Source organism: Bufo bufo, chromosome 4, assembly GCF_905171765.1.
Source record: "Bufo bufo chromosome 4, aBufBuf1.1, whole genome shotgun sequence".
NCBI lineage: Eukaryota > Metazoa > Chordata > Amphibia > Anura > Bufonidae > Bufo > Bufo bufo.
Window position 1 is genome coordinate 244,756,461 of NC_053392.1, and position 576,716 is coordinate 245,333,176.

The window sequence follows — 576,716 nt, forward strand, 5'->3', positions numbered from 1 at the left end:
GGTGAGTTAAAATATTTTTTATTTTTTTTAACCCCTCCAGCGCTATTTTACTATGCATTCTGTATTCAGAATGTTATTATTTTCCCTTATAACAATGTTATAAGGGAAAATAATACAATCTACAGAACACCGATCCCAAGCCTGAACTTCTGTGAAGAAGTTCGGGTTTGGGTACCAAACATGCGCGATTTTTCTCACACGAGTGCAAAACGCATTACAATGTTTTGCACTCGCGCGGAAAAATCGCGCGTGTTCCCGCAACGCACCCGCACATTTTCCCGCAACACCTGTGTGAAAGAGACCTTAGGCCTCATGTACACGGCCATAGTTTAGGACAACAACCGATCCACGTTTTTTGCAAATCAAATGTGGACCCATTCATATCAATGGGGCAGCAAAAGATGCAGATAGCACAACGTCTGCAGTTCCATGGCCCTGCAAAAAAATAGAACATGTCCTATTCTTGTCTGTTTTGCGAACAAGAATAGGACTTTCCTCTAGACGGGAAAAAAGGTGGCATGCTCACAGCCAGGATATGTGTTTTGTGTGGGGGCATGAGGACTTAGAATGAAATCGATTGGTAATGCTACAAAAAGGCTCTATGTTGTCCGGGGAAAACCCTGCACTATTTTAGCAAGATATTTCAGTTAAAAAGTACCTGTCAGCAGGATCAATCATATTACTGCCTGTCTTGTGAAAATCTGTGACATTCCTTAGGAAGAAAACACTTGAATTCTTTATGCAAATAGGGGCTTCAGGGCTCCGAGCGGCGGGGCCTAGCCCTCAGCTCGTCAGTGATGGCCACACCCCTCGATGCACCCTAATTTACATAAAGAGTGCAAGTTTTTTTCTCAGCAGCACTGTAACCAATTTTCGCAAGGCAGACATTAATTTCATCCCCAGGATCAATCCTAGCAGAAGGTACCTGGTTTAATAGGGTTGATTCTGCTGAAAACTATTGCGCAGATGCAGGTCATGCATCTCAACAAAAAGGGGTTGTACGCACTGGGAGGAATGTATCAAGATTGTATGTACAAAAGTCGTAAAATGTTGCTGCAAAGGCCGCTGTGTACTAAAATGTGCACTTTTTGCTGTTTGATATCACTCTTGCCACTTTTGAAAAGCGGACACGGTTAGGTATGTTCAGTATTTCATGCCAGATTTATTACTGCAAATTTTTACAACGTTCCATCAAAACGGGAGTAGCGTTTCTTGTCTAAGACGTCTTAAAGATGGACCAAATTTTCCATTGTGCGACTTGATACGTTTGGCACTGTGTTCAAAAAATCCTTTCCTGACACCTTCCCTAGCTGGCAAAAGGTGCGCAGATTAGCGGGAGAGGGGCTTAGTGATAAAGGGGGAGTGGCCTAAGGCGTGACACTTTACACCCAGATTTTGGCACCGTGGGGGGAATGTGTCAGGGACTTTCGAAGACAGTTCAGCTTTCAGATTGCAGTGCCGAATGGCTCTACACCAGGTTTCTGGCGTGGAAAAGTCACAAACTTTGTATTTTTCGGTGTGAGAGCCCCAAGGGAGAGTGGGTGTGATTTTTTTTTTTAATCCGAATTGTGCAGGTTTTTCCGCTAAAATTGAGTATCAAACACGACGGTAAATGTAGAACAGTGTAGTAATAGACAATTGCTGCCAGTGATCAGCATACAGCTGAGGCCTCATGCACATAAACGTATTTTCATTCCGTGTCCGTTCCGTTCTTTTGCGGACCGTATAAATGGGTTCCCAAAAAAAACGGAAGGTACTGCGTGTGCATTCCGTTTCCGTGTTTGCGTTCCGCAAAAAAATAGAACATGTCCTCTTATTGTCCGCATTACGGACAAGCATATGGACTGCTCTATTAGAGGCCAGCTGTTCTGTTCCGCAAAATACATAATGCACACGGACGTCATCCGTATTTTTTTCGGATCTCTTTTTGTGGACCGCAAAATACATACGGTCGTGTGCATGAGCCCTAAGTGCAAGGAACACACCAATGTCTGTCTTCCCTTCCCCATCAGCTCCCATGCCTGCCCTATATATCGCTGTGATCATTTCTCAGAAAGATACAAATATTCCTCCTAGAACTTTCCCGGAGTGTTTTCAGCTCAGTAAGAAGGCGGCTATAACTCACAACAACTGGGGGTAGGTCATCAACATCCTATTTAAAGGGATCCAATCCCGGCCCCCCGCCGATCAGCTGCAGCGCTCTGGTTACCGCTATTGTTTCTTCCTAAGGGCTCATGTACACAAACGTTTTTTTCTTTCAGTGTCCGCTCCGTTTTTTTTGCGGACCGTATGCGGAACGATTCATTTTAATGGGTCTGGAAAAAAATGGAAGTTACTCCGTGTGCATTCCGTTTCCGAATGTCCATAATTCCGTTCTGCAAAAAAATAGAACTTGTCCTATTATTGTCCGCATTACGGACAAGGATAGTACTGTTCTATCAGGGGCCAGCTGTTCCGTCCCGCAAAATACGGAATGCACGCGGACGTCATCTGTATTTTTTGTGGATCTGTTTTTGCGGACCACAAATTACATACGGTCGTGTGGATGAGGCCTAAGCCAGGGATGTCATGGTACACTGGTTATGTGGCATAGGCGCAGCTCAGTCCCATTCAAGTGAATGGGGCTGCACTACCAAGCACGGCCACTATCCAAAGGACGGCGCTGTACTTGGTAAGCTGCGAGGAGGACCCAGCTCTCACCGAAGCGCTGCGGCCTCTTGAAACAGCTGATTGTGGGGGTCCTGGGTGTCAGCCCCCTGCCAATCTGATATACACCATTTCCAGCAGAAGAGAACTTTGGGACATTTCTGGGGTAAGGCCACAGTTGGACCCCTCTCCACATCATCCTAGCCAGGTTCACTTCCAGAGTTGTGACTCATCTTTGTGCTTCCCACATCTATTGTACGGAGCAAAGTTCGCCATGTCACCTTGTGCTCTACTGAGTCACCTCTATGACGGGCCAGGGGCGCAGCTTCACACCACCCTTTCTCACATATACCCTTCTTTCGGAGATCATAGGTTCAGCTGTATGCCATCTGTGTGCCAGTTTGGACAGATCTGTAAACAAAAAGTATAGAGATCTGCCATTTGGGCAGTGAATCCCGACAGACCCAGTATGTTCAGACAGCGTTCAGAATGTGACGGATCTGCCGCAATCTGAACATTTCTCTGCTCCTATGACGGGACGGAAAAACTGAACTCCTGAAAAAGGCTACAGGCACACGACCGTATGTGGTTTGCAGTCCGCAAATTGTGGAACCACAAAAAACAAAAAAACGGATGACATCCGTATGCCATCCTTTTTTTTTTTTTACGGATCCATTGTAACACGGCCTAAAACGGACAAGAATAGGACATGTTCTATTTTTTTGCGGGGCTTCGGAACGGACATACGGATGCGGACAGCACACGGTGCGCTGTCCGCATTTTTTGCAGACCCATTGAAATGAATGGGTCCGCATCCTATCCGCAAAAAAAAACAAAAAAAACGGAACGGACATGGAAACAAAATACGTTTGTGTGCATGAGGCCTATGTCTACCATTACAGAAAGGACAGGTATGGGTGGGATCAGGCAGCAGAAGGGCACCTGGTGCCAGTGTGAGGGCAGGACCTCCTGTAAGTAGTAGCATTGGCACACCCGGAATGTGCAGTGTTTGCCCCTGGGCAGTATCTGCAGACAATGTACAATTCACACCAGGGATCACATGGGCTCAGCTGACCCGCAGCTTTCTGGGCGGTGGTCTACTACCTGAGGCAGTCCAGCTGGGAGTTGTAGTCCCATCAGCCGCCCTGCAGTCACAGGCTGAAGACACAGTGACTGTCACATGACGGAGGCACCTACACAGCAGGGGACACTTCCTGGTGATTTCTTCTTGAACTGGGGATGTGCTGAGGCTCACACTCTAGCGGGTCACACAGAGCAGGACTGCGGGTGACACTCAGGTGGTCCCTGTGGCTGGCGGGTGAGGACGTGTACCGGTCACTGTACACACGGTGCGTGTTTCCTGCGTGCGGAGTGACGGACTATGGATGAGCGGAGCCCGCTGGTCACCTACAAGCTCAGCCTGTCCACGGAGGAGCGCGGCAGCCGGAATGTCCCGTCCCGGGGCAGCGGGCAGCGCGCGGGCACCCCAAAACTCTCCACCTTCCTGGGGGTGGTGGTGCCCACCCTGCTGGCTATGTTCAGTGTGGTGCTCTTCCTCAGGATAGGTAAGTTGTAGGCGCCGTGCCCCCATAACTGTGGCCCTGCTGTTTGGGGCAGTGGTTTGTATGTTCAGGCGTGTGCTGTGCATACATTACATATGGGTCCTCTGTGGTCACTTACCTCAGGCGTGTGCTGTGCATACATTACATATGGGTCCCCTCTGGTCACTTACCTCAGGCGTGTGCTGTGCATACATTACATATGGGTCCCCTCTGGTCACTTACCTCAGGGATGTGCTGTGCATACATTACATATGGGTCCTCTGTGGTCACTTACCTCAGGCGTGTGCTGTGCATACATTACATATGGGTCCCCTCTGGTCACTTACCTCAGGGATGTGCTGTGCATACATTACATATGGGTCCTCTGTGGTCACTTACCTCAGGCATGGGCTGTGCATACATTACATATGGGTCCCCTCTGGTCACTTACCTCAGGCGTGTGCTGTGCATACATTACATATGGGTCCCCTCTGGTCACTTACCTCAGGCATGGGCTGTGCATACCTTACATATGGGTCCTCTGTGGTCACTTACCTCAGGCATGTGCTGTGCATACATTACATATGGGTCCCCTCTGGTCACTTACCTCAGGGATGTGCTGTGCATACATTACATATGGGTCCTCTGTGGTCACTTACCTCAGGCATGTGCTGTGCATACATTACATATGGGTCCCCTCTGGTCACTTACCTCAGGCATGTGCTGTGCATACATTACATATGGGTCCTCTGTGGTCACTTACCTCAGGCATGTGCTGTTCATACATTACATATGGGTCCCCTCTGGTCACTTACCTCAGGGATGTGCTGTTCATACATTACATATGGGTCCCCTCTGGTCACTTACCTCAGGCATGTGCTGTGCATACATTACATATGGGTCCCCTCTGGTCACTTACCTCAGGCATGGGCTGTGCATACATTACATATGGGTCCTCTGTGGTCACTTACCTCAGGCGTGTGCTGTGCATACATTACATATGGGTCCCCTCTGGTCACTTACCTCAGGCTAGGTGCTGTGCATACATTACATATGGGTCCCCTCTGGTCACTTACCTCAGGCTAGGTGCTGTGCGTACATTACATATGGGTCCCCTCTGGTCACTTACCTCAGGCATGTGGCGCATACATTACATATGGGTCCCCTCTGGTCACTTACCTCAGGCATGTGGCGCATACATTACACCTATACAGCTCCCCACAGTCTATCCTTGTATACAGGGGATGTATTGTATCTAGGTGTACGAGTATACAGGAATATTGTATCTAGATGTACAGTATACAGAAATATTGTATCTAGATGTACAGTACACTGGAATATTTTATCTAGATGTACAGTACACTGGAATATTTTATCTAGATGTACAGTACACTGGAATATTTTATCTAGATGTACAGTACACTGGAATATTGTATCTTGATGTACAGTATGCTGGAATGTTGTATCTTGATGTACAGTATACTGGAATATTGTATATAGGTGTACAGTATACTGGAATATTGTATCTAGATGGACAGTATACTGGAATGTTGTATCTTGATGTACAGTATACTGGAATATTGTATATAGGTGTACAGTATACTGGAATATTATATCTAGATGTACAGTATACTGGAATGTTGTATCTAGATGTACAGTATACTGGAATGTTGTATCTAGATGGACAGTATACTGGAATATTGTATCTTGATGTACAGTATGCTGGAATGTTTTATCTAAATATACAGTATACTGGAATATTGTATCTAGATGGACAGTATACTGGAATGTTGTATCTTGATGTACAGTATACTGGAATATTGTATATAGGTGTACAGTATACTGGAATATTATATCTAGATGTACAGTATACTGGAATGTTGTATCTAGATGTACAGTATACTGGAATGTTGTATCTAGATGGACAGTATACTGGAATATTGTATCTTGATGTACAGTATGCTGGAATGTTTTATCTAAATATACAGTATACTGGAATATTGTATCTAGATGTACAGACAAGAAAACGGAGCTCATTGTACCAAAAAGTAAAAATATATATTATTAGGTTCTGACATGATTAAAAGATATACGCAATGACCGACCAATGACCAAGGGAAGTATGATAAAATGAATACACAGGTGAGTCAACAGTCAAAAATGAACCCACATGGCAAGAAAGCAGGGTTTGTGTTGCAAGTGCAGCATGAAAAATGGACAACAAACCACAATGAAGGCCAGGTATAAAGTGTAACCTGTATCAAATGCCGTATGGGTAAACAGAGGACGGGGACTCACCTGGAAAAGACCGTGTGCTATATCACCCTGGATGGCGCTACCCCAACGCGCATTTCGGAGTGCCTTCGTCTGGGGGTCAAGACGAAGGCCCCAGATGAAGGCACGCCGAAATGCGCGTTGGGGTAGCGCCATCCAGGGTGATATAGCACACGGTCTTTTCCAGGTGAGTCCCCGTCCTCTGTTTACCCATACGGCATTTGATACAGGTTACACTTTATACCTGGCCTTCATTGTGGTTTGTTGTCCATTTTTCATGCTGCACTTGCAACACAAACCCTGCTTTCTTGCCATGTGGGTTCATTTTTGACTGTTGACTCACCTGTGTATTCATTTTATCATACTTCCCTTGGTCATTGGTCGGTCATTGCACCACGTATATTCCATTCATCAATATACATTTTCTTCACAATTGATACGTGTGCTATCCCAGGGTGGCGCTCTTTTTCTGCTCCCATTCACTTTTTAATGGCATATCATTTACTTCTTTCTTTACATGTATATCTTTTAATCATGTCATAACCTAATAAAATATATTTTTACTTTTTGGTACAATGAGCTCCGTTTTCTTGTCTTTTCGCTTATTTCACTCCGGAGCTAGTACCGAGTTACAACTACGGGTGTCCTCCGTGGCTATATTGGGTGGACACTGTTTTCCGCCTTCCATCTGGACACCCTTGGTCTTTTTTGTTTTCCTATCTAGATGTACAGTATACTGGAATATTGTATCTAGATGTACTGTATACTGGAATATTGTATCTAGATGTACTGTACAGTATACTGGAATTCACAGTCTGAAAATGAAAGCCGTAGAAGACAAACTGTTGAAAATGTTTCATAAAGACCAAATGGAAAACTGATTTTCAGCCCCAGATTAGTAGAATGCAATAACAACATCCCTCTCACTCCAGTAAACCTATGTCTCCACTCTCCTTCCCACGTCTTTAAGAATCCCCTACCCAACCTCCTCAATAGTCATAACTGATACCCCTCAGTTCCCTAGTAGTTAAGCAGTAGCCCCTCCCCTAACCCTGGTAGACACTCTATTAAAGAGGTTGTACCATCTCAGACATTGGGGGCATATCGTTAGGATATGCCCCCAATGTCTGCTAGGTGCGGGTCTGGCAAAGTTCCAGAGGGCACACCACACATGCGTGGCTCCCCTCCATTCATACCTGTGGGAGCGATGAATTTCCTCCAGCCCCATAGAAGTGAATGGAGTGGTGGGCGCACTTGTGCGGAGTGCCTCCCATTCATTTCAATGAGACTTACAAAAATTGCCAAGCGTGATAGAAATGGAGAGTGACTGCACTTGCGTGATGCACCCTCCGGAACTTTTCCAGGTCCGTTCTAAGTATAGGTGCGGGTCCCAGAGGTGGGACCCACATATCCTAACGATATGCCCCCAGTGTCTGAGATGGGAAAACCCCTTTAATATGGAGTTTGACCCTCCTTTGCAGCTAAAAAAGACTCTGCTTTTCTTGGATGACTTTCTAGAAGATTTTGGAGTGGGTCTGTGGGAATTTTGGCTCATTCACCCAGAAGAGCATTTGTGAGGTCAGACACTGATGTTGGATGAGAAGGCCTGGCTTGCAGTCTTTGTTCTACTGTAGTTCATCTCAAAGGTGTTTGATAGGTTTGAGGTCAGGAGTCTGTGAAGGCCAGTCAAGTTCTTCCACACTCAACTCACCTAACCATGCCTTTATGGACCTTGATTTGTGCACTGGAACAGAAAAGGGCTTTCCCCAAATTCTGACCACAATGTTGGAAGCATTCAATTATCCTAAATGTCTTTGTGTGCTGAAGAATTAAGATTTACCTTCCCTGGAACTAAGTGCCCTAGGCATTATCCCTCCTCCACCACACTGTACAGTTGGCACAATGCAGTCAGACAGGTAACGTTCTCCTGGCACTTGCCAATCCCAGAACCCAAAACTGTGTTCCATCATAAATGACATGGCTCCTCCGGCACTTCAGGCACCCATCAGATGCTGCTCTTGATGAACCAGGGCCATCATTTAAAAAAAAAATAATGTCACCTTATTGTCACGCTCGTGTGTGGGAGGAAAACACAACACGGAGCATAGGAGGGAAAAGGGGATACCGGAATAAGTCCTGGAAACTAGGGAAGGAAAATGGACACCTCCTAGAGAAAACCCTAACTCCAGTCCTGACAGACTACTAGTATGAACAGGCCCCAAAGGTAGGCAAGTTTATACAGCGGATACCTAGAATCCTATCTCTCCCTATATGACCCTGTAACTAATGACAGGACTGAGTCTACCTGTTTCTCCAAAGGGAAGGACGAACAGGAGTCCCCCCCAGGCCTAAAGACAAACATCAGGGAAAGGCAACATACACATATATATAAACAAAATACAAAAGGGAAAGGAAACACTTATCTTCAATGAAGCTTTGGTAGCACCAGGAACTCAGCTGAGATCCACACAGCAGCAATCCACAAGTCCAACAGAAGCTATAAACCGCATAACATAGTGGGAGAAACAACAATAAATACAGAAGGTTAAAGGGAATCTGTCACCAGATTGTGACCTTATAGACCGCTTACATAGCGCTCTAGCATAGCAGTCTATGATTCTAATGGTACCTTTGATGTTTTCTTGTGAAGTTCCCCCAAGGCAAAAACGGACTTTTATTCATATGTAAATTAGGGATCGCAAGTGCCCAGGGCGGCGTTCACCTCGTTGGTGCCCAGGCTGTTCTGCCTCTTTTCGTCATATCCCCGCCCCAGCCTCTTCCTCTGCCCGCCCCGCTCTTCCTTTGCGTCCTCCTTCTCTGCAGCGAGATCCCGCGCCTGCACTATCCATTGCTTGGCCGGGGCATGCACACTGCGATGCCCATTGTGGGCACGGCATCGCAGTAGCTACTGCGCATGCACCGGCCAACGGCGAGAAACAGCGGCGAGGAGGCGGACCAGAGACACCCACAATGGGCATCGCAGTGCGCATGCTCCGGCCAAGCAATGGATAGCGCGGGATCTCGCTGCAGAGAAGGAGGACGCAAAGGAAGAGCGGGGCGGGCAGAGGAAGAGGCTGGGGTGGGGATATGACGAAAAGAGGCAGAACAGCCTGGGCACCAACGAGGTGAACGCCGCCCTGGGCACTTGCGATCCCTAATTTACATATGAATAAAAGTCAGTTTTTGCCATTAGAATCATAGACTGCTATGCTAGAGCGCTATGTAAGCGGCCTATAAGGTCACAATCTGGTGACAGACTCCCTTTAAATGACCATAATAGCCACACCCGGGGAAAAAAGGTGTGGCAAGCACCAGAAACAACACAGACTTCATTTGATCCAAAAGTAAAACATGTCAGATCAAACCACGTGTTGCCAGTCTCACAGATCTCCTGCCACCGGTCGCGGGAACGTCTGTACGTCTCGGTACGTCCGTGACACTTATTGAGCATGCAACCCACTCCTAATCATGGCATCTCAAGGGCTCTCTGGTTTCCTCCTGAAACCTGACAAGCCCTTTAAAAAAGTTTATAATTTTTTGTAACCCAAAATGGTGCCATTAAAAATTAAAACTCATCCTGCAAAAATAATGAATGTGACGAGAATATGAAAGAGAAATGCTTGAGCCACAGTAGGCCTGGTTGTTAAGAGGTTAAAGAGTCTTAAAACATCAGTTTGGATATCAGCCAAACCAGAGTCTCCTCCAAAAGGACGAGACATCAACCTGTAGACACTTGCCACATCTACAGGGGACATTAGAGAGACAGTTTTATTCCTTTTGGAGGAGAGCTAGTTAACATTCTTCCAGGGAGCATTGCCTTTAACCCCTTAAGGACACGGCCATATTTCACCTTAAAGAGGACCTTTCACCAGAATAAAACATCTAAACTAACTATACAGACATGGAGAGCGGCGCCCAGGGATCCCCCTGCACTTACTGTTATCCCCGGGCGCCGCTCCGTTCTCCCGTTATAGCCTCCGGTATCTTCATAGTTAGGCTCCACCCAGGGGAACCTGACGGCGTCTCTTTCTCCTATGCTGTAGCGCTGGCCAATCGCAGCGCTCAGCTCATAGCCTGAGAGTTTTTTTTTTTCTCTCAGGCTATGAGCTGAGCGCTGCGATTGGCCAGCGCTACAGCATGGGAGAATGAGACGCCGTCAGGTTCCCCTGGGTGGAGCCTAACTATGAAGATACCGGAGGCTATAACGGGAGAACGGAGCGGCGCCCGGGGATAATAGTAAGTGCAGGGGGATCCCTGGGCGCCGCTCTACATGTCTGTATAGTTAGTTTAGATGTTTTATTTTGGTGAAAGGTCCTCTTTAAGGACCAGGCCATTTTTTGCAAATCTGACCAGTGTCACTTTATGTGCGAATAACTTTAAAACACTTTTACTTATCCAGGCCATTCTGAGATTGGTTTTCGTCACATATTGTACTTCATGACACTGGTAAAATGGAGTAAAAAAAAATCATTTTTATTTATAAAAAAATACCAAATTTGCAAAAAATTTGGAAAAATTTGCATTTTCAATTTCTCTACTTCTATAATACATAGTAATACCTCCAAAAATAGTTATTAATTTACATTCCCCATATGTCTACTTCATGTTTGGATCATTTTGGGAATGCCATTTTAGAAGCAAATCTTGAAATTTTTCCAAAATTTTCAAAAACCCACTTTTTAAGGACCAGTTCAGGGCTGAAGTCCATCTTTGTGAGGCTTACATAATAGAAAGCACCCAAAAATAACCCCATTCTAGAAACTACACCCCTCAAGGTATTCAAAACTGATTTTACAAACTTTGTTAACCCTTTAATGGAAAATTGAGATAACATTTAAAAATTTAACTTTTTTGGCAGATTTCCCATTTAAATCAATTTTTTCCAGTTACAAAGCAAGGGTTAATAGCCAAACAAAACTCAATATTTATGGCTCTGATTCTGTAGTTTACAGAAACACCCCATATGTGGTTGTAAACTGCTGTACGGGCACACAGTATTGCAGAGAAGGAAAGGAATGCCATACGGTTTTTGGAAGGCAGATTTTGCTGGACTGTTTTTTGGACACCTTGTCCTATTTGAAGCCCCCCTAGAGTAGAAACTCCAAAAAAGTGACCCTATTTTAGAAACTACACCCCTCAAGGTATTCAAAACTGATTTTTCAAACTTTGTTAACCCTTTAGGTGTTCCAGAAGAATTAAAGGGGTTATCCGACTTAAATAAATCTATTCTAATTGCTTTTATTGTAGTCCAGTGAAAGTTTATTAAAATCGCTTTCATCACCTATCTATCACTATTTGGCCAGTTCAGTTCTGGGTCATGTGACCCCCGACGTCAGAAAGCCGGTTCTGCTGATGACGTCTCGTTTACAAGTTTCTCCCTGCTTGAGGGAGTGTCCAGGCTCTGTAAACGAAACGTCAGAGCCTCTGGTGCCCTCCCCCCTCCAGCTCTTCTAACACTTCCTCGGCTCTGGTATGCGATCGCTCATGCGCAGTACATACCAGAGCCGAGGTGATCTCTTCTTCGGCAGCAGGGTATGTTATTCCCTCCTGCATTCACTGGGGCGAGAGGTGGCAGTTTGTAAACGTTCCCCTCTGTATCTGGGGATCGTTATTACAGCCCCCCCCCCCCACTAGTACACATTGAACACCACCTGGGAAATATAAATAAATTATTGGCCATCATTATTATGATCATCATCATCATCATTATTCAGCTATATAAAATCCTTATCTGCCACCAATATATGTATTTATCTAAGCAATATCCATATTGAATATATATTTGAATAATATAGATATTGCTTAGATACAGATAATGCTAATGATATTTTCACACTAGCGGCAGGACGTATCCGACAGGCTGTTCACCCTGTCGGATCCGCCCTGCCGCTATTTGACGGTGCCGCTGGACGGATCCGTTATTGCAATGCATTTCTAGACGGATCCGCACCTGGATCCGTCTACAAATGCTGTCACTTGTCACACTGATCGGCGGATCCAGCAGGCACGCAGCTCCGACGACGGAGCTGCCTTGCGGATCCGTCCTTCCGGTCTGCGCATGCACAGACCATGAAAACTGTGAAAAAGACTGCCAGAGGGATCCGTCCATCCACATGGCAAGCGGATAGACGGATCCATCCTTCCGGTCTGCGCATGCACAGACCATGAAAACTGTGAAAAAGACTGACAGAGGGATCCGTCAATCCGCATGACAAGCGGATATACGGATCCGTTATTGCAATGCATTTCTAGACGGATCCGCACCTGGATCCCTCTACAAATGCTGTCAGTTGTCACACTGATCGGCGGATCCAGCAGGCAGCTCCGACGATGGAACTGCCTGCCGGATCACACTAACGCTAGTGTGAAAGTACCCTAAAAAGTCGGAAATCCAGTACTTTTAGTCAAGCGTCAGCTCGCTGTGCACTGCCGTGCTGCGCCATAGCTCCACCACCGTCCCCTTTATAGTCAATGGGAACAGAGCGGCAGTCCAGCGGCACGGCCAAATAGCGGCAGGGCGGATCCGACAGGGCGAACAGCCTGTTGGATCGATCCTGCCTCTAGTGTGAAAGTACCCTTAGGCTCCATTCACACATCCGCAAATGGGTCCGCATTCGTTCCGCAATTTTGTGGAACGGGTGCGGACCCATTCATTTTCTATGGTGATGGAATGGATGCGGACAGCACACAGTGTGCTGTCCGCATCCGCATTTGCGGAGCGTGGCCCCGATCTTCAGGTGCGCAGCTCCGCAAAAGATAGAACATGTCCTATTCTTGTTTGCAGCTTGCGGACAAGAATAGGCATTTCTTTAGGGGTGCCGGGCGGGTGTGTTGCGGATCCGCAATTTGCGGGTCCGCAACACACAACGTACGTGTGAATGGAGCCTTAGTGTGATCCGGCAGGCAGTTCCGTAGTCGGAGCTGCCTGCCGGATCTGCCGATCGGTTTGTCAACTGACAACATTTGTAGACGAATCCGTGTGCGGATCAGTCTAGAAATGCATTGCAAGAACGGATCCGTCTACGAATGCACCAAAAGGATGGATCCGTCGATCCGCTTGCCATGTGGATGGACGGATCCCTCTGGCAGTCTTTTTCTCAGTTTTCCCGGTCTGCGCATGCGCAGACCGGAAGGACGGATCCGTCCTTTAGTTATTTTACACTGCCGGTGTTCTGGAAAATTTCTATACCTTGCCAGAGCTCTATACCGGAAGTGAAGAGGCTGCACCGCAAGTGATGCGGCCACACAGAAATCAGCTGGATGAGGGTTTGTGCGGCATTTTGCAAGCGCACATCCACTTGATTATCAAAAATTCATGGAAGCGCTGTGGGAAAAGCACTTTGTGCACATGCTCGAAACTGCGCGTGCGCACTTAGGTGTAGGTAGATTTTCCAGCCAAAAATGTTCCATCAGATCTCCGTACCCCTGAGTGCAAACGCGACCAGAAATCATAAGGGGCAGAGCTGAATGCAGAATATCGAGGTCACCACATAGCAGAGTTGAGTGCGGGATATTACCACAATATCCTGCACTCAACTCCGCTATGTTGTTACCTCGAGTTTCTGAACTCAGGTTTGCGGTAAGGATGAACTGCTCCACTCAGGAGTAGGGAGATCTTGTGGAACATGTTTCTTTTGAAAATCTACCTCTACCTACCCCTAAGTGCACACACGCGGTGTACTATACAGCTGCAATGTGACAGGAAGATCTTCTACCCTGTGTGTGTATTTTTTATTTTTTTGCAAAGTGCAGAGCAGGGGGAGGGGAAGGTCAGGTTGTTCACGCCCAGAAATATTCATGAGGCAGAGCTCAGGCTTTGTTGTTACACGCCCCCTCAGCATGTACTTCAGCATGTAAACACAGCAATGACAGAACCATGAAAAGGTGTACATATGGGTTTTAACTTGATGAAATCTAGCTTAACTAAATTATATGTATATCCTGATGGGTTTTAAGTGTTTTTATTTTTTATTTTTATTAACTCGGATAACCCCTTTAATGGAAAATAGAGATGAAATTTCAGAATTTCACTTTTTTGGCAGATTTTCCATTTTAATATTTTTTTTCCAGTTACAAAGCAAGGGTTAACAGCCAAACAAAACTCAATATTTATGGCCCTGATTCTGTAGTTTACAGAAACACCCCATATGTGGTCGTAAACTGCTGTATGGGCACACGGCATTGTGTAGAAGGAATGGAACGCCATATTTTTTTTGGAATGCAGATTTCACTGGGATAATTATAAGCTGCCATGTCGCATTTGAAGCCCCCCTGAGGCACCCCTAGAGTAGAAACTCCAAAATTGTGACCCCATTTTAGAAACTACACCCCTCAAGGTATTCAAAACTGATTTTACAAACTTTGTTAACCCTTTAGGTGTTCCACAAGAATTAATGGAGAATAGAGATAAAATTTTAAAATTTCACTATTGCGGATGTGCTAGCGGCGATCTAGCAACCCATGTCCTCAGCTCTATACCCAAAATCCCGGTGACAGGTTCCCTTTAAGACTCCTTATGCCAGGTAACGTAAGAAGAAATAGTACTTGAGAGCAGCAGGTTGTGTTCTTTATAAGCAGGGGTCCTCTGTATGCTGACAGCCATCAGTTCACGATGTTGCCATTGATTTTCCGCTTCTCTTTTTGCAGGATTTGTCGTGGGACAGTCTGGTCTGTATGAGACGGTGGGCATGCTAATCCTCTCCTATTTTATCATCGGTATGACTGTGCTGTCAGTCTGTGCCATATCAACCAATGGAGCTCTGGACGCTGGTGGAGCCTACTGTATCCTTTATGAGAAGGCAGCTACACGACCACTGGTGATTGTAATTCAAGAATCTAAATTGGTTTGAACTTTTTGAATTTCTTTATTCATCCTTCTGAAAGCCGAACCTCTACGGCCTCATGCACATGGCTGTACATGCCTTTGATTTGTGTTGGGCAGTAATACGTTTATAACGATAGATGGGAGGTTGCATTACAGGTTTTATCAATGCATTGACGCTACTCACGATATCCTAGCGGTTGTTTGGAATTTCTAAATCTCGACAAACATGAGTCGGTATACATGCTGAAGATCTGCCTTACTGGCATGATGGAAAATTATCAACTGACATGATAGTTTTTTTGCTTACATTGCCAGGGTCTGTTTTGATGATGGCTATTACTTGTAGCTACGACCTCAAAGGGTTCCCCACAGCACCAAGTTTAGACAACATTTTAATGGATACATTTGAAGGGAACCACGCCATGAGCGGTCATCAATTTTTGGATTGGATTTTTAATTGTGTCCAATTTATTGATGACTTTTTTTTATGTAGCAGAACTAAGAAAAGAAAAATACTTAAAATACTTGAGTATTACTTTATTACTTAGAATTGCTTGTTTTGTCTGGGGACCAATCATTAGGAGAAATAAAATGGCCGCCGTCCTATTAGTGCACACAAAAATTGTCCTAATCATGCAGGAGGACAAGTTACCCTTCAGAACACTGAGATATAGAACTACCTCATCCTCCTCTCTGATTATGATCCTGAATACAGATGATAACTAGCTGAATCTCTGTAGGAATAGAGTTCACAAGGAGACATGAAGTACAGAGAGGACGGACAGGACCGACTGTGATAATGTGGAGCTGTGGTAATGAAGCCAACTGCATACAAGTGCTGCTGCTCATTACCACACCTCCACCCTCCTCTCTGTACTTCATGTCTCCTGAGCTCCATTCCTACAGAGATTCAGCTGAAGATCATATTAAACTGTATTCAGGATCATAATCCCTGACAAGTAGAGAGGAGGCTGAGGCAGATCTTTACCTCAGTGTTGTGAAGTAACTTGTCCTCCTGTGTAAATGAGGACAGGTTCTGTGTGTACTAATAGGACGGCGGCCATTTTATTCCCCCTGATGATTGTTCCCAGACAAAACGATATAACTAATAAAAGATATTTGGGAAATATTTATAATAAAGTAATACTTAAGTATTTTTATTTTCTTGATTCCCGGAGAACCCCTTTATGGAACTTAACCACCTCACATCCGCCCATAGGATATAAATGTCCTATGGGTGGATGTTTATCTCTGACTGGACGTTCTGGAACGTCCATTCAGATATAGCAGCTGCACGCTAATCCTGCACCAGCCGAGCAGGGGGCTCGGGACTTCTATAGACCTCGATCAGCCCTGCACTGAGGCTGTACATTGCTGTATTGCGCTGTACAGCCTCTCTGGGGGCTGTATTTACCCTGAAACTGGGGCTACTATGTCAGCCCCAGTTACAGGAGAAATCAATGGTGAAAAAAAAAAAAAAGTGAAGTTAAATGTCCCCCAAAGGTCTTGCATGAATAAAGTGCAAAATAAAAAATAAAAAAAATAAAACAATAAAGTGATTTAAAAAAAAAAAGGTTTCACATGTAAAAAAAAAATTCCCCAATTAAGTAATAAAAAATAAAAAATATTTAAATAGAAAAAAATAATAAAATAGACATATTTGGAATTGGCGCATCCGTAACGACTGGCTCTATAAATATATCACATTATCCACCCTGTCCAATAAACACCATTAAAAAAAGTGTAAAAAAAAAGCAATTTTTGTCACCTTACATCACAAAAAGTGCAACACCAAGTGATCAAAAAGGCGTATGTCCCACAAAATGGTACCAATAAAACAGTCACCTCATCCCGCAAAAAATGAGCCCCTATATAAGAAAATCGCTTAAAGAATAAAAAAAACTATAGCTCTCAGAACAAGGAGACACTAAAACATAATTTCTTTGTTTCAAAAATGCTATTATTGTGTTAGGCCTCATGCTCACGACCGTTGTGTGCATCCGTGGCCGTTGTGCCGTTTTCCGTTTTTTTTCAATGGGTCCGTGGAAAGTCCGTGACTTTCAATGGGTCCGTGGAAAAATCGGAAAATGCACCGAGAGGGGAGGCCGCACACTGGCCACCAATGAAATTACAATAGAGGGGGGCCGACGGAGGCCGCCCCCTGCGGCACCTGAAGGGTTAATTGTGCTGATCACAGCCCCCTGTAAAAGATCGGGTGCTGCCAGGCAGCAGGGGGCAGTCATGTACACAGTTAGTAGTATATTCTAACTAGAAGCGTCCCCATCACTATGGGAACGCCTCTGTGTTAGAATATACTGTCGGATCTGAGTTTCACGATGTAACTCAAATCCGATGGTATATTCTAACATAGAGGCGTTCCCATGGTGATGGGGACGCTTCAAGTTAAAATATACCATCGGATTGGAGAAAACTCAGATTCTATGGTATATTAACTCCTGACTTTACATTGAAAGTCAATGGGGGACGGATCCGTTTGAAATGGCACCATATTGTGTCAACGTCAAACGGATCCGTCCCCATTCACTTGCATTGTAATTCAGGACGGATCCGTTTGGCTCCGCACGGCCAGGCGGACACCAAAACGACTTTTTTTTCATGTCCGTGGATCCTCCAAAAATCAAGGAAGACCCACGGACGAAAAAACGGTCACGGATCACGGAAAAACGGAACCCGTTTTTGCGGACCGCAAAAAAAAAACGGTCGTGTGCATGAGGCCTTAAAGTGAAATAAATGAAAAAAAGTATACATAATAGGTATCGCTGCATCCGTAACAACCAGCTCTATAAAAATACCACATGACCTAACCCCTCAGGTGAACACAGTAAAAAAAAAAAAAACTGTGGCAAAAAATTACATCACAAAAATTGCAACACCAAGAGATCAAAAAGGCGTATGCCCCCAAAAATAGTACCAATCAAACCGTCACCTCATCAAAATGAGATCCTACCTAAGACAATCGGTCAAAAAATTAAAAAAAATATGACAATGGAGACACTAAAATATGTTTTTTTTTGCTTCAAAACTGCTATTATTGTGTTTAAGTTAAATAAATAAAAAAGTAGACATATTAGGTATCGCCGTATCCGTAACAACCAGCTCTATAAAAATATCACATGACCTAACCCCTCAGGTGAACAACATAAACATCACATCACCCTCCAATCAAACCGTCACCTCATACTGCAAAAAATGAGATCCTAACTAAGACAATTGGTCAAAAAATAAAAAAGCTATGGCTCTCAGAAAGTGGCCCATTTGTGGATTTAGTGGAAAGTGGCCCATTTTGAGCCTTAGACTACTTTCACACCTGCGTTAGGTGCGAATCCGACTGGTATCTGCACAGACGGATCCGCACCTATAAATGCAAACGCTGGTATCCGTTCAGAACGGATCCGTCTGCATTATTCTCTCCAAAAAAAAATCTAAGTCTAAGTGTAAGTCAAACGGATCCGTCCTGACTTACATTGAAAGTCAATGGGGGACGGATCCGTTTACAATTGCACCATATTTGTGTCAATGTAAAAGGATCCGTCCCCATTGACTTAGGCCCCCTGCACACGAACGTGACACAAATATGACACAAATTGACACAAATATGGTGCATTTGCGGATCCGCAATACACGGGTGCCGTTCCGTGGGCATTCCGCATCACGGATGCGGACCCATTCACTTGAATGGGTCTGCAAATCCGGAGATGCGGAATGGTGCGGAACGGAAGCACAGAACGGAACCCTACGGAAGCACTACGGAGTGCTTCCGTGGGGTTTTGTCCCGTACTTCCGTTCCGCAAAAAGATAGAACATGTCCTATCTTTTTGCGGAACGGCCGGATCGCGGACCCATTTAAGTGAATGGGTCCGCGATCCGCTGTGGCTGCCCCACGAACTGTGTTCGTGCATTGCGGCCCGCAGCACGACCACGGGGTGCACACGTTCGTGTGCAGGGGGCCTTACATTGTAAGTCAGGACGGATCCGTTTCCAGAGCGGAATGGAGTCTGAACGGAGCCAAACTGATGCATTCTGAACGGATCCTTATTCATTCAGAATGCATTGGGGCTAAACTGATCCGTTTGGGCCGCTTGTGAGAGCCCTGAAACGGATCTCACAGGCGGACTCAGAAACGGCAGTGTTCCTCTGTCTTCTGTTTACATAACAATGGAGACTTGCTCACATTGACTGTGTTATGTAAACAGAAGACAGAGGAGCACTGCTAAGGCTCAAAATGGGCCACTTTACAGCTAATTTTCAAACAGAAATGTATGATTTCAGTAATTAAAGTATATTACAAAAATGGTCAGCATCACTGCCGCTGTCCCTTGTCTTTTGATGGGATTTTAGAGGTATATCATTCAAAGATCTTCCCTTTCTGTATGCAAACAGTGAGGCCTCTCTAAATAATGATCCAAATTTAGCATCCTGTCCTAGGATTCCCGAGTATTTGCATACGGTTTTGTTAATCTATGAAGAATGCTTGGAGAACTATGGAAAACACAAACTGATCTTTCCTTTTTCTCTCCTCTTCGGTTTCATCTGGTCATCTTTCTTTACCCTCACTTTCCCATTTCTCTTGCTACCATTTTTCTAGAATACACCTATCAACTAATTTATTTATTACCGGTGTATATCACATATTCTTTTCCTTCTTCTCCTCTATACTTGCAATCCTTCTTGGGAGGCTCCTGAAAGTATGTGGAGCATGAAAGCTGCCACAAAACAGCATACAGTATAATTCTTCTCCATAGGTTTTACAAACAATGAACTCTCTAATCTACCTCCTTTTCTTCTGAGCTGTACGTTCAAAAAATTAACCACATCCTTTTCTTTCTCCACTTCAAGGTCTAAGGCCTCATGACATCCATTTGAGTACTCAACAAACTTCTTAACCACCTCAGCTCCCCTAGCTTAAACCCCCTTAATGACCAGACCACTTTTTACAATTCTGCACTAGACTACTTTCACGGTTTATTGCTCGGTCATACAACTTACCACCCAAATGAATTTTACCTCCTTTTCTTCTCACTAATAGAGCTTTCATTTGGTGGTATTTCATTGCTGCTGACATTTTTACTTTTTTTGTTATTAATCGAAATTGACCGAAATTTTTGCAAAAAAATGAAATTTTTCACTTTCTGTTGTAAAATTTTTCAAACAAAACTACATTTCTATATAAATTTTTCTCTAAATTTATTGTTCTACATGTCTTTGATAAAAAAATGCAATAAGTATATATTTATTGGTTTGTGCAAAAGTTATAGCGTTTACAAACTATGGTACAAAAATGTGAATTTCCGCATTTTGAAGCAGCTCTGACTTTCTGAGCACCTGTCATGTTTCCTGAGGTTTTACAATGCCCAGACAGTAGAAACACCGCACAAATGACCCCATTTCGGAAAGTAGACACCCTAAGGTATTCGCTGATGGGCATAGTGAGTTCATGGAAGTTTTTATTTTTTGTCACAAGTTAGCGGAAAATGATTATTTATTTTTTTTCTTACAAAGTCTCATATTCCACTAACTTGTGACAAAAAATAAAATTTTACATGAACTCACCATACCCCTCACGGAATACCTTGGGGTGTTTTCTTTCCAAAATGGGGTCACTTGTGGGGTATTTATACTGCCCTGGCATTTTAGGGGACCTAAAGCGTGAGAAGTAGTTTGGAATCCAAATGCGTAAAAAATGCCCTGTCAAATCGTAAAGATACTCTTTGGAATTTGGGCCCCTTTGCACACCTAGGCTGCAAAAAATGTGTGTCACACATGTGGTATCGCCGTACTCAGGAGAAGTAGGGCAATGTGCTTTGGGGTGTCTTTTTACATATACCCATGCTGGGTGAGAGAAATATCTCTGTAAAAGACAACTTTTCCCATTTTTTTATACAAAGTTGTCATTTTACAGAGATATTTCTCTCACCCAGCGTGGGTATATGTAAAAAGACACCCCAAAACACATTGCCCTACTTCTCCTGAGTACGGCGATACCACATGTGTGGCACTTTTTTGCAGCCTAGGTGCGCAAAGGGGCCCAAATTCCAATGAGAATATTTACGATTTCACAGGGCATTTTCTACACATTTGGATTCCAAACTACTTCTCACGCTTTAGGGCCCCTAAAATGCCAGGGCAGTATAAATACCCCACAAGTGACCCCATTTTGTGAAAGAAGACACCCCGTGAGGGGCATGGCGAGTTCCTAGAATATTTAGTTTTTTTGGCACAAGTTAGCGGAAAATAATTATTTTTTTCTTTTTCTTTTTTTTCCTTACGTCTCATATTCCACTAACTTGTGACAAAAAATAAAATTTTACATGAACTCACCATACCCCTCACGGAATACCTTGGGGTGTCTTCTTTCCAAAATGGGGTCACTTGTGAGGTATTTATACTGCCCTGGCATTTTAGGGGCCCTAAAGTGTGAGAAGAAGTCTGGAATATAAATGTCTAAAAAATTTTACGCATTTGGATTCCGTGACGGGTATGGTGAGTTCATGTGAGATTTTATTTTTTGTCACAAGTTAGTGGAATATGAGACTTTGTAAGAAAAAAATAAAAATAAAAATTTCCGCTAACTTGTGCCCAAAAAAAAAAAATCTTCTATGAACTCGCCATGCCCCTCAAAAGTGATCTTTATAGCGCTGCAGCGATTTTAAGGTGTTTTTGCAGTGATCATAAAAAAAAAAAATTCTGTCACTGCGGTGGGGCGGACTAAACGCAAGTGTGCGCACAAGATCAGGCCTGATCGGGCGAACACTGCGTTTTTTGTAGAGCCTATAGAACATGTCCTATTCTTGTCCGCAATTGCGGACAAGAAAAGGTATTTTCTATATAGTTCTGGCAATGTGCGGATCCGCAAAATGCGGAAAGCACATTGCCGGTGTCTGTGTTTTGCGGATCCGCGGTGTCCGTGTTTTGCGGATCCGCGGATCCGCAAAACACATACAGACGTCTGAATGGAGCCTTACAGGGGGGTGATCAATGACAGGGGGGTGATCACCCCATATAGACTCCCTGATCACCCCCCTGTCATTGATCACCCCCCTGTAAGGCTCCATTCAGACGTCCGTATATGTTTTGCGGATCCACGTATCCGCAGATCCGCAAAACACATACGGACGTCTGAATAGAGCCTTACAGAGGGGTGATCAATGACAGGGGGGTGATCACCCCATATAGACTCCCTGATCACCCCCCTGTCATTGATCACCCCCCTGTAAGGCCTCATGCACACGACCGTATTTTTTCACGGTCCGCAAAATGGGGTTCCGTTGGTCCGTGATCCGTGACCGTTTTTTCATCCGTGGGTCTTCCTTGATTTTTGGAGGATCCACGGACATGAAAAGTGAAAAAAAAAACTAAGTCAAGTTTGCATTGAAAATGATAGGAAAAACGGACACGGATCACGGACACGGATCACGGACACGGATGACTATGTTGTGTGCATCCGTGATTTTTCACGGACCCATTTACTTGAATGGGTCCGTGAACCGTTGTCCGTGAAAAAAATAGGACAGGTCATATTTTTTTCACGGACTGGAAAAACGGATCACGGACACGGAAGCCAAACGGTGCATTTTCCGATTTTTCCACGGACCCATTGAAAGTCAATGGGTCCGTGAAAAAAAACGGAAAACGGAACAACGGCCGCGGATGCACACAACGGTCGTGTGCATGAGGCCTAAGGCTCCATTCAGACGTCCGTATGTGTTATTTTGCGGATCCACGTATCCGCGGATCCGCAAAACACATACGGACGTCTGAATGGAGCCTTACAGGGGGGTGATCAATGACAGGGGGGTGATCAGGGAGTCTATATGGGGTGATCAGGGGTTAATAAGGGGTTAATAAGTGACAGGAGGGGGTGTAGTGTAGTGTGGCGATTGGTGCTACTTACAGAGCTGCCTGTGTCCTCTGGTGGTCGATCCAAGCAAAAGGGACCACCAGAGGACCAGGTAGCAGGTATATCAGACGCTGTTAACAAAACAGCGTCTGATATACCTTTCAGGGGTTAAAAAAATCGCATCTACAGCCTGCCAGCGAATGATCGCCGCTGGCAGGCTGTAGATCAGCTCGTTTACCTCCCGATCCTGTGAACGCACGCTCCTGTTCACAGGAAATCTCGCGTCTCGCGAGATGACGCGCCGATGCGTCAAGGAGGAACAAACCGACCGCCCGCAGGACGCATCCCTGCGTTAGGCGGTCGGGAAGCGGTTAACCCCCTAATTGTTTTGCCCCATGCCAGCTCCAGCAGTGGGAAAAGTAGCTAACTGGAGGGGGAGGGCTGCTTTAGATGGTGATATCTCCTGAATGGCAGCTAGAAACATGCATCTGGTCTTGTTTGAAAGCTGACATTCCAGGCTTTCAGAATGACAGTAATCTGTTCAGTACAGGAGAAGATATCACTGATAGAAATTGGCATACTGTGAATGCAGTGAAAGTAAAAACAGGTTTTACCCGCCATTATTCCCGACTCGATTTCTTTAGCTGTTATTTTGGTCTTGTAGAAAGGCCGGACTGTCAGCTTTCAAACAAGATCAGTTGCATGTTTCTAGCTGCTACCATTTAGGAGATAGCAGCATCAGCCGTCGCCCTCCAGTTAGCTACTTTTCCCATTGCTGGAGCTGGACTCGGGCAAAACAGTTAGGTGGTTAAACGGGTTTTGCCACTTCAGCAAATAGCATTTATTATGCAGAGAAAGTTTCCATGGCTACGACCACCCTGCAGTCCAGCAGCATGGCTGTGCCTTTACAGTATAGAAAAAAGCAGCAGCCTACGTGAGCTCCCATGGTCCCAGCCACCAGAGAGGCTGGCATTTTTTTTATAGTGTGCAAGCACGAGCACCACTGCTTGATTGCAGGGTGGTTGTAACCATGGAAACGAGCAGTGTATAATGTGATAGAAAAATGAACCAAGCCAGCAAAGGAGGCAATATGGATAATAACAATACATTAGTAAGTGCCTTGTATTAACTTTCTCTATATGATAAATGGATGCGGACGGCACACATATAACATTTGTGTGATGTCCAAATTTTTTCGCGGCCCCAGAGAAATGAATGGGTTCGCATTTGTTCCGTAAAAAATGCAAACCGAAAATACTTTTGTGTGCATTAGGCCTATGTGTGTATACATATGTACATAGCTCTCAGGCACTGATAGTTGACTGGGGGCGGCCTTAAAGGGCTTTCTCACTTCAGCAAGTGGCATTTATCATATACAGAAAGTTAATACAAGCCACTTAATAATGTATTGTGATTTTCCATATTGTCTCCTTTGCTGGCTTGGCAAATATTTCCATCACATTGTACATGGCTAATTTCCTTGGTTACAAGCACCCTGCAATCCATTAGTGGTGCTTGTGCTTGCACACCGTAGGAAAAAATGGCAGCCTCTCTGGTGACCAGGACCATGGGAGCTCACATAAGCTGGTACTTTTTTCTATAGTGTACAAGCACAGCCATGCTGCTGGACTGCAGGGTGGTCGTAACCATGGAAACTTTCTCTGCATAATAAATGCTATTTGCTGAAGTGGCAAAACCCCTTTAAGAAAAGTCCCTCGTATATATTAATTCTACATTCACTTCTGTTAGGGCCTCCATCACCTTGGTGAATCTGGTGAAAAGTTTGCTATTGGCCGTTACCACCATGCGTGCACAAATATTTAGTTCAGGCATCCTCAAACTGCGGTCCTCCAGCTGTTGCAAAACTACAACTCCCAGCATGCCCGAACAGCCTACAGGTATCAGCCTACAGCAGGGCATTGTGGGAGTTGTAGTTTTACAACAGCTGGAGGGCCGCAGTTTGAGGATGCCTGATTTAGTTATTCAAAATAATGCACATATGGATGTGGCCACAGTTATCTTCACGCCAGGCATGTCAGGATGGTCACTTTAACAAGATTTGTTGTATTACTGCAATGTGATTTTTTCTACTGAACTGTACTCACTGTGTTACGTTCAGTACAGTTCAGTGGACCCACAGCCAGGCAGGAACACACAGCATCATAAATCATTATGATGCTGTGAGTTTGGTCAGGGGAGTAGTGTTCGGTTCAGGAAATACTGCTGTCCTACGTGTTTCCTGGACTCAATACACTTGTGTGAAATAGACCTATGATCAGCAAGTGTTTTCTTTTTACATGGGGTAATGTGACCAGCACTAGTATAGTGACACTATGGCTAGTTGTTGATGACAGGGTCTGTGTTATCTTGGAACTGTGGCCGTCTCTGTAACAGGGGCAGAGGCCATCGTTTATGGGAGGATGCACTTTCCTAAAAGGCGTCTAAACACCAGTGTTAATAAATGGCCCCCAAACTCTTCTACAACGCTTGTAAATACTCTCATTTCTTGATGCATGAGAAATACTGTAAGAGACTAATAGTTAAGTACTTTCGCTTTCATTTTCCCTCTCACACCTACTTCTCTCCATTTACTAGCAGATGAACTGGAATAAAGAGAACATAGACATGAATTAGCTGTCTGTGGATGGTAAATGTAGCAACTCAACTATTCTAAGAAATGTAGTATAAGGAATAGAAGTGTTCAAACAGGAAATGGTCATATCATCAGCGTGATACAAGAAGATGTTATACCGTATAACATCTTCTTGGATACAGTGATATGGACCATGCTGGTATAACCTGGGCATCTCTAGTATATAATTATATATGTACAGCTGGTATAAGTTATACATCTTCTTGTATATAGTGATATGGAGCGTGCTGGTATAACCTGGGTATCTTCTGTATATAATTATATATGTACAGCTGATGTAAGTTATACATCTTCTTGTATATAGTGATATGGATATTTTGTATAATGTAATATTGAACTATTGTGCGCCACTGTCCCCGGTACGATGTCCTCCTTTTCGGGGTGTGATGTCCTCCTTTTTGGGGTTCTGCAAGTGGCCACCTTACCCTACACATAACAGAAATTTGGCCAAAATTTGCTGACTTCAACCATTTTGGAAATCGTTTAGAAATTATATGTCTGTGATGACCAATGTCAGCGTGTTGTCTGCCGAAAATGTGCTGTAAGATTTTTTTTTTTCATCTCTGGTTGCCTGAAAATGCAAGTATATGGCAAGTCTAGTCATTTGCTCACTATGTTGCTATACTTTTTCTTTTATAGTCCCTCTTCTCTTTGCTCTACCAGTTTAGTTTGGTTTGTTAATGGTTGGATCATTTGTATGAACGATCTGATGGACTACTGATTAGCTGCATTTCGGATGATAGTTATTTTATGTGTGGCCAGCTCAAAGGGGCTGTGCCAATAATATAAATGTATGCCACCCAACAGATATATCACTTTCTCCCAAATACTACCATTTATCGAAACCGCCTTATTCTAAAGTTATTAGCTTAGGTTACTTTCACACTTGCGGCAGAGTGATCCGGCAAGCAGTTTAGTCGCCGGAACTGCCTGCCGGATCCGGCAAAACGCATGCCAACTGATGGCATTTGTAAGGCCTCATGCACACGACCGTTTATTTTTGCGGTCCGCAAAACGGATTTCCGTTGTTCCGTGATCTGTGACCGTTTCTTCTTCCGTGTGCCTTCCTTGATTTTTGGAGGACCCACAGACATGAAAAGTGAAAAAAAAAAACTAAGTCAAGTTTGCATTGAAAATGATAGGAAAAACGGACACGGATCACGGACACGGATCACGGACGCGGATGACTATCTTGTGTGCATCCGTGATTTTTCACGGACCCATTGACTTGAATGGGTCCGTAAACCGTTGTCATTGAAAAAAATAGGACAGGTCTTATTTTTTTCACGGACTGGAAAAACGGATCACGGATGCGGAAGCCAAACGGTGCATTTTCCGATTTTTCCACTGACCCATTGAAAGTCAATGGGTCCGCGTAAAAAAACGGAAAACGGAACAACGGCCGCGGATGCACACAACGGTCGTGTGCATGAGGCCTAAGACTGATAAGGATTCTGATCAGTCTTAACCACCTCAGCCCCCAGTGCTTAAACACCCTGAAAGACCAGGCCACTTTTTACACTTCTGACCTACACTACTTTCACCGTTTATTGCTCGGTCATGCAACTTACCACCCAAATGAATTTTACCTCCTTTTCTTCTCACTAATAGAGCTTTCATTTGGTGGTATTTCATTGCTGCTGACATTTTTACTTTTTTTGTTATTAATCGAAATTTAACGATTTTTTTGCAAAAAAATGACATTTTTCACTTTCAGTTGTAAAATTTTGCAAAAAAAACGACATCCATATAGAAATTTTGCTCTAAATTTATAGTTCTACATGTCTTTGATCAAAAAAAAATGTTTGGGTAAAAAAAAAATGGTTTGGGTAAAAGTTATAGCGTTTACAAACTATGGTACAAAAATGTGAATTTCCGCTTTTTGAAGCAGCTCTGACTTTCTGAGCACCTGTCATGTTTCCTGAGGTTCTACAATGCCCAGACAGTACAAACACCCCACAAATGACCCCATTTCTGAAAGTACACACCCTAAGGTATTCGCTGATGGGCATAGTGAGTTCATAGAACTTTTTATTTTTTGTCACAAGTTAGCGGAAAATGATGATTTTTTTTTTTTCCTTACAAAGTCTCATATTCCACTAACTTGTGACAAAAAATAAAAAGTTCTATGAACTCACTATGCCCATCAGCGAATACCTTGGGGTCTCTTCTTTCCAAAATGGGGTCACTTGTGGGGTAGTTATACTGCCCTGGCATTCTAGGGGCCCAAATGTGTGGTAAGGAGTTTGAAATCAAATTCAGTAAAAAATGACGAGTGAAATCCGAAAGGTGCTCTTTGGAATATGGGCCCCTTTGCCCACCTAGGCTGCAAAAAAGTGTCACACATCTGGTATCCCCGTACTCAGGAGAAGTTGAGGAATGTGTTTTGGGGTGTCTTTTTACATATACCCATGCTGGGTGAGATAAATATCTTGGTCAAATGACAACTTTGTATAAAAAAATGGGAAAAGTTGTCTTTTGCCAAGATATTTCTCTCACCCAGCATGGGTATATGTAAAATGACACCCCAAAACACATTCCCCACCTTCTCCTGAGTACGGAGATACCAGATGTGTGACACTTTTTTGCAGCCTAGGTGGGCAAAGGGGCCCATATTCCAAAGAGCACCTTTCGGATTTCACTCGTCATTTTTTACTGAATTTGATTTCAAACTCCTTACCACACATTTGGGCCCCTAGAATGCCAGGGCAGTATAACTACCCCACAAGTGACCCCATTTTGGAAAGAAGACACCCCAAGGTATTCCGTGAGGGGCATGGCGAGTTCCTAGAATTTTTTATTTTTTGTCACAAGTTAGTGGAAAATGATGATTTTTTTTTATTTATTTTTTTTCATACAAAGTCTCATATTCCACTAACTTGTGACAAAAAATAAAAACTTCCATGAACTCACTATGCCCATCAGCGAATACCTTGGGGTCTCTTCTTTCCAAAATGGGGTCACTTGTGGGGTAGTTATACTGCCCTGGCATTCTAGGGGCCCAAATGTGTGGTAAGGAGTTTGAAATCAAATTCAGTAAAAAATGACCTGTGAAATCCGAAAGGTGCTCTTTGGAATATGGGTCCCTTTGCCCACCTAGGCTGCAAAAAAGTGTCACACATCTGGTATCCCCGTACTCAGGAGAAGTTGAGGAATGTGTTTTGGGGTGTCTTTTTACATATACCCATGCTGGGTGAGATAAATATCTTTTTTGATATTTCAAACTCCTTACCACACATTTGGGCCCCTAGAATGCCAGGGCAGTATAACTACCCCACAAGTGACCCCATTTTGGAAAGAAGAGACCCCAAGGTATTCGCTGATGGGCATAGTGAGTTCATAGAACTTTTTATTTTTTGTCACAAGTTAGTGGAATATGAGACTTTGTATGAAAAAAAAAAAAAAAAAAAAAATCATCATTTTCCACTAACTTGTGACAAAAAATAAAAAATTCTAGGAACTTGCCATGCCCCTCACGGAATACCTTGGGGTGTCTTCTTTCCAAAATGGGGTCACTTGTGGGGTAGTTATACTGCCCTGGCATTTTCCAGGGGCCCTAATGTGTGGTAAGTAGGTAAATGACCTGTGAAATCCGAAAGGTGCTCTTTGGAATGTGGGCCCCTTTGCCCACCTAGGCTGCAAAAAAGTGTCACACATCTTGTATCTCCATACTCAGGAGAAGGTGGGGAATGTGTTTTGGGGTGTCATTTTACATATACCCATGCTGGGTGAGAGAAATATCTTGGCAAAAGACAACTTTTCCCATTTTTTTATACAAAGTTGGCATTTGACCAAGATATTTATCTCACCCAGCATGGGTATATGTAAAAAGACACCCCAAAACACATTCCTCAACTTCTCCTGAGTACGGAGATACCAGATGTGTGACACTTTTTTGCAGCCTAGGTGGGCAAAGGGGCCCAAATTCCTTTTAGGAGGGCATTTTTAGACATTTGGATACCAGACTTCTTCTCACGCTTTGGGGCCCCTAAAATGCCAGGGCAGTATAAATACCCCACATGTGACCCCATTTTGGAAAGAAGACACCCCAAGGTATTCAATGAGGGGCATGGCGAGTTTATTGGCACAAGTTAGCGGAAATTGATTTTTTTGATTTTGTTCTCACAAAGTCTCCCTTTCCGCTAACTTGGGACAAAAATTTCAATCTTTCATGGACTCAATATGCCCCTCAGCGAATACCTTGGGGTGTCTTCTTTCCAAAATGGTGTTATTTGTGGGGTGTTTGTACTGCCCTGGCATTTGAGGGTCTCCGCAATCATTACATGTATGCCCAGCATTAGGAGTTTCTGCTATTCTCCTTATATTGAGCATACGGGTAATGAGATTTTTTTTTTCCGTTCAGCCTCTGGACTGAAAGAAAAAAATGAACGGCACAGATTTCTTCATTCGCATCGATCAATGTGGATGAAAAAATCTCTGCCAAAAAAAGAAAAAGGAGGGGAAAGGCGTCTGCCAGGACATAGGAGCTCCGCCCAACATCCATACCCACTTCAGCTCGTATGCCCTGGCAAACCAGATTTCTCCATTCACATCAATCGATGTGGATGAATAAATCATTGCCGGGATTTTTTTTTTTATATATACAAAGTGTTTGCCAAAGTATATGAACACCGCCACCTCCTCAGCTCATATGCCTCGGCAAACATATCTTTTACTGCAGAGGAGAAATCTCGTCTTGCAGCGCCGCATACACCGACTTGCGTGTAATCTGACAGCAGCGCAATGCTTCTGTCCGAATGCACATCAGTGCTGCAGCTGGTCGATCGGTTGGTCCACCTGAAAGGTAAAAAAAACAAAACAAAAAAGAAAAAACCAGGCCGCAAAGCAATAACTTTATTAACTTTAGAACAGAACATATTAACTTTTTTTTAACTTTTTTAACTTTTTTACTTACCGGTAATTTTTTTTTTGTTTAGTTTTTTTTACCTTTATAGAACAAACCTCTCCTTCCCCATGGGACAATGTGCAAAGCGCAAATCGCCCAAAGATGTGGCGAAGTACGTTATGCACTTTATCCCAGGTGAAAGGAGAGGTTTGCAGCAGCTGAGAGTAAAAGGGCCCTAATAGCCCTGTGTGCCTGTCCTGTGAGATGCAATCCCTATGCTAGGTGTACCTGTGTGTGGTACTTCCGGAAACACTCACCAAAGCATAGGGCAGGGTGGTCAGGACAGTCAGGACAGAAATAGCGGGTGTCACGCCTTATTCCACTCCTGCTACAGACACGACATCTTTTTCGGGGTGACGGTTGGGTTGAGGTACCAGGAACGACACTGGGGAAATGTCGCTCGTGTAGTCGGCTAACTACACTGGTGGATGGGGCCACGGAACCTCCTGGGTAAAGGAGGTTCTCGATGATCTCTTCCTGGAATTTGAGGAAAGATCGTGTTCTCCCAGCCTTACTGTAGAGAACAAAACTATTGTACAGCGCCAATTGAATTAAATATACAGACACCTTCTTATACCAGCGTCTGGTTCTGCGGGAAACTAAATACGGAGACAACATCTGGTCATTGAAGTCCACCCCTCCCATGAGCGCATTATAGTCGTGGACACAGAGGGGCTTTTCAATGACACGGGTTGCTCGCTCAATTTGGATTGTCGTGTCTGCGTGAATGGAGGAGAGCATGTAAACGTCACGCTTGTCTCTCCATTTCACCGCGAGCAGTTCTTCGTTACACAAGGCAGCCCTCTCCCCCCTTGCAAGACGGGTGGTTACAAGCCGTTGGGGGAAGCCCACGCGACTAGTTCGCGCGGTGCCACAGGCGCAAATCCGTTCTAGAAACAAATGCCTAAAGAGGGCCACACTTGTGTAAAAATTGTCCACATAAAGATGGTACCCCTTGCCGAATAAGGGTGACACCAAGTCCCAGACTGTCTTCCCACTGCTCCCCAGGTAGTCAGGGCAACCGACCGGCTCCAGGGTCTGATCTTTTCCCTCATAGATCCGAAATTTGTGGGTATAGCCTGTGGCCCTTTCACAGAGCTTATACAATTTGACCCCATACCGGGCACGCTTGCTTGGGATGTACTGTTTGAAGCCAAGGCGCCCGGTAAAATGTATTAGGGACTCGTCTACGCAGATGTTTTGCTCGGGGGTATACAAATCTGCAAATTTCTGGTTGAAATGGTCTATGAGGGGCCGAATTTTGTGGAGCCGGTCAAAAGCTGGGTGGCCTCTGGGACGGGAGGTGGTGTTGTCGCTAAAATGCAGGAAACGGAGGATGGCCTCAAATCGTGCCCTGGACATAGCAGCAGAGAACATGGGCATGTGATGAATCGGGTGCGTTGACCAATATGACCGCAATTCATGCTTTTTTGTCAGGCCCATGTTGAGGAGAAGGCCCAAAAAATTTTTAATTTCGGAAACTTGGACTGGTTTCCACCGGAAAGGCTGGGCATAAAAGCTTCCCGGGTTGGCGGATATAAATTGTGTGGCATACTGGTTGGTCTCTGCCACGACTAAGTCCAAGAGCTCCGCAGTCAAGAACAGCTCAAAAAATCCCAGGGCCGAACCGATTTGAGCCGTCTCAACCCGAACTCCAGACTGGGCGGTGAAAGGGGGAACTACAGGTGCGGCTGAAGTTGGTGACTGCCAATCAGGGTTTGCCAGCACCTCAGGGATTCTAGGGGCTCTACGGGCCTGTCTGCGCGGTGGCTGCGACGGGGTAACTAGTGCACGTGCCACCGTACCAGCTTCAACTGCCCTTCTGGTGCTCGCCACGTCACCATGTTGTACGGCAGTGCTGGTACTAGGTCCAGGGAGGGCTGCGCTGCTGGTGTATGCCTCACCACGTGATCCGGCAGCGACAGCCCCACTCTGCTGCTCTTGAAGCGGATCCTGCATAACCTGTGGTCTAGCGACACGGGGCCGGGTACGCCTGGTGCTGCCAGGGACCTCCACCTCCTCGTCCGAACTTTGGGTCAGAGAGCCACTGCTTTCCACAGGTTCATATTCTGACCCGCTAGATTCGTCAGATGAGGGTTCCCACTCCTCATCCGACTGGGTCAGAATCCTGTAGGCCTCTTCAGAAGAATACCCCCTGTTTGACATTTTGGACTACTAAATTTAGGGGTATTCCCTGAGACTACCCAAGAAAAAAAGCAAACCTGTCTTACAAAGGGGAGGCTAGCGAAGTACCGAAGGCCGCTGCGGTTGATAAAAAATATCAAAACTGATTTTTTTATCGCCGCAGTGCGTGTAAAATGAAAGTGCAGTGATCAAAAAAAATATATTTTTTGTCACTGCGGTGGGGCGGGCGTGGGTGAACGCACGTGTGGGCGACCGATCAGGCCTGATCGGGCAAACACTGCGTTTTGGGTGGAGGGCGAACTAAAGTGACACTAATACTATTATAGATCTGACCGTGATCAGTTTTGATCACTTACAGATACTATAAAAGTACAAATGCTGATTAGCGATACGCTATTCAGCGAATAAAAGTGACTGCGGTGCGGTGGGGTGGGCGCTAACTGACGCTAACTACCTAACCAAGGGGCCTAAACTATCCCTAAAACCTAACAGCCAATACCAGTGAAAAAAAAAAAGTGACAGTTTACACTGATCACTTTTTTTCCTTTCACTAGTGATTGACAGGGGCGATCAAAGGGGTGATCAAAGGGTTAATTGGGGTGCAGGGGGGTGATCAGGGGCTACAGTGAAGTGTTTGGTGTACTCACAGTTCAGTCTGCTTCTCTGCTGGATCCAACCGACGAAAAGGACCAGCAGAGGAGCAGAGAAGCCATATAACAGATCATATTTACTAATATGATCTGTTATATGACTTTTGATTGGATTTTTTAAAAATCGCCAGCCTGCCAGCCAATGATCGTTGCTGGCAGGCTGGTGACGAACTTCTTCTTTGAATTTTGCCGGCCCGCGATGCGCATGCGCGGGCCGGCTTGGAGCGAAATCTCGCGTCTCGCGAGATGACGCGTATATGCGTCATTGTGCGCAGCGCTGCCACCTCCGGAACGCGAATCTGCGTACAGCGGTCCGGAGGTGGTTAAAAATGCCTGATCAGTCAGAAAAATGCATTGAAATGCCGGATCTGTCTTTGGCCTCATGCACACGACCGTTTTTTTTTTTGCGGTCCGCAAAACGGATTTCCGTTGTTCCGTGGTCCGTTACCGTTTTTTCTTCCGTGGGTCTTCCTTAATTTTTGGAGTATCCACGGACATGAAAAGTGAAAAAAAAAAAAAATGTCAAGTTTGCATTGAAAATGATAGGAAAAACGGACACGGATCACGGACACGGATCACGGACACGGATGACTATCTTGTGTGCATCCGTGATTTTTCACGGACCCATTGACTTGAATGGGTCCGTGAACCGTTGTCCGTGAAAAAAATAGGACAGGTCATATTTTTTTCACGGACTGGAAAAACGGATCACGGACGCGGAAGCCAAACGGTGCATTTTCCGATTTTTCCACGGACCCATTGAAAGTCAATGGGTCCGCGAAAAAAAAACAGAAAACGGAGGAACGGCCGCGGATGCACACAACGGTCGTGTGCATGAGGCCTTTCCGGTGTCATCCGGAAAAATGGATCCGGCATTTATTTTTTCACCTATTTTTCAGTCTACGCATGCGCAGACCAGAAGAGCGGATACGGCATTCCGGTATTTTGAATGCCAGATCCGGCACTAATACATTCCTATGGAAAAAAATGCTGGTTCCGGCATTCAGGCAAGTCTTCCGTTTTTTAGCATGCTGCGGTTTAATCTTTTGCCTGATCAATCAAAAAGACTGAACTGAAGACATCCTGATGCATCCTGAACGGATTGCTCTCCATTCAGAATGCATGGGGATATGCCTGATCAGTTCTTTTCCGGTATAGAGCCCCTAGGACGGAACTCTATGCCGGAAAAGAAAAACGCAAGTGTGAAAGTACCCTTACCAGTGCACCCTGTGACAAATTTGTTTTGATAGTTGCTGTAGGGTCCTGCATTGGAGCCTTGTAATGTAGGACAACCAATATTAACCGGACAGATTAATATCAAAAACATCAGACCCCCAAGGAGTCATAATAATCACCCATAAAATTTATGAAAATAACTTACATATGTATGAAGATCCAAACAACTTTATTGTACGTATATATATAAACATATAAACAATACATACATATATAATAAAACAGGCAGCACAAGGCGGGACACACAGATGAGTAGCAGGACCCAAGGAGAGGCCGGGAGATCGATGCACGAAATGACAGGGAAAAAGAATGCTAGCTGAAAGAGCATACCTCAAAACCTCATAGCAGCAACGCCCCAAACAAAGTGCAAAGGAGACGATTGTAGAGATTGAGGTTGAAATAAAAAGGACAAAGTATGAACATACCCTGGATGGTGCAGAGATCTCTCGGCCGACTCCTGACCCAACGCCGTTTCGCCAGCAGATCTGCGGATCCCCGGAAGAAGCCAGATCTGCTGGCGAAACGGCGTTGGGTCAGGAGTCGGCCGAGAGATCTCTGCACCATCCAGGGTATGTTCATACTTTGTCCTTTTTATTTCAACCTCAATCTCTACAATCGTCTCCTTTGCACTTTGTTTGGGGCGTTGCTGCTATGAGATTTTGAGGTATGCTCTTTCAGCTAGCATTCTTTTTCCCTGTTATTCCGTGCATCGATCTCCCGGCCTCTCCTTGGGTCCTGCTACTCATCTGTGTGTCCCGCCTTGTGCTGCCTGTTTTATTATATATGTATGTATTGTTTATATGTTTATATATACTTACAATAAAGTTGTTTGGATCTTCATACATATGTAAGTTATTTTCATTAATTTTTTTGGTGATTATTATTATTTTTTGTAATGTAGGACGTAGGAAGCTTCATGATTACACATGAGTTGCTGATGTCAGGACACATCTCACTGCCCTAAGGCATGATGGGACAGCAAAAATAAAATTCAAACAAACAAACCAAGAGGAGACGCAGCCCCTACAGGTAGTGAGGGACCGCTTGTCCGACTGGTATGGCCGTACCAGAGCCGCCGCGTGGCCCCGCACTACCTGTAGGGGCTGCGTCTTCTCTTTGTTTGTTTGAATTTGTATACCTGATGCGAGATCCCTCGTCATCAGTAGGGGTGCACTTGTTTTGCTTTTGATTTCTGGTATGTGACCATTAGACATATGCTCATTCTCCCAACATCAGGGAATAGCGTGTTTCTTCTGACACGGTTGCACATGCATCAATCTGATACTTTGTGTGTCTACAACTAAGGCCTCATGCACACGACCGTTGTTGGGTTCCGTGTCCGTTGTTCCGTTTTCCGTGATTTTCTGCGGACCTATTGACTTTCAATGGGTCCGTTGAAAACTCGAAAAATGCACTGTTTGTCATCCGCGTCCGTGATCCGTGTTTCCAGTCCATCAAAAAAATATGACCTGTCCTATTTTTTTCACGGACAACGGTTCGCGGACCCATTCAAGTCAATGGGTCCGTGAAAAAACACGGAGGCACACAAGATTGTCATCCGCGTCCGTAATCCGTGTCCGTTTTTTTCCTATAATTTTAAAGGCAAACTTGACTTAGATTTTTTTTTCACTTTTCATGTCTGGTGATCCTCCAAAAATCAAGAAAGACACACGAAAAAAAAAACGGAAACGGATCATGGAACAACGGAACCCCGTTTTGCGGACCGTGAAAAAAATACTGTCGTGTGCATGAGGCCTAACACAAAGTATCAGTTGCTATTTATATTACATGAATGTCCCCTATTCATACCTGATGATCTGATGATAGCCAGAGAAACGCGTTGAGAACCATAGATATAATTGTCTAAGCGACAGAAACTATACACACATTTTTGGATGCATTCAACTTAATGTCCCACATTGGATCTGTACTAGAGAGAGCCTGGATCATCTCAGGCAGCCACTGCACACACACAACAGAGACATATATGTTCTGTCTAATTATATTGAATCCATGGGCATTATGTTACAATCACTAACAGGGATCTATTATCCCATCTATTCTGGTGAAAGTATGAGTTATATCACCAAAATATGGATCTAGCCCTGGTACTCATTTACCTATACCTCTAACTTCAGAACAAGATATACCAGTATTTGATTGTTGTACACAGTGGTAGCCCCTCTCATAAACACTAATGGACTCGCAAACTTAGAGTTTAGAGCCTGTGATATAAGGGCATCTGCCCATTAAATAGTTTTTAACATTTAATACTTAATAAAAAAAATATATATATTTCATTTTAGTATCTATACAGGCAGTGAATTGTTAGACATTCTCAGATATGTTACCAAATATATTTTCTCTTTACTCAGTGGTTTTTAAATTTGAAAAAAGAAAAATATCCAAGGAGGAATGGGAGCTAGAGTACCGTATTTTTCGCTTTATAAGATGCACTTCCCCCCCCCCAAAAGTGGGGGGAAAATGGCAGTGCGTCTTATAAAGCGGATACTTCGCTGGCCGCTATGCTGCACAGCGCATCCGTTGGGTCCGAGGGTCTTATCAGGTGCGTCTTATAAAGTGAAAAATACGGTAATTGATGAAAATACACCTTAGAGTGAAAAGTAGTTTGTGGCAAAACCCCTTTAAAGTTTGCGCAATTTTTTAAAACGACAGTTAGCCAAAATTGCCTATTCCGGACATCTTTGATCTCATGTCTATGGCCAGCTTTTGACTGCCCACGTCAAGTTTGGACAAAACACTTCCCGAATTTTTCGGATTATAAGATGCCCTGGACTGTAAGATGCACCTAGGATTTGGAAGAGGAAAATAAGAAAAAAATATTTTCCATCAGACCTCAGAGCAGACCCCCATTCTTCATCAGACCCCCATTCTTCATCAGACCTCAGATAAGACCCTAAAATCAGAACCCCAAGCTCCATCAGTCTCAGTCAGACCTCTCAACCTCCATCAGCCTCAGATCAGACCCCCCAGCTTCCATCAGCCTCCCATCAGACCCCCAGCCTCCATTAGCCTAAGCTCAGCCTCCGATCAGAACCCCCAGCCTCCATCAGCTTCAGATCAGACCCGCCCAGCCTCCATAAGCCTCAGATCAGCCCCCCAATCAGCCTCAGATTGGACCCCCTAGCCCAAATCAGCCTAAGATGGGACCTCACAGGCCCCATCAGCCTCAAATCAGCCCCCAACAGACACCTAGCCCCCATCAGACGCAGATCACACCCCCAGCCCCCATCAGACTCAGGTCAGACTCCCCAATCAGACCCTATCAGCCTCAGATCAGACCCGCCCAGCCCCACTCAGCCTCAGATCGGACCCCCTAGCCCACATGAGACCCCCCAGCCCCCATTAGACTCAGATCAGACCCCCAGTCAGACCATATCAGCCTCTGATCACACCCCTCAGCCCCACTTAGCCTCAGATCGCATCCTCAGCCCCCATCAGACCTCAGATAAGATGTTAAAAAAAAAATAAAAAAAAATTACCTTGCTTGCTCCGGACTGCGCTGCAGATCCAGGACTCACCGCACCGTTTCTTCTGGGTCGCGTTGTGTACTGTTTAACTGCGTGCACTACATCCTGCCCCTGTGCGCGGTCAGGACCCGGAAGAAGACCAGAGCTGCACTTACCTCCCCATGTCTCCCACATTCAGTCTATAAGACGCACTGTCACTTCCCCACCATTTTTGGCTGGAAAAAAGTGTGTCTTATAGTCCAAAAAATATGGGATATATATATATATATATATATATATATATATATATAAAAAATATATACCATATACTGCAAACAAATGCATTTTAGACAGACATTTACATTTTGAGGGTTCTATTATACAGGTCCATCTAAAAAAAAATTATGTGTTTGGTATACCTTTGTGTACTATTGTGTACTTTTGTATACTTTTACGCTTGCTGGGCAATGTGGCTTAAAAATTAAATCTCCAATTTCATAACTGTCTCGTTTGCAGGATGGTGTCTGGCCCCTGCTACTAATAATTCCCTCCATCGATCTCATCTTGTTTAAAGTTTCAATTCATGTGCATCAAACTGTTTGTATTACAATGTCTGGTTTGGACCTGCCAGTCTGGAAATATTCTTTGCAGGCTGTACTTTTCAGTGATACATCTTTTTACTGTACTGTTCTGCCTGTTTTCACAAATTAAGTATTTGCAAAGCTATATAAGTGGTTTACTGGACAAGACAAGAAGCACAAATTTAAGGGGTTCTTTAGGATTAGAAAAACATGTTTTTTTTCCTAAAGCGACACCACACTAGCTTGTGGGGAGTATCTGATATTACAGCTCAGCTCCTTTGAAGTGAATGAGGCTCAGCTGGAATACCACGCACTATCTTGGGACATGTGTGCGCACTGTTGTTGGTATAAAGCAGCCATATTTCCTAATTCTGGAAAATCCCTTTAAGGGTGGGTCTGAGAAATTCGAGCTCTGCTTGTACTTTCATTTTTCTGGGTTATTAAACCTTTTTGTAGAGTGATTAGTTTTGTCTTGTGAAATCTCTTTTGTAATGTTGTCATAGGGACAGTGCAAGCGTGATATTCTCAGAGCTACACAGTAATGCATATGGGAAATTCACCCATGTTTCCAACATTGAACACTCCTGATATTTGTGTGATTTACAAGTTTTACAAGTTAAAGGAGTTATCCCACTATGACAACCCACTTTAAAATAACTAGGGAATTTGGAGTTCATAGAGATTACTCTGTTAAGGACATTCATATCTCATGTAGAACACACTGTTGGTTTTAAAGGAGTTTTCTGGGATTTTGATATTGATGGCCTATCCTCAAGGTAGGTTATCAATATTAGATCAGCGGGGGTCCGACTTCTGATCAACTGTTTGAGGAGACTGTGGGGCTTTGGTAAGCACTGCGTCTTTTTCGTAGGCCAGTGACGTCACGTTCATCGGTCACATGGCCTAGTAAATGGGGCTGAGCTTCAATATCAAGTACAGCCGCTATCCAGTCCTGTGTTTGGTAATCTGCGAGAAGGCTGTGGCACTCACCGGAGTGCCGTGGTCTCCTCAAACAGCTGGTCAGTAGGGTTGCTGGTGCAGTGAGACAGTGCAGAGAATGGGAGTGATAGTGGCCCTGATGAGGGCTTGTATCACAATGTACTCCCTGAGGTCGTTGCTCCCTGGGGATCGGTGCAGTGGAAAGGTGATTTGAAGAATCAGGCCAGAAGTAAACTTATAAAAGTCTCTCTTTACTTAGTGTTTAAGGATATTGGTGCTCTCTGTGTGATACAAGATGTTTGTCTGGCCTGGTGGCTGTTCTAGGTGATAGGTGTCTGAGGCATACTCCTTCACCTGAAGCAGGGTCTGTAAAGCTGTGATTTTGCTGATCGCTCTGCTGTCTAGACACACTGAAGCTTCGTGGAAGCAGTGTCTCTGATTCTGTGAATCTCTCTGGAGTAGTGATCTCACGGGAGAATGGATTAACCAACTCTAGGAGTAGGACCTCTGGCCTGTGCTTCCTCCCTCCACTCTGTCTGAACTGCAACTACCTCTCCTGGCAGGAAGCAGAACCAGCCCACTTATACCAAGAGGGGAGGAACAGAGTGGTTAGCCCTGTTCCTGCCAACCATTGCCAACCATACCTTCTTTAACTGGAGTGAGCATCCTAAAACATATGAAAATATACATCAGTACATAATAAACATAACAGTAGTTGCAGATGCTCCCAGGTCTGGGGGACTGCAACAGGTGTCAGACCCCCGCAGTGTGTATATATTTTACCAGCCGCAAATCATACTGAGGATAGGTCATCAATAACAGGCTGAACTGAATGCACGGATGTCTTTTTTTCAGGCTTACAAACTATCTTACTATATTACTATGTAATAGGAAACACTCGGAAAACCCCTTTAAACATGTCTAATCATTGCACAGACAACCTGTTGATTTATATTCCTAATGCTTGATTCTGTGATATAACAAGATATTACAATAGAAAGGAAATTCAAGAACAGAACAGAACTCCAGACATCTACTGCAGTATTCATTTCATATCAAGATTCCCCTGAGCAGAGTAGTAGGGTTTCTGATTTATAATCTTTCATCAGGTTTAGGGTTCATGCACATGACTCTTGGTGTTTTTGCAGTCCGCACATTGTGGCTACACAAAACACGGATACCGGCAGTGTGCGCTCCGCATTTTGCAGAACGGAATATCCTGCCATCTATAGAACAGTCCTATCCTTGTCCGTAAAACTGACAAGTATAGGACATGTTCTGTTTTTGTTGCAGGTGCCGCGGAAAAGACATACACAGTGTGCTGTCCGCATCTTTTGCAGCCCCATTGAAGTGAATGGGTGTGCATCCGACCCACAAAAATTGCGGATCGGATGTGGACAAAAGACACGGTGGTGTGCATGAGCCCTAAACCTGATGAAAGATTATAAATCAGAAACCCTACTACTCTGCTCAGGGGAATCTTGAATATGATGCATTTATGGGTGCATTTACACAACCATATGTATTTTGCAGTCCTCAAAATGCAGATCCACAAAAAAAATATGGGTGACGTCTGTGTTGCATGCATTTTTGTGTGGACCCATTGTAACAATGCCTATTCATGTCCACAAGATGGACAAGAATAGGACATGTTCTATCTTTTATTGCGGGGCTGCGGAATGAGTAAACGGATGTGGACAGAACACAATGTGTATCGGATGTGGCGGAAAAATACGGTCGTGTGAATGGAGCCTTATTGTGGTATCATTGAGGGGAGATTTATCAAAACTGGTGTAGATGAAAACTGGTTTAGTTGGTCATAGCAACCAATCACCTTCCACCTTTGATTTCCCAAAAGGAGCTCTGAAATATGAATGGTGGAATCTGAGTGGTTGCTATGGCAACTAATCCAGTTCTACCAGTTTTGATAAATCTCCCCCATTGTTCCTGTATGGAACCCATGATGTCACAATAAGCCTGATGAACTAGAAGTCTAAAATGTTGCTACTCTGCTTAGTGGGAGCGTGAGTATGAAATATTTTTTCACATCAAGGACCCTTTTGGACCCGGGAAAGTAATACTTATTCGGTTCAGTAGCCAAAGGCTAGTAAGTTCCCGTTTGTGGTCAATATTAAAACGCAACATTTATTTTATTTGTTTTAAAAAAAGAGGCTCAATGTTTAAAATTATATACGGCTGGGCTCTGTGACTGGGTAACTTCACCAAGTCCTTCTCACTCTCCAATTGCAGTACTATATTTTAGAGTGTACTCATATGGGGATAACAATAGGGATATTGCTGCATATCCCCTAGGTTGCAATGTGAATACTACCTAATTAGGATTCACTATCGCAGCAACCCCTGTATATTGTCTATCAATGTTAGGGGATCATTGAGGTGTTGTCATTTTCAGATTCCTCAGCTTTCTGGCTGCGTGCCCCTTTGCTAATGTAGATCTTGACTAGATATCCCTATACTTAATTGTTATTGTCTGGTTACTGCGATTCTATCCTAGGATTGTGCCTATCCTCGCTACTCTTCCCCTATGAGTACATTACCCTGTCGCCTATGTCCGCATGCTGTATGCCTGCAGTGCACACTGATGCCTACACGTCACAGCACAGCCATACAGTTTAAAAACTTCCCCGACATGTTTCGCCACAACTGTGGCGTCCTCAGGGGAAACCGGAAACCGATAGTAGCTCCATTTCCCCTGAGGACGCCACAGTTGTGGCGAAACATGTCGGGGGAGTTTTTAAACTGTATGGCTGTGCTGTGACGTGTAGGCACCTGTGTGCACTGCTGGCATACAGCATGCGGACAATGGTAGCTACTGAACTAGCTCATCCCTTGCCTGCTGGCGTTCGGGGTTTAGTCTCATCTTGCCAAAGTAACGACAAGAAGAGGCAACCCCTTTAAGAGGCTAAAGGGGTGATCAATATTGTCCCGCCAATCAGTTGTCTAATAGTAGCTCTGGCTCCAGAACTATACAGCAATGGCCGTTTTGTAGTGGACAGAGCTGAGTAATGCTGCGCTGCCCTGCGGATATGAATGAGAGCAGCTCTATCCACTACACAATGGATGGATCCGTGTAGTTCTGATACCTATTTGCTGTCCCCGTTCCCCTACCCCATATCAGCTGGTCAGTGGTTGTACGGGGTGTCAGACTGCCACAGATTTGATATTACTGGCTTATCCTGAGAGTTGAATGTCAATATCAAAATGCTGGAACACCCCTTTTAAGTTCCCAATCGGCCCCTGCAAATTTAACTGTAACATCTGCAAAGCTAAGTTCCTGAGGAGATAATAGGAATGACTAATTAGGCAGGGTACCACAAGTAGGGAAATGCAGTTACTAATATTCATTAATTCCTATGCCAGCCTAATACAGGTAGGAAAATTCAGTGACTACGTTTGATTAATTCATATGCCAGCCTGGCACGGCCCAGGACCGATTAGCAGGGTAAAACAGTTTTGAACTTGCTGAAAAAAACACTTTGAGGAGGACAGAGAATGAAAATGGAGCATGGGAACACTAAAGGACATGCACTAAATGTAGATGAAGTTCACTTTAGGAATTAGCAAACATGGAGTTCTATAGCTCAGTGGTTAAGATTCTTGCCTTTAATGTAGATGGTTGTGAGTTCAAATCCCCACAGAAGCATTTAAAAAATAACGACTAAATAAAAATTGAACTCTCAGGGTGTCCCCAACAGTAAAAAGTTAAAGGGCTTCTGTCACCCCACTAAAGTCATTTTTTTTTTTGGGCTAGTTAAATTACTTATCCTGCGATATATGAAAATATAATGGTGTTACTTACTTTGATTCAGCAGTTTCTTCTAAAAACGAACTTTTATAATATGTAAATTAGGTCTCTACCAGCAAGTAGGGCGGCTACTTGCTGGTAGCAGCTGCAGAAAACCGCCCCCTCGTCGTGTTGATTGACAGGGCCAGCCGGGATCTCCTCCTCCGGCCAGCCCTGTCGGCATTTTAAAAATCGTGCGCCTGTGTTCATTCTGCGCAGGCGCTCTGAGATGAGGAGGCTCGCCTCCTCAGAACTCCCTCAGTGCGCCTGCGCCGATGACGTCTTCTATTTCGGTGATGTCATCGGCGCAGGCGCACTGAGGGAGTTCTGAGGAGGCGAGCCTCCTCATCTCAGAGCGCCTGCGCCGAATGAACACAGGTGCGCGATTTTTGAAATGCCGACAGGGCTGGCCGGAGGAGGAGATCCTGGCTGGCCCTGTCAATCAACACGACGAGGGGGCGGTTTTCTGCAGCTGCTACCAGCAAGTAGCCGCCCTACTTGCTGGTAGAGACCTAATTTACATATTTTAAAAGTTCGTTTTTAGAAGAAACTGCTGAATCAAAGTAAGTAACACCATTATATTTTCATATATCGCAGGATAAGTAATTTAACTAGCCTAAAAAAAAAAAATGACTTTAGTGGGGTGACAGAAGCCCTTTAAATTTTTGATACTTTGGAGAGAGTTCAGAGAAGAGCTACTAAACTGGTCCATGGATTGCAGGATAAAACTTACCAGGAAAGATTAAAGGACCTTAACATGTATCGCTTGGAAGAAAGACGAGACAGAGGGGATATGATAGAAACTTTTAAATACATAAAGGGAATCAACAAGGTAAAAGAGGAAAGAATATTTAAAAGAAGAAAAACTGCTACAAGAGGACATAGTTTTAAATTAGAGGGGCAAAGGTTTAAAAGTGATATCAGGAAGTATTACTTTACTGAGAGAGTAGTGGATGCATGGAATAGCCTTCCTGCAGAAGTGGTAGCTGCAAATACAGTGAAGGAGTTTAAGCATGCATGGGATAGGCATAAGGCCATCCTTCATATAAGATAGGGCCAGGGGCTATCCATAGTATTTAGTATATTGGGCAGACTGGATGGGCCAAATGGTTCTTATCTGCCGACACATTCTATGTTTCTATGACATAGGCGACAGGGTAACGTACTCATAGGGGAAGAACTCAGCCGTATATAATTTTAAACATTGAGCCTCTTTTTCTTTGACATTTTAAAACAAGTAAAATAAATGTTACGTTTTAATATTGACCACAAACGGGAACTTACTAGCCTTTGGCTACTGAACCGAATAAGTATTACTTTTTCCGGGTCCTTGATGTGAAAAAATATTTCATACTCACGCTCCCACTAAGCAGAGTATAATTAAATACAGTTTGACTGCTGTGAAAGTCTGGGGGACTGCTTAATTAAACTTACATTTTTAATTGAACTTAAATGTTCTTGTGAATCCCCTATAATTGTGAAAATACTGATTCTAAACTGTTAGTCTTATCTGATAGAGCTACTGCAGTTGCTTGCTTCTAGCACTGGATGGCACACTGCTCCCTGAGTTCATGTTTGCTCCTGGGTGAGCCAGTTGATTTTGATTCTACAAAATATGAAGTACCGTAATTCTCAATAAAGCTGTTAATAGAAAAATTTCTGTAGGTTTTTCTGCAATAACAACAGAAAGTACAAAATAAAGCAGATGAAAACAGACCGGATGTTGGAAATAGGAACTTTATTAGGTTCAACTTCACTACTAAAAGTTTTTAGTGGCATCTTTGCCCTGCTTCTGCCATAGAGATAAAATGCCTGTAAGGTCAATGCAATCATGTCATTTGCCATCCTAAAGAGGTTGACAGGGATTATACTTTTTATTAGTTTGACTCCTAATATACTACATTGCACAATAAGGGTATCCTGTCATATAAAAATGTGGAGGTGTTATGAAGAGGTTCTCCACTTTGGACAGTCACTACTTGTTAGAAGGGTCATTTGACAATAAGCTAACTGATCGCAAAGCCCCGGCTGGAACCTCCAGTGATCTTCTTTAATCTGCTGGGAACCCTGAGAGTAAACGGTTGGGCAAGTGCACTGCTGCTCCATTTTAACTCTGCACCCCAATTAGAGGTTCACCACAACACCATCAAATACCAATACGATCATAAGCCCCTGAGAAAGCTTAAGGCAAAACGTACGTCGGAGTAAAGTTACACTGGTCGGTATAAGATTTGTATTACTATGTCTCCTGCTGGGCTATTTTGATGTATTAGTCTATTTACTTTTCACATGGATTGAGGAGCTGTACCCTACTAAGTTATTAGCATTTATGTTGTTACCTTCATCTTCGGATTGCACTAAGCACTTTATCATTTACCAATTTTGAAGGTATATACTGTCTGGGGGATGAGCTTCTCCTAAATATATTGGGCCTGACAATGGTTTTTATTGGATGATAACCAGCTATGATCATATTGGTATTTGATGGTGTTGTGGTGGTTCTCTAATTGGGGTGCTGTATTTGTTATTAACCACACACTGATAATATAGTGTGCTGAGCCGTTTATTGTTTGGTGTCCATTAAAACTCTATGGGACTGCTAGTGGTAGGTGAGTACAGCACTTAGACACTTGTCCTCTTAATATAGGGACAATTTCTTTTCACATTGAACATACGTGTTTCTTGTAGGATTATATTTAGAATGATCCTACTAGTCTACAAAGTTCTCTGCAGTTCTGGACGTCATACATCTCTGCTCTCTTCTGCGTCTGTCAGTGTGCTCTCAGCTCAGATAGTGACGTATGACTCTCATCCTCTTTTTTTCTAACCTCCCACTCCCATCTGTAGGACTTCTCCCGAGCTGCATACATTCGGTGGAACTGATCAGCCCAACGTACCTATGTTTGTTCAAGCAAGAAAGGAGAAAACAGTTTGGGCTGTGTAGGTGCAGAGGAGGCACTTCTAAAGACTTATTTTGAGGCTAGAATGCAGACCAAAATGTGGCTCTAGTCACAATCTAGCCATGAACTGGAGCAGGTTGAAGTGAAAGCTACATATAGTGCACTTGCAGGCCTCACCTTATCCTGTGTGGAGAAGGAGAAAGGCCTGGATGGGGACAAGCAGGTCACATGAAGAGAGAGGGGGAGGCTCACAGACCTTCCTTCCGTTCCTGGGTTTAGACTTTTACCATTCATGTTATGAATAAAGCCCCCCCTTAAAAAACTAATCTGCTCTACAAAATTCAAGGTCTTATACAGCTAAATTGGTCCATGAAGGGTGAATGGTAGCTACTGAACTAGCGCAGCCCTTGCCTGCTGGCAGTCGGGGTTTAGTCTCATCTTGCCAAAGTAACGACAAGAAGAGGCAACCCCTTTAAGAGGCTAAAGGGGTGATCAATATTGTCCCGCCAATCAGTTGTCTAATAGTAGCTCTGGCTCCAGAACTATACAGCAATGGCCGTTTTGTAGTGGACAGAGCTGAGTAATGCTGCGCTGCCCTGCTGATATGAATGAGAGCAGCTCTATCCACTACACAATGGGTGGATCCGTGTAGTTCTGGTACCTATTTGCTGTCCCCGTTCCCCTACCCCTCATCAGCTGGTCAGTGGTTGCACAGGTTGTCAGACTGCCACAGATTTGATATTACTGGCTTATCCTGAGAGTTGAATGTCAATATCAAAATGCTGGAACACCCCTTTTAAGTTCCCAATCGGCCCCTGCAAATTTAACTGTAACATCTGCAAAGCTAAGTTTCTGAGGAGATAATAGGAATGACTAATTAGGCAGGGTACCACAAGTAGGGAAATGCAGTTACTAATATTCATTAATTTATATGCCAGCCTAATACAGGTAGGAAAATTCAGTGACTACGTTTGATTAATTCATATGCCAGCCTGGCACGGCCCAGGACCGATTAGCAGGGTAAAACAGTTTTGAACTTGCTGAAAAAAACACTTTGAGGAGGACAGAGAATGAAAATGGAGCATGGGAACACTAAAGGACATGCACTAAATGTAGATGAAGTTCACTTTAGGAATTAGCATTTGGTACGTTCAGCAGAGGCGGCATATTTGCTGTCAGCTAGGGTGATGTATATAAGTTTGTACGCTGTGCAGAATTATAAAATAAGAAGCACTACAGTAGGTTGTGACTGCCTGAAGCTAAGCTATGGAAAGTATTACATGCATGAGGCTGAAAATCCTAAATGCTTTATGCTAGTCTGCTGCATGCTATTGCTATTCCAGCAGGTTTCTGTTCTCCAGTACTTGACATATCAATGAGTACATTGCCTCAGGAAAGTTAGAAGCCAATGCCACAGATCCCAAAAATGTATGTCATGCGATAAATCCTATACAAAACAAAAATGAAAGGACAGATTGAACTATAGACATGGCAGCTACTGTGGTGGCCAGATGTTTAAGGGGTCCATTCAGGTGCAAAAACATCATTCCTTTTTGTATGCAATAGTAGCTTTTTGCTATATGCCGCCATTATTCCAAGCCTTAAAGGGCTTGTCCGGCTAATTCTTATTCTAAAAAAGGTATGAATGGCATAAAAGATGTGATCCTCCATCTTTCCCGTTCTGATGCTTCTGGGTCCCCTGTCGCTGTTTACTTTCTGGGCCCTTGTGATGCACAGGAATCACTTACTGCCATGATGACCCATGCCTGACGCCTGTCATTCATTGGCTGAGCTGTTTTATTTCTGTTCAGAGAAGGACGAGGAATAAAAGACTGACAGGGGACCAGAGGTGCCAGTGGGGTTCAGAGTTTTTCTCTTTTTTATTTCGTTATACTATTGTGACCTGTTAATTACTGCTACTTTGCTGCTGCTTCAGTTTTCTAGCATTAGGAGCCCATCTCATCTTGCTGTGGGGCCCTATGTTTCTGTTTACTCCCCTGAATTAAAGTGGTTGTCTAGGAGGTGCCCCATAAGATAATTAAGCTCTCCAATAGTAAGAGTTAAATGCATAAGTTAAAATGGACCAGCTAATGGACCACAGAGTCATGGACCTATCAGGTTCTGATCCAGGGACTCGGCACCCTATTTAAATCCTTTCTTGGCCATACACCATTGCCAGTGATAGTCTTTGTTGGCTCTAGCTGATTCCCTTGTTGCTGGTTCCTGTATTGCTGTTTGTTCCCAGTGTTCCTGACCCCATTTTGTCGTCTGACAATTCTCTGTCTAGCGTTTTGGTACTGTGTAGCCCGTCTGGTTCTGACCCATTTCATATGACTCTGCTTTTGTGCTGTCTGTATTGTGTTTCTTGTTTGTCCTGCACCTATACTAATGTAGGGACTTCATCCAGTTGCGGTTCTGCCATTTAGGGCTTACACTGCAAGTAGGTAGAGAAAGCGGGCTGTGTTCTAGTTCAGGGACTCACTGTCCTTGTCTGTCCCTACCTAAAGTTGTTACATTAAGCCATAAATACCTGACAGGTACAGGTCCCACCTCTGGGACCCTATCCTATCTCAATGGGGCCGTCTCGGATGGGACTTAGCTGAGGGGTGGAGTTAACATTTGTTGTCTCACTGTAGACACAGCAGCAGGAGACTGCTGCAGCCAGTTGTGTTACAACCAGATACAGAATTGTTTAACCTGAACACAAAATTTTTGTAACCATCCTCCCATACAGTAGAGGCAGATTGTATGCAGAGCCTTCCGTGCAGTCACTGAACTCTGTAGCTCCTTCATTGTGATTGTTGGTCTTCCTGTGGCTTTCCTCACAAGTTTACTCCTTAGGGCTCATTCACACGGCCGTTGCCATATTGTGTGTCCGCAATACACGGGGCACCGCGTCCGCAAATCCAGAGATGCTGTGCGGAACAGAACGGAAGCACGGAACAGAAGCACTACGGAGTGCTTCCGTGCGGTTCCGTTCCGTGCCTCCGCACCGCAAAAAGATAGAACTTGCTCTATCTTTTTGCGGAATGGACGGATCCGCATGCGGCTGGCCCACGGTCGGTGCCCGTGCATTGCGGACCGCCCTTACGTTCATGTCAACAAGCCCTTACCCTGATGCTTGTTTAGGCAGTGCTTTATGGAGCACCTTCAATTACCCAACAGTTGATCCAAATGTGATCACTGGGATATCAAAACACTTTCTTGTAGCCTTTTCTTCTCATGTGTATGTTCTTAAGTAAATCTTTACTTTCCTTGCCCTTTGGAATTAATTTTCAGATGTTTCCTTCAGGTTCACAGTATAACCAATGATACTTGAAGCTGCCCTTCTTTAACAGGTAGAGGTCAATTCTTTAGTAAATGAGCTTCTACAGCACACAAGTTGAATGCTACTTGCAAATAGCATTTTTTGGTTTTTAATTTAATTTAATTTTTAATCTGAAAATTAACCATAAGGGTTTATTAATTTGCAGTACAAGTGCTGGCTTGAACAATTTGTGTAAAACACAGAAATCTGTTCACCTCTTTGGCTTCTGAATACAAAACCACTAAACACTTTCACGGTCAAAATATTAAATTATCACGACTTGTATGAGCCAAGTGCAATGTAATTTGAAGGTCTAGCTTCAGGTACTGCAAACTGGCCCAAGGACCAGTTACATGTGAAGTAAATCTGCTTGCTTGCGAGATTATTTGTATCTTTATTATGCTTATATGATTGATCTCCTTTCATAAGTCCAAGCCTTTTCTCCAGTGCATTCCAATACATATTTCATAGCATTGTTAATTAGTAGGGCTATTATTGCCAGTTCAGGCAACATGACTTAGGCCTCTTTCACACTTGCGTTGTCCGGATCCGTCGTGCACTCCATTTGCCGGAGGTGCCCGCCGGATCCGTAACAACGCAAGTGAACTGAAAGCATTTGAAGACGGATCCATCTTCAAAATGCGTTCAGTGTTACTATAGCACCCAGGACGCTATTAAAGTCCTGGTTGCCATAGTAGCAGTGGGGAGCGGGGGAGCAGTATACTTACCGTCCGTGCGGTTCCCGGGGCGCTCCAGAATGACGTCAGAGTGCCCCATGCGCATGGATGACGTGATCCATGCAATCACGTCATCCATGCGCGTGGGGCGCCCTGACGTCACTCTGAAGCGCCCCGGGAGCCGCACGGACGGTAAGTATACTGCTCCCCCGCTCCCCACTACACTTTACCATGGCAACCAGGACTTTAGCGTCCTGGCAGCCATGGTAACCATTAAGAAAAAGCTAAACGTTGGATCCGGTAATGCGCCGAAACGACGTTTAGCTTAAGGCCGGATCCGGATTAATGCCTTTCAATGGGCATTAATTCCGGATCCGGCCTTGCGGCAAGTGTTCAGGATTTTCGGCCGGAGCAAAAAGCGCAGCATGCTGCGGTATTTTCTCCGGCCAAAAAACTTTCCGGTCCGGAACTGAAGGCATCCTGATGCATCCTGAACGGATTTCTCTCCATTCAGAATGCATGGGGATAATCCTGATCAGGATTCTTCCGGCATAGAGCCCCGACGACGGAACTCTATGCCGGAACAGAACAACGCAAGTGTGAAAGAGCCCTTAGGCCTCATTCACACATACGTGGATTTTGACGGACCACGGTCCGTTTAAACCCGTCCTGCTGAGTGCACGAGCGCACGGCGTCATTGGTTGCTATGATGCCGTGTGCTTAGTGCCGCTGCCGCTGTACAGTAATACACTCGTATAGATCATACAAATCTACGTATGTGTGAATGGAATGAGGCCTTACTTTGGACCATGTTTCCAAGTGTGAGAGGACCGTCATACCATACTGTCTAACTTTTAACTGATGGCCGCACCTGGCCTCCACTATTGAAAGATTCATAGTTACCTGATCCACGCCACTCCGGTCCTGTGCACTGGCTCCCTTGTGTCCTTCTTCTGGTCCCGGACTGTTTATTTTCTCCTGGGCATGGTAACCTGCTCTACTGTAACCAATGACTGGCTTCAGCAGTGACATGTCCACAATAGACACATGGCGGGCACCAGGTAAGTATGATTTTTTTCAATATCAGAGGCCAGCTACAGGCATCAGTTAAAAGTTAGGTATTCCAGGACAACTCGTTTAATGGGTTCTGGCTGGGCCTATAATGTCCATGACCTAGCTTCAGGATATCAGAATGGAGGGTCTAACTTCCTGGACCAAGAGGGCATTGGCACTCGCGGTAACTGCTCAGTGTTGGTAGATCACTGCAGCTCAGTCCCATTCAGATGAATAGTAATGAGCTGCAGTAGCATCCATATCCATTACCAAATGTACGGCCCTTTGCCTGGTAAACAGCAAAGGAGATATGGCATTCAGTAGCTGGTTGGTGAAGTAGTATAGGCCCCGGAAATTCCTTCAAAATGGTTTCAAATTGAAGATTGAGTGCACACACTCTTATTCCTGTTTGCTTAAGGCAGATACTAACATAAAATAAAATTTACAAGGTCTCATTAGTAAGCGTAATAAGAATTCACAGGCGCTGTACTCATGACCGTGCCACTAAGGCTCAGTTCACAGTAGTATCATGACACTGACCAATCTGTCACCTTTCACATCCATTGACTTTGGTGGGGTCCATCTGGTTTTCTGCAGTTTTTTATGGTAAGATTTAGGGTTGTCACGATACCAAAATTTTGATTCGACTTCGATACCATAAAAAAGTATTGCGATACTCGATACCATTTGATACCACGCAAAAAAAAAGAAAACTCCAAAAAAGCCGCGTGCATTCCGCATTTTATAGAACGTCTGGCCCATAACTGAACAGTCCTATCCTATTTTTTGGGGGGACAAGCTGACAAAAAATATGGCGAATCTCGCATTTTTTTTCTGTTACAGCGTTCACCGCATAGGATTTTTTTAAAATATTTTAATAGTTTGGACTTTTCGGACGTGGCGATATGTAATATGTTTATTCATTTATTGTTTATATATTTTATATGACAGAAACTAGAAGAACTTGAGCTCATAAACGACCAATTAAGAAAAAGTACTTTATTGTTGCATAATAAATATTAAGTATATTACCATTAAAAAGTTTATTACCTTTTTAATGGTAATATACTTAATATTTATTATGCAACACTAAAGTATTTTTTCTTAATTGGTTGTTTATGAGCTCAAGTTCTTCTAGTTTTTGTCACACATTTAGTGAGCTTTTCCAAGTTATTCTTGTAGTGGCTAGTCCCTATATGTAGCCGTAATATTTCATTGGTCACTTTTTCAGCAGGGACACCTATGGTCATATTTGTTTTTTAATATATATTTTATGTCAAATTGGGAAAGGGGGTGATTTATACTTAATATTTTGGTGTGTTTTTTTTACTATTAGTCACCTTAGGGGCTAGAACCTGGGATCTTTTAATCCCTTGTCCTATTCACCCTGATAGAGCTCTAATAGGGTGAATTAGGGTTGGGTGATATCAAAAATATTCCCACGATAACGATATTAAGAAATCTATCGCGATAATGATATATATCGCGATAAATGCCCATTTGGAATAAAAAATACTCAAAACGTGTACTGGTGTTTCCTTGTTGCCCTCATACAGTATAATGTCTCTTTGATGCCCCCATACAGTAATATGTGTTAGTTGACCACCAAGAACAGGGTCACTGTTTCCCCCAATCTTGGACGTGTGCCCTGCTGCTCCATTCATTCTCTATGGGAGTGCTGGAGATAAAAGCGATCAACTATCTCTGACACTTCCATAGACAATGGGACATGCTAGCGGAAAATCCCGATAAGTGGGTTGTTCAGAGTGCATATAAATCACAGAAAATGCACCAAACGGATATGTCACTGACTATACTAGCTAGTCATAAATGCAGATATTAAAAGCTGAGACTTTTGCCAATATATTCCTGTCAGGAAAATATCGGAGCCCATCATGCACCACGTCACGGTCTCTCAGCATGGCAGAGGGTCCTACCACTGCTCTAACTATGGTGTGAACAAGGTCTGAAGGTGATGTGATCCAGCTCACAGCCAGGCTTCCACACAAACGCCTAGCAGGACAGCCAGTGCAATGTGAACAAAGCCAGACTGTAAACCACACCCATATCAGACCCTGTGATGGAGGATTCCAGGTGCAAAGGAGTGTTTAAATGCCAGGTAAAGGCACATACACTACATATAAAACAAAACAAAATCACAGAAATATCATGGCAAATATGGGGGAACTGCTCAAACCCCAAACACTGTAGCGTGTTTTTCAGAGTGCACACATCATAGGTGCACATTGTCAGAAAGGGCTCACTGGCATCCTAAACGTCTTTCAGCCAAATAAAACATTGGGGATCATTTACTAAAGACCAGTGCTTTCCATATGGGTCTTAGTCCCTACACACTACAGCCATATTACCGCAACCCCAGAGCGCAGTGCCTGTTATCTCAGCCCCTGCCCCGGCCTTATCCAGCGCCGGTCTCCTGGCTCCAGGGGTTTATAGCCGCTAGATGCCATTTCTTTGTCACCTAATGGATTTGAGATGACGTTATGACCCCGTGACTAGGGTTTTCACAATATCAAAATTTTGATTCAATTTCGGTCCCATAAAAAAGTATTGCAATACTCAATACCACGCAAAAGAAAAATAAAACGCCAAAAAAGCAGTAGCACAGCCTTGTATCGGTAAAAAGCAAATTCCAGTATCAAAGCGATACAGGTACAAAAGTATCGGTTGAGTATCGATAATTCAATACCCGGTGAAACCCTAGTAAGAATTGCGCAGCAAACTGCAGTATTCTTGCTATCGAAAACCCTGGAGAAACCTGATTGGACATCATCATGCTACAGATGTGAACATAGCCTAAAACTTTCCATTCCTCCACTGTCCGCATACAAAGCATCATGTGGTGGAGGCTTTCAAGATTGCTGGGCTGGGGATTTCTGTACATTGTGATTGTTAATACCCATCACACTCAGTTTGGGGGCTGAGGAGTAGATTCTGCCTGGTTCAGCTGTTGATGTGGTTATTTTCTCTTTCGACAACTTTTGCTGATAATGAGGTTCTCTCATACAGATGTAATAATTTGTTTTCCTTCTGCTGGACATTTTCCAATCGGTTATCTTTTTTTTCTTACATTTCCTGCATATTTTAGGTGAGCGTTTCTGGGGATTTATTTAGGAAGGATTATGTTTTTCTCCGGTCAACATGTTTTTGTTGCAGGATAATAATCTTGCTAGTTTGAGCGGACACTGATTATCTTTGGTCTTGCTGTTGCACAGTTTGGGGTCTAGAATCATTCACAAATCCTGCAGGAATTCTTTATGTAGATTTTTTTCAGAGTGTAAATTGGACGCGTAAACCTTAATTCAAATTCATTTTCTTTTCTGCGGGATTTAAGTTTTGAACTTAAATCTCCATGAAGATTTTAAAACCTTTAAACACCTGTCTACAAGAACTAGTTAGGAGTCGGACACCATTAAACTGAGGGATTCCTTTTAAGGCTACTTTCATACTAGCGTTTTTTTTATGGATCTGGCAGGGTTCAGCAAAACGCTTCCGTTACTGATAATACAACCATCTGCATCCGTTATGAACGGATCCGGTTGTATTATCTTTAACAGAGGCAAGACGGATCCGTCATGAACTCCATTGAAAGTCAATGGGGACAGATCCGTTTTCTATTGTGTCAGATTGTGTCAGATAAAACGGATCCGTCTCCATTGACTTGCATTGGGGTTCATGTCGGATCCGTCTTGCTCCGAGTCCCAGGACGGAAAGCAAACTACAGCTGCGGTTTGCTTTCCGTTATGGGAACGCAACCAAATGGAACAGAATGTATTTTGGAGCATTCCGTTCTGTTCAGTTCAGTTTTGTCCCCTTTGACAATGATTGGGATCAAAACGGAAGTATTTTTTCCCGGTATTGAGCCCCTATGACGGATCTCAATACTGGGAATTTATTTATTTAAATTATTCTATTTAATTATTATTTATTAAATGTATTACATTTATTTTTATTTTTTTTTCAATGCTCTGCTCCTAAAAAATAATGGAAGTGTCGGATCTATTGTAATACGGACATCAATGGCACAGAACAGACCCCACTGACCATACAGGGATCCTATTTTACCAGGCAAAATAGAGCAGTGTGCTGCCCTAAAATGTACAGGATCTTTAACAGAATCTGTAAGTGTATATTCATGTGGCTAGAATCTGCCACTGATTAAGGAGTGCTAAATTCACTCTCAAAACTCACCAACAGTTTTCCCATTGATTTTAGTGTTAAAAATGTTTTTTTGGAAGCAGTCAATAGGGATACTGAGAAACCTTGCTCAAACTCTTCCAATACTCTTGTAAAAACTCCTCTAAAACCTCCAGCAAATTACAACTCTGCCACCTAAAAGGACCTGTTTTCAGCTTGTAATCTGCTACAGATTTTTCTGCCACTGGTTTTGCTGGGTGAACTAAGCTTAACAGATTCTCCGACTCAGATATGAACAATATCTTTGGTTGCTCTCAGATCGAGAATTTGAAATCTGTATGTCATCCGTTTTGTAATGTGGTGCTAAAATAAACCTATAAAGCTATTCACACATCCATTTTACAAATATACAGCATGCACTAGTGTTCTGTGTAATTGTGTATTACAGACTGTATTTACCAATGAGCTTCTGTGAACCTGGGCTTTTGACTGTACAGAAGTAACTAGAAGAGTGAATGTGTGAATAGCTTTCTTATTGTCGTATCTGGAAATATTTGGTGATGCTAAAAAGAAAACTACTGGGAGAACTTAGCGTTAAATAGATATGGTTCAATTCATGGCCTTTGGCTACATTTCACTAACTGTTTGCAAATGATAAAACTGGCGTCATCTCCTTCTCATGGCATACCATTTTGATTAACCGATGCCTTAAGGTGGCTGAACATGAGCAGATGTCTCCCGGTGGGTGAGACATTTGCCTGTTCACCCTCAGTGGGCAGTGAGGGTTGGATCATTTCCATTCCTATTGAAAAATTAAAGGATCGGGTCACTGGAAGGTGTTAATTAATAGTCCTTACCCTCCTTCATCCATTTGTCCGGAAATCATTCATATAGCTTTCTGCAATGTATTTAGTAAGGCATCTGGCCTGTATTTCTTTGGTTTGGAGCCCTGATCCGAGTGCTGATTAATTGCCAGTAGATCTCCAATACAGATGTCCATAGGAAACAAAGGTCCTCTGGTATTTCACTGCATGGAGTCATATGTAAAATATATCTTATGAAAGAGACCCCATTCATCAGACTAGGACTGCAGTAAATAAATATTTTAGTAATCCAGTATTCTATTGATTGAGAAAAACCTTCTTAAAATAAAGTATTGCTTTATAAAAACAATATTTTTATTTCTTACAGTGGTATAGCAAATAATTGCACACATATAAGGCAGCCCCTCCATGCCATGTACCCCAGTGCCCCCATGATGGCACTGCCATCAGCCTCTCCATGCCATCCAGATTGCCATGATGTCCCCCTTCACCAGTGCCTCCAATGCCATCCACCATGTCCCCCGACCCCCACTGCCATGAGATCAGCAGCCCCTCCATGCAATGTCCCCCAGTGCCCCCATGATGGCACTGCCATTAGCCCCTCCATGCCATCCAGATTGTCATTATGTCCCCCTCCCCCAGTGCCTCCAATGCCATCCACCATGTCCCCCGACCCCCACTGCCATCGTATCAGCAGCCCCTCCATGCCATGTCCCCCAATGCCCCCATGATGGCACTGCCATCAGCCCCTCCATGCCATCCAGATTGTCATGATGTCCCCATTCCCCAGTGCATCCAATGCTATCCACCATGTCCCCAACCCCCACTGCCATCATATCAGCAATTTCCTCCATGCCATGTCCCCCAGTGCCGCATTGATGGCACTGCAATCAGCCCCTCCATGCCATCCAGATTGCCATGATGTCTCCCTTTCCCTGTGCCTCCATGCCATCCACCATGTCCCCCACTCCCCCAGATCAGCCCCTCCATACCAAATCACAGGTGCCCCCATTAACCCCTCTCCAAACCAATACATTTATAAATGCCAAATCACAGGTGCCCCCATTAACCCCTCTCCAAACCAATAACTTTATGCATGCCAAATCACAGGTGCCCCCATTAACTCCTCCCCCGCCAATAACTTTATACATGCCAAATCACAGGTGCCCCCATTAACCCCTCTCCAAACCAATACCTTTATACATGTCAAATCACAGTTGACCCCATTAACCCCTCCCCCCGCCAATAACTTTATACATGCCAAATCACAGGTGCCCTCGTTAACCGCTCTCCATCCCCCCACCTCCCTCTCATATCTCTTTATACATGCCAAATCACAGTCTGGTGCCCCAATTAATCCCCCCCCCCCCCGCCGCCAATAACAGGCCATTGCCAATTCACATGTGCCCCCGTTCCCCCCCTGGCCCGCCGCTGCTGCCGCTGATTTTATACTTACCTTTAATGGCAGTGCGGCGTGCACTGGCACATAGATTCCCCAGGAGACGTGTCTTCATCCCAGCATGCACTGGGACCTGACGTCACACACATCGTCAGCCAGCGTGCTGACTATGTGTGTACGCAAGGCCCTGAAGCGCGGTGCCGAGTTGGGACTCAGGAGGCCACGGAGCGGTGAGTGAGAAGCTTCATTTCACTCCCGCTCCGTGGTCGTGTGATTCAAATAATTCCTCGATGCAGGGAAACTGCATGGAGGATTTGTTTGCCTCGATTTAATCGATGAATCGTTTTCCCCTAGTGGAGGAAGAGCCTGCTGGCATTTTGACGTGTTAAAGGGAAGGGAAGGTTTTTCCGTGCCCCATCACTTTCTGAGTGAGAGTTCTCCAGATCTCACATTTTTTATTCACTGCATTGAGACTGTAATATACATACGTACTGCATGCAGACACGTTGAAGTGAACGGCAATTCCCGAGACGGGAAGACCAGAGGCACAGCACATCTTTTATTTTAGCAATCGGTGGCAGTCACAGGGCACATATCCCTAGAAGATGTCTGTAAAAGTGAATCTTCCATTGAAGAAGAGGACCTGTCACCTTTCCTGATGTGTCTTTTTGCTTTGCTTCTCCTGTGATGGCAGTTTTAGTAATTACTTGCCTTCTGCGTGTAATAACAATTCTGGAGCATCTATTCTTGTAACTTAAAGGGGTTCCTCCATTTTCACCCAGGCAGCCCCCCTGACAGGAGCATCGGAGCAGTTCACGCTCCGATGCTCTCCTTTGCCTTGCGCTAAATCGCGCAGGGCAAAGGCATTTTTTGGATATCCGGTGACGTACCGGGGCTCTCCATGGGGCTGCCAGGAAGCCCGGTGACGTCACTGGCACTGATGGGCGGGATTTAGCGCTGTCCTAGCCAGTAAAACGGCAAGGGAAGTTTCCGCCCGGCAGTGTGTTATTGAAAACAAAAGAGACCTTGCCCTGTGCGATTTAGCACAGGGCAAGGGAGCGCATCGGAGCATGAGATGCTCCGATGCTAGCCTCAGGGGCGCTGACTGGGTGAAAATAAGGGTATGTCCGGGTTCCGCTCTGAACCCGGACAACCCCTTTAATGTTGCGCCCTTCTTCTATTATTCCTTCTGGGAGTTTATAAATGAATTTCCAACAATCTGCAATAAAGGTCCATCAGGGTTTTACCATTTGCGGGGAAGGGTGACCCTGCACAGTCTGCCACTGTGTCTGGCCCTGGGTGTGTTGTTTTAAAGACGTATTCATTAGGCCTGTTTCATATCTGCGGTTAAGCAGATCTGGCAGGCTGTTCCGCTGTGTAGCAGTATTTGTTTGTCCACCTCTCGGCATATTTGCTGTACTGCGGTCGGATCTCCGCCGGTCCCCATTATAGTGAATGGGGCCAGAGCAGATTTCCAGCAGTGTATAGCTGCACACGGTAGTTAATGGGGTTGTCTCACCTCATCAAGTTATATTTATAATGCTTCTGGTCCCCACTATCTTCTTTCTTCTTCCTCTTTGTAGACTGCTCGTCTCTAGGAGTTCCGGCCACCTCTGCAATGCAGCAGTGGTGGCCGCGATTGCGTACAGAAAGAAAAAAAAGCCGGCCTTTCTGGTGGCCGGGAATTGATGGAGAGAGCAAGCGCGTGCACGGGGCCACGTGCACGCACATTACCTCCCAGTCCCGGCCATCTCTCAATCTTCACATTCATGTAAGAAACAGATTGCAGCAACCTCTTATCATTGGTTGTCGCGATCTGTACATGGTCTGCTCCACTGAGACTGCTAGTGATTCTGATACTCTGGTAGCCTCAGGAGTGTGCACGTACAGGCAAGGGGTGGGATTATATTCTCCAAGCACCGCTTGCCTGCTGCATCACTCAAAGCAGAGGCACCGCCCCCACTATAGCTCGGGAAGTGCCACGGAAGCCGTGCACCGAGGATAGAAATGAGCAGATGAGACAACCCCTTTAAAGGGGTTCTGCAGTTCGTTTTACCTGATGATTTATCCTCTGGATAGATCAATAGCTTCTGATCGGCGGGGGTCCGACACCCGGGACCCCCGCCGATCAGCTGTTTGAGAATGCAGCGGCGCTCCAGCAGCGCCGTGGCCTTCTCACTGTTTACCGCTGGCCCGGTGACATCACGACTAGTATCAACTGGCCTGGGCGGGGCTAAGCTCCATTCAAGTGAACAGGGCCAGTTGATACTAGTCGTGACGTCACTGGGCCAGCGGTAAACAGTGAGAAGGCCGTGGCGCTGCTGGAGCGCCGCTGCCTTCTCAAACAGCTGATCGGCGGGGGTCCTGGGTGTCAGACCCCCGCCGATCAGATGCTGATGATCTATAAAGAGGATAGATCATCCGTTTAAACAAACTGCAGAACCCCTTTAAGGATCCGACAGGCTGTTCCCCTGCCAAAACCAGTAACGCCAGTGTGAAACAGGCCATTGAGAGGTGGCCTGTGTATCTTTTTGGGGACCGAATGGAGAGAAGGCCATATACTAACGTGACTCATTCCATCCCATCTACGGGATTCATGGAAACAGCTGGACCTATAACTTCCTGTGATTCTCCACTTCGATTTGCTGTGTGGCTAAATGTAGTACATTGTTCCTGTCTATCAGAAAATACCTGCCCTGATGACCACTTCTTACCTGAGCTCAGAAACCTTCAAGAACCTCCTTTACTACTCTATTGTACTATGGTCTACTATACTATAGTCGTGATGATATTAGCAGCTCTTGTTCTGAGCTCTGCTCTTCTAACCTGTGGCCACATAGTGCTCGTATTAATCTCTGATCTGCCTTGTCATTTAGTAATGTTCTTTTCTGAGAAGCTAGAGAAGAAATAACAGCACGGGATAAAGAAGGACATATGATTTGGCTGATACAAGTAATAACAGGTGTCTCTGCCAATAATCTTTGTGTCTCCGGTAAAAAAAATGACACAGTGCTCCAGACAAAAAAAAATGACCAGGAGCCATTGGCTCCTAAACTAAAAAATTTAGGAGCCAAATTAAATTTTTTAGTCGCCAAATTAAAAATGCATATAATTTTAAAAAAAAGGACTTTGAGAAGATGAGACGCAGGTGCACTACATATAGGAGAAAACAGCACCACATACCTCTCACATCCAGGGACATTTTCTGGGGAACAAGGTGACTAAAAATGGCGAATTGCGTGGTTTCGAGTTTTTTTTTTCTGTTACTGCCTTCACCGAGTGGAAATATTTTTTAATATTTTAATAGCTCACACTTTTTGGGATGTGGCGATATGTAATATGTTCTTTATTGTTTGTAAATTTTATATGTAAAACTGGGAAGGGGGCCATTTAAACTTTTAGTATTTTGGTGTTTTTTTTTTACTTTTTATTTAATAACCATTTCTTCCCTTAGGGACTAGAACCTGGATCTTTTCTTCCCTTGTCCTATTCACCCTGATAGAGCTCTATCAGGGTGAATAGGACCTCACACATCTCCCTGCTGCCCTGGGCATAGTGCACACAGCAGCAGGGAGCTGAACATGGCAGCCAGGGCTTCAGTAGCGTCCTGGCTGCCATGGTAACGATCTGAGCCCCAGCAGTGTAATCTGCCACTGCCACCACTGGAGGGGATGGGGACCCTGTGGCCACCATGTAACAATGGGAGGGGGGGGGCGACGACTTGTGGCTAGTGATAATGGGGGGGGGGGGGAGAGGCTTTGGGAGAGCGCACTGCACCACCAATGAATGTCTAAAGAGGACCTTTCGTGGGTCCAAAGAATATGAACTTATCAGCAGGCTGCATAGAGCGGCGCCCAGGGATCTAAGTGCACTTACTATTATTCCTGGGCGCCGCTCCGTTCGCCCGCTGTGGCCCCCGGTATTTTCAGCATTCAGAGGAAGGAGGAGGAGACGCCAGTGTCTGTCCTTCTCCCTGACAGCAGCGCTGTCCAATCACAGCGCAGAGCTCAGAGCCAGGGAGGTTTTTTTTTCTCCCTGGCTCTGAGTTCTGTGCTGTGATTGGACAGCGCTGCTGTTATGGAGACGGAGACACACTGGCGTCTCCTCCTCCTTCCTCTGAATGCTGAAAATACCGGGGGCCACAGCGGACGAACGGAGCGGCGCCCAGGAATAATAGTAAGTGCACTTAGATCCCTGGGCGCCGCTCTATGCAGCCTGCTACTTAGTTCATATTCTTTGGACCCATGAAAGGTCCTCTTTGACTCATTTATACAAGTGTCGGCAGCGGTATCACAGACCGGGCACCCGGCCTCAATAACAGGGCATGTGATCTGGGGCACCTGAGGGGTTAATGGCCGCGGATCGCCAGCCCTGTTATTGAGGCCGGGTGCCGGGTCTGTGATACCGCTGCCGACACTTATGTTTTACATTCATTGGTGGCGCAGTGGCGACAACTCCTCCCCTCCTCCTCCCTGCTATATCCCCATTGGTAGCGCAGTGGCGACGGCTCCTTCCCTCCTCCTCCCTGCTATATCCCCATTGGTGGTAGTGGCGGCCGCGTCACAGTGGAGAGGGAGGGACTCCTTCCTTCTCCACTGTGCGGTGTGCTAGTGAAGAGAACTTAGGCTGCGCAGGATCGCGGCGGTACAGTCGCAAATGGCGACAAGACTAAAAAGTCTTGTCGCCATCTGCAAATTTTGAGGCGCATTGGCGACCGTTTTGGTCGCCATCTGGAGCCCTGCGACAGTTATATTTTTTGGAAATGTAATAGATGCATTAAAAGTTTTCTTCTGAGATTATCCTCGGAGATTCATCATGGAGTGCAATATATAAGTATTATTTTACTAGGATAATATTTGTCATGTAAAAATTCAAGTTATCTCCAAAACAGCTGGACTTGGATGTCATGTAATGGCTAAAGTTTTAATGCGAAAACTTTGCTCATATTCATTAAATCAGAAAAAAAATTATGTCTGTTTACATAGTTATATAGTTGATAAAGTTAAAAAAGACACCAGTCCATCAAGTCCATCTTATAATCCTACTGTGCCGATCCAGAGGAAGGAAAAAAACATCTATGAGGTTGCCAGTTACCCCATACAGCTGATGTCACCTGTTTTTTTTCTGGAGCTTTTGAGGGGTTTTGCAGTTTTTAGTGGCTGTTTTTTTAGGCAAAAGTTCCAGCTCTAGATGTTGCATGGAAGTCTATAGGACATCCCCCCCTCCCTCCCCCCCTTTGGATAGGCCTGTAAAGGGAAGATTACTTACCTGCTTCCTGGCACTGGCTCTCTGCTCCTCTCCCTCATGGCCTGAAATGTTCCACTGCGCTTCCTTGCTGAAAACATTTGGTTTGACTCCACCTGCAGCTAATCACTCTATGTGCAAGTGACCGGATCTCCTTGCATCTTGTGATCATTTGTCATGACCTAAGGGGAGATGGTCACTGCCACAGCCAGTGATTGGCTGCCAGCAGCGTCAAACAGGATGGTTATATTGAGGGGGTGCAGTGGAACATCACAGTCTGGGAGAAGAAGGAGTGGGGGGCCAGGGCTGGGAAGCAGATAAGTAAGCTTCTAGTTATAGGTCCGGCCAAATGGGTGGATTTGCCCTAAAACCCCTCATTCTTGCACAACCCTTTAATGAATCAACAAAATCTTGTGGAAGCGAGATCCATAGTTGCACAGCTCTTATAGTAAAGAGGGGAGTAACCATACAGTAACAGAGAAAGAGCTGGATTGCAAATTAGTTGTTTTGGGGTGATTGCACCTCATCAGTGCAGAGCACAGTGAACTGGTCTAACTGTGTGCAGCTGTCGGCAGATGAGGTATTGGCTTAGCTATTATCCAAATGATGTCTGAAGATGAGATACAGGCTTAGCTATTTCCCAAATTATGAACACCTGTTTAAAAGGTTGAGCATTGACTTGTAGGATAGCAACATTATATCTGGTGGCATCAGGGGTTCAGCTTTCTTTTCTTTTTGGAAAGACAGCCAATTTGCATACCTTTAGTAATCTATTACCAATACGACTTCTGTTTCTCCAGGTCCTTTTTGATCCTAGTGGACTGATAGGTGATTAACAACATTTTTATTAATAGCGCTGTAATGATATACCAGTTACCTCCATCCGTATCAGCAGAGTTCAGGCACCCATTATAATTTAATAGGCCTATTGTATTGCAATTTGGTATACTGGTGAAGCAGAGTGGAAGTCCCGCTTTGGAGGAGTATGGTGTTGGCATGACACTTTGCTTGTTTTTTTATTATGCTAATAAAGGGTATTCACTGTTTGCTAATCTGCTTGCCAGTACACAGGCTCAGGGTACTTTCATACTAGAGTTGTTAGAATCCTGGATCCAGCAAGCCGTATGCAAACGGATAGCTTTTTTTTCCCGATCTGTTAGATGGATCGGGTGATATACCGGATCCGTCTCATCCGGTATCATCTGAAATAACGGACCCGGTATTTAAATTTTTTCAAAGATCAAAAGTGAAACTAGCTCCTCCTATATAACGGCGCATGCGCACACCGGAAAACCGGATCCGGCGATGCGACAATTTCCAGCACACTTGGTACCGGCATTAATACATCTCTATGGAAATTAGTGCTGGATCTGGCAAGTGCGGTATTGTTCCTGGATTTTGTCCGGTCAGATACCGTACAAGGGACAGAACGGAAGACATCCTGATGCATACTGAACGGATTGCTTTCCATTCAGAATGCATTAGAACAAAACTGATGCGTTTTTTTCCGGTAATGAGAACCTTTACCGAATTTCAATACCGGAAAAGAATAACGCTAGTGTGAAAGTACCCTCAGATTGAAGTTGAAGAAATTTAGAAATTCTTTAGAATTACAGTGGACGCGAATCAAGCAATTCAGATGGCAAGTATTATCTGTTCTCAGAGTATCTGTTAAAGGCAATAGCTGATTGCATAGTACATAACTTTTTAAACCCATGTGATTACAAAGGGGTTAAGCTGGACTCTTTTTTTTTTTTTCTTTTTACATCTAGGTCAATTATTTTCTTCCATGTACATATTTGATTGAAAATGTATATTAGCTGAAACAGTGGGGTCCTTCATATCATATTCAGAGTGTCGAAATGTACAGAGGATTTATTTCCACGATGCTCATTTTCTCTTCTACCTTTTAAGACGCACCCCAGAGGGAATGGAACAAAGGAGACCCGCAGCGTTAAAACGACACCATGCTCTGTGCAATGAAGCACAGAAAAGGGATTTCAGCCTGTCATTTTCTAGAGAGGAACTTGATACAATTATCGAATGTTTAAAAGTGAGCAGCCCACACATTTATAATGTATTACATCAGCCCGTATTAGTAATGATCAAGCCTCATAAGAAAAGTGACCAGAGGCCCTCTGGGAAAAGATCAGCACTGCTCACGGCTTTACTTAGAGAGGAGCTGTCATGGCCGGGGACCTCGTGGATGCCATCAGAATAGGCATTAAGGTCTGACTGATATCTGGATTATTAGTGAATTGTCCCAACCTCTGTCCAAATCCATTCTTGTTTAGCTTCCTACAGAATATTTATTACTGCATACCCAAAGCAGGACAACTGTTACAACCACAGAAGGAGGAGGCTACTTTGAACTCACTGGCGGCTCCACAATGTCATCATTGGGTGCCAATGGGTTACCATGACAGCCAGGGCATAGCCCTGTCAGTATAAGTGTTTTCACAGAATGTTAGGCCATTGCAGATCATAGACTAAGCACAAAATATGAGATATATGACCTTAGGATGCTGTAGGGATGTGGTTAAAAGGGTTATCCGGTACCTTAAGGAAAGGCCATCATTATTAGATTCCATCTCTCATCACCCCATCAATCAGGGATCCGTCACTGTTTACCAGGCAAAGTGGCTGTGCATGGTATTACAGCTCAGTCCCATTCACTTGAATGGGGCAAAAATGTTGTAAACTGTAGTACTAAAAGCATGGAGCTGAGTCTGGTTAACCGTGAATGGGACATGGCTCTTGTTAGAGTGCCATGGCCCTTCAAACAGCCAGTGGGGGTGGGGGGTGGGTGTTAGGATCTGGACTTGATCCCGGGACCTCTGCTGTGTCTGGCGGTGCCTCTACTTGCTGAGCCACCTGAAATGCTGGACAGTTCCTTAGACAATTCCTTGAATGATCTTGTCTTGAATCTTGTTTGCCTTGAACCTTGAACTCTTTGCTCCTCCCTTGAACTTCCTGATTTAAGCCATGTCTCTGCACTTCCTGGCTGCCAGAATATTGTGCCTTTACCAGCCAATATCTTTCTCCTGTCTATCCTGCTGCTGACTTTTGGCTTGTTCCTCGACTACGCTCCTGCCTAATCCCAACCTGTACTATTCGTTACTGACTTTTGGCTTGTTTCTCTACCACGCTTCTGCTTGATCCCTGCCTGCTATATCTGCTACTGGACCTTGGCTCGCTCACCTCCTGGTGGGGCTATCCTGAGGACCGCGACCTGGTACTAACACGCAGCAAAGTCCATCTCCACCATCAGGAGCTCTGGCGAATACCGGTTAGTACTTAGACCCCGCACCTCAGGTGAACCCGTGTCATCAGCCAAGGTGTCCTGTTTGAATATCTGCTCCGCTGCTATAGCTACTGGCCTCCGAGCCCGACTCCAGACCGTGACAGTGGGACGCTTTGTCCAGAGGTCATCTTAAATTGATGGGGCCTATCCCAAAGGTAGACCTTTAATTTTAATGAAGCACATAACCCCTTTAAATAGTGCAGTTGATTAATATATATCTATTATCCAAGTTGTCTTAGGCTTCTAATCCACTTAACAGCTTTGTGAACAAAAATTTGAATTAGTGGAAACCAATGCTTGGTCTACAGATCATGGAGTGCAGTTCTGAAAGATTTTAAAAAAATAGTTGTCCATTTCAGACAATACATGTAGAACAAACACCACCAATATGTGTAGTCACCACAGCCAAAGCCTGCATTCTTTAGGATGTGGCCAGTTGGTCAAAAGCACTGTATAAGCCACGCTGTTTTTTTCTGTATTTTTTAAGCCGCCGCATGGAATTTGTCTTTGATGAAATACGTCTACAACATTTTTATGCTTTTTCTTTCCAATCCTACATGTATGGCTTTTATTCACCTGTGAGGATGATTAATAAAAATATGTTTTAGATGAAGCTCTGCAATCATTTATTAATCAGCCCACACTTGTGCCTCCCAATCATCTTGGCCAATCTGTGCAAACCATTTCATGTTTTTTATCTCTTCTATAAATCTGTGAGATTTTCTTTCCTTTCATCTGCCTAATTTCCCTATTGTGTGTTGCTATTTGTCACACACGGCCACATATTACGGCTGTAATTGTGATCTAAGGACTTAGAAAAACCAAATTACATGCAGCCTCTGAATCATTACAATAGAGAAGTCTTTCCTTTTTACATTAATAGTTAACATCTACAGAACAATATATAGATAAAAAATATAATAAATAAATATATATATATATATATATATATATATATATATATGTGGTGATGTGTACAGTATAAGTGCTGGGAGGCGTGTATATACCACCCAGATACCTCAGCTGGGATTTTGCTGCAGTGGTTTCAGCAAAATGTCGTTTGCTGAGACAGTTTTGTCTAGATGTTGTTCTGGGCTAGATTTCATGAGGATTGGGGGATAGGTTTGGTAGTGGGATCTGCCAGTCCACACCCTTCCACTACATGTATTGTCTTTTGCCGGAGGTGATCGCAGGTGAGGCCTGCTGCTGTAATCAAGGAGGGATAAAACAACCCTCTGTGTATGACTTGGAGGGAGAAAGGCTGAGGAAGCCTGAGAGGCTCTGTGTGATCTCAGCCAGGATTGCTGAGGGGCCAGAAGTTTGGGGGTCCCAGCGACACCTACGGAAAGAGGGTCGCACGGTCAGAGTCGGGAGGACTTCTGGACCATCTCCCCCCAAGGGTGCTGGTGTGGTCACAGCCTGGAGGCTGCTGGACCGTATATAGCTGAGTAAGCTGGCTCTAATCCTGTGTGTGAACAGCGCTCTATAGGTGAGTTACAGACAACACAAGTATTATATAGTGCCTAGACCGGCAGGTGTTTGTTTTTTGCTATGTTTGTGTTTTTTTTTCTGGTGCTGAAGTGCAAAAATAAAGCACCTTTTGGACTTGAACCCCGTTGTCAGAGGAGAAGTCTGTGATTGCGACCCCCTGAGAGACAGCGATCCCTTACACTATATATATATATATATATAGTGTATCAGTACAGACCAAAAGTTTGGACACACCTTCTCATTCAAAGAGTTTTCTTTATTTTCATGACTATGAAGGCATCAAAACTATGAATTAACACATGTGGAATTATATACATAACAAACAAGTGTGAAACAACTGAAAATATGTCATATTCTAGGTTCTTCAAAGTAGCCACCTTTTGCTTTGATTACTGCTTTGCACACTCTTGGCATTCTCTTGATGAGCTTCAAGAGGTAGTCCCCTGAAATGGTCTTCCAACAGTCTTGAAGGAGTTCCCAGAGATGCTTAGCACTTGTTGGCCCTTTTGCCTTCACTCTGCGGTCCAGCTCACCCCAAACCATCTCGATTGGGTTCAAGTCCGGTGACTGTGGAGGCCAGGTCATCTGGCGCAGCACCCCATCACTCTCCTTCATGGTCAAATAGCCCTTACTTTCAAAGTTTTCCCCTATTTTTCGGCTGACTGACTGACCTTCATTTCTTAAATTAATGATGGCCACTCGTTTTTCTTTACTTAGCTGCTTTTTTCTTGCCATAATACAAATTCTAACAGTCTATTTAGTAGGACTATCAGCTGTGTATCCACCTGACTTCTCCTCAACGCCACTGATGGTCCCAACCCCATTTATAAGGCAAGAAATCCCACTTATTAAACCTGACAGGGCACACATGTGAAGTGAAAACCATTTCAGGGGACTACCTCTTGAAGCTCATCAAGAGAATGCCAAGAGTGTGCAACGCAGTAATCAAAGCAAAAGGTGGCTACTTTGAAGAACCTAGAATATGACATATTTTCAGTTGTTTCACACTTGTTTGTTACGTATATAATTCCACATGTGTTAATTCAAAGTTTTGATGCCTTCAGTATGAATCTACAATTTTCATAGTCATGAAAATAAAGAAAACTCTTTGAATGAGAAGGTGTGTCCAAACTTTTGGTCTGTACTGTGTGTGTGTATATATATATATATATATATATATATATATATATATATATATATAAAATCCCCAGTACACAGAGTGCCTGTGGCTAAAGATGTGACCGTTCATCCAAAAGATAAAAAAACAAAATGCCGCAGCACTGCCAATGATGGGGGGGACGTTTATTATTCTGAAGTACACCTATATTAGGTGTATGTCAGGAGCAGATGGAAACTCTATCTGCGACTTTTCCCCACTCACGCCAGGTCTAAAATTGCAGGTAATTCGGGGACGAAGTGGCAGGCCTATCTCATTCATCATTTTCAACACCTCTTCATAACTTCCGCGGATACTACGCCAGCTATAGGGCTTATTAAGACCAGCGTCTTAAACGCAGGCCTTAATAAATGTGCAATTATGTCCTTTATTCGACCAAGGAGCGATGTTTCAGTCCTCTTACTGGGACTATTTTCAAGCAACTGAATACATAACACATACATGCACAATATATATAATATGAACAGAAGTGCATGACTGATATTTTAAAATATAAATTATATATTCATATGTATAAATAAAATATCTTGCAGACTTTTACAGAATAATCCATGTAGATCATACAAATCACTACAAAAGTGCAAACAGTGCATGTCAAACATTACTGTATGCCATATAAAATATACAAGTTGAGATAATTAATAAGTGTTATCACAAACATATGCATATGTGTAAAGTTATTCACACCATAAGCACGTAACACCGGTGAAAAGAAACATGGCTTCTCGGCGTGTATTAAACAACAATGTGCATGCTCAACTACAAAGCTAAGAGCAAATGTGCAAAAGTTAAAGAATAATAATAAAAAGCAAGTATACTCAGGCCAATGAGTGATAATGGAATATAATAAACAATAAAAAGAAGTTTTGCAGACTAATTGCATATTTATAGGAACAATGGGGGTCATTTATTGAACAGAAATATGTCTAAATTAGGCATATGGCTGGCTTGGACTGCGGCACAAAGCTCCTTTGCGCCGCAATCTGAGACTTATCTCTGCTCACACCAGGTCTAAAAAAGTGGGCGTGGCGGTGAAGGGGATGGACCAGCTAGGAAGCTGTCTTCCATTTAGAAGCGGCTTTATTAAGACCGGCGTCAAAACCGCCAGTCTTAATAAATGTGCTCCAATGTGTAGTATAACCCCCGTCAGGAGGCATCACTTTCACATTGAAAGAACCACATGTGTGTCGCATGGTGTGTACTTCACACAACCTGCGCCACAAACTGCGATTCCCACCCAAGGTACAAAAGGCATGTGGTCTCCTGTACCATGACTATGTCCAAGGGAGTACATAAAAAGAACGTACTAGTGATATACTATTACAAAACATTATCACTCATAAGCAAGTACAATGCCCGTTTCAAAAAAAAGTCGCCACCAAAAATATTTCGTTGGACCGCCTTTAGCTTTGATCACTCCGTGTGCTGTCCGCATCTGTGACTCCGTTCCGCGGCCCCGCTAAAAAAATATAACATGTCCTATTCTCGTCCGTGCTTTGCGGACAAGAATAGGCATTTATATTGCCGGCGCCTATTCTGTTCCGCAAATTGCGGAAGGCAACACGGGCGGCTTCCGTTTTTTTGCGGATCCGTGGTTTGGCCGTGTGCATGAGGCCTAATTCAGACCCAACGGTTTTAAAGTTTTCAATCTGAAAATCTACTTGGCTTCAGATTTTTTTATATGATTATATATACAGTGAGGAACAGACGTATTTGAACACCCTGCAAAGTTCTCCCACTTAGAAATCATGGAGGGGTCTGAAATTCACATTGTAGGTGCATTCCCACTCTGAGAGACAGAATAAAAAATAAATAAATCAGAAAATCACATTGTATGATTTTTAAAGAATTTATTTGTCTTGCACTGCTGAACATAAGTATTTGAACACCTGGGAAACAGCAAGAATTCTGGTTCTCAAAGACCTGTTACTGTGCCTTTAAAAAGTCCACCTCTACTCCACTCATTAACCTAACTTAGTAGCACCTGTCTGAGCTTTTTAAAGACACCTGTCCACCCCACAGTCAGTCAGACGCCAACTACTACCATGGGCAAGACCAAAGAGCTGTCAAAAGACACCAGAGACAAAATTGTGGACCTCTACAAGGCTGGAAAGAGCTACGGGGCAATTGCCAAGCAGCTTGGTGAAAATAGATCAACCGTTGGAGCAATTGTAAAAAAATGGAAGAGGCTAAAGACTGTCAGTCTCCCTCGAACTGGGGCTCCATGCAAGATCTCACCTCGTGGGGTATCACTGATGATAAGAAAGGTGAGGAATCAGCCCAGAACTACAAAGGAGGAGCTGGTCAATGACATAAGGATAGCTGGGACCACAGTTTCAAAGGTCACTGTCAGTAGAACACTACGCCGTCATGGTTTCAAATCATGCATTGCAGGGAAGTCATCACATATGCAGGCCCGTCTGAAGTTTGCCAATGACCATCTGGATGATCCAGAGGAGGCATGGGAGAAAGTCATGTGGTCAGATGAGACCAAAGTAGAGCTTTTTGGTCTAAACTTCACTCGTCGTGTTTGGAGGAAAAAGAAGGATGAGTTGCATCCCAAGAACACCATCCCTACTGTGAAGCATGGGGGTGGTAACATCATGCTTTGGGGGTGCTTTTCTGCGAAGGGGACAGGGTGACTGCACTGTATTAAGGAGAGGATGAATGGGGCCATTTATTGTGAGATTTTAAGCAACAACCTCCTTCCCTCAGTCAGAGCATTGAAGATGTGTCGTGGCTGGTCCTTCCAACATGACAACGACCCGAAGCACACAGCCAGGATAACCAAGGAGTGGCTCCTTAAGAAGCATATTAAGGTTCTGGAGTGGCCTAGCGAGTCTCCAGACCTAAATCCAATAGAACATCTTTGGAGGGAGCTGAAACACAGTGTTGCTCAGCGACAGCCCCGAAACCTGACAGATCTAGAGGACACCTGTGTGGAGGAGTGGGCCAAAATCCCTCACCTGGTCAAAAACTACAGGAAACGTTTGACCTCTTTAATTGCAAAGACTTCTGTACCAAATATTAACACAGATTTTCTCACAATGTGATTTCCTGATTTTTATTTTATTCTGTCTCTCAGAGTGGAAATGCACCTACAATGTGAATTTCAGACCCCTCCATGATTTCTAAGTGGGAGAACTTGCAAAATCACAGGGTGTTCAAATACTTCTGTTCCTCACTGTAAATGATTACAGGTGTGGTCTGATTAGATACTAGGTTTTGCCACAGGAGGGTGTAAAAGTGCTTCCCCCACTGCCCTATAAAAAGGCTCTCAGAGGCTACTTTTGGACAGTGTACTTTTTGGTGAGAAATTGTTGACTGCTAGGCAGGCCTCCAGGATATACTTGAAGACATTTTGACAATTTGACTTTGAGAGGTGGACTGAAAGGCGACTGAGAGAAGCAGGATGGTCATTTTGACAAATTGCCCACCATCTAGTCCATTCTGACCTATCTGTTAGGAGGTATTGGGACCAGTGTGACATGCAAACAGGCTGCAGATGGCACAGACCAGTAGAGAGGATCGTTTGGTCTGCTGACAAGCATGAGCAGCTCCCACAGTTTCGTTGTCACCATCCAGACACATGTTGCACCTTCATTACACACCCCTGTCTCTGCCCAGACCATTTCCCGGTGCTTAGCAGACAGAAATTTTGTGTCACGGCGCCCATTAAGTGTTCTGCCATTGGCAGCAAACCTCCGTCACCTTTGTTTGTAGTGCTGTCGTGAGCCAGAAACATGGACTGCTGGGGACTATAACCATATCGTCTTTAGCAATGAATCCAGGTTCCGTTTGGGATACACCAGCGGTTGGGTTCAAGTACTGGGGAGTGATTACACAGAATGGCAGAATGCAGGGCACAGAGCAGGAGCTGTATGAAAGCTCTACTCTCTGCTTTGTCAGCCCTGTAAAACACTGTATCTACAGATCAGTTGTAATCTGTGCCTGCCTCAGAGATCATCTCTCACCCATACTCACTGGAATGAAGGGCTAGACACATGCTGGAAATGAATGGGGAGATCTCTGGAGCCGTGTCTGGTACAGGGCTGGTTCTTGCTTTGTTAGAAAGGTTTTGGCATGTGCTATATGGTGTCTGATTTTCCTTTTTACATCAATCATGGCATAACCCCTTTAAAGAAGCAGTCAGGGAGGTAAAAGCTAAGGAGTATATGTATATGGTAGATTTTATTTTATTCTTTCATTTTAAATTTTTTTGTTTGTGACTTTGTTTTCTTGAAACAGAAATCACTGCAAAGATAAACTTTTCTTTATTACAGTTGGTTAAAATGTAGGAGAATCAATATTCCCTCTTGGACAGGAGAACAGAATGAATTACTCTTCAAATATCAGGTTGAAATAATTTCATTTTAGCACAAACCAGCCATTTTCACAATTATAAAAAAAAATCACATTTCCCAATTGTGTGTGCTTAAAGTTAGGGTGCTTTCACACTGCATGTTCAGTGTCCGTCAGAGGTTAATGTTGGGAGGATTCCCTGATGGATTCCTATGACTGATTCCACTGTATACAATGCTTCTGAAAGGGCTGGGCGGCATTATGTCTCTGTGATCATCTGAGCCTCACAATGTAGTCAAGAAGTTGAGACTGCCCCCGAAGAGGTCATTATGCAGTTACTGTTTTTCTTTTAACACACTACCACATTTACAGACAGAAGCAATGCTTCAGGTACAGTATATTCACTTCCTTAAGACAAAAGTGAGACACAACGGGGACGGTGGGTACACTCACTATGCTGTGCCTCGCACTGGAATGCCTAAAGAAAGGTGTACACCCGAAACATTGCTCCTGTCTGGCAGTGTGGCAGAAAAAATGTATACTGATATATACCAGCCTGACGGAGACGAAAAGGACACTCTGTTGGTCTCTGCTGGGTGAAATGGATAGATAGATATGATTATAGATAGATTATGATGGAATATAGACAGATAGTATAAAATATATAGATATAATAGATTAGATAGAGTAGATAGATATACAGATGTAGCAGGGTTAACGCCCAAACTCTTAAGTCAAATTTCTTAACTCATTGTGTTATCTTAACCACTTAAGGACCACAGGTTTATACCCCCCTAAAGACCAGGCCCTTTTTTACAAATCGGCACTACACTACTTTCACCGTTTATTGCTCGGTCATGCAACTTACCACCCAAATGAATTTTACCTCCTTTTCTTCTCACTAATAGAGCTTTCATTTGGTGGTATTTCATTGCTGCTGACATTTTTACTTTTTTTGTTATTAATCGAAATTTAACGATTTTTTTTGCAAAAAAATGACATTTTTCACTTTCACTTGTAAAATTTTGCAAAAAAAAACGACATCCATATATAAATTTTGCTCTAAATTTATTGTTCTACATGTCTTTGATAAAAAAAAAAATGTTTGGGTAAAAAAAAAATGGTTTGGGTAAAAGTTATAGCGTTTACAAACTATGGTACAAAAATGTGAATTTCCGCTTTTTGAAGCAGCTCTGACTTTCTGAGCACCTGTCATGTTTCCTGAGGTTCTACAATGGCCAGACAGTACAAACACCCCACAAATGACCCCATTTCGGAAAGTAGACACCCTAAGGTATTCGCTGATGGGCATAGTGAGTTCATAGAACTTTTTATTTTTTGTCACAAGTTAGCGGAAAATGATGATTTTTTTTTTTTTTTTTCTTACAAAGTCTCATATTCCACTAACTTGTGACAAAAAATAAAAACTTCTATGAACTCACTATGCCCATCACGAAATACCTTGGGGTCTCTTCTTTCCAAAATGGGGTCACTTGTGGGGTAGTTAGACTGCCCTGGCATTCTAGGGGCCCGAATGTGTGGTAAGGAGTTTGAAATCAAATTCTGTAAAAAATGACCTGTGAAATCCGAAAGGTGCTCTTTGGAATATGGGCCCCTTTGCCCACCTAGGCTGCAAAAAAGTGTCACACATCTGGTATCTCTGTATTCAGGAGAAGTTGAGGAATGTGTTTTGGGGTGTCTTTTCACATATACCCATGCTGGGTGAGATAAATATCTTGGTCAAATGCCAACTTTGTATAAAAAAATGGGAAAAGTTGTCTTTTGCCAAGATATTTCTCTCACCCAGCAGGGGTATATGTAAAATGACACCCCAAAACACATTCCCCACCTTCTCCTGAGTACGGAGATACCAGATGTGTGACACTTTTTTGCAGCCTAGGTGGGCAAAGGGGCCCATATTCCAAAGAGCACCTTTCGGATTTCACAGGTCATTTTTTACAGAATTTGATTTCAAACTCCTTACCACACATTTGGGCCCCTAGAATGCCAGGGCAGTATAACTACCCCACAAGTGACCCCATTTTGGAAAGAAGAGACCCCAAGGTATTCGCTGATGGGCATAGTGAGTTCATGGAAGTTTTTATTTTTTGTCACAAGTTAGTGGAATATGAGACTTTGTATGAAAAAAATAAATAAATAATAAATCAGCATTTTCCACTAACTTGTGACAAAAAATAAAAAATTCTAGGAACTCGCCATGCCCCTCACGGAATACCTTGGGGTGTCTTCTTTCCAAAATGGGGTCACTTGTGGGGTAGTTATACTGCCCTGGCATTTTCCAGGGGCCCTAATGTGTGGTAAGTAGGTAAATGACCTGTGAAATCCTAAAGGTGCTCTTTGGAATATGGGCCCCTTTGCCCACCTAGGCTGCAAAAAAGTGTCACACATGTGGTATCGCCGTATTCAGGAGAAGTTGGGGAATGTGTTATGGGGTGTCATTTTACATATACCCTTGCTGGGTGAGAGAAATATCTTGGCAAAAGACAACTTTTCCCATTTTTTTATACAAAGTTGGCATTTGACCAAGATATTTCTCTCACCCAGCATGGGTATATGTAAAATGACACCCCAAAACACATTCCCCAACTTCTCCTGAGTACGGCGATACCAGATGTGTGACACTTTTTTGCAGCCTAGATGCGCAAAGGTGCCCAAATTCCTTTTAGGAGGGCATTTTTAGACATTTGGATACCAGACTTCTTCTCACGCTTTGGGGCCCCTAGAATGCCAGGGCAGTATAAATACCCCACATGTGACCCCATTTTGGAAAGAAGACACCCCAAGGTATTCAATGAGGGGCATGGCGAGTTCATAGAATTTTTTTTTTTTTGGCACAAGTTAGCGGAAATTGATATTTTTAATTTTTTTCTCACAAAGTCTCCCGTTCCGCTAACTTGGGACAAAAATTTCAATCTTTCATGGACTCAATATGCCCCTCACGGAATACCTGGGGGTGTCTTCTTTCCGAAATGGGGTCACATGTGGGGTATTTATACTGCCCTGGCATTCTAGGGGCCCTAAAGCGTGAGAAGAAGTCTGGAATATAAATGTCTAAAAAATTTTACGCATTTGGTTTCCGTGAGGGGTATGGGGAGTTCATGTGAGATTTTATTTTTTGTCACAAGTTAGTGGAATATGAGACTTTGTAAGAAAAAAAATAAAAAATAATTCCGCTAACTTGGGCCAAAAAAATGTCTGAATGGAGCCTTACAGAGGGGTGATCAATGACAGGGGGGTGATCAATGACAGGGGGGGTGATCAATGACAGGGGGGTGATCAATGACAGGGGGGGTGATCAATGACAGGGGGGTGATCAGGGAGTCTATATGGGGTGATCACCACAGTCATTGATCACGCCCGTGTAAGGCTTCATTCAGACGTCCGTATGCGTTTTGCGGATCCGATCCATCTATCAGTGCATCCGTAAAAATCATGCGGACATCTGAATGGAGCTTTACAGGGGGGTAATCAATGACAGGGGGGTGATCAGGGAGTCTATATGGGGTGATCACCACAGTCATTGATCATGCCCCTGTAAGGCTTCATTCAGACGTCCGGATGCGTTTTGCGGATCCGATCCATCTATCAGTGGATCCGTAAAAATCATGCGGACGTCTGAATGGAGCTTTACAGGGGGGTAATCAATGACAGGGGGGTAATCAATGACAGGGGGGTGATCAGGGAGTCTATATGGGGTGATCACCACAGTCATTGATCATGCCCCTGTAAGGCTTCATTCAGACGTCCGGATGCGTTTTGCGGATCCGATCCATCTATCAGTGGATCCGTAAAAATCATGCGGACGTCTGAATGGAGCTTTACAGGGGGGTAATCAATGACAGGGGGGTAATCAATGACAGGGGGGTGATCAGGGAGTCTATATGGGGTGATCACCACAGTCATTGATCACGCCCCTGTAAGGCTTCATTCAGACGTCCGGATGCGTTTTGCGGATCCGATCCATCTATCAGTGGATCCGTAAAAATCATGCAGACGTCTGAATGGAGCTTTACAGGGGGGTTATTAATGACAGGGGGGTAATCAATGACAGGGGGGTGATCAGGGAGTCTATATGGGGTGATCACCACAGTCATTGATCACGCCCCTGTAAGGCTTCATTCAGACGTCCGTATGCGTTTTGCGGATCCGATCCATCTATCAGTGCATCCGTAAAAATCATGCGGACATCTGAATGGAGCTTTTCAGGGGGGTAATCAATGACAGGGGGGTGATCACCACAGTCATTGATCATGCCCCTGTAAGGCTTCATTCAGATGTCCGGATGCGTTTTGCGGATCCGATCCATCTATCAGTGGATCCGTAAAAATCATGCGGACATCTGAATGGAGCTTTACAGGGGGTTGATCAATGACAGGGGGGTAATCAATGACAGGGGGGTGATCAGGGAGTCTATATGGGGTGATCAGGGGCTAATAAGGGGTTAATAAGTGACGGGGGGGGGGGGTGTAGTGTAGTGGTGCTTGGTGCTACTTTACTGAGCTACCTGTGTCCTCTGGTGGTCGATCCAAACAAAGGGGACCACCAGAGGACCAGGTAGCAGGTATATTAGACGCTGTTATCAAAACAGCGTCTAATATACCTGTTAGGGGTTAAAAAAAACACATCTCCAGCCTGCCAGCGAACGATCGCCGCTGGCAGGCTGGAGATCAACTCTCTTACCTTCCGTTCCTGTGAGCGCGCGCGCCTGTGTGCGCGCGTTCACAGGAAATCTCGGCTCACGCGAGATGACGCCTATTGGCGTTAGTGTGACCTGGGAGCGCCGCAGAAATGACGCCTTTCGGCGTTAGCGTGGCGGCAAGCGGTTAAAAAAAAAAAAGCCATTGAAAAGCAATTAAAGGTGTTTGCCTAACGCATTTAGTTTAGATAACATGTCTCATAAAGTATGTGTGTTACCTCTACTACATCCGTAAAATAGAATAGTTATATAGATAGAATAGATAGTGTAGATTAGAAAGATAGTGAAAAGCCAAGATGTTGCAGAGATGAACCTAGCAGTTTGAGGGAACTTGTTACCAGGTGAAGCTGAATAATTTAAGACGTGCCACAAGCCCCTTGCTGAGATGGTATGCTTACCTGGACAAATGGAAATGTTATGTTTCTTTACCGGAATATTCTTATATATGTGTACTGTGCAGATGCCTATATGACCCTTAACAGTGACCCTCAGACATGATCAGCAGGGCTCTGGGACCTGAGTTTGGTGGCAGTATTGGTATCATGTTCTTTTTGGCTAATGTCTGTGGAAGTGCTCTTTACATTCTTGGTCTGGTAGAGACCCTCGTGGCGCTGTTTGGGATCTCAGCAGGTAAGCATTAGATGAAGTACACTTCATAATACGTAGGAATATTTTCGCATGCGGACACATTATTATTGATTCCAAGAGCTTTAGTAATTAAAATATGCAGTTTCTTCCATTTCTAAGCCACATGAGCGGTTTTATTTCTGGCCTGAAGGACTGGTGAGAATCTCATTGTTCCTTTCTAGCAAGAACTTTTGCCCAGAATGTTATTTTGGAATATGTTGCTCTTCCCTAAGGGACAGTGAGGGTCTCCTACTTAAGGAGATGAAACAAGTCTGATGTTCTCTATTATTCTGGGTTTGATCAGACAATTTGCTTCTCCCAGCTCTCTCTTTCTCAAGCTCCTTTTACTGGGCCCCCAATGCTCTTCAATTTGCATGAGCAGAAAAGTCTCCCTGAAGTGAAATCTGAAAAGTTGCTGCTGCTGCCTCTGCTCATCAGTGATTCTTCTGCCTTGATGAAGACGCATGAGATAAACCCACTCTCTGCCTCTCTTCCCCCGAGACACAAGTACAGAGCGCTCTGATCTGCTCTCGGAAATCACGGCGCACCGTCCCTTCTTAAAAATGTTGTTTACTCCTAATTTTCCACTCATTTCACGCCAATCTAGAGATGGACGATTCGCAATCATGAACATAATGCCGAGATGGAAGCTGCTGGAGTCCCATACATGCCATATAGAGCATTGTTCTTTAACACTTTCTGCACTGGCTTTTATTCTTGCTGCTTTTATCTTTTCATTGGCATAGGTTCTAATTAGGGATGAGCGAATCGGCTTCGGATGTTTCATCCGAAGTCGATTTGCTCATCCCTAGTTCTAATGATGGGATATGGAGGACAATGGAGCGGATTGCTGCACTCCTCTGTAACCTTTACTGAATACTACCTGATTAAACCAGCTATGTCATCATTTTATGATTGTGAGGGTCAATCTGTCCCCTCACCGATCCTGAGAATGATCAAGGTTTTTCCCTCTGTGTCCCGGGCACTTACTGTACAGGAAACTACAACGCAGCAGGAAAAACTCTGCATTGTTTGGATTGATGGGAGTTTTGGCTGTCAGGTGGCATATTCTAGATATAGGCTGTCACTTTCATTGATGGGGAATACCCCTTTATGCAATGTAGTGTAAAATATGTATGATATTTAAGTTTAAAAAAATGCAAAGACCTAGGATATGGCCACACCGGACGGGATTTCCACAGGGGATTTAGTATATTTCCGCAGCCAAATCCACTTAGAAATGATTTTGCCCTGTAGTTGCCCCTATGCACTGCAAAAGGGGCAATCTGCAGTTGAAATCCGCAGCATAAAGGACGTAAAGTCCACCAAAATACAGAATAGCTCCTATATTACATACAAATATTTTTTGTGTTGTTGTTCTAATTAGATTTTGAAGAAATTAGATATGAAACTGGCTGAGGTTATTACTTATATAAGGCGGAATACCCAGACAGTTTCTGGTAAAAAACAACAACTATGGTCTCACAGATAAGCCCAACAGAATGCATAATTTCATGCAGAAAATTGGCTAGTAAAGCAACACTTCCACTATACGCTATGGTAAGCTATCTCCCCCATTGTCATTGTTATAGACGGTTTTATATTTTTATATAGACTTTATACATGCATCAGATGACTAATGACAACAAACATGTGATTTGCAGGAGAAGTTGGAAAAAGTGGACTCCATGTGTTGCCACAGAGCTATTGGTATGAGTTCCTTTATGGCACTGTTCTACTATTCCTGTGCCTCTTGGTTTGCCTGGTTGGAGCCAGTATATATGCTAAGGCCACCTTTCTCATTTTCATCATCGTCATGGTGGTTCTGATCACCGTCTTTATCAGCTTCTTTGCTGTAAAAGAGAAAGTTGTTTCCATTGTTACTACTGATTCTAATGGTACCCATTACCTCAACGGAACATTTACTGGCTTCAAGCTGTCCACTCTCAAGGACAACGTATATCGTAAGTATCCTTATGTTTACAACTGATGATATAGAAGAGCAATGTGGTTTTTAATAAATAAGAATATTACATTTGATTCTGCAATATCACTCAACAAGTGACTATGGAACCCCATAAAAGAACTCAAGTTGGGCCCTCACTCCACTTTGGTTTCTTTCAGCAGCAAGTTCAGAACATGAAAAGATGTGAAAAGATTAGGATCATTTGATCTTCACTCGATGTCTCATTACTGTGCACATTGGCCCATACAGTATTTACTAATTCTGCGGCTAAAGTCTATCTAAAAAGTGGTGCAAATTTTGGAGGAACTAGGGTTTCTACACTTTTTTTAACTTGCAGGACAAGGGTTGGGACATAGTGGCTAATGGGGGCAGGGGTGAAGACACAACATTCTACTCCAAAATTGAACCACAATTGTGGCGTAAAATTCTGTCTCAAAGTAAGCCAACCAATAGTTGGAATAGTGTCTGTCCCTGCACCAGATTTATCATCCAACCTGAACCCCTGTGATAACTCTGGTACAGGTCTAGGCAGTGTGTCCAAGTTTAAGCCATCTACTGGATTAGTACATCTGGGCTACAGTGCCTGAGATTGAGAGTACAGGAATAATGCACACAGCCACAGCATAAGGATAAACACATGGTAATATTGCTATTAAGGGATAATTAGCACTGTGAATTCACTCTGTAATGACATTAATGAAATTACGGTGCTGGAATGTGCTCAGTTATGTCAGTGTTAGGCCTCATGCACACGGCCGTTGGGCGGCCGTGGCCGTACTGCGGCCTGCAAACGGCGGGTCGGCAATCCACGGCCGCCGCTGTGTGCACCCCGCATCACGGATGCGGACCCATTCACTTAAATGGGTCCGCAATTCCGGAGATGCAGAACGGAGTCACGGAACGGAACACCGGAACGGAGTGCTTCCGTGGTGTTTCTTTCTGTTGTTCCGCACCGCCCCCAAATTTTTTTGCGGTGCGGACTGACCACGGGCCCATTCAACTTGAATGGGTCCGGCCCGCTGCACAGATGTTGCCCGTGCAGTGGGGATCACAATTGTGGTCCCCAATGCACGGAATGGCAGCACAACGGCCGTGTGCATGAGGCCTAAGGATAATGCACATTGTGATCTCACAATGAAAGGATTAGCGAGCTCAACAGATGTCTCAGCACGAGAGTATACGGCTTCCAGTGACGTCACAATACAGAAATAATGCACATGACATTATAGTACGAGAATAACAAACACAAAAATGTAATGTGTGCAGTGACATCACAGCATGAGAAAAAAAGAGTAATGATGTCGTCATGTGCACAGAAAGAATGCACATAGTAGGGATACTGAAAGTAACCTAAGGGCTGGGAATAAGGCCCAGTTCAGTTTTACACGCCCCCTCCATTACCCACCAACTGTACTTAGCCTCTGTGTGGAGTTTGGCTCCTGTAGCTGTTGGGCCCTATAACAGCCTCTACCCTGGTAGTTACGCCCATGATAACATTCATACATGCAATGTACTTTTCAGCATGTGCTAGGGAGAGAGTGGCAGATGGGTCCTATTTGAACAGTACGGGAGAATGTTCATGTATTTGTGTGAAATTAAGAGTATAATGAGGTTCTTAATTCATTAGAAGTGACTTTACAAGTGTGACTGCGGTATTCCGTTCTCAGCACAATCCATTTCATTCACATGGCCACATCTGATTAAATGCTTTCAACCACACTGCTGAACGAGAACCTTTTCCAGTCTGTGTATAGCATTTGCGGAACAAAGAACCAAATCTCATTTCCCTGATGAATCTTACATTATGACAGTGTAAAGGTCAGGAGAAAATGAAATTAAAGGAGTCCGCTGAGGGATTCTGACAAGAAGTGGAAAGATTCAGTAATCATCAATTTGTTACAAAAAAAGAGGCTGATCTCACTTATCCTAAGTGCTGTCTTGACCTGTAGAATAAGGACATTATTAGGAACAAAACGTGTGAATGTATATTCAGAGCTACATGGCAGGAAATACCTTGAGTTCACTTTTGGTCTATTCTGTCCTGCTGGTTCCCATTTCACAGTGAAAGCTCTCAGTCATGCCACACTGACTCAAATCACCGTAGACTAAAGTGGCGTGCTTTTCCTAGGTAATAGTGAATGCCACTTTAAGCGTATTCTGCAACAGAAATTCTATTCATGTTTGTGAAGCTCAAGTAATGTATGAGATTTACAGGAGACACAATGGCTCTCTATCTAGTTCTATAATAGAATGCTGAAGATAATCTATAGGGTAATGCTGTACATGTATTTTTTTCTTCTTCTCATTTTCATGCCCCTGATATTCAGTTTGCAAACTGCCCATAGTTTCAATTTTTTCTTGTGAACATCCATTCCAGTAATACATGCTGGATGTGAGGTCTATCTATCTAGGATGGTGCTGTCTTCACTAGTTTAGGTATCAGCAGAACTTCATCCTGACACGCTGCTCCTTCTACAGCTCTGCCTTATGCTGACAGTCACGGGTGCTGAATAGTTTGTGATACCCATCCTCCCCCCACAGTCTGCCGCAAGTTGTCTCTTCTCTCTGAACACTGGTACCCAGCCTGTATGTTCACCCTCCCTCCCCCTGTGATTTCCTCCTTAACTACAACCTGTGTGAATTATGAAGCCTGGATGTTTTCCTACCTCTCCACTTTGTGATCTGTCGTGTACAACTTCCTATGCCTCCCTGATGCTGTCTCTTAAGGCCTAGTTCACACAAATGTGTGGGATCCGTGGCCGTATTGCGGCCCGCAATACACGGCCACAGTTCCGTGTGCATTCCGCATCACGGATGCGGACCCATTCACTTCAATGGGTCCGCAAATCCGGAATTGCGGAACGGCCGTACGGAACGGGACCCCTCGGAAGCACTACGGAGTGCCTCCGTGGGGTTGCGTCCCGCACTTCCGTTCCGCAAAAAGATAGAACATGTCCTATCTTTTTGCGGATCGCGGACCCATTAAAGTGAATGGGTCCGCGATCCGATGCGGCTGACCTACGGCCGGCGATCGTGCATTGCGGCCCGCAGCACGGGCACGGGTCACACACATTCGTGTGAACTAGGCCTAACACTAAGAGAAGGGAATGGGTAGAACATAGCGTGCTCTTGGATCTAGATTCAGCAGAACAATCAACTAGGTGAAGAATTACACAATCTCTACAGCAGAAAATGTTACACCTACACAGAAATACCGCACACATAGATTATATAAAAAAAATATAAGTCTTTATTCAGTAGATGGACAAAAATATAATACTACACATATAAAGGCAGCTAATGTGTGCACATCGTCGTGGGTAAATAAACTTCCTACCTAAGCTTGCAATTTAAAACAAAGCCTAAACAGTGCAATAATTTACTAAAGAGTCTTAACACAGTAATGCAATAATAAGAAGATACCGACTAGTATACCAAACCCAATGTACATTTTGCTACCTAGCTTCTTTTCGACAGTAGCAAAATATTAGAAAATAAATACAGTTCAGTGAAGGTGTCCATAAATTTTAAGTAATAGAATTGCATTAGATTACATTTTTGATGATACCCGTAGACTGTTCAATTGCCACAATGTTTTGTAGTTTTAAAGGGAATATGTTACCATGTTTGACCTATGTAAGTAATGCTACAGTGCTGTTGTGCACATAAACATGGTTTAAAACATACCTTTGGTATATTTTTGTGCATTTGCTATTGACAGAAAATTGTTTTTTTCTTCTTCTATTTTTAAAGTAGTCATAAAGTGCCCAGCAGGGCGTTTCCAAATTTCCAGAGCTCAAGCCCGTCTTTTGAAGGAGCCCAATACTTCCCCCGTGTGCTCCTAACTCCCTGTGACGTCACCAATGCTTTCGTCTTCTGCCTGTGAGGTCTTCTCTGCACTCTGTGGGAGGTCTGTTCACTACAGTACATAATAACCTAACTGTATGTACTGCACATGTGCAATTCCACTGGCTCCACATGGCGCTCCCACAGTGACAAGGCCAGCGGTTCTTTGCATGTGCAGTGAATACAGTGCGGTCAATGCCCTTATTATGTACTATGGTGGGCACGCCCAGGCAGAGAGCAGATTTCACAGTAAGAGGGGGAGGGCATTGGTCATGTCTCAGGGAGTTAATAGGGCATGTGGGAGGCCCTGGGCTCTCTGAATGGGTGGACGTGGGCTCATTGAATAGGTGGGCTTGAGCTCTTTGGAAGTTTGGAAACACCCTGCTGGGTACTTTGTTCTTAATCTACATATGCAATAAACATTATTTTCTGGTTATAGCAATTGCACAAAACAATACCAAAGGTATTAAGGTGAATGTTCATGAAATGCCATATTTTGCCTTACTTGTTGCATTTCATATTACATGGATCAAAAGCTTTGTCCCACCATAAGAACCACTGGATAATGGAAACAAAGCATCTGATCCATGGGGTTCTGACCAGTGGACACCCACTGATCACAAGAATGAGATGCTGGAATCCCTGGACTTAATGCAGTGGTGGTCACACATGTGCTGTTACTCCATTTACTCCTGGAACTCCGCCACCTTAGGCCTCATGCACACGATCGTTGTGTGTTTTGCGGATGGCGTCTGTGTGCGTTCCACAATTTGCGGAACGGCACGGACAGCCATTGATATAACTGCCTATTCTTGTCCGCAAAACGGACAAGAATAGGACAGGTTTTTTTTTTTTTTGCGGACCACGGAACGGAGCAGTGGATGCGGACAGCACACTGACTGCTGTCCGCATCTTTTAAGGCCCCATTGAAGTGAATGGGTCCGCATCCAAGCCGCAAAAACTGCGGCTCGGATGTGGACCAAAACAACGGTCGTGTGCGTGAGCCCTTATTCTTATGATTGTGTAGGTCCCAGTGGTCTGACCCCTTCCACTATTCCCCATTTGGATAGGGGGATAAGTTGTTATGGTAGGACAACCCCTTTAAGAGATATAGTAAAGTAATAAAATGAGTCTTATTGTTTATAAATTTACTATGGTTCTCTTCTTCTGAGACACTGCAAGTACTGTTAGTAGTTATATATTCTCTCTCTCTCTGTTTCTAAATTATCTACACCTAATATCGTTATTATAGCACAGTATGCCAGGGACTACACTACAGGAAGAATAATGAGCTTTACCACAGTCTTTGCCGTCATGTTCAATGGTTGCACTGGGATTATGGCAGGATCAAACATGTCAGGTAAGGGTTATTTGTCATTGGTTTGCTGTTTGTATTTTCTCTCTTAGCACATTTAGTGAACATAAAGTGCAGTCCGTATTGCTAGGACTCAATTTTAAAGCCACATTACTGCAAGTTCTGTTATCTTTAGAAATCCTTATTACCATGTATATACAGGTACAAATCCGCATGCACAAAGCCTATAAGAACAGACTTGTTAGCTGTAATCCATTACTGCCTCATATTATTTTGCATGGCATACTACAGAATGAAAGAAACTGGTAATGTTAAGCGGATTTTGCCTTATTTTAGTTGATTCTGTACTTTCCTGTAGAATAATATCATTTTGCTAACCTCCGCATTTACCTTTTTTTCCCAGGGGATTTGAAGAACCCAAGCTACTCTATACCCAGAGGAACAATAACAGCCGTGATCTTTACCTACATAATCTACAATGTGCTAGCCCTAGTCATCAGCTGTACATGTGACAGGTAGGTGGCAGTCTTATAGAAATCTTAGGCAGTGTCTTCAATTGACTAAAGGGGGATTCTCCTTAATTAGGCTACACGACCGTATATGTTTTGTGGTCTGCAAATTGCGGATCCGCAAAACACGGATTCCGGCTATGTGAATGTAGCTGGCCCTATGACAGAAATGCCTATTCTTGTCTGCGATTGCGGACAAGAATAGGACATGCTCTATCTTTTTTGCGGGGCCACAGATCGGAACTACGGATGCGGACAGCACACAATATGCTGTCCGCATCTTTTGCGGCACCATTGAGATGAATGGGTCCGCACCTGTTCCGCAAAATTGCATTAGCGTACTTTCACACTAGCGTTATTCTTTTCCGGTATTGAAATCCGGTAAAGGGTCTCCATACTAGAAGAAAACGCATCAGTTTTGTCCTAATGCATTCTGAATGGAAAGCAATCCGTTCAGTATGCATCAGGATGTCTTCCGGATGTCGTCCCTTGTACGGTATTTGACCGGACAAATACTGCAGCTTGCTGCGGTATTTTTTCTGGCCAAAATCCCGAAACAATACCACACTTACCGTTTTCATAAAGATGTATTAATTCCGGATCCGGTACCAAGTGTTCCGGAAATTACCGCATCGCCGGATCTGGTTTTCCGGTCTGCACATGGGCTGGGCTTTTGAGCTTTGAAAAAATTTAAATACTGGATCCGTTATTTCGGGTGACACCGGATGAGAAGGATTCGGTATATCACCGGATCCGTCTAACAGATCCGGAAAAAAAGGCTATCCGTTTGTACACGGCTTGCCGGATTCTAACAACGCTAGTGTGAAAGTACCCTAAGGATACACTACTAGTATATAAATCCTTCCTGTAGCACAGTGGTCAACCCACTATGTATCATCTACAAATATATCACAATTCGTGATTAACCTCTAAAGCAGAAATGTAAAGAAACTGATTGTTTCTGGAAAATAAGCAATTAATATATAAAGACAAACGGAAAACTAGAGTTCTGTGTTTCCTAAAATTTGACAAATGCTTTATAAAAAAGATTGGCAAAGCTGCTTTTTATAAGGTCCTTGTACGGTGACCATGTAAGAAATATTTTGTGTCACGGTGGCAAATGTAGACTGAGGCCAACTAGAACTAAAGAAATGGTGTAACTGGTCCTTCATAACTGTATTACAACCACTTTGTATGTACCGTATACTGTATAATAGAGGACAGTCCAAGATTTCAGTTAGTTAGACCTAGGGTTGTTTCGGGTATCGAATTTTCGATATCCATTCGATACTTTTGTCCGGTATCGACCTCGATACCGGGATTTGAAATTTTTCAATACTAGGATGCGCTACTGCGCAGTATAGTATCACAGAGCATGGAGCCTCAGCAGCACAGAGGAGAAGGAGTCACTGTCTCCCTCCCCCTGTGCCGCTGCTGCCACCAATGAGGAGAGAGAGGGGCGGAGGAGGGGAGGCCGCACAGCGCCACCAATGAAAGTTAACGTTTAATACAAATACAGGAGGCTGGGTGCAGAATTACATAGCCGTCGCCCAGTCTCTATGAAAGAAAGCTGCGATCAGCGACAGTTAACCCCGGGGGTTAACTGCTGCTGATTGCAGCTTCCTGTCATAGAGGCTGGGTGACGGCTATGTGATCCTGCTACCCGCACCCAGCCACCTGTATTAAACGTTAATTATCATTGGTGGCGCAGTGTGCCCCCCCCCCCCCCCCCTCCCCAGTATTAAGTCATTGGTGGCGCAGTGCGCCCCCCTCCCCAGTATTAAAATCATTGGTGGCCACCCCCTCAACCCCCCCAGTATTAAAATCATTGGTGGCAGTGGCTACAGTGTCCCCTCTCCCCTCCTCCTCATTGGTGGCAGTGGCAGCTTCTGATCGGAGCCCCAGCAGTGTAATCCTGGGGCTCCGATCGGTTACCATGGCAGCCAGGACGCTACTGAAGCCCTGGCTGTCATGATAAGCTCTCTGCTGCTGTGTGCACTATGCACAGGGTAGCAGGGACAGTGTGAAGTCCTATTCACCCTAATAGAGCTCTATCAGGGTGCATAGGACAAGGGATTAAAATATCCCAGGTTCTAGCCCCTAAGAGGAGAAATAGTTAGTTATTAAATAAACTGTAAAAAAACAAAAAAAAATATTAAGTATAAATCCCAATTTTACATATAAAATATATAAACAATAAATAAACATATTACATATTACCACATCCGAAAAGTCCAAACTATTAAAATATTTAAAAAATCTCCTATGCGGTGAATGCCGTAACAGAAAAAAAAAATACATAAAAACTGCATGATTTGGCATTTTTTTTAATCGCCTTGCACCAAAAATAGGATAGGACTGTTCAATTATGGGCCGGACGTTCCATAAAATGCGGCACGCACGCAGCTTTTTTTGGTGTTTTCATTTTTTTCGCGTGGTATCGAGTATCGCAATACTTTTTTATGGTATTGAAACTGAATCAAAATTTTGGTTTCGAAACAACCCTAGTTGGACCCTGATTTTTTATTTTTTGGCATCATGTGTAGTTTTGGTAAAAGCCATCTTCCTTTAATAGTACAGTTGTTTATTTCTTATGAAGTAAGATGGAGTTTATGAGCAGTTATGTGCATGTGGTTATTTAATGCCGTACTGAAATTGTTATTTTCAATTTTTGCGTTTCCGTTTTTTCACTCCCTGCCATCCCAAAACCATTGTTTTTATTTTTCTGTTCATATAGCCATATGAGGACTTTTTTTTGTAGGACAAGTTGTACTTTCTATTGGCACCATTTAATATAGCATAGGCTGCAGTGGGAAGCTGGAAAAAATTCCTAATGGGGTGTCAGTGGAAAAAAAAACGCAATTCTGCCACAGTTTTGTGGGTTTTGTTTTCACAGCGTTCACTATGCAGTAAAACTGACTTGTGCTCTTCATTCTCCATGTCAGTACGATTACGGCGATAACATATTTTTATAGTTTTTCTTGTGTATTAATTCATTTAATTCATTTGTTCTTTTCATCACCAAATTCTGACCCCCATAACTTTTTTTATAGTTATGTCTGCAGAGCTGTGTGACGGCTCTTTTTTTTGCGGGACGAACTTTAGTTTTTATTGATACCATTTTGGAGTGTGTATGACCTTTTTGATCAAATTTTTTGGGGGAGGTGAAGTGATGAAAAAGTGTTGAATCAGCCATTTTGATTTTCTTTTCTGTTACCCCATTCACCGTATTGGATAATTCGTTCTTTATATTTTAATAGTATGGGCGTTTTCTCACTCAGCGGTAAGAAGGGTGATTTGAAATTTTAATCTTTTTTATATTTTTGAAAACCTTTTTTCCTTTTTTTTATAATTTTTTAAAACTTTTTTTAGGTCCTCAAGTGGACCCCAATCTTTAGATTGCAATTTATGTAGAGTATTGAATTTTTTTTTCAATACCCTATATACATTGCTGTACTATATTTCAGTGCTGCCACCTGTTGACCTGAATTGCAATTTACAAATAATGAGTCTGGAAGCCTAGTACAGGCTCTGGCTCATTACGTTCATGGAACGTCTTCCGCAATCTCCACCCGGGGGAGGTGTTCCTGCCCAGAAAGGACGTACTTCTGGGTTTTAGACCTCTCAGATGCCGTGGTCACATTTGACCACAGCATCTGAGGAGTTAAATGTCTGCGATCAGCATTACCACCAGACATTAGCCCCTGCTATGTGAAACAGCAAGCACCTAGTTGCTATGGTGCTCGCTCAACTCTGGAGCGTGCACCATCTTTAACCCCTTAAGGACTCAGCCCTATTTCACCTTACGGACTTGGCCATTTTTGGCAAATCTGACCAGTGTCACTTTAAGGCCTCTTTCACACGGGCGTTGCGGAAAAATGTGCAGGTGCGTTGCGGGAACACCCGCGATTTTTCCGCACAAGTGCAAAACATTGTAATGCGTTTTCCACTCGCGTGAGAAAAATCGTGCGTGTTTGGTACCCAAACCCGAACTTCTTCACAGAAGTTCGGGCTTGGGATCGGTGTTCTGTGGATTGTATTATTTTCCCTTATAACATGGTTATAAGGGAAAATAATAGCATTCTGAATACAGAATGCAAAGTAAAATAGCACTGGAGGGGTTAAAAAAAAATAAAAAAAAATTTAACTCACCTTAATCCACTTGCTCGCGTAGCCGGCATCTCCTTGTGTCTCCTTTGTTGAAGGACCTGTGGTGAGCATTAATTATAGTTCAATGACCTGTGATGACGTCACTCCGGTCATCACATGGTACGTCACATGATCTTTTACCATAGCATTCTGTATTCAGAATGCTATTATTTTCCCTTATAACCATGTTATAAGGGAAAATAATAATGATCGGGTCTCCATCCCGATTGTCTCCTAGCAACCGTGCGTGAAAATCGCACCGCATCCGCACTTGCTTGCGGATGCTTGCGATTTTCACGTAACCTCATTCACTTCTATGGGGCCTGCGTTGCGTGAAAAACGCAGAATATAGAACATGCTGCGATTTTCACGCAACGCATAAGTGATGCGTGAAAATCACCGCTCATGTGAACAGCCCCATAGAAATGAATGGGTCGGTATTCAGTGCGGGTGCAATGCGTTCACCTCCCGCATCGCATCCGCGCGGAATACTCGCTCGTGTGAAAGGGGCCTAAGTGGGGATAACTTTAAAACGCTTTGGCCTCTTTCAGACGGGCGTTGCGGGAAAAGGTGCGGGTGCGTTGCGTGAACACGCGCGATTTTTCCGCGCGAGTGCAAAACATTGTAATGCGTTTTGCACTCGCGTGAGAAAAATCGCGCATGTTTGGTTGCTTTTGGTTGATTTTTGCTTGCTCTATATTACACTTTTTGTGAGGCAAGGTAACAAGAAATAGCTGTTTTGGCACCGTTTTTATTTTTTGTTATTTACAACATTCATCTGACAGGTTAGATCATGTAATATTTTTATAGACCGGGTTGTCACGGATGCGGCGATACCTAATATGTATACTTTTTTTTATTTATGTAAGTTTTACACAATGATTTCTTTTTTGAAAAATAAAATCATATTTTAGTGTTTCGATAGTCTGAGAGCCATAATTTTTTCAGTTTTTGGGCGATTACCTTGGGTAGGGTATGATTTTTGCGGGATGAGATGACTGTTTTATTGGCACTATTTTGGGGTGCGTGTGACTTTTTGATCGCTTGCTATTACACTTTTTGTGATGTAAGGTGACAAAAAATTGCTTTTTTTACACCGTTTTTATTTATATTTTTTTACGGTATTCACCTGAAGGGTTAGGTCATGTGATATTTTTATAGAGCAAGTTATTACGGACGCTGCGATACCTAATATGTATACTTTTTTTTTATTTATGTAAGTTTTACACAATGATTTCATTTTTGAAACAAAAAAAACATGTTTTAGTGTTTCCATAGTCTGAGAGCCATATTTTTTTCAGTTTTTGGGCGATTACTTTGGGTAGGGTATGATTTTTGCGGGATGAGATGACGGTTTTATTGGCACTATTTTGGGGTGCGTGTGACTCTTTGATCGCTTGCTATTACACTTTTTGTGATGTAAGGTGACAAAAAATGGTTTATTTAGCACAGTTTTTATTTTTTACGGTGTTCATCTGAGGGGTTAGGTCATGTGATATTTCTATAGAGCCGGTCGATACGGACGCAGCGATACCTAATATGTTTACTTTTTATTTATTTATGTAAGTTTTACACAATAATATCATTTTTGAAACAAAAAAAATGATGATTTAGTGTCTCCGTATTCTGAGCCATAGTTTTTTTTATCTTTTGGGCGATTGTCTCAGGTAGGGGCTCATTTTTTGCGGGATGAGGTGACGGTTAGATTGGTACTATTTTGGTGGGCAAACACCTTTTTGATCGCTTGCTGTTGTACTTTTTGTGATGTAAGGTGACAAAAAAATTGTTTATTTAGCACAGTTTTTATTTTTTATTTTTTAAGGTGTTCATCTGAGGGGTTAGGTCATGTGATATGTTTATAGAGCCAGTCGATACGGACGCGGCGATACCAAATATGTATACATTTTTTTTCCCCTATTTTTTACCAATTTTTTTTTACTTTATTTGGGGAAAATGACGTTTTTGTTTATTTTTACTTGAAACTTTTAATTTTTTGGTGGGAAAACTTTATTTTTTCAACTTTTTTTTTACTTAATTTTTTGTCCCACTTTGGGACTTCAACTTTTGGGGATCTAATCCCTTTTACAATGCATTCCAATACTTCTGTATTGGAATGCATTGGCTGTATGAGTAATACTGTGTGTATTACTCATACAGCTTCCGGCCTGTGAGATCCAGGGGGCTGGATCTCACAGGCTCTTCACCGGAAGGCAGCGCGATGCCTTCCTAAGGCCTCTTTCACACTTGCGTTGTCCGGATCCGGCGTGTACTCCACTTGCTGGAATTACACTCCGGATCCGGAAAAACGCAAGTGTACTGAAAGCATTTGAAGATGGAACCGTCTTCAAAATGCTTTCAGTGTTACTATGGCAGCCAGGACGCTATTAAAGTCCTGGTTGCCATAGTAGGAGCGGGGAGCGGCGGAGCAGTATACTTACAGTCCGTGCGGCTCCCGGGGCGCTCCAGAATGACGTCAGAGCGCCCCATGCGCATGGATGACGTGTCCAATGCGATCACGTGATCCATGCGCTTGGGGCGCCCTGACGTCACTCTGAAGCGCCCCGGGAGCCGCACGGACGTTAAGTATGCTGCTCCCTCGCTCCCCGCTACACTTTACCATGGCTGCCAGGACTTTAGCGTCCCGGCAGCCATGGTAACCATTCAGAAAAAGCTAAATGTCGTCTCCGGCAATGCGCCGAAACGACGTTTAGCTTAAGGCCGGATCCGGATCAATGCCTTTTAATGGGCATTAATTCCGGATCCGGCCTTGCGGCAAGTCTTCAGGATTTTTGGCCGGAGCAAAAAGCACAGCATGCTGCGGTATTTTCTCCGGCCCAAAAACGTTCCGTTCCGGAACTGAAGACATCCTGATGCATCCTGAACGGATTTCACTCCATTCAGAATGCATGGGGATAATCCTGATCAGGATTCTTCCGGCATAGAGCCCCGACGACGGAACTCTATGCCGGAAGAAAAGAACGCAGGTGTGAAAGAGCCCTTAGACATCGCGCTGCCTTCCATGCCATCGGGTCCCCCCTACAGCCGCATGGGGACCCGATGGCACCGCTGCCCGCCAGATAAGGTAAAAGCCGCAAACCGCAGGTCTGAATTGACCTGCGGTTTGCGGCGATCGCCGACACGGCATTGTGACAGGATGCCCGCTGAATGATTTCAGCGGACATCCTGTTGCTATTAACCCCCGCCGCGCCACAATCGCAATTTAAACTTAGGACGTACCGGTACGACCTGAGTCCTTAAGGACTCGGGAAACAGGGTGTACCGGTACGATCTAAGTCCTTAAGGGGTTAAAGATCCTATATCCGCCATTCTACAATGGTAGATCTCGGGAAGGGGTTAACGTAGGAAAAATGCAGTTTGCCATATCACAAGCTCCAGGGGCATCAACTTTTTTTTTTCTGCAGTTTTCCTTTTACCCAAAAGAGGGAATAAGAAAGACTTTCCAAAAGCTAAGGCTTTTGAAATGCACAAGTTGATGATTGGGATTATAGTATAAGCAAGCCATAAACAAGCACAATACGAGTCCAAAGCATGGCCTTGTGAGTTCCAGGCCTTCTAGGATGTTTGGTCTCTCTTTTTCTCTAGAGTACTTTTGTAGTTTGTCTGGTCTCGGCAGTTGTAGGATTAGAGACTAAGGTTCTCTGAACTTGGGCCATGTTGTGGAGGGAGTTGAACAGACTCATCTTCCCTCCAAGCTCCTTCAGACTAGACTCCCTCAACTAGTCAGGGGGCAGACCAGGTGCATCTCCTGGCAACAATATGTTGTCCAACAAAAAATATTATACAGTTTTCAAACCAGAACCTGGATCTGAATACTTTTGTAATTGCAGGTAATTAAAAATTTTGTATAGCCACTGAGTTATTCAGTATAATGTATTTGTATTGCGCCACCTGCTGTTTGTTCTTTTCTTATTTCTTTGACCTGCTCACTGAGATGGCCGCACATGCTCAGTTTCATCCTTGAATTGCCTCCTGAGTTGAGATAGGGAGAGCATGGACACGCCCCCTTAGCTGCAGCAGAAAAGACACTCCCCTTGAGCTCCCAGCTCCCTTGAGCTCCCAGCTTGATATAAATCTATCAGAGCAATAAATGGGGAGATCTCTGGATCCATGTGAGGTACAGGGCTGGTTCTAGCTTTGTTAGAAAGAAATTGTCATGTACTATATGATGTTTGATTTTCATTTTTTACATTAATCATTGGATAACCCCTTTAACCTCTTCAGGACACATGACGTACCGGTACGTCATGTTGTCCTGGTACTTAAGGACACATGACATACCGGTACGTCATGTATGATTCCGATCACCGCTGCCCGGCGGGCGGTGATCGGAACCCAGTGCCTGCTCAAATCATTGAGCAGGCACCTTGGCTAGATGTGCCGGGGGGTCCTGTGACTTCCCCCATGTCGGCGATCGCAGCAAACCGCAGGTCAATTCAGACCTGCGGTTTGCTGCAGTTTCGGAAGTTTCTGATCCCCGCGGTCTGTGACCGCGGGGATCAGAAACTTCAAATAAGCTTTATTTTAATGTTTAACTCCCCCCCCCCCGCTGCCCTCTTTGTTATCTGCCGGCGGGCGCAACGGGGGGAGGGGGGGTGCGGGGAGTGCGGCAGGGAGGGCGGTGCTTGGGGGGGCGGGCAGACATGCGATCATCCGCCCGCCCCCTCTCTCAAGGTAGTCGAGCGGTTTGCAGAGTGTCAGCACATTGCTCACACTCTGCTCAATACGCCTGACATCTGTTTAACCCCTTCCATGCCACGGTCCGTAGGGACCGCTGTATGGAAAAGGTTAAGAGGGAGGGAGCTCCCTCCCTCCCTCTCCCATCGGGGGCTGCTGTGCCTTTTCAGCCCCTGATGGGAGAGGGAGGGGGCCCGCTCCCTCCCCATCACCCACTGCTCTGCTGTGGCAGCGAGTGATGGCTACCATGGCAACGGGACGCCTTCACAGGCGTCCGGCTGTCCATGGTACTGATCAGAGGCTGTCCATGGTGCTGATTAGACTTCTGCTAAAGGCAGAAGTCTAATTAGACTTTGTAAAGTGAAAATACAGTACAGTACACTATATAGTGTACTGTACTGTATTATACAGACATCAGACCCACTGGATCTTCAAGAACCAAGTGGGTCTGGGTCAAAAAAAAAAAAAGGGAAAAAAAAAGTTAAAATCAAAAAACACATTTATCACTGATTAAAAATGAAAAAAATAAAATTCCCTACACATGTTTGATTTCACCGCGTCCGTAACGACCTGATCTATAAAACGGTCATGTTACTTTCCCCGAACGGTAAACGCCATAAAAATAAAAAATAAAAAACTATGATGAAATTGAAATTTTGCCCACCTTACTTCCCAAAAAAGTAATGAAAGTGATCAAAAAAGTCGTATGTACGCCAAAATAGTACCAGTCAAACCGTCACCTCATCCCGCAAATAATGAGACCCTACCTAAGATAATCGCCCAAAAACTGAAAAAACTATGGCTCTCAGAATATGGAGACACTAAAACATGATTTTTTTGTTTCAAAAATGAAATAATTGTGTAAAACTTACATAAATAAAAAAAAGTATACATATTAGTTATTGTCGCGTCCCTGACAACCTGCTCTGTAAAAATATTACATGATCTCACCTGTCAGATGAATGTTGAAAATAACAAAAAATAAAAACTGTGCCAAAACAGCTATTTCTTGTTACCTTGCCTCACAAAAAGTGTAATATAGAGCAACCAAAATTCTTATGTACCCTAAACTAGTACCAACAATACTGCCACCCTATCCCTTAGTTTCTAAAATGGGGTCACTTTTTTGGAGTTTCTACTCTAGGGGTGCATCAGGGGGGCTTCAAATGGGACATGGTGTCAAAAAAACCTGCCTTCCAAAAACCATACGGCACACCTTTCCCTCTACACCCTACTGTGTGCCCGTACAGTAGTTTATCGCCACATATGGGGTGTTTCTGCAAACTACAGAATCGGGGCAATAAATATAGCATTTTGTTTGGCTGTTAACCCTTGCTTTGTTACTGGAAAAAATGGATTAAAATGGAAAAATTTGCCATTAACTCTTGTGGAACACCTAAAGGGTTAACGACGTTTGTAAAATCAGTTTTGAATACCTTGAGGGGTGTAGTTTCTAGAATGTGGTCATGGGTGGTTTCTATTATGTAAGCCTCACAAAGTGACTTCAGACCTGAACTGGTCCCTAAAAAGTGGGTTTTTGAAAATTTTTAAGATTTGCTTCTAAACGTCTAAGCCTTGTAACATCCCCCAAAAATAAAATATCATTCCCAAATTGATCCAAACATGAAGTAGACATATGGGGAATGTAAAGTAATAAGTATTTTTGTAGGTATTACTATGTATTATAGAAGTAGAGAATTTGAAACTTGGAAATTTGCAATTTTTAAAAATTTTTTAGTAAATTTGGTATTTTTTTATAAATAAAAATGATTTTTTTTTCATCTCAGAATGGCCTAGTTAAGTCAAAGTGTTTTAAAGTTATCACCACTTAAAGTGACACTGGTCAGATTTGCAAAAAATGGCCTGGTCCTTAGGCCTCATGCACACGACCGTTGTGTGCATCCGTGGTCGTTGTGCCGTTTTCAGTTTTTTTTTCGCGGACCCATTGACTTTCAATGGGTCCGTGGAAAAATCGGAAAATGCACCGTTTTGCAGCCGAGACCGTGATCCGTGTATCCTGTCCGTCAAAAAAATATGACCTGTCCTATTTTTTTGACGGACAAGGGTTCACAGACCCATTCAAGTCAATGGGTCCGTGAAAGAACACGGATGCACACAAGATTGGCATCCGTGTCCGTGATCCGTGGCCGTAGGGTACTTTAATACAGACGGATCCGAAGATCCGTCTGCATAAAAGCTTTTTCAGAGCTGAGTTTTCACTTCGTGAAAACTCAGATCCGACAGTATATTCTAACACAGAGGCGTTCCCATGGTGATGGGGACGCTTCAGGTTAGAATATACTAAAAGAACTGTATACATGACTGCCCCCTGCTGTTTGGCAGGTGCTGCCAGGCAGCAGGGGGCAGCCCCCCCCCTGTAGTTCACACATTGGTGGCCAGTGCGGCCGGCCCCCCCCTTCCTCCCCTGTAGTTAACTCGTTGGTGGCCAGTGGGCCCCCCCTCCCTCCCCTGTAGTTAACTCGTTGGTGGCCAGTGGGCCCCCCCCTCCCTCCCCTGTAGTTAACTTGTTGGTGGCCAGTGGGCCCCCCCCTCCCTCCCCTGTAGTTAACTTGTTGGTGGCCAGTGGGCCCTCTCCCCTCCCTCCCCCTCCTAATTAAAATCTCCCCCCCTATCATTGGTGGCAGCGGAGAGTACCGATCGGAGTCCCAGTTTAATCGCTTGGGCTCCGATCGGTAACCGAGGCAACCAGGACGCTACTGCAGTCCCGGTTGCCATGGTTACTTAGCAATTTGTAGAAGCATTATACTTACCTGCGAGCTGCGATGTCTGTGTCCGGCCGGGAGCTCCTCCTACTGGTAAGTGACAGGTCTGTGCGGCGCATTGCTTAATGACCTGTCACTTAGCAGTAGGAGGAGCTCCCGGCCGGACGCAGACATCGCAGCTCGCAGTTAACTACAGGGGAGGGAGGGGGGGCCCACTGGCCACCAACGAGTTAACTACAGGGGAGGGAGGGGGGGCCCACTGGCCACCAACGAGTTAACTACAGTGGAGGGAGGGGGGCCCACTGGCCACCAATGAGTTAACTACAGGGGAGGGGGGGGGGCGGCTGCACTGGCCACCAATGTGTTAACTACAGGGGGGGGGGGGCTGCCCCCCTACTGCCTGGCAGCACCTGCCAGGCAGCAGGGGGCAGTCATGTACACAGTTCTTTTAGTATATTCTAACCTGAAGCGTCCCCATCACCATGGGAACGCCTCTGTGTTAGAATATACTGTCGGATTTGAGTTTCACGATCTAACTCATATCCGACAGTATATTCTAACATAGAGGCGTTCCCATGGTGATGGGGACGCTTCAAGTTAAAATATACCATCGGATTGGAGAAAACTCCGATCCTATGGTATATTAACTCCTGACTTTACATTGAAAGTCAATGGGTTACGGATCCGTTTGAAATTGCACCATATTGTGTCAACGTCATACGGATCCGTCCCCATTGACTTGCATTGTAATTCAGGACGGATCCGTTTGGCTCCGCACGGCCAGGCGGACACCAAAACTACTTTTTTTTCATGTCCGTGGATCGTCCAAAAATCAAGGAAGACCCACAGACGAAAAAACAGTCACGGAAAAACGGAACCCGTTTTTGCGGACCGCAAAAAAATACGGTCGTGTGCATGAGGCCTTAAGGTGAAATAAGCCCGGAACTGCCTGCCAGATCCGGAAATCATTTGTTTCCGGGTGCGGATCCGACTGAAAAATGCATTGCAATACCGGATCCGTCTCTCCGGTGTCATCCAGAAATGGAAATGGATTCATTATTTATCTTTTTCACAGATTTAAAGGTCTGTGCATGCGCAGACCGGGAAACCGGATCCGGCTTGGTACCGGATCCGGCATTAATACATTTCAATGGAAATTAATGCCGTATCCGGCAAGTGTTCTGGAATTTTGGCCGGAGAAAATACCGTAAAAGGCACTGAACTGAAGACCTCCTGATGTATACTGAATGGATTGCTTTCCATTCAGAATGCATTGGGACAAAACGGAAGCGTTTTATTGAGCCCTTATGGCGGAACTCAATATCGCGCTCCTGGTGCCGGCATATTGTAAAAGTGTGTATTTTAGCAGAACGGCTGCAGGGAGAAAGGTAAAAAACACACTGTTATGTAGTGCTTACATTAGCACATCGCTAATGTCAGTCAGCTACATAACAGTAATTCTGATGGTAGAAACCCTTTAAAGAGATTGCCTTGACGCCAGCAGATGGGCACAAATAATTTTGTACAAAAGTATTTCCCAAGAATCTCACATTTACAATGTAGCGTTAGTATTTTATATAGTGAGTATGGCATTATTGTATGTACTGTTTTTATTGTTTGTGTTTGCAGAGTGTATTTTGTTTGTCCCTTACTTCCAGGTAGATCATGCCATCTGAAAAGCCCTCACCTTGCTCTCATAGCACTGACCACATTGTGGTCCATCACATACCGCAATGTGCAAGGCTATTAAGAGAAAACCGTGTCATTTACATGTTCATTGTGTTTTCAGCAACATAGTCTTATGTTAAAATATGAACATAAGAGTTTTATTTCTTCCGTTCTTTATCTATAATAATATATGGGTTCCAAGAAAATTATGTTTAATTGACTCGAAATGTCACCCTTGCACTCAGAGCCACTTTCATCCAAGAATATGTATTTATCTGGCTTCGAGTATACCAATAACGCCTCATTATTTGCAGGCCATTAAAGCAAGGCGCGCTGGTTTTTCGCTTCTCTTAATTCTCACAATGGTTTTCAGAAATCTAGTCTCACTTTAGTCAGGCATATATGACATTCTGCAATTGTCATTCAGATACAGTTCTTCCACTGACTTCATTTGAAGCTGCCACTTCTTATAAGGGCTTCTTAGCAGAGGAACCCTGCTTCTTGTCTTTCATCTGACAAGTTTGGCACTGCATTGCTCAGGGGCAGGCATATGGAACCAGCATGGCAATTAAAACTTCAGCATCATTTAGCCCATCGCTTATCACCTGATTACATGAAATATGATCATTCATCTTTACCACGTGATGATAGAAAATATATTAACTTCTCATTGTTTGAAAATCTTGGAGCTTGAACATTTCATATGTATGGGGTAAGTAGCATTTCTGTAGTCCATAGCTTAAGGTCCCTTTTCAATGCACAATTGCCTGCTAGTCAGTAGAGGTGTAGCAATGCATTTACATGGAGAGATCCCCTCCACAGTAGGGGGAGGAGTGGTCACTAATACCATTTCTCCTCCCCATACAGAATCATTGTTTGCCGGCAACAGTGTCAGTTTAGATGGCACAATCTGCTCCCAGCAAACAATGATTTAGGTGTCCGCATAAAAGATCCAATTGCCTGATGAACAAGCATTTTGCTCATTCATTAGGTAATCAGCGGCACCTTTACATTGGCAAATTATTGCTAACGAGCGTTCCTACTAACATAGGTTAATGGTGATCTCCCAATATGTCTGGGCTGTATAAAGGAGCATTAAAGGAGTTTTCCAGAAATAAATTTAAAAAAAAAGCTAAATACTTACCGGTAAATATTACTTTATTATAAATATATTCCCAAATACTTTTCATGAGTTATAATGGATTGTTTTGACTGGGGAGCAATCATTAGGAGAAATAAAATGGCCAACGTCATATTAGTACACACAAAACCTGTCCTAATCACACAGCAGGACAAGTTACTTCACGACGCTGAGCTAAAGAGCTGCCTCATCCTCCTCTCTGCTCTGCTTGTCAGGGATTATGATCCTGAATACAGTTTTATATGATCTTCAGCTGAATCTCGGTAGGAATGAAGCTCAGGAGGAGATATGAAGTAGAGAGAGGAGGGTGGAGGTGTGGTAATGAGCAGCAGCACTTGTATGCAGTCTCCATTACCACAGTCGGTCCTGTCCGTCCTCCCTGTACTTCATGTCTCCTTATGAGCTCCATTCCTACAGAGATTCAGCTAGTTATCAGCTGTATTCAGGATCATGATTCCTGACAAGTAGAAAAGGAGGATGAGGCAGCTCTTTACCTCAGTGTTTTGAAGTCCTCCTGTGTGATTAGGACAGGGTTTGTTCGTACTAATTAGGGCTGCAATGATTAATCGAGGTTATCGATAATATTCGATAACTGGATTCGTTGTCAACGAATCCTGTTATCGAATAATCGGTCGATTCATTTCTATGTGGGCGGGAGCGGGCGGTCAGGCGCTATACCTGTGGGTCCTTGAACTTTAAATCACCACATCTTTATTACCTTACAATAAAGCTCCAGTAACAGGCAGAGCGAGCGGCGGCGTAACGTCACTTACTCACGTGACGCGCACGCTCCGCCTGCTTCATTAATAAAGTGGGCGGAGCAGGAGCGTCACGTGAGTAAGTGACGTTACTCCGCCACCCACTCTGCCTGTTACTGGAGCTTTATTGTAAGGTAATAAAGATGCAGTGATTTAAAGTAAGTTACTGCCGGTTAAGGAATACTGCTGTGAGCAGCAGGGCCGGGGCTGTTATGGGGAGGGGGATCTGTGCACTGTTTTGGGGAGGGGGATCTGTGGATGGCACTGTTATGGGGAGGGGGATCTGTGGGTGACACTGTTATGGGAAGGGAGATCTCCACAGAAAAGGAAGTATTGACGTATTATTAGGCTTACTGGCTAGTGCGAAAACTGCAGGAATGTAGGATTTTTATTTAAATATGCAAGAGAGGGGTTATATGGGGGGGAGCAGTCATCACCGTGCAGTGAACCTTCTGTATTTACTTTTTATGCAGTCTTCTCTTCGTGGTAGATTTGGATATTGATATGCCTATATCCTGGAGAGTGTTGTTCACTTGGTTGGCTGTTGTGAAGGGGTTTCTCTTCACCATTGTAATTATTCTGCGATCATCCACCACTGTTGTCTTCCATGGGCGTCCAGGTCTTTTTGCATTGTTATGGTCACCAATGCTTTCTTTCTTTCTTTCTCGGGATGTACCAAACTGCAGATTTTGCCACTCCTAATAGTGTAGCAATTTCTCGGATGGATTTTTTCAGTTTTTGCAGATGAAGGATGGCTTGTTTCACCTGCATGGAGAGCTCTTTTGACCGCATGTTTACTTCTCAGCAAAATCTTCAAAATGCAAGCGCCACAAATCAAATCAACTCCAGGCCTTTTATGTGCTTGTTTGAGAATAAAATAACGAAGGAATTGCCCACACCTGCCCATGAAACAGCCTTTGAGTCAATTGTCCAATTACTTTTGGTCCCTTTGAAAACAGGGTGGCACATGTAATGGAGCTGAAACTCAAATTTTAATGTGGATACCCTCAAATGAAAGCTAAAAGTCTGGACTTTATCTCCATGTCCATTATATAACTATAACTTGAATATGTTTTAGTAAACAGGTAATACATTTTTTTGTGTCCGTGTCCAAATATATATGGACCTAACTGTGACTTTAAACGCTTTTACTTATCCAAGCCAAGTGACCCCATTTTGGAAACTATGGGGTAAAGGTGGCAGTTTTGTTGATGCTATTTTAGGGTACATATGGATTTTTTGTTGCTCTATATTACACTTTTTATGAGGCAAGGTAACAAAAAATAGCTGTTTTGGCACTGTTTATATATATATATATATATATATATATATATATATATATATATATATATATAAAGAATATAATTTTTTATTTTACAATGTTCATCTGACAGGTTTATCATGTGCTATTTTTATAGAGTAGGTTGTTACGGATGTGGCAATACAAAATATGACTACTTTTTTGGGTTGTTTGTTTCGGTTATACATAAAGCATTTTTGAAAAAAAATTTTTTTTTTGTGTCTCCATATTCTGAAAGCCATAGTTTATTTTTATTTTTTGGGCGACTGTCTTATGTAGGAGCTCATTTTTTGCGGGATGAGATGACGGTTTATTGGGTACTGTTTTGGGGTGTGTATGACGTTTGTGATGTAAGGTGACAAAAAAATGGCTTTTTTGACAACGTCGTCTTTATTTTTATTTTTTACGGTGTTCACCTGAGAGGTTAGGTCATGTGATATTTTAATAGACCTGGTTGTTACAGACACCGCGATACCTAATATGTCTGCTTTTTTTTTTTTTTTTTTTTTACTTTTAACACAATAAAATAATTTTTGAAACCCAAAAAAATCATGTTTTAGTGTCTTCATATTCTTAGAGCCATAGTTTTTTTTATTTTTTGCCTGATTGTTTTATGTAGGGGCTCATTTTTTGCGGGATGAGGTGACTGTTTGATTGGTATTATTTTAGGGGGCTTACACCTTTTTGATTGCTTGGTGTTGCACTTTTTGTGATGTAAGGTGACAAAAAAATAATTGTTTTAGCTCAGTTTTTATTTCATTTTTTCTACGTCGTTCTTGTGAGGGGGTGGATCATGTTTTGTAGAGCCGGTCGTTACGGGCGCGACAATACCCAATATGTCTGGTATTCTTTTTTTTTTTCTCTTTTTTTACAATTGTATATGTTTTATTTTGGGAAATTTTATTTTATTTTTTTACTTGAAACTTTATTATTTTTTATTATGAAAAACACTTTTTTTTTAACCTTTTTAAAACTTTTTATTTTTGTCCCACTCTTGGGATTTCAACTTCTGGGGACTGATTCCCTCTGCAATGCATTACAATACAACCTGTATTGTAATGCATTGGCTGTCAGTTTTTGTGCTGACAGCCTGCCTGTGAGACCTAGCCTAAGGGCTGGATCTCACAGGCTTCTGTAGAAGTCAAGCTCCGATGCCTATGGAAGGCATCGGGCCTGCCTTCTCTGCCATCTGGTCCCCGACCCGATGGGGAAGCGCAGGGCAGCCGTACCCTCCGCAAACTCTCTGCATTCTGCGGTCAGCTTTGACCACAGCATACAAGGTGTTAACACGCTGGCATCGGTGTTTTCACCGATGCCAGCGTATGCAGCAGGGATCTGGCTGTCAGTGACTGCCGGGTCTGTACTGCTGATCGGGCAGGCGCACATGTACGGCGCTGGTCCTTGAGTCACGTCCTTAAGGGATTAAACAAACTTTTCAAAACTTTTTAAGGACATTCCAATACAGGATGTGGGAAGGGGGTGGTGGGCTACAAAACTAAGGGCCAAGACCAGGCAGACCCTTTCCACACATTCCACTATAACCTGCTCTGAGGCTATCATGCACTTTTTCTTCTAATCTGATTGGTCAGTGACCTGTACCATAAACATCTGCTTGGGTTTGTGTTATGTGTAAACAAACACTGAGAAAGGGGAACCGAGGAAAACCTTTATTTTATACATTTATATATTTGCATTTTTTGCAGCCCTGTACAGGAGGGTTAACACTGGCATCCCTGTGCAGTGATTGGGGATGCTGGTAATTCACTTTAATAGGCTGGGTCTCTCTGAATAGACCCAGCGTAATAGAGCTGCAATTCCTATGTTGGCAGGTGGCAGGCCAACATAAGAAATCAGCAATTCACATATTACTATGCTGTTATTTTCAGCATGGTAATATTGAATAAAAAAAACTGTGAAACTGGTTGCCTCGTAGATTGGCTCCAAAAAAACATAAAAAAAAGTAAATAAAAAAAAATATATATATAAAAAATATAAAAATTGAAATCACCTGTTTCCTTGGAATAAAATAAATACATAAATAATAAAAAATATAAATATCATGGGCATCACCCATCCGAAAATGCCCATACTATTAAAATATAAAAATATTTTTCCAGTATGGCAAAAAAAAATTCAGCACTTCTCTTACCCAAATTTTTTTTATAAAATGTGATCAAAAAGTCACACAAAGTCCAAAATAGTATTAATAAAAACTACAGATCGTATCACAAGAAATTAGCCCCCACACAGCTCAGTAGACAAAGTTATGGGGGTCAAAATATCGTGATGTAAAAAGTTTTAATTTATTTTTACAGTATTTAGACATATACAATCTATACATATGTGGTATCGTTGTAATCATACTGACCCAGAGAATGAAGTGTACATGTCAGTTTTGCCATAAAGAGAACGCCAGAGGGACAAAACCTGTAAAATGATGGAGGAATTGCGTTTTATTCCAAATCTACCCCAATTGGAATTTTTCCCGCTTCCCACTACATTGTAGACCACATTAAATGGTGGCATTAGAAAGTATAACTCGTCTTGCAAAAAAACAAGCCCATATGGAAATGTGAACAGATAAATAAAAAAGTTATGTCTCAAGGACGACAGGGAAGAATAATCAAAACGGTATCCTTAGGGTTAAGAGCAGTGGTCTCCGACATGCATTTCTCCAGCTGTTGTGAAACTACTACCCCTAGCATGGCTTGTAAATGTTGCCCATCATATTTTAACAGCAGCTGGAGTGCCAAAGATTGAAGACCATTGCGTTAGTAGTCAGTGGATTTTGCCTTAAAAGGGTTAGGCCCCCTGCACACGAACGTGTGTGGCCCGTGCTGCGTCCCGCAAATTGCGGGCCGCAATGCACGATCGCCAGCCGTAGGTCAGCCGCATCGGATCGCGGACCCATTCACTTTTGGGTCCACGATCCGCCCGTTCGGCAAAAAGATAGGACATGTTCTATCTTTTTGCGGAATGGAAGTACGGGACGCAACCCCACGGAAGCACTTCGTAGTGCTTCCGAGGGGTCCCATTCCCTGCGGCCGTTCCGGATTTGCGGACCCATTGAAGTGAATGGGTCCGCATCCGTGATGCGGAATGCACACGGAACTGTGGCCGTGTATTGCGGCCCGCAATACGGCCACCGATCACACACGTTCGTGTGCAGGGGGCCTTAGGCTACTTTCACACTCGGGTTTGGTGCGGATCCGTCATGGATCGGCACAGACAGATCCGTTCAGATAATACAACCGTCTGGATCCGTTCAGAACGGATCAGTTTGTATTATCTTTAACATAGCCAAGACAGATCCGTCTTGAACACCATTGAAAGTCAATGGAGGACGGATCAGTTTTCTATTGTGTCATAGAAAACGGATCCATCCCCATTGACTTACATTGTGTGTCAGAACAGATCCGTTCATCAGAAAGACCCCAAAACGCTGCAAGCGGAATGGAGACGGAACAGAGGCAAACTGATGCATCTTGAGCAGATCCTTTTCCATTCAGAATACATTAGGGCAAAACTGATCAGTTTTGGACCGCTTGTGAGAGCCCTGAACAGATCTCACAAACGGAAAGCCAAAACGCCAGTGTGAAAGTAGCCTTAGCTGAGAATAAAAACTGATATTTATTTTGTAGTCCCAGAAAATCCCTTTAAATTCCACTCTGTAAACAAGTACAAGTTAGTAAGGAAACCTCAAAAGACCAGTGTGATAACAGGACATAGCATAGCATAACACTACAAAGACATGTATGCATTAGGCCTCATGCACATGGCCCTTGGGCGGCCGTGTGCACCACGCATCACGGATGCGGACCCATTCACTTGAATGGGTCCGCAATTCTGGAGATGAGGAACAGAGTCACGGAACACAGGAAGCACTACGGAGTGCTTCCATGGTGTTTCTTTCCATTGTTCTGCACCGCAAATAAATATGACATGACAATTGCGGTCCCCAATGCACAGAACGGCCGCACAGTGGCCGTGTGCATGAGGCCTTAAACTGAAATACCCTTTTACAAAAAGAGGAACTGTTGTCATGCAAAAGCATTACCTTAAGGCCTCCTGCACACGACTGTTGTGTGCACCCATGGCCGTTGTGCCGTTTTCCGTTTTTTTTTCGCAGACCCATTGACTTTCAATGGGTCCGTGGAATAATCGGAAAATGCACCGTTTGGCAGCCGCATCCGTGATCCGTGTTTCCTGGCCGTGAAAAAAATATGACCTGTCCTATTTTTTTCACGGCCAACGGTTCACGGACCCATTCAAGTCAATGGGTCCGTGAAAAAACACGGATGCACACAAGATTGGCATCCGTGTCCGTGGTCCGTGGCCGTAAGCTACTTTCATGCAGACGGATCCGAAGATCCGTCTGCATAAAAGCTTTTTCAGATCTGAGTTTTCACTTCGTGAAAACTCAAATCCGACAGTATATTCTAACACAGAGGCATTCCCATAGTGATGGGGACGCTTCTAGTTAGAATATACTACGAACTGGGTACATGACTGCCCCCTGCTGCCTGGCAGCACCCGATCTCTTACAGGGGGCTGTGATCCGCACAATTAACTTCTCAGGTTACACACCTGAGGGGTTAATTGTGCGTATCTTAGCCCCCTGTAAGAGATCAGGTGCTGCCAGGCAGGAGGGGGCAGACCCCCCTCCCTCCCCAGTTTTAATTTCATTGGTGGCCAGTGCGACCCCCCCCCCTCCCTCTATTGTAATATCATTGGTGGCCAGTGTGCGGCCTTCCCTGGCCCCCCCCCCTCCCTCCCTCTATTGTATTATCATTGGTGGCCAGTGTGCGCCCCCCCCGGCCCCCCCTCTATTGTGTTAATATTATTGGTGGCCAGTGTGCGGCCTCCCCTCTCCCCCCCCGATCATTGGTGGCAGCGGAGAGTTCCGATCGGAGTCCCAGTTTAATCTCTGGGGCTCCGATCGGTAACCATGGCAACCAGGACGCTACTGCAGGCCTGGTTGCCATGGTTACTTAGCAATATTACAATATTAGAATCATACTTACCTGCTGCGCTGTCTGTGACCGGCGGGAGCTCCTCCTACTGGTAAGTGACAGATCATTAAGCAATGCGCCGCACAGACCTGTCACTTACCAGTAGGAGGAGCTCCCGGCCGGACACAGATAGCGCAGCAGGTAAGTATGATGCTTCTAATATTGTAATATTGCTAAGTAACCATGGCAACCAGGCCTGCAGTAGCGTCCTGGTTGCCATGGTTACCTGGGACTCCGATCGGAACTCTCCGCTGCCACCAATGATCGGGGGGGGGGGGGCCAATGATAATACAATAGAGGGAGGGAGGGGGGGCCGGGGGAGGCCGCACACTGGCTACCAATGATAATACAATAGAGGGAGGGAGGGGGGGGGCGGGGGAGGCCGCACACTGGCCACCAATGATAATACAATAGAGGGAGGGAGGGGGGGCGCACACTGGCCACCAATGATATTCAAACTGGGGAGGGAGGGGGGTCTGCCCCCTGCTGCCTGGCAGCCCCTGATCTCTTACAGGGGGCTATGATACGCACTATTAACCCGTTCAGGTGCGGCACCTGAGGGGTTAATTGTGCTGATCACAGCCCCCTGTAAGAAATCAGGTGCTGCCAGGCAGCAGGGGGCAGTCATGTACACAGTTCGTAGGATATTCTAACTTGAAGCGTCCCCATCACCATGGGAACGCCTCTGTTAGAATATACTGTTGGATATGAGTTTCACGATGTAACTCAAATCCGATGGTATATTCTAACATAGAGGCGTTCCCATGGTGATGAGGACGCTTCAAGTTAAAATATACCATCGGATTGGAGAAAACTCTGATCCTATGGTATATTAACTCCTGACTTTACATTGAAAGTCAATGGGGGACGGATCCGTTTGCAGTTGCACCATATTGTGTCAACGTCAAACGGATCCGTCCCCATTGACTTGCATTGTAAGTCAGGACGGATCTGTTTGGCTCCGCATGGCCAGGCGGACACCAAAACAACTTTTTTTTTCATGTCCGTGGATCCTCCAAAAATCAAGGAAGACCCACGGACGAAAAAACGGTCACGGATCACGGAAAAACGGAACCCGTTTTTGCGGACCGCGAAAAAAATGGTCGTGGGCAGGAGGCCTAAAGTTGTCAATCTGAGTATCCTAAAATAATCTGGAGTCTGAAATACTGGGAACAGCTTCTTTCCTCTCAAGGGGTCAACAAAGTGCAGCTAAGGCTACTTTCACACTAGCGTTGTTTTAATCCGGCGTTCAATTCCGACACCGGAACTGCCCGCCGGATCCGGAAAAACGTGTGAAAACGGATTACATTTGAATCCTGATCAGGATTTTGATCACAATGAAAAAATGCATTGGAAAAAACGGATCCGCCATTTATGGACTTTAACTTTTTTTTCACATTTTTCGGGTTTAAAATGCAAAAGCCGGATCCGTTTTGACTGAACACACAGCGCCAGATCCGGCGTTAATGCAAGTCAATGGGAAAAAAGCCTGATCCGGCGTTCAGTCAAAGTGTTCAGGCTTTTTGGCCGGAGGTAAAAATACAACATGCTACGTTTTTCTGAAAAGCCTGATCAGTCAAAAAAACTGAACTGAAGACATCCTGATGCATCCTGAAGGACTGACTCTCCATTCAGAATGCATGGGGATAAAACTGATCAGTTCTTTTCCGGATTTGAGCCCCTAGGACGGAACTCAGCGCCGGAAAAGAAAAACGCTAGTGTGAAAGTACCCTTAGGCTGGGTTCACACGAGCGGATGCCGTGCGTGGCATCCGCTCCGTGAAAGAGTGCCAAGACCCGATGCAGACTGCAGAGGCACGGAGCAGTAACATGACTGATAATGCTCCGTGCCTCTCTGTGACCATTTTTACTATGAAATCACAGTTATCACACTTGAGCGTTCACTTGGGTTCACACTTGAGCGTTTTACAGCACGTTCAAACGCGCTGTAAAACGCTCAACACATGAAAACCAATGCTTCCCTATGGCCCTGGTTCTCACTTGAGCGTTTTACAGCGCGTTTGAACGCGCTGAAAAACGCCCTACGCTCAAACAAGTTCTTGAGCTTCTTTGGGGCGTTTTACAGCGCGTTTGTGGCCATAGGACATTGCAGTCAATCACACAAACGCGCGTCAAACGCGCGTTTACTATTGCAAAAAACGCGCGTCAAAAACGCGCGTCAAAAACGCGCGTTAAACGCGCATATCAAAGACGCTCAGGTCTGAACCCAGCCTTAGACAATGAAAATGGACACAACTTTCAGTTCAGTTTTACAGTCTATTGGGTTCATCTTCTACTGCAATTTGACATTCTCACTGTGCTGTTTCTTTTAACAACCAATTTGTACAAAGAAGCCTCTATCTATCAATATTAACGCCATCATGACGCAGTAACTTAAAATTTTTGCATTTTTGTTTTTCACTCTCTGGCTTCCTGGAGCCATAACATTTTTATTTTTCCATTCAGATAGCCATATAAGGGCTTGTATTTTGCGGTACAAGTTTTACTTTCTAATGGCACCATTTAATATTAGATGCAATGTAGTGCAAAGCTGAAAAAATTCCAAATGGTGTGTAATAAAAAAGAAAAACAATTCTACCATGGTAATATGGGTTTCGTTTTTACAACTTTCCCTATGCGGTAAAACTGACATATGCCCTTCATTTTCTAGGTCAGTACGGTTACAGTGATACCACATTTGTATAGTTTTTCTTGTGTCTTAATACTTAAAAAATAAAAGCTTTGAAAAAGATTTTTATTTTATTTGTATTACCATATTCTGACCCCAATAACTTTTTTTTCAAGTTATGTCTATGGAGCTGTGTGAGGACTCATATTTTGCAGGATGATCTGCACTTTTCAATGATACCATGAAGGAGTGTGTATGACTTTTTGATCACTTTTTATTCCATTTTTGGGGGAAGGTGAAGCTGCAAAAAAATTGTGAATTTGCCATTTAGTTTTTTTTTGTTACGCGTTTCGCCTAATGGGATCAATATTTTTTATATTATAATAGTATGGGCGCTTTCAGACGTGGTGATGCCTATGATGCCTTTGAAAAAGATTATTTTTTAATTGCCATACCATATTCTGACCCCAATAACTTTTTTAGTTATGTCTATGGAAGTGTTTGAGGGCTCATATTTTGCGGGATGATCTGCACAATGATACCATGTGTGGGGTTTCGCTCTGGTAGACAGGATAAGTGGACGCAGTATAGAGGCAACAACAAGTTCTTTGGATCAAACAGTTCAGTGTTTTATTCACACTTTAGTTTAGTGACAAAACAAGCAAAAAGTCACCTTGCGGTGTTGGTGGTAATTCACACTATGCGGCAATTCTGCCTCAAAGAGTCCTTCAGCATAGCAGCGCCAACCTGTTTTCACGCCAAACAGGTAGCAATCCTTCATCCAGACACAAGGCTCCCAGATCCCAACACAGAGACATGGCTTCTGAGGCCAGCTGCCTATTTAAGGACAGCCAGTTGCTGCCGAAACCCAGACCGGCATTTAAAATCCTGTCCGTTATTTGACCTCACTTGGCTGTAAATCAGCCCAGCAGCACATGCTGCGAGGAGAATACCTTCTTTCCCAGACCAAACCTCTCACTGTGTCACACATGACAGAGTGTGTATGACTTTTTGATCACTTTTTATTCCTTTTTTTGGAGAATGTGAAGCTGCAAAAAAAATTGAAATTGTCCATTTTGTTTTTTCTGTTACGCTTTTCGCTTTACAAGATCAATTTTTAATGTAACTTTTTTTATTTAATTTTGGGGAAAGGGGGGCGATTTGTATTTTTTTAACTTTTTTAACTTTTTTTAGGCAACCAAGGGTCTAACAACATGCAATCTTCCAATTGCAATTTTAGTTCAGTATATTCCCATGCAGTGCTACCACCTGTAGGCCTGCAATGGAATATATCAGTAATACCCTGTTTCCCCGAAAATAAGACAGTGTCTTATATTAATTTTTGCTCCCAAAGTTTCGCTAGGTCTTATTTTCAGGGATGTCTTATTTTTCCATGAAGAAGAATGGCACAGGGGTATCAGGATGGGGAGGGGGATTACCCTACCATTTTAGTACCCCCTTCTGATCCTCCTGTGTCATTTTGATTTCCCCCTCTGATCCCCCTGTGTCATTTTAAATGATCCCCCCCTCCCCTGTGCCAGTGGACAGTGGATTACCGTATTTAGTCTCCCCCCCACCTTCACCAGACATCCCCCACCTTCCATCAGATATTCCCCCCCCCCCCCCACCTGTCACCCCTGTGTGTCCGTGCCAGCCAAGTTGTGAGTCAGCCAGACTCCGTCAGGGCAGAGCGAGCAGCGGGCGGAAGAAGGCGGCAGCTTGTCCTGGAGGCGGCACGGGCTCTCTGATTTAAAGACACCTCGCACCGCCTGCGCTGCGGCCAATCAGTGAGCTGCGTGGCAGCGCCCGTAGGGTCCAGAGGAGTCAGACGCCTTACGGTACCATAGCTTCGGGGGCCTTATATTCTGGGGTGGCTTTATTATTGGGGAGGTCTTATTTTCGGGAAGGGGGGGTGCCTTATATTACAGCGAGAGGCAAAACTAGAAGTAGGTCTTATTTTCAGGGGATGTCTTATTTTCGGGGAAACACGGTAGGCTAGGAAGCCTTGTACAGGCTTAGGCCTCCTGCACACGACCGTATGACTTTTTCAGTGTTTTGCGGTCCGTTTTTCACAGATCCATTGTTCCGTTTTTTGTTTCCGTTGTGTTTCCGTTTCTGTTCCGTTTTTCCGTTCCGTTTTTCCGTATGGCATATACAGTATGCAGTAATCACATAGATAAAATTGGGCTGGGAATAACATTTTCAGTTTTTTTGCGGACCCATTGACTTGAATGGAGCCACGGAACGTGATTTGCGGGTAATAATAGGACATGTTCTATCTTTAAACGAAACGGAAAAGAGAAGCCGGGCTGCGTGAACAAGTGGATTAAGGGGAGTTAAATTATTATATATTTTTTTTTAACCCTTCCATCCCTATTTTACTAAGCATTCTGTATTAAGAATGCTATTATTTTCCTTTATAACCATGTTATAAGGGAAAATAATAATGATCGGGTCTCCATCCCGATCAGATCCTAGCAACCATGCGTGAAAATCGCACCGCATCCGCACTTGCTTGCGGATGCTTGCGATTTTCACGCAGCCCCATTCACTTCTATGGGGCCTGCGTTGCGTGAATAACGCACAAAATAGAGCATGCTGCGATTTTCACGCAACGCACAAGTGATGCGTGAAAATCACAGCTCATGTGCACAGCCCCATAGAAATGAATGGGTCCGGATTCAGTGCCGGTGCAATGCGTTCACCTCACGCATTGCACCCACGTGGAAATCTCGCCCGTGTGAAAGAAGCCTTAGGCAGCTGCTTAGAAGAACCCATGTTTTTTTGGCACAGGGTTGGAGGAGCTTGGGTATTTATAAAGCTTTGAAATTTGCATCACATGGCCTTTCTTAATGATGATTGTGATCTATCTAGATCATTTCAAATAGTGTGAACGGCACAGCAGCTTAGATAGTTGCGGTGTGCTAACTGCTTCGGAAGCAATCCAACATCCCAAAAAAATAAATAAAAAATTCCATGGCACTCCCAAAAATTTAAATCTAGAGTAGTGTTCTTTAACCCCTTAAGGACTTAGGGTGTACCCGTACGCCCTGTTTCCCGAGTCCTTAAGGACTCAGGGCGTACCGGTACGTCCTAACTTTCAATCGCGATTGCGGCGGGGGTTAATCGCAACAGGATGTCCGCTGAAATCATTCAGCGGGCATCCTGTCACAACGCCGGGGTTTGCGGCTTTTACCTTATCCAGCGGGCGGCTGTGCCATCGGGTCCCCATGCGGCTGTAGGGGGGACCCGATGGCATGGAAGGCAGCGCGATGTCTAAGGAAGGCATCGCGCTGCCTTCCGATGATGAGCCTGTGAGATCCAGCCCCCCACACAGTATTACTCATACAGCCAATGCATTCCAATACAGAAGTATTGGAATGCATTGTAAAAGGGATTAGACCCCCAAAAGTTGAAGTCCCAAAGTGGGACAAAAAATAAAGTAAAAAAAAAGTTGAAAAAATAAAGTTTCCCCCCCACCCAAAAAAATTAAAAGTTTCAAGTAAAAATAAACAAAAATGTAATTTTCCCCAAATAAGGTAAAAAAAAAAAGTAAAAAAAGGTATACATATTAGGTATCGCCGCGTCCGTATCAACCGGCTCTATAAACATATCACATGACCTAACCCCTCAGATGAACACCATAAAAAATTAAAACTGTGCTAAATAAACCATTTTTTTGTCACCTTACATTACAAAAGGTACAACAGCAAGCGATCAAAAAGGCGTTTGCCCACCAAAATAGTACCAATCTAACCGTCACCACATCCCGCAAAAAATGAGCCCCTTACATAAATAAAAAAAAAGGATACATATTAGGTATCGCCGCGTCCGTATCTACCGGCTCTATAAAAATATCACATGACCTAACCCTTCAGGTGAATACCGCAAAAAAATAAAAATAAAAACGGTGTAAAAAAAGCCATTTTTTGTCACCTTACATCACAAAAAGTGTGATAGCAAGCGATCAAGAAGTCACACGTACCCCAAAATAGTGCCAATAAAACCGTCATCTCATCCTGCAAAAATCATACCCTACCCAAGGTAATCGCCCAAAAACTGAAAAAAATATGGCTCTCAGACTATGGAAACACTAAAACATGATTTTTTTTGTTTAACCGCTTGCCGCCACGCTAACGCCGAAAGGCGTCATTGCGGCGGCTCCCCCAGGCTACGCTAACGCCAATAGGCGTCATCTCGCGTGAGCCGAGATTTCCTGTGAACGCGCGCACACAGGCGCGCGCGCTCACAGGAACGGAAAGTAAGAGAGTTGATCTCCAGCCTGCCAGCGGCGATCGTTCGCTGGCAGGCTGGAGATGTGTTTTTTTTAACCCCTAACAGGTATATTAGACGCTGTTTTGATAACAGCGTCTAATATACCTGCTACCTGGTCCTCTGGTGGTCCCCTTTGTTTGGATCGACCACCAGAGGACACAGGTAGCTCAGTAAAGTAGCACCAAGCACCACTACACTACACTACACCCCCCCCCGGTCACTTATTAACCCCTTATTAGCCCCTGATCACCCCTGATCACCCCATATAGACTCCCTGATCACCCCCCTGTCATTGATTACCCCCCTGTCATTGATCACACCCCTGTAAAGCTCCATTCAGACGTCCGCATGATTTTTACGGATCCACTGATAGATGGATCGGATCCGCAAAACGCACACGGACGTCTGAATGGAGCCTTACAGGGGCGTGATCAATGACTGTGGTGATCTCCCCATATAGACTCCCTCATCACCCCCCTGTCATTGATTACCCCCCTGTCATTGATCACACCCCTGTAAAGCTCCATTCAGATGTCCGCATGATTTTTACGGATCCACTGACAGATGGATCGGATCCGCAAAACGCACACGGACGTCTGAATGGAGCCTTACAGGGGCGTGATCAATGACTGTGGTGATCACCCCATATAGACTCCCTGATCACCCCCCTGTCATTGATTACCCCCCTGTCATTGACCACACCCCTGTAAAGCTCCATTCAGACGTCCGCATGATTTTTACGGATCCACTGATAGATGGATCGGATCCGCAAAACGCATACGGACGTCTGAATGGAGCCTTACAGGGGCGTGATCAATGATTGTGGTGATCACCCCATATAGACTCCCTCATCACCCCCCTGTCATTGATCACACCCCTGTAAAGCTCCATTCAGACGTCCGCATGATTTTTACGGATCCACTGATAGATGGATCGGATCCGCAAAACACATACGGACATCTGAATGGAGCCTTATAGGGGGGTGATCAATGACAGGGGGGTGATCACCCCATATAGACTCCCTGATCACCCCCCTGTCATTGATTACCCCCCTGTCATTGATCACACCCCTGTAAAGCTCCATTCAGACGTCCGCATGATTTTTACGGATCCACTGATAGATGGATCGGATCCGCAAAACGCATACGGACGTCTGAATGGAGCCTTACAGGGGCGTGATCAATGACTGTGGTGATCACCCCATATAGACTCCCTCATCACCCCCCTGTCATTGATTACCCCCCTGTCATTGATAACCCCCTGTAAAGCTCCATTCAGACGTCCGCATAATTTTTACGGATCCACTAAACGCATACGGACGTCTGAATGGAGCCTTACAGGGGCATGATCAATGACTGTGGTGATCACCCCATATAGACTCCCTGATCACCCCCCTGTCATTGATTACCCCCCTGTCATTGATCACCCCCCCTGTCAGGCTGCATTCAGATGTCCGTATGATTTTTACGGATCCACGGATACATGGATCGGATCCGCAAAACACATACGGACATCTGAATGGAGCCTTATAGGGGGGTGATCAATGACAGGGGGGTGATCACCCCATATAGACTCCCTGATCACCCCCCCTGTCATTGATCACCCCCCCTGTCATTGATCACCCCCCCTGTCATTGATCACCCCCCTGTCATTGATCACCCCCCTGTCATTGATCACCCCCTGTCATTGATCACCCCCCTGTCATTGATCACCCCCCTGTCAGGCTCCATTCAGACATTTTTTTGGCCCAAGTTAGCGGAAATTATTATTTTTTTCTTACAAAGTCTCATATTCCACTAACTTGTGTCAAAAAATTAAATCTCACATGAACTCACCATACCCCTCACGGAATCCAAATGCGTAAAATTTTTTAGACATTTATATTCCAGACTTCTTCTCACGCTTTAGGGCCCCTAGAATGCCAGGGAAGTATAAATACCCCACATGTGACCCCATTTCGGAAAGAAGACACCCCCAGGTATTCCGTGAGGGGCATATTGAGTCCATGAAAGATTGAAATTTTTGTCCCAAGTTAGCGGAAAGGGAGACTTTGTGAGAAAAAAATAAAAAATATCAATTTCCGCTAACTTGTGCCAAAAAAAAAAAATTTCTATGAACTCGCCATGCCCCTCATTGAATACCTTGGGGTGTCTTCTTTCCAAAATGGGGTCACATGTGGGGTATTTATACTGCCCTGGCATTCTAGGGGCCCCAAAGCGTGAGAAGAAGTCTGGTATCCAAATGTCTAAAAATGCCCTCCTAAAAGGAATTTGGGCACCTTTGCGCATCTAGGCTGCAAAAAAAGTGTCACACATCTGGTATCGCCGTACTCAGGAGAAGTTGGGGAATGTGTTTTGGGGTGTCATTTTACATATACCCATGCTGGGTGAGAGAAATATCTTGGTCAAATGCCAACTTTGTATAAAAAAATGGGAAAAGTTGTCTTTTGCCAAGATATTTCTCTCATCCAGCATGGGTATATGTAAAATGACCCCCCAAAACACATTCCCCAACTTCTCCTGAATACGGCGATACCACATGTGTGACACTTTTTTGCAGCCTAGGTGGGCAAAGGGGCCCATATTCCAAAGAGCACCTTTAGGATTTCACAGGTCATTTACCTACTTACCACACATTAGGGCCCCTGGAAAATGCCAGGGCAGTATAACTACCCCACAAGTGACCCCATTTTGGAAAGAAGACACCCCAAGGTATTCCGTGAGGGGCATGGCGAGTTCCTAGAATTTTTTATTTTTTGTCACAAGTTAGTGGAAAATGATGATTTTTTTTTTTTTTTTTTTTCTTACAAAGTCTCATATTCCACTAACTTGTGACAAAAAATAAAAACTTCCACGAACTCACTATGCCCATCAGCGAATACCTTGGGGTGTCTTCTTTCCAAAATGGGGTCACTTGTGGGGTAGTTATACTGCCCTGGCATTCTAGGGGCCCAAATGTGTGGTAAGGAGTTTGAAATCAAATTCTGTAAAAAATGACCAGTGAAATCCGAAAGGTGCTCTTTGGAATATGGGCCCCTTTGCCCACCTAGGCTGCAAAAAAGTGTCACACATCTGGTATCTCCGTACTCAGGAGAAGTTGGGGAATGTGTTTTGGGGTGTCATTTTACATATACCCATGCTGGGTGAGAGAAATATCTTGGCAAAAGACAACTTTTACCATTTTTTTATACAAAGTTGTCCTTTGCCAAGATATTTCTCTCACCCAGCATGGGTATATGTAAAATGACACCCCAAAACACATTCCCCAACTTCTCCTGAATACGGAAATACCACATGTGTGACACTTTTTTGCAGCCTAGGTGGGCAAAGGGGCCCATATTCCAAAGAGCACCTTTCGGATTTCACTGGCCATTTTTTACAGAATTTGATTTCAAACTCCTTACCACACATTTGGGCCCCTAGAATGCCAGGGCAGTATAACTACCCCACAAGTGACCCCATTTTGGAAAGAAGACATCCCAAGGTATTCGCTGATGGGCATAGTGAGTTCATGGAAGTTTTTATTTTTGTCACAAGTTAGTGGAAAATGATGATTTTTTTTTTTTTTTTCTTACAAAGTCTCATATTCCACTAACTTGTGACAAAAAATAAAAACTTCCATGAACTCACTATGCCCATCAGCGAATACCTTGGGGTGTCTTCTTTCCAAAATGGGGTCACTTGTGGGGTAGTTATACTGCCCTGACATTCTAGGGGCCCAAATGTGTGGTAAGGAGTTTGAAATCAAATTCTGTAAAAAATGACCAGTGAAATACGAAAGGTGCTCTTTGGAATATGGGCCCCTTTGCCCACCTAGGCTGCAAAAAAGTGTCACACATGTGGTATCTCCGTATTCAGGAGAAGTTGGGGAATGTGTTTTGGGGTGTCATTTTACATATACCCATGCTGGGTGAGAGAAATATCTTGGCAAAAGACAACTTTTACCATTTTTTTATACAAAGTTGTCTTTTGCCAAGATATTTCTCTCACCCAGCATGGGTATATGTAAAATGACACCCCAAAACACATTCCCCAACTTCTCCTGAATACGGAGATACCACATGTGTGACACTTTTTTGCAGCCTAGGTGGGCAAAGGGGCCCACATTCCAAAGAGCACCTTTTGGATTTCACCAGCCATTTTTTACAGAATTTGATTTCAAACTCCTTACCACACATTTGGGCCCCTAGAATGCCAGGGCAGTATAACTACCCCACAAGTGACCCCATTTTGGAAAGAAGACATCCCAAGGTATTCGCTGATGGGCATAGTGAGTTCATGGAAGCTTTTATTTTTTGTCAGAAGTTAGTGGAATATGAGACTTTGTAAGAAAAAAAAAAAAATCATCATTTTCCCCTAACTTGTGACAAAAAATAAAAAGTTCTATGAACTCACTATGCCCATCAGCGAATACCTTAGGGTGTCTACTTTCCGAAATGGGGTCATTTGTGGGGTGTTTGTACTGTCTGGGCATTGTAGAACCTCAGGAAACATGACAGGTGCTCAGAAAGTCAGAGCTGCTTCAAAAAGCGGAAATTCACATTTTTGTACCATAGTTTGTAAACGCTATAACTTTTACCCAAACCATTTTTTTTTTACCCAAACATTTTTTTTTTATCAAAGACATGTAGAACAATAAATTTAGAGCAAAATTTATATATGGATCTCGTTTTTTTTGCAAAATTTTACAACTGAAAGTGAAAAATGTCATTTTTTTGCAAAAAAATCGTTAAATTTCGATTAATAACAAAAAAAGTAAAAATGTCAGCAGCAATGAAATACCACCAAATGAAAGCTCTATTAGTGAGAAGAAAAGGAGGTAAAATTCATTTGGGTGGTAAGTTGCATGACCGAGCAATAAACGGTGAAAGTAGTGTAGTGCCGATTTGTAAAAAAGGGCCTGGTCTTTGGGGGGGTATAAACCTGTGGTCCTTAAGTGGTTAAAAAAGAAATCATTGTCCAAAACTTATATAAATAAAAAAAAGTATACATATTAGGTATCGCCGCATCCGTGACAACCTGGTCTATAAAAATATCACATGATCTAACCTGTCAGATGACGGTTGTAAATAACAAAATTAAAAACGGTGCCAAAACAGCTATTTCTTGTTACCTTGCCTCACAAAAAGTGTAATATAGAGCAACCAAAAATCATATGTACCCTAAACTAGTACCAACAAAACTGCCACCCTATCCCGTAGTTTCTAAAATGGGGTCACTTTTTTGGAGTTTCTACTCTAGGGGTGCATCAGGGGGCTTCAAATGGGACATGGTGTTAAAAAAAACAGTCCAGCAAAACCTGCCTTCCAAAAACCGTATGACATTCCTTTCCTTCTGCGCCCTGCCGTGTGCCCGTACAGCGGTTTACGACGAAATATGGGGTGTTTCTGTAAACTACAGAATCAGGGCCATAAATATTGAGTTTGGTTTGGCTGTTAACCCTTGCTTTGTTACTGGAAAAAAATTATTAAAATGGAAAATCTGCCCAAAAAGTGAAATTCTGAAATTGTATCTGTATTTTCCATTAATTCTTGTGGAACACCTAAAGGGTTAACGATGTTTGTAAAATCAGTTTTGAATACCTTGAGGGGTGTAGTTTCTAGAATGGGGTCATTTTTGGGTAGTTTCTATTATGTAAGCCTCGCAAAGTGACTTCAGACCTGAATTGGTCCCTAAAAATTGGGTTTTTGAAAATTTCTGAAAAATTTCAAGATTTCCTTCTAAACTTCTAAGCCTTGTAACATCCCCCAAAAAAAAAATATCATTCCCAAAATGATCCAAACATGAAGTAGACATATGGGAAATGCAAAGTAATAACTATTTTTGGAGGTATTACTATGTATTATAGAAGTAGAGAAATTGAAACTTGGAAATTTGCAATTTTTTAATTTTTTTTTGTAAATTTGGTATTTTTTTTTATAAATAAAAATGAATTTTTTTTAACTTCATTTTACCAGTGTCATGAAGTAAAATATGTGACAAAAAACAATCTCAGAATGGCCTGGATAAGTCAAAGCGTTTTAAAGTTATCAGCACTTAAAATGACACTGGTCAGATTTGCAAAAAATGGCCAAGTCCTTAAGGTGAAATAGGGGTTAATCACCAAAGCAACGTTTCAGTCCTCTTAGGCCTCTTTCACACGAACGATACGGATTGACTCAGGATGCGTTCAGGATGCGTTTAGTGAAACTCGCACCATTTTGCAAGCAAGTTCAGTCAGTTTTGTCTGCAATTGCGTTCAGTTATTAATTTTTTTTCTGCGCGAGTGCAATGTGTTTTGATGCGTTTTTCACGCACGTGATAAAAAAACGGAAGATTTACAAACAACATCTCCTAGCAACTATCAGTGAAAAATGCATTGCATCCGCACTTGCTTTCGGATGCAATGCATTTTTCACTGAAGCCCATTCACTTCTATGGGGCCAAGTCTGCATAAAAAATGAAGAATATAGAACATGCTGCGTTTTTTACGCAACCCAGAACTATTGCGTGAAAAGAACTGCTCATGTACACAGATCCATTGAAATGAATGGGTCAGGATTCAGTGCGGGTGCTATGCGATCACATCACGCCTTGCGCCTGCATGGAAAACTCACCCGTGTGAAAGGGGCCTTACTGGGACTTTTGACAAGCAGTTAATGGGTCTGTTTACATGAGCGTTTGTTTCACGCATCAGTTCTAAGTTGCGTGAAAAACGCAGCATGTTCTATATTCTGCGTTTTTCACGCAGCCCTGGCCCCATAGAAGTGAATGGGACTTCAGTGAAAAATGCATTGCACCTGGAAGCAAGTCACTGATGGTTGCTAAGAGACGTTGCTTGTAAACCTTCAGTTTTTATCCCGTGTGTGAAAAACGCATCAAAACGCATTGCACCCGTGCGGAAAAAACTGAATAACTGAACGCAATCGCAGACAAAACTGACTGAACTTGCTTGCAAAATGGTGCGAGCTTCACTGAACGCACCCTGAACGCATCCGGAGCCAATCTGTATAGTTCATGTGAAAGAGGCCTAAGGCCCCTTGCAGACGAGCGTGTCCGGATTAGGTCCGGATGCGTTGCGGATGCGTTCAGTGAAAACTGCGCAATTTCGCAAGCAAGTTCATTAGTTTTATTTGCGATCGCGTTCAGTTTTTATCGCGCGGGTGCAATGCGCAATGGTGATAAATAACTGAATGTTTACAAACACCATCTCTTAGCAACCATCAGTGAAAATCGCATCGCATCCGCACTTGCTTGTGGATGCACTGCGTTTTTCACGCAGCCCCATTCACTTCTATGGGGCCAGCACTGTGTGAAAAACGCTGAATATAGAACATGCTGCGATTTTCATTCAACGCGCAAGTGATGCGTGAAAACCAATGCTCATGTACACAGACCCATTGAAATAAATGGGTCCGGATTCAGTGCAGGTGCAATGTGTTTGAATCACGCAATGCACCCGCACGGAATACTCTCTCGTGTGAAAGAGGCCTAAGAGGACTGAAACGTCGCTTGGGTGATTATCTATCTCACATCTTTCTATCTAATATCAATCTATCTATTTATCTGTCTATCCATCTCATATCTATCTAATTAAAGAAAGGCAAAAAACTCTCAAGGCATCCATGAAAGTCGTTCTTTATTCACCCGTATGTGCAAAGATGCAACATTTCTATTCATTCAGCAGAGCTTTTATCAAGCCTGAAAAAAGCTAATTGGGCTGAAACTTTGATAAATCATCACTATTTATTGAGCAGATCTGGGATTGTTGTGCGTTCTTTGGAATTTTGTAAGCTAAATGATATGATATCACCAGATCTTTAAAAAAAACTTGATATTCCTGTGGGTGAAGAGCATCAGTGATAGATTTTGAGTTCTAATCAATTACAGTATTTTTTCAGGGAAAGATTTAATAAAATGAAGTCGATTTTAATTAAGATGCACAGAACAGTATAAGTTACTTGAAGACAATAACCTTTTCTAGTTCAGAATATGTTCAATAAATTTTTTCCCCCGCAAAATCATAGAGAGTGTAATAATTGGACATGTTTAAAGGGGTTTTCTGCTATAACAAGGTATCCCTATCTACAGGATAGAGGATAACTATTAGACTGTGGCCTCCAATCGTTGGGATCGGCACTGATCATGAGGCCTTGTACACTGAAATAAAAGGTCGAGCATTCACCATGCTGCTCTTTTCATTCTTTATGGGACTTCCAAAGATAGCCATGTACAGCACCTGGCTATTTCTATCAGTCCCATACAGAATGAATGGAAGGACTTGGCACTTACGCAGCCAGAAGCTCCATTCATTTTGGGGTACATGGCCCCCGCTAGTGATCCCAATGGTCAGACCCCTAGCGATCCAATAACTATCTCCTATTCTGTCGATAGGGGATAACTTGTTAAACGTCTGTGAATCTATCCTGACTGGTATCTTAATATAAATGCTGTGTTAGGAAGTATTTTGTATGAGAATAAAGATGGCACATCTGCTTCCTTCCACTGGACTACAACTCATCATCCTTCACTTTATAGGAGTTGAGCTGTAACAATGAACACAGCCCATGGGCAGGGGTGGTGCTGTTTCTAGAAGGAAGCAACCATGAGTATTTATTATGTTCTTATATATTCTCTATTCTTTGGTTATATTAAACTAAATACTTGAGGTATGCCAACTATTGAGATGCCAACAGACGGACCCACTTTCATGTAAAACAAATCATATCTTTATTAACAGATATTTAGAACTATTTGCATAAAAACCAGGAAAAAACTGTCCACACAGAAGATGAAAAAGACAAATGGGACATCTGGTAGGCAAAAGTCAGTTTCTCCCGTACATCGCCTAGTCCACAGCCCATACAAATAGGGAACATTAAACAAGCAGAAGCGTAATACCAAATGTGTATAGCGTATTCTAAACAATTAGTAATCAACATACAAAATATCCCAACAATTAAAGTGGTCCACCACTCTGGTCCTAATGCCCTTGAAAATGGTAGAGGCCGATCAGTGGCGTAACTAGAGTTCTATGGTCCCCAGGGCAAATAGTTTTCATTGGGACAGATGGGTTTGCTACGGGATGGTTTGTGACCCTAAAACCTAGCTGAATAATGGCATGCTGGTGGTTTTGTACCCCCTAACCTAATGAAAGTTTCCCTTTAAATAAATGACAGATTTTAAGCACCCTAGAGCTCCAGGGACATTATGGGGTTCCAGTGATTTCAGGTACATGACTTTAGAACCCATTTGTCTATACTTAATTGGTTACTACAGGATTTTAATGAGTTATGCATATTTAGGTTTTACATGATATGAGCAGTCCACCTTCCTATCAGACGTATGGGATACCTTCAGTTCAGCCTCTGCAAATATTCATGCAAAATGGTTCCAAATTTAAAGGGGTATTCCCATCTTCATCATCATATTTGATTAAATTGTATACCCTTAAGTGAACGTTTTTCTAAATATATAGCATTAAAAAAAACGTACTGTTCTTTGTAAAATCGAATTCTCCAAATCAATTGTTTATCTTCGCTGCCCATGGATACGGCCACCGCTCGCTGGCCACATCCATGGGCCGCGCTTGCGCAGAAGAACTCCGGCATCCAGTGGCCGTCTCCATCGCAAGCGCGAACGAGCACGGCTCCGAGCGGCTGTGCATGCGCAGATCTATATTCCTTTGTGCCGCATCTGAAACAGAGCTGTCCGGTTTTTCAGAGTTCAGCAGCGCAGCCCGGATCTCCTCAGTGCCCCCCCACTTCTACAATGTGCCCCCCCCACTTCTTTTGATTTGCTGTGTCAGCCCCGATGGTTACCATGACAACCGGACGCCTTCACAGGCTAAGTGTCAGTGGCGTAGGGATCGCCAAATTCATGTGGCGAGTGCCGCCACCCCCAAAATCATTGGTGGCAGCGGCAGTTCCGATTGGAGTCCCAGCAGTGTAATGCTGGGGCTCCGATCGGTTATCATGGCAGCCAGGACGCTACTGAAGTCCTGGTTGCCATGGTCAGTTACTCTGCTGCAATATACTTACATGCGCTGTGGCCGCCCGGCGCTCCTTCTTCTTTTTGTAACTCGTCACAGGTCTGTGAGGCGCATTGCTATAAGCATAAGCAATACGCCGCACAGACCGGTGAGTTACAAGAAGAAGGAGCGTCGGGCGGCCACAGCGTATGTAAGTATATGGAGGCACTTGGGGGGCTGATGGAGGCACTTGGGGGGCTGATGGAGGCATATGGGGGGCTGATGGAGGCATATGGGGGCTGATGGAGGCATATGGGGGCTGATGGAGGCATATGGGGGCTTATGGAGGCACTTGGGGGGCTGATGGAGGCACTTGAGGGGCTGATGGAGGCATATGGGGGGCTTATGGAGGCATATGGGGGGCTGATGGAGGCATATGGGGGGTTGATGGAGGAATATGGGGGGTTGATGGAGGCACTTAGGCTGATGGAGGAACTTGGGGGGCTTATGGAGGCATATGGGGGCTTATGGAGGCATATGGGAGGCTTATGCAGTCACTTGGGCTGATGAGGCATATGGGGGGCTGATGGAGGCATATGGGGGGCTGATGGAGGCATATGGGGGCTGATGGAGGCATATGGGGGGCTTATGGGGGCTTATGGAGGCATATCGGGCTGATGGAGGCACTTGGGCTGATTGAGGCACTTGGGGGGCTGATGGAGGCACATGGGGAGCTGATGGAGGCACATGGGGGACTGATGGAGGTACATGGGGGACTGATGGAGGCATATGGGGGCTGATGGAGGCATATAGGGGGCTGATGGAGGCATATGGGGGCTTATGGAGGCATATGGGGGGTTATGGAGGCATATGGGGGGTTGATGGAGGCACTTAGGCTGATGGAGGCACTTGGGGGGCTTATGGAGGCATATGGGGGGCTTATGGAGGCTTATGGAGGCATATGGGAGGCTTATGGAGGCATATGGGGGGCTTATGGAGGCACTTGGGCTGATGGAGGCATATGGGGGGCTGATGGAGGCATATGGGGGGCTGATGGAGGCACTTGGACTGTTGGAGGCATATGGGGGCTGTTGGAGGCATATGGGGGGCTGATGGAGGCATATGGGGGGGCTGATGGATGTAGCAGAGCTGAATATATGTTCAGCCACAGTTCTAATGGGGAATGGAATAGACAAATGTAGCAGAGCTGTATATGTGGTGTGTCAGCATCAATGCTGATGGAAGAGAGAAACAGATGTAGCAGAGCTGTATATGAGACTGTTCAGCCACAGTGCTGGTTGAAGAGAGGCTGATGTAGCAGAGCTGTATAGGAGGCCATTCAGCCACAGTGATGTTAAGGGACTGGAGAAGCCACATGTAGTTGAGCTAATAGTGTAAGGTTTATACACAACTGGAGGTACAGCTGTAATAGAAACAAATCTGCATCAGTGCTGGTGGGTGGGGGATGATCATGTTTTATGGGAGACAAAAGCAAAGATTATAAGTCTACTAGCTGACAAGCTTTTGAGCTAATGTTTAATATGGAATTATATTTTTTGATTAAAAAAATGGGTTTGTAAGAGATCAGACAGAGATTTTGTGTGTAAGGGTCCATTCACACGTCCGTGGTGTGTTGCGGACCTGCCAATTGCGGATCCGCAACATACCCGGCCGGCACCCCCTATAGAAATGCCTATTCTTGTCCGCAGCTGCGGACAAGAATAGGACATGTTCTACCTTTTGCGGAGCTGCGGATCGGGGCCGCGCTCCGCAAATGCAGACAGCACACTGTGTGCTGTCCGCATCCATTACGTCCCCATAGAGAATGAATGGATCCGCACCTGTTCCACAAAATTGCGGAACGGATGCGGACCCATTTGCGGACGTGTGAATGGACCCTAAAACTGTGCAGAACAGCCACATGTTCCTGTACACTGAGCTCATTTCACATGGGTCTCTGAGTGACAATTCCCCAGGAGGGGGGAGGGGACTCACAGACACTGCAGGCTGCCAGACTGATAAGTCATTCTCTCCACATGAACTAGCACGCAAGGACTGAGTTCTCAGTGTGATGTCATAAGGAGGTGTGGCCGGCCTTCACTCAAACTGCCTAAGCCCGCCCTGCCTTAGCAGCAGAAAACCAGGAAGTGAATTCTGCTGTAACTGCAGCTCAGGCTGATTTAGCAAGATGGGAATACCCCTTTAACCCCTTAGGGATCCATGACGTACCGGTACGGCATGGGTCCCGAGTCCTTAAGGACCCCTGACGTACCGGTACGTCATCTATAGTTCTGATCACCGCCGCCCGGCGGGTGGTGATCGAAACACGGTGCCTGCTCAGGCACCACGGCTAAATGCGCTAAATGCCCCCCCCCCCGTGTTGGCGATCGCCGCAAACCGCAGGTTTGCAGCTTTTACCTGGTGCGGTGGTCGGCGATGCCATCGGGTTCCCATGGGGCTGTGGGGGGGACCCGATGGCATGGAAGGCAGCGCGCTGCCTTCTGGTGAAGAGCCTGTGAGATCCAGCCCCCTGGATCTCACAGGCCAGAAGCTGTATGAGTAATACACACTGTATTACTCATACAGCCAATGCATTCCAATACAGAAGTATTGGAATGCATTGTAAAGGATTAGACCCCCAAAAGTTCAAGTCCCAAAGTGGGACAAAAAATAAAGTAAAAAAAAAACGTTGAAAGAATAAAGTTTTCCCCCCAAAAAATTAAAAGTTTCAAGTAAAAATAAACAAAAACGTCATTTTTCCCAAATAAAGTAAAAAAAAAATGGTAAAAAATAGGCGGGAAAAAAAAGTATACATATTAGGTATCGCCGCGTCCGTATCGACTGGCATGACCTAACCCCTCAGATGAACACCGTAAAAAATAAAAACTGTGCTAAATAAACCCTTTTTTTGTCACCTTAAATTACAAAAAGTACAACAGCAAGCGATCAAAAAGGCGTTTGCCCACCAAAATAGTACCAATCTAACCGTCACCTCATCCCGCAAAAAATGAGCCCCTACCTGAGACAATCGCCCAAAAATAAAAAATAAACTAGGGCTCAGAATATGGAGACCCTAAAACATGATTTTTATTTTTTTTTAAATGATATTATTGTGTAAAACTTACATAAATAAAATAAAGTATACATATTAGGTATCGCCGCGTCCGTATCGACCGGCTCTATAAAAATATGACATGACCTAACCCCTCAGATGAACACCGTAAAAAATTTTAAATAAAAACTGTGCAAAATAAACATTTTTTTGTAACCTTACATCACAAAAAGTGTAATAGCAAGCGATCAAAAAGTCACACGCACCCCAAAATAGTGCCAATAAAACCGTCATCTCATCCTGCAAAAATCATACCCTACCCAAGGTAATCGCCCAAAAAACTGAAAAAATTATGGCTCTCAGACTATGGAAACACTAAAACATGTTTTGTTATTTTTTTTGCTTCAAAAAAGAAATCATTGTGTAAAACTTACATAAATAAAAAAAATTATACATATTAGGTATCGCCGCATCCGTGACAACCTGGTCTATAATAATATCACATGATCTAACCTGTCAGATGAATGTTGTAAATAACAAAAAATAAAAACGGTGCCAAAACAGCTATTTCTTGTTATCTTGCCTCTCAAAAAGTGTAATATAGAGCAACCAAAAATCATATGTACCCTAAACTAGTACCAACAAAACTGCCACCCTATCCCGTAGTTTCTAAAATGGGGCCACTTTTTTGGAGTTTCTACTCTAGGGGTGCATCAGGGAGGCTTCAAATGGGACATGGTGTCAAAAAAAAAGTCCAGCAAAATTTGCCTTCCAAAAACCGTATGGCATTCCTTTCCTTCTGCGCCCTGCCGTGTGCCCGTACAGCTGTTTACGACCACATATGGGGTGTTTCTGTAGACTACAGAATCAGGGCCATAAATATGGAGTTTTGTTTGGCTGTTAACCCTTGCTTTGTTACTGGGAAAAATGGATTAAAATGGAAAATTTGCCCAAAGATTGAAATTCTGAAATTTCATCTCCATTTGCCAATAACTCTTTTGTGGAACACCTAAAGGGTTAACAACGTTTGTAAAATCAGTTTTGAATACCTTGAGGGGTGTAGTTTATAGAATGGGGTCATTTTTGGGTGGTTTCTATTATGTAAGCCTCGCAAAGTGACTTCAGACCTGAATTGGTCCCTAAAAATTGGGTTTTTGAAAATTTGCTTCTAAACTTCTAAGCTTTGTAACATCCCCAAAAAATGTTATATCATTCCCAAAATGATCCAAACATGAAGTAGACATATGGGGAATGTAAAGTAATAACTATTTTTGGAGGTATTACTATGTAATATTGAAGTAGAGAAATTGAAACTTGGAAATTTGCAATTTATTTTTTATTTTTTGGTAAATTTGGTATTTTTCTATAAATAAAAATGAGGTTTTTTTTACTTCATTTTACCAGTGTCATGAAGTACAATATGTGACAAAAAAACAATCTCAGAACGGCCTGGATAAGTCAAATCGTTTTAAAGTTATCAGCACTTAAAGTGACACTGGTCAGATTTGCAAAAAATGGCCAAGTCCGTAAGGTGAAATAGGGCTGAGTTCTTAAGGGGTTAAAGGAAGCCTGTCATGTGGGTATTTGATTATAATATAGCTCATTATGTACAATTATTAACTGTTAAAAAGTACCTTAGATTTATTCACTTAGAGGTGTGACAACCGGCTAGCCTCATATTATACATGTAAAGAAGCCTCGCGCCGCATGCTAATGAGCTGATTTAAGTCCAGCGTGACGCATAACTTTCATTTGAGTCCAGCGTTTTTTCTATTCGGCACTGTAGCCACTCCCCTATTCACTTGCTCAGATGCTCAAAATCCTGCGCATGTCTGACTAGTGTAATGACTCCCATTCAAACATCATAAAGTGAACTGCGCATGCGTCGTGGAAGTACTGGCGCGGTCTATCCTCACTTCCGGTAAACCAGTAGAAGCGGGAGTTATTTGGTGTGACTAACTTGAAGCTTCTGGAAGGAAAATAACTGGCGCATGCGCGTTGTATAAGAAAGAAGGCTGGGAGAGTGGTGTTTCTGTGCGCATGCGCGAGATTTGATACGAGACTTTGGAGCCACAATAAAAATAAAAAAGCTGTATATAATAAGATGATGAAAATGGGTGATTTGTGACGTCATTCGTTCACTTTAATAATTGCCGGGAAAATGAATAACAAGGAATGCAAAGGTACTATATTACTAATGTGAAAAAATAGGGGGAGGACTGTACTATTGAATTAGTAATTATAATAAGGGCTAGTTTGTTTATGGGGTGATAATCGCATGACAGGTTCCCTTTAAGGCATTGTCCAGTTACATCCAGGCTGTCCTGGAATCTGAATAAATCACAAGCCGCTTAATGGCTGTTCTTACCTTTTCTCCTAAAAATTATTAGCAGCCAAAACCTTTTGTCAGACCTTGAGAATTTCTTTGGTAGGCCATGATAACCCTGGATGTGAAGGGCACATTGTATCAGCCTTGTCTGAAAATAATGTGTAACTGGAAAACAATAACCACATATCACAATTGTAATGATGAACACAAGATACGAATATCCACTGAGGAACACCACCTAGTTTAATCACTCGTGGTAAAGAGTGGCGTGTTCTCAGTTTTACTAAGAATATGTCAGCATTTCTCTTTTTATAATACCTAAATTACGAAGAAATAAGGAAATTGAAGAACCTTTTATGATGTCTTTGGGTAACACCTTATCCCTTGCTGTTCTCCCATGGCTGCTGAATTCTGACACCTTATTTAGGAAGATGTATTGTCCATTGGAATGGGCACTCACAGCAATTTTAAGCAAGCTTTTAGAGCACTTATTAAATATTCAACATGCCTATCTCAGCCTCCTATTAATACAGAAGACATTTTGTTTAATGGGGTCTACTTTGTTCAAGGCTCCTTCTTGAAGGAATGCTGTTGCGGAATTCATTTCAGCAAGGGCTGAATGTCTACTGTTAAAGTCTTTTGAGGGTCATTTAACGTAAAGCAGTGGTTTCATGTCCGCATGATCTCTATTCTGTTTTTACAAAGCAGAGGAAGGTTATTCTTCGAATCAATATAATGAGTGTGGCGTCAAGCAGGAGTTTAATATTTCTGTGCTATATATCAGTAAATTCTACGTTTTGAATATCAAATATAGCCATTTAAAAAGAAAAAAAATGTACAATATACCTTTTATTCTGCTTATCTAAACTGGTATAATCTGAAGTGAAGGTTCAGCACCTAGACCTTTAAAAGATGTCATTTTTTGCAATGTTTTTTTCCATGTTGTTCTGACTTCTCTGAAATGTACTGAAAATATCAGTTGCAAATATGTGCTACAAACACACTTCAACCCCTCCTGCTGTGTAATCACTGTCTAATAATAGCAGACTAAATTTTGGCAAATACTACATACGATCTACTGCCACTTCTGCAGTTGGAAATCACTCCTGCAGTGAGGCAGCTCACTTCCTCCAGCCTCCTTTCACCACTAGGCTCTAATGTCTCTTTAGTCCCCCTTTTTCCCTGCCTCTAAGACCCTGATTCACACACTGTGTCAGTTAGCGTTTTTGTGCTGTAGTTTTCATACAAGCTTTGTTTAGCAGCTGCCGTGGGACTCGAGCGCTGAAGTGAATGATATGTGCAAGCTCTGAAGTCATTGATATTAAAGGGGTATTCTGGTTATGTAAAGTTATCCCCTATACATAGGATAGGGGATAACTATTAGAACGGTGGACATCCTACCACTTGGACCATCAATCACCAGAACGGGGACCCTAGAACGGGGACCCTGTACCAAATGGAGCCCCTTGAAATGAATGGAGCGACTGTACTCAGCTATCTCTGGAACTTCAATAGCAATTAATGGAGCAGCAGCAGGCATGCCCGACCAGCCGTCTTGTTCATTTCTGGGGCTCCACGGTGTACAGGTTTCCTGTTCTCATGATCAGTGGGAGTCCCAGCTGTAGGACCCAACCAATCTAATAGTTATCCCCTATTCTATGGCATAACCAGAATACCCTTTTAATGACCTGCCAGCTCCCTACTGCTACTGTAATTGGCAGCTTTCTCCATATACAATACATGGTATAGGAAGAAAGCTGGCAATCATCCTCAGGACTGTGGTGGAATCAGTCTTTTTAAGTAGTTAGGTCAGATATGGCAGCATAAACCTGGTGATGGATTCCCTTTAAAGAGGTTGTCCAAGTTTTTTTTTCCTGTAGAGGTATCAAAATATAAAAAAATGACACTCGCCTCAAAACCCCCTGTGCTCCCTGCCACTGCAGCTGCAAAGTCATGTTTTTTTGCTGCAGTGTTGATGTGTCCATACACCACCTCTGACTGCTGCAGCCAATCTCAAGCCTCAGCAACATATGGGACAAAACTGCTGAGGCCAGTGATTGTCTGCAGCAGTCACGTGGTATACGTACACCTCACCTCTTCAGCCATGCAGTGGAAGCCTGTATCGCTGCAAGTGAAGATACCACCCAGTATTAATGTGACCCTGCCTCAACATATACCCTGCTGCAGAACCCACAGTAAGGGGGGCACCACCTTGGTTGTGTGATCATACACCAAGCACCACTAGCAGCTTATGCTTTGTCAATCTCAGATCAATCACATTATATTTTCCAGGTGTTATTTTTTTACATTTTCCAGTATTTTATCAGTATGCCTTGTCCAGGGATACCAGCTTAGGCCTCCTGCACACAACCGTTTTTTCCCCCCGTTTAGGCTCCATTCACATGTCCGTGGTGTGTTGCGGACCTGCAAATTGCGGATCCGCAACACACCCGCCCGGCACCCCTATAGAAATGCCTATTCTTGTCCGCAAGCTGCGGACAAGAATAGGACATGTTCTATCTTTTGCGGAGCTGCGGACCTGAAGATCGGGGCCGCGCTCCGCAAATGCGGATGCTGACAGCACACTGTGTGCTGTCCGCATCCATTCCGTCCCCATAGAAAATGAATGGGTCCGCACCCGTTCCGCAAAATTGCGGAACGGATGCGGACCCATTTGCGGACGTGTGAATGGAGCCTTACTGGCCGTTTTTTGCGTTCTGTATACGGTCCATATACGGAACCATTCATTTCAATGGTTCCGCAAAAAAAACTGAATGTACTCCGTATGCATTCAGTTTCCGTATTTCCGTTTTTCCGTTCTGTTTAAAGATAGAACATGTCCTATTATTGCCCACAAATCACGTTCCGTGGCTCCATTCAAGTCAATGGGTCCGCCAAAAATGCATCCGTATGTCTTCCGTTTCCGTTCCGTTTTTTGCGGAACCATCTATTGAAAATGTTATGCCCAGCCCAATTTTATCTATGTAATTACTGTATACTGTATATGCCATACAGAAACACAGAACAGAAACGGAAACACAACGGAAACAAAAAGCGGAACAACGGATCCGTGAAAAACGGACCGCAAAACACTGAAAAAGCCATACGGTCGTGTGCAGGAGGCCTTAGATGAAGCATACTGGAAGTGAATTCCAGCAGGTATAGTCGGGTGTACCTGTACATATCACATCACGTAGAGTAGAATGACATGCAAGTTAGCTCTCTTTACAAAAAAAGAAAAAAAGTGTGCTTCTGGTGCCACCTGTTGGAAGTCACTGTCCTATAAGTCACCTTTTAAACAGGCCTTGAGACATAATTTAGGATTATAGCAGAGCCAGTACATCATCTGCAAACAGGGTTTTCAAGTTCAGTGCTCCTCTTCAGTGCAGAGCAAAAAGAACTTTGCGACAGATTTACTAATACTATCGAACTTTGCATTATGCATAAGAATTGCAGTCTTAACATGAGACAAATTTACAATTCAGGCACACAGAACTTTTTTAATTTGTTGAATCGTAAACCCCACTCCAGATTTATGGCAAAATGATTTCTGTGTACTGAGAGTTCTGTCTGTTCAAGTTTCAGAAGTGTGGTACTATATTATTGTCACTAACTGAGGAGACAGCAGGGATTTGCAGCAGTCACAGGGCGAGTCGAGCTGCATCCATGCCTGTCTATAGTAGCGGGATAGTGGTATGCATGGGCTGCCAACTTAACAAGTAGTTTATTAGCAGTAAATTTCCTCAAACCGCTGGACCAAGTGAAATATTTCACCACACAGTTGGGCACCATCAAGTGGTTTCTATACCACACTTGCTTTAGCTATTGTAAATAATGTAGATGGCAGAAACAAGGACATCTCTGAAGAAGGACATGTAACAGAAGAAACAGATCACTAAGACAGTCTAAAAGTAAGACCGTATAAACTGAAGCCTGTATAACACCTGACGATTTCTAGGCAGGTGATCGCTAACAAGCGTTCATCTTGCAGTGTTATACTGCTGCCGGTTGCCCGATGGACAAGCAAACGCTTAATCATTGGGCAATCAAAATTTTTTGACATGTTAAAAAATTATCGTTTGCAGGCAGCAGATCGTGGTGTCTAATAACGATACAGTATGGGGATGAGGGATGGCATAGTGATCTCTTCTCCCCATGCTGCGAAGGAGATCGCTGCATGTAATAGCAGCGGTCTCCTTCTCTAGTGAGCAGGCGATTGCCGGGAGGAAACGCTTCTCTCCTGACAATTGTCTGCCACATCAGGCTGTGTACTACAGCCTTTAGACTGTATTTGTCACAGTGGCTGATGCTGGCTGATAAATCTGTCACGTCCTTAGACTGGCTAGTAATGTATGTCACCTATAAATTGGCTTGATTTTACTCCAAAAATGCCCCAAATTTTGGTGGTTAGAGATGTAATTAAACCATGCCCCTTTCTGATAAGCTACTCCCAGTGTCGGACAAGGTGTAAAAAAATAATAAAAGTGTCTAAAACACTTAATAAATGTGATGCAAAGAATGTACGCCAGTTATTTGGCATATTTTCATTAGCAAATCTGCCCCTTTGTTTTCTTTTTGGGAAACAGTGGTAATTTGTATAGCTACCGTATTGCATGGCCTTCCTTCCTTCTACTCGACGCTCTCCACAAGGAATAATAGTACCCCCTGGAATAGAATGACAGACACATAGGTTGGTGGTTCCCAGTTATGTAGAAACTACTGGACTGTTCTCTGTTGCTTTGTTATACCACCATTCCTGAGGAATGCTGTCATAGGATTTATGCATTAGAAAGGCACAGAGCTTATTAATGGGATCCATTATTCATAAATCATAAATTTACTCTGCAGTTCTGTAGATTTTACTTTTTACAGGTAGCATGTTTTGCATTGTTATTCAGTGGTGTGATGTTATCATATTATCTTATGTTACATTTGAAGACTGCTGTAATACATGACCTTACATTTTAAAGACTGCCCAGTAAACAATGGCCAATTCTGCAATGTCAGTATCTTGCTTTTACTGTATTTCATATTTTTTGTCTTGAAAGACAACTCCTTTCACAATTATTACTAAATCCCTCTTCTATCTAAAACATGAAAATGTAAGGAGTTTTTCTATCGAAAAAAAAAAAACATTGTCACTAGGGGTCCAACTGCTGGCATCATTGCCTACAGAGAAGCTGCCTGAGTTAGGGTACTTTCACACTAGCTTTTTCATTTCCGGCATAGAGTTCCATCCTGGGGGCTCTATACCGGAAAAGAACTGATCAGGTATATCCCCATGCATTCTGAATAGAGAGTAATCCATTCTGGATGCATCAGGATGTCTTTAGTTCAGTCATTTTGACAGATCAGGCAAAAGAAAACCGTAGCACCCAGCGCTGTACATGTATGGCGCACTGATCGGGCGGGTGCAGGAGCTGCACCTGCCCGATCCACGGCAGAGGTCCGGCAGTCTCTGATAGCCGGACCCCTGCTGTATTTGCCAGCATTGGTGAAATCACTGATGTCGGTGCATTAACCCATGCACAGCCGCGGTCAGCGCTGACTGCGGCACGTGCAGGCTTCTGACATGTGCGGGGTGTCCATCGTGTCCCCGCGCTGCTGTGACGGGGACCCGATGGCAGGGAAGGCAGCCCGATGCCTTCCTTAGGCATCGTGACTGCCTTCCGGGAGAGCCTGTGAGATCCAGCCCCCTGGATCTCACAGGCAAGCTGGCTGATGTGTATTACATTCAGTAATACACTTACAGCCAATGCATTACAATACAGAAGTATTGCAATGCATTGTAAAGGGGATCAGACCCCCCAAAAGTTGAAGTCCCAGAGTGGGGCAAAAAATTAAGTAAAAAAATAATAAATGTAAAGTTTCAAGTAAAAAAAAAAAAGCGGCCTTTTCCCAAAATAAAGTACAAGAAAAATTGTAAAAAATAGGTATAGCCGCGTCCGTATCTACCGGCTCTATGAAAGTATCATATGACCTAACATTGTCCAAAAAATAAAATAAAAACTGTGCAAAAATTTCTTTTTGGGGTCACCTTACATCACTAAAAGTTCAACACCAAGCAATCTAAAAGGCATATGCCCCCCAAAATAGTACCAATCTAACTGTCACCTCATCCCGCAAAAAATTAGCCCCTACCTAAGACAAACGCCCAAAAAATTAAAAAAAATATGGCGCTCAGACTATGGAGACACTAAAACATGATTTTTTTTTTTTTCAAAAATGTTGTGTTAATGCTATTGTGTTAAATGTAAAAAAAAAAAAAGTAGACATATTTGGTATCGCCGCATTCGCAACAACCTGCTCTATAAAAATACCACAGGGACAAGCTAACCCTTCAGGGAAACACCGTAAAAAAAATAATATATAAATTGTGTCAAAAAATACATTTTTTGTCACCTTTCATCACAAAAAGTGTATTAGCAAGCGATCAAAAAGTCATATGCACCCCAAAATAGTGCCAATCAAACCGTCATCTCATCCTGCAAAAATGATACTCTACCTAAGACAATTGCCCAAAAAAAAATAAAAAATATTCAGAATATGCTATATTATGTAAAACTGAAACAAACAACCAAAAAAAGTTGGCATTTTTGGTATTGTCGCATCCGTAACAACCTGCTCTATAAAAATCTAACTGCTCTATGATCTAACCTATCAGATGAACATTGTAAATAAAATAAAAAAAAGTGCCAAAACAGCTATTTCTTGTTACCTTGCCTCACAAAAAGGGTAATATAGAGCAACCAAAAATCATATCTACCCTAAAATAGTACCAACAAAACTACCACCTTATCCCGTAGGGTAATTTTTTTGGAGTTTCTCCTCTAGGGGTGCATCAGGGGGGCTTTAAATGTGACATGACAGCTGAAAATTATCCCAGTGAAATCTGCCTTCCAAAAACCATATGGCGTTCCTTTCCTTCTGCGCCCTGCCGCGTTCCCGTACAGCAGTTTGCAACCACATATGGGGTGTTTCTGTAAACTACAGAATCAGGGCCATAAATATTAAGTTTTGTTTGGCTGTTAACCCTTGTTTTGTTAGTAGAATTTTTTTTATTAAAATGGAAAATCTGCCAAAAAAGTGAAATTCTGAAATTTCATCTCCATTTTCCATGAATTCTTGAGGAACACCTAAAGGGTTAACAAAGTTTGTAAAATCAGTTTTGAATACCTTGAGGGGTGTTGTTTCTAAAATGGGGTCATTTTTGGGTGGTTTCTATTATGTAAGCCTCACAAAGTGACTTCAGACCTGAACTGGCCCTTAAAAAGTGGGTTTTGAAAATTTTCAGAAAAATTTTAAGATTTGCTACTAAAATTCTAAGCCTTGTAAAATCCCCAAAAAATAAAATGCCATTCACAAAAAGATCCAAACATGAAGTAGACATATGGGGAATGTAAAGTAATAACTATTTTTGGAGGTATTACTATGTATTATAGAAGTAGAGAATTAGAAATTTGCAAATTTTTCCCCATTTTTGGTAAATTTCAACTCAATTTTACCAGTGTCATGAAGTACAATATGTGACGAGAAAACATTCTCAGAATGGCTTGGATAAGTAAAAGCGTTTTAAAGTTATTACCACATAAATTGACACTGGTCAGATTTGCTAAAAATGGCCTGGGCAGAAAGGTGAAGAATGGCTTGGTCCTCAAAAGGGTTAAGGGTGGGTTCACACTAGCGTTATGGAGTCCGTTATGGCTTTCCGTTATAACAGGGTTATAACGGAACATAACTGAATCCATAAGACAGGTAGGACGGATCAGTTTTGCTGCCCATAGACTTGCATTATGATAGAATGCAAAACGGACGCCTTTAAAAGGCATTCCGTTTGCTTTCCGTCCTAATAGAAATCTATGGGAATCAAAACGGATCCGTCTGTGTCTCGTTATGCAAGATGGAAAACAAAGTCTTGTCGACAGGACTTTGTTTTCCGTCTTGCATAACGGGACCCAGACGGATCCGTTATGTTTTCCCATAGACTTCTATTAGGACGGAAAGCAAACGGAATGCCTTTTAAAGGCTTCCGTTTTGCATTCCTTCCTATGGATTCCGTTAACCCTGTTATAACGGAAAGCCATAACGGACTCCATAACGCTAGTGTGAACCCCCCTAAAGGGCATCTGTCAAGCAGATTTGTACCTATGACACCGGCTGACCTGTTACATGTGCACTTGGCAGCTGAAGGCATCTGTGTTGGTCCCATGTTCATATGTGCCCGCATTGCTGAGAAAAATGATGTTTTAATATATGCAAATTAGCATCTAGGAGCAACGGGGGTGTTACCGTTACACCTAGAGGCTCATATGAACATGGCACCAACACAGCCTTCAGCTGCCCAGGGCACATGCAAGAGGTCAGCCAGTTTGATAGGTAGAAATCTGCTGACAGATGCCCTTTAAGAAAGAGCCAGGCACAGGGAGAAGTGTCTGCTTGGTGGCTCCCATGCTTGATAGACAGGTCTGGGAAGAGCCGAAGTGCAGCCATCCAGCAGACCCAGCTGTCCTGTAAGCTATGTTTCTATAAAACGGAGCAGTGTTTCAGAGCAAAGCAAAGTTGTTGATCGGAATGAGGGAGCCTGTAGCTCTGTCATGCTCCCTGTGGTTAAGGAAGCATGAATGTGCTCCCAGGTTCTGAACGAGATACCATTTTATCCTGTATATGTTGAAGATCAATAGAATTTTGCTAAAAAATATTCAGCTTAAACCATTCCCACAAGGCTTTTCCTAGTTGTCCAGTGAAACAACAATGAGTGAGAAGACGGTTTGCATCAGTTCCACTGCATTTCATCCCTCCAGGTTTTATCCTTTTCTCTATCAGAAACTACAAGCTTCATAAGCAGCATGATGGGACCAGTAAAGGGTTACTGGACTTTGCTTGCAGCAGTCCTCATGCATCCAGCAGCACATCAGTCTGTGTCTCTTGCTGCGCTGTACTTCTCCGATCAGCACAAGCAGATGGCAGCAATCCCGGCTCAGAGGGGCATTTTCCAGCCTGGGGCTTATAGGTGTGTAGGGGGTTCAGAAGCAGCTTATGTGAGCCCACATTCCTTTAAAATATAAATCTTATGAGATAGGGGGAGGGTGTCAGGGGAAATTAGACTATCTATAATAATTGACAGGGGCTGAGGTTTTGTTTCTAAAGTCCATTTTCTTTTAATTCATTGTTGAAAGCTGTTGGTTTATTGCCTGGACGTCATATGCATGTACAAGAGGATGGGGTATATTAATGCTGCTATGTGAGTTTATTCACAGGGCTTCACGCAGTGCTGGGCCAGAGAGAGTCAATATCAGTCAGGAAAAAGCTGCTTCTTCTTAAATTGAATTCACTGGCAATTTAGAATAAGTAATTTTGGCCTCCATATGATTGTGCGTGTGCATTCACCTACTAAACACTCTCCCACCGACTAGCCTATCTTTTTGCTTGTTTTGGTTATTATTCTGTAGATTGAAATCCAACAACGCTGTCAAACGCAGCATCTGCTGGCTGGCTGAGCAGAGAATTAATTAGGGGAAGCTGACTCTTTGGGCAGAGCTGGGTAACGAGGCAGATATTCCAAGATTCGCTCTTTTGGTCAGAAATTCATTTTGAGTAAATGTTGATTCTTTTCTGGCAGGGTGTTAACCCTTCCATTGCCACCAGATGGTATTAGTGAGAATAGTTGTCAGTGTTCCACTGCGGACGGTATGAATGTCAGAATAATGTATGTACACATTCTCATCATATAAACATTATTATCACAGAGGTACTCCTAAAAGGGCTAGAATTTGGCTTTATAAAGCATCTTTCAGACAGCTGAAATCAGATGATAAGTGATAGGTCTTCTAGGGAACAACTGATCAGGGCTGAAGAAATTTCAGGGTTCCCGGGACCATGGCTGCAGAACATTCATTCAGACGGCCGTATGGTTTTTGCGGTCTGCAAAAATGCGGGTCCATTTTTTTGCGGTCAGTTCAACATGTCCGCAACAAAACGGATTGCATTCTGCATTTTTGCAGACACATACAGTAGACTTCAATAGGGCCACGTCCCGATTTTCACAAGTATATGACATGTTTTATTTGTTTTGCGGGGCTGTGGAATGGAAAAAAAGATGCGGACAGCACATGGTACATCTTTTTGGGCCCCATAAAAATGAATGGGTCCGCATCTAATCTGAAAAATTGCAGATCATATGTGGAAAGCAACATACGGCCTTCTGAATGAGCCCATACGGAGAGGTGCTGTATATTAAAGCTAATATTAATTAAAGGGAACCTGTCATCAATTTTATGCTGCCCTCACTGAGGGTGAAGTGTAGTGACAGACATGCTGATTTCAGAGATCAGTCACGTATCGGCTAATGTAAGGTGGTTGCCAAGATCTTACTGTACAGTCATTGCAGTCCATGCTGAAAGACATTTATGCGCCGCCTGAGAAGAGTGACACTTAGGGCTCATGCACACGACTGTATGGCTTTTTCAGTGTTTTGCGGTCCGTTTTTTACGGATCCATTGTTCCGTTTTTTGTTTCCGTTGTGTTTCTGTTTCCTTTCCATTTTTCCGTTCCGTTTTTCCATAGATGGTTCAGCAAAAACGGAGCGGATACGGATGCATTTCCGTATGTGTTCAGTTTTTTTTGCGGACCCATTGACTTGAATGGAGCCAAGCACCGTGATTTGCGGACAAGAATAGGACATGTTCTATCTTTTCACGGTACGGAAATACTGAAACGGAATGCACACGGAGACACTTCAGTTTTTTTTGCTGAACCATTGAAATGAATGGTTCAGTATATGTACCGCATACTGAACTCAAAAAACAGCCAGTATACTGAACGCAAAATACTGTCGTGTGCATGAGCCCTTAGGCTACTTTCACACTTGCTGCAGCAGGGTTCCGAAAGCTGCTCCGGCGGGGGAACAGCCGTGCCGCCAGAAGTCCACTCTGGCCCCTTTCACTATAATGGGGATGGGCCGGAGGACCGGCCGCAGCACGGCAAACAAGCTGAGAGGCGGCTGGACAAAAAATGCAGTGTGCTGTACTTTTTGACCAGCCGCCTCTCAGCATGTTTGCCGAGTGCTGGAGCAGACTTGCTGGGCATGGTGGGCTAGCGTTAGCACGGCTCCGGCAGGCTATTCCCCCTGATCCTGCTGCCGCAAGTGTGAAAGTAGCCTTATTCATAAGGTCCCACTCTCCTCGCCTGCCTATTTCCCTAACAGCCTATGTTATAGCAGCACAGAGCATAATGTATTAGCATACAAGAAAATACTAATACATTACACTTATGAAAAACCATTTTAAAATAGTATTCCGCTAATGAGATTAAAAAATGTTATAGAAGAATCAATTAAAAAAATGTAAAAATAACCCCCAATAAAATAAAAAGTTAGTATTTTATAGGGTTGTCCCATCTGAGACATTTATGGCATATTGTTCTGAGACCTGTCCTGTCTCCAGAAAGGGGTCCCAAAGTGAGCGCCGCCCTCTCCATTAACTGCTATGAGACTTCCGATAATAGCAAGCAATGACACTCGACTATTTTCTGATGCTCCATAGGAGTGAATGGAGAGAAAGTCGTGCATGCATGTCTACAGTATACCTCCACCTCTTGGAATTCCCATAGTTGAGAATGGAGAGTGGCCCCATATGCATGGCTTGCTCTTCTTTCATTTTGAGGCCCCATTCTGGAGATAAGAGCGGGCTCAGAGGTGGGATCCACATCTATTTATGGCATATCCTTTCGTTATACCATAACTGTTTCAGATTGGAAAACCCTTTTAATGTAAAACACATTTCATACATGCAATGTATGTAAAATATATTTAATGCTTATAGCGCATGCATTACACAAAAACACTAAACTTATACATGTAAGGTATCCACATCAACTTCATAACCTGGGGAATTAAATTAACAGCAAACAAAAAGTAATGTTAAAGGGGTTATCCTGATAAAGATAATGATGACCTGTTCTCAGAATAGGTAATCATTATCACATCAGCGGGGGGTCCAAGTCTCGGTACACCCACCATTCCACTGTTTCAGGGAGCTGCTACCCTCAGTGAACCTCTGGTGAGCGATGCAGGCTCCTGCCAGCTTTTCAAGGGCAGCGCTGTACATCCTATAGTGGCAGTGCTTGGTATTGCACCTCAGCCCCATTGTCTTGAATAGGGTTGAGGTGCAACTAGGCCATGTGACCAATGTAGAGTGATGTCACTGGCCTAGGAAGAGGCTGCAGCACTCAAGGCCTCTTCAGCTGATTGGCAGGAGTCCCTGTTGGTGCACCCCTGCAGATCTGAAACTGATTACCTATTCTACGAAGAAGTCATAAATATTGTTTACTGGATAACCCCTTTAAAAATATATTTATTTCTATATTCTTGACACAATTTTTGGTATGTTTTTATATATAGTTTTTACACCCCCAAATTGCAGCAAAAAAATAAGTACAATTTTTCCCACATAAATCAAAGCCTCAGGCCCCTTTCACACAGCGAGTTTTCCGTGCGGGTGCAATGCGTGACGTGAACGCATAGCACCCGCACTGAATCCTGACCCATTAATTTCAATGGGTCTGTGTACATGAGCGTTGCTTTTTACGCATCAGTTCTGCGTTGCGTGAAAATCACAGCATGTTCTATATTCTGCGTTTTTCACGCAGCCCTGGCCCCATAGAAGTGAATAGGGCTGCGTGAAAAACGCATTGCATCCGCAAGCAAGTGCGGGTGCAATGCGTTTTTCACTGATGGTTGCTAAGAGATGTTGTTTGTACACCTTCAGTTTTTTATCACGCGCGTGAAAAACGCATCAAAACGCACTGCACCCGCGCGGAAAAAACTGAACAACTGAACGCAATCGCAGACAAAACTGACTGAACTTGCTTGCAAAATAGTGCGAGTTTCACTGAACGCACTCTGAACGCATCCGGCCCCAATCCGCAACGCCCATGTGAAACCAGCCTCATACAGCCACATTAATGAAAAATACAGTTAGGCTGGGTTCACACGAGCGTGTCCGGATTAGGTCCGGATGCGTCCCGGTGTGTTGCGGCAAAACCGCGCGAGTAGGAATGCAATTGCAGTCAGTTTTGACTGCAATTGCGTTCCGATGTTCAGTTTTTATCGCGCGGGTGCAATGTGTTCTGCACGCGCGTGATAAAAAACCGACACTGGTACCCAGACCCGAACTTCTTCACAGAAGTTCAGGTTTGGGTTAGTTGTAGTGTAGATTGTATTATTTTCCCTTATAACATGGTTATAAGGGAAAATAATAGCATTCTGAATACAGAATGCATAGTACAATAGGGCTGGAGGGGTTTAAAAAAATAAACTCATTAACTCACCTTCTCCTCTTGATTTCGAAGTTCCCGGTCTCTTCTTTACTTCAGTTGTGGGCTAAAGGACCTTTGAGTTGAGTTTACTGATGAGTTGTGGGCTAAAAGACCTTTGGTGACGTCAGATCACATGCTCCAATCACATGGTACATCACCACGGTGATGTACCATGTGATTGGAGCATGTGATCTGACGTCACCAAAGGTCTTTTAGCCCACAACTCATCAGTAAACTCAACTCAAAGGTCCTTTAGCCCACAACTGAAGTAAAGAAGAGACCGGGAACTTCGAGATCAAGAGGAGAAGGTGAGTTAATGAGTTTATTTTTTTAAACCCCTCCAGCCCTATTGTACTATGCATTCTGTATTCAGAATGCTATTATTTTCCCTTATAACCATGTTATAAGGGAAAGTAATACAGTTTATAGACTGTCACCTAGCAACCATGCGTGAAAATCGCACCGCATCCGCACTTGCTTGCGGATGCTTGCGATTTTCACGCAACCCCATTCACTTCTATGGGGCCTGCGTTGCGTGAAAAACGCAGAATATAGAGCATGCTGCGATTTTCACGCAACGCATAAGTGATGCGTGAAAATCATCGCTCATCTGAACAGCCCCATAGAAATGAATGGGTCCAGATTCAGTGCGGGTGCAATGCGTTCACCTACCGCATTGCACCCGCGCGGAAATCTCGCCCGTGTGAACGCAGCCTAAGGCTGCGTTCACACGAGCGTGTCCGGATTAGTTCCGGATGCGTCCCGGTGTGTTGCGGCAAACCCGCGCGAGTAGGAATGCAATTGCAGTCAGTTTTGACTGCGATTGCGTTCCGATGTTCAGTTTTTATCGCGCGTGTGCAATGTGTTTTGCACGCGCGTGATAAAAAACCGACTGTGGTACCCAGACCCGAACTTCTTCACAGAAGTTCAGGTTTGGGTTCGGTGTTGTGTAGATGTTATTATTTTCCCTTATAACATGGTTATAAGGGAAAATAATAGCATTCTGATTACAGAATGCATAGTAGGTGATCGATTGAGGGTTAAAAAATAAAAAAAATTAACTCACCTTCTCCGTTTGTTCGCGTAGTTCTCCCGGTCTTCAGTTCTTTAAAAAGATGAACTATGGGCTAAAGGACCTTTGGTGACGTCAGATCACATGCTCCAATCACAGGGTCCATCACCACGGTGATGGACCATGTGATTGGAGCATGTGATCTTACGTCATCAAAGGTCCTTTAGCCCATAGTTCATCTTTTTAAAGAACTGAAGACCGGGAGAACTACGCGAACAAACGGAGAAGGTGAGTTAATTTTTTTTATTTTTTAACCCTCAATCGATCACCTACTATGCATTCTGTAATCAGAATGCTATTATTTTCCCTTATAACCATGTTATAAGGGAAAATAATACAGTGTATAGACTGTCACCTAGCAACCATGCGTGAAAATCGCACCGCATCCGCACTTGCTTGCGGATGCATGCGATTTTCACGCAACCCCATTCACTTCTATGGGGCCTGCGTTGCGTGAAAAACGCAGAATATAGAGCATGCTGCGATTTTCACGCAACGCATAAGTGATGCGTGAAAATCATCGCTCATCTGAACAGCCCCATTGAAATGAATGGGTCCAGATTCAGTGCGGGTGCAATGCGTTCACCTACCGCATTGCACCCGCGCGGAAATCTCGCCCGTGTGAACGCAGCCTTATGGTGGGTGAAAAGCTGAGAGACAAAAAGAAAATGTGGTCATTAAAGAGGACCTTTTACCAGAGGAAAGCCTCTAAACTAACTATACAGAGGTGTAGAGCGGCGCCCAGGGATCCCCCTGCACTTACTGTTATCCCCGGGCGCCGCTCCGTTCACCCGGTACAGCCTCCGGTATGTATGGAGTTAGGCTCCACCCATTTGATCCTGCCAGCGTCTTCTTCTCCTATGCTGTAGCGCTGGGCGCCGCTCTTCACCTCTGTATAGTTAGTTTAGAGGCTTTCCTCTGGTGAAAGGTCCTCTTTAGGGCCCCTTTCACACGGGCGAGTATTCCGCGCGGATGCGATGCGTGAGGTGAACGCATTGCACCCGCACTGAATACCGACCCATTCATTTCTATGGGGCTGTTCAGATGAGCGGTGATTTTCACGCATCACTTATGCGTTGTGTGAAAATCGCAGCATGCTCTATATTCTGCGTTTTTCACGCAACGCAGGCCCCATAGAAGTGAATGGGGTTGCGTGAAAATCGCAAGCATCCGCAAGCAAGTGCGGATGCGGTGCGATTTTCACGCACGGTTGCTAGGAGACTATCGGGATGGAGACCCGATCATTATTATTTTCCCTTATAACATGGTTATAAGGGAAAATAATAGCATTCTGAATACAGAATGCTTAGTAAAATAGGGCTGGAGGGGTTAAAAAAAATAATAATAATAATTTAACTCAGCTTAATCCACTTGATCGGGTAGCCGGCATCTCCTTCTGTCTCCTTTGTTGAATAGGACCTGTGGTGAGCATTAAATACAGTTACAGGACCTTTGATGACGTCACTCCAGTCATCACATGGTACGTCACATGATCTTTTACCATGGTGATGGATCATGTGATGACCAGAGTGACGTCATCAAAGGTCCTGTAACTGTATTTAATGCTCACCACAGGTCCTATTCAAAAAAGGAGACAGAAGGAGATGCCAGGCCGCGATCAAGTAGACTAAGGTGAGTTAAAAATAAAAAAAATTAACCCCTCCAGCCCTGTTTTACTTTGCATTCTGTATTCAGAATGCTATTATTTTCCCTTTTATAAGGGAAATTAATACAATCTACAGAACACCGATCCCAAGCCCGAACTTCTGTGAAGAAGTTCGGGTTTGGGTACCAAACATGCGCGATTTTTCTCACGCGCGTGCAAAACGCATTACAATGTTTTGCACTCGCGCGAAAAAATCGCGGGTGTTCCCGCAACGCACCCGCACATTTTCCCGCAACGCCCGTGTGAAACCAGCCTAAGAGTCTTTCAGTAATAGTCGTAAGGGTTTAAAAATAATATGATTTATTTCTTTATAGGCTTTATTTTATGTTGCTTTATATGGTTTGTGGGACATTTCTGTATTCTAGGTTGTGTAGGGATACTCATTGTCCTGTTCTGAACATCACTGGATTTTTCCTACGCTGTCTGTGAAGGAACAGAGTGAAGACTTTTACTAACTGACAAAATGTCAGAATTCCACCACCTTCCTCTAAGGGCTCATGCACTTGATCCTAAGTGTTTTGCGACTGCATGCCGCCATTTACTTTCTAACTTCTATAGAAATGTCCTATCCTTGTCCACAAAACGGACAGTAATAGGACATGTTCTATTTCTTTTTCGGGGCTGCAGAACAGATGGCACAGGGTGTGCCGGCCGCATCTTTTGCAGCCCCTTTGAAATGAATGGGATCGCATGCAGACCGAACATAAGGCCGTGTGCATGTGCTCTTAGGCTGGGTTTCCATGTACAGTTGCAAGAAAAAGTATGTGAACCCTTTGGAATGATATGGATTTCTGCACAAATTGGTCATAAAATGTGATCTGATCTTCATCTAAGTCACAACAATAGACAATCACAGTCTGCTTAAACTAATAACACACAAATAATTAAATGTTACCATGTTTTTATTGAACACACCATGTAAACATTTACAGTGCAGGTGGAAAAACTATGTGACCCCCTAGACTAATGACATCTCCAAGAGCTAATTGGAGTGAGGTGTCAGCCAACTGGAGTCCAATCAATGAGATGAGATTGGAGGTGTTGGTTACAGCTGCCCTGTCCTATAAAAAACACACACCAGTTCTGGGTTTGCTTTTCACAAGAAGCATTGCCTGATGTGAATGATGACTCGCACAAATGAGCTCTCAGAAGACCTACGATTAAGAATTGTTGACTTGCATAAAGCTGGAAAGGGTTATAAAAGTATCTCCAAAAGCCTTGCTGTTCATCAGTCCACGGTAAGACAAATTGTCTATAAATGGAGAAAGTTCAGCACTGCTGCTACTCTCCCTAGGAGGGGCCGTCCTGTAAAGAGGACTGCAAGAGCACAGCGCAGACTGCTCAATGAGGTGAAGAAGAATCCTAGAGTGTCAGCTAAAGACTTACAAAAGTCTCTGGCATTTGCTAACATCCCTGTTAGCGAATCTACGATACGTAAAATACTAAACAAGAATGAATTTCATGGGAGGATACCACAGAGAAAGCCACTGCTGTCCAAAAAAAACCATTGCTGCATATTTACAGTTTGCACAAGAGCACCTGGATGTTCCACAGCAGTACTGGCAAAATATTCTGTGGACAGATAAAACCAAAGTTGAGTTGTTTGGAAGAAACACACAACACTATGTGTGGAGAAAAAGAGGCACAGCACACCAACATCAAAACCTCATCCCAACTGTGAAGTATGGTGGTGGGGGCATCATGGTTTGGGGCTGCCTTGCTGCGTCAGGGCCTAGACGGATTGCTATCATCGAAGGAAAAATGAATTCCAAAGTTTATCAAGACATTTTGCAGAAGAACTTAAGGCCATCTGTCCACTAGCTGAAGCTCAACAGAAGATGGGTGTTGCAACAGAACAACGATAAGTAAATCAACAACAGAATGGCTTAAACAGAAGAAAATACACCTTCTGGAGTGGCCCAGTCAGAGTCCTGACCTCAACCCGATTGAGATGCTGTGGCATGACCTCAAGAAAGCGATTCACACCAGACATCCCAAGAATATTGCTGAACTGAAACAGTTCTGTAAAGAGGAATGGTCAAGAATTACTCCTGACCGTTGTGCACGTCTCATCTGCAACTACAGGAAACATTTGGTTGAAGTTCTTGCTGCGAAAGGAGGTTCAACCAGTTATTAAATCCAAGAGTTCACATACTTTTTCCACCTGCACTGTGAATGTTTACATGGTGTGTTCAATTTAAACATGGTAACATTTAATTCTTTTTGTGTTATTAGTTTAAGCAGACTGTGATTGTCTATTGTTGTGACTTAGATTAACCATCTCCCGTCTCGCTAACGCCGATCGGTGTCAATGCGGCGGCTCTGCCAGGTCACACTAACGCCGTTCGGCGTCATCTCGCGAGACGCAAGATTTCCTGTGAACGCGCGCACACAGGAGCGCGCGTTCACAGGAACCGGAGGTAAACGAGCTGATCTACAGACTGCCAGCGGCGATCATTCGCTGGCAGGCTGTAGATGCGATTTTTTTTAACCCCTAAAAGGTATATTACACGCTGTTTTGATAACAGCGTCTAATATACCTGCTACCTGGTCCTCTGGTGGTCCCTTTTGCTTGGATCGACCACCAGAGGACACAGGCAGCTCTGTAAAGTAGCACCAAACACCACTACACTACACCCCCGTCACTTATTAACCCCTTATTAACCCCTGATCACCCCATATAGACTCCCTGATCACCCCCCTGTCACTGATCACCCCCCTGTCATTGATCACCACCCTGTAAGGCTCCATTCAGACGTCCGTATGTGTTTTGCAGATCCACAAAACACATACGGACGTCTGAATGGAGACTTACAGGGGGGGATCAATGACAGGGGGGTGACCAGGGAGTCTATATGGGGTGATCATCCCCTGTCATTGATCACCCCCCTGTAAGGCTCCATTCAGACGTCCGTATGTGTTTTGCTGATCCACAAAACACTTACGGACGTCTGAATGGAGCCTTACAGGGGGGTGATCAATGACAGGGGATTATCACCCCCCTGTAAGGCTCCATTCAGACGTCCGTATGTGTTTCGCGGATCCACGGATCCGCAAAACACGGACATCGCAGATCCGCAAAACACGGACACCGGCAATGTGCTTTCCGCATTTTGCGGATCCGCACATTGCCAGAACTATATAGAAAATGCCTTTTCTTGTCCGCAATTGCGGACAAGAATAGGACATGTTCTATAGGCTCTACAAAAAACGCAGTGTTCGCCCGATCAGGCCTGATCTTGTGCGCACACTTGCGTTCAGTCCGCCCCACCGCAGTGACAGAATTAATTTTTTTCTGATCACTGCAAAAACACCGTAAAATCGCTGTGGCGCTATAAAAATCACGTTTGAGGGGCATGGTGAGTTCATAGAAGATTTTTTTTTTTTTTGGCACAAGTTATCGGAAATTATTATATATTTTTTTTCTTACAAAGTCTCATATTTCACTAATTTGTGACAAAAAATAAAATCTCACATGGACTCACCATACCCCTCACGGAATCCAAATGCGTAAAAATTTTTTGACATTTATATTCCAGACTTCTTCTCACCCTTTAGGGCCCCTAAAATGCCAGGGCAGTATAAATACCCCACAAGTGACCCCATTTTGGAAAGAAGACACCCCAAGGTATTCCGTGAGGGGCATGGCGAGTTCATGTAAAATTTTATTTTTTGTCACAAGTTAGTGAAATATGAGACTTTGTAAGAAAAAAAAAAATTATAAAAAATAATCATTTTCCGCTAACTTGTGCCAAAAAACAAAATATTCTAGGAACTCGTCATGCCCCTCACGGAATACCTTGGGGTGTCTTCTTTCCAAAATGGGTTCACTTGTGGGGTAGTTATACTATCCTGGCATTCTAGCACCTCAAGAAACATGACAGGTGCTCAGAAAGTCAGAGCTGCTTCAAAATGCGGAAATTCACATTTTTGTACCATAGATTGTAAGCGCTATATCTTTTGCGCAAACTAATAAATATACACTTATTGCATTTTTTTTATCAAAGACATGTTGAACAATAAATTTAGAGAAAAAATTATATAGAAATTTAGTTTTATTTGAACATTTTTACAACCGAAAGTGAAAAATGTCATTTTTTTGCAAAAATTTCGGTCAATTTCGATTAATAACAAAAAAAGTAAAAATGTCAGCAGCAATGAAATACCACCAAATGAAAGCTCTATTAGTGAGAAGAAAAGGAGGTAAAATTCATTTGGGTGCCAAGTTGCATGACCGAGCAATAAACCATTAAAGTTGTGGAGTGCCGATTTGTAAAAAAGGGCCTGGTCACTAGGGGGGTATAAACCTGTGGTCCTTAAGTGGTTAAGATCAGATCACATTTTATGACCAATTTGTGCAGAAATCCATATCATTCCAAAGAGTTCACATACTTTTTCTTGCAACTGTATTTGGCCATCCATTGTATTTTTGGGAAAATTTTGTCAGAACTGATCCCATGGTTTTCTTTGGGATTGTTTTTGGCGTTCACTCATTAGTTGTAATGCTAGATGTCTCTCTTTCACTGTACAGAAAAAAACCTTCCCTCTTTTTTTTCTCCGGTTATGGACAGTGCACTGTGCACAATGTGCAAAAAGGCTCAGTTGTGTCCAGGTCAGGCATAAAACATCTGTCTGGACTCAACTGATGTATGTGAACTCAGGCTTAGCTCTGACCTCTCACTTCAAATAACACCCTGCTGTTTCAGAGTCTGTACAAAGCATGCTTTAAGAATTTTCATTCTGGAAGGTGGAGTTTGTGCTATCGGCACAGTATTGTGATGTCATCACAAAGTGCTGATTCATTACACATGACAGCCAGCAGTATGGAATTTGTTTTATTGTTAAGCAGAACTATGCTACCAGCTGCTTGCAAAGTTAGGCCTCATGCACATGACCATATGAATATTGAGGTCTTCAAATTGGACTTGTGCATGCCGCATTTTTCTAGAATTGTCTATTCTTGAAGACAAAGCGGACAAGAATAGGATATGTTCTATAATTTGTGCAATAGCCGCATGGATGCGGACAGCATGTGGATAACATTTTTTGAAGACCCATAATAATGAATTGATCCATGTGCGATCTGCAAAAAAATTCTAATAGGAAGCGGCCCCAAACAACGGTCATGTGCATGAGTCCTTCCTCAGCATTATCCAGGATGTCTGTACAGAGCATGCTTTATTGATTTGAATTTCAGGAAATGGGTTTGCGGCAGATATTTTACAGTTGTACAGAAAAAAAATTGTGCCTTTTTGATTAAAATAAATTCAAAGCAATCATTATAGTAACCTAGCTATACAGTACTGTACAGTATCTGTACAATATCTTTCAGCATAGTGGAATGTTGAATGTAGTTCTGGACAAATGTACATTATGTACTGTGTGTGAGACATGACGTAACTCAGGAAGGTGCAACATACATAGATTTATTATTTAACGTGATGCTCAAAAGCTTCCATACACTACCTATATAACTAACATTTCTGCATTGTTTGCTCAATTATTTGCTTGTTTTAGCTCATAGCTGATTTCAATGAAGACTTTAGAGTTATGTCCTCTTTTTTTATAGATTTTCCACACTGAATGGGCATTGGTTTTTGACAAATCATGGTTACAAGTATTGATGGGCAGTGACATATTGGAAAAAAGCTATCCACCGTCAGTATCATCCATGTGAAAGAGTAAGGCCTCTTTCACACGGGCGTCACATTTTGGCTCCAGATGCGTCCCGGGTGCATTGCGGCAAACCCGCTCGAGTAGGTACGCAATTGCAGTCAGTTTTTATCGCGCTGGTGCAATGTGTTTTGCACGCGCGTGATAAAAAACTGAATGTGGTACCTGTCACCGGGATTTTGGGTATAGAGCTGAGGACATGGGTTGCTAGATGGCCACTAGCCCATCTGCAATCCCCAATCTCCATAGCTCTGTGTGCTTTTATTGTGTAAAAAAAACGATTGGATACATATGCAAATTAACTTAAAAGAGTCATATCTTACTTGTGTGATCAGAGAAGAGTCATATTTTCAAGCTCGGACTCATCTCAGGTTAATTTGCATATGTATCAAATCGGTTTTCATACACAATAAAAGCACACAAAGCTATGGGGACTGGGTATTGCGGATGTGCTAGTTGCCATCTAGCAACCCATGTCCTCAGCTCTATACCCAAAATCCTGGTGACAGGTTCCCTTTAAGGTTTGGGTTCAAGGTTGTGTAGATGTAATTATTTTCCCTTATAACATGGTTATAAGGGAAAATAATAGCATTCTTAATACAGAATGCTTAGTAAATTAGGGCTGGAGTGGTTAAAAAATAAATAAATTATAATTTAACTCGCCTTAATCCACTTGTTCGCGCAGCCCAGCTTCTCTTCTGTCTTCTTTCTTCAGGACCTGGGTAAAGGACCTGTGGTGACGTCACTGCGCTCATCACATGGTGATGGATCATGTGACGGACCATGTGATGAGCGCAGTGACGTCACCACAGGTAATTTTCCTCCTGCACAGGAAAGAAGAAGACAGAAGAGAAGTCGGGCCCTATTTTACTAAGCATTCTGTATTAAGAATGCTATTATTTTCCCTTATAACCATGTTATAAGGGAAAATAATATAATTCTCCTAGCAACAATGCCTAAAAATCGCACTGCATCCGCACTTGCTTGCGGATGCTTGCGATTTTCACGCAACCCCATTCATTTCTATGGGGCCTGCGTTGCGTAAAAATTGCACAAAGTAGAGCATGCGCGATTTTCACGCAATGCACAAGTGATGCGTGAATATCACCACTGTGCACAGCCCCATAGAAGTGAATGGGTCTGGATTCAGTGTGGGTGCAATGCGTTCACCTCTCGCATTGCACCCGCTCGGAAATCTCGACCGTGTGAAAGAGGCCTAATTTTCACCTAAACCACTCTAAGCATTTGAACCTTGTCATGGAAGTGAAGCAGTGAAAGTCTCCAAGCCACAAAATAAATTGAGAAGATGAAACTTTGTTAAAATGTATCAGTCTGGTAAATGTTTTAAAGCTATCAAACTACAGTCTGAGGCCTCCTGCACACGGCCGTTTTTCCCCCCCGTTTATTGGCCGTTTTTTGCGTTCCATATACGGTCCATATACGGAACCATTCATTTCAATGGTTCCGCAAAAAAAAACGGAATGTACTCCGTATGCATTCCGTTTCCGTATTTCTGTTTTTCCGTTCCGTTTTAACATAGAACATGTCCTATTATTGCCCGCAAATCACGTTCCGTGACTCCATTCAAGTCAATGGGTCCACAAAAAAAACGGAACACATACGGAAATGCATCCGTATGTCTTCCGTTTCCGTTCCGTTTTTTGCTGAACCATCTATTGAAAATGTTATGCCCAGCCCAATTTTATCTATGTAATTTCTGTATACGGTAAATGCCATACAGAAAAACGGAATGGAAAAACGGAACAGAAACGGAAACACAACGGAAACAAAAAACGGAACAACGGATCTGTGAAAAAGGGACCGCAAAACACTGAAAAAGCCATACGTTCGTGTGCAATAGGCCTGAGGAAGTAGTACTTGGGAGAATACTGCGCTATGATTGGCATCTCTAGTCTAAGGTCTGCTGCTTGGAGATCACTGGGGCAGATAAATTTGAGAAATTGGTTAACAGGGGTGCACCTAGCTTATCTGCTTAGGCGAAAAGTGAAAGTGTCCCCCCATGACAGATTCTCAACCTAACATTATATACAGGGTGTTACAGCACCATGTACCTCTTACATCCAGTGATGTCTCCCCTGATGTAGACATTCTCTTTCCTCATCTTCTCCATCCGGCCATAATGATTTCTTCCAGCCATCTCTTGTCTCTTGCAGAGTTTGACACACAGATATCTTAGTTTCCTATTTTTCCATCATCCTTCCTCCTTCTGAACACCCCATCATGCCACCCCCAATACTGTGACCACTATGCTCCCCAAACTATACTACGGAAACAAATAATCCCCCTGAAAATACTAGTGTGACGGGATCATCTGTGTCACTGTCTAGTATTCCCTTCTTCCCATGTAATAGCACAGCCAAATAATCCACAGAGCAATAAATTGCTATTATCGCTGGTATCGCCGGTATCGCTGGTATCGCCAGTATCGCTGGTATCGCCCTATAAGTCCATACATGAGCCAAAGCTGAATGCTGGAAAACGTTTACTGGAAGCACACAGGCACTCAAACATACAATTTCTTTTATCCCCTGCTCCCTGCAAGGGAGACACCCACAATAAACATACATTAACCCATAACACAAAGGTTACAACCCACATAACATCCTCCCCTCTGCCTGTGATATAATTATGGTACACAATGGTTAACATAATTATCCCAGGCAGGAAAATACACAATGTCCTCTGTCCTGGAGACAACCGAGGTGTAATTCCATTATCTCTCAGGACAAAGGGAAATCGCCAATACACACGGGGAGACAATAGGACAGACATCACTTACTCAAATACACAATGTCCCACCCTTTACAATACACATAGACATTTAACACATCCCAAAATGGCACGAATTAGACCAGGAATTCAAAAGTTAGTAAAAGTCTCTTTGGCCTGGCTGTACTCATGGGTTTTCTGTCTACACAGTCTTTTGTCCTGGAGACAATTGAGAAGTGATCCACTTATCTCCCAAGGACAGAGGCAAGACTCCATTAGCCACATGGTAGCAAAAGACAGCAAAATACATGAACTTATATAACTATGCAGCTATTGCATAAAACCGGTGCATTCAACATGGGACCGTAATCACATGGTAAGAGGCTGGCAAGTAGTCCTCTCCAAGTACTCGTGGCAAACTCAAAAGAGGGGAGTTTGTCACAACTAGTGCCATAGAGATGGTGCCCTCTTCAATACCTATTGGCACAAAGTGCCCTCAAAAATTACTGCACCCAGCAAATAGTGACCCTGACACCAACAGTGTCATAAAACATAGTGTCCTCAAAAAATAATTGTGCTAAGCTGATACTGTGCCAGGGTACCCTTCACAGTAATATTGCCCTCAAAAGTTTCAACAATTGTACTAATTCTCTGCCAGAGTGCACTTAGTGTTAGCAGTGCTCCTACAGTGCCCCCAATAGTAACAATGTTCTCCATTGTACCCCAGAAGAAACAATGACCCCCATAGTGCGTATACTAGTTCCCCATAGTCCCCTAGTAGTAATAAAGCCTACCACAATGCTCCCCAGTAGTAATTCCCCTTATAATGTGCGACAGTAGAAAAAATGCCCCCTTATGTGTGCAAGTACAAATAAAATCCCCTTATAACGTGTGAGTATAAACAGTACCCCCTTATAAAGTGTGACAGTACAAAAAATACCCCCTTGTAATGTTTATTAGTACAAAAATGTCCTCTTATAATGTGTGCTAGTACAAAAAATGCCCCCTTAAGTGCGCCAGTACAAAAATTGCCCTCTTATGACATGTGCCAGTACCAAAATGGCCCCTTATGTGGGCCACTACAAAAAATACCACCTTATTATGTGTCCAGTACAAAAAATGCCTTCATACAACATCTGCCAGTACAAAGAATACCCCCTCATACTGTGTGCCAGTACAAAAATTTTCCCTTTTAACATGTACAAGTACAAAAAATGCCCCCATACGTGTGTCAGTAAAAAAATGCCCCCTTTATCACATGTGCAAGTACAAAAATGCCCCCTAACAACGTGTGGCAGTAAAATGTCCTCTTACAATGTGTGCCAGTACAAAAATACCCCCTTATAGTGTATGCCAGTACAAAAAAATTCCCCCTTTAGTGCCTCTCTTGTAATGTGGCCCAGCAAAAATGCCCCTTTTTAGTGCCCCCAGTGTCCCTATAGTGCTCCCTCCAGTTATTAATAACGAATCCCCCCCACCCCATAGTGCTCAACAGTCTTTTGTAAGAGAAAATAATTACCTCCATGCCGTTGTCAGGATACAGTGCAAGGCAATGGTCTGTTACGGATTGTGCCCTGTGCTGTATGCAACTCAGCTCAGGCGGTGCGAGATGACATCATCGTGCTGCCTGCTTTGGCCTTTTATAGGCTACAGCCACTAGGAAGGCGATACAGTTGAATATGCAGAGATAAGTGCTATCACAACAGAAGCACTCATTGCCCAGGGACCTGCCTCCACCCCCAACTTGTCCCTACCTGGCGCTGCCTGAGGCAATTGCCTAAGTTTATCTAATTAGCGGTGTGGCCCTGATGTGTATAACTTTATATCACCTATTGGTTGGAGCAATTTTAGGGCAAAATGTCGCTAAAATTTCCTGTAAGCCACACCTCTTTATAACTAAGCCACACCTCCTTGGTGAAATAGGTGCTTTGGTTTTTTCTAAAAATAAGATCTGTCAAAAGGCTCCAAAAATGTACCCCCTTTCGATTTGCATTGGCTGAAGCGTGGCCGTATACAGGCACCAATCAATAACATAGCAATTTGATCACAGTCTTCACGTTGGCCAGTGCACACCGAAAGGGGGACAAGCGATCATTGGGGGTCCCAGAGATCAGACATCCCCCCCCCAACAATCATGGGCTAATGTCCTATCTTAGCGAGATATCATCACTTTATGAGATCGGAATACGATTTAATCAAATAAAGTAACACCTTAATTTAAGGATTGTTTTGTCTAAATTAAAATTTTATTTAAAGGGGTATTCTCAACACGCTGTTTCATACTTACCTGCTCCCGGCGCGCTGTCCACTTCCTGGTTTCGGCAGGGGGCGGGCTCCATCTTGATTGAAGTCTTCTCCCGGCCGGGCCGCGAGCTGGACTGAACGCGCACGCCGCCGCCGCGAATGCGCCCTGGTGACTTCTTCCTGGCAAGTATACTATACTGGCCAGGAAGAAATCACCATAGCGCATGCGCGGCCTCGGCGTGCGCTTTCGGGACTTCGCCCGGCCGGCCGGGAGAAAAGAAGAAGTCATCGGCGCAAGCGCGGCCACCGCAATTCCAGAGAAGAGCGGTGGCTGTAACCAGGGGAGACAGAAGACAACAGTCAGGTAAGTATGTTTATTTTCTTGTAAGGGGTGGGAATTGGTTAAAGGGGTTCTGCACTTTCATTTAACTGATGATCTATCCTCTGGATAGATCATCAGCTTCTGATCGGCGGGGGTCCGACCCCCGGGACCCCCGCCGATCAGCTGTTTGAGAAGGCAGCTGTGCTCCAGCAGCGCCGCGGCCTTCTCACTGTTTACTGCCTGGCCGCCGTCCAACTGACGTCACGACTAGTATCAACTAGCGTGGGCGGGGCTAAGCTCCATTCAAGTGAACAGAGCTTATCCCCGCCCACGCTAGTTGATACTAGTCGTGACGTCAGTGGGCCGGCGGCCAGGCAGTAAACAGTGAGAAGGCCGCGGCGCTGCTGGAGCGCAGCTGCCTTCTCAAACAGCTGATCGGCGGGGGTTCCGGGGGTCGGACCCCCGCGATCAGAAGCTGATGATCTATCCAGAGGATAGATCATCAGTTAAATGAAAGTGCAGAACCCCTTTAATTACAAACCGGATTCCAAAAAAGTTGGGACACTATACAAATCGTGAATAAAAACTGAATGCAATGATGTGGAGGTGCCAACTTCTAATATTTTATTCAGAATAGAACATAAATCACGGAAATGTACCATTTTTTTTTTTAAACATATCTTTATTCATAATGTATCATCTTACATATCGATTATCTCAGCATGTCACATAAAAGTAAGCATAAGATACATTACATGAAAGTAACAACAAAATTTCCCCCCCTCCCTAACCCCCTCGTCCCACCCCCAAAGGATGTCTATTCCTACTACCCCCTCCCATATCATAACATCAAGCATGCGTGATTGACATGGACGATGACCCTGCTTGTAACCCCCGACTGCCTACACCCAGACTCCTTATGCTCCCAGTTAGTACCGCTTTCGAGTACCATTCCGTATATCTGAAGGATGCCATCAGCTCATTGATATCTCTCCGCGGGATATGTTTTTCAATAAAAGTTTGCCACTTGTGGAAAAAACTCTTAGTCTTCTTCTCCTTTTGATGTTCCGTGTCAAGTTTGTCTATGTACATAAAGTGAGACATCTGGGAAATGAGATCACTAATTTGCGGGGTATTAAAATGTACCATTTTAAGGGAAAAATATGTTGAATCAGAATTTCATGGTGTCAACAAATCCCCAAAAAGTTGGGACAAGGCCATTTTCACCACTGTGTGGCATCTCCCCTTCTTCTTACAACACTCAACAGACGTCTGGGGACCGAGGAGACCAGTTTCTCAAGTTTAGAAATAGGAATGCTCTCCCATTCTTGTCTAATACAGGCCTCTAACTGTTCAATCGTCTTGGGCCTTCTTTGTGCACCTTCCTCTTTATGATGCGCCAAATGTTCTCTATAGGTGAAAGATCTGGACTGCAGACTGGCCATTTCAGTACCCGGTTCCTTCTCGTACGCAGCCATGATGTTGTGATTGATGCAGAATGTGGTCTGGCATTATCTTGTTGAAAAATGCAGGGTCTTCCCTGAAAGAGATGACGTCTGGATGGGAGCATATGTTGTTCTAGAACCTGAATATATTTTTCTGCATTGATGGTGCCTTTCCAGACATGCAAGCTGCCCATGTCACACGCACTCATGCAACCCCATACCATCAGAGATACAGGCTTCTGAACTGAGCGTTGATAACAACTTGGGTTGTCCTTGTCCTCTTTGGTCCGGATGACATGGCGTCCCAGATTTCCAAAAAGAACTTCGAATTGTGACTCGTCTGACCACAGAACAGTCTTCCATTTGGCCACACTCCATTTTAAATGATCCCTGGCCCAGTGAAAACGCCTGAGCTTGTGGATCTTGCTTATAAATGGCTTCTTCTTTGCACTGTAGAGTTTCAGCTGGCAACGGCGGATGGCACGGTGGATTGTGTTCACTGACAATGGTTTCTGGAAGTATTCCTGAGCCCATTCTGTGATTTCCTTTACAGTAGCATTCCTGTTTGTGGTGCAGTGTCGTTTAAGGGCCCGGAGATCACGGGCATCCAGTATGATTTTACGGCCTTGACCCTTACGCACAGAGATTGTTCCAGATTCTCTGAATCTTTGGATGATGTTATGCACAGTTGATGATGATTTTTCGCTGGGTAACACCTTTCTGATATTGCTCCACTATCTTTCTGCGCAACATTGTGGGAATTGGTGATCCTCTACCCATCTTGGCTTCTGAGAGACACTGCCACTCTGAGAAGCTCTTTTTATACCCAATCATGTTGCCAATTGACCTAATTAGTGTTAATTGGTCTTCCAGCTCTTCGTTACGCTCAAATTTACTTTTTCCAGCCTCTTATTGCTACTTGTCCCAACTTTTTTGGGATTTGTTGACACCGTGAAAATTGGAATCAACGTATTTTTCCTTTAAAATGATACATTTACTCGGATTAAATGTTTGATCTGTCATCTACGTTCTATTACAAATAAAATATTGACATTTGCCACCTCCACATCATTGCATTCAGTTTTTATTCACAATTTGTTTAGTGTCCCAACTTTTTTGGAATCCGGTTTGTAAATATATTTAGAAAAATGATCACTGTTAAATCATTAACAGATTTAACAGTGATCATTAAGATGGGATAACCCCTTTAAAGCTCCCAAACAGTTCACTATGACGAATAATTTCACACCACTCAATATACTGTTGCTAGTGACCTAGCAAGACCCTCTGGACTTTGGGACATGCCGTTTAAAAGCTTCCAAATCTGCAGATTGTGTTTCACAGACACTGCATGCGATAGTTTACATTTGTCTGCATGGAGGATTGCTATTTCAAATAAAGAATGGTTCTCAGTACGATATCATGAGTATCTGGCTATGATTCTCTATATACTTCCCAAAAATGTAATTCAATAGATTCTTGTATAAGTGGCGTCATTGAATAGTCCTGTCATGGAGTAAGTGTACAGACAGAAGAAATCTCCTGAGTGAATGAAGTGAAATCCCTATTAAGTAAAGATCAACTAGAATACAGCCATTCCTGTCACATCGCTTCATGGCTGGCTGACTTTCATGCAGATAATCACAGGCTGTTTAACAGCTCCCGGTCGATAAAGTGACTTTACCATCAGCAAACTGCTGCATAAAGAAACAACAACATCACCTGGAGAGGGAGGTTAGCGGAATATCAAAAGATGCGTGAAAGGTGGAACAGAGCACTAAAAGATGTCTCATTTAAATATCTATTAGAGCTGAGTTTGACAAATGTAGGGCTGAATTTGTCATTTGTGACCCCTTATTGTTATATTACCCTCTGCTATCTGTGATTTTGCATAGGATTGTAGGCAGTTCTACATCATGTTAGAGTTTTCATGCTACACAGATATATTGCTAGAACTCCCAGTGATCACGACAATTAAGTCCCTGAGTCCCCTGTGTAAATGGAGTGGTAATGCACATGCATGACCACTGTTCCATTCACTGAGCTAGCCAAATATTGTTAAAGGGCATCTGTCAGCAGATTTGAACCTATGAAACTTGCTGACCTGTTACATCATGTGACCCTTGGCAGCTGAAGGCATCTGTGTTGGTCCCATGTTCATATGTGCCCCCATTGCTGAGAAAAACAGGGGCCTCTATGAGCAACAGGGGCGTTACCATTACACCTAGAGGCTAAGCTCTCCCTGCAACTACCACGCCCCCTCGACTTTGATTGATAGTGCCAAGTGTGATGACGTTTATGCGCCTGGCCCTCAGATGCCGGGGGCACAGCAGTTGCAGAGAGAGCTGAGCCTCTAGGTGTAACAATAACATCCCCATTGCTCCTAGAGGCTCATTTCCAAATATTAAAACTTAATTTTTCACAGCAATGCGGGCACATATGAACATGGGACCAACACAGCTGCCAAGGGCACATGCAACAGGTCAGCCAGCTTCATAGGTGCAAATCTGCCGACAGATGCCCTTTAATGGAGGAATTTCTGTAAATAACACACGAGCTCTGCTATTTCTGTACAATTGTAATGTATGGTTGTAGAAGGAACACTGTACAGGTAAAATATGTGTAATATGTAAGCTACATGCGTGGTTGTCTGAGAACCGTACAGAGGGACATGATGCAGCTAAACTTCTCATGCAAAATTTCATCCCAAGGGAAATCAAAGCTGTAAATGACTCCAATGAATAAATTATAAAGCTTTCATTTCTGGACTGCTTTTAGATATATAGGAATACATCAGTGTCATTTGCAAAATTATATAAAAAGAACAAAAGGAATGGGTCATGGCCATGTACACGTCATTCTTATGTGCCTGGTGACTGTGTCATTAGCAGTCTTTATTTCTCTTGTGTCAGTAAAAGCTAAAACAATATAGTTACATAAGGGCTTTGACCACCAGCACTAGTAGATACCTACACTTTAGGCTACTTTCACACTAGCGTTCGGGGCTCCGCTTGTGAGTTCCGTTTGAAGGGGCTCACAAGCGGCCCCGAACGGATCCGTCCAGCCCTAATGCATTCTGAGTGGAGGCGGATCCGTTCAGAATGCATCAGTCTGGCAGCGTTCAGCCTCCGCTCCGCTCAGCAGGCGGACCCCTGAACGCAGCTTGCAGCGTTCGGGTGTCCGCCTGGCCGTGCGGAGGCAAACGGATCCGTTCAGACTTACAATGTAAGTCAATGGGGACGGATCCGTTTGAAGTTGACACAGTATGGCTCAATTTTCAAACAGATCCGTCCCCCATTGACTTTCAATGTAAAGTCAAAACGGATCCGTTTGCATTATCATGAACAAAAAAAAAAAAAAAAAAAAAATTTTTTTTTTTTTTTTTTTTTGTTCATGGTAATGCAAACGGATCCGTTCTGAACGGATCTAAGCGTTTGCATTATAGGTGCGGATCTGTCTGTGCAGATACCAGACGGATCCGCACCTAACGCAAGTGTGAAAGTAGCCTTAGATCAGTTAAAGTGGTTCTGAACCCGGACATATCCCCTTCTTCCCGCACTCTGCCCCTCCGATGCTCTCCCTTGCCCTGTGCTGAATTGCACAGAACAAGGGCTTCTTTGTTCCAATTTTTACACTGCTAGGCGGAGGCTTCCGCCTAGCAGTGTTCCTGGTGACGTCACCATATCTAATGGGCAGGCTTTAGCGTTGCCCTATGCGTTTTATAGGCTAGGGCAGCGCTAAGGCCTGCCCATTAGTACCGGTGACATCACCGGCATCACTGCTAGACGGAAACCTCCGCCTAGCAGAAACTTGGTACATCACCAGATCTCCAGAAAAAGCCCTTTCCCTGCGCGATTCATGTCAAAGGGGCTGAGTGGGGGAAAAGGGGATATGTCCGGGTTCAGCTCTGAACCCGGACAACCCCATAAAGGGGTTTAAGAATCGTTTCAATTAATTAACTACTGCTGCTGTTGCAACTCTGCTTTGGTCCCTGCTGTTCTCCATTTCCTGTCCTGACTCGACAAGTTGTAAACAGTAGGAAAATAAACATTGAAGCGGCCAACCCCTTTAACTTTCCATCCTAACTTTCCATCCTAGTCTCCATGTGTCACGACCATGGTTATGGTAGTGACTCCTTATCCGCATGCAGTTGCCTGCGGTTTTGGTTTTGTTGTCAAACACATGGTGAGGGCTGCTTGTTTATTGCCTCACGTGTGGTTGCCGCTTGCAACATGTTTGTATTTGGCAGCATAGCAGCCTGAGCTGTTGCTAGGCAGCTTGCTGTCAGGTGCATGCGGGTTCACCTGGCAACCTCTCTTTGTATGTGTGCACTTTCCCGGTGTGTTGTGCACGAGGTTGTATGTGTGCATTGTGACACTTTAGGTCACTTGCGGTTGCCCCTGGCAACGTGTGGTGTAGTGTACATGTGGTGGCAGTGTCTTGGCCTTCTGGCTGTTTCCCTGGACATGGTTGCCACGCATTTCGTTGCCAGCGGTAACAGCTGCACTTTGATTGTTGTTTGTACACTTCCCCTTTAAGTGGCAGTCTTCCCTTGCCTGGTGTAGAAAGGGTTAACTCCCTTCCTTGTGTGTGAACACTGGGTGTGTCTGTGTGTGGATGTGGCCACTTGGGGCTATTTAGCTCCTGCTGGAAGCCAGAAGTCTGAGGGGTACTTCAGCCATGGTTAGCTGGAGTCATCCTCCTGGTTATATACCATCTGCCAGTGAGGGCCACCCTTGTGGTCATAAGTTTATGTATGATGTTATGAAGATGTTTCTGTGGTCTCTTTGTTTATTGCAGCTATGGTTTCCTGGGTTCCTGTGTGATGTGTGGTGTTTGCTGTGTCCGTTTGTGTTGTTCTGGACAGCAGCACTTGTACATGGGTTCCAGGCTGTGTGTCTGTGGCAGGTAGGTGTTGTACTTGTTTCAGTTACCTGCCATTGCCATATGCTGTTTATGTTCCCCTTCCTTTGCAGTTTGGCCAGTGAGACTCCTGTTCGTCCGTATCTTGGAGGAACAGGTCGTCTTACCCTGCTCCTAGTCCAGGGCCACCCTGAGGGCTAGTAGGGATTATAGTTTCCAGAGTATGAGCCCTCCCACCATCAGAGTCGGCTCATACGGCTAGGAGACAGGGTCAGAATTAGGGACGTATTAGGAGGTGACCTGCTCCCTGATTCCTGTCCTGTCCTAGCAGCGACCAACATCTTCTGTCATCGCACGGCTGAGGGTTTTTCCCATCCTCAGCCGTGACAGTATGTCTCACAACCTCCATTTTGTGTTACACACATAGTTAGAATGGTTGAAAAAAGACACAGGTCCATCAAGTCCAGTCTATAATCCTATCACGTTGATCCAAAAAAACAGGCAAAACCCCCCTATGAGGTGGATGCTGATTGCCCCATATTAAGGAGAAAAAAATCCCTCCTGACTCCAAAAATGGTAAAATGAGAATAAATCTCTGGATAAATGTCCCATCTCCAGAAATCTCATACCCATAACCTGCAATATTTTTACATTCAAAAAGGGCATGCAGGCTCTTCTTAAACTTGGTTAATGAATCAACCATCATAACAATTGGTGGCAGAGAGTTCAATAGTTTCAATGATCTGACAGTATAGAATCCCTCTTTACGAGAATGGTGAAACCGTTTTTCTTTTAGATGTATAGGATGCCCCTTGATTATAGGCTTAGGTGTAGAAAGATCATCATCAAGATCTCTGTATTGTCCATTTATATATTCGTAAATACATTGTAATTACAGTATTTTTGCTTTATTAGATGCACCTAGGTTTTAGAGGAGGAAAATTAGAAAAAATATTTATCAGACCTCAGAACAAACCCCTAATCTAATAAGACTCCCAAATTAGACTCCCAATCTTCCTCAGACTTCAAATCAGACCCCCATATCAGACCTCCACCTCAGACCTTAGATCAAACTCCCCTATCAGATCAACCCCCCCATGTCACATCTCAGATCAGAACCCCATTTCAGATCAGACCTCCATGTCAGGCCTCAGATCAGAGCTTAGATCAGACCCCCATCAGAGATTAAAAAAATAAATATCTCTCCAGCTCATCCCCCACTCTGCAGGTCCAGTGGTCTCTCCTGCACTCACCGATCCCTGGTCTTTTCCACTCCCACGTTGCATTGTCACCTGACAGTGTACATAGTGCATGAACTACGTCCTGATGCTGTATGCAGTCAGGATACAAGCTGTTCGGCACATAGAGGAAAACCAGGGAGTGGTGAGTATAGCAAGCGCTATGATCACCGGTCCCCGTGCCTCCTGCATACTAATGAGCATTTTCATCATGAAAGCGCCCACTAGTATTCGCTTTAAAAGATTCACTATAATTTTTCATCCACTTTTGGAAGAAAAAAGTGCGAAAAATACGGTAGATCAACCCTATGTAGTCTTTTTTAAATTAACTAAATAAACCCAGCATAGCTTGCTGTACCACGCGGTTTCTGTAACAACCATGCACCATAATGGGAGCTATTGAAACAGTAAGCTCCGATGCACTCCAAGGTTTCGGAAAAGAATCTCGTCTCGCCTTAGTAAAAAAGCAAGATGAGGAAACCCCTTTAATTATTTTGGTCCCACTCCTCTGTACCCACTGTGTCTTCGGGTGTGTCTTTTTTATACACAGGTGTGTAGAATTGTACACATTACTCTTTGTATAGAGGCAAAACTTTGTCTGAGACTTTCTTTCCTTTTCATAGAAGGTAATCTGAGACTGAGACTTTCATAGAAGGTAATCTGAGACTTTGTCTGAGACTTCTTTCCTTTTCATAGAAGGTAATCAGATTTGTTTGGCAGGACTGATCCTTTAAAGGATAACTGTCATATTTTCATTAAAAAAAAAATCAATTTTGGCATATGTTACTGCTGCAGCAGCATTATGCATAAAGCAATCTTTAGTTTCTTCACTTACCACTGTTTTCCTTGAGTTTTCCCCTTAGTTACGGCTGTTTTGAATCCTACATTATGAGGATCTTCTCAAGATGGCTCCTCTGCCAGTTCTCTGAGGCCAAAACTGCATTTCCTCAGGTCACATACAAACTTGCTGTAACCAGCAGCTTCCTGCCAGCCAATCAGATTGGATTACTGAGAGACACGCCTCCTCACTCTGAAGCCTAATGCAGGCATGCAGTGTGAAGGACCGCCCCTCTTTCTTCCTAGCCGGAGACAGAAAAGCCATAGCAACGGTCTTTCAAGGGAGCAGTGGAAAGGGACAGGGGACATTAATGAAAGCTGTTATTATAAGGTAATTACAGATCTTTTGGCAATCATTGACAGACTAACTCAGGTATACATGCCTAGCTCTAATAAACTAGCAAAAAAAATAAAATAAGGACAGTTATCCTTTAAAAACCCATGCTGATGCTGTGTTATAAGGTCATAATCAAGTGTATCTGACAGTTTATAATACAATTCAGTGGTTTGTACCATTTAGTGGCCAACTGGAAAGATGGCAAACTATTTGGTAGGTGGCTGGGAGCACAGGGAGGCACACAGGCTGGCTCTTTTTCCTATAATGTGCAAGCACAGCCACTGCTGCTGGATTGCATGGTGGTCCTAACCATGGAAACAAGTCTTGTTTGGAAAAGAGATGGAAAAATGAATCCAGCCAGCAAAGGAGGCAATATGGATAATAACAATACATTAGTAAGTGCCTTGTAAAAACTTTCTCTACATGATAAATGTCATTTGCTAATTTGCTTTATCAGGCATAAGATAAAAATCCGACTTTCGCTGCTCTCCTCTTAAGGCCTCTTGCACGCGACCGTATGTATTTTGCGGTCCGCAAAAAATACAGATGACGTCCGTGTGCATTCCGGATTTTGCCGAACGGAACAGCTGGCCCCTAATAGAACAGTCCTATCCTTGTCCGTAATGCGGACAATAATAGGACAAGTTCTATCTTTTAGCGGAACGGAAATACGGAAACGGAACGCACACTGAGAACATTCCCTTTTTTTTTTTGCGGAACTATTGAAATGAATGGTTCCGCATACGGACTGCAAACAGAAACCTCAAAAACGGAACGGAAATGGAAATAAAATACGTTTGTGTTCAAGAGGCCTAAGGAGCAGTCAGGAAATGTTTTTCCAGTACTTGCTAGTAGGCTTGTATTGTTCCCTGCTGCTCTCAGTCAGATCATCGCTCACATCTCCTGCAATCCTGTAAAGAAAGCCAGATACAAGCACAGTTCAGACTTACCCTAGAGCAGGGATGAGCAACCTTCGGCACTCCAGCTGTGGTGAAACTACAACTCCCATCATGCACACTTGCTTGGCTGTTCTCAGAACTCCCATAGAAGTGAATGGATCATGCTGGGAGTTGTAGTTTCACAACAACTGGAGTGCCGAAGGGTTGCCGTCCCCTGCTCTAGACACTATGGGGGTCATTTACGAATAGACATACGTCAATTTTTGGCGTATATCTGTTGCATATTCAGTCACAAAGCGGATTTGCAGGCGAATCTACTACTTCTTCCCCAATCCATGCCATGTACGCCAGTTCTAAGAAGGGGAGTGGTGTGGGCAGGGAAGGGGCCAGCGGATAATCCCTGACAAGCAGAGCAGAGAGGAGGATGAGGCAGCTCTTTACCTCCGTGTTGTGAAGTAACTTGTCCTCCTGTGTGATTAGGACCGGTTCTGTGTGTACTAATAGGACGGCGGCCATTTTATTTCTCCTAATGATTGCCCCCCAGACAAAACAATCCATTATAACTAATGAAAGATATTTGGGAATATATTTATAATAAAGTAATATTTATATATTTTCATTGTCTTCATTCTGGGAGAACCCCTTTAAGACTATTGCACTGCTGTTGCACGCCCTCCAAACCTCTGCTGTATGTGTCTGTATAATATCGTCTTGAGCAGCAGGCCGGTTAAATGCATGTAAAACAAGCTTTTCTTATTTACCTGCAGTTGACTCCATGAGGCCAATGTTTATCGAGAGTAATTGGAATGAATGGCAATTGGGGTTTCAATAATTATGTTGCACGCGCAGTTTGGCAGTTGTGACTGTTCACATTCGCAGCCAGCTGGCTAACCTCATCTTGTTGTCATTAGACGTCTCCTCCCATGACTAGTAACTATGCATTTCCAGGGCCAGCTGGCTCTTCTCCATGATTGATGGCACTGTATTTGTGTAAAGAAAAATCATATTCGTATAGGCACAATACATTCATATTGTAAACACAGTAAATAGATTTGGCTTTATTGAAAGCTCCCCCTAGCTGGATAGGGTGGTTTTACCGTGTTCCAAAAGAGGGTTAATTGGTACATGAATAAAACGAGGCCTCTTCCCCATGACATAATATGGACAGATGCCTTTCTGCCTGAAAAGTGTATTGTGAATAATTGTGATCATGTCAGGTCACTGGAGATCTTCATGTGAGATCTGTATGCTTGTATCATTGTGCTGGTCTCTACCATTACTTTCCTGACTCAGGTGGTGGGGGCAATGTGATTTTCATCATGTCATGAGTGGGTGGCGGAGATGTTGGGGGAGGGGCCGTTCACCCCCCACCAGTTTCCAAGGCTAGAAAGTGCACTCATAAATAACATTTATTTCTGCACTTTTGATTAGCAAGAAAGGGACTGAAATGCGTTACAATTATAGCTGTCACATCCTAATATCTTAATGCACAGTAATAATTCAGCAACATTCAGGGACCCGTGTGTGTCATTCATATTTATATTTCTGTTATGAGTAAAACGCATAGTTTTTTTTCTTGTATTTAACCTCTTACTGGCAGGAAGGGACCTTGAGTTGACTTAAGTAGGTAATTTCAAGCTTTTATTTTAGTTTTGTTTCCTGTTATCTCCAATGGTATATAAAAAGTAAAAGCTTGTATCTGTCCTCATACTAGGTCTAATGATGGAAAGTGCATTTCTATATACTGTACACACCACTGAAGGACAGCTAAAACCTAATAGATACCATGTAGGTACTATAACAGGAGTAGGCAGTCACTAAAAGTCTGCCCAGTGCAGATTCCATTATATGTTATGTTTGTTTATGGGTAAAACTTAAAGAGCACTTGTCACTGAAACAGGCTTCCTTAAAGGAGTTGTCCAACCAAGAATTAAAGCTAAGCAAAGGCTGAGTGTGTGTGTAAAATAATAAGTCACTAACCTTATGAAGGTCCCTCCAATCCAGCACCTTAACTCCTGCCCCCTCCTTTGCCAGAAGAGAAGTGACGATGTGTTGTTCCCACTCATGTGAACTATGCAGTTAATCACTGGTCTAGTGTGCAAGAATAGCACGTCAGTGCAGAGGCTTATCACTCATGTGCTGTTCTTACATACAGCCAGGTCCATAAATATTGGGACATCGGATTTGAAATGAAATGAACAAGATGTGCTTTAACTGCAGACTGTCAGGTTTAATTTGAGGGTATTTACACCCAAATCAGGTGAACGGTGTAGGAATTACAACAGTTTGTATATGTGCCTCCCACTTGTTAAGGAACCAATCGCCAGGTGTGTGTTATTCCCTCATTATCCCAATTACAATGAGCAGATAAAGGTCCAGAGTTCATTTCAAGTGTGCTATTTGCATTTGGAATCTGTTGCTGTCAACTCTCAAGATGGGATCCAAAGAGCTGTCACTATCAGTGAAGCAAGCCATCATTAGGCTGAAAAAACAGAACAAACCCATCAGAGAGATAGCAAAAACATTAGGCGTGGCCAAAACAACTGTTTGGAACATTCTTAAAAAGAAGGAACGCATCTGTGAGCTCAGCAACACCAAAAGACCCGGAAGACCACGGAAAACAACTGTGGTGGATGACCGAAGAATTCTTTCCCTGGTGAAGAAAACACCCTTCACAACATTTGGCCAGATCAAGAACACTCTCCAGGAGGTAGGTGTAGGGTTGTTGCGGGTATCGAAATTTCGATACCCAATCGATACTTTTGTCCCGGCTGCGCAGTGTAGTATCTCTGAACATGAGCGCACTGCTGTGAGCGCGCTCATGTTACCTCAGCAGCACAGGGGAGAAGGAAGCAGTCTCTCCCTCCCCCATGTGCTGCCGCTGCCAATGGGGAGAGAGGGGCGGAGGAGGGGAGGGCGCACTGCGCCACCAATGATAGGAGGACCTTTTTTATGGGTTCGGACTTAGTTAACCACCTCAGCCCCCAGTGCTTAAACACCCTGAAAGACCAGGCCACTTTTTACACTTCTGACCTACACTACTTTCACCGTTTATTGCTCGGTCATGCAACTTACCACCCAAATGAATTTTACCTCCTTTTCTTCTCACTAATAGAGATTTCATTTGGTGGTATTTCATTGCTGCTGACATTTTTACTTTTTTTGTTATTAATCGAAATTTAACGATTTTTTTTGCAAAAAAATGACATTTTTCACTTTCAGTTGTAAAATTTTGCAAAAAAAACGAGATCCATATAGAAATTTTGCTCTAAATTTATTGTTCTACATGTCTTTGATAAAAAAAAAATGTTTGGGTAAAAAAAAAAAATGGTTTGGGTAAAAGTTATAGCGTTTACAAACTATGGTACAAAAATGTGAATTTCCGCTTTTTGAAGCAGCTCTGACTTTCTGAGCACCTGTCATATTTCCTGAGGTTCTACAATGCCCAGACAGTACAAACACCCCACAAATGACCCCATTTCGGAAAGTACACACCCTAAGGTATTCGCTGATGGGCATAGTGAGTTCATAGAACTTTTTATTTTTTGTCACAAGTTAGCGGAAAATGATGATTTTTTTTTTTTTTCTTACAAAGTCTCATATTCCACTAACTTGTGACAAAAAATAAAAAGTTCTATGAACTCACTATGCCCATCAGCGAATACCTTGGGGTCTCTTCTTTCCAAAATGGGGTCACTTGTGGGGTAGTTATACTGCCCTGGCATTCTAGGGGCCCAAATGTGTGGTAAGGAGTTTGAAATCAAATTCAGTAAAAAATGACCTGTGAAATCCGAAAGGTGCTCTTTGGAATATGGGCCCCTTTGCCCACCTAGGCTGCAAAAAAGTGTCACACATCTGGTATCTCCGTACTCAGGAGAAGGTGGGGAATGTGTTTTGGGGTGTCATTTTATATATACCCATGCTGGGTGAGAGAAATATCTTGGCAAAAGACAACTTTTCCCATTTTTTTATACAAAGTTGGCATTTGACCAAGATATTTATCTCACCCAGCATGGGTATATGTAAAAAGACACCCCAAAACACATTCCCCAACTTCTCCTGAATACGGAGATACCAGATGTGTGACACTTTTTTGCAGCCTAGGTGGGCAAAGGGGCCCATATTCCAAAGAGCACCTTTCGGATTTCACAGGTCATTTTTTACAGAATTTGATTTCAAACTCCTTACCACACATTTGGGCCCCTAGAATGCCAGGGCAGTATAACTACCCCACAAGTGACCCCATTTTGGAAAGAAGAGACCCCAAGGTATTCGCTGATGGGCATAGTGAGTTCATGGAAGTTTTTATTTTTTGTCACAAGTTAGTGGAATATAAGACTTTGTATGAAAAAAAAAATCATCATTTTCCACTAACTTGTGACAAAAAATAAAAAATTCTAGGAACTCGCCATGCCCCTCACAGAATACCTTGGGGTGTCTTCTTTCCAAAATGGGGTCACTTGTGGGGTAGTTATACTGCCCTGGCATTCTAGGGGCCCAAATGTGTGGTAAGGAGTTTGAAATCAAATTCTGTAAAAAATGACCAGTGAAATCCGAAAGGTGCTCTTTGGAATATGGGCCCCTTTGCCCACCTAGGCTGCAAAAAAGTGTCACACATCTGGTATCTCCGTACTCAGGAGAAGGTGGGGAATGTGTTTTGGGGTGTCATTTTACATATACCCATGCTGGGTGAGAGAAATATCTTGGCAAAAGACAACTTTTCCCATTTTTTTATACAAAGTTGGCATTTGACCAAGATATTTATCTCACCCAGCATGGGTATTTGTAAAAAGACACCCCAAAACACATTCCTCAACTTCTCCTGAATACAGAGATACCAGATGTGTGACACTTTTTTGCAGCCTAGGTGGGCAAAGGGGCCCATATTCCAAAGAGCACCTTTCGGATTTCACAGGTGTGAGGCGTCTGCCAGGACATAGGAGCTCCGCCCAACATCCATACCCACTTAGCTCGTATGCCCTGGCAAACCCGATTTCTCCATTCACATCAATCGATGTGGATGAATAAATCATTGCCGGGATTTTTTTTTTTATATATACAAAGTGTTTGCCAAAGTATATGAACACCGCCACCTCCTCAGCTCATATGCCTCGGCAAACGTATCTTTTACTGCAGAGGAGAAATCTCGTCTTGCAGCGCCGCATACACCGACTTGCGTGTAATCTGACAGCAGCGCAATGCTTCTGTCAGAATGCACATCAGTGCTGCAGCTAGTCGATCGGTTGGTCCACCTGAAAGGTAAAAAAAACAAAACAAAAAAGAAAAAACCAGGCCGCAACGCAATAACTTTATTAACTTTAGAACAGAACATATTAACTTTTTTAAACTTTTTTAACTTTTTTACTTACTGGTAATTTTTTTTTGTTTAGTTTTTTTTACCTTTATAGAACAAACCTCTCCTTCCCCATGGGACAATGTGCAAAGCGCAAATCGCCCAAAGATGTGGCGAAGTACGTTATGCACTTTATCCCAGGTGAAAGGAGAGGTTTGCAGCAGCTGTGAGTAAAAGGGCCCTAATAGCCCTGTGTGCCTGTCCTGTGAGATGCAATCCCTATGCTAGGTGTACCTGTGTGTGGTACTTCTGGAAACACTCACCAAAGCATAGGGCAGGGTGGTCAGGACAGTCAGGACAGAAATAGCGGGTGTCACGCCTTATTCCACTCCTGCTACAGACACGACATCTTTTTCGGGGTGACGGTTGGGTTGAGGTACCAGGAACGACACTGGGGAAATGTCGCTCGTGTAGACGGCTAACTACACTGGTGGATGGGGCCACGGAACCTCCTGGGTAAAGGAGGTTCTCGATGATCTCTTCCTGGAATTTGAGGAAGGATCGTGTTCTCCCAGCCTTACTGTAGAGAACAAAACTATTGTACAGCGCCAATTGAATCAAATATACAGACACCTTCTTATACCAGCGTCTGGTTCTGCGGGAAACTAAATAGGGAGCCAACATCTGGTCATTAAAGTCCACCCCTCCCATGAGCGCATTATAGTCGTGGACTGAGAGGGGCTTTTCAATGACACGGGTTGCCCTTTCAATTTGGATTGTCGTGTCTGCGTGAATGGAGGAGAGCATGTAAACGTCACGCTTGTCTCTCCATTTCACCGCGAGCAGTTCTTCGTTACACAAGGCAGCCCTCTCCCCCTTGCAAGACGGGTGGTTACAAGCCGTTGGGGGAAGCCCACGCGACTAGTTCGCGCGGTGCCACAGGCGCAAATCCGTTCTAGAAACAAATGCCTAAAGAGGGCCACACTTGTGTAGAAATTGTCCACATAAAGATGGTACCCCTTGCCGAATAAGGGTGACACCAAGTCCCAGACTGTCTTCCCACTGCTCCCCAGGTAGTCAGGGCAACCGACCGGCTCCAGGGTCTGATCTTTTCCCTCATAGATCCGAAATTTGTGGGTATAGCCTGTGGCCCTTTCACAGAGCTTATACAATTTAACCCCATACCGGGCGCGCTTGCTTGGGATGTATTGTTTGAAGCCAAGGCGCCCGGTAAAATGTATTAGGGACTCGTCTACGCAGATGTTTTGCTCGGGGGTATACAAATCTGCAAATTTCTGGTTGAAATGGTCTATGAGGGGCCGAATTTTGTGGAGCCGGTCAAAAGCAGGGTGGCCTCTGGGACGGGAGGTGGTGTTGTCGCTAAAATGCAGGAAACGGAGGATGGCCTCAAATCGTGCCCTGGACATAGCAGCAGAGAACATGGGCATGTGATGAATCGGTGCGTGGACCAATATGACCGCAATTCATGCTTTTTTGTCAGGCCCATGTTGAGGAGAAGGCCCAAAAAAATTTTAAGTTCGGAAACTTGGACTGGTTTCCACCGGAAAGGCTGGGCATAAAAGCTTCCCGGGTTGGCGGATATAAATTGTGTGGCATACCGGTTTGTCTCTGCCACGACTAAGTCCAAGAGCTCTGCAGTCAAGAACAGCTCAAAAAATCCCAGGGCCGAACCGATTTGAGCCGTCTCAACCCGAACTCCAGACTGGGCGGTGAAAGGGGGAACTACAGGTGCGGCTGAAGTTGGTGACTGCCAATCAGGGTTTGCCAGCACCTCAGGGATTCTAGGGGCTCTACGGGCCTGTCTGCGCGGTGGCTGCGACGGGGTAACTACTGCACGTGCCACCGTACCAGCTTCAACTGCCCTTCTGGTGCTCGCCACGTCACCATGTTGTACGGCAGTGCTGGTACTAGGTCCAGGGAGGGCTGCGCTGCTGGTGTATGCCTCACCACGTGATCCGGCAGCGACAGCCCCACTCTGCTGCTCTTGAAGCGGATCCTGCATAACCTGTGGTCTAGCGACATGGGGCCGGGTACGCCTGGTGCTGCCAGGGACCTCAACCTCCTCGTCCGAACTTTGGGTCAGAGAGCCACTGCTTTCTACAGGTTCATATTCTGACCCGCTAGATTCGTCAGATGAGGGTTCCCACTCCTCATCCGACTGGGTCAGAATCCTGTAGGCCTCTTCAGAAGAATACCCCCTGTTTGACATTTTGGACTACTAAATTTAGGGGTATTCCCTGAGACTACCCAAGAAAAAAAGCAAGCCTGTCTTACAAAGGGGAGGCTAGCGAAGTACCAGAGGCCGCTGCGGTTGATAAAAAATATCAAAACTGATTTTTTTATCGCCGCAGTGCGTGTAAAATGAATGTGCAGTGATCAAAAAATATATATTTTTTGTCACTGCGGTGGGGTGGGCGTGGGTGAACGCACGTGTGGGCGACCGATCAGGCCTGATCGGGCAAACACTGCGTTTTGGGTGGAGGGCGAACTAAAGTGACACTAATACTATTATAGATCTGACCGTGATCAGTTTTGATCACTTACAGATACTATAAAAGTACAAATGCTGATTAGCGATACGCTAATCAGCGAAAAAAAGTGACTGCGGTGGGGTGGGCGCTAACTGACGCTAACTACCTAACCAAGGGGCCTAAACTATCCCTAAAACCTAACAGTCAATACCAGTGAAAAAAAAAAAGTGACAGTTTACACTGATCACTTTTTTTCCTTTCACTAGTGATTGACAGGGGCGATCAAAGGGGTGATCAAAGGGTTAATTGGGGTACAGGGGGGTGATCAGGGGCTACAGTGAAGTGTTTGGTGCTACTCACAGTTCAGTCTGCTCCTCTGCTGGATCCAACCGACGAAAAGGACCAGCACAGGAGCAGACAAGCCATATAACAGATCATATTTACTAATATGATCTGTTATATGACTTTTGATTGGATTTTTTGAAAATCGCCAGCCTGCCAGCCAATGATCGTTGCTGGCAGGCTGGTGACGAACTTGTTCTTTGAATTTTGCCGGCCCGCGATGCGCATGCGCGGGCCGGCTTGGAGCGAAATCTCGCGTCTCGCGAGATGACGCGTATATGCGTGATTGTGCGCAGCGCTGCCACCTCCGGAACGCGAATCTGCGTACAGCGGTCCGGAGGTGGTTAAGTTACCAGGTTACACAGAGTGGCGCCCAGGGATCTCCCTGCACCTACTATTATGCCTGGGCGCCGCTCCGTTTGCCCGCTGTTCCCCCATTACTGTCTCCTGCTCCGCATGCCAATTACTACTATCGGAGCAATTGGGAAGAGACATCAGCTTCTCTCTTGTGCGTTCCAACTCGGAACGCCCAGGAGAGAAGCTGATGTCTCCTCCCCATCGCTCCTATAGTAGTAATTAGCATACAGAGCAGGAGACTGTAACTGGGGCACAGCGGACGAACGGAATGGCGCCCAGGAATAATAGGTGCAGGGAGATCCCTGAGCGCCGCTCTATGTAGCCTGCTACTTAAATTCTGGACCCACGCCTTTAACACATACAGGAGGCAGGTGCTGGCAGCAAAATCACATAGCCAGCACCCTGCCTCTGACAGGGAGCTGCGATCAGCGGCAGTTAACCCCTCAGGTGCCGCACCTGAGGGGTTAACTGCCGCTGATTTGCTGCCAGTACCTGCCTCCTGTATTAAAGGTTAATTATCATTGGTGGCGCAGTGCGCCCGCCCCCTCTCAACCCCCCCAGTATTAAAATCATTGGTGGCTCAGTGCCCCCTTCCCCCTTAACCCCCCCAGTATTAAAATCATTGTGGTAGTGGCCACAGGGTCCCCTCCCCTCCTCTTCATTGGTGGCAGCTTCTGATCGGAGCCCCAGCAGTGTAAGCCTGGGGCTCCGATCAGTTACCATGGCAGCCAGAACGCTACTGAAGCCCTGGCTGCCATAGTCTGCTCCCTGCTGCTGTCTGCACAGAGCAGCAGGGACAGTGTGAGGTCCTATTCACCCTGATAGAGCTCTATCAGGGTGAATAGGACAAGGGATGAAAAAAATCCCAGGTTCTAGCCCCTAAGGGGGGAAATAGTTATTAAACAAAAAGTAAAAAAAAAACAAAATAAAAAAAAACACCAAAATATTAAGTATAAATTACCGTACATATAAAATATATAAACAATAAATAAACATATCACATATCGCCACGTCCAAAAAGTCCAAACTATTAAAATAGAAAAAAATCTATGCGGTGAACGCTGGAACAGAAATTTTTTTATAAAAACTGCGATTCGCCATTTTTTTTAAATGCCGAGTGCACGTGTTCTTTTTTTTTGCATGGTATTGAGTATCGCAATACTTTTTAATAGTATCGAAATCGAATCAAAAATTTGGTATCGCAACAACTCTAGGTAGGTGTATGTGTGTGAAAGTCAACAATCAAGAGAAGACTACAGAGGGTTCACCACAAGATGTAAACCATTGGTGAGCCTCAAAAACTGGAAGGCCAGATTAGAGTTTGCCAAACGTCATCTAAAAAAGCCTTCACAGTTCTGGAACAACATCCTATGGACAGATGAGACCAAGATCAACTTGTACCAGAGTGATGAGAAGAGTATGGAGAAGGAAAGGAACTGCTCATGATCCTAAGCATACCACCTCATCAGTGAAGCATGGCGTGGGCATGTATAGCTGCCAATGGAACTGGTTCTCTTGTATTTATTGATGATATGACTGCTGATAAAAGCAGCAGGATGAATTCTGAAGTGTTTCGGGCAATATTATCTGCCGATATTCAGCCAAATGCTTCAGAACTTGTTGGACAGCGCTTCACAGTGCAGATGGACAATGACCCAAAGCATACTGCAAAAGCAACCAAAGAGTTTTTTAAGGGAAAGAAGTAGAATGTTATGCAATGGCCAAGTCAATCCCCTGACCTGAATCCGATTGAGCATGCATTTCACTTGCTGAAGACAAAACTGAAGGGAAAATTCCCCAAGAACAAGCAGGAACTGAAGACAATTGCAGTAGAGGCCTGGCAGAGCATCACCAGGGATGAAACCCAGCGTCTGGTGATGTCTATGCGTTCCAGACTTCAGGCTGTAATTGACTGCAAAGGATTTGCAACCAAGTATTAAAAAGTGAAAGTTTGATTTATGATTATTATTCAGTCCCATTACTTTTGGTCCTGTAACAAGTGGGAGGCACATATGCAAACTGTTGTAATTCCTACACCGTTCACTTGATTTGGATGTAAATACCCTCAAATTAAAGCTGACAGTCTGCAGTTAAAGCACATCTTGTTAGTTTCATTTGAAATCCATTGTGGTGGTGTATAGAGCCAAAAATGGTAGAATTGTGTCGATGTCCCAATATTTATGGACCTGACTGTACATCATCTCTTTCGGTAATGTCTGTAGCGGTGTCCGGGTTGGACGCTACATTTGTCACGCACAGCAGAGGCGAGGGCTGTGGAGCAGCACATAGACTGAGCCTAAAGCACTGTATCCTGCTTCTCCGCCCCAGGTGCACTGCTGGTGCACTTGCAGGACCGACACCTGTGGGATTCATTTTTTCAGCACTACGTTGATTAAAGATGAAAACAAAGAAGTAATTTATAAAAAAAAATATACGCCACTTTTTGGCTTATTTAAGGTGCAGATTTTGTTGCAAAGGTGTTTTGTGGCAAAACCAGCACCTTTTTCCCTGTGTACGACACTTATGCCTCTTTACTCGAGTTCTGAGAAAAGTGGACGGGGAGGAGGGCGGAGCAGCAGGCCTGTCTCATTCATCATTTTCTATGCCTGTTTTTGTCATAGAAAATTACTTAAATCTACGCAAGCAAAGGAGCTGGCGCAGATTTAATCTTGTTGAACGGCCCCCGGATTATGCGCCAAAGTTATGTAGAGGTCGGCGCCTCTTCATAACTAAGGAGTTTCAAGCTTCCGTTATTCCACAAAACATATCCGTATGGTTTCCGTATGCAATACGTTTTTTGCGGATCGGAAACAGAAACAGTAACTTATTAATCACCAAACACCTGAGCAATATGGGCTGGGCATAGCATTTCATAGCATAGCAACAAGGACAGTAGTGTAATGCAGATGCCACTTCATAGTATATTAATTAAAACCTAGTACTGTGTCCTAGTAAATGCATTTATCAGTGTTGTTTGTTTTCAGGACTCTGCTGCAGAATGATTACAGCTTCTTACGAGATATTAATGTCTGGCCTCCTCTTGTCACTATTGGAATTTGCTGCTCAACTCTTTCAGCTTCCATGAGTAACTTGATAGGAGCCTCCCGTATTCTGTATGCAATGGCAAAGGATGAGCTGTTTGGTAAGTATCCGTATGTAGCCTGCCAAGTATATACAATATTCAATATCACTGTAAAATATTCATGTAATAAAAAAAAAATCTAAATGCAATCAAAATCAACGTACTATGCATTCAATACACACAATTCCTAGTCATAGGCCACCTGACCTAGACGTCTTTTGAAAGAAATGTTGTTATATTGTAATGCCTTTTATCAGTCTGCAGCTGGTGGTGTGTGCTTTACTACCACTAATTTGTCATCTGACAAGGTCTTTCAGTAGGTGGTATCAGCAAATAGCTCTTGATATTTAAAAAAAACTCATTAATCTGCCCTATCCATCTTTTGGCTTTTATTTTTTTCCGCTAATTAAGTGAGTTTATTACCTTGGTTTGTCATAGTGGGGAAGCTGGTAAAAGAAGAAAACCTGTTATTTGTTGTCTGTCTCCTATCCCAGTGTTGGTTAATATCCAATTTTGCTGCTAGAACTCTGCTTTTCAACAACATTCACAATTAAAATGTCTATAAAAATGAATAACTTTATAAAAATGTTTCTTTATTGATCTTGCCCTGTTTTTTGAGCATTCTTGTATGGTTTAATTCACCCAATTCATACCCAAGTTCCGCCAGATCCTTCCTGAAATCTTGGTTTGTCTTGTGTGCACTCTTTCAACATTCATGTTGCATAATCACTTGAAGGGGTCCTCCAGGATATTTTAACAATTTTTACACACTGACCCCTACACATGTGTTGAGACACAATTATTATTTATTTACAATTGGTCAATGAAGACCAGTGGTTGTCTCTAGATTGACACGTGTGGTACTTATATGTTTAATATATAACATTTATTTTTGCATCCCTAAAATAATTTCTACCTAGAACTAACTTAATTTAAAAATATCAGCTGCGTTTGTATTGCCGCTTTACTGGCCTAATATAGCAATGTGGCTGGCTGGATCTCTGCTCTATGCTGCAAATTGCCTGATTGGCTCATCTGTTTCCACACGGCTCGAGCCGTGTATAGTAAGGTGCCTGCTGTTGTATCACAGTCTGCTACTCTAAGATCGATGTTTGCAGTTCCTAGCTCTCTCTACTTGCTCATGATCATTGCTGGGCCGTCGCTGAACAAACGCTAGCTGCCTAAAACACTAAGATCACAGTCTGCCACCCGACATGTTTCGCCAGAGATCTGGCGTCTTCAGGGGTTAGGGCAGTCACTGCCACATTGCTATATTAGGCCAATAAAGCGGCAATACAAACGCAGCTGATATTTTTAAATTAAGTTAGTTCTAGGTAGAAATTATTTTAGGGATGCACAAATAAATGTTATATATTAAACATATAAGTACCACACGTGTCAATCTAGAGACAACCACTGGTCTTCATTGACCAATTGTAAATAAATAATCCAGGATATTTTATCACGTCTGATATGGCAGGTAACAGACGTGCGGTGCAGAGAGGAGGGTACTCTTTCACTAGGGAGAGGGAGGAGTGGTGACCCCTAATTTACCTAGTATTGGCTGCCCTGACGTCCCTAGATGGCCTGTTCACCCGTACGCCGATCATGTGCCTCGTCCCTGGCTTACCCTGAAAGAAGCCCTAGGTAGTGAGTAGGGCGATGAGAGCACTAGTCCTACCCACTGACACCTAGGGTAACAACAGGGAAAGGACAAACAACACTAACACCACATACAATCCCCGAAGCGAGACAACAAACAGGAGAGAACCAGAGATCTGACAACACCAGTTCCAATCGTTCCAACAGCTCCACAGTAGTGGAGGCATAGGCAATATTTGAATTCGCGATATTTCTCAAATTCTTGGCCGAATTTTCGCCATAAATTCGCAAATTCAAGAATTCGTGATCTCCAGTCATTGTTTATTTGATTGTGAAAATTGCCAATGTAATATATTTGCGATAAATTTGCGTTTAGAATATTCAACACTATTCGTGAATACGAATACAGTTGCAAGAAAAAGTATGTGAACCCTTTGGAATGATATGGATTTCTGCACAAATTGGTCATAAAATGTGATCTGATCTTCATCTAAGTCACAACAATAGACAATCACAGTCTGCGTAAACTAATAACGCAAATAATTAAATGTTACCATGTTTTTATTGAACACACCATGTAAACATTCACAGTGCAGGTGAAAAAAGTATGTGAACCCTTGGATTTAATAACTGGTTGAACCTCCTTTGGCAGGAATAACTTCAACCAAACGTTTCCTGTAGTTGCAGATGAGACGTGCACAACGGTCAGGAGTAATTCTTGACCATTCCTCTTTACAGAACTGTTTCAGTTCAGCAATATTCTTGGGATGTCTGGTGTGAAACGCTTTCTTGAGGTCATGCCACAGCATCTCAATCGGGTTGAGGTCAGAACTCTGACTGGGCCACTCTAGAAGGTGTATTTTCTTCTGTTTAAGCCATTCTGTTTTTGATTTACTTCTATGCTTTGGGTTGTTGTCCTGTTGCAACACCCATCTTCTGTTGAGCTTCAGCTGGTGGACAGATGGCCTTAAGTTCTCCTGCAAAATGTCTTGATAAACTTTGGAATTCATTTTTCCTTTGATGATAGCAATCCGTCCAGGCCCTGACGCAGCAAAGCAGCCCCATACCATGAAGCCACCACCACCATACTTCACAGTTGGGATGAGGTTTTGATGTTGGTGTGCTGTGCCTCTTTTTCTCCACACATAGTGTTGTGTGTTTCTTCCAAACAACTCAACTTTGGTTTCATCTGTCCACAGAATATTTTGCCAGTACTGCTGTGGAACATTCAGGTGCTCTTGTGCAAACTGTAAACGTGGAGCAATGTTTTTTTTGGACTGTAGTGGCTTCCTCTGTGGTATCCTCCTCCCATGAAATCCTTTCTTGTTTAGTGTTTTACGTATCGTAGATTCGCTAACAGGGATGTTAGCATATGCCAGAGACTTTTGTAAGTCTTTAGCTGACACTCTAGGATTCTTCTTCACCTCATTGAGCAGTCTGCACTGTGCTCTTGCAGTCATCTTTACAGGACAGCCAATCCTAGGGAGAGTAGCATGATGAACAGCAAGGCTTTTGGAGATACTTTTATAACCCTTTCCAGTTTTATGCAAGTCAACAATTCTTAATCGTAGGTCTTCTGAGAGCTCTTTTGTGCGAGGCATAATTCACATCAGGCAATGCTTCTTGTGAAAAGCAAACCCAGAACTGGTGTGTGTTTTTTTTATAGGGCAGGGCAGCTGTAACCAACACCTCTAATCTCATTTCATTGATTGGACTCCAGTTGGCTGACACCTCACTCCAATTAGCTCTTGGAGAGGTCATTAGTCTAGGGGTTCACATACTTTTTCCACCTGCACTGTGAATGTTTACATGGTGTGTTCAATAAAAACATGGTAACATTTAATTCTTTGTGTGTTATTAGTTTAAGCAGACTGTGATTGTCTATTGTTGTGACTTAGATGAAGATCAGATCACATTTTATGACCAATTTGTGCAGAAATCCATATTATTCCAAATGGTTCACATACTTTTTCTTACAACTGTATATAGCATTATATTCTAAATATTCGCGAATTCTCGAAGTGGCGATGTTTGCGATTAAAATTTGCGATTTGAATATTCGCGCTCAACACTACTCCACAGCAACTCCAACTCCACCAGAGGTCAGAATAGAAAATCTGGAAGGAAAGTCTATATCTGGCAACAAGGGAAGTAGAAATATATAGTAGCTAGGAGTGGCTGACAGAGAACAGCTGAAAGGAAAAGCTACAGATTCCTAAATGGGACAAAAGGGATCGCAAATCAAAGCAGAAAAACCTGGACCGGAATCCATTCCCACAACTAGGTCATGGAGTGATCCCTTGAAACCGAGCGAGTAGCCACCCGCTGCGATGTTGTGACCCCAGGCACAACAGGGTCAGCAATAGGTCGTTACACCGTCGTGACATATTTGTTTTTAAATGTCCCCTGTCCAGCAGTACTTGTAAAGGGAACTATACCTGCTCCCATCTGCTCTATTCAGACTCCATGGCTCCCAGGGTGTCTTCACCAGGCCTCTAATCCCCACATGTAAATTTACGGACGGGGTTACTTGTGTTGCTGCAGCCATTAACTGGCCCGAACAGTGACATACCCCAAGCAGCATATGACCCAGCACTGACTTGCTACTTAGGTCAGTCATTGGCTGCATTGGCGCTTGGGACCTTGTCCGTGCAGGAAGTTTACAAACGGGGACCATAATTCCGTTGAAGACCAGATGGTGCGGTGGGGAGCAGGTAAGTATAGACAACCTCTTTAAAGAAGCACTCCAGCAAAAATGATTTTGTCTGTGTACGTATATGCAGCAAGTGATCAGTCCACAGTCAACCAAATATTCCATATATGTATCATTTCAGACAAAAAAATCATGACTAATTACCTGTTGAGCTTACTGGGGTTTGATGTTGATGGTTTGGTTAAGGCTACTTTCACACGAGCGTTCGGAGCGGATCCGTCTGATGTTTCATCAGACGGAACCGCTCCGATAATGCAGACGTTTGCATCCGTTCAGAACGGATCCGTCTGCATTATTACTTAGAAAATTTTCTAAGTCAGAAAGTAGCCTGAGCAGATCCGTTCAGACTTTACATTGAAAGTCAATGGGGAACGGATCCGCTTGAAGATTGAGCCATATGGTGTCATCTTCAAGCGGATCCGTCCCCATTGACTTCCATTATAAGTGTGGACGGATCCGCTGGCCTCCGCACGGCCAGGCGGACACCCGAACGCTGCAAGCAGCGTTCAGGTGTCCGCTCACTGAGCGGAGCGGAGGCTGAGCGCTGGCAGGCGGATGCATTCTCAGTGGATCCGCCTCCACTGAGAATGCATTAGGGCCAGACGGATGCGTTCGGGGCCGCTCGTGAGCCCCTTCAAACTGAGCGCACGAGCGGACACCCGAACGCTCGTGTGAAAGTAGCCTAACATTTAATAAAAACATCAGTTTTATGTATTTAGCTGTTTTATCTAATGTATGGGACAGTTTAACTGTGTCATATGAGGTCCTACGGTGCCCTGCTCACTGGTAGCTGAAATTCAGCAACATTTTAAAAACATGATATACGGTAACTAAAAAGTCAGTAAAACCAAGTATTTGCAAAGATACTCAACATTTTATGTAAATTTAAAAGTCTGAAGTGTAGTTTTCCTTTAAGAAAGATATCACATATTTAACCCTCCTATAAATTAGAATCTTTTTGGTGGGGTTGAGGGGCTCTCTCAGCCAAGATTTTCTATTTCAGAAGTGAAAATGAGTTCCCCTCCCTTTTATGAGCAAGATTGATAATAACAAAGCAATGCATTTCTACGTCTTCAGACCTCTTGTTCTGATTAGAGTACCCTCACAAAGATTACCTCCAAGAGGTCTTGCTTTGTAGATGTGAGTTTTATTCTTATTCAGCTGCTGAAGAAATTACTTAGATTTGCACAATGCATTCGGGTATACCCAGAAGTGAAATATATTTATGATTTTCTTTTTTATTATATGTATGAAATATTTCCTATGGTTCATCATTCTCCTTTTGTCAGGTACACATAAAATACAGAAATTGTCTTCTTAATACTTTTCAGTATGTCGCTGGATGTCAGACTAACCAGAATTGAGAATCGTTGAACTGTATTATTATGCTTTTTTTGGTTTATGTCAGCTATATGCTAAAACCTTATACTATTAGAAAATTTTATTCAGCATGTGCGTTAAAGGGGTCGTTCATCTTCAGGGGACGTGTCTGCCAGACCTCCCGCATGTCTTGACCTGCTCCCCGCCACTGGATTCCAACTCCTTTGGTCCCCCACAGCTGCTACCTTAGGCCTATTGCACACGACCGTATGGCTTTTTCAGTGTTTTGCAGTCCGTTTTTCACGGATCCGTTGTTCCGTTTTTTGTTTCCGTTGTGTTTCCGTTTCTGTTCCGTTTTTCCGTATGGCATATACAGTATACAGTAATTACATAGATAAAATTGGGCTGGGCATAACATTTTCAATAGATGGTTCAGCAAAAAACGGAACGGAAACGGAAGACATACGGATGCATTTCCGTATGTGTTCCGTTTTTTTTGCGGACCCTTTGACTTGAAAAGAGCCACGGAACGTGATTTGCGGGCAATAATAGGACATGTTCTATGTTAAAACGGAACGGAAAAACGGAAATACGGAAACGGAATGCATACGGAGTGCAATCCGTTTTTTTTTTTGCGGAACCATTGAAATGAATGGTTCCGTAAAACGGCCAGTAAACGGGAAAAAAAAACGGCCGTGTGCAATAGGCCTTACTCTGGTCTCTGCTTTTCAACATCCAGCTGGACACAGGTCACGTGGCCACTGTAGCCAATAACTGGCCCCAACAGTGACGGGTCTCCCATGTGTCACATGACCCAATGACGTGAAGCATGTGGGACACGTCAACGCTGCGGCCAGCCATTGATGTGAACCACGGAGACTAGAATGAGACAGTAGCGGGGGTGGACTGAGTGAGCGGAATCCAGCAGCAGGGAGCAGATAAGTATGTAAGTTTGTAGGTCATGCCACGTGGCCCCTGAAGGCGAACAGCCCCTTTATTGTGGTGCTCTTAGATTTCTACTGTAAGGGTTTGTGGAGCAATGTGACAGAATTCTTGAGATGCCAGGCCGGCAGTTCTGCATAGGCAGGGTTAAACAATACATATAGTGAGTGTACCAGTAAATGTACCCATTGTTCTCCTGATAAAATATTTGCAGTTTTACAGTGATGGGCACTGCTCTTTAATTTCAGAGAACAACTGCATACCAAATGATTCTAATTCACTACAGTTACTAAACCCCAAATATTTCAATGTATAGCTATTTTCCTCATTATTTTGGTACACCTAAATATTTACTGGACAGCAGCTTAAAGGTCCAAATGACGATAACACCATAAAATAAACAGGACACTCCCCAAAACGTTTATGACAAGGTCATAGAAATGACCCAGTCGCTGGATGGAATAAGAAAATACAGAAAGCTAGTCAGTCATTCAAAATTTTAACAGTATGGCACTGCCATGCATCTACATAGAGTAGTAGATTCTCAGAAGTTCTGTCTGCCCTGAACAGTGCTAATTTTCTGTAGGACATTCCTGTGTACTGGCCTTCTGGATTAACCGTTTGTCTGTATTGATTCTCTTGGTATTTTGACTGTGGCTAGTTTCTGGATTAACCCCTTGTCTGCTATTTTGTCTGAATCCTGCTCTCCTGGTTTTGACCCTGCTTGTCTACTATTCTTTGTAACCCCTAGTCATTCTGGTAGGTCTGCTTCTAGTGAGCTCACAATATCTTACTCTGCAGATGTAACCCAGGTCCTTAGCAGCCAAGTTCATCCGGACTTGTGGCAGACCCTGGTGAAGAACTTAGCTTCCAGAGTGGATAAGGACTGGTAGCAGGTTGTGAGTTTGTTAGTTTTGGTTCCAGATGGTTACCATAGTGATTCCTTGTAAGCATATTTCCTTTTAACTTTGTCATCTGGTGATTGTGTTATTCCTAAAGGTGACTATACACATAAGATTAAAGTTGGAAAACTAGTGTGAACGAGCGTTTGCGGTCGCTGACGGTAGACTCTTGTCTGCTAAAAATGTAATCCGCCGTGCTGGGAAACTACCTGGTGGGATCGTTCATTGGCGGCCGATCATTATCTCAACCTCGGCCAGCTTAATTGTCAGTTTGTTCCTACAGAACTGAAACTGTCCAATCAGTGCTTATATTGCTAAACTATGTAGGGATAGATCAAGAGATCAATTGTCTGCACTTCTGCTTCAATATCCTGTAAATTCTGATTAAAAGAAAAAATAAACTACATTTACTTAGCCCCAAAACGTAGTTACTCCACTCTTCGCAGATATCCAGCACAGTTTATAATTGAGATACAATGAAAAATGAATCTGTGTAAGGGCTAATAAATAAAAAAAAGTGCTAGACATTTTATTATGGAGGCACATGGATATTTATTCTTTGTGGCATGCTCCATCACATGCTGTATCAGGCTGCGTATGCAGTGGTAGAGCTCACTGAAGCCTCTCCTTGCCGTAGCTGTCTGTGTTTCCTATTGCATAGTGCTGGTCAGGCTTGCCAGCTCCATAAGTCAAATCCATATAAAAGCACATTGATCCTAGCACCATTGAAATTAAAATATTTATTGCAAATCCCTTATAATGGTCACAGCATGGTAAAATTCAGAACTTCATGTTTGAAACATAAACGTACTACTACCCACATGCTGTGACCATTTTAATGGAGTTGAATAAAGGAGTACTAGTTAACAGGGGGTCTGTTAGCAGTTTTATTGATACAGGTAGGGTTAGAGACAGGAGGTGATACATACCCGTGTCCTTGGTTTTAGTGGACATGGTTCTGAAATAATCGACTTAGAATCCTGCAGTCTCTGCCTCAGCAAGTGTACTGAGGGTGACCCCGGAGGCTTCAGTGTTTGAGCAGCTCCCCAGTCCCTCCCGCCAGCTGTGTGTGTGGCGGTAGCAGTCTTCTGTCACTATCAGCAGAGGTGAGGGGCTGTGGTATGGATCATGTTCCGGATTGACGCCTGCATATTTCTACTTTTATTTTTTCCATACTGCTGCCACTAAAACCAAGGACAGTATCACCTCCTGTCCCCTACCTATGTCTGTCAGCAGTGTTGTGTTGACAAAACTGCTGACACACTCCCTTTAACTCTAGAAGTGCCCAGATCGGTTTAGATTTATGTCTTTTTTTTTTTTTTTTTACATCTTTTTCAATTTTGTTTTTTCATCCATTTCAGGAGCAGAAAAATGGAATCAAAATTGTGATGGATCCATCACATATTAGACACTAATGCAGCCTGAGAAACCCCACTGACTTATAACAGGGTCTGTCAGGTTGTGCCATGGTGTCCGTTCCTTGACAGAACAAATAGCACTGCATTGTTCATCAAATCTTGAGTGTGCAACAGAGGCTTTGTTAGGATCCTCCAACCCAGGTATGAACACACAGGCTCACAGTCACTGATGGAAATCACTGACCAAACACTGACGTGTGAACGAGGCATTACTGAGATGTTCTGCTCCATGAGCATTCGATGCACCATTTAATGGCACACAGATTAGCTAGGGGTAGAGGGTCTGTGGACATGGTATTATATAGCATGCACCCTAAGATATGCTCTTGTTGTTTTCTTTAAAAAAAAAACTGATCTTATAAAACTTCATTAAACTTCATATTGGGCTATCCTTTAGGACTTCAGATTCAGACGTGCAGTGTTCACATACATGTGCTGTCCGGGTGTAGAACTAACAGCACGTGGAATGAACACTAACCCATTGAAGTCAATAGGCTAATTTATGTGTTTGTCTTTCTCCACGGAAAATCACAGCAGATTATCACGCTAGACTCGCCCATTCAAGTCATAGAGTCCATGAAAAAAAAAAAAGATAGCACATGGGCACATTTCTGTGTGGTCCTCTGTATTGGACATTCTTCCTTTTTTTTTTTTGAGGGGAAGGGGATGTGAATAACAGATGAGATACTGATGCCATTGGAATGAATAAACAGACAAACTGAATACAGTGAGAGCCCTAATATGTATAAAGCCCTGATACACTTAGATTTCTATTATTTAAAGTGTTAATTTTTATATCCCCTGCGTCTGTCTCCTTTTCCTACTGTGGCTTATGCCTCCAAAATGACAGTTCTTTGCAATGGTATAAGTAGCATGCAAGTACTCACACTGTTACACCATATGGTTGCATAAAAACAAGTTGATACTTCCCCAAAAAATTATACAGAAGAAAAAAAGTTGTTTGTCTTACTAAAGAATATCAGAATATCTAGATGACATCTTACAGGTAAGAAAATGGTTTGTGTCCTCTGCTGGACCCCGTGTTATCCTACATAATTGTCCATCTACTTACCTATGTATATTCTCGCATTTGTCATAATGAATAATGTGAGGTCTGCTAGAGCTCTGTATTGGTAGATTGTGGTAGTGGGGAAAGATAATACTGCAGGGTGAGGGGGTGTGACTACATTAATTTGTGATGTAGTATGGGGGATGGTTTGTGGTAGAGAGGGAGCTCCCACTGTGTGGCCTAAAAACTGTTGTCCACTCCTTTACTATTAAAGGGGTTGTTCGCTTTATTTTTATTGATGACCTTTCCTCAGGATAGATCATCAATATCAGATTGGCAGGGGACCAGCTCCCGCAACCCCTGCCGATCATCTGTTTGAAGAGAAGGTCTTGCTCCATGTGAGTGCTGGCTTCTCTTCACTGCTTACCTGCTTGCCATCGCAACTGCAGCGGTGAGCAGATGTAATCAGGGCCGCTGATAGAAATCATGGGGCCCCGTACAGCATACATGACGGGGCCCCCTTCAGCTCCACCCCCTGATCCCTCCTTCAGCCACACCCCTGGCCCCGCCCTTGGCCCCTCCCCAGACGCCGCCTTGAAACAATATGCAGATTTGTCTACAAGTGATATTTATGGCGCTGGGGGGTCGTCTGTGAATGGCGCTGTTATGGAGGGGATCTGTGAATGGCACTGTTATGGAGGGGATCTGTGAATGGCACTTTTATGGAGGGGATCTGTGGATGGCACTGTTATGGAGGGGATCTGTGGATGGCACTGTTATGGAGGGGATCTGTGGATGGCACTGTTATGGAGGGGATCTGTGGATGGCACTGTTATGGAGGGGATCTGTGGATGGCACTGTTATGGGGGGATCTGTGGATGGCACTGTTATAGAGGGGGATCTGTGGATGACACATACCGTATATAGCATCTTATGCTATGTGTCATCCACAGATACCCCTCCATAACAGTGCCATTCACAGTCAGATACCCTCCATAACAGTGCCATCCACAGATCCCCCCCATAACAGTCATCCACAGATCCCCCCATAACATTGTCATCCACAGATCCCCCCATAACAGTGTCATCCACAGATCCCCCCCATAACAGTGTCATCCACAGATCCCCCTCCATAATGGTGCCATCCACAGATCCCCCCCATAAGTGTCATCCACAGACCCCCCGGCCCCCCCCCATAAGTGTCATCCACATGACAGACCCCCCCCCCATAACAGTGCCATCCACGGATCCCCCGCCCTCCCTAGGCCCTGACACACACACTGATCCACCTGACTCCTACTTTCTGCACTACTCACATTACGCTGACCCCCACCTGACACAGACGCTGACCCCCACCCACCTGACACAGACGCTGACCCCCACCTGACACAGACGCTGACCCCCACCTGACACAGACGCTGACCCCCACCTGACACAGACGCTGACCCCCACCTGTCCAGACGCTGACCCCACCTGGCCACCTCACCTGACACAGACGCTGACCCCCACCTGACACAGTCGATGTTGCACGGTCTTCGGCTTCTTTTGGCAACTCGTGACGCGCAGTATGCGACGAGCTGGCCGGGACTTGATTCCGGGACTGAGCAGAGCAGAGGAGCGGGCGCGGGAGAGAGAAGAGAAGAGATACTCTTCCGCGCCCGAAACAGAGGAAATAGTCCCTACAGGCACAGCAAGCAGGCAGGTAGTACTGAGCGGCGATTTAAAAAAAAACAAAAAACGTAGAAAGCGGGGGGGGGGGGGGGGGTACGTTGACTAGCGGTCAGGGCTGTGGAGGTTTTTTTTTTTTTTTTTTTAAAAACATTAATTGTCGAGGCTGCCCGGGCCCCCCTGCCAGCCGGGCCCGGTACAACTGGGCCAGCTGTACTGGCCTATCAGCGGCCCTGGATGTAATTACACCTAAGCCATCCCATTCACTTCTACGGGGCTGTTCAAGTGAATACTAGTACAGAGCCATCCCCTAGAAGTGGGGACAGCAGAGCTGTAATTACATCTGCTCACCGCTGGGGGTGCGACAGCAAGCAGGTAAACAATCCAAACAAATTATTTTTAATCTCCAGACATTGAGCTACTTGGTCAGAAGAGGCATTATATTCTCATATCTTTGCTATAATTTAACAGTAATTTAGACTGAAAACCATAATGGTGCACCATGTTAATATCTGGGCAGCTTCAACTAGTTCTGTTTAGCAACTAGAGCTAAATTCTTAAGACAAACATCACTCCAGGGTCCTGTATATTTGGTAAAAAAAATATGATGTTCATCTCAGCGACACAACTGGGATGCTGTTTTACATGATGAGGATGCTACATATTAATGCACATTCCAGTACAATAAGTGCTTCAAATACATATGTATTACACAACAGCCCATTCCGAGTCCTAGGAGAACAACATCAGATGGAAGACAGACGGGCAGATTGCAAATTCCTGCAACCGGGGATGGAGGATTCCTGTTTGATCGGGTCATTAACTCTGCTGATTTTGTTTCTTTATTTCTGGGGAAATATGACTTGAAAAGTATAATACAATGGTTTTGCACATTATACTGTCATTTAGGTTAAAAAGAAAGGATATAAAAAGCAGACGAGCAGAACATTGAATCAGGTCTGTGAATAGTTGCAGATGTCGGCCTTAGGTAATTTATGGGGGAGGTAATAAACTCCATGCTGCTTCTTTTTTTACAAACCTGGCTGTTCAGCGAGAGCTTCCAAAGTCTAAAGCCTGTATTATATAGGCTGGTTGAGCATGCGATTGTCAGGAGGGAAGCGTTCCCTCCCAACAATCGCCTGCTAGCAAGTGGAGGAGACTGCTGCTATCAAATGGAGCGATCTCCTCCATAGCATGGGGAGAAGCGATCGCTATGCCATAGCTCGTCCCCATGCTGTCTAGTGGATTGCCAGCGTTCTTAAAAGTCATCCCAGTGAACAAGCGCTTGCTCGTTCATCAGACAATCATCAGCGGTATTACACTGCCAGATGATCGCAAAAAGTGTTCAAACGAACGCCCGTTAGCGATCATTTGCTGAGAAATCAGCAGCAGATGATCGCTAACGATAGTTCATACGAATGTTCCTTAGTAATCATCTTGCAGTGTAAAGCTGTATTTACATGGGCTAACTGAGCGGTTGATTGTCGGGAAAGAAGTGTTCCTTCCCATCAGTCGGCTGCTAGTTTGGTGAAGGAGACCACTGCATTTACATGCAGCGATCTCCTTCATTGTATGAGAACGAGGGATGGCTATGGCAATCCATTTCCCTCATACAGAATCATGGTTTCTGAGCAGCATGAATGACAGGATCACCTGATGGACAAACGTTTGAATCATCAGTTAATCGGCGGTACATTTGCATGGCTAGATTCTCAGCAATGGTCATTCCCGATAATCTTCCCAATTCTCGGGCCGTGTAAATGCACCTTAATACTGCCGCCGAATGCCCGATGAACGAGCAACCACTTGTTCATTGGGCAATTGTGATTTTTAAGCACTAGACAGCATGGGAATGAGCGATGGCGTAATGATTGCTCCTCACCACCTCTTGCTGAGGAGATCGCTGCATGCAGGGGCGTACATAAAAATCACTGGGCCCCATAGCAGGAATCTAAATTGGGCCCCCATTCCCCTTTTATAGCCCCTCCTTTTGTTCCATGAACTATTCTTGCTGCTGCGTTTTATAATTTATGCCATCAGGGCCGGATTGGGATTACAAAACAGCCCTGGCACACAAAAGAGGTCTAATAGAGGCAGTGTGTACAGGTATATAGTATATTCCCTAGTGTTCTGATATGTGAGGTACAGGGTATAATATATGCAGTGTGTACAGGTATATAGTATATACAGCAGTGTACTGATATGTGAGGTACGGGGTATAATATATGCAGTGTATACAGGTATACAGTATATACAGTAGTGTAATATGTGAGGTACGAGGTATAATAGATGCAGTGTGTACAGGTATATAGTAAATACAGCAGTGTATTGACACCTCGTACCTCACATATCAGTACACCGCTGTATATACTATATATCTGTACACACTGCATCTATTATACCTCGTACCTCACATATCAGTACACTGCTGTATATACTATATATCTGTACACACTGCATCTATTATACCTTGTACCTCACATATCAGTGCACTGCGGGATATACTATATATCTGTACACACTGCATCTATTATACCTCGTACCTCACATATCAGTGCACTGCGGTATATACTATATATCTGTACACACTGCATCTATTATACCTCGTACCTCACATATCAGTGCACTGCGGTATATGCTATATATCTGTACACACTGCATCTATTATACCTCGTACCTCACATATCAGTGCACTGCGGTATATACTATATATCTGTACATATTGCATGTATAATACTGTGTAATATATGCAGTGTGTGTATGTGTGTGTATGTGTGTGTGTGTATATATATATATACACACAGAGCAGTGTATTGATGTGAGACATAGAAGGTATAATACTGTAGATGCAGTGTTTACAGAAATATGTGGTCAGTTATACATTATGGTCACTGTGTGTGAGGTACATGAGGTAGTGGTCACTGTAACTGTCTGAAGTATTATACATGAGTGAGCAATGAGTAAAAACAGGGCATGGAGGGGGGGGGTAAATGATTAAAAGTGGAGGACCTCCTCTTACCACTCCATTCCAGTCTGTATGAATCCATGCAGAGCTGCTTGTGAACTTCTAATACTTGCTGTTAGGGGTTGAAGGACCTGTGATGATGTCATCACAGGTCCTGGCAGATATACCTTTGAAACCTAGGAACTACACCATTTTTGGTGCAGTTCCTTTGTTAGATTCTGCAGGACCTGTGATGTTGAAGATGATGTCATCACATGTCCTGGCAGATGCACTGTTCTAACCTGGGATCTACACTTTACACTGTGCAGTTCCCTTACAGGACCTCTGATGACATCATCAAAGGTCCTTTAGCTTTAGAAAGATAAACAGGAGCAATTAGGGGGCGGGGCCTCTCTTCCACTTCGGGCCCCTCTTTCTCACGGGCCCCATAGCAGCTGCGTGGTCTGCCTATATGGTAGGTACGCCACTGGCTGCATGTAATAGCAATGGTCTCCTCCGCTAGCTAGCAAGTGATTGCCGGGAGGGAACACATCCCTCCCAACAATCGCTTGCTTAATCGACCTGTATAATAAGATAGGAGATGCATAAAAAAATACTGTGGGGGGAACTTATGAAGCTCTGCGCTCCAGAGTTCTGGCTTCAAAAAGTCACAAACATTGAGTGACATTTTGCTTATTTACACCGCTCCCTCCACCTCTGAAAACTGTGTTGGAATGTGGGCATGGTTAGCCCATTGATTAAAGCAAGATTTATCAACTGCAGCATTTTAAAAAAGTTGCAAAACTTGTCACAGTCTCACTCAAATAAAGGGGTGGCATAGAAAGTGAAATAACACTCAGGACAAACTTAAAGGGCATCTGTCAGCAGATTTTTTTTTTACCTATGAACTAGCTGACCTGGTGCATGTGCACTTGGCAGCTGAAGACATCTATGATTTGGCCCCTGCAGTCCATGGTTCTTTGAAACAAAGTCTCAATATAATTTCCTCAAAAAAAAATTCCCCATGATTATCCACCCATCCCCCACTATACACATACACTTGTTTGCTGTCACAGCCAGACAGCTGAGAAGCGCTCACAGGAGTTTCTCAGATCCTCCTCCTTGAATTTCTTTGTTTTGGTTTAGTTTCTCATCTCGTTAGTCTATCTCAGCTGTCATGCAGTTAGACTGATCGCTACCCTTTAAGTTCCTCCCCATAATGCAGTACTGTGCGGCTGATACAACTTCCTGGAGTGTGTGTGTGCATGCTGTTCCCAGTTCCCAGTCGTCAGTCGTCTGCAAGATAAGTGCTGTTTATGTATTTATGATTTTGTCTTTTCTGGATCCAGGTGACCCTGACTCCCTCCGTGTCAGTGTAGGGAGCCGGTGGTCGTGTCCCTTCACTATTGTAGGGTCTTCAGGTAATAGATAGCCGAGGAACGTGGATATGCGGCCATCCACCTTTGGGGTGTTCGCATAGGCTGAGCAGTGAGGGAGAGTGGCAGGTCTATTGCAGGGGTCTCCCTTTGTTCCTTAGTTGTGGATCCAGAGAGACATTGTTTATATGGTATTGTCTTCTTTCCTGTACACCATCCGTGACATTATCAGCCGCCAAAACCGTCTCAAGCATGGATCCGGTTTCACTTTTGGCTGAACGCTTTCAGGGTCTTTCTTTGGAGGTAGCTGATCTCCGTATGACCTTTTCTCAGTTTCAAGTGACCGGTTCAGCTTGTGTTCATGGAGTTTGTGCTGAGCCTAAGATCTCGCTCCCGGATACGTTCTCCGGGGGTAGTGAGAATTTTGTGCGTTTTAGAGAGGCTTGCAAACTCCATTTTCGCCTTCTTCCCCATTCTTCTGGTGATGAAGAACGGAGGGTGGGGATCATTATATCGCTGCTCAGGGGTAACGCTCAGTCCTGGGCCTTTTCGCTGCCGGAGGGGGCACGGCCCCTTCGTTCAGTGGATGAATTCTTTTTAGCCCTGGGTCAGATATATGATGATCCGGATCGTATTGCTCTGGCTGAGTCTAGACTACGTCTGTTATGCCAGGGTAAACAATCCGCAGAGATATACTGTTCAGAATTTCGGAGATGGGCAGCAGATACGGGTTGGAATGATGCTGCACTCCGAAGTCAATTTTGCTATGGTCTTTCAGAGGGATTGAAAGATGCATTTGCCTTTCATGAAAGACCTACCTCCTTGGATTCTGCTATGTCTCAGGCTGTTCGTATTGACAGGCGTCTTGGAGAGAGAGGAGAGATCTCTCCTTCCTGTCATACTCAGTCCCGGGACAGTGCAGCGGTCTCATTCTGTGCACAGGGGTCTCAGTCGCTGTCAGCCCCTTCTGAGCAGGAGTCCATGCAGCTGGGGTTGATTGCCTCTGACAATAGAAGATTCAGCCCGCATGGGAGGGTTTGTTTTTGTTGTGGAGGTATAAATCATCTGGCAAATGTTTGTCCCTCTAGGAGATTCAGGCAGTTTTCTGGGAGTAATAAAGAGACAAAAAGGAAAAAATCTTTTAAAAATGTTCCGTCTGTTACTATTGGCAGGGTTGAGGCGGAAATTGAAGGTTTTCCGTTTGCTTGTAGTTCCTGTTTTGTCCTGCCTGCTAGGGTGGCGCTAGAGAGCAAGAGCATTTTTTGTGAGATTTTTGTGGATAGTGGAGCAGCTGTCAACCTCATTGATAATCAATTTGCAATAACTCATGGTTTCCAGGTATGCACTTTGGGAAAGGATATTCCTGTTTTTGCTATTGATTCAGCTCCACTTTCTCAGAAATCATTAAAGGGCATAGTTCACAATATCCATTTAATTGTGAGTGATGCTCATGTTGAGGATGTGTCATGTTTCGTCCTTAGCGGTTTGCATACTCCTCTAGTGTTGGGGCTACCCTGGCTCACTAAACATAACCCCACCATTGATTGGCAAGCGAGGCAAATAAATGGTTGGAGTAACTTTTGCAGAGAGAATTGCCTCATAACATCTGTTTCTGAGGTTTCTACTAAGACTGTACCACCTTTCCTCTCTGAATTTTTGGATGTCTTCTCTGAGAGTGGAGTTCAGGGTTTGCCTCCGCACAGGGAGTATGATTGCCCTATTAATCTCATCCCAGGCGCCAAGCTGCCTAAATCTCGTTTATACAATCTCTCCCAACCTGAGAGGGTCGCTATGCGGGCTTATATCTCTGAGAGTCTGAGAAAAGGACACATACGACCCTCGAAGTCTCCTGTTGCCGCTGGTTTTTTCTTTGTTAAGAAAAAAGATGGTTCTTTAAGACCTTGTCTGGATTTCAGGGAGCTGAACAGTATCACTATTCGTGATCCTTATCCGCTTCCTCTGATCCCGGACCTGTTTAACCAGGTTGTTGGGGCTAAAGTCTTTTCCAAATTAGACCTAAGAGGGGCATACAACCTGGTTAGGGTCAGAGAAGGAGACGAATGGAAGACGGCTTTCAATACCCCTGAGGGCCATTTTGAGAATTTGGTTATGCCTTTTGGTTTGATGAATGCCCCAGCCGTTTTTCAGCATTTCGTCAACACCATTTTTTATCATTTAATGGGAAAATTTGTATTAGTGTATTTGGATGACATTTTGATTTTTTCTCCTGATTTCAAGACTCATAAGGAACACTTACGTCAGGTCTTGCTCATCCTGCGGGAGAATAAATTATACGCGAAACTGGAAAAATGTGTGTTTGCGGTTCCAGAAATCCAATTTCTGGGGTTTCTTGTCTCCGCTTCTGGTTTTCGCATGGACCCCGAGAAGGTCCGCGCTGTGCTTGAGTGGGAGCTTCCTGAGAATCAGAAGGCGCTGATGCGTTTTTTGGGCTTTGCCAATTATTACAGGAAATTTATTTTGAATTATTCCTCTGTTGTTAAACCACTCACTGATATGACCAGAAAGGGGGTAGATTTTTCTTCCTGGTCGGTAGAGGCGCGTAAGGCCTTTTCTAATATCAAGGAGAGTTTTGCTTCCGCTCCCATCCTAGTACAACCTGATATTTCGTTACCCTTCATAGTTGAGGTTGATGCTTCTGAGGTAGGGGTGGGTGCGGTCTTGTCTCAGGGTTCCTCTCCTGCCAAATGGCAACCGTGTGCCTTTTTCTCAAAGAAACTCTCCTCCGCAGAGAGAAATTATGATGTGGGAGATAGGGAATTGTTGGCCATCAAGTTGGCTTTTGAGGAATGGCGCCATTGGCTAGAGGGAGCCAGACACCCTATTACCGTGTTTACTGACCATAAAAATCGGGCCTACTTGGAGTCAGCCAAGCGTCTGAACCCGAGACAGGCCAGATGGTCTTTGTTCTTTTCAAGGTTTAATTTTGTTGTTACGTTCCGCCCTGGGGTTAAGAATGTGAAGACAGATGCCCTGTCACGTTGTTTTCCGGGAGGTGGGAATTTTGAAGACCCGGGTCCCATTTTGGCTGAAGGTGTGGTGGTCTCTGCTCTTTTTCCTGAATTGGAGGCAGAGGTGCAGGCAGCCCAGTCAGAAGCTCCTGATCTTTGTCCTCCTGGGAGGTTGTTTGTGCCTCTCGCTTTGAGACACAAGATTTTTAAAGAACACCACGACACGGTCCTTGCTGGGCACCCGGGGGCAAGAGCCACACTGGATCTCATCGCTCGGAGATTCTGGTGGCCTACGCTTCGTAAGTCGGTTGAGGGTTTTGTGGCAGCTTGCGAGACTTGCGCTCGTGCCAAGGTCCCTCATTCACGGCCATCAGGTCCTCTCCTTCCTTTGCCCATTCCTTCCCGTCCTTGGACACATCTGTCCATGGACTTCATAACGGACTTGCCTCGTTCCTCGGGGAAGTCTGTGATTCTGGTGGTGGTGGACCGTTTTAGCAAAATGGTGCATTTTATCCCTTTTCCTGGTTTGCCCAATGCTAAGACGCTGGCGCAGGCATTTATTGACCACATTGTCAAATTGCATGGGATTCCTTCAGACATAGTCTCTGATAGGGGCACGCAATTTGTTTCCAGATTCTGGAAGGCTTTCTGTTCTCGCTTGGGGGTTCGGTTGTCATTCTCTTCTGCTTTCCATCCGCAGTCGAATGGCCAGACAGAGCGCGTCAATCAGAATCTGGAGACATATCTGCGCTGTTTTGTGGCGGAGAATCAGGAGGATTGGTGTTCTTTTTTGTCCCTTGCTGAGTTTGCTTTAAATAACCGTCGTCAGGAGTCCTCTGATAAGTCACCATTTTTTGGTGCATATGGGTTCCATCCGCAGTTTGGGACTTTCTCGGGAGAGGGCTCTTCTGGTTTGCCTGATGAAGACAGATTCTCCTCGTCTTTGTCATCTATTTGGCAAAAGATTCAGGATAATCTAAAGAGCATGAGTGAGAGATATAAGCGTGTGGCGGATAAGAGACGTGTGCCTGGTCCGGACCTGAATGTTGGTGATCTGGTGTGGTTGTCTACCAAGAATATCAAATTGAAGGTTCCCTCCTGGAAGTTGGGTCCTAGGTTTATTGGGCCTTACAAGATCCTGTCTGTCATCAATCCTGTTGCCTACCGTCTTGATCTTCCTCAGACTTTGAAGATCCATAATGTTTTTCATAAGTCCTTATTGAAACCTTATGTTCAACCTATTGTACCCTCGCCTTTGCCTCCTCCTCCGATTATGGTTGATGGAAATCTTGAATTTCAGGTCTCTAGGATTGTGGATTCTCGTCTTGTCCGCGGTTCCCTCCAGTACCTCGTTCATTGGGAGGGTTATGGTCCTGAGGAGAGGATGTGGGTCCCAGTGACGGACATTAAGGCCTCTCGTCTCATCAGGGCTTTCCATAGGTCCCATCCTGAGAAAGTGGGCCCTGAGTGTCCGGAGTCCACTCCTAGAGGGAGGGGTACTGTCACAGCCAGACAGCTGAGAAGCGCTCACAGGAGTTTCTCAGATCCTCCTCCTTGAATTTCTTTTTGGTTTAGTTTCTCATCTCGTTAGTCTATCTCAGCTGTCATGCAGTTAGACTGATCGCTACCCTTTAAGTTCCTCCCCATAATGCAGTAGTGTGCGGCTGATACAACTTCCTGGAGTGTGTGTGCATGCTGTTCCCTGTTCCCAGTCGTCAGTCGTCATTCGTCTGCAAGAGAAGTGCTGTTTATGTATTTATGATTTTGTCTTTTCTGGATCCAGGTGACCCTGACTCCCTCCGTGTCAGTGTAGGGAGCCGGTGGTCGTGTCCCTTCACTATTGTAGGGTCTTCAGGTAATAGATAGCCGAGGAACGTGGATATGCGGCCATCCACCTTTTGGGTGTTCGCATAGGCTGAGCAGTGAGGGAGAGCGGCAGGTCTATTGCAGGGGTCTCCCTTTGTTCCTTAGTTGTGGATCCAGAGAGACATTGTTTATATGGTATTGTCTTGTTTCCTGTACACCATCCGTGACATTTGCCTTTTCTGGTGGTAATAGAAGAATTTTATTTATGGGTATTTCACTGATTAAAAGCCTAAGGCCCCTTTCAGACGGGCGAGAATTCCGTGCGTGTGCAATGCGTGAGGTGAACGCGTTGCACCCGCATTGAATCTGGACCCATTCACTCCAATGGGGCTGTGCACATGAGCGGTTATTTTCACGCATCACTTGTGCGTTGTGTGAAAATCGCAGCATGCTCTATATTGTGTGTTTTTCACGCAATGCAGGCCCCATAGAAGTGAATGGGGCTGCGTGAAAATCGCATTGCATCCGCAAGCAAGTGCAGATGCGGTGCGATTTTCACGCATGGTTGCTAGGAGATGATCGGGGTGGGGACCCGATCTTTATTATTTTCCCTTATAACATGGTTATAAGGGAAAACAATAGCATTCTTAATACAGAATGGTAAGTAAATTAGGGATGGAGGGGTTAAAAAAAATGTAAATAATTAAACTCACCTCATTCACTTATTCGCGTCGCCCGACTCGTCTTCTTTCTTCTTCTTTGAGGACTTGGGAGCAAAAGGACCTTTGGTGACATCACTGCGCTCATCACATGGTCCATCACGATGAGGTGAGTTTAAATTATAATTTTTTTTAACCCCTCCATCCCTAATTTACTTAGCATTCTGTATTAAGAATGCTATTATTTTCCCTTATAACCATGTTATAAGGGAAAATAATAAAATCTAAGCAACACCGATTCCAAACCCGAACTTCTATGAAGAAGTGCGGGTTCGGGTCTGGGTACCAAAAATGCGGATTTTTCTCACGCGTTGGCAAAACGCATTAAAACGCTTTGCACTTGCTCGGAAAAATCGCGCATTTTCCCGCAACGCACCCTCATCTTTTCCCACAACACACCCACAACGCCCGTGTGAACGCATGAATTATTCCAGTTAGTCTTTGACTGTTTTTGTACATTGGATTTCCTGCATCGATCAAGGTGCAAACCACCCTTGAAATAGCAAGCCACTACTTAAAGGAAATGTGCCACCAAAAATCTACTTTTTCATCTGTTCTTATTTTCTAATTGCAGATTTCTTTATTCTATTTTGTGAACATGATTATGGGGGCGGCCTTCTTGCCTGAGCTGTTCTTAAAGCATTTACAAAGCATTAAAATAAATTGCTCTACGGCAGCCCCATGGGCCATAGACACAATGGACAGGAGGGGACCTCATGGACTTCTATGGGATAGTTATCTAGGCATGCTCTGTGACCTGTTCAGAGGTCATTGTACAAGGGAAGAATAGATGAGCTTTGACAATCACAAATAAGTACTGTAACTGCAGCAAAGTGATCTGTACAGACCAAAAACTGGCGCCTATTATTAGGCTTAGTGGCCAGTACGAAAACTGCAAAATTTTATGGTTTTTGTTTAAATATAGATATTGATGTTCAAAATTAAAAATGACATCATCAAAATTCTTTAAAAATAAGTTAACCACTTAAGGACCACAGGTTTATACCCCCCTAAAGACCAGGCCCTTTTTTACAAATCGGCACTCCACAACTTTAGCGGTTTATTGCTCGGTCATGCAACTTACCACCCAAATGAATTTTACCTCCTTTTCTTCTCACTAATAGAGCTTTCATTTGGTGGTATTTCATTGCTGCTGACGTTTTTACTTTTTTTGTTATTAATCGAAATTTAACGATTTTTTTTGCAAAAAAATGACATTTTTCACTTTCAGTTGTAAAATTTTGCAAAAAAAAACGAGATCCATATAGAAATTTTGCTCTAAATTTATTGTTCTACATGTCTTTGATAAAAAAAAAATGTTTGGGTAAAAAAAAAATGGTTTGGGTAAAAGTTATAGCGTTTACAAACTATGGTACAAAAATGTGAATTTCCGCTTTTTGAAGCAGCTCTGACTTTCTGAGCACCTGTCATGTTTCCTGAGGTTCTACAATGGCCAGACAGTACAAACACCCCACAAATGACCCCATTTCGGAAAGTAGACACCCTAAGGTATTCGCTGATGGGCATAGTGAGTTCATAGAACTTTTTATTTTTTGTCACAAGTTAGCGGAAAATGATGATTTTTTTTTTTTTTTTTCTTACAAAGTCTCATATTCCACTAACTTCTGACAAAAAATAAAAGCTTCCATGAACTCACTATGCCCATCAGCGAATACCTTGGGATGTCTTCTTTCCAAAATGGGGTCACTTGTGGGGTAGTTATACTGCCCTGGCATTCTAGGGGCCCAAATGTGTGGTAAGGAGTTTGAAATCAAATTCTGTAAAAAATGGCTGGTGAAATCCGAAAGGTGCTCTTTGGAATGTGGGCCCCTTTGCCCACCTAGGCTGCAAAAAAGTGTCACACATGTGGTATCTCCGTATTCAGGAGAAGTTGGGGAATGTGTTTTGGGGTGTCATTTTACATATACCCATGCTGGGTGAGAGAAATATCTTGGCAAAAGACAACTTTGTATAAAAAAAATGGTAAAAGTTGTCTTTTGCCAAGATATTTCTCTCACCCAGCATGGGAATATGTAAAATGACACCCCAAAACACATTCCCCAACTTCTCCTGAATACGGAGATACCAGATGTGTGACACTTTTTTGCAGCCTAGGTGGGCAAAGGGGCCCATATTCCAAAGAGCACCTTTCGGATTTCACTGGTCATTTTTTACAGAATTTGATTTCAAACTCCTTACCACACATTTGGGCCCCTAGAATGCCAGGGCAGTATAACTACCCCACAAGTGACCCCATTTTGGAAAGAAGACACCCGAAGGTATTCGCTGATGGGCATAGTGAGTTCATGGAAGTTTTTATTTTTTGTCACAAGTTAGTGGAATATGAGACTTTGTAAGAAAAAAAAAAAAATCATCATTTTCCACTAACTTGTGACAAAAAATAAAAAATTCTAGGAACTCGCCATGCCCCTCACGGAATACCTTGGGGTGTCTTCTTTCCAAAATGGGGTCACTTGTGGGGTAGTTATACTGCCCTGGCATTTTCCAGGGGCCCTAATGTGTGGTAAGTAGGTAAATGACCTGTGAAATCCTAAAGGTGCTCTTTGGAATATGGGCCCCTTTACCCACCTAGGCTGCAAAAAAGTGTCACACATGTGGTATCGCCGTATTCAGGAGAAGTTGGGGAATGTGTTTTGGGGTGTCATTTTACATATACCCATGCTGGGTGAGAGAAATATCTTGGCAAAAGACAACTTTTCCCATTTTTTTTTATACAAAGTTGGCATTTGACCAAGATATTTCTCTCACCCAGCATGGGTATATGTAAAATGACACCCCAAAACACATTCCCCAACTTCTCCTGAGTACGGCGATACCAGATGTGTGACACTTTTTTTGCAGCCTAGATGCGCAAAGGTGCCCAAATTCCTTTTAGGAGGGCATTTTTAGACATTTGGATACCAGACTTCTTCTCACGCTTTTGGACCCCTAGAATGCCAGGGCAGTATAAATACCCCACATGTGACCCCATTTTGGAAAGAAGACACCCCAAGGTATTCAATGAGGGGCATGGCGAGTTCATAGAAAATTTTTTTTTTTGGCACAAGTTAGCGGAAATTGATATTGTTAATTTTTTTCTCACAAAGTCTCCCTTTCCGCTAACTTGGGACAAAAATTTCAATCTTTCATGGACTCAATATGCCCCTCACGGAATACCTTGGGGTGTCTTCTTTCCGAAATGGGGTCACATGTGGGGTATTTATACTGCCCTGGCATTCTAGGGGCCCTAAAGCGTGAGAAGAAGTCTGGAATATAAATGTCTAAAAATTTTTACGCATTTGGATTCCGTGAGGGGTATGGTGAGTTCATGTGAGATTTAATTTTTTGACACAAGTTAGTGGAATATGATTCTTTGTAAGAAAAAAATAATAATTTCCGCTAACTTGGGCCAAAAAAATGTCTGAATGGAGCCTGACAGGGGGGTGATCAATGACAGGGGGGGTGATCAATGACAGGGGGGGTGATCAGGGAGTCTATATGGGGTGATCACCCCCCTGTCATTGATCACCCCCCTATAAGGCTCCATTCAGATGTCTGTATGTGTTTTGCGGATCCGATCCATCTATCAGTGGATCCGTAAAAATCATGTGGACGTCTGAATGGAGCTTTACAGGGGGTTATCAATGACAGGGGGGTAATCAATGACAGGGGGGTGATCAGGGAGTCTATATGGGGTGATCACCACAGTCATTGATCACGCCCCTGTAAGGCTCCATTCAGACGTCCGTATGCGTTTTGCGGATCCGATCCATCTATCAGTGGATCCGTAAAAATCATGCGGACGTCTGAATGGAGCTTTACAGGGGTGTGATCAATGACAGGGGGGTAATCAATGACAGGGGGGTGATGAGGGAGTCTATATGGGGTGATCACCACAGTCATTGATCACGCCCCTGTAAGGCTCCATTCAGACGTCCGTATGCCTTTTGCGGATCCGATCCATCTATCAGTGGATCCGTAAAAATCATGCGGACGTCTGAATGGAGCTTTACAGGGGTGTGATCAATGACAGGGGGGTAATCAATGACAGGGGGGTGATCAGGGAGTCTATATGGGGTGATCACCACAGTCATTGATCACGCCCCTGTAAGGCTCCATTCAGACGTCCGTGTGCGTTTTGCGGATCCAATCCATCTATCAGTGGATCCGTAAAAATCATGCGGACGTCTGAATGGAGCTTTACAGCGGTGTGATCAATGACAGGGGGGTAATCAATGACAGGGGGGTGATCAGGGAGTCTATATGGGGTGATCAGTGGTGATCAGGGGCTAATAAGGGGTTAATAAGTGACGGGGGGGGGGGTGTAGTGTAGTGTAGTGGTGCTTGGTGCTACTTTACTGAGCTACCTGTGTCCTCTGGTGGTCGATCCAAACAAAGTGGACCACCAGAGGACCAGGTAGCAGGTATATTAGACGCTGTTATCAAAACAGCGTTTAATATACCTGTTAGGGTATATTAGGTCTAATATACCTGCTGGCAGCCTGGAGATCAACTCTCTTACCTTCCGTTCCTGTGAACGCGCGCGCCTGTGTGCGCGCGTTCACAGGAAATCTCGGCTCACGCGAGATGACGCCAATTGGCGTTAGCGTAGCCTGGGGGAGCCGCCGCAATGACGCCTTTTGGCGTTAGCGTGGCGGCAAGCGGTTAAACATAAGAACATGATGTAAACAATAGTTCATTTTCTGATGACACATTTCCTTGGACCCTGGCACGCACGATGCCTGTTTTGGATATAGAATTCACTCTTATCAAACTGACAAAGGTCTAGGCTAATATATAGGGAGATGAGGTTGTTGAGGTTCTCACCAAAGCTGCTGTACCTATCCATATTGTCTGCTTGTGGCATGGTGGAAATATGGCCGTCAGATTTTCTCTGTCTAGCAAAGAAGTTATTCTGCGGAGTCAAGTAGTTGAAAATAGGAATTTATGTACTTTTGTTGAGCCTCTGTTTGGTTAGTACATGTCACAGGGACAGCTAACGCAGCCTTACAGTTTTAGGACCTCACCAGTATCTGCAGGGGTCGGATTGGCCATAGACCTTACAGGGAAATTTACTGGTGGGCCGATGCCCAGGGGGTCACCCAAGCCCTCCTCTCTGTTGCCAGTGACCTCACATGTCTTCCTGAATTCAACTTCTGTGGTCCACATCTCACTTCCTAAGCTCTGCTCCATATCTTAATCAGAGACAACTGGAGGAGAAGGAGAACAGAAAAGGGCAGCTATTGATGACCAATACAGAAAGAAAGCTTTTGGGGCACTGCGGTATAAGGTATTTTTCTCTATGGTATTGCTAAACCTCCTACTTGTGTTGCCTGCCTGCTCCTACAACATGGGACCACTTTTAGGTTTTTTTCCAGGGCCACTTCAAGTTCCCAGTCCGCCCCTGAGTATCTGAGCTTTGAGTGTGACAGCAGAGGAAGAGGTCTATTGAGTTGAGCGTTGCTGTCTTCTGTTATTACGTTTACTCAGGATGCAATACGGCAACTTCTTTGAAATGGTGCACACATTTCATGTATCTACCAGTAGTAACAGCAATACAAAAAAACAGTTTCCTGAGGCTGCTGCCTCCTTGACCACTGCAGTTTCTACGCACACCCTAAATATCTACAACTGTAACTAAGAAAGAAAATTAAGAAGCTTTTAAAGCTCCTCTTGCTGTCCCCGCTGGTGTTTCTATGTATGAAATATTGGCCACTTTGCACACTTAATGCGTGACAGTCTCCTCTAATCTCCTCCATTTAACCATTTGCAGAGCATCACACTGGTGTTCATACCAGAGACTGCCCGGGATGGGAAATGAATATAGTGCAATGCTTAGAGCTTTTTCCTTTTTACCAGTTGCAGATTTATCACCACAAAGGCTTGTAAATTACCCATCAAACACACTGTGCATCATTACAATTAGGATGATTATTTTGCTGTATTCCATACCAGGGCCTAACTCTAGTAATTTCTGCTTGTAATAGCTCTTCTGTCCTATTATCCTGTGTTTTTGTGGCACTGCTTCGCTGTTAGCCGCATGGTACGGGCTCAGCCCATATTATAATGCATTGTGTGACATGCTCCACTGTACCTCTGCAGTCATCTCAGTATAGTCATGGCATTTAATGGCTTTCACTTTGAAAGTCACTATTGTCTTCAAAAACCTGTACAAATCTATCAGAAACGGAGGTGTAATTTTAATACATTGTGTGTGTGCTGATCAAATTAGTACAGCTATTTTGAAATGTTTCATTTGCTCTTTGTTAGTCTTTATTCCTTTTATGAGACTCGTCATACAGTCCTGTGCTTGGTCTGTCCTCTTCATCTCACTTTCGAGACGTTTCCATAAATCCATTCCACCTCTCTTAGTCTTTCAGGTTATACGTGCTGCTGAAATGTTGAAAAGTATTTGGAAAATTGCTGAACCAAGCCTCTTTTTGCTGGATTTTAGTGGGACGTAATGATGTCTGTCTGCAGGTCCTAAAATTGTGTTAATGAGTTTAAAAACAGAATAGATATCAATGTGTTTGTTTACATTGGGTAAAATGATGAACATTTTGGGTTACAATGGCTAATTTGCATCCCTACAGCTCAAAAACAGAAAATGTAAAAAAGTGATACTGTTTGCTTCCATTTTTACATTTATCCAATATTATTTTTTAGGAAACCATTCACATTTTGCATCTTCTTTATGATCTCTCCTGAGTGGTCCAAAAAGTGTTATAAAAAATTCTTGATCAGCTTGATTGTAGTTCTGATAACAATGCCACAACATGGCATAAGCTGTTTTAGCAGTAGGGCATGCCACAACAGATTCTTTATTGTTAAAGGGGTTTTCTCACTTCAGTAAGTGGCATTTATCATGTACAGAAAGTTAATACAAGGCACTTACTAATGTATTGTGATTATCCATATTGCTTCCTTGAAGCTGAATTCATTTCGCCATCACATTATACACTGCCTGTTTCCATGTTATCAACACCCAGCAATCCAGCAGCGGTGGACGTGCTCGCACACTATAGGAAAAAGCACCGGCCTCTCTGGTCGCCAGGATCGTGGGAGCGTAGATAGGCTGGTGCTTTTTCCTGTAGTGTGCAAACACGACCACCGCTGCTGGATTGCAGGGTGGTTGTAACCATGGAAACGAGCAGTGTATAATGTGATGGAAAAATGAATCAAGCCAGCAAAGGAAGCAATATGGATAATAACAATACATTAGTAAGTGCCTTATATTAACTTTCTCTGATATTTGCTTAAGTGAGACAACCCCTTTTAATGGTGCCAATATTATCCTGTGTGGAAGATAAAATTTGTAACTAATGCACATGATGCCACTTGGACCTCTAGGTGTATACACTGTAAGGGATCGTCTTTTTATTCGGGGGTCATTCTCACAGACTTCTTCCAGACAGAGGCTTTAGTGTCCAAACAGTGTATTTATTTGGCAGTCTTCATGCACTAACAGCAACCAAAACATAAATCAAAACAAATCCTCAGCCGTCTGGCCACTGACTAAACAGTATAGTCCCTCTCTAGCAGGATCCGGGTCTACCACCCAGCTCACCCAAAACACAGCAGTGCTTACCCTACACAGGGTCAGAGGGTCCCAGCTCCCACAGGCTTTAGCACAGCCTGCTCCTTCCTCAGACTGAGAGCCCCACCCAAGTCCAGCACCAGGATTAAATAGCATCCCTGGACATGGGCATATTCTTAAATCCCGGAGTGAAGCATGGAGAACAGGCACCCACCCAGCACATTGCCTGTTCCCAGTAAAAGCCCGCCCTAGACTAGCTGGAGCCAGCTAAGCTATGTAGCTTGGTGTCCACCAACTAGCTTAGTGGCCACCTATATCTAGAGCCTTTACTCCACCAAGGCCGGGCCCCTTGGTGACACACTCCTGGTGCAAACAACACCCACTTTCCATGCTTTGCCGGGACTTTTCTGTTCTCACCAGGCACCTCTGGGTGAGATACACCCTTTCAATGGCCGTCATGTGGCCCTCTGGCAGCTCCACTGCCACAACACATAGACATTGTTTGAAAGTGTTATGTCTGTACAAGTTGCACAGATAAAAAACAGCATTGCAAAGCCATGTCAACTCATGTTAAAATACACGGGAGTTGTTGATCTTGGCACACTACCTGCTCTTCTGAATACACCGTAAGGGTACAGCCATATGTGACGGGAACTCTGAGGATTCTCCACAGTGGAATTTCATACATAAAATCCACATCATCTACAGTACAAGCAAAGTGAATGTTAAAAAATCTAATCCAGATCTACAGAGGAAACATTCAATGTAGACTAATTTGCACTTTGGGTTTTCAGTCTGTAGCATGTCAGTTTATGTTGAGGGTTTTACTGATTTTGCAGTGCAAAGTTTGAAAGCATGGGAAGATATGTTGTGATAGCAACAGCATTGTCACAGCTGATTTTGGACTTTTTTTTTTTAATGACACTATTTGTGGCCAGATCCTGTAGAAAATCCACAGAGGACCCAGCACACGTGACCGTGCCCTAAGACAACCTGGCCTTTTAAAGTTTGTACTTTTTTCGTTAGGAATCCTTTTAATTTATTTATCTTAATCACTTATATAGCGCTGATATATTCTGCAGCATTTTACAGACATTACTAGGACACTGTCCCCAATGGGCCTCACAATCTAAAGGCTGTATTATACAGCCCGATGTGGCAGACGATTGTCAGGAGGAAAGCGTTCCCTCTCGGCAATCACCAGAGGAGGCCTCTGCTATTACATGCAGCGATCTCCTCCACAGCATGGGATGAGCGATCGCTATGCCATCACCAGTCCCCATGCTGTATAGTGGTTTGCCGGCGGCAAATTGTTATTAGACACCAGGATCTGCCGCCTGTAAATGATCATTTTTCAACTTGTCAAAAGATTTGAATAGTCCGATGATCGAGCTCGTTCATTGCGCAATTGGTGGCAGTATTACACTGACAGATGATCGCTAACGAGCGTTCATGTGAATGCTCGTTAGCGATTATCTGCCGAAAAACAGGCAGTTGTCTTTGGAGTTTTGGAAACCGGAGTACCCGGAGGAAACTCACGCAAACACGGGGAGAACATACAAATTCCATGCAGATATTGTCATTGATCAAAATTGACTGAGCCACCACACTGCCCATGACACTTATGTGGTAATAAATGCCATCCCACTAAGATAACGCTAAAAGGCTCTTGCAAATTGTTAAGCCAGTTGGAGAACCTTAGATTTGAGTAGAATGGATTCGGTCCCGACTGAATCGAACCAAAATAAAATTTTGCGCAATTTGCTCATGTAGATTGGTAATGTTTGATTTAGGTTAATGATATATTTATTTTGCATGTTTCCATAGGAAAACTGTTATTACCAGCAAAGAAAACCTCGAAGGGTGGTAACCCATGGATGTCTGTCATCATGTCCTGGTTTTTGGTACAGGTAAATGGTAATTGTTTTACTCAAGTGGTAGCAATGCAGAATGGATATTTTGTGTGTGTGTGTGTGTGTGTATATATATACACACAGTTGAAACCAGAAGTTTACATAACTATATAAAAAGACACATATGCATGTTTTTCTCAATATCTGACATGAAATCAGAATAAACAATTCCTGTTTTTGGTCAATTAGGATTACCATAATTATTATTATTTGCCAAATGCCAGAATAATGAGAGAGAGAGAATGTTTTAAGGCATTTTTATTACTTTCTGCAAAGTCAAAAGTTTACATACATTTAATTAATATTTGGTACCGTTGCCCTTAAACTGTATGACTTGGGTCAAACATTTTGGAAATCCTTTCACAAGCTTCTCACAATAGTTGGTCGGAATTTGGGCCTATTCCTCCTGACAAAACTGGTGTAACTGAGCCATGTTTGTTGGTCGCCTTGCTCGCACCTGCCTTTTCAGCTTTGACCAAAAATTTTCAATAGGATTGAGATCAGGGCTTTGTGATGGCCACTCCAAAACATTGACTTTGTTATCCTTAAGCCACTTCGTAACCAGTTTGACAGTATGCTTCGGGTCATTGTCCATTTAGAAGACCAATTTCCGCCCAAGCTTTAACTTTCTGGCTGATGTCTTGAGATGTTGCTTCAGTATTTCCACATAATCTTCTTTCCTCATGATGCCATCTATTTTGTGAAGTGCACCAGTCCCTCCTGCAGCAGAACAACCCCACAACGTGATGCTGCCACCTCCGTGTTTCACAGTTGGCATGATAGTATTCTTATGCTTCCAAGCTTCTCCCTTTTTCCTCCAAATGTAACGATGGTCATTATGTCCAAAAAGATCCATTTTAGTTTCGTCAGACCACAGGACATGTCTCCAAAAATGTAGATCTTTGTTCCTGTATGCATTTTTAAACATTAATCTGACTTTTTTATGTTTCACTGTGGATATTGACACAATCTTAACAGCTTCCACCATCATCTTCACAAGGTCTTTTGCTTTTGTTCTTGGGTTGATATGCATATGTCTGACCAAAGCACGTTCATCTCTGGGACACAGAACCCGTCTCCTTTCTGAGTGGTATGATGGCTGGACTTTCCCATCTTGTTTGTACTTGCGTATAATTGTTTGTACAGATGAACGAAGCACCTTCAGGTATCTTGAAATTGCACCCAAAGTTGAGCCAGACTTGTGCAAGTCCACAATTCTCTTCCTGATATCTTGGCTGATTTCTTTAGACTTTCCCATGATGCCACACATAGAAGCAGTGTGTTTCAGGTGTGCATTTAAATACATCCACAGCTGTGTCTCTAAATAACTCAGATGTTGCCAACAAACCTAACAGAAGCTTCCAAACACATGACATCATCATATGGGCAGTCCAGAATTGTTTAAAGGCATAGTAATCTTAGTGGATGTAAACTTTTAACATTGTAGAAAGTAAAATGCCTTAAAACATTCTCTCTCTCATTATTCTGGCATTTGGCAAATAATAATAATTATGGTAATCCTAATTGACCAAAAACAGGAATTGTTTATTCTGATTTCATGTCAAATATTGAGAATAACTTGCATATGTGTCTTTTTATATAGTGTATGTAAACTTAAAATTAGGGTGTTTCATTTTGTAATGGAAAAAAATAAAATGTCAACTTTTTGCAGACTTTACTTACGCCCTGAGTCTCAGTGATGTAATAGATATATATGCCATTTCAAGAAGATTGGATATTTAGAGGTTGCACACTTTGATTAGTTTTGTAAAAGTAGGCAAAAAATAAATTTTTTCAATGTTAATTACTTTTCATGGGAAAACTAGAACTTTGAACGATGCAATCCCTTCTTTTGTTAGCTTGGTGACGACTTTTCTGTGATGCTCGACTACCCTCAACAAGAATTGTTTTTGTTGTTCGTCCCTGACCGATTTGTTAAACTTTTTTTATCAGAGCAATTCCTCTTTCTGTGGTATTATTGACAACCTTAAGAGCGTTCACATGGCTTCTTAGAGAATCACGGCAGTATTCTGTCACTTTGTGGATCCCAAACAATTCAAAGAAAGTCTTTGTTTTATTAGTAACAAAATGGCTCAGGTCTTTTCCTTCAAAAATGGCTGACAAAATGTGCAACCCGTTTCATTCCTTTCAATTCTTGTTGAGGAATATTCAACTGTTTAGTGAAGAGGACAATTTTAAGTGCATATATTGCCTTTGCCATCCACCTTGCTTGATGCATAGCCCCTGGGATCCTGAAACTGAAGTCATTTTTAGACCAACCTCCTAGCTACAGGAGTGAGAGTAGTAATAAAAGTGATCAATGTGTGCAACCCCTAAATATTATCCAATCTTCTTGAAATTTGGCATATATATCTTTTACATCACTGAGACTTGGGCGTATGCAAAGTGATATGAAAATCACATCTTTGGAAAAATGAAAATCCCTACTGTATATATATTGTAAGGTGGCATCAGGCAAAGTGTTAAATGTCATATATATTCCACCTAGGTTTCTCACCTATATATGGTGACGGGCTCCATTCCTGGCCCTGGAACAATTTACTGTGCAGCCACTTGATTAATGCAGCTGGGCTGAGGCCAACTTAAACACCTAGGCTGCATTATGTGGGAGAGAGCCAAACAGGGTAGTTGCTCTGTGTGAGCAGAAGGTACTGGTTGCCGTTACTTGTTTTATTTAGTACAGTCAGGTACATTACTGTCTAACTAGTGCTCAGACGAGCAGGAGTTTCTTTATGTTATGTTTTCTTTTTGAACCGTGCATCCTGTACATGTGCTGCCTGTTTACGCTGACAATAAATGCCGGAAAGGACTGCGCTTAGAAACCTTAAAGTCTGTCTGGGTCTCTATAGCATTGGACTTGCTCGGAACAGTGAGCTAAATAGAAAAGACCACACATGGTGGAGGATGCGCGCAGATCCTTAAATTGACAGTACTCTTAACCACTTCACGACCGCCCATTGACTATAAACGTCCTTGGGCCGGTAATCGTGCATCTACAGAGCGGGGGGCCTGCTGTCAGTGACAGCAGGGCAACCCAGAGAGAAGGGTTCCTGGGTGTCCCTGCCTTTCAGATCGCTGGATACACAGCTCTCAACGAGCGCTGTGTATACAGATCAGGAAGCGATATGCCGCTACCTGTCCCGGGCCAGCGGTTATGTGATCGCCGGGGCGGGTGAGTGCAAGAACTGTTGGGTCTTCCATAGACCTTGATCAGCCCTGCACTGAGGCTGTACAGCGCTGTATTATGCTGTACAGCCTCTCTGGTGGGTGTATTTCCACACCCAATGGCCATTTCCAGTATGTTGTCCTTCCGTTTGGCTTACATGGTGCCCCAGCCACTTTCCAGAGGCTGATGGACCCTATTTTACAGTCTCACCAAGGGTATGCAGCTGCCTATTTAGATAATGTGGTTGTTTTAAGTTCAGACTGGGAGTCCCATCTGGCAAAAGTCCAAGTGGTTCTGGACTCAATTTTGGAAGCTGGTTTAACCGCGAATCCCCAAAAAATGTACCATAGGCCTATTAGAAGCTTATTACCCAGGCTACAACATTGGGCGAGGCGTCATCAAGTCTCAAATTGACAAAATTGAGGCTATTAAAAACTGGCCTCGACTGGTATACAAAAAGCAGGTCAAAGCCTTCTTAGGGATAGCTGGATATTATAGAAGGTTTGTACCAAATTTTGCCACAATAGCAGCTCCTCACACTGATCTTACCAAAGGGTCCAAATCCACCATGGTAAAATGGAGTGAGACGGGAGAGCAAGCGTTTCAAAGGTTGAAAGAGGTCTTGTGTAAAAGGCCAGTGTTGATCACTCCCAACTTCAGAAAATAATTTTTGGTTCAAGCAGATGCCTCAGATGTTGGGTTAAGTGCCGTCCTTTCTCATGTGGTTAATGGTGAGGAACATCCCATCATGTACCTTAGCAGAAAGTTATCCTCCACAGAAAAGAATTCTGCAATAATAGAAAGGGAATGCTTAGCCCTTAAGTGGGCCATTGAGTTCCTTAGGTATTATCTGCTGGGGAGACAATTTAGGATGATCACTGATCATTCGCCATTAAAATGGATGGCACAAAATAAAGAGAAGAATGCGAGAGTGACTCGGTGGTTTTTGGCATTGCAAGACTTCAAATTGTTTGTTGAGCATAGCGCAGGCTCGGAGCAAGGCAATGCGTACGCGTTGTCACGGGTCCACTGTCTAGGGGCACATGGTGCTCTTCCCCACAGGTCTGAGCAGAGGGGGAGGGTATGTAAAGTAGCAGCAGGTAAAGTGTTAAATGGCGTATATAGTACACCTAGGTTTCTCACCTATACATGGTGAGGGGCTCCGTTCCTAGCCCTGGAACAATTTATTCTGCAGCCACTTGATTAATGTAGCTAGGCTGAGGCCTACTTAAACACCGAGACTGCATTATGTGGGAGAGAGCCAAACAGGGTAGTTGCTTTGTGTGAGCAGAAGGTACAGGTTGCTGTTACTGTGTTTTATTTAGGACAGTCAGGTACGTTAATGTCTAGCTAGTGCTCAGACGAGCAGGCGTTTCTTTGTTATGTTTTATTTTTGAACTGTGCTACATGTGCTGCCTGTTTACGCTGACAATAAATGCGAGAAAGGACTGCACTTTAAACCTTAAAGTCTGTCTGGGTCTCGATAGCATTGGACTTGCTCGGACCAGTGAGCTAAATAGAAAGGTCCTATATATATATATATATATATATATATATATATATATATATATATATATTGTAGAAAAGTCCATATTACAGTACAGACCAAAAGTTTGGACACACCTTCTCATTCAAAGAGTTTTCTTTATTTTCATGACTATGAAGGCATCAAAACTATAAATTAACACATGTGGAATTATATACATAACAAACAAGTGTGAAACAACTGAAAATATGTCATATTCTAGGTTCTTCAAAGTAGCCACCTTTTGCTTTGATTACTGCTTTGCACACTCTTGGCATTCTCTTGATGAGCTTCAAGAGGTAGTCCCCTGAAATGGTCTTCCAACAGTCTAGAAGGAGTTCCCAGAGATGCTTAGCACTTGTTGGCCCTTTTGCCTTCACTCTGCGGTCCAGCTCACCCCAAACCATCTCGATTGGGTTCAGGTCCGGTGACTGTGGAGGCCAGGTCATCTGGTGCAGCAACCCATCACTCTCCTTCATGGTCAAATAGCCCTTGCTTTCAAAGTTTTCCCAATTTTTCGGCTGACTGACTGACCTTCATTTCTTAAAGTAATTATGGCCACTCGTTTTTCTTTACTTAGCTGCTTTTTTCTTGCCATAATACAAATTCTAACAGTCTATTCAGTAGGACTATCAGCTGTGTATCCACCTGACTTCTCCTCAACGCAACTGATGGTCCCAACCCCATTTATAAGGCAAGAAATCCCACTTATTAAACCTGACCGGGCACACCTGTGAAGTGAAAACCATTTCAGGGGACTACCTCTTGAAGCTCATCAAGAGAATGCCAAGAGTGTGCAAAGCAGTAATCAAAGCAAAAGGTGGCTACTTTGAAGAACCTAGAATATGACATATTTTCAGTTGTTTCACACTTGTTTGTTATGTTTATAATTCCACATGTGTTAATTCATAGTTTTGATGCCTTCAGTGTGAATCTACAATTTTCATAGTCATGAAAATAAAGAAAACTCTTTGAATGAGAAGGTGTGTCCAAACTTTTGGTCTGTACTATATATAGTGGGGTTTCGCTCTGGTAGATAGGGTAAGCGGTCGCAGTACAGAGGCAAAATACAAGTTCTTAACTCAAAAAGTCAGTGTTTATTCACACTTAAGGCAATTGCACAAAACAGGATGCAACTTTGCAGTCTTGGTGTTAATTCACACACAATGGAAAGTTCATATAACACAAGTCACTTGGCTGGCAGTTCTGCCTCCAGTAGTCCACAGCAGGCTTTAGGGGGGGCCTGTTTCCCCAGCGTGCGGCTCTCAGCCCTCCAGCACGGCACAAAGCTTCAGATCCCAAAAACTGAGACCTCTCTGCTGAGCCCAGCTGCCTATTTAAGTGCAGCCAGGTGCTGCCAAAATCCAGACTGGTACTTAAACTCCGGTCCGGTATTTGACCTCACCTGGCTGGAAACCAGCCCAGCCGGACATGCTAGGAGGAAGGTACCTGCCTTGCCAGACACAACCCCTCACTGTGTCACATACCCCCCTTCCCTTTGTTCAACCCTGAGGGGTGGACACACGCCAGACAATGCACCTGGGATAGGGCATCTGCGTTTCCCTGCAACCGGCCTGCTCTGTGTTCTACCGAGAACTTAAAGTTCTGCAGAGACAAAAAACATCTGGTGACCCGGGCATTCCTGTCTTTGGCCTGGCTCATTCATTTGAGAGGGGAGTGGTCGGTCACCAGGCGGAACTTTCTCCCCAACAAATAGTAGCAGAGAGACTCGAGTGCCGACTTGATAGCCAGGCACTCTCTCTCCACTATACTGTACCTGGTTTTGGCTGAGGTGAGCTTAGGAAGACAATGGGATGCTCCTCCCCGTTGACTTCCTGAGACAGTACAGCACCGAGGCCTACTTCGAGGCATCCGTTTGTACCACAAACTTCCTCTTAAAGTCGAGTGTCACCAAAACTGGTGACCCACACAGGGCTGACTTCCGGCCGATCATCCCAGCGAACCATCACAGATTTTCGTCCCTTCATTTTCGTCCCTTCAAGAGTAGCAAAGTAGGGAACAAACTTCATGTAATAGCCCACCATTCCCAGGAATTACTTTATTTGCTAGTGGTAGAAGGATGGGGCGAATTCTGTATCGCCTCTATTTTGCTCACTTGGGGTTTGATGACTCCGCGCCCAATGACATACCCCAGGTACTTAGTCTCTTCTCTTCTGAATGGAATACACTACAGCCTGCACTTTGGGTAGATGACTTTCCCAGTCAGTACTGTGGATGACAATATCGTCCAGGTAAGCCAAAGCGTACCGACGATGTGGACGAAGCACAATGTCCATTAGTTGCTGAAAAGTGGCGGGGGCGCCATGCAGACCAAAGGGTAAAACCTTATATTGATACAGCCCTTCAGGCGTGATAAAGGCAGTTTTCTCTTTGGCAGCCTCCGTTAAGGGCACCTGCCAGTACCCTTTCATGAGGTCCAAAACTGAAAAATACTGGGCTTGTCCTAACCTCTCGATGAGCTCATCCACCCAGGGCATGGGATACGCATCGAACTTGGAAACCTCGTTAAGTTTTCGAAAGTCGTTACAAAACCGCAATGTCCCGTCTGGCTTGAGTATCAATACTATAGGACTGGCCCACTCACTTTTTGACGCCTCAATGACGTCTAGCTGCAACATTAGCTGCACCTCCTCCAATATGGCTTGTCGCCGAGCCTCGGGTACCCGGTATGGTTTTAATCAGACTTTTGCCTGAGGCTCAGTGACAATGTCATGCTGCATTATGGAAGTGCGTCCAGGAGGTAAGAACACATCCGTGTTCCGACTAACGAACTCCCTGGCCTCCTGAGTCTGTTTTCAGAGGAGAGGCTGTAATTTTTACTGTGGCAGCCTCCTCTCTTGCATCAGACAGAGGGGCCGGTACCTCTTCTCCCAAAAACCCGGCTGCTCGCTGTCTTCTGTACAGGTTTCCCTATCTTTTCACGGTTAGAGTAAATTCACATGGTAGACCTGCTCTGGCTTTCGCCGCCTTGGCTGGTGTACCGTAGTTTACATCTCCAATTTTCTTGAGTACCAGGAACTTACTGTCCACGGTCGGCACCAGAACCGAAACCCGATCATCCGGGTTAAAGATCCAGACCCGAGCCTGCCGATTATAGACCCGACTCTGGGATCACTGAGCAGCCTCCATATGCTCCCTAACAAGAAGCAACACTGTCTCTATCCGATCTTGCATCTGGGTAACCTACTCAATGACACTTTTATGTGGAGTGGGTTGTTGTTCCCATGCCTCTTTGGCCACGTCGCCAGTTCGAAGGGCGAGAACCCAGTAGAGGCCTGGGGTACTTCTCGCACTGCGAACATGAGATAGGGTAGAAAGAGGTCCCAGTCCTTCCCATCTTTAGACACTACCTTTTTCAACATATTTTTTAATGTTTGGTTAAACCGATCTACCCGACCGTTCGTTTGCGGATGGTAAACGGACGTCCGTAGTTGTTTTATGTGCAGCAACTTAGAGTTCCCTCATCACCTTGGACACAAAATGGCTACCTTGGTCGGTCAGAACCTCTTTAGGTAGTCCTACTCGGGAAAACATCTCCATTAACTCCTTAGCTATGAGTTTGGCCGAGGTATGTCGCAGTGGCGCCGCCTCCGGGTACCGATGACTAAGCGGGCGCAGTACAGAGGCAAAATACAAGTTAACTCAAAACGTCAGTCTTTATTCACACTTGAGGCAATTGCACAAAACAGCACGTAACTTTGCAGTCTTGGTGTTAATTCACACACAATGGAAAGTTCACATAACACAAGACACCTTGCTGGCAGTTCTGCCTCCAGTAGTCCACAGCAGGCTTTAGGGGGGCCTGTTTCCCTAGCGTGCGGCTCTCAGCCCTCCAGCACGGCACAAAGCTTCAAATCCCTAAAACAGAGACCTCTCTGCTGAGCCCAGCTGCCTATTTAAGTGCAGCCAGGTGCTGCAAAAACCCGGACCGACACTTAAACTCTGGTCCGGTATTTGACCTCATCTGGCTGGAAACCAGCCCAGCTGCACATGCTGGGAGGAAAATACCTGCCTTGCTAGACACAACACCTCACTGTGTCACAATATATGTATTGTGAGAAGGGCATGGTTTGGGAGAATCGATATCTGCTTTTGAAATAGTTAAACTGTGGAACTGAAAGGATAAGCAGGGTTGATAGCCTGTTTTGTCTATGTTAGCCATAGCTAACATAGACAGATTGTAAAATATGTACTGGGACCTGCTTATACTGGAGTAAGTGAGGTTGGCAGTGGAAGGCTCACTCCACCCGGGCTTCGGTGCTGGGCTTCCATAGCACATGGGTCATTAGGGCCTAATTTAAAGCTCATTGTAGAGCTGAGCAGTGTGGCCATACCTGGAGAAGCTGACTATTGATGACAGAAGGTATTGCATGTGCCCCCCAATACTTACCCTTTGTACGTACCTGTGGGCCGAGTAGCCGGTCCCACATATAGTCAGTAGTGATGTCCGGTTCATGAACGAATCGTTCATTTGAATCGATTCAGTTAAGTGAACCGGAGGAGTCGATTCACTTGAATGATCCGATCCGTTTGAAACGGCTCTCAGTCACAGCACACTGACACTGCAGACAGAGACGCTCACCTTACGCTGGCAGCAGGAGCCTGAGGGAGGGACTGGGAGGAGTCAGTAATATGATCTTAGAGTGGAAGAGCTGCTTCTGCCAGCCCCACCCCTCCCCGCCCACCAACCAATCACCGACCAGAGCTGAGGGGGCGAGGCAAGCACAGCACACTAGCAGCTCTGACTCGAGTCCTCTGAGTAGTACAGGGTCAGGGAGTCTAAATGAATCGAATGAGTCAAAAGAATCTAAAGATCCGACTCAGTTAGTGACTCATTCGATTCATTGAGTTAAAAGAGCCGAGAGTCAGACTGTAGAACAGTTTACATTACACTGAGGCTGTGGCTCTTGTTGCAGCAGTGATGAGGAGCAGAGAGATAAGAGAAGGGACAGATGACACAGAGTTTAGATTACAGGTTGAATTAAATTAACCCTTTAGAATCAAATTGGCTTCTCAGGAGATATATATGTTAAAGGCATCTCATTCAGTAGCTATATAACTAAGGGTGGGTTCACATGAGATGCCTTTAACATATATATCTCCTGAGAAGCCAATTTGATTCTAAAGGGTTAATTTAATTCAACCTGTAATCTAAACTCTGTGTCATCTGTCACTTCTCTTATCTCTCTGCTCCTGTCCCTTAATCTTATCACTGCTGCAACAAGAGCCGACAGCCTCAGTGTAATGTAAACTGTTCTACAGTCTGACTCTCGGCTCTTTTAACTCAATGAATCGAATGAGTCACTAACTGAGTCGGATCTTTAGATTCTTTTGACTCATTCGATTCATTTAGACTCCCTGACCCTGTACTACTCAGAGGACTCGAGTCAGAGCTGCTAGTGTGCTGTGCTTGCCTCGCCCCCTCAGCTCTGGTCGGTGATTGGCTGGTGGGCGGGAAGGGGTGGGGCTGGCACTTGCGAGTCAGCTCAGCAGTCTGACTCACTAAGTGAACCGAAGATCCGATTCATGAATCGGTTCATTTGAATGAGCTGATTCAAATGAACCGATTCACCTAAAAGATCCGAACTTACCATCACTAATAGTCAGGGACTGTCTTGTTGTATTAGCTACTGGCTCAGCCAGCAGGGTTTTGTTTGTTTAAGCCAATTTGTTAAGGCTATGCTGTTTGAATATCTAAGTGTGAAATGAAAACACTTAAATTGAACTTTATCCTGTCTGTGTCCCTGCTTCCTGCACAGCTACCAAGTATCAGCTCGCCTCCCCCCCACAATATATATATATATATATATATATATATAGTTGTGTTCAAAATTATTCAACCCCCAATGCTGTGAAGGGTTTTAGGGAATTTAGTGTACATTTGTAATTGTGTTCAGAATGAAATCTTACAAGGACTTTTTAAAGAACCAAATGCAACTAAAATGACATAATTTTTTTTTGTAATACAGTATTAAATGTTTTTTTTTTTTGTGATTTCTTCATTGACACAATTATTCAACCCCTTAAAGACTACCACTCTTAAGAACATAGGTTCATTGAAGTGTTTTCGATCAGGTATTGAAAACACCTGTGGATGTCAAGGAGCAGCAATCAAGCATAAGCACCAATTAGGCAGATTTAAAAGGACTGTGATACTCAGCTCCTTCTAGACATTTACTGGTGTGTTTACAAACATGGTGAAGTCAAGAGAATGGTCCAGGAAGACAAGAGAAGAGGTGATTTCTCTTCACAGGAAGGGCAATGGCTATAAGAAGATTGCAAAGATGTTAAACATACCAAGAGACAGCATAGGAAGCATCATTCGCAAATTCAAGGCAAAGGGCACTGTTGAAACGCTACCTGGTCGTGGCAGAAAGAAGATGCTGACTTCGACTGCTGTGCGCTACCTGAAGCGCAAAGTGGAGAAAAGTCCCCGTGTGACTGCTGAGGAACTGAAAAAAGATTTGTCAGATGTGGGTACTGAAGTTTCAGCTCAGACAATAAGGCGCACACTGCGTAATGAAGGCCTCCATGCCAGAACTCCCAGGCGCACCCCCTTGCTGTCTCCAAAGAATAAGAAGAGTCGACTGCAGTATGCCAATAGTCATGTGGACAAACCACAAAAGTTTTCTGTGGACTGATGAAACAAAATTGGAACTGTTTGGGCCCATGGATCAACGCTATGTTTGGAGGAGGAAGAACAAGGCCTATGAAGAAAAGAACACCTTGCCTACTGTGAAGCATGGCGGGGGGTCAATCATGCTTTGGGGCTGTTTTGCTTCTACAGGTACAGGGAAGCTTCATCGTGTGCAAGGTACCATGAATTCTCTTCAGTACCAGGAGATATTGGATGAAAATGTGATGCAGTCCGTCACAAACCTGAGGCTTGGGAGACGTTGGACCTTTCAACAGGACAATGATCCCAAGCATACCTCCAAGTCCACTAGAGCATGGTTGCAGATTAAAGGCTGGAACATTTTGAAGTGGCCATCGCAGTCATCAGACTTAAATCCGATTGAGAACCTCTGGTGGGACTTAAAGAAAGCAGTTGCAGCGCGCAAGCCTAAGAATGTGACTGAACTGGAGGCTTTTGCCCATGAAGAATGGGCGAAGATACCCGTAGATCGCTGCAAGAAACTTGTGTCAAGCTATGCTTCACGTTTGAAAGCTGTTATAACTGGAAAAGGATGTTGTACTAAGTACTAAGATTGAATGTCACTTGGGGGTTGAATAAAACTGATAATGATGTGAGCACAGAAAAAACATTTGTGGTTATATCATTATAAAAACCAATGTCAAACTGGCCAAAACACTCAATTTCAGTGGAGGTTGAATCATTTTGAACACAACTGTATGTGTGTGTATATATATATATATATATATATATATATATGTATATGACGGGAAACCGGATAGCACTCCAGATAAAAAAAATTGTGGTTTATTCACCCATGTGGTGTAGGCAACGTTTCAGCTCATACAAAGAGCCTTTTTCAAGCAATGAACACAAGTGCAATATGGGGTATATATAGCCCAACCCCTACATACAATTATCAATAAAACAATTACATCAATCAACATGTTGTGCATAAAAAAGATTGTTAAATCTGCATAAAATATCCAATATACATATACAGTGCATATGGTCCGTGTGGGGACCTACCCATATACAACTAAAGTGCATACATAATAACGATCTTGTAAAATTCAAGAAAAAGTGCACTATTTAAAGGGTTGAACATTGACTTAGGGCTCTTCCACACCAGCGGATGCCGTGCGTGGAATCCGCTGCATGAAAGAGTGCCAAGCCCTGCTCCGGACAGCAGACACGGAGCATTAACATGATTGATAATGCTCTGTGCCTCTCTGTGACTTTTTTACTACAAAATCACGGTGACAACTTTATCTCACTGATAGAAGACAGTTGCAGAGTAGCACAAAAGGACCTCCTGACCAATCCGGAATGCACCAGCCGCAATAGGACCACCGATCCACAGCAGTCCCACGAGCAATAGTAGATAGCAAAAAGGTTCACAGCAGCATGTCCGGTGTGACTGTTTATTGGGAACCAAGAGTGCACACACAAAAGGATACGACGTTTCGGCTACGCAGTAGCCTTTATCAAGTATATGATAAAAAATTATAAAATATACTTGATAAAGGCTACTGCGTAGCCGAAACATTGTATCCTTTTGTGTGTGCACTCTTGGTTCCCAATAAACAGTCACACTGGACATGCTGCTGTGAACCTTTTTTCTATCAACTTTATCTCACTGTGATTTTGTAGTAAAAAGGTCACAGAGAGGCACGGAGCATTATCAATCATGTTAATGCTCCGTGTCTCTGCTGTCTGGAGAAGGGCTTGGCTGTCTTTCACACAGCGGATTCCACGCATCGCATCCTTTTGTGTGAAAGAGCCCTTAGGGTTCATTCACACGTCCGCAGGAATGGGTCTGCATCCGTTCCACAATTTTGAGTAAGGGGTGCGGACCCATTTATTTCAGTGGGGCCGCAAAAGATTCGGACATCACACAATTTGTGGACTGCAAAACACTTGCGGACATCTGAATGGACCCTTATAGCATAGCTGCCTTACATCTGGTGGCATCAACGGCAGAGCTTGTTAAGAGCTCATTTGCATCCCTTTCTTTAAAGGGTGATATGTGCTGTGCAGGCATTGATGCAGCACATAAAGCGTGATGGGGAGATTTGTTTAAGAGAGGGTTTTTACATCAGTCTTTATAATCTCCTGCACTGATGAGTATGCAACAAATTTATGACTAGGCGGAGGTCTCGTCATAAATTAGGCGTATCCTCCGGCTTTCCGTGCAGCAGAATAAAATCTATGGCCGCTCAGAGCTGCCATAGATTTCTTCTCTTTGTTTGCAAAGAGGCACAAATGAAGTTAAATGTGGCGGACCTGCTGGCCCAGCCCTCGCTACGATTCCTTTTTAGAAAGTGGCAAAGGCAGCGCAAGTGACATTTAAAAACTTACAACTTTTTTACACCAAAAAAGGTGCAGGGAGATGATACTGTAAATCTCACCTGATGGGTTTCTACTTTCTGCCCAATCTGTTTGTAATGGGACATCCTTTTTCTTTTTTCCCCTGTGAAGAAATTCTGAATTTTAGCTGTGTATTTGTGTTTCAATAGATCACTAAAATGGAACTTACATAATTTATAGTAAATATACCTGATTTACTCTTGCTTGGCTGTCCCCCAGCCCCATTCACCCTCCCACCCCTGGCTATGGGTCAGTGTTTGCAGAGTACGGCTCTATCACAGTCTATGCTCATCATTTACTTTTGACAGCCAAGAATCGATTACCTAGATCAGTGATGTTCAGGCAGGGTGTCCTGACAACCTAGTGGTCACACTGTCTGCTGCTGAGGAAATATATAATGGGGATATTTAAAGGGCTAAAGAAAACAAAGCTGAAAAATATTGCTGGAATGGAACAGAAAGGCAAAATGAAATGGAATATCTCAAATCAGCAGCTGGGTTCAGAGAGAGAATCTTTATTGAAAAAAAATGCTAATGTAAGAAACTGTATTATATTACTGTCTTGCTGCATTTAGCACATTTAGATTTTTTATTTCTTTGATTGTATTTTTATTGTAATGCTTGTAATAGAAATAAATAAACCCTTGTGTACCTGCCGGTGAATGTGAACAATTCTTTTATACTGACAGAAACCTCACATGTGAATATCATAGCTCTGAAAGACACACTGCTCTGTATTACTGCTGCAAACATTATGACCTACTTAGTTATTGGGAGATATATATATATATATGAGTATAATGGAAACCAGCACTCTACATCTGGCGATAACGCTTTAAAGAGCAATGTACACAGGTAGGGTGGTAAAAATGCGTATTTATTTATAATCTATGTCAATAATATAGGGGAGGATCGATTAAAGGGGTAATAGTGATAATAATAATAAAAGTGGAGATAAAAATTGAAAAAGTAAAAAATTGAAAATAAAAATAAAAGATTGCAAATTGCAGAGGTGGGGGTGCGCAATGACAAATTGCAGAGATGGTGGATGCAAAAAATGGAACAATACAGTGGTCGTCTGATGGTGATTTCCACCTTCAATTAGTTCAATAGTTCATTGGCACCCTGGTGGGTGAGTATCCATTATAAGCAGTTTGCAATAAAAAATGTCTATAAAATGTTGCAGCGGAAAAATGCAATGTTTCCCTGTTTAGGGATTGCTGGCCGGACACTGTTGTTGGTCACAGTAGAAGGATAACAAAAAGTCGGGTGCTGCACCTGGTGTGGCATCCCACACACTGAGAAGGGCTGCACCCTGACTGTGGTTTACCTTCTTTGTGAGGTACGAGTGTCCCGGCTGCTGGAGCGTCCTTGCTGCGCTCTGTGATGGCTGTTCCCGGTCTTTGGCGTTCCACGTGGGTGTGACATCACTTGTCTGGTGTCTCACGTGTCTTTGCTGTATTCGATTTGTGAATATTCGCAGAGCGATCTTTTTCGATCCAAAAATTTGGGTAAAATCGATTATGTGGAAGCACTTCCAAGGTAATGTGTTTAGCGGGTTTGTGGGGAAGTCACCAAACGCGTTTCGAAGGTCTTAGCTGCCTTCTTTATCAGTGGTAGCCCGCTGACTGCCGTTGTGTTACCTTTTATACCCTGTTTGTGGATCTATCGAAGACCTGGACTGGATCCGATTTTTGTAATCCGAACTTTTAGGTGCGATGGTTTTATTGAAAATCTGGATATGTCCGATTTTTTTGGATCCGATTTTTGGATCCGATTTTTTTGGAGCCGGTTTTTAAATAAAATCGGATGAGATCCGATTTTGGGATTGTCTCTTATACTCGCCAACTGCATTGGATGTATTACCTGAGTTGGATTTCACTGTTTTGATTTGAGGATCTCATGATGTCGGTTGTTATCTATCTTCATTTATTCTTTTTATTTTGTTTGGAGGGTTAATGTCAGTTGTTGTATTGCTGTACCAGTCTCTAGTTGGGGATTTTATAATTTTTTAATATTTGGTGAGAATTGTGCAGTTTTTGTCATTACTGCGGTACCGCTGCGTTTTTTTCTGCCGTTGGTGCGTTTTTTGTGATTGATTGTGTTTTTTGTTTTTTTCTGACATATTCCATGTGTTATGTGAGGTGGGTTGCGTTGTTGTGATTCTTTTTTGGGGTTATTTCTTCTTTGAGGTGAAGTTGGTGTGATGTGATCTGGGTAGTGATTAGGTGCTTTAATTTGTGTGTTGGCAGGGGGTGGTGTCTAATGGTGGCAATAGTGAGGGACATTTGTGAATAGTGCTTGTTCAGTTTGTTGGTGGTATTGGTGTATTTAGTGGTGTGCGTTATGAGATAATGTTAGGTATTTTTAATAATATTTGATGGAGGATCCCTCAATCTTTTCGGTGGTTTGTTGTCTTTTGTGATTTTCTGTTGGGGTCTGGTTTCTTGGATCCAATTTTGGATCCGATTTTTTGGGTCCGATTTTTGGGATCCAATTGTTAGATTGTGCGGTTCTTATCATTGTTAGGTGTTTTCAATATGTGATGGAGGACCCCTCAATGTTTTTGGTGGTTTGATGTCTTTTGTGATTTTTTGTTGGGGAATGATTTTTGGATCCAATTTTTCGGATCCGATTTTTTTGGATCCAATTTTTGGGAACTAATTTTTTTGAGATCCCGTTTTTTAGATTATGCGGTTCTTATCTTAGGTGTTTTCAATATTTGATGGCGGACCCCTAAATTTATTGGTGATTTTGTCTTTTTTTTTTTGGGGTCTGGTTTTTGGATCCAATTTTTGGGATCCAATTTTTAGGATCCAATTTTTGGATTGTGTGGTTTTTGTCAATATTGTAGTGCCGCTGCTTATTCTGAAGATGTTTCATGTCTTCAATGATTTCATGGAGGGCTCGCTGTTTTGGTGGTCTGTGTTGGTAGCGGGGTGGCGGCTGGTAGACAGCCGGACGCCTACCGCCAGTCGAACGGAGGCAGCCACTCCAGAGCTAGTTATAGAAAGCCGAATAATTTGAAGTCGGCGTTAACGCCTCCCGGTGTGAGTGTGTTGAACTCAAAGATGAACTTGGATTCGATGCGTGACATTTTGGCTATGTGGTTTCCTCCTCTCCAGTCTGTTTCTACTTTTTCTAGTGCTGCAAATGATAGTCCCGATGGGTCTTGGCTATGGTGTGTTTTGAAGTGTTTGGAGAGTGAGTGAGTTTCAAAACCTTTTTTAATATTGTTTATATGTTCTGATATTCGTTTTTTTTTAAGTTCTTTTTGTCCTACCGATGTATTGTTTTTTTTGCAGGGACAGGTGATGATGTAGATTAGGTTTGTGCTACTGCAAGTGAGGAATTCCTTTATTTCATATTCTAGTGTTGTGGTTGTGGACTGTACTTTCTCAGTTTTTTTATTGAACAAAGTAGTTTTACAGTTGGAGCATTGGTTGCACCTATAGAATCCTTTGAGTTTTTGCCATGTATTTATTGTGAGGTTTTGTTTCTTCTGTTGTATTTTGATGGATGAAGACAACGTCATCGATGTATCGTTTCCATAGCACCAGATTCGTCCCCAGCCGATGCTGTATATGTTCATCCTCCCATTGCGACATGAAGAGGTTTGCCTAGCTAGGGGCGAATCTGGTGCCCATGGCCGTGCCTCTAATCTGCAGATAGTAGACGGAGTTGAAGGAGAAGTAGTTGTGTCTCAGGATCAGTTCTACACCTTCAGCCATATAGCTGATTTGTTTAGAAATTCGTTGCTTTTTTCTAGCTGTATAGTCATAGCTTCAATGCCGTGTTTGTGGTCTATTATGGTGTAGAGGGACTGGACATCTAGGGTACCCAGGATCCAATTCGGGTTGTATTTTATGTTTTCCATCATTTTGATTAGGTAATGACTAGATTAAAGATAATTACGATCCCGGTTATTTAACCCCCTCCATATGCCTCTGACAATAGCGACCGCAGCATCTGAGCAGTTAGACAGAGGGAGAGGGCTCCCTCTAATTTGAGTTCTGTGGCAGAATTGCGGGGATCTGATTTCATGGTTGCTATGGCAGCTTAGGACCTTGTGACGGCTCCCAGGCCTGTAATAACAAACTGCCTGCTTTAAGCAGTATAGAGAAATCCCATAGACTGCAGTGGTATGCTATTGCGTCTATGGTACAAGCAAACTCAGGCTCAAGTCCCCTAAGGGGACTTAAAAGGAAAGTATGCCCTGTACACCAGAAACTAGTATAAAAAGATTTTAAACACCACTGTGCCTTAATTTAGGTGCAAGTGATGTTTCTACACCAACCTGCCACTTTCTGAAAAGGGGCAGTTGCGAAAGCCAGGGCGTGATGAGGATGGGATCAGTCCCAGCACATTCATCATTTGTGCTAGTTTACTGATATAAATGAGGATTGAAATCTACTGCAGCTACTGGTCTAGGCACTAGAACTGCTGAAGGATGTGCTTAATTTCTGTCAAATGATGAAAAACGCCCCCCACTGCTCCTAGAGGCTAATTAGCATATTATAAAAGTTTGTTTTTCTCCAATAAAGGCTCTAGACAGTGAGATGGCACTAATATAGTTATGTTCAGCTGACATTAGCACTTCACTAATGTCAGCCAGCTTAATACCCATTTTTCAGGTTACAGGAACCCTTTACACTTTAAACCTAACACTTTTGTCTAGAAATGTTACTCCAGTTTTTAGTTTTTTTTTACATCACCCCCTTAATGTAGTAATATTAAGTGATAAATCTGGAGTGAAACTACTGTAATTATTTGCACAAATAAGCCCAGAAAGTCACAGAAGATCTATTTTGCCGAATTTTGAAAACATAATCCCCCTCCCCAAAGGTGTTTTTTATTAGGTTTATCTTCTGCACTTTTTTGAAGCTTATTGCATGTTACATTAACATACTGTATATTTGTAAACTGCACTTTTTTATTCTGTTCTTGGACTGGATTGGTAAAGCACAGAGGGGGCATTAGGGCTCTTTCACACTTGCGTTCTTTTCTTCCGTCGTCGGGGCTCTATGCCGGAAGAATCCTGATCAGTTTTATTCTAATTCATTCTGAATGGAGAGAAATCCGTTCAAGATGCATCAGGATGTCTTCAGTTCCGGACCGGAAAGTTTTTTGGCCGGAGAAAATACCGCAGCATGCTGCGCTTTTTGCTCCGGCCAAAAATCCTGAACACTTGCCGCAAGGCCGGATCCGGAATTAATGCCCATTGAAAGGCATTAATCCGGATTCGGCCTTAAGCTAAACGTCGTTTCGGCACATTGCCGGATCCAACGTTTAGCTTTTTCTGAATGGTTACCATGGCTGCCGGGACGCTAAAGTCCTGGCAGCCATGGTAAAGTGTAGTGGGGAGCGGGAGAGCAGTATACTTACCGTCCGTGCGGCTCCCCGGGCGCCCCAGAGTGACGTCAGGGCGCCCCACGCGCATGGATGACGTGATCGCATGGACACGTCATCCATGCGCATGGGGCGCTCTGACGTCATTCTGGAGCGCCCCGGGAGCCGCACGGACTGTAAGTATACTGCTCCCCCGCTCCCCACTACTACTATGGCAACCAGGACTTTAATAGCGTCCTGGCTGCCATAGTAACACTGAACGCATTTTGAAGACGGATCCGTCTTCAAATGCTTTAAGTTCACTTGCGTTTTTCCGGATCCGGCGTGTAATTCCGGCAAATGGAGTACACGCCGGATCCGGACAACGCAAGTGTGAAAGAGCCCTTAATCAGATCAGATACGTCTGTTTTGTGGCTTAGAAATGTTGCAAATCATGTCGATTGTGCCGTTTTTTGCAACATGTTTTGTGACATTTTGTGTTCCTCACCACTTTTCACAGTGGTCCATGTTTAAGGGCTAAAGCAGAGATTAGACCTGGATTATGGCACATTTACTATGTGTGACTTTTGCAAATGTCTACACCAGACAACCCCCTGGTCTACTTTAACACATATAGGTGTGCATTCAAACCAAATATATATTAAGGTGCACCACTTCATAAATTTGGAACAGGCACACAAAGCAAAGCCAGACTTAAAACTCACACAAAAACAACCTCAAATGATTATTGTCCCCTTAATCATTAGAAGTCATTTTTGTAGTCTTTTTAAGCCTGATTAGCATTGAGTCAGGCATCTTCAGAAATCTATTTTGTCTGAAAATTTACCGCCAACAAACAGTATTCCCTGCCTTAGTGTACAAATCCCAAAGTACAGACTGCTGTCATGCACCTGTTTCTTAACATTTCCATTAATTTGCAAAAAATGTCTGTGCAGCTGTAAAACTGAAATATGTACATTGCAAGACATAAAAGAACAGTAAAAGGAAATGTGACTAGGGAATAAAGTATCAGAGTGTTACGTGTATTTCCAGCATATCATTTTGGATAGTAGTCTCCAATGTGTTTAGTCCTCCACATGTAAATATGCATTGAACTTATAAAACATGTCATTGATGTATACAGACTTTCATGACAATGTCACTTTCTTTCACACATTTTATTGTTTGCACCTCGGTTGCTAATTTTCTTTCAGTGGTCGACTCACCCCTTTTGGTGCAATTTACCTGTGCGAACAGATTGAGAAACTTGCCTTTTACATTTTGTAGCACTGACTATCCATTTTGCAGTGTACCTATTTTTCTGTGATGCCAGTGATTTACAAAAAAACTTGTACAACCATAAAAATGACAGATATGCCTGAAGCATAAAAGAACAATAAAGGTTAAAAAGCTATTGAAAAAAACTACATAAGATGTCACTCTATAACATGTCTTTCTATTATTCCTATACTATCAAGTTGTTAAAGTGATACAAGTTTATATAGAAATAAATTGTTTTGCTCATAGAGGCTACACACAGATTCAGCCCTACATTTAAGAGCATTTTCCACTGTAATATGTCTGTGAATGTAAGTCCTCTTTTGTCGATTTGCTAAAAAAAAATAATTCAAGGCCTTGTTTTCAAAAGGCAATTTTGGTACAGTTTTAATATCTGTATTTTAAGCCAAAATCAGGATTGGGTCCAACAAAATAGATATGAGTAGAATCATGGCACATTTTTTAAAATACCGCTACAGTTATTGATGCAGTTTTTGAGCCAAAGCCAAAAGTGTATCCAGTAGGAAGGAGAAGTATAAGTCCTTTATGTATATTTCCCAGTACTTTTGTATCCATGTATGCATGTGTTGTTATCACTGAGGATTTCACAGTGTTTTTTCACATCAACCTAATTTTCAAAAAAATTATACAACATATTGTACAGTAATGCATAAATGTTTGTGAAACCTTCAGAATTTTCTATATTTCTGCATAAATTTGACCTAAAACTACATCAGTTATCACCTGTCTTAACCTCTTCAGGACACAGGGCATACAGGTACGCCCTTATGTCCTGGTACCGCGGCGGGCGGTGATCGGAAGTCGGTGCCTGCTCAAATCATTGAGCAGGCACCTCGGCTAAATGCCCGGGGGGGTCCCGTGACCCCCCCATGTCGGCGATCGCCGCAACCCGCAGGTCAATTCAGACATTCGGTTTGCGGCTTTTACCTATTGCGGCGGCAGGCGTGCCATCAGGTCCCCATGCGGCTGTAGGGGGGACCCGATGGCATGGAAGGCAGCGCGATGTCTAAGGAAGGCATCGCGCTGCCCTCCTGTGACATGCCTGTGAGATCCAGCCCCCTGGATCTCACAGGCCGGAAGCTGTATGAGTAATGCACACAGTATTACTCATACAGCCAATGCATTCCAATACAGAAGTATTGGAATGCATTATAAAGGATTAGACCCCCAAAAGTTAAAGTCCCAAAGTGGGACAAAAAATTAAGTGAAAAAAAAAGTTGAAAAAATAAAGTTTCCCCCCCAAAAAAATTAAGTTTCAAGTAAAAAGAAACAAAAACGGCATTTTCCCCAAATAAAGTTAAAAAAAAATTGGTAAAAAATAGGGGGGAAAAAAAGTATACATATTAGGTATCGTCGCGTCCGTATCGACCGGCTCTATAAACATATCACATGACCTAACCCCTCAGATGAACACTGAAAAAAAATAAAAACTGTGCTAAATAAACAATTTTTTTGTCACATTACATCACAAAAAGTACAACAGCAAGCGATCAAAAAGGCGTTTGCCCACCAAAATAGTACCAATCTAACCGTCACCTCATCCGGCAAAAAATGAGCGCCTACCTGAGACAATCGCTCAAAAAATTAAAAACTATGACTCAGAATATGGAGACACTAAAACATCATTTTTTTTGTTTTTGTTATTGTGTAAAACTTACATAAATAAATAAAAAATATACATATTAGGGCTCTTTCACACCTGCGTTCTTTTCTTCCGGCATAGAGTTCCGTCGTCGGGGCTCTATGCCGGAAGAATCCTGATCAGTTTTATCCTAATGCATTCTGAATGGAGAGAAATCCGTTCAGGATGCATCAGGATGTCTTCAGTTCCGGAACGGAACGTTTTTTGGCCGGAGAAAATACCGCAGCATGCTGCGCTTTTTGCTCCGGCCAAAAATCCTGAACACTTGCCGCAAGGCCGGATCCGGAATTAATGCCCATTGAAAGGCATTGATCCGGATCCGGCCTTAAGCTAAACGTCGTTTCGGCGCATTGCCGGACCCGACATTTAGCTTTTTCAGAGTGGTTACCATGGCTGCCGGGACGCTAAAGTCCTGGCAGCCATGGTAAAGTGTAGTTGGGAGCGGGGGAGCAGTATACTTACTGTCCGTGCGGCTCCCGGGGCGCTTCAGAGTGACGTCAGGGCGCCCCAAGCGCATGGATCACGTGATCACATGGATCACGTCATCCATGCGCATGGGGCGCTCTGACGTCATTCTGGAGCGCCCTGGGAGCCGCACGGACTGTAAGTATACCGCTCCCCCGCTCCCCGCTCCTACTATGGCAGCCAGGACTTTAATAGCGTCCTGGGTGCCATAGTAACACTGAAAGCATTTTGAAGACGGCTCCGTCTTCAAATGCTTTCAGTAAACTTGCGTTTTTCCGGATCCGGCGGGCACCTCCGGCAACGGAAGTGCACGCCGGATCCCAACAACGCAAGTGTGAAAGAGGCCTTAGGTATCGCCGCGTCCATATCGACAGGCTCTATAAAAATTTCACATGACCTAACCCCTCAGATGAAAACCGTAAAAAATGTAAAATAGAAACTGTGCTAAATAAACAATTTTTTTGTCACCTTACATCACAAAAAGTGTAATAGCAAGCGATCAAAAAGTCACACGCACCCCAAAATAGTGCCAATAAAACAGACATCTCATCCCGCAAAAATCATACCCTACCCAAGGTAATCGCCCAAAAACTGAAAAAATTATGGCTCTCAGACTATGGAAACACTAAAACATGATTTATTTTGCATCAAAAATGAAATCATTGTGTAAAACTTACATAAAAAAAAAAAAAAGTATACATATTAGGTATCGCCGCGTCCGTGACAACCTGGTCTATAAAAATACCACATGATCTAACCTGTCAGATGAATGTTGTAAATAACAAAAAAAAAAACGGTGCCAAAACAGCTATTTCTTGTTATCTTGCCTCATAAAAAGTGTAATATAGAGCAACCAAAAATCATATGTACCCTAAACTAGTACCAACAAAACTTCCACCCTATCCCGTAGTTTCTAAAATGGGGTCACTTTTTTGGAGTTTCTACTCTAGGGGTGCATCAGGGCGGCTGCTTCAAACGTATGGCATTCCTTTCCTTCTGCGCCCTGCCGTGTGCCCGTACAGCAGTTCACGACCACATATGGGGTGTTTCTGTAAACTACAGAATCAGGGCCATAAATATTGAGTTTTGTTTGGCTGTTAACCCTTGCTTTGTTAGTGGAAAAAATTGATTAAAATGGAAAATTTGCCAAAAAATTAAAATTCTGAAATTTCATCTCCATTTGCCAATAACTCTTGTGGAAGACCTAAAGGGTTAACGATGTTTGTAAAATCAGTTTTGAATACCTTGAGGGGTGTGGTTTCTTAGATGGGGTCACTTTTATAGAGTTTCTACTCTAGGGTTGCATCAGGGGGGCTTCAAATGGGACATGGTGTCAAAAAAACCAGTCCAGCAAAATCTGCCTTCCAAAAACCGCATGGCATTTCTTTCCTTCTGCGCCCTGCCGTGTTCCCGTACAGCGGTTTACGACCACATATGGGGTGTTTCTGTAAACTACAGAATCAGAGCCATAAATATTGAGTTTGGTTTGGCTGTTAACCCTTGCTTTGTAACTGAAAAAAAATTATTAAAATGGAAAATCTGCCAAAAAAGTGAATTTTTTTTATTGTATTTCTATTTTCCATTAATTCTTGTGGAACACCTAAAGGGTTAACAAAGTTTGTAAAATCAGTTTTGAATACCTTCAGGGATGTAGTTTCTAGAATGGGGTCATTTTTGGGTGGTTTCTATTATGTAAGCCTCTCAAAGTGACTTCAGACCTGAACTGGTCCCTAAAAATTGGGTTTTTGAAAATTTCTGAAAAATTTCAAGATTTGCTTCTAAACTTCTAAGCCTTGTGACATCCCCAAAAAATAAAATATCATTCCCAAAATGATCCAAACATGAAGTAGACATATGGGGAATGTAAAGTAATAACTATTTTTGGAGGTATTACTATGTATTATAGAAGTAAAGAAATTGAAACTTTGGAAATTTGCAATTTTTTACACATTTTTGCTAAATTTGGTATTTTTTTTATAAATAAAAATGATTTTTTTTTTACTTCATTTTACCAGTGTCATGAAGTACAATATGTGACGAAAAAAGCAATCTCAGAATGGCCTGGATAAGTCAAAGCGTTTTAAAGTTATCACCACTTAAAGTGACACTGGTCAGATTTGCAAAAAATGGCCTGGTCCTTAAGGTGAAATAAGGCTGTGTCCTTAAGGAGTTAAAAGTAGATAAAGATAACTAAATTAAAGAAATGTTTTTCCTTCTTACACTCCTTAAGAATGACTAATCAAACCATTGACTTTACACTTTTTGAACGATCAGTTACATATTCGTTATATAAGCAGGGTCTGTTATCTCGGATTTACGGGTTACTTAAAGGGGTTCTACACTTTGTTTAAACTGATCTATCCTCTGGATAGATCATCAGCATTTGATCGGCGGGGGTCCAACATCCGGGACCCGCGCCGATCAGCTGTTTGAGAAGGCAGCGGTGCTCCAGCAGCGCCGCGGCCTTCTCTCTGTTTACCGCAAGCCCAGTGACGTCACAACTAGTATCTCTGGCCTCGGCGCGGCTAAGCTCCATTTCCTTGAATGGAGCTTAGCCCCGCCCAGGCCAGTTGATACACGTCGTGACATCACTCCGCCAGCGGTAAACAGTGAGAAGGCCGCGGCGCTGCTGGAGCGCCGCTACCTTCTCAAACAGCTGACCGGTGGGGGTCCCGGGGGTCGGACCCCCGCCGATCAGAAGCTAATGATCTATCCAGAGGATAGATCATCAGTTTAAACAACTGAAAGCGTGGGAGGAGGAAATGCATATGGAAAATTCATTATTCAGATGGCACCAGCGCTCCCAGACTCTTACCATGGGGTCGTGGCAAACCACATTAGCAGAGATATCTATAAAAATCCTACATAGAACCTATAAGGTCCCGACTAGATTACACCATATTTTTCCAGAGGTTTCCTCCAGGTGCTTTCGGGGATGTGAGGAGGAGGGCACAATGCTACACACCTGGTGGACCTGCCCGATAGTGAGGAGGTTTTGGAGCCAAATAAGTAGCCTACTATCATCAGTGTTGGGATGTACTTATCCTACATCACTCCCTTTATGTCTTCCGGGGGATAAACCCTCTTTGCTAACATATGCCAGATTTAAATTATCGCAATTTATACTTTTAGCATCTAGAATCCTTATCGCTTTCATATGGCATTCTTCCTCATTGAGTTACCAGGCTGTCCTAGACAGGATTAATAGGATCCTACTCTACGAGCGGCTCACGGCCATCCGTATGGATACATTTACTGCTTTTGAAAAGGTATGGGAGCCCTGGCTGTCCTCCCTCCTACTCCACAGACCTTCACTATTGCATTACTTTATAAATGGGTGTATTAGTTGAAGAGAGGTATCCATCAGAGGCCCTAATGGATTGAATTGTATGTATATCTGATTGTGTGACCCCACTGGCGTCTCATATTTCTGTATAACTGACTGATATATATGCTACGTTAGGAATATCACCCATTAATGTTTTTACTTATGTGTGTTCCACATTCCATCTTTTACTTTGTATTGATACATCTTATTATGTTTCACTTTTAATAAATAATCCTTTGAAACATAAATCAAAGAAGTGAGTGAAAAATATTAAACCTGGTCATTTATTTATTGAGGAGAATGATCCAGTACCACATGTCTGTCAGTGGCAAAAGTATCTGGTGTGACCCTCTTGTGCAGCAATAACAGCAACTAAACATTTCCAGTAATTGTTAATTAGTCCTGGACATTAGCTTGGAGGAATTTTAGCCCTTTCCTCCGTACAAAACTTTAAATCTGTTATGTTGGTGGGTTTTCTTGTATGAACTGATTGCATCAGGTCCTTTGACACTATTTCTGTTGGATTAAGGTCAGGACTTTGACTTGGCCAATCCAAAAATTTTAATTTATTCTTTAACCATTCTTTAGTAGAATGACTTGTGTGCTTAGGGTCATTGTCTTGCTGTATGACTTAGGTTCTCTTGAGATTTAGCTCACGGACAGATGTCCTGACATTTTCCTTTAGAATTTGCTGACATAATTCAGAATTCATTGTTCCATCAATGATGGCAAGCCATCCTGGCCCATATGGAACAAAACAGGCCTAAACCATGATACTACCACCACCGTTATTCACAAATGGGATGAGGTTTTTATCCTGGAATGCAGTGCATTCCTTTCTTCAAACATAACTCTTCTCATTTAAACCAAAATGTTCTATCTTAGTTTTATCCATCCAGTATTATTACAATAGCCTTCTAGCTTATCCATGTGGTCTTTGACAATTTGCAGACAGGCAGCAATGTTTTTTTTAGAGAGCTGCTGCATTCTCCTTGCATTCCTGCCATACACACCATTGTTGAGTGTCCTGATTATGGACTAATGAACATTAAACTTAGCTAATCTGAGAAAGGCCTTTGGTTGCTTAGAGGTTATCTTGGGTTCCTTTGCTACCTTGCGAACTATTACACACCTTGCTCTTGGTGTGATCTTTGTTGCAACTCCTGGGGAGGGTAATAATGGTCTTGAATTTCAAACATTTGTACACAGTCTGTCTTATTGTCTGACTCTTTAGAGATGGTTTTGTAGCCCTTCCAGACCTGATAAGCATCACTATCTATTCATCTGAGGTCCTCAGAAATCTCTGCTGTTTGTGCCATGATTCACTTCCACAAACATATGTTGTGAAGATCAGACTTTGATAGATTCCAGTTCATTTATGTCACAATATCAATTTTTATTTCTTAATTCCTATGTAAGGATTCATTACTTTTGAATCGCACAAACGTTTGTTACATTTAGTGCAAAGTCTCTTCTCAACACATTATGGAGAGGGGAGAAATGCCACTTCTGCATGTGGCTTTGAATTAAAGGGGCTGTCCCACCTGGACACAAGATATGCCATAAGGTGTGGGTCCCAGAGGTGGCCGCACATGTGCAGCTTTCGCCATTCATTTATGTTTACTCTGAGTTTATTGGAATTACCAATTTCAAAAATGAATAGTGACAATTGATGTACAAGAATATTACATTGGAACCATTAGGGTCCAGCGCATAAAGTAACAATGAGAAAGTTGTTATTAATACAACAAGTATAAAGAATGTATACAATCATCAAAAAGTGAATACAGATATAGACTCTCTTGCATCATTGTATCCATGTTAAACACTACTCATGAAGCATTGTGGCCTATGTAGCCAATTAGCAATCTCCGTATATTCCTTGTGGCTATACTTTTATCTCACTGGAAATTATCACCATTTAGTAAGACAATAACATGGGGAGGAACAAAAAAGACGTAAGGAAGGAGGGGATGGAGGGGAAGACAACATTGAGAGATGTTAAAACAAATGGACCTGACCTAAAGATACTGTAAGAGATCTTATAAGTTCTAAAACTCATTACGCTTCTAGTAAGTCAACAAATTCCGATGAGTCCAGAAACTGGAGTAGGGGGTCACAGCTACGTGCAAAGGATTCAGCTCTTTCTTGCTCGTTTGCTATCAACTCTTCCATACGTAATATAAATCTTAGCTCTCTTGACCATTCAAGCAATGTGGGTGGAGAGCTGGACTTCCAATGTCTAACCATCCTCACAGCAGACAGGAAATGTCGCAGAACCCCTTTCTTGACCTGGGCAAGAGAGACAGGAATCGGGGATAGTAGGGTAAGTTGTGGAGTGTTAGGAATCGTTCTGTTTGAGTATTTGGCATAGATCTGCAAGATTCGCTCCCAGAACGAGTGGATTTTCGGACAGCTCCACCAAATATGTAATAAGGAACCCCTATCATTCTCGCATCTCCAGCACTTTTCCGACACAGTAGGGAATATCTGATGTAATTTAGTAGGACCGTAGTACCATCTTGAGAGAATTTTGTAATTATTTTCTTTGACCTGTGACGCCAGTGAGATTCCATGGGAGAACATACACATCTTCTCTACCTCTTCGTCTGTGAACCGGGTCTGCAAATCAGATTCCCAACTATCGAAAAATGGTGCCCTTTCTCCACTATGTATATCAAGAAGCACTCAGTAAAGTGTGGACAAAGTGCCTTCAATTGTGCCCTGTTGCAAATATAACCTATCAAAACCTGTCATTTGGTTCACTGTTCCTATGGAAAATGTGGTTCCAAAAAAAGAACTTAATTGATATCCCAGCCAGGAAGTCGTGCTAATTGCCACGCTCTGGCGTAGATTCTCAAAAGAGGATAGTGTCCCCTCTGACAGAACATCTCTAATTCTCATTAGATCATTATGTGTGGTTTTGATGAGAAAGGATGACGGAGTCATGCCTGGGATAAATGCTGGATTCCCATGAAGTGGAGTCATAGGACCTGGTCTGAAGGAAATTTGGGATTTATTGATCCATTCCTCCCAGATTGCTAGAACATGTCTCACAAGAAATGGACATTTTCCTGAGAGGGTCTATCCTTTATATTTAGCCAGGGTATGGCTTGAAGGGAGAGAGGAGACAAAGATTGTTCCAGAGTGACCCAAAGCTTCTTTAAAGGGCTTCTGTCACCCCATTAAACCGTTTTTTTTTTTTCTTTACTAATAATCCCTATACTGCGATCTCATCATACATAAGCTAATTAATGATTTTCGTTCAGTAGAATTTGTTAAAAATCGATTTTTATAATATGTAAATTACCTTGCTACCAGCAAGTAGGGCGGCTACTTGTTTTGATTCAATATCTGGTGCCTGCGCCGCGGCCGTACCTCTCTTCAATCTGCGCAGGCGCACTGAGAGGCGGCCACTCACTCGGCCGCTCGCTCCTCAATGCGCCTGCCGCCAGATATTGAATCAAAACAGGCAGGGCCAGCAGAGAAGGATTCGGTTCCCTGGCCCTGTCAATCAACAAGCAGAGGGGGCGTCATTACCATCGGAGGATGCGGCTGCTACCAGCAAGTACCCGCCCTACTTGCTGGTAGCAAGGTAATTTACATATTATAAAAATCGATTTTTAACAAATTCTACTGAACGAAAATCATTAATTAGCTTATGTATGATGAGATCGCAGTGTAGGGATTATTAGTAAAGAAAAAAAAAAAACGGTTTAATGGGGTGACAGAAGCCCTTTAAGCCTTTATGCCTCCAATCTAAAAGTCTAGCAAGTACCGCTGCTTCATGATATAGGCGAATATCTGGTAAACCAAACCCCCCTAGGGATTTATGTTTGATCAGGACCTTTTTATTTAATCTAGGCTTACTTGTGCGCCAAATGAACCTGTTAAGGGCCCTTTGAATCTCTAGGAAGTATTTTTTAGGTACATGAATAGGTATAGTTTGAAATATGTATAAAAACCTCGGCAAGATGTCCATTTTGACTGTATTCATACGGCCGAACCAGGAGAGATGTTTAAGTTTGTATGTCTGAAGTTCCTCAAGGGTTCTTTTCTGTAGAGGTATGTAGTTTAAGGGGAATAACTGGTGTAATTGAGCTGGAACCTGAATACCTAGATATGATAAGTTATCAGCTTTCCATTTAAATGGAAATTATGTTTGGCCAATCGCTGCGCTCAGCTCATAGCCTGAGAGGTTTTTTTTTCTCTCAGGCTATGAGCTGAGCGCTGCAATTGGCCAGCGCTACAGCCTGGGAGAAGGAGACGCCGGCAGGCTCCACCCAGTTGAGCCGAACATATGAAGATACCGGAGCCTATACCGGGAGAACGGAGCGGCGCCCAGGGATAATAGTAAGTGCAGGGAGATCCCTGGGCGCCGCTCTCCATGTCTGTATACTTAGTTTACATTTTTTATTCTAGTGAAAGGTCCTCTTTAATGAAGATGGCTGTAAAACCATCTGGGCCAGGGCTTTTCTTCCCTTTAACCCCTTAAGGACACAGCCTTATTTCACCTTAAGGACCAGGCCATTTTTTGCAAATCTGACCAGTGTCACTTTAAGTGGTGATAACTTTAAAACGCTTTGACTTATCCAGGCCATTCTGAGATTGTTTTTTCGTCACATATTGTACTTCATGACACTGGTAAAATGAAGTAAAAAAAATAATTTTTTTTTGCATAAAAAAATACCTAATTTACCAAAAATTTGGAAAAATTAGCAAATATCAAAGTTTCAGTTTCTCTACTTCTGTAATACATAGTAATACCTCCAAAAATTGTGATGACTTACCATTCCCCATATGTCTACTTCATGTTTGAATTATTTTGGGAATGATATTTTATTTTTTGGGGATGTTACAAGGCTTAGAAGTTTAGAAGCAAATCTTGAAATTTTTCAGAAATTTACAAAAACCCAATTTTTAGGGACCACTACAGCTCTGAAGTCACTTTGCGAGGCTTACATAATAGAAACCACCCAAAAATGACCCCATTCTATAAACTACACCCCTCAAGGTATTCAAAACTGATTTGACAAACTTCGTTAACCCTTTAGGTGTTGCACAAGAGTTATTGGCAAATGGGGATAAAATTTGAGAATTTCATTTTTTTGCCTAATTTTCCATTTGAACCCATTTTTTCCACTAACAAAGCAAGGGTTAACAGCCAAACAAGACTATCTTTATTGCCCTGACTCTGCCGTTTACAGATACACCCAATATGTGGCCGTAAACTACTGTACGGCCACACAGCAGGGCGTAGAGTGAAAGGTGCGCCGTTTGGTTTTTGGAAGGCAGATTTTGCTGGACTGTTTTTTTGACACCATGTCCCATTTGAAGCCCCCCTGATGCACCCCTAGAGTAGAAACTCCATAAAAGTGACCCCATCTAAGAAACTACACCCCTCAAGGTATTCAAAACTGATTTTACAAACGTTGTTAACCCTTTAGGTGTTGCACAAGATTTAATGGAAAATAGAGATACAATTTCAAAATTTCACTTTTTTGGCAGATTTTCCATTTTAATATTTTTTTTCCAGTTACAAAGCAAGGGTTAACAGCCAAACAAAACTCATTATTTAGGCCACCCCATATGTGGTTGTAAACTGCTGTACGGGCACACGGCAGAGAACAGAAGGAAAGGAATGCCATACGGTTTTTGGAAGGCAGATTTTGCTGGACTGTTTTTTTGACACCATGTCCCATTTGAAGCCCCCCTGATGCACCCCTAGAGTAGAAACTCCAGAAAAGTGACCCCATTTTAGAAACTACTGGATAGGGTGGCAGTTTTGTTGGTACTAGTTTAGGGTACATATGATTTTTGGTTACTCTATATTACACTTTTTGTGCGGCAAGGTAACAAGAAATAGATTTTTTGGCACCGTTTTTTTTTTTTTTGTTATTTACAACATTCATCTGACAGGTTAGATCATGTGGTAATTTCATAGAGCAGGTTGTCACGGACGCGGCGATACCTAATATGTATTCAATTTTTTTAATTTATGTAAGTTTTACCCAATGATTTCATTTTTGAAACCAAAAAAATGATGTTTTAGTGTTTCCATAGTCTAAGAGCCATAGTTTTTTCAGTTTTTGGGCGATTATCTTAAGTAGGGTCTCATTTTTTGCGGGATGAGATGACGGTTTGATTTGCACTATTTTGGGGTGCATATGACTTTTTGATCGCTTGCTATTACACTTTTTGTGACGTAAGATGACAAAAAATTGCTTTTTTTACACCGTTTTTATTTTTATTTTTTTACGGTGGTCACCTGAGGGGTTAGGTCATGTGATATTTTTATAGAGTCGGTCGATACGGACGCAGCGATACCTAATATGTATACTTTTTTTTATTTATGTAAGTTTTACACAATGATTTCATTTTTTAAACCAAAAAAATGATGTTTTAGTGTTTCCATAGTCTAAGAGCCATTTTTCAGTTTTTGGGCGATTATCTTAAGTAGGGTCTCATTTTTTGCGGGATGAGATGACGGTTTGATTGTTACAATTTTGGCGTACATGCAACTTTTTTGATCACTTTTATTACCTTTTTTTTGGGAAGTAAGGTGGGCAAAATTTCAATTTCATCATAGTTTTTTATTTTTTATTTTTATGGCGTTCACCGTGCGGGGAAGGTAAGGCTACTTTCACACTAGCGTTCGGGGCTCCGCTTGTGAGCTCCGTTTGAAGGCTCTCACAAGCGGCCCCGAACGTCCAGTCCTAATGCATTCTGATTGGATGCGGATCCGCTCAGAATGCATCAGTCTGGCTCCGCTTGGCCTCCGTTCCGCTCAGCAGGCGGACACCTGAACGCAGCTTGCAGCGTTCGGGTGTCCTCCTGGCCGTGCGGAGGCAAATGGATCCGTCCAGACTTACAATGTAAGTCAATGGGGACGGATCCGTTTGAAGATGACACAATATGGCTCAATTTTCAAATGGATCCGTCCCCCATTGACTTTCAATGTAAAGTCAAAACGGATCCGCTTGCATTATCATGGTAATGCAAACGGATCCGTTCTGAACGGATCTAAGCGTTTGCATTATAGGAGCGGATCCGTCTGTGCAGATACCAGACGGACCCGCTCTGAACGCAAGTGTGAAAGTAGCCTAACATGACCGTTTTATAGATCAGGTCGTTACGGATGCGGCGATACCAAACATGTGTAGGGAATTTTATTTTTTAAATTTTTAATCTGTGATAAATGTGTTTTTAGATTTTTACTTTTTATTCACTTTTTTTTACTTTTTTTTTTTACCCAGACCCACTTGGTTCTTGAAGATCCAGTGGGTCTGATGTCTGTATAATACAGTACAGTACAATATATAGGGTACTGCACTGTATTTTACTTACACTGAACAGATCTATGCTTTCAGCACAGATCTGTACAGCACCATGGACAGCAGGACGCCTGAGACGGCGTCCTGTTGCCATGGGAACCTTCCCCGTCTGCCACAACTTCGCAGACGGGGAAGGGTGAGGACGGGGCTGGTGGGGGGCTGTCTGGGAGCTCTCTCCTTCTCCCATCGGGGGGCTGCAAAGGCACAGCAGCCCCCCGATCGGAGAGGGAGGTAGCTCCCTCTTTCTGTTACCTTTTTCCATACAGCGGTCCGTACGGACCGCTGTATGGAAAGGGTTAAACGGCTGACATCGCATCACCGATGTCAGCCGTTTATACCAGGGTGTCAGCAAAGTGCTGGCACCCTGGTATACCCACTGTACACCAACGATTATTCAATGTGAGGCGGGCGGGGGATCGCAATCCCGCCTGCCGCACCGCCCGCCTCCCGCACCGCCCCCAACACCCCCCCTGCACCTCCCACCGGGCTAAAATCATTCAGAGGTGCAGGGGGGGTGATAAATATATATTTTCGCCACACTAAAGTTTCTGATCGCTGCGGTCAGGGACCGCGGGGATCAGAAACTGCAGAAATCGCAACAAACCGCAGGTCTGAATTGACCTGCGGTTTGTTGCGATCGCGGACATGGGGGGGGTCACGGGACCCCCCCGCGCATTTAGCCGAGGTGCCTGCTCAATGATTTGCAAACTGGCCCTTAATATTATATAAGGATTTATAATACGTCCTAAAGGTATTGGCAATGTGAGAGGGATGATGTACTGACTGACCTCTGATCTTTAATCACAGGGATATATGTTTGCGATGGTCTAGGGCCGTGATGGCGAACCTATGGCACGCGTGCCAGAGAGGGCACGCAGAGCCTTCTCTGTCGGCACGCGCGCCCTAGCCCATATGTAAAGATGAGGATCGCGGTCCCGGACTCCAGCTGACTTACATTGATGTGCGCCGAACACAGAGGGGACTGGCATCAGCGCTGCGCCGAACACAGAGGGGAGGGACTGGATTGCAAAGACAGAGGGGAGGGACTGGCATGCAAAGACAGAGGGGAGTGAGAGGGGAGGGACTGGCATGCAAAGACAGAGGGGAGGGACTCACATCACTGCGCGCCTCCTGCAATCAGGAAGCAGAGAGAGGGCGCAACATGTGATATGGGAGGGGCGGAGGCAGAACCAGAGGACCGAACGGAACATTGCAGGGGAGCTCACTACCCTTCAGTATTCCGTCAGTGACTGCTTGTGGGTTTCAGGTAGAAACATAACGCTGGTTGGCTGAGCTTCTGCCAATCAGCGTTATGCTTCTTCCTCAGCTGTGTCAGTACAACATCATCTTGCTCTGTCAGTTGTACAGCCTGGACCCACGAGCTGAACAAGCAGTGAGAGAATCACATCTGCCCTGGTATAATTATTTTTTAATGTAAAACTTCACACTGACTGAGGGGACTCAGGGAGCACCCCTGTTCCCCACTCATACACCTCCAGACTCCAGCCCAGTGTATGGGAGGTGGTAGAGGGGTCCTCCTCCCTAAGGGCCCATGCACATGACCAGTCTAAGGCTTGTTTCACGCTAGCGTCAGGACGGATCCAACAGCCTGTTGGATCCGTCCTGCCGCTAGTTCACGTGTGGCCCCGAACTGCTGCTCATCCCCATTGACTATAATGGGGGCGGAGTTCCGGCAGCAGCGCTCGGTGAGAGGCCCTTGGACTAAAACTACGACATGTCCGACATTTAGTACGGCAGCCTCTCACCGAGTGCTGCCGCTGGAACGCCGCCCCCATTATAGTCAATGGGGATGAGCAGCAGTCCGGGGCCACACGTGAACTAGCGGCAGGACGGATCCAACAGGGATCCATCCTGTCGCTATGTGAAACTAGCCTGAGTGGGCCATATGTCCCGGACTGGTATTGATCATGTGCAGGGGAGCACACAACATCATAAGATCTTATGATTGTGGGACATTAGTTCCCCTGTACACAATCAATACCAGTCCGGGATATCTGGTCCGCTCACGTTATTTGAATGAAAAAAAAGGATCTTCGCCGGTCCCCAATTATAGCGAACAGGGCCAGGTGAACTTCCGGCAGTGCACGTGGTAGTTACGGATCCGGCAGGCTGTTCCCCCACCGGAAAAACCTGCCTGGAGAAGGCTGCCGCTAGTGTGAAAGTAGCCTAAGTTGGGAAGTGTTCAAGTTACCATTATTTTTCCATTCTGAATAAAGAAAAAAAAAAAAAAAAGAATCCTGTAAAAAAAAAATCCTGTGCATCAGTTGCACATTTAGCATTTATTTGATCCATTTCTGTGTGATCCTTTAGGCCTCATGCACACGACAGTGAATAATGGCCGTGTGACTGCCGACTAAGTAACGTCCGTCACACAGCCATTTTTAGCACCAATGAAAGTCTATGGGGCTATTCACATGGCCGTTCTTTTAACAGCCAGTGAATAGCATCTGTCCAAAAATAGGACATGTCCTATTTTTGTCCGTTTCCACAGCCATGCGGACCCCACTGAAATCAATAAGACAGCCAATTGTTTTTAACAGCCAATTGACGAGTACACTTTTATTAGGGGTTTAAAAGTGTCCCCATGGTTTAAACAATGCCCCCATGGTGACCCGCAGCAAAAAAAAAAAAAAAACTCACCTCATCCACTTGCTCGTGGTGCGGCAGTCTCTTCTCTCTTCATTGAGCACGACCTGCCGAATTACCTGCGATGTGTGTGGTGACGTCATCACGCACATCGCAGGTCCTGTTCAGTGAAGATAGAAGAGACTGCTGCAGAGCGAGCAAGTGGAGTGTGTTTTTTTTTTTTCGTGTAAAATCAAGAAAACAGAAACAACGGTGGACCATTATGGGGGCATTGTTTAAAGCATGGAGGAAATTAAGATGGGGCATTAAAAAAAATTATTCATACCCTACGGGGGGCCATTATTTAAGATGGGACCTACATTGGGGGCATTATTAAAGCTGAGGGTGCTAAAAAAAAAAACACACACACACACACACACACACTATGGGGGACTTTATTAAAGCTGGGGACAGTAAAAAAAATTCCTACACTATGGGGGCCATTATTAAAGCTGGGGTCCTACATGGGGGCATTATTAAAAAAAAATATTTACACTGTGGGAGACATTATTTTAACTGGGGACAAAATAGGGGGCATTATTAAAGCTCGGGGCAGTAAAAAATAAAAAAAAATCCTACCCTATGGGGGACATTATTTTACCAGGGGGCCTACATGGGAGCATTATTAACGCTGGGGGCAGCAAAAAAAAAAAATCCTACACTATTGGGGACATTATTTTAGATGGGGGCCTACCATCCTGTGGGTGTTCTGAGAAGGGTGGGTCTAGAAATGACTGCCAATCAAATTCATCCGTTTTTCACGTCTGTTTTTAACGGACATGAAAAACTGATGCAAAATGGACATTAAAAATGGACACATGGCCAGAAAATGGATGCACACACTGATGCAAAATGGCCATCAAAAACTGACAGTGTGTCCGTTTTTAATGGACATTTTTTTCCCTGTCATGTGCATGTAGCCTTAGGCTACTTCCACACATGCGCTTTGCATTCTGGCAGGCTGTTCCCTCTGAGAACAGCCTGCCAGGATGAACTTGATTCAGCGCAGCCGGATGAAAATGCAATATCTTCCAGCCCCGTTGAAGTATAATGGGGTACAGATGACATTGCATTTACAATATGTTTTGCCCTATAAGAGGCACCAGCCCATAAGACGCACCTAGGTTTTAAAGGAGGACAATAAGAAAAAAATATTTTTCATTAGACCTCAGATCAGACCACCAATCAAACCTCCAATTTTAATAAGAACCTCAATCAGACTTAGCTCAGACCCAAATGTGAATGTGCCCCAATCAGACCTCAGTTAAGAATTGCCTCTCATCAGCCCCCATGTGTCTCATCAGTCCCCATGCGTCTCAGGTCATCCCCCATGCCTCTCATCAGCCCCAAAACACAGAGCATATAAAATAAAAAAAAACACCTCTCCTGCTCTGGATGCCACTGCCATAATGGAAGCGCTCATTAGTATTCGCCCCATAAGACGCTAGAGCATTTTCCTCCCACTTTTGGTGGAAAAAAATGTGTCTTATGGGGCGAAAAATACAGTACATCTGGCTGACCCCTGAAGGATGGACAAAAACAGCAGAATGCTGCCATTTTTTGTCTGGATGATCTTCCACTTGCCTGCTGGAACATACTACCAGACATCTGCTAATGCACTAATGCAGATGTGAAGGTAGCCTTGTCCTGCATGCAGGATTTTTTTTTCCTCCTGAAAAACATATCTGAGATAGAACTAAACATGCATAACTGATGCACACAATAGTTGTTTTTTTTTTAGCAGGATCCATTTCCATTGCCCTCTTGTGCTGGTGGTCAGCTAATTGAAATGGAACCCCAGCTAAGAATCACTGCCGTAGATTGTTGATTTAAATTAATATCCATTTCTTTAGTGGTAACTAATAGTATTAGATATTTTTGGTATAGGGATAGATTTTATTGGGTGCTTCATTTTTCTTTTTAATGTTGTGTATTTGTAGACTCCAAGTCTTGAACACCCAAAAATGAGTGCAGCAAAAAAAGCAAAAACAGATAGTGGAAGATCATTCCAAGAGGCCTGGACAGAGTCATTTGGAGTGATTGAACGCAATGGGAAAGCGTTATGCATTCTCTGTAATTAAACTGTTGTGTGTCGCACATCAAGTGTCAGACGGCATTTGGACACCAACCACAAAAGTGTTGCCTCACTTGGTGAAACTGAAAGAAAAGAGTTTCTTGAAGGGAAATTAAGAAGCTATCATTCCCAGTACCGTAGTTTTTCCAACTACCTTTCTAAAACAAATCATCTGACAAATGCCAGTTTTCAAATTTCACTATGCCTAGCAAAACATGGTAAGCCCCTCTCTGATGGGGATATGATAAAAATGGCCATGCTGTCTGGGAGTAATTCCCTTTTCCATGATTTCCCAAACAAGGATAAAATTATTCAGCGCATCTCTGAGATGCCACTTAGCAGAAATACTGTTAAAGATCGAGTCCAGCGCATGGCCAGTGATGTTAGTCAGCAGCTCACCACTGACTTACAAAAGGCAGCCTGTTACTCCATGTGCTTGGATGAAAGCACAGATATAAATAATCATGCAAGGCTAGCAGTAATTTTGCGTTATGCTGCTGGTGACATCATGAGAGAAGAGCTGGTGAAACTAGTGTCTTTGCCTAAAAGAACACAAGGGATAGATTTCTACAATGCTGTGATGGAGGGTTTTTTGTCACAAGACATAAGACCAGAAAAAGTGGTTTCAATTACTAGTGATGGGGCGCCTTCTATGGTGGGGGCAACATCTGGTTTCATACAGTTCTTTGTTAAAGAAACGAAACATGAAGTCATTCAGTTCCATTGCGTTATACACCAAGAAGCTCTTTGTGCCAGGGAAAGCAGCAAAAAATTTGACGATTTCCTCCAAGATGTCACAAAAATGGTGAATTACATCAGGCCCAGTATAATTGTTTACTTATGTACAATAATGTACGGTGGCTGAGCAGAGGACGAGTCCAGGAGAGATTTGTAGCCTGTTTGGATGAAATTAGGCTCTTTATGAATGAAAAAGAGCAGAACTATCCACAGCTCACTGATATGGCCTGGCTTACCAACCTCATGTTTTTTTACAGATTTTACACTGCACTTCAATGTACTGAACAAACAACTGCAAGGTGTAGGGAAAACAGCAGAAAGGATGTTTTGCGATATCAAAACATTTGAGAGAAAACTACAGGTTTTTGAAAGAGACCTTGAAAGTGGGCAGCTAAAATATTTTCCAAATCTAAAAAAAGCATTTAGAAAATGCTACAGCATTTGCAGACAATCCTACCAGTCACCAGGAAATCTACAAGGAATTTTCTAGCATCCTAGCAGCTGCGAAGGTGAATTTTAGTAAAAGATTTTTACAATTCCGTAAATTGGAGACAACCCTGTGTTTTCTCACTTCTCCAGATAAAGCCAAATTTGAAGAACTTGATCTTTCCTGCTTAGACTGGTTAGATTTAGGAAGTCTGGAAATGGAGCTATTGGAATTTCAAGAAAGCTCTATCTGGAAAAATAAATTCTCTGACCTGCGTGAAACACTTGAGAAGATGGAAGGGATGACAAAGGACAGCACAGTTAGTTCTGAAAATGAGATCCTTAAAGTGTGGAATTCCCTACCAAATAACTTTACGTCTATGAAAGCACTTGCGATTGCTTTACTTACTTTGTTTGGATCATCTTATGCTTGTGAGCAGCTGTTTTCAGCTTTGAATTATATCAAATCTGACATTAGAAATAGACTAACAGACGACCTCTTTCTAAAATAAAACCTCAACATTAAGGTTAAATTGCTATTGGCACTTTGTGATAAGTAAGTGTGTTTTGGGTTGCGATTTGGGCACTCGGTCTTTAAAAGGTTCGCCATCACTGGTCTAGGGTGTAACAACTTGGCAAGCGCGTTCCCACATTTATTGGCCTTGTCATACAAAAACCTCTGGAATCTTTCCCTAGAGAAGGTGGACCGTTTATCTATAGTAATTTTAAGATTATCTCTTATTGTTGTTAGTTCCGCCAGAAGAGAGGGGGTAAGGAGTCGTTTGTGTATTGATTCTAAGTCATGCAAGCACTCTGTTAACTTTTTGATATGAGCCTCCTCTTCTTTTTTCAGTCTAGACCCGTGTTGTATGAGTGTGCCTCGTACTACACATTTAAGTGCTTCCCACTGCAAAGGAGGTGCTGTGGTATCAGAAGCATGGTTCACCAAAAAATCCTGGATTGTATCTTCAATTGCCTTGTTGCACACCGTATCTCTTAACAGGGTGTCATTCAGTCGCCATGTCCATTCCCTGGCCACCAAGTCAGGCAATTCCAGGGTAAGGGATATGGGTGCATGATCTGACCACAAAGCTGTGCCAATGAAGCTTTAGGTTGGAACATTAAAGCATGGTGAGAGATGGCAAACAAGTCAATCCTGCTGTAAGTACGGTGGGCCGGAGAAAAGTATGTGTAGTCTCTCTCATTTGGATGTAAGGTTCTCCAGACATCTATCAATCTTCTATTGTGTAGAATCGTGCGTATCCTGGCTACTGCCGAAAATGGCACTAAGGACCTGCCTAGGGATGTGTCTACCTTCGGATTTAGCGTCAGATTGAAGTCACCCCCAAGGAGGAGAACCCCCTCAATGAAGGAGTCCAATCCAGACATTATAGAGGCAAAGGCCTTACCCTGTCCCGAATTTGGCAGATAGATGTTACCAATTGTGTACGTTCTCCCATGGATTGCCAGCTTGACGAAGACGTATCTTCCTTTGTCACAGGACCTGAAATCTAGAACAGAACAAGAGAAGGATTTATGAAAAGCAATGGAGACTCCTCTAGCTTTAGCCTCAGGATTCGTGCTATGATACCAGGTGTTATAGGATTTTGATCGTAAACCTGGAATATGATTTGTTTTAAAGTGAGTTTCCTGTAACAGGATAATATGAGCTTTTTCTTTCTGTAAACCTGACAGTATTTTTTGTTCTTTTTTCTGGAATGTTGAACCCTCGAACATTTAAGGAGACAAGTTTAATCTTGCCAGGAGTAGCCATCTTGTAGTGCTAGGTCTATCTCTCTAGTCCCGGGAAGAAGGGGAAATAGGAAGAGACAAAGGGGAAAAACACAGTGGTTAGGAAGGGAATAAGGTACACCAGACAGGGAAGACAAACAATAAGGGGATAGTGTGGAGTCCCTGAGGGGGATATACACACTTGTAACCTAAGTAAACCTCGGAGAAGAGGCAAATAACGTAAAACGTTATACTGTGTGGGTCGGTCTTCCATAAACAGGTGAAGAGACCACCACGAAACTAACCATAACTTTCCTTAAGCTGGTAACTACTCCTCACTCTAAAACATATCTAACAAGAGGGTTTAGACACAAGTCAGCTCATGTCGAACTATAATGCCTAAAAAATTGTTATCAATTAGCCAGGAAACCATCATAAAGTGTGATTATTCATCATTTCGGTCAGTAGGCTAACTAGCATATAATTTAACTCTTAATTCTCTTCCCTAGTAGCACACAAAAGTATAATGACACAATATGTAACCAGAGTCTTCTCATTTAACTGCAGATCACTGACTGATAAATGACCATACTTAGGAACCCTATGTTTGTATAGTATAAGTCAGACCTTGGTTTAGAACTTGTAACATATCATATAACCATCAGCTGTCTTCTATAAGAACAAACAGGCTCATATTGAAACCGTGGGTTGTTAGAGGGTCTCCAGCCCCATTGCGGAGCACTAGCTGATAGGAGATCCCGGAATTAAGAAACCCTACATATTATAAATAACACAATTATCTCTAGGGTAACAGAGATCAGGTGGGATGACCCTGTGAGTTGGCCACCATTCTTGATCCAGGCTTCTTCGCTTTCCAGACCGAGAAGCGTGTCGGTAGTGGCGGAGTGGCATGCCAGTCCGGAAGATTAATATCTGGTAGGCCCAAAGCAGCTAGGAAGTCCGTTAGCTCGGCAGGGACCTTTAACTCAAAATGCTTGCCTCCACGTCGGACCACTAACTGGAAGGGGTATCCCCACATGTGCGGAATCTCTCTTTCCTTTAGACATTCCAACAGAGGTCGCAGTGCTCTACGTTGCTGCAAAGTCGAGCGTGATAAATCTTGCAGTAAAGAGATGTGAGCGTCTCTGAATTCGATGGTTGGCTGATTCCGCGTCTTTCGCATAATTTCCTCTTTAACCGTATAGTAGTGTAGACGGCAAATAATGTCGCAAAGAAAAAGGGGGTCAGTTAGCACATCACAAAGTGCAGGGGCACGTTGCTATGGCTGAGAACAAGACTGTTAAACAAAACATGCAATGCAACAGCTCACTGCAAACCAAATAAAGTACAAAATTGCATCATAATTGCAAATGCTATACTAATAAGTTAGAGATGCTTGGCAAATCGTTTTGTACAAAATTATTTGAGCCCGTCTGCCGCACGTCAAGGCGATCTCTAGTTAGACGGGTTCCTAACACTAAATTTTACCTGTTATGTGCCATGACGGCTATCATATAATTCAGACAGTGCAGGTTCCACATGCATGCTGGATCCGCCTGAATTTCTGTCATTTTTGGTGCCAAAATGGCCTCTTTTATATCCACGGAAAACAGTTACCAGCATGCATTCCGGGCCCACTCCACACCACCCCTGGCACCAAAAGGTCACCAAGGACTGCAATGAGAGTCCACACACTATCTCTCTCCTGGTGCCAAATGGCTTCAGTGAGTGAGGGGGAGCAGGCCAAGCTATATACTAACACTAATTAAAATCAGCCAATGGGGCAGACGAGCTGGTCAGGAGTGCACGACTAAGGAGGCAGCCACACCTCCAGCACAAGCTGCAAAGAAAAAGGGGGTCAGTCAGCAAATCCCAAAGCGCAGGGGCACGTTGCTATGGCTGAGAACAAGACTGTTAAACAAAACATGCAATGCAACAGCTCACTGCAAACCAAATAAAGTACAAAATTGCATCATAATTGCAAATGCTATACTAATAAGTTAGAGATGCTTGGCAAATCGTTTTGTACAAAATTATTTGAGCCCGTCTGCCGCACGTCAAGGCGATCTCTAGTTAGACGGGTTCCTAACACTAAATTTTACCTGTTATGTGCCATGACAGCTATCATATAATTCAGAAAGTGCAGGTTCCACGCGCAGGTAATTTTGTACAAAACGATTTGCCAAGCAAACTTATTAGTATAGCATTTGAAATTATGATGCAATTTTGTACTTTATTTGGTTTGCAGTGAGCTGTTGCATTGCATGTTTTGTTTAACAGGCAAATAATGTCCCTAGGCTTGGAAGGGTCAGGATTAGGGGGTGCCAGAGCCCTGTGCGCCCTATCTATTTCCAGGTCATCAGAAACTGACCTATCCAGGATTTTCTTGAAAAAGTCCTGTAAAGTGTGAATCAAATCTGCTGTAGGGATAGACTCTGGGAGCCCTCTGATCCTTATGTTGTTTCTTCTGCTCCTGTTTTCAGTATCTTCTTGAAGCCGATATAGCTGACTGATCTCTGATGTCTCCTTTGCCCTCTATGTCGTCTATTCTGGCCGACATTTCCTCTTGATGAGAGACTACAGCATCGGCCCTCTCCTCCATGATTTGCATGTTGTTGGAGATTATATGCAGTTCTTGCTTATAAGAATTCTCCAAGCCCACTATAAATTGCTCCATCACCTGCCTAGTCGGTAGTTGTTTTACATGCTCAGTCCAGTCCCACGTTCCCTCGTATGTTGAGGGTATTGCTGACACAGCTGGGGTATGGGGAGGTTGCTGCCTGGAGGGTAGAGGCTCCATGACTGGTGAGCAAGATGGCGGCTTCACAGAAGTTCAGGTTTGGGTTAGGTGTTGTGTAGATTGTATAATTTTCCCTTATAACATGGTTATGTGACGGACCATGTGATGAGCGCAGTGACGTCACCACGGGTCCTTTTCCTCCTGCACAGCAAAGAAGAAGAAAGAAGACGAACAAGTGGATTAAGGTGAGTTAAATTATTATTATTATTATTATTATTATTATTATTTAACCCCTCCATCCCTATTTTACTAAGCATTCTGTATTAAGAATGCTATTATTTTCCCTTATAACCATGTTATAAGGGAAAATAATAATGATCAGGTCCCCATCCCAATCATCTCCTAGCAACCATGCGTGAAAATCACACCGCACTTGGTTGCGGATGCTTGCGACTTCACGCAGCCCCATTCACTTCTATGGGGCCTGCGTTGCGTGAAAAATGCACAAAATAGAGCATGCTGCGATTTTCACGCAACGCACAAGTGATGCGTGAAAATCACCGCTCATGTGCACAGCCCCATAGAAATGAATGGGTCCGGATTCAGTGCGGGTGCAATGCTTTCACCTCACGCATTGCACCCGCGCAGAAATCTCGCCCGTGTGAAAGAGGCCTAAAGGTTCAGATACTTTTACCACTCACACACTTGTGATATTGGATTATTTTCATCAATAAATAAATTATCAAGTCTAATATTTTTACTTACATGTTTGATTTGGTTATCTTTATCTACTTTTAGGACTTGTGAAATACTGATGTAGTTTTAGGTAAAATTTATGCAGAAATATAAAGAAAATTGTGAAGTGTTCACTAACTTTTAAGCACCAATGTACATACCCCAAAACAAATTATCCTATAAAAAGCCCTGATATGGTTTTGTTGACAGAAAAATATATAAGTTATGACTTTTAAATGCAGAGACTAAGAAACAGAAAAGATGACCGCGTGCTTAAGTACCAAACTATGCTGCATCCTTAAAGAGGTTGTTCACTTTCATGATATTGATGAGCTATACTCAAGGTAGGTCTTCAATAATCAGATCAGTGCCGTCCCACTTCCGGCATCCATGCCGATCAGCTGCTTGAAAGGGCTACGGTACTTGTGTGAGCGCTGCATCCCCTTCATTGTAGCGGCAGTGCAGACTAATTACAGCTTTTTGTCCCTTTCACTTGAACCAATTTTTTGGCACTAAGAAAAAGTATGCAGCAGCTGTACATATAGACACTGAGGTGCTGTTGATGACCACATAAAAAAAATCTGTTTTACAGCGATTTTCCATTTCTGCTATGCAGTCAATTTTACAGGTGAAATGCAAAATAAATGCATTTTACCTATTAAAAAAATGTGATGCCAATTATCATATGACAAAACTGCAGTAAAACTGCATGAGTTTTGAAATGTTTTTTTTATTTTTTTATGCAGTTATCAACTGCAACATCTTAGTAGTATATCTTATTTATCTGTGCAGTTTAAAGACGTTTTTTTCCCAAACCAGAGGTGTATATGTAAGGGGATGAAGTATGTGTCTTCCTTTACCACATTCTCCAATCTTCTACCGTACTGAATGGGCACACACAACCTTCTGGTGCCCAGTTATTTATATAGCACTGTGCATGGAAGGATTCTTGATGATTTTTGTAGCATGGTTATCTTGTGTCTCGCATATATATGGCTCCCATTGGTAAAAGGTAATTGACCATTTAGCGGTGTCATGTCACTTCCATTCCCCTGCACCTGCCTTGTTATTTATTCCTGATCTTCATGTTAAGCTGCCAGACTTCGCTTGATGGAGTGTTAAACATATTATCTATCAAGGGCAAGCTGATGCTTTATAAGGGGATGGGGCAGGAGGGGATGAGAAGAAATAACAGTAAAGAGCAAGATTGAGAAGTGAGATGAGGTATTTAGTATGTTAACTCTTTCTCCCTCTGCTTGAAACGTCATATGCAGGAATACAAAACTATGACTGCATTCACACTAACGTTTCTAGGGTATGTTCAAATGTGAAGCAGTTTGAACCATGGTGTATTAAAGGAGTTGTCCAGCTTTTAGAATTTTTTTTTAGCTTCCAACCCTAGCCTGCTGTACCTGTTGATAACATCATATTTGTCTGCACCCACTGATCCATCAGGCTCTCTGACTACCCTACGTAGTCTTCTGGTCCCAGTTATGTCCAGCCAGACAGGGTGCGCAGCTGCAGCCAGTGACTACCTCAGCAGTGATGTGTCACCAAGCAGAACAAGATCCAGCAGTGATGTACCACTCAGGCACATCACTGCTGAGGCCAGTCATTGGCTGCAGCAGCACAAGTGACCCTGTCTGTCCAGAACTTTACAAGAAGACCACTGAAGAGAGCTGGAATGGAGTGACTGGTAGCAGGTGAGTATGATTTTTCTTTCAACAGTTACTGCAGGCTGGGTTTGACAAGTCAAAGAAGTTGGACATCCCCGTCTTCTGCTGATTTTGCAGGGGCCACAGCAAAATGGACAACAAGCCGTCAGGAAAAAAGTTACATGTACTTTTTATATGTGGATTTTTCTGTGAATTTACCACAAATTTCACCCTGGGCATTGCAAAGAGTGAAATCTGTGGCATAAATTCACATTCTGGGGATTAAAAACCCGCACTGCAGGTGAGTTTTCATGCAGATTCTTTTGGATTAGATTTGTTTAAAGCTCATCCCCGTACCTGCTACAGTAAAATGCTACACAATTTCCTTCCTCTATTTTGCATTTTATGCACCTCATCTGGTCTCACCCTTAAAGGAGTTTTCAAGTAGTTTTAGTCGTTTTAACTATATTGATGACCTGCCCTCAGTATAGGCCATCAGTACCTGTTCGCCCAGGGTCTGACACCCCCACCGCTGATCAGCTGTTCTGCAGGAGAGCTGGTGCCAGAACTACACAGAGGCACCCATTGTATAGTGGATAGAGCTGGTTACTGCGACCTTGGTCCCATTGAACTGGATAATAATCAATACTTGCACTGACCTATCCCCCTTTTACAGCTCCCCTTCACTTTTTAGGTCTGGGATTGACAGACAAGAAATGGCTTGGACTGCCCACTCAGCAAATCACTGGTTTCAGCAGTGACTTATTGGGCAATCCAAGCCATTTCCTGGAAGAAGGGAGTGGGGACTGGAGCACGGGAGATAGATGAGGTGGTTATTAATTATTGTTTTAGCTTTAACCCATTCTGACCCTCTTTTTAAATAAGTTTTCCCCTGGAGCATATATGATTTCTTAGCAGTGACATATAAAAATGAAAGCTTTGTGTTAGGTCTGTGAAACAATGAAGCAGTCACCCATAGAATCTGGGTTCTACACAGTATTTTGGGCTTGGATTAGGTAGCAGAGTTCATTAACTGCAGTAATTATGGTATCTCCTCCTGTCAGGTACATAATGAACATATTGCTCTTTATCAGGCTTCTCACCTTGTCTTCCTGCAGAGAGAAATTCTATTTCTCCACAAATCCCAGTGCACTGGGACTAATGCTATGAACAAATAGGTTTGCAGGAGCAGGGAGAGCAGCCTTTATTCTGATAGATGGTGTCTGCTCTCTGTGCTCTGTTATTCGGTTAAAGAGTCATCAACTTCCAGCATGATGCTCCTGGACTGAGGGCCAAAGTGTGCAAACAAAGGGTTATGGCCATGAACCTGGCAGATAAATCACCACTGTCAACTTTACTTTAAAAAAGTCCATTCCTCCAAATAGAAAGTGGCACTGCTATATTTTTTCATTATTTTATTTATTTATCCACCCTTTTGCTCCCATTTCCATTGTTTCTCCATGAAAATGCCAGTGTGCTACAAATCCCTACCATTATACCACCTAGGTTTAGGACCTACACTGTCTCTAAACATTGTATTGTATGGAATTGTACTACACGTCTTTTAGACAGGGGTATGATTGTCAATAGGTATCTTACAGGTTCTCCAGATTTTAGTGTCACTTCATAGGGTTGCTTTTGCATGTCTGGTATATTTATGTAGTTTCAATTATCCAGTGGAATGCTTTGCCTCATACCATCAGACTTATTCCTAATATCATTTTGTGCCTGAAAAGCTTTTCCTCTCCGAGAATCCCAGGTCACATGCCTATCTGTACCCACTCCTCTCCACTGAGCGCCACTGTCCTTTTAACGTTACCACATTTTGCATGGCACTTTTTGTCCATACTGGCACACATACTGATACTGAACAAAATAAGCGAGTGACCAAATATCGTAAGTAAAAAAATGACTGGGCGGACTGAGCAAAACCAAATCAAAGTTCAGACACTTATGTTTCAATGGTACCGTTTACTATCATTTTCAATTGAGTTTGCAGATTTTAGTACCCTGTAAGAACCTGGTAAATTCAGCTGAAGTTAGCCCCCAGCTTAATCCATGCATTTGTACTGTCTCACCATAGAGGTGTGACCTGCATTGATCAGTTATCGATCATCGATAAGTTGGTAATGTCCCTTTAACTCTAAGGGGGAATACCTCAGTATGGCATCCAGAAGAACATGCCACAATTTTTCCAGATTAACTTAGAGATAGACTGGCAGGGGCATAACTGTAATTCATAGGACACCATAGAAAAATAACATGAGGCCCCTGCCACCTAGTGTAAGAAACATAAAACAGCAACATAAGTAGCAATAAACAAAGGCATGTATAATAGCACCATATGTCAGAAAACCAACATTATATCAATATTGTTATTCCCCATAAAAAGGCACAATGCTGTTGTACCTGATATGGCCCCCCAACGTCTGGGCTACGTAGCAAGTGCTATGGCTATAGTTACGCCCATGTATATGGGGGAATTGTATGACTTTATTGGGGAAGGGGAGGAATTGTATGGCTTTATTGGAAACTATGAAAACCTGTAGATCCAGAGAATTGCAATGTCTGCCTGCTTCTGAAACTGAGTTCATGTGGCTGCACAATCTTTTGGGTAAAACCCCAGTTTTACACTTACAATCATGCGGCCGGCCATTGGTCATCATATGGGGCGCGATTTTGACTGCATGTGGAGACTGCAGTGTGTGTCCTTGCCCTGAAGGCCATATCAAGGGAGTTCACCTGACCCTTGTATGAGCTTCTTCTTAGACTTGTCTGACATATTTCTTGCTTTACCATAAATCCTACTTTTTTGTCTTCTAGCTGGTGTTGTTTGCTGGGAAGTTAAACACCATTGCAGCAATTGTGACAATTTTCTTCTTGCTGGTGTATACTGCTGTGGGCCTTGCCTGTCTGGCGCTGGAATGGGCATCCGCACCAAATTTCAGGTGAGCTGAAAATCTTTGTAATGATATAAATCCATTACTACCAATAATAGTTAGTTTCGTATGCTTTTAATGAAAAAAATGTGTACTAAATTGAGCAATATGTTTTTTTGTTTTTTCTGTGGCATTGAAGAGGCCCAGGCATTACCATGTTCTGGCTGGTGAGGCCTCGGGTGAAAAGTTTGACAAGTTCAGTTTTGATCAACTAATAAACTGTTCAAATTGAGAGTTGGAGTACATCACATAAATGTAACAGTTTGTGCTTGAATTGCAGCAAAACTCTAATCAATGCACTAGAATGTTAAAAATATAGATTTTATCCAGGGTTATAGAGTCCAAGATTTTTTTCCTGCTTCGTCCAGACACAACCATAGCAGCATATTATAAATTTAATATTCTAATCTGAATGTCTGATAAGAAATGACTCTCCCTCTTCTTTCTCCCTCTGCCTAGCCCTGGCACTCACTCCCTTCTCTAAGTGTGCAATTTCTTTTCTACTTTTGCATTTGCCCTTCAAACAACATCTACATATATATACTCCTCCCTTGACAGCAACCTCTGAAATTGATACTTACACTAAATTTATGAAACTTTTCCCAACTTGCCTCTGATTTCCCTGGCCGTCTGCCAGCAATGCCTTTCTTTCCATTAGTGGTAATTAACTAACAAGATAGGGACAGAACAGCACCAGGCAGGCAGCTGTAGTCAGGAGACGGAGACACGGCATGCATATTGTACAGCTCTTACACTTCTATGAGATGGGATTCTCCCTGGAAACATGTTAACAGGTTAATTCATAAATTCATAGTCCTTTTGACACCAGCATAAACATTGATGCTTTGCCAAATGTGCATGTTTATTTCAATCGGAGAGGAGACAAGAATGGAGAAACCGACATGCTGAAATCCAACATGCTTGGTACCACCCTGACATCTTTAATTGGGAAACCACTGGCTGGTTCCCTATGTGCATGAAACCATCAGCCAATTCAACCAAAATTGATGGGTTTGGACAATTCATCTAATGTTTGTGGTCACCTTTTTACATGACACTGGGATAGGATGACACCTTTCTAACAAGGGCTGCCCTGCTCAATTGTACCGTAAATGCCATTGCTCTCATGTGGAAATGTCTGGGAGCCATAACAACTCAAAGCAATAGGCCATACAAGCTTACAGAATAGGACAAGAAAGTGGTGAAACTCTTAACAAGTTGCCAAACTGTTCATGGGACCTTCAGAGATTGTAGAGAGCCTTTCATCCTATATGAACCCCCTAAACTGCCAGCATAGTATGAGAATATTTTTGTCAGTCCCTTCAATGTCATTTTCCACATAAAGGAAAAAAGTAAGCGCTACCTAACATGAATAGTCATGTGGACAGGGGCGGATTGGCCATAGACCTTACAGGGAAATCTCCCGGTGGGCTGATGCCCGGGGGGCTGTGTGAGCCCTCCTCACAGCCAGCTAGTGGAGGTTTTTGGGGATGTATTTTGTGCTGCTGGCAGCAGTAGTTTGTGATGGATTGTGATATTTGGCTCTGTTGGGAATCTTTTTGGTATAATATGCCACAATATGATATTGCTGGCCCTGCCTGGCAATTTGGACCCGACTGCAAAATGGGGCTACTTTTAGTCTTTTTTTCGAGGGCCACTTTAATGTCCCAGTCCGTCCGTGCATGTGGACAGTCCCAGTCTCAGGAGTAGTCTCAAGACTTGAAAGCCAGCTGTAGTGGCAACCAATTCTGCGCATAGTAGCCTCAGCTTCATCTGCATACTGTACATGCCGAGATGCCACTGGAGTTCACTTGCAAACCAGTACTGCATTACTACTATTGATTCCAGGACAGTCCACATGACTGCTCACAGGTAACCCACGTTACTTTATGACTTAATTTTTTCCTTTGTGCTGAAAGTGACAATGTAATGAATGTTGGTCGAACAGCTGCATCCTAGTCTGAGATCACATTAGAATGAGTGGTCTAGTTGGGCCCTGGAGTCATGGAAAATGTTTTCTTTGGATTTATAAGGCACCTTTCACCTCTCATCTAGTAGACAGACAAATGGGTTTGCTTGATACTTTTAACATTGGGGCAGACTTTCTAACAAAATGGGGTTGTTCAAAATGGACAACCACTTTAAAATCTTATGATAACATTACACACACTTGTTTGCTCCAGATTTTGTGCCAATGTGGGGTTGGTACTTTCACACTAGCGGCACAGACTTCTGGCAGGCTGTTCCGGCGGGTGAACAGCCTATCGGATCCGTTCTGCCGCTAGTGAATGCGTGCCCCCGGGCTACCGCTCCGGCCCCATTGACAATATTAACGTCATACTTTTATTCCGGCGGCCTCTATAGTCAATGGGGCCGGAGCGGTAGTCCGGGGGCACGTGTTCACTAGCAGCAGGACGGATCCGACAGGCTGTTCACCCATCGGAACAGCCTGCCGGAGGTCTGTGCCGCTAGTATGAAACTAGCCTTAGCCCCATTCCTGTTCAGTTCCTTTAATATTGCGGGACAATAATTGAGTTTGTCTAATTTTTGGGGAAAAACAGAAAATGGGTGTCACAGAAACCTTACTGCAGTCCCATGGATGAATTAGACTGAGGCAACCAAGCCATTGCCATGTATTAGTTCTCTGGCTAACTAATGGTCTTCTAAGTGCCACGTTCTAAAATCTAGTGAAATATGTAGGGTAGGTACACACAGTGTAGAGAGGCTGAGGATTTTATCTGCAAACTTGTGCAGGTAAAACTGTAGTGGATTACAAATCTCATCCACATGCTGCAGATCTTTTTCCGAATGGCAAAGGTCAGATTTTTAAATGCTTGATTTTGACTGGGGATTTCATCCCTTTCAGTGTATATGGGTGAAATTCAGCAAAATCAGCTCATGACACTTGCAGATTCACCGTGACTGTGTAGTGAAATCTGCCACATGTGGACCTACCCGGAAGGTTACATATTAGAGTACTGTACATGGCTTTTTGATGAGCCATTAAAACCGGTTCACAGAGGATGTAAGGTTTGGGTGTCCACTTACTGGTGACATTTTGTCTGTTTCTAAACAGATATTAATATCCTCTCAGGATACTCACCAGTGATTTTTATCTTATATCTGTAATATCTATATTGCACAAGCATAATGTTCATACACTTATTGAAATATTGTAGACAAACATGGAATATTGACAGTAGTAAGTATTGAGATACAGTGAGGTTTTAAATCGTCACACAAAAAGGAGTCATTGCATTGCCGCTGTCACAGCGGAGTGGGACATTTTCTGCAAAAGAGATTGATGACTGAATTATACAGACACCATACAGTTCTCATATGGTATAGGCACGTGTGGGTAAATTGGTATCTAACTGGATTCAGGAAATATGCTCCTCCTTTGACAGCCTAAATCACTTTAAATTCTAATTTTATTAGCAGAGTTCCATTTTACTGTCTACAGTTTGCAGTTTTTGAGTTTATGCACACGACCGCATCCGTAAATCATGGATCCGCCAAATATGGATCCCAGCTTATTGCATACCGCTATTTATTTTTAATCTTACATTATGTAGAAATGTCTTATCATTGTCTGTAAAACAGAAGAATAGGGCATGTTCTATTTTTTTTCGCCGGACTGCAGAATGTATATGCAGGTGCGGACATCACACGGTAAATGGATCTGCATAATCCCTTATATAGTTAGACTGAAGTTCCTTGGGCCCTACAGAGGAAATAATTCTAAGGGCCCTCCCTTTGTGTATATAGGACCTTAAAGGGGTTGTCTCACTACAGAAAATGTTATTTATCCTGTAGACAGAGTTAATACAAGGCACTTACTAATGTATTGTGATTTGCCCATATTGCCTCCTTTCCTGGCTTGATTCATTTTTCATCACAATATACACTACTTGTTTCCCCGGTTATGACCACCATGCAATCTATCAGCAGTGGTCGTGCTTGCACACTATAGGGAAAAAAAATTCCGGCCTCTGGTGGACGGGACCATGGGAGCTCACATAGGAACGCATGCGCAGCAGCTCCTGTCCCAGCTCTCTTGTATCTGCTCAGCAGAACTGGCTCTAGCCCCTGGAAATGAGCGGTGTATAATTAAATGGAAAAATGAATCCAGCCAGCAAAGAAAGCAATATGGACAATCATAATACATTAGTAAGTGCCTTGTATTCACTTTCTCTACATGATAAATGCCACTTGCTGAAGTCAGACAACCCCTTTAAAGTCCTATATACACAGAGGGTGGGCCTTCAGAATCATTCCCCCTGGTGGGCCCAAGGGACTTCAGTCCAACGCTGCAAAGAACTGTATAAGGTCTGATGCACACGGGCGTAGTTTGTCTGCATTTTTTGAGGATCGGAAGCGGACCCATTCACTCTGTGTTGTCCGCAATTTGCTGGTGAGACAACCCCTTTAAGAGCCCTGTTTTATTAGGGGTCTATTATTGTCAGATCTTACGCCCCCTTGAGCATCTTCTGATACTATGGTGTGCCAGTCTGACCCTGTTTTTTTGTAACCTACCTAGATTGCTGCATTTCGGGGACTTCATTGACAGATTGAAGACTATTGATAGCAATGTGTGCTTACCTCCACAGTCCAAGTGATAATGTAGGGGAAAGGTCATTCATTTGAATGTAGATTATGTCAGACTTTGGGATTAGTGATCCAAAAGCCTGAGTGGTGTTCCTACTGGGGAGTTTACTTGCATTTACTTGCATGCTGCCTCTGCTGTTAAAAATGCAAGATATAGAACAGAAAAGATGGAAATATGTGAGTACATGGTTGACATCTGAGATCATGTAGCCAGGGACGTAGCTAAAGACTCATGGGCCCTGGTGCATGAGTTCAGCTTGGGCCCCCCTTCCCTCAGTGCTTCGTGACCAGGGACAGGGAAGCACATGGTCTTCATGCTCCCTGAGGCAAAAATTGAAATGGCACCCCCCCATGCCAAATTTTTTACCTAGCCCCTTCCCTAAAGCCAGAGGGCTAACTTTACCAGCATGCACTTTCTATAATACTGTTGTCTTCTTATGCACCACAAGGGTCTTTGGGCCCCTCAGGCTCCTAGGCACGGTAGCGACTGCAACCTCTGCACCCCCTATAGCTACGCCCCTGCATGTAGCCAGGTATACTTTTGGAGACATACATCTACAAAATCTGTCACAAGAGATGCGATTAATGCATTGTGTGCAGGGTTCTAGTGAATTTGATGTGTTTTCAGTTGTAAGCAATGCTCTGCTAATAGTTTTTAACAGTGATTTATCTTCTCTTGCTGGTTTTCAAAGTATCTTTACTCTGTTTAGTCACTGTGACACATCTGTTTGGCTGCTTCTGATCTCTGTTTGGTTACTGGGATCCCCTAAAGACTTTGCTACCTTGGAGGAAGGCTGAACAATCCAGTCATGAACAAGTTAATTCAAGGAGATCTGACATCACAAGCAGCGCTTCATAACAAATTATATAATGTATAGCTTCTTATTGATCCCAGCTACGGCCTTGAAACAATCTGAATTCAATACCATAAGTATATTAGAAATGAAAAGTCATCAAGATGTGAGTCTCCTGAGACCTATTACTTCTATAAATTAAGGCCTTCATTGTAAATATGCATGAATTGACAGGCCGGTTAGAAGGCATCTGTCTCACTCCGTATGAAAAGATGAAAGCAATAGTCACACTTTATAAGAGCCAACGTAACTATACCATCCCTGGAAGAAGAAGCTCTGGACATGTTCTGCCATGAAACCTTGTGTCCTGGCATTCTGGTGGATGTTATTTTGAAACGTACCACTGACCTAAACATTGGTGTAGACCAATTACCCCCAATCTGTCTTAGGGCTCGTTCACACGACTGTTGGTGTCCCGTGCTGTGAACTGCAAATTGCGGCCTGCAATGCACGGGCACCTTCCGTAGAGCAGGCGCATGGGGATCGCAGACCCATTCACTTGAATGGGTCATCGATCCCTCCGTTCCACACAAAGATAGAGCATGTTCTATCCTTTTGCGGTGCGGAGGTATGGAATGGAACCCCAGAAAGCACTCCGTAGTACTTCCGTAGTGTTCCGTTCCGTGCTTCCGTTTCGCATCTCCGGACCCATTGAAATGAATGACAACGGAACGGTGCCCGTGTATGCGGTCCACAATACGGGAACGGGATACAAACTGTCGTGTGAACGAGCCCTTAGGCTGGTTTCACCTTTTCATTTTCCGTTCTTCTGATCCTTCAGAAGGACAGACGAAAAAAAACAGGATCCTGTAAAAAAACAAAAACAAAAAAAACTTGCATGTTTGGCATCCATTTGAGCCATTTCCATCTGAGATCCATTTTTTTAAGACTGAAAAAAGTAATGCATGCATTTTTTACAGGATCCTGTTTTTTTTTGGTTTTTTTTAATATTCTTTTGACGGATCAGAAGAACGGAAAATAAAACGGTTCTGTGAAACCAGCCTTAATTCTGGTGGCCACTTTCAGCAGGATCTCAGTCTCACTGATCATCTCTTGGATGTCCTGGAATAACAAACTCAGTCCATGAAGACCTCACCTCGCAATTTACTTAAAGGATCAGTTGTTAATGACTTGGTGCCACATACCAATATGCACTTTCAGAGGTCTTGCGGAGCCCATGCCTTGACACATCAGAGCTATTTTGGCAGCGTGAAGGGGACCTACACAATATTGGTTTTGTTATGGCTGATCGGTGAATATGCAACTGTATGCCATACAGTTATATAGGTCTGCCATTGATTCCCACTGTAATTAAAACTTATACCATAGGTAAACTTTTTTTGTGAGATACCCTTATATTGGAAAGCGTAGATGACTGCACTTTCCATTACAATTTAATATGAGGTATGCTGTCACATACCAGACAGATGTATGCCAAAAGTCTTTTCTGTATATAGCGGATGTACACTCCATGTGGTTTTTGTTTAATGAAAATTAAACATAAGTATTAGGGCTCATGCACACGAACGTATTGTCCATTCCGTTTCTTTTTTTTGCGGACCGTATGCGGAACCATTCATTTTAATGGGTCCACAAATAAAACGGAAGTTAGGCCTCTTGCACACAAACGTTTTTAGTTTTTTTTGTCCGTTCCATTTTTGCGGATTCCGTTTGTGGTCCGCATGGAACCATTAATTTCAATGGTTCCGCAAAAAAAAACAACTAATGTATTACGTATGCATTCCGTTTCCGTATTTCCGTTCCACTGAAAGATAGAACTTGTCCTATTATTGCCCGCAAATAACGATCCATGACTCCATTTAAGTCAATGGTTCCGCAAAAAAAATCGGAATGCATACAGAATGCATTCGTATGTCTTCCATATCCGTTCCGTTTTTGCGTAACCATCTATTGAAAATGTTATGCCTAGCCCAATTTTTTTATGTACTTACTGATTAAACATTATTCTATGCTTCCTTTTCCGTTTGCAATCCGCAAAAAAATGGATCGCAAACTGAAACCAAACTGTAAAATGGAACGGCAAAACGGAAGCGAAACGGAAACAAAAAAAAAAAGAAAAACTGATCAGTTTAAAACGGACCGCAAAACCATACGGTCGTGTGCAAGAGGCCTTATTCCATGTGCATTCAGTTTCCGTATGTCTGTATTTTCGTTCCGCAAAAAAATAGAACATGTCCTATTATTGTCTGTATTACAGACAAGGATAGGACTGTTCTATTAGGGGCCTGCTGTTCCGTTCCGCAAAATACGGAATGCACATAGATGTCATCCATATTTTTTGCTGTTTTTTGAGGACCGCAAAATACATATGATCGGGCGTTGAGCCCTTAAACCAATAACCACTGGATAAAGTGAAATGCAGCCAGATCAAGACACATACAAAAAGAAAAGTTTAGTGCCAACAGTCTGTGCCAATCACGGACATTTACCCTCTCAGATGCTGTGGTCAATTGCGACCATGGCATCTGAGCTGTGAAATCCTGAGAGCGGTGCATTTTTTTTTCTATTTATTAAAACACAAGAAAAGCTTTATTAGGCTGGGGTCACACGGGCGTTGCGGGAAAATGTGCGGGTGCGTTGCGGGAACACCCGCGATTTTTACGCGCGAGTGCAAAACATTGTAATGCGTTTTGCACTAGCGTGTGAAAAATCGCGCATGTTTGGTACCCGAACTTCTTCACAGAAGTTCGGGCTTGGGATTGGTGTTCTGTAGATTGTATTATTTTCCCTTATAACATGATTATAAGAGAAAATAATAGCATTCTGAATACAGAATGCATAGTAAAACAGCGCTGGAGGGGTTAAAAAATAAATAAATAATAATTTAACTCACCTTAGTCCACTTGATCGCGTAGCCGGCATCTCCTTCTGTCTCCTTTGTTGAACAGGACCTGTGGTGGGCATTAATTACAGGAACAGGACCTTTGATGACGTCACTCCGGTCATCACATGATCCATCACCATGGTAAAAGATCATGTGACATACCATGTGATGACCGGAGTGACGTCATCAAAGGTCCTGTTCCTGTAATTAATGCTCACCACAGGTCCTATTCAACAAAGGAGACAGAAGGAGATGCCAGGCTACGCGATCAAGTGGACTAAGGTGAGTTAAATTATTAACCCCTCCAGCGCTGTTTTACTAAGGGAAAATAATAATGATCGGGTCTCCATCCCGATCGTCTCCTAGCAACTGTGCGTGAAAATCGCACTGCATCCGCACTTGCTTGCGGATGCTTGCGATTTTCACGCAACCCCATTCACTTCTATGGGGCCTGCGTTGCATGAAAAACGCTGAATATAGAGCATGCTGCGATTTTCACGCAACGCACAAGTGATGTGTGAAAATCACCGCTCATGTGAACAGCCCCATAGAAATGAATGGGTCGGTATTCAGTGCGGGTGCAATGCGTCCACCTCACGCATCGCATCCGCGCGGAATACTCGCCCGTGTAAAAGGGGCCTTAATGTTGTATCGCTGTAATCATACTGACCCTCAGAATGATGCCTCATTCACTCAGTGTTTTGGTAAGTGATTTCCATCAGTGATTTTGAGCCAAAACCAGGTGTGGATCTAAACACAAAGCAGGTACAGATCTTTCCCTTATACCTGATGTCTGTAGAGGCTCCAGTCCTGGTTTTGGCTCACAATCACTGATGGTAATCACTGACCAAAACACTGACGTGTGAATGAGGCTTGAAGGTAACAGGTCAGTTTTACCACATAGGGAACTGCTCAAAAACGAAACCCATAAAACTATGGTGGAATTACTTTTTTTAAATTCCACCCCATTATTGTATGAAATATATAAAGTGGTGCCATTCAAAAGTGCAACTTGTCCTACCAAAAATAAGCTCTCATGTGTGAACAGAAAAAAAAAAAAGTTATGGCTCCGGGAAGGCAGGGAGTAAAAATCAAAAATAGTATATCACAAGTTCAAAAAATTATAACACATGTAGCCAATTAATAGCAGTTATTTGGCTAGTCTACTGTCCAGAAGTTCATGATTGCGACCTCAAAAATTCAATGGGCTAGTGGTTGCAATGTATGAAGAAAAGGACTTCTCAGTTTGGAATAGGTCTCCTATTGGTTGTTATAGAGCTGAGTCTGTGAACAGTAGAAAAGTTGAAGATTCAGACTGCTAGGAGATGCTGAAAGAGTTATATTACCTGCCCTAAATCCCGAATCCTTGAAACTGCTTGCCATCCCTACTGTAAAGCTACTTGCAATCCATATTCACATCAAAAAATGTCATGTGTTATTTGTGTTTTTTGCTGCGGATTTGATGCAGCTTCGCCACAGATCTCACCCTTGCATTGCAAAGGGTGATTCCCCCCCCCCCAAATATGATAACACAAACAATTGAGATGCTGTGGTTTTCAAAATCCACACGGCAGGCCAATTTCCACACGGAGGAAAAAAAGCTAAGTATATATGAGATTTCTCTAAATTAACACTGCGTTCTTTCCGCACAGAAAAAAACGCACGTAATCCGCAATGTGTGCAGGTAGCCTTAGGCCTCTTTCACACTACTGTATGGCTATTTCAGTGTTTTGCGGTCCGTTTATTACGAATCCGTTTTTTTGTTTCCGTTGTGTTTCCGTTCCCTTTTTCCATTCCGTTTTTCCGTATGGCATATACAGTATACAGTAATTACATAGAAAAAATTGGACTGGGCATAACATTTTCAATAGATAGTTCCGCAAAAACGGAACGGATACGGAAGACATACGGATGCATTTCCGTATGTGTTCAGTTTTTTTTGTTGACCCATTGACTTGAATGGAGCCACGGAACATGATTTGCGGGCAATAATAGGACATGTACAAACAGAAAATGCAAATGTGATCGCACACTACATCCAGCACTCTGCCCTCCATGCTGGATGAGACATTGGTTTATATTTTGGCCAAAGCATAGTAAGCCACTCACCGCGTCAAGGTCGTCTCAATTGAGTGGTCCCTAACTCTTGTTCCTACCTGTTCATGGGCCATGACAGCCACATAAAATCCAGGGAATGTAGGTCAGCATGCAAGTCAAGTACACTTTGCTTGTAACCCCGTCCGGTGCCATTACAGCTTTCATCGGATCCAGGGATGCAAGTACCAACATGCATGCTGAACCCACCATATACTTCTCCTGGAGCCAGATGGCTAATGGTAGGTTCTATATAAGCAGACTCAGTTTTATACTGACTTTAAAACCAGCCTCCAGGACAGATTGACTGGTCAGGTGTGCTTGACTCAAAGGAGATCGCCACGCCTCCAATATATGCTACAAAGAAAAAAAGGTGGGGGGTTGAGTCAGCACAACCTGCCTGCAGGTGCAGATCACTATGGCGAAATACATATACAAACAGAAAATGCAACATGCAAACATGCTGACCTACATTCCCTGGATTTTATGTGGCTGTCATGGCCCATGAACAGGTAGGAACAAGAGTTAGGGACCACTCAATTGAGACGACCTTGACGCGGTGAGTGGCTTACTATGCTTTGGCCAAAATATAAACCAATGTCTCATCCAGCATGGAGGGCAGAGTGCTGGATGTAGTGTGCGATCACATTTGCATTTTCTGTTTGTATATGTATTTCGCCATAGTGATCTGCACCTGCAGGCAGGTTGTGCTGACTCAACCACCCACCTTTTTTTCTTTGTAATAATAGGACATGCTCTATCTTTCAACGGAACGGAAATACGGAAACGGAATGCATACGGAGTACATTCTGTTTTTTTTTGCGGAACCATTGAAATGAATGGTTCCATATACGGACTGTATACGGAACGCAAAAAACGGAAAGAAAAAACGGTAGTGTGAAAGAGGCCTTAGGCTCCATTCACACGTCCGTGGTGTGTTGCGGACCCGCAAATTGCAGATCCGCAACACACCCGCCCGGCACCCCTATAGAAATGCCTATTCTTGTCCGCAAGCTGCGGACAAAAATAGGACATGTTCTATCTCTTGCGGACCTGAAGATCGGGGCCGCCCTCCGCAAATGCGGATGCTGACAGCACACTGTGTGCTGTCCGCATCCATTCTGTTCCCATAGAAAAAGAATGGGTCCGCACCCGTTCTGCAAAATTGTGGAACGGATGCGGACCCATTTGCGGACGTGTGAATGGAGCATTAGGCCTCATGCACACAGACTTTTTTTTTGCGGTCTGCAAAAACGGTTTCCGTTGTTCCGTGATCCGTGTCCGTTTTTTCATCCGTGGGTCTTCCTTGATTTTTGGAGGATCCACGGACTTGAAAAGTAAAAAAAAAAACTAAGTCAAGTTTGCATTGAAAATGATAGGAAAAACGGACACGGATCACGGACGCGGATGACTATCTTGTGTGCATCCGTGATTTTTCACGGACCCATTGACTTGAATGGGTCCGTGAACCGTTGTCCGTGAAAAAAATAGGACAGGTCATATTTTTTTCACGGACTGGAAAAATGGATCACGGACGCGGAAGCCAAACGGTGCATTTTCCAATTTTTCCACGGACCCATTGAAAGTCAATGGGTCTGCGAAAAAAAAACGGAAAACGGAACAACGGCCAAGGATGCACACAACGGTCGTGTGCATGAGGCCTTAAAGTGTTGTTTTCCAGGGAATCCCACGAGCTGGTGCTAAGGAATCTGAAGAGCCCAGGGTAGACTTGTTGGGAACAGAATGACTTTACTGCCCAGCTCACTTCTATATATAAGATTTTTTACCTTGTCTGTGGAGGTCCATTGCTTCTGACTGTGACCTCACAAAACCTTCACCAGACAGCTAAATAGTCAATTAATCCCAAGACCGTTTGTGTCATGGCAAGTAATGGCATTTCTGGTTAAAAGCTATCTAGAAATATCACATGCAGCAAAATCAATAATTTGTTTGATAGATATTCACTTTGTGCTGCTTTGTTATGTGGACGTGAACAAAAGTGTAACCTCTTTGTTTTACTCCTGGGGATCAACAAAAGCATCTCGGATATTGATTATGGAAATGACACTTAATGGGGACTCTAAACTCTAAAGCCATTTTGGCTCTGCTATGTATGCAAAGTGTATTCGTTTTTTTTCTTTTCTTTTATTACTACATGGTTAACAGACCAAAAAAAGTGTGCCTATAAAGGAATGAAGCTGGAGGTGATGGGCAATGACTGGCAAACTGTGTGCCAGGCTCCCCCACCAGGCAGCACATTGTGTCTGGCTGAGCGTCATTCTCTTCTACCACTGCGGTCCTTGACGTGTGAAATAAAAGGATTTTAATTACCTTTCTGCAAAAACAACAATTAGAGAAAATAACAGGATTTACTCCCGCCTCCCACGTCTTTCACCCCACCTACAAACCCCACTTATGCTGAATGTGTCTGCAGCCTCTCAGAGCTAATCAGAGCCTCCACCAAATGCTGATATCCACTTGCATCACAATGTGGGATAAATAAACCCTTTCACTGCTGGCAATTCATTATTAGTTATATGTTCCCCAGGACAGTTTTCCATAATGTCAATCACTGTGAGGTTGGTCAGCAGTTTAGTCATTTTTTATTCTGTAAGTTATAGACTTTGTAATATTCAATTGCTCTCAGAGACTGAACGTGAGCTCTTGTCCCACAGCAGAAAAAAAACTGAATGGAAATAGCTCACCAGCATCAGATGATTGCTACATAAAACGAAAAGGAAACGTTGATAAAAGGGACTTACTGCTGAAATCATTTTCTTTTTGTCTGTGTTCCTCAGTGATATCCTTATTATCGTTTTGCTTGTGAAGTAATCCAGCTGTTTTCAGTAGAAGACAGAAGGAAAGGCGAGCTTCTAACATATCCATGCTAGACATGCTTTTAAACTAATTACTTCTGACCCTCTGTAAACCCTCTCTCCATAGATACTTTCCATCCTCTCGCTCCTTCAGAACCTGCCTGTTTCCTTCAAGGCCTCCCTCAGTCGGAATACCACAAAATAATCTAGAACATTTTAGCAATAATATACACTGGGCTCTAAAGGCTATGGGGTTTGGAAAAATAAGCAAGTGCATCATAAGTTCTAGTTTTCTCTAAATGTCATGTTTTAGATGATCTGCGAGGAGCAGCTGGTTACTCAGTCTGCAGATCTCTTCAATCTCTGCTCCATTACTGATCATCATTTATACAGCATGTATACAGATGTTCACCTCTCTGCTACCCCTCTCTCCACTTTCTCTTTGTTGGAGGGTAGGGGTAAGCGAGAGACGAGAGAGCTGGCTTTTAAGTGGCTTGTATATTTTCCCAGCTGGATGCATTAATGACAGAGGGGGTCGCTGATTGGAATGGTAATTTGCAGCTATGGACCTTGCCGGCTGCATGTTATGATTAGGAGATATTAGTGAGGAAGGTACATCATGAAAATGAGGGGGATGTTTTCACTTGGGGGAGCGGCATATAGCTGCGCTTTATATTAGATTTTATTTGCAGAGCCTAGCTCCATCTAAGAGGTTTTGATGTCATTAACCTGTTACTGGCCAAATCTGTGTATCGAGTGAAAACATTAAGACATGGATTTCCATGTACAGGTAGAGGGGCCTGAATCAAATATTCTGCCTCTGGCTACGTAGGGTCCCCTTAAAGGGGTTGTCCGGGTTCATAGCTGAACCCAGACAGTTCATGCTCCGATGCTCTCCTTTGCCCTGCACTGAATCACGCAGGGCAAATGCATTTTCTGGAGTTCCGGTGACAAACCGGGTTCTCCTTAAGGCTGCTAAGCGGAGGCTTCTGCCCAGCAGTGAGCCCGGTGACGTCACCGGCACTGATGGGCGGGCTTTAGCGCTGCCCTAGCCTGTAAAACGGTTAGGGCAGCGTTAAAGCGGGCCCATCACAGCCGGTGACGTCACTGAATACACTGCTGGGCAGAAGCCTCCGCCCGGCAGTGTGTTATAGTGAATAAAAGAGCATGAAATGCTCCGATGCTAACATCAGGGCGGCTGCCTGGGTGAAATTATGGGTATGTTTGGGTTCAGCTCTGAACCCGGACAACCCCTTTAAATCCTTTTAATGAATTAGTCACATGAACATTTTTGACGTTACACTAGAATTTTTGAAGGAGAGAATGGAGAGTTCTTGATATCAGCAATTGTAAGAGTAGCTATGCCTTCTGTTATGGTAATGCCAGACAATGAAATCTTTGCCATGCAGATTCCTTATCCGTAACCGAATAAAGGAAATGTGTCACCAAAATCTACAACCAGATAGCAACACCTTTTTTCGAATTTATTTTTATTTTCTGATTACAGATTTTTTTTAATTCTATTTCCTGAAAGTAATTATGGGGGCTGCCATCTTGCTTGAGCTGTTCTTAACAATATTTAGAAAGCATTAAGAAAATTGCTTTACAACAGCCCCATGGTCTATAGAGGCTATAGAGGCTTAGGATTAGTGGTATCGGATTGCAGTTTTAAAATTGTTTTCACATTGTCAAATCGAATGCCGAATTTCTTTACCAAACTCTTGTGAGACTTCAGACTACACAAATTTCGCCTCGGCAGAGCCCATACATTTGAATGCTGTACGGAGTCAGGTGTCCATGCAGCATTCAAACGAAGTGTCACAGCCCCAGAATCTCCACTCTCATTGAGAGCAGAGACACAGGAGAAGCCGGCAAGGAACCAATCAGATTGGTCCCTTGCTCGCGATCGCTCTGATTGGTTAGTCTATACAGACTAATCAGTCGTAGCGTAGGCAGTGTTAAAATGCTGGATTCAGGCTCTGAAATCAAGTATGGCCCCTTCTGTGCACCTAGTGCCCCTGATGCCTCCTTTGTGCCCCATCTTGCCCCTGCACTGTGCTATGCTGCCATCCCCCACAGCCAGCCTTACTGCATGGATATGGCAGCGGTTTAGGAACAAAGCTGCCGCCATCAGCATTTAACCTTGTAATTTAACCCCTAACATGTTATGCTTGGTAGCGACTGCTGATGTAAGGAGTTAACAGAGGGAGGGAGCTCCCTCTCTCCCCCATTGGGCTGCCGTGCTGCGATGGCAGCTTCCCGATGGTTACCATTATTAGGGATGATCCAATTTCCGGTTATGAAATTCGTTCATGCTTCATTTACTGGTAAAAGGTGAATTGCGTTATGGATGTTTGCCACGTTTATTTTACGTGACACCTAAGGCTTTTTATGTTATGTTTTTTTTTATAGATTTTTTCTCTTTTTTAGTTTTATTTTGGGAAAACAGTGCAAATTTAAAAAAATAATACATTTGTTTTGCTTTTACTTTTTTTAAATATACAAAACTGGCACCAAAATAACTTATTAAAATGGTCTCCCTACTTTTTTATATTTTTTTATTTATTATTATTGTGTTTTACTTTAAAGAGGACCTTTCACTACAATAAAAAAATCTAAACTAAGCATACAGACATGTAGAGCGGCGCCCAGGGATCTCCCTGCACTTACTTTTTTCCCTGGGCGCCGCTCCGCAGCGCTCAGCTCATAGCCTGAGAGGTGTTTTTTTTCTCTCAGGCTATGAGCAGAGCGCTGCGATTGGCCAGCGCTCCAACCTGGGAGAAGGAGATGCTGGCAGGCTCCACCCAGTTGAGCCAAAAATATGAAGATACCGGAGCCTATACCGGGAGAACGGAGCGGCGCCCAGGGATAATAGTAAGTGCAGGGAGATCCCTGGGCACCGCTCTACATGTCTGTATGCTTAGTTTAGATTTTTTATTGTAGTGAAAGGTCCTCTTTAAAGACCTCTTAGGGACACTGACATTTTTATTTTGCACTTTTCCGCTGTAGTTGGGACATCCAAAGTAGCCCCAGTTACAGGAAAATTTTTCACAGGATGAGCTGATCAGGGTCTGCTGAGACCAGACAGCTCTGCTCTGCCTCTCAGACACCTGGTGATCACATAATCTCCGGGTCCAATAGAGACGGCATAGCTGCTTCCTCTTTTTACTGCATAGTGCTCATTGAGCACTATGCACTAAGGACAATAGAAGGCAGAAGCGGTTTTAAACTGCTTCTGTATTCTCTTTGGGATCCCAACCTGCTCCTGCTAGATTGCATGAGCTTTATTTCCACTCCATACATGTATGGCTCCCAGGATTAAAGCCCAGGATCAAGCGCCATACATGTACTGCACTTGGTGTAAGGAGGCTAATACCTTCTTTGAAGTGCTTTCCTTATTTAGCGCATAAGATTTATCTCCATTTGCAGCATAGTATGAATGAACTGCAAGGATACTTGTTCAGTAGTCAAACTGATCGCAGGGCCAGCTTTATTTCAAAATTTCACAGTCTGGGCATACATGTGAGTTATACATGTAGACTGGCACACTCATAATATACATGCATGCATCCAGACTCCCTACTAAATACATACAAGCACATATTCTATATTCATGTTAGCACTCGTATGCATGCTGACTACATAATTGTGCATACGAGAAATGAAATGACAATGCCAATTGGATCCAGCTATTTTCTCCTTTTTGCAGTATACATTCTTTTCCAGACTGCTTTTTTTTCTTTAAATAAATTGTATATCTCAACTGTATAGAAAAACGTCATGTGAACCAAGCCCTTATCAGGGAGAAGAGGAGCGCTATGCATGGCAGCAGAATCAGGCAGAGGATACTACTACTTAGGACCATTGGGTTCCAATATTCTGCTGTACTATGGACATGCAGACCTACCAGCTGTAAAAAGGCTCATGTCACATGTGGTTACTTATACAGTTGCAAGAAAAAGTATGTAAACCCTTTGGAATGATATGGATTTCTGCACAAATTGGTCATAAAATGTGATCTGATCTTCATCTAAATCACAATAATAGACAATCACAGTCTGCTTAAACTAATAACACACAAAGAATTAAATGTTACCATGTTTTTATTGAACACACCATGTAAACATTCACAGTGCAGGTGGAAAAAGTATTTGAACTCCTAGACTAATGACATCTCCAAGAGCTAATTGGAGTGAGGTGTCAGCCAACTGGAGTCCAATCAATGAGATGAGATTGGAGGTGTTGGTTACAGCTGCCCTGCCCTATGAAAAACACACCAGTTCTGGGTTTGCTTTTCACAAGAAGCATTGCCTGATGTGAATGATGCCTCGCACAAAAGAGCTCTCAGAAGACTTACCATTAAGAATTGTTGACTTTCATAAAGCTGGAAAGGGTTATAAAAGTATCTCCAAAGGCCTTGCTGTTCATCAGTCCACGGTAAGACAAATTGTCTATAAATGGAGAAAGTTCAGCACTGCTGCTACTCTCCCTAGTAGTGTCCGTCCTGTAAAGATGACTGCAAGAGCACAGCGCAGACTGCTCAATGAGGTGAAGAAGAATCCTAGAGTGTTAGCTAAAGACTTACAAAAGTCTCTGGCATATGCTAACATCCCTGTTAGCGAATCTATGATACGTAAAACGCTAAACAAGAATGGATTTCATGGGAGGATACCACAGAGGAAGCCACTGCTGTCCAAAAAAAACATTGCTGCTCGTTTACAGTTTGCACAAGAGCACCTGGATGTTCCACAGCAGTACTGGCAAAATATTTTGTGGACAGATGAAACCAAAGTTGAGTTTGGAAGAAACACACAACACTGTGTGTGGAGAAAAAGAGGCACAACACACCAACATCAAAACCTCATCCCAACTGTGAAGTATGGTGGTGGGGGCATCATGGTTTGGGGCTGCTTTGCTGCATCCGGGCCTGGACGGATTACTTTTATTGAAGGAAAAATGAATTCCCAAGTTTATCAAGACATTTTGCAGGAGAACTTAAGGCCATCTATCCACCAGCTGAAGCCCAACAGAAGACAACAACCCAAAGCATAGAAGTAAATCAACAACATAATGGCTTAAACAGAAGAAAATACTCCTTCTGGAGTGGCCCAGTCAGAGTCCTGACCTCAACCCGATTGAGATGCTGTGGCATGAACTCAAGAAAGCGATTCACACCAGACATCCCAAGAATATTGCTGAACTGAAATCGTTCTGTAAAGAGGAATGGTCAAGAATTACTCCTGACCGTTGTGCACGTCTGATCTGCAACTACAGGAAACGTTTGGTTGAAATTATTGCTGCCAAAGGAGGTTCAACCAGTTATTAAATCCAAGGGTTTACATACTTTTTCCACCTGCACTGTGAGTGTTTACATGGTGTGTTCAATAAAAACATGGTAGCATTTAATTCTTTGTGTGTTATTAGTTTAAGCAGACTGTGATTGTCTATTGTTGTGACCTAGATGAAGATCAGATCACATTTTATGACCAATTTGTGCAGAAATCCATATAATTCCAAAGGGTTCACATACTTTTTATTGCAACTGTATATCATAGCTTGTAACCACAGTTCGCCTCAGCCCAGGACTACTCTAAAGGCATAAAGTATAGAATTTGCTTAATTTTGTGAAACCCGCTTATTTAAAGAGGACCTTTCACTTGTAAAAACAATGTGAACTAAGTATGCTGACATATAGAGTGGCGCCTGGGGATCTCACTGCACTTACTATTATCCCCGGGCGCCGCTCCGTTCTCCCGTTATGCCCTCCGGTACCTTTGCTCTTGAAGTTATAGTAGGCGGTGTCTTCCCTTGTCCTGTGGGCGTCTCCTTCTCCTAGGCTGCAGCGCTGGGCAATCGCAGCACACAGCTCACAGCCTGGGAGAAAAAAAAACTCCCAGGCTGTGAGCTGTGCGCTGCGATTGGCCAGCGCTGCAGCCTAGGAGAAGGAGACGCCCACAGGACAAGGGAAGACACCGCCTACTATAACTTAAATAGCAAAGGTACCGGAGGGCATAACGGGAGAACGGAGCGGCGCCCGGGGATAATAGTAAGTGCAGTGAGATCCCCAGGCGCCGCTCTATATGTCAGCATACTTAGTTCACATTGTTTTTACAAGTGAAAGGTCCTCTTTAAGCACCTGCTAGCAGTTACAAAGTTGCTGTTCTTTCTTATTAATAGGTAGGTGGATTTAGTCTGATGCTGTTGAGTTTTCTTCTGTGACTTCTAGCTTGATCTCCTTGTTTTGTATGTGCCTTCTTCATATCTGCCTCCCATAATCTGCCTGCCTAACATGTCCTGTACAGGGACTAGTCCTAATGTCAGTTCTGAAAGTAAATTCTTACTCTTGATCTGTCGAGTGATTTCTGCTCTTTGGTTGATCTATATATTATATACCCGTATTTTTCACTTTATAAGACACACTCCCCCCCCCCCCCCCAAAAAAAAGTGGGGGGAAAATGGCTTTGCGTCTTATAAATCGAATATTAGTGAGCGCTTCCATTATGCTTTAGGTGCTGGGAGTAGGGAGCACTTTGCAAGAAGAACCTGGATAAGCACAGCAACGTACAAGCAGCGGCAGGAGCGCAACCACATCGCCATGCGCACGAGCCGCGACAAAGCCAAGATCCGCAATCTGGAGATACAGCACAAGGTCCTGGAGCTGACGGCTGAGAATGAGCGGCTAGGGAGCCTCTAGGGGGACGCTTGCTTCCTCGTGATCTCCGCAGTTCTGTTGCACGGTGTCAGAATGCTCTGGCGTCTGGCGCCGTTGGAGGAAAACAGGTCTGTTAGAGCCTAAATTCGCTCTCCCTTATAGGTTCTCAGGGGGTGGTGATGACTTTATTCGGTTCAGGGAGTCCTGCAGGTTGTATTTTCGTCTGCGGCCGATGTCATCTGGTGACGAGAATCAAAGAGTGGGGATCATTATATCTCTGCTCAAAGGGGACGCTCAGTCCTGGGCTTTTTTGCTGCCGACCGGTTCACCATCCCTCCGGTCGGTGGATTAATTTTTTAGAGCTTTGGTCTTGATTTATGATGACCCAGACCACGTCTCTATGGCTGAATCGAAGCTGCGCAGTTTGTTACAGGGAGAACGTACTGCGGAGTCTTATTGTGCGGAATTTAGAAGATGGACAACTGACTCTGGGTGGAATGATCCTGCACTCCGGAGTCAGTTTTGTCAGGGGCTATCTGAGAGGTTGAAAGATGCCCTTGCTTTTCATGAGTATCCCGATTCATTGGAGACGTCCATGTCTTTGGCAGTGCGGCTTGATAGACGTCTTAGGGAAAGGTATAAGATTCCCCTCAAGTGGGGGGTCCCACTCTGTAAGTGGATCCGTCCCACCTAGTCCCTGGGGTGATATAAATTTTGAATCTGGGGCAGGAGATGAGCCTATGCAGTTGGGCCAGGTTTCCTTTCGCTCAGGTGATAGGAACTTTAGGAAGCTGAATAAGCTATGTTTCTACTGTGGTAAAAAAGGTCATTTTGTTTATGCGTGTCCTTTTGTTAAACCTCAAAACGGTAATGAAAAACTATGGAAGTATTCACATAAAGAGAAAGACAAAAACTCCCTGACTCTTGGTAGTGTGAATGGGGAGTCTGAGCAAGCTTTTATGCATTCTCCCTGCAATACCCGTTTTCTCCTGCCTGCCATGGTGGCGCTAGACTCAGGAAACTTTAATTTTGAGGTATTTGTTGACAGTGGTGCGGGGGTGAACCTTATTGACTTTCATTTTCTCCAAAATTTGGGTTTTAGAACTAGCGCATTAGAAAAGGTAATACCAGTGTTTGCTATTGAATCCTTCCCTCTCTCACAAAAGAGTCTTCCTCATATTGTTCATGACATTAAGTTAAGGATGGGTGATTCACATGTTGAGTCCATTTCTTGTTTTGTTATGAGGGGCTTGCATGCTCCGATGGTTCTAGGTTTACCATGGTTGGTAAAGCCTAACCCTACTATTGACTGGCGAACAAGACAAATCAGTAGCTGGACTGAATTTTGTACGGACAACTGTCTCTGTGCTCTCAGGGGTGTCAACTACGCTCCTACCTCAATTTCTATCTGATTTTGCGGATGTATTCTCAGAGGGTGGAGCTCAGGAGCTGCCCCCCGATCGGGAATATCAGTGTCCGGTCATCCCTGGAGCTAAACTGCCAAAGTCTCAGCTATACAACCTTTCTCAACCCGAAAGAGAGGCTATGCGGAAGTATATTGCCAAGAGTTTGGCAAAGGGACATATTAGGCCAGTGATGGCGAACCTTTTAACCACCTCAGCTCCCCTAGCTTAAACCCCCTTAATGACCAGACCACTTTTTACAATTCTGCACTACACTACTTTCACGGTTTATTGCTTGGTCATACAACTTACCACCCAAATGAATTTTACCTCCTTTTCTTCTCACTAATAGAGCTTTCATTTGGTGGTATTTCATTGCTGCTGACATTTTAACTTTTTTTGATATTAATCTAAATTGACTGAAATTTTTGCAAAAAAATGAAATTTTTCACTTTCTGTTGTAAAATTTTTCAAATAAAACTACATTTCTATATAGATTTTTCTCTAAATTTATTGTTCTACATGTCTTTGATAAAAAAAAATGCAATAAGTGTATATTTATTGGTTTGCGCAAAAGTTATAGCGTTTACAAACTATGGTACAAAAATGTGAATTTCCGCATTTTGAAGCAGCTCTGACTTTCTGAGCACCTGTCATGTTTCCGGAGGTTCTACATGCCCACACCCCACAAATGACCCCATTTCGGAAAGTAGACACCCTAAGGTATTCGCTGATGGGCATAGTGAGTTCATGGAAGTTTTGGTTTTTTTTGGCACAAGTTAGCGGAAAATGATTATTTTTAATTATTTTTTTTTCTTACAAAGTCTCATATTCCACTAACTTGTGACAAAAAAATCAAATTTTACATGAACTCGCCATGCCCCTCACGAAATACCTTGGGGTGTCCTCTTTCCAAAATGGGGTCACTTGTGGGGTATTTATACTGCCCTGGCATTTTAGGGGACCTAAAGCGTGAGAAGTAGTTTGGAATCCAAATGCGTAAAAAATGCCCTGGGAAATCGGAACGATACTCATTGGAATTTGGGCCCCTTTGCGCACCTAGGCTGCAAAAAAGTGTCACACATGTGGTATCGCTGTACTCAAGAGAAGTAGGGCAATGTGTTTTGGGGTGTATTTTTACATATACCCATGCTGGGTGAGATAAATATCTCTGTAAAAGACAACTTTTCCCATTTTTTTTATACAAAGTTGTCATTTTACAGAGATATTTCTCTCACCCAGCATGGGTATATGTAAAAATACACCCCAAAATGCATTGCCCTACTTCTCCTGAGTACGGCGATACCACATGTGTGACACTTTTTTGCAGCCTAGGTGCGCAAAGGGGCCCAAATTCCAATGAGTACCTTTTAGGAGGGCATTTTTAGACATTTGGATTCCAGACTTCTTCTCACGCTTTAGGGCCCCTAAAATGCCAGGGCAGTATAAATACCCCACATGTGACCCCATTTTGGAAAGAAGACACCCCAAGGTATTCCGTGAGGGGCATGGCGAGTTCATAGAAGATTTTTTTTTTTGGCACAAGTTAGCGGAAATTGATTTTTTTTGGTTTATTCTCACAAAGTCTCCCTTTCCGCTAACTTGGGACAAAAAGTTCAATCTTTCATGGACTCAATATGCCCCTCAGCGAATACCTTGGGGTGTCTTCTTTCCAAAATGGGGTCATTTGTGGGGTGTTTGTACTGCCCTGGCATTTGAGGATCTCCACAATCATTACATGTATGGCCAGCATTAGGAGTTTCTGCTATTCTCCTTATATCGAGCATACGGGTAATGAGATTTTTTTTTTTTCATTCAGCCTCTGGACTGAAAGAAAAAATTAACGGCACAGATTTCTTCCTTCGCATCGATCAATGTGGATGAAAAAATCTCAGCCAAAAAAAAAAAAAGGAGGGGAAAGGCGTCTGCCAGGACATAGGAGCTCCGCCCAACATCCAAACCCACTCAGTCCGTATGCCCTGGCAAACCGGATGAATAAATCATTGCCGGAATTTTTTTTAATTTTTTTTATATACAAAGTGTTTGCCAAAGCATATGAACACCGCCCCTCAGCTCATAAGCCTCGGCAAACGTATGTTTTATACTGCAGAGGAGAAATCTCGTCTTGCAGCGCCGCATACACCGACTTTTGTGTAATCTGACAGCAGTTAACATTAACTTCATATAACATTTGAAACAGAACATTAACTTTTCTAAACTTTATTGAACTTTTGGAACATTAACTTTTTTGCTTACCTGTGATTTATTTATTTTTTTACCTTTATAGGACAAACCTCTCCTTCCCCATGGGACAATGTGCAAAGCGCAAATCGCCCAGAGATGTGGCGAAGTACATTATGCACTTTGTCCTAGGTGATAGGAGAGGTTTGTAGCAGCTCTGTGTGAAAGGGCCCTAAGACCCCTGTGTGCCTGTCCTGTGTCATGCAATCCCTATACTAAGTGTACCTGTGTGTGGTACTTCCGGAAACACTCCCCTAAGCATAGGGCAGGATGGTCAGGGCAGTCAGGACAGAAATAGCTGGTATCACGCCTTATTCCACTCCTGCTACAGACACGACATCTTTTTCGGGGTGGTGGTTGGTTTGAGGTACCAGCAACGACATTGGGGAAATGTCGCTCGTGTAGATGGCTCACTACACTGGTGGATGGGGCCATGGAACCTCCTGGATACAGTAGGTTCTCGATGATCTCTTCCTGAAATTTGAGGAAGGAGCTTGTTCTCCCAGCCTTACTGTAGAAAACAAAACTATTATATCCAGCCAATTGAATTAAATATACATACACCTTCTTATACCAGCGTCTGGTCCTGCGGGAGAGTAAATAAGGAGCCAACATCTGGTCATTGAAGTCCACCCCTCCCATGAGCAAATTATAGTCGTGGACCAAGAGGGGCTTTTCAATGACTCCAGTTGCTCGTTTAATTTGGATTGTCGTGTCTGCGTGAATGGAGGAGAGCATGTAAACGTCACGCTTGTCTCTCCATTTCACCGCAAGCAGTTCTTCGTTACACAAGGCAGCCCTCTCCCCCCTTGCAAGACGGGTGGTAACGAGCCGTAGTGGGAAGCCCCGGCGACTAGGTCGCGCGATGCCACAGCAGCCAATCTGTTCTAGAAACAAATGCCTGAAGAGGGGCGCACTTGTGTAGAAATTGTCCACATAAAGGTGGTACCCCTTGCCAAATAAGGGTGACACCAAGTCCCAGACTGTCTTCCCACTGCTCCCCAGGTAGTCAGGGCAACCGACCGGCTCCAGGGTCTGATCTTTACCCTCATAGACACGAAATTTGTGTGTATAGCCTGTGGCCCTTTCACAGAGCTTATACAATTTGACCCAATACCGGGCGTGCTTGCTAGGGATGTATTGTTTGAAGCCAAGGCACCCGGTAAAATCTATCAGGGACTCGTCTATGCAGATGTTTTGCTCAGGGTATACAAATCTGCAAATTTGGTGTTAAAGTGGTCTATGAGGGGCCGAATTTTGTGGAGCCGGTCAAAAGCTGGGTGACCTCTGGGACGAGAGGTGCTATTATCACTAAAGTGCAGGAAACGCAGGATGGTCTCAAATCGTGTCCTGGACATGGCAGCAGAGAACATGGGCATGTGATGAATTGGCTTCGTGGACCAATATGACCGAAATTCATGCTTTTTTGTCAGGCCCATGTTTAGGAGAAGGCCCAGAAAAGTTTTAAATTAGGAAACTTGGACGGGTTTCCACCGGAAAGACTGGGCATAAAAGCTTCCCGGGTTGGCGGCTATAAATTCATTGGCATACCGGTTTGTTTTTGCCACGACTAAGTCTAAGAGCTCCGCAGTGAAGAACAGCTCAAAAAACCCCAGTGCCGATCTGATCTGAGCTGTCTCAACCCGAACTCCAGACTGGGCGGTGAAAGGGGGAATTACTGGTGCGGCTGAAGATGGGGGCTGCCAATCAGGGTTTGCCAGCACCTCAGGGACTCTAGGAGCTCTACGGGCCTGTCTGTGCGGTGGCTGCGATGGGGGAACTACTGCACGTGCCACCGTACCAGCTTCAACTGCCCTTCTGGTGCTCGCCACTTCACCATGTTCTACGGCAGTGCTGGTACTAGGTCCAGGATGGGCTGCGCTGCAGGTGTATGCCTTACCACGTAATCCGACAGCGCCAGCCCCACTCTGCTGCCCTTGAAGCGGATCCTGCGCAACCTGTGGTCTAGCAACACGGGGCCGGGTACGCCTGGTGGTATCAGGGACCTCAACCTCATTGTCCGAACTTTAGGTCAGACTGCCACTGCTTTCTACAGGTTCGTATTCTGACCCGCTGGATTCGTCAGATGAGGGTTCCCATTCCTCATCCGACTGGGTCAGAATCCTGTAGGCCTCTCAGGGCTCCAGATGGCGACCAAAACGGTCGCCAATGTGCCTTAAAATTTGCAGATGGCGACAAGACTTTTTAGTCTTGTCGCCATTTGCGACTGTACCGCCACGATCCTGCGCAGCCCAAGTTCTCTTCAATCAGTAGCACAGTGGAGAAGGAAGGAGTCCCTCCCTCTCCACTGTGACGCGGCCGCCACTACCACCAATGGGGAGCTAGCAGGGGAGGAAGAGGGGAGGAGCTGTCACCACTGCACCAACAATGAATCTAAAACATAAGTATAGGCAGCGGTATCACAGACCCGGCACTCTGCCTCAATAACAGGGCATGCGATACGCGGCAATTAACCCCTCAGGTGCCACAGATCGCATGCCCTGTTATTGAGGCCGGGTCTGTGATACCGCTGCAGACAATTGTATAAAGGAGTTAAAGGACCTTTCATGGGTCCAAAGAATATGAACTTAGTGGCAGGCTGCATAGAGCGGCGCCCAGGGATCTAAGTGCACCTACTACTATTCCTGGGCGCCGCTCCGTTCGTCCGCTGTGGCCCCCGGTATTTTCAACATTCAGAGCAAGGAGGAGGAGACGCCAGTGTCTCTCCGTCTCCATGACAGCAGCGCTGTCCAATCACAGCGCAGAACTCAGAGCCAGGGAGTTTTTTTTCTCCCTGGCTCTGAGCTCTGCGCTGTGATTGGACAGCGCTGCTGTCATGGAGACGGAGAGACACTGGCGACTCCTCCTCCTTGCTCTGAATGTTGAAAATACCGGGGGCCACAGCGGACGAACGGAGCGGCACCCAGGAATAGTAGTAGGTGCACTTAGATCCCTGGGCGCCGCTCTATGCAGCCTGCTACTAAGTTCATATTCTTTGGACCCATGAAAGGTCCTCTTTAATTACATTCATTGGTGGTGCAGTGCGCCCCCCCAAAGCCTCTTCCCCCCCCCCCCATTATCACTGGCCACAAGTCGTCCCCCCCCCCCCCATTGTTATATGGTGGCCACAGGGTCCCATCCCCTTCATTGGTGGCAGTGGCAGATTACACTGCTGGGGCTCAGATCGTTACCATGGCAGCCAGGACGCTACTGAAGCTCTGGCTGCCATGTTCAGCTCCCTGCTGCTGTGTGCACAGAGCACAGCGCAGCAGGGAGATGTGAGAGATCCTATTCACCCTGATACAGCTCTATCAGGGTGAATAGCACAAGGGATGAAAAGATCCAGGTTCTAGTCCCTAAGGGAAGAAATGGTTATTAAATAAAAAAAGTTTAAAAGAAACAAAAAAATAAATATTAAAAGTTTAAATGGCCCCCTTCCCAGTTTTACATATAAAATTTACAAACAATAAAGAATAAACATATTACATATCGCCACGTCCCAAAAATGTGTGAGCTATTAAAATATTAAAAAATATTTCCGCTCGGTGAAGGCCGTAACAGAAAAAAAAAACTCTAAACCACGCAATTCGCCATTTTTAGTCACTTTGTCCCCCAGAAAATGTCCCTGGATGTGAGAGGTATGTGGTGGTGTTTTCTCCTATATGTAGTGCTGGCTCACTACTGTGACCTGTGTCTCATCTTCTCCAAGTCCTTTTTTTTACATGATATGCATTTTAAATTTGGCGACTAAAAAATGTAATTAGGCTCCTAAATTTTTTAGTTTAGGAGCCAATGGCTCCTGGTAATTTTTTTTTGTCTGGAGCACTGCCTCTTCAGAAGAATACCCCTTACTTGCCATTTGGTCAACTAAATTTAAGGGGTATTCCCTGAGACTACTCAAGAAAAAAAGCAAGCCTGTCTTACAAATGGGAGGCTAGCGAAGTACAGGAAGCCGCTGCGATTGATAAAAAATATCAAAACTGATTTTTTTTTTTATCACCGCAGCGCTTGTGTAGTGAATGTGTAGTGATAAACAAAAATAAAAAATTTTGTCACTGGGGCGGGCGTGGGTGAAGGCACGTGTGGGCGACCAATCGGGCATGATCGGGCAAATACTGCGTTTTGGGTGGAGGGCGAGCTAAGGTGACACTAATACTATTATAGATCTGACTGTGATCAGTTCTGATCACTTACAGATACTATAAAAGTACCAATGTTGATTAGCGATACGCTAATCAGCGAATCAGTGACTGCGGTGCGGTGGGCTGGGCGCTAACTGAAGCTAACTACCAAAGGGGCCTAAACTAATCTAAACCTAACAGTCAATACTAATGGGAAAAAAAAGTGACAGTTTACACTGATCACTTTTTTCCCCTTTCACTAGTGTTTGACAGATCAAGGGGTTAATTGGGGTGATGGGTCGGTGATCTGGGGCTAAATGTGTAGTGTTTGGTGTACTCACAGTGATGTGTGCTCTCTGCTGGGACCAACCGACGAAAAGGACCCAGCAGAGAGCACAGAAGCCATTTAACACATTATATTTATCAATATAATGTGTTAAATGGCTTGTGATTCGATTTTTTTAAAGTCACCAACCTGCCAGCGATGATCATTGGCTGGCAGGCTGGTGACAAACTCCTCCTGTAACTTTTGCCGGCCTGTACTGCGCATGCACGGGCCGGCTATGCGTGTAATCTCGCGTCTAGCGAGATGACGTGCCGATGCGTCTACGAGGAATAACTCGGCCGCCCGCAGGACGCATCCCTGCGTTAGGCGGTCGGGAGGAGGTTAAAGACCGAGTGCCCAAATCGCAACCCAAAAGCCACTTACTTATCACAAAGTGCCAATGGCAATTTAACCTTAATGTTGAGGTTTTATTTTAGAAAAACTCATACATTCACATCTTGACACGGATCAAGGCGCTCCTCCTACTGGTAAGTGAAAGGTCTGTGCTATAAGCAATGAGCCGCACAGACCTTTCACTTACCAGTAGGAGGAGTGCCCGGCCAGTCACAGGCAGCGTAGGTAAGTATAATGCTTCTAAAATTGCTAAGTAACCATGGCAGCTAGGACTGCAGTAGCGTCCTGGTTGCCATGGTTACCGATCGGAGTCCCAGCGATTAAACTGGGACTCCGATCGGAACTCTCCGCTGCCACCAAATGATGGGGAGGGGGGTTTAATTAGGAGGGGGGGAGGGGAGGCCGCACTGGCCACCAATGAGTTAAATACAGGGGAGGGAGGGAGGGGGGGCCGCACTGGCCACCAATGAGTTAAATACAGGGGAGAGAGAGGGGGGTCTGCCCCCTCCTGCCTGGCAGCACCTGATCTCTTACAGGGGGCTATGATACGCACAATTAACCCCTCAGGTGCGGCACCTGAGGGGTTAATTGTGCTGATCACAGCCCCCTGTAATAGATCGGGGGCAGCCAGGCAGCAGGGGGTAGTCATGTACACAGTTCGTAGTATATTCTAACTTAAAGCGTCCCCATCACTATGGGAACGCCTCTGTGCTAGAATATACTGTCGGATCTGAGTTTTCACGGAGTGAAAACTCAGACCTGAAAAAGCTTTTATGTAGACGGATCTGCGGATCCGTCTGTGTGAAAGTAGCCATGGACACGGATCACGGACGCGGATGACAATCTTGTGTGCATCCGTGTTTTTTCACGGACCCAATGACTTGAATGGGTCCGTGAACCATTGTCCGTCAAAAAAAATAGGACATGTCATATTTTTTTTACGGACAGGAAACACGGATCACGGACGCGGATGAACAACGGTGCATTTTCAGAGTTTTCAACGGACCCATTGAAAGTCAATGGGTCCTCAGAAAATCACGGAAAACGGAACAACGGACACGGATGCACACAACGGTCGTGTGCATGAGGCCTAATGATCTCATTTTCAGAACTAACTGTGCTGTCCTTTGTCATCCCTTCCATCTTCTCAAGTGTTTCATGCAGGTCAGAGAATTTATTTTTCCAGATAGAGCTTTCTTGAAATTCCAATAGCTCCATTTCCAGACTTCCTAAATCTAACCAGTCTAAGCAGGAAAGATCAAGTTCTTCAAATTTGGCTTTATCTGGAGAAGTGAGAAAACACAGGGTTGTCTCCAATTTACGGAATTGTAAAAATCTTTTACTAAAATTCACCTTCGCAGCTGCTAGGATGCTAGAAAATTCCTTGTAGATTTCCTGGTGACTGGTAGGATTGTCTGCAAATGCTGTAGCATTTTCTAAATGCTTTTTTAGATTTGGAAAATATTTTAGCTGCCCACTTTCAAGGTTTCTTTCAAAAACCTGTAGTTTTCTCTCAAATGTTTTGATATCGCAAAACATCCTTTCTGCTGTTTTCCCTACACCTTGCAGTTGTTTGTTCAGTACATTGAAGTGCAGTGTAAAATCTGTAAAAAACATGAGGTTGGTAAGCCAGGCCATATCAGTGAGCTGTGGATAGTCCTGCTCTTTTTTTATTCATAAAGAGCCTAATTTCATCCAAACAGGCTACAAATCTCTCCAGGACTTGTCCTCTGCTCAGCCACCGTACATTATTGTACAAAACTGTCGAGAATTCAGAGCGCGAGCCATGATGTAATTCACCATTTTTGTGACATCTTGGAGGACATCGTCAAATTTTTTGCTGCTTTCCCTGGCACAAAGAGCTTCTTGGTGTATAATGCAATGGAACTGAATTACTTCATGTTTCGTTTCTTTAACAAAGAACTGTATGAAACCAGATGTTGCCCCCACCATAGAAGGCGCCCCATCACTAGTAATTGAAACCACTTTTTCTGGTCTTATGTCTTGTGACAAAAAATCCTCCATCACAGTATTGTAGATATCTATCCCTTGTGTTCTTTTAGGCAAAGACACTAGTTTCACCAGCTCTTCTCTCATGATGTCACCAGCAGCATAACGCAAAATTACTGCTAGCCTTGCATGATTATTTATATCTGTGCTTTCATCCAAGCACATGGAGTAACAGGTTGCCTTTTGTAAGTCAGTGGTGAGCTGCTGACTAACATCACTGGCCATGCGCTGGACTCGATCTTTAACAGTATTTCTGCTAAGTGGCATCTCAGAGATGCGCTGAATAATTTTATCCTTGTTTGGGAAATCATGGAAAACCGAATTACTCCCAGACAGCATGGCCATTTTGATAATATTCCCATCAGAGAGGGGCTTACCATGTTTTGCTAGGCATAGTGAAATTTGAAAACTGGCATTTGTCAGATGATTTGTTTTAGAAAGGTAGTTGGAAAAACTACGGTACTGGGAATGATAGCTTCTTAATTTCCCTTCAAGAAACTCTTTTCTTTCAGTTTCACCAAGTGAGGCAACACTTTTGTGGTTGGTGTCCAAATACCGTCTGACACTTGATGTGCGACACACAACAGTTTCATTACACAGAATACATAACGCTTTCCCATTGCGTTCAATCACTCCAAATGACTCTGTCCAGGCCTCTTGGAATGATCTTCCACTATCTGTTTTTGCTTTTTCTGCTGCACTCATTTTTGGGTGTTCAAGACTTGGAGTCTACAAATACACAAACATAAAAAAAAAAAATGAAGCACCCAATAAAATCTATCCCTATACCAAAAATATCTAATACTATTAGTTACCACTAAAGAAATGGATATTAATTTAAATCAACAATCTACGGCAGTGATTCTTAGCTGGGGTTCCATTTCAATTAGCTGACCACCAGCACAAAAGGCAATGGAAATGGATCCTGCTAAAAAAAAACTATTGTGTGCATCAGTTATGCATGTTTAGTTCTATCTCAGATATGTTTTTCAGGTGGAAAAAAAAATCCTGCATGCAGGACAAGGCTACCTTCACATCTGCATTAGTGCATTAGCAGATGTCTGATAGTATGTTCCACCAGGCAAGTGGAAGATCATCCAGACAAAAAATGGCAGCATTCTGCTGTTTTTGTCCATCCTTCAGGGGTCAGCCAGATGTACTGTATTTTTCGCCCCATAAGACACATTTTTTTCCACCAAAAGTGGGAGGAAAATGCTCCAGCGTCTTATGGGGCGAATACTAATGAGCGCTTCCATTATGGCATTGGCATCCAGAGCTGGAGAGTTGTTTTTTTTTTTTATATATGCTGATGAGACACATAGGGGCTGATGAGAGGCATGGGGACTGATGAGACACATGGGGGCTGATGAGAGGCAATTCTTAACTGAGGTCTGATTGGGGCACATTCACATTTGGGTCTGAGCTAAGTCTGATTGAGGTTCTTATTAAAATTGGAGGTTTGATTGGTGGTCTGATCGGAGGTCTAATGAAAAATATTTTTTTCTTATTGTCCTCCTTTAAAACCTAGGTGCGTCTTATGGGCTGGTGCCTCTTATAGGGCGAAACATATTTTAAATGCAATGTCATCTGTACCCCATTATACTTCAACGGGGCTGGAAGATATTGCATTTTCATTCGGCTGCGCTGAATCAAGTTCATTCTGGCAGGCTGTTCTCAGAGGGAACAGCCTGCCAGAATGCAAAGCGCATTTGTGTAAGTAGCCTAAGGCTACATGCACATGACAGGGGGGAAAAACGTCCATTAAAAACGGACACACTGTCAGTTTTTGATGGCCATTTTGCATCAGTGTGTGCATCCATTTTCTGGCCATGTGTCCATTTTTAATGTCCGTTTTGAATCAGTTTTTCATGAATTTGATTGGCAGTCATTTCTAGACCCACCCTTCTGAGAACACCCACAGGATGGTAGGCCCCCATCTAAAATAATGTCCCCAATAGTGTAGGATTATTTTTTTCTTTTGCTGCCCCCAGCGTTAATAATGCTCCCATGTAGGCCCCCTGGTAAAATAATGTCCCCCATAGGGTAGGATTTTTTTTTTTTACTGCCCCGAGCTTTAATAATGCCCCCTATTTTGTCCCCAGTTAAAATAATGTCTCCCACAGTGTAAATATTTTTTTTTATAGTGCCGCAGCTTTAATAATGCCCCCATGTAGGACCCCAGCTTTAATAATGGCCCCCATAGTGTAGGATTTTTTTTTACTGTCCCCAGCTTTAATAATGTCCCCCATAGTGTGTGTGTGTGTGTGTGTGTGTGTGTGTTTTTTTTTTTAGCACCCTCAGCTTTAATAATGCCCCCAATATAGGTCCCCTTTTTAAATAATGGCCCCCCGTAGGGTATGAATAATAATGCCCCATCTTAATTTCCTCCATGCTTTAAACAATGCCCCCATAATGGTCCACCGTTGTTTCTGTTTTCTTGATTTTACACAAAAAAAAAAAAAACCTTATCCACTTGCTCGCTCTGCAGCAGTCTCTTCTATCTTCACTGAACAGGACCTGCGATGTGCGTGATGACGTCACTGCGCACTCCCACGTGGTTACGTCACCACACACATCGCAGGTAATTCGGCAGGTCCTGCTCAATGAAGAGAGAAGAGACTGCCGCACCGCGAGCAAGTGGATGAGGTGAGTTTTTTTTTTTTGCTGCAGGTCACCATGGGGGCATTATTTAACCCCTTAAGGACGCATACCCCCCGTATCGGCGATCGCAGAAAACCGCAGGTCAATTCAGACCTGCGGTTTGCTGCGCTTTCTGCAGTTTCTGATCCCCGCGGTCCCTGACCGCGAGGATCAGAAGCTTTAGTGTCCCTAAAATATGGATTTTACACCCCCCCTGCACCCCTGCATGATTTTTTGCCGGCGGGTGGTGCAGGGGGGGGGAGTTGTGGGCGGTGGGGGCGGTGCGGCAGGCGGGATCGCGATCCCCCGCCCGCCTCCCCTTGAATAAATCGTTGGTGTAGAGTAGGTATACCAGGGTGCCAGCACATTGCTGACACCCTGGTATAAACGGCTGACATCGATGATGCGATGTCAGCCATTTAACCCTTTCCATAGCGCGGTCCGTACGGACCACTGTATGGAAAAAGTTAACAGCAAGAGGGAGCTCTCTCCCTCTCCCATCGGGGGGCTGCAGTGCCTTTGCAGCCCCCCGATGGAGAGGGAGAGAGCCCCCAGACAGCCCCCCGACAGCCCCGCCCTTACCCTTTCCCGTCTGCGCAGTTCTGACCAGTACTGAGCAGACGGGGAAGGTTCCCATGGCTACAGGACGCAGTCTCAGGCATCCTGCTGTCCATGGTGCTGAACAGATCTGTGCTAAAAGGCATAGATCTGTTCAGACAAAGTGTAAAATACAGTACAGTACAATATATATTGTACTGTACTGTATTATACAGACATCAGACCCACTAGATCTTCAAGAACCAAGTGGGTCTGGGTAAAAAAAAAAGTGAAAAAAAGTGAAAATAAAGTAAAAATCAAAAAACACATTTATCACTGATTAAAAATGAAAAAAATAAAATTCCCTACACATGTTTGGTATCGCCGCGTCCGTAGCGACCTGATCTATAAAACGATCATGTTACTTTACCCGAACGGTGAACGCCATAAAAATAAAAAACTATGATGAAATTGAAATTTTGCCCACCTTACTTCCCAAAAAAGGTAATAAATGTGATCAAAAAAGTCGTATGTACGCCAAAATTGTAACAATCAAACCGTCATCTCATCCCGCAAAAATCATACCCTACCCAAGATAATCGCCCAAAAACTGAAAAAACTATGGCTCTTAGACTATGGAAACACTAAAACATGATTTTTTTTGTTTCAAAAATGAAATCATTGTGTAAAACTTAAATAAATAAACAAAAACTATACATATTAGGTATTGCCGCGTCCGTATCGACCGGCTCTATAAAAATATCACATGACCTAACCCCTCAGGTGACCACCGTAAAAAAAATTAAAATAAAAACGGTGTAAAAAAAGCAATTTTTTGTCATCTTACGTCACTAAAAGTGTAATAGCAAGCGGTCAAAAAGTCATATGCACCCCAAAATAGTGCCAATCAAACCGTCATCTCATCCCGCCAAAAATTAGACCCTACTTAAGATAATCGCCCAAAAACTGAAAAAACTATGTCTCTTAGACTATGGAGACACTAAAACATTTTTTTGTTTTAAAAATGAAATCATTGTGTAAAACTTACATAAATAAAAAAAATGGTATACATATTAGGTATCGCCGCGTCCGTGACAACCTGCTCTATAAAATTACCACATGATCTAACCTGTCAAATGAATGTTGTAAATAACAACAAAAAAAAGTGCCAAAAAATCTATTTCTTGTTACCTAGCCGCACAAAAAAGTGTAATATAGAGCAACCAAAAATCATATGTACCCTAAACTAGTACCAACAAAACTGCCACCCTATCCCGTAGTTTCTAAAATGGGGTCAGTTTTTTGGAGTTTCTACTCTAGGGGTGCATCAGGGGGGCTTCAAATGGGACATGGTGTCAAAAAAACCAGTCCAGCAAAATCTGCCTTCCAAAAACCGTATGGCATTCCTTTCCTTTTGCGCCCTGCCGTGTGCCCGTACAGCTGTTTACGACCATATATTGGGTGTTTCTGTAAACTACAGAATCAGGGCCATAAATAATGAGTTTTGTTTGGCTGTTAACCCTTGCTTTGTAACTGGAAAAAAAATATTAAAATGGAAAATCTGCCAAAAAAGTGAAATTTTGAAATTGTATCTCTATTTTCCATTAAATCTTGTGCAACACCTAAACGGTTAACAAAGTTTGTAAAATCAGTTTTGAATACCTTGAGGGGTGTAGTTTCTTAGATGGGGTCACTTTTATGGAGTTTCTACTCTAGGGGTGCATCAGGGGGGCTTCAAATGGGACATGGTGTCAAAAAACCAGTCCAGCAAAATCTGGCTTCCAAAAACCATACGGCGCACCTTTCCCTCTACGCCCTACTGTGTGCCCGTACAGTAATTTACGGCCACACATGGGGTGTTTCTGTAAACGGCAGAGTCAGGGCAATAAAGATACAGTCTTGTTTGGCTGTTAACCCTTGCTTTGTTAGTGGAAAAAATGGGTTAAAATGGAAAATTAGGCAAAAAAAAGAAATTCTCAAATTTCATCCCCATTTGCCAATAACTCTTGTGCAACACCTAAAGGGTTAACGAAGTTTGTAAAATCAGTTTTGAATACCTTGAGGGGTGTAGTTTATAGAATGGGGTCATTTTTGGGCGGTTTCTATTATGTAAGCCTCGCAAAGTGACTTCAGACCTGTAGTTGTCCCTAAAAATTGGGTTTTTGTAAATTTCTGAAAAATTTCAAGATTTGCTTCTAAACTTCTAAGCCTTGTAACTTCCCCAAAAAATAAAATATCATTCCCAAAATGCTACAAACATGAAGTAGACATATGGGGAATGTAAAGTCATCACAATTTTTGGGAGTATTACTATGTATTACAGAAGTAGAGAAACTGAAACTTTGAAATTTGCTAATTTTTCAAAATTTTGGGTAAATATGGTATTTTTTATGCAAAAAAATTGTCTTTTTTGACCCAATTTTAGCAGTGTCATGAAGTACAATATGTGACGAAAAAACAATCTCAGAACGGCCTGGATAAGTCAATGCGTTTTAAAGTTATCAGCACTTAAAGTGACACTGGTCAGATTTGCAAAAAATGGCCAAGTCCTTAAGGTGAAATAGGGCTGAGTCCTTAAGGGGTTAAACCATGGGGGACACTTTTTTAAACCCCTAATGAAAGTGTTCTCGTCAATTGGCTTATTGATTTCAGTGGGGTCCGCATGGCTGCGGAACATGTCTTATTTTTGGACAGATGCTATTCACTGGCTGTTAAAAGAACGGCCATGTGAATAGCCCCATAGACTTTCATTGGTGCTAAAAATGGCTGTGTGACGGACGTTACTTAGACGGCCGTCACACGGCCATTATTCACTGTTGTGTGCATGAGGCCTAAAGGATCACACAGAAATGGATCAAATTAATGCTAAATGTGCAACTGATGCACGGTATTTTTTTTTTACAGGATTCTTTTCTTTATTCAGAATGGAAAAATAATGGTAACTTGAACACTTCCCAACTTAGGCTACTTTCACACTAGCTGCAGCCTTCTCCGGCAGGCTTTTCCGGTGGGGGAACAGCCTGCCGGAACCGTAACTGCCACGTGCACTGCCGGAAGTTCACCTGGCCCTGTTCGCTATAATTGGGGACCAGCGGAGATCCGTTTTTTTCATTAAAATAACGTGAGCGCACCAGATATCCTGGACTGGCATTGATTGTGTACAGGGGAGCACACAACATCATAGGTTACTGTGATGCTGTGCATGTTGGGCTGCCGGCGGGACTAATGTCCCACAATCATAAGATCTTATGATGTTGTGTGCTCCCCTGCACATGATCAATACCAGTCCGGGACATATGGCCCACTCAGGCTAGCTTCACACTAGCGACAGGATGGATCCCTGTTGGATCCGTCCTGCCACTAGTTCACGTGTGGCCCCGGACTGCTGCTCATCCCCATTGACTATAATGGGGGTGGAGTTCCAGCGGCAGCATTTGGTGAGAGGCTGCCGTACTAAACGTCGGACATGTCGTAGTTTTAGTCCAAGGGCCTCTCGCCGAGCGCTGCCGGAACTCCGCCCCCATTATAGTCAATGGGGATGAGCAGCAGTTCGGGGCCACACGTGAACTAGCGGCAGGGCGGATCCAACAGGCTGTCGGATCCGTCCTGACGCTAGTGTGAAACTAGCCTTAGACTGGTCGTGTGCATGGGCCCTTAGGGAGGAGGACCCCTCTACCACCCATACACTGGGCTGGAGTCTGGAGGTGTATGAGTGGGGAACACGGGTGCTCCCTGAGTCCCCTCAGTCAGTGTGAACTTTTACATAAAAAAATAATTATACCAGGGCAGATGTGATTCTCTCACTGCTTGTTCTGCTCCCAGGAACAGCTCATGGGTCCAGGCTGCACCACTCACAGAGCAAGATGATGTTGTACTGACACAGCAGAGGAAGAAGCATAACGCTGATTGGCAGAAGCTCAGCCAACTAGCGTTATGCTTCTACCTGAAACCCACAAGCAGTCACTGACGGAATACTGAAGGGTAGTGAGCTCCTTTGCAATGTTCCGTTCGGTCCTCTGGTTCTGCCTCCGCCCCTCCCATATCACATGTTGCGCCCTCTCTGCTTCCTGATTGCAGGAGGTGTGCAGTGATGTGAGTCCCTCCCCTCTCACTCCTGTGTTCGCAGCGCTGATGCCAGTTCCTCCTCTCTGTGTTCGCAGCGCTGATGCCAGTCCTCCCCCTTGTGTTCGGTGCACATGATGTAAGTCCGCTGGAGTCCGGGACGGCGATACTCCTCTTTATACATATGGGCTAGGGCGCGCGTGCCGACAGAGAAGGCTCTGCGTGCCATAGGTTTGCCATCACGGTATTAGGCCATCCAAGTCCCCTGTGGCCGCCGTATTCTTTTTCGTAAAAAAAAAAGACGGATCACTTAGACCGTGTTTGGATTTCCGGGAATTTAATCTTATTACGGTCCGTGATCCGTATCACCTTCCTTTGATATCTGATCTATTTGATCAAATTGTCGGAGCCAAGGTGTTCTCCAAGTTGGATTTAAGAGGAGCCTATAATTTGATCAGAATAAAGGAAGGAGATGAGTGGAAAACGGCCTTCAATACACCCGAAGGTCATTTCGAGAATCTTGTCATGCCCTTTGGTTTAACTAATGCACCAGCGGTCTTTCAGCGATTTGTCAATGATATTTTCCATCATTTAGTGGGAAGGTTTGTTGTTATTTATCTTGATGACATACTAATTTACTCACCCGATTTGGAGACCCATCAGGATCACGTGAGACAGGTCTTGTCGATCCTTCGGGAGAATAAATTGTATGCAAAATTGGAAAAATGTGTATTTGCTGTCCAGGAGCTACCGTTTTGGGATACCTGCTTTCTGACTCTGGTTTTCGTATGGACCCCGAAAAGGTCCTGGCGGTACTGGAATATGATCGGCCTGAGAATCAGAAAGCTCTGATGAGGTTTTTGGGTTTTACCAATTACTACAGAAAATGAATCTTGAATTATTCCACCATTGTAAAACCTTTGACAGATATGACTAAAAAAGGCGCTGACCTCTCTGTCTGGTTGGATGAGGCATTACAGGCCTTTTCTGCTATTAAGAAATGTTTTGTGTCTGCTCCCATTCTGATGCAACCTGATGTGTCTCAACCGTTCGTTGTGGAGGTTGATGCATCAGAAGTGGGGGTCGGAGCAGTTCTGTCGCAGGGTCCATCCCCTAGCAAATGGCATCTGTGTGCTTTTTTTCTCCAAAAAATTCTCCGCCGCTGAAAAATTATGATGTAGGAGATAGAGAATTACTGGCCATTAAATTGGCCTTTGAAGAATGGCATCACTGGTTGGAAGGGGCTACTCATCCTATTACGGTATATACTGACCACAAGAATTTGGCTTACCTGCAGTCTGCTAAGCGCCTGAATCCTAGACAGGCTAGGTGGTCACTGTTTTTACTAGGTTCAATTTTGTGGTTACCTTTCGCCCTGGGGTTAAAAACGCCAAGGCAGATGCGTTGTCACAAAGTTTTCCTGGGGGGAGTGATTTGGAGGATCCCGCTCCGATTTTGGCCGATGGGGTAGTGGTTTCTGCTCTGTACCCAGAGTTGGAGATGGAGGTGTTGGGGGCCCAGGAGGAGGCTCCTGATCCCTGTCCTCCAGGCAAGTTATTTGTTCCTGCTGAACTGCGATACAAGGTGTTCAAGGATCATCATGATACGGTCCTTGCAGGACATCCTGGAAGCAAATCCACCATAGATCTTATTTCCCGAAGATTCTGGGGGCCAGGGTTGCGCAAGGGTGTGGAGGGTTATGTGGCAGCTTGTGAGACCTGTGCACAGGCGAAGGTGGCTTACACTAGGCCTTCAGGATCTCTTCTTCCTTTGTCCATCCCGTCTCGTCCTTGGACGCATTTGTCCATGGACTTTATTACCGATTTATCAAGTTCCTCTGGGAAAACTGTGATTTTGGTGGTAGTGGATGTCTTCAGTAAGATGGCTCAATTTATACCGTTAAATAGCTTGCCCAATGCCAAAACTCTCGCTCAGGTTTTTATCAATAACATTGTAAAACTACATGGCATTCCCTCTGATGTGGTATCTGATAGAGGGACGCAATTTGTTTTCAGGTTTTGGAGGGCGTTTTGCTCTCGTCTGGGAATTCAACTGTCTTTCTCTTCGGCTTTTCATCCCCAGTCGAATGGTCAGACAGAGCGCACTAACCAAAACCTGGAGACCTATTTGAGGTGTTTTGTTGCCGAGAACCAGGATGACTGGTCCTCGTTCTTGTCTCTAGCCGAATTTGCCTTGAATAACCGTAGACAGGAGTCCACTGATAAGTCGCCATTCTTTGGCGCATATGGTTTTCACCCACAGTTTGGTACTTTTTCTGGGACTGGATCTTCTGGGATGCCAGAAGAGGAGAGATTCTCTTCCGCCTTGTCATCTATCTGGCGGAAGATCCAAGTTAATTTGGAAAAGATGGGTGAAAGATATAAACGGATGGCTGACAGGAGACGTATGACTGGTCCGGACCTGCGTGTGGGTGATTCAGAGTGGTTGTCCACTAAAAACATTAAGCTCAAGGTACCATCTTGGAAACTGGGTCCAAGATTTATTGGCCCTTACAAAATCTCTGCTGTGGTCAACCCAGTGGCGTTCCGTCTGGATCTTCCGCAGACCTGGAAGATCCATAATGTGTTTCACAGGTCCTTACTGAAGAAATATGTGGAACCATCTCCATTGCCACCTCCTCATGTCCTGGTGGATGGAAATTTAGAGTTTGAGATCTCTAGGATTCTCGACTCCCGTGTTCTTCGGGGTTCCCTCCAGTACCTAGTGCACTGGAAGGGATACGGTCCCCAGGAAAGAATGTGGATTCCGGCTTCTGATGTTAGTGCTAGCCGCCTGGTGAGGGCCTTTCACAGGGCACACACGGAGAAAGTTGGTCCGGTGTGTCCAGAGGTCACCCGTAGAAGGGGGGGTACTGTCACACCTTGCCCTGTGAATGGGTGGAGATCTGCCAGGCTGGCTGCACATGTTTGACTCGTCTCTTTTTGGTTTGAGTTGAGCTGGATCCACCTTCCCTCAGGTGTACTGGGTTGATTGTTAGGGAGGCTATTTATTCCTCCTTCTCCCAGTGCCCTGGGCGGGTTATAGTTCATTCCTGTGGGCTTAGGATGTGTTGTGGATGGTCTGCTCCAGCTCAGTGCAAGATAAGTCCTCTCTGTTTCTTCCCTTGTTGTCTTTTGTCTAGGCCTTTAGGGAGACACTTGCTTCCTCGTGCTTTAGGAAGCAGGTCGCCTCTTCCCCTTTCCCTTCTGCTCAGGGTTGTCCCAGGGAATATAGACATAGGCACGAGGGCATGTGTATATCCACCATAAGGGTATGCACATGTGCACAGCAGTATAGGGAAAGCTTCAGGGATCGCTGGGAGGTGACCCTCTCTCCCTAGCTTTTGGGCCTAGTCTATTGTTCTGTTTGTTTTCCCTGTGTTTGGTTATTTCCCCGCTGATTTACCTACCGTGACATCCGCAGGTTACACCAGGTTTTCTTTTATATCTGATATCTTCTGGCTTGCTTCTGTTCTGTGCAGGGTGGCCCCCCAATAACCTGGGGGGCAGAAGACCTTAAATCCTACCTAAAGATAGGATCCTCTCATGAAAAGTTCTGGGGAGTTTTTCTATTCCCAAGATCTCTGCTTGCTTTCAGTGATTGGCATCACATATCACATCCACATACTTCATGGTGGCCATCTACAGCAGCAGAGCTTGTTACAGTGTGTCACTTCTGTTTAGTAAGGAGCACTTGTCAGGTGGACCTTACCAGAACATGTTTTCAACCTCCTAGATGTCAGAAATTCACTGACAGCAAGCATTTATCCTCAAAATGGTGAAGAATGGATGCACGGGGTGGGGGGAATTTTTGAAGCCTGAGCTGAGGCTACTCAGCTTTTTTCTGAAGTACCATAGACTACAATGAATAGAGCTCTCCCCTTCTCTTTAAGGGTTTTTTGCAACCTGGTTATATTGGTGACCTTATATGGGGGGGGGGGGGTCATATGATATGAGGTCTGATGGGGGTCTGAAATAAAGGGCTGATATAAGGTTTGATGGGGTCTTACATGGAGGGCTGATATGTGGGTCTGATGTGATGTCCTGATTTGGGGGTCTGATCCGATGTCCTGATATTTATGGGGGTCTGATCTTAGGATCTGATATGAGGTCTGATGAAAAAAAAATGTTTTCTTATTTTCCTCCTCTAAAACCCGTAGTGCGTCTTATCATCGGGTGCGTCTTATAAAGTGGAAAATACATATAATATATATATATATATATATATATATATATATATATATATATTATCCAACACAAAAAAACCTTGGTCAAATCCAGCAAGCTTACAAAAATTTCCAAATGACTATTTACCATAGATTTAATAAGTAACCCTTTGATTCTGTAAGTGACTCTACTTAGCAGGCATACACTGCAGTCATGCTTGGACCTCAAACACATTGAATGCCATGGTAATGAAATAGTTAAATGGTTGTGTTAGCCTCTGTGGTTTTTCTCTGTAATTCCCACCTGTAAGAGAGACCTCCTCCACACTAAATAACAATGCCACTTCCTTGCTCTGCAATTACCTACCTAATAGACAGCCACTGCTTGCCACCATGTCACAGACTCCAGCCGAGGTGTCATACAGAAGAATAAGAGCTGTCTCTAAAAGAGCAAGAGGAAAATATTAAAAAAGGAGCATATTATTCCATATTCCACTGTTCTAAGGAGAGCTATTAATAATAATAATAACAGTAATAAAAACAACAATAATAATTTGCATTTGCTAAGTGCTTTACTGTTAAATTGTATACAAGAACACCATGCTGGCTCGCATCCATGTGTGGAAAGATCAGCAGGGGCTGCTCCATAGACAAAAGTGAAGCAGTAACACAAAAATAGGGTTCTAACAAAAACGGTTAGTTTCAGAAAAGTAAAAGCTTGATCCAGTCAGATATGAAAAAGGAGCATAAATTACATATGTTCAAAGAAACACAAAATATAGAAAATACTCAAAAAATCTATCCTCTGGATAGGTCATCAGTATCTGATTGGCAGTGGTCCCAGGTGTCACCCCCACTGATCAGATACTGAATACTGCCCCCGACATGTTTTGCCAGATCCCTGGAGCCTTCAGGGATTTAGCGAAACTTTCTATTATTATCATTGCCCTTAATGCCTGAAGACTTCAGTGATCTGGCAAAACATGTTGGGGACAGTGGTCAGTAGATTTAAAAGCTGTCATTCTGCTGCAGACCTATACTTAGAAGAAAAACCACTGAATCGTAGTCGAAGGGTAGAAAGGTTGAGTGCACCGACCCCATCCCCAGCAGATACTCTGAAATAGTAAACCTAGGCAGCAGCAGGCATGGTTTTTAGCAATTAGCTTTTGATTCACTATACTAATAAAGTTTCTGTTATTGGGGGGAATACGTAAGTTGAAAAAATTTAAATAGGGTAACTAATGGCCAATCAGCTGTTTAAACCCTTATGGACTGGGCCCATTTTCATTTTTCCTCCCCACATTGCAATAGCCATAACTTTTTAATCTTCTGTTGACATGGCCATATGAGGGCTTATTTATTTTGCAACATAAGTAGTATTTTTTTTAATGGCACCATTTAATTTACCATGTCCTGTATTGGAGAACAGGAAAAAAATTATTTGTGGGGTGAAATTGAAAAATCTCACAATTTCGCCAAGGTTTTTGGGTTATTATATTACGGCCTTCACTGTGTGCTAAAAATTACATGACGTCCTTATTCTGCTGGTCAGTATAATTACGGCAATACCAAATTTGTATAGGTTTTTTAACTACTTTTAAAAAATATAAACCTTTGAAAAAAAATATAAATTTGCTTTGCATCATCAGCCAAAACATTTAATATTTCCATCTACCGAGCTGCATGCTTGTTTTTTGCGAGATAAACTGTAGTTTTTATTGGTACCATTTTTGGTGTTTGTACCACTTTTTGATTACTGTTATTGAATTTTTTGGGAGTGACTAGGTGACCAAAAAATGTTGAATCATGTTTTTTTTGTTTTTTGTTACAGCGTACACCGAACAGGAAATTTTTTTAATATATTTTAATAGTCCAGGGGGTGATTTTTAATGTTTGTTTTTTTGTTTTTTTTACCATTTACATTACTTTTAGCCCCCTTAGGTGCCTAGAACCTGCAATCTTCTGATCGCTTGTCCCATAGACCATAATAGTTCTCTATTATGGTCTATGGGATTCTGCTTGCTGAGCTATGCCTCATACATGGCTTTACAGGCAGTTTACCATGACAGGCCCCAAGCTGTCATGGTTATCAATCGGAGCCATGTGATTTCACTGCGTGGCTCCAATCGAAAGGCTGAGGGAGACCCCTCCCTCTGCCTAACTCCACAGATACTGAAATTGCTATTGACCACAGCATTTGAGGGGTTAAAAGACAGGGTTCAGCATCATTGCCAATTTAAGCCATTGCTCAGAGCAGCAGGCCTCTCTATACATTCCCTCAGCCACAATGACGTACAGGTATGTCATTGTGGCTGAAGGGGTTAAGGTGGCAGCGTCCTTCTCACAGCTTCACCTAGGCCAGTGACAACATGTTCATCGATCACGTGGCTTAGGAGCAGCTCAGCCCCATAGAAGTGAATGGGGCTGAGCTGCAATACCAAGGACAGCCGCTATACAATGTACTGCACTGTGATTGGTAAACACAGAGAAGGCTGCGGTGCTCACAGGAGGTGCCTTCTCAAACAGCTGATCGACAGGAGTCTCAGGCCTCCTGCACACGGCCGTTTTTTTTTCCCGTTTACTGGCCGTTTTTTGAGTTCCGTATACGGTCCGTATACGGAACCATTCATTTCAATGGATCCGCAAAAAAAACTGAATGTACTCCGTATGCATTCCGTTTCCGTTTTTCCGTTCCGTTTTAACATAGAACATGTCCTATTATTGCCCGCAAATCACGTTCCGTGGCTCCATTCAAGTCAATGGGTCCGCAAAAAAAGGAACACATACAGAAATGCATCCGTATGTCTTCCGTTTCCGTTCTGTTTTTTGCTGAACCAACTATTGAAAATGTTATGCCCAGCCCAATTTTATCTATGTAATTACTGTATACTGTATATGCCATACGGAAAAACGGAACGGAAAAACTGAACAAAAACGGAAACGCAGCGAAAAAAAAAACGGAACAACAGATCCGTGAAAAACGGACCGCAAAACACTGAAAAAGCCATACGGTCGTGTGCAATAGGCATCAGGTGTCACCGAACAGATGATGACCTATCCAGTACTTTTGACTGGATACTGATGACACATGCAATACTTTTTTCTGTCTAAAAAAAAACAGATCTCAGATGGAAATGGCTCAAATGGATGACAAATTCTATGGATAAAGCTTTGTACAACTCAGGGTCATCCTTTTTTCATTATTTTTATCTTTTTGTAAACCTTACAGTAATGTTTTTTTAATGTAATAGAAAAGAAAAACATAGAAATGCAGACAGAAACTACAGCAAGAGAGGCCTTCATGGAAGAGCCTGATGTACATGGCTGTATTATGACTATAGTCTAATGAACCATAAAAGGGAACACAGGGCCTGACATTTATGTCAATATGTCTCGAATTTCATACAGAGACATACCAAAGTTTTTTCTGTCGAATTGTGTACAAATCTGACAGAAAATAAATTGTGGCATGCCCCATCAGATTCTGTATGTATGGACGTATTCTCCCCTAAAACTGCTACTTTTAGGGAACCTGTATGAATACTACAACACTGCACTTTTTTTTTTCAAGATGTTTATATTTCGTATAGAGGAGACTATAGGAAAACGACTGTAAACAAACAACTTAGCCAGTGCATACTTCAAATTCAAGAAAATGTCAAGCGACCAAAATTTCACTATGAAACGCAGTTCATTTTAGTTTCTAAAATTCCTATTGGCCAACATGATATCCGGGACATCTGGTCATGGAATTTTTTTATCCGAAAATGCAGCATTTCTTTAAAAAATTTACTGTGCACATACACCTTATGACAGAGCATCATTGCCTCCCTGTATAGTACTGTAAAGATCAGGCTTGATCTGCTGCAACTCAATTAGCAATGTCTACAAACAGCTTCACATACACTGAACAAAAATACAAATGCAAAACGTTTGGTTTTGCTCAAATTTTGCATGAGCTGAACTCAAACATCTAAACATTTTCTTTGTGTAATTGTCTTTTTATTAAAGTATTGTATATCATAAAGTAATACACCAATGAAAGCAATCATTCGTCCATTACATGCATGTATAATCAAGGATGCAAAAATAAATCCAATATCAATAAAGATAACAAAAATCAGATATCCGCAAGATACATATACTAAAATCAGTTTAGCAAGAAACAGTAAAGTATACATTAAATTGTGATGGTTGTCACAAAAGAGCCATATGGGTAAAAAACACGTACAAAGGGGAGACGCCACAAGACAAGACAAAAAGGGGAAAGGAGGGGAAGGAAAACTAGTACCATTGATGGCTAAGAGCGTGAGTCAAAATACTCATCCCACAATCGCAAAGTTTTCTCAAATCGATCAGTCTGATTAACCAGTATGGCTGCTAAATGTTACATTCTTCTAACCTCAGCAACACTAGTAATAAGATCAAGCTGCGAAGGTGGGACAGATCTCTTCCAAAAATTCGCAACCAGGCGTCTGGCAGCTGTCAAGATGTGTAAAGTTAGTCTTAGGAAGTGCCGTTTCAATGGGATATGAGGCATGTTCAACAAAAAAATAAAAGGGTCTAATGGAAACCTAATATTGAGAATCTGGAAGAGAATGTCCTGCACTATAGACCAAAAAGGACATATCAAGGAGCACTCCCCAAAAATGTGGATATGAGACCCAGTTCCCGATCCACACCGCCAACATCTGCCCGAAATAGCGAGGTTAAGATGTCTCAGTAACTGTGGGGTGTGGTACCAGAACATTAACACCTTCTATGAGTTCTCCCTGTGGGTAATACAGGAGGAAGTCATTGCCGTCCTATTCCAAATCATTCTCCATTCACCAGCTGAAATAGTGTGATCTAAAATCTTTTCCCATTTGGTCATATATGCATGCCTAACAAGTGCAGGAGAAGGGGGAGAAGATAAGATAACATAGATATCTGATATCAGTCCTTTGTAGTGTCCAAAAGCTTACACAATTTTTCTAATGCATTTGGTTTAGACACCCGGGAAGAATTGTATAAGCTATGGAGAAAATGTTGCAATTGAGTATGATGGAAATAGGTGGAATCTGGCAACTTAAATGAGGTTTTAAGATTTTCCCACAGTAATATTCGTAAGGTTCTATAGTCAACAATATTCTGCCACAGATGTACGTTAGAGATTATCCCCTGATTGGTTGTGAGTGATAGCCCCTGTACAAGCAATGGTAGATAGCTGAACTCACTAATATCTCCAGATATAGGCACCAGTTGCATGTGATGATCCAGTGAGGAGAATACAATGGTGAAGCTTTGATCATTTATTGATTTGCCTTGAAAACAAATGCAGGGAAATGAGGGTATGCTAGAGGATATTAGAGGTCAAAAAGAATAGCTCTCACCAGGTTGAAGGTCTGCCACAAAGAGGAAGTACGAAGGACCTTACAGAGGATGTGATGTCACAAAAGAGGGAGGAGAGCAATGCAATGGAAATTTACATAACACATTAAAAATGGTATTATAAGAATAACCACAGGGTGGCAGCGTTACACAACATAGTAAATGATAAGATAATGCAAACACAATTGTAGAATACAAGAATAAAGGCTGGAACAGCACACTCCCCGTCTGAAATCCTTGGATTTCACTATATATGCAACTACAAAATGTCCATGAAATGTTGGAACCTGAAAGACAAAAAACAAACAAAAAGAACATATCGGAAATGGTGAACTGGAACAGTCCAACGCCTTGAGTCTTCTGGTTGCCAGGAATAAAGTTCCTCAAGTAAAGAATCATTCCTCTACGGGTAAGAGGAGAACAATCTCAGATGCAGGCCTGATAAAAGATTTGGGATGGCCTTGTTTTGCGATAGTCACTTCCACCTTGCGAACTTTGCCATCTTCACTGATGAAGACTTTTGAGATGAGTCCCATGGGCCAAGAGTTTCTTTTCCACGTTCTGGTCTTTCATGAGTACAAGATCTCCTATCTGTAAGTTTGGCTTGACCTGTTGCCACTTTCTACGTGCTTGCAGAAGCGTTAAGTACTCTTTTTTCCACCTGCTCCAGAAACAGTTGGCCAGATGTTGAACGTGCTTCCACTGTTTCAGATATATGTTACTAGAAGAAGACTCTTCAGGTGGATTAGGAACAGATCCAAACTTCTGAGTGAGAAGAGTTGCTGGAGTGAGAATGGCAGGGAATTCTGGATCCATAGATACAGGTACAAGAGGTCTTGAGTTGACAATAGCGGATACCTCAGCCAGGAAGGTAGTCAAAGTCTCATGGGTGAGCCTTGAGAAGTTTGAGTCCATCAGCATACAGTCCAATATTTTGCGGGTGATGCCTATCATTCTTTCCCATGAACCGCCCATATGAGAGGCATGCGGGGGGTTAAAGATCCATGTACAACCATTATTGGCTAAGTAGTCTTGAACTGGTTTAGAGTCAATTTGCAACTCTCGACAGGCTCCTATGAAGTTGGTTCCACAGTCAGATCTTATTTGCTTTACTGGTCCTCTGATGGCGAGGAATCGTCTTAAAGCATTGATGAAGCTAGAAGCGTTCATGGATTCTATTGCTTCAATGTGTATAGCACGTACACTTAAGCATGTAAACAACACTGCCCATCGTTTGCTTTCTGCATGACCACCTCTGGTCTTACGTGCAGTGACTGTCCATGGCCCAAAGACGTCCAGACCAACATAAGTGAACGGTGGTTCGGTGCTTGTCCTATCAACTGGCAAATCAGACATTTGTTGATGTTGTAATTTTCCTCTCGCCTTGCGACAGTTAATGCAATGGTGAATAATATGAGCAACCTGTCTTTTTGCTCCCACTATCCAAAGACCTGCGGCTCTTAAAGCGCCCTCAGTGAAATGTCGGCCTTGATGCTGGACTCTTTCATGATAATGCCGTATCAGCAATGTAGTAACGTGGTGTTTGGCAGGAATAATGAGGGGATTCATTTCTGCAATCTCTAGCTTAGCCTTGTTTAGGCGACCACCAACTCTCAGCATGCCACGATCATCAATTACTGGTTTCAAGTTGACAATGGGGCTGCCTTTTGGTATATCTTGCTTGTCATGTATACATTTCAGTTCCATTTTAAAGGCACTCTGCTGTACGTTACGTATCACAAGCAATTCACTTAGAATAATGTCTTCTGCCGTTAGAGGTTTATGGCACAGGTGCCAACTGCGACAGTCAGTGTTATGCTTCTCAGCATGAAAACAATGAACAATGTGGACTAACCTTGCAATGATGTGAATGAGTCTTGACCATCTAGAGAAGCGTTCAAAGCGATGACAGCCCAAGCCAGCGCTCCTTTCAGACTTGGTGACGAAGGTACTAACTTCAGGCCGAATCTCTGGATCTTCATGAGGGTCCTGGAGACTGAAGACGTCTTGGATAGGAGTTTCTTCATTCTGGTTCAGCAGAAACTCTGGACCTGTCAACCAAGAAGAAGTTGCAGAGACTCTTCCAGATGCCGGTCTGGTGGCGCAATCTGCGGGATTGAGATGAGATGGAACATAGTGCCACTGTTCAGGTTTAGAGGATCTTCTAACCCTTTCAATGCGGTTACTGACATAAACGTAGAAGCGTTTTGACTGGTTGTAGATGTAACCCAGGACAACCTTACTGTCAGTGTAAAATTGAATGTCATCCAGCTGAATATCCAGCTCACGTTGTATAAAGTCCGCAATCTCTACGGCTAGCACAGTCCCACAAAGTTCGAGTCTAGGAATGGTGTGCTCAGGTTTTGGAGCTAATTTTGCCTTTCCAAACAGAAATCCAACATGTGCTTGATTGGAATAGTCTATTACCTTTAAATAAGCAACAGCTGCGATGGCTTCAGTAGACGCATCTGAGAAGATGTGGATTTCTCTCCTCCGAGTGGCTGTAAGGGATGTTGGAGTGTAACACCTTGGTATGTGAATACTGTCTAATGCATGCAAGCATTCCTTCCACAACTCCAACTTTTGTTGTTTGTCAGAGGGCAGTGGAGCATCCCAGTCAGATACAGACTCTGAGAACTGTCTTAACAGGAATTTGCCTTGTACAGTCAAAGGTGCCACAAATCCCAGGGGACCATATAGGCTGTTCGCCACTGAGAGAACTCCCCGTTTAGTAAATGGTTTATCTGCGCAGTTAACTTGAAATCCAAGGGAGTCATTTGCTAAGTCCCACCTCAGGCCCAGAATTCTCTGTACTGGTGGATTGTCTATCCCTAGATTCAAATCTCTGAATTCTGTGGCATGATCACTGGGCTGGAAGGCTTTCATTACGGCAGCACAGTTAGAGGCTCTCTTATGTAACCTTAGACGAGACTTTGAAAGCATACCTTGTGTCCTTTTGAGCAGATCTATGGCCTCCTCCACTGTAGGGAAGGATTTGAGTGCGTCGTCCACATAGAAGTCTCTCACGACAAAGTTTCTGGCATGTTCCCCAAATTCTGACTCTCCATCTAAGGCAGCCCTACGTAGGCCATATGTAGCAACAGCAGGTGAAGGACTGTTACCAAACACGTGCACCTTCATGCGGCATTCAACCATTTCTTTGCTGGTGTCATTGTCTCTATGCCAAAGAAACCTGAGGTAGTTTCTATGATCTTGCCGCACGATAAAGCAATGGAACATTTGTTCAATGTCAGCAGTAATGGCTACTGGCTCCTTTCTGAATCTCATGAGCACTCCCACCAGATTATTGGTCAGGTTCGGACCGGTGAGAAGGACGTCGTTCAGAGATACGCCGTTATGTTTGGCACTTGAATCGAATACCACTCTTATTTGGTTTGGCTTCCGTGGGTGATATACCCCAAAGGATGGAAGGTACCAGCATTCTTCATGCTCTTGTAAGGGTGGAGCCAGCTCTGCATGATCATTGCGAAATATTTTATCCATGAAGGCCACAAAATGACTTTTCATTTCTGGTTTGTTTCTTAACGTACGTTGCAAGGAGATGAATCTGGAGAGTGCTTGTTCCCGGTTGTCAGGGAGTCTGGCTCTTACAGCACGAAAAGGTAAAGGTGCAACCCAGTGGTTAGATGCATCTTTGAAGAATTCATCGTCCATTATTTTAATAAACTCTTTGTCATCCATGGACAAGGCCAGTTTGTCGTCGTCTGGTGTTGTACAAAACACAGTTTTTCCCAAGTTGTCATAACTGGTAGGAATGATGTCTGGTGTCTTTAAGAGGTTAGAAAGCCTTTCCTTCACCTCATAATGATGAACACATGGCTTAAAATGAGATGTGCGACCATTGTTGAGCACAAAGGTTTTGAAGGAGTTCACTTGAGATGGTTTGTGGCTCTTATTTATACATACATCGCCCACGATTACCCAGCCTAAATCGAGTCTCTGTGCATATGGGGCATTATCAGGACCGTTGCATTGTTGACGCACCTTGTGGACCCTCAGAATGTCTCTCCCGAGCAGAAGTAGGATGTCAGCATTCATGTCCATAGGGAGGATCTCACTAGCTAGATGTTTCAAGTGGGAATGATGATATGCAGCTTCTGGAGTAGGAATTTCATCTCTTTCATCTGGTATTTGGTCGCATTCAATTAACGTTGGCAAGGGTATATGAACGTTCCCTTTAATGGAGGAGATAAGGTATCCAGTGGCTCTTCTGCCATAAGTCTCTACACGACCAGAACAAGTGTTGAGTGTATATGGTGTTGCTTCTCCTGCTATGCCGAAAATCTCAAAGAATTTAGTTTTTGCCAGAGACCTATTGCTTTGTTCATCAATAATTGCGTACATTCTGATGGCTCTTTCAGATTGCCCTTCTGGGTAGACGTTGACCAAACACACCTTTGCACAGCACTTAGAATCAGCCTCCTTGCCACATATCGCCATACAGGAAGAGGAAATAGTAGTTGTAGCTAATTCTTGAGCCGGTGGCTCCCCGCCATGAAGTGCGACGGCATTGATTGCAGCTTGAGATGGTGCGTTGTCTGAAGGCAAGGTAGGATGCATTGCTGTAACGTGCTTGTCACTGTTGCATTCTGCACACTTGATAATAACCTTACAGTCTTTCGCCATATGATTAGATAAGGCACAACACTTGTAACACACTCCAAGCTCTTTGAGTATCTCTCTGCGTTCTTGCAAGGTCTTTGCCCTGAGCCCACGACACTCCTTTAAAGGATGAGGTCTTTTATGGATGGGGCACATGTGGTTAGGGTCCTTTTCTTTGAGGACAGGGTATTCCTTCCTAGTAGTGGAGGTTGAAATGAGTGGAACATTGGTTTTCCTAACGGATACTGTCCCCCTTAAGTCTCTACATTTATTTGTGGTGTTGTCATACCTTGAACATGAGGATGAAGCAGGTAGAGTGGATTCAGTGAAGTCAAAGCTGGGGTCATTCTTCTTTCGAGCTTGGTCACTGATGAATCTGGTAAAATAAGAGAAAGAGGGAAAAGACACATTGTGTTCTCTCTTGTATCTGGAGCCCTGGTCTGCCCATTTCTCTTGCATGCCATGTGGTAGTTTCGACACTATTGGATTGACACCATGGGCGGTATCAAGGTAACTCAGTCCTGGCAGACGTGGGTCCATTTTTGCCAATTCAAGTTCTTTTAGTAGGTCGCTCAGATCCTGGAGTTTGCGATTGTCTTTGCCAGTTATCCTTGGGAAGGCTTGAAGTCTCCTGAATAAGGCACTTTCTATAGCTTCTGGACTGCCATAGGTCTGTTCAAGTCTCTCCCATGCTGCAGCGAGACCTTCCTCTGAGTGGCCTGCATGAACCACTCTTAATGTCTTTATGCGTTCTGCAGATTCTGGGCCTAACCATTTGATGAGCAAGTCAAGTTCCTCCATGGCAGTGAGGTTTATGTCACCGATTACTGCTTTAAAGGTCGATTTCCAGGCCCTGTAGTTTTCGGCACGGTCATCAAACCTTGAGAGACTAATGTTAATCAGCTCCCTGCGCATCATGTATCTGGCAAAGTCTGACATGTCTGATCTCCCATTCCATATTGCTGTATTGCATTGTGGTGTCTCTAGAACATGTAGGGGCTCTGGCAGATAAGGTTGAGATTGATCAGGATGGAATGATGTGGCATAAGGATTAAGCTGCGGTTTAGTCTCTGGATGGTCAGCCCGCTTGGTGATGGATATTACCTTATTACTGGGGTGTGAGGATTTCTGGTACTCTGTAGGTTCGCCCAGTTGGTGAGCTAGAAGTGTCGTTGGCGCATGTGATTTAGCAGGAGGAGTAGGCGATGGTTGCCTTAGCACATACCTGGCAGTGCGGTCGGCTGGGTCTTCCTCTTCTCCTGGAACGAAACAGTCTGGGTCGGTACCTTGGCCTAATGCTTGCTCGAGGACCTTTAGTTTAGCTAAGGTAGCTGCTTCTTCCCTTTCTGTCTGGAGGATCTTTAGCTGGGCTTCTGTCTCAGCCTCCATTTCTGCTTTCTTCTTCGTAATCTCCGCCTCCTTCTTAGCAAAGGAACTTCTTACACTAGCTTCCTCTGCTTCTGCCCGGACTTCTATAAGCTTGTCATGCAAGGCTGACCTTCCAGAACGAGAGGTTTTGGAAGATGAAAGGGTATGTTTACTTGAAGTTGATCGATGGGATCTCGCCTCCTGTAAATGTGCGATGCGGAGTTCTGCCTTGCTCTTAGCATCTTGTACTAGGGCATCCTTCTCTTCAAGGAGATTCTTTCTCTCACTCAGCTCCTCTGAGGCTTCGTCAAAATCAGAGTTGCTCAGGAAAGTGATGTACTTAGCAGAGAGTCGCTGATAGTGGACATAGGAGTTAGTTAAGCGATTCAACGTTGTAGTTAACTTTGTTGGGTCGTTGTTATATCGTAAAAGAGCTGCTATATAGTGTTCAGTTCTCTGCCATAAATCGTTTAAATTGTCACTGAACTCTTCTTTGGTCGTCTCAAAGTTCTCTCTAATCTTTTGTGTTGGCTTGATAACACGTTTAGATCGTACTGCTTGTTCTTCAGTTAACATGGACACTGCTTCCTGCATATCTGAGTTTTTGGGAGCAGGGTGACTTTCTGTATGTTCAGTTACTGAGAGATCCACTAAGCTTCTTGTGGACATGTTATTCCTATTTAAGCGGTACTGTCTCTTTAAGAGGGTATTCCAGCTTGTGCACTGTGCTTATGAAGCCACGTGCGTGTAAGATGGCGGACAGCTCTAAGCTCGCTGGCAGACTGTGTGTTGACATGCAAGACTGTAGATTAAGCTTCTTTTTGACTATTCTGCCACAAATGTACGTTAGAGATTATCCCCTGATTGGTTGTGAGTGATAGCCCCTGTACAAGCAATGGTAGATAGCTGAACTCACTAATATCTCCAGATATAGGCACCAGTTGCATGTGATGATCCAGTGAGGAGAATACAATGGTGAAGCTTTGATCATTTATTGATTTGCCTTGAAAACAAATGCAGGGAAATGAGGGTATTAGAGGTCAAAAAGAATAGCTCTCACCAGGTTGAAGGTCTGCCACAAAGAGGAAGTACGAAGGACCTTACAGAGGATGTGATGTCACAAAAGAGGGAGGAGAGCAATGCAATGGAAATTTACATAACACATTATAAATGGTAATATAAGAATAACCACAGGGTGGCAGCGTTACACAACATAGTAAATGATAAGATAATGCAAACACAATTGTAGAATACAAGAATAAAGGCTGGAACAGCACAAACAATATCAGCAAATCCGAATAGTTTATTAGTAAACCATGGTTTTAGAAAAAGTGGCTCCATACTCATTGGGAACAATGGGTTAAATAGGAAAGAGGTCATGGATGATTTTTCAGAGGCCAGGGAAAAGCATTGTTTGCAGTGTCGCCATACATTATATGTGAGGGCCATAGGACCTAGTAGTTTTGGGATGAGTGCTGTTGGTAGGGATGACCATAAAAGAGAGTTGGGGTGTATAGGGGCTATCCATAACTTTTCTATCTCAACCATCTAGAGTACGCCAAAAGTGCGGGCCAGGCTGGAAGTCTCCTAAGGTGTGTGGCCCAATAGTACCTGGTAATATCAGGTACCGCTAAGCCGCCCTGAGACTTAAGTGCAGTAAGGGTGGAGCACGCTAAATCTGAGTATCAGGGATTGGAAACCTCTCAGTTCTTTACTGGGTACAGAAACCGGCAGGGTTTCAGAGATATAGTTACTTTGGTAATTAAGACATTTTAACAGCAGCTATGCGGCCAAAAAGGGATATCGGTAGTGACATCCATTTATTCCTAAGGACTTTAAGGTCCTTGAAGACGGGAAATTTTTGGCATACAGGCAGCAATACATATTAGTGAGATTGACACCTAAATAACGTATGGAGTTCTCACTCCATTTAAAGTGAAAGTTAGCTTTTAAGGTTGTTAGTCTATCAGGGGGGAGGTTGAGCGGTAAAGCCTCAGTCTTAGTTGTATTCACCTTATAACATAAGAGTCTGCCATAGGTCTCTAGTAGTTTAAAAAGATTCTGGAGTGTGACATGAGGGGCCGTTAAAGTAAGTAGGATGTCATCTGCAAATAAAGATAACTTGTATTCAATTTTATTAACCGTAGCCCCATGTATATCTGGATGGGACTTAATAGCTGCCGCAAGGGGTTCGATACAAAGGACAAATAAGAGAGGGGACAATGGGCACCCCTGACGTATGCCATTGTGTATGGAAAACACCTCCGATGGGGCATGTGAGAATTTGATAGTTGCTGTTGGTTGGGCATATAGTGTATGTAAGGCATCCAGAAATGCTCCTTTAAAGCCAAAGGCCAATGGACCTCCTCGTGTTGTCTCCACCCTGCGGCCTCTAACAAAGCCCACTTGATCCTTGTGAATTAATTGTGGGAGCCAAAATGCAAGCCTATTGGCAAGGGTTTTAGTAAATATTTTTAGATCAGAATTTTAAAGAGCTATGGGCCTGTAGTTTGTGCAATCCATTAAATCTTTTCCCGGTTTTGGGATAAGCGTTATGTAGGAATCTAGAATAGATGGGGGTATCGGAGCACCCTCTAGGAAGGTATTCAAGAGTGTTACCATATGGGGCAGAAGAATGGAAGAAAACGTCTTATAATACGTATAGGATAAGCCATCAGGCCCAGGGGATTTGTTGTTTGGAAGTTGTTTCAAAACCATCTGTTAGTTATTCAATTGTAATCTGTGCATTTAGTGAAGATATAGCCTCTTTAGATATCTGTGGTAAGTTGCATTGGGTTAGGAAAGAGTGGAAAAGTTTTTGGCTTTCTGTTTGATCAGATGGTAGCTGTTGTGGAAGGGAATACAAAGTCGCATAATATTCCTGAAAGATAGTTGAAATCGTTTTTGGATCATATACCAGTGTACCATCAGTCTTTCTCATAACCGATGGGGATCCTGAGATATTAGAGTCCTGCATTTGGCGTGCTAAAATAGTATGCGACTTGTTGCCCCAGGTATAAAACTTTTGCCGTGAAAACAGCAGCATTTTTTTTGTTTTTTGGTATGCCAATTCACGCAACCTAGTTCCTAGCAAGACTATGCGACGTAACAAATGGCGCGAGGCTTTAGATTGTAATTGGGTTTCCAATTCTTTTAACTGTGTTGTGAGAGTGCGTTGTTGAAGGTTACGGTCTCTTTTCAGTTTAGATCCTACAGCAATGCAGTGCCCTGTAAAAACCGCCTAATGTGCATCCCATAGTGTAGAAACGGAAGGCACAGAAGATTGGTTCAGAGCAAAGTACTCCACAAGAGAATGATGAAGTTCCTGTCTAGGAATTGGATTGGCAAGGAGGGTTTCATTTAGCCGCCAATGACATATTTTCGTGTGATATCCAGATGTTTTGATATTGATAAAGATAGGCGCATGATCAGACCAGGAGATATTGCCCAACTCTGCCAATTCTAACATTCGGAGAGCCGAATGTTCCCAAAAAAATAATCTATGAGTGTGCGTGCGGTGCGGATGGGAATAAAAGGTGTAACTCTTAGGCCCCTTTCACACGGGCGAGTATTCCGCGCGGATGCGATGCGTGAGTTGAACGCATTGCACCCGCACTGAATCCCGACCCATTCATTTCTATGGGGCTGTTCACATGCGCGATGATTTGCACGAATCACATGTGCGTTGCTTGAAAATCGCAGAATGCTCTATATTCTGCGTTTTTCACGCAACGCAGGCCCCATAGAAGTGAATGGGGTTGCGTGAAAATCGCAAGCATCCGCAAGCAAGTGCGGATGCGGTGCGATTTTCACGCACAGTTGCTAGGAGATGATCGGGATGGAGACCCGATCATTATTATTTTCCCTTATAAATATGGTTATAAGGGAAAATAATAGCATTCTGAATACAGAATGCATAGTAAAATAGCGCTGGAGGGGTTAAAAAAAATAATAATAATTTAACTCACCTTAATCCACTTGATCGCGGAGCCGGCATCTCCTTCTGTCTTCATCTTAGCTCTGTGGAGCAACAGGACCTGTGGTGACGTCAATCCAGTCATCACATGGTCCATCACATGATCCATCACCATGGTAAAAGATCATGTGATGGATCATGTGATGACCGGAGTGACGTCACCACAGGTCCTGTTGCTCCACACAGCTAAGATGAAGACAGAAGGAGATGCCGGCTCCGCGATCAAGTGGATTAAGGTGAGTTAAATTTTATTTATTTTTTTTTAACCCCTCCAGCGCTATTTTACTATGCATTCTGTATTCAGAATGCTATTATTTTCCCTTATAACCATGTTTATAAGGGAAAATAATAATGATCGGGTCTCCATCCCGATCGTCTCCTAGAAACCATGCATGAAAATCGCACCGCATCCGCACTTGCTTGCGGATGCTTGCGATTTTCACGCAACCCCATTCACTTCTATGGGGTCTGCGTTGCGTGAAAAACGCTGAATATAGAGCATGCTGCGATTTTCACGCAACGCACAAGTGATGTGTGAAAATCACCACTCATGTGAACAGCCCCATAGAAATGAATGGGTCAGGATTCAGTGCGGGTGCAATGCGTTCAACTCACGCATCCGCGCGGAATACTCGCCCGTGTGAAAGGGGCCTTAGAGGTAGGGTAGTTTATTCTCCAAAAATCGTAAAGTGCATACTTTCTGATCAGGCGCCTAAACCGCTGTGAAAGCCTGCGTTGTGCGGGTGGGGTTGGTGCTGCATGTGGAGATAGTCTGTCCCAATGGTCAGAGAATGAGATATTAAAATCTCCACCAATGATCATTGTCGCTGGCAAATAAGTAGAGAGTTTCCTGAATACCTTGTTAAGGAATGGGATTTGAGCAGAATTAGGGGCATAAAGATTACACAAGACCAAGGGGACACCATTAAGTGATGCTTTGAGAATGACATATCTACCATCAGTATCAGATATATGGGAGTCTATTTGGATAGGGCAGTTGGCAGACAAGAGAATAGCAACTCCCACGGTTTTCCTGCCTGCAGTGGCAGCGTAAACTCTTGGGAACAATTTAGATGCAAATTTGAAGGAACCCTCCTTGTCAAAATGTGTCTCCTGGAGAAAGACCACATCCGCCCTCTGGGAGCGGCATTCATCAAGAGCCAATCTTCGTTTCACATTAGAGTTTAGCCCCTTCACATTTAATGACATGCATTTAATCATTATGACAATAGGTTAAGAGCACCAAGCTTGCTAATAAACTTATACCACATATTTGTCACGGCCATCGCTATGACCGTGACTCCTGAACCGCATGCGGTTGTCAGCGGTTTGCTTTGGTGTTCAATCACAGGTGAGGGCTGTGGTATTTGCCTCACCTGTGGTTGCCGCTGGCAACAGTATGTATGTGGCAGCGTAGCAGGCTGAGCTGTGCCATTGCAGCTCGCTACGTTGTGCATGCGGTTTTGTGTGATGTGTGTATGTGTGCACTTCCTTTTTATGTTATTGTGTGCACGTCCCCTTTAAGTGGTGTTTTCCCTTCCCTGGTGTTGGAAGGGTTAATCTCCTTCCTAGTGTGTGTGTGCACTGGGTGTGTCCGACTGTGGGGTGTGGCTTCTTGGCCTATAAAGCCTCACAGCTTTTGCAGGCCTGCAGGTTGCTTCAGCCATGCTTAGCTGAGAGCAGCCTCATGTCTTTATTACCTGCCAGTAAGAGCCACCCCTGTGGTCATAACCATAATGTCTTATAACCATAATGTCTTATAACCATAATGTCTTATAACCATAATGTCCCATTAAGTTATTTCTAGTTATGTGTGATGTCTGTGTGATGTTTTACATGTGATTTTGTGCAGCTATGGATCTGGGTCCCTGTGTGGGGATGCGTTTGTGATCTGCACCCTGCTTACACAGGGATCCAGTCAGCAAGGCTGTGGCAGGTAGGTGGAACTCTTTGTTCACCTGCCATATCCATAGAGCTGTTTATGTCTCCCCTTTTCCTGCAGCTTGGCCGTTGAGACTCCTGCTCCTCCGTGTCTAGGAGGAGTGGGCTTGTCTTACTCAGCTCCTAGGTGAGGGTCATCTTGAGGGCTAGCAGGGACTTTTTAGGTTCCGGAGCATGAGCCCTCCTACCATCAAGGTTGGCTCATGTAGCTAGGAGCCAGGGTCAGGTTAGGGATGCGTTTAGGAGGTGACCTGCTCCCTAATCCTGTGCTCATGGCCAAGCAGCCGTAACATCACCGGGCTCCACACGGCTGAGGATTTCCCCCATCCTCAGCCGTGACAATATTCTTCTGATGAACCATGCAGCAAAAAGCGTTCTCTGATGTTTGTGATAGGCCTGAAGTGGAACAGTGGTACCTAAAACAGAAGAGGGGGAGGGAGGACACAAAAGGGAGTGGGAGGACACAAACAAATACAGACACACGTACAAAAACCACCATAGTGTCGGAACCTTGGGCAATAGTGCCCAGTAAGAGATCAATGTAGTGCAACAATTAGATGCCAACAAACTTTGCACTCTATTCTATTACCTAAAAAAGGAAGCGAAAGAGGAAGGGTAAAAAAAGGACCCTTTTTGGGGGAGAGTGGATGAACGCTCCCAGGAATTGGGTGCTCAGAGAGGATGAGCAAAAAATAAGTGAGAACAGGCAGAGAAAAGTAAAACAAAACTGTAACATTTTCTCTTCCAATGGAGTCACCGCATAATAAAGTAGCGGAGATAGGAGATGTGCAGTGGGGATCATCCCACACTAGACAGTTCATGGGGGAGCAGCACGGGAGCTAGAGGCAAGTAGCTCATCTTGTAAAGGAGAGCGGTGTCTCTTCTTCCGGACTTTCTGCTAAACCAGAGCTGGAACAGGTGGCGGGTCAGGTACCTCCCAGTCGTCTATTAATGGAGTGGAAATGTCCATATCGAAGCAAAACATTGGAAGATCTGCGTAGGCCCTTAGGATAGACGATTTGCCATTCTTGGAGGCTTTCAGGGCAAAAGGGAAACCCCACCTATAGGGTATTTTCTTTTCTCGCATGAGCAGGAGTTGCAAAACTTTCCGCTTATGTAATGTCAACCAGGAAAGGTCTTGATATATTTGGACCTTGGCACCATGGAAATCTATGGCTTTCAATAAACGAGCTTGAGCCATGATGCTTTCTTTCAGCCGAAAGTCATGTACGCAACAGATCACGTCACATGGTTGTGCGGAAGATGATTTGGGATGAAGTGCCCTATGTGCCCGATCCAGCTTAATAGCCTGTGGTTGTAGAGTTCCCAGTATCATATTGAAAAGTTCCGACAATATAGTTTGCAAATTCTCATCTGCTGGAGGTTCAGGTAGTCTCCTGATTCGAATATTATTTCGACGCCCTCTGTTGTCTAAATCTTCCAAGTGGCCAGTATTTTCTCGGATAGTTTGATAGTGGGCTGAGATCACAGATTGTAAATGAGCGACATATCTTTGAGTGTCATCATGTTCAGATTCCAGCAATTCAATGCGGGCAGACAGTTGTTTAAAGTCCTGTCGCAATGAGGAGATTTTAGATTTACACTTCTCACTTCAGATATCAGTGTCTTGAAGTCATCTTTAGTACGCAGGTGTTGCAGGGTCTGATGTAGCAGAGTGGAAGTCTGTGCGGGCTGCAGTAATTCTTCGTCTCCCTCTCCTATGCCATCAGATAGTTGCTCCCACACTGTGGTGCCCCTCAGTGGTCATCTGGGAATGCGCCGAGTCTTTGGCCTCAGCAGAGGGGTCAGTCCAGTCGCGGCACCGCTGCGATGGTGTTGCAGCCTGCTTCAGTTGTTTAGCCGCTAATTTCGGTGGCTTGACTAGGCCGGGCGCGGAGGCTCGGGGGTGTCGCTATCAAGACCCCTCCACAACTATCTGGAGGTCTAGTGACAAATTCCCCCACTAGCAGGGACGAAGTGGAGAGGAGCGTGTCTCTCACCTCGCTATGCGCTGCGTCTGGTGGCAAGGGACGTGCGCACTTCACTGCCGTTTCGCGGCTCTCAGAGGTCCGGACCGGAAGAAGGCCGCAGGCGGGCGACGGAGAAGTTGCGCTCCGAGTGAAGTAAAAGTCAAAGGGAACACCAGCATACATGTGGAACCTACACCCCCTGAATTTCATGGTCGCTGTCATGGCACTTACCAGGTTGAACTTAGTGTTAGGTTCCCGTCTTATAGAGATCGCCTTGACGTGCGGCAGAAGTGCTCAAATAATTTTGTACAAAGTGTATTTGCCAAGCATCTCTACTTTATTAGCATAGCATAAGCATTATAATATGTTTTTGTACTTTATTTGGTTCGCAGAGAGCTGTTGCATTATATGTTGTGTTGTTTTATGTTTCCATTCATAGCAGCGTGCACCTGCGCATTTGGATGGGATGTGCTGACCAACCCCTTTTGTGTTTCCATTGTATTTTGCACTGGAGGTGTGGCTGACTCCAGTCGGTCGTGCACTCCTGACCAGCCTGTCTGCCTCATAGGCTGATTTTAATTAGCATGCGTATAAAGCTTAGCCTGCTGCTCCCCACTCACTGGAAGGCCCTGACACCAGGAGAGGTATGGAGTGGGTAGTGGACTCGGCATGCATGTTGGTACTTGCATCCCCTGTATTCAATGGAGGCCATTTTGGCGCCAAAAATGATCAAAATAAAAGGGGAAGCAGCATGCATGTGGAACCTACACCCCCCGAATTTCATGGTCGCTGTCATGGCACTTAACAGGTTGAACTTAGTGCTAGGTTCCCGTCTTACAGAGATCGCCTTGACGTGTGGCAGACGGGCTCAAATAATTTTGTACAAAATGTATTTGCCAAGCATCTCTACTTTATTAGCATAGCATAAGCATTATAATATGTTTTTGTACTTTATTTGGTTCGCAGATAGCTGTTGCATTATACGTTGTGTTGAAGTAAGAGTCCAGCGTCAGGGACTTTGGATGGGTTCCTGGAGTGGTACTAGGGGCTCCTGGGTATGTTTTCTTCCCCATAGGATGTGCAGGTGTAGCGGGAGAATCTCCTAGCTTAAGATGTGCGGCGGAGCTCAGCAGTTAGGCGACCATCCTTGAAGACATCCAGGCCACGCCCCAAAGATCTGAAACATTTTCTACATACACAAAAGACCCATCTGTCTAAATCTGTGTTAGTGAGCACTTCTCCTTTGCCAAGATAATCCATCCCACCTCACAGGTGTGGCATATCAGTGTGCTGATTAGACAGCATGAATATTGCACAGGTGTGCCTTAGACTGCCCACAATAGAAGGCCACTCTTAAATGTGCAGTTTGATCACACAGCACAATGCCACAGATGTCGCAACGTTTGAGGGAGTGTGCAATTGGCATTCTGACTGCAGGAATGTCTACCAGAGCTTTTGCCCGTGAAATGAATGTTCATTTCTCTACCATAAGCCGTCTCCAAAGGCGTTTCAGAGAATTTGGCAGTACATCCAACCGGCCTCACAACCGCAGACCACGTGTAACCACACCAGCCCAGGACCTCCACATCTAGCATCCATGATCGTCTGAGACCAGCCACCCGGACAGCAACAATCGGTTTGCATAACCAAAGAATTTCTGCACAAAATGTCAGAAACCGTCTCAGGGAAGCTCATCTGCATGCTCGTCGTCCTCTTCGGGGTCTGGACCTGACTGCAGTTCGTCGTCGTATCCAACTTGAGTGGGCAAATGCTCATATTCAATGCCATCTGGCACGTTGGAGAGGCGTTCCGTTCACGGATGAGTCCCGGTTTTCACTGTTCAGGGCAGGTGGCAGACAGCGTGTGTGGGTGAGCGGTTTGCTGACGTCAACGTTGTGGATCGAGTAGCTTATGGTGGCGGTGGGGTTATGGTATGAGCAGGCGTATGTTATGGACAATGAACACAGGTGCATTTTATTAATGGCATTTTGAATGCACAGAGATACCGTGACGAGATCCTGAGGCCCATTGTTGTGCCATTCATCCATGACCATCACCTTATGTTGCAGCATGATAATGCACGGCCCCATATTGCAAGGATCTGTACACAATTCCTGGAAGCTGAAAACATCCCAGTCCTTGCATGGCCAGGAAACTCACTGGACATGTCTCTCATTGAGCATGTTTGGGATCGGCGTATACAACAGCGTGTTCCAGTTCCTGCCAATATTTTGCAACTTCGCACAGCTATTGAAGAGGAGTAAACTAACATTCCACAGGCCACAATCAACAATCTGATCAACTCTATGCAACGGAGATGTGTTGCACTGCGTGAGGCAAATGGTGGCCACACCAGATACTGACTCGTTTTATAACATGGTTATAAGGGAAAATAGTAAAATAGCTCTGGAGGGGTAAAAAATTTTTTTTAAAAATTTAACTCACCTTATCCACTTGATCGCGCTGCCGGCATCTCCTTCTGTCTCCTTCTTTGCTGATTGTAGGAACAGGACCTGTGGTGACGTCACTCCGGTCATCACATGATCCATCACATGATCTTTTACCATGGTGATGGATCATGTGATGACCGGAGTGACGTCACCACAGGTCCTACAATCAGCAAAGAAGGAGACAGAAGGAGATGCCGGCAGCGCGATCAAGTGGACTAAGGTGAGTTAAATTATTTTTTATTTTTTTTAACCCCTCCAGCGCTATTTTACTATGCATTCTGTATTCAGAATGCTATTATTTTCCCTTATAACCATGTTATAAGGGGAAATAATACAATCTACAGAACACCGATCCCAAGCCCGAACTTCTGTGAAGAAGTTCGGATTTGGGTACCAAACATGCGCGATTTTTCTCACGCGAGTGCAAAACGCATTACAATGTTTTGCACTCGCGTGGAAAAATCGCACGTGTTCACGCAACACACCCGCACATTTTCCTGCAACGCCCGTCTGAAAGAGGCCTTAGCCTTATGATGCTCAAACTGAAAGACAAGTTCAGAAGCTGTAGTAGATAATAGAATACGTGGCACTCATCATCCTGTAAAAAATCTTATTTGCAACAAGCCGGTACATGGGGAATGGATGCAGCACTTCCTCTGGCCAGTCGCCTGCTGCAGCCATTCCCTGCGAACCCGTTTGTTGCAAATAAAGGATAAGAGATTTTTTTTACCAGATGGTGAGTGCTACGTATTCTATTATCTACTCTAGATATTGCCTCTCAGTATGTATTTTGCTTTACTGAAAATCAACTGATATTACGTTGTGCAACCTGTCAGAATATGGATAAGAAGCCTACAGGATGGTGTAATTACAGTCATTGGTCTGATCGTGCCTAGAAAGCTTCAGCATATTTCAAGCAGCTTCAAACTGCAAATAGTTATTATCCGATGTGGCAAGAGAGTACTTCAGTTTAGTTTACTGTTTGTGCTTTTGAATGATCGCTACTCCGGATACATTTATGCACATACTGTACATGAGGATGATAGGTTTATACAGGTGAAACTCGAAAAATTCGAATATCGTGCAAAGTTCATTTTTTTTCAGTAATGCAACTTAAAAGGTGAAGCTAACATATGTGATAGACTCATTACATGCGAGATATTTCAAGCCTTTATTTGGTATAATTTGGATGATTATGGCTTACAGCTTATGAAACCCCAAAGTTCAATTTTGAGGTACCCTTTGCTTACGGGGTATGGATTAATTAGCTGACTAGAGTGTGACACTTTGAGCCTAGAATATTGAACCTTTTCACAAAATTCTAATTTTAAGCTGCATTAATGCAATTTCTTTTAATTTGCATTACTGAAATAAATGGACTTTGCACGATATTAAAATTTTTCGAGTTTCACCTGTAGTTAACTTCAGATAACTTACTGACAGGTCTACATGTGTGCTCCTACCTACAGTTACATCCAGCTATAGTTTACATATTAATGCCCACAGCCAACTTCACTTTTTCCTCCTCCTAAATTATTTGTGTTCCACATTATACCCTGATATGAGTCTGATTGGCAGAGACATCCTCCGCAGGAAAAAGATGGGAGTAAGGCCTCATGCACACAAACGTATTTTCATTCCGTGTCTGTTCTGGGTTTTTTGCGGACCATACACGGAACCATTCATTCCAATGGGTCCGCAAAAAAAAAGGAAGGTACTCCGTGTGCATTCTGTTTTCGTATTTCTGGGCCAGCACCCCTATAGAAATGCCTATCCTTGTCCGCTATTGCGGACAAGAATAGGACATGTTCTATTTTTTTCAGGAGCCGCGGACCGGAAGTACGAAGCCGCAGACCAGAAATGCAGATGCGGACAGCACAATGTGCCAAAACCCATTGAAGTCGTGATTATGAGCAAGTGATAACCACAGGGGACGAGTCTTTTAAAAGCTTTTGCAATCCTTTACCTATTGGTCAGACTTGAGTATCAGAGTGTCTAATATAGCCGCTGACTGAAAACTGCACGTAATCCCCACTTCAGTGATCTCTTAACCTCTCCACTGCCACGACCACTTCTGGTCACTTGTATGAATTGAATATATACAAATTGTGACACGCAGCAGGCAGTTGAAGTTTTTCACTAAATTGCAGCAAAAAAAGGGATTTGACCACTCCATGTACTGTATGTTACTTGATTTTAAAAATATCATGTTCACAGAATAGAACTGCATATTATGAGGGATATTTGCTCAACAAGTGGTGTAAGAATTGTGCATATTGAGGCAAAACCCAAAACTGCAGAATGACAGTTCTGTGTACTTGACACTTTCAACAACTTACCGAACGGTTTTGAAGAGCATTTAGATAAGGGTGCTTCCATATTTACGTTGTTTTTGGGGTAGTTTAGATGAGGTAGTGTTTTGCATCTGTGTCTGATCTGCATTTTTGTAGATTGCACATTGACCCTGTGAGGAATATGGATTATTATTTAATGTCAGCCATGTTCCCACACCAGCCATCTGCTGTCAGATAGCAGAGGTAGTGAACTCCACAGGTGAGCCCAGCCAAATTGCAGAGAACTTCTAGCAGGCCACCTTTGTTTGCATCTTACACCTCCATACAGCCATCCAGGAACCCAGCTAATGGAACAGGAAAAACCTCTCTGCAGGGAATCTAAGCCATTCACCACTTCAATCAAATTATCAGACATATTGGAGCCGGCGATTCATAAGGAATTATGAATCGCCCGTCCATCACAGGCATAAACCAGATACATATTTGTGTCCCTGTGGCCACGATAAACAGGCCCGTGGTCATAGTTTGGTGGTGGGATGCCAGGGAGGGGAGATGTACATATCTCCCCACAGAAACCAATTAACGGTACCATGCTTGGACTCTACTGGTAGCCGGAACTCAGGCGGATCCATTGGTCCCAAAACCACCTCCCTGCGACATTCTGATCTGGAGCCATGAGCCCTAATCAGTTTTGTGGCTCATTTGCTGCCAGCCCCAGAAGAGGGGAAGTGGACTCCTCCCAGAGGCCAGAAGAGGATGGGCCAGCTACAGATCAAAAGGCTCGTGCCCGCAAGCGGGCGTGTCTTTTCTCTGAAGGGGGGTCACATCGTGCCATGTGTTTTTAGAGGGACCTGAAAACTGCCAATCATGTGATTACAGCTAGGAACTCATCACAACCCAAAGGACTCATATACCTGGTAAACTGACTTTTGTTCTCCTTAACCCTGTTGTACCACACCATCTGTATTTACCACTCAGACCACTGTATATATTTTCCGTGTATATTGTGTTATGTCTAGTGAGCCCTTAAGGCAATTTAATATATAATTTAATCTTGTGCTGTTCTGGTATCTCGATCACGAATCCCCACGTCCGTGTTTCGGCCTAGTTATACGTTACTGCGGGTTGGTTTCTCACCCTATATAATCCTGTTAGCGGACCGGGCTTATATCAAATGATAAGCTAGTGGCAGTCTTCCCGGGCTGAGGAAGCGCTGTTTCACTGGGGCAGTGAAAAGGCTCCCTCAGCTTGTTGCCTCTCTGTGCCCGTGTGGACAGGAGGAGTCTGTGAACACTGTACCAAGCTGATCTTACCTGCTCCTCAGGGACGGCGTAACATGACGCCTTGGTAACCATTGACCATACCGTATCTCGCTGGCTCTACGTAGTTGACGTCCGGCGGCAGCGAGGTGCGATAATCATCACAGACCCATTCATTTCTGTTGGTCCAGAAAAATAAACAGAAAGCACACGGATGTCATGGATCTGTGTGCTGCCCACATCCATATGTCTGTTCTGGAAATTATAGGAAAAATATAACGTACAGACAAGGAGTTAGTAAATGCGGATCCATGAATTGCCGACCACAATACGGATACGGTCGAGTGCATGAAGTCTTAGGCCCCTTTCACACGAGTGTGACGGGTTAGGTCCGGATGCGTTCAGGGTGCGTTCAGTGAAACTTGCACCATTTTGCAAGGAAGTTCAGTCAGTTTTGTCTGCGATTGCATTCAGTTGTTCAGTTTTTTCCACGCGGGTGCTATGCGTTTTGATGTGTTTTTCACGCGCGTGATAAAAAACTGAAGGTTTACAAACATCTCCAAGCAACCATCAGTGAAAAACGCATCGCACCCGCACTTGCTTGCGGATACAATGCGTTTTTCACGCAGCCCCATTCACTTCAATGGCGCCAGGGCTGCTTGGAAAACGCAGAATATAGAACATGCTGTGATTTTCACGCAACGCAGAAGTGTTGCGGGGAAAACAACGCTCAGGTACACAGACCCATTGAAATGAATGGATCAGGATTCAGTGCGGGTGCAATACCTTCACTTCACACATTGTACCCGCACGGAAAACTCGCTCGTGTGAAAGGGGCCTTAGACACCCTATATTCTAGTTGCATTTCTTCTGACCACTACAAAAACTCAGTGGAGCACATTTATCAATGTGATTAGTAGTGTTGATCGCGAATATTCTAATCCGATTGCCAATTTTCACAATCAAAAAAATAATGACTGGAGATCACGAATTCTCGAATACATGACAAATATTCGCCCAAATATTCGCAAAATTTGAAATCACTGGCGATTAGACGAGCAGAGTGGATGAGCATGTCAGTATTTAGCGTAGTATTTATAATTAGTAGCACAGCAGGTGATGAATTAGGCGAGGCGTTTTTTTGTTCGTTGGGGCGCAGGTGGATTTGGTACAATTAGACTTCTTGTTGGGTGGCCTATGAATTAGATAACCCCCCAGTGTTTATAGGGCATTTTCTAATTTGCTATTGGTCAGAATGCAACATCTAGCGACTGAGTTTTTTGCTCTAAGAAAAAAAAAAAAGTGCTGCGTTTTAAAAAAACAAAACACTAAGGCCTCTTTCACATGGGCGTCATATTTTTGGCCTCGATAAGAGGCGGGTGCGTTGCGGGAACATGCGCGATTTTTCCGCGCGAGTGCAAAACATTGTAATGCGTTTTGCACTCGCGTGAGAAAAATCGTGCATGTTTGGTACCCAAACCCAAACTTCTTCACAGAAGTTCGGGCTTGGGATCGGTTTTCTGTAGATAGTATTATTTTCCCTTATAACATGGTTATAAGGGAAAATAACAGCATTCTGAATACAGAATACAATAGGTGTGGAGGGGTTAAAAAATAAAAATGATAATTCAACTCACCTTAGTCCACTTGTTCGCGCAGCCTGGCATCTCTTCTGTCTTCATCTGTGCTGTGAGCAATAGGACCTTTGATGACGTCACTACGCTCATCACATGATCCATCACCATGGTGATGGATCATGTGATGGACCATGTGATGAACGCAGTGATGTCATCAAAGGTCCTATTGCTCACAGCACAGATGAAGACAGAAGAGATGCCGGCTGCGCGAACAAGTGGACTAAGGTGAGTTTAATAATTTTTTAATTTTTTTTAACCGCTATTTAAGCGCTATTGTACTATGCATTCTGTATTCAGAATACTGTTATTTTCCCTTATAACCATGTTATAAGGGGAAATAATAATGATCGGGTCCCCATCCCGATAGTCACCTAGCAACTGTGCGTGAAAATCGCACCGCATCTGCACTTGCTTGCGGATGCTTGCGATTTTCACGCAACCCCATTCATTTCTATGGGGCTTATGTTACGTGAAAAACGCACAAAGAGGAGCATGCTGCGATTTTCACGCAACGCACAAGTGATGCGTGAAAATCAGCGCTCGTGTGCACAGCCCCATAGAAATGAATGGGTCAGGATTCAGTGCGGGTGCAATGCGTTCACCTCCCGCATTGCACCCGCGTGGAATACTCGCCCGTGTGAAAGGGGCCTAAATGTGTATAAACAAAAAGCTTAGACCCCATTAAAACCCCATTACACCATACTGACATAGTGCACTTTTTGTACAGGTTTAGGCAGTGGCGTAGCTAGAAATGACTGGGCCCCAGAGCAAATTTTTGAATTGGGCCCCCCTTTCCCAGTAATTTTTTCGCAACCCCTTACTTTCATGCCGTTCTTATTCCTGTGGCTAGTAAAGATCACTCTCTCAGACCAGGCCCGGCAGCTGTTCCTTCCGTCTATACTGCCACTGTATATAATTTCATTGTGTAATACTGTCAAAATCCTTTAGTCCTCCTCGTCCTGGATGGGCCCCTTCTGGGTCAGTGCCCCAAAGCAGCCACTTCCCCTGCTTCCCCTATAGCTACACCCCTGGGTTTAGGCTACTTTCACACTCGCATTTGGTGTGGATCCGTCATGGATCTGCACATACGGATCCGCACCGATAATACAACCGCATGCATCTGTTCAGAACAGATCCATTTGTATTATCTTTAACATTGGCCAAACGGATCAGTCTTGAACACCATTGAAAGTCAATGGGGGGCGGATCTGTTTTGCATTTTGTCAGTGATAACGTATCCGTCCCCATTGACTTACATTGTGTGTCAGGATAGATCCGTTTGCCTCTGCAAGCAGCGTTTTGGTGTCCGTCTTCAGAGTGGAATGGAGGCGGAATGGAGGCAAACTGATGCATTCTAAGCGGATCCTTATTCATTCAGAATGCATTAGGGCAAAACTGATCCGTTTTGGACCGCTTGTAAGAGCCCTGAATGGATCTCACAAACGGAATCCAAAACGCCAGTGTGAAAGTTGCCTTATTTAGTCAAAGCAAAAGTAAATTCAACCTGCTTCAAAAAGTCAACAGAATTTAACTCCAATCAGACAGATGTGGCCTTCTAAAGACCATTAGAATATTATAGCAACTTATGTAATGCTCTTATATTCCAGAGAGACTGATAGAGAGTTACAGACCCACACCAATCCCATCTAAACTTCCCACTGCACTACACTACTTTCACGGTTTATTGCTCGGTCATGCAACTTACCACCCAAATGAATTTTACCTCCTTTTCTTCTCACTAATAGAGCTTTCATTTGGTGGTATTTCATTGCTGCTGACATTTTTACTTTTTTTGTTATTAATCGAAATTTACCGAAATTTTTGCAAAAAAATAACATTTTTCACTTTCAGTTGTAAATTTTTTTTTTAAAAAAATACATTTCTATATAAATTTTTCTGCACTACATGTCTTTGATTTAAAAAAAATGGTTTGGGTAAAAGTTATAGCGTTTACAAACTATGGTACAAAAATGTGAATTTCCGCTTTTTGAAGCAACTGTGACTTTCTGAGCACCTGTCATGTTTCCTGAGATTCTACAATGCCCAGACAGTAGAAAAACCCCACAAATGACCCCATTTTGGAAAGTAGACACCCTAAGGTATTCGCTGATGGGCATAGTGAGTTCATAGAACTTTTTATTTTTTGTCACAAGTTAGCGGAAAATTATGATTTTTTTTTTCCTTACAAAGTCTCATATTCCACTAACTTGTGACAAAAAATAAAAACTTCCATGAACTCACTATGCCCATCACGAAATACCTTGGGGTGTCTTCTTTCCAAAGTGGGGTCACTTGTGGGGTAGTTATACTGCCCTGGCATTTTAGGGGCCCTAATGCGTGAGAAGTAGTTTGAAATCAAAATGTGTAAAAAATGCCCTGTGAAATCCTAAAGGTGCTCTTTGGAATGTGGGCCCCTTTGCCCACCTAGGCTGCAAAAAAGTGTCACACATGTGGTATCGCCGTACTCAGGAGAAGTCGGGCAATGTGTTTTGGGGTGTCTTTTTACACATGCCCATGCTGGGTGAGATAAATATCTCTGTCAAATGACAACTTTGTATAAAAAAATGGGAAAAGTTGTCTTTTAGAGAGATATTTCTCTCACCCAGCATGGGTATATGTAAAACGACACCCCAAAACACATTGCCCAACTTCTGAGTACGGCGATACCACATGTGAGACACTTTTTTGCAGCCTAGGTGGGCAAAGGGGCCCACATTCCAAAGAGCACCTTTAGGCCCCTTTCACACGGGCGAGTATTCCGCGCGGATGCGATGCGTGAGGTGAACGCATTGCACCCGCACTGAATACCGACCCATTCATTTCTATGGGGCTGTTCAGATGAGCGGTGATTTTCACGCATCACTTATGCGTTGCATGAAAATCGCAGCATGCTCTATATTCTGCGTTTTTCACGCAACGCAGGCCCCATAGAAGTGAATGGGGTTGCGTGAAAATCGCAAGCATCCGCAAGCAAGTGCGGATGCGGTGCGATTTTCACGCACGGTTGCTAGGAGACGATCGGGATGGAGACCCGATCATTATTATTTTCCCTTATAACATGGTTATAAGGAAAAATAATAGCATTCTGAATACAGAATGCAAAGTAAAATAGGGCTGGAGGGGTTAAAAAAAATATATAAATAATTTAACTCACCTTAGTCCACTTGATCGTGATGCCCGGCATCTCCTTCTGTCTCCTTTGTTGAATAGGACCTGTGGTGAGCATTAAATACAGTTACAGGACCTTTGATGACGTCACTCCGGTCATCACATGGTACGTCACATGATCTTTTACCATGGTGATGGATCATGTGATGACCGGAGTGACGTCATCAAAGGTCCTGTAACTGTATTTAATGCTCACCACAGGTCCTATTCAACAAAGGAGACAGAAGCAGATGCCGGGCCGCGATCAAGTGGACTAAGGTGAGTTAAATTATTATTTATTTATTTTTTAACCCCTCCAGCGCTGTTTTGCTTTGCATTCTGTATTCAGAATGCTATTATTTTCCCTTATAACCATATTTTCCCCCCTGTCAGGCTCCATTCAGACGTCCGTATGTGTTTTGTGGATCCGCGGATCCGCAAAACACATACGGACGTCTGAATGGAGACTTACAGGGGGGTGATCAATGACAGGGGGGTGATCAGTGACAGGGGGGTGATCAGGGAGCCTATATGGGGTGATCAGGGGTTAATAAGTGACAGGGTGGGGGGGGGGTTGTAGTGTAGTGGTGTTTGGTGCTACTTTACAGAGCTGCCTGTGTCCTCTGGTAGTCGATCCAAGCAAAAGGGACCATCCGGGGGACCAGGTAGCAGGTATATTAGACGCTGTTATCAAAACAGCGTCTAATATACCTTTAAGGGGTTAAAAATTGGATCTACAGCCTGCCAGCGAATGATCGCCGCTGGCAGGCTGCAGATCCACTCGATTACTTGCAGTTCCTGTGAACGCGCGCGCCTGTGTGCGCACGTTCACACAAAATCTTGCGTCTCACGAAAAATAAGCTACAGTTTTCAAGCCAGCTTCTAGCCCTGAATACTTTTGTAATTGCATGTAATTAAAAATTTCATATAGCCGCTGGGTTATTCAATGTAATCTATCTTTATGATGCCACCTGCTGTTTATTCTTTCATATCTCTGTCCATCTCACTGAGATGGAGGCACATGCTTAGTTCCATCCTTTAATGGCAGCAGAAAGGACATGCTTCCTGACCTCCCAGCTTGAAATAAATCTAGCAAAGAAAGTAGGGTGTTTCATTTTGTAATGGAAAAAAATAAAATGAAACATTTTTTGCAGACTTTGCTCACACCCCGAGTCTCAGTGATGTAAAAGATATATATGCCAAATTTCAAGAAGATTGGATAATATTTAGAGGTTGCACACTTTGAAAAAGAAGGCAAAAGATATGATTTTTCAATGTTAATTACTTTTATTGGGAAAACAAAAAATCACAAACTTAAAATAATATTAAAACTAGACACTAAGGCTACTTTTACACTGGCGTTCTGGTTTCCATTTTTGAGATCCGTTCAGGGATAAAGATAAAGAAAGGAGAGTTCACAATATACAGTATGAACAGCTCGGTAATATATTACCACAATGGGACAGATCTTATTGAGGTATACTTTATGATTGTACACAGTTGTATTGTAGACACATAAATAGCACTATTACCTTATAGACATCAAATCTCGAGATCCAGTATATGGTACAGAAGAAAACGACTGACAGAAAATAAGCTCGCTTTCGAAGTTAGGATTTATATGGTGTTTCTAGCATTATTTTATCAATTTGTCAAGGTTTGACCTTAGTTTACTGCTTCACCTCACACATTGTGATTTTGATATGTAATCAACTTGGACATATGACATATTCCAAAAAGTGAATTATGTGCATTTCTATATTTCTATGTGTGGGTAGGGGAGAGGCAGAGGATTGTGTAATCAGATTATAACAAATTGGATTAGAAGAAGACTTGTCCTCAACTGTGGGATTCAACAGCACGCATCACAAACACTGGGCATTACACTGTGTATGGCCTTGTCTGGTCAGTCCACATGTCAAGTGACCTCTAAAGATCATTGAATAATATACAGTGTATAGATAGATAGATATAAAGCCCCTTAGACTTTTATCTTTGGGGTCATCTGAAGGCAATTGTCTATGCTGTGAAGATACGAGATGTGCAGCACCTGAAACTACGGATACTGGAAGCCTGTGCTAGCATTTGTCCTGCGGTGTTGCTATCAGTGTGTGAAGAGTGGGAGAAGAGGGTTGCATTGACAATCCAACACAATGGGCAGCACATTGAACACATTTTATAAGTGGTCAGAAACTTGTAAATAACTCATGAAAGAATAAAGTTCCGTTAAAACCAAGCACACCATTGTTTTTCTTGTGAAATTCCCAATAAGTTTGATGTGTCACATGACCCTCTTCCTATTGAAAAAACAAAAGTTGGATTCAAAATGGCCGACTTTAAAATGGCCGCCATGGTCACCACCCAGCTTGAAAAGTTTCCCCCCCTCACATATACTAATGTGCCACAAACAGGAAGTTAATATCACCAACCATTCCCATTTTATTAAGGTGTATCCATATAAATGGCCCACCCTGTACATTAAAAGTAGGTCAGAATCGTGATGTGAGCACAGGCTAACGTGTTTTAGAGACATTTATGAGCATAAAAGTTTCTATCTGAGCAAGTAAGCAGTGGAAGAAATATGCAGAAGGTTCAAATTGTATCTGAATTAAAAAGAGGAAAGAAAAAACAAATTTAAAGATGAGTCTTAATTATATAATCATGGGATTATTGCTAGCACTGCTGGTGCTGAAATATGCAAATCAACATTTTATTATCAGGCTCCGTGTGAAGTGTGGCATTATTACTTATTGCTAGAGAAGCACATGCTGCGGTCGACTGCTTAGTTAGACCAATCATGTTCTTGTGAACAAAGAAATCAGTCTTCAATTTATTTAATGCCAGAGTATATGTAAAGCTATGGATTCCAAGTATTTATTGAGGTGTCTTTTCACACACAATGTTTATGGCAGTATTTTGATCTGTAATAAACTGTATAAGGCCTCATGCACACGACAGTATTTTTTCACGGTCCGCAAAACGGGATTCCGTTGTTCCGTGATCCGTTTCCGTTTTTGTTTCCGTGTGTCTTCCTTGATTTTTGGAGGATCACCAGACATGAAAAGTGAAAAAAAAATCTAAGTCAAGTTTGCCTTGAAAATGATAGGAAAAAAACGGACACGGATCACGGACGTGGATGACAATCTTGTGTGCCTCTGTGTTTTTCACGGACCCATTGACTTGAATGGGTCCGCGAACCGTTGTCCGTGAAAAAAATAGGACAGGTCATATTTTTTTGACGGACTGGAAACACGGATCACGGACGCAGATGACAAACGGTGCATTTCCCAAGTTTTCAACGGACCCATTGAAAGTCAATGGGTCCGCAGAAAATCACGGAAAACGGAACAACGGACACGGAACACAACAACGGTCGTGTGCATGTGGCCTTAAACTCATGCATTGTATTGCAATAGCTTTCTATGGCTTTTTTCACACATTTTTACAGGCATTTTTTCCTATAGGGAGGTTCTATATGGAAACGCCCGGAAAAACTGCCCTACACAGAACATGCTGTGATTATAAAAACTACATTGGATCCAAAACGCCCACAGCAAGTGTATAGAAAAGGCATTTCAAAAAATGCATGTTTGTACTGTATTTCATAATTCCCATACACTTACAGCTAACATTTAGAGGTGGCATATTTTCAATAAAAACTGCAGTTAAAACAGAGCTAAAAAGCCAAGAAAACAGCACCAACAATGCCATAAAATATGTAAAACCAGCCTAAATCATCTCACTTTATTTTGTAAATCACCATTATTTTAGTGGATATATGTAGAAATTTTGGAGATGCCTTCCAATCAGCAAAGTCTCTCTGGACGTTGCTTTCAAGCCCAGGGACAGACTACCAGGGTTTATTCATATTGCATATAAATGTATTGGAGGGCACTCTGTTATCTGGTGTTGCACAGAATACTCGAATATAAGTTGATTGTGCAAATATTTATTACCAAAGGTATAAACTGAAATAGAAATAAAAAATAGTTGAAAATAAAAAGCTAAAAATTCATGTATAAAACAAAAACTAAAATAACGATCATATACAGTAATGATTCAAAACTCTACGGTTAAAGGTAATAACCTATTATGCTGTGAGGTGTTGAGTCGGCATACACCTATCAACCTTAGCAACCCTAATCATATGCAAAAAAATTATTAAAACACAAATACACTGTTATAAGGGTTAGATAAGAAAACACTATACTTATGCTTTTGCAGTGAATAATGGAATAGCAATAATCAAATATCAAACGTCCATCATGGATTAGATAATAGCTCATACAGTGGCATTTTTAAATGTTGATAGACAGCGTTGCTTGTGTAGCGTCCCACATGTTATGGAGCCATTGCCCTCGCTGCCGATTCCAGCAATAGCTCCCTAACACGTGGGACACCACATGGGACGCTACACAAGCAACGCTGACAAGAGTACAGCGGCCATTCAAACTCTGCGCCCACACTTTGGACACAAGGACGACGGGACGGTACACGAATCGGTAATGTAGACAACAAGCATATTATCAGCGATCTATTTACTATCAAGAACAGTTGCTACAATTAATATAAACCATTTAACTGACATTGTGTTGCTATTACTATAAAAGAGATATCATCTACTTTCAATATTGGATCAAAACACTTACCAGTCGGAATATAATATCAAAACACCTATCAGTGAGACTATTATTCCAATACAAGGTGTTATTGATGCCAGATGGGACATTTGGCCAACATACATCAGCTTCACTAACAACTAAGGCCCTTTTCACACGAGCAAGAATTCCGCACGGGTGCAATGCGTGAGGTGAACGCATTGCACCCGCACTGAATCCGTACCCATTTACTCCAATGGGGCTGTGCAGATGAGCGGTGATTTTCACACATCACTTGTGCGTTGCGTGAAAATCGCAGCATGTTCTATATTCTGCGTTTTTCACGCAACATAGAAATGAATGGGGCTGCGTGATGAATTGCAAGCATCCGCAAGCAAGTGCGGATGCAATGCAATTTTCAAGCATTGTTGCTAGATGATGTTAGTAAAGTGATAAAAGTCAATTTACTGTATTATTTTCCTTTATAACAAGGTTATAAAGGAATATAATAGAATTCTTAATACAGAATGCTTAGTAAAATGTTGCTTGAGGGGTTAAAAAATAAAAACTATTTACTCACCTCATCCACTTGATCGTGCAGCTGGCATCGTCTTCTTTCTTCTTCTTTGAGGACCTGCAAAAGGACCTTTGACATAATCGCACTCACTTACTTTATCTGCAATTCCTCCCTTAGGGTACTTCCACAAGGTGAAACAAAATATGGATATTGCTGCAGATCTGCAACAAATTCTGCAACAAAAAACACACAGTTTTGCTGTGGAAATGGCTGCAAAGGGTGAAATCCACAGTGGAGATCCACAGCATAAATTGACATTCTGCAGTTTACACATCTTTACCAGAGTTCAATTTACTCTGGGAATTTTTTATGCAGCGTGTGGATGAGATGTCTTCCTTTGATCAGATTTTTTGTCATTTTACAATAAAAATTGAGAAATATAAAACAAAGGCCATGATTTATCATGCCTTCACTCCAGAATGCTGGCTTCAAAAAGTCTCAAAATAGGGCTTATGCAACTTTTTGCACACTGTGGGGTTTCTCTCTGGTTGATAGGGTAAGACAAGTTCTTTCAGTTCGTTCAGTGTTTATTCACACTTGAGGCAAAATGCAGAAAACAATGCGTTACTTTGCAGTCTTGGTGTTTACTTCACACACAATGGAAAGTACATCTTGGTGTTACTTCACACAAATTGGAAAGTTCATATAAAACAAGTCACCTTGATGTCAGTTCTGCCTCCAGCAGTCCACGGCAGGCTTTAGGGGGCCTGTTTCCTCGGCCCATGGGTCTCAGCCCTCCAGCCTGGCACCAAGCCTCAGATCCCAACACAGAGATCCTGCTGCTGAGCCCAGCTGCCTATTTAAGGACAGCCAGGTCCTGCCAAAAACCTGGACCGGCAATTAAAATCCAGTCCGGTATTTGAACCCACCTGGCTGCAAATCAGCCCAGCAGCACACTCTGGGAGCAAAATACCTGCACCCATATTCTGCCTACAATTTATATTTCATTACATTAGTATTTTTCTTTAAATTGATATGACTTTTTCTTTATACTATCAGTACTATTAGGATGTTATGTAGCCACCACCAATTATTTATTGACTTATTTTCTCCACATACATAGGCCAACATTTCGCTACTTCACTTGGTACACTTGTATCCTCGGGATTCTGGGTTGTGTGACCATGATATTCCTTATAAATGCCATCTATGCATCTGCCAGCATTGTGTTCATGTTGATCCTGCTCCTGTGTCTACACTACTTATCTCCCAGTCATAGTTGGGGATTTATATCTCAAGCGCTCATCTTCCATCAGGTGAGATAAATGTATTGGTAAAATGTTTGTTTATTTTGTTGTGGTCAGATTATAGCAGCACAAGATAAATTTGTTGTATGTTGTCATATCTGATAATTTTATTATACTGTATTTAAAGCTCATTGTACGATGCTTGATATTGTGCACTAACCATACATATCTCTGCGGGCAGTTATACTCTAGAACACGTTGATATAAAATAGCATGTAAAAAAAGCATAGCAAAATACTCAGAAAAACAGCCTGGGAAGTGAACGAAAGTGTAAAATACTGGTTTTCTTTTTCTTACCCCATGGATACTTGGAACTGTCATTATCCTGTTTATTGTCAGGTTAGGGTAGGCAGAGCCCAGCAAAATTTCCAGTTAGTAGGAAACTTTCACTGGAAGGTGGCGCAGATGCTGATTCTATAGTAAAACAGTAGTGGGAAATGTTGACCATATTTGATAAAAATAAAAAAAAGTTTTGCATAGCCATATTCTATAAAAAAAAAAAGTGACATTTTTTTTTAGTTATACCATTTAAAGAAGGCAGATGGCTATATCAGAACCACTGGTGCCTGATATTCCTTCTCTAGCCACTCCTCACCAATATAGTTTAGTAACTTTTTGTAATTTTTTTTTTACATATGATGCGTATATATCCACAGCTAAAATAGCTTCCATACATTGATTTTGCTAGTTGCAGCAAATCAGTTTGAAATTATCCTAAAGTCACCTCTCAATTGGGCAGGTTTAAGAAACTGTCTAACCGAAAAACTGTCTCCGTTGCAGTGTTTCTTGTAGCCAATTTCAAAAGCCGCCCCAATATGTGAAGCGTAGGCCTCAGAATAAGGGCTCATTCAGACGGCCGTATGCTGTCCGCAAAAATGCGGATCCGTTTTTTTGCGGACAGTTCAGCATGTCCACAAAAAAACGGATTGCATTCCTTTTTTTGCTGATCCATAGACTTCAAAAGGGCCATGTCCTGATTTTCACTGACAAGTATAGGACATGTTTCATTTTTGCTGAGCCGTGCAATGGAAGAAAAGGGCCCCATAGACGTGAAAAGGACAGCATCTAATCCACAAAAAAACAGATCCGCATTTTTGCGTACAGCATACGGCCGTCTGAATGAGCCCTAAATGTGGCTCTGAGCTTCACTAGAATAAATTAAGACATTTTATTTAGAAAATGTTCTAAACCCCCTTACTTTGAGAAAGTTTACCTCTCCTATCATTACACAGTTTTATTAAGCCGTCTACTTCCAAAGAAAAGGTTGTAATGTAGCAAAAATAAATGTTAAAAATACTGTAAGTTTGCTTTGCAAAACCTTCCTATCAGGCGTTTCTTTTTTTTATTTCTTTTTTCTTGATTATAAATAATACACATTTTTCTTCTGCATATCTGGTACGGGTCACCCTACAGCTCTAGAATAGGTTAGTACAAAACAAATATTGTACAAATTGTTCAGCCCACTTACCCCCCTATTTCATTGTGAATCCTTCCTCACCTGGAGGGCTGCAGACGACTATTAGTTTGATACAGTCTTGGGGGTCCTGACCTCTGCCCACTCTCATAACTTCAAACACAGTCTCTTTCTCTCACCTTTTCGTGGCTTGAGTACACACAACTCTTACCTGGTTTCCAGTGGAGAAGGGACTTCCCTTCAATTCCCTCTCACTCCCTTTTAGAAGCTTTGAGAGTCATTTATCATTCTGAAATACGCCTAAATTAAGCGTATTTCAGGCGCAGATTGTGGCGCAACAGTTGGAAAAGTTTGAAATTTCGGTCTTGTTGGCCAGGTGCCCCCTGGGTCTACTCTCCATACAGAAATTGTTTTCTCCACCACTCGATCTAGGTATCGACGACAGTCTTTACTTATAAACAATACGAGATTGCAGTACCTGCACGTACAGTAGATTGGGGGTTAATTATTTAACACTTATTGCTTTCTTATCTTGGGGAGTCTTAGTGCAAGTGGGGTGGGTGGACTAGATTTGTGCTGGCCAGCATTTTCTTTTTGTTATTCCTACTTTGTTGAGTCCTACGAGATCCTTTATTTTTTTATTTCTCTCTTTATATATATCATATTAAAACTCTAAAAAACTTTAGTAAACACTGATTAAACAAAATGAATACATTTTACCATTCTATGATATCATAAGTTTTTATGGGGACTCTGACCTTAGTATATCAAAAGGATAGGGAGTCATTGAGAAGGTATTTTAAAAAGGGGATGAATTGCTGCATTAAATTGATGGTGGAAATAGGAAAAATCATTGAAGAAATTAATGTGAACTAATGCAATAAAGCATGGATATAGGAGCAACCAATGCCTCCCCTGCCGTGTTATAGATAGGAGATAGTGTATCCAAGGCTATATATCTATGTATGTACATACAAGACAACCTCTGTGCAGCTTATGCACTCAGCAGGGCCTGAGTAATAGAATTTGTTACAAAATGTACCCGCCAGATTATCCACAGTCTGGAGAATACTATGGGGAATAATATCTTGTCTCTCTGTGCTTATGATAGTGGGGTCTCATTGTGCGGACACAAAGCCCACCACCTGTTCAGTCTCTGCAGTGAAATCACCCACATTACACTCTAATGTAATATTGTTACTGTCTCACTTATCTTTTTGTAGCTGGCTTTCTGTTTAATACAAAGCGTTTGACACTTAGCAGGGAGAATGCTATTTTTACATACTTCGTTAGCTGTCCATTTACTGCGCATCTCATCCTTTTTTATGTGCTCCTTAACTGTTCCTACTCTGCACAAAACTTATCAGTGTCTTATTTCTGAATGATATTCATATTTAGCCATTTGAATTTAAATGGGTTCTTTAAAAAAAAAAAAAAGGCTGTTAAACTAAGTAGTAGTCATAAAAAGTAATAGTATGTTACTGCCAACTCTCCGACCACTTTACATATTTTAAATGCGATCAAATTGGTATAATTTTCAAGCAAGTGCAATTCAGTAGTACATGAAGCAACCTTATGGTTGCATAGTTCCCAGCAATCCCAAATTTGCAGGGATTGTCCCAAATTTTCAGAGACAATACTGGCTTGTCCTGCCATGAAAATGAGTGGGCTTTATGTAAATCCACCCAGAAGTGACTCTTCCCCGGTGGATTTGGGGTAAGTGGGGCATAAATGCCCGGAATTTACCAACACAAATGTTGGTAAAGATGTGGGTGATATTTATTTGTTTGCAACCTAGAAGCCAACAACCCCAATGCTTCTAACCTGTGCCCCTTAAAAAAAAAAACTCCTTTCCGCAGTCTTGCTGTGCCTGTCCTGCTGTCACGTTCCCATCAGCTTCCAGCTACTGCAGACCCAGGCAGTGGCTAGATCCCCTGGTCAATACGGTGGGACCATGGACAGGTGAATGTCTTTTTTTAAATGGGGCACAGGTTAGGCCGAGTTCACACCAGTTATTTGGTCAGTTATCTCCATCAGTTATTGTGAGCCAAAACCAGTAGTGGAGCCTACTCAGAGATAAGGTATAATGTATAGTTGCTTTGTGTTTTTGACCCGCACCTGGTTTTGGCTCATAATAACTGATCAAATAACTAAATTGTGACCTCAGCCTTAGGAGCATTGGGGTTGTTGGCTCCTTGGCTGGACAACTCTTTTAAACACCTGTAAATTGACAATATCATCTTCAGACTGAGACAATGTGTTAGCCCAGCACGCCATGCCTGCGCTGCTGGCCTTACATGCTCATTCCCTCCTGCTGCCATGCGCTGTGCTGAGAAGCATGGGCAGCAGGTAGCTTAACTGTTGTATCTGTACTCTGTGCCAGAGCTTACTTCCTGCTTGAGTCCTGTACTGTTCTTGGGGCGTGCACGGGCGTGTCTCTCCTCCCTTGGGAGGCAACAAGTACACGCCCTCTGTCTCCCCAGCCTTTGGCTGGTTTGCAATAAGTAGTTAAAGGAGCTTCCTGCCCCAGGAAGGTGCCTGAGCAATCTTGGCCCAAGCCTATCCTAACCATGAGAGGCTCCAGTGAAGGCCAAGTAGTTACTTTGTCACGTCCTTCCAGACTGTAGCTGGTCAGTGGCGCAGTGGGTCCACTCTCGCTTGCATAACACAAGGTATGCAACCCTGCTGTAAAGGAAAACCTCAATCAGATCTATGATACATCTTAGTATTTTAACATTGTTTGAAATGACTCATTCATTGATTTAAATATAGAGTTACACAGAATATATTCTTAGGGTTAGTTTAGCAGTAACTGCCCTGGAGAACGTATGGTCTGGATATGTTATATGGCACCTTAAAATATCCAAAATAGTCAAATATGTCCGGGGCTATAAGCAATTTACAGAATATGTGCTGTTGGTGATTCTTGGATACAAATATTTCTCAAGTTAAGCAAAACTGTTAGCAAAATGGCCTCATATAAAATATTAAAAAAACTCAAGAGCTGCTTCAGATGTCTTGGGTATTGCCCAAAGACATAGGGGGAAGTTATCATTTGCAGTGTTTTTGGTGTAAGTTTTAAGTGTCTTTGGTTTGTGTTGCTGCGCCAAATTTATAAAGTGGCACTCAGTTTTATGTGGCTTTGCCACTCTATGCCACTTTTGTAAGAGTTGCATATAGTAATAAATGCATCTTAAAAGAGATCTAAACACTATACTTAAAAATACACTACTTGCAAAAATGGCGAAAGGCAGAGAAGTTGTGCACCAAAACATTTGACAGTTTTCAGCCAAAAAAGTGGCGCACTAAGAACCATGAATGCCCCCCATTCCCCATAGTTCATTGATTAGGTCTGAGGAAATAATTATTGTATGTGAATAGAAAGCTCACTGTGTCTCATGTTGATACCATGGCTAATACCATGATCTGAATTTTACACTTGTGTGGAATGGTTACTTCAGGCAATTCATCTTTGTTAAAAAAAAAAAAAAGAGCATTCTCCAAAGGCAGCCATGAATTTTCTCTTTTCCAATAAATTATCTAAATATTCTTCCATACCTGCAATACATATATGCCTCATAGCCATGGAATCATGATTAATACATGCTTTTCAATGAGGCACATCAAATTAGGTTTACTGTGAGACAAATCCAATCTGACATGCCCTATTTAATGGTCTCACAGTGATACTCAGTAAGTTTGACCTTATATCTGTTCCAATGCATGAAATTTAGCAAAGTTCTAACTCAGTGATGAGAAGGAACATTGCTTGCATGACTATATTAACACCACAATTATGTGTGTTAAGCTTACATTAATGTGAGCAGAATCCAACATTCTGTAATGTGTAACTTGAAGCCCCTTCACCCCAGTGCAAAATCAGTAATGGTTCTCAAACTGCCATGTATCATTTCAGACTGAGGGAACTTTTTAGCCTGAGTATGATTACATCCTGTGTACCTGCTCCCTTTCTCCCCTACCATCCAGAAATCAAAGTAGTATGTTAATGGGGGCCGCAGGGGTTAATTGGGCCTGGAGCTGATGCTTGAAATGAAGTTTTTTTCACATATGGATATCTTCAGATGTGCATTTTTTGTCATGGAACAAAGGGTGGACCAACTCATGTATTAATACGGTAGAACACAGCTCTTTTAGTCAGAGCCGAAAGATCTTGCAATAACCAGTAAGATTCTGACTGTGTTCTGCCATGGGAGTCTAGGAAGAAGCTAGGGATGTCGGGATCACCTAACCAGGAAGATCAGACTCGACTACTGTGAGGAATCTGGTCATTCACATCTTGGGCATTTGACCTATGCAGAAGTCTTTTTAATTTTATTATTTTTTTACATTTTTTTTTAATTGCTTGGATTTTCAATTTTTTTTTGGTGGGGGGTGTTATTTTTCAAATAAAACAGCTTATCTCGGGTGATAGATCCTTTTAAAGATATCATGGTTTGTGAAGGATAAGGAATTATTCATTTGTCACTTTAACCCCCAAAGTTGATACGGTCTTTGCTGGAAGTTTCCGGTTTTGAGAACAGCTCCTGAAAGCAAGAACTTTTAGAGAACAGGCGAGAACACCAGAAGTAGAGAATCATACAGAATATCAAGGCAGCCAGCATTAGTTCAGAATCAGTTGGCATACACAAAGCAGGACTGGCGGTATTCACAGTCATAAAACAGAGCACAGAATGTAATCGGAATAACAAGATGTGACAGTGACTGGTCAGGAGATGACCCCCTTTATAGGAAATACAGCTAGCCAGAATGTAAAAGGAAACCCCTAAATAGATCAATTACCAGTTCATTACCCCTTTAAATCCAGTAACACATAGAAAGAGGAGGCCGATAAAAGAGCCAGATGGGTGGACGGCACATGAAGAGGAAGCTGGAGCAGGGCATCTACTACATGGGCTACATTAGTTAGCGACCTGTCGAAAGGCTGACATGGTAACTATTCTAACCAAGCGCTGAGTTAGGAAATTACCTTTAAGCAGCCACGTCACCAATGAAGCAAGGCTAGTTACCAGATCTGTCGAGTGCAGTACATTATAATCTAATGATTGATACTCGAGATAAAACTGGCCAATATCAGGGACTTACGTAAATCATATGTGAAAATTTTCAACTGCCATCAAGAGAGCAGCTCTTATTTATAAGGCTCCCTTCATCCTAGTGATGAATTAATCAAATTTATTTGCACTCTCACCCTGTTAGTTAAAACCAGCCAAAAGGCTTAACATGCACTAAAGTCAGGGATAAGAAGTCTAGAAGGAAATCTGCTAAAAACACTTCAAAACCATGCTCAGGTGTCATCACGGCTGATCTACGAGTAACAAGAATTCTGGGGACTTCATTAAAAAAAACATTGCTATTTTTGAGCTGTCGCATTTTGCACTTTATGTACCCTAGCCTTTCTTAGTGAGAAATGCCATCACAGTCTTTTCCCAGCAGTTGGCCTCCTCCACTCTGTTCCTAATTCATCTATTCACGACTAAAGCACAACCATTATTAATAGCTCATCATTGCCTGAAAGTGCCTGTACCTATAATCAAGTACAGAAGAAACTGCCACTTATGAAAACAGCAGTTATGCCCATGCCACTGAGCTCCCTAGCTGGCCTCTAAGAGGAATGGAGCCAGCGCGGCGTTGTTACTGGTATTGTGCTGTGACTGGCAGTGCTGTACAGGACAGCTCCTCTGCTGTCATTCTTAGGCACACTATAAATCTTTACGACTTATGTCTAGCATAGTCCTCCCTGCATGTTATATGACTCTGTATTAGAGCTACTAACCAATACAATTAAGTATTTAACATAGCACATTTTCACTGAATGTATAGCAGAACTTGTAGTATTAATATCTTACATTAGCAATATAAGGAGCACTACAATGTACGTGCAGAGTCACGTTACGTCTGAAATATGTGTTATGATTTATATAGCAAATTCATATAACATTTTAATAGATTCATCCACTTCTTGCTAACAGCATGAAAATTCTGCTTCTTTTCAACTTTCTTACTACCTATCAGTAGAGATGTAATAAAATGTACACATGTAGAGTGAGATAGATCTGTCTAGTATGTAACAGTATTGTGCACTATGCACTACTGCTGACTGGATTATCTAACGTGGTTCCCTGAGATATTGGTGCATACAAGTGTTCTTTCAGGATACAATGGCCTCAGGATACAATATTTCAGATCCAGCCGATCAAGGCCACTTCTCTGGTAAAGTTAGCAGCTATTCCTGGAATCATTTAATATAACTTGAGGGACCAATGTAGTTGGATTATCTTCTTTTGCAACCTGTGCGGTTAGAGTAGGCTGCACATTGGTTGGGGGCCACATTGTCAGACTGAAGGAATCTCAAGGGCTGAAAATAAAAGTTTAAAAGGGGTATTACCAACTGAAATATTGTATTTATGGTGTATTGTACATACAGTATATACTATAAATGTCTGGTTACGCCTCTAGGATTCCCATCTAATGGGAGAATACATGAAAAATGCATGTGAGCAGCTTCATCTGTTACTAGAGATGAGCGAATTTCTCAAAAATTCTATTCGGACGCTTCTCCGAATTATCTTAAAAAATGTGTTTTGATCCGAATTTATTTGTGGCAAATTGTGTTAAAAAACGGCTATTTCCTGGCTGCAGAGAGCCTTTATAGTGGTGTAGAACAATGTGCCTTGCAGTAACACTCTTAGGGAGTCTGCTATGGTAGTGAACCAATACTATGAGTCAGTATGACATGTAGGTGACAGGCATCGCTCTTAGCACAGTGCAACTCCACGTGTAACTCCAGTGCAACTCCACGTGTAATTCAAGAAGGGATCCCGGCAGCCATCAATTGCTATTCAAATATTCTTTAATTTTGTCATAATAGTATGTCTTATGACGCGTTTTGACTCAACAGCCTTTATCAACAAAGCTTTGTTGCTAAAGGCTGTTGAGCCGAAACGCGTCATAAGACATACTATTATGACAAAATTAAAGAATATTTGAATAGCAATTGATGGCTGCCGGGATCCCTTCTTGAGGTATAAAGAACTGTGCAGAGGCCCAAGATCCTACTATAGCGTGAAAGAACGCACTCCTTTTACACCAATTCACATAGATTTGTACAGAACCTGTTCTATTAAACACTTATAAGTAGAGCCCCCCCGACAGAGTGGAGTGGGTGTCAGCAGTAAGTTTGTGTTGACGTCGCTGATTATTTTGCCTTTCCTCTGATCCGTCAGAACAATAACCCCCAAAAAACGGACCCTGTCTCTTGAGCATCCGCCTTTACTCGGTCATCATTTGGTCAGTAATTCATCAGTATTGCTAAAGCCCAAAAAACTGTAGTGGATCCAAAACAGAGATGACACGTGAATGGAATATTTGCATGTTTTCTGTGTTTTGTACCCACTCCTGCTTTTGGCTACCAAATCATAAGCAAAATAGGGACCTAGTCATGCAGGCCTTACAGCTGTCACATAGACAGGATCCGTTGTGCGTCTCATTTTTCCTTCCTTCTGACAGATCAGAAGAAAGGTCAAATAAATGATGATGTCAGCCAGGCCGAAAGGCAAAATAGTGGCCCAGTCATGAAGTGGAGAGGGTGGGAACAGCATTAAAAAGTCCACAGAGTGGCCCTATGACATAGTGGTGAGGTGCAAACAACATGAGGAGGCCACAGAGTGGCCCAATGACAGAGTCTGGAGGTGGCAGCAGCATCAGGAGGAGACCACAGAGTGGCACAATGACAGTGTAGAGGTGGCAGTAGCATCAGGAGGCCACAGAGTGGCACAATGACATAGTGGTGAGGTGGAAGCAGCATGAGGAGGCCACAGAGTGGCCCAATGACAGAGTCTGGAGGTGGCAGCAGCATCAGGAGGAGGCCACAGAGTGGCACAATGACAGTGTGGAGTTTTCACATCTTTGACAGGTTTCAGAAGGTCTGAAAGATTATCTACGCATTAGTGATCTGACAGCCTCTTTCGGTTTCACTTTGTATGTGTGTTGCTGGTATGTCCACACCTCCTGTTCAGGTGTGGATCATGTGACCTTTACCTTGCCCTATTTAGTCTGACTTTTCCCATCACTCCTTGCTTGGGATAGCTTCATTTGGTCTTGGAAGAGCTGGAGTGTGGTTCGTGTTGAAGTCCTATTCATCCATCATCCTCTGAAGTTAAGTGTTCCGCTTGTTGTGTTTTGTATCCCCCCCCCCCCCCCCCCGGTTGTTTACTAGGCCTCAGTGAGACGCTAGTTCCTTCACCAGGGAAGGAATGGGTGGTCTCTGCCCTGTCATTATCCTTAGGGAAAATGAGGGTCACCAGGGTTTTCTAGATTCCTATCCGTATGGGCATCTCTCGATGGTAGAGATACCCATACACAGGAGTTAGGGCCAGGAGCAGGGTTTTATAGGTGGTGACCCTTTTCCTTCCCTAGCGGTGAGGCCTAGTGTCTTTCCCCTTCCTTCTTGTTGTCTTTTTTTGGTTCTCTCACCTACTACACCCGTGACAGGAGGTGGCAGCAGCATCAGGAGGCCACAGAGTGGCACAATGACAGTGTGGAGAAGGTGGCAGCAGCAGTATCAGGAGGAGGCCACAGGGTGGCACAATGACAGTGTGGGGGAGGTGGTAGCAGCAGCATCCTGAGGAGGCCACAGGGTGGCACAATGACTGTGGAGGTGACAGCAGCCTAGAAACTGCTTTTAATGTTTTGCCAATAGGATTGAAATAAGGTATGAAAGTGCAAGCACTTCATAAAAAGTAAGTAGCAATTTTTCTTCACTCATACATGTATGAGCTATATACAACTGAATTGTATTGAGATTATGGCCACAGAGTGGCACAATGACAGGGTGTGGAGGTGGTGGCAGCAGCAGCATCAGGAGGAAGCCACAGGGTGGCACAATGACAGTGTGGAGGTGGCGGAATTAGCAGCATTAGGAGGAAGTCACAGGGTGGCACAATGACAGTGTGGAGGTGGCAGCAGCATCATGAGGCCAGAGTGGCACAATGACAGAGTGTGGAGGTGGCAGCGGCAGCATCAGGAGGAGGCCACAGGGTGGCACAATGACAGTGTGGAGGTGGCAACAGCAGCATCAGGAGACCTGAGTGGTGAGGTGGCAGCAACATTAGGAGACCACAGAGTGACCCATTGACAGAGTGGGGAGGTGGGTGGCAATATCAGTACCAGCTGAAGATGGTGGGTGAAAGGAGGAGCATTTGGCATCAGGTGGGTGGCAGCATCAGAATAGTAGCTGAGGCAGTAAGCCAGAAGAAACCGATCTCCTTTGTTAAAGTGTTGGTGTGGCACCATGGATGATCTAATCTGATGCATCAGACATTGGTGGGTGGAAATCCTGAACTGCAACTGCTCCTACCCCCCCCTTCCTGCTACAGCAGCCATTGCAGAGGAACATGAGCGCAGACCTGCGAGAGGATGGACGATGGCGCAAATAGGCAGCGGCCAACTGACTACATATAGGATGTCTCTATAGTAGTTCGATTTTTCTTCCCTCTCAGTGGGTGTAAAAAAGGCCCCCATTTTGGACCAGTAGCGAGGGTCCAACAAGGTGGAGAGCCAGAAATCATCCCTCTGTTGAATGGTGACAATTCAGCTGTCACTACGCAAGCAAGTGAGCATGCATCGGGCCATTTGTGCAAGTGACTCGGAGGGACTCCCTGCCTCCATCTCCACTGCATACTGCCACAGTGTGTCGGGGTCCTCTGCCTGGACTTCCTCATCGCACTGTGGCGGCTCCTGCTTTTCCTCTCCTGTCACCTGTGTATAAAAACCACTCATTTCACTACACATTGCTTGTGCTCCAATGTCCTCCTCCTCCAGTTCAGCCCCCACAGGGCTCATGTGGCCGTGAGATCTAGGCGCCACGTCTCCAGTCCCCTGAACAGCCAGATTTACCAGCATCTATTCCAGGACATGAAGCAGTGCAATGACGTTGTTCATCCCGTAGTCCTTGCTACTGACAATTAACTAGGCCTCCCCAAAGGGCCTGAACAAACAGCAGGTGTCACGTATGAGCTGCCACTGGCTACACAGAGGAGTACTCCTGTCCGCTTGGATAATCAAGAAATCGTTTATGGCCTTTCTCTGTTCGTATAGTCGGTCCAACATATGGAGGGTGGAATTCCAACGGGTGGAAACATCGCATATCAACATATGTTGGGGGATGCCGTTCCGCCTCTGCAGCTCAAAGAGGGTGTGATTTGCGGTGTACGAGTGGCTGAAGTGCATGCAAAGTTTCCTGGACATTTTTAGAATGTCTTGCATATGGGTGGAAGACTTCACGAACCTCTTGACAACCAGATTGAACACATGTGCCATGCAGGACGCATGGCTCAGTGCCGACACCATGTTCTTCCTGTTGTCGGTCACCATGGTTTCCGATTTTGAGTTGTCGCAGAGAAACGCAGGATTCGATTTCTTGATGAAGGACAGGGAGCAGTTTCTCCCCTGTGTGACTCCGAGGTGCAGAACAGCTTGACACCGCTGTGCCCTGCACATGTGTTATGCTGGAGGGGCACTGTGAATTGTCCCTGCAATTGAGGCTGAAGATACGGTGGTGGATGAGGAGGCAGAGGCGGACATTGTCGCAGGACCAACGTTGTGAGAATGTGGAGGCAGAAGCTGCGTCACCTGGCCAAGTTGCTGGTGTGGCTGTGCAGGGACCACATTCACCCAGTGGGCCGTAAAGGACATGTTTTGTCCCTGACCGTAGTTACAGCTCCACACATCGGTGCTGCCGTGCAATTTGGCAGACATTGACAGGCTCAAGGACTGGCCCACCTTCTGTTCTACATATGCAGTGCAGGGTTGGTACTGCCTTTTTGGCAAAGAAATGACAGCTTGAGATTCTCCACCTCGGCTTGGCACAAGCCATCAGTTATCTGAAAGGTGCAGAGTCCACCATTTGGAAAGGGAGGGACTGCAGCATCAACAACTTGACCAGGAGCACATTCAGCTTCTTTGCTGTTGGATGAGTGCAATCATACTGTTGTCTCTTAGCAATCACTTCGGTGATCGATTGCTGATGGAATGACTGATGAGGAGTAGGAGGAGGAACAGGAGCATCAGGACCAACAGATGATGGGAAGGACAGACAGCTCCCTTCGACTGAGCTGGTGGAGCCTTGACTGCCTGAAATCGGCTGTTTGCCACTGGGTGATGCAGCAGGTTGGACCACCACATCGGAGCCACCGTTCTCCCAGGCCACTTTATGGTGACGCTGCATATGTTGACGCAAGGCCGTGGTGCCAACATTGCCAACCTGGCCACGCTTCACCTTCTGCCCACAGATTCTACAAACGGCCATGTTCAACTCCTCCGGCAGCTTAACAGAAAACTGCCACACTGCCGAGTAGGTGATTTTACCCCCAACACTCCGCACTGACTGACTGCTACCGCCGCTGCTTCCATGTTCCCCTGAACCACTACTTTCCAGGCAGGTAGGTTCCTCAGGGCTCCAGATGGCGACCAAAATGGCGACCTAGAATTGCTAAATGGCGACAAGACTTTGGCAGTGGCAGTCCCAGTTGTGTAAGCCTAGGGCTCCGATCGGTTACCATGGCAGCCAGGACGCTATTGAAGTCCTGGCTGCCATAGTCAGCTCCATGCTGCTGTGGGCACACAGCAGCAGGGAGAGTGTGATGTCCTATTCACCCTGATAGAGCTCTATCAGGGTGAATAGGACAATGGATGAAAGATCCCAGGTTCTAGCCCCTAAGGGGGTAAATAGGTATTAAATAAAAAGTAAAACAAACAACAAAATATTAAGTTTAAATCACCCCCTTGCCCAATTTTACATATAAAATATATAAACAATAAAAAAAATTACATATCGCCACGCCCGAAAAAGTTTGAACTATTAAAATATTTAAAAATATCTCCTATGCGGTGAACGCCGTAACAGAAAAAAAAAAACGTGCAATTTGCCATTTTTTTGTTACCTTGTCCCAACAAAAATTAGGTTAGGACTGTTCTATTATGGTCCAGACATTCCATAAAATGTGGAATGCACGCGACTTTTTTGGTGTTTTTTTTTTTTTCACGTGGTATCGAGTATCGCAATACTTTTTTATGGTATCGAAATTGAGTCAAAATTTTGGTATCGTGACAACCCTAAGTAAGACGTGTGTTTTTTTTTTTTATTATACCGTAATTATATGGATTTTAAGTTTGGCGACTAAACATTTTCGTTTTGGCTCCTAAATTTTTCAGGTTAGGAGCCAATGGCTCCTTGATATTTTTTTTAGCCTGGAGCCCTGCTCCTGCGAGCGGGTGGTCTACCCCAGGCACTTTTGGCTCCCAACCTCCCACTGCTGGCACCCTGCTGACTCCCAGCCACACTAGCGACTTGCTGGCTCCGCCACTGGCTCACGGGCAAGCTGCCACCCTCTTCTCCCGATGATGATGAAGCCCCTAATTCACCCGGCTCCCAAGTGCGATCAGCTACATGATCATCATCGAGTACTGTCTGCATGTCACTGATGTCCTCCTCAACGGTCTTTGGGTCAGGAGCTCCTGACCGCTCACAACACCAGCTCCCACGCCACTCTCCTCATCACTACTTGCCTGCCTACTGGAGGAAGCGGCGGATGTCTCCACCACATCTTGGCTGGCCAGTAGCTGCTGACTGTCCTTTAGTAGCTCGTCCTCGCTGTATAGTGGAACTGAGCCCAAAGCATATAATACTTGTCTGGCTGAGAGAACAGCAAATACCAGAGGCAGGTTGAGGACAGGTGAGAGCACAGAGCCTGCTCCTGGGCCATTCCAACTAAGGGTTGTGTCTGAAAAACCCACCGACTGTTGGCTGGGGGTCTCTGATATCACTTGGGACGAAGTGGATGACAGAGTCAATTATTCAAGAACCGCTGGGTTGCTGGTCAAGACACGACCGCTAGATGACACCGGGAGCTCATGCCTCTCGCTGCGACTCCTGCTGCCACGCCCCCTTACTCTGCTGCGACCTGTGCCTGCGCCAGAAACATTTAGCCCACTGCCACTCCCCTGTGCACTTCTCTGTCTGACATACTGTTTGATCAAATAAATAAATAAAAAGGAAATTAGAACACCCCCAAAAAAAGTCTGTAATTTTCTCACTTCACCACACAACGGCTGATAAGTTCTTTTTTTCCCCATGTATACACGCCAAAGAAGGCTTTAGAACATATAACTGCACCGCTGAGCAGCAAATAGGCCCTTAATTTTTTCCACTTATGCACGCCACAAAAGGCTTTAGAACATATAACTGCACCGCTGAACGGAAAATAATATATATTTTTTTGCCACTAATACACGCCAAAAAGGGCTGTAATTTTCTTACTTTACACAACGCCTTAGGGTACTTTCACACTCTCGTTAACGTTTTCTGGTATTGAATTCCGTCATAGGGGCTCAATACCAGAAAAAAACGCTTCAGTTTTGTCCCCATTCATTGTCAAGGGGGGACAAAACTGAACAGAACAGAATGCTCCAAAATGCATTCCGTTCCGTTGCGTTCCCAGTCCTTGGAAAAACGGATCCGTCATGACCCCCAATGCAGGTCAATGGGGACGGATCCGTTTTCTCTGACACAATTGGCCACAATAGAAAACGGATCCGTCCTCCATTGACTTTCAATGAAGTTCAAAACTGATCCGTTTTGGCAATGTTAAAGAAATGTTAAAGATAATACAACTGGATCTGTTCATAACAGATGCAGATGGTTGTATTATCAGTAACGGAAGCGTTTTTGCTGGACCCTGCCGGATCCAGCAAAAACGCTAGTGTGAAAGTAGCCTTATAAACCCTTTTTTCCCACTAATACAAGCCAAAAAATGCTTTAGAACATATAACTGCACCGCACAAGGGCAAATAAGACGTAGAAATATTTTCTTGTAATAAACCCTGTTAATGGCTGTATCAAACAGCACTTGCACCCCAATAACAAGAACGGTTTGCTGGAATTACAGAGCTGTATAATGGCAATTTGGATTCCCAGTCAGTGCAGCAAGGTGTAATAGGATTGTTCCTATTACCCAGGCTGTAACCTCACCTACTGAACCCTGTTCTGCTTCAATACTGTGGAATGATTCCTCCCTATCCTTTCCCTGAACTTCTATATAGCAAAAGCCGTTTTTACCACTGTCCCTAGCGCCTGCTGACGTCTCTCCCTGCACTAAGTACACTGGAAAATGGCTGAATCCAAGATGACTGAGGCTATTTATAGGGATGTAACATCACAGGGCTGGCTGGCTGCTGATTGGCTGCATGCATGGCATTGTGGGTGCAGCAGCCATTTTAGGAAAAAATGTGATTCGTTACCACAAAGCGTGAGGAAATTCAGATTCGGTGCGAATCTAAATTTTCCTGAAATTCGGATCGAATTCCACTTCGTCAACTACGATTCGCTCATCTCTAGTCTGTTACCAGATGGTTGGGGGCCGCACAGAATTATACCGAGGGCCGCACGTGCCCCCGGGCAGCAGGTTGTGCTCCCCTTAGCTAGACCAACCAGTCTTTAATATTTATATCCAGTAGCCACATATATATATATCGAATTGCTTGTGCTATTTAATTGTTCTATGTACTGTATGTATGATGTAAGAAATTGCAGTGTAGATATAAGCCCAGATTGAATGGAATGAGAGGGTAAATGTGACAGTAATTTGTAAATCAATGTATTGGGGTCCAAGTACTGTACAGTGTTAATCAGTCTGTCCAAAACTACTTTGTTTTTTCAGATGCCAAATTCTTCTTTCTTGTAAAAGAACAGATGTGTTTTATGTTGTTTAGAAATGTTTCTTTTCTATATAATGTGCTTCACTTTAGTGGAGTAAATTGTTCAAAGCCTAAGTTTGTACAGTTTCTTATAATGGCTATATGCACAAATTACCATTGTCATACATCAGCGCTACAACATTAGCGATTGCTCTGCACATTTTACACAGTTGTTGATCAGATCATTTTCTGATGTCTTGTTCATTTTTCTCCCTATAAATTTACTTCTGACTGAGGCTTTTTTTCAAATATTTGTATATTATTGCAACTTTCTGTTATTATATTTCCATTTTCAGTATGAACTGTTATTTAATAGTTTTACAAGCTCTTTGCATTATGGTAAGAGACAGTTATACATCAATCGATTGCAAGCAACTACAAATCAGCTTTACTTTTTCGGCAGTGCAGGGGTTACTATATATATATACACTCACCTAAAGAATTATTAGGAACACCATACTAATACGGTGTTGGACCCCCTTTTGCCTTCAGAACTGCCTTAATTCTACGTTGCATTGATTCAACAAGGTGCTGATAGCATTCTTTAGAAATGTTGGCCCATATTGATAGGATAGCATCTTGCAGTTGATGGAGATTTGAGGGATGCCCATCCAGGGCACGAAGCTCCCGTTCCACCACATCCCAAAGATGCTCTATTGGGTTGAGATCTGGTGACTGTGGGGGCCATTTTAGTAAAGTGAACTCATTGTCATGTTCAAGAAACCAATTTGAAATGATTCGAGCTTTGTGACATGGTGCATTATCCTGCTGGAAGTAGCCATCAGAGGATGGATACATGTTCTCATTCTGTTTACGCCAAATTCGGACTCTACCATTTGAATGTCTCAACAGAAATCGAGACTCATCAGACCAGGCAACATTTTTCCAGTCTTCAACAGTCCAATTTTGGTGAGCTCGTGCAAATTGTAGCCTCTTTTTCCTATTTGTAGTGGAGATGAGTGGTACCCGGTGGGGTCTTCTGCTCGGTTGTAACGAGTGGTTATTTCAGTCAACGTTGCTCTTCTATCAGCTTGAATCAGTCGGCCCATTCTCCTCTGACCTCTAGCATCCACAAGGCATTTTTGCCAACAGGACTGCCGCATACTGGATGTTTTTCCCTTTTCACACCATTCTTTGTAAACCCTAGAAATGGTTGTGCGTGAAAATCCCAGTAACTGAGCAGATTGTGAAATACTCAGACTGGCCCGTCTGGCACCAACAACCATGCCACGCTCAAAATTGCTTAAATCACCTTTCTTTCCCATTCTGACAGTCAGTTTGGAGTTCAGGAGATTGTCTTGACCAGGACCACACCCCTAAATGCATTGAAGCAACTGCCATGTGATTGGTTGACTAGATAATTGCATTAATGAGAAATAGAACAGGTGTTCCTAATAATTCTTTAGGTGAGTGTGTGTGTGTATATATATATATATAAAATCTGTATATTGACTGTCAGTGCACTATATATATATATATATATTGACTAGCAGTGCAGGGGTTACCATATATATATCTGTATATTGACTGGCAGTGCAGGGGTTCCTATATATATATCTGTATATTGACTGGCAGTGCAGGGGTTCCTATATATATATCTGTATATTGACTGGCAGTGCAGGGGTTTCTATATATATATCAACTGGCAGTGCAGGGGTTACTATATACAGTACAGACCATAAGTTTGGACACACCTTCTCATTCAAAGAGTTTTCTTTATTTTCATGACTATGAAAATTGTAGATTCACACTGAAGGCATCAAAACTATGAATTAACACATGTGGAATTATATACATAACAAACAAGAGTGAAACAACTGAAAATATGTCATATTCTAGGTTCTTCAAAGTAGCCACCTTTTGCTTTGATTACTGCTTTGCACACTCTTGGCATTCTCTTGATGAGCTTCAAGAGGTAGTCCCCTGAAATGGTTTTCACTTCACAGGTGTGCCCTGTCAGGTTTAATAAGTGGGATTTCTTGCCTTATAAATGGGGTTGGGACCATCAGTGGCGTTGAGGAGATGTCAGGTGGATACACAGCTGATAGTCCTACTGAATAGACTGTTAGAATTTGTATTATGGCAAGAAAAAAGCAGCTAAGTAAAGAAAAACGAGTGGCCATCATTACTTTAAGAAATGAAGGTCAGTCAGTCAGCCGAAAAATTGGGAAAACGTTGAAAGTAAGGGCTATTTGACCATGAAGGAGAGTGATGGGGTGCTGCGCCAGATGACCTGGCCTCCACAGTCACCGGACCTGAACCCAATCGAGATGGTTTGGGGTGAGCTGGACCACAGAGTGAAGGCAAAAGGGCCAACAAGTGCTAAGCATCTCTGGGAACTCCTTCAACACTGTTGGAAGACCATTTCAGGGGACTACCTCTTGAAGCTCATCAAGAGAATGCCAAGAGTGTGCAAAGCAGTAATCAAAGCAAAAGGTGGCTACTTTGAAGAACCTAGAATATGACATATTTTCAGTTGGTTCACACTTGTTTGTTATGTATATAATTCCACATGTGTTAATTCATAGTTTTGATGCCTTCATAGTCATGAAAATAAAGAAAACTCTTTGAATGAGAAGGTGTGTCCAAACTTTTGGTCTGTACTGTATATTGTAGAGGACGCCAAGGTTGGGTCCTCAGTGACAGATATGTATCACCATTATTTGGGTTGTGGTGCCTTTAAGAAAGCACTACCTAGGATCCGGTACCCACAGGGTTAACTCACTCTCCTGATAAGAGGAAAAGGAAGTGAGTGAGGGTGTGGAGTGTGTGGTATGGTGGACACACTGCTGTGGCTGGCTGTGAACAGAGCTGGAAACTGAGGACATGTGGAAAGTTTGGCAGGAGAGCCGACTGGAATCTACCACGGACTAAAAAGAACCCTGGGTCAAAATACCTTTATTTTTGAATGCACTGTTCTATTGATTATGTTGTGCTGAACTAAGCGGACTTTAAGTTGGGTTTGTTTGGACCTTGGCTGCTGGAAGCTGTACCTATTTTCGTTTTGGAAAATAAACATCCGTTTTCTTTAACCCTGGGCTGACTCATGCACCTGGTTTATTGGAGCGATCTTCCCCCCATATTACGATTGGTGGAGGATGCGTGCAGGGCGTGAAAGCCACAAAACCCATTTAAAACATAAAAAGAGACAGTAGCCTGTTTTGCATGTCTTGGGTGAAATCTCTGCAAGTTGCAGGAAAAGACATGGAGGAGGTTATGAAAGCCCTGCTGCATACCACTGCAACTCAGCAGAAAGCTTTGGTGGCTCAGCAGCATGCCACAGTAGAGGCAACCCGCCGCCATGAGGAAGCAATGGCGGCGCAGCAAGAGACAAACCGTGTGCTGATTGCTCAGCTTACGGCACATCAGGAAGCTACACAAGCTCAGGTAGCTGCGTTAAACGAGGCTGTACAACAGTTGGCTCAAGGACAAGTGCAAGCGAACAATGCCCCTGGGCCCCAAGTTGCTGTAAGAGCCAGCCACCTATTACAAAAACTGACATCTGGTGATGACGTTGAGGCCTTCCTGTTGACTTTCGAGAGAGTAGCAGAGAGAGAAGGGTGGCCTCAGGACCAATGGGCCAGCATCATCGCGCCCTTTCTTACGGATGACCCTCAACAGGCCTATTTCGACCTGCCAGTCGAACTCGTTAAAAACTATGAGCAGCTAAAGGCGGAGATCCTGGCTCGACTGGGGGTAACTACGGCTGTTCGGGCCCAAAGAGTGCACCGCTGGGGTTACCAGGCTGGCCGTCCACCAAGAGCCCAAATGCATGACCTTGTGCAACTAGTAAAAAAGTGGCTGCAGTCTGAGAAATTGACGGGCCCACAAATTGTAGAACAGGTGGCCATGGACCGGTACCTGCGATCGCTGTCGCATGACCTGCAGCGCTGGGTAAGCCATGGGGACCCTGCGACTGCTAATCAGTTGGTGGAACTAGTAGAGCGGTACACAGTAGTGGAGGACTTGCTCGGACCCGCGAAGCACCGGGAACCCACGTCGAGAGCAGTACGACCAGTTACCGCACCCAGGAGGGGAGCCATTCCGGATTCTGGACCAGAGGTCCCTACAACAGTGCTCTCAGAACCGCGGAGGCTAACTACTGTAAGAAAGATGGGGGACATACAGTGTTGGCGTTGTCGAGCCTATGGCCATACCCGGACCCAATGCCCTCTTCAGGACGAGGATGAGGAGGAACTCTCCCCACCACAGACCCCAGTCGAGGAAGACAAGGAGGAGACCTCACCCGAACCAACGTACCCAGACCTGAATGTACCCAAGGGTGCGTTTGGCTCCGCCCAGTTACAGGATCCCTCCTTAACACATGCTAGAGAGCAGGTGGTGGTTATAAACAGAGTCTCACAGGTTCCCGAGGCAGAACTTAGGTTCCCTCATTTTGCGCTAAACGGGGACTTGCTGTACCGAGTGGCAGAAATCCGAGGGGAAATTATTGAACAGCTACTGGTGTCCAACTCGTATCGGAGACAGCTCCTCGATTTGGCGCATAATGATGCATTAGGTGGACACCTGAGAGCAGAGAAGACAGAGGCCAGGATAACAGACAGGTTCTTCTGGCCTTGGGGAAAAGGCAGAGGTGAAGAGGTATTGTGCGTCCTGCCCCACGTGCCAGCTAACAGCCCCAGTGTCACACTATCAGAACCCCCTGGTACCTTTGCCTATAATCGAGGTACCGTTTGAGCGGATTGCCATGGACCTGGTGGGGCCGTTGGTAAAATCAGCACGGGGACATCAGCACATACTAGTCGTGGTAGATTACGCAACTAGGTACCCAGAGGCGGTCCGATTAAGGAACACCTCCTCTAAGGCCATAGCTCGGGAATTGTTTCAGATGTTCTCCCGCACGGGGCTGCCCAAGGAGATCTTGACGGACCAGGGCACCCCGTTTATGTCGAAGGTCATGGCGGACCTCTGCAAGCTGTTTCAGATCCGACAGTTGTGGACGTCCGTCTATCACCCACAGACGGCTGGCCTTGTAGAGCGATTCAACAAAACATTAAAGCTCATGTTAAAAAGAGTAGTCCAGAAGGACGGAAAAGATTGGGACATGTTGCTACCAGCCTTGTTGTTCGCCATACGGGAGGTTCCGCAGGCCTCCACGGGATTCTCGCCATTTGAACTCCTGTATGGGTGGAGACCCCGTGGACTTCTGGATTTGGTGAAGGAAACCTGGGAAGGTGAGTCCTCACCGCACCAGACCCTGGTAGAACACATCTCCCAAATGAGAGAGTGGCTAAAGTGATGCCGCTGGTTAAGGAACATCTCCAGAAGACCCAGGATGCCCAGAGGCGGGTATATAAACGGTCAGCTAAATGAAGGCAGTTTTCAATAGGAGACCGAGTAGCGGTTCTGATCCCCACTGTGGAAAGCAAGTTCTTAGCCAGGTGGCAGGGTCCATTTGAGGTGGTAGAAAGGGTAGGTGAGGTGAATTATAAGGTACATCAGCCTGGGAAGAGGAAACCCTACCAGATCTACCACATAAACCTGTTGAAATCCTGGAAAGATCGGGATCCAGTGACCGCTATGGCAAGGGTCATGGTAGAGGAACCTGTAGGAGCCGACCAGGTATTTGTGGCTGACACGCTGTCCAAGTCCCAAAGGCAACAAACAGAGCCCAATGTGATAATCCGGCTGAAGCCATACAGAGTTCCAGAGGCCCAGAGGAAAGCGGTATCTGAAGAAGTAAAAAGAATGCTTGAGCTGGATGTCATTGAAGAATCGCTAAGTTAATGGTCAAGTCCGATTGTGTTGGTACCGAAGCCCAACGGCACACTGCGATTCTGCAATGACTTTAGAAAACTAAATGAGGTTTCAAAGTTTGATGCCTACCCGATGCCCCGGGTAGACAAATTAATTTAGAGATTAGGGCCTGCCCGATATATCACTACGCTGGATCTCACGAAAGGGTACTGGCAAATTCCTCTCACCCGGGAAGCCAGAGAAAAGACGGTATTCTCCACTCCGGAGGGCCACTGGCAATACAAAAGGATGCCCTTCGGCTTGCACTCTGCCCCTGCCACGTTTCAAAGAGCTATGGACAAGATATTGCGTCCCCATGGACGGTACGCATCAGTATACCTGGATGACATTGTCATTTTCAGTACCGATTGGGAATCCCATCTCCCTCGGGTCCAGGAAGTCCTAGACTCTTTGAAAGGGGCAGGGTTTACAGTGAACCCGGAAAAGTCCGCCATTGGGATGGAGGATGCAAAGTACCTGGGATTCACCGTAGTCAGAGGGCTAGTAAAGCCACAGATGAGCAAGGTAGAAGCCATACAGAACTGGGCTCGCCCTCTTACCAAGAAGCAGGTTCGGGCGTTCTTGGGGATAGTGGGCTACTACAGGAGATTTGTCCCTAACTTTGCCACTATTGCGGTCCCTTTGACGGACCTAACAAAAGGAAAGAAATCCGTCATGATCAAATGGAGTAGGGAGGCTGAGGAAGCTTTTCAGAAACTTAAAAGGGCCTTATGTGAGTCTCCGGTGCTTGTCGCACTAGACTTCTAGAAAGAATTTGTGGTCCAGACAGACGCTTCAAGTGCAGGTCTAGGTGCCGTCCTGTCTCAGGTGGTCAATGGGGAGGAACACCCTGTGGTCTTTCTCAGCAGGAAGCTGACAGCGGCAGAGAGGAACTATGCTGTGGTAGAGCGAGAGTGTCTGGCCATCAAGTGGGCTCTAGACTCTCTGCGATATTTCCTGCTGGGTAGGAAATTCCGCCTGGTGTCCGACCATGCCCCATTGACCTGGATGAGACAGCACAAACAGACCAATGCCAGGGTCACGAGATGGTTCCTCTCTCTCCAGGATTTCAACTTTGTGGTCGAACATAGGTCAGGGAGTCAACATCAGAATGCTGATGCTCTCTCCCGGGTGCATTGCATGTTATCCACAAGTGCCTCCCCCGCCCCTGCGTCGGGTCAGGGGAAGGGGGGGATATGTAGAGGATGCCAAGGTTGGGTCCTCAGTGACAGATATGTATCACCATTATTTGGGTTGTGGTGCCTTTAAGAAAGCACTACCTAGGATCCGGTACCCACAGGGTTAACTCACTCTCCTGATAAGAGGAAAAGGAAGTGAGTGAGGGTGTGGAGTGTGTGGTATGGTGGACACACTGCTGTGGCTGGCTGTGAACAGAGCTGGAAACTGCGGACATGTGGAAAGTTTGGCAGGAGAGCCGACTGGAATCTACCACGGACTAAAAAGAACCCAGGGTCAAAATACCTTTATTTTTGAACGGACTGTTCTATTGATTATGTTGTGCTGAACTAAGCGGACTTTGGGTTTGTTTGGACCTTGGCTGCTGGAAGCTGTACCTATTTTCGTTTTGGAAAATAAACATCCATTTTCTTTAACCCTGGCTGGCTCATGTACCTGGTTTATTGGAGCGATCTTCCCCCCCATATTACTATATATATATATATATATATATATATATATATAAATATATATATATACACTCACCTAAAGAATTATTAGGAACACCATACTAATACGGTGTTGGACCCCCTTTTGCCTTCAGAACTGCCTTAATTCTACGTGGCATTGATTCAACAAGGTGCTGATAGCATTCTTTAGAAATGTTGGCCCATATTGATAGGATAGCATCTTGCAGTTGATGGAGTTTTGAGGGATGCACATCCAGGGCACGAAGCTCCCATTCCACCACATCCCAAAGATGCTCTATTGGGTTGAGATCTGGTGACTGTGGGGGCCATTTTAGTAAAGTGAACTCATTGTCATGTTCAAGAAACCAATTTGAAATGATTCGAGCTTTGTGACATGGTGCATTATCCTGCTGGAAGTAGCCATCAGAGGATGGATACATGTTCTCATTCTGTTTACGCCAAATTCGGACTCTACCATTTGATAAAAAATGTTTGCCAAAGCATATGAACACCGCCCCTCAGCTCATAAGCCTCGGCAAACGTATCTTTTTTACTGCAGAGAAGAAATCTCGTCTTGCAGCGCCGCATACACCGACTTTTGTGTAATCTGACAGCAGCGCAATGCTTCTGTCAGAATGCACATCAGTGCTGCAGCTGGTTCATCGGTTGGTCCACCTAGAAGGTAAAAAAACTAAACAAAAAAAAAAAAAGCAGGCCGCAATGCAATAAATTTTTTAACATTAACTATATATAACATTTGAACAGAACATTAACTTTTATAAACTTTATTGAACTTTTGGAACAGAACATACACTTTTTTGCTTACCGGTGATTTTTTAAATTTTTTTTTTTACCTTTTATAGGACAAACCTCTCCTTCCCCATGGGACAATGTGCAAAGCGCAAATCGCCCAGAGATGTGGCGAAGTACATTATGCACTTTGTCCCAGGTGAAAGGAGAGGTTTGCAGCAGCTCTGTGTGAAAGGGCCCTAGGACACCTGTGTGCCTGTCCTGTGTCACGCAATCCCTATGCTAATAGTGTACCTGTGTGTGGTACTTCCGGAAACACTCCCCTAAGCATAGGGCAGAGTGGTCAGGGCAGTCAGGACAGAAATAGTGGGTGTCACGCCTTATTTCACTCCTGCTACAGACACAACATTTTTTTCGGGGTGGCGCTTGGTTTGAGGTACCAGCAACGACATTGGGGAAATGTCGCTCCTGTAGACGGCTCACTACACTGGTGGTTGGGGCCACGGAACCTCCTAGATACAGGAGGTTCTTGATGATCTCTTCCTGAAATTTGAGGAAGGATCTTGTTCTCCCAGCCTTACTGTAGAGAACAAAACTATTATAGACAGCCAATTGAATTAAATATACAGACACCTTCTTATACCAGCGTCTGCTCCTGCGGGAAAGTAAATAAGGAGCCAACATCTGGTCATTGAAGTCCACCCCTCCCATGAGCAAATTATAGTTGTGGACACAGAGGGGCTTTTCAATGACTCCAGTTGCTCGTTCAATTTCGATTGTCGTGTCTGCGTGAATGGAGGAGAGCATGTAAACGTCACGCTTGTCTCTCCATTTCACCGCGAGCAGTTCTTCGTTACATAAGGCAGCACTCTCCCCCCTTGCAAGACGGGTGGTAACGAGCCGTTGGGGGAATCCCTGGCGACTAGGTCGCGCGGTGCCACAGCAGCCAATCTGTTCTAAAAACAAATGCCTGAAGAGGGGGCACTCTTGTGTAGAAATTGTCCACATAAAGATGGTTCCCCTTGCCAAATAAGGGTGACACCAAGTCCCAGACTGTCTTCCCACTGCTCCCCAGGTAGTCAGGGCAACCGACCGGCTCCAGGGTCTGATCTTTACCCTCATAGACTCGAAATTTGTGCGTATAGCCTGTGGCCCTTTCACAGAGCTTATACAATTTGACCCCATACCGGGCGCGCTTGCTTGGGATGTATTGTTTGAAGCCAAGGCGCCCGGTAAAATGTATCAGGGACTCGTCTATGTAGATGTTTTGCTCAGGGGTATACAAATCTGCAAATTTGGTGTTAAAGTGGTCTATGAGGGGCCGAACTTTGTGGAGGCAGTCAAAAGCTGGTTGGCCTCTGGGACGAGAGGTGCTGTTGTCACTAAAGTGCAGGAAACGCAGGATGGTCTCAAATCGTGTCCTGGACATGGCAGCAGAGAACATGGGCATGTGATGAATTGGGTTCGTGCACCAATATGACCGCAATCCAAGCTTTTTTGTCAGGCCCATGTTGAGGAGAAGGCCCAGAAAAGTTTTAAATTCGGAAACTTGGACGGGTTTCCACCGGAAAGACTGGGCATAAAAGCTTCCCGGGTTGGCGGCTATAAATTGAGTGGCATATCGATTTGTTTCTGCCACGACTAAGTCCAAGAGCTCCGCAGTCAAGAACGGCTCAAAAAACCCCAGTGCCGATACAATCTGAGCTGTCTCAACCCGAACTCCAGACTGGGCGGTGAAAGGGGGAACTACTGGTGCGGCTGAAGTTGGGGGCTGCCAATCAGGGTTTGCCAGCACCTCAGGGACTCTAGGGCCTGTCTGTGCGGTGGCTGCAACGGGGGAACTAATGCACGTGCCACCGTACCACCTTCAACTGCCCTTCTGGTGCTCGCCACTTCACCATTTTCTACGGCAGTGCTGGTGTAGGTCCAGGATGGGATGCGCTGCTGGTGTATGCCTCACCACGTAATCTGACAGCGCCAGCCCCACTGTGCTTCCCTTGAAGCAGATCCTGTGCAACCTGTGGTCTAGCAACACGGGGCCGGGTACGCCTGGTGGTATCAGGGACCTCAACCTCATCATCCGAACTTTGGGTCAGACTGCCACTGCTTTCTACAGATTCTTATTCTGACCCGCTAGATTCGTCAGATGAGGGTTCCCATTCCTTATCCGACTGGGTCAGAAGCCTGTAGGCCTCTTCAGAAGAATACCCCTTACTTGCCATTTGGTCAACTAAATTTAGGGGGTATTCCCTGTGACTACACAAGAAAAAAAGCAAGCCTGTCTTACAAATGGGAGGCTAGCGAAGTACAGGAAGCCGCTGCAATTGATAAAAAATATCAAAATTGTTTTTTTTTATCGCCGCAGAGCTTGTGAAGTGATTGTGCAGTGATAAAAAAATTATAATAATTTTGTCACTGCAGCGGGGCGGGTGTGGGTGAACGCACGTGTGGGCGACCGATCAGGCCTGATCGGGCAAACACTGCGTTTTGGGTGAAGGGTGAGCTAAGGTGACACTAATACTATTATAGATCTGACGGTGATCAGTTCCAATCACTTACAGATACTATAAAAGTACCAATGCTGATTAGCGAAACGCCACTAAGCAATTCAGTGACTGCGGTGCGGTAGGCTGAGCGCTATCCGACTCTAACTACCTACCAAAGGGGCCTAAACTAACCTAAAACCTAACAGTCAATACTGGTGAAAAAAAAAAGTGATCACTTTTTTCCCTTTCACTAGTGATTGACAGGGGTGATCAAGGGGTTAATTGGGCTGATCTGGGTCTAAATGTATAGTGTTTTGTGTACTTACAGTGATGTGTGCTCTCTGCTGGAACCAACCTTCGAAAAGGAACCAGCAGAGAGCACAGAAGCCATTTAACACATTATATTTATGAATATAATGTGTTAAATGGCTTCTGATTTGATTTTTTTAAAAGTCACCAACCTGCCAGCGATGATCATTGGCTGGCAGGCTGGTGATGAACTTTTCCCGGCCCGCACTGTGCATACGCGGTCCGGCTATGCTCGAAATCTCGCGTCTCGCGAGGGGACGCATCGGCGCGTCCAGGAGGAATAACCCTGCCGCCGCCAGGACGCAATCCTGTGTTCGGCGGTCCTGAGAAGGTTAAAGGGGCGGTCACTGTTAAAGGGGCGGGTACTGTGAAGGTAACTGTTAAAGGGGCGGCCACTAAAAAGGTCACTGTTAAAGGGGTGGTCAATGCTAAAGGGGCGGTCACTATTAAAGGGGTGGGCACTGTGGAGGTCACCATTAAAGGGGTGGTCAATACATAAGGGGCGGTCACTGTTAAAGGGGTGAGCACTGTGAAGGTCATTGTTAAAGGGGCCGGCACTGTGGAGGTCAATGTTAAAGGTGCGGGCACTGTGGAGGTCATTGTTAAAGGGGCGGGTACTGTAGAGGTCACTGTTATGGGGGATACATAAAATGAATATAATAGTGTAATAACCCCTGCACTCCCAGTGTATATATGTACAGTAACTCCTGAAATGCCAGTCTATACATATATATAGAGAGTGGGATGACTAGGGAAGAGTATATAATATATATAGATGGAGGACTGGAGGAGAGTATCTTTGTACCATACATTACATACTCTCCTCCATTCCTCCCTCTATATACATTATATTCTCTACTTCAGTCCTCCATCTACAGTAGATGTACCGATGCCCTGATCGGCAGCCACATGCAGTCCCGGATGGAGCTATCTTGTTCAGCGAACTGCAGTGTGCTATCTCTCCCCCTCAACCCTTACATCCGCTCTCTACCCCTTGGCCGTTACAGCGGGATCCCGACTACGCCCATATCCGTCTCCCTCTGTGATCTGGAGCTCTATATGAGCACAGCACGGGCTGCTCTCTGAAGCCCGCACCTGGCTTAATAGTTCAGATGTCACAATATTTAATAAAATGGACATCATCTGGCTGCAAGAGAGCGAATCAATCAAATTAATTTGATTCATTGTGCAGCCCTAATTGAAAGATTACTTGAACAAAATTTTTTGTTTTGGAATCGTGCACCTGCGCACTGGGATGTGCTGAATAACCCCCATTTATTTATTTGCTAAAATTTTTGCTGCCTGGCAAAATATAGACATAAAACATTGGGGATCATTTACAAAGCCAATATTCCAGTTTTCCGGCATACAAAAGTTGCACATTTTTGTTCAAATAGCATTTTTTAAGTGGGTGAGCTTAATGGAAGGGGCACACGATCCAACTAATTTAAAATAATTTATGCCAGAAATTATGACTAATAAATTAGTCACATCTTACTCCAGCAGGGTTTTTGATTGGGGATTATTTATTAAAGACCAATGTGTTCCCGATTCGCTTGGAACTCCTTAATCATATCTGGAATACAGATGCCTTTATTCTAAAGAGGGACTACTGTGTCAGTACGGGCATATGGGGGACAGTTTTTAGTCTCAGGTAATCCCTTTAACTGTTTTTCTAGCTATGTGACTGGTACTTTCACTTTGTGTGGGTCATCTGATAACCCTCATCTCTAAACTACTAATAGGTCATAAACACTTATTTAAGCCACATTCTTATCAGTAAGATAAGAACTGAGCTGTAATGAGTCCATCTGCTCCTGGTCTGATGGAAAAAAACAGAAGATCCAAATGCTGCTACTATGGCATGTCAGCTCAGTACAGAAAAAAGGAAGCCATATTTTTAGAAAATATCAGTTAAAAATATATATTTTTAGCTCAAAATGAGTACAATGCAATAATTAAAAGAATGCCCCCAAAGGTGTAAATAACCTTTAAGAGTATGCTCACAGGGAATGAACCCACTGCTGATTTTCCACACTGCAAAATCTGCAGCGTAACTGTATGAATTGAACCAAATTATGGTTATTTTGTTGTAGAAGTCATAGCATAAATGCTGCGGTTTTGACACACACTTCACCCTTTCCATTGCATCCACATCAGAAATCAGCGTATATTTTGACATACTGGGAATTTCAGATGTGCATCCCAGGTAAAGTTACAATGAATTTGGAAGTCTTCAGTCTCTTTCAATTTTTTCACATTTTGTTATATTGTGGCATTGTGCTAAAATAAAATAAAAAAACTTAACCACTTGCCATCTGGGCCATTTGCCCCCTTCCTGACCAGGCCTAATTTTGCAAATCTTAAATATCTCACTTTATGTGGTAATAACTTTGGAACGTCTTTATTTATCCAAGTCATTCAGAGATTGTTTTCTCGTGACACATTGTACTTCATGATAGTCATAAATTTGAGTCAAAATATTTCCCCTTTATTTATGAAAAAAATCCCAAATTTACACAAAAATTAGAAAAATTCGCAATTTTCTAAATTTCAATTTCTCTGCTTTTAAAACAGAAAGTGATACCTCATAAAATATTTATTACTTAACATTCCCCATATGTCTACTTTATGTTGGCATCATTTTGGAAATGTCATTTTATTTTTTTAGGATGTTAGAAGGCTTAGAAGTTTAGAAGCAATGCTTCAAATTTTTAAGAAAATTGCCAAAACCCACTTTTTAACCACCTCCGGACCGCTGTACGCACAGACGCGTCCTGGAGGTGGTTGTTTCATTCCTCCTGGACGCGCCGGCGCGTCCTCTCGCGAGACGCGAGATTTCGGTCACAGCCGGCCCGCGCATGCGCATCGCGGGCCGGCAAAAGTTAAAGGACTATTGCATCAGCAACCTGCCAGCCAATGATCGTCGCTGGCAGGTTGCTGATTTTAAAAAAATCGAATCACAAGCCAGATAACAGATCATATTAGTAAATATGATCTGTTATATGGCTTCTCTGCTCCTCTGCTGGTCCTTTTCGTCGGTTGGATCCAGCAGAGAAGCAGACATCACTGTGAGTACACACCAAACACTGCCCTTAGCCCCTGATCACCATCCATCACCCCCATCATCCAAATTAACCCCTTGATCGCCCCCTGTCAATCACTTAGTGAAAGACAAAAAGTGATCAGTGTAAACTGACACTTTTTTTTTTCACTAGTATTGGCTGTTAGGTTTTAGGGATAGTTTAGGCCCCTTGGTTAGGTAGTTAGCGTCAGTTAGCGCCCACCCCACCGCACCGCAGTCACTTTTATTCGCTGTTTAGCGTATCGCTAATCAGCATTTGTACTTTTATAGTATCTGTAAGTGATCAAAACTGATCACGGTCAGATCTATAATAGTATTAGTGTCACCTTAGCTCGCCCTCCACCCAAAACGCAGTGTTTGCCCGATCAGGCCTGATCGGTCGCCCACACGTGCGTTCACCCACGCCCGCCCCACCGCAGTGACAAAAAATTATTTTTTTTTGATCACTGCACATTCACTTTACACGCTCTGCGGCGATAAAAAAATCAGTTTTGATATTTTTTATCAACCGCAGCGGCCTCCAGTACTTCGCTAGCCTCCCCTTTGTAAGACAGGCTTCCTTTTTTTCTTAGGTAGTCTCAGGGAATACCCCTAAATTTAGTAGTCCAAAATGTCAAACAGGGGGTATTCTTCTGAAGAGGCCTACAGGATTCTGACCCAGTCGGATGAGGAATGGGAACCCTCATCTGACGAATCTAGCGGGTCAGAATATGAACCTGTAGAAAGCAGTGGCTCTCTGACCCAAAGTTCGGACGAGGAGGTTGAGGTCCCTGGCAGCACCAGGCGTACCCGGCCCCGTGTCGCTAGACCACAGGTTATGCAGGATCCGCTTCAAGAGCAGCAGAGTGGGGCTGTCGCTGCCGGATCACGTGGTGAGGCATACACCAGCAGCGCAGCCCTTCCTGGACCTAGTACCAGCACTGCCGTACAACATGGTGAAGTAGCGAGCACCAGAAGGGCAGTTGAAGCTGGTACGGTGGCACGTGCACTAGTTACCCCGTCGCAGCCACCGCGCAGACAGGCCTGTAGAGCCCCTAGAATCCCTGAGGTGCTGGCAAACCCTGATTGGCAGTCACCAACTTCAGCCGCACCAGTAGTTCCCCCTTTCACCGCCCAGTCTGGAGTTCGGGTTGAGACGGCTCAGATCAGTACGGCCCTGGGATTTTTTGAGCTGTTCTTGACTGCGGAGCTCTTGGACTTAGTCGTGGCAGAGACAAACCGGTATGCCACACAATTTATAACCACAAACCCGGGAAGCTTTTATGCCCAGCCTTTCCGGTGGAAACCAGTCCAAGTTTCCGAACTTAAAATTTTTCTGGGCCTTCTCCTCAACATGGGTCTAACCAAAAAGCATGAATTGCGGTCATATTGGTCCACGAACCCGATTCATCACATGCCCATGTTCTCTGCTGCTATGTCCGGACACGATTTGAGGCCATCCTGCGTTTCCTGCACTTTAGCGACAACACCACCTCCCGTCCCAGAGGCCACCCAGCTTTTGACCGGCTCCACAAAATTCGGCCCCTCATAGACCATTTCAACCAGAAATTTGCAGATTTGTATACCCCTGAGCAAAACATCTGCGTAGACGAGTCCCTAATACATTTTACCGGGCGCCTTGGCTTCAAACAATACATCCCAAGCAAGCGTGCCCGGTATGGGGTCAAATTGTATAAGCTCTGTGAAAGGGCCACAGGCTATACCCACAAATTTCGGATCTATGAGGGAAAAGATCAGACCCTGGAGCCGGTCGGTTGCCCTGACTACCTGGGGAGCAGTGGGAAGACAGTCTGGGACTTGGTGTCACCCTTATTCGGCAAGGGGTACCATCTTTATGTGGACAATTTTTACACAAGTGTGGCCCTCTTTAGGCATTTGTTTCTAGAACGGATTTGCGCCTGTGGCACCGCGCGAACTAGTCGCGTGGGCTTCCCCCAACGGCTTGTAACCACCCGTCTTGCAAGGGGGGAGAGGGCTGCCTTGTGTAACGAAGAACTGCTCGCGGTGAAATGGAGAGACAAGCGTGACGTTTACATGCTCTCCTCCATTCACGCAGACACGACAATCCAAATTCAAAGGGCAACCCGTGTCATTGAAAAGCCCCTCTCAGTCCACGACTATAATGCGCTCATGGGAGGGGTGGACTTCAATGACCAGATGTTGGCTCCCTATTTAGTTTCCCGCAGAACCAGACGCTGGTATAAGAAGGTGTCTGTATATTTAATTCAATTGGTGCTGTATAATAGTTTTGTTCTCTACAGTAAGGCTGGGAGAACACGATCCTTCCTCAAATTCCAGGAAGAGATCATCGAGAACCTCCTTTACCCAAGAGGTTCCGTGGCCCCATCCACCAGTGTAGTTAGCCGTCTACACGAGCGACATTTCCCCAGTGTCGTTGCTGGTACCTCAACCCAACCGCCACCCCGAAAAAAATGTCGTGTCTGTAGCAGGAGTGGAATAAGGCGTGACACCCGCTATTTCTGTCCTGACTGTCCGGACCACCCTGCCCTATGCTTAGGAGAGTGTTTCCGGAAGTACCACACACAGGTACACCTAGCATAGGGATCACATCTCACCAGGACAGGCACACAGGGCTATTAGGGCCCTTTCTCTCACAGCTGCTGCAAACCTCTCCTTTCACCTGGGATAAAGTGCATAACGTACTTCGCCACATCTTTGGGCGATTTGCGCTTTGCACATTGTCCCATGGGGAAGGAGAGGTTTGTTCTATAAAGGTAAAAAAAAAAAAAAAACACCGGTAAGCAAAAAGGTTAATGTTTAGTTCAAAAAGTTAAAGTTAATATGTTCTCTTCCAAAGTTAATAAAATTATTGTGTTGCGGCCTGGTTTTTTTTTTTTTTTTACCTTCCAGGTGGACCAACCGATCGACTAGCTGCAGCACTGATGTCCATTCGGACAGAAGCATTGCGCTGCTGTCAGATTACACGCAAGTCGGTGTATGCGGCGCTGCAAGACGAGATTTCTCCTCTGCAGTAAAAGATACGCTTGCCGAGGCATATGAGCTGAGGAGGTGGCGGTGTTCATATACTTTGGCAAACACTTTGTATATATAAAAAAAAAAATCCCGGCAATGATTTATTCATCCACATCGATTGATGTGAATGGAGAAATCGGGTTTGCCAGGGCATACGAGCTAAGTGGGTATGGATGTTGGGCGGAGCTCCTATGTCCTGGCAGACGCCTTTCCCCTCCTTTTTTTTTTTTGGCAGAGATTTTTTCATCCATATTGATCGATGTGAATGAAGAAATCTGTGCCGTTCATTTTTTTCTTTCAGCCCAGAGGCTGAACGGAAAAAAAAAATCTCATTACCTGTATGCTCAGGAGAATAGCAGAAACTCCTAATGCTGGGCATACATGTAATGATTGTGGAGACCCTCAAATGCCAGGGCAGTACAAACACCCCACAAATAACACCATTTTGGAAAGAAGACACCCCAAGGTATTCGCTGAGGGGCATATTGAGTCCATGAAAGATTAATATTTTTGTCCCAAGTTAGCGGAAAGGGAGACTTTGTGAGAACAAAATCAAAAAAATCAAATTCCGCTAACTTGTGGCAAAATTTTTTTTTTTATATGAACTCGCCATGCCCCTTATTGAATACCTTGGGGTGTCTTCTTTCCAAAATGGGGTCACATGTGGGGTATTTATACTGCCCTGGCATTTTAGGGGCCCCAAAGCGTGAGAAGAAGTCTGGTATCCAAATGTCTAAAAATGCCCTCCTAAAAGGAATTTGGGCACCTTTGCCCACCTAGGCTGCAAAAAAGTGTCACACATCTGGTATCTCTGTATTCAGGAGAAGTTGAGGAATGTGTTTTGGGGTGTCTTTTTACATATACCCATGCTGGGTGAGATAAATATCTTGGTCAAATGCCAACTTTGTATAAAAAAATGGGAAAAGTTGTCTTTTGCCAAGATATTTCTCTCACCCAGCATGGGTATATGTAAAATGACACCCCAAAACACATTCCCCACCTTCTCCTGAGTACGGAGATACCAGATGTGTGACACTTTTTTGCAGCCTAGGTGGGCAAAGGGGCCCATATTCCAAAGAGCACCTTTCGGATTTCACAGGTCATTTTTTACAGAATTTGATTTCAAACTCCTTACCACACATTTGGGCCCCTAGAATGCCAGGGCAGTATAACTACCCCACAAGTGACCCCATTTTGGAAAGAAGAGACCCCAAGGTATTTCGTGATGGGCATAGTGAGTTCATAGAACTTTTTAATTTTTTGTCACAAGTTAGTGGAATATGAGACTTTGTAAGAAAAAAAAAAAAAAATCATCATTTTCCGCTAACTTGTGACAAAAAATAAAAAGTTCTATGAACTCACTATGCCCATCAGCGAATACCTTAGGGTGTGTACTTTCCGAAATGGGGTCATTTGTGGGGTGTTTGTACTGTCTGGGCATTGTAGAACCTCAGGAAACATGACAGGTGCTCAGAAAGTCAGAGCTGCTTCAAAAAGCGGAAATTCACATTTTTGTACCATAGTTTGTAAACGCTATAACTTTTACCCAAACCATTTTTTTTTTACCCAAACATTTTTTTTTTATCAAAGACATGTAGAACAATAAATTTAGAGCAAAATTTATATATGGATGTCGTTTTTTTTGCAAAATTTTACAACTGAAAGTGAAAAATGTCATTTTTTTGCAAAAAAATCGTTAAATTTCGATTAATAACAAAAAAAGTAAAAATGTCAGCAGCAATGAAATACCACCAAATGAAAGCTCTATTAGTGAGAAGAAAAGGAGGTAAAATTCATTTGGGTGGTAAGTTGCATGACCGAGCAATAAACGGTGAAAGTAGTGTAGGTCAGAAGTGTAAAAAGTGGCCTGGTCTTTCAGGGTGTTTAAGCACTGGGGGCTGAGGTGGTTAAGGACCAGTTCAGGTCTGAAGTCACTTTGTGGGGCCTACATAGTGGATACCCCCATAAATGACCCCATTGTAGAAACTACACCCCTCAAGGTATTCAAAACCGATTTTACAAACTTTGTTAACCCTTTAGGCGTTCCACAAGAATTAAAGGAAAATGGAGATCAAATTTTTACATTTCCCTTTTCGGCAGATTTTCCATTTTAATCCAATTTTTTCTTTAACACATCGATGGTTAACAGCCAAACAAAACTCAATATTTATTACCCAGATTCTGCGGTTTACAGAAACACCCCACATGTGGTCATAAACTGCTGTATGGGCACACGGCAGGGCGCAGAAGAAAAGGAACTGCACATGGTTTTTAGATGCCATGTCCCATTTGAAGCCCCCTGATGCACCCTTACAGTAGAAACTCCCAAGAAGTGACCCCATTTTGGAAACTAGGGGATAAGGTGCCAGTTTTATTAGTACTATTTTTGGGTACATATGATTTTTTGATCATTCATTATAACACTTTATGGGGCAAGGTGACCAAAAAATTGGTTGTTTTAGCACAGTTTCTATTTATTTATATTTACAGCGTTCACCTGAGGGGTTCAGTCAAGTGACATTTTTATAGAGCAGATTGTTACGGACGTGGCGATACCTAATATGTATACTTTTTCTCATTTATTAAAGTTTTACACAATAATAGCATTTTTGAAACAAAAAAATTATGTTTTAATGTGTCCATGTTCTGAGAGCTATAGTTTTTTTATTTTTTGAGAGATTTTCTTATGTAGGGGCTCATTTTTTGCGGGATGAGGTGACGGTTTTATTGGTACCATTTTGTGGGACATACGCGTTTTTGATCACTTGGTGTTGCACCTTTTGCGATGTAAGGTGACAAAAATTGCTTGTTTTGACACATTTTTTTTTTTTTTTTTACGGTGTTCACCCGAGGGGTTAGGTCATGTGATATTTTTATAGAGCTGGGTTTTTTTTAAACCAAAAAAATGATGTTTTAGTGTCTCCATGTTCTAAGAGCTATAGTTTTTTTATTTTTTGAGAGATTTTCTTATGTAGGGGCTCATTTTTTGCGGGATGAGGTGACGGTTTTATTGGTACCATTGGTACCACCTTTTGTGATGTAAGGTGACAAAAATTGCTTGTTTTGACACCGTTTTTTTTTTTTTTTTTTTTTTTTACGGTGTTCACCCGAGGGGTTAGGTCATGTGATATTTTTATAGAGCTGGTTTTTACGGACGCGGCAATTCCAAATATGTCTATTTTATTTTTTCTATTTTTACAAAAAAAAATTTATTCCTTACTTGGGGACTTTTTTTTTTTTTACATGTGAAACTTTTTTTTATTTTATTTTTTCAACCCTTTATTTTTTTTATTTTTATTTTACACTTTTCGTCCCCCATAAGGTCATACAAGACCTCTGGGGGACATTTACTTCACTTTTTCTTTTTTTTTTTTCACTGTTGATTTCTCCTGTAACTGGGGCTGACATAGTAGCCCCAGTTACAGTGGAAATACACCACCCAGAGAGGCTGTACAGCATAATTCAGCGCTGTACAGCCTCAGTGCAGGGCTGATCGAGGTCTGTGAAAGACCTCACACAGCTCCTGCACTCTCCGGTCCCGGCGGTCACATGACCGCCGGGTCGGAACAGGAAGCACATAGCGCTTCCTGCTCTGCATACACAGCTCTCGTTGAGCGCTGTGTATGCAGCGATCCAGAAGGCAGGGACACCTGGGCACTGTCCCTGCCTTCTCTCTAGGTTGCCCTGCTGTCACTTACAGTGGGCAACCCTATCAGCAGCTGCACGATTAGCGTGCAGCTGCACTTTCTGAACGGACGTTCTGGAACGTCCGTTCAGAAATAGAGATCCACCCATAGGACGTTTATATCCTATGGGCGGACGGAAAGTGGTTAAAGTTTTCCCCTCATCATTTTGGCAGCTTCTGAATGGAGCCCCAGCAGTGTAATCCCGGGGCTCCGATCGGTTACCATGGCAGCCAGGACGCTACTGCAGCCTTGGCTGCCATGGTAATCTCCGTGCTGCTGTGTGCACTATGCACAGGGCAGCAGGGAGAGTGTAAGATCCTATTCACCCTAATAGTGCTCTATTAGGATGAATAGGACAAGGGATTAAAAGATACCCCATAATGAGAAGGATATAACAGACTTTTAGAAATGTTTGAAAATTTATTAAAAATTAAAAACTAAAATTTTGTGTAAACAAAAGTATTCAGACCCTTTGCTATGACACTGGAAATTTAGCTCTGCGGGCCTTCCATGTCACTTGATAATTTTTGAGATGTTTCTACAACTCGATTGGAGTCCATCTGTGATAAATTCAGTTGATTGGACATGATTTGGAAAGATACACCCCTGTCTATATGAGGTTTCACAACTGACAATTCAACCTGACAGAGCTTGGGCAGATCAGCAGAATAAAATAGCAGAACATCCCTGAATCCAGGTGTGCAAACCTTGTAGCATCATACCGAAGACGACTGGAGGCTATAATCACTGCCAAAGCTGTTCAACTATGTCCTAAGTAAGGCCTTATGCACACGACCGTATGTATTTTGCGATCCACAAAAAACAGATACACAAAACATACGTATGACATCCGTGTACATTCTGTATTTTGCGGAACTGAACAGCTGGCCCCTAATAGAACAGTCCTATCCTTGTCCGTAATGCGGACAATAATAGGACATGTTCTATTTTTTTGCCGAACGGAAATACGGACATACGGAAACGGAATGCACACGGAGTTAGGGATGTTTCGGGTATCAAATTTTCAATACCCAATCGATACTTTTGTTGCGGTATCGATACGATACCGGGATTTGCCTTTTATCGATACTAGGCTGTGCTACTGCACAGCCCAGTATCAGAGAAGATGGATCGTGCTGCTCTCAACGCGGCCATGTTCCCTCAGCAGCACGGGGAGAAGGAAGCAGTCTCTCCCTCCCCTCTGTGCCGTTGCCACCAATGGGAACGAAGAGGAGTTGAGGACGCACTGCGCCACCAATGATAACTAACGTTTAATACATTACAAATACAGGCGGCAGAAACATATTGCCGGCACCCGACCTCTGACAGGGCGCTGCATCCGCGACAATTAACCCCTCAGGGTGCCGCAACTGAGAGGTTAACTGCCACTGATCGCAGCTTCCTGTCATAGAGGTCGGGTGCCGGCAATGTGATTCTGCCGCCAGCTGTATTTGTATTAAACGTTAATTATCATTGGTAGCGAAGTGCGCCCTCCCCCAGTATTAAAATCATTGGTGGCGCAGTGCACCCTCCCCTATATTAAAATCATTGGTGGCTCAGTGCGCCCCCCACCCCCCAGTATTGAAATCATTGGTGGCAGTCGCAAGAGTCCCCTCACCTCCTCTCATTGGCGGCAGTGGCAGCTTCTGATCGGAGCCCCAGCAGTGTAATCCTGGGGCTTCGATCGGTTACCATGGCAGCCAGGATGCTACTGAAGCCCTGGCTGCCATGGTAATCTCCCTGCTGCTGTGTGCACTATGCACAGGGCAGCAGGGAGAGTGTAAGATCATATTCACCCTAATAGAGCTCTATTAGGGTGAATAGGACAAGGGATTAAAAGATCCCACGTTCTAGTCCCTAAGAAGGGGGAAATAGTATTTAAATAAAAATATATATATATATTAAGTATAAATCACCCCCTTTCTCAATTTTACATATAAAATATATAAACAATAAATAAATAAACATATTACATATCGCCACGTCTGAAAAGTCCAAACTATTAAAATATTTAAAAAATCTCCTATGCGGTGAACGCCGTAAAAGAAAAACGAAAAACCATGCGATTCGCCATTTTTTTTAGTCACCTTGTTTCCCTAAAAAATAGGATAGGACTGTTCGATTATGTGGCGGACGTTCCATAAAATGTGGAATGCACGTGGCTTTTTTTTTTTTTTGCGTGGTATCGAGTATCGAGTATCGCAATACTTTTTTATGGTATCGAAACCGAATCAAAATTTTGGTATCAAAAGAACCCTACACGGAGTACTTTCCGTTTTTTTTTTTGTTGACCCATTGAAATGAATGGTTCCGTATACGGTGCTAAAAAAAAAAAAACGGAACGGACTTGGAATGAAAATATGTTCATGTGCATGAGGCCTAAAGGGTATGAATACTTATGTCAATACAGAATTTTACTTTTCAATAAATTAGCAAAGATTTTGAACATACTGTTTTCACTTTCTCACTATGGGTTAATGAGCGCAGAATAATGTTAAAAATGTGAACTTTTTGTTATTTTAGCACAAGGCCACAAGATAACAATGTGAAAAAAGTCAAAGGGTCTGAAGACTTTCCGAATGCACTGTGTAGATGAGATTTTTTTAAATCTTTCACTTTGACTACACTATAATCTGTGGATTTTCCAGAGTGTATCCACCACGTGTGTCATTAGCCTTATCTGTTTCTATCTTTTTTTCATATTTTTGTTAGTGGAAAGTGACGCTTTCTTTTTGTTACAGCTCTTTTCTGTACTGATTTGCATCATAATAGTAGAAGTCACAGGAGACGAGTGTGTGAGTTGGTGGTTCTTGCGGCAGTGAGGGCACACACCGCAGCTCTCCAGCTCCACACTAGGAGCAAGAGAGAACATTTACATTTAAAAAATGATATAGAAAGAAGGAAAAGATCTACAATTTTCAGGCAGACATATGTATCTATAAATCTAAAAACATATTCTATACATGTACAGTATGCAATTTAAGGGGTATTCCAAATGTAGTAAGATATCTGTTTGATTGGTAGGGGGTCTTACTGCTGTAACCCCCAACGGTAGAATGGCAGGTCATTTTTCACAGCTCCTTTGGAAAATGAAAGGTGGAATCTGATTGGTTGCTATGGGCAACTAAGCCAGTTCTACTTTACACCAGTTTGATAAATCTCCCTCTATGTCTCTAATCTGTTCAAGTCTTCGTCGAAAATAGTGCTCGCACTTTTTGGAAACATAACATTAAGGCCTCTTTCCCACGGGCGTCACGTGTGAGGGCCGGATAAGATGCGGGTGTGTCGCGGGAAAATGCGCAAAGCGTTTTTAATGCGTTTTGCACGCGCGTGAAAAAAATCGGCATGTTTGGTACCCAGACCCGAACCCGGACTTCCTCACTTGGGTTTGGGTTAGGTTTTCTGTAGATTTTATTATTTTCCCTTATAACATGGTTATAAGGGAAAATAATAGCATTCTTAATACGCATAGTACAATAGTGATGGAGGGGTTAAAAATAATAAACAAATTTAACTCATCCCATCCACTTGGTCACATAGCCGATCTCCTCTTCTTTCTTCTGTACCTGGCTAAAGGACCTTTGATGTCACTGCGCTCATCACATGATCCATCACATTGATGAATCATGTGATGAGCGCAGTGATGTGTCCTTTAGCCAGGTCCAGAAGAAAGAAGAGGAAATCCGCTACGCGACCAAGTGGATGGGGTGAGTTAAATTTGTTTATTATTTTCAACCCCTCCATCTCTATTTTACTAAGCATTCTGTATTAAGAACCATGTTATAAGGAAAAATAATAAAGATCGGGTCCCGATCATCTCCTAGCAACCATGCGTGAAAATCGCACCACATCCGCACTTGCTTGCGGATGCTTGCGATTTTCACGCAGCCCCATTCACTTCTATGGGGCCTGCGTTGTGTAAAAAACTTACAATATAGAGCATGCTGCTATTTTCACGCAACGCACAAGTGATGCGTGAAAATCACCGCTCCTGTGCACAGCCCCATAGAAATGAATGGGTCTGGATTCAGTGCGGGTGCGATCACCTCACGCATTGCACCTGTGCGGAAAACTCGCCCGTGTGAAAGAGGCCTAACTGCTATGTGTATGGACAGAATGTGCGAAATCTCACTACACCGACATTAGTCTGTGACTTTATTATACATATAACCATAAGAAGTTCTGGTTTCTTCATTCTGCAGGTCAGAAAGTACTTGCTCAAGCTAGACGTACGTAAGGATCACGTAAAGTTTTGGCGTCCTCAGATTCTCTTACTAGTTTCCAATCCACGCAGCCACAACAACCTGATCACTTTTGCAAACGATCTGAAGAAAAGTGGACTTTTCGTTCTGGGACATGTGAGTTTAGAAGAGTTGGGTAAGTGAAGTTCAGCAAAATGTTGAGCCTGCGCTTTTCTGTATTCCCTTATTCATTCTCCCAAGGTGCACACATACAGCTATATTTTGCTTGCAGTGTGAAGAATCTTCTTATGCTCTGTATCAGATATTTTGCACCAGGTCAATAACACTATTAGAAGAACATATGATATATGTACATCCGGGTACATACACACACACACGTGTGTGTGTGTATGTATATATATATATATATATATATATATATATATTTATATATACTGTTAGATATAGAAGAAATTCCACAGCGCCTCCATATACAGTCCAATAAATGGCAAAAAAATCTTATTTTACATTGTTGGATCTTAACAAGGTTCCAAGTAGAGCTTCAACATGCAACAAGAAGAAATGAGAGTGAGACAAAAAAATTTGAGCATTCAATTAATTGAAAATAACGATTAAACTGAAACAGGCTGTTTTTCAGCTGATCCAAATTTTAGGACCACATGCCTTTAAAAGGCAAAATCTGTGCAAAGATGTGGATTCATTGTCATTTTCTGTCAGGTAGTCACACGTTGTGATGGCAAAGGCAAAAAAACTCTCCCTTTTTGAATGTGGTCGGGTTGTTGAACTGCATAAGCAGGGTCTCTCACAGCGCGCCATCGCTGCTGAGGTGGGACGCAGTAAGACAGTCATTTGGAATTTCTTAAATGATCCTGAGGGTTATGGAACAAAAAAAATCAAGTGTAAGACCCAAAAAAATTTCATCAGCACTGAGCCGGAGGATCCAATTGGCTGTCCGTCAAGACACTGGACGATCCTCGACCCAAATTAAGGCCCTTACTGGTGCTGACTGCAGCCCCATAACCATCAGACGGCATCTGAGACTAAAGGGCTTCAAAAACAAAAAACGTTTTCAAAGACCTCGTCTCCTTGAACGCCACAGAACTGCTCGTTTGGACTTTGCAAGAGAGCACCAAACATGGGACATTCAAAGGTGGAAGAAAGTTTTATTCTCTGATGAGAAAAAATTTAACCTTGATGGTCCTGATGGTTTCCAACGTTACTGGCATGACAAGCAGATCCCACCTGAGATGTTTTCTACGCGCCACAGTGGAGGGGGCGCTATAATGGTCTGGGGTGCTTTTTCCTTCAGTGGAACAATGGAGCTTCAGGAAGTGCAGGGGCGTCAAATGCAGAGAGCATTCCTCATGACTGAGGACCCTCGTCTGTGTGGTAACGACTGGGTTTTTCAACAGGACAATGCTACAGTACACAATGACCGCAGAACAAGGGACTTCTTCCAGGAGAATAACATCACTCTTTTGACCCATCCTGGGTGTTCCCCTGATCTAAATCCAATTGAGAACCTTTGGGGATGGATGGCAAGGGAAGTTTACAAAAATGGACAACAGTTCCAGACAGTAGATAGCCTTCGTGCGGCCGTCTTCACCACTTGGAGAAATGTTCCCACTCACCTCATGGAAACGCTTGCATCAAGCATGCCGAAACAAATTTTGGAAGTGATAAACAATAACGGCGGAGCTACTCATTACTGAGTTCATGTTTGGAAGTTGGATTTCTGTTTTGGGGGGGTTTAGTTTTTTTTTGGAGGTGTGGTCCTAAACTTTTGATCAGCTAAAAAACTGCCTGTTTCAGTTTATTCGTTGTTTTCATTAAATTGAATGTTCAAAAAATGTGTTGTCTCACTCCCATTTCTTCTTGTTGCATGTTGAAGCTCTACTTGGAACCTTGTTAAGATCCAGCCATGCTAAATATGATTTTTTTGCCATTTTTCAAGTGGTCTTAAACTTTTGATCAGGACTGTAGTGAAAGAAATTGTGTCCTTTATTTTCTCAAGCCCAGCAAGTGGAGTGAAACGTTGCATGGGTGACTAAAGGACACAATTTCCTTCACTATATGGAGGCGCCGTGGAATTTCTTATATATATAACAGTTGATTTTGTCAGAATCCATAGCTGCTGGCACTCCACATTATTTTTAGAATTTTTTAAATCCTGATTTTGCTTGGTGCTGCTCTTGCTATATTTTTCTTAGGCCTCATGCACACGACCGTTTCGTTTTTTGTAGTCCGCAAAAAACGGAAGCCGCCTGTGTGCCTTCCGCAATTTGCAGAACGGAACGGGCGGCCCATTGTAGAAATGCCTATTCTTGTCCGCCAAACGGACAAGAAAAGGACATGCTATATTTTTTTTGCGGGGCCACGGAATGGAGCAACGGACGCGGACAGCACACGGAGTGCTATCCGCATCTTTTGCTGTCTCATTGAAGTGAATGGGTCCGCGCCCAAGCCGCAAAAACTGCGGCTCGGATGCTGAACCGAACAACGGTCGTGTGCATGAGACCTTATTGATATATGTATATTATACTCCTGTACACACCCATGGGCAGATATAAGCGCATTTCTTACAATAGAATAAGGGGGTCATTTATCATCCAGAAATACCCCTATCTAAAATCATCATTTTCTACGACCAGAAAATGGTGTAAATGTAAGACAGCTGGGAATCTGGCTTACGTTTAGATTGGGGCTGGATGCTTTGAAGTTATGTAGAGGCCAGCACCTCTTCATAACTTTGGTGGATCCACTGCCAGCTATAGGGGTTATTAAAACGCTGATCCTAATAAATAACCCCCTAAGTTTTTAAGCATAATCTTTACCTTTTTTGGCTTTTTCCTAGCCTCAACTTTTCCTCTGCTACCTTGATTTACATATGTTGGAATCCAAAATGGCTCCGGTGCGGGGTTTTGATATATTCTGGATAAGGGCTTGATAGTGATGGTTAGGTCTTCAAAATGGCTTCTGCGCAAGGGCACTTGCCAAAACAGATTCAAATGGAAACGGATCCAGCATCCATTGACTTTCATTATTTGTACGGGATCCATTTTGATCTTTTTTGTTCACCGGATACAAAACCACAGCATGCAGCGGTTTTGTGTCTGGCCACATAACGGAATGCTGGCAGAGCGGATGAATGTTTTTGGTTTTTTTTACATTCAGATTACATTAGGGACAATACTGAACCAATTCTATCTGGTTTTGAGATCCTCTGACAAAACAAAACAGTAATGTGAAACTAGCACAACTTGTGCATCTGTACCTTCCATTGTCATGAAGTTTCGGCCTGGCACTGTGGCTGTCTAAGCAGTTGGTGCCAATCTGCTCATCCAAGTCTTGTGTTTACGTCCAGTTGAAAAAGTGCCGTGTGCTGATGTTTTTCCGGTACCGTAAGCTGTAGTGCTCAATGGGATTTTCAATCCTCAGAACACTTTAGCTCTTTTTACTGGAATTATGCATGTCTTTAAACAGCAATCTGCATATATTGAGAGCATTTTGAGAGTGCACAGCAAAATGGCTGTAGTCAGTATATAGATATGGGTTTTTTATTTACTACATTAGACTTTTTAGGTTGGACATAAATCATTTTCATTCTGACAGAATAAAAAGAGTCTTCACGTCTCCTCAGTTGCCATGACGACCTTGTAAGGTACACTTTAAAATGTTAGGTTAATAAGCAGTTTTATGCGGTAAAAAAAAAAAAAAATTAAAAGGGTGGATTTGTATTTCATAAAGTGCTTTTCATTTCACAATCACATTCAGCTAGTCATTATGCAGAGTCGGCACTTTAAAAGAGCAAATTATATCTCCTGTTTAAAAGGTGGCATTGCCTGGACCTCAGTCAATGAACTGATAATACTGTGGTAACAAAGGTCAAGCTGGTAATAATCTGTTCCGTTCTGAATAAAGTTATGTAGAGGTAACCAAACACGGAAATGCCTGATACGTACATTGATTCTTGACACATAGCACCCTGACACATGATAAGAGTAGAATATCTCAGCTTAAGATCTGAAAATATTCAGATCTTTTCACCTGCAAGTCCACAGGTACACAAATATATAGTGAGGTTTTTACAATTCAAACCGTATTAAACATATTACACAATTTATGTATAACAACTGAGTAAGGCCTCTTGCACACAAATGTTTTTTTTTCCGTTCCGTTTGCGGTCCGCATGCGGAACCTTTCATTTCAATGGTTCCACAAAAAAAATGGAATGTACTCCGTATGCATTCCATTTCCGGATATTTGTTCTGCTGTAGGATAGAACTTGTCCTATTATTGCCCACAAATAACGATCCGTGGCTCCATTCAAGTCAATATGTCCGCAAAAAATACAGAATGCATACGGAACACATCTGTATGTCATCTGTTTTTTGCAGATCGTTTCTGTTTGCGATCCTCAAACAACGGATCGCATACGAAAACCAAACGGAAATTTTTGCGGAACTACGGAATGTAAACAGAACGGAAACCAAAAACTGAACAACGGATCCGTGAAAAACGGACTGCAGAATACAGAAAAAGGCATACGGTCGTGTGCAAGAGACCTAAGGGATGCTATCAGTCAGGACCCAAGGGGGTCCTTTGAAATTGAAATTAAGGCTTTTAATATGGACTGAATCAAGCAATATTTTTACATATATTTTGGGGAAATTGTCTAGGTAGCAGTGTTCCTGGTAAGCACCCAAGAAAAGACCTATTAAAACTACTGTCCAGTGTCGATTTCTCAGTGGTCAGAATATACATGAAAAATAATAGATACCAAAATAAATGATAATATCGCACATCGTACACATATGCTCCTACTTTATCAGGTGGTGTCACTATAGGATCAACCAATATTGCACATATGTTCCAGCTGTAAGTATTGGTTGATTTTTTTAGGTAATTTTTTGTTAAATGTGGTCCCCTGATGAACTGACCCCAGAGAATGGTTCAGAGAAACGCATCGGGACAAAGTTTGCATTCCTCCGACAAATGACATGTGCTCCTTTTGTATGTTGGTGATCCTATAGTGACACCACCTGTTTTAAATAGGAGCATATGTGTACTATGTGCGATAATATTGTTTATTTTGGTATCTTTATTATTTTTCATGTATATTCTAACCACTGTATATCGACACTGGACAATAGTTTTAATAGGTCTTTTCTTGGGTGGCGATATCTATCCCTTGTCCGGGACATATAGGGTTGATTAGGAGGTTCCTGACACAGAATCGCCCCTATCGGGGCGGCCATTCCATTTTGATAGCTCTGCCTATCAGTCTGTAGGGCGAGTGTAAGGGTGATGTTTTTTTCTTTACCCTACTGATAAATTGCTTGATATGCCACATTTTTGGGATAATTTTATCTAATATCAGTAAAGGTTATGTTTAATACTGGTGAAGGTGCTCTGTGATAATATGTTCCTTACTGTCAGCATGGTTTGGTGGAAGGCCTTCTCAAGTCAAGCATGGAGCAATTAGAGTGGTGCCTTTTTTTTAAAGCTGTCTACAGTGAATGGAAAAGTTAGAGACCTAGGTTCTATTCTGTCTAAACTGGGCGATCCAAAACAGCATTACATAAATATTGCCTTATAGCGTTCAAATAATGATCTAGACAGCTGCCAAATACACTGTGCCGCATAGCATTCAGGTAAGGCTACTTTGACACATTGAAATTATGGAATTATTGGAACTATGTTCCTCAGCCTGCAGGACTTCATCGAACACAGAGCACAGACAGACCCCATTGACTATAATGGAATCCACTGGGAATCCAGCCTGTTCCTGGCATTTGTGCCAGGATTTCGTCAGACCTTAAACGGTGTTTGCACTAGTTTCTGTCTGGAAGAATGCTGCCACACATGGCATAAAAGGGCTAGGTCCCATTATAGTCAGTGGTCTGTGGTGGTGAGCAGCAGTATCCGGCTATGCTGGATATGGCGAACTACGGCAGGCTGTTTCTCTGCTGGAACAGCCTTCTAGATAGTTTTAATGCATATGTGAAAGTAGCCTAAATAGTATAAAGAATCAACCCACAAAATGATGGCTGTTGTTGGGGGAGATAAGGATCAGGTAAGTTGGATTTTAACTACCCAATACTTTTGTTCTCATTGAAGTAAGCTGCTGCTAGAAGAGAATGGCAGCCGCTTCCTCCTCCTGAGAATACATGCCTGCTCAGATGAGCCAAGCGGACATGTACTGTATGTGAGGGGATTGGGAATGACAGCAGTCTACCAAACTTGCCTTGGTATAAACATTTGTTATATTCTAGGAGTTAATTTCAGGATTCTGGATTCTCTAAGGCAGAGAAAGGGTTAATATTTCATACATGGTGTCTAGTGGGTTACTCATCTCCATCCTCCAACTCTGTAGACAGGACAGGAGGCTAGACAGTGATTATTCCTGGAGAGGAATGTGCAGGTGTAAGGCCTCTTTCACACGGGCGTTGCGGGAAAATGTGCGGGTGCGTTACGGGAACACCCGCGATTTTTCCACGCGAGTGCAAAACATTGTAATGCGTTTTGCACTCGCGTGAGAAAAATCGCGCATGTTTGGTACCCAAACCCGAACTTCTTCACAGAAGTTCGGGCTTGGGATCGGTGTTCTGTAGATTGTATTATTTTCCCTTATAACATGGTTATAAGGGAAAATAATAGCATTCTGAATACAGAATGCTTAGTAAAACAGCGCTGGAGGGGTTAAAAAAAAAATAATTAACTCACCTTAGTCCACTTGATCGCGATGCCGGCATCTCCTTCTATCTACTTTGCTGAACAGGACCTGTGGTGAGCGTCCATTACAGGTCAAGGACCTTTGATGACGTCACTCCGGTCATCACATGATCCATCACCATGGTAAAAGATCATGTGATGGATCATGTGATGACCGGAGTGATGTCATCAAAGGTCCTGTTCCTGTATTTAATGCTCCCCACAGGTCCTATTCAACAAAGGAGACAGAAGGAGATGCCGGGCTACGCGATCAAGTGGATTAGGGTCCATTCACACGTCCGTTGTTTCTTTCCTGATCTGTTCCGTTTTTTGCGGAACAGATCTGGACCAGATCCGGACCCATTCATTTTCATTGGGTCCTGAAAAAAAATCAGACATTGAGCTGTCCGTTTTTTTTCAGGACCCATTGAAAATGAATGGGTCCAGATCTGGTCCAGATCTGTTCCGCAAAAAACGGAACAGATCAGGAAAGAAACAACGGACGTGTGAATGGACCCTTAAGGTGAGTTAAATTATATATTATTATTTTTTAAACCCCTCCAGCACTGTTTTACTATGCATTCTGTATTCAGAATGCTATTATTTTCCCTTATAACCATGTTATAAGGGAAAATAATAATGATCGGGTCTCCATCCCGATCGTCTCCTAGCAACCGTGCGTGAAAATCGCAATGCATCCGCACTTGCTTGCAGATGCTTGCGATTTTCACGCAACCCCATTCATTTCTATGGGGCCTGCGTTACGTGAAAAACGCACAAAGAGGAGCATGCTGCGATTTTCACGCAACGCACAAGTGATGCGTGAAAATCACCGCTCATGTGAACAGCCACATAGAAATGAATGGGTCGGGATTCAGTGCGGGTGCAATGCGTTCACCGCGCGGAATACTCGCTCGTGTGAAAGGGGCCTAACTGTTCTCTATGAAGGTGTAGATCTCTTCATGGATAATGCTGGGCACTTGGTTTTCAGGTTTCTCTGTATTTCTCCGTTTTCCCGCACCTGCAGAGCATGCATGAAATTCTTGTGACTGCTTGGGGTCGCCTCTAATATGTTGTTTTATTATTATATATTATTACTCTGTATAGCAAGGAAATTCTACACCTATTGCCTTGCTCCAAGTTACAGCTGCAGTGGTACCCTGGTTGGATGCTGTAGCTGTCACTCGAAGCTGAGATGAATGGACACTAAGCAGCTCAATGTATAGAGCAGAGCACACCCTTAATGTTTTCAGTTTTTTTATTTCTTTTTTCTGACTTGCAGATGTGCTCCCTTCTGACCCTCTTCAGACCCAAACAGACCTCTGGCTACAGCTAGTTGATGAGCTCAACATCAAGGCGTTTGTCAATCTGACATTATCAGACTCTGTGAGATACGGGGCTCAGCAGTTGCTCTTTATTTCCGGATTAGGTAGGTTCTCTATTTTCAGTGTAATTCAGTTTCTGGATTTATCTCTGAAGCTGCTAATAGAGTTGTTGTTGGGTACATCACACTGAGTATCATAGCTGTGTAAATAGTCAAAGTGATCAGAAGAATTGAATGACATTATTATTTGACTGACATAAAAATCCTTCCACTCGATTGCTAAGGTGCACCCTCATTACTAGTTTTTACTTTATCCTAACCTTATATGACAGCATTTGAATAATTACTGTACATTAGAGGACCCACCTTTTCTAGGATGTTCTATGACTCTGAGCTGATCACTGATGGTCTGCTGACCTGAGCGTATTTCTCCACAGGGGAAATGTAGTATCAAGTTTGTGCATTGACTCATATTAGTGCTGTTTTAATATGAGCCTGTGCACTGAAAGGCACCTCATTTTGAACTGGACTATTCATTACATTTGTAGATATATCTCCCTATGCTTAGAGAGTCTTTTTTCCTCTAGCTACTACATTTTCAAGAGATAATAGGTATGAACCAGGCTGAGGAGCAGGTAGCTAAAAGGTATGGCTCTCCAGAAAACAAGATTGAAACTTAAATTTCATGAAGGCTAATGGTCCTTTTACACGACAATTGACCAATGAGCCTTTGTAGAAATGCCCGTTTCTAATAAGTGACTTGTGTAACTTGCTAGTGAGCAACTGGTGAACAAGCAAATGCTTTTTCATCAGGTGATCATGTCTTTCAGCTAGCACCTACAACCATTGTCGTGCAGTAGATCAGACTGTGTAAATAGTGGTCTTTTGCCCAGAAACAATGAATCTGTATGGGGAGAAACAATCAGTTTAGCGATTGCTTGTGTCCGTACAGAGGAGATGACTGCTGCATGTAAATACAGCTCTCCTATGCCTTGTGATCAGGCAATTATCATAGAGATAATTATCAGGCAGGCAGCTTGTCCGTCCTTGTAAAAGGAACATTACTCCGAGGAATTGGGCAAACAGCAAAAAAGTGTAGTAATATTGCTATTAGTACATGCAGTTTTGCTACAAACATGTTCATGCTGTTTTGTTAAAGAAACAGCTGTAAGAATTTTTTCTGGATATGTGCCTGCGGAAATCCACATGTAAAAACATGGTTTTCATTGTCACAGTGTTTTCCCTTCAGGTCAATGGCAAAAGCCTCAGCAAACTGCAATGGACATGACTTGCTGTGGTTTTATAAATGTAAGATAGCTGTAATAAATGTTTGTTTTGAAAATCTCTCATTTCTGTGCATATATTGCTATGTGGTGTAATTTTATGTTTTTACAATTAACATAATAAATATTTTAGATCCTATCACATTGCTAACAATAAAAGGAGTCTTCCAAAGAAACACTTGTGTAAAATGTCTGCTTAAAGGGAACCTGTCATCAACCTTATGCTGACCTCAGGGCAGGATAAATTAGTGACAGAAATGCTGATCTCAGCCGTGTGTCAGTCATCAGCTAATAGTAAGTGGTTGCTGAGAACCAGCATCATAATCATTGCAGACCGGGCCTGGAAAAGAGTCAGATCTACCTGAGAAGAGTCCTGGTTATTCCTAATCTCCTGCTCTCCTCGCCCATCTGCTGATGATTGGCAGTTCTCTCCTACAGAGAAAGGGAGAAAACTAGGTAGAAGCCTGTCAGTCATCAGCAGGTGGGCAGGAATCCATGAATAACCAGGACTCTTCTCAGGTGGCCGGGACTCTTTTTCAGGCCCAGTCTGCAATGATTGTGAGGCTGATTCTCAACACCACTTACTTTGAGCTGATGAGTTACACACACCTCTGAAATCAGCATTCTGTCACTTCTTTATACTGCCCTCAGTACAGTCAGCATACAGTTGATGACAGGTTCCCTTTAAGCTATATCACTGAATATTCATTTACTGGCTAATATATTCCAGACACGCCTGTACCCAGAATCATTATACCAATATCTTGTGTTCCAATAACACTGACTATAATAACTGGCTGGAAAATGCACAAGTTATGAAACACATTCTTCAGAGTTGTAATGTTACTGATTGCTCTGGCTTTATGGTATTGTGTTTTGCAGGTGGAATGAGGCCAAACACTGTTATCATGGGGTTTTATACCCGCTCTTCATCAGAAGAGCTTCTAAGGGATGAACTTGAAGTGGACCAAGGTAGATCGCCTCCATTTAAGCAAACCTCAGCTGGGAGGAAGCAGACAACTGAAAATTTCTCACCCTGGGAATATGTTGCCATTATATCAGATTCTATTAAGATGTCCAAAAATGTTGTGCTAGCAAGGTATTTCTCAGAGTTTGACAGGACCCGTGTCTGCAGCCTGAAGGGTAAAGAGACATATATAGATGTGTGGCCATTAAATCTTCTGCGACCAGACAGTGCCACTTATGTGAACACCTGCAGTTTATTTCTTCTTCAGATGGCTTGTGTACTAAATATGGTAAGATCTTGGAAAAAAGCCAAGCTGCGTTTGTATCTCTGTGTAGAGAGTGACAGTGGTCTGCATGGCCAGGAAATTAAACTGAAGCAGCTACTTAAGGATCTTCGCATCAAAGCCTCCATCCATACAGTTGTGTGGGACCCGGTTGTTGCTCTTCACTGGCATAAGCAGGTGGTAGAAAACTCAGAAACTGCAGCAGAGTCTTACCTGAACTTCCCAAACAATTCAATAAGGGTATCCAGTGACTATTTGGAAGCTGTTAATCAGATGATTCTGGGACAGAACTCCAACCTTCCTCCAGCTGTTAGATTCTTGTATCTTCCTCGTCCACCTGCAGACACATCTGTCTACAACAGGTTCCTGTACCAGGTAGAGATGATGAGCAGAAATTTGGGACCAACTTTGCTTATTCATGGGGTCACTCCTGTTACAAGCACTGAGCTCTAATGTATCTGTAAACTTGACCTGAACTTGTCTGTGCTCCTAAAAAATGGGCATTTACTTAGCAGAGAAAATTTAAGGTGACCTCACTTTAATACACACTTTGTGAACCGCAGTTGTTCTCATACATATTTTATTCTGCTGCCATTTGTTTTGATAATTGATATGATTGATAATTGTTTCCTCTTGCTTAGATAAAACATGAGCTTTGCATTTTTGCCAAATAAAGATTACCAATATATTACAAGTATCAGTACTTATTAGGAAACCAAATCTATTTGAATTAAGATTTTTAAGGAAACCAACAAGCACTGTTATAAATCAGCACAACTAGGTAAACATATGCCACAAGCCCTTGTGTTGATGTAAGGAAGCATTCTGTACTTGATCTACATCAGTGTACTGTATATCGGAAATAGAAAAAAGAAAGGGTTCTTATATTGTGTCAGGTGTATAGAACAACAGAGGCGGACAGGCCGTAGACCCTACAAGTAAATTTACTGGTGGACCCAAGCCCAGGAGCCACCCGACCCTCCTCACTGCCCCTGATGGAGTACATAATGATTTGATGCTCTATACCTGGCCGGCAACCACAGATGTCCTCCTGAATTCAATTGTATGACTGTCCTCAGGATGGTGAGTACTGAGGCATTGCCCGTGACTCCCTGCTATTTACTTTCATAGGCTACAGACCACTATATGAGGCATTGTACAAATGGTGCAAGGACGCAGGCATCTCAGGCCGTGGCTGTAAAAGGTCTGCAACAGAGAAGACGACTTTGAACAGCACTCAGGTATTACATTTTTTTCTTTCATTGATTTCTTGGAGATCATACAACTGGGGCACTATAAGGGTCATTAATTGGGGAAGTTCAGGTAGTGTCACGGCTGAGGATGGGGGAAATCCTCAGCCGTGCGATGACGGAAGATGTCCAGTCGCTTCTCGCCAGGAACACAGAATCAGGGAGCAGGTCACCTCCTGTTGCGTCCCTAACGCTGAACCTGTCTCCTACCTGCATGCGCCGACCTTGATGGTAGGAGGACCCATGCGCAGGAACCTCGGAGCCCTGACTTACCCTCCGACCGGTCCCTAGGCTAAGGAGCAGGGTAAGACAACCCACTCCTCCTAGGCACGGAGGAGCAGGAGTCTCACTGGCCAAGCAGCATAAAGAAGGGGGTACATAAACAGGACTATGGATAAGACAGGTGAACCAAATAGTTCCACACAAACCTGTCTCAGCCTTGCTGACTGGAACCCGTGCTAAGGAAAGGCTGTGCACACAGACAAAGGTAAACAGCACACACATGAAGACACACAGGGACCAGGACATCCATAGCTGCACAAAAACCAAAGACACAAGACATCAACAACACATCACGGTATTAGAACTTATGACCGGAAGGGTGGCCCTTACAAGAAGATGGAAATCACAGGAGGCTGCAACAGCAAAGCATGACTGAAGCAACCTCCTGAGCCATGCCAAAGTGAGAGGCTTTATAGGCCAAAGAGGCCACACCCAACGGTCAGACACACCCAGTGACATCACACACACTGGGAAGGGAGTTAACCCTTCCAGCACCACAGGAAAGGGAAAACACCAACTTAAAGGAACAGTGTCCAACACAACAAACACACTGCGGTTGTTGCCGCAGGCAACGACATGGGTGGCAACCGTGTCCTGGGAGTCAGCCCCAAGGCCGGGACACTGCCACCACATGTACACGACAAACGTTGCCACGGGCAACCACAGTGCAGGAAAGGTGTCCGTGCACACCACAGAATACACAGAGTGCACACAGACAAACGACAGTGCATACATACACGCACACAAACTCCAAAGGGACCGCACACATACCTGTTGTCCACGGCAACCGCACTTGAGGCAAACAACATCAAGCCTCAAGCTGCGGTTGAAACAACAACCCAAACCGCGGGCAACTGTATGTGGCTCCCAAGGAGTCACAGCCAAAACCGTGGCCGTGACAGGTAGCTTGTTGAAAGTAGGGCTAGCTTGAGCTGTGGCCCATATCTCACCTGCTCAATATCTTCATTAGAAACAATTGGTGGAAGTAGGAGGACAGAACATGGTGGCTATTGATGGCCACCAGGGAGGGACAGCTTCTGGGGCGATATTTTGTGCTCCACTGTGGTATTTGGTTCTGCTGGGACTGTCTTGTGCTGGACTATTGTGCTGACCCCACCTACTTGTGTTGGCCCTGCCTACTTGTGTTGTTGACACAATGGGGGGGAAGTAGAACCATCTATTTGGTATCCCTTTTGTTTTTTCTATTCCATGAGCAGACTTCATAAAAACAAATGGGGGGCATTTATCAAAAACCGGCGTCTATGCTGGTCTTTATATCCCCTGCACTGCAGGAGGAGCCCTTAATTAATGACAAGGCACAGGCCTCATCATAAATTAGGCACATCTTCCGGCAGTCAATGCACCCAAACTGAAATCCACACCAATTCATTGCTTGCACAGATTTCAATCCTCGTTTATTCCAGAAAACAAGCAGAAATTATGATAAATGGGACTCCCCCACCATGCCCCCTTTTTGAAAAGTGGTGAGGGCAGCATAGAAATGCCACTTGCTCCTTGTGCCAGGGTTTGTGGGTTTTTTACACAAAAAAACTGGCATGAGGGAGGATGATAAATTTCCCTCAGTTTTTAGATGTGCCTTTTTCACAGTGTACATGGTGGGCAAGGATCTAAGTCTACTACATCCCAGGCATAAATAACCACTCTAGCACGGGTATGGACTGATGCAGACCAAGAGATTAGACATGTTTAGGTAATGACATGCATAGAAATGTCAGACTCAGGCCCTGTATCAAGGTGATCATAAGATGTCACTGTAAAGCCTTTGCCAAGGCTTGTGTGCAGTCTGTGTCAGTAAGCAAGGCTTAGCATGAAAATATTGGGGCAGATTTACTAATGCTATAGATAAGAAACCTAGACAGGCTGTCTAGACCTGTACCAAATTTATCACAGTGGTTCATTCTGATGATAAATTTAGCACATGTCTAATTGTATTCCAACTATTGGTCGGCTTAAGGTCCTATTACACAGCGATCATTTGGCAGAGTTATACTGCCGCCGATTACCTGATGAACGAGCAAATTCTAGTGCATCGAGTAATCGGGATCTTTTAACATGTTTAAAAAAACTGAGTAATTTTGGCACAAAGTGTTGTATACTGGATGAGGCCACGCCCCTTTCTCAGTAAGCCATGCCCCCTTGTCGAGTTAGATGCAGATCATTTTTCTAAACCTTAATGCGCCAAATTGCACCACATTTTGAAGCCATTTAGACCAAAGTGTAGGTGCTCTCACATTAGCAAATGTGGACCACTGTCTACTATACATAGGACACTGATTAAGGACCAGAATCCAATTTATGTTTTCCAATGAAGAAAGATATTTGCAGTGAATGTAAGTGATGGAAATATGAAGTGCATCTCACAAGTTTCAAGATCAGTATTCTGTCCTTTTCTGGTCTATGATGTCTATCTCCTGTAACCTTCGTCTGGATTGATGCTAATGTGGATAATGCCTGGAACAGGACCATCTTTTTCTTATTGTGATGATGTTACTGGCTCCTTATGGGATAATTACATTCTTATTCCAGACTCAGTACTAAGCTCTCTTAGTTGCATTAATTTCTCTAGTGTCTTCCACTAAATCCTTTTAACTTTGAAAACTCAAGAATACAATTACACCAAACAACTATTTCATACAGATGTAGCAAAGCTAAAATAATTGGTTAACACGTTAAAGGGGTTCTCTAACCCTAACCTGAAAAGTGAGCCCTGAATCTAAGGGTGCATTCACATCACCGTTTAGCTTTCTGTTCTTCTGATCCGTCAGAAGAAAGAGAGAGAAAAAAAACGGATCCTGTTGCATCAGTTAGGGCTTGTTCACACGACTGTTGCCGTATTGCGGCCTGCATGCAACGGGTCCGCAATACACGGGGGACCAGCTGTGTGCACGACGGATACGGACCCATTCACTTGAATGGGTCCGCAAATCCAGAGATGCGGTGCGGAATGGAACCCTATGAAATCACTACGGAGTGCTTTCGTGGGTTCCGTTCCGTGCCTCCGCACCACAAAAAGATAGAACTTGCTCTATCTTTTTGCAGAATGGACAGATCGCGGACCCCATTCAAGTGAATGGGGTTGCGATCTGCATGCGGCAGCCCCATCGCCAGTACCCATGCATTGCGGACCACAATTTGCGGTCCACAGCACGGGCATGGAGGGGCAACGGTCGTGTGAACAAGCCCTTATGCATAGGATGCGTTTTATACAAGATCCAGGTAAAAACGGATCCTGTTGCATCAGTTGTCATCCGTTTGAGCCATTTCAGTCTGAGATCCGTTTTTTTTAGATGGAAACAAAAGTACTGCATGCAGTTTTTTCCCATGTTAAAAATGGATCTCAGACGGAAATGGCCCAAACGGATGACAACTGATGCAACAGGATCCGTTTTTTTACTGGATCCTGTTTTTTTCTCTCTCTGCTTCTGACCGATCAGAAGAACGGAAAGCTAAATGGTGATGTGAATGCACCCTTACCTGTGAAGAGACGATGGGGACAGTAGTACGTACCAGTAGCACGGTCAGATGAGCGCATCTTCAGCGTTTTGAGCGCTCCCTGTCCCTCGCACATCAATACTGACATCACCACCTCCTGCACTGACGCCTGCGCACTAGGTAAGCTCTGGGAACTCCTCACTGGACATCATCACTGACGTCAGTGTTCAGCTGAAGGCTTCAATCTGAAGCCTGTGTTTTACATCACTGCAATAAACTGACAGCCAAGGTTCACTGCTGCCCAGAGAGCTTCTGTAATGAGAAATCTGTGGGCACTTGGGGAGCACTGTTGATGTCACTTGGGGGGCACTGTGGATGGCATTTTGAGGGCACCGTGGATGTCAGTGTTACGGGGGCGCTGTGGAGGTCACGGTTATTGCACTCATGCAAACAAGTGTGATTGGCCCAGGAATCCATGTCACGTCCCATGTGTCAGCCACATTTTTCAGGCTGATAGCAGCTTCCTTGACCCGCACTGACTGTATGATAGTAACGTATGATACAACCAGTCTTTATCTGACCGGGGCAGTTGTATTGCACTCACCTCATCATATGTGCAGACCCCACAATCAGATATAGACCGGCTGTTTCATAAATTACTATCATACAGTCATTTCGAGTTAGTAGAGTGCGGTCGGCCTGGGAGATGGAGATGTGGCCTGTACTCGGACCGTGTTCCCTGGACTGATCATGGTCATATCACACGTGTATCACACATGATAGGCCAGGATAAACACTTCAGCAGGCACGACCGTATCCATTTTGCGGATCCACTAAATAAGGATACCAGCGATGTGCTATCCGTGTTTTTTTCCCCTCCCCCACGACAGCACCATAGAGGGATCCACCCCCAGGGACAGGAAACCTACAGAAATAAAAGGGTGGAGCCTCTCCTCCTATTCAGTGGTTTCCTGTCCCTGGAGTGGGAGACCTACAGTTTCCTTTTTCTTTAGGTCTTACCGTTGGTCTTTGTTTCCTAGGAGTTTCCTAGAGGGCTGACGGTCGCTGCCGGGGTCTATCGCGCTGCTGGGCAGGCTGAAAGGACCCTAGGATGCGGAGGTGCTCCAGGGGGCTCTCCGTATCTTGCGGCAGGCATGTGGGTAACTCTCAGGGAGAGCTCTGCCCCATGGAAGCGCCATCTGGGCGGCTGGAGAGTGGTTATCCTTGGATACAAGGCTCTGCCACTGGTTTTTCTGTTGGAGCGCTTCCGGACACGTGGGGAGATTGGTCACTTCCGGTACGCGACAAATGCATGACGCACTTCCGGTTTCCCTGAAGAGCTCCATCGAGGCGTGGAACGCATATTACGCGACTTCCGGTTTCGGATACCGGATGGGGCGCGCTTTTCAAAAGCGGCAAATGAGCGAACGCCCGGGGGTATTTAAGAGAGATGGCCAGACCAGTCAGTGAGCCTATACAAGACGGTCTGTGCTGATCTACATGTAGGGGCCTCCTGGCAGTTGTTATGTTATAACAAAGCTACGGATCAGAGTCTAATTATAAACCTTTTTTTCCATAAGTGTATAGACTCCCTGCCTCCTCCATCCTGATACAATGGAGGAAGAGAGAAGACCTGAATCTGCTGAGAATCCCATCCCGGTAGTTCTTTGATCTTCAGGGGGTAAGTGGCTCCGTTTTTGGGGTTTTTTATTAAAGTTATGCCTTGTGCTCTCTCCTTTCCAGCCTAAACCAAAGAAAATGCTGGTAAAGAGAAAAAACAAGGAGTGTGCGCTGTGCAGGACTTCTTTATCCTCTTCCTATGGAAAGAAATTGTGCAAAAAATGCATAGACAGGACCATTTCGGACGAATCCCCATCCTTATTGGAAAGCATTAGATCGCTTATTAAGACGGAGGTTAAAAATACCCTTAAATCAGGCAAGAAGGAAAAGACTTTGATTAAAGATAAAAAGACAAAATCTAGCCTGCCTCAGGACTTCTCTCCAGACGACAGTGACACACCTCAGGGGTCGTCCTCGTCTGGTTCATCATCGGAAGATGAATCTATGTCCAACACCTTTTTTCCTTCAGAAGATACAGACAAATTGCTGAAAATTATAAGATCCACCATGAACATTGAGGATGTTAAGGAGGATAAATCTGTGGCAGACTCTTTGTTTGAGGGGTTACAGGAAAGGAAGGGTCGCTGTTTTCCTGTACATAGCAGCATTATGTCTTTGATTCAAAGAGAATGGCGGAAGCCAGGCAGGAAGGTATTTGCCTCTAAGGCCTTTAAACGGAAATATCCATTTGAAGAAGTGGCCTCTTCCTCTTGGGGGAAAGCTCCAAAAATTGATGTGGCCATCTCTAAGGTGTCTAGAAAATCTTCTCTTCCTTTTGAAGATACGGGCATGCTTAAAGAGCCCTTAGATAAAAAGGCGGAGGGCTTCCTTAGGGGTGCTTGGGAGGCCTCTACCTTGTCCTTTTGTCCCGCTGTAGCGGCTACAGTCACGGCTAGGACCCTAGCTCTATGGTTACAGCAGCTAGAAGTACAGTTAAAAGAAAGAGCCCCTAGGGATCAAATATTATCCTCATTGCCAACTTTACAAAAAGCAGCTGACTTTCTGACAGATGCGTCGGTGGATTCTATTAAACTTAACGCACAGTCAGCCTCCCTCACCAATTCTGCGCGTAGGGCTCTTTGGTTAAAAAGTTGGAATGGGGGTGATATGGCCTCCAAACAGAGGTTATGTAATATCCCCTGTCAGGGAGAATTTTTGTTTGGGCCAGAGCTAGACGATCTATTAGAAAAGGCAGCTGATAGAAAGAAAAGATTTCCAGTCCCTAATCCTGCTGCTATCTTTAGTTCCCGAGGTAGGCAGTCCTTTCGTCCCTATAGAAGTTATGCAGGCAGAAGGCAGAGCAGAGATAAGGATCAGAGATTCCGATCCAGAAATTTTGGGGGCAAAGGATTCTTGTTCGGAAATCCTTCCTCTGCTAATAAGAAACAACCCCAACAATGACGCCAGGCCAGAGGTGGGAGGAAGGCTGAAATTCTTTCAGGAAGCCTGGGAAAGGATTGCAGGGCCATGGGTTCTAGATATTGTTTGTTCAGGTCTAAAACCAGAATTCCATTCCTTGCCTCCGCAAAAATTCACCATTACAAAAAGCGTTTGTGTAAAAGGTCGGTTTCCCATAATAAAAGAAGTTTCAGACCTTATCAAGAAAAATGTTTTGATTCCTGTTCCTCCAGAAGAGCAATTCAAAGGGTTTTTCTCCCACCTGTTTCTGGTTCCAAAACCGGATGGTACACACAGGACGATCATCAATCTCAGGGATTTGAACAAATTTCTGGTGTTCAAAAAGTTCAAGATGGAAACAATGAGGAATACGATCCAGCTTCTTTTTCCTCATTGTTTCATGGCGGTGTTGGATTTAAAAGACGCTTACTTCCATATACCAATGCACCAGCAGTTTCAAAAATTCCTGAGAGTGGCGATTCCGATGGATGGTCAGGTTCGGCAATTCCAGTTCCAGGCATTGCCCTTTGGCCTGACCATGGCCCCAAGAATATTTACAAAAGTGGTAGCAGAGATGATGTCGTTCATAAGACTCAGGGACATTTTGATAGTTCCATATCTGGACGACTTTCTGATCATTGCGAGTTCCAGGCTGAATTGCGAAAGGAATGTTCAGACTGTCATTCAGACCTTTCAAAAACTAGGTTGGATAGTGAATTACAAAAAATCCAAGTTAGAACCAGTCAGAATTCAGCGGTTCCTTGGCCTGATTTTAAATTCAGAGACTCAGAAAGTGTATCTCCCAGAAGAAAAAATTACAAAAATCTGGAATCAAGTCAGATCCCTCTCTTCCACATCCCTGACTCTTCGAAAGGCCATGTCGGTTCTAGGATCCCTAACCTCCTGCATCCCGGCAGTAGAGTGGGCCCAACTTCATTCCCGTCAGTTACAGTCGGAGATCTTGACGGCTTTCAAAAAACACAAGGGTATGTTAAATGTCAGGATAAAAATTTCAGACACAACCAGAAGGAGTCTATCTTGGTGGCTGGACAGGGACAATCTAGTTCAGGGGGTTCCATGGTCCTACCCAGATCCTATGGTCCTGACCACGGATGCGAGCCCTTGGGGGTGGGGAGCCCACATTCAACAATACAATTTTCAGGGTCTTTGGTCCCCAGTCCAAAAATCATTCTCTTCCAACCGGAAAGAGTTGGTAGCTGTAAGGCTAGCCGTAAAAGCAGCTCTGCCACTACTAGGCACAGGCCACGTGAGAATTCTTTCAGACAATCAAACGACGGTGGCATATGTGAACCATCAAGGGGGGACAAGGTCAGCGTCCCTAAGGTGGGAGGCAGGAAAATTGTTAGCACTGCTAGAGAAAGAAGTCAGTCACGTATCAGCCCTCCACATAAAGGGAAAGGAGAATATTCAAGCAGATTTTCTCAGCAGACATCCTCTAAAACAAGGGGAATGGTCCCTGAACTCCTCAGTATTTTCCAGAATCAGTGCGTCATGGGGCAAGCCAGTCATAGATCTCTTCAGCACGAGCCAGAACAAGAAGGTGGAAGTCTTTTGTTCCCTGAATCCAAGAGAATCCCCATATGGGGTGGATGCCTTTCTACTGAAATGGGACTTTCCCCTAGCATATGCTTTTCCCCCCTTCCAGTTGATTCCAGCAGTCCTGAAAAAGATCAAAAAGGACAGGGCAAGGGTCATCCTTATTGCCCCCTTTTGGCCCAGGAGGGCATGGTTCACCCTGCTCAGGACGATGTCGATCTCAGAACCCTGGATTCTGCCGGACCTGCCAGATCTGTTGTCCCAAGGTCCAGTTTTTCATCAGGCGGTCAGTGGTCTACATCTGACTGCATGGAATTTGAACGGAGCCTGTTGATCAAAAAAGGTTTCTCCCAGGAGCTCATTACGACCTTGCTTAAAAGCAGAAAGCCTGTTACCATTTCCATCTATGCCAGAACTTGGAAGAAATTTATTGAATTCAGTAATCTGAACCCAGGACATTTACCCTTGTCTGTCCCTATTTCCCAGGTTCTTGAATTTCTACAAAAAGGCCTTTCCTTAGGTCTTGCTAAGAGTACCCTTAAGGTACAAGTCTCTGCCCTGTCAGTTCTATTCGAGCAGAACTTTGCCTCCAATCCATGGATCACCAGATTCTTTAAAGCGGTAGATAGGATGACGCCAGTTTCATCCCCTAGAGTTCCCCCGTGGGATCTTAATGTTGTGCTTAACTCCTTAACAAAAGCACCCTTTGAACCTATCAATTCTGTAAGCATAAAGCTTCTTACTTTCAAGCTTGTCTTGCTAGTAGCCCTCACTACTGCTAGAAGGATAAGCGAGTTACATGCCATTTCCATTAACCCCCCTTTCACTACAATTATGGAGGATAGAGTTATTATTTTGCCCGATCCAGCCTTTTTACCCAAGGTGTCGTCCAGATTTCATAGGTCTCAGGAGATTATTCTTCCCTCCTTTTGTGACCATCCCAAGAACTCTGGAGAGTTGACATTTCATACTCTAGATGTGCGGAGATGCCTAATTCAGTATCTCGAAATTACAAAAGAATGGAGAAAGTCTTCTGCTTTATTCATCCTCTTTTCAGGACCAAATAAAGGGAAGAAGGCTACCAAAAGTACCCTGTCTAGGTGGCTTAGACTGGGCATTATACAATCTTACCTGGAGGAGGGTCTTTCTCCTCCAGTCTCGGTGAAAGCTCACTCTACTCGCTCTGTTTCCACTTCTTGGGCTGAAAGGTCAGGGGCCTCTATCGAGCAAATTTGTAGGGCAGCCACGTGGTCTTCTCCCTCTACTTTTTTCCATCACTACCGTTTGGATCTGCACTCTTCTTCTGATCTTTCCTTTGGTAGAAAGGTTTTGCAAGCGGTGGTCCCTCCCTAGGAAGGGTTCTTCCTCTGTAATTCTCTCTATGGTGCTGTCGTGGGGGAGGGGAAAAATGAAGATTACACTTACCGGTAATCGGATTTTCCAGACCCCACGACAGCACCCTTCCTAATTCCCTCCCTGGTGGTGGTTTCTAAAAAAAAAAAAAAAAAAAAAAAAATATATATATGTATATATTATGTTCCAAGATTTGTATTGTTTATGCGAATATCTGCTGTTTAAGCTCAGACTAATTAATGGCGTAGGAGTCCCTCTCTTGCTCTGTAATCCACTGAATAGGAGGAGAGGCTCCACCCTTTTATTTCTGTAGGTTTCCTGTCCCTGGGGGTGGATCCCTCTATGGTGCTGTCGTGGGGTCTGGAAAATCCGATTACCGGTAAGTGTAATCTTCATTTTCGCTGAGCCATTGACTTCTACGGGTTCGAGGTCTGCATTCTGAGGACCAGAATAGGACATGTTCTATCTTTTGCATAATTGGCATATGGATGTGGAAAGCACATAGACATCAGTGTGTTTTCCACATCTGTATGTCAGTTCCACAGAAGATAGAACATGTCCTATTCTGGTCCTCAAAATGAGACCTCGAACCCATAGAAGTCAATGGCTCAGCAAAAAAATGCAGGTCGCACATGGACAGTATCTTTATTTAGCGAATCTGCAACTTGCAGACCGCAAAAGGGATACTGTTGTGTGCACGAGGCTTTAGATACACACTCCAGCAGGCAGTATCATACAAGATAGCATTAGATACACAGCTCAGCAGGCAGTATCATATAAGATAAGATTAGATACACAGCTCAGCAGACAGGATCACAGGTACCGCAGATGATAGATTTAGATAGAGAGGCACAGCGGACGATATCTGACATTCCAGACAGTATCATACAAGATGGGATTAGATACACACCACACCAGACAGTATGGTACAAGATGGCATTAGATACACAGCTCAGCAGGCAGTATCGCACACAACAGCCTATGTATCAGGCTCAGCAGGCTGTATCGTACATGATAGGATTAAATACACATGTGATTTGATGTGCTTGCTGTTTATGGCACTCTGGAGATGGTGAGGGAAGAGCCTGTGGACTGTTAGGATTCATGTATGGCCACATGTAGTGGGAGTAGCTCCTGTAGACTGATCAGTGGGGGTGGGGCCAGCCTGTGACTCATCACTCTGCAGTCCAGCCTTGCTTTATCAATAAATATACCTATTTAAAAAAAAAAAACAGGAAACTGGGAAAGTAAACAGATCTGCCAGAATAGTCTGGTGCCCAGACAGGGGAAAAGAAAGCTCAGACGTGAAAAACAGGTAATGGGGCACATACACTCACACTGGCATTGATTCAACAAGGTGCTGATAGCATTCTTTAGAAATGTTGGCCCATATTGATAGGATAGCATCTTGCAGTTGATGGAGATTTGAGGGATGCACATCCAGGGCACGAAGCTCCCGTTCCACCACATCCCAAAGATGCTCTATTGGGTTGAGATCTGGTGACTGTGGGGGCCATTTTAGTACAGTGAACTCATTGTCATGTTCAAGAAACCAATTTGAAATGATTCGAGCTTTGTGACATGGTGCATTATCCTGCTGGAAGTAGCCATCAGAGGATGGATACATGTTCTCATTCTGTTTACGCCAAATTCGGACTCTACCATTTGAATGTCTCAACAGAAATCGAGACTCATCAGACCAGGCAACATTTTTCCAGTCTTCAACAGTCCAATTTTGGTGAGCTCGTGCAAATTGTAGCCTCTTTTTCCTATTTGTAGTGGAGATGAGTGGTACCCGGTGGGGTCTTCTGCTCGGTTGTAACGAGTGGTTATTTCAGTCAACGTTGCTCTTCTATCAGCTTGAATCAGTCGGCCCATTCTCCTCTGACCTCTAGCATCCACAAGGCATTTTTGCTCACAGGACTGCCGCATACTGGATGTTTTTCCCTTTTCACACCATTCTTTGTAAACCCTAGAAATGGTTGTGCGTGAAAATCCCAGTAACTGAGCAGATTGTGAAATACTCAGACCGGCCCGTCTGGCACCAACAACCATGCCACGCTCAAAATTGCTTAAATCCTCTTTCTTTCCCATTCTGACATTCTGTTTGGAGTTCAGGAGATTGTCTTGACCAGGACAACACCCCTAAATGCATTGAAGCAACTGCCATGTGATTGGTTGACTAGATAATTGCATTAATGAGAAATAGAACAGGTGTTCCTAATAATTCTTTAGGTGAGTGTATATGCTTGGTGAAGGGTGTTAGGAGCACATAAAAATAATTTTGATTTTGGGACCCGACAACCTCTTTAACCACATCCCGACCGCCTAACGCAGGGATGCGTCCTGCGGGCGGCCAGGTTATTCCTCGTCGACGCATCTACGCGTCATCTCGCGAGACGCGAGATTTCCTGTGAACGCGCGCTCACAGGATTGCGAGGTAAGCAAGTTGATCTACAGCCTGACAGCGACGATCATTCGCTGGCAGGCTGTAGATGCGATTTTTTTAACCCCAAAAAGGTATATTAGACGCTGTTTTGTTAACAGTGTCTAATATACCTGCTAACTGGTCCTCTGGTTGCGCCATTGACTTCTACGGGTTCGAGGTCTGCATTCTGAGGACCAGAATAGGACATGTTCTATCTTTTGCATAATTGGCATATGGATGTGGAAAGCACATAGACATCAGTGTGTTTTCCACATCTGTATGTCAGTTCCACAGAAGATAGAACATGTCCTATTCTGGTCCTCAAAATGAGACCTCGAACCCATAGAAGTCAATGGCTCAGCAAAAAAATGCAGGTCGCACATGGACAGTATCTTTATTTAGCGAATCTGCAACTTGCAGACCGCAAAAGGGATACTGTTGTGTGCACGAGGCTTTAGATACACACTCCAGCAGGCAGTATCATACAAGATAGCATTAGATACACAGCTCAGCAGGCAGTATCATATAAGATAAGATTAGATACACAGCTCAGCAGACAGGATCACAGGTACCGCAGATGATAGATTTAGATAGAGAGGCACAGCGGACGATATCTGACATTCCAGACAGTATCATACAAGATGGGATTAGATACACACCACACCAGACAGTATGGTACAAGATGGCATTAGATACACAGCTCAGCAGGCAGTATCGCACACAACAGCCTATGTATCAGGCTCAGCAGGCTGTATCGTACATGATAGGATTAAATACACATGTGATTTGATGTGCTTGCTGTTTATGGCACTCTGGAGATGGTGAGGGAAGAGCCTGTGGACTGTTAGGATTCATGTATGGCCACATGTAGTGGGAGTAGCTCCTGTAGACTGATCAGTGGGGGTGGGGCCAGCCTGTGACTCATCACTCTGCAGTCCAGCCTTGCTTTATCAATAAATATACCTATTTAAAAAAAAAAACAGGAAACTGGGAAAGTAAACAGATCTGCCAGAATAGTCTGGTGCCCAGACAGGGGAAAAGAAAGCTCAGACGTGAAAAACAGGTAATGGGGCACATACACTCACACTGGCATTGATTCAACAAGGTGCTGATAGCATTCTTTAGAAATGTTGGCCCATATTGATAGGATAGCATCTTGCAGTTGATGGAGATTTGAGGGATGCACATCCAGGGCACGAAGCTCCCGTTCCACCACATCCCAAAGATGCTCTATTGGGTTGAGATCTGGTGACTGTGGGGGCCATTTTAGTACAGTGAACTCATTGTCATGTTCAAGAAACCAATTTGAAATGATTCGAGCTTTGTGACATGGTGCATTATCCTGCTGGAAGTAGCCATCAGAGGATGGATACATGTTCTCATTCTGTTTACGCCAAATTCGGACTCTACCATTTGAATGTCTCAACAGAAATCGAGACTCATCAGACCAGGCAACATTTTTCCAGTCTTCAACAGTCCAATTTTGGTGAGCTCGTGCAAATTGTAGCCTCTTTTTCCTATTTGTAGTGGAGATGAGTGGTACCCGGTGGGGTCTTCTGCTGTTGTAGCCCATCCACCTCAAGGTTGTGCGTCTTGTGGCTTCACAAATGCTTTGCTGCATACCTCGGTTGTAACGAGTGGTTATTTCAGTCAACGTTGCTCTTCTATCAGCTTGAATCAGTCGGCCCATTCTCCTCTGACCTCTAGCATCCACAAGGCATTTTTGCTCACAGGACTGCCGCATACTGGATGTTTTTCCCTTTTCACACCATTCTTTGTAAACCCTAGAAATGGTTGTGCGTGAAAATCCCAGTAACTGAGCAGATTGTGAAATACTCAGACCGGCCCGTCTGGCACCAACAACCATGCCACGCTCAAAATTGCTTAAATCCTCTTTCTTTCCCATTCTGACATTCTGTTTGGAGTTCAGGAGATTGTCTTGACCAGGACAACACCCCTAAATGCATTGAAGCAACTGCCATGTGATTGGTTGACTAGATAATTGCATTAATGAGAAATAGAACAGGTGTTCCTAATAATTCTTTAGGTGAGTGTATATGCTTGGTGAAGGGTGTTAGGAGCACATAAAAATAATTTTGATTTTGGGACCCGACAACCTCTTTAACCACATCCCGACCGCCTAACGCAGGGATGCGTCCTGCGGGCGGCCAGGTTATTCCTCGTCGACGCATCTACGCGTCATCTCGCGAGACGCGAGATTTCCTGTGAACGCGCGCTCACAGGATTGCGAGGTAAGCAAGTTGATCTACAGCCTGACAGCGACGATCATTCGCTGGCAGGCTGTAGATGCGATTTTTTTAACCCCAAAAAGGTATATTAGACGCTGTTTTGTTAACAGTGTCTAATATACCTGCTAACTGGTCCTCTGGTTGCGCCATTGACTTCTACGGGTTCGAGGTCTGCATTCTGAGGACCAGAATAGGACATGTTCTATCTTTTGCATAATTGGCATATGGATGTGGAAAGCACATAGACATCAGTGTGTTTTCCACATCTGTATGTCAGTTCCACAGAAGATAGAACATGTCCTATTCTGGTCCTCAAAATGAGACCTCGAACCCATAGAAGTCAATGGCTCAGCAAAAAAATGCAGGTCGCACATGGACAGTATCTTTATTTAGCGAATCTGCAACTTGCAGACCGCAAAAGGGATACTGTTGTGTGCACGAGGCTTTAGATACACACTCCAGCAGGCAGTATCATACAAGATAGCATTAGATACACAGCTCAGCAGGCAGTATCATATAAGATAAGATTAGATACACAGCTCAGCAGACAGGATCACAGGTACCGCAGATGATAGATTTAGATAGAGAGGCACAGCGGACGATATCTGACATTCCAGACAGTATCATACAAGATGGGATTAGATACACACCACACCAGACAGTATGGTACAAGATGGCATTAGATACACAGCTCAGCAGGCAGTATCGCACACAACAGCCTATGTATCAGGCTCAGCAGGCTGTATCGTACATGATAGGATTAAATACACATGTGATTTGATGTGCTTGCTGTTTATGGCACTCTGGAGATGGTGAGGGAAGAGCCTGTGGACTGTTAGGATTCATGTATGGCCACATGTAGTGGGAGTAGCTCCTGTAGACTGATCAGTGGGGGTGGGGCCAGCCTGTGACTCATCACTCTGCAGTCCAGCCTTGCTTTATCAATAAATATACCTATTTAAAAAAAAAAACAGGAAACTGGGAAAGTAAACAGATCTGCCAGAATAGTCTGGTGCCCAGACAGGGGAAAAGAAAGCTCAGACGTGAAAAACAGGTAATGGGGCACATACACTCACACTGGCATTGATTCAACAAGGTGCTGATAGCATTCTTTAGAAATGTTGGCCCATATTGATAGGATAGCATCTTGCAGTTGATGGAGATTTGAGGGATGCACATCCAGGGCACGAAGCTCCCGTTCCACCACATCCCAAAGATGCTCTATTGGGTTGAGATCTGGTGACTGTGGGGGCCATTTTAGTACAGTGAACTCATTGTCATGTTCAAGAAACCAATTTGAAATGATTCGAGCTTTGTGACATGGTGAATTATCCTGCTGGAAGTAGCCATCAGAGGATGGATACATGTTCTCATTCTGTTTACGCCAAATTCGGACTCTACCATTTGAATGTCTCAACAGAAATCGAGACTCATCAGACCAGGCAACATTTTTCCAGTCTTCAACAGTCCAATTTTGGTGAGCTCGTGCAAATTGTAGCCTCTTTTTCCTATTTGTAGTGGAGATGAGTGGTACCCGGTGGGGTCTTCTGCTGTTGTAGCCCATCCGCCTCAAGGTTGTGCGTCTTGTGGCTTCACAAATGCTTTGCTGCATACCTCGGTTGTAACGAGTGGTTATTTCAGTCAACGTTGCTCTTCTATCAGCTTGAATCAGTCGGCCCATTCTCCTCTGACCTCTAGCATCCACAAGGCATTTTTGCTCACAGGACTGCCGCATACTGGATGTTTTTCCCTTTTCACACCATTCTTTGTAAACCCTAGAAATGGTTGTGCGTGAAAATCCCAGTAACTGAGCAGATTGTGAAATACTCAGACCGGCCCGTCTGGCACCAACAACCATGCCACGCTCAAAATTGCTTAAATCCTCTTTCTTTCCCATTCTGACATTCTGTTTGGAGTTCAGGAGATTGTCTTGACCAGGACAACACCCCTAAATGCATTGAAGCAACTGCCATGTGATTGGTTGACTAGATAATTGCATTAATGAGAAATAGAACAGGTGTTCCTAATAATTCTTTAGGTGAGTGTATATGCTTGGTGAAGGGTGTTAGGAGCACATAAAAATAATTTTGATTTTGGGACCCGACAACCTCTTTAACCACATCCCGACCGCCTAACGCAGGGATGCGTCCTGCGGGCGGCCAGGTTATTCCTCGTCGACGCATCTACGCGTCATCTCGCGAGACGCGAGATTTCCTGTGAACGCGCGCTCACAGGATTGCGAGGTAAGCAAGTTGATCTACAGCCTGACAGCGACGATCATTCGCTGGCAGGCTGTAGATGCGATTTTTTTAACCCCAAAAAGGTATATTAGACGCTGTTTTGTTAACAGTGTCTAATATACCTGCTAACTGGTCCTCTGGTGGTCCCTTTTGCTTGGATCGACCACCAGAGGACACAGGCAGCTCTGTAAGTAGCACCAAGTACTACACTACACCCCCCCTGTCACTTATTAACCTATTAACCCCTGATCACCCCATATAGACTCCCTGATCACCCCCCTGTCATTGATCACCCCCCTGTGAGGCTCCATTCAGATGTCCGTATGTGTTTCGCGGATCCGCAAAACATGGACACCGGCAATGTGCTTTCCGCATTTTGCGGATCCGCACATTGCCAGAACTATATAGAAAATGCCTTTTCTTGTCCGCAATTGCGGACAAGAATAGGACATGTTCTATATTTTTGCGGAACGGAAGTGCGGACCCGGAAGTGCAGATCGGCAATTCCGGATCCGAGCGGGACAAAGTCTGTCCCCATAGAAATGATTGGGTCTGCAATTACGTTCTGCAAAATGCGGAACAGAATTGCGGACGTGTGAATGGGGCCTAAGGGTCCCTTATCACCACCAGTTAGTTAGCCACTTGTTAGGTAGTTAGCGCCCACCGCACCGCAGTCACTGATTAGTCGCTTATTAGCGTCATCGCTGTCGCTAATCAGCACTAGTACTATATAGTATCTAAGTGATCAAGACTGATCGCAATCAGATCTATATCAGTACATTAGGGTCACCTTAGGCTCTACAAAAAACACAGTGTTCGCCTGATCTTGTGCGCACACTTGCGTTCAGTCCGCCCCACCGCAGTGACAGAATTATTTTTTTTCTGATCACTGCAAAAACACTGTAAAATCGCTGCGGCGCTATAAAGATCACTTTTGAGCTTTTTGGATCTTTATTAGCGATCTCAGCTTTTTTATTTTTTGCATTCTTTGGCAGAGATTTTTTCATCCACATTGATCGATGCGAATGAAGAAATCTGTGCCGTTCATTTTTTCTTTCAGCCCAGAGGCTGAACGAAAAAAAAAAAATCTCATTACCCGTATGCTCAATATAAGGCCTCATGCACACGATCGGATGCCCAAAAAACGGAAGGCGCCCTTGTTGACTTCAGCAATTTGCGGAACGGGCGCCGGCAATATAAATGCCTATTCTTGTCCGCAAAGCGCGGACAAGAATAGGACATGTTATATTTTTTTAGCGGGGCCGCGGAACGGAGCCACGGATGCGGACAGCACACAGAGTGCTGTCCGCATCTTTTGCGGCCCCATTGAAATGAATGGGTCCGCATCCGAGCCGCCAAAACGGCGGCTCGGATGCGGACTCAAACAACGGTCGTGTGCATGAGGCCTAAGGAGAATAGCAGAAACTCCTAATGCTGGCAATACATGTAATGATTGCGGAGACCCTCAAATGCCAGGGCAGTACAAACACACCACAAATGACCCCATTTTGGAAAGAAGACACCCCAAGGTATTCGCTGAAGGGCATATTGAGTCCATGAAAGATTGAACTTTTTGTCACAAGTTAGCGGAAAGGGAAATTTCCGCTAACTTGTGCCAAAAAAAAAATCTTCTATGAACTCGCCATGCCCCTCACAGAATACCTTGGGGTGTCTTCTTTCCAAAATGGGGTCACATGTGGGGTATTTATACTGCCCTGGCATTTTAGGGGCCCTAAAGCGTGAGAAGAAGTCTGGAATCCAAATGTCTAAAAATGCCCTCCTAAAAGGTACTCGTTGGACTTTCGGCCCCTTTGCGCATCTTGGCTGCAAAAAAGTGTCACATATGTGGTATCGCCGTACTCAGGAGAAGTAGGGCAATGTGTTTTGGGGTGTCTTTTTACATATACCCATGCTGGGTGAGAGAAATATCTGTGTAAATTGACAACTTTGTATAAAAAAAATGGGAAAAGTCATTTACAGAAATATTTCTCTCACCCAGCATGGGTATATGTAAAAATACACCCCAAAACACATTGCCCAACTTCTCCTGAGTACAGCGATACCACATGTGTGACACTTTTTTGCAGCCTAGGTGCACAAAGGGGCCCAAATTCCAATGAGTACTTTTAGGATTTCACAGGGCATTTTTTACGCATTTGGATTCCAAACTACTTCTCATGCTTTAGGGCCCCTAAAATACCAGGGCAGTATAAATACCCCACAAGTGACCCCATTTTGGAAAGAAGACACCCCAAGGTATTTTGTGAAGGGCATGGCGAGTTCATGTAAAATGTAATTTTTTGTCACAAGTTAGTGGAATATGAGGCTTTGTAAGAGAAAAAAAATTAAAATAAATAATAATTATTTTCCGCTAACTTGTGCCAAAAAAAAATATTCTAGGAACTCGCCATGCCCCTCACGGAATACCTTGGGGTGTCTTCTTTCCCAAATGGGGTCACTTGTGGGGTATTTATACTGCCCTGGTATTTTAGGGGCCCTAAAGCGTAAGAAGTAGTTTGGAATCCAAATGCGTAAAAAATGCCCTGTGAAATCTTAAAGGTACTCATTGGAATTTGGGCCCCTTTGTGCACCTAGGCTGCAAAAAAGTGTCACATGTGGTATCGCCGTACTCAGGAGAAGTAGGGCAATGTGTTTTGGGATGTATTTTTACATATACCCATACTGTGTGTGAGAAATATCTCTGTAAATGACAACTTTTTAAAATCTTTTATACAAAGTTGTCAATTTACTGAGATTTCTCTCACCCAGCATGGGTATATGTAAAAATACACCCCAAAACATATTGCCCTACTTCTCCTGAGTACGGCGATACCACATGTGTGACACTTTTTGCAGCCTAGGTGCGTAAAGGGGCCGAAAGTCCAACGAGTACCTTTAGGCTTTACATGGTTGCTCACAATTTAGCCCCGCCCAAAATGCCAGAACAGTAAACACACTCCACAAATGACCCCATTTCGGAAAGTAGACACCCCAAGGTATTCACTGAGGGGCATAGTGAGTCCGTGCAAGATTTTTTTATTTTTTTTGGCCAGAAGTTATCAGAAATGGAAACTTTATTTTATTTTTATTTTTCTCAGAAAGTGTCATTTTCCGCTAACTTGTGAAAAAAAATTAAATCATACATGAACTCACCATGCCCCTCCGCGAATACTTTGGGGTGTCTTCTTTCTAAAATGGGGGTATTTATACTATCCTGGCATTCTAGCACCTCAAGAAACATGACAGGTGCTCAGAAAGTCAGAGCTGCTTCAAAATGCGGAAATTCACATTTTTGTACCATAGTTTGTAAATGCTATAACTTTTGTGCAAACCAATAAATATACACTTATTGGATTTTTTTTTTATCAAAGACATGTAGCACAATAAATTCTGACACAAACTTGTATAGAAATGTAATTATATTTGAACAATTTAACCAGAGAAAGTTAAAAATACACTTTTTTTGAGAAAATTGCGGCCTATTTTGATTAATATCGGAAAAACGAAAAATCTTAGCAGCAATCAAATACCACCAAAAGAAAGCTGTATTTGTGAGAAAAGGAGGTAAAATTTATTTGGGTGGTAAGTTGTATGACCGAGCAATAAACCGTGAAAGTTGTGTAGTGCAGAATTGTAAAAAGTGGTCTGGTCATTAAGGGGGTTTAAGCTAGGGGGGCTGAGGTGGTTAAGTAAACAATGGCAAGGAAATGTTAATTGACTTTTTCAATGGTTTTTATTGGCTTTTGTCAGGAGTTAACATTGTGACATGTGTTTTCACAGTTCTTTTTAGGTGTGCTACATCTGTATGTTCTTATGGTCTTCCTGTCCCTCCAGCCTTCTTGACAATAAGAGTTCAATCCATCTTTTTTTTTTTTTTTTAATCTGCATGGTACCTTATGTTTGAATGTAATCCAGTCTTGTATTAATGGTATCAAGATTTATGGATTTTGTATTGTATTTAATGGGACATTAGGCTTATACTTTTGTTTTAATACTATACTTTTTATGAAGGGTTTGCCAGCAAAACTCAGTATTAATGTAACTGTCCAGTGATTTGTGTGTCATGCAATCTTTTTACATAAATCTTTATTAAATTTAAAAATCCTTCATATGTTTTCTGGAAATCATTTTTTGTACTTCCTGAAATCTACAGGTGAAACTCGAAAAATTTTAATATTGTGCAAAAGTCCATTTATTTTATTAATGTAAATTAATAGAAATTGCATTAATGCAGCTTAAAATTTGAATTTTGTGAAAAGGTTCAATATTCTAGGCTCAAAGTGTCACACTCCAGTCAGCTAATTAATCCATACCCTCTAAGCAAAGGGTACCTCAAAATTGCACTTTGGGGGTTCATAAGCTATAAGCCATAATCATCTAAATTATACCAAATAAAAGCTTGAAATATCTCGCTTTGCATGTAATGAGTCTATCTCATATGTTAGCTTCACCTTTTAAGTTGCATTACTGAAATAAATGAACTTTGCACGATATTCTAATTTTTCGAGTTTCACCTGTATACACTCCCCTAAAGAATTATTAGAAAAACCTGTTCTATTTCTCATTAATGCAATTATCTAGTCAACCAATCACATTGCAGTTGCTTCAATGCATTTAGGGGTGTGGTCCTGGTCAAGACAATCTCCTAAACTCCAAACTGAATGTCAGAATGGGAAAGAAAGGTGATTTAAGCAATTTTGAGCGTGGCATGGTTGTTGGTGCCAGACGGGCCGGCCCGGTCTGGGATTTTCACGCACAACCATTTCTAGGGTTTACAAAGAATGGTGTGAAAAGGGAAAAACATCCAGTATGCGGCAGTCCTGTGGGCAAAAATGCCTTGTGGATGCTAGAGGTCAGAGGAGAATGGGCCGACTGATTCAAGCTGATAGAAGAGCAACGTTGACTGAAATAACCGAGGTATGCAGCAAAGCATTTGTGAAGCCACAACACGCACAACCTTGAGGTGGATGGGCTACAACAGCAGAAGACCCCACCGGGTACCACTCATCTCCACTACAAATAGGAAAAAGAGGCTACAATTTGCACAAGCTCACCAAAATTGGACTGTTGAAGACTGGAAAAATGTTGCCTGGTCTGATGAGTCTCGATTTCTGTTGAGACATTCAAATGGTAGAGTCCGAATTTGGCGTAAACAGAATGAGAACATGTATCCATCCTCTGATGGCTACTTCCAGCAGGATAATGCACCATGTCACAAAGCTCGAATCATTTCAAATTGGTTTCTTGAACATGACAATGAGTTCACTGTACTAAAATGGCCCCCACAGTCACCAGATCTCAACCCAAAAGAGCATCTTTGGGATGTGGTGGAACGGGAGCTTCGTGCCCTGGATGTGCATCCCTCAAATCTCCATCAACTGCAAGATGCTATCCTATCAATATGGGCCAACATTTCTAAAGAATGCTATCAGCACCTTGTTGAATCAATGCCAGTGTGAGTGTATGTGCCCCATTACTAGAGTCCGAATTTGGCGTAAACAGAATGAGAACATGTATCCATCCTCTGATGGCAACTTCCAGCAGGATAATGCACCATGTCACAAAGCTCAAATCATTTCAAATTGGTTTCTTGAACATGACAATGTGCAGGGCCGGCCTTAGGTGTTCAGGCGCCCTGTGCAAGCTAACCTTGTGGTGCCCCCCCCCCCCAAAACAAAACACTGCTTGTTGCTGGCATCATGGCATAGGCTGGCTGACTATCCAACCAAGTAGTTACCAGCCCACACACCCCAAAGGCCGGTGTAATGTTATACTTCCCTACTTCGTGAGATTTCCCTACCCTCGTCACTTCCGAGCGCACCGGACATGACGTGAGGAGGTGTGCAGCGCCGCGCAGGCGCACAACGACAGGTTAGGGAAATTTCACAGCAGAGTGCGCATGCGCCAGGAGCCTCGCCGGCGGTTAGGGTAGGGAAAAACTATGGGCCAATGCGCAGGCGCAGTGATCGGATGTTTGTTCTCAGCTGAACACCGGCCGACACTGCGCATGCACCGGGAGCCTCACCAGCGGTTAGGGAAGGGAAAAATTACGTACGGGCCAGTGCTTTTTCCCTACCCTAACCGCTGGTGAGTCTCCCAGCACATGCGCAGTGTCGGCCGGTGTCCAGCTGAGAAAATTAGTTTCCAATGTAGTATTAATAACTAAACAATTAAATAATAAACATATTGCATTGTCTACTTACCACCAGGACAATAAGATGATCTGGACTCTGGCTGCAGTCTGGCTCTGGGGACTCCATTGTCACTCTCTTCTCCCCCCCCTCCCTCCCTTGTCACTCTCTTCCCCCCCTTCCCTTGTCACTCTCATTATTCCACCCCCCCTTGTCACTCTCATTATTCCCCCCCCTCTCCCTTGTCACTCTCATTATTTCCCCCCCTTGTCACTCTCATTATTTCCCCTCCTCCCCCCTTGTCACTCTCATTATTTCCCCCCCTTGTCACTCTCATTATTCCCCCCCTTGTCACTCTCATTATTCCCCCCCTCCCCCCTTGTCACTCTCATTATTCCCCCCCCTTGTCACTCTCATTATTCCCCCCCCTCCCCCCTTGTCACTCTCATTATTTCCCCCCCTCCCCCCTTGTCACTCTCATTATTCCCCCCCTTCCCCCTTGTCACTCTCATTATTTTCCCCCCTCCCCCCTTGTCACTCTCATTATTCCCCCCCTTCCCCCTTGTCACTCTCATTATTTCCTCCCCCCTCCCCCCTTTTCACTCTCATTATTTCCCCCCCTTGTCACTCTCATTATTTCCCCCCCTTGTCACTCTCATTATTTCCCCCCCTTGTCACTCTCATTATTTCCTCCCCCCCTCCCCCCTTTTCACTCTCATTATTTCCTCCCCCCTCCCCCCTTGTCACTCTCATTCTACTCCCACCTCCACCTCTAGTGTAGCGTGGCCGAGCTCTGTTCGATCCGCGGTACAGGAGCATTTGTTTCCTGTACCCGGCCGGACTGACAGGAAGTGCACACTAAGTGAGCACTTCCTGTCAGTCCGGCCGGGTACAGGAAACAAAAGCTCCTGTACCGCGGATCGAACAGAGCTCGGCCACGCTACATTAACAGCACACAGCAGGCGCAGGCAGGATTCTTTAGAGCGGCAAGTGCTCACCCTCAGCCGCTCAGGCGGCGCAGCATGAGGGGCGCCGCCGGCCGCCCGAACTTATATAAGCAACTTTTTTTTTTAAACAGCAACGGGCGCTGGGCGCCCCCTGCTAAATGCAGGGGAGGGGGAGATGGAGGGGGCGGGGGGCCCGCCCCGAGGGAGAACACAAGTGCCGCCTCGCCTGCCGCATATTACATTGCGAGCTGTCGGCCGCCCGGCGCCCCTGTTGCTATGGCGCCCTGTGCGGCCGCACACCGCAAAGGCCGGCCCTGACAATGAGTTCACTGTACTAAAATGGCCCCCACAGTCACCAGATCTCAACCCAAAAGAGCATCTTTGGGATGTGGTGGAACGGGAGCTTTGTGCCCTGGATGTGCATCCCTCAAATCTCCATCAACTGCAAGATGCTATCCTATCAATATGGGCCAACATTTCTAAAGAAAGCACCTTGTTGAATCAATGCCACGTAGAATTAAGGCAGTTCTGAAGGCACTATAAATAAATAAATTGGCACTATAAAATAACATCTCAGAACTATTAGGCCCCGTCCACGTTTCTGTGTCAGTGACATACACGTACACGTTTCATCCGTGAAGATGTCCGTGACGGATCTGTGGTTGGTCGTTTTTACCATCCGTGTGTCATCTGTAATTCACTGATTCCAAAGAATCTCCTTTCAGTCTTCAGTGAAAAACGGATGCACCATGGATGCTATCCGTGATTTTCTTGGACCCATAGACTGCTATGGGCGTACTTGGTTCACATCATGGATCAAAGCAGTGCATGTCTCTGTGATTTTTTACTGACACATGGTCAGTAAAAAAAATACTGAAATGTGAACAAACACATTTAAATCAATGGGTACGTGTGCTCTCCGTGGAAAATGTGTACAGCACAAGTCAATGATAAAACATAAATGAGGCCTTAGGAAATCTTGCAGTGCGGGATTTTTGGCAATTCTTGGGTCCCAGCAACTTGCAAGTCATGCTGCAACCGAATTATGTTCTACGACTACAGTGCAACACAGCAATCTTTGGTTGCACAATAGGTCTCAGGACCAAGATAGCCATGTAGCACCAACATAAGGGTGTTGCCACACTACAACTTTGAGGGAGTATTTAAATTCTTTGGGCTTGTAGAAGACACTATGAAAAGTAGGCAATTTTGTCAAGTGTTTTTGGGCTGCCATTTTTAAGTCACGTTTTGATTGCATTTTCTTTCGGACTTCATTTTCCTATAGTGAATAATATGGGAAAATGCCAGAAAAAACACTACACCCAGAGCATGCTGCAGTTGGAAAATCAAGTCAAGAGACACAAAATAAAATCTCTTAAAAACAGCACTACAAAACAAGCAGTGCTTTTGTGGCGTTTTATAATCAACTGTTGGCCAACATGTAACATCTAGCTGAGTGTTTTTTGCTGTAAAAAAAAAACTAAAAAAATTGTGTTTTTGAAAAAAAAGAAAGTAGTTTGAAACATCCTAATAAAGAGTTTTTTTGTTTTATGTAATGAAGCTTAAAGGGATATTCCCACATAATAATATTATAGCATATCACTACTTCTAGGAGCCCTGCCGTTCTTAAAAAAAAATTAATTAGTCTTACCGGTAATTCAGTTTCCTTGAATCCACCATGATGGCCACAATGAGATTGACCCTTGACTTCTGTAGGGTCAGGACCACACAGAGAGAGTTTAAATTCCCCCCACCCCTCCACCCCCTCAATGTTTAACAAATTACCAAGGTAGGTGAACAGAAAAAAATAGGATATTACTTCATACCCATGAAAAAAGGATTCCTCCTTTCCTTTCTCCTCTTTTTTTTTTTTTCTTTTTTTTGGGATGGGGTTAGTATGGTCCATCATGGTGGATTCAAGGAAACGGAATTACCGGTAAGACTAATTACGGTTTCTCCACCTAATCCACCATGACGGCCACAATGAGAACTAACAAATAACTAACCTGGGTGGGATATCGCCTGTAGAACCTTCCGGCCAAACTGAATTTCCGTAGAATCAGGGAGACTAAGGTGATAGTGTCTAACGAAAGTATTTACACTAGACCAAGTTGCAGCCTTACAGATCTGATCTAGGGATACTCCACCTTTTTCTGCCCAAGATGAGGCGGGGGCTCTAGTATAATGAGCCCTAACCACCCCCGGGCAGGACTTAGTTTAGATGGAATAACAGCACTCAATAGTGGATCTAATCCACCTGGCTAAAGACGATCTAGTAAGTTTCTTCCCTTTATTCTTCCCTGAGAATTGGACCAGCAAGTCATCGTCCTTCCTGAATTCTCTGCTGACTTCTAGATACTGAATAACCGTATCTCTAACGTCTGGGAGTCTCATCTTGTCTTCCACCTCCTTCTCATGGTGATTAGGAATGGAAGGCAAGAAAACCTCCTGGTCTCGGTGGAAGAGACCACTTTTGGCAAGAACCCTGGATCTAATCTCAGACGAATATGGTCCTCCAGAATCTGAAGATATGGCTCTCTGCAAGAGAGGGCCTGTAACTCCCCAATACGCCTAGCCGAAGTAATAGCTATTAAGAAGGCCGTCTTTAGGGATAGATGTTTTATCGAAATGTTAGATAATGGAAAAAAAGGGGGCATTGTTAATCCCTCAAGTACTGTGTTCAGATACCACGTGGGAACTCTGGACCTTAGAGTAGGCCTTAATGTAACCGCTGCCTTAATGAATCTCCTTACCCACCTATGTTCAGCTAGGCTAGTGTCAAAGAAGGTGCTCAGACCAGATATCTGCACCTTAAGCGTACTGGGACTTGTAACCCTAGCTCTAGCCCGCTCTGTAAGAAATCTAAAATTTTGCTAATAGGGGGAGAGGTAGTATCGGGATGGTCATCACCAAGCCAGGAACAAAACTTTTTCCAAACCTTGAGGTAAATGGAAGAAGTAACCTTCTTCCTACTAGCTTTGAGTGTGAGGATCACTTTTTCAGAAAGGCCCCTTCTCAATGTTTTGCTCTCAGGATCCATAAAGCTAACCTGAATATCTGGGGATCTGGATGAATTAGAGGGCCCTGGACAATCATATCCCTCTGGAAAAGAATCTCCCATGGATCCCCCAGTGCTAGTTGTTTTAAAATAGGAAACCAGCTTCTCTTGGCCCATAGAGGGGTTACCAGGATTATCGTAGCAGTCTCTCTTTGGATCTTCTGAATGACCCGGGGTATAAGGGGTATTGGAGGGAATGCATATACCAGTCTCCAATTCCAGCTTATTGAAATGGCATCTACCGCCCAAGGCTTGTCCCTTAGATTTAGGGAACAAAAGAGATCTACCTGAGCATTTTCTTTTGAGGAAAATAGATCTATCTCTGGGCGACCCCATCTGGAGATTATTTCCCGGAAGATGTCCCTGTTTAGAGACCATTCTACTGCATCTATTCTTCTTCTGCTTAGGAAGTCTGTCTCTATGTTTTCGGAACCCTTCAAGTGGATTGCAGATAACGATAGGGAATTTTCTTCTGCCCAAGTGAAAATCTTCCTTGCTACCTCTCCTAGAGGGTTGGATCTTGTTCCCCCTTGGCGTTTTAGATATGCTACAGTTGTTATGTTGTCAGACAAAACTTTTAGATGTTGTCTTTTTAGAAGCCATCCTCATTCTTTTAGAGTCATGAGGACTGTGTATAATTCTCTGAAGTTGAATGATCTTCTTTTTATATTTTTTGGCCAGGTACCCTGAAAAAAATTATCTCCGATTTTTTAGCCCCAGCCAGAAGCGCTGGCGTCCATTATCATCTGAATCTCTGGGTGATTTAACCAACTTATTCCCTGAAGGAGGTTTCTTCTGAGCTTCCACCAACCGAGATTGGTTTTCACCCATTGTGGTATCAGGATCTTCCTGTCCAAATCCGTCTGATTCCCGTTCCATTCTTTCAGGATCCAACTCTGTGTTATTCTTGAGTGGGCCTGGCTCCAAGGAACTGAAATCAAACAGGCAGTTAGATTCCCCAACAGACTCATAGCCTCTCGAATGGAACATTTGCGAGATCTTTGGAACCCTGAAATCTTCAGTATAAGACACTCCACTTTGTCCTGCAGTAGGAAGGTCTTTTGAGAGTCCAAATCTAATTCTACTCCTAGAAATCTTATCCTTTTTGATGGAGTGAGAGAAGATTTATTTGTTTATAATCCATCCTAACCCTACAAGGACGTTTAAGAATCTTTGGGTTGCCTGTATATTCTCTTCCTTTGATCTGGCGACAATCAGAAAAGTCGTTGAGGTAGGGGATAATGATTAATCCTTCCCTGCGAAGGTAAGCGACCATTTCCACCACTAGCTTTGTGAATATTCTGGGTGCGGAAGAGATGCCGAATGGAAGTGCAACATACTGGAAGTTGTGTAGGGTACCTATCGGATCTTTTATTGTAAAGCGTAGAAATTTCCGTGAGAGTTGGTGGATGGGAATTTGATAATAGGCATCTTTGAGGTCTATTGAGGACATGAATGCCCCTTTTGGTATAAGCGGGATTGTGGATCTGATGGATTCCATCTTGAATTTTCTGTACAAAATGGATCTGTTTAGCGGTTTTAGATTTATAATAGTACGAAAAGACTGGTCGGGCTTCTTTACTAGGAAAAGGTTTGAGTAGAAACCCTCCCCTTTTTCTGAATTTGGGACCCTCTGGATTACACCTGAGCTTAAAAGTCCCTGAACCCCCTTCCATATCTTGGGTAATTCTGATCTGTTTTGTCACGAGGTTAGGAATCTTTTGGGGGGAACTGAAGAGAATTCTATCCTGTACCCCTGAGCAATAATGTTTAGTGCCCAGGGATTTGTTGTGATCTGCTTCCATGAAGATAGAATACCTATCAGTCTGCCCCCCACCTTGGCATCATTCCCGATTTTCCTTTTTCCCTATATGATCTCTGATGTGGTTGAAATTGCCAAAAGGGTTTCTTCTTTTGATCCCTATCCTCGGAAATCCTTTTTTCTTATCAGCCTTTTACAATATTTTGTCTAGTGTAGGGCCAAAAACAAACTCTCCTGAGACGGGGATTGAACATAGCTTAGCCTTTGAAGCCTTGTCACCAGACCAGGCTTTCATCCATAAGGCCCTACGAGCGGCATTAGATAGAGCCGCCTCCTTAGCGGAGAAATGAATAGATTCCGCAGAGGCGTCGGCTAAGAAGGCCGTAGCGGATCTAAGTAAAGGGATAGAGTCTCTGATCTCTTTTCTAGGGGTTTTGTTTTTAAGATGCTCATCCAGTTCCCCTAACCAGATGTACATGGCCCTAGCCACGGATGTTGCTGCTATGTTAGCTTTTACACTGAACATAGACGATTACCAGGCCTTTTTTAATAACCCATCAGCTTTACGGTCCATGGGGTCACCTAGTTGGGAGGAGTCCTCAAATGGTAACGCTGTTCTTTTAACCACCTTCGCCACCTGAATGTCTACTTTGGGTGTTTCATTAAAGATTTTACACTCAGACTGGTCAAAACAAAGTCTGTTTTTAAATTTCTTAGAGACACCCAGTCTCCTCTCCGGGTCTAGCCACTCGTCCATAATCATCTCTCTTATGTTTTCATTTATCAGAAAAACAATAGATTTCTTAGCTCTAAGGCCTCCGAACATCTCGTCCTGGACTGTGCGTGGTTTAGGTGTGTCCTCAATCCCCATAGTGGATCTGACGGATATTAATAGTTCCATCATCTGTTCAGATGAGAAAAAATACTTCTTATCCTCCTCTATGACCTCTCCCTCAGAGGATCTTCCTCAATAACCTGTTTAGAGGAGACAGAAATTTCTTCAGCCTGGACAGAAAGCTTCCGTTTTTTTTTGGAGGATGAAGGGGACCACTGGGAGTGGATATAGATGCTAAGGAGGACTTTATTTCATCCTGAATAAAGGATTTCATCTCTGAAAAAATATTTGGTTGTTCCTCCTTCCATATCTCAGACAGACAAGACTTGCAAAGTCTTTTCTTATAATTTTCAGGGAGTTTCTTAGAGCAGGCATTGCACTTTAGTATCTTTATCTTTGATCTAGAGCAAGGATGCTCAACCTGCGGCCCTTCAGCTGTTGTAAAACTACAACTCCCACCATGCCCTTCTGTAGGCTGATAGCTGTACAGTCGTGGCCAAAAGTTTTGAGAATGACACCAATATTAGTTTTTACAAAGTTTGCTGCTAAACTGCTTTTAGATCTGTGTTTCAGTTTCTGTGATGTAGTGAAATATAATTACACGCACTTCATACGTTTCAAAGGCTTTTATCGACAATTACATGACATTTATGCAAAGAGTCAGTATTTGCAGTGTTGGCCCTTCTTTTTCAGGACCTCTGCAATTCGACTGGGCATGCTCTCAATCAACTTCTGGGCCAATTCCTGACTGATAGCAACCCATTCTTTCATAATCACTTCTTGGAGTTTGTCAGAATTAGTGGGTTTTTGTTTGTCCACCCGCCTCTTGAGGATTGACCACAAGTTCTCAATGGGATTAAGATCTAGGGAGTTTCGAGGCCATGGACCCAAAATGTCAACGTTTTGGTCCCCGAGCCACTTAGTTATCACTTTTGCCTTATGGCACGGTGCTCCATCGTGCTGGAAAATGCATTGATCTTCACCAAACTGTTGTTGGATTGTTGGAAGAAGTTGCTGTTGGAGGGTGTTTTGGTACCATTCTTTATTCATGGCTGTGTTTTTGGGCAAAATTGTGAGTGAGCCCACTCCCTTGGATGAGAAGCAACCCCACACATGAATGGTCTTAGGATGCTTTACTGTTGGCATGACACAGGACTGATGGTAGCGCTCACCTTTTCTTCTCCGGACAAGCCTTTTTCCTGATGCCCCAAACAATCGGAAAGAGGCTTCATCGGAGAATATGACTTTGCCCCAGTCCTCAGCAGTCCATTCACCATACTTTCTGCAGAAGATCAATCTGTCCCTGATGGGTTTTTTTTGGAGAGAAGTGGCTTCTTTGCTGCCCTTCTTGACACCAGGCCATCTTCCAAAAGTCTTCGCCTCACTGTGCGTGCAGATGCGCTCACACCTGCCTGCTGCTATTCCTGAGCAAGCTCTGCACTGGTGGCACTCCGATCCCGCAGCTGAATCCTCATTAGGAGACGATCCTGGCGCTTGCTGGACTTTCTTGGACGCCCTGAAGCCTTCTTAGCAAGAATTTAACCTCTTTCCTTGAAGTTCTTGATGATCCTATAAATTGTTGATTGAGGTGCAATCTTAGTAGCCACAATATCCTTGCCTGTGAAGCCATTTTTATGCAACGCAATGATGGCTGCACGCGTTTCTTTGCAGGTCACCATGGTTAACAATGGAAGAACAATGATTTCAAGCATCACCCTCCTTTTAACATGTCAAGTCTGCCATTTTAACCCAATCAGCCTGACATAATGATCACCAGCCTTGTGCTCGTCAACATTCTCACCTGAGTTAACAAGACGATTACTGAAATGATCTCAGCAGGTCCTTTAATGACAGCAATGAAATGCAGTGGAAAGTTTTTTTTGGGATTAAGTTAATTGTTATGGCAAAGAAGGACTATGCAATTCATCTGATCACTCTTCATAACATTCTGGAGTATATGCAAATTGCTATTATAAAAACTTAAGCAGCAACTTTTCCAATTTCCAATATTTATTTTAACTTTTGGCCACGACTGTAGGCTGTCCGGGAATGATGGGAGTTGTAGTTTTGCAACAGCTGGAGGGCCGCAGGTTGAGCATGCCTGATCTAGAGTCTTTTGTGCCCTGGAATCAAAGGAAAAACCAAATATACACCCAGTTAGCAAATAGAGCTAATACACTTACATAAAAAGAAATGTGGTGTCTAGCACTCAAACCCCAGCAGGGGACTCACAGTACTGGCGCTTGCAGAGGGATCCGGGACCTCCTGGCGAGGAGTAGGTGTCTCCGACATCGCGGAGTGAACTGCAGGCAAACGCTGAGTGAAGTCCCGCGATTCATTCAAATTACGGCATCTTACGTCATCAAGCTGCGCCCCGGGCTGTCGGCTTGTTTATGCGCTGCACAGCCCCTTAACTCATGCGCCACACCTACTCCCCCGCCGGTCACTTGGTTAGTACAAGAGGACGCCGGATTCGCGTGTGTACCTCTCGGTGAATCCAGCGCAGCTGACTACTTCCCCAAGAGGAAAGAGGTCTGCTGTATGTGAAGGACCGCAGGCTCCAGCATAAGCCAGAATGAGGGTCCTTGATGCTCCTGCTGCCCAGCCTTAGCCCTTGCCGCGGGAGGACAGCTGGAGATCCGGTAAAACCATAGTTTCTTCCTTCTTTCCTCCCTCCACAAGGAGGGCTCTATCCACCTGTGAACCCCTGTAGGGGCAGGAAAACACTGGAGGGGTGGGGGGGATTTAAACTCTCTCTGTGTGTTCCTGCCCCTACAGAGGTCAATGGTCAATCTCATTGTGGCCGTCATGGTGGATGAGGTGGAAACAAAGGGACATTGACATGTGCCATCACAGCTCCATTCATGTGAGTGGGAATACCATCTTATAAGGAAGAGTATACATATCCTAGCAGTATACTATCACTAATCATTGCATAAGTTTAGACTTCATTACCAATTTCAACATATCTGCATGGTGTTAGTGAATGAGAGGAGGCTGACATAGTCAATCAGATCAATCTTAACATAGTAACATAGTTTATAAGGCCGAAAAAAGACATCTGTCCATCCAGTTCAGCCTGTTACCCTGCAAGTTGATCCAGGGGAAGGCAAAAAAGAAACTGTGAGGTAGAAGCCAATTTTCCCCACTTAGGGGGAAAAAAATTCCTTCCCGACTCCAATCAGCCAATCAGAATAACTCCCTGGATCAACGACCCATTTCTAGTAGCTATAGCCTGTAATTGTCACGGCGGGGAGTGGGGCGAAACCCCCCACCGTGCGATGTCAGAGGGTAAAGGGGGATCAGCCTTGCCAAAAGGAGTAATAAGGGAGCAGGTCACCTCCTACTGCGTCCCTAATCCTCTCCCTGACTCCTCACCGTATGAGCGGACCCCGATGGTAGGACGACTCATACTCAGGATTCCTAGAGACCCTAAGTCGCCCTGGTAATCCCTCACCAAGGAGCAGGGGAGAGGCGACCTGTTCATCCCAGTAATGGAGGAACAGGAGTTTCTATCTGAGGCCAGGCTGCAAGGAGAGGGGAACACATACAGCTATAGGGATGGCAGGTAAGCGAGACTAGTAACACACTTACCTGCCACAGACACACTGACTGGAACCCGTGCACAAGTGCTGGTGTCCACACCAACATTAAAAGGACACAGCACACACCACAACGACACAGGAACATGAGACACCACAAGAACATCTTAACATCTTCTATGACCACAAGGGTGGCCCTCACTGGACAGATGGAATATGCCCATGGCCGGACTGGGGATAAAAACCAGCCCTGGAAAAAGTTGCATACCAGCCCCACAGCCTTGCGTCATTATTTACTTGTTTATAATAGGAGAAAGCATTCATAAAACACGTGTGTAAACACGAATATGAACTTTGCCCCACGATAGCTCTTTTGTAGAACCCCCATTGTTCATATTATCACAGTATTTTCCCAACCAGGATGCCTCCAACTGTTGCAAAACTACAACTCTCAGCATGCTCAGACAGTGTTTAACCACGCCCTTTGACCCGCACCTTTTTTGTTGGCCACCTATTTAATGATTGTTGCATGCAACATTTTACTTGACCAGCTATTTTAGATATTCTACGGCAGTCCTGTTACAATCCCCCCTCCCCCCAATGAGCCTTTCGACCAAATAATAAAAATATTTATAAAATCTCACCCATATGCTGCAAAAAAAATTAAAATCTGCAATGTAAAATCGATAATAAAGATCAACTACAAACATAAACATATTTCACATGAAAACTTACAATTACTTGGCTTGACCCTTGGGGATCTCGGACACCACTTCAACACTTGGCCCACCATAATGCCCCCCTCCAGTAGAAATAATTCTCCTTATAATGTGCAAAACATACCCCTTTGTAATGCCCCCAGTTGAGCTAATGTTCCCATAATGTGCCAATATAAAATACCCCTTCTCAGTGCCCCCGTAGATGACCCCATAGTGCTCCTCCCCCCTTCCCCCCACCATAATATGTCCCAGTATAAAATGCCCCTATACAGAGCCCCCCATATAAAATACCCCTTCTTTTTAGCCTCAGTAGATGCCCCTATAGTTCCCCCAATCATGTGCCAGTAAGATGTGCCCCAATAGATGCCCCCCAATCATGTGCCAGTAATAAGAGCCCCCCCACCATCATGTGCCAGCAGCCAGAGCCCCCCCATATCATGTGCCAGTAGCCCCCCTTATGTGCCAATAACACCCCCTTATTATGTGCCAGTAACCCCCTCGTATGTGCCAGTAGCCGCCCCTTATCATGTGCCAGTAGCCCCCATATCCTGTGCCAATAGCCCCATATCATGTGCCAATAGCCCCCATATCATGTGCCAATAGCCCCCATATCATGTGCCAATAGCCCCCTTATGTGCCAGTAACCCCCTTATATGCCAGTAGCCGTCCCTTATCATGTGCCAGTAGCCCCCCTTATGTGCCAGTAGCCCCCATATCATGTGCCAATATCCCCCATATCATGTGCCAGTAGCCCCCATATCATGTGCCAATAGCCCCCATATCATGTGCCAATAGCCCCCTTATTATGTGCCAGTAGGCCCCCCCTTATCATGATCCAGTATTGTACCTATATATAAAAAAAACACTTATACTTACCTCCAGCGATGCGATGCAGGCCTCTTCCGGCCTGTGTCCCTCGCTATAAGGCTCAGGCGGCGCGATGACGTCATCGCGCCGCCTGCACCGGCCTCTGATAGGCTGCCGGCCTAGTGCTGGCAGCCTATCAGAAGAACAGGAGGGGACACACCTCTCCCTCCCCTGCCGCAGCATAGACATCTGTATCGCCGTCCTGAGGACGGCGATACAGATGACTATGGAGATGAGCGCTTCCACAATGGAAGCGCTCGTCTCCTGCTGCTGTGCCCTGCCGCCGGCCGCCCCCACTTGCCACCAGGGCCGCGGCCTTGAGGCACTCCGGCCTACCGGGAAATTTCCTGGTATCCCGGCAGGCCAGTCCGGCCCTGAATATGCCAAGAAGATAACTCCAGCATACACCATGGCTGGAGTACCCCTCAGCTTCAGGCATCCAGCAGAGGCTAAATAGCCCAAGCAGCCACACCCACACAGGGGAGGAAGCCACTAAAAGGGGAATTGCACACACAAGCATGGAAAGCTACACGTTGCCGCAGGCAACAACATGCGTGGCTACCATGTCACAGCAATCACCAGAAGACCGAGACACTGCCACCGCATGCACACACAGCAACATGTTGCCGCGGGCAACTGTAAGTGTAGCAACAGTGTCACAGCGCACACCATAGGCCGTGACAGTAATATTATTTCACTTCAGAAATACATCCAGGCCCTTCTTGAACTCTTTTAGTGAACTCACAATCACCACCTCTTCAGGCAGAGAGTTCCATAGTCTCACTGCTCTTACCGTAAAGAATCATCTATGTTTGTGTAAAAACCTTCTTTCCTCCAGATGTAGAGGATGTCCCCTCGTCACAGTCCTGGGGATAAACGGATGATGGGAGAGATCTCTGTACTGACCCTGATATATTTATACATAGTTATTAGATCGCCCTTTAGTTGTCTTTTTTCTAAAGTGAATAACCCCAATTTTGATAATGTTTCAGGGTACTGTAGTCCCCCCATTCCAGTTATTACTTTAGTTGCCCTCGTCTGAATCCTCTCCAGCTCTGCTATGTCTGACTTGTTCACAGGAGCCCAGAACTGTACACAGTACTCCATGTGTGGTCTGACTAATGATTTGCAGAGTGGTAGCACTATGTTCTCATCACGGGCATCTATGCCCCTTTTGATGCAACCCATTATCTTATTGGCCTTGGCAGCAGCTGCCTGACACTGGTTTCTATAGCTTAGTTTACTCTTCACCAAAATTTCTCAGTCCTTTTCCATGTCAGTGTTACCCAGTGTTTTACCATTTAGTATGTACTGGTGACTTGTATTATTCCTTCCCATGTGCATAACCTTACATTTGTCAGTGTTAAAGGGAACCTGTCACCGGGATTTTGTATATAGAGCTGAGCACATCCGCAATACCCAGTCCCCATGGCTCTGTGTGCTTTTATTGTGTAAAAAAAACTATTTGATACATATGCAAATTTACCTGAGATGAGTCGGACAGGACTCATCTCAGGTTAATTTGCATATGTTTCAAATCGTTTATTTTTTACACAATAAAAGCACAGAGCTATGGGGACTGGATATTGCGGATGTGCTAGCTGCCATTTAGCAGCCCATGTCCTCAGCTCTATACACAAAATCCCGGTGACCGGTTCCCTTTAAACCTCATCTTCCACTTCTCTGCCCAAGCCTCCAATCTATCCAGATCCATCTGTAGCAGTATACTGTCCTCTTCCGTGCCAATTACTTTACACAGTTTAGTGTCATCTGCAAAAAATTGTATTTTACTGTGCAAGCCTTCTACAAGATCATTAATAAATATATTGAGGAGGATAGGGCCTAGTACTGACCCCTGTGGTACTCAACTAGTGACAGTGACCCAATCTGAGTGTGTGCCATTAATAACCACCCTCTGTTTTCGATCACTGAGCCAGTTACTTACCCACAAACAGACATTTTCTCTCACTCCAAGCATTCTCATTTTATATACTAACCTTTTATGCGGTACAGTATCAAATGCTTTGGAGAAGTCCGGATATACGACATCTATTGATTTGCCGCTGTCGAGTCTAGAACTTACCTCCTCATAGAAACTGATTAAATTAGTTTTACATGACCGATCCCTCATGAAGCCATGCTGATATGGTGTTATTTGCTTATTTTCATTGAGGTACTCCAAGATAGCATCTCTTAGAAAACCTTCAAACAGTTTACCCACGACATATGTTAAACTAACCGGCCTATAGTTTCCGGGCTCTGTTTTTGGACCTTTTTTGAATATTGGCACCACATTTGCTATGCGCCAATCCTGTGGAACACTCCCTGTCAGTATAGAGTCCTTAAATATCAGAAATAAGGGTTTGGCTATACCATTACTTAATTTTCTTAGGATACGGGGGTATATGCCATCCGGTCCTGGCGATTTGTGTATTTTAATCTTTTTAAGACGCTGCTGGGTCAGACAGGGCACTTTTAATGGGGAATTTACTTTTACATTCTGCATATCATTTGACAGTTTATTTTCCTTAGTGAATACAGTGGAGAAAAAAATATTTAATAGCTTTGCTTTCTCCTCATCGCTTTCTGCAACTCCCCCTTCATGTAAAGGGCCGACACCTTCAGATTAATACTTTTTACCATTTATATAACTGAAGAACATTTTACGGTTAGTTTTGCTCTCTTTTGCAATTAATCTCTCGGTCTCTAGTTTGGCTGCTTTTATTTGTTTTTTACATATTTTATTTTTTTCCTTATAGTTTTTCAGTGCTTTCTCGCTACCCACCTGTTTCAGTGATTTAAATTGCTTTCTTTTTGTAATTTATTGCTTTCTTTATATTTCTATATATCCACATAGTTTTTTTGTTCTTGTTCCTTAATCTTTTATTCCCATAAGGTATGTACCTCTCACAATTAGATTTTAGGATGCTTTTAAAAATATCCCATTTTGTGGCTGTATTTTTATTTTTGAGGACTTTGTCCAAGTTAGTTAGGCCTATAGCCTCTCTTAAGGTACTTTCACACTAGCGTTAGAAGAATCCGACAGGCAGTTCCGTTGCCGGAAATCCGTATGCAAACGGATATCATTTGTTTCCGGATCCGTCTGACAAATGCATTGAAATACCGGATCCGTCTCCCTGGTGTCATCCGGAAAAACGGATCTGGTATTTATTTTTTTCATATTTTTGAAGGTCTGCGCATGCGTCAATGCAGCAATTTCCTGAACACTTGGTAATTACTTGGAAATTAATACCGGATCTGGCAATCCGGCAAGTGTTCCGGAATTTTGCCCAGAGAAAATACTGCAGCATGCCATATACCGTAAGAGGGACAGAACGAAAGACATCCTGATGCATACTGAGCGGTGTAACGGTCGCGTACACACACACACAGGGGGGAGGGAAGTGACCACTGCGCTCCACCCTTACCCCTGGCCCTGCCTACTTGCCTCGCGAGTCCTAATGACAGGGGACAACTGGACGGCAATCCCTAACTTGGAGTAAGTGCAGGGATGACAGACAGACAAACAACAGGACGTGAACGGACCGAGTCAATACCAGGAAAGCTGCAAAGTACAAATGGAGCAAGCAGAGAATTGTCAGGAGAAGCCGGGGTCATAAATACCAGGAGAGCAGAGAAGTACAAGAGGAGTCCTAAGAGAGTAGTCAGGTGGGAGCCGAGGTCACAATACCAGGACGGATGCGCAGTACAGGAGGATCAGGCAAAAGGATGGTCAAGGAACAGGATCAGGTAAGTATTCAGCAGTCCAACAAATACCAGGAACCTAGAAATTAACAGGCAACCTGTAGCCAGCAGGCTGCCTGTATTTATAGTGGGGAGTGAGGGTCATGTGACGTGGCCAGCGTCACATGACCGACAGACCAACCAGTCGAGCATCGAGTGATCAGCTCGGCGCTCAAGGCAGACTTAGGAGCAAGGAGCCACCCAGCTAGTAAAGCCGCCCTGGGAATGAGGTCAAACACAGAACCTCATTCCAAAAGCTAAGCAACAGTTCTGCGGGCAATGGGGGACCGAGTGCACCTTCGGAACCCTGTGACAGTACCCCCCCTTTTACGAGGGGCCACCGGACCCAAGACTTCAGGCGATGGCTTTTCAGGGTGTTCTAAATGAAATTTACGAACAAGTCTAGGAGCATGAACCTCCCTGGCATGTACCCAAGATCTCTCTTCAGGTCCATACCCCTTCCAGTGAATCAGGTACTGCAAGGAATTACGCACCTTCCTGACATCCACTATTTTAGACACCACATACTCGACAGCATCATTAACAAGAACTGGCGGAGGCGAGGCTTATGATGGTACTACCGGTTCAAAATATTTTTTAAGCAGAGATTTATGGAACACATTATGAATGTGGAATGACTCAGGCAGCTCCAACCTAAAAGATACCGGGTTAATTACTTCCGTGATCTTATATGGTCCAATAAAACGAGGAGCAAATTTTTTAGAAGTTACCTTGAGAGATAGATTCTTGGAGGACAACCATACTTTATCCCCAACCTGAAAGTTTACCCCCCTTGAACGTCTCCTATCGGCCTTGATTTTTTGAGAACATTGAGCCTTTTCTAGGTTCGATTGAACCCGGGCCCAAACTGTGCACAATTCGGAGGAGAGTTTATCAGCTTCAGGGTTAGAGGAGGAGACGGACGACCCAGAATGAAAACGGGGATGAAAACCATGGTTACAAAAGAAAGGGGAGACCCCAGCAGAAGAATTGACACGGTTATTCAGAGCAAATTCAGCCAACGGAAGGAATTTGACCCATAATTGCTGGTCATCAGCAACATACAACCTCAGGAATTGTTCCACAGACTGATTAAGGCGTTCAGTCTGCCCATTACTCTCAGGATGGTAGGCGGAAGAAAAAGACAACTAAATTTTACATCTTTGACAGAAGGCCCTCCAGAATTTGGACACAAACTGCACACCCCTGTCCGAAACAATATTTTCCGGGATACCATGCAATCGAACAATTTCTTTCACAAAAATAGACGCCAGGGTTTTGGCATTCGGGAGTTTAGACAGGGGAATGAAATGGACCATCTTGCTAAACCTATCCACCACTACCCACACTACAGTCTTACCCTCCGCCAGCGGTAGGTCAGTTATAAAGTCCATCGAGATATGGGACCAGGGTCTACTGGGAATGGGTAGGGGTCGTAGGTTACCAGCAGGGCGAGTCCTAGGTGTCTTGGACCTGGCACAAACCTCACAGGCTGACACATAGAACTTGACATCCCTAATTAGAGTGGGCCACCAATAAGATCTAGAAACCAGATCCTTAGTGCCCTCAACACCCGGATGTCCACAAAAGGCAGAATCGTGACACTCACCCAACAGCTGGAGACGAAATTGTACGGGAACAAACAACTTATCTGTTGGGGTGGATACCGGTGCCAGATGTTGTTCCGACCTAATGCGAGCCGAGATATCCTGGGTAAGAGCTGCTAAGAAGATTTTTGCTGGTAGGATGGATTCAGGTGGTACCTCAGTAGGTTGAAAAGCCTGGAAGCTCCGAGATAATGCGTCCGCCTTCACATTTTTACTTCCCGGCCTGAACGTGATGGAAAAATCAAAACGAGTAAAAAACAGAGCCCATCTGGCTTGACGGGGATTCAACCTTTTAGCAGACTCGAGAAACATAAGGTTTTTATGGTCAGTGACAACAGTTACACAATGCCTTGCCCCCTCCAGAAAATGCCTCCACTCCTTAAATGCCCATTTAATGGCCAGCAGCTCCCTATTCCCTATGTCGTAGTTTCTCTCCGTGGGAGAGAATTTCCTGGAGAAGAAGGCACATGGTCTCAGATTAGTGAGGCTGGCAGGACCTTGTGAAAGGACTGCTCCTGCGCCGTCCTCGGATGCATCCACCTCCACAATAAAAGGTTTCTCCTGATCAGGCTGGATCAGAATGGGAGCGCTACTGAATGCCTTTTTTAATTTTTCAAATGAAGAAATGGCCTCAGTAGACCAATTCTCCAAATCCGCCCCTTTCTTAGTAAGGTCGGTCAACGGTTTAGCAATTACGGAAAAATTCATAATAAATTTACGATAGTAATTGGCGAAACCTAAGAACCGTTGTAAGGCCTTTAAGGATGAAGGTCTTACCCATTCCTTAATTGCTAGTACCTTACCAGGATCCATCTTGAAGGCGTGAGGAGTCAGAACATGCCCTAGAAACAGAATCTCCTGCACACCAAAGACACATTTCTCTTGTTTAGCGGATAGCTGATTCTCCCTCAACACCTCTAATACTTGTCTAACATGAGACACATGGGATTCGAAGTCAGGAGAGAATATCAAAATGTCGTCAAGATAGACAATAACAAATTTACCTAAGAATTCCCTAAGAATGTCATTCGTGAAGTTTTGGAACACAGCTGGGGCATTGCTGAGTCCAAAAGGCATCACCTGATATTCAAAGTGTCCTACCGGAGTATTGAACGCCGTCTTCCATTCGTCTCCCTCCTTGATTCGGATTAGATTGTATGCCCCTTTCAGGTCAATTTTGGAAAACCAGGTTGCCCCCAGGACCTGGTTAAATAAATCCGGAATCAATGGGAGGGAGTATCTATTCTGGACAGTGATTTTATTTAATCTCCGGTAATCGATACATGGCCTAAGACCACCATCTTTTTTCTTAACAAAGAAAAACCCCGCCCCCATAGGAGAGACAGAAGGTCTAATATGCCCTTTACCAAGGCTCTCCTTAATATAATCTTCCATGGCCTTGCGTTCGAGCATAGAAAGATTATAAATTCGTCCTTTAGGAAACTTGGCCCCCTCTACTAGCTCTATGGTACAATCATAAGGTCTATGGGGGGGTAGAACCTCTGGGGTTGGTGATGAGAATACATCAGAATATTCTCTAACAACAGAGGGTAAAGTATCAGACTTTACTGAGACCCCAGCCTGTGTCACGGACAGGCACGAGTCACACTTAGGCCCCCATCTCACCAACTCCCCATTGGACCAATCTATAGTGGGGTTATGTAGTCGGAGCCAAGGCAACCCTAGTACCACCTCAGCAGGTAGGTTCTCCAGGACTAGAAGCGAACATCTCTCTGAGTGGCACACACCCACGGTTAGAGAAATCTCCGAGGTACATAAGCTCACCGTACCACCAATAAGAGGAGTAGCATCAATAGCCATGACATGGATAGGAGTTGGTAAGGCAAACATAGGAATACCCAATCTAACAGCATACTCAGAGTCAATAAAGCTAGCCGCTGAGCCAGAATCAATAAAGGCCTTACCCGCCCATTTATCTACTCCCAGAGAAATCGTAATGGGTACCGAAAGCTTACATTTAGAAAATTCAGGGTGTACCTGGTCTTTAGGTTGCCTTGCCTTAGGAGACTTGACAGAGAGGACCTTCTTAGGACACTGGTTGATCCAATGGTCAGAATCTCCACAGTAAAAGCATTCTCCACGTCTGCGGCGAAGATTCCCTCGGGTCATGCCAACCTGCATGGGTTCCTCGGTGGAGACCTCAGCATTGTCTCTGGGATAGGCCTCTGGCTGGACCACCATCTGGGAAGAGAACTGTTGTTCCTGTCGTCTCTCTCTAACCCGTCGGTCAAGTCGGACAACAAGGGTCATTATCTCCTCTAAGGTCTCTGGAAGTTGATAACTGACCAGAAGATCCTTTAATTTATCAGACAGACCTGACCTGAACTGACTCTTCAGGGCTTGTTCGTTCCATCCTGAGAGGACACACCACCTTCTGAATTGGGTGCAATAATCCTCCGCTGGTAAATTGCCCTGAACCAGTGCCTTTAGAGCCGTCTCGGCTACTAGAGCCCTGTCTGGTTCATCATAGAGGGTACCTAGGGCCTGAAAGAACCCCTCCACAGAATATAAACAACTGGCGCCAGCAGGTAAAGAGAACGCCCAGTCCTGGGGATCACCCTGTAATCGGGAAATGATAATGCCCACGCGTTGACTCTCGGGGCCAGAGGACACGGGGCGCAAACGGAAGTAAAGTTTGCAACTCTCCTTAAAAGAGAGAAACTTCTTCCGGTCTCCAGAAAAGGTTTCTGGGAGCTTAATCTGGGGCTCAAAATGCGGACTGGAGGCCTGAGGAGTGGAAGAGCCTTGCCCTAACTCAAAAGAGCTGAGTTTTTCCCCTAACTCCTGCACCATCTGCGTCAGATTAGAGACATAGTCAGTCAGGGTCACCAGAGGATTCATAATACAGTGGTTATTGGGCCTGTTAATCTGTAACGGTCGCGTACACACACACACAGGGGGGAGGGAAGTGACCACTGCGCTCCACCCTTACCCCTGGCCCTGCCTACTTGCCTCGCGAGTCCTAATGACAGGGGACAACTGGACGGCAATCCCTAACTTGGAGTAAGTGCAGGGATGACAGACAGACAAACAACAGGACGTGAACGGACCAAGTCAATACCAGGAAAGCTGCAAAGTACAAATGGAGCAAGCAGAGAATTGTCAGGAGAAGCCGGGGTCATAAATACCAGGAGAGCAGAGAAGTACAGGAGGAGTCCTAAGAGAGTAGTCAGGTGGGAGCCGAGGTCACAATACCAGGACGGATGCGCAGTACAGGAGGATCAGGCAAAAGGATGGTCAAGGAACAGGATCAGGTAAGTATTCAGCAGTCCAACAAATACCAGGAACCTAGAAATTAACAGGCAACCTGTAGCCAGCAGGCTGCCTGTATTTATAGTGGGGAGTGAGGGTCATGTGACGTGGCCAGCGTCACATGACCGACAGACCAACCAGTCGAGCATCGAGTGATCAGCTCGGCGCTCAAGGCAGACTTAGGAGCAAGGAGCCACCCAGCTAGTAAAGCCGCCCTGGGAATGAGGTCAAACACAGAACCTCATTCCAAAAGCTAAGCAACAGTTCTGCAGGCAATGGGGGACCGAGTGCACCTTCGGAACCCCGTGACAAGCGGATTGCTTTCCATTCAGAATGCATTAGGACAAAACTGAAGCGTTTTTTTCCGGTTTTGAGCCCCTATGACGGAACTAAATACCGGAAAACTTTAACGCTAGAGTGAAAGCAGCCTTAGTTGGCAAAATTTAGGTTTTTTGAAGTTTGGTATTTTTGTTCCTCCCTGAAGAAACACTCTTTTGAATGACAATTGAAAGGTTATTACTTTATGGTCACTATTTCCCAGGTGTCCCCCGACCTGCACATCTGTTGTTCTGTCAGGTCTATTGGTTAATGCGAAGTCAAGTATGGCCGTCCCTCTAGTCGGGTTCTGAACCACTTGGGAAAGGTAACTGTCTTTGGTTATTGCCAAGAACCTGTTTCCTTTATGAGATGTACATGTTTCAGTTTCCCAGTCTATATCTGGGTAGTTGAGGTCCCCCATAAACAACCTCATTATGATTTGCCGCGTCATCTATCTCGTTTAGTAGTAGATTTCCTGTGGGCTCTGGTGTATTAGGTGGTTTATAATAAACTCCTATTAGTATTTTATTATTGTTTTTGCCTCCATGTATTTCTACCCACAGTGACTTCACATGTTCATGTCCTTCACTTATATGTTCTCGGACTGGACTGTGGGCTTTACACAGGACTTTACATAAAGGCAGACCCCTCCCCCTCTCCGATTTTGGCGATCCTTTCTAAATATACTGTACATTAACCACCCAGTCATAACTATCAGCCAGCCATATCTCAGTTATTCTCACTATGTGATAGTCCTCCTCACACATCACTAATTCCAGTTCACCAGTTTTATTAGTCAGGCTTCTGGCATTAGTATACATACAGTTAAGAGGTTTATGTATATTTTTACCCTACACCTTTCCTTCTGAACAGTTCTAGTCCCTCCTTCAATTCCTCCCCCAGTCCCATTACCTCGCCCCCGGTCTCTATCTGCACTATCTTCCCATCCTGTAATGTAATCACCCTCCCCCCAGTCCCTAGTTTAAACACTCCTCCAACCTGCTAGCCATCTTCTCCCCCAACACAGCTGCCCCTTCCCCATTGAGGTGCAGCCCATCCCTATGATAGAGCCTGTAGCCGCCAGAGAAGTCGGCCCAGTTCTTCAGGAACCTAAACTCCTCCTTCCTACACCAGTTCTTGAGCCACTTGTTAACCTCACTAATCTCCCGCTGCCTTTCTTGTGTGGCTCGTGGTACAGGTAGTATTTCAGAATACACTACCTTTGACGTCCTTGCCCTAAGCTTTTGACCTAAATCCCTAAAATCATTTTTAAGGACGCTCCACTTACCTCTAAGTTTGCCATTAGTTCCGATATGGACCATGACCACTGGATCTTCTCCAGCCCCTCCCAGTAATCTGTCAACCCGATCCACGATGTGTCAAACTCTAGCACCAGGAAGACAACACACAGTTCGACGATCCCGGTCTTTGTGACAGATTGCCCTATCTGTACACCTAATAACTGTCTGGCCTGCCCTACTCTCCTGGTCCCCTGCTTACTGGAGCTGACATTCCCCTGACTGGCAGAGGAAGTGTCCGGCTGCAGCAGTGCTCTCCCTGAACTGACATCCCCCTCATCTGCCAACCTTGCAAACTTGTTCGGGTGTGTCAGATCAGGGCTAGCCTCCCTGGCACTCTTCCCTCTACCCTGCTTTCTAACTGTTACCCAGCTAGCTACCTCACTTTCCTGAGCCTCCTCGCTACCACCCTCCCCCATATCTGCCCCATAGAGTGCTTGCTCAGTGAGCAGCAAACTCTTTTCCAAATTGTCAACGCTTCTCAGTGTTGAAACTCGCTCGGCTAGATACTCGATGTGCGATTCCAAATGGGCAATTTGCTCACATTTTGAACAAATATATGCACCCTCAAACCGCTATTCCAGGACTGCATACATTAGACAAGATGTGAAATGGACTGCGTTGTCAATAATGGAACACATACTAAATGGGGATTATGCAAGAAAAGAGAAAAAATACAATATAGTGCAGTGATCCCCTCCTGAAGAAGCAATTAAGCGAAACGTGCGTCGAGGAGCACGCCACACAGCATCTACCCACATCTACCTATCGCTCCATACAGGGTAAGAACTTTGAAACCAGCAATGACCCGTGAGTTTGATATGATGGTGTGAACTACCGCATTACCATCTTCATACCATGTAGAACTGCATCATATGCATGTTATATTTGTAAGCTAGATAGCTGAGAGTGCATCCAGAGGCAGCTGCGATAATTATATGCTGACCTGCATGCTTTCACACAGCTCTCACCCAGCTAATAGCAGTACATATTGATGCCTATGAGGATAGGCTGTATGGCACTCTGTATGGTCTCTGCCTTTATGTCTGTTTTATGTGTTCTGTGTACATGTCTTTTATGTCATTCAATAAAATTACCCACATTTTAAAGGATATTGTTGAATACCGTTTCTCCTTTAAGTTGAATAATATAGTGCAGTGATAAGAATGTAACTTACTGCAGTCCCCTCATAAAGTCCCTGAATGTCAAGTCACGTAATCTAAAGTCACACACTTAATACAAACACATACTTGAAATCAAACATGAGAACGCTCGCAAACTCGTGTTGTTTGGCTGCTTGTATAAGTGCAGCTCTAAAACCAGTCTGCTTTTTTTCCTCTGGATTCAAAAGGGACCTATTCTTTTGTGGCAAAATTATGGCTGGTATACATGAGATGTATTCTATGAACAAGAGAAAATTCATGTTCATAAAAGTGGTATTACAAACCTTTTTTTTTGTTTTTTTTAAATGCCACTGCAGAAGTCAGAAGTGGATCCAGCATGAAGTTCTTCTATTATATTTCCCATTCCTTTTGAATCTACTCCTGGCTTTGGCTCAAATTACTGGAGCCAAAGCTGAAAATGCAGGTCCCACAAGAGAATTCTTCCCTTTACTCCTTGAAATATCATAAAGTGATCTTACAAGGTTCCAGGTATACATTTTCAATTTAAGATTCAAGCATGTTCTCTACAAGTAAGCTAATGGTATTGTACGCGTTCTTTTCTTTAGAAGAGGTTACATGGTTGTTTTTCATTTGAACACAGGTCCTACTTTGTAAATCCAAGAGGTCTTGTGTCTTCCTAGAATACTAAGAAGCTGAATTAGATGCTCTTGTAGAGCCTTTCCTATCACTAGGAATAATGGCTTCCTTTCTTTAGGAGACTTTTTTTTTTAGCTCCCAAGCTGATAGAGATTTCAAAGTGAAATAACTCTGTACTTCTCTACAAATGTGAATTAATGATTCTGAAAAATGGCACTGTAAATAAAACCTTGTATAAGAAAATGCAGACGTACTTCAAGCTTTTAACAAAAATGCACATTTGAGACATCTGAGTGTGCATTAGCACATGGAAACTCTGACAGAAAATCTAGAAGGTGGCTTTTTATAGCATTAAAGTGTTTTTTTCCCTCTATTTAAATTTTTCTCTAGAGAAGTAATTGTTTTATTCCAACCATTTTTAAACATCTCTTGTTTTAAACAGGGTTTGCCCAGGACTGAGAGTCAGAATTTATATTTTGCAGTGCTAAAACGTAAAAAGCACTAAATAAGAGAAGACACCGTGCCATAATTGCTAGTTATTTTTTTATATCAGAATAATAAACCAATAATGATTATAAAATAGTACCAAAATCAGATGTCCATGTCCAGTTTATTTTTAGGCACAGCAAGTACAAACTGGAGAGCATAAAATATATACCATATATGATTATAAGAAACAAGGGCGCAGTGAGATGTCATTTATTATCCAACACATGCTTTACAGTTCCACAACCTCCTGAAATCTACCATGCTTCATGCCTACAGGTCTCAAAGAGAGGGTAAAACATTAACTACTTTAAAAAAAATTATATTGGGTAAAAGCCTTGATTTTGCAGTCAAACATGAGGTAATCAATTGCCTTTCAATCTCCTTGGACCAACAACAGATGGTTTTCTATTGATTGTATGTATATTGGGTACGTATACTGTTATGACCAGCGGGTGGGAACCCAATGTTCCATGTGACCAACTCCCTCTGAGGACAATGTCTGAGCACACCCCTCGTTTTTCACATTATACCTCTGATGGTGAGGAGAGACTTCCCGAGAGGAGTACCAGGTGCTACCTCAGAGGGGAATTGGAACACTAGGGAATCGGGACCAGAGTGTGAACCCACTGGACTGACCTCCAGATGACACAATACACCCAGTGGATGCTGGGAGGCCAGAGGCTGATCAAACAGAGGCATAGTCAGAGTACAAAGGCAGAAGTCATGTGTGGAGACATATCTACAAAACCAAAATACAGGCACCACACATGTAATACAAAAACATCTTTATTGTGTCACATATAAAGGACATACATCACATAAATAGCAAAATAAAAGGTCAATGCAGACAGGTGCTGAGAAAAGTGATACCCCCCAATCGCACTTGTAGACATATCCTTATTATGATGTGATATAAAATCCCTAGTACAAATATATAGATGGAGTCACCCATCAACATCAGTGCCCTGTCTCTCATTACATGGTGTTAGAGTAGTAGTAGTAACGCCCCGAGAGGAAGCGCGGCGTAACATACTTCGGGGTTGTTCTGTCCCCCAGCTCTTGGTCTGTATGTCTTACCCACTTCAGTGCCATTTGTGTCTTGTATAATGCGTATGCCTTTTGGTTTTACCAGGGAGACAATTTAGATCTTTTTTAGTGTGACAATAGTCTGATTTAGTGATTTATATTATATTGATACATGTATGTGATGATGATATACTGGACAATGTACTACGCCATGTAATGAGAGACAGGGCACTGATGTTGATGGGTGACTCCATCTATATATTTGTACTAGTTTTTTTTATCCCAACATAATAAGGATATGTCTACAAGTGAGACATGCATGGGGACCTGGTGATTGGGGGTATCACATTTCTCAGCACCTGTCTGCATTGACCTTTTATTTTGCTATTTATGTGATGTATGTCCTTTTTATGGGACACAATAAATATGTTTTTGTATTACATGTGTAGTGCCTGTATTTTGGTTACAAAGTCACTCTGTGCATCACTGTAGCCAGTCAGATTTGCTGTTATCCTGGTCAGGGACCTAATTCAGGCCTGAACTGTGACATTCTCTTTGGACTGCTCTTTTATAACTGAATCAGGCATTTCTCCTGCTGCAGAGTAGTGTTGATCATGAATATTCTAATTGCGAATTTTTATCACGAATATTGGCACTTCGAGAATTCGCAAAGATGTAGAATATAGTGCTATATATTCGTAATCGCGAATATTCTTTTTTGAATCAGATACGTTTTTATTGGTTTTATAAAAATAAACATTATCATGTTACAAACTTCTTGCATCATATACTTTGTTCAATATAGTGCAAAAATAATATTTGTACAATGCAAAACAGCCAACATACAAAATTATTGGTATATAAATCCCAACAAACCCCCCTCCCCCCCACCCACTGTGAGACCTTTAATATGATTAAGCGACAACCATCTTGTGTTTAAGACCTATTCATTATAGTAACAGATCATTATACCATTTTCATAATACGATGTCAAGCAAGCTGAAATTGAATATTCCCAATCAACCTCAATCACCCCCTCCAGAATTAGCCAGAGAAAATCCTAAGACTACTTTGCAAAGTCACCCATAGGCTGCAAACTCCGGATCTGTCTATCCATGGGCCCCAAATATTTTTATATTTTGAAAGGCAGTTACGCTTCAAATAGATTCTCCTTTCCAATCTTATAATCGTATTCATTCTTGCAATGAATTCAGAGATGCTCGGGGGAAGCGGCTGTATCCACTTAGCAGCTAGAGTTTTGCGTGCCTGATATAGGATTCTGTTGATTCCAGCTATAATATTTAGTTGCAAATTATCCAAATCCAACATCCCAAGTAAGCAAAATCTTGGATCCAATTTATAATTAGCACTATATATTTTGTTTATCAAGTTGACTATACCCATCCAATATCCCTGTAGGGCACTGCAACTCCACATCATATGGAACAAACCAGCCCCTTCCTCCCTGCATCTCGGACAGAAGGAGTCAGACCTATATCCCACCTTCCATAAAAAGATTGGGGTTCTATATACCCTATGTATCATAAAAAGTTGAGATAGTCTAGCTGCCTCACTAAGGGACAAAATAGGAGTCAGTGCAAGAATGTCCTCCCATTGGGTGTCCGAAATAGGGCCCAAATTCCTCTCCCATTTCAATTTAACCTTGAGTGGGAAGTGTTTCAGCTGTATAAGTGTCGGAGATAGCTCCCTTCACAGGGCCTGGTTCCACCAATTTTTTAAGTATTTGGTGAGAGACAAATTGCATCTGGGACACTCTAGATTGTGAATTTATAGCATGTCTTAATTGTAAGTATTTATAGAAATGAGTAGACACTAAACCGAACTCAGAACAGAGTTGCATGAATTGTTTCAGGATGCCTTGTGAATAGAGTTGCCCTATATTCCATAGCCCCTGTCGCTCCCATTCCAAAAATCCCTGAAGTTTGGACAGTTCTATTAAGTGGGAGTTATTCCAGACAGGAGACAAGTCAAATAAATCCGAGACTCCCAGAATTTCCCTACATTTTCCCCAGACTTTCCTCATTAATCCCAAAATTGGGAGGGATTTAAAAGATTCAGGTAAGTGTTTCTTTAGAATTGAAATAGGAGGGCAAAACCCAGACGCCCACTTTACCAGTTCTCCACTCCTTCCCATCTTTCCCGGCCTTCCCCAACCTCTAAAGTGTTGCTGCTGAGCTGCCAGAAAATATAGGAAGGGGTTAGGCAACGCCAATCCCTTCCGCTTCTTTATCTCGCTGTAACGTTTCATGCCGAATCCTACTATGTTTATTTTTCCCCAACAAGGATTGAAATATTTGCTGTAATTTATAGAAATATTGCATGAGTATCCATACTGGTGAGTTATGCAGGATGTAGAGTAACTGCGGCATTAAAATCATTTTTAGAAGGTTACCTCTACCTATTACTGATAGTGAAAGTTTATTCCAAGTGACCACTTTCTTTTTAAACCTAGCCATTAACGGTATCAGGTTATCCATAATATATGACCGGGGATTATCTGAGATGTTAATTCCGAGATATTTAAAAGAAGAGACCACTTTCAGATTAATGTGATTCATACAGAGAGATTGCGAAAGGGGGGACAGTTGGAGAATAACCGACTTGTTCCAATTAATTTGTAAACCAGACTGTGTCCAAAATCTGATATCATTGATATAATGGGATCTATCGACGAGGCCAGATCACCCACATATAGTAACATATCATCCGCGTATAGCGAGACTCATTCCTCCACTTTCCCCCTTCCCAAGCCTCGAATCAGCGGGGTAGAACGTAAAATACAAGCCAAGGGCTCTATAGCAATGGCAAATAAAAGGGGTGACAAAGGACATCCCTGCCTGGTGCCCCTCTCCAGTGTCAACATTGGGAATAGCTTACCATTTATTCGAAGTCTTGCTCTCAGCTGGCTATAAAGCAATTTCACCCAGTTAATATACACAGAACCGAACCCTAGCTTTGACATAATTGCGAATATTCTAGATTTTATTTTCATCAGTAACCTCCCTTCTTGCTTGTGGGCCAATGAGAAGGCTGCAATATCTTTGTCAGAGCTTAGCAACATCCCTAGCAACCAATAGGAAAGTTGCCTACACCTTTACTATATAAGAACCTCCCCAGCAGCCATTTTCTGCAGTTTCTTTGCAGTTCTGAGAGAGAGAGCAGTGACATTGCTGTGCTCTGTGCTTTCATCTGGATCCTATTCCTTATCCAATTACATAAGATAGTTAGCTCATATATATAATTGTCATGGTCTTACCTTCTTGCTGTTCTCCTTCGTTTGACATGTGCTGGCGGCCATCTTGGTTTCTGGGTTTCTTGTAGCCTTCCACCCTGCGGCTCCTCCTTCCCACTGGGAGGAGCTGGATGCCTAGCTCATATATATAGGAGGTCTGTGGCTTCAGTTCCTTGCTTGGTCCTCTTGTGTACACATGCTTCTAAGACTGCTGCTGCTTCTGGTTCCTGATCCTGGCTTCGTCTGACTACCCTGCTGGTTCCTGATCCTGGCTTCGTCTGACTACCCTTCTGGTTCCTGACCTCTGGCTTCTCAAAGACTCTGCTCGGTTTCACCATCCGTTTGGACTTTTGCTTTACAGCTTTATTTTCAATAAAGCCTTCCTATTTTCTCTTATCTCTTGTTGTACGTCTGGTTCATGGTTCCGTGACAATAATACAGATAGTTAGTGTGAGATTGTCAGTGTTGGTTAGATCGTGACATAGTGTAGGGTGTTAGGTAGTGTGATAGGAATTACTGTTTCTCTTCTGTCCATACATACATGCTACAGACATTGTGCTGTGATGTCACAACAATACTTGCACCAATCAGTAATATCTACTCAGACCTGATAAAATGTGAAGTTGCATGTATCACGCAAAAAATATGTGCATCATTAGTGCCGATTTGCGCAATCGCAAAAATAATGACTGGAGATCAGAAATGTATTGCCCATATTATGCGAAAAATGTGCAAAATATTGCAAAAACTAATATTGCCTATGCCGCTCATCACTACTGAAGAGGAGGATGCTGGCGTCCATGTGACCTGTGCCACTGTAGGGAAGGTGATTGTCTACTGGTGCTTTTTAACTGGACCCCTCTTACAGTCTCCTCAGTGGCAGGCACTTTTGTTGGAGCTGCCATACTTATCATACTGCTTGCTCTGTAGAGGCAGGTCTCAGCAGAGATATATTTGCTGCATCACCAGGGATGCAGTGCTAGCTTTTCTCTCTTCCTGAGTCCCTAAAGGTATCAAGTCACTCAAAGCACATGGAAGTGGCAGTGCCGCTAAAGAATTTCAGTGAGCAGTGCTCATTTTTGGTGGGTACTCTTCAATCACCTCACACTGGCAGTTGGTACGAGACTGATGAAACTTTTGCATCATTGGCAATAAACCCTATTCTGTCACTCCCCATTTTGTTTACCTATAGGTCAAAAACATAAATCTCAAGCAGTTACTGTATCATGCAACTTGAAACTAATCACACAGAGGGCATGAACATTTAAAACTTTTGATGATAATGGATAAAGAAGCTCAACTGTGTGAGCCCATATCCGCACCCAAAATAAACACCAAAATCAAAATAAAGAAACCCCAAAACAAAAAATACAATATAAATAAAGATTAATTACCACACAAGGAGGGAGTGGTGGGATTAGGCAAAAGGGTTCCTGTCCCTGTAATGTCCCTTTCTAATGCCTCAACCCAGAGATGCACCCAAATAGCGGATGCACTCTGTTCCAGTACCTACTCCTAACTTTCGTTGGTATTACCCTAAACCGATCCCAACATGTTTCCCCTCTTTAGGTTCAGCAGGGGATCAATAGATGGGTAATTCTATCTCCTACAATTAAAATAATCTATAAAAAAGGTATAACAAAGGGTATAGCAAAAGATGTGTTTGTTACCACCCAGATCGAACAACTGATACTGTTAGCAATGATACATCACACGTGTATATCTTGATTCATATAGATGTATAGAGATAAAGGTCCAAAGGGACCACTAATTAATGCCTGAAATTGTGGAGAGTTATTGTCCCTTTAACAGTAACTATCAGTAGATTAATAAATACTCTACTGCAACAAAGATGTCTTGTCCTACACACATAGAAGCACTAATCATTTCTATTAAAAGTGTCACCATTGTCTTTTTTCCTTCTTGGGTTTCACTTACCTTATCATCCTATTTAATTGTAGCTGACATCTTGTTACATTACATGGTTCTTCAGAGCTGAAACACGTTATATTAACTTTCCCGTGAACTTGTCCTCTGGCAGTGGCGAGCAATATCAGCCTCAGAAGACATGCATATTAAATCTAGAGCTGTAATTGGCTGTAACCACATCAAATTCCCTTTCTAAAATTACAAGATCACCTACTTTGTGAAAGAGCTTTACACGTCATGTCCTTGTTCATCTGATAACCAAACATTTAAGTTTAAAAGGATAAAAGAACTTTGATTTCCCCCACTAAACCTACAATACAATACAGATAATGGTAAATGTACAATTACAAAGATGACCATAAACATTAGTCTAAAGTTGATCAAAATGGACGATTTCAATCAAAACAAATGTTCGTCAGTTGAAATTTAACAAAGAAAATAATCTTTCTTTGAAAGAACATTCCCAGAAATACCTTTTATCCATCACCCAGTTTCACTGAACATGTATGGTCAGTTTAAACAAACAAAATTGACTAAAATGTGCATGATCATGTCTGTTAAAGGGAACCTGTCACCAGTTTTATGATGTCCTAACTAAGGGCAACATAAATAAGTGACTGATTCTCTTAGCACAATGCTGGGTCACTTTCTTTAATTGACCCAGTCAATCTGCCAACATCTTATATTGAAAAGCTCCAGCTGATAATGATGAGTCCTGAATATTCATGAGCTCCTGACTCTCCCCGCCTACCGGCTGCAGATTGACAGTTTTTTTCCATATGAATCAGCAGCAGGTGGGCAGGGGAGTGGCTATAGCTCTGAATTAAATATACGCTGGACTCAAATCAGCTGATTTGCATGCGGCATCTTTGTGTGTATATTATGAGGTAACCATCTGTCACACCAGTAAGTGAATACATCTAAGGTACTTTTTAGTAGTTAATGATTGTATATAATTAGTTAGATTATAATCAAATATCCACATGACAGGTTCCCTTTAAGTAATCATTCAGCAGGTGTTTGTTAAACTGCTGTTAAACCACCAACCAACTTTTATGTAAAGCTGTACATACACATCCAATAGATGTTGGGTGAACGTATCTGTGTATGCTATGGGGAGAGCAGAGAAAGGTGCTGCCAGAGAGTTCGGACAGTGGTTAATCTCCTGGGAGAACAAAAGGATCAGGTGAAAATATTTGTTCCGCTCGATCCTTGTCACCCCGACATCATGCCGGGATAGAGTTGGGAACACTCTACACATATTAGTGTGTCAGCCAATTCCCCTGTTTTCGAAGGGTTCGGCTGACAAAAGTGTAATGTGTATGGCCAGCTTTATGTGTATGGCCAACTTAAGAAAAGATGCTCCGGAATTGTTATTTTATAGGGATAGTCTCTGAAAGGATTTGGACCTTTCTGGACCTCTACGACAACCTTGGTTTGAGACACTGACGTCAGGAGAGATGTTTCTCAGTTGGCAATAACAGACACACACACAGATATCACTGAGAAACACTCTAACTTTATTGTGCCATAGCGTGGCCTTATATAGGCAGTAGAAAAGTTTGCATAACAACAGCATTTAAACCAATCATAAAGATAAACATTGGTGCTCACACACATACCACCGGAACATCCTTTTATAGTATGTATACGTGAAATTAGTAGAAATAATAGGTTTTAATCAGTCACATATAAGAATGTAAGCAGTTGTGCCGAATGACCCTGAATGAAACAGAACGTTTGTTCTAGTTCTAGGATATTCCCAGAATCTGTCCTGAGACAGATAAGTGAACCTAACTCACAACGGGGGGTGAGATGTTATAACAATTGCATGGGTGAGATGTTATAACAATTCTTTACACATTTAGAGAAGACAAGATGGAGTCACATTTCTCTTCAGTCTCCCCCCCAATCCTCTCCTGCCTAGATGTGATGGCCAGAGATGATCTGGACAGGAGAAATGGGCAGGCCAAGGTACACTGTATTATTAGCTCCCATACAGCTGAACTGGAGTTACAGAAACCACAAGGCAGCATCTGTAACTTGTGAGATGCAAAAACATTATAGCTCTCTGTAATACACTGTTTCAGCAACTCTCTTTTTCTGGTGTTTGAGCTACAGAAAGTGCAGCACAACCAAATTAAGTGTTTCCTTAGCTCCGACCCCCTCTGGTAGAGGGGGCATTCTAGAGATATGGCTTATCTTTTACATATACCATTTATATTTGAGATGAGGCAACATGTCACTTGTGCCCCACAGTTTTGGAGCTCGCAGTGGGAGTCTTGAGTCATGACCATATGTTTTGGCTACAATAATCTCTACACACAGTACCACTTAGAGCATGTAGTATTGCTTATGTAAGATGGTGGAAAAGCACACCCACATTAAAAGTGCCACTCCCTTCTGGAATAGGAGTGTCATGGCTCATGGACTGTAGCAGCACAACAAAAGCTCTGCTATAAACAGAGAGTACAGGACAATATGTCCGTCCCATGGTGATGTCACTGCTGATGCAAGAAGAAATGAAAAGCCCTTATAAGAAGGACTCTAGGGAGCCATATTGGATGAGAAGGGAACATGCCGTGGTAAAGCTTGCATCCCCATGCCGGGGATTCAGGCCATAGGCCTACTGCAGTAGGGGAGATGCAGAGAGTTTATTCGAGCAGACACAGAGGACACTGTTCCCCATGGTACAATAGTACCAAATGTTGTGTGCATTCCCTTGCTAGGGTTCCACTAAAGTAAGGCCTGAGTTTCTAATGTGGCATGAGTGAGGAGGCCTAAAGTAGAATGTCTGGCTAGGGACAAGTAGCAGTGGTCACTGAGGCTGTAGGTGGCCACTAGAGAGCAAGAAATGGCCCATAGTGTTGCAGAGGATCCTGTGGATGAGATGACTGCATTAGTGACTTCAGTGACACAGAGACTGACCATGTGCCGGGGAGAAGAGCTGGTCCCCTGAGAAGGAAGAGGCAGTGGAAAAAGGGTTAGTGCCACCAGGCCGAAGAGGGGGAAATGCCTTGGTCTATGTGTTAGCCCCTGGAGACACTTGACCCAGATGTAAGGTAACTCCCTGCCAAGGTTAGAAGATAAAGTGTGATGGCTGCAAGTGAGGAGTGACCCAAAGAGCTGGACACTTTGGGGCTTGTACTTATGGACTGTATATTTAGACTGAATATAGATAAAGAGACAGTGCCTCTCCATGAGAACTGCTAAGCTTGCTGTGCCCTTTTAAGAAACTTGCAACTATTTAAGAGTACTGCGCTGTAAGAAACTGTAAATATGTGTTGTGATGTAAAATTACAAGTGATGCTCCATCCTGAGGAGTGATTATATGTATATACCTGTACAGTAAAATTCTGTTGTTTTGCTGCAGAGTATTTGCGTGTCTCCTGCCATTTATTTAGCATCATCAAAGCATCCTGCATCACCTGGTCATTACACTGATACCAATTTCTTTATTTCAGCCAGTCTGTGATTGATAAGCTCAAGCTTCTGTGGCTTGCTGATGTGCTAAACTTTACCATGAAATACAGCATATAACTGTAGTTTTATATTTTCATGTTTACTATGCCATCCACCCTTTCTGAGCTGAATATGGTCCCTGGCCATCATTTACAAGGTACAGAGGTTTTGGGATATTTTGATATAATACTGGATCCAGAATTATCCATGATTTACATGTTACTGCTGTAAACCATGCAAGCGTCAAACACAGTATGTGGCCCTGGAGTCATATAGGGCAGCAGCTATATGTGACCTGCAGTAACTTTGATAGTCTCAGTGTACATTTATGGACTATACAGATCTAGTAAATGTGTATAGTGTCTCTGGTATTCCATATTCCTCACAAGGCAACTCAGTTGCCTGAGATCTAATGCAAACTCTGTTACATGGCCTGACAACCATCACATGCCATTTAAAGTACTGCTGTCCTATCATCATACAGGGGAACCATTGGGCCATTCAGTATTCCAATCTGTATATACATTTTACTTTGCATAAACTGCTTCCTCTTACACATCCCTCCCAACCAATTTCACATTTATCAGTCAGTAGATTTTCTAGCCTTGGGTCTTCAATCTTCTTTCTTCGATAAATGATCTCTTTCATATGGGCTGCTAGGCTTTGATTGAATTTTATTTTGCTCTGCCTCCTCTATTGCTTGGATAATATTTTTATTTGCTAAAACTCTTAAAAGGAATAACCCTTAAAATGTTCTGTTGTGACATGTAATCCATTCAAATGACTAATGCTATGGTCTAAACATTCAACTGACCATAGACACCTAAACACTTCCATAGATTTAGATGGTACTTACCCAAAAGCCACAAAAAAGGAATGGGTATATCTATTGCATTATTTTTATGCTATTTGTCATATTTTTCCATTTACAAGAGATTTATGAAAACTGGTGCAAAGTAAAACTGACTTAGGCTAGTCTCACTCTAACATTGTGTGATCCGGCAGGCTGCGCGTTTTTCGTCCAGACAATTCTCGCCTATATTTGCCAGGTTGCAGCCGGACCTCCTCCAGTCCCCGTTATAGCTCAATGGGTCCAGACAGAAATGCAGTGGCTTCCGGTAATGCCAGATCTAGAGAGACCAGGTAGTCTGTTCCTTGCTGGAACAGCTTGTCGGATCTCACAGTTGCAGTTGCAGTTCAGTCCCATTCAAGTGAAAGGAGATGAGCTGCAATACCAAGCACCACTCTGATATTGATGACCTATGCTGAGGATAGACCATCCATATCAAATTCCCAGTTAAACCTTTTAACCACCTCCCGTCCGCCCATAGACTATAAACGTTCGGGAGGTGGTTCTCTATTTCTGAATGGACGTTCCAGAACGTCCATTCAGAAACTGCAGCTTCACGCTAATCGTGCAGCTGCTGATCGGGTTGCCCGCTGTCAGTGACAGCAGGGCAACCCAGAAAGAAGGAAGGGACAGTGCCCAGGTGTCCCTGCCTTCTGGATCGCTGCATACACAAAGTTTGCTGCTAAACTGCTTTTAGATCTTTGTTTCAGTTGAGTCTGTGATGTAGTGAAATATAATTACACGCACTTCATACGTTTCAAAGGCTTTTATCGACAATTACATGACATTTATGCAAAGAGTCAGTATTTGCAGTGTTGGCCCTTCTTTTTCAGGACCTCTGCAATTCGACTGGGCATGCTCTCAATCAACTTCTGGGCCAATTCCTGACTGATAGCAACCCATTTTTTTTATAATCACTTCTTGGAGTTTGTCAGAATTAGTGGGTTTTTGTTTGTCCACCCGCCTCTTGAGGATTGACCACAAGTTCTCAATGGGATTAAGATCTGGGGAGTTTCCAGGCCATGGACCCAAAATGTCAACGTTTTGGTCCCCGAGCCACTTAGTTATCACTTTTGCCTTATGGCATGGTGCTCCATCATGCTGGAAAATGCATTGTTCTTCCCCAAACTGTTGTTGGATTGTTGGAAGAAGTTGCTGTTGGAGGGTGTTTTGGTACCATTCTTTATTCATGGCTGTGTTTTTGGGCAAAATTGTGAGTGAGCCCACTCCCTTGGATGAGAAGCAACCCCACGCATGAATGGTCTCAGGATGCTTTACTGTTGGCATGACACAGGACTGATGGTAGCGCTCACCTTTTCTTCTCCGGACAAGCCTTTTTCCAGATGCCCCAAACAATCGGAAAGAGGCTTCATCGGAGAATATGACTTTGCCCCAGTCCTCAGCAGTCCATTCACCATACTTTCTGCAGAAGATCAATCTGTCCCTGATGTTTTTTTTGGAGAGAAGTGGCTTCTTTGCTGCCCTTCTTGACACCAGGCCATCTTCCAAAAGTCTTCGCCTCACTGTGCGTGCAGATGCGCTCACACCTGCCTGCTGCCATTCCTGAGCAAGCTCTGCACTGGTGGCCCTCCGATCCCGCAGCTGAATCCTCTTTAGGAGATTATCCTGGTGCTTGCTGGACTTTCTTGGACGCCCTGAAGCCTTCTTAACAAGAATTGAACCTCTTTTCTTGTAGTTCTTGATGATCCTATAAATTGTTGATTGAGGTGCAATCTTAGTAGCCACAATATACTTGCCTGTGAAGCCATTTTTATGCAACGCAATGATGGTTGCACGCGTTTCTTTGCAGGTCACCATGGTTAACAATGGAAGAACAATGATTATAAGCATCACCCTCCTTTTAACATGTCAAGTCTGCCATTTTAACCCAATCAGCCTGACATAATGATCTCCAGCCTTGTGCTCGTCAATATTCTCACCTGAGTTAACAAGACGATTACTGAAATGATCTCAGCAGGTCCTTTAATGACAGCAATGAAATGCAGTGGGAAGTTTTTTTTGGGATTAAGTTAATTTTCATGGCAAAGAAGGACTATGCAATTCATCTGATCACTCTTCATAACATTCTGGAGTATATGCAAATTGCTATTATAAAAACTTAAGCAGCAACTTTTCCAATTTCCAATACTTATGTCATTCTCAAAACTTTTGGCCACGACTGTATGCAGAGCAGGAAGCGCTATGCGCTTCCTGTTCCGGCCCGGCGGTCATGTGATCGCCGGCACCGGAGAGTGCAGGAGCTGTGTGAGGTCTTTCATAGACGTCGATCAGCCCTGCACTGAGGCTGTACAGCGCTGTATTGCGCTGTACAACCTCTCTGGGGGGTGCATTTATCCTGTAACTGGGGCTACTATGTCAGCCCCAGTTACAGGAGTAATCAACAGTGAAAAAAAAGTGAAGTAAATGTCCCCCAGAGGTCTTGTATGACCTCATGGGGGATGAAAAGTGTAAAATAAAAAAATAAAAAATAAAAAGTGTTAAAAATAAAAAAAAAGGTTTCACATGTAAAAATAAAATTCCCCAAGTAAAAAATAAAAAAAAAAAGTTAAAAATAGAAAAAATAAAATAAAATAGACATATTTGGTATGGCCGCGTCCGTGACGGTCGGCTCTATAAATATATCACATGATCGACCCAGTCCGATAAACACCATAAAAAAAAGAAATAACTGTCAAAAAAAGCTATTGTGTTTCAAAAATGCTATTGTGTTAAAGTGAAATAAATAAAAAAAGTATACATATTAGGTATTGCCGCATCCGTAACAACCAGCTCTAAAAAAATATCACATGACCTAACCCCTCGGGTGAACACCGTAAAAAATAAAAATAAAAAACAGTGTCAAAACAAGCAATTTTTTGTCACCTTACATCACAAAAAGTGCAACACCAAGTGATCAAAAACGCGTATGTCCCACAAAATGGGACCAATAAAACCGTCACCTCATCCCGCAAAAAATGAGCCCCTACATAAGAAAATCCCAAAAAATAAAAAAACTATAGCTCTTAGGACACATTAAAACATAATTTTTTTGTTTAAAAAATGCTATTAATGTGTAAAACTTTAATAAATAAGAAAAAGTATACATATTAGGTATCACCACATCCGTAACGATCTGCTCTATAAAAATGTCACTTGACCGAACCCCTCAGATGAACACTGTAAAAATAAATAAATAAAAACTGTGCTAAAACAACCAGTTTTTTGGTCACCTTGCCCCATAAAGTGTTATAATGAATGATCAAAAAATCATATGTACCCAAAAATAGTACCAATAAAACTGGCACCTTACCCCCTAGTTTCCAAAATGGGGTCACTTCTTGGGAGTTTCTACTGTAAGGGTGCATCAGGGGGCTTCAAATGGGACATGGCATCTAAAAACCATGTGGAGTTCCTTTTCTTCTGTGCCCTGCCATCAGGGCCGGATTAAGAGCATCATGGGCCTGGTGCTGAGGATTTTGCTGGGCCTTTTTATGGAACTGCACTCAGTGTCTTAATTACATATATATTTTATCGATACCATTAAAGTATTTTGTTCCTGCAACTACCCCTTCATTTGGCATCTATCTTGGCAACATGGAGGGGGACCACTGGAGGGGGACCACGGGAGGGGGACCCTGAGGGTGGGGGCACCCTCAGGGCACTATAGTGTCAGGAAAACCGCTTTGTTTTCCTGACACTATAGTGATCATTTAACATGACTATGAAGATTACTGTTTTCTAGCTGCTGTGGACTGTGGACAACAGCAGCTAGAAACAGTAATTTTCATAGAGCTGTGTTATGATTTATGGACACAGCACTCAGCATGCTTAGCCAGTCAGATAGAAGGCTGGCTAAGCATGCTGAGAGCTGTGTCTAAATAACATAACACATTAAAGGGATTCTGTCACCAGGTTTGACACCTGTCAGCTAAAAATATGCTGATGTTCAGGGCGTCTTCACGATTCCTAATGTGGGCTTATAAATGTCATCTGTGGGCTTATTTAGCTAAAAAACAGCTATTACTAACCTGTCAGTCAAACAAATAAGGTGCCCAAGGGGATGTTAATGAATGCAAGGTGTCGGCCGCACCCGCCGCCGTTCGTGCCCAGCGCCGCCTTTCCGGACTTCTGCGCCGCCTCCTAATCCTCTGTGCCGCCTCTCGCTCTCCCTCCCTCCCCCCTCCTCCTGCTGTAGGATCTCGCGCATACAGGGGTTGAGCGAAGTGCCGGCGCATGTGCACTTCGCTGTAAGAAGCCAAATGGAGAAGTCTGCACGGGCGCATCAGGCAGAGCCCTGTGCGCAAGCGCGAGATCTTACAGCAGAAGGAGGGGGGAGGGAGGGAGAGCGAGAGGCGGCACAGAGGATTAGGAGGCGGTGCAGAAGTCCGGAAAGGCGGCGCTGGGCACGAACGGCGGTGGGTGCGGCGGGCATCTTGCACCCATTAACATCCCCTTGGGCACCTTATTTGTTTGACTGACAGGTTAGTAATAGCTGTTTTTTAGCTAAATAGGCCCACAGATGACATTTATAAGCCCACATTAGGAATAGTGAAGACGCCCTGAACATTAGCATATGTTTAGCTGACAGGGGTCAAACCTGGTGACAGAATCCCTTTAAAGAAATTACTGTTTCTAGCTGCTGTGGACTAGCAGCTAGAAACAGTAATTTCTTTAATGTGTTATGTTATTTAGACTGAGCTCTCAGCATGCTTAGCCAGTCAGTAATTTTCATAGTGCTGTTATGATTTATGGACACAGCTCTCAGCATGCTTAGCCAGCCTTCTATCTGGCTGTGCTTCTTGAGAGTCACAGTCCACAGGCTCAGAAACAGCCAGATAGAAGGCTGGCTAAGCATACTGAGAGCTGTGTCCATAAATCATAACAGCACTATGATTGCCCTCCCTTCCAACTGGATGAGTTTATCTGATACCTGCCCTGCTCCAGAAGCTCCTGCTGTCTCATGGGCTGGTGTGGCTGAGCGCTGTGGGCCGTGTGCTGGTCGAAACTGCTGAGTAGGTTGTACACAGCGCAGCGTGCAGGAGGGATAACCGCGGGCGCACTGAGGTCATATCCGGCGGGCCGGCATTACAGGAACCGCACCAGCTGCTCTGACGTCCTGCCGCCGGATATCCTGTGACGTATATCCGGCGGCAGGACGTCAGAGCAGCTGGTGCTGTTCCTGTAATGCCGCGGCCCGCCGGATATGACCTCAGTAGTGATAGGAAGTTCGGATCTTTCAGATGAATCGGTTCATGAATCGGATCTTCGGTTCACTTGCTGAGTCACTGACTGCTGAGCTGACTCGCAAGTGAACCGAAGACTCTAGGTCCCGGTGCGCATGCGCAGATGCTATCCATTCGATTAACTTGCTGCTGCTGACTCAGTCGGCTCTTCAGCTCTCTAATGAGTGAGTCCGGATCAGGAAGAGTGATTGATTATAGTGATGGTGAAGGGAAGCTGAGGCTGACGCCGGACAGGAGGACTCGGGACAGGAGTCAGGAGCTGTCACTGTGGTGTGCATTGTTGTCTGTTGTGCATTGTTCCCCACAGTGACAACAGTCTGACACTGACAGTAGTACAACGAACCAAGTGAAGTGAAATGTGAATGCAGCACAGGGAAAACTATGTGCTGAATTGATAACAGTATTACAGTAACAGTCACTGGCTGATAATAAAATAGTCCCCACAGTCCCCACTTAACGGAATCCATAAAGGAGATGTGAACCCACCCTTAGTTATATAGCTACTGAATGAGATGCCTTTAACATATTTATCTCCTGAGAAGCCAATTTGATCCTAAAGGGTTAATTCAACCTGTAATCTAAACTCTGTGTCATCTGTCACTTCTCTTATCTCTCTGCTCCTGTCAAAGGCGTACATAGAAATCACTGGGCCCCATAGCAAGAATCTAAATTGGGCCCCCATTCCCCTTTTATAGCCCCTCCCACTACCCATTCCAGGCCTCTCTCTTTGTTCCATGAACTATGTTCGCTGCTGTTTTATAATTTATGCCATCAGGGCCGGATTGGGATTACAAAACAGGCCTGGCACACAAAAGAGGCATAATAGATACAGTGTGTACAGATGTATAGTGTATACAGCAGTGTACTGATATGTGAGGAACGTGGTATAATATATGCAGTGTGTTCAGGTATATAGTATATACAGCAGTGTACTGATATATGAGGTATAAATTACACCTCACATATCAATCCAATACTGTATATACAATATACCTGTACACACCATCTATTATACCTCGTACCTAACATATCAGTACACTGCTGTATATACAATATATCTGTACACACTGCATATATTATACCTTATATTTCAACTGGATCGAAACAGCCTTGCGTTAACAAGGGTGTACCTCCTTAATATGTTTCAACAAAGAGAATCGGTACAACATGTTTACCTAATAAAGTTACATTTTTATTGTGACATAAGACAAACATACAAACATACATGTAGAGCCCATACAGTGTGCCTCTAGAGGCAGTTCACAATGCATTCACTAGTAGCAGATCTAAATTGTTTGAATGCCTGCATTCACATGGAGGGTGTTGTGAGTGCAGGGCCTGGATCAGCATGTATTATTTGAAGCTATATCCAGCCCTGTGATCATTCCTTTCTCCAATTTAAAACAGGTATAAGTGTGTATGCAGGCAGGCATAGGTTGCATATATATGCTATGATCGTGACTATTCAAATCATTAATCATCAGGCACTAAAGCCGTGTATATCAGACCGATCTAAATCCTTCACCTACCCGATATCCAGTGGCGTGCGTGTGAGCTGTCTCTGTGCGGCGTACTCCCCGACGTACGTTTCGCTTAATGCTTCTTCAGATCCTCCTGAAGAAGCATTAAGCGGAACGTACGTCGGGGAGTACGCCGCACAGAGACAGCTCACACGCACGCCACTGGATATCGGGTAGGTGAAGGATTTAGATCGGTCTGATATACACGGCTTTAGTGCCTGATGATTAATGATTTGAATAGTCACGATCATAGCATATATATGCAACCTATGCCTGCCTGCATACACACTTATACCTGTTTTAAATTGGAGAAAGGAATGATCACAGGGCTGGATATAGCTTCAAATAATACATGCTGATCCAGGCCCTGCACTCACAACACCCTCCATGTGAATGCAGGCATTCAAACAATTTAGATCTGCTACTAGTGAATGCATTGTGAACTGCCTCTAGAGGCACACTGTATGGGCTCTACATGTATGTTTGTATGTTTGTTTTATGTCACAATAAAAATTTAACTTTATTAGGTAAACATGTTGTACCGATTCTCTTTGTTGAAACATATATTATACCTTGTACCTCACATATCAGTACACTGCAATATATATTATATATCTGTACATATTGCATCTATAATACTGTTTAATATATGCAGTGTGTGTGTGTATATATATATATATATATATATATATGAGGCATACAAGGTATAATACTGTAGATGCAGTGTTTATAGAAATATGTGGTCAGTTATGCATTATAGTCACTGTGTGTGTGAAGTACATCAGGTAGTGGTCACTGTAACTGTCTGAAGTATTATACATGAGTGAGCAATCAGTAAAAACAGGGCATGGAGGGGGGGTAAATGATGAAAAGTGGAGGACCTCCTCTTACCACTCCATTCCAGTCTGTATGGATCACTGCAGAGCTGATTGTGAACTTCTAATACTTGCTGTTAGGGGTTGAAGGACCTGTGATGATGTCATCACAGGTCCTGGCAGATGTACCTTTCAAACCTAGGAACTACACCATTTTTGATGCAGTTCCTTTGCTAGATTCTGCAGGACCTGTGATGCTGAAGATGATGTCATCACAGGTCCTGGCAGATGCACTGTTCTAACCTGGGAACTACACTTTACACTGTGCAGTTCCCTTACAGGACCTGTGAAGACTCCCTGTACTACTCAGAGCTGCTAGTGCTTGCCTTGCCTCAGCTCTGATTGGTTGGTGGGCGGGGAGGGGAGGGGCTGGCAGAAGCAGCTTCCACTCTAGGATCATATTACGCTCCTCCCGAGTCCCGCCCTCAGGCTCCCTGCTGCCAGCGTGAGGTGAGCGTCTCTGCATTGACTGTGTGCTGTGCCCTGTGTACAACACAGGACTTTTAACCCTCCGGACGGCCTTTTGGCTGGCAGATGGGCCTATTTTATGGTAGGGGCCTGGAGCTGCAGCTCCATCAGCCCCTACGTTAATCCGGCCCTGCCTGCCATGTGCCCATACAGCAGTTTATGACCACATGTGGGGTGTTTCTGTAAACCGCAGAATCTGGGTAATAAATATTGAGTTTTGTTTGGCTGTTAACCATCGATGTGTTAAAGAAAAAATTGGATTAAAATAAAAAAAGTGAAATTTAAAAATTTGATCTCCATTTTCCTTTAATTCTTGTGGAACGCCTAAAGGGTTAACAAAGTTTGTAAAATCGGTTTTAAGTAACTTGAGGAGTGTAGTTTCTACAATGGGGTCATTTATGGGGGTATCCACTATGTAGGCCCCACAAAGTGACTTCAGACCTAAACTGGTCCTTAAAAAGTGGGTTTTGGCAATTTTCTTAAAAATGTGAAGAATTGCTTCTAAACTTCTAAGCCTCCTAACGTCCTAAAAAAAAAAAAGACATTTCAAAAATGATGCCAACATAAAGTAGACATATGGGGAATGTTAAGTAATAAATATTTTATGAGGTATCACTTTCTGTTTTAAAAGCAGAGAAATTGAAATTTTGAAAATTGCGAATTTTTCAACATTTTTGGTAAATTTGGGATTTTTTCATAAATAAAGGTGAAATATTTAGACTCAAATTTATGACTATCATGAAGTACAATGTGTCACGAGAAAAAAATCTCTGAATGACTTGGATAAGTAAAGGCGTTCCAAAGTTATTACCACATAAAGTGAGATATGTCAGTTTAGCAAAATTAGGCCTGGTCAGGAAGGGGGCAAATGGCCCAGATGGGAAGTGGTTAAGTGAAAAAACAAGAAGCAGGTTGGAAAGACAAACATATTAAGTGTAACTCTTCTTTAAAAACACTTTCTACGTTTTATAATGACCTGGCAATTTTGGAAAACTGAGTATTGAGACACCGCTTAAACAAGGAGGCAGAAATGCTCAGCCTTGTACTTTCCCTCCTCACTAACGAATGAATGGATCACAGACTTTCTATAAGATCTCATGCACATGACAGTATCTATGGTCTGCATGCACTCCACATTTTTTGCAGTTCGGATGCGGACACTTTTATTTCAAAGGGGCCACAAAAGATGCAGACAGCACACTGTATACTGTCCGCATCCGTACTTCCGTTCTGTGGTCACATAAAGATAGAGCATATTCTTTTCTCTATACTGGAAAAAAAAGATGGCATGCTCATGGCCAAGATCCGTGTTTTGCGGACGGCTAAGCAGATTGGTCGTGTGCATGAGGCCTTACCAAGTCTTCAGCTAGCGAGGAGGGACAACACCTGTTTAATTAGTGAACAGGGAGGCAGAAGTATGTGTATATATATATACAGTACAGACCAAAAGTTTGGACACACCTTCTCATTCAAAGAGTTTTCTTTATTTTCATGACTATGAAGGCATCAAAACTATGAATTAACCCATGTGGAATTATATACATAACAAACAAGTGTGAAACAACTGAAAATATTTCATATTCTAGGTTCTTCAAAGTAGCCACCTTTTGCTTTGATTACTGCTTTGCACACTCTTGGCATTCTCTTGATGAGCTTCAAGAGGTAGTCCCCTGAAATGGTTTTCACTTCATAGGTGTGCCCTGTCAGGTTTAATAAGTGGGATTTCTTGCCTTATAAATGGGGTTGGGACCATCAGTTGTGTTGAGGAGAAGTCAGGTGGATACACAGCTAATAGTCCTACTGAATAGACTGTTAGAATTTGTATTATGGCAAGAAAAAAGCAGCTAAGTAAAGAAAAACGAGTGGCCATCATTACTTTAAGAAATGAAGGTCAGTCAGTCAGCCGAAAAATTGGGAAAACTTTGAAAGTAAGGGCTATTTGACCATGAAGCAGAGTGATGGGGTGCTGCGCCGGATGACCTGGCCTACACAGTCACCGGACCTGAACCCAATCGAGATGGTTTGGGGTGAGCTGGACCGCAGAGTGAAGGCAAAAGGACCAACAAGTGCTAAGCATCTCTGGGAACTCCTTCAAGACTGTTGGAAGACCATTTCAGAGGACTACCTCTTGAAGCTCATCAAGAGAATGCCAAGAGTGTGCAAAGCAGTAATCAAAGCAAAAGGTGGCTACTTTGAAGAACCTAGAATATGACATATTTTCAGTTGTTTTACACTTGTTTGTTATGTATATAATTCCACATGTGTTAATTCATAGTTTTGATGCCTTTATAGTCATGAAAATAAAGAAAACTCTTTGAATGAGAAGGTGTGTCTGTACTGTATATATATATATATATATATATATATATATACACACACACACACACATTTATATATTTATTTTTACCTATATACTGACATCTATATACAGTATATATAGACACACAAATATATACACACACACATATACTATATATATATTTTCACATATATACTGACATCAATATATATATATATATATATATATATATATATATATATATACACACACACACACACACACACATACCTACATAAAAACACACAATATACACATTTTACACTCAGGTATGGCCATACTGTAATTACATTTACTTTACACACACATACACTTACTTTTTATGCACATAGCTGGGTGAGCTGGAGGGAGAGTTACCTGGCAGGATCCAGAGTGGATAAAAACATCCTACCCCACCCTCTCTGTCCCGACCCTGCTCTTCATGACTATAGGGCTGAGGTATCTGTGTGTCTCGGGGGAGGGGGGAGTGTATGACGGGAGCACAGGCTGTAAATCGGCTGCTAGCAGACGGAACCTCTGCTAGACGGAAGGAGTTAGCTGCTATCCGGCTAGGGCAGACTGATTCCGGTTCACCTCTGCTCCCGACTCCAGAGCCTCATAGCATTGTTTTCTGTAAAGATAGGAGGAAGATCACCCGAAGGGGGCCCCTTTGGTGATGGGGCCCAGGCCAATTGCCCAGTTTACTCACCCCTAACACCCGCCCTGGTCATCTCATACATTGGCGGCATATCACTAGCACTCAGCTATTTTCATCAGTCCCATAGAAATAAATGTAGGGCGGCCGTACATCCTTGGTACGGCCTCCTTCACTTTGTGGGCTCAGTTCTAAAGATCGGTGTGGGTCCAAAAGGTGTCTTAGTGATATGCCCCCAATGTATGAAATGATACAAACCCTTTAAGAAAACATTATACTTATGCTAATAAGGTGGTTTGCAACAAGAAAGAACTATGATCCAGTCAACCATCAATGCCAGGACACTTCAAGAAGGTAGTAGATAAGGAAGCACATCTGATATCCACAGGCCCATCTCCAGTATTGACTGTTCGCATTGTGATTGGCTGTTTTACAATGTTTAATACTATATAAGCCCTTTTACATAGACCAATGCCCAGTCAATTATCAGGAACGAACCAAACGATAATTGTCTGATCATGGGTGGAGGTGATAGCTGCATTTACAAATGCCAGTCATCCCCATACAGATTTCCTGTTTTCTGGCAGCATAGAGTGACGTGCTTCCTGTCAACAATGATTTTATGTGCTACGTAAGAGATGTGATCGCCTGTTGAAGTGGCATTTGCTCAGCAGGCAGTTGTGCCCATGTCATCAACTGTGGGAGCCAGCTTTAACATAGAGCTAGGCTCCTGCTGCAATAGTCAAGACCTGGGTGAGCCAGGTACGAAAGTCTATCTATAGATCCCACCTCTGGGACCCAGTCCAATCTGAAGAACAGGGACCCAACATGAATAAAGAGCATTCCATGCATGTGGATTGTCCTCTCTGAAGCCCTGGGGCTTCTGAAAATAGTTGAGGGCACACACCCAACCCTGTCAATCAAGCAGCGGGGGGAACCTCTTGAGCAGCAGGGACAGCCCCTCCCTGCTCAAGAACTCTGATGAACCAATCAATTTGCTCATTTCTAATCAGAACCTAATAATATACACAACCACTTTCATCCAACTTTGCAGCAAACAGTGGTTACATGAAAAATTGGATAAAAATTCAAAGTTGCAAATAAAAAAAACTAAAATCTGAGGAGTTTGTTCATACAGACCACACATGTCTAGACTGAAGATTGGGGTATGGACAGGAGAGTAAAATGTAATCCTTATTCATGTTTGTATGTTTTTAGTGTGTTTGGTGCGATATACAATGCATTTGGAAAGTCTTCAGACCCTTTCATTTTTTTCACATTTTGTTATGCTGCGGCCTTGTGTTAAAATAAGTTTAAAATAAAGTTTTTCCTCATCGTTCTGCACTCAGCACCCAATAATGAGAATCTGAAAATGGAATGTTACAAATCTTCATTAGTCTGTGTTTGCTGTGACATGGTTACTTATGCACTTTATGCCAGTGTTTTCCCTGAGACTGATTACAGCTTTATATGTTTTTTTGTGCGGGTCTGGGATGGCATTATTTTCTGTCACCTCTCCTAATATTATGTGATTTTATTAATTTTGTGTACAATAAAGAATCATGTTTTTTACCGGGTACATTGTGGGCTCCGATTTTCCATGTAGGTTTTTCTCACATACAGTGAAGTAGTTTCCACAGTTAGTCCTATGTAGTTATCCCATGGAAGTGTGCTGACCTAGCACATGTATGTGAAGTAACACTTGGTGTCACATGATGCCATGTTTCCGTTGGGCCAGGAATACATTACTCAGGACTGGCTGATTCATGGGCTAGACCAAGGGTCAAGCAACCTTCGGTACTCCAGCTGTTGTGAAACTACTATGCCCAGCATACTGCATTAATTTCTATTGGAGTTCTGAGAAAAGCAGAGCAATTGTGCATGCTGGGAGTTGTAGTTTCACAACAGCTGGAATGCCAGGGGTTTCGAACCCCAGGGCTAAACCATTCTACTGTGCAGATGGGGGTAAACAACCTGCTATAAGAAATACATGTGTATATGAAAACTGTATAATTTCTTATAACATAAACAAATAATAAAAAAAAAAAACGGGCATACCCCTTTAAGTATTGTATTGTAAAGACATGCTATTCTACCTATCCTTCTCTACTCAAAGAGATTGCAAAGATTATAGGCTTTCATATAAAGAACTCTGGTTCACGCTGTAGATAGGAGTATGAGGATTGTATATTAGCTACTGGCAGTTGCCCAAGAGAATGACAACTCATCTTGTTCTATCCCATCCTCCTTCTCTCTCTGCCTCATGCCCCTCCATTCTCATCTCTATATAAGTGAGCGAGAGACGACCATCAATCACGGCCTCCTTATACAATTCATTTTTTCCAATTAAAAATCCATTCGTGCTAATGAATAATAGATAGAGGCTACAAGCTTGTATAAAGCAGGGCTCAGTGAGCCCCCGTCACTCATTTTAATAGGAATGCTGGACATTGTACTTTTTGTTGGCTCTGGGGATATTTAGATGACAGCCCCCTCCTCCTTTCTATCATACGTCATTACTCATATATAATCCGTATTGATCTGACAACATGAAGTGATGATCAAGACTAGGGAAAAGAGTAAAGCAAGAAACACTAGTAAGCTTTCTAGAAGCAAATTTAATAGTACTTTTTTGAAATATGTTTTTCAGTCAAAAAGGGAGATGTATAATTTAGTATGCGTTAATGTTGAGTATTAATAAGGGTGTGTCTATAATTCAATAAAACGGCAAAAAAGGGAATTTTTATGATTGTTGAAAATCCCCTATATTTTTTATTTGTGGTCATGGCTACGGCCAAGAGGTATCCGAAGAACCCTAGGGAGAGAAACAACGGGAACAACCTAACCCAGCTAGGCGTGTCTTAGCTGACCTGACTAAATGGCTTGTTGTGTGCCCTAAGCCATGATCGTGGGTAGGCCTATAAGTGGGCATACCCTGTGGAAATGAGAAGATAAGGGAGGGAGGGTGGGGCACCTGAAAACACACGCCTGGAAGTGAAGGTGTGGCTCGTATATGAAGAGCCTCCGCCCCTCCCACAAATGCAGGCTGACTAATCAGCCTTACCAACTTGTGGTCATGGCTACGGCCAAGAGGTATCCGAAGAACCCTAGGGAGAGAAACAACGGGAACAACCTAACCCAGCTAGGCGTGTCTTAGCTGACCTGACTAAATGGCTTGTTGTGTGCCCTAAGCCATGATCGTGGGTAGGCCTATAAGTGGGCAAAAACCAAGCCAAGTAGGGTAGACAAGGAATTCGAATGGCATGTGCAAACTAATCCCCAAGCCAACTGCAAGGCGTCAGGGATCTAGAGCGAAAATTCGGAGTATATGAGGCAAGACCAGTAGGAGACCTACAACCCATCTTGTGGATGACAAGGCCAGAGACATGATGCTCAATATTGCGGATACTGTCCCAAAGCGGAATGGAGGACCGGGAATACGTTGTGAAATGGATCATAAAAACCAACTGAAACTTGTAAAGTTTAGTTCTAGTGCGAGTACTGGCAATGTCCTAGCCCCAGGAGATCATGGGACCGAAACCTAACTGCCCAGACTATGCAGGAATGAGGGCCAAAAGAACCATGTAGATAGGAAGAGAATCCTTGACTAGTTCCCCAGACAACAGCTAACTGCTAGCCGTGGTCCGCGCGTTGTTCTACTGTGTGCCCCTGAGAATTGTTTTTACGCTTGAGACGTGAAGACCGACCTACTATCTGAAAATGAATTCCTGGTCGTGGTAAAAAGGCAAAGACTTTGCGCGGGGACCTGGTTGACAAGATATGATCGACTACGATCAGAGACTGAAATGTTAGAGGGAACTGCCCTACTTGTTCTTCCTCTGGCAGGACCTGAACGAAAGCATGAACAATTAAAGAAAGACGAAATATCTGCGTAAGACATGACAATTATGCTGTAGGGCGAACGGACCAGTTTGCGGTCAAAACATAAAGTTAGCAATCAACATGGATTATTAGGAAATTAGGGAAGCAGGTATGTATGCGATACATAGGGGCCAAATCAGCCCAGATGCACATATGGACAACCAACCAGGCAATCAGCCCATCAGGACTGAAAACAGTCATCGGGCCCCCGAAGCCATGGGGCCGAAGCGGTCATCGGGCCCCCGAAGCCATGGGGCCGAAGCGGTCATCGGGCCCCCGAAGCCATGGGGCCGAAGCGGTCATCGGGCCCCCGAAGCCATGGGGCCGAAGCGGTCATCGGGCCCCCGAAGCCATGGGGCCGAAGCGGTCATCGGGCCCCCGAAGCCATGGGGCCGAAGCGGTCATCGGGCCCCCGAAGCCATGGGGCCGAAGCGGTCATCGGGCCCCCGAAGCCATGGGGCCGAAGCGGTCATCGGGCCCCCGAAGCCATGGGGCCGAAGCGGTCATCGGGCCCCCGAAGCCATGGGGCCGAAGCGGTCATCGGGCCCCCGAAGCCATGGGGCCGAAGCGGTCATCGGGCCCCCGAAGCCATGGGGCCGAAGCGGTCATCGGGCCCCCGAAGCCATGGGGCCGAAGCGGTCATCGGGCCCCCGAAGCCATGGGGCCGAAGCGGTCATCGGGCCCCCGAAGCCATGGGGCCGAAGCGGTCATCGGGCCCCGAAGCCATGGGGCCGAAGCGGTCATCGGGCCCCCGAAGCCATGGGGCCGAAGCGGTCATCGGGCCCCCGAAGCCATGGGGCCGAAGCGGTCATCGGGCCCCCGAAGCCATGGGGCCGAAGCGGTCATCGGGCCCCCGAAGCCATGGGGCCGAAGCGGTCATCGGGCCCCCGATGAATAACATGCAAGGCGAAATATAGTTAGGAACGAGACCTGACCGACGTGGAAGGTGACCCCAATATGAGTTCAACTGCATGACCTGAAAAGACGAAGGGAAAGGTGACAGAAAATTGAGATAACAACAGACAAACTAAAATTAAACCTGAATAAAATAAGCTGGCAAGCAGGTAAAGATATGTCATTCAAAAGCATAGCTGCACAGGTGGACTGACAACCGTTGGTCGGACCCCTGAAGCCATGGGGCCGAAGCAACCACCAGTGGCCCATGGGGCCAGGATGCGAACCTTAGAATTAAGGACGGCTGGGGAAAAGATTGGGGCTTAACCCAACGGGTTTAGTAATCAACTGGGACTCGATAACCTAGAAAGACAAAGACATGGGGTAAAGCTTCTTAATGAAATGAGGCTGAAATGAACCGCAAGTACCAATCTGTAAAATATAAATGAACAAAAGAAAACTTCTGAAAGGTGTGCCATGGAAAATAGTATCAGATGGCCGTATGACCTACCAATGTCGATGACAATTGTGAAATCCTCTAAGCCAAGAGCCATGCGTGAGAGTCCCCCTATGGCGGGAGCCATGCGTGAGAGTCCCTCTATGGCGGGAGCCATGTGTGAGAGTCCCCCTATGGCGGGAGCCATGCGTGAGAGTGAGTCCCCCTATGGCGGGAGCCATGCGTGAGAGTGAGTCCCCCTATGGCGGGAGCCATGCGTGAGAGTGAGTCCCCCTATGGCGGGAGCCATGCGTGAGAGTGAGTCCCCCTATGGCGGGAGCCATGCGTGAGAGTGAGTCCCCCTATGGCGGGAGCCATGCGTGAGAGTGAGTCCCCCTATGGCGGGAGCCATGCGTGAGAGTGAGTCCCCCTATGGCGGGAGCCATGCGTGAGAGTGAGTCCCCCTATGGCGGGAGCCATGCGTGAGAGTGAGTCCCCCTATGGCGGGAGCCATGCGTGAGAGTCCCCCTATGGCGGGAGCCATGCGTGAGAGTCCCCCTATGGCGGGAGCCATGCGTGAGAGTCCCCCTATGGCGGGAGCCATGCGTGAGAGTCCCCCTATGGCGGGAGCCATGCGTGAGAGTGAGTCCCCCTATGGCGGGAGCCATGCGTGAGAGTGAGTCCCCCTATGGCGGGAGCCATGCGTGAGAGCCTCTTATGGCAGGAGCCATGCGTGAGAGCTTCTTATGGCGGAACAAGTATCAGATGACCATTCGAACTACGAATGACGATGCCAGTCGGGAGGTCCTATAAGCGAAGAGCCACTCGTGCGAGCCTCTTATGAATTTTTTTTTTTTTTTTTTTTAATAAACCACTTATGCAGCACCAGAATGCCTGGGGACTCGCATAACCATGACCCCCTCCAACAGCAAACCTGGAGCACTAATCAGCCTACAACCATGTCGTACCCCTAACAAACAAAACATGAAAAAACGGTCATGGGGCCCCGGAGCCATGAGGCCGGATCAGTCAAAGGGCCCCCGAAGACAGAGGGATGACGTTGCAGTGACGATAAGTAATTAAAACGTAAGCTGGACCTGATGGCATATGAAGCGACTTGAATGATTGGATTGGCTAGAAGGTGGCCTAAGGAAGATGACTGCCAACAGGCGTTAAAAATGTAGACATTAGTAATCCGAAGCACGTGCATACATAAAACACTAACCACCGCGAACCATAAAGGTAAACATGAAATTGAAACAGATATGGGAGAAAAAACAAGAGCCTGAGGCATTGCAAGTTCGCTAAGAGAAGTCTCTTATCATGACAAACAAATAAACAGCTTGTGAAAACATAGCAGGAAACTTACTGGCCCACTGACCTCTGCTGAGGAGCTGTTTGGTGAACTGGGACAGGAGAACAAGCTGAGTGAATACGAACCAGAAGTAAAAGGAGACCAGTCTGAGTGAATATGAACCAGGATTAAAACAGAAAGTAGGCCTATGGAATGTAACAGACCACCGAGGAAGGGAACGTAAGCCTGAAAAGAACGCATTTATGTTTGTCGGGAGAGCGGTACCAGAGCGGTGGGTGCAGACTGCCCCAGTGGGATTGAGCAAAACAATGACGTAGCAATGAACAGGAGAATGCAGCTTTGAGTGTGAGCAGAGTACAACACATGATGTAACAACAAATGGGTGAATGCAGCTTTGGATGTGAGTGGTACCTAAAAAACATGGTATGGGCGCAGCTCTGAGTATGGGTAGCGCATGAAAAGCATGGTATAAAGCAGACGTATAAATGCAACCTGAAAGTGAGCAGAGTATTGACGTGATGCGAAAGCAGACACGTGGACGCAGCTCTAGTAGTGAAAGGAGTGTAGGACAAGATGTGAAAGCAGACATGCAGACGCAGCTTTGGATGTGAACAGAAAATTAACTTGATGTGACAGCAGACATGGAAAGCGGCTTTGGTGGGGTATACGACCTGGTGTAGCAGTAGAAGTGTGAACACAACTTTGGGTATAAGCAGAGCATGAAATTTGGTATAAACGCAGCTCTGGTTGTGAGTGGAGCAAGGTGGGAACACCAGGGTGGTGCATCCAGAGCATGAAAACGGAGTAACAGTAGCAGCTATGGCAGTAAGCCGAGTATACAACATGTAATAACAGGCGTGTAATACGGATCCGGCTGTCAGCTGGGGACGGAATGAGATGTAACAGCCAACAGGTGAATGCAGCTTGCATGGGAGACCAATCTGAGTGAATACGAACCAAGAGTAGAAAAGTGCAGGACAGTAAGGACGTGCAGATGCAGCATAAGACATGAAATAAAAGCCGAAAGTGTAAATGCCGCTCAGGATAACAGCAGAGCATGAAAGTGCGGCAGGGTTTTTAAGTACATGGAGCAGTGAAATACATGAAGTCTAAAGATGGTGTTAGCGGGGGAGGGGGGGGGGGAGACACATGGCAAGGAACAGCTACAGCATGAGGCCTAAACAATAACAGCTGCGTCCGATCTCCAAACGTGACATCACGTGCAGGCCGGGTAACTATTTTTACAGCAAACCGGCTGAAGTAACTTTACATACGAGACGAACGAAGCAAAGTGAAACTTGTAAGATTTATAGGAACTAACTCCTATTACCAACAAACAAAGTTGAAAAGAAATAGAAGTATTTAGGCCCAACGAGCAAACCTGAGGTAGCAGATTCTGAGGCAAAGACGGTTCCGACCGGCCAGGAGAGACGGCCTCGGCCCAACCTACTTACATAGTATGGCGCGTGCATACCACGGTAGCAGAGAGCAAAATAACAAGCTCCATGCTGCAAAGAAAGACTCCTACCACCAGAGAAGCTAGTTTGCTAATGACACCCAGCAGCAGCTGTGCACCTGAAAACACACGCCTGGAAGTGAGGGTGTGGTTCGTATATGAAGAGCCTCCGCCCCTCCCACAAATGCAGGCTGACTAATCAGCCTTACCAACATATATTTTTTCTTTTAATATAGAATTTTTTTTGTTTTTTTTCCATTCAATAGCAGTTTTCAAAATGCTGGTAATCTGGTTGCTTTTGGCAACACAGAGTGCTTTCCTGGGATAGGTAAGAGGGGTGGCTGGGGTGGTGGGAACCTTAAAAGGGTTTTCCAAGATATTTTTATACTTTCCTTTTACCTTAATGATGTCCATTGTTAGAGTCAAATGCCAATAACACTGTTAATTAAGTTTTCCAAGATATTTTTCACTGATGACCTATCCTCTGGATAGGTCATTAGTATCTGATTGGTGAGGGTACGACAAACTGATAAACTGTTTGAGAAGGCACTGTAGTAGTCACAGTAGTCTGCTCACCAAGCACAGTGCTGTCCATTTGATAGTGACATCACATGGCCTAGGAAAAGCTGCTTTCTCAAACAGCTGATCGCCAGGGGTTCCAGGTATCGGACCCCCGCCGATCAGATACTGATGACCTATCAAGAGGATAGGCCATCAGTAAAAATATCTTGGAAAACTACTTTAACTGTTTACCCTAATGTCGTCCATTTGACTGTCACAATGGACGACATTAGGGTAAAAGGAAACTGAAGGTTTCTTGATTTAGATTCAGGCTTGATTGGAGATAAAACATGTATTGATAATTAGTACAAGGTAATTAAAGGAAATCATTTGAAGTTTTATGTAGATTGCGGGAAGTTGTAAACTGTTGTAAAGTGGATTTTTTATGTTTGCTTGGACAATTGATTAGTGCATCCATGGTCCCACTACTAGTACAGCAAATCTCAGTTTCATGTGGTTTTCATAATGGTCTATACAACATTAATTATAGAGTAAAAGAACAACCGGTACACAAATCCACAGTCATGTCAGCGTAGAAGCTGTATAAATCCCGTTATTATTATAGCTGTCATATATCTAAATGACTACATTCGTATTGATAGGTATGTATGGGATATTATCACCTGTCATGTGTTATTAATAAAATGGATAGCTAAGCATTACATCATCTAGTTTTCTCATCATGGGCTATATTTGTAGTCAATGTCAATTTTCCAATGTCAGTGACCTACAGTAATAGTTGGGTTATTTTCCTCGTGTGTTTTCTTCTAAAGGCCACACATTTGCTAATTACCTGGAAATCATCCAGAGGGATTTGCATTGTCATTCTTGGAATTATTTAAATCAATTTCTCTGCAGCACCACAATACAGGCAGAGAAAATGTAGTCTAAAATGAACCTTCGGGGTTTATGAGCCCGTGGGGAAATCAGAATTCCTTAGTTTTGTCCCTTAAGTCACTTAAAGGGAATCTGTCACTATTTTTTTTTTTTTTTTTATTATTTTTTATTGTTGTTATGCCACATTTATGCATCATAATCAGAGTAACGATGATAAAACATTACATTTTAAGTACAGTTGCATATTTTTCATTTGTTAACAGCAACAGTTAAAATATGGCAAACACAAATTTTCCTTTTTCAACCTCCCCATTCCTCCCTCCCCCCCTCCTTCTGGAGATTGAAGGGTTTAGATAAAAAAAACCTGGGTATATACTCTTGCCTTCGGGTTTTGGTACATCTGAGATAAGCATGTCCTGCAAGCCCCAGAGAACCCCATCCTGTCCAGTACCGCTCCCAGCCATGCCCAACGGACGTTATCAAACGCTTTCTCGGCGTCTAGGGTGAGCATGGCTGGGAGCTCCCCCCTCTTGGGCAAATGATGCACCCTGTCCAGAACTGTTAAGACCGTCCTAATGTTCGTCACTGCAGACCTACCCTGGACAAACCCCACTTGTTCCTTCCCTATCAGTTAGGGCATTATTTTGGCTAGACGATCTGCTACAATCTTAGCCAAAAGCTTGGCATCAACGTTTATCAGTGATATGGGCCTATAAGTCCCTGGAAGCAAGGGGTCTTTCCCCGGCTTGGACAGTAGTTTAATATAGGACATGTTTTCATTGTCTAATGCCATTCGGCTTTGAAAGACTCCATTAAACAGCTCAACAATAACTGGCAAAATCGGAATTATCAGTGCCTTATAGTATTCCCCGGTAAATCCGTCTGGGCCTGGAGCCTTCAAGTTACCTAAGTGCTAAATGGCCCCCTGCAGTTCTTGTAAGGAGATCTCTGAATTCAAATTTTGGAGTTGTTCGTCTGTAAGTCTAGGTAATTTGACCTTAGTGAGGAGAGATCCCGTCAAATCACATTGCGCCTTCGTAATACATTCCCACCATAGAGTTAATTTTCGCTGGATCATGGGTTATGTTACCCCTAGGATCCTTCAGACTCGCGATATACTGGGAAGATCTCATCCCTTTTGCCAGATTAGCCAATAATTTCCCAGACTTGTTTCCATATTTATACAACCTGGTTTCCATTTCAGTAAGCCTCAAGGACTCTCTGTCTTTCAAACAGTTCTCAAATATCTGACGTTCTTCAACCCATCTCTTTTTATTAATTTCAGACGGGTTGTCAGTATAAACAAGATAAGTCAGACTCGCCTGATTGAAGGAGAGTTGGGCTTTCCTCTTGATACCATTCACATATCCCATTATTTTCCCTTGAATTACCGCCTTAGATGTGCTCCAGAATAGGCCCGGGGTATTCATATGAGCTTTGTTATCAGCCTTGTATTCCTCCCACCATATACTAAGTTTTTCTACAAACTCCTCCTTTAAGCACAAGTGAGAGGGAAAACGCCAAATATAGTCTGGCCCCCTTGGATATTTATCCATTAAAGTCAGAGAAACCGGTGCATGGTCAGAAATGACAATGTCCCCAATCTCCGCCATTTCCACCCTGTGCATCAGGAAGTGAAGTAGAAATATATAGTCGATTCTAGACCAAGAAGATTGCGGAATCGAGTAAAATGTGAAGCTCCGGTCATCCGGGTGAAGTTGGCGCCATGGATCTATCAGTCCAGCGCCCCTCATCAACGGCAGTAGAACCTTATCCTGAAGTCCGTTACCCCCCACTCTGTCACCTAACCCTCTCCGATCCTCCACCCCTTTAACCACAGAGTTAAAGTCTCCTCCAATAATCTTGTTTATACATGTGTCACCCAGCAAAGACGTCTCCAAGTCCCTGAAAAAAAGACTATTGTTGGAGTTCGGGCCATATATGTTGTAAATGCTGTATTGAGTATCTTGAATTTGTAAAAGTACCTGTGCCCACCTACCCAGTGCATCAATAGATTGCTTTACAACAGTACAATTCAGTTGCTTATTGATCAATAATAGTACCCCCGCCTTCCTGTGATTTGCCGGAGATCCTATTACTGTGCCTACCCATAGCTTCTTCATCCTAGCAAAATCATTCTCCCCAGGTGGGTTTCCTGCAGGAGAGCAACATCAGGTTTGAGCTTTTTGAGATGTCTGAGGATCATCCCCCTTTTATGGGGCGATCTCAAGCCCTTGACATTCCATGAGACTATTTTCATGTTGCGTTTCTTATCACACACCCACTAGTATCCCAATTATCTATATAACAACCAGTGAGTTAAAAATACTGTTAATGTTATTCCCTACCGCTAGTGTAACCTTTCCCACCCTACCCACTCAAATTACTTTCCCCTTAAGTTAGAGCAGCACCTAACTTCAATTTCTTAAATAGAACTTCCTTTTTTCTGGGTTGCGACCCTCGCCCACCTTTCTGAGCTTTAACTTTGAAACTGAGATACCCAGAACCCCTCAAGGAAATGGCCAACAACCATAACGATTCAACCGCATATGTATAAGAACATAGAACTCCTAACAGAGTAAACTAACAGTAACATCAGGCTCTCCGTCTCCTAGGACGGCAGATTGGAACCATCTATCATGTGGATATCATTCTAACATGTTATTCTTCCCATGATGGAAAAAGGATATTCGTGCCAGTCACCGGCACCTGCCACAAACTAATCAGTCATCTCCTCGGGTCCGAGGAGTCGCCTCTCATGGGGGATTTTTTGCACCCAGTCCCAGTTCCACGGACTTTGTCTTGGCTGGACTCCTGTCTGCGACGCTCCCCTTTAGATCTATCATGGCATGGTGAACCGGTTCTCCTTGTCTGCTCCAGGTCTCCTTCATTCCTTCGATTTTGCAGTGAGTCCATCATCTCTTCCGCTGCCGACGGTTCATAAAAAATAATAGTTGAGCCATCTGCTTGAGTGACTCAGAGTTTAGCTGGGTACATAAGCTAGAATTTTATTTGCCTCTTATGCAGTATAGAACAGACATGGCTGAATTCTCTCCTTTTCTTTGCCACCGCTGATGAATAATCTGCAAATAGTAGGACGGCATAGCCCAAGAGCTTTAGTGGGCCCTTCCTGGTTCTGAATGCTTTAAGGATAGCCTCCTTGTCACCATAGTCTAGGAACTTCATTATCACCTGGCGTGGTCTCGGAGCATCACTAGACGGCTCACTCTGTCTTCTCGATCAGGACTCAGGCATGGGTCCAATCCTATGAGCCCGCTCCACCTTATGGTGCCCTTCCAGTCCCAAAGCCCGCGGGAGGTCCAGTTCACACATACCTTTTAAAGCCTGCGGTTTAATAGATTCAGGGAGGCCCAGGAGGCGTAGATTGTTTCGCCTCGACTCGTTTTCCAGATCTTCCACTCAATCTAACAGTATACCATTTTGTTTGGTCAGTTCGTTCATTTTATGAGCGTACTTGGCATTGTCTGCCTCTAGAGATAGCGTCTTGTGCTCCAGCTCCTCTATTTTCACATCGTGCTGCGCAATGGCCTCATGAAGTTGTTGTAATGAGGCTGACAGCGTTTTAGTTAAAGTCTCCCTGATATCTGGAGCCAGGTGGGTGGCCACTTCAATGGCTAGGGATTTATAATCTATATTAGGGGGAGCAGAAGGCACCGAAGGCTGCACAGATGACTCACCCCTTTCCTGTGTCTCCAGCACTGGCTCCGGTGAGGGAGGGCGCGCGTCCGCCATCTTGCCCTGCGCTTCTCCTTCACTGTTGTTTGAAATGAGGCTCTGACCACCGCTGCTCAGGAGGTACCGATCCATGGAAGGAATACTGTGGTAAGTCAGGGGTCTCGGTCGCTCAAGGATTGTCCCCTCCGGTCACTATAGGGGAAATGAGGGCTGTTTGCAGGCGGGCGAGTGTCGGAGCTCCTTCACTCCGCTGCTCGCATCCCAGCGCCGGAACCGGAACCTGTCACCAGTTTTATGCTGTCCTAACTTCTAACAGCTACAGTGCATATTTATGAGCTCCTGGGTCTCCCCACCCCTATACCACTAATCGACAATTTTTTCCCAACTGAAATCAGTGGCAGGTGGGCGGGAGAGCCAGAAGGTCATAGCTGTTTAATGCAAGATTTTAGCAGAATAGCTGGGGGGAAAAAACAAAAAACGACCCAGCATCTTGCTAGGTGGACCCGTCATTAGTTTATGCTGCCCATAGTTAGGACACCATGAAAATGATGACAGATTCCCTTTTAATAATGGGGTCTCTTATGTATTATAGAATATTTTTATTGTTTACTGTACTTACGGCTTTGTGATAAATAAGAGCATTAATCTTCCATGGTCCTTATGTTTCTGCTGTATAATTTGTAAGGGCACAAAATATAATGATAATAATTAGAGATGAGAGAATCGAAGCTGACGAAGTAGAATTAGTTTAGAATACGAATTTCACAGCACTTAGTGTGCACTTCCTTTCAGTCCGGCCGGGTACAGGAAACAAATGCTCCTGTACCGCGGACCGAACAGAGCTCGGCCACGCTACACTAGAGGTGACAGGGGGGAAAATGGAAATGAGAGTGACAAGGGGGGGGGTATGGAAATGAGAGTGACAAGGGGGGGGTTATGGAAAAATGGAAATGAGAGTGACAAGGGGGGAGGAAATGAGTGTGACAAGGGGGGGGGAATGGAAATGAGAGTGACAAGGGGGGGAGGAAATGAGTGTCAAGGGGGGGGAATGGAAATTAGAGTGTTAAAGGCGGGGAATGGAAATGAGAGTGACAAGGGGGGGAATGGAAATGAGAGTGACAAGGGGGGGAGGAAATGAGAGTGACAAGGGGGGGGAGGAAATGAGAGTGACAAGGGGGGGAGGAAATGAGTGTCAAGGGGGGGGAATGGAAATGAGAGTGTTAAAGGCGGGGAATGGAAATGAGAGTGTTAAAGGCGGGGAATGGAAATGAGAGTGACAAGGGGGGGAATGGAAATGAGAGTGACAAGGGGGGGAGGAAATGAGAGTGACAAGGGGGGGAGGAAATGAGAGTGACAAGGGGGGGGGAAATGAGAGTGACAAGGGGGGGGGAGGAAATGAGAGTGACAAGGGGGGGGAATGGAAATGAGAGTGAAAAGGGGGGGGAGGAAATGAGAGTGACAAGGGGGGGAGGAAATGAGAGTGACAAGGGGGGGATGGAAATGAGTGACAAGGGGGGTAAAGGAAATGAGAGTGACAAGGGGGGGAGTAAATGAGAGTGACAAGGGGGGGAATGGAAATGAGAGTGACAAGGGGGCGGAGTAAATGAGAGTGACAAGGGGGGGGAATGGAAATGAGAGTGACAAGGGGGGAGGAAATGAGAGTGACAAGGGGGGGAAATGAGAGTGACAAGGGGGGGAGGAAATGAGAGTGACAAGGGGGGAATGGAAATGAGAGTGACAAGGGGGGGAGGAAATGAGAGTGACAAGGGAGGGGGGTAGAATGAGAGTGACAAGGGGGGTAGAATGAGAGTGACAAGGGAGGGGGGGTAGAATGAGATTGACAAGGGAGGGAGGGGGGTAGAATGAGAGTGACAAGGGAGGGGTAGAAATGAGAGTGACAAGGGAGGGGGTGTAGAATAAGAGTGACAAGGGAGGGAGGGGGGGTAGAATAAGAGTGACAAGGGAGGAGGGGGGTAGAATGAGAGTGACAAGGGAGGGAGGGGTAGAATGAGAGTGACAAGGGAGAGGGGGTAGAATGAGAGTGACAAGGTGAGGGGGGGTAGAATGAGAGTGACAAGGGAGGGGGGTAGAATGAGAGTGACAAGGGAGGGAGGGGGTAGAATGAGAGTGACAAGGGAGGGGGGTAGAATGAGAGTGACAAGGGAGGGAGGGGGGTAGAATGAGAGTAGCAAGGGAGGGAGGGGGGGGTAGAATGAGAGTGACAAGGGAGGGGGGGTAGAATGAGAGTGACAAGGGAAGGGGGTAGAATGAGAGTGACAAGGGAGGGAGGGGGGGAAGAGAGTGACAAGGGAGTCCCAAGAGCCAGACTGCAGCCAGAGACCAGATCATCTTATTGTCCTGGTGGTAAGTAGACAATGCAATATGTTTATTATGTAATTGTTTAGTTATTAATACTACATTGGAAACTAATTTACCTCACATTTAGGGTCCATTCACACATCCATGTGTGTTTTGCGGATCCACAAAACACGGACAGCGGCAATGTGCGTTCCGCATTTTGCGGACCGCACATTGCCGGCACTAAGAGAATATGCCTATTCTTGTCCACTATTGTGGACAAGAATAGGACATGTTCTATTTTTTTCAGGATCGGAATTGCGGATATGGGCCCTATGGGCCTAGGGCGGCAAAAATCCTTGCAACGGCCCTGAGGCAGGGAGTCCCTCCGAGTCACTTGCACAAATGCATGATCACTTGCTTGCATAGTGTCAGCCAAATTGTCACCATTCGGCAGAGGGATGACTTCTGGCTCTCAACCTTGTTGAACCCTCGCTACTGGTCCAGAATGGGGGCCTTTTTTGCACCCACCGAGAGGGAGGACAAACTGAACTGCTACAGAGACATCCTATGTATCCTCTCATAGGTCTGACCGGGGGGCCCTCTGTGCTCACATTCCACTGCCATCGCTGCTGGGGAGGGGTGGGGTGGCAGGAGCAGTACCAGGTCCATCAGCAGCAGCCTGTGTCTACAGTCGCTGACGAGTAGCTTTCTTAACCTGCATAGTGAAGAAACTACTCACCAGCAACAGCAGCAGGTAGACCTGGAGCAGGACCTGAACCAGCAGGTGGTGGCATATGTGGACAGCACCCTGCCACCCCACATTGAAAATCTGCTAGACTACTGGGTAGCCAAACTGGATTTGTGGCCGCAACTAGCAGAGTTTGCTCTGGAAAAGCTGTCCTGCCCGGCCAGTAGTGTGGCATCAGAGCGGGTGTTTAGTGCGGCGGGGGCCATAGTTACCCCAAGGAGAACTCGCCTGTCCACAATGTGGAGAGACTGACCTTTGTCAAGATAAATCAGGCGTGGATTAGCCAGGATTTCCAACCACCAATTTCTGATGCATCAGACTAGATCATCCATGGTGCCACACCAATACTTTGATTAAAGAGACCAGTTTCTTCTGACTACCTGCCTCAGCTACTATTCTGTTGCTGCCACCAGCCTGATGCCACACATCTGATGCCAAGTGCTCCTTCTTTCAGCCACCTTTATTAGCGGGTACTGGTATTGCCACCCACCGCCCCACTCTATTACCGGTTCACTTTGTGGTCTCCTGATGCTGCTGCTGCTGCCATATCCACATTATGTCACCTTGACACTCTGTGGTATCCTCCTGCTGCTGCCATATCCACATTATGTCACCGTGCCACTCTGTGGTATCCTCCTGCCAGATCCAAATTATGTCACCTTGCCACTCGGGGATCCTCCTGCTGCTGCCAGATCCAAATTATGTCACCTTGCTACTCTGTGGTCTGATGATGCTGCTGCCATATTCACAATATGTCACTTTGCCACTCTGTGGTATCCTCCTGCTGCTACTGCTGCTGCTATATCCACATTATGTCATCTTGCCACTCTGTGGTCTGATAATGCTGCTGCCATATTCACATTATGTTACTTTGCCACTCTGTGGTATCCTCCTGTTGCTACTGCTGCTGCTGTATCCACATTATGTCACCTTTCCACTCTGTGGTATTCTCCTGCTGCTACTGCTGCTGCCATATCCACATTATGTCACCTTAAAACTCTGTGGTCTGATGATACTGCTGCTGCCATCTCCACACTATGTCACCTTGCCACTCTGTGGTCTCCTGATGCTGCCCCCACCTCAGCACTATGTCATAGGTCCACTCTGTGGACTTCTCATGTTGTTCCCACCCTCCCCACGTCATGACTGGTCCACTATTTTGCCTTTTGGCCTGGCTGAAATAATCATTTATTTGACCTTTCTTCTGATCTGTCAGAAAAAAAGGAAAAATGAGACGCACAACTGATCCTGTCTGTGTAGCAGCTGTAAGGCCTGTATGGTCCTATCAGAATTGGCTTATGATTTGGTAGTCAAAAGCAAGAGTAGGTACAAAACACAGAAGACATGCAAATATTCCATTCACGTGTCATCTCTGTTGTGGATCCACTCCTGTTTTTTTTGGCATTAGAAATACTGATGGATTATTGAGAAAATGCTGACCGAGTGCAGGCGGATGCTCCACAGTCAGGATCTGTTTTTTGTGGGTTATTGTTCTGACGGATCAGAGGAATGGCAAATTAATCAGTGACGTCAACACAAACTTAATGCTGACACCCTCTCTACGGGGGGGGGCTCTACTTGTATAACCGTTTAATAGAACAGGTTTTGTAGACATCTATGTGGAATGACTATCAGCTGACGAGGGTGTAAAAGGAGTGCGCCTCTTCTTGGCGCTAACATTGACCTGTAAGGCTGGGTTCATACTTGAGTTATTTGGTCAGTTTTGGCCATGTGACTGCCCAAATAAGTGAAGTGTGCAGTGATTTTAAGAGCGACTCCTGTCATCTGCATGTCATACTGACTCACAGCAGACTCCCTATGTGTTGTACTGCAAGGCACATAAATATTCTCTGCAGCCAGGAAATAGCCGTTTATTCGGATCTAAGCAAATTTTTTCTAAAAAAACCGCCGATCCCGCGAATCGAATTTTTGAAAAATTTGCTCATCTCTAATAATAATAATTATTATAATAACATTTTTGACAGCACACCAATTAGATTTTAATATGCTTCTTTTATTATTTCATAGTTTTCGGCCTTTATACAGCAGGTCTTAGAACGATACAACGTTTTGGGCCCTATAGTAGAAAGCCCATTATCAAGCAGTTCTGGTGTGCCTGTAAGGGTCGGGCGGCTGTTGCGTTACGGTTTGTATTAACGGAATCCATAACACAATTCACCTTTTGCCAGTAAACGAAGCGTGAACGAGTTTCATAATCTGAAATACGCTCATCTGTAATGATCAGTATGTTAACAATTTCTATTCTTAAAGAGATGTTTCCATCAAAAAGTGTGTATACATAGATAGATGTCTGTCATACAGGGGCAGTCTTATCAGTGATTGATAGCTTTTTTTGAGTAAGGCTACATGCACACAACAGTGAATAATGGCCGTGTGAAGTAACGGCCATTTTTAGCACCAATGAAAGTCTATGGGGCTATTCACATGGCCGTTCTTTTAACGACCAGTGAATAGCGGCCGATTGATAGGAGTGCACCGGTCTAACGGCCGTTAAAAACGGGTACACTTTATCTATATGGCCGTTTAGGGGTTAAAAAACCTCACCTCATCCACTTGCTCGCGCTGCGGCAGTCTCTTCTCTCTTCATTGAGCAGGACCTGCTGAAGGACCTGCGATATGCGTGGTGACGTAACCACGTGTTTTTATTATGTATTAATGTCATGTGATATGCCTGTATTTTGTATTTTATCTCCTGTCATATTCTCCATGTCACAATGTGATTTTACATGCAAATATCCTCTATACAGGCTTAGTCAGGGTGCACTACACTTGTTTCTCCACTAGATGGAGCAGTGTCAGTGTGTATATATAGCTTAGCTCAGACCTAAGTTAGGCTGTGCAGTGAGGTGCCGTGTGTGCAGTCCTGTGCAGTTGTGTGCTGTGCAGAGTTGTTCAGTTCCTGGTTGAGGTAAATCCAAACCAGTGCAGATGAGCTCAGGTAAATCCAAGTGAGAATTCAGTTAAATGCAGTTCTCTCATGAGTCGTCAAGAAAGCAACAGCCATGTAGCTGATTATCTGGAGGGAGGCCTCTTCCTAGCCTCTCTACTCTGTCCCTGTCGGTTCCATAACCGAGGGTCAAGGCCTGCAAGTATTCTACCTAGAGGTGAGCAATCCACTACTATAGATCGCTCTTCCAGGGTGACCAATGTCTGAACTATATGCAGCCGAGTATTTAAGGAATTATCACGTTTATGCAAGACAAAGGATTAGCAAGATAGTCATTACCTGAGGACTTATTAAGCACCTTTGTACTAGGTGTAGGAGATAGCTTGAAGCATCTACATCTCCAGTTTAAATCCTGAGGACAGTCAGGCCAACTGTCGGAAATACATTGGAATAGAAGTTTCAGGATTCAGAAAAGCACCTTTTTATTCAAGGATTAGAATCAGGCGGGAGTTGTTACCAGTGTAAGACTTTCATTATTACCAGCCTAGTCTGAGCAGTCGTTTTCTTATGTATTACAAGAGCCTGTACTTCATTGAGGATTTGCATTTCCCTTTCCCTTTATGCATGGGAGATTGTGCCTAATGCCGGATTGTATCAAGAGACTGTTTAATGCCTATGGATGTATTGTAATCAAGAGTCATCATCAGTAAAGAGCCATTTGAGTTTCACCCTGTTTGCCTCAGACTCAGTTCCTCTATTAATACAACAGTAAATGGTTGTACCTCCATACAAAAGGTACTGGCGTCACGACTACAAGGGACCTTTTCACTGGCACATTAATACAGACCACCAAGGGCATCTCAAACCACCATCTGGCCAGTGTCCCTTACACCAGAGTGTGCCCCCGAGAATCCTTGTGCCGTTCTCCTTTTCACTTATGCGAGCCTGTTCAGGGACGACATGACCGTGAGTAACCAGAACTGTATTTACCTCGGGCCACCTATTGCTCACACCGTGACCTCACACATAATTCCCCTGCAAGGTCTGGCATACCGCAGATCCTGTTCAGTGAAGAGAGAAGAGACTGCTGCAGCGCGAGCAAGTGGATAAGGTGAGATTTTTTTTTTTTTTATGAACACAAAAAAAAACAACGGTGGGCCATTATGGGCAGTCTCGGCGTTGGGGGGGGGGGGGCAAACTGGGCAATTGCCCAGGGCCACCATTGTCTAAGGGGCCCCCTGCTTCAGTGCTGCTGTTCATCTGAACGTCCAAGGAAGTAAACGGGAGGACAGCAATGCAGTGTAAGGTCCTCTCCCTCACATATAAGAGAAATCATTACCACAGTGCTGACAGGACCTGCGATAATGTCAGATGCAGGAGGCGGAGCTCATCAGAGAAGAGGGGATGAAGGACAGACGATGACCTCACCATCATGTGACCAGAATAGGAGGCGGAGCTCAGCAGTGCAGTAAAGTAATGAAGAAGAAGAAGACCAGCCATGCATGTGAAGAAGTATGGATTCAATGTAAGTACCAGGAAAGTGCTGGGAGTTGTAGTCATCTACTCTTATACCTCCTGTTATGTAATATTAGAGTACATTACAAGAGGAGGTATGAGGAGGGGACTACAACTCCCAGCATGTCCAGCTTCTTATGTAATATCATGTATAATGTATAATGTACTCTGATATTACATAATAACTGCTTGGACATGCTGGGGGTTGTAGTCTTCTCTTATACCTCCTCTTGTAATATACTCTGATATTACATAATAATGGCTTGGACATGCTGGGAGTTGTAGTCCCATCCTCTTATATGTCCCCCTGTAATGTGCTCTGATATTAAATAATAAACATGCTGGGAGTTATAGTTCTCTCCTGTTATACCTCCTGTAGTAATGTGCTCTGAATTAGGGCCAGGACGATGGATATGGGAGGGTAGTCATGTGCATAGGGTGCCAATCGCTACCCATAAAGGGGGCCGCACCCATGGCGGTCCAACTTCACAAGCCTCAGGCCACTAGGCCTCAAGCCTGTGAGCTGTTAGAACAGAGCAAGAAGCCGAAATGACATCACTGCAACCTCCTGCTCTGGGTCTCGCATGATAATGTCATCATGTGAGACTCGGAGCAGGAGTGGTGATGTCATTAGGACTGCATGCATCAGGATGCAGCAACACAAGCCACAGATAAATCTGTGGTCTGCATCACAGACAGCGGCAGAGGGACAGGAGGGAGGCATTTTTTTTTTAATACAAAATGTCCACACTGCTGGGGGCACCAGGGATGGGGGGAAAGAGATTATTATATATACTTGGCACTACTGGGGAGGAATGGAAGAGCATTATATAGATACTGGTACTACGGTGGAACATTATATATATATATATATATATATATATATTGGCACTATGGGCGGAAGCATTATATATTGGAACTAGTAGGGGTGCAATGAGCAGGATACGGGTATACGCTGACGCCAAATTATGCAATGACTGGGTCAGGTGTAGATGATAGTCATGAAAAACCAAAAACTGTTTCCCTATACTCACTGCGTAAGCAATCCAGTATCACCTTTAGCGGAACCAATAAAGATACATAGATCAAATCCTAAATAACAAATTATAACTCCATAGTCAGTTGTAGTTCAAATAATACTCAATTTTATTAGTACTCACGGAGTCATAACCATTTCTGGCCACACAGAAAATTTAAGAACATCTAAAATTACATTCAGACTGCGGGTATATGGCAAACACTAGTACAAATATATACAGTGCAAGTGCAACAATACACATGGAGAAATGTAGTCAGTGCATACAGGATTTGTTATTCTGTCCACATAATATGGTCACAGAATCAGATTTCCGATCCTGGATCCATGGGACATTACCTACCTACTGCTATAATGAATTACATATATCTTAGCAGAAAATATTGCATACTGACCCAAAGTTTAACCACGACCCGTCAGACTGTGACGGGTCGTGGTTAAACTTTGGGTCAGTATGCAATATTTTCTGCTAAGATATATGTAATTCATTATAGTAGTAGGTAGGTAATGTCCCATGGATCCAGGATCGGAAATCTGATTCTGTGACCATATTATGTGGACAGAATAACAAATCCTGTATGCACTGACTACATTTCTCCATGTGTATTGTTGCACTTGCACTTTATATATTTGTACTAGTGTTTGCCATATACCCGCAGTCTGAATGTAATTTTAGATGTTCTTAAATTTTCTGTGTGGCCAGAAATGGTTATGACTCTGTGAGTACTAATAAAGGTGTAGATGATAGTCTATAGTTTGTTCGTGATGCCAATTGCAGCGTGCGCAGGGTACTATCACAGGGCCCTCCCAAGGTGTTATAACGCATATCCCAGGTTAGGAATGCCAGAATGGTGTAATGGCCTATAATGTCTCTGTATGGTGATGATAATAGTGTCAACGGTGTCTCCTACCTGGCTCCTAGCTCACTTGCAATAAATTTGAGTGTAGTGATAGTAGGAGTAATAGAGGAATTTTGCAGCAGAAATGATGTCCAGACCTTTAGATGAAGTTCAAACTTTTCTTTACTGAAGCTAACTTGAATCCAAACAGAATACAGCTTTGGTCCTTGGTCCCAGCAGGCTTTGGCAATGGTTGGCAGGACTAAATCTTGTGCACCATAAATCTGGAGCTTGCAGGATAAGACGTCTGCTTAGTAGCTCTGAAACTGTGGCAGGAATTTGTCTTGCGCTTCTCTATCTTCTGCTTTGTGGGGGACTGACTAGCTGAGGAGGAATATGGCTTCTCCTAGGTCTATGGACTTGACTCACAGATAGGCTCTCAGAGAATGCTTTCGTCCTGGAACTCTGAAGGTTGTCTGCTTTCTTGTCATCCAGCTGAGGCTGCAGGGCTCAGTCTGGGTATTTGATCAATGTCTCAGCCGAGACAAGATCCTGGCTTTCTTCCCTATGCAGAGGGACTCCTGAACTCTATCACACAGCCTTCCCCAACAGGGGTGGCTGGCACACTGAATCTAACTTTCTTCTCCACCCTAGTGCAGGATGTGGGAACAGTCCACACCTCTACAGAGGGGGAGCTAAGCTGGAATAATCCATTCCAGCCTAGATATACTAAACTGAAACTAATACCTTACCAACGCATTGCTGCCACCTGCTGGTCAACCTGGAAAACTACAACAATAATTGTATTTAATACAGTGTTTAGATGCACAGTTGTGAAGACATGAGCAAAATCATATCAGATGACAATGTAAAGGCTCTTAGGAGATAGCGGGGTAGAGGCATGTCGTAAGACAACTCTGGGGTGTTACATTGGCACTACAGGGGGACATTAGAGCCACTGGGAGCATATGGTTATATTATTACTACTAGAGTACTGTAGGGACGTTATTATTATTTGACGCAATATGGAGGGCATTGCTACTAATGGGGGCTATCTTGGGGAGTATTATCACTATTGGGGACATCATTACTAATGAGGGCAGTCTGGGTGTATAGTATAGTATAGTGTTTGTGGACATGGGGGGGAGCAGAACAAGCACAGTATTGGGGGTAGCTTCAGTTCTCCGGGTTTTTTCATATTGATGACTTATCCCTAGGATAGGTCATCAATATCATATCGGCGGGGGTCTGACTCCCGGCACTCCTGACGATCAGCTGTGTGAGGAGACAGCGTGCGCATGTGCCGTCTCCTTTATCTGTTCCTGCTCTGCTGCTGTAGGTCTATGGGACAGCATCAGTGAATAGCACACGCCGTCTCTCCAAACAGCTGATCTGGGGGGTGCCAGACTGTGATTTCAGCACATTATTACAAGATGTGGGCCCCCTCTTTTGATTTTGCCCAGGGACACATTTTGTCTTAAACCGGCCCTGATTATGGGGGCATTATTTAAACCATGGGGGAAAGCTGAGGACAGTAACAAAAAAAACCTCCTACACTATGGGGGACATTATTTTACCAGGGGGCCTACATGGTGGCATTATTAAAGCTGGGGGCAGAAAAAATAAAATAAAATCCTACACTATGGGGGACATTATTTTAGCTGGGGGCCTACCATCCTGTGGGTGTTCTCAGAAGGGTGGGAGTAGAAATAACTGCCAATGAAATTCATCAATTTTCCATGTCTTTTTTTAACGGACATGAAAAACTAATGTAAAATGGATGCAAAATGGACATTAAAAACGGACACACGGCCAGAAAATGGATGCACACACTGATACAAAATGTCGTGTGTATGTAGCCTAAGTGTGCATACAAATCCTCAACATTGAAATTGCAATACCACAAATTAATTGTTGCGGAATTATAGAAATCACAGCATCGATAGACATGTTAATAATATACAAATGATTAAAAACCGAAACAATTTATTAAAAACATCTGGATTTATTAATTATTGAGCACCATGTGCAGAAATACACACACTTACACACCTTGGCATGCTATCCATGAAGTTATAAATGGTTGTCTGGGGAATGTTCTACTACGCTGAATATACTTGGGGCAGCTCCCTTTGCAGTTGCCGATTAATGACATCCCAGATGTGCTCGATGGGAGCCAAGTCCAGAGATGCTGCAGGCCATGGTAGCATATTTAGGACATGCACATTGCTCACAGTAGCATGAGCAACATGCGACCTGACGTTGTCCTGTTGAAAAACGGACAGTTTCCAGCTTTCATTACATCCAAGACAAAACCAGGACTCATCGCTGAAAAGGATAGTTCACCATTCTAATCACAGGATCTGATATGTTGTTACCAGAAAAAAATCATGTATAAAAGCTAAGGGGAATATAGCCAAAGAAATCACAGAAAAGAAAATCACCCCTCAAAAACATAACTTTTTAGTAATAGAAACATAGAAACATAGAATGTGTCGGCAGATAAGAACCATTTGGCCCATCTAGTCTGCCCAATATACTGAGTACTATGGATAGCCCCTGGCCCTATCTTATATGAAGGATGGCCTTATGCCTATCCCATGCAAATCACAGAAAAGAAAATCACCCCTCAAAAACATAACTTTTTAGTAATAGAAACATAGAAACATAGAATGTGTCGGCAGATAAGAACCATTTGGCCCATCTAGTCTGCCCAATATACTGAGTACTATGGATAGCCCCTGGCCCTATCTTATATGAAGGATGGCCTTATGCCTATCCCATGCATGCTTAAACTCCTTCACTGTATTTGCAGCTACCACTTCTGCAGGAAGGCTATTCCATGCATCCACTACTCTCTCAGTAAAGTAATACTTCCTGATATTACTTTTAAACCTTTGCCCCTCTAATTTAAAACTATGTCCTCTTGTAGCAGTTTTTCTTCTTTTAAATATTCTCTCCTCTTTTACCTTGTTGATTCCCTTTATGTATTTAAAAGTTTCTATCATATCCCCTCTGTCTCGTCTTTCTTCCAAGCTATACATGTTAAGGTCCTTTAATCCTTCCTGGTAAGTTTTATCCTGCAATCCATGTACCAGTTTAGTAGCTCTTCTCTGAACTCTCTCCAAAGTATCAATATCCTTCTGGAGATATGGTCTCCAGTACTGAGCACAATACTCCAAATGAGGTCTCACTAGTGCTCTGTAGAGCGGCATGAGCACCTCCCTCTTTCTACTGGTAATTCCTCTCCCTATACACCCAAGCATTCTGCTAGCATTTCCTGCTGCTCTATGACATTGTCTGCCTACCTTTAAGTCTTCTGAAATAATGACCTCTAAATCCCTTTCCTCAGATACTGAGGTTAGGACTGTATCACTGATTTTATATTCTGCTCTTGGGTTTTTACGCCCCAGGTGCATTATTTTGCACTTATCCACATTAAATTTTAGTTGCCAGATTTTTGACCATTCCTCTAGTTTTCCTAAATCCTTTTCCATTTGGTGTATCCCTCCAGGAACATCAACCCTGTTACAAATCTTTGTGTCATCAGCAAAAAGACACACCTTACCATCGAGGCCTTCTGCAATTTCGCTGCTAAAGATATTAAACAATATGGGTCCCAGAACAGATCCCTGAGGTACCCCACTGGTAACAAGACCTTGGTCTGAATATACTCCATTGACTACAACCCTCTGTTGCCTGTCCCTCAGCCACTGCCTAATCCATTCAACAATATGGGAGTCCAAGCCCACCTAGGCTGCAAAAAAGTGTCACACATCTGGTATCTCCGTACTCAGGAGAAGTTGGGCAATGTGTTTTGGGGTGTTATTTTACATATACCCATGCTGGGTGAGATAAATATCTTGGTCAAATGCCAACTTTGTATAAAAAAATGGGAAAAGTTGTCTTTTGCCAAGATATTTCTCTCACCCAGCATGGGTATATGTAAAATGACACCCCAAAACACATTGCCCAACTTCTCCTGAGTACGGAGATACCACATGTGTGACACTTTTTTGCAGCCTAGGTGGGCAAAGGGGCCCACATTCCAAAGAGCACCTTTCGGATTTCACCGGCCATTTTTTACAGATTTTGATTTCAAACTACTTACCACACATTTGGGCCCCTAGAATGCCAGGGCAGTATAACTACCCCACAAGTGACCCCATTTTGGAAAAAAAAACACCCCAAGGTATTCCGTGAGGGGCATGGCGAGTTCCTAGAATTTTTTATTTTTTGTCACAAGTTAGCGGAAAATTATGATTTTTTTTTAAATATTTTTTTTCTTACAAAGTCTCATATTCCACTAACTTGTGACAAAAAATAAAAACTTCCATGAACTCACTATGCCCATCACGAAATACCTTGGGGTGTCTTCTTTCCAAAATGGGGTCACTTGTGGGGTAGTTATACTGCCCTGGCATTTTAGGGGCCCAAATGCGTGCAAAGTAGTTTGAAATCAAAATCTGTAAAAAATGGCCGGTGAAATCCGAAAGGTGCTCTTTGGAATGTGGGCCCCTTTGCCCACCTAGGCTGCAAAAAAGTGTCACACATCTGGTATTGCCGTACTCAGGAGAAGTTGGGCAATGTGTTTTGGGGTGTCATTTTACATATACCCATGCTGGGTGAGATAAATATCTCGGTCAAATGCCAACTTTGTATAAAAAAAATGGGAAAAGTTGTCTTTTGCCAAGATATTTCTCTCACCCAGCATGGGTATATGTAAAAAGACACCCCAAAACACATTGCCCAACTTCTCCTGAGTACGGGGATACCAGAGGTGTGACACTTTTTTGCAGCCTAGGTGGGCAAAGGGGCCCACATTCCAAAGAGCACCTTTCAGATTTCACCGGCCATTTTTTACAGATTTTGATTTCAAACCACTTCTCACGCATTCGGCCCCTAAAATGCCAGGGCAGTATAACTACCCCATAACTACCCCACAACTACCCCACAAGTGACCCTATTTTGGAAAGAAGACACCCCCAGGTATTTCGTTATGGGCATAGTGAGTTCATGGAAGTTTTTATTTTTTGTCACAAGTTAGGGGAATATGAGACTTTGTAAGAAAAAAATAAATAAAAAAAATCATCATTTTCCGCTAACTTGTGACAAAAAATAAAAAATTCTAGGAACTTGCCATGCCCCTCACGGAATACCTTGGGATGTCTTCTTTCCAAAATGGGGTCACTTGTGGGGTAGTTATACTGCCCTGGCATTCTAGGGGCCCTAATGTGTGGTAAGTAGGTAAATGACCTGTGAAATCCGAAAGGTGCTCTTTGGAATGTGGGCCCCTTTGCCCACCTAGGCTGCAAAAAAGTGTCACACATCTGGTATCTCCGTATTCAGGAGAAGTTGGGCAATGTGTTTTGGGGTGTCTTTTTACATATACCCATGGTGAGAGAAATATCTCGGCAAAAGACAACTTTTCCCATTTTTTATACAAAGTTGGCATTTGACCAAGATATTTATCTCACTCAGCATGGGTATATGTAAAATGACACCCCAAAACACATTGCCCAACTTCTCCTGAGTACGGCAATACCAGATGTGTGACACTTTTTTGCAGCCTAGATGCGCAAAGGGGCCCACATTCCTTTTATGAGGGCATTTTTAGACATTTGGATCCCAGACTTCTTCTCACGCTTTAGGGCCCCTAAAATGCCAGGGCAGTATAAATACCCCACATGTGACCCCATTTTGGAAAGAAGACACCCCAAGGTATTCAATGAGGGGCATGGCGAGTTCATAGAATTATTTTTTTTTTGGCACAAGTTAGCGGAAATTTTTTTATTTATTTTTTTCTCACAAAGTCTCCCTTTCCGCTAACTTGGGACAAAAATTTCAATCTTTCATGGACTCAATATGCCCCTCAGCGAATACCTTGGGGTGTCTTCTTTCCGAAATGGGGTCACATGTGGGGTATTTATACTGCCCTGGCATTCTAGGGGCCCTAAAGCGTGAGAAGAAGTCTGGAATATAAATGTCTAAAAAATTTTACGCATTTGGATTCCGTGAGGGGTATGGTGAGTTCATGTGAGATTTTATTTTTTGACACAAGTTAGTGGAATATGAGACTTTGTAAGAAAAATAAATAAATTTCCGCTAACTTGGGCCAAAAAAATGTCTGAATGGAGCCTTACAGGGGAGTGATCAATGACAGGGGGGTGATCAATGACAGGGGGGTAATCAGGGAGTCTATATGGGGTGATCACCCCCCTGTCATTGATCACCCCCCTGTCAGGCTCCATTCAGATGTCCGTATGTGTTTTGCGGATCCGATCCATGTATCCGTGGATCCGTAAAACACATACGGACATCTGAATGCAGCCTTACAGGGGGGTGATCAATGACAGGGGGGTGATCAATGACAGGGGGGTGATCAGGGAGTCTATATGGGGTGATCACCACCGTCATTGATCACGCCCCTGTAAGGCTCCATTCAGACGTCCGTATGCGTTTTGCGGATCCGATCCATCTATCAGTGTATCCGTAAAAATCATGCGGACATCTGAATGGAGCTTTACAGGGGGGTGATCAATGACAGGGGGTGATCAATGACAGGGGGGTGATCAGGGAGTCTATATGGGGTGATCAGTGGTGATCAGGGGCTAATAAGGGGTTAATAAGTGACAGGGGGGGGGTGTAGTGTAGTGTGGTGCTTGGTGCTACATATTGCTGAGCTACCTGTGTCCTCTGGTGGTCGATCCAAACAAAAGGGACCACCAGAGGACCAGGTAGCAGGTATATTAGACGCTGTTATCAAAACAGCGTCTAATATACCTGTTAGGGGTTAAAAAAATCACATCTCCAGCCTGCCAGCGAACGATCGCCGCTGGCAGGCTGGAGATCCACTCGCTTACCTTCCGATCCTGTGAACGCGCGCGCCTGTGTGCGCGTGTTCACAGGAAATCTCGGCTCACGCGAGATGACGCCAATCGGCGTTAGCGTAGCCTGGGAGAGCCGCCGCAATGACGCCTTTCGGCGTTACATGTGCGGCAAGCGGTTAATTTTGTAATTCTTTGTTTTAGTTTCCTTTTTTCATTTATGTATCTGAAGAATGCCTTATCGCCTTTTTTCCCTGACTGAGCTAATTTCTCTTCTGCCTGTGCTTTAGAAGCTCTTATAACTTGTTTGGCCTCTCTCTGCCTAATCTTGTAAATTAGCCTGTCATCCTCGTTTTTTGTTTTTTTTTATAATTCCTAAATGCTATCTTTTTGTTTTTAATGATTTTGGACACTTCTGCTGAGTACCAAAGTGGTCTTTTCCTTTTTTTGCTTTTACTGACAAGCCTAATGCAATTTTCTGTTGACTTCAATAGTGCCTCTTTTAAGTAGTCCCATTTCTCCTGGACTCCAATGAAACTGTTTCAATCTGATAGGGACTCGTATACCACTAATCTAATTTTAGAAAAGTCAGTTTTTCTAAAATCTAAAACTTTTGTTTTTGTGTGGTGTGACTCAGTCACTGTGCTTATAGTAAACCACACTGACTGGTGATCACTAGATCCCAAGCTTTCCCCTACAGTAATATTATATACCAAATTCCCATTTGTGAATACTAAATCTAAAATTGTGAACTAAGTATCATGACATACACTCATTAAAAGGATCAAAATGTGACCCTCCCTAATATATCCCTAAAAAACTGATTCCTACCTAGAGAGCGTAATAGCTTCCCTGACAAGAGCGATCCCACCAGGGCCGGCGCAACCATATAGGCGAACTAGGCGTTCGCCTAGGGCACCGGCCTGCTGGGGGAGCCCTGGTGGGCTCCCCCTGACTGGGGCTGCAGCCCTGGGCGACAGGGTGAGCGGCTCTTAAGCCGCCCCCAGCGCCGTTACAGGGGGGCCAGGAGGTGGAGGTCCTTCTTAAAGAGGACCTTTCACCGATCCTGACATTGTGAACTAAGTATCATGACATATACAGCAGCGCCCAGGGATCTCACTGCACTTATTATTATCCCTGGGCGCCGCTCCGTTCTCCCGTTATGTCCTCCGGTATGTTCGGGGACTTGGTTATAGTAGGCGGAGACTTAGGGGCGTCTCCTTCTCCTAGGCTGTAGCGCTGGCCAATCGCAGCGCAGAGCTCACAGCCTGGGAGAAAAAAAAACTCCCAGGCTGTGAGCTCTGCGATGTGATTGGCCAGCGCCACAGCCTAAGAGAAGGAGACGCCCAGCAGAACAAGGGCAGACTCCGCCTACTATAACCAAGTCCCCGAGCATACCAGAGGACATAACGGGAGAACGGAGCGGCACCCAGGGATAATAGTAAATGCAGTGAGATCCCTGGGCGCCGCTGTATATGTCATGATACTTAGTTCACAATGTCAGGATCGGTGAAAGGTACTCTTTAAATATGGCAGAGCAGGCATCTGCTTACCCTGATGGCAGGTGCCTGCTCTGCCACTAAATTACCGGACGAGATGAGGCGGGCGGCAAGGGAGGCTGTTCTAGCAGCTCCCCACTCCTCCCTCGTGCGCCCTCTGTGATGCCGGAATATGACGTCATTCCGGCCCCGGCATACTAAACGCCGCGCTGGAGGACTGAGGAGCTGCACCACACTGGACCCCAGGGAGGTGAGTGTTTAAGTGTTTGACTGAGTGAGTGTCTGCCTGTGTATTTATGTCAGTGAGTGAGTGTATGTATGTCTGTCTTTCTGTCAGTAAATGTATGTGTGTCTGTCATTGAGTGTCTGTGTGTGTATGTCAGTGAGTGAGTGTATGTCAGTGAGTGTGGATGTCTGTCGGTCAGTAAGTGTCTGTGTGTTTGTCAGTGAGTATGTGTATGTTTGTCAGTGAGTATATGTGTGTGTTTGTCTGCCAGTGAGTGAGTGTCTGTCAGAGAGTTTCCGAGTGTGTGTGTTTCAGTGGGTAGGTGTATGTCTGTCAGTGAGTGTCTGTCAGTGAGTGAGTGTGTGTCTGTCTGTCAGTGAGTGTATGTGTGTCTGTCAGTGAGTGTATGTCTGTCTGTGAGTGAGTATATGTGTGTTTGTCAGCGAGTGTATGTGTGTCTGTCAGTGAGTGTATGTGTACGTCATTCAGTGAGTGTCTGAGTGCGTGTCTGTCTGTCAGTGTGTGTGTGTGTGTCTGTCAGTGAGTGAGTGACATGAGGGGGCGGCAAATGGATCTTTGCCTAGGGCGGCAAAAATCCTTGCACCGGCCCTGGATCCCACTATCTTCAAAGCTGTCCCTGTCTCACTCTAATCTGTTAGAAAGAAGATAGAGCTGACAAAGGACAGATATACAGAGGGGTCACAAAAAGTGTAGCATGTGGTCAACAAAGGTGTACCAGTTATGTGGTCGCAATTAGGAATGTGTGAAAACCACAGGCCACACCAAGAAGAGATACAGACAATCCTCCTGTATTGTAATGCTAGACATGCCAGCCGACATTGCCATTTTGCATAAGCTGTGACATTAGGTCAATTGAACATAGGGTTGCCACCCGGCCGGTATCTCACCGGCAAGGCCGGTATTTTAGTGGCGCTGCCAGTGCTGGTAATTTTTTTCAGAATTATTTTCTTACATTAACATTGCCGGTATGTTCCTGTTACCAGGGGCGGTGCAAGTATTTTTGCCGCCCTAGGCAAAGATCCATTTTGCCGCCCCCTCATGTCACTCACTCACTGACAGACACACACACACACACACACACACACACTGACAGACAGACACGCACTCAGACACTCACTGACAGACAGACATACACTCACTGACAGACAGACATGCACTCACTGACAGACAGACACGCACGCAGACACTCACTGAATGACGTACACAGAAACTCACTGACATACTCACTGACAGACATACGCTCACTCGCTGACAGACACTCACTGACAGACATACACCTACCCACTGAAACACACACACACACACAGAAACTCACTGACAGACACTCACTGGCAGACAAACACACACATATACTCACTGACAAACATACATACACTCACTGAGAAACACACAGACACTTACTGACCGACAGACATCCACACTCACTGACATACACTCACTCACTGACATACACTCACTCACTGACATACACACACAGACACTCAATTACAGACACATACATTTACTGACAGAAAGACAGATATACATACACTCACTCACTGACATAAATACACAGGCAGACACTCACTCAGTCAAACACTTAAACACTCACCTCCCTGGGGTCCAGTGTGGTGCAGCTCCTCAGTCCTCCAGCGCGCCATTTAGTATGCCGGGGCCGGAATGACGTCATATTCCGGCATCACAGAGGGCGCACGAGGGAGGAGTGGGGAGCTGCTAGAACAGCCTCCCTTGCCGTCCGCCTCCTCTCCTCCGGTAATTTACTGGCAGAGCAGGCACCTGCCATCAGAGTAAGCACATGCCTGCTCTGCCATATTTAAGTAGGACCTCCACCTCCTGGCCCCCCTGTAACGGCGCTGGGGGAGGCTCAAGAGCCACTCGCCCAGGGATGCAGCCCCAGTCAGGGGGAGCCCACCAGGGCGCCCCTAGCAGGCCGACGCCATAGGCGAACGCCTAGTTCGCCTATATGGTTGCACCGACCCTGCCTGTTACTAATGAGCGCTTACATTGTTGTAATTGGGGGCATTATTCTAACTTGAGGCACTAATGGGGGCATTATTCTAACTTGGGGCACTAATGGCTGGCATTATTCTTCCTGTGGGGCACTAATGGGGGCATTATTCTAACTTGGGGCACTAATGGCTGGCATTATTCTTCCTGTGGGGCACTAATGGCTGGCATTATTCTTCCTGGGGCACTAATAGGGGCATTATTCTTCCTGGGGGGCACTAATGGGGGCATTATTCTTCCTGGGGGGCACTAATGGGGGCATTATTCTTCCTGAGGGCACTAATGGGGACATTAATATTACTGGGGGCACTAATGGGCCTATTACTCTTACTGGGGGGCACTAATGGGGGCATTAATATTACTGGGGGGCACTAATGGGCCTATTACTTTTACTGGGGGGCACTAATGGGGGCATTAATATTACTGGGGGCACTAATGTGGACAGTATTAATTCTAGAGGGCACTAATGGGGGCATTAATATTATTGGGAGCCACAGTATGATAGCAACTTAATACTCCATGTTAAGCCATGCCCCAAAACCACACCCCTTTGGGGTGTGGCTTAGCTTGGCAGGTATTTTTTGTTGGAAATGGTGGCAACCCTAATTGAACACCTATAGCTGGACGTCTGGAGTACACTATGGATCACTATGTGCCATACTTCTATTCAGACAATCTATCTGCACAGAGGTTTGCATCTGTGCACCTCTTGCTTTCATTCTAGTTTGTCGCTGTTCTCCCAACCACCAAGACATGCAATGTTGAGCAGTGCTTACATGTGATAAACCAAGGTCTCTAAGTTCAAGAATTACATCCATATCACAGAAGGCATGGAATATAAAACCTTTACTTCAATTGGATAAAAACCACAAGAAAGCATGGAAAGTGAAATAAAGACAAAATTGGGCTCACAATATACAGTAAATGATTAAACAATAGGAGGGAGCATAGACAGAGGTATAAAAAAGGGGGTGGGGGTGGGGTGGCAGTCAAAACCTTAAGAGGAAGAGGTCTTTCCCTACAAAAGGACTTGACTACTCCTGGCACAAGGATTCACCCTAATGGTCAGTGAACCCTGCTCAGGAACCTAACTCTGTCAACACCCTAGTTAAAACTAAGATATTCCAACATGACAAATAGAAGGAATAGGTTAACACTGCAAACATAGATGTTGCCACAGATACAGATGCTGCATTGTATCAGCCCTAGATATACAGTTGCTACAGATACAAATGCTGCTTACATTTGTGTAACAAACAGTACCACAACGTAGACCAATGAAAAAACCAATACATTAAAGCATGTTGTACCAGTAAAGTTCAGGAGGTGTCACAATCAAGTGGGGTACCAAATAGATAAATTGGGTAATATAGAGGAACCAGACCCAACAATTAGCAAAATCAATGAACACTGACGTTTTCTGGTCCAGTGCAAATAAAAATAGAAGCCAGGTCCATAATAGGACCACTCATGCATCCATATGTTACCAGGGTGCAGCAGTGGTACCATATGGCACCATTTGCAATATAAATGAACAGGAGGCTTTGCACAATCATCTCTAGCAACGTGATCTGATTTATGATGTTTCATGTGGCTAAAAAACGTTGCTTTTAATCTGCCTTTCATGCCCCTCCCACATGTCACAAATTGGAGCTAGGTGCTTGAAAATGTCATCGTCTGCAGATCTTAGAGACACTTTCTAACCTTCTTGATTCACATAACCTTATGGCTTGTCCTTCTTGGTGTTCCAATTTCAATGTTTAAGAGTGTAGTTAGATAGGTGTCAGTGACTCATAGCTGTACACAGGGGTGGTCTTAAGTTTAAAAAAAGTAGAGATCTGAATTACATGTTTTTCTAAATCTTTTCCATAAAAAAATTATATATCAATCAGCTCAGCTTCTTCTGCTTATGGTGACAGGATTTCTCTGTGTTGACTCAGAGCATAACACTAATCAATGCAATAATCTTCTGTGGGCATCTTTATTTAGGCCTAACAGGAGAACAATATAGCTGTCATACTGTTATTCCAATTCTATGCCTACTATTGCAACCTTCTACACAGTTCTTTCCCTCTGAATTGAACAGGATAGACTTGGTGGCCAGCTTTCCCCACCTTTGTCTGTAGACACTATTTCTGCTATTTCACTGTCCAGGACACACAGCAGACTCTGTCAACTGCAATGTAGGTCCTGTCCTGAAGGCTCAAAAAGCTTCCCAATTGTCTCCTGACTCCTGATCTATACAGGGTGAGTGCAGCTTCTCTGGGTGTTACAAAACTATACTAGGATATGTGACTTACTGTTTTAGTGTGATGAAAGACTACAGTCGTGGCCAAAAGTTTTGAGAATTACATAAATATTGGAAATTGGAAAAGTTGTTGCTTAAGTTTTTATAATAGCAATTTGTATATACTCCAGAATGTTATGAAGATTGATCAGATGAATTGCATAGACCTTCTTTGCCATGAAAATTAACTTAATCCCAAAAAAACCTTTCCACTGCATTTCATTGCTGTCATTAAAGGACCTGCTGAGATCATTTCAGTAATCGTCTTGTTAACTCAGGTGAGAATGTTGACGAGCACAATACTGGAGATCATTATGTCAGGCTGATTGGGTTAAAATGGCAGACTTGACATGTTAAAAGGAGGGTGATGCTTGAAATCATTGTTCTTCCATTGTTAACCATGGTGACCCGCAAAGAAACGCGTGCAGCCATCATTGGGTTGCATAAAAATAGCTTCACAGGCAAGGATATTGTGGCTACTAAGATTGCACCTCAATCAACAATTTATAGGATCATCAAGAACTTCAAGGAAAGAGGTTCAATTCTTGTTAAGAAGGCTTCAGGGCGTCCAAGAAAGTCCAGCAAGTGCCAGGATCGTCTCCTAAAGAGGATTCAGCTGCGGGATCGTGTGCCACCAGTGCAGAGCTTTCTCAGGAATGGCAGCAGGCAGGTGTGAGCGCATCTGCATGCACAGTGAGGCGAAGACTTTTGGAAGATGGCCTGGTGTCAAGAAGGCCAGCAAAGAAGCCACTTTTCTCCAAAAAAAACATCAGGGACAGATTGATCTTCTGCAGAAAGTATGGTGAATGGACTGCTGAGGACTGGGGCAAAGTCATATTCTCTGATGAAGCATTTTTCCGATTGTTTGCGGCATCTGGAAAAAGGCTTGTCCGGAGAAGAAAAGGTGAGCGCTACCATCAGTCCTGTGTCATGCCAACAGTAAAGCATCCTGAGACCATTCATGTGTGGGGTTGCTTCTCATCCAAGGGAGTGGGCTCACTCACAATTTTGCCCAAAAACACAGCCATGAATAAAGAATGGTACCAAAACACCCTCCAACAGCAACTTCTTCCAACAATCCAACAACAGTTTGGTGAGGAACAATGCATTTTCCAGCACGATGGAGCACCGTGCCATAAGGCAAAAGTGATAACTAAGTGGCGCGGGGACCAAAACGTTGACATTTTGGGTCCATGGCCTGGAAACTCCCCAGATCTTAATCCCATTGAGAACTTGTGGTCAATCCTCAAGAGGCGGGTGGACAAACAAAAACCCACTAATTCTGACAAACTCCAAGAAGTGATTATGAAAGAATGGGTTGCTATCAGTCAGGAATTGGCCCAGAATTTGATTGAGAGCATGCCCAGTCGAATTGCAGAGGTCCTAAAAAAGAAGGGCCAACACTGCAAATACTGACTCTTAGCATAAATGTCATGTAATTGTCAATAAAAGCCTTTGAAACGTATGAAGTGCGTGTAATTATATTTCACTACATCACAGAAACAACTGAAACAAAGATCTAAAAGCAGTTTAGCAGCAAACTTTGTGAAAACTAATATTTGTGTCATTCTCAAAACTGTAGTATCAAAGTTCGGCTTTCCTTTGAGAAATGCACTCTGCCCTTGGAAGATAGATGGGCTGCAGCTGACTCATTAGACTATAACCAAGTTAGGGGCTGAGAAGGTGGTTAAATCACTAATATGTTCATCTTGAGAATATAATTGAATTTGAGTTTTCTAATATATCTTCAAAAGCATGTTTGTAGTCATTTATTTTACACAGAACTCTACAGTAGAAGTGTTGGACTTCTTTAAGTTTCCTTGGTATCTCGACTACCCATTGAGGTGCGAAATCCACATCACAAATCCAAAACAGTTTACAGTACAATACAAGTAGATAGTGTATTCCAAAACCCCATCATCATGTAGAAAGAAAATCTACAAGAAAAATCAAAGTATGCTGTGGATTTTAAAGTCTTCCACATGCTCACTGTTGTGTGGAAAAACTGATGAATTTCACTATATCTTCACCAAGAGTAAAATCCATGTTGAATAGCGGCTCAATCCGCAGCAAAATCCTTATTTAATCATCTGGATTTTGCCATGGATTTGCACAGAATTTGCTTTGAAATTTGTGGATGTTTTAATCCACTTTGCATGGATCCGGCCTTAGGGTAATGTTTGTTTGGAATCCAAGGCAAATAAGTGATTGGCTACTTATTATGATTAGCAATATCAGAGAACCTGACTGTACTGTAATACAGTATTCCATGCTCTACGGAATAAAGCTTATAATGCTGATTTCATTGGACAGCCCCCCACTTGTCAGAGCAGTGAAGAATTGTCTAAACCTAGTACAACTGTGATTAATTCTTTGTGCTGGACCTAATCCAGAGGAATGGGATAAACTTTGACAGTGCAGACTATAAATCTGTCCCTAGTTGCTAGTTTCATTTTTCTCTTGGGAATAGATGCTTTAATACTGAAATCTTTGGGGAAGCCTAAATACAAAATGTCAAAACAAGCATATGGTGTATTTAGGAGACTGATTTACACTTTTACTTAATGAGATCTACATGTTCGGAGGCATTGCTATTTATTTATGGTATGCTTAAAGGGGTTATCCAACCCCTTTAATGTCCAAAATCACAGAATTGCAGTGGCCAATATGGGGGAACTGCTCAAACCCCAAACACTGTAGCTTGTTTCTCATTGGGCGAGCAGTCCCACCGCATGTGAACCACAGAAATATCGTGGCAGATATGGGGGAGCTGCTCAAACCCCAAACACTGTAGTGTGTTTCTCATTGGGGGAGCAGTCCTACCGCATGTGGACCGCAGCAAACGACCATCCCGAGCAATTAATGCGTACAAAGGAGGACGCCAGCGCGGTCCACATGCACCACAAAAGCATCCTACACAGACCAGAGCATTGTGCGGATGAAAATACAATTATATAAATCACTGAAGAAAATGCACCAAAAGGATATGCCACTGACTATACTAGCTGGTCATACAAGCAGATATTAAAAGCTGAGACTTTTGCCAATATATTCCTGTCAGGAAAATATTGGAGCCCATCATGCACCACGTCACGGTCACTCAGCATGGCAAGGGGTCCTACCACTACGCTAACTGTGGTGTGAACACGGTCTGAAGGTGATGTAATCCAGCTTACAGCCAAGCTTCTACACAACCGCCTAGCAGGACAGCTAGTGCAATGTGAACAAAGCAAGACTGTAAGCCACACCCATATCAGACCGTGTGATGGAGGTTTCCAGGTGCAAAGGAATGTTCAATTGCCAGATGAAGGCACATTCAATACATATAAAACAAAATCACAGAATTGCAGTGGCCAATATGGGGGAACTGCTCAAACCCCAAACACTGTAGCGTGTTTCTCATTGGGCGAGCAGTCCCACCGCATGTGAACCACAGAAATATCGTGGCAGATATGGGGGAGCTGCTCAAACCCCAAATACTGTAGCGTGTTTCTCATTGGGGGAGCAGTCCCACCGCATGTGGACCGCAGCAAACGACCATCCCGAGCAATTAATGCGTACAAAGGAGGACGCCAGCGCGGTCCACATGCACCACAAAAGCATCCTACATCCCTATAATGTCCACCCTAATGCCTCACACAGGTTGTATTTACCTTGCTCCCTGGCACCCGCGCTGCTTCTGATGCCTGGCAAAACACATTCATTTTGCCTGAATCTTCTCCCTCAAAATAATCACACAGTAATCATGGAGACAAGGCAATTGACTACATACAATGTTATAGCAACAAAGTGTTTCTACAAGTTTTAGCCTTCTAGTGTACTACACTTTGCGATAACTTTTCAGAACAAGCTGCCAAGTGATGGGACTGTCTAACCATTATTTGACATGTCTAGAATTTTTTAGCAAGGTCTGATGTGTGAAACATTTATGATTCTCAGTTATCCCTGAATTGGTGGGTGAATACTAGCCGTAATGTCTCTGCCTATAAAGTACATATAAACAGGAAATTCTGCTCCCTAAACCAGACATACAGTAGTTTTCAGGTGAAAACTCTTGCCATGCTTGGCAAGGTGGAGAAACAAGCACCACATTTAGCATAGCAGACAGAAATCTGGCACAAAGTGCCCTTTTCATGATAAAGAAAAGTTGAGCATTATTGATGATCCATAAAGAAGTGCTCACAGAATGACACAGCAGCTGGCTTACATCTTTTGAAATAGCTCCTTACTCAAAGCCTGGCTATGAGTAAGAAGCTATTCTGAAACATGTAAGCTGGCTGTTGAGTTTTTCTCTTTGGACTTTGTTTTATGAACGATCAATAAAGATGAACTTTTTATCAAGAAAATACCCCTTTGGTGCCATATTTATGTTTAACGTGCTTAATATTTTGCTCCCTAGCTCGTACTAACAAGCAGAATGTAGGGCATTGGGTGAGATATAACAATTACTATTAGCTGCTAAACTATTGCTTTCTCACTCAGTAACCCACTGCCCCTATTGCCTTCCCTCTTCATAGACTTCTATAAGAGCTTGTAATGAGACACATTGGTGAGCAGGCAGCCCGTATTGGTCTCTAAATGTGAATTTACCATAGAAATCAGAGAAAATGTTAGTTTGGGAACGGGTGGTAGGAAGAAAAGAGATAATAACTGGAGAACAAGGTATTTTTCTCTGGTATTGGTGATTTTTGCAAAATTGTGTGAAAGTACAGTGACCATTTTAATATAAGCAAAACCTTTCTTTTGTACAGAGTAAAAATCACTAGTCACTACCGATGTCCTGGTGTAAGGATCCCTGCCAAACATCTCCCTATATCTCAGCTTCCAAGTGACATGTGAGAAAAAAAAAAACATGTCAAAAACATGAAGGAAGAGTGGGATACTGGCTTTAAAGACCATCACCTCTAAATTTTGAGGTCATGAATGTCGCTAGTTTTAAGTAAAATGTGATTTGCACTTGTGATTTATTACATCAATAATGTTTGCTTGACAAATGTTAGGCTAGTTTCACACCATTGTTAAAACAATGTTATTAAAACTGTTAATCTGCTGGAAAAGCCTACCAGAGTTCATCAAATATGACATAGCCAGATAGGGCAGGAACACTGCCATACCCCAATAAATATATAAGGGACTCGGTGGGGATCCGGCCTGTTTCCGGCATTAATGCCAGGATTCTGCCAGACAAAAACTGGTGCTTGCATCATTTTTTGTCCAGACGAATCCCTGCACTCATGCCAGAAACTGGCCGGATCCCCACTGGGTTCCATTATATTTCATGGGCTCCAGCGGGAAAAGGCAGTATCCAGCTGTGCCGGATATGATGAAATCAGGCAGCCTGTTTCCATGCCAGAACAGCCTGCCAGATAGTTTTAATGCTAGTGTGAAACTGGCCTTAACCAGTATCGTATGTTCACTTTCTGCTACTTTTAACAGACGCACACATTTCTTGACTTAATCTCTCTTTCAATTTAAAACTGATTGATTTACCATCACTGGTGATTATCTTTTGTCTACCAACAGCAAGGATTGCTATGTGTCCTTCATATACAGGTCAAATCTGAGCCAGTGTAATAATTACACTAGCTGACCCTAAATAGTGCGCTCCCTTGGGTGATGCTGCTGTGTGGTTAGACAAGACACAGCACAATCTCCTGCTACTAATGGGCTGAAGCCCTGTATACCACACGGAAGAACAGTATTGCCAGGTATGTCAGATCAACTGGGGGACTATGCAGGAATTATCTTCTAGAACTCCCTAAAGGGCTTTGAAAATGAAAACTCCTTGTCCACATTGGATGCAGAATGTCAGAGCCCAATGGTCTAGCATCTGTTCATTTATTGTCCTTGGAGTCATTAACAGAGCGCTGTATAACATTATAATCTGCTATTTACAAAGCACTAAAATATTCTGCTGTGTCGCATAGATAACAGCAGAAAGGTTGGCAAGAATAAAAAATGTCCCCATAAAATACAAAATAATGTCTACAACACAAGACTTCGTATACTAAAACATATGAAGCATTGGGAATAGAGGTTGGGAGCTACAATTAAACTCAGCCTAATCACTTCTGGATCTATCATGTACATTGCCAGCAGAGAGTTTCTCTTCCAAATCACTGCTTTCTTCCCGTTACTGTATTTACTTAGATAGTCTGACTGTAATTCCATTGTCCTATAGCCTTCAACTCATGACACAAACTCAAAACCTCATAACCTTTATGAATATAGACTAAAAAGATGTTCTATCATTGCCACTTTAATTAAGCAATATTTTTATGGACTTCATATTATTCTATTAAATAGCTCCAATTTTCTTATATTTCTTGTTTTCCATGCAGTACAGTAAGTGAAAGATGTTAGTAAAATACTTGACACATGCTTTCCAATAAGGCTCAGTTTAGACTAGCATTAATGGGGTCTTTCTGCATCGCTATTCTTGCAGTGGAGAGTACCAGAACACAGATAGAAACTTGATGGGTGCCATTAAAGTCAGTTGGGTCTATCAGGATTTGTCAGTATCTCGCAGAAAACAGATATGAAATAACTGATATGGCTCCTTTATAAACAGTAACCAATCTGTTATAATACTGCTAATGAAACCCTGTGCATGAAAGAAAACTTTCAGGAGTATAGTCTTTTTATTTCCATATAAAGGGCCACTAAACCCAGAATCCAAAATAAATCAATAAATAGAACCAACAAAAAGTAACATAATCTCCTTTTATGTGTTTTAAGTATTTGGTTGTTTTGTCAGATTTCACAATTGCAGATCATAAAAAATTTACCAGAAAAACCTTGCATCATTCTCTTAGGCTACAGCCATGTCTACTACCCCGTTTATACCCCCTCTGATGCTGGTGCTTGTGACCAAGGAAGTGTTGGAGGGGAGGGCTGAGTTGAATCTGTTAGATAATATTGGTCTACACAGTGAACATAGCCATTTTGTTGAAAGGAATCTCCTAGTTACTAATAATACAAAATAGATTTGGTAACAGCACCTGCCATAGTACCAGCTGTAATATATACATAGTGCCACCCATAGTACATAGAGCTGAATCGTTAGTCTGCCTAGTTATGCAGTGATAATAACTCCCTTCACTTCATAATTGTGCAGATTTGCCAGCAGCTTTGGACAGCTGGGTAAACATGTGGAGGTATGCTGCAGACTAAACTATATATATAGTATATACTTATGATTGTCCTGATATTATATTTATGGATATAGTGCATACAGAATGTATGCACCAAGTGTGGCCTCCATTATATCTCTGCAGCATAAAAATATTTCTTCCTTTATTGCTTCAAGCGGGTATACATAGACATGAACATCTAGGCGACGGCCGTTTCGTGCATGTTTGCACTTCTTCTGGCCTTGTCTTTGCAGAGGTTGTTACTAGGGTTGAGCGAACCCGAACCGTAAAGTTCGGGTTCGTTCCGAACTTTAGGATTTTTGGACCCCGGACCCGAACCCAAACTTTTCAGTAAAAGTTTGAGTTCAGTATTCGGCGATTTAATGGTGCTTTTTGAAAGGCTGCAGAGCAGCCAATCCACAAGCGTTTAACTTGTGTGTCCTTAGAAGCCATCACAGCCATTGCTTCTAATGGCATGGCTGTGATTGGCCAGTGCAGCATGTGACCCAGCCTCTATATAATCTGGAGTCACGTAGCGCTGCACGTCACTCAGCTCTTACTAGTGTAGGGATAGGATGCTGCTGCTGTGAGGGAGAGAATAGGAAAGAATCTCTGTTATCAGAACTTGTTGTTAACTCTGCGATCTACAGTGATTTTGTATTGTGGGTGCAACGCAACATTTTTGTACCCTGCCCTGAGCCCAGTGACACAGAAAAATATGTTTTATCCGTCTGTTAGTTAGGTGGGCGTCGGCGGCCATTTTGTGCAAGTTCAGTGCACCAGCACTGCATATGTGCCAGGGACAATAATTTAACCCTGTTCTTTTATTTCAGTGGGCAACATATGCCCATTTTTTAAGTGCACCTGCACTGCATATGTGCCAGGGGAAGGGAAAATAATATAGGGAATCCATCTGTGAGTTCAGGGACCCAGGGGGTGACATATTCACATTTTTTTCTGTAAAGTACAATCCAAGTAAATTAATCTGTTAGATTCTGTGGGGACAAATTATTATTTTTTTTGCTAAAAAGTACATTTACTTTGCATTTGTGATAGTGAAAGAAAATCAGTTAAATCCATCTTTTTAGTTGTGGGTGAAAAAAATCATATATTAAAGTACCTTTGCGGCCTTTGCTGCATTTGTGACAGTCCAATACAAGCTTTAAATACTGCAGTTATATTCTGGTTTTAAAAAAAACACCCATTTTGTGCAAGACACTACATTTGGGGCCTTTGCTGCATTTCTGACAGTCTAATACAAGCTTTAAATACTGCAGTTATATTCTGGTTTTAAAAAAAACCTTTGCTGCATTTGTGACAGTCCAATACAATCTTAAATGGCTCTGTTATATTCTGGTTTTAAAAAAACACCCATTTTGTCCTACATACTACATTTGGGGCCTTAGCAGTATTTAACGTTTGTATTGGACTGTCACAAATGCAGCAAAGGCCCCAAATGTAGTATGTAGGACAAAATGGGTGTTTTTTTTAAACCAGAATATAACTGCAGTATTTAAAGCTTGTATTAGACTGTCACAAATGCAGCAAAGGTCACAAATGTAGTGTCTTGCACAAAATGGGTGTTTTTTTTAAAATCAGAATATAACAGCAGTATTTAACGTTTGTATTGGACTGTCACAAATGCAGCAGTTATATTCTGGTTTAAAAAAAGCACCCATTTTGTCCTAGATACTACATTTGGGGCCTTTGCTACATTTTTGAGAGTGCAATACAAGCGTTAAATACTGCTGTTATATTCTGGTTTAAAAAAAAAAACACCCATTTTGTGCAAGATACTACATTTGCGGCCTTTGCTGCATTTGTGACAGTCCAATAAAAGCGTTAAATACTGCTGTTATATTCTGGTTTTAAAAAACACCCACTTTGTCCTACATACTACATTTGGGGCTTTTGCTGCATTTCTGAAAGTCCAATACAACCAGTCAATACTGCTGTTACATTGTTGGTTGACAAATTCACATTTTTTGTGACCGTGAAGTAATTGTATAAAAGTTGCCTGTAACACTGTTGTGGCACCTCAAGAAATTTTTCCTCTTTATTACACCGGAACTGCCTTACTGTCAGTGAACTTAATTGTTGACTATTGGCGGTTACATTGTCGCCTGACATAAACCATCTGTTAGTTTGGTGGGTGAATGCAAAGAATGAGGAGAGCGTAAAATAAGGGATGTGGACCCGGTCGTGGTGCTGCTGGTGTTGGTGGAGCTCCTGTTGCAGGGAGAGGACGTGGTTGATCTGTGCCAGCTACACGCACAAGTGAAACACCTTCCTAAGGTGGGAGTAGGCGACAGAACCTTCAGCATTATTTGGTAGGGCTGAATGCGGCTCAATGAATGGTGAGGCCAGAACAGGTACAGGCGATAGTACAGTCGTGGCCAAAAGTTTTGAGAATTACATAAATATTGGAAATTGGAAAAGTTGCTGCTTAAGTTTTTATAATAGCAATTTGCATATACTCCAGAATGTTATGAAGAGTGATCAGATGAATTGTATAGTCCTTCTTTGCCATGAAAATTAACTTAATCCCAAAAAAACCTTTCAGGCTGATTGGGTTAAAATGGCAGACTTGACATGTTAAAAGGAGGGTGATGCTTGAAATCATTGTTCTTCCATTGTTAGCCATGGTGACCTGCAAAGAAACGCGTGCACCCATCATTGCGTTGCATAAAAATGGCTTCACAGGCAAGGATATTGTGGCTACTAAGATTGCACCTCAATCAACAATTTATAGGATCAGCAAGAACTTCAAGGAAAGAGGTTCAATTCTTGTTAACAAGGCTTCAGGGCGTCCAAGAAAGTCCAGCAAGCGCCAGGATCGTCTCCTAAAGAGGATTCAGCTGTGGGATCGGAGTGCCACCAGTGCAGAGCTTGCTCAGGAATGGCAGCAGGCAGGTGTGAGTGCATCTGCACGCACAGTGAGGCAAAGACTTTTGGAAGATGGCCTGGTGTCAAGAAGGGCAGCAAAGAAGCCACTTCTCTAAAAAAAACCCATCTGGGACAGATTGATCTTCTGCAGAAAGTATGGTGAATGGACTGCTGAGGACTGGGGCAAAGTCATATTCTCTGATGAAGCCTCTTTGCGATTGTTTGGGGCATCTGGAAAAAGGCTTCTCCGGAGAAGAAAAGGTGAGCACTACCATCAGTCCTGTGTCATGCCAACAGTAAAGCATCCTGAGACCATTCATGTGTGGGGTTGCTTCTCATCCAAGGGAGTGGGCTCACTCACAATTTTGCCCAAAAACACAGCCATGAATAAAAAATGGTACCAAAACACCCTCCAACAGCAACTTCTTCCAACAATCCAACAACAGTTTGGTGAAGAACAATGCATTTTCCAGCACGATGGAGCACTGTGCCATAAGGCAAAAGTGATAACTAAGTGGTTCGGGGACCAAAACATTGACATTTTGGGTCCATGGCCTGGAAACTCCCCAGATCTTAATCCCATTGAGAACTTGTGGTCAATCCTCAAGAGGCGGGTAGACAAACAAAAACCCACTAATTCTGACAAACTCCAAGAAGTGATTATGAAAGAATGGGTTGCTATCAGTCAGGAATTGGCCCAGAACTTGATTGAGAGCATGCCCAGTCGAACTGCAGAGGTCCTGAAAAAGAAGGGCCAACACTGCAAATACTGACTCTTTGCATAAATGTCATGTAATTGTCGATAAAAGCCTTTGAAACTTATGAAGTGCGTGTAATTATATTTCACTACATCACAGAAACAACTGAAACAAAGATCTAAAAGCAGTTTAGCAGCAAACTTTGTGAAAACTAATATTTGTGTCATTCTCAAAACTTTTGGCCACGACTGTAGATTGGGTGGCTGACAGTGCCTCCAGTTCCTTCACATTTTCTCCCACCCCGTCCCTTGTTGGCACCTGCAGCCCATGGCCATCAGTCTTTCACCTCACCACCTTGAAAATCAGCCAAGCACTCTGAGCCCCAAGTCATGCAGCAGTCTCTTCTGCTTTTTGATGACTCTGCTAGCAGGGTTTCCCAGGGCCATCCACATAGCCCTGCCCCAGAAGTGGAAGAGATTGAGTGCACCGATGCCCAACCACTTATGTTTCAGGATGAGTACATGGGAGGACAACCGCAGCACGTCTCGGAGGATGACGAAACACAGGTGCCAACTGCTGTGGCTTTCTGCAGTGTGCAGACCGACAAGGAGGGCAGGGGTGAAGACTTGGTGGAATATGATGTGGAGGACGATGAGGTCTTCGACCCCACATGGAATCAAGGTCATGCGAGTGACCTGTCTAGTTCGGAGGAAGAGGCGGTGCTCGCACAGAGCCACCAGCACAGCAGAAACTTAGAAACATAGAATGTGTCGGCAGATAAGAACCATTTGGCCCATCTAGTCTTCCCAATATACTGAATACTATAAATATCCCCTGGCCCTATCTTTTATGAAGGATGGCCTTATGCCTATCCCATGCATGCTTAAACTCCTTCACTGTATTTGCAGCTACCACTTCTGCAGGAAGGCTTTTCCATGCATCTACTATTCTGGTGGTAAAGTAATACTTCCTGATATTACTTTTAAACCTTTGCCCCTCTAATTTAAAACTATGTCCTCTTGTAGCAGTTTTTCTTCTTTTAAATATTCTCTCCTCTTTTACCTTGTTGATTCCCTTTATGTATTTAAAAGTTTCTATCATATCCCCTCTGTCTCGTCTTTCTTCCAAGCTATACATGTTAAGGTCTTTTAATCTTTCCTGGTAAGTTTTATCCTGCAATCCATGTACTAGTTTAGTAGCTCTTCTCCGAACTCTCTCCAAAGTATCAATATCCTTCTGGAGATATGGTCTCCAGTACTGCGCACAATACTCCAAATGAGGTCTCATTAGTGCTCTGTAGAGCGGCATGAGCACCTCCCTCTTTCTACTGGTAATTCCTCTCCCTATACACCCAAGCATTCTGCTAGCATTTCCTGCTGCTCTATGACATTGTCTGTTTACTTTTAAGTCTTCTGAAATAATGACCTCTAAATCCCTTTCCTCAGATACTGAGGTTAGGACTGTATCACTGATTTTATATTCTGCTCTTGGGTTTTTACACCATCTTGCACTTATCAACATAAAATTTTAGTTGCCCGATTTTTGACCATTCCTCTAGTTTTCCTAAATCCTTTTCCATTTGGTGTATCCTCTCTCTGTCTAATCTTATAAATTTGCCTGTCATCCTTGTTTTTTTTTTTTAGAATTACTAAATGCTATCTTTTTGTTTTTAATGATTTTGGCCACTTCTGCTGAGTACCACAGTGGTCTCTTCCTTTTTTCGCTTTTACTGACAAGCCTAATGCAATTTTCTGTTGCCTTCAATAGTGCTACTTTCAAGTTGTCCCATTTCTCCTGGACTCCATTGAAACTGCTCCAATCTGATAGGGACTCGTATACCTCTAATCTAATTTTAGAAAAGTCTATTTTTCTAAAATCTAAAACTTTAGTTTTTGTGTGGTGTGATTCAGTCACTGTATTTATAGTAAACCACACTGACTGGTGATCACTAGATCCCAAGCTTTCCCCTACAGTAATATCAGATACCAAATTCCCATTGTGAATACTAAATCTAAAATGGCCTCCTTCCGGGTTGGCTTCTCCACTACTTGCTGTAGAGATAATCCCAGTAGGGTATTTAGAATATCTGTATTCCTGGCAGAACTAGCTTTTTTTGTTTTCCAGTTTACATCAGGAAGATTAAAGTCTCCTATAATGATAACTTCCCCTTTCAATGTCATTTTAGCTATTTCCTCAACTAGTAGATCATCTAATTCTTTGACTTGGATAGGTGGTCCATATATTACACCTACATGAGTTACCTTATGATTATCAAGCTGCAACGTAACCCAAACTGACTCTAAATTGGTCTCGCTAACTTGTATTAAATTAGATTTTATCTTTCACATACAGGGCTACCCCTGCCCCTTTCTTGCCTTCTCTGTCTTTCCTATATAGAGAGAACCCTGGTATTGTTATATCCCAGTCATTACTCCCATTGAACCATGTCTCAGTAACAGCCACTAAATCTATATTCTCAGATGCCATTATAGACTCTAGTTCATTGATCTTTTTCCCTAAACTGCGAGCATTTGTAGACAAGACTCTGAGCTTGTAATTTCCTAACCTATGTGCTTCTGGCATTGTTCCGGGGGGCAGTCGGACTGCTGGATTATCACTCTTTTGCCCCCCTTTCTTAGTTTAAATGCTCCTTAGCACAGTGTTTCCCAACCAGTGTGCCTCCAGCTGTTGCAAAACTATAACTCCCAGCATGCCCGCACAACCAAAAACTGTCTGGGCATGCTGGGAGTTGTAGTTTTGCAACAGCTGGAGGCACACTGGTTGGGAAACACTGCCTTAGCAAATACTTTGAACTGTTCACTGAGGACATTCGTTCCCTTGAGAGAAAGATGCAAACCATCTTTCTTGTACAGTTCTTTTCCAATCCAACGAGAGCTAACATGAGACACAAAGCCAAACCCTTGGTTCAGACACCATTTACCAAGCCATACATTGAATTCCTTAATGCGCATCTTCCTGTCATGCTGAAGGTTATGCACAGGCAAAACTGCAGAGAATGAAACAGTCGATGCAACCTCCCGTATATCATTACAAAGTGTGTGAAAATCTTCCTTCACCTTTGAAACCTCATTGCAAGCCAGATCATTTGTCTTAAGATGGACAATAACATCCACCTCCCTTTCCTGCTTTGCTTGCCTAGCAATATTAAGGATGCGTCGTCTGTCCCTGCTAGCGGTAGCACCAGGGAGACATCTCACAAAACTATTTTCCTCAAACTTCACACCTCTTATGATACAATCGCCCACTAACAGCTGCTTACTATCAGTCCGCACCTTACACCTTTTGTCTTTGGCTGCAGTCTTGCATACTTTAGGCATAGGAGATGATTGTTCCTCATCCACTGTGCCTGAGCCATCCTCAATGTTGCTCTTGCGCTCTGAAAGTGCAGCAAATGAATTATGGAGAGCCACAGACTGTGGAACATGTCTTCTATCAACAACTCTAAGTCTACCAGAACCTGCAGTAACCGATCTTCCATTTCTAGGGGGCCTCTGTGGCAGTGGCATTGCAACGTTCCCAGCTTATGCTTGTTTAACAGTTAATTTACAAATCTCAGATTTCAAAATGCAATTTCCTGCTGCATTACGGAGAGCTGTCTACAGATCCAAACATCCGAAGAGTGGAACCTGAAAAAAAAGAACAATTCCTGCACAGAACTAGGTCTGCCATTTTAAAGAGAGGAAAGATTTTAAACAAACAAATCTTACTTTTTTAGATTGTATCCACCTCCAGATTACCTCCTGAGTATCTCCTGAATATCTCAGATGCACTTAATAATGCTGCACTTTGAAAATGAGGCAAGCTATAATTAGGCAAGCTAATACTATGTTGCTATATATACACACACTCCCAATAAAGCTCCTCCCCAACAACAAATTTAACACCTTAATCACCCTATGCTCATTTGCAATCAAACAATAGCAAAAATCTGTCTAACAAATTCCTTACCTGTTTTGAAGCACAATGTTTGAGTAGCCACCAAAAACACAGCTAAAGTTCTGCTGTTTTGAAACACAGTGTCTGAATAGCCACCAAAAACATAGCTGAAGTTCTAAGTTAGTCTCCTGAATATCTCAGATGCACTTAGTAATGCTGCACTTTGAGAATGCTTCAAGCTATATGAGAAGAGGAAGCAAGGTGCAAAAGCGGAGCGGCCGTCCCCTAGACAGTACTCCTGCTACTTCCCACTGCACCAATGGACCGAGCACACCAAAGCCAGCTCCAAGGAGTTCCCTGGCATGGCAGTTCGTCAGACAATGTGCTGATGACAAGACACGAGTGGTTTGCACGCTGTGCAATCAGAACCTAAAGCGAGGCATAAACGTTCTAAACCTGAGCACAACCTGCATGACCAGGCATCTAAGTGCAAAGCACGAGCTGCAGTGGAGTAGACACCTCAAAAACCAAGAAAGGTCTCTGGTTCCTCCTGCTTCCTCTTCTGCTGCAGTCTCAGCCTCTTCATCCCCCTCTGGAGTGACAGTGGCACCTGCCACCCCACAAGCAGAGGATGTGCCAGTAACGCCACCACCTGGTCACCAAGAATCTCTACAATGTCCCATGGAAGCGTTCAGCTATCAATCTCCCAAACACTGGAGCAAAAGAGGAAGTACCACCCTACCCACCCGCCATCCCTGGCTTAGAATGCCAGCATTTAAAAATTCCTGGCCTTTGAAATCCTGTCATTCCGTCTGGTGGAGACGGAGAGTTTTAAAAGCCTTATGACGGTGGCTGTCCCACAGTACGTCGTTCCCCGCCGCCACTACTTTTCCAGGCAAGCCATCCCTTCCCTGCACAACCAAGTGGGGGACAAAATCAGGTGTGCACTGCGCAACGCCACCTGTGGCAAGGTCCACCTAACTATGGATATGTGGACCAGTAAGCACAGTCAGGGACGTTATATCTCCCTAACAGCACACTGGGTAAATGCAGTGGTGGCTGGGCCTCAGGCTGATAGCAGTTTGGCACATGTTCTTCCACCACCGAAGATTGCAGGGCGTTTCTCTTTGCCTCCTGTTGCTTCCTCCTTCTTCTTCGCTTCCTCATCATCTACCGCCTCCTCATCCGGTCAGTGTAACACCTTCACCACCATCTTCAGCACAGCCAAGGGTAAACGACAGCAGGCAGTTTTAAAACGTATCTGTTTGGGGGACAAACCCCACACTGCGCAGGAGCTGTGGACGGGCATGGAACAACAGACCGATGACAGTGGTTGGTGCTAGTGAGCCTCAAGCCCGGCCTGGTGGTGTGCGATAATGGGTAAAATCTTGTAGCAGCCTAGATGGTTTGACGCACATCCCTTGCCTGGCGCATGTGCTGAATTTTGTGGTGCAGAAGTGCCTTAAAAATTACCCTAATATGTCAGAGTTGCTGCAGAAAGTGCGGGCCGCCTGTGCGCGCTTTCGGCGTTCTCACCCTGCTGCTGCTCGCCTGTCAGCGCTGCAGCGTAACTTCTGCCTTCCCACTCACCGCCTCATATGCGACGTGCCCACAAGGTGGAACTCCACCTTGCACATGCTTGCCAGACTGTGCGAGCAGCAGCAGGCGATAGTGGAGTTTCAGCTGCAGCAGGCACGGGTGAGTCGCTCTGCGGAACAGCACCACTTCACCACCAATCAGTGGGCCTTTATGCGAGACCTGTGTGCCTTGTTGCGCTGTTTCGAGTACTCCACCAACATGGCCAGTGCCGATGACGCCGTTCTCAGAGTTACTATCCCACTTCTATGCCTCCTTGAAAAAACGCTTTGGGCGATGATGGAAGAGGATGTGGCACATGAGGAGGAGAAAGAGGGATCATTTACAAGGGTTTCAGGCCAGTCATTCACAAGTGGCTCCGAGGGTGGGTTCCTGCACCAACATACGCCAGGTAAACAATTGTCCAGCCAGGGCACAGTTCTGGAGGATGACGAGGTGGAGGATGAGAAGGAGGAGATGGAGGAGGAGGTACAATGTTCACAGCAGGGTGGCACCCAAACCAGCTCATGGCCATCACTGTTGCGTGGCTGGGGGGATACAGTGGACACAGACTACATTCTGCAGTGTCTCCGCAACTACCGCCGGGTTGCCCACATTCTAACTTGTGCTTATTACTGGGTGGCCACGCTGCTGGATCCCCGTTACAAGGACAACGTACCGTTCTTAATTCCGTTACTGGAGAGTGATCGGAAGATGCGTGAGTACAAGTGCACGCTGGTAGACGCGCTGCTGAAGGCATTTGCACCTGACAGCGGGGGCAGAGTGGAAGCACAAGGCGAAGGCAGAGGAGGAGGAAGTGGTCGCCAACGCAACTGGGGCACCGCCAGCACCGCAGAAGGCAGGGTTAGCATGGCCAAAATGTGGAAAAGCTTTGTAAGCATGCCACAACAACCAGCACCACCAGCTGATATGGAACGTCTTAACAGGAGGCAGCATTTCAGCAACATGGTGGAGCAGTATGTGTGCACACGCCTACTCGTACTGAATGATGGGTCTGCCCTCTTCAACTTCTGGGTCTCCAAATTGCGCTCATGGCCTGAGCTTGCCCTTTACGCCTTGAAGGTGCTGGCCTGCCCTGCAGCCAGTGTATTGTCTAAATGTGTGTTTAGCATCACCAGCCAATGTGGACAAGCTCACGTTCATTAAAATGAACCAGGCATGGATCCCACAGGACTTGTCCATACCTTGTCTAGAATAGACATGTATACCAGCCTTACCCAGCCATTGTTATACTCCAGCGCACTTTCTCATTGTTTTATTTCTTATACTTCCAAATGCTTTGGGGTGTACCCTAATTAAAAAAAAAAAAAAAAAAATTTCAACCAAAAACCAGTGTTGACTACCTCCTCCTCCACCGCCGCTTCCACCTACACTGCTACGTCCACCGCCTCCTCAACCTCCTACTCCATATGGACCTCCACCTCCTAGATCAAGATTATTATTTTTAATTTTTAAGTATTTTATGTTATTTTAAGTCATTTCACTAATTTGTCTGATACATGTTGGGTGACATATCCCAAATTTGTGGCTGTGATATACCCCTGCTCTACCTAGTAGACAGAGAAATATATTTCAATAATTCGTCTGTTACATTGTTGGGTGACATTCACCAATTTTTGGTTGTGATATACCCCTGCTCTACCTAGTGGACATGGAAATACATTTCACTAATTTGTCTGTTACATTGTTGGGTGAAATTCACCAATTTAGGGCTGTGTTATACCCCTACTCTACATTGTGGACAGGGAAATACATTTAACTTATTCGTCTGTTACATTGTTGGGTGACATTCACCAATTTTTGGCTGTGATATACCCCTGCTCTACATAGCGGTTAGGGAAATAAATTTCACTAATTTGCCTGTTACATTGCCGGGTGACATTTACCTATTTTTGGCTGTGATATACCCCTGCTCTACATAGCGGACAGGGAAATAAATTTTAAAAAATCGTCTGTTACATTCTCAAGTGACATTTTACCATTTTTGCCATATACAAACCCCTGCTCTGCATAGGTGACAGGGAACAAATTTTTGTAAAATCGTCTGTTCAATTTGTGGGTTACATGAACACAGTTTTGCCGTGAATAAACTCCTGCTCTGCATAGGTGACAGGGACTTCAATTTCTAAAATTCGTCTTTCATTCGATCCTTCAGCTTTAACAACTTGTCCCACATTTCTGCTCGATCACATTTCAGCCATTGACCTCCCTTGGATGTGGTATCCCTTTCTCAGGCTCCCTCTCCGGCATGGAACCCTGATTCCCCGTTACCCGTGATCACCATGGTAGGCGCATAAAAGAACATCGAAAGTTGATAGAGAAGATATCCAATTGGATTTACGGGGACGTGCGATCAGGCAGAAGATATTTAGAGTCAACAAAGTGGCAACAGGGTATCTCCTGTCTAACGTTTCCAAATCCAAAATACCCCAGTGACATTCCCTGTAATTTTTTATTAATCATTACAATCGAGTCGGGAGTGGGTAATTGCCCCCTCCTTTACGTGGATGCTTATGCTTCAATAATTTATCCCACATTTCCGCTCGATCACATTTCAGCCATTGACCTCCCTTGGATGTGGTATCCCTTTTTCAGGCTCACTCTCCGGCATGGAACCCTGATTCCCCGTTACCCGTGATCACCATGGTAGGCGCATAAAAGAACATCGAAAGTTGATAGAGAAGATATCCAATTGGATTCACGGGGACGTGCGATCAGGCAGAAGTTATCTAGAGTCAACAAAGCGGCAGCAGGGCCTCTCCTGTCTAACGTTTCCAAATCCAAAATACCCCAGTGACATTCCCTGTAATTTTTTATTAATCATTACAATCGAGTCGGGAGTGGGTAATTGCCCCCTCCTTTACTTGGATGCTTATGCTTCAATAATTTATCCCATTTTTCCGCTCAATCACATTTCATCCATTGACCTCCCTTGGATGTGGTATCCCTTTCTCAGGCTCCCTCTCCGGCATGGAACCCTGATTCCCCGTTACCCGTGATCACCATGGTAGGCGCATAAAAGAACATCGAAAGTTGATAGAGAAGATATCCAATTGGATTTACGGGGACGTGCGATCAGGCAGAAGATATTTAGAGTCAACAAAGTGGCAACAGGGTATCTCCTGTCTAACGTTTCCAAATCCAAAATACCCCAGTGACATTCCCTGTAATTTTTTATTAATCATTACAATCGAGTCGGGAGTGGGTAATTGCCCCCTCCTTTACTTGGATGCTTATGCTTCAATAATTTATCCCACATTTCCACTCAATCACATTTCATTTCATCCATTGACCTACCTTGGATGTGGTATCCCTTTCTCAGGCTCCCTCTCCAGCATGGAACCCTGATTCCCCATTACCCGTGATCCCTATGGTAGTCGAATAAAAGAACGTTGAAAGTTGATAGAGAAGATATCCAATTGGATCGTGGACATCACGGGGAAGTGCAATATGGTGGAGCAGTATGTGTGCACACGCCTACACGTACTGACTGATGGGTCTGCCCTCTTCAACTTCTGGGTCTCCAAATTGGGCACATGGCCTGAGCTTGCCCTTTATACCTTGGAGGTGCTGGCCTGCCCTGCAGCCAGGGTATTGTCTGAACGTTTGTTTAGCACGGCAGAAGGGGGTTATCAAAGAGAAGCGCAGCCACCTTCCACAGCCAATGTGGACAAGCTCACATTCATTAAAATGAACCAGGCAGGGAGCCCACAGGACTTGTCTGTACCTTGTGCAGAATAGATATGTATACCAGTCTCACCCAGCCATTGTTGTACTCCAGCGCACTTTCTCTTTGTTTTATTTTTTATATTTCCCAATGTTTTGGGGTCTACCCAAATTTGAACAAAAAAAATAAAATAATAAAATAAAATAAAAAACATAACCAAAAACTAGTATTGGCTACCTCCTCCACCGCCGCTTCCACCTTTTTCTCTTTTTACTTAAGTAACGCTGTGGTTCTTGGCGTGGTCCGTGCTTGGTGTGACAGGGTTTGAGCACGCCTAAACTCTTTCTTTGCCTACCTGTGCTTGTGAACCCAGGTGTTGCTCCCCTATATTCAGCCTTTTGTTACCAGTGCATATCTATATAAATTTTTTGAGCCAAAAACATGTTACACTCCTCACTGCGTGAAATCGATAACTGTGATGAGAGATTATCAAAAATGGATGCCATATTTAACATGGACGATAAATCTGCTCAAGATTCCTTGGATCTAAAAAGCCATATGGCTTCTTTGGAAAAGCTTTTGGTGAAGGAAATGAGAACTTGGTGGGACCTTACTACTTTAAAGAAATATGTGGATCGCTCCATGATACCTCGTGGACTCCGCCTAAGGAAAAAAAAACACCACAGTGTACTCGGATGCCTTCGTCACCAAATGGCAGGATATTCTATCCGACTGTTGCCTAAAATTGATGAACCTGATCACCTCACATGAAGAGGATACGCTCACAACATTCCGTGAGGAAATCAAAGCCACACAGGAAATTATCGTTCCTCTCTCCTCTACATCTATGTTCACGGACTTGGACTCTAAATTGCAACAAAATCTAAGCAAACTCGAGGACAGTCTCATCTCCGCAAAATTTAACCGGGATCTCCAGGACTATAAAACGCAGTCAGTCTATATATGGTCTGACCAAAAATTTCGCACTCCACACTCTATTATGAAAAAACCTCACCACTCCCAAAGAGGGAGAAATCAGTCTAGGAGCGTGGTTTTCAGCTCCACCGACCCGGAATCTTGCGACTCGGTTTCGGAGCCCATACCATCTGGAGCCCCAGATTTTGAATCAGATGATACGTCCGGTGCTGCTGGTAATATTTTTCCTATCAAGAAAGCAAAAAACGGCGTGCAGGACGTAAACATTCCAAAGGGAGGTCGATATCCCTCACGCAACAGGAGAATGAGATGAATATTCAGGTCTTTAATCTTTCCGCAAAGGTATCACAACTAGATGTCCTATCCAGGGGCCTTTCATTTTCCCCGTCTTGTCAGGCGGACATTTACCGCACTATTATAGATCTAAATAGATTTGCACGGGGCTTGACTGTGAAAAAACATTTTGCGGATTGTCAGGATTCCACCCCAGCCCTCTCCAACGAGCCTACCTTGCCTATGTGTAATGCTGATGTAGTCTGCTTTGATGAGTCACGCCATTCACCTGTGTCCTCTTTTTCTTTTCAAGAATTGTCAAATTTATCTTTTTTACAGCAATCCCGTACTATTCCTGATTTCGATCCGTGCAGTGATTTTGCACACAAGTTTACTACTCATAACCCTGGGTTTTATCCCATTCATTCACGCACCCCTGCTCTGGATCATTATCAGGAATTAGTTATACGGGATTTATTTGCTTTGCAAGGGGATATGCAATCGCCTAGGGCAACTTTATTTAACAACCTGTCATATACAGAGCGACAAGCCCTGTCCGAACTCGAGTCAATGCCCGACATTTCTATTAAATCGGCTGATAAGGGGGGAGCAGTGGTCATCCTGGATAAAGCTATCTATAAATTACAAAATGTATTAATGTTAAAAGACACCTCTGTTTAAGAGGAGCTTCCAGGTGATCCCACTCCCCTCTTTCAGCAACAAATACAATGCCTCTTGGAGAAGGGATTGGAAAATGGAAAATGGTTATTTGGATCAACGTCAAAGCGATTTTCAGTGATCCCCATTTTCCACTCCCTTCCCAAGATACACAAGGGAGGTTTTCCTCCTTCCATGCGTCCTATTGTGTCCGGCATTGGCTCATTCTCGGAACATCTCTCATCCTGGGTTGACTCTCTGCTGCAGCCACTGGTGCAGGAAATACCTGGTTTCCTACAAGACACTAGGAGTGTTTTACAGGCTTTTCATAGCCTGAAGTGGGAGCCACGTTTTGCATGGATCACTGCAGACGTGACTTCCCTGTACACCGTCATTCCACATGACTTGGCTGTACGGGCATTAAGCTGGTTTCTTGCTGTATATTCCGATGTTTCAACCCCCTTCCAGGGCTACGTATGCGATGTGGTTCTTTTCCTATTAAAACACAACTTTTTCATGTTCAATGACAGGTTTTTCCTGCAATTGTCAGGGGTTTCCATGGGAGCCAAATTCTCCCCCTCCCTGGCCAATGTGTACATGGCCTGGTGGGAACATGCATTTTTATTCTCCCCGACCAATCCCTGGGCATCCTCACTGGAGTGGTATGGTTCGTTACATCGACGACCTGCTGTTCATATGGTCGGGCGATGTGGCGACCATACCACTCTTTGAGGAGTTTTTGAATTGCAATGTGTGCAATTTGAAATTTACTGTGCACTCTCATGCTACTTACATTTCTTTCTTGGACTTGTCTCTGGAGGGCGACGAGTGCACTTGTTCAATTAACACCCACACTTTTCGCAAAGAAGCCGCGGGTAATACAACTCTCCATGCGCATCTTGTCATCCTCCCCATGTTGCTAAAAATATCCCTAAGGGTGAGTTTATTCGCATCAGACGAAACTGCACTCAGGATGCAACATGCCGCATGGAGATGCGATCTGCTGCCTTCCGCCTTTCCATGAGAAAATATTCCCAGCACAGTTTAGCATGCGCCCAGAAGGAAGCCCTGTCTAGACCCAGACAATCATTATTATTTACCCACCACAAGCGCACACGTCGCTCTGAGAACTCAGATCAGTCACGGCATTCCCGCCTGCCTGTTTTTGTCACTACTTATAGTGCACAATACTCGCAGATCTGTAATTTAGTAAGAAAACACTTACCTGTACTGTCAACAGATGACCAATGGCGCAGTGTCTTGAAGGGTGGCATCTTATGCTCAGCCCGTAGAGCGCCCACACTGGGCAACAGACTCTGCCCCTCTTTGTATTCTGAGGGGGCACGAGCCTCTCCAGTGTGGTTGCGGTTTCTCGGAAGCTACAAATGTGGGCATAAAATTTGTACGTGTTGCTCTTATATGCGACCTGGCAAGGAAGTTTTTTCCTATGCCATGAATCAAAGTTTTTCCATGCATCAACTGTAACACCACTCATGTGGTGTATTGTATTTCATGTACTCTCTGTTCCCTCCAGTATATTGGTTGCACCACCAATGGCCTTAAGGTTAGACTATGCAGGCACATCTCTGACATTCCTCATTCACATGCCAGGACTGTGTCTGCAGTCAGCCTGCATTTTTCAGTGGTGCATGGTGGCAACACAGAGGGTTTAACAGTGCAAGGCCTGGAAAGGGTTACTCCACCACCTAGGGGTGGTAATTACAAGAAGAAGCTTTTGAATCGTGAGTCTTTTTGGATCTTTAAAATGGGGTCCACTACACCTAGTGGACTCAATCGGAAACATGACCTGATATTACATTATTGAATTTTTGATCCATGACTTATGTGTGTTCTTTTGTTTTAATCAACCATGCTTTTTAGCACATGTTGTCAATTTCATTTGAAGGAGGGGCATGTAGTTAGTGCGTCCACCTGCTTTCAAGTGGAGGCGCTATATATCCAACCCCTTCCTCAGTATGTGTATGTCATGAGGAAGGATCGCTATTGTCTCTGATCCGAAACATGTAGACTGGACTGTAACTGGCTTTTATCTGCACTGAAAAATGGTAACATTTTAACCGAGCTGGACCTTTTTCTCTTGCCTCTTCCACCTACACCGCCACATCCACCGCCTCCTCAACCTCCTACTCCATATGGAACTCCTCCTCCTAGATCAAGATTATTATTTTTTATTTTTACGTATTTTATCTTATTTTAAGTCATTTCCCTATCCACATTTGTTTGCAGAGCACTTGCCATGCTCTTAACCACATTGTGCTGCCTTTTGCAGCCCTCTAGCACTTTCCATGACTTTTTTAGAGGCATTTTAGTGCTCCAAAGTTCGGGTCCCCATTGACTTCAATGGGGTTCGGGTACGGGGTCAAGTTTGGATCAAGTTCGGGTCCCGATCTCAAACTTTTTTCTGAAGTTCGGCCGAACCCGTCGAACCCGAACATCCAGGTGTCCGCTCAACTCTAATTGTTACCCAGCCTTCCCAGATTGCTGAGTTCAAAATTTGCTAAGTTATGTAGTGATAAATTTCTTTATATAGGTAGACCAACTTGCTGTTCAGGATCCTGGAAAATCTGGGTGACATGATTATCGAGCTGCAGTTGTGGAAACAGATTATGCTGCCCTGGTACCATATGATATATTCTCACAATATATCAGGTTGGCATTGTGTGTATTTTATTAAAACAATTTGCTCTTATCACTGCCCAACAGAGATACCCAGCTTTCCCTGGATGCAGAATACCAGATTGTCCTGTTTATTAATTGGTAAATTCCCAGTATTGTAGAATTGCTGGATTTGCTAGCCAGGGGCCTGGAAATGCTGAGTAAGAATTCCAGTGATAAATCCTCCATACTGTAGGATAGCTAGACATAATTTGTCATTAAAGGTCCCAGGAAAACTGGGTAACACATTATGTGGAGCTGTAATATGACATGCTAAATACTAAAGTATTAAAGGGTTATTAATATCAATATTAATATTCCTGATGAACATTAATTAATATTACTCATTCCTGTATCGTTCTAGATATTATACTTCTGTTTCCTTTGCTTGGGTCACTGACTATACAGTGTTAGGGTCCATTCACACGTCCGCAATTCCGTTCCCGAAAAAAATAGAACATGTCCTATTCTTGACCGCAACTGCGGACAAGAATAGGCATATTCTATTAGTGCCGGCAATGTGCGGTCTGCAAAATGCGGAACGCACATTGCTGCTGTCCGTGTTTTGCGGATCCGTGGATCCGCAAAACACGTTACAGACATCTGAATGGAGCCTTAACTATGGCATAGTGTGTAATAATAAAATAAGTTTATTATCTAACACTATATAATGCTACATATAATATAATATGGATATATATATATATTACACAATCAGTTGACTGGTATCCAGTTTGAAGAAAGGATCTAAGCTGCAGAGTGGTCAGGTCAGAGGCAGTGAAGTCCCTTGATGATGTGAAGTTCAGATGTGTTTTCTTCTGTGGTCTTCTCTCTCTTGCCTCTGACCTTAGTTCTTCCTCCTCTGTCCCTCTCAAACCCTCTCTTTTATTTGATATTTTAGACGCATGGCCTCTTTTAACCAGCTATAGGCAAAGGTTTAGCACGTTTCCAATGATAAAAAAACAGCTTGATTCGGGTCTATACAAGAGAGGACTAGATACTGATTTGTAATGTTTCACTATTACAAATGTCGTCGCTAAAATGTAACTTTTATTTAATTATTTAAGAAATGTGGAGATTCTCAACTACATGCACAAACAGAACATATAAACTGTCCTAAGTGGCACAAACTCCAAGTATGAGTATATTGACGGCCAAACCTAGGACTGTGTATACATCCAAGGGAGCAGAACAGTGACTGAACGTAGTGGGGATGGACTTATTGTAGTAGACGCTCCTCCATCTACCCCAACTAGTAGTGAGTCACCCAACAACACCATGTATTGGTCTGCAAACCCTCATATTTAGGCTAGAAAGATCGGCTACCTAAATGTGTCTCCTATAAGATTGAGGCTCTCCGCTCTTTGGTGGCTATTAGCAGTGCCACCAAATCATCAGGAGCGCTGTGGACACATACAAACATGTAGTTGAGAATCTCCCCATTTTTTAAAATAATTTAATAAAAGTTACATTTTAGCGACGACATTTGTAATAGTGAAAGTTATTAGCCAGTTAGTCACCTACAATGCACAACACTACTTAGTGAACACTAGATACTGATTTGCAAGCCATGGTATCAGCCTCCTTCACGCCATCAACACCAATATTTATGGATTGTATGTTAGGTCCTGTATCAACCAGTGAGGTGAAAAGTTGACTATTGAAATCACTTTATATTAAAAGGTGTAGGAAATTGAATCTAGGGACATTACACTAAGTCTACCTAAATAAATCCCCATCCTCACTCCTAAATAGTGCTAGCTAGGTAGATTTGCCTTTGAGTGTCCTGGAGAAGCTGGGGTACAACCATGTGGAACTGTAATAGACTGCAAAATACTAAATATACTAAGATAAATCCCGCTCACCATTCCCGCTCACCTAAATAGTTCCATAGATAGGCAGATTTGCTTTTCAGGGTCTCAGGAAGCTACTTTACCACCATGTGGAACTATAATAGAGAATAAAGAATACTAAGTCTACCAAGACAAATTCCCCCCTACCTCAGCTCGCTACTTCTGAATGTTTTAACAGGGCACTTGTTTTTCAATGACCTGTGTATGGGCTGACATGACACCAGCTAGTCTCCATCCAACAGTTCAGAAAAAAAGAATTACAGACGGATTGCAAAGGGAAAACTGCTAAAACATTCCAGATACAAGTCATATAATGGTCAGAAATAGTGTTATGTACACCCACATGTAGTTTATAAAAAAATAAAAATACCTGAAAGGACAGGTATGCTTTAACAATATGCCAGTAACCCAAATATTGATTCTTGCATGGTAACTCATGTACTTATATACTGCTTATACAACATTTATTTTATGCACAAATGTAATGACTTTGCTATACTACAATGGGATGGAGTTAAATGACATCTCCTCTTTCCCATCAGCTGATTGTAAGATGCCATCTACCACATCTTTCTTTACCACTAAACAACACAGTTTAAAAGGGCAACAAACCACCGGATACCAGAAACTGACTGAAGTAAGTTATCTGAGGGTCATTCTGAGATATATAAGGTATTGGGAGGAAAAACAACTGAACACCTAGGGCTGGGTCTCTAAATTGTGCCATTAGAAAATACAAATTGTCCAGGAAAAACAAGCCCCATAAGACTATGTGAATGGAGAAATAAAAAAGTTATGGCTTTGGGAAAGCTGGGAGCAAAAAACTAAAAAAATAAATAAAGAAAAAATCGCCAATTCTTGAAGGGGTTAAAAGCATTTTACTGGAGAATGTCAACAGTCCATGACATCAACCTGATGAGATGTTAGGTATTGCAAAACAGAACCCAAAGCACAAAAGTAAATCAACTAAATAGTGGTTGGGAAAGAAGGAGATTAGTGTTTTCGAATGGACAAAGACAAAATGTGACCATAACCTTTTTGAGATGCTGTGGTATTTTCTAAAGAGGGTTGTGACACAAGCATCCCAGAAATATTGAAGGAACCAAAACACATTTGCGGAAAGGAATTGTCCAAAATTCCTCAACAGTCTGCAAATCTTATTTGCAGCTTTAGGAAACATTTGACGGAGGATCTACAGGTTATTAAATTCAATAGTTCACTCAGTTTTTCTCCCTGCACTGTTCACAGCGAAAACTTTTAAAGACGTTCAACTGGCTAATTCACATGAAGGGTTGTGCCAAGTTTTAAAATTATCCACTATCCGCGTACTCTTCCCCCGCCGTGATAGAGCAGCAGATTAAAGGGGTTGTCTGGGTTCACAGCTCCGATGCTCTCCCTTTGTTACACTGCTAGGATGAGGCTTCTGCCTAGCAGTGATGCCAGTGACGACACTAGCACTAATGGGCGGGGTTTAGCTCTGCCCTAGCTTGTTTTACACACTAGGGCAGCGCTAAAGCCCGCCCATTAGTGTCAGTGACGTCACCAGGAACACTGCAAGGCAGAAGCCTCCGCTTATGGCTACTTTCACACTAGCGTTCGCGGATAGTGGATAATTTTAAAACTTGGCACAACCCTCCATGTGAATTAGCCAGTTGAACCTCTTTAAAAGTTTTCACTGTGAATCTCAGATGGGCTGCCTGGGTGAAAAAGGGGATATGCCGGGTTCAGCTCTGAACCCAGACAACTCCTTTAAGCATACACCCTGCGACTCCATTCATTCTCTATGGGATGTCTGGAAATAGCTGAGCAGTTTACAGATGGGCTTACACTTTTCAGTAATGTAAAAAAAAAGATATCAGTTGTAAACCTGCCAAATGTATGTCAAGAGTATGCATCCCTGTAGGTCTACATAATAGAAACCTACAGGTACTGTATAGCAGCTGAAAATTGCCGCCCTATATTTATTTTGGTCCGTGGCAGGGATGGTTTGTATTCACCTTGGCAATCGACTTATCTACAGCAATTTGTCCCAGAGGCTTCCAGACTCAACACTGCTTGTTTTAATTAGTATAATTCAATCAGTCACACAAAAGGAAGGAGGTCGGTAGAATAATTGAGGTTTGTTAGAGCCAGTTTTTCATTTTCAAATGCACCTTCCACTCCTCTGTCCTCCCACTCTCCTTCTCTCAAGCTTTGACCTGCTGGAAGAACAGAGAGAGTGAAGCTATTAGAGTCTGAATTGCTGCCAACATGATTACATAAAATAAGTAGAGATGAGTGAATTTAAAAAAAATTTGATTCGAGCAGTTTGCCGAATTTTGAAAAAATTTGGTTCGATCCAAATTTATTCACAGCAAATCGTGTTAAAAAACGACTATTTCCTGGCTGCAGAGAGCCTTTATACTGGTGTATAACACCTTGCCTTGCAGTAACACGCATAGAGAGTCTGCTGTGGTAGTGAAACAATACTGTGAGTCAGTATGACATGCAGATGACAGGCGTCCCTCTTAGAATCACTGTACACTTCACTTATTTGGGCAGTTACGGGGCCAAAACTGACCAAATAACTCAAGTATGAACTCAGCCTTACAGGTCAATGTGAGCGCCAAGAAGAAGCGCACTCCTTTTACACTGTCGTCAGCTGATTCCACATAGATGTCTATTGAACCTGTTGTATTAAACACCTATACAAGTAGAGCCCCCCCGACAGAGTTGAGAGGGTGTCAGCAGTAAGTTTGTGTTGACGTCACTGATGATTTTGCCCTTCATCTGATCCATCAAAACAATAACCCCAAAACAAAAACGGATCCTGTCTGTTGAGCATCCGCCTTCACTCAGTCAGCATTTGGTCAGTAATCCATCAGTATTTCTAATGCCAAAAAAACCAAGAGTGGATCCAAAACAGAGATGACACGTGAATGGAATATTTGCATGTCTTCTGTGTTTTGTACACTCCTGCTTTTGGCTACCAAATAACAAGCCAATTCTGATGGGACCATACAGGCCTTGCAGCTGCTACACAGACAGGATCCGTTGTGCGTCTCATTTTTCCTTCCTTCTGACAGATCAAAAGAAAGGTCAAATAAATGATGATGTCAGCCAGGCCAAAAGGCAAAATAGTGGCCCAGTCATGAAGTGTGCAGGGTAGAAGCAGCATGAGAAGTCCACAGAGTGGCCCTATAACATGGCATTGAGGTGGAAGCAGCATGAGGAGACCACAGAGTGGCCCAATGACAGTGTGGAGGTGGCGGCAGCATCAAGAGGCCACAGAGGGGCACAATGACAGAGTTTGGAGGTGGCGGCAGCAGCAGCAGCATCAGGAGGAGGCCACAGAGTGGCACAATGACAGTGTGGAGGTGGCAGCAGCAGCATCAGGAGACCACATAGTTGCAAGGTGACATAGTGTGGAGGCGAGAGCAGCATCAGGAGACCACAGAGTGGCAAGGTGACAGAGTGTGGATGTGAGAGCAGCCTCAGCAGACCACAGAGTGAGCCGGTGACAGAGTGGGGAGGTGGCAGCAGCATCAGGAGACCACAGAGTGACCCAATGACAGAGTGGGGAGGTTGAAGCAGCATCAGGAGACCACAGAGTGGCAAGGTGACATAGTGAGGAGGTGGCAGCAGCATCAGGAGACCACAGAGGGACCCGGTGACAAAGTGGGGAGGTGGGTGGCAATACGAGTACCAGCTGAAGATGGTGGGTGGCATCAGATGTGTGGCATCAGGTGGGTGGCTGCATTAGAATAGTAGCTGAGGCAGGTAGCCAGAAGAAACCAGGCTCTTTTGTCAAAGTGTGATGCATCAGGCATTGGTGGGTGTAAATGCTGGCTGATCCACACCTGATTCATCTTGACAAAGGTCAGTCTCTCCACATTTTGGGTGGACAGGTGAGTTCCTCTTGGGGTAACTATGGCCCCCCCCTGATCTAAACACTCGCTCTGATGCCACACTACTGGCCAGGCAGGACAGCTTTTCCAGGGTAAACTCTGCTAGTTGTGGCCACAAATCTAGTTTGGCTACCTAGTAGTCCAGCAGATCTTCAATGTGGAGTGGCACGGTACTGTCCAAATATGCCACAACCTGCTGGTTCAGGTCTTGCTCCAGGTCTAGCTGCTGCTGCTGGTGAGTAGTTTCTTCACTAGGAACGTGAAGAAAGCTGCTCATCAGCAATTGTAGACTCAAGTTGCTGCTGATGTAGCTGGAACTACTCCAACTCCCCCCGCCACAGCCGTCATGGCAGAGGAAGGTGAGCTCAGAGGCCCCCCTGTTCAGACCTGCGAGAGGATGGACGATGGCGCAGATAGGCAGCAGCCAACTGACTACATAGGATGTCTCTATAGAAGTTCAGTTTGTCCTCCCTCTCAGCGGGTGCAAAAAAGGCCACCATTTTGGACCGGTAGCGAGGGTCCAACAAGGTGGAGAGCCATAAGTCATCCCTATGCCGAATGGTGACAATTCAGCTGTTTGTGCAAGTGACTCGGGGGGGGCTCCCTGCCTCCCTCCCGACTGCATACTGCCACGGTGTGTCTGGGTCCTCTGCCTCATTTTCCTTATGGCCCTGTAGCTCCTCTGGCTGCTCCTGTTCCTCCTCTCCTGTCACCTGTGTGTAAAAACCACCCATTTCGCTACACATTGCTTGTGCTCCAATGTCCTCCTCCTCCAGTTCAGCCCCCACAGGGCTCATGTGGTCGTGAGATCTAGGCGCCACGTCTCCAGTCCCCTGACCAGCCAGATTTACCAGCATCTGTTCCAGGACATGAAGCAGTGTAATGACATTTTTCATCCCGTAGTCCTCGCGACTGACAATTAACTAGGTCTCCCCAAAGGGCCTGAGCAAACAGCAGGTGTCACGTATGAGCTGCCACTGGCTACACAGAGGAGTACTCCTGTCCGCTTGGATAATCAAGAAATCGTTTATTGCCTTTCTCTGTTCGTATAGTCGGTCCAACCTATGGAAGGTAGAATTCCAACGGGTGGAAACGTTGCATATCAACCTATGTTGGGGGATGCTGTTCTGCCGCTGCAGCTCAAGGAGGGTGTGCTTTGCGGTGTCTGAAGTGCATGCAAAGTTTCCTAGCCATTTTTAGGATGTCTTGCAGATGGGTGGAAGACTTCAGGAACCGCTTGACAACCATATTAAACATGTGTGCCATGCAAGGTGCATGGATCAGCCCTCCTTGACGCAGCGCTGACACCATGTTCTTCCTGTTGTTGGTCACCATGGTTACGATTTTGAGATGTCGCAGAGAAAGCCAGGATTCTATTTTTTGATGAAGGACACAAAGCAGTTCCTCCCCTGTGTGACCCTGTTCGCCTACGAGTTGCAGAACAGCATGACACTGCCGTGCACTGCACTATGAATTGTCCCTGTAGTGGAGGATGAGGATGTGGTGGAGGATGAGGAGGCAGAGGTGGACATTGTCGCAGAACCAATGGCGTGACAACGTGGAGGCGGTAGCTGCGTCACCTGGCTACGTTTCTGGTGTGGCTGTGCAGAAACCACATTCACCCAGTGGGCCATAAAGGACATAAATTGTCCCTGACCGTAGTTATAGCTCCACACGTTGGCACTGCCGTGCACTTTGGCAGACACTGACAGGCTCAAGGACTGGCCCACCTTCTGTTCTACATATTTGTGCAGGGCTGGTACTGCCTTTTTGGAAAAGAAATGACGGCTTGGGACTCTGCACCTCAGCACGGCACAAGCCATCAGTTCTATGAAAGGTGCAGAGTCCACCACTTGGAAAGGCAGGGACTGCAGCACCAGCAACTTGGACAGGAGCACATTCAGCTTCTGCGCCGTTGGATGAGTGCACGCATACTGTTGTCTCTTGGCAATCGCTTCGGTGATCGATTGCTGACTGAGTGACCTACAAGGAGTAGGAGGAGGAACAGGAGCATCTGGACCAGCAGAAGATTAGAAGGACAGACAGCTCCCTTCGGCTGAGGTGGTGGAGCCTTTACTGCCTGAAACCGGGTGCATGCCACTGGGTGATGCAGCAGTTGCTGCGGCAGGCTGGACCACCACATCGGAGCCACGGTTCTCCTAGGCCACTTTATGGTGATGCTGCATATGTTGATGCAGGGCCGTTGTGCCACATTCTGCCCACAGTTTCTTTATATTCACCTTCTCCGGCAGCTTGACAATAAACTGCCACACTGCCGAGTAGGTGATTTTCCCCCCAACACTCCACACTGACTGACTGCTACCATTGCTGCTTCTGTGAACCCGTGCACCACTACTTTCCAGGCAGGTAGGCTCCTGTGAAGCGGGTGGTCTACCCTGGGCATGTTTTTCTACCGACCTTCTACCGCTGCCACCCTGCTGACTCCCAGCCACACCAGCGACTTCCTGGCTCTGGCGTCCCGGCAACCCGATGCGCATGCTCGAAAAGACATGCAGTGAAGACCAATACAGCTGAAGATACCACGATCCAAAGCCGAATGAAAGTACAACAACGCCAGCTTACATCAAATACGTGAGTAACAGCCACAGCATGTGCAGGGCAAACCAACTGTCCCGGGTAAACGAACTGCGAGTCAGAACTTTACCGCATGGCTATATAAGTGCACGATCAGAGAGCCACTTGACATTGGGCATTGTGTGGTTCAAGTCATTACAAACTGACAATAAATATTACAAACTAACAACTAATCTAGCGAACTGTGTGGATGTAACTATACAATTAAATAACGACCAACAACATCAAACACATGTCCGGAGTTACAAAATCAATAAGGAAACTGTTTTTTTCATGTACATATTTTTTCCCGAAATGTATGCGTGAGCTCCGCATTTAAAGGGACCTGGTTCATGAAATAGATGAGATGAATTGTGTCTTCTAAATCATGTGTTTTTGAATTATATGTCCTTTAAAATTATGTGTTTTAGTTTTCATAGTTGTATTTTAATGGATTATTAAATGGTGAAATTATATGCCAATTACTGTGAGACAGCCATTATTGTTTATTATTGTCATTTTGGGTTATACTGAGAGGTGGTCAGTAGGCTGGGCTCCAGAACGAACGGTGAGCTCCCTCTAAAATATTAATATTTATATTGTTGCAATTTTACCCCTTATTTTTCTCCACTTATACTCGACACAAAAAGCTTTAGAACATATAACTGCACCGCTGAACGGAAAATATATTTTTCTTTTTTCCACTTATACACTCCACAAAAGGCTTTAGAATATATAACTGCACCACTGAACGGCAAATATATATTTCTTTTTTCCACTTATACACTCCACAAAAGGCTTTAGAACATATAACTGCACCACTGAACGGCAAATATATTTTTCTTTTTTCCACTAATACACTCCACAAAAGGCTTTAGAACATATAACTGCACTACTGAAGGGCAAATATATTTTTCTTTGCCATTAATGCACAACAAAAAGGGCTTTAGAACGTATAACTGCACCGCTGAAAGGCAAATAGATTTTTCTTCTGCCACTAATGCACGACAAAAAGGGCTTTAAAACATATAACTGCACTGCTGAATGGCAAATATATTTTTCTTTTGCCACTAATACATGACAAAAAGGGCTTTAATTTTCGCACTCCACCACACAATGGCTAATAAGCCCTTTTGTTTCCCACTAATACAACATATACAAACCGCCTCGGCGGTAGATTACATGTAAGGGGAATATCAACTAGAACTTTACTTTAAATACCTTCCGACTTGTATAAAAATAACTTTTAATAAATACTTTTAAAATATAAGCTCAGATCAAGCCCAAATAAAGTGGGTCTTACATACAGATACAGATGGTACATATGTTGTCTCAAAACAATTAAACTGATTACTTTGTTGAGATTACTCACAGTTTGTTTAAATCTCAGCACTTTGATGCAGATGTACGGCCCCTGAGGATTATGGATGAGGATCTGGGGTAGGTAAAATCTTCAAGATGCAGATAGGGGGCCAGGAAAGAGCAGAACAAAAAGTACCTATACTCTCCCTATAAGCCCCTCCCTAAACCTCAGCCCAGGGACACCCCTTGTTGGTAGGGGTTCCCTGTCCTCGTGCCTAACCTACAAATCCCTGTTTTACCCTATATAACAGAGTTAAATGGGTAGAAAAATAACAATAGGCTATTGTCAACTGCTCAGAGATTTACTAACAGTGTACCACAAAAAGGCAAAACCAAACAATATTGATAGATATATACTGAAACAGAAAATCCTGACGCAGCGTTTCCCCAGTCACTAATTCAGAGACCAGTTCGTCAGGGGATTAAATAACAAAATATACTTAGCTGGAGTCTCAAGATAAAGACTCTCACAGTGGTGCCTACAATCAGGACCCACTAAGAGACTTGGGCTAGGATGCAGGCTTCTTAGATGTCAGGTGTCTCAATGCTACATTCAACACTGGTGCCTTATATATACACACACCCTCTAGCTCCACCCCTCTACTCCCCCCAATAATACTGTCTGCATATCGATCCAAAATCTTCCACTAATACAAGCCAAAAAATGCTTTCGAACATATAACTGCACCGCACAAGGGCAAATAAGATGTAGAAATATTTCCTTGTAATAAACCCTGTTAACCCCTTCCCGCCCAGCGCCGTAATAGTACGGCACAGCGGGACGTGACTTGCCGCCCATCGCAGTACTATGACGACACGCTGATCGGGCAGGTGCAGGAGCTGCGCTCCACCCAATCAGCGCCAGGGGTCCGGCAGTCACTGATAGCCGGACCTCTGCTGTATGCGCCGACAGCGGTGAAAACACTGATGCCGGCGCATTAACCCTTGTGATATGTGGAGAGGGAGAGAGCTTCCATCCAGCCCCCTGGATCTCACAGGAAGCAGGCTTTAAGTGTATTACAGTCTGTAAAACACTTACAGCCAATGCATCACAATACAGAAGTATTGTGATCCATTGTAAAGGGGATCAGACCCCCAAAAGTTGAAGTCCCAGAGTGGGACAAAAAAAAAGTAAAAGAAAAATAAAATAAAAAAAGTTTTACCAAAAAATTTTAAATTAAAAGTTTCAAGTAAAAAAAAGGGTCCTTTGCCCAAAATGAAGTAAATTAAAAAACAAATTTAAATAGGGAAAAACAGAAAAGTAGACATTTTAGGTACCACAGTGTCTGTATCGACCGACTCTATAAAAATATCACATGACCTAACCCCTCAGGTGAACACAGTAAAAAAAATATATAATAAAAACTGTGCTAATAAAACATTTTTTGGTCACCTTACATCACTAAAAGTGCAACACCAAGCGATCAAAAAGGCGTATGCCCCCCAACATAGTACCAATCTAACCGTCACCTCATACTGCAAAAAATGAGCGCCTATCTAAGACAATTGCCCAAAAAATTAATAAATTATGGCTCTCAGACTATGGAGACACTAAAACATGATTTATTTTGTTTCAAAAATGCTTTTATTGTGTTAAATGTAAAAAAAATAAAAAAGTAGACATATTAGGTATCATTGCATCTGTAACAACCTGCTCTGTAAAAATACCACATGACCTAACCCCTCAGGTGAACACCGTAAAAAATATAAAATAAAAACGGTGCACCTTACATCACAAAAAGTGTAACAGCAAGCGATCAAAAAATCATATGCACCCCAAAATAGTGCCAATCAAACGGTCATCTGATCCCGCAAAAATGATATCCTACCTAAGACAATCGCCAAAAAAAAAAAAGCTATGGCTCTTAGAATATGGAGATACTAAAACATAATTTTTTTGGTTTCAAAAATGATATTGTTGTGTAAAACTTAAATAAATAAAAAAAGTATACATATTACGTATTGCCATGTCCATAACAACCTGCTCTATAAAATATCACATGACCTAACCCCTCAGGTAAACACGGTAAAAGAAAAAAAGAAAAACGGTAAAAGAAAAAATTTTTTTGGTCACCTTACATTGCAAAAAGTATAATAGCAAGCGATCAAAAAGTGATATGCACCCTAAAATAGTACCAATCAAACCGTCATCTCATACTGATAAAAATGAGCCCCTAAATAAGACAGTCGCCCAACATTTAAAAAAACTATGGTTTTCAGAATATGGAGACACTAAGAAATATTTTTTTTTCAAAAATGCTTTATTATATAAAACTGAAACAAACAACCAAAAAAAGTCATATTTGGTATTGTCGCGTCCGTAACAACCTGCTCTATAAGAATACCACATGATCTAACCTGTCAGATGAACATTGTTAATAGCAAAAAATAAAAACTGCTATTTTTTGTTACATTGCCTCACGAAAAGTGTAATATAGAGCAACCAAAAATCCTATCTACCCTAAAATAGTACCAACAAAACTGCCACCTTATACCATAGTTTCCAAGATGGGGTCATTTTTTTGGAGTTTCTACTCTAGGAGTGCATCAGGGGGTTTTCAAATGTGACATGACAGCTTAAAATTACCCCAGTGAAATCTGCCTTCCAAAAACCATATGGCGTTCCTTTCCTTCTGCGCCCTGCCATGTGCCCGTACAGCAGTTTACGACCACATATGGGGTGTTTCTGTAAACTACAGAATCAGGGCAATAAATATTGAGTTTTGTTTGGCTGTTAACCCTTGCTTTGTTAGCGTAAAAAATGGATTCAAATGGAAAATCTGCCAAAAAAGTGAAATTCTGAATTTTCAGCTTCATTTTCCATTAATTCTTGTGGAACACCTAAAGGGTTAACAAAGTTTATAAAATCTGTTTTGAATACCTTGAGGGGTGTAGTTTCTACAATGGGGTTATTTTTGTGGTTTCTATTATGTAAGCCTCACAAAGTGACTACAGACCTGAACTGGTCCTTAAAAAGTGGGTTTACAAAATTTTCTGACAAATTTCAAGATTTGCTTCTAAATTTCTAAGCCTTCTAACGTCCCCAAAAAATAAAATTGCATTCACAAAATGATCCAAACATGTAGTAGACATATGGGGAATGTAAATTAATAACTATTTTTGGACTTATTACTATCTATTATAAAAGTAGAGAAATTGAAATTTGGAAATTTGCTAATTTTTCTATATTTTTGGTAAATTTGATATTTTTTCATAAATAAAATTACATTTTTTTACTCAATTTTACCACTGTCATAAAGTACAAAATGTGACGAAAAAACAATCTCATAATGGCCTGGATAAGTAAAAGCGTTTTAAAGTTATTACCACATAAAGTGACACGTCTGATTTGCAAAAAATGGCCTGGGCAGGAAGGTGAATACTGGTCCGGGGTAGAAAGGGTTAAAGGCTGTATCAAACAGCACTTGCACCCCAATAACAAGAACGGTTTTCTGGAATTACAGAGCTGTATAATGGCAATTTGAATCCCCAGTGCAGCAAGGTGTAATAGCATTGTTCCTATTACCCAGGCTGTAACCTTCCCTACTGAACCCTGTTCTACATAAATGCTATGGAATGATTCCTCCCTATCCTTTCCCTACACCTTGAATAATCTTTCCCTGAACTTGTAATTCGTTTTTTTACCACAATGAACTTTTTCCTAGCACTGTCCCTAGCGCCTGCTGACGTCTCTCCCTGCACTAAGTACACTGGTAAATGACAGAATCCAAGATGGCTGAGGCTATTTATAGGGCTGTGACATCACAGGGCTGTCTGGCTGCTGATTGGCTGCATGAATGGCATTATGGGTGATAAAAGAAAGCCTAAGGCAGGTTTCACATCTGCGCTGTTAACTCCAAGAGTCTGTTCTGGAGGAGGAACAGACTGCTGGAGTTCACTATATCCAGCATAGCCGGATACCACCGTGCACCGCTGCATCCCCATTCACTGTAATGGGATCCGGTGGGGATCAAACATATATGCCGGCTTTCGGCTAGACAAAAAATAACGCGTGAAGAGTTTTTTGTCCGCCTGAGAGCCGGCATGTACGGCACATTCAGTGAATTCTGGCCTTCATTCTTCATCTAGTATATACACCGAGCAGGTGTCAGTGACATCACATCTACATGACAATATACCGTAGTGTAAAAGAAATTGCACTAGTAGGAGGATCATGTCTCCTACAGTATGTGAAGCTGCGTTCACAGGTCCCTAAGGATGCTGCCTTTTTAGGGTTTGTAATAAGACTGCAACACTGGGACCTGCTGTGGTTCTAAATTCTAAATTAAATGACGACGCTCTACTGTAGTCCAGAGTCAATAGAACTGCAGGAAGACACAAATTATTACAAGGATGTTTAACCAGCATGAGGGAGGTGTCACAAACATCTTTTTGTGGCAGTTTTTTGAGCCAAAGCCAGAAGTAGGTTGGTAGGATATGAGACATATAAATCAAGGACTTGTGCTTCTCCTTCCTGCTGGATCCACTATTGGCTTTGGCTCAAAAAATGCATCAATAACTGTCACAAAAAAGCTGGGTGTGGCATCACCCTTAGGGCTCATGCAGGTATTGAGGCCCGCAAACAGCGGGCCTGCAATATGCGGGCACCGGCGGTGTATTCCCCGCATCATGGATGCGGACCCATTCACTTGAACTGGTCCGTAATCCGGAGCTGCGGTCCGGAACGGAGTCACGGAATCCCACGGCAGCACTACAGAGTTTAATTGGGTCTCGATCCGTCCTGGCAAATTGTGGTCTCCAATGCACGGAACAGCCGCACAACGGCCGTGTGCATGAGGCCTTAGGGTACAGTTACACATAGCAGGCCCACTACAGAATTTCTACAGCATGAAATTTGCAGCGTATCTGGCCAAAATCCACACCAAATAGTGTGGATTTTGGGGTGGAAATGCTGTGTATTTGCAGCAAATTTTAACACTTTCCATTGCTTCGGGTGAAATCGGTGGCAGATATCCAAAAGATAAACTGACATTCTGCGGATTTAGGATCCATTTCGTACAGTGTGTCCAGTTAGCTGCAGATTTTATGGTAGACACTTCCCGCAGTGATTTGTACGCTGCTACTGTAAAAGCCACAGATTTTCCAAACACAATTCCACTGTAGAAAATCTGCAGCATTTATGTTGTGGCATACCTTTATACTGTATAGATGGTGAATCCAAGCACATGTTGACCTTATATATGAAAAAAAGTCAAAAAGTTAAATACTGGGTCAAGACAATCAAGATCCAAAATAGGATTTTGAGACATTCTTTATTACATTTTTATGAATGATCATTCACTCAGACACTAAAATATCCATTCTCAAATATCAAATAGTTCAAAGTAAACTTTCCTTGAAAATACAATAAATTCTTTCATTTATATATGAAGAAAATTGTAAACAGACCTATTTGATTCAATAGGATGTCATAACCTCTTACAATCCTGTAATTCATTTTATTATTACATATTGAATTTGCAAATAATTCCTTCTGATATCCAGACAGAAAAAATGCACACATTGAACGCAATCACAGAAAAAATAGCTTGAACTTGTGTGCAAAGCTATCAGTTTTTATCATCGCTTGTGAAAGAGGCTCTAAAAGACAGATACGACTTCTCCTCTGTATTGAATTCACTACTGGTTTTGGCTTCCAAAACTGCATCAGGAAACCCAAGCCTGTTCCCTATAAAGTAAATTTCGCTAGAAAGTATGTAGGGACAGTGGAAATCTTGTTCATCCATTCTTGCATGTTACTAATTATGCTGTTTGGCTGATTAGACCTGGGTGTGAAAAACTCCGCCCAAGTCCTGTATGAATATGTCAAAATAGGGATGTGCAGCAAATATTATCCATTTCTTATCATAGACAACTGAAAATAATAATGTGTATACTCTTTAATATGCTTAAAGGGGTTCTGCTGCCCTACCTTAAAAATTGCGCCCGAATCTAATCTATGGAGAGAAGATTAGGGCAGCCATACTTACCCCTAGCAGCAGCGTTCCCAGGATCCTCTTCACGGTTACGTGACCACTCCTTCTGTGTTTTCTGGTCTTCTGGTCCATCGTCATCTTCTTCTCTGGAGCAGGAGAAGGTGGCTGACGTCACCGCCTTCTGCTGGCCTTCCCTGGTCCTGACGCCTGCACACTTCTGCGCATGTGCCTGGACCGCTGTCCATCTTCTTAGTGTACAGGCTTCTGTGTGAAGTCTGTACTGACTCATACACATCGCGATGTAAGCGCTGCGTATGAGTCACAGCATAAATATCAGCCACAGAGGCTGATCGCTATGCTGTGGATCTCGCTGGGGGGCACTGTGGAAGGCACTTGGGGGTCACAGTGGATGGCACTAGGGGCACTGAATGTCAATGGGGACACTGTGGAAGGCACTAGGAGCACTAGATGGTAATGGGGCACTGTGGACGGCAATAGGGGCACTGGATGGCAATAGGGACACTGTGGATGGCAATAGGGACACTGTGGATGGCACTAGGGGCACTGGATGGCAATGGGAACACTGGATGGCAATGGGGGCACTGGATGACAATGGGGGCACTGGATGACAATGGGGGCACTGTGGACGGCAATAGGGACACTGTGGATGGCACTAGGGGCACTGGATGGCAATGGGAACACTGTGAATGGCAATGGGGGCACTGTGGATGGCAATGATGGCACTGTGGATGGCAATGAGGGCACTGTGGATGGCAACGGGGGCACTGTGGATGACAATGGGGACACTATGGATGGCAATAGAGACACTGTGGATGGCAATGGGGGCCCTGTGGATGTTACTGTTATGGGGGCGCTGTGGATGTCACTTATGGGGTATCGCACACAACAGCATATGTATCAGGCTCAGTAGGCTGTATTGTACATGATAGGATTAGATATAGATGTGTTTGGATGTGCTTGCTGTTTATTTCACTCTGGAGATAGTGAGGGAACAGCCTGTGGACTGTGCAGTGATGTGATGTAGAGACACTAGCAGAATTCATATGTGGGTGTAGTAAGATGGCCTGTAATGACTGGCGTCACGCACAGGGAGGGAAAAGGGAAATCCCTGCCCAAGGGAGAGGGAAAGGTGGTGACCCCTGACTCACCTTGCGGCTGGCACCTGACTGCCCTGACGTCCCTAGACGGGTTCCTCACCCGTGCGGCGATCACGTGCCTAAACCCTGGCTTTCCCTAAAATGAGCCCTAGATAGTGAACGGGCCGGTGGGATCGCTAGTCCGCACCACTGACACTAAGAGGGAAACACCAGGGAGAGGACAGACAATACAGACAAACACATACACCCAGGTGGGCGACCACAATAGACCACAAAGGTCCAACAGGGATCCGGAGGGTAGCGTTCTGGACCAACTACCAGAGAACGCAGCAACACAGCTCCAGAGGGTCAGAATAGATGTCCAGGCAGGAAGCTCTATATCTGGCAACCAGAGAAGTGTGAGAGGGGAATATAAGGAGGTTGGGAGTGCTGGACAAGGAACAGCTGAGGAGAAGGAGCTACGGATCCCTGAGTGAGCAAAAAAGGTTTGCAAAGCAAACCCAGAAAGCTACCATAAGGAAACAGCCCTATCTTACATAGAGCGCGCAGCCAACTGCTGCGACTTCCTGACCCCGGGTATAACGGAGTCAGGCGTGGTTCTTGACACCCTCGTGACAGTACCCCCCTCTCTACGAGGGGCCTCCGGACACTCAGGACTAGGTCTCTCAGGATGAGAGGCATGAAAAACCCGAACTAGCCTGTCAGCGTTTACCTCAGACGCAGGAACCCACATTCTTTCCTCGGGACCGTAACCTCTCCAATGCACCAGATATTGAAGAGAGCGGCGGACCCGACGAGAATTAACAATTTTGGATATCTGAAATTCTAGATTACCATCCACAACAACAGGAGGGGGTGGCAGCGGTGACGGTTCTAGAGGTGGAACATATTTTTTGAGTAACGACTTATGAAAGACATTATGGATTTTAAAAGTCTGAGGTAACTCCAGGCAAAAAGCCACAGGGTTGATGATGGCTACAATTTTGTAAGGACCAATAAACCTAGGACCCAGTTTCCAAGAGGGAACCTTCAATTTAATATTCTTAGTAGATAACCACACATAGTCATTCACTCCTAGGTCCGGACCTGGCGACCGTCTCTTATCAGCCATGCATTTGTATTTACCTCCCATATTTTTCAAGTTAGCTTGCACCTTTTGCCATACCGATGAAAGAGATGACGAAAACCGTTCCTCTTCGGGAACCCCAGAAGACCCCCCCTCTTTGAAAGTACAGAATTGGGGATGAAAACCATATGCACCAAGAAATGGTGACTTGCCAGTGGATTCCTGACGACGATTATTTATGGCAAACTCAGCTAACGGTAAATATGATGAGCACAAATCTTGGTTTTCAGACACAAAACATCTTAGATATGTCTCCAGGTTTTGGTTGGTACGCTCAGTCTGTCCATTCGACTGAGGATGGAAAGCTGAGGAAAAGGACAAGTGTACCCCCAAACGGGAACAAAAAGCTTTCCAAAATTTAGAAATAAACTGGGTACCCCGATCCGAAACAACATCAGAGGGGACCCCGTGAAGCTTCACGATTTCACTGACGAATACCTGAGCAAGAGTCTTAGCATTAGGTAGTGCGGGTAACGCAATGAAGTGTACCATTTTGCTAAACCTGTCCACTACTACCAAAATAACTGTTTTACCCGCAGACAAAGGTAAGTCAGTGATAAAATCCATTGACAGATGTGTCCATGGTCTATTGGGAATGACGAGTGGTAATAGAGACCCTGCAGGACGTGTATGTGAAACTTTTGCGCGCGCACAGGTAGAACAAGAAGACACAAAATCCAATACATCCTGACGCAACCTTGGCCACCAAAAACAACGAGACAATAGCTCCAAGGTTGCTTTACTACCCGGGTGCCCAGCAAGTGCCGAATTATGATGTTCCTTTAATAATTCGAAACGCAGGTTCAACGGTACAAACAATTTCTCTGAGGGGCAAGAGACCGGGGCGTCCCCCTGGGCCTCTAACACCTTCCCCTCCAGAACAGAGTGTACCGCAGAAACAACCACTCCTCTTTGAAGAATGGGCACCGGATCACTCACATTACCCCCTCCAGGGAAACAACGAGATAGTGCATCAGCCTTGGTATTCTTTGCCCCAGGACGATAGGTAATCACAAAGTTAAACCTGGTAAAAAATAGCGACCACCTAGCTTGTCTAGGGGAGAGACGCTTAGCTGATTCGAGGTACAGAAGATTTTTGTGGTCCGTAATCACAGTGAAGGGGTGGACTGCCCCCTCTAAAAAGTGACTCCATTCTTCAAACGCTAGTTTAATAGCTAATAGTTCCCTATTGCCAATATCGTAGTTCTTTTCTGCTGCAGATAGTTTTTTAGAAAAGAAAGCACAAGGACGCCATTTGCCAGGAGACGGACCCTGAGACAGCACCGCCCCCACTCCCACCTCTGACGCATCGACTTCAACAATAAAAGGCTGAGAGACATCAGGTTGGACTAGTACAGGTGCCGAGGTAAACCTCTCTTTTAGAGAGGAAAAAGCAACTTTAGCGGTGTCAGACCATTTAGAAAAATCAGTCCCCTTCCTAGTCATGTCAGTAAGGGATTTTACAATAAGTGAATAATTTTTAATGAATTTCCTATAGAAATTCGCGAAGCCCAAGAACCGTTGCAGTGCTTTGAGGTTCTCAGGAAGATCCCAATCTAAAATTGCCTGGACCTTCCTAGGATCCATACGGAAACCTGAAGCAGCTAAAAAATAACCTAGGAATTGTATCCCCTGAACGGCGAAGACACATTTTTCAATTTTAGCATATAATTTATTCGTCCGTAGGACCTGCAGTACTTGTCTGACATGCACCTCATGTGTTCTCAGATCAGACGAATAAATTAAAATATCATCTAGGTATATTACCACAAACCTGCCGATTAGATGACTAAAAATGTCATTAACGAAATGTTGAAAGACGGCAGGAGCATTGGTCAGACCGAAAGGCATAACTAGATTTTCATAATGCCCCTCAGGGGTGTTAAAAGCTGTCTTCCACTCATCCCCCTCCTTAATACGAATCAGATTGTAGGCCCCCCTAAGATCAAGTTTGGAGAACCACCTAGCACCCGCAATCTGGTTAAACAGGTCAGGAATGAGAGGAAGAGGGTATGGGTCTCGGATGGTTATCCGATTTAATTCGCGAAAATCTAGGACGCAGGCCCCCATCTTTCTTTTTAACGAAGAAAAACCCTGAAGCCACGGGTGAAGAAGAGGGTCTGATGTGTCCCTTAGCCAAGCTCTCGGAGATATAATCTTTCATGGCTTGTCTCTCTGGACCCGAAAGATTGTATAACCTGGTCTTGGGTAATTTTGCGCCGGGAATAAGGTTAACCGGGCAATCATAAGGACGATGAAGTGGTAACTTCTGACATCCCTTTTCCGAAAAAACGTCCTCAAAATCCGAAATAAATGCAGGTAGGGTAGTTATGGAGGTGACTAAGCAATTGCTATTTAAGCAATTTTCTCTGCACTGCTCACTCCACTCCAATATCTCCCTGGCCTGCCAATCCACCACTGGATTGTGCGCTACCAACCAGAACATAACATGAAAGCATCTCCTTATGGTGGTCCCCTACCCGAAGGTGTAAATTATGAACAAAGTGGGTGAGGTTTCTCTGAGACAGAGGAGCAGAATCAATAGCGAATATGGGAATAGGTCTCTGTAGCGTACAGAGAGACAAACCCATAGTGCGGGCAAAATGGGCATCTATCATATTTACCCCTGCTCCACTGTCTAGAAAGAAAGAAATAGTCTCCGTCTTATCACCAAAAACAATAACCGCTGGCAACACAAATTGCGATGTACTTGTGGAGGAAACGTATACCCCCTGGCTGACATCCTCCACACAGCCTGGGGTTAGTAGTTTTCCGACGGTCTTTTGTTTCTGAGGAAAGAAGGACAGACATTAATGAAATGACCCCTCTCCCCACAAAAAAAACAAACCCCACGCCTACGGCGAGCCTCAGGAGGACGGACCTGACGAGTAGTTCCTCCTAGCTGCATAGGCTCGTCTAAGTCCGTACAGACTAACTGCTGCTTGGGAGGGGTTACCAATTGCTCCGTTTTTTTCAACCTGTCCCTAAGGCGTCTATCTATTCGGATAGAAAGGGACATAACCGCATCAAGGGAAAAGGGGGTCTCATATAATGCAAGCGCATCCTTAACCCTTTCGGATAACCCAGAGCAGAACTGACTCCTGAGAGCCGGGTCGTTCCATTGGGTATCCGTAGCCCACCTACGGAAGTCAGAGCAATACTCCTCTACCGGCCGCTCTCCTTGTAAGAGTCTCCGTAATCTTGATTCAGCCAGTGCGACTCGGTCAGGGTCTTCATATATGAGACCCAAGGCCCCGAAAAACTCATCCACTGACCGAAGAGCCTGGGAATCAGTAGGTAAAGAGAACGCCCAGGACTGCGGGTCCCCCTGCAGCAGGGAAATAACAACCCCCACCCGCTGTTCTTCATTACCAGAGGAGTAAGGGCGCAGTTTAAAATATAATTTACAGGCCTCACGGAATGTCAAAAACTTGTCCCTTCCCCCAGAAAATCTGTCAGGGAGAGGGACCTTGGGTTCCGCAACAATCTGGTTACCAGTAGCAACCGCTGGGCTTGCGGTCAGTTGTAATTGCTGCTGTTGCTGGAGGACCGACGCCTTCAATCCTGCCACCTCCAAAGACAGGCCAGGAAATTGTTTGGACAGAGCAGCAATTTGATCCATACTGGATTCTAAGTAGGTAAAATTTGTATTTATTTTTTTACCTACACAAAATAAGGGCCAGATATAATGTAATGACCGGCGTCACACACAGGGAGGGAAAAGGGAAAGCCCTGCCCAAGGGAGAGGGAAAGGTGGTGACCCCTGACTCACCTTGCGGCTGGCACCTGACTGCCCTGACGTCCCTAGACGGGTTCCTCACCCGTGCGGCGATCACGTGCCTAAACCCTGGCTTTCCCTAAAATGAGCCCTAGATAGTGAACGGGCCGGTGGGATCGCTAGTCCGCACCACTGACACTAAGAGGGAAACACCAGGGAGAGGACAGACAATACAGACAAACACATACACCCAGGTGGGCGACCACAATAGACCACAAAGGTCCAACAGGGATCCGGAGGGTAGCGTTCTGGACCAACTACCAGAGAACGCAGCAACACAGCTCCAGAGGGTCAGAATAGATGTCCAGGCAGGAAGCTCTATATCTGGCAACCAGAGAAGTGTGAGAGGGGAATATAAGGAGGTTGGGAGTGCTGGACAAGGAACAGCTGAGGAGAAGGAGCTACGGATCCCTGAGTGAGCCAAAAAGGTTTGCAAAGCAAACCCAGAAAGCTACCATAAGGAAACACCTCTATCTTACATAGAGCACGCAGCCAACCGCTGCGACTTCCTGATCCCGGGTATAACGGAGTCAGGCGTGGTTCTTGACACCCTCGTGACATGGCCACAGGAGTTGTAGTAAGTTTGGTTACTGCAGACTGAGCAGTGTGAGGGCGGGGCCAGCCTGTGACTGATCACTCTGCACATCAGCTATGTAAACAGGAAGCTCTGAATAAAAACAAATCTGCCAGGATAGTCCGATGCCCAGACAGGGGGAAGGAAAGCTCAGACAAGTAAAACAGGTATTGGGGGCATATGTATGCATGGTGAGGGGTGTTAGAAGCACAAAAAAGATTTTGATTTTCGGACCAGACAACCTCTTTAATAACATGTTCTGTCTGGAATATTATGTTCTCTCTAAAGAAAAAAGAAGAGATAAAGAAGCAGCAAAATTGATTAAAATGTTTATAAGCAGGCGCTGGACCAGTTGCCAATACGCAAAGGTGGGAAAATATTGAAGCAATTTAATGAAGCAATTACCTGGGATTAGAGAGCCTTTTCCAGCTGCTAAAAGTCACTCATGTTTCATGCTTGGCTGGTCCTGTAGGTTGATTTTTCAGAAGCAATATTTCTATTAGTCCTTCTTTTCATCTGTAATTCCTTCTTTTTTTCTCTATTTTTCTTCTTATAAAATGATCCGGCTTTTTAAAGACTGTGGGAGATTTTTAATTAACTTTTTCTTATCTAAGTGGTAAAAAAGGATCCTGCTGATGTGAATGAGTTTGGAATATAGTCGTGCGTGAAATTCGTTTTTTAGACAATATGTCCTCTCTGTTTCAAGTTTTTTCTGGCCTGGGAAATAATGGTTGCAAGGCACGACTCAGCTTGATTTAGATAGACATAAATTAATAAAGGCTAGTGTTACGGTGTGTTAAATATTAGTAAATGGAAAATAATATATACAATAATATGGGGAAAATTATCTAATTTGAAATAATTAGTTTAATTTAAGACATGGGAGGAATTGGAACGCAGATTAGCTCTGTGGTTAGGAAGGTTGCCTGGCAGCTAGGCTTTGAATCTGGTCAAGGACAATGTATGCATGGTTTCTATGTGTAGTGACCCTAGGGGAAGTGAGTGGAGGATAGGAATCGTAGCAGCCCTGGCAATGATAGTTGTACACACAGATCACAGTGGCAATCCTCAAACCGATACCCAATAGGGCTGAGTAGTGACAAGAGGGTGCAGTTGTTTTTTCACTCGCTGATGGTGAGGCTCCTGCCTGGTGATAGTTTGGGTGCCCTCAGTGTTAGGTGTTCGTTTTGGTGTATGGCAGGAGGTGTAGGTTTAGTTCTGTTTAGGTTTAGTTTAGAGTCGATAATCAGGCAAGTTATAAATTAACACTCTCTTTACTAAAGTGCAGAATAGGAGCAGTAGTGCATCCGACAGTAAAAAGTTACTGTTCCAAAAAAGTACTGTATGTTTCGGACTATAAGACCGGGGGGGAGGGGGGGGGTTGGCTGTGCGTCATATAGTGTGAATGCTAATGACCGCTTCCATAATGTCATCAGTATGTATACCGCTTCCATAATGTCATCAGTATGCATGAGGCGCGAGAAGCAGTGTGAGCATAGGGCGGCACTGGCTGTACCCACCACTCCCTAGTCTTCTTCTGTGGGTCCTCACTGCATGTATCCTGAATGTACACTGCTCAAAAAAATAAAGGGAACACTTAAACAACACAATGTAACTCCAAGTCAATCACACTTCTGTAAAATCAAACTGTCCACTTAGGAGGCAACACTGAGTGACAATCAATTTCACATGCTGTTGTGCAAATGGGATAGACAACAGGTGGAAATTATAGGCAATTATCAAGACACCCCCAATAAAGGAGTGGTTCTGCAGGTGGTGACCACAGACCACTTCTCAGTTCCTATGCTTCCTGGCTAATGTTTTGGTCACTTTTGAATGCTGGCGGTGCTTTCACTCTAGTGGTAGCATTAGACAGAGTCTACAACCCACACAAGTGGCTCAGGTAGTGCAGCTTATCCAGGATGGCACATCAATGCGAGCTGTGGCAAGAAGGTTTGCTGTGTCTGTCAGTGTAGTGTCCAGAGCATGGAGGCGCTACCAGGAGACAGGCCAGTACATCAGGAGACGTGGAGGAGGCCGTAGGAGGGCAACAACCCAGCAGCAGGACCGCTACCTCCGCCTTTGTGCAAGGAGGAACAGGAGGAGCACTGCCAGAGCCCTGCAAAATGACCTCCAGCAGGCCAAAAATGTGCATGTGTCTGCTCAAACGGTCAGAAACAGACTCCATGAGGGTGATATGAGGGCCCGACGTCCACACGTGGGGGTTGTGCTTACAGCCCAACACCGTGCAGGACGTTTGGCATTTGCCAGAGAACACCAAGATTGGCAAATTCGCCACCGGCGCCCTGTGCTCTTCACAGATGAAAGCAGGTTCACACTGAGCGGGCGTGTCTTTTCTCTGAAGAAGGGTCACATCGCGTAATGTGTTTAGGGGACCCAGGAAGTAGCTGAGATCACTGTCCTTCATGTGACTACAGCAAAGAACACCTCACAACCCAAAGGAACTTTCATCTTACCCGGTAACTGACTGTCACGGATGGTGTTGCAGAAAGCTGGAACTTATAAATAAACATCCGACTGGCTTGATCCCAAACTAAGGAGCATATGGGTGAGCCCTATAAAACCCCTAGAGCTCTCCCTGACTGCTATGCCAATGCAAAGATCTTTATGGTAGACGATTGCATGCCCTCGTACCTTATGCTATGTGACACCTGAAAACCTTATAATAGTGAGGGGACACGACCACCGGCTCCCTGCACTTAATACGGACGGAGTCAGGGTCACCTACAATCAAGCCAGCAAGAAACACAAATAAAGGAAACAGACTTATCTGAGGAATCAGGAGAAGCAGCATCCAGCAGTGAACACAATCCAGGAAGAAGTATAAACCGCAAAGTGAGGCAGTATGGGAGGGGATATAAAGGGAGACAATCAGTGCAAATAGGTGACAGCTGGGAGATGGAAAGGAGATGAGAAAGTGAAACCAAAACAAAGAACATCATGCAACAGGTAGAGAAGAACGTCTGCCAGATCTTCTCACAGAGCTGGCGGTGACAGTACCCTTCCCTCTACGGGTGGACTCCGGACACTCAGACCCCACCTTCTCAGGATGAGACCTATGGAAAGCCCTGATGAGACGATTGGCCTTAATGTCCGCCACTGGGACCCACATCCTCTCCTCAGGACCATAACCCTCCCAATGAACGAGGTACTGGAGAGAACCATGGACAATGCGAGAATCCACAATCCTAGAGACCTGAAATTCAAGATTACCATCAACAACAATCGGAGGAGGAGGCAAAGAGGAGGGTACAGTGGGTTGGACATAAGGTTTTAATAGGGACCTGTGAAAAACATTATGGATCTTCCAAGTCTGAGGAAGATCAAGACAGAAGGCAACGGGATTGATGACGGACAAGATCTTGTAAGGCCCAATAAACCTAGGACTAGTGATGAGCGGCAGGGGTCATATTCGAATTCGCGATATTTCGCGAATATTTTGTAGAATATTCATCGAAAATTCGCAAATTCAAAAATTCGCGATTTTTTTTTACTCAAAAAATCGGAAAGGTAATGATTGTGTAATATGCGAATTTTCAGAATTCGAATTTTCGGATTCAAATTTTCTATTGCGAATTTTTCAACTTACAACTATTAGACAAAGAAGATTATATCACTATATTGCTCTATTTGATTTTTTTAGAATATTCTCTATATTGCTATAACTTAGTTTTTTCGAATATTCGTAATATTCTAAAACAAGAATATATAGCAATATAGCGAATATTAAAAAAAAACGAATATAGAGCAAAATTCGCAAACACTACTACTCCTAAAGTCAAGTATATTGCAGCCTTCTTATTGGCCCACAAGCTAGAAGCAGTGAGGGATCATGTGTACTGATAAAAAAAAAAAAAAAAAAATTCTGAAAAAATTCGAATATTTGAAATTTCGAATATATATAACTATATTCGAATTTTCGAAGTACCTATATTCGCGATAAAAATTCGAAATTCGTGATCAACACTACCTAGGACCCAACTTCCAGGAGGGAACCTTCAGTTTGATATTCTTTGTAGACAACCACACCAGATCACCCACATTCAGGTCCGGACCAGGCACACGTCTCTTATCCGCCACACGCTTATATCTCTCACTCATCCTCTTCAGATTACCCTGAATCTTTTGCTAAATAAATGACAAAGACGAGGAAAATCTCTCCTCATCAGGTAAACCAGAAGACCCCTCTCCAGAGAATGTCCCAAACTGCAGATGAAACCCATATGCACCAAAAAATGGTGACTTATCAGAGGACTCCTGGCGATGGTTATTTAAAGCAAACTCAGCAAGGGACAAAAAAGAACACCAATCCTCCTGATTCTCCGCCACAAAACAGCGCAGATATGTCTACAGATTCTGATTGACGCGTTCGGTCTGACCATTCGACTGCGGGTGAAAAGCAGAAGAGAACGACAACCAAACCCCCAAGCAAGAACAGAAGGCCTTCCAGAATCTGGAAACAAATTGTGTGCCCCTATCAGAAACGATGTCTGATGGATTGCCATGCAATTTAACAATGTGATCAACAAACGCTTGCGCCAGCGTCTTAGCATTGGGTAACCCAGGAAAGGGAATGAAATGCGCCATTTTGCTAAAACGGTCCACTACTACCAGAATCACAGTCTTCCCCGAGGAACGAGGCAGGTCCGTAATGAAGTCCATGGACAGATGCGTCCAAGGACGGGAAGCAATGGGTAACGGGAGGAGAGAACCCGATGGCCGTGAATGAGGGACCTTGGCACGAGCACAGGTCTCGCAGGCTGCCACAAAACTCCCCGGGTGCCCAGCAAGGACAGTATCGTGGTGCTCCTTAAAAACCTTGTGTCGTAAAGCGAGAGGCACAAACAACCTCCCAGGGGGACAAAGATCAGGAGCCTCTGCCTGGGCTGCCTGAACCTCTGCCTCCAAATCAGGATAAAGAGCAGAGACGACCACCCCTTCAGCCAAAATGGGACCCGGGTCTTCAAAGTTCCCCCCTCCTGGGAAAACAACGTGACAGGGCATCTGCCTTCACATTTTTAACCCCAGGGCGGAACGTAACAACAAAATTAAACCTAGAAAAGAACAAAGACCATCTGGCCTGTCTCGAGTTCAGATGCTTGGCCTATTCCAAGTAGGCCAGATTCTTATGGTCTGTAAACACGGTAATAGGGTGTCTGGCTCCCTCTAGCCAATGGCGCCATTCCTCAAAAGCTAATTTGATGGCCAACAACTCCCTATCTCCCACATCGTAATTTCTCTCTGCAGAGGAGAGTTTCCTTCAGAAAAAGGCACACGTTCGCCATTTGGCAGGAGAGGGACCCTGAGATAAGACCGCACCCACACCCACCTCAGAAGCGTCCACCTCAACAATAAAAGTTAGAGAGACATCAGGTTGTACCAAAATGGGAGCGGAAGCAAAACTCTCTTCCATACTCTGGAACTCGCTACCCCAACATATCAGACTCTCACCTACATTGGAATCCTTCAAAAGAAACCTGAAAACCCACCTCTTCAGACAAGCCTACAACCAGTGATCCTGCTGCCTCTATACCGCCATGACCAACTTAACTCGCACCTACTGTGTCCTTCTCCCATACCATGTAGATTGTAAGCCCTCATGGGCAGGGCCCTCTCTCCTTCTGTACCAGTTTGTAACTTGTCTTGTTTATGATTAGTGCAATTGTCTGTATTATGTATGTGCACCGCTTATCATATGTACAGCCCTATGGAATGAATGGCGCTTCAATAATAAATAATAATAATAATAATACTAGAAAAGGCTTTAAGCGCATCTACCGACCACAAAGAAAAATCTACCCCCTTTTTAGTCATATCAGTAAGTGGCTTAACAACAGAGGAATAATTCCAAATGAACTTTCTGTAATAATTGGCAAAACCTCAAAACCGCATCAGCGCCTTCTGATTCTCAGGAAGCTCCCAATCAAGCACAGCGCGAACCTTCTCAGGGTCCATGCAAAAACCAGAAGCGGAGAGAAGAAAACCAAGAAATTGAATCTCCCGAGCCGCAAACACACATTTTTCCAGTTTAACATACAATTTATTATCCCGCAGAATCAGCAAGACCTGACGTAGGTGGTCTCGATGAGTCTTGAAATCAGGAGAAAAAATCAAAATGTCATCCAGATACACCAGTACAAATTTCCCCATTAAATGATGAAAAATGCTGTTCACAAAATGTTGAAAGACGACCGGAGTATTCATCAAACCAAAGGGCATAACCAAATTCTCGAAATGACCCTCAGGGGTATTGAAGGCCGTCTTCCATTCGTCCCCTTCCCTGACCCTGACTAGGTTGTATGCCCCTCTTAAATCCAACTTAGAAAAAACCTTAGCCCCAACAATCTGGTTAAACAGGTCCGGGATCAGAGAAAGCGGATATGGGTCACGAACCGTGATACGGTTCAGCTCCCTGAAATCCAGACAAGGTCTTAAAGAACCATCTTTTTTCTTAACAAAAAAAAAACCAGCGGCAACAGGTGACTTCGAGGGTCAGATGTGTCCCTTTCTCAGGCTCTCAGAGATATAAGTACACATAGCGACTCTTTCAGGTTGGGAGAGATTGTATAAATGTGATTTTGGCAGTTTGGCGCCTGGGATGAGATTAAGGCTACTTTCACACTAGCGTTCGGAGCGGGTCCGTCTGATGTTTCATCAGACGGATCCGCTCCTATAATGCAGACGTTTGCATCCGTTCAGAACGGATCCGTCTGCATTATAACTTAGAAAAATTTGTAAGTGTGAAAGTAGCCTGAGCGGATCCGTCCAGACTTTACATTGAAAGTCAATGGGGGCGGATCCGTTTGAAGATTGAGCCATATAGTGTCATCTTCAAGCGGATCCGTCCCCATTGACTTACATTGTAAGTCTGGACGGATCCGCTTGCCTCCGCACGGCCAGGCGGACACCCGAACGCTGCAAGCAGCGTTCAGGTGTCCGCTCACTGAGCGGAGCGGAGGCTGAGCGCTGGCAGGCGGATGCATTCTCAGCGGATCCGCCTCCACTGAGAATGCATTAGGGCCGGACGGCTGCATTCGGGGCCGCTTGTGAGCCCCTTCAAACGGAGCTCACAAGCGGACACCCGAACGCAGGTGTGAAAGTAGCCTAATAGGGCAGTCGTACTCCCGTTGCGGGGGCAACTCCTGGACACCACTCTCGGAAAACACATCCGAAAATTCAGAGAGAAAAGATGGCACAGTCTTGGTAGAGACGCTGTGAGGCAATTCTCTCTGCAAAACTCACTCCAACCATTTATTTGCCTTGCTTGCCAATCAATGGGGGGGTTATGTTTAGTGAGCCAGGGTAGCCCCAATACTAGAGGAGTAGGTAATCCGCTTAAGATGAAACATGACATATCCTCAACATGAGCGTCACCCACAGTCAAACGGATATTGTGAACTATGCCCTTTAACGATCTTTGAGAAAGTGGAGCGGAATCGATAGCAAAAACAGGTATATCCTTTTCCAAAGTGCATACCTGGAAACCATGCGTTATTGCAGATTGATTATCAATGAGATTGACAGCTGCTCCACTATCTACAAAAATCTCACAAACAATGTTCTTGCTGTCTAGCGCCACCCTGGCAGGTAGGAGAAAACGGGAACTACAAGTAAATGGCAAACCTTCAATTTCCGCATCAACCTTGCCAATAGTAGCAAAAGGAAAGTTTTTAGAGGGTTTTTTATTTTTGTTTTTCTTTTATTACCCTCAGAAAACTCCATGAATCTCCTAGAGGGGCAAACATTAGCCAAATGATTAATACGCCCACAACAGAAACAAACCCTCCTCTGAGAGCTGAATCCTCTACTATCAGAGGCAAGCAAACCCAGCTGCATGGCCTCCTCCTCAGAGGGGATTGAGAGAGACTGAGATCCCTGCACACTGAATGAGACAGCCCCAGTGTCCTTGGACTGAATATGACAGGAAGGAGTAGTCTCCTCTCTCTCTCTAAGACGCCTGTCAATGCGAACAGCTAGAGACATGGCTGACTCTAACGATGCTGGTCTCTCATGAAAAGCAAATGCATCTTTCAATCTTTCCGAAAGACCATGGCAAAATTGACTTCGGAGTGCAGTATCATTCCAACCAGTATCAGCTGCCCATCTCCGAAATTCTGAACAATATATCTCTGCAGACTGTTTACTCTGGCATAAAAGACGCAGTATAGATTCAGCCAGAGCAATACGATCCGGGTCATCATATATCTGTCCCAGGGCTACAAAAAATTCATCCACCGATCGGTGCCCCGACTGGCAGCGAAAAGGCCCAAGACTGAGCGTTATCCCTGAGCAGCGAGATGATGATCCCCACCCTCTGCTCCTAATCACCAGAGGAATGGGGAAGTAGGCGAAAATGGAGTTTGCAAGCCTCTCTTAAACGAACAAAATTCTCACTACCTCCGGAGAACGTATCCGGAAGCGAGATCTTAGGCTCGGAACAAACTCCATGAACGCAAGCAGAACCGGTCACCTGAAACTGAGACACAGTTTTACGGAGAAAGACCCTGCATGCGGTCAATCAAGGCTGAAACCGGATCCATGTTTAAGACGGTTATGGCGGTTTATAATGTCATGGATGGTGTTGCAGAAAGCCGGAACTTATAAATAAACATCCGACTGGCTTGATCCCAAACTAAGGAGCATATGGGTTAGCCCTATAAAACCCCTAGAGCTCTCCCTGACTGCTATGCCCATGCAAAGATCTTTATGGTAGACGATTGCATGCCCTCGTACCTTATGCTATGTGACACCTGAAAACCCTATAATAGTGAGGGGACACGACCACCGGCTCCCTGCACTTAATACGGATGGAGTCAGGGTCACCTACAATCAAGCCAGCAAGAAACACAAATAAAGGAAACAGACTTATCTGAGGAATCAGGAGAAGCAGCATCCATCAGTGAACACAATCCAGGAAGAAGTATAAACCGCAAAGTGAGGCAGTATGGGAGGGGATATAAAGGGAGACAATCAGTGCAAATAGGTGACAGCTGGGAGATGGAAAGGAGATGAGAAAGTGAAACCAAAACAAAGAACATCATACAACAGATAGAGAAGAACGTCTGCCAGATCTTCTCACAGAGCTGGTGGTGACACTGACTTTTACTCTGCTAAACCCTGTTGTACCCATATAACCTGTATCTGTAACCTCAGACCACTGTATATATTCTCTGTGTATATTGTGTTATATCTAGTGTACCCTTTAGGCGATTAAATATATAATTTAATCTTGTGCTATCTTGTATCTCGATCACGAATCCCCACGTCCGTGTTTCGGCCTAGTCATAAGCTACCCCGGGTTGGTTTCTCACCCTATATACGGTAATCCCGTTAGCGGACCGGGCTTATATCAAATGAGAAGCTGGTGGCAGATACCCGGTGGCCTGCTAGGTGTTTTCTACTAACTGGCTTCGGCTTTGAAGCAGGGTCCCCCTGTGGAGCTTGATTTCCTCAGCCATCTTTCAGCAAATGGTGGGTGTGAGGACATGGCCGACATTAAATATTAATCCATATTCTTCAGAGCAAGTAAAATAATAGCTGTAGAATTGGGATGACAGTATGAGAGCTATATTTTTCTCTTGATACCGATGTAGTAGAGTTAACACTCATGCATTCTGAGATTTCTGAGTTGTGTTTTATCTAAACTAAGCAAACACCTTCAATTGCTTTTCAATGGCTTTTGTTTCAAGATAACACGATGATTTAAGAAATTTGAGTTAAGAGTTTGAGTGCTAAGCCTGCTACATCTGTAGTTCTAGATAAAGATTTCCACAGAAGAACATTGCTCTTATCAATGTGTGATGCTCTAAATGAGTTACTTAACCCCCACCCTTCTCTCTGTCTCTGATTGCAGTGATGGTCTGAATGAGAAAGTCTAGCAAGGCTGCTTGCTGTGCTAAAAGTCCAAACACAGGAGGAAGTTAGCCCCTTAACGCACCATACCGTAATTATACAGCATAGCAATTATTAAGTTGCCTCACCACACCCTACATTTATGGTATAGCCATAGCAGCAGCTCAGGAACTGAGCCACCAATATCAGTAGCAGGTGTCAGACGTACTATATAGCTGTCAACCTGCTACAATAGCCGAGCTTGTTTGTAGTACAGATCCCGGTTGTTTAACCTCTTAGATGTCATGGTCTGTATGAGACTACTGCATCTAAGGGGTTTTCAAGGGGAGGAGGGCCCTCTCTCCCCCATTGCAGATTGCCCAATGGTTTATATGGCAACCAGAGGCTTTACAAAGGCCTCTGGGTCTGCCATGTACGGAAGCCTGCCAGACCCTGCCAGAGGAAAAGTGTCAGTGTAAAACTGACAGGTTCAATATACTGCAATAGATGTAACAGCAATTGGTCCACTGTATGTTCAAGTCCACAAGTGGAACTAGAGATGAGAGAAGCAAGCTTCAGATGCTACATCCGAAGTCGCTTCATTCAAAACTTCAGATTAATATGTTCGGAGATCCGTCTCCATATAGTATTGAAATTTATGGACTCCGATAAGCTGAAATCAGTTATTCGCGAAGTTGTGCAAAACTTTGTTGAATAATTTCTGTAGTTGATTTTTAAAGTGCAAAACCACTTTAAAATTTAGAACCAAACCTGGCTTCGGTTCCGACTAGCACCACGGAACAGAAGGCAAGTTTGTTTTTAAGTTTTAAAGTGATTTTCCAATTTAAAAATCAGCTACTGAAGTTATACAATGATGTCTTGTGCGCCTTCGCAAAGGAAAATGAAGGAAAAGGACTTCAGTTAGGAAGGAAGACTAATGAATCTTTTGATGCATGTGTCTTTAAAGAGGTTCTAAGTCAGCTGTCTAAAATGAATACAAATAAGTCACAGGGGCCTGATGGGATACACCCAAAGCTATTAAAAGAGCTTAGCAGTGAACTAGCAAAACCATTAACAGATTTATTTAACCAATCACTGGTAACAGGAGTCGTCCAAGAAGATTAGAAATGAGCAAATGTTGTGCCCATTCACAAGAAAGGTAGTAGGGAGGAATCGGGAAACTATAGGCCAGTAAGCCTGACATCAATAGTGGGGAAATTAATGGAAACCATACTTAAAGGGGTTCTGCACTTTCATTTAAATGATGATCTGTCCTCTTAAGACTGACACCCGGGACCCCCGCCGATCAGCTGTTTGAGAAGGCAGCGGCGCTCCAGCAGCGCCGCGGCCTTCTCACTGTTTACCGCCGGGCCGCCGGCCCACTGACGTCACGACTAGTATTAACTAGCGTGGGCGGGGCTAAGCTAGTTGATACTAGTCGTGACGTCAGTGGGCCGGCGGCCCGGCGGTAAACAGTGAGAAGGCAGCGGCGCTGCTGGAGCGCCACTGCCTTCTCAAACAGCTGATCAGCGGGGATCCCAGGTGTCAGACCCCTGCCGATCAGAAGCTGATGATCTATCCAGAGGATAGATCATCAGTTAAATGAAAGTGCAGAACCCCTTTAAGGAGAGGATTGTGGAACATCTAAAATCCCATTGATTGAAAGATGAAAAACAGCATGGGTTTACTTCAGGGAGATCATGTCAAACTAATCTTATTGATTTTTTTGATTGGGTGACTGAAATAATAGATGGCGGAGGTGCAGTAGACATCGCTTATCTAGACTTTAGTAAGGCTTTTGATACTGTCCCACATAGAAGGCTTATCAATAAATTGCAGTCTTTGTGCTTGGACTCCCATATTGTTGAATGGATTAGGCAGTGGCTGAGGGACAGACAACAGAGAGTTGTAGTCAATGGAGTATATTCAGACCATGGTCTTGTTACTAGTGGGGTACCTCAGGGATCTGTTCTGGGACCCATATTGTTTAATATCTTTATCAGCGAAGTTGCAGAAGGCCTCGATGGTAAGGTGTGTCTTTTTGCTGATGACACAAAGATTTGTAACAGGGTTGATGTTCCTGGAGGGATACACCAAATGGAAAAGGATTTAGGAAAACTAGAGGAATGGTCAAAAATCTGGCAACTAAAATTTAATGTTTATAAGTGCAAGATAATGCACCTGGGGCGTAAAAACCCAAGAGCAGAATATAAAATCAGTGATACAGTCCTAACCTCAGTATCTGAGGAAAGGGATTTAGGGGTCATTATTTCAGAAGACTGAAAGGAAGGCAGACAATGTCATAGAGCAGCAGAAAATGCTAGCAGAATGCTTGGGTGTATAGGGAGAGGCATTACCAGTAGAAAGAGGGAGGTGCTCATGCCGCTGTACAGAGCACCAGTGAAACCTCATTTGGAGTATTGTGCTCAGTACTGGAGACCATATCTCCAGAAGGATATTGATACTTTGGAGAGAGTTCAGAGAAGAGCTACTAAACTAGTACATGGATTGCAGGATAAAACTTACCAGGAAAGATTAAAGGACCTTAACATGTATAGCTTGGAAGAAAGACGAGACAGAGGGGATATGATAGAAACTTTTCAATACATAAAGGGAATCAACAAGGTAAAAGAGGAGAGAATATTTAAAAGAAGAAAAACTGCTACAAGAGGACATAGTTTTAAATTAGAGGGGCAAAGGTTTAAAAGTAATAACAGGAAGTATTACTTTACTGAGAGAGTAGTGGATGCATGGAATAGCCTTCCTGCAAAACTAGTAGCAGCAAATACAGTGAAGGAGTTTAAGCATGCATGGGATAGGACCATCCTTCATATAAGATAGGGCCAGGGGCTATTCATAGTATTCAGTATATTGGGCAGACTAGATGGGCCAAATGGTTCTTATCTGCTGACACATTCTATGTTTCTATGTTTCGCGAATACCTGACCATCTCATCGGAGCCCATACATTTTAATACTGTACGGAGACAGATAAGAAGGAGGTATAACAAACGATCAAAAAATCATAAGTCCTCCAGAATGGTACCAGTAAAAACTATAGCCTATCCCACAAAAACAAGTCCTCAAACAGCTGCCTTTGTAAACCCTAGAAATGGTTGTGCGTGAAAATCGCAGTAACTGAGCAGATTGTGAAATACTCAGACCGGCCCGTCTGGCACCAACAACCATGCCACGCTCAAAATTTCTTAAATCACCTTTCTTTCCCATTCTGACATTCAGTTTGGAGTTCAGGAGATTGTCTTGACCAGGACCACCCCCCTAAATGCATTGAAGCAACTGCCATGTGATTGGTTGACTAGATAATTGCATTAATGAGAAATAGAACAGGTGTTCCTAATAATTCTTTAGGTGAGTGTATATTACTACATCATATGTACTACATGGCGAACCCCTATAAAAAAAATATTAAGAAAAAACTAACAGAATTCCAATTTTTGTCCACCTCACCTCCCAAAAAATTAAATATAAAGTGATTAAAAAGCCAAATGTACACTACAATGATAATGCTAATAAATCTGACAGATGTTCCAGCAAAAAACAAGCCCTCACGCAAGTCAGTAAATAAAAAAATAAAAAAGTTCAAAGATCCATTTAAAATATGCAAAGGGCTCTGAACTGGAATTAGTGTGTGCTATATTGTCACGGCTGTATGTGAGCAACAATAGTATACACCGGACCCAATAGTATACACCGGACACCTGACCGGACCCAAACTAGGGAGGATAAGGGTGACCCCTGTCCGACCCTCAAAGCTCTCCCTATGCTGCTAAAGCACATGCCCGGATCCAAATAGCGGAACGAGGCATGCCCACGTGCCTAAGACTGATGACCACTGTAACCCCTACAATAGTGGAAGGGGCACGGCCACCGGTGCCCTACTCAGTATATGGAGGGAACCGTGGCCACCTCAGATCCAGTCAGAAAACAATCAGGTACACAACAATGTCTGTACACTTAGCTGAAGGTGTTGCAGCCGCAGAGAAGACGGATCCAAGGACAGCTGGCAATATCCGGAGTGCTTGCTGCAGCAGAACACAGGTCCAGTGAACTGATAGCTACAAGTAAAGATACTAAAGCAAGAGCTACAACTGAAATGAGAACTATAATCCACGCCCTACAATAGGAGGAGGGGTGATATAAAGAGAGGGAAATCAAACGCATGAGGAACAGCTGGGAGGAAGGAAACCAAAAGTAAACAGAGCAGTGAGAACTCCTCCCAGCTCTAGTAGTGACATCATCACAGGGGTGGAGAAACAGAGCTGTGAGAACGTCCCAAAGCTCTGGTAGTGACAGTACCCCCCCCTCTACGGGTGGACTCCGGACACCCAGGACCCACCTTCTCAGGATGAGCCCTATGAAATGCCCTGATGAGGCGAGTGGCTTTAATGTCCGACACCGGAACCCACATCCTCTCCTCAGGACCATAACCCTTCCAATGAACGAGGTACTGAAGAGAACCGCGGACAATGCGAGAGTCCACAATTCTGGAAACCTCAAACTCCAGATTGCCATCAACCAAAATCGGAGGAGGAGGCAAAGAGGAGGGTACCGTGGGCTGGACATATGGTTTTAAGAGAGATCTGTGAAATACACTATGTATCTTCCAAACCCGTGGAAGATCAAGACGGAAGGCAACAGAATTGATGACTGACAAGATTTTATAAGGCCCAATAAACTTGGGACCCAATTTCCAGGAGGGAACCTTCAGTTTAATGTTTCTTGTAGACAACCACACCAGATCACCCACATTCAGGTCCGGACCAGACACACGTCTCTTATCAGCCACACGCCTATACCTCTCACTCATCTTTTTAAGATTACTCTGAATCTTTTGCCAAATGGTAGACAAAGACGAGGAAAATCTCTCCTCCTCAGGTAAACCAGAAAGAGCCCCTCCCGAGAATGTCCCAAACTGCGGATGGAACCCATATGCACCAAAGAATGGTGACTTATCAGAAGATTCCTGACGACGGTTGTTCAGAGCAAACTCAGCAAGAGGGAGAAATGAACACTAATCCTCCTGGTTCTCTGCCACAAAACAGCGCAAATATGTCTCCAGATTCTGATTGAGGCGCTCAGTCTGACCATTCGACTGCGGGTGAAAAGCAGAAGAGAAGGACAGCCGAACCCCCAGGCGAACGTGGACACAAACTGCGTGCCTCTATCGGAAACAATATCAGAGGGAATGCCGTGCAATTTAACAATATGGTCGACAAATGCTTGCGCCAACGTTTTAGCATTGGGTAAACCAGGGAAAGGTACGAAATGAGCCATCTTGCTAAAACGGTCCACCACCACCAGGATCACCGACTTCCCCGAGGAACGAGGAAGATCCGTGATAAAGTCCATGGACAGGTGTGTCCAAGGACGGGAAGGTATGGGTAACGGGAGAAGGGAACCTGAAGGCCGTGAACGAGGGACCTTAGCGCGAGCGCACGTCTCACAAGCAGCCACAAAACCCTCCACCGACTTACGAAGAGCCGGCCACCAAAATCTCCGAGCAATGAGATCTACCGTGGCTCTACTCCCGGGGTGACCAGCAAGAACCGTATCATGATGCTCCTTAAAGAGTTTGTGACGTAGCTCAGGAGGCACGAACAACTTCCCAGAAGGTCAACGGGCAGGTGCCTCAGTCTGGGCAGCCTGGACCTCGGCCTCCAAATCGGAATATAGAGCAGAAACAACTACCCCCTCCGCCAAAATGGGACCCGGGTCCTCGGAGTTTCCTCCTCCCGGAAAACAGCGAGAGAGAGCATCAGCCTTCACATTTTTTATCCCAGGTCGGAATGTAACAACAAAATTGAATCTGGAGAAGAACAGAGACCATCTGGCCTGTCTCGGATTCATACGCCTGGCCGACTCCAAGTATGCCAGATTCTTATGGTCGGTAAAAACGGTGATAGGGTGCCTGGCCCCCTCCAACCATTCCTCGAAAGCCAACTTGATGGCCAACAACTCCCTATCTCCCACATCATAGTTTCTCTCTGCCGGGGAGAGTTTTTTAGAGAAAAAGGCACTGGGTCGCCATTTGGCAGGAGAAGGGCCCTGGGACAAAACCGCACCCACACCCACCTCGGAAGCATCCACCTCAACAATAAAAGGTAAGGAAACATCGGGATGCACCAAGACGGGAGCAGACGCAAAACTCTCTTTAATCTTAGAAAAGGCTGCAAGCGCCTCCTCCGACCAAGAGGAAAAATCCGCCCCCTTTTTTGTCATGTCAGTGAGGGGTTTGACAACAGAGGAATAATTCAAAATGAACTTTCTGTAATAGTTCGCAAAACCCAGAAAGCGCATCAATGCCTTCTGATTCTCAGGAAGCTCCCACTCAAGTACAGCACGGACCTTCTCCGGATCCATGCGAAAACCAGAAGCAGAGAGGAGAAAACCCAGAAATTGAATCTCCGATACCATAAAAAGACATTTCTCCAGCTTGGCGTACAATTTTTTTCCCCGCAGAATCTGCAGAACCTGAAAAAGATGATCCTGATGGGTCTGAACATCAGGGGAAAAAATCAAAATATCATCAAGATACACCAATACAAATTTCCCCATTAAATGGTAGAAAATACTATTAACAAAATGCTGAAAGACGGCCGGAGCATTCATCAGGCCGAAAGGCATAACGAGATTCTCGAAATGCCCGTTAGGGGTATTAAAGGCCGTTTTCCATTCATCCCCCTCTCTAACCCTGACCAGGTTGTACGCGCCTCTCAAATCCAATTTGGAAAACACCTTGGCCCCAACAATTTGGTTGAAGAGGTCCGGGATCAGAGGAAGGGGATAGGGATCGCGAATCGTGATACGGTTCAGCTCCCTAAAATCTAGGCAAGGTCTCAGAGAGCCATCTTTTTTTTTAACAAAAAAAAAACCCGCGGCCACAGGTGACTTTGAGGGACGAATATGCCCCTTCTCGAGACTCTCGGAGATATAAGTTCGCATTGCGATTCTTTCTGGTTGTGAGAGATTGTAGAGGCGTGCTTTTGGCAGCTTGGCGCCGGGAATGAGGTTAATGGGACAGTCAAACTCCCGGTGAGGAGGTAGCTCCTGAACACCGCTCTCGGAAAACACGTCCGAGAAATCAGAGAGAAATGATGGCACAGTTTTAGTAGACACCTCTGAAAAAGTCGCTGTGAGACAATTCTCTCTACAAAAGTCACTCCACTCATTTATTTGCCTTCCTTGCCAATCAATAGTGGGGTTATGTCTAGTGAGCCAGGGTAACCCCAAAACTAGAGGAGAAGGCAATCCGTTAAGGACAAAACAAGATATATCCTCCACATGAGTGTCACCTACAGCTAGCCGGATATTGTGAACAATGCCCTTCAGAGATCTCTGTGAGAGTGGAGCAGAGTCAATAGCAAAAACAGGTATATCCTTTTCTAATGTGCAAACCTGAAAACCATGCATGGCTACAAATTGAGTGTCAATAAGATTGACGGCCGCTCCACTATCGACAAAAATCTCACAAGAAATGACTTTGCTCTCTAGCGCCACCCTGGCAGACAGGAGAAAACGGGAACTGCAGGTCAGAGGAAAAGCATCAATTCCTACATCAACTTTGCCCAAAGTAGCAGATGAAGCAGAACTTGATGATTTACCTTTTGAGGTTTTTCTCTTATTATCGCTCTTAGTACAGTTCAAGAATCTCCTAGACGGACAAACATTTGCCAAATGACCTATGCCCCCACAACAAAAACACACCATACTCTGAGGACTAAATCCTCTTTTATCAGGGGCAAGTCGACCTAGCTGCATGGGCTCCTCCTCAGAGGGGAGCGAGACAGGATGAGGCCCCTGCACACTGAATGAGTCCGCACCACTGCCCCTAGACTGACAATGGCTGGACAGAGAGGTCTCGTTTCTTTCTCTTAGACGCCTGTCAAGGCGTACCGCCAATGACATGGCAGACTCTAAGGACGTTGGTCTCTCATGGAAAGCAAATGCATCTTTCAATCTCTCTGAGAGACCATGACAGAACTGACTCCGGAGTGCAGCATCATTCCAACCCGAATCAGCTGCCCATCTCCGAAATTCAGAACAATAAAGCTCCGCAGACAGTTTGTTCTGGCATAAAACACGTAAGTTAGATTCGGCCAGAGCAACACGATCCGGGTCATCATAAATCTGCCCCAGGGCCACAAAAAATCTTTCCACGGATCGAAGGGAGGGATCCCCTGATGGCAGCGAAAAAGCCCAAGTCTGAGCATTACCCCTGAGCAGGGAGATGACAATCCTCACCCTCTGCTCCTGATTACCAGAGGAGTGGGGACACAAGCAAAAATGGAGTTTGCATGCCTCTCTGAAGCGAACAAAATTCTCACTGCCCCCGGAGAACGTTTCCGGAAGTGAGACCTTTGGCTTGCAACATACTCCATGAGCCGGAGCAGAGCCCAATGCTTGAAGCTGAGTCATAGATTGACGGAGATCCGCTACTTCCAAAGAAAGACCCTGCATGCGGTCAACCAGGCCAGAAAGCAGATCCATGTCAAAAAAGGACGGTTTTGGTGGATTATAATGTCACGGCTGTATGTGAGCAACAATAGTATACACAGTAAAAGAGCTACTGACCGGACCCAAACTAGGGAGGATAAGGGTGACCCCTGTCCGACCCTCAAAGCTCTCCCTATGCTGCTAAAGCACATGCCCGGATCCAAATGGCGGAACGAGGCATGCCCACGTGCCTAAGACTGATGACCACTGTAACCCCTACAATAGTGGAAGGGGCACGGCCACCGGTGCCCTACTCAGTATATGGAGGGAACCGTGGCCACCTCAGATCCAGTCAGAAAACAATCAGGTACACAACAATGTCTGTACACTTAGCTGAAGGTGTTGCAGCCGCAGAGAAGACGGATCCAAGGACAGCTGGCAATATCCGGAGTGCTTGCTGCAGCAGAACACAGGTCCAGTGAACTGATAGCTACAAGTGAAGATACTAAAGCAAGAGCTACAACTGAAATGAGAACTATAATCCACGCCCTACAATAGGAGGAGGGGTGATATAAAGAGAGGGAAATCAAACGCATGAGGAACAGCTGGGAGGAAGGAAACCAAAAGTAAACAGAGCAGTGAGAACTCCTCCCAGCTCTAGTAGTGACATCATCACAGGGGTGGAGAAACAGAGCTGTGAGAACGTCCCAAAGCTCTGGTAGTGACATATATGCCACTTTTGCAGTCTCTCTGAAAATTATATAGATGTTTTACTTTATAGAAACATCCTGTTTGTGACCCGTTTAAGCCATTGATTGACTAGGCATCTCCATGCGTCCTGTGTGTCAAAAAAGAATGCAGAAATGGAGACCAATGGGGACTAGGTAAGTGTCGGAACAGCAGTGGTGGTGGATCAGTGAGGTGAGTAATGCTTCTTTTTTAACTCCTTCAGAACCCTATTAATTACTACAGTGACAAGTAGGAAAATGACTATGTACGTAACAGGTTGATAAAGGACTTAGCATATTATACTAGATCTACTGTACAACTATGGTTGTACAAACAAGAATGGTTCATAAATGAATGATCAATCACCACCAATATGATATCATTTTGCACATTTACATAAGGCACTTCTTCTTCCGAGCACTTGGAATAATAGGAAAGTTATTTTCAAATGCTCTGTTAAAACATTTTAAGTGAATTGCTCATGCTCCAGTATGCACTACGGAAGCTAAACACTTTTTAGTGACACAGCCACCAAGGCAGCTTGGTACGTATTTTATAGATTGAAAACTTACAAATAAATTATTTTCAGTCAAAAAAATAAGTTTTCTTTGTGACCGAGGTGAAATTTCAACATGAGCTTTTCCCAATAGATGCATTTTCTAGTTCATACTGAGACATCAGGCATTATTCAGCCGTCAGGCATGGGTAAACTCTATTTTCATTTCCATCCATCTCCCTTTGTGTGCAACACATGCATTGATCTCGTATGCTATTTTCCTAGGTCTTGGATAGCTGTGTGTTCCGTTACCCCTTCTTGGAACCTTCCTCATTGTGTTTAATAACCAGGCTGCACTACTCTACTTTGTACTTGAAGTCCAAAACTTGTGCCGTTTTTGTGTTCTTAGTGTATTTGTGCCTCCGATGTTACTTACAAGAGTCTATTTTTGATGCTGACTACTAATATCCCTCTACCTGTCTCCATGGCTTGAGACTGATCCAGCAGGCTGCATATTCCTGAATACTGTACTGAGCCCCTGCAGTGACAATATTCATTTTCATATTGAGCTTCTATATATTGATTAGACAGGACAAAGAGAAAGGGAAATTGCTTCAGTGACTGTTGATAAATATACAGCCGCCTGACACTGCCTGATGAGATTCCTGGACCAAAATATGATGGATTGTTTCCTATTAGCCCCAGAGCAGGTGAGAGCTGTACAGAGAATGAGCTGAAGGTAGATCGGAGGTGTAAGCAATCACTTCCTCAAAATGTGGGGGTTACTAAGGACCTTAGTTTAACCCCTTCATGTCTGTACATTATGGTAATGGCTACATACTGTAGGATGGTAAAAGAAAGTCAACTTTAGTACATATTTTCAATGTGTAAAGGTATAAAGGTTTCTTTTTGTTGAATTTTCCCTTCGACGTCTCCCTATAAAACAACCACAGATGCCTTCTTTAGGGAAACGGTTAAAATAACAGGATAGTTTTACGGAATTTAACAATAGCACCTCTGGCTGTGTATGATAATGGTAGGTTATCGAATTGTGTCTACACAACTTTTTAAAAGTCAACCATGACACAAAATGCACCCCAAAGACTGAAAAAGATTCCTGGTGTGTAGAGATGAGCGATTCAATTCGGCAGCTTCACCGAACTTCGTCAAGAAATTTGATTTGTTACGAATTACTTTGTCACAAATCGCTTTTCGTTGTATGGAGCGGGCGCAATGACGAGGAACAGTGATCGCGCTGACCCCAGTCTTTTACCCCTCAGATGCAGCTTTCAACACTGATCGTGGCATCTGAGACTCACAGTCAGGTGCTCAGGGGTTAATCCGGGGTGACATTTTCACGTAGGTCCTTTGGCGGGTTTTCTTCAATTAAGATGAGAGTGTACAGCCTCTCATCGATCAAGTGGATGAAGCACCTACAATTTTTTTATTTTCAGCCATCATTTTAGGAAAAATTGATTTGTTACCACGAAGCGCGAGGAAATTCTGATTTGTGGCAAATCAAATTTTTCCTAAACTTTGGATCGAATTCCACTTCGGATTAGGGTTGAGCGAATCAGGTTCAGATTCCTGTAACCGAACCCGATTCTTTTAAAAACTTCGTTAAAAATATCAGATTTATCCTGTTGTAAAATGTATTGCCTCCGTGGAGGTCTGTCTGAAGTTTCAGCAAATATCGCGAGACTTACTTTGTTTCGCTTCTATCACTTGTCACTTTGTTTATTTGCATCAATTACTTTATCAAAATACTTGGCTTGGTAACTCATTAACGAAGTGAGTTCAGCTTCAGCGATAAAATGTATAATGTAGTCCACTATTGTCCCCATGTGACCCCTTTATGTAATTCTCACACACATGGGCATTTTCAGGACATTGCAGGCCACAACAGCAATTATTTGCATATTGTGGCACCTAACCAGCCAAACCCCATACCAGCAACAGCCCCTACTTTTTAATATTTCGGTCTACAGAGCTGTAGGAGGGCTTGTTTTTTGTGGGACAAAATGTAGATTTTATTGGTATAAATTATGTGGTACATACGACTTTTTGATCACTGTTGTTCAATAATTTTTTTTGGGGGGTATAGACAAAAAAAATTGTGTGTTTTTCCATTTTTTTCCATTATGGCTGTCACGTACGGGAACCGGACGGTCACGTGACCTGGGTGCGACTGCCAAGAGTCGCTCTATTTTATGCACCCAGTCTCTCACGCCCCTACTTGCACCCCAACATGCTGCCACCATCTATGACCTTTAAATAATATACCAATTAATTAGGGGCTCTTAGAAAATCCCACAGCGCCCCACACAGGATTCTCCCTCCCATTCTTGGCCCAGCCTTCTGGGAAGGCCGTCATTACCGTTGCAGGCTCCACCTCTCTTACTCAGCTGGCAAACATTAAATATCAATAAAATATGTCCTCCTGTCCACACTAATGGATATCCAACATGTTTCAATATGCTGATCGTTCAAATACCAAATATGACCAGTATAGAGGTCCCAGAAGGTGAGATACTTATTATGTGAGAATGCTGGCTGTCAGGGATGGGATGTTTGGATTTCCCACGATGCCCACATTATACGGAATGCCAATTTTTACAATGATTAGTAGGTGAGTTGTACCAGAGATGAGTTATAGCAAGGGCTGAAATGATTACTCGATTGAATCGAGTAATTTGACACTCAATTTTTTGCATTGAGGATTCATTTGTGTCATGTGACCAAGGAGCGGGAGTGAAGTGCTTGCTACTACTGACCGCTCCGTGGTCACCCGCCGTCCCGTGCGCTGCACTGTCCTCCTGACACATCGTCAGGACATAGTGCACGTATGCGTGCACTATGACCTGACGCTGCGTGACGTCAGGACGACAGTGCAGTGCGCGGAGAAGAAGACAGAGGAGTTGTGGAGCGGCTCCCCTACAGGAGAGGTAAGTATTAAAGGGCTGCTGGAGATTAGGAGTGGAGATGGTAGCACTGGGGGAGCTGAGGGTATGCTGGCATCGGAGGGGATGATGGCACAGAGAACTCATGGCATTGGGGACAGATGGCACAGACGACTGATGCCACTGGGGGAGCTGATGGCACAGAGGATTGATGGCACTGGGGGGTGATGGCACTGGCTGGAGCTGATGGCACAGAGGACTGATGGCACTCGGGGGGCTCATAGCATGGGGGAGCTGATGGCACTGGGGGACTGATGGCACATAGAGCTGATGGCACATAGACCTGATGGCACAAAGGACTGATGGCACTGGGGGTCCGATGATGGCACGGGGGGTCTGATAACATCACGGGGGGGGGGAGGTCTGATGACATTTTATAAAGGAAAACGTTCTTTTTTATTTGTTTTTTCTTATTAGAGTACTCGATTAATCGTTGGATTAAACAATATATTACTTGATTACTAAAATAATCGATAGCTGCAGCACTGGTTTTAGCTTATGATATGTTTTCTTCATTTTCTGGTTGTCCATCTGAAAAGCTTCTGGACACCTGTTGTGGAAGATTGCCATGCTGTCTGCTGGGTGTAGGCATTTCCATGGGGCTCCAGGAAACATCTTCATTAGTTCTTGCAAAGGGCTAGTTTTTAACAATCACAAACAGGAAACCTCGTTACCACTAGTTTGTTAGCAGGCAGATGCTACTGTCAAAGGTGAATGTGCGTTCTCTCTTACTGGTCCAGACTGAATGGCATTGTACAGACAACATTTTAGAATGGTGAAATATAGTATACACAATCACACAATATATACGGATATAGGCCTCTATATATCACAATGGCAATCCGCGCACATTAATTTTTTGTCAATATTTTAATAGTTCAGACATTTTTATGTTTTTTGTTTATATATTTTTATATATAAAATTGGGAAAGGGGGGTGATTTAAACTTTTATTTATTTATTTATTTTACTTTTACAGGGAAAATAATACAGTAAATTGACTTTAATGGGGTTGCTCATCAACGCTGATCTGAACAGCTCCATTGAAGTGAATAGCTCGGTTTCAGTGCGGGTGCAATGCGTTCACCTCATGCATTGCACCCGCACAGAATTCTCGCCCGTGTGAAAGGGGCCTAACAGTAATCACAATAAAAACCCATGAGTCCAACACTAGTACTATTTACTTATCACATGGATGTGACCTGTATGCTAACCCAGCACATGTATGTTATGTAACAATGCTGCTTACAGAATGTCAGGGATTATATGATGTGTAGAGTTACATGAATGATACCATAGTTCAATTAGGCCATGGATATATTACACAGGACTGATACATGGATTATACCATACTGCTGCATTTAGGGGTGAACTGCCTGATATAAGAAATGCATGTATGCATAATTTTTTATAATATTTTTCGCCCTATAAGACGCACCGGCCTATAAGACGCACCTGGGTTTTTAAGGGGGAAAATAAGAAAAAAATTCCATAGCCCTGCCTGCTATGGAAGCTTGTTCGTAAGTGCTGTATGGATACCGGGGATATAGGGGAACAGGGGAGAGCGCAGCGTTAGTTAAACTTAATAACAGGATAAGGATTAATGTTTATAAATACTGTGGTGAGCGGCGGGGCCTGGTGTAAGAGTACAGTGACTGCACCAGGCCCCGCCCCTAGTTCCGGATTCCAGCCCCTCCTCTCTCCCGGCTCATACATCGCAGACTGCGATGTAAAATGGAAGCATTCGCCCCATAAGACGCAGGGGCATTCCCCCCCCACTTTGGGGGGGGGGGGGTGCGTCTTATGGGGCGAAAAATACGGTATATTAGAAAATTGTATCTCCTTGTATATAAACAAATATATAAAAATTGGAATACCCCTTTAACTTCCAGCAGAAATAACAAAGGAATGGCACTACATGGAGTCATAAGAATAGATGCTCCAGGATTGTAATTGTATGGGGGATTCAAATAGTCAGGAGAAGTTACAGGTCTTCTTTAAAATAAAATTATTTTATACAATTGATAACTTTCTGGCTATACCTTCCCTTTAAGTTATTTTCTGATATGGCTTCAGGACCAGCAGTGGCTTCTGTTGCTATTGCTTCATCATCTGCCAGCAGACCTGTAAATAAAAGGAGGTTGTTTTGTGACAGATTTGCAGATATCATTTTGCTTTACATATGAGCCTTCTGTATAAGCTTTTAGCTCCCATTGCTCACCAGTTGCCATCTATTATTGAAATTGATATCATACATTTTCCTTGTGGTGTGCTGGCCACAGCTGTAACAGTAGAATATAGGTTTATTTACTACTTCTCTTGGAGTTCACTTTCTTTATATTTTGCAGTTAGGGGCACTTAACCCCTTAGTAAACATCCTGTTTTGGTCCATAGTGGCCAAGTTTTTCTTTCATTGTCACATTCCAAGAGCTATGATCCTTCTGCGATATTCACTTTGCAGCATAACTAACATGATAACTTTATTCTCTGGGTCACTATGATTATAGTGATTTTATATATATATATGCACTCACCTAAAGAATTATTAGGAACACCATACTAATACGGTGTTGGACCCCCTTTTGCCTTCAGAACTGCCTTAATTCTACGTGGCATTGATTCAACAAGGTGCTGATAGCATTCTTTAGAAATGTTGGCCCATATTGATAGGATAGCATCTTGCAGTTGATGGAGATTTGAGGGATGCACATCCAGGGTACGAAGCTCCCGTTCCACCACATCCCAAAGATGCTCTATTGGGTTGAGATCTGGTGACTGTGGGTGCCATTTTAGTACAGTCAACTCATTGTCATGTTCAAGAAACCAATTTGAAATGATTCGAGCTTTGTGACATGGTGCATTATCCTGCTGGAAGTAGCCATCAGAGAATGGGTACATGGTGGTCATGAAGGGATGGACATGGTCAGAAACAATGCTCAGGTAGCCCGTGGCATTTAAACGATGCCCAATTGGCACTAAGGGGCCTAAAGTGTGCCCAGAAAACATCCCCCACACCATTACACCACCACCATCAGCCTGCACAGTGGTAACAAGGCATGATGGATACATGTTCTCATTCTGTTTACACCAAATTCGGACTCTACCATTTGAATGTCTCAACAGAAATCGAGACTCATCAGACCAGGCAACATTTTTCCAGTCTTTAACAGTCCAATTTTGGCGAGCTCGTGCAAATTGTAGCCTCTTTTTCCTATTTGTAGTGGAGATGAGTGGTACCCGGTGGGGTCTTCTGCTGTTGTAGCCCATCCACCTCAAGGTTGTGCGTGTTGTGGCTTCACAAATGCTTTGCTGCATACCTCGGTTGTAACGAGTGGTTATTTCAGTCAACGTTGCTCTTCTATCAGCTTGAATCAGTCGGCCCATTCTCATCTGACATCTAGCATCAACAAGGCATTTTCGCCCACAGGACTGCCGCATATTGGATGTTTTTCCCTTTTCACACCATTCTTTGTAAACCCTAGAAATGGTTGTGCATGAAAAACCGAGTAACTGAGCAGATTGTGAAATACTCAGACCGGCCCGTCTGGCACCAACAACCATGCCACACTCAAAATTGCTTAAATCAGCTTTCTTTCCCATTCTGACATTCAGTTTGGAGTTCAGGAGATTGTCTTGACCAGGACCACCCCCCTAAATGCATTGAAGCAACTGCCATGTGATTGGTTGACTAGATAATTGCATTAATGAGAAATAGAACAAGTGTTCCTAATAATTCTTTAGGTGAGTGTATGTATATATATATATATATATATATATATATATATCCAATGGATATAAAAAGTCTACACACCCCGGTTCAAATGTCAGGTTTCTGTGATGTAAAAAAATGAGACAAAGATAAATCATTTCAGAAATTTTTTCACCTTTAATGTGGATGGCACTGTTATGGGGTGGGGGGGGGGGAGTCTGTGGATGGCACTGTTATAGGATGGGGGGGTCTGTGGATGGCACTGTTATAGGATGGCGGATGCCATCCACAGATCCCCCATAACAGTGCCATCCACAGATCCTCCACCCCATAACAGTGCCATCCCCAGATCCCCCATTAACAGTGCCATCCCCAGATCCCCCATTAACAGTACCATCCCCATCTGAGGGGTTTCTTTGCTGGGCTGGACTTTTATAGCCCCCCCCAAATTTTACTTGCATCCCTGTTCTCTATAGGGGTGGTTTTAGGGGGCGGTCCTAGGGGTGGGTAGGGGCATGGCCAGGGGAGGGGGGGGTGAGTTCCACCACATTTTCTCTGAGAAAAAAAGCCCTGTTTTTAATAATTAATTTTTACAGGCTTACATAGTTTTCATTAGTATCATTTTGGCGTACATAAGACATGTCAATGGATTTTTATTCCATTTTTTTGGGTGGCATATGAGCAAAACACCAATTAATCTTTTTTGAGATTATTATATTTTTTTTACAGCATTCACTGTGCAGGGTAAAAATTGTGATAATTTTATAGTTCATGTTGTTACGGATGCAGTGATACCAAATATGTGGATGGAATTTCATTTTTTCATTCCTTCCATTAAACACTTTTTCACATTTTTTTATGTGGGGATATTTTGTAAGTAAAACTTGTTACTTCTTCTTTGTACCACTTATTAACTCCACAAGAGGACTTTGACATGTGATTGTTTGATCACTAGCATAATACACTGTAGTACTCATATAGTACAGTGTATTATTCTGTCAGTGGCATACTAACAGCCAATCTTTTAGGCTGTGCCTCTGGCCTAAAAGGCATTTACAGAAAGCAGTTTTGGAGGCCAATGGGTGACAGACAGAGCCCCCTCCCTCTGCACAGGCTGGCACAGTGGTCATAACGGGAGATTTTAACTTCCCAGACATTGACTGGGGTCATGGTTCTGCCTCAACCGCAAAGGGGAGAAGATTCCTCAACTTGCTGCAGGACCACTTTATGGGCCAGTTTGTAGAAGCTCCCACTAGGGGCGATGCTCTGTTGGATCTGTTAATCTCTAATGATGCAGTGCTTGTTGGAAATGTTTCTGTTCGAGAAACAATAGGTAATAGTGACCACAATATAATTATATTCCCCCTAAACTATAAGAAGCAAACTCTGTCAGGCAGAGCAAAGACACTGAATTTTAAAAAGGCTAATTTCCCTGGGTTGAGGGCAGCATTTCAGGGCATAGACTGGGAACAGTTACTGTCACATTATAATACTGATGATAAATGGGAGAGCTTTAAATCCACATTGAGTAATTGCACTAAAAAATGTATTCCTTTAGGTAACAAGTATAAACGGCTAAAATCCCCCATGGCTTACAGCTACTGTAAAAAGGGCAATAAAAGACAAAAAAAAAACATTTGAAAAATACAAATTTGAGGGGTCAGCTGTAGCTTTTTTAAGTTTACAAAGGGCTTAATAAAATCTGTAAAAAGGAGATAAAATTACCAAAAATACAAAATGAACAACAGATGGCAAAAGAGAGCAAAACAAATCCCCAAGAGGCAGAGTTACTAAATGTTGTTTTTTTTTTAGCTCTGTTTATGCAAAAAAAGAGAAAGGAGCTGATATCTGTGGTGCTGGGGCTGTTAGTACATCCAGTAATATACTCAATTGGCTAACTGTAGATATGGTCCAAGATAAGTTAAATAAGGTAAATGTGAACAAGGATCCAGGTCCAGATGGATTACACCCAAGAGTGCCTAAAGAGCTCAGTTCAGTCATTGCTGTGCCCCTGTTTATAATTTTTAGAGATTCTCTAGGGACTGGTACAGTGCCAAGTGATTGGCGCAAGGCAAATGTGGTGCCCATATACAAAAAAGGATCTAGGTCCTCCACAGGTAATTATAGACCAGTAAGTTTAATTTCGGTTGTGGAAAAATGTTTGAAGGACTCTTAAGGGACTATATACAGGAGTATGTGACTGTAAATAATATTATAAGTGATAACCAGCATGGGTTTACTAAGGACAGAAGTCAGACTAGCCTGATTTGTTTTTATGAGGAGGTGAGTAGTAGCCTGGACAGAGGGGCGGCTGTGGATGTAGTGTTTCTGGATTTTGCAAAGGCTTTTGATACTGTCCCTCATAGACGTTTAATAGGTAAAGTAAGGTCTATAGGCTTGGAAATTATAGTTTGTAATTGGATTGAAAACTGGCTGAAGGACCGTGTCCAGAGAGTTATGGTCAATGAATCCTATTCAGAATGGTCCTGGGTTATAAGTGGTGTACCCCAAGGTTCAGTGCTGGGCCCTCTATTATTTATTAATTAATGATATCAAGGACGGGATTAATAGCACTATTTCTATTTTTGCAGATGACACTAAGCTATGTAGTACTGTGCAGTCTATGGAAGATTTCCATAAACTACAAGCTGACTTGGACACTCTGAGTGATTGGGCATCAACTTGGTAAATGAGGTTCAATGTGGACAAATGTAAAGTTATGCATCTTGGTAGTAATAATCTCCGTGCTTCATATGTCCTAGGTGATGTAACACTGGGAGAATCACTTATAGAGAAGGATTTGGGTGTCCTTGTAGATGGTAGATCAAATAACAGCATATAATGTCAATCAGCTGCTTCTAAGGCCACCAGGATATTGTCATGCATTAAACAAGGGATGGACTAGCGGGGCAGGGATGTAATATTACCACTTTACAAATCGTTGGTGCGGCCTCATCTGGAATATGCAGTTCAGTTCTGGGCACCAGTCCATAGAAAGGACGCTCTGCAGCTGGAAAAAGTACAAAGGAAAGCGACTAAACTGATAAGGGGCATGGAGGGTCTTAATTATGAAGAAAGATTAAAATAATTGAATTTATTTAGTCTTGAGAAGAGACATCTAAGGGGGACATGATTAACCTGTACAAATATATAAATGGGCCATACAAAAAATATGGTGAAAACCTGTTCCATGTAAAATGCACTCAAAGACAAGGGGGCACTGCCTCCGACTGGAGAAGAAAAAGTTCAGTCTCCAGAAGCGTCAAAGCGTCTTTACAGTAAGAACTGTGAATCTGTGGAATAGTCTACCTCAGGATGTGGTCACAGCAGGAACAGTGGACAGTTTTATAAAGGGTTTAGATGAATTCTTAAACGTAAACAACATTAATGCTTATGAAAATGTGTAGAAATCTGAGTCTCACTTCCTTAGGGGATTCGCGTCCCCTCCTATCCCTTGGTTGAACTCGATGGACTTATGCCTTTTTTCAACCATATTAACTATGTAAGGGGTTTAACGGCTTGCATTGCATCCTGGCCGTAAGAGTAGGTGCCCGGCTGTCACCAGACACCCACTCCACCCAGCACAGGATGTCCAAACCAGAGGTGCTGTAAAAAGGAGTATGTGCAGGTTAATGTCCATTAGTGACTAGCGTCATGACCAGGTTAAAAAAAGCTAACCTTCTCTCTGGCTGTGACTATCTCCACTGCCATAGGGCAGCTCACAGCCAGGGAGAAGGAGACTCCCATTGAAAAACAGGGTCATCTCCTCCTCCTTGTACCCATGGTATGAATTTACATACCAGACGGGAAACCAGTACGGGGGGCACAGCGGGCGAATGGAGTGGCGCATAGGAAAAATAGTATACTCTGTAAAATCACTCCACTATGCCCTACACAACCCGCTAGTTATATGATAATGTCCGGACCCGTGTAAGATTACTCAAGGGGAGTGTCTTTTCTGCTGCAGCTAAGGGGGCGTGTCCATGCTCTCCCTATCAATGTTGAAGGATGAAACTGAGCATGTGCAGCCCTCTCAGTGAGCCGGACAAAGAAATAATTAAAAGAACAAAGGGCAGGTGGCTCTATCCAGATACATTTTATTGAATAACTCAGTGACTGTACAAAATATTTAATTACATGGGATTACAAAAGTATTCACATCCAGGTGCTGGTTTAAAAACTTTACAATACTTTTTGTGGGACAACCCCTTTAATGGAAGTGCCCACTAGTGTTTTCTTTATAAGATGCACTGTGTCTTACAAAGCAAAAAAGACAGCAATTGGTGGTACACTATGAATTAGGGGCCCAGTCGCAATTGCAACCACTGTAACCCATATAGCTAGGCCACTGCCCATGGCTCCGTCCTTCCATTGATGACTTTTGGTAGCTACTAACCACTGCATAAGACTCACTCACAAGACCTGCTAGTTTGTAGATTCTCTGACCTAGTCATCAACCATCACAAAAGTTGTTCATGACCTTACGCTTAAGGCTCATGCACACAAACGTATTCTCTTTCCGTGTCCGTTCTGGTTTTTTTTGAAGACCGTATGTGGAACCATTCATTACAATGGATCAGCAAAAGAAAACGGAATGTACTCCATGTGCATTCCGTTTCCGCAAAATAATAGAACATGTCCTATTGATGTCCGCACTACAGACAAGGATAGTACTGTTCTATTAGAGGCCAACTGTTCCGTTCTGCAAAATACGCAATGCACACTGACGTCATCCGTACTTTTTGCAGATCCGTGTTTTGCGGACCGCAAAATACATACGGTCGTGTGCATGAGCCCTTAGACAGATCTGTGTGATGGCCACATTTCCCGAACTGACAGTGGTTTATGTGAGCCAAACTCACTGCATCATAGAGATCTATCATGCTGTGAGTTCCAGCCCAACTGCAGGCCCACTGGTCCCTCACTCACAGCACCATTTCAGTAAACTTTTTTTTTAACTGAGCAGTCTTAGTCATAGTACAAAATACATCTTGTTCTACCAGGTACCTGCTGACATATTTGAGAACAATTTAAATTGATATTAAATATTTAAACTATATTTATTCAGATTTACAAGTTTCCTAATTACTAAGTGGAGATTCATTCAAAGCATACAAGAGTAAAATATGTATTATACCTTATACATTTTAATTTGACTTTTCTTTATTTCAAGTTTGAAAAATCCTTCAGATGCAGAGGTGTATCTCGCAGATCTTTGGCCCAAAACAAAACAATAACCCCATCTACTGTACCATCTACTATTATAATGTATTCTTAGCTATGTCCTTGGTCAGGTTGGTTAAGGTTTAACATGTGCATCTTTGTAGCTTTGTAAAACATTTCTACAATTTCTTCATAAAGCACTTCAAGGGAAACCCCACAGCTACAAGTCTAGACAAGACTACATAGGGCATGTTCATGTAGTGGAAATTTTGCCAGAATCCACATATAATATGCCCACATGCCACCTCTGATTGTTTTCAATGGGAATTCATATGGTTGCAGGATTTTCCACCATAGATTTGAAATCCTATGTCCATGTCACCTACTGTATGTCACTTCTTAACATGCCTTCTACATGGACACCACAACACTCGGATTATCCCCATTTTGGCCAATTCACATGCCAACCACGGCATATGAAACTGCAAATCTGCAGCAGAAATCAAAGTGTCAGTCACATTTTCTGCAAATCATTGTTGGATGCCTTACAGTGATGGCTAACCGCCAGCACTCCAGCTGTGGTGAAACTACAACTCCCAGCATGCTCTATTTATTTATATGGAGTTCTGGGAACAGCCAAGCAAGTGTACATCTTGGGAGTCATAGTTTTACCACAGCTGGAGTGCTGGAGGTTAGCATAGGGTCCATTCACACGTACGCAAGTGTTTTCCAGTCCGCAAATTGCAGATCATCAAAACACGGACACCGGCCATGTGCATTCTGCATTTTGGGGACCGCACATGGCTGGCACTGTGATAAAAATACCTATTCTTTTCCGTGGCTTTTTTGCTGTGGCCACAGAACGGAACTACGGTGTGTTGTACGCATCTTTTGCGGCCCCATTGAAATGAATGGGTCCGCACCTGTAAATGACGTGTAAATGAACCCTTAGATCATAAAGAAGTGTGTTTCGGGACTTTCTTTTTTTATCTTGTCCAATTGGCAGCTTGCCACGGTGCTTGTTTCTGATTTGCACCCAGAGTTGGATTCTTTATTAATCTTAATTTGTCATATTGGGACCATATACAAGAATGTTCTCCCTGAAGTAGAGTCTGGGAGGACATCTCTAGCGGCACGTATTTGAATATGCAAGCCTCTTGTGACAGCCCGCTTCCTTATGGTTACCCCTATCTGCTAGATACTTATAAATACTTTCCAGCTTTAGGAACCATGATTATATTTACAATACTCTACTGATAGTGTTTTGTTATCTAAGTCATACTTAGTTTCCAACACTTAAATAATGTTTCACATTCATGCATTTTTTTATTGCTTCAGCACATTGTATAACCATTTGTCTACTTTTATTGCCCTGAATTTTCCTTGAAAACATTTACCCTTGTACTTTATCTTTATAGCGGTATCTAAATAGTGACTTGGTTGTTGCTAAAGTCTGATTACCTAAGCATCCACATTACAAGACAAAGAATATGATGAGTAAAGCAAAGTATTACGTATGCCTTTCTTCTCTGTTATTTTCAGTAATACACTAAGGCTTCTTTCACATGAGTGATACAGAATGTGTCAGGGTCTGTTCAATGAACCACTAATTGTTTTACATGCAACTTCAATTAGTTTTGTCTGCGATTGTGTTCAGTGTTTCAGGGTTTTTTTCAGTTTAGTTTGCATCAGTTTTTTCATGCGGGCGAAAACGGAAGAATAACACGCATCTCCTAGCACTCATCAGTGAAAAACACATTGCATCCGGATGCCTTCCATTTTTCATGCAGCACCATTTATTTCTATGGGGCAAGTAGGAGTGGACTCGCTCTGTCAGCCATTGGCACCACTGCAAGTGAGATTGCGGATTGCTGAGGTCTGTACACATCAGTGGGAGTCGAATGAAGGACCCCAGGTCTGCCCTGTGTATATGCACTATTACTGTACTCCACTACAAAAGTATTACAATGTATTATGGAAGCAATTGGAGTATTGCGAGTCAAAGTCCCTTTGTGGTACTAATAAGAGGTAAAAAAAGAAATAATTAAATAAGGTTTTATTTTTTTTTTAAACTTGAGGTTAAAAAACACATTTTTTTCATTGAAAAATGCTTTTCAATGTAAAAAATGTAAAAATAAATAAATAAATCTTCTCATATTTGCTATCCCCACATTCATAGACCAACACTTTCCAATTATCACATAATTTACCATGCGTGATAAATGCTGTTAAAAACCCTCAAAAACAGAATTACCTTTTTTTGCAATTAAAAGAAATCAATGTGCCCCTAAATGATATCAATGAAAATACAAAAATCAAGCCCTCACACAGTTATGGGTCTTGGGATGAAGCAATGCAAAAATTATTATAATTTTTTTTTTTTTAAAAAGGGGTTTTATTGTGCAAACGTAGGTATCACTGTAATCGTACAGACCTTGAGAGTAATGTTATCTTGTTATTTATGCAGAAAACTTAACTTTTCAAAATTTACAACATAAAACATGGTGGTATTGCTGTTTTTTTTTCATTCCTCCACAGAAAGTTTATAAAAGTTAATCAGTGGTTATATGCACCCCAAAATAGTGGCATTAAAAAATGTAGGTGTTGTAATACGACAACCAAAAAAATGCAAAAAAAAAAAAATGCTTATTCATTAAGGTTCAAAATGCACACATGGGAAAGGGGTTAAACCATCGGCTGTTTCTTTGTTTTGTATTATTACAACTATTACAACAAGATTATTATGTGCAAGATTTTGACATCAACAGGTATTTCAAGTTTTAAAAAATTTCATATTTTAAAATCTTTTGACATTCAAATGCTATTCGAAGTCTTGATGGTTTTGGAAGAAGTACTTGTATTCATCTTAACCTAAGACTTTTTAAAAGGATTACCTACAGGTATATACTGCTGAGTAGACATGATTTGCTTTTATTACAAAAAATAAAAATTCTTGCTGCAGGGTAGCATCCATTTAAATACAACCCTTTTGAATGAAAATCCCAAGTGTGTAAGCGGATCTGGTCACTATATTTAATTTCGGCAGTTTAGATGAATTGTTCGCTGAGGATATCCCATATTTAATCTCTGCAGCTCCGAGGACAGTGGAATATATGACTGTTAAAGCATTCCATTAACAGCACAAGTTCTGCTTTAAACATGTCAGTTTAGGAGTTATGTGAGATATAGAAGGAACAGAGCAGGTCACTGCAGGAAAACAAGGACTGATCTGAAAATATAGCTGACGCTTCATTTCAGTACTTAGGGTATCATAAGGACATCTTCTCAACAAGTAAAGCAATGTTCCTTGTTTGAAACTTACTGAAGACTTTAGAACCAGCAACAGATATCAAGACACTTTAATAAGATGCTCTGAACTCACATACTGAATCTGTTGGAGCACAGATTTTATTTTGCTAGATCATGTCTGTTGTCATAGATATTGTCGATGTTTCATATGAAGCCACTACAGTGGTTTCTCCTGCTGAGGTGTGGTGACCAAATAGACTCTATTGTCATAGCTTTCTGAGTGGCCATTGCTCATCCTCCCCATCCAAACAGGGTTTTGAGTACCCTACCCTAACTTCTTTCCTTTGTTTTAACTAGGAAATTGTTTTCTTGACTTTCTGTGGTAACCCTTCCTCAGGTTCCATACATTGGATGTTGGACAATATTTTCAGGTTTCTTTGGTTCATTCTGAGGGTAGACAGACCAATTCTTTGTGTCTGCTTAGGGGTCAAATAAAGACTGAAAAGTCACAAAACCAATAATACTCTTGTACCAGAAGGATGTTATTAAAGCGTGTTACAAAGTGGAAGTACCCTACCTGAGTCCTTTCATTTGTCCGTTCTGTCTCTGCTCTTTCTACCTTTAGAGACCTGTATGTATGTGCTGCTATGAATTTACTTGCACAATCCTACTTTCCTGTAGTCAAAACAGCAACACATTTTTCCTTTCCATTTTTTTCCAATCTTAATGAAAATAAAAAACAGGGTCCTGCCACTAAATAAAGACCTCAATGTATTAAAATAAATGTAGGTGCAATTAATTTCAAAGTTGTTCTCTAACTTCATTATGTACTTCATCAGGTGTATGAAACGTGTTGTACCTACATTACTATTTTAATACATTTTAGACTTTGTTGAGTAGTGGGGTCCAAAGACCCTGTTTTCTATTTATTTATTTATTTTTTCTATCGTTTATTATCACTGGGATTGGGAATTTGAGTGGACATCCAACAGGCTAGAACCACAGCTATGTCAACAGGACAGAGTCTGTCTTACATGGATACCCATAGTGGTGCTTCTCCTTGCACAACTGTCTGTGGTGAGGATATTATGTGTTTTACTGATATTCTCCTCTTTTGTCTTTTATGCATAGAGCACCTTTGGTGGTGGGGAACGTTGGTTTGACCCTGTGGGGGAAGGGTAATCCAGATGTGACAGCCCTTTGTATTTTGGTTTTTCTCTTTGAACAAAACATTTCCATTTTGCTTGTAACCACTGACTACCTAATTTTTGTGGTTAGCGCTTATGGAAGTGGGTTCTCAAAATCTACTATGATTTTATGTTGTTCAATACGGTTCAGAGTTTTACCATTTTGCTCTCTAAAATGTATGTATTACTGGGAACAAGAGGTTGTCTCATCAAACTTATCTTTAGTTTTGAGTTGTGTCAGTGATCAGCTGATTGCTGAGGGTCCAGCTCCTTGCATAACAGGCAAACAGCTGATCTTAAAAGGGAAGCAATGGCGAGTTAAGTTGTAGTGGCTGCTGCAGGGAGATTGTACTATTTTATGGCGTCTTTTCAGATACATAGTTATAAATGGATGGCTTTGCAGATTGTCTCTCCATACAGGCTCACAGAATGGGGTTGTGAGTGGGAAACCCCACTCTATGACTTTATATGCCCAAATAGGGCATATGGACAGAAGTTGTCTTCATGAGACAACCCCCTTAAATTCACCAGCACTGAGAATAAGGCATCATTCAAATGGACAAGAATGGGATGTGACCTAATACCGAGAAGATACATTGCCTGAGTTCTGTTAAAGAGTGGCTGCTACAGTGCTGTCCATAATTATTCATACCCCTGGCAAATTTTGACTTAAAGTTAATTTTATTCAACCAGGAAGTAATTTTTTTGACTGGAAATGACATAGGTGTCTCCCAAAAGATAATAAGACGATGTACAAGAGGCATTATTGTGGGGGGAAAAAATTCTCAGCTTTTATTTACATTTGAGCAAAAAGTGCCCAGTCCAAAATTATTCATACCCTTCTCAATAATCAATAGAAAAGCCTTTATTGGCTATTACAGTAATCAAACACTTCCTATAATTGCAGACCAGCTTTTTGCATGTCTCCACAGGTATTTTTGCCTATTCATCTTTAGCAATGAGCTCCAAATCTTTCAGGTTGGAGAGTCTTCTTACCATCACCCTGATCTTAAGCTCCCTCCACAGATTCTCAATTGGATTCAAACAGCTGATCTTAAAAGGGAAGCAATGGCGAGTTAAGTTGTAGTGGCTGCTGCAGGGAGATTGTACTATTTTATGGCGTCTTTTCAGATACATAGTTATAAATGGATGGCTTTGCAGATTGTCTCTCCATACAGGCTCACAGAATGGGGTTGTGAGTGGGAAACCCCACTCTATGACTTTATATGCCCAAATAGGGCATATGGACAGAAGTTGTCTTCATGAGACAACCCCCTTAAATTCACCAGCACTGAGAATAAGGCATCATTCAAATGGACAAGAATGGGATGTGACCTAATACCGAGAAGATACATTGCCTGAGTTCTGTTAAAGAGTGGCTGCTACAGTGCTGTCCATAATTATTCATACCCCTGGCAAATTTTGACTTAAAGTTAATTTTATTCAACCAGCAAGTAATTTTTTGACAGGAAATGACATAGGTGTCTC

The 576,716-nt window shown here is 43.7% G+C and overlaps 1 protein-coding gene and 1 long non-coding RNA gene across 2 annotated transcripts; both read left to right on the forward strand.

The window, feature by feature from the left end:
* The first annotated feature begins 3,727 nt into the window (after nt 1–3,727).
* Nucleotides 3,728–388,420, forward strand: LOC120998011 (solute carrier family 12 member 9-like). Its single transcript, XM_040428433.1, has 13 exons — nt 3,728–4,211; nt 15,108–15,242; nt 78,571–78,708; nt 80,370–80,669; nt 85,770–85,877; nt 86,236–86,347; nt 178,128–178,285; nt 208,978–209,060; nt 257,764–257,888; nt 335,880–336,072; nt 377,165–377,339; nt 385,161–385,307; nt 387,368–388,420. Exons 1-13 carry the CDS (start codon nt 4,028–4,030, stop codon nt 388,186–388,188), a joined length of 2,679 nt encoding a protein of 892 aa, XP_040284367.1. The 5' UTR covers nt 3,728–4,027; the 3' UTR covers nt 388,189–388,420.
* Nucleotides 25,856–51,182, forward strand: LOC120998012. The gene is made up of 4 exons (XR_005778279.1): nt 25,856–25,980; nt 26,566–26,570; nt 33,453–33,456; nt 51,172–51,182. It is a non-coding gene; the product is annotated as an uncharacterized LOC120998012 (long non-coding RNA).
* Nucleotides 388,421–576,716: the final 188,296 nt, after the last annotated feature.

Excerpts from the sequence above, each read along its gene's own strand:
- LOC120998011 (XM_040428433.1), top strand. The coding sequence starts at position 4,028 with ATGGATGAGCGGAGCCCGCTGGTCACCTACAAGCTCAGCCTGTCCACG. Across the intron at positions 86,348-178,127 it reads ATCAGCTGTACATGTGACAG|GACTCTGCTGCAGAATGATT; the intron begins GTAGGTGGCAGT and ends GTTTGTTTTCAG. Across the intron at positions 385,308-387,367 it reads GCTCTTTATTTCCGGATTAG|GTGGAATGAGGCCAAACACT; the intron begins GTAGGTTCTCTA and ends TGTGTTTTGCAG.